Genomic DNA, 576,716 nt, shown 5'->3' with positions numbered 1-576,716 from the left:
CTAATACTTGTTCTTATCCTACAAGTTTCCCTCATATGTTGTGCATATAATTAACTTCCAAGTGTGCTCCTAGGAAGGAATCTTCCTGTTTCTCCAAGTCCTGACAGCTGGGCTGACACTGAGCTACACACAGGAGATGATAACAAATGCCACTCCATTCTGTACAGCATCATCAGCTGGAGGGGTTTTTCTCTCTACCCAGGATATCAGTCTTTGAAGAGGACCACGCTGGGTGTCAATGCAGGGTTCACACTGGCCAGGGCTTCTCACAGGGCCCTCACTGTAAATGACTACACAAGCTTCACTAAGTTAACACCTAAGTGTCAGTCACTGGACAAAGTTCTGGGAATAAAACACATATTCTCAACAATTTTATAGTCTCTGAAGGGAAAAAAACAAGTACGTGTAGTCACATTGTAGTACAATGGAGGAATTCATAAAGGTTAGGCACAGAGTGAAGCACCCAAATGGGCAAAGGGATGACTGTTGTGGGTAAGGTTTCCTGGGAGGAGGCCACATGACACCTGAGCTGAGGCTTGAAGGACACAGCAGTAACTCGGGTGGGCGAGGGGTGGAAAGAACATTCAAAACAGAGGAAACAGCTCAGAGGTTTAAAAAAAGAAAGAAGAAATCACCTTGTACGTACTTGTCATATTTGTGTTATATTTAACAATAAAAAGTTTTTTTGAAAAAGCTTCAAGGAAAAGCCAAAAAAAAAAAAAAGAAAGAAAAAAAGGCCACGGGGATCATCTCGAAGGCAATGTTTTTAAGCAGGAGACTGACACGATCTGCTTTAACAAAGATTCTTCTGGCAGGGGGTGTGGCATGTGCACTGGAAGCAAGCAGACAAACTGCAATGCTATTGTGATACTCCAGTTCAAATGCGAGCCCAAATCAAGGCAACGGCAGTGGAAGTGATGGAAGAGAACTCTACAGAGGCAGAACAAACAGCATTTGGTGATCTCTAGCAGCTGTGGGAACAAGCACTTGGGGTGATCCTTCATTAATGACTTCAGGGTTCTGGTAGATAAGTGCCTTTCCCTAACAAAGGGGATTCAAGCGGGAAAAAAATCTAGTTTTTAATTTTTTGACGCTCCTTCTTTTTTCAAACAGGAGATAAAGGGATCAATTATAAATTTAGTTTTAGGAATGTTATATTTGAAATGACTGAGGAACTTTCTGGTAGAGATGTTCAAAAGGCAACAGGATATGATGAAAGGGAAGCTGTGAAAAGAGATATGGGCTAAAGACAGACATTTTTGACTTACAGGTACATACAGTATCATTTAGTTTTTGTTTAACTACAATCATCTTTTCCCCTTCCACAGAATACCCGATTTCCTTTGAGGAGTTACTTCTTCCCCATTTAATAAAGTCTCGTGGGATTCTTAATCAGGCCATTGGGAAACTTCCTCCCTAAATGTGAGCCTTGAGAATTACAAAAAGAACGAACATGGCTGGAACACATTCATTCTGGCAGCCGGGCACTGTCCAGATGGGTCTTTTGAAGAGACCATTCATACAGTTTCTGCTTTCTAGCCTCCATAAGATGCCTTGGTTTCACCTTATTTCTAAGCACAGTTCTGTGGTATCCAAATAGCATCCCAATAAATTCACATTTGCTTAACTTAGTCAGAATTGGTGTCTGTTGCTTCAAATCAGAAAACCCTAATTGGTATTTTACACACTCACACACACACACACACACACATGAACACATCATATAGACAGAGACATAGATGTTGATAAAACTGTCCAGGAAATGTGCACAGAATAAAAAACAAAAGGAAAAGAGCCAAGGCCAGAACCTTGGGGGATGCTAACATTTAAGAGGCAGGTAAAGAAACAGAAATCTGAGGAAAAGGCTAAGGAGCAGCCAGAGAGGCAAAGAGATAGTTTTATAAAAGAGGCTCATGAGGAGTTTTAAGGAAGAGGGAAGTGGGTGGTCAACAGTGTCAAGAGCCACAAAGCAACGTAAGGAATGGTATAACATGAGGTAAGGAGGCCTGAACGCACATGCAAGGTATAGGGAGACTTCTGTGACTAAAGCAGAATTTTCTTGTGGAGCAATAGGAAATAAGCAGTGTTAGAGTCAGATAATGCAGAGCTCTGAATAGGAGGTAGAGAAACTTAGACAGCAAAGAACACTGGAGAATGAGGAGCTTTAAAAAAAAAAAAAAAGTCTATAAATTCTAATACCACTCTCTCTTTTGTTTTTGTTTTTGTTTTGGCCACACCGCACGGCATGTGGGATTCTTAGTTCCCTGACCAGGGATCGAACCTGCGCCCCATGCACTGGAAGCGCAGCATCTCAACCACTGGACCGCCAAGGAAGTCCCACCACTCTCTCTTTAAGTGTGAGGAAATTACCTCCAATACCTTTATTCTTAACTCGTGCTACCTTTTTATGTTTAAGAAAAAGGAGGGGGAAATATATTGAAAATTGTATGGTGAGAATTTCTCACAATATGGTGGATATTTGGTCACCTTCTAGATGTGCAGATCTTCCACCTGAGCAGGCCCCTCTAGACTGATGTCAAATAGAACTTTCTGCAATGATGGAAATGTTCTCTTTCTGTGTTGTCCGATACAGTAGCTACTAACCACATGTGGGTATGGAGCATTTTAAATGTGGCTGGTGAGAATTTTTCTCACCAGACATTCAGCAAAAATGTCTGAATTTTTCATTGTATTTAACTTTGAATAGCCATGTGTAACTATCTTACTGAACAGTGCAGCTCTAGACTGCAGCCTGGATAAGTCAATAAACAATCTCGTGGTGGCTTTTCTACCACTTCTTCTCTTAGCCGCCCTGGATTAGATTTCATAAAGTTTAAGGCAATGAGGCAGGATTGGGAGATACAGAAGAAGGGTTAGAAAAGGTTGTCAATGAAGGCAACTTTGAAGTCTATAAAAGTAATTGTATTTTATAGTCTCAGTTTCACATCTGTATAGCTCATAAATAAAAATATCATTAGCTCCTTGAAGTCAAGAACGTAAATACATTTCTATTCTGAGTTTTTGGAACTTCTAATTTGATGTGTGTTTTCATATATGAAAATGCCTAATGACATGTAATTCACGTGTAATGTTGTGTTACAGTTTTCCTTTGATTCATAGTGGTTTTCAGGGTAATAATTTCATCATCTAAAAAAAAATGCTTTCTTCTTAGAGCAGTTTTGAATGGATGTTTTCCTGTCGTTTTCAAGTGTTATAGATTTTTCTTACACAGAAATAACAAATGTCAATGTAAATTAAAGCAGTAGTAGTATTCTCTGGCTCCAGTTGTGCTGTTTTCAGTTTGTGGATCATCTATTTGCTCTCCTTGTTGATCTCTGTGGTTTCTGAAGAACCTGTGGTAAAACTGGGATTTAAATGACTACCACTTCTCTACAGGAACTCCACAAATCTCAAGGACCTCTATACCTTATACTTTTTCAGTATCTCAAATGGCATTATATGCAGAAAATACATTTCATAAATACTTAATGAATTGAAAGGAGATATAAAGTTCTTAGGCCAGTTTTACACTTAGGGACACTGAGAAGGCAGACAGAACCGCCACAGAAAAACTAGAAGATATGAAGATACTAGTCTACTGATATCCTGCAGAGTAGAGGAGATAAGCAATAAGTGCTAGGATGGGTCAGGTCTCATCCTAGGATGGGAAGGGCCCAAGTGTAACCAAGTAGCAGGATGGGGACAGGAACCAAGGCCGGGGAAGAGATGGGATAGCGGGAAATGAGCCTAAAGTACTTTTCTTTCTTTAACTTATTTTCCACTAATGGCTTATATTAAAAAATTTAAAATATAGCAAAGTTGAAATAATTTTGTAGTGAACATCTGTATATCCACCACACAGATTCTACCATTAACATTTTTACTATACTTATTTTAACACTATTTCCAAAAGGCAGTCATGTGTCGTGCAATCAATTTAATGGGTTGTGAAAAGAATAAAAACATCAGAGTCCATCACATGTGGTGGCTTTCCCCTCTCCCAGTTATATGTTATACACTCACCCAGAGAGTAGTTTCTATCCAGCTTCAATGGCCAATGTTTTTTATATTTTACAACACTATAAAATATGTGCTCATTCCCCTAATAAAAATCATTAAAACCAACAGCCTAAAGTAACAAAGCGCTTGTATAACTTGGAGGGGAAAAAGGAATTTAGGTTTTGAGGGGGAACTTGCTAACAGGAGAGTCAAAAATATTTAGCAGCCTGTTAAAAGTACAGGAATAGAGTTCGGAAAGAGGTTAAAGCAAGAAGTACATATTTGAGAGTCATCTCTAAAGAGATAAAAGATGAAGCAAATGATATTACTTGGGCTAAAAAACCAAGCACTAAATTTTGAGAATGTTCTCACGTTAGCGGTGTTGGTAGAGGGAATTATGGTTCATACAAAAACAGAAGAATAGTTAGGGTAGTAGGAAAAAAATGTATAAAGGAGTTAGAAAATCAAGAGACCTAATACAAGTTTGAGTGTTAGGAAGACTTCACCAGAAAGAAGGGCCTTGAGGTAGGACAGGAAAGGAGAATTTATTTTATTTATATAGATATTTATTTTAAAATACATGTATGATTTAAATACACATATTTATATTTAAGTATATGCATGTATATAATAAACATACATATACAAAAAAATAAAATTAGGCCTAGAGATGGAAAAGCCTAATTTGTGGGGAATGAGTGTGTATATATACACACATGTATGTGTTTTTAAACATTCATGTATGAAGAAGGAGTACTTAAGGTGATGAGCCTGCTTGGAAACAAAACATCTGTTTCGAGAACAGAGGGAGGAAAGATTAGATAGGAAAAAAACAGGTGAAAATTACACAGTAATTACAAAGTAATTCAAGATTAAAAGTTCTTCATTTTAAAAAATTTGACAGAGTTGTTAAAATAGTAAGTTCTCTTCCAATGTCTACATAAATAGTTAAAAAATTTTGGTCAGGAAAACACCTACTGTAATAAACTGAGGCATCCCTTACTCAAAAGTGAAATTCTACAGTAGAAATTAGCACTAACTAAATAATTCTAAAAGTTTTATTTTCCCAACTAGTCCTAACTATAATAAAGAAGTAGCAAAGCCAGACAGTTGTCTTCAGTTTTCCATCTGACCATTAGAATGCCTTTATCAAAATTTCTTTTTCTTTTTTAACATCTTTATTAGAGTATAATTGCTTTACAACGGTGTGCTAGTTTCTGCTTTATAACAAAGTGAATCAGCTATACATATACATATATCCCCGTATCTCCTCCCTCTTGCGTCTCCCTCCCATCCTCCCTATCCCACCCCTCTAGGTGGTCACAAAGCACCAAGCTGATCTCTCTGTGCTATGCGGCTGCTTCCCACTAGCTATCTATTTTACATTTGGTACCGTACATATGTCAATGCCACTCTCACTTCATCCCAGCTTATCCTTCCCCCTCCCCATTTCCTCAAGTCCATTCTCCATGTCTGAGTCTTTATTCCTGTCCTGCCCCTAGGTTCTTCAGAACCATTTTTTTTTTTTTTTAGATTCCATATATATGTGTTAGCATACGGTATTTGTTTTTCTCTTTCTGACTTACTTCACTCTGTATGACAGACTCTAGGTCCATCCACCTCACTACAAATAACTCAATTTCATTCCTTTTTATGGCTGAGTAATATTGCATTGTATATATGTACCACATCTTCTTTATCCATTTGTCTGTCTCTGGGCATTTAGGTTGCTTCCATGTCCTGCCTATTGTAAATAGTGCTGCAGTGAACATTGGGGTGCATGTGTCTTTATGAATTATGGTTTTCTTTGGGTATATACCCAGTAGTGGGATTGGTGGGTCATGTGGTAATTCTATTTTTAGTTTTTTAAGGAACCTCCATACTGTTCTCCATAGTGGCTGTATCAATTTACATTCCCATCAACAGTGCAAGAGGGTTCCCTTTTCTCCACACCCTCCCCAGCATTTGTTGTTTGTAGATTTTCTGATGATGCCCATTCTAACTGGTGTGAGGTGATACCTCATTGTAGTTTTGATTTGCATTTCTCTAATATTAGTGATGTTGAACATCCCTTCGTGTGTTTGTTGGCAATCTGTATATCTTCTTTGGAGAAATGTCTATTTAGGTCTTCTGCCCATTTTTGGATCGGGTTGTTTGTTTTCTTGATACTGAACTGCATGAGCTGCTTGTAAATTTTGGAAATTAATCCTTTGTCAGTTGCTTCATTTGCAAATATTTTCTCCCATTCTGAGGGTTGTCTTTTCGTCTTGTTTATGTTTTCCTTTGCTGTGCAAAAGCTTTTAAGTTTCATTAGGTCCCATTTGTTTATTTTTGTTTTTATTTCCCTTTCTCTAGGAGGTGGGTCAAAAAAGATCTTGCTGCAATTTATGTCAAAGAGTTTTCTGCCTATGTTTTCCTCTAAGAGTTTGATGGTGTCTGGCCTTACATTTAGGTCTTTAATTCATTTTGAGTTTATTTTTGTGTATGGTGTTAGGGAGTGTTCTAATTTCAGTCTTTTACATGAAGCTGTCCAGTTTTCCCAGCACCACTTATTGAAGAGGCTGTCTTTTCTCCATTGTATATTCTTGCCTCGTTTATCAAAGATAAGGTGACCATATGTGCGTGGGTTTATCTCTGGGCTTTCTATCCTGTTCCATTGATCTATATTTCTGTTTTTGTGCCAGTACCATACCGTCTTGATTACTGTAGCTTTGTAGTATAGTCTGAAGTCCGGGAGCCTGATTCCTCCAGCTCCGTTTTTCTTTCTCAAGATGGCTTTGGCTATTCGGGGTCTTTTGTATTTCCATACAAATTGTGAAATTTTTTGTTCTAGTTCTGTGAAAAATGCCATTGGTAGTTTGATAGGGATTGCATTGAATCTGTAGATTGCTTTGGGTAGTAGAGTCATTTTCACAATGTTGATTCTTCCAATCCAAGAACATGGTATATCTCTCCATCTGTTTGTATCACCTAAAATTTCTTTCATCAGTGTCTTATAGTTTTCTGCATACAGGTCTTTTGTCTCCTTAGGTAGGTTTATTCCTAGGTATTTTATTCTTTTTGTTGCAATGGTAAATGGGAGTGTTTCCTTAATTTCTCTTTCAGATTTTTCATCATTAGTGTACAGGAATGCAAGAGATTTCTTTGCATTAATTTTGTATCCTGCTCACTTTACCAAATTTATCGATTAGCTCTAGTAGTTTTCTGGTAGCATCTTTATGAAAATTTCTCATGTTCATTATTCACATTTAATTTTGAAATAGTAACAATGGTCAAAATAGTTTCTAAAATAAAATAATTATTAAAAGTTCCTTAAAACTTTACTCTGTTTTACAATTTATTAATTGGATGTTAAAACATAAAAGAAGATAAAGAAAAAAACCAAATTGGGTAGAAAAAAGATTCTGATCACTTTCTGAGTCAATGAGAACAGCTACCTCCAAAAGAAGAGGTCCCAAGGATTCCTTTTCTATCACTCCTTGACTACTCGACGAGATGTCTGACTTCTGTACTTCATCATCAGTTGTTGATTTCTCTGTAACAAAGCAGCAAACAAGTCACATCCAAAAAGAGCTCATTTCCATAATGGCAAGTTTATTAAGACATGAATTCACCTAATTTCAGATTCAAATAATATTTATTCATTATCTAGGCACTTTCACATTAAATCTTAATTATACTCATTTTATGGATAATGAAATTGAGGTTCACAAAGGTTAAATAATGTGTCTCAAATCATATAACTAATAAATGGCAGCAGGAGGATTTGAATTCTGACCAAGTCCAGTGTTCCAACAAATGGAAAAAATATAAAAATATACAGCCTTTTAAAAAAAAGTCTACATCAAAAATTTTTAAGAAATAAGTAAATTGTAAAAGAATAATTATTTCCTCCATCTTTCTCCTTCTCTGATTTGATCAACTGCCATTGAAGAGAGAGTGAAGGTACGATTCTGTGAGCCTGCGTTGAAATACCTAACTTTTCACCTTCATGTCATGATGATCTGATTGATAAAACTGCAACTGCTAAACGATTTAGAATTCTTTTGTGTGGTGATGTTGAAAAATCCATCCATCATCTTAAAGCAGCAGCATACTTATATAAAAGTTTCCAATCTGTCAGACTAATTAGCTCACCAAAAAGCAAATACAGTATTATTGAATATAGAGATTCATTTTTTTCACTTTAAAATATGAAATATTTCAAATATTACAAAAAACACAGAAAGTGGCATAGCATACAGTCACACAGCCACCATTCATTTTTCACAGATGTTAACATTATTTGCTTCCAGTCTTTCCTTTTTAAATAAATAAAATGCTACAAATAGAGCTACAGCTCTACCACTATTCCTCCTCTGTCCGTTTTCAGAAGTAACCAGTGTTCTGAGTTCAGCATAAACATTTCTAAGAATGTTTTTATACTTCAACTACATATGCATGATTTTTACAAATATATTATTGTTTCGTGTTTTAATGTTTACATAAAAATATATAGACTTTTTCAACTTTTTCCACTCAATATTATGTTCGAGATTTAACTATACTGATACATATAAATTTCATACACTCATTTGAACTGCTATATAGTATATGAATAACCCACAGTTGATTTCCTAGTCCCCTACTGTTAGACCTTTTGACTTCTTACAATGCTGTAATAAACTATGTTCAGTATTTCCTCTTTTGCACATTTGTGACAGTTTCTTAGGGTAAATATTAGAAGTGAAATTGCTGGATCACAGGGTCTGTGTATTTTCAACATTACTAAGTTCGACAAATTACTCTCCAAAGAGGTTGTACCACCAGTAACATACAAGGGTTATTGTTTTTCTGTATGCTGACACTTGATATCAGCACAGCTTTTAATTTTTGCGAACCTAATGGGTGTAAAATGTTATCTCATATAGTATTTATAATAACAGCTTTACTGAGCTACAATTCACACAGCATACCATTCATGGATTTAAAACATACAATTCAGTGGTTTTTAGTGTATTCACAGAGTTGTGCAGCCACCATCACAATAAATTTTAGAACACTTTCATCAACCCAAAAAGAAACCCCATACCCTTTAGCAGTCATTCCTCATCTTCCCAACACTCCCAAGCCCAAGGCAACCACCAATCTACTTTCTGTCTCTATAGATTTGCCTATTTTTGACATTTTATATAAATGGAATCATATAATATGTGGTCCTTTGTGACTGGCTTCTTTTGCTTAGTGTAATGTTTTCAAGATTCATCTATGTTGAAGCATTTATCAGTACTTCACTCTTTTTTATTGCTAAATAATATTCCAGTGTATAGGTATACCTCATTTTATTTACCCATTGATCAGTTGATAGATATACTTTTGCTTCCACTTATTGGCTATTTATGAATAATGATGTTATGAACATTTGTGTACAACTTTTCATTTCTCTTGGGTATATGCCTGCAAGTGGACTTGCTGGGCCACATGATAACTTTATCTTTAATATTTTGAGAAACTACTGGGCTGTTTTCCGAAGTGGATGCACAATTTTACACTCTCACCAGCACTGTATGAGGGTTACAATTTCTCCCATCCTTACCAACACTTGTTACTATCTGTCTTTTTGATTGTAGCCACCCTAGCAAGTGTAAAGTGGTCTCTCATTGTGGTTTTGATTTGTATTTTTCTGATGGCTAATAATATTGAGTATGTTTTTCATGTGCTTATTGGTCATTTGTGTATTTTCTTTAGAGAAATGTCTATCCAGAGCCTTTGCCCATTAATTAATTGGGTTATTTATTTTTAAATTACTATGGTATAGGAGTTTCTCATTTAGTTCTAAGATGTACTTCCTTCATCATTTCATGTGTTTCTAACATTAAGACAGGTTTTGTTTCTTAAACAGTTCCAAAAAAACATAAACCATCAAGTCCAAGTACATTAAGTAACTATGCATGAAAAGCACAGCAAACAAAATTTTAGGCAAAACCCAAGGCAGGAGTGGCTATATGACTGGCCTAAGGCATGTGAACAGATGAGACACGCAAGGACAGAGTCTTGTCCTTAAAGGGACAGAAGCATGCCTTCCTGTTTTCTTCTTTCCCTTTCCTGTCATCAGGAACACGTACAGGTGAGCCATGTTTGACCACATGGGTAAGGGCAATACCCTAGGAATGGCACAGCAAAACAGATGGAAGGAATCTGAACCTCTGACACACACCTAGACTACCTTGTTAAAGCCACTGTACTTTGGGTCTCTTGCTACAGTAGCCTTGCCTGTATCCTAACTAATACATTCCACATTTCTCAATAACATGCTTATTTGCTATATCCTGACTGTGCCCATGTTAGACATAATCTATTAACGTGCCATCATAAAAGGTAAGAATTTAACTTACTTACATCAACCATCTAGACACACATACATATCCCCTCTTCCCATCCTCCCAGTATAGTTACAATAATTTTTAGAGCAGTCAGTATTTAGTATATATGTTACTATGGCCATATAAATATAGTTCACAAATGAGTCAAGGTATGTGCTATAATTTACAATTCTCATATTTCATGTTTTAGTTTTTCTGTGAAGTTTGATTCATCTCTAAACTCTCCTCCAGACTAAAAAAGTCCTCTCAGTTTGGTCAGTCATCATACACTCTATGTGTTCCATTTTTTTCCCCATGGAAATATTCCTCCTAGAGTCCTCTATCCACCTGCTCCCACTGGGACTGGCTACTTCTTTAGTCTGCTGCTCAACTGTAACCCTGGGTCTCCTTCTACCTTTCTTTTGTTAAGATTTCATGGTTTCCCTGGGCTAAGATCCTATGTTTTTCTTTCTTGGTTTACTACCTTGGTCTTGATAGATATTTCTGAAAAAAAGTACACAGCAGATAACATTCTTGAGGCTTCAGGTGTCTGAAAATGTCTTTATTTTGCACTCATACTTCATTTGGATGAACACAGAACACTAGGTCCAGGATACTCATTTTCAGTGTTCCTATTTAGAAATCCGGACCCTCCTGAAAGTAATCTAGTATGTGTCTGTTTTTTCCTCTCTCTTGTTTTTTTCTTTCTGGTGCCTAGAAATTGTGCATTGGTGTGAGGTTTTTTTTCTTTCTTTTTTATTCATTGTGCTGTGCACTACATGGGTGCTTTCCATCTGGGAACCCATATCTCCTAATTCTGAGAATTTTTTGGTTTTTGTTTCTCTGCATTATTTCTTATAATTTCTTCCCTTCTATTTGGTCTGGTTTTTTTTTTTTTTTTTCTGGGACTAATGATGTGTTATACCTCCTGAACTAATCCTACACATTTCTATCTTTCTCTTGTTTTCCTTTACTTGTCTTTTTATTTTACTTTCTATGGGATTTCTTCAAATTATCTTTCAACGCTTTATCTTTTTATTCAACAAATATTCATTGAAAGTCTACTATGTACCCAGGAACTGCTACAGGTATTAAGGATACAATGGTGAACAAACAAAAATCCTTGCCCTCATGAAGCTCTAGTGGGGGTAGGCAGGCAATAAACAAATACAATGTGTAATATGTTAGATGTAAAAAATACTGTGGGGAAAATAAATCAAGGAAGATGTAGAGAGGTGTGTGTGTGTGTGTGTGTGTGTATGTGTGTCTTAGATAGGTTAGTGAGGGACAAGTTCATTGAGAAAAAATATTTGAACCAACACATAAAAGGGATGCAGGAGTGAGCCTTGTGTATATCCAGGGAAGAGAATTCCAGACAGAGAGAACAGCAAGTGCAAACACCTGAGGCAGAGTGTTCCTGGAATGCTTGGGGCAGAGAGTATGAGAAAATAAGGTAATGAGGTAAAGTTTTTTTCAGCTATCCTGATTTTAAGTTCCAATGTTTCATTTTATAGCATCTTATTCTTGTTTCATAGATGAAATATCCTCCTTTTTGTCTCTGAGGGACTGTTTGATGGCTTTACATTTTCTTTTGCTCCCTGCATTGTCTCTGCTTCCTCTGAGTTCCCTTTATTCTGTTCGTTTGCTTGATTTATTCTCTTTTATAAAAAGACTTTCTTCAAATATCTGGATTTTTATTCATATTAAAGAGTGAGGTACTAAAATCCTGACTGGCAGTTGTGTGAAGTGTGGGGACAGAGCAAGGAGCTGATTTTTTCACTTGGGGGATCAATTCCAACTGTCAGTGTCTGTGTATCTTTCCCTTTGGACTGCTCAATTGCCCCAGAGGAATCCTCCCATTTTCAGCTGAGGGAGTATGAGCCAGGCTGTCAGAGTTTCCAGATTGAGCAGGGAAGGTGCCATACAGCCTCTTGTTGGCTATCCCCTCTGCAGACCTACAATACCTGTTTTTCCTGTCTGCTAAATCAGTTGTCACTAGACTATCCAGCTCCTAAAATCTTAAAAGCCTATCACCTCAACCATTTAAAACATACTATTTGTTCATAGTCTTTTTAACATTGCTGCTATTAATCTGAAGTTCTTTGGGGTCTATTCCTTCTGTTTGTTATTTGTGTTCTTACTCACTGTAGATTATTTCCTCCTATGTTATATAAGTTTATAGCATAAAATCTCCCTCAGAAGCACTTTTTCTTTGGGAATCTGACAGGGCGAGGTGTGGTTATGTTCCTTCAAAGTGCTTTGCCTTTGTTTCTGGTAGGCAACCCAGGAGTTGTGTGGTGTTGGGTCCCCAGTAAATATGAATAGTATAAATATGAACCATAAAAATAAATCAGGGTTTTCTCAGAGAAGGCTGTTTCCCCCACCCAGAGCCCAGGTAGAGATAAACTTATAACTCAGATGGAGGGACTTTCCTACCTCTGAGTTGCTGTCTTTCAACCCTATGCCAGAGCCTCAGGTCTGATACCACAACTTGTATCTCCTGACTTAATCCGCTATGATACTGGGTCTCATAACCTTTCAAGGCAACCAGTTCTCAAAATAATAAGCCACTTTGTTGTAAAAGAAGGGTCTCAGATTCACATTCTAAAATAAATAGCATCTAAACAAAAATGTTCCTTTAATAAAATTACAAAATTGAATGCAATTTCTTCATGATAAAAAATAAAATCACATATTATAAATGTCTTAATAACAAAGCACACAGTCACAGGGGTTTTTTTGTTCATTTTTTTACCTTGTTCCATTCTCTTCATTAGCTGTATCTGATCGACTGTCTTCTTCAATATCTTGCATTTGTCTGGTTTTACACTCAAGCTGTCAATGTCACTGATGTTGGCAGACAATAACTCAGCTAGCTCTTCTAAATATTTATTTTCTTGCTCCCTGCGCCTCTTTTCAGTGCTGTTACACAAAGGAAATCCAGTTACTGTACTTTCTACCACCATATTTCCTTCTCTGATCAAGTATTTAATATTTACATATTTGCAGAGATTCCTGTTTTTATCCAGAATATAAAACCAGATTTAGAAAACAATTTAAAATTGTATCTAAAAAACAAATATTACAAAATACCAAGGTGCAGAAAACAATTCTGGCTAAAAAACATAAAGAGAATGACTGCTATCACAGATGTATTCCCTCAATGATGTATATACATTGAATATTTCAAATAAATACTCGATATCAAAAAGAAGCAGACAGTACATATACTAGCTGCATTTGAAATTATTAGATGTTCTAAATAATAATTCCTTAAAATAGAAAATCTGAATTTTCAAATAAGTTTGTTGTAAATTAAGCAGGCATACTACACCAGAGTTCAAATAAATTATAATTAGAAATCTGATAAAGTCTTGATTCTTATAACGTACTTAAAATTATAACCCCACACCCATCAGGTTGGCAAAAAGTTAAAGTGCGGAGAATGCAAGAAAAAGGGAACTCTCAATGCTTATCATTTAAAGAACAATGTGATAATTACCCAGTTAACATAAAAATGTACACAGATCCTAAAGAAACTCTTCCTAAAACAGGAGGTGTGTACGAGGATGTTCATGTTCACTGTAATACTACTGGCTGTTCAGAATGAAAATTTGTAACAGAATGGTTGTTTACCCATAGGAAATGTCTATCTGTAGGGAAACAGATTTCTCAAATACGGTATATTCGTGTAATACAATACTTATCAAAAGTTAACAGAACTGAATAAATCTATTTATCTTTATGTCTAAAGATCCATGCTGAAAAGTATACTGTAGAAAAATACACATAGTATTATATAATATATAAATTTAATAAACATTCTATATTGTTCACAGATACTTATATATGCATAATCATTAAAAACAGATTGAAAGAATTAGAGACAAATCAATTTTATCATTAATCATCTTACTACTTTTATTTGAACAAAACTGCAAATACGTGGTTTATATGTGGTGGGTATACATCGTTTCCTAGTCTCTATTCTTTTATAGGTTAAAAAATTTTCCCCAAATAAAAATTTAAAGTAAAATACAATAGTTTTATCTATTTATTCTTAAATTAAGAAGGACTGACATATATAGAAATAGACAAGAACATTAACTCTGACAACACAAACTGAATTGCATTGATATCAGCATTCCTCCTAGCTTCTGGACACTTACCTATGATTATGAGTACTTAGGTTATCATCGCTCAGTAACAGTTCTCTGAACTGATTAAGAGAAGTAGTCACTTTTCTTTCCCCAACCTGAAGCCCTGGCACTCTCCTGTAAAAATTCTTTCTTTGTCCTCCCATGAGAAAAAGCATGTAATCCAATGACAGAAGAGTCTTCTGCCGTTTTACGCTCTACATCAATGATTATCAACTGGGGGCCATATTGCTTTCCCTGTCCCCAGGGATATCTGACAATGTTTGGAGACTTTTTTGGTTATCACAACTGGTAGGACATTTTGGTTATCATAATTGATATAAAGATGCTATTTGGCATCTAGTGTGCAGAAGCCAGGGACCCTGCCAAACATCCTACAATATGCAGGATAGCTTCTTGCCCACAATGTCAACAGTGTGGAGGTTGAGAAACCTTGCTCCAGATCCTTGAAGGTGAATGGAATAAAATCCCCACTCTTCTCTCAGGTAGGAAAGCTGCTGTTTTGATCTGATTGAGGTTCCTTCTCTATCTGGCATTTATTACAGTCTCCTTAGCAATAATTCTCTTTTGCCTATTTGATGACCACATTCCTTATTAACAACAAATATTTAATTCCACAGATATTCATTCTTTAAAATCCTGATATTAACAACTTTTTTCTTTGTTCCACTAATACCATAATATACTGAAATAGCAGTTAAAGATGTACAATGGATTCATTTATTCATTTGAATATTAAATATTTTCTGTGTCCTTACTATATATGTTAAACATTGTGCTAGGAACTAGGGATAAAATGGTGAGTAAGGACAAAGTTCTTACCAAATGGCAGCTTAGCCTGTAGTAGAGAACTCATGAAATAAGCACACAAACTAATATAAACCTGAAATTACAGATTATAGCTATAAAAATACATGTGAAATAGATACAAATGGGGGAGATTTGACCTAATAGTTAATGGAAGGAAGAGAAGGCTCCCTTTAAGAAAGTAATGACTAGGGCTTCCCTGGTAGCACAGTGGTTAAGAATCCCCTGCCAATGCAGGGGACAGGGGCTCCAGCCCTGGTCCGGGAAGATCCCACATGTCACGGAGCAACTAAGCCCGTGAGCCACAACTACTGAGCCTGTGCTCTAGAGCCCGCGCGCCACAACTACTGAGCCCGCGTGCTACAACTACTGAAGCCTGCGCGCCTAGAGCCCACGCTCCGCAACAAGGGACGCCACCACAATGAGAAGCCTGCGCACCACAACAAAGAGTAGCCCCCGCTCACTGCAACTAGAGAGAGCCTGCATGCAGCAATAAAGACCCAATGCAGCCAAAAATAAATAAATTAAATAAATAAATAAAAAAAAAAAAAGAAAGTAATGACTAAACTGGTATTTGGAGAATGCATAGGTGTTGACTACAGGAAATCTAGAGGGAGCAAGCTGGTTGAGGGAGCAGCATGTGTAAAGGCCCTGGGGAAGGAAGAGAACATGGTAAGTATGAGGGACTCAGAGAAGGCTGGTAAACTTGGAGTAGATGAAGCAAAAGCTCTAAAGTGAAATGAAAATGACAATGACAATAAAGTGACAATGAAAATGATAAAGCAGCTCTGCCAGAAACAGACTAAGAAAAAGAGTGTTCCTACCTTGATGCCAGTGTGTCACATGGCGATCCTTTTCGCTTATGTGAGTCTGGGTTAGCAGGGTCAGATGAACTGTCCCCAAGGCCACTCATGTTGAAAAACTTCACACCTAAAAAGGAAGGAAAACAGTAAGAAATCTACCCTAATGAACTATCCAACTCTGGGAATAGGAAGCTCCCTTGTGTTAGAATATATCTAAACACTGTGGTTTCTCAATGAATAATTACAGCCATCATAAAAGCATCCACATTTATATATAAAAGCACAGGAGTCATCAGCTATTTAGTGTTTCTACACTTTCTTTTCTATACCTGTAAAATAAAATTAGTCATCCTTTATAAAATCATAGAGATCAATTAGGATGAAAATATTGTTAGAATAATTAAATAGACAATGAGATTTTTTTAAAGAGAAAAAACCACTTCATATGTAAATGTAAAAACTGTGTAAGTGAGAGTCAGATAGATTCTTTTTTATATTTATTTATTTTAGATTATTTTGAAAAGGACTTAAAACAACTTTTACTCATAAGGTTTGGGATTTTTATATTGATAGGAAAAGAAATAATACATATATGATTAAAATTAAAGCGATGAACTAGATTTGGATTTTGAATTGTACTTACCAACTTTGAATTCCATACTCCTAACCTTTTGCTTATGCAGTCAGGCGACAAAGATCAAATGTTTAGTCTACGTTAGGATCTTGTTATAGATGCCAGAGAACACAAAGTCATTTCCCCTAGCATGTCAGCCAGGTCTCTCTCTTACATGTTGTGCCAGTCAGTGACTGCACTTAAAGATCCCTTCTGATCTGTCCCTATCAACCACTATTCTCTACAGAATCTCTAACGAAACTCGGAATCTCATCTCTGGCCTTATACTCATCACTACCACTTAGATTTTACTAATGCCAAACAACACACCTCTTATTCTCTTCCATTCCATCTACCCTTGTAAAAGGAGAGGCAATTCTTGTTAAACGGGAAAAACCTTTAACTTTTCATTAAATTCTAAAATTATTAAATAAATACAGTGCTGCATGTTAGCAGCCATGCTTGTAAAGTTGAGATCCAGAAGAATTTCTCACATGACTTTAATTAATATGCCAGAATAAGTCCTTTTTCTCTAGTCCTAAAACTTCCTCTGTCTCCAGCTCTTTCTCAGTACCAAAGATTGCCATACCCCCTTTTCAATATAAAAATACCACCTAGAACTCTAATCATGACTTTATTATTCCATGTAACCAAAAAGGCACATTTCTAATTTCTCCATATTAGACGTGCAGGTCATGAAATTTTCCAGCTCCTAGGATCGCAATCTTGTAATTATTTTTTACTCTTCTCTTTTACTCCTCGTTTTGTATCGGTATCCACGTCCTGTCAATTCTTCGTTAACAGGAGATCTTACAGTGTCCCCTCCTTCTTCATTCTCAGATACAGTTATGATCCTTACTTGGAAGCAAATACCTCATTCTAGATTCCTGCAAGATCCTTCTATCTTGTTTCTCAATTCCAGTCACTCTCACTTCTAATGTGTCCTATAAACAGCAGCAAAACCATTCCTGCTCAAATGGCATTTTCAAGATATCACTTCCCTGGTAAAGAATCAGCTTAATTCCCCTACTGCAGCATGGTGGTTAAAAGCATGGGCGTTAGGGTCAGAAAGGCCCTGCTTAATCATTACCTGCCTGTTCCTGGGCAAAGTGCTTAATCTCCTTAAATCTCCTATTTCTTCATCTGTAACATAAGGATAATAACTATACTTACCTACCTTTAGATTTGTTGTGAGGACTGAATGAACAGTGCATGTAAAGAGTGCACTGTAGGTTCCTAGAGAATGTTGGTTATTGTTATTATCTCCCCTTTAGACTAGGAGCTCCATGAGGGGGGTAGTGTTCACTCAGTGGATAACTCATCCCATACTTCCTCACCGACAAATACAATGGACACTTTTCATTCCTCCACTCACTAATGCTCGATAAATGCTAACTTATTACTATTATTTTATTGGACTGTTTGGAGCAGCATCTGAAACTGTTTCCTTCTGGAAATATTGTCATCCATTGACGTCTGTGATCCTATGCTTCCCTCATTTACTTAAATAAATCAAGCATCTATCATGTCTCAGGCACGGTGCTAGGAGCTGAGCAAATCGCGGACAGCAAAATAGAGGTTCCTGCCCTCGCAGAGTGGGAGACATAAACAAATAAAACACAAAATTAATATGTAATTTCCTTATAGTGATAAAATCGTAAAGGAAAAGAATACGGTTCATAGAGAAAAACAATAGAGGAGACCTAATTTTAATTGGGCGATCAACTGAGGCTTCTCTGAAGAAGTGATGTTTAAGCCACAGACTGAGAGATTAGTAGAATTAGTGTGGTTTTCTACTTTCCTTATTCTCAGTACTTTTGCCCAATCCTTTGGGGTTAGATTTCCTCATGGTTCTAATGTCCTACGCCTCCTTTCTCCTCATACTATACATTACTCTGGGGTGATATCACTCACTCAACATGGTTCCAAAAGAAAAAATCTCTAAACCAATTACTCCTGAATCTCCATCTCTAGCCCAGATCTCCTAGGTCTCAGACCCATAACCCCACTCCTTGCCAGATAACTCTACGCAGAGGTCACAGAGGCACTTCAAATTCAACTTTCCAAATGAACTTAACATCTCCTCCTTACGCAATTTTTTTCTCCCAGTTCGTACACTGGAGTCATTCTAGCCTCTTCTCTCATACCCCACATGCAAGCAAACAGTAAGATGTGTCCATTTTTATTTCCTAAATATTTCCAAAATCCACCCCTTTCTTATAGTCTCCTCTCACCTGTTGCTGAACTATTAAAAACATCACAGTTTTTATGGTGGTCTCCCTGAGCCACCAAAGTAGGCTATCAAAAACATAAGTTTGATCATGTCAATCTCTTGCTGTAAACCCTTCCCTAAATCCTCACTGCCCACAGGATAACATTCAACATAATATACAAAGTTTGCATCAGTTCCCATCTATTGTGTGTCCATTATAGAATTTGGTGAATGAGTGATTAAATGTTTGTCCAATCAAGTTTAGCCCAACCTATATAAACAATATATAAACAGACTATATATATTATATACTACATATAGTCCCTATATACACATATAGATTATATATGTTAATTTTAGTTTCAACACTAAGGAAAGCCTTTAAAAATAAAATCCTTGATACTATCCCATCTTCCCAGCAAAGGTAAACATTAGTCAAGAACTTTAAATTGATCTCAATGTGGGTAGCCCAAGTTAACTCAGCAAAAAGTATTTATTGAGCTCCTACTACATGCCAGCTTCTGTTCTAGGTAGTGGGAGTTCAACTGTGCATGAAACTTATAAAAAAATCACTGTCCTCATAGAGTTTCATTCTATTGTGAGGGAGAGAGAAGCAAAATTAAAAAGTAAATTATAGAGTATATTAGAAGGTGATAAGTATTATGGAGGAAAACAAGGCAAAAACAGAGGCTTAGTTTTGTGGAAGGAGAGGGGCAGCAATTTTAAGTAAAGTAGTTAGGAAGGGCCTCACTGAGAAGGTGCGACATCAGCAAAGACTTGAAGGAGGTGAGGGAGAGAGAATGACATCTGGAAGAAGAGTGCTCCTGGCAGAGGAAGGGCCATACAGCCTGAAGGGCGGAGCATAACTACGCTTTTTGAGAAACATGAAAGAGATCAGTGTGGGTAAAACTGGGGAGTGAGGAGCAGGCAATAAGGCTGCATCATGTAAGGTCTTGGCTGAAACCATTTTAAAGACTTTAGCTTTACTCTGAGTGAATTAGCCAGTCACTGGAGGATTAAGAACAGAGGAATGACAAGGTCTGATTTTCATTCTAAGACTTCCTCCATGAACAATAAGCACATCTTTCTGATCTCAGTAATTTGGTATCTAAATAAGTTTCCAGCTGCCAAATGGAGATTTCCATTTGGATATCCCACGTCACCTCAAATTCAACATGTATAAAACATGATGGGCTTTTAAGTTCCATATTTCTATTAATGATACACAAATGAGATGAACTGCATTATGGATTAATGTCATCATAGAAAAACATTTATTAAACCTCTTGTCGGGGGGAGAGGAAGGCTCTATATGACAAGGAAAATAATTACAATTTAAGGTGGACAGCCTCAATGCAAAGGTCAATATGCCAGACTTGCCACCACAACCAAAAAGATGTTGAAAGACCCGACAATGGCTTTGTTAGCATCCATTCTCAAATACAAAACTAGAAAAATCAGCTAAGTGATATATTACTATAATGAGTAAGACTGCTACCTTCTTCTCCTATGGAGAGTCACAGAAACATAAATGAGATTAACCAGATACCACAGAAGTAAAGAAGCCACTTAATTTTATTTTTACTTAGAAATAAAATATAAATATATTTCAAAGTTTATTAAAACAAAAAATGAAATTATGTGATAAATTCATAATAATAAAGAAGCATCAATGCTAAATTTTTCAACAAAAGTAGAAATAAAAGAGAGAAGAAAATGATGAACAGGAAAGAAAATGAAAGATAAGACTTTGGAGTTCGCTAAAATCCAAAAGAAAATTTAACCAACTCCTACTTAATGCTCAGCTTTACTTAGCTGCCAGTCTTCCCTGCCTCCTAAGACATTAGGTTATACCTATCTAAGAATTTACCCATCTGAATTCTATTGGCTCTCAAAATACTGCTGAGCATATATTTCTTATGATAATATGCTATAAAATTATAATTCTCTTGTTTGTCTCCTCTTCTAGATTGTGAACTCAAAAACAGTTACTAGATCTTTTTATTGTATATCCAATATGTAACATAATGTCTAAAAGATATAGAAGCTAAAGTAGGTGATAAATTAAGTAATTAAGTTATTTTACTAATATGACATTTAAATTTTTTAAAGAATATTTTAGATTTTTTATAATTAAATATTTTCTGGAATCTTTCATAATGTTTTGGAATTCTTTTCTATAATTGAGAAATTGAGCTTTCTTGAAATCCTTGTTCCCCTGTTTTCAATGGAAAAAAACAAACAAACAACTACCTTCTTGGTCTAGAAATTTGAGAACATCTCTTCTAATTCTGAAAAGGTTAAGATCTATTTTGGAGAAACCTCCTACTATATTTCACAGTACGATAGAGACACAAAAATATGTTGCATTTATACAACTGTAAACATAAGCAATACAATCTCACAGTTCGGATAATTTTGAGCAACAAATGAATCTGGATTTCAAATGAGATTCCCCAGACTATGCTAAGTCAGACTACTGGCTGGAGACTGACATCTGCTAAATTTATCTGAAATTCTGGGGTTGAGGAGACATCAGACAACAATTCAACAGCAATTCAATATCTGGCTTACCAAAATAAGAGCCAATAGTAAGAAGCTATGAGAAAGTCACCAACAATTTGCTGATGATATGATTCTGGTATTACCTGCTTTCTATTTACAAAACACAATAAAGAAACAGTGGAATGCAAAACCTCTGATGAGTGAAAACTTTTACAGCTGTTCTATTTGTGGAATGGCTTTATATTTGGCAGTAAGGGAACTTAAACAAGGTTCATTAAGAAAAGAAATGTTGGTTTCAGGAAGCCAATTTACATATCACCTTTTAAAAAAAGAGGTTAGGTTTCTAAGTAGAAGTATGCTGTTGATTTAAAAAGAGTTGCTAAGTTATACACAATCTCATGCACTCTCTAGAGAGCAGTTTTTGGAACTAGAAACCACACCTACCTCTGTTCAAATGGACCAGACTAAACCAAACAGGTTGGGCTGAAGAAATAGGTCAGTGCTTTATATTTCAGTTGAATTATAGATTTCTACATAAGAAATTTGTCACTCACCTCCCAGATTTAGCTGAGGACTGCATCATTTGAAAAATAAGTAACAATTAGTTAATAAACAGCTCTAATAATATACTTGAAAATGCTAGCAAGCAATTAGCACAGAGAAGCACAGACATGAGAGGGACACTCTGAGAGTTAAACCTCCCCAAGTTGATAATATCACACAGGAAAAATCGTGACAAATAAAGAGCTCCTGCACTGGGTAACTGCCATAAAGAATGTTTCCCAAACTGGAGTCCTCAGACACCTAGGGTTCTCTAAAAAAAGTTTTCAATTTTGTCTTTTCACTTCAGTGACAATTGAATTCTTTCTCATGTGATAAGAAAGGATGGGGACTTTAGGATTTCTACTGCCCTTTTTATGGTTAAATAATTTCCCATTGTTTGGATATACCACATTTTGTTTATGTATTCATCAAATGATGGCCACTTAGGTTTTCCATTACTGGGGCTATTTAACAACAATGCTGCTATGAACATTTATGTGCACATTTTTGTGTGAACTTGTTTTCAATTCTCTTGGGTACGAAACTACTAGGTCATATTGTAACTCTAAATTTTTGAGGAACTGCCAAACTGTCTTCCACAGTGGCTGTACCATCTTAAATTCTCACCATCAAATGTACAAGTGTTTCAATTTTTCCACCTCCTCACCCAAAATTGGTATTTTCTGGTTTTTTAACTTTACTTTGATTATAGCCACCCTAGTGGGTGTGAAATGGTATCTCGTTGTGGTTTTGATTTACATTTCCCTAATTACTAATGACTTTGAGCATCTTTTCATGTCCTTTTTGGCCATTTGTATATCTCTGGAGAAATGCCTATTCTGGTCCTTTGCCCATTTTTAAACTGGGTTGTCTTTTTATTGGTAAGTCATAAAGAGTTCTTTATATTCATGTCTAGATCCTTATCAGATATATGATTTGCAAATATTTTCTCCCATTCTGTGGATTATCTTTTCACTTTCTTTATAGTAACTTCTGATGAACAAGAGTTTTTAATTTTGATGAAATCCAACTTATCTACTATTTCTTCTTTGTTTAGTAAGTACAACATCTGGGCTTCCTAAGACAGTTTCTACTGACTGCTATTTTTCCTGTGTATGGGCCATACTTTTTTTGTTTCTTTGTATGCCTCCAATTTTTTGGTTAAAAAACAGATATTTTAAAGCTAATGACTGAACAAGGATTTCCTTAAACATCTGGAAACAAGAATTCTCTCTGAACCCACAAAGCAGGAACCAAAACTCAGATCGTGGTTATCCCTGGCCCAGAGAAGAGTCCCTGCCACATAAGCCTCTGCCATAAACATGCCCATATCTTAACTGCTATGGCCAGGAATAAAAAGCAAAGGCAAAGAAACAGATTCAAAACAATAAGTTCTTAAAAATAGACGTGATTTTATCTTATTTCATTGATTCTATAAAATGAGATTTTTTAAAGTGCTTTTTGTAAAAGAAAATCCTGTGCAAACTCTTCTAAATTTATTACACTAATAATAAAGACATTATCAAGGACTTGGCAACTTAACTTCTAAAAGTATATAATATTTGAAACAATGTATTTAATAAATTTATGTTTACTACTAAAAGTTTATTCTACAGATCAAGAGACAATGCTTCCTTTTTCTGCATTATTTTTTTCTAAATGGAAAGAATAATTTGGAAAAAGGGTTAAAAAGTATTCTATGTTTTCTATTAGCAAATATATAGGAAGAAGAAGAAAACCAAATAAGTTTTAAACCCCAAAGTTTAAATTCCTCATATTGACTTTATTTAAAATTTAATTTTTTAAGATAAGAAATACACATATATGCATTTGCCTTGTTAAAATACTCCTATTTAGGAAAAACAGTCAGCATATGAAACATGTTTATGGCAGCTATTGTATTAAAACAGTTTGGCAAAAATATCCTTAACATTTCCTTGTAAATCTACAAAGCTAGATGATTCCAGTTATTTTAAAATGACATTGGGTAATTGTAGATATACTGTACATGTCTTCCAAAAATCAGTTCTACATTGTTCTAACGTGAAAAATATGTTGGTATTAAAAAAAAGATTAAAATCAGTCTTCCTGACTATAGCTATCTTTAACTATAAACAACAAAATAAGTATTTGATATTTACTTGCATGTGCACAGGAGAACAGTTTATAGTAATCTAGTAAAGAGGTAACAGCCTTAAAAAAGAAAATGATGGTCATAGAGACAAAAATTAAGTGACAAAAATGTCAATCTCTGTCTTTTTCCACGAACTTCACCCTCTTTCACAGATTCAGATACTAATGAGCAGAAAAACAGCTAAAGCGGGGGCCAGACGAGACTGAAGATCAACATTAGACATAGATAATCCACAGATGATTATCCAAAACCAAATAACCACATTTACTATATAAATAGTAAATTTATATTATTTTATTACTCCAATACCTAAAATAAAGAATTAAGCCCCTGATCAGAAGTGGTTCAATTTCTATCCAATATCTAAAATACTCCAGTATCTAAAATAAAGAATTAAGCCCCTGATCAGAAGTGGTTCAATTTCTCTCGAACATTTCAGAAACTCACTCTAAAAAAGTTAAATGTACATATATAAACCAACAAAAGAAAAAAAAATCATATTGAAATTTGATCTCTAAAGTTATAAGGTGGCAGTAATACCAAAATAATAGAGCTGCATGGGTCAAAATAATCTGCCAAAATAACGGAGTTGTATTTTGAGGGCATTAGAAAATGATCGAGTCAAGTTAAACCTTCAGTTAATTTCAGGATCATCTCCCCAGCAGGAGGGGAAGGCGCAGAAATTAAATCACAGTACAACTCTAGCTACAATCTTCATTGCCCACATTTATAGAAAGGAGATGCATTTTTAAAAGCCCAGCTTTAAACCTAAGTCATCTTAGTTGATTCATTTATATTTGGTAAAAACTTTATTGATATCCATTGAAAAAATGAAAAAAAAAATCCCCAAGCATCTCAGGTGAATAGCTGGTTAAACAACATCAGTATCTCCTCAATAAAACACTAATTTATCTAGCTATATCCCTTCCAGTGTAGTACCCAACTAAAGACTAACTCTAAACAAGTGAAACTTAAATTTCACTTCCCAGTGTTCTCAATAAAATAATAACTATGAAAATCATGCTTATAAATTTTAAACTGGAGACTCAGACTTATAAAATTTCAGAAGAGGGATCCTAACAATTGTCATCTCATACAGTGCTTCTCAACTTTTTGACTATAGACTACTTAGCACATACAAAATGCCTATCCTGCCTATTTCCACTTTTACAGTATAAAGTTAGTAGTAAAAAAGAATTTGAGAGGAACAAAATAATAAAAAGGTTCACAGAAAAACGTAGGCCCATTAATATGTATTCAATTAAAGGATATGACAATGTAATAATATATATTGAGTGTTTATGTATCTCACATATATGAACTCATTGATTCCTCACAACTGCCCTATGAAGTGTGTATTATTATTATCTCCACTTTACAGAATCACTGACTGAGTTCAATGGTTTTATCTTACTAATAGAGAACCTATGGGCTGATGATGACAACAATGATGATGACTAACACTTTTATAGGATTTACTATGTGCCATTCTAAGCATCTAACATAGTATTTACTTATAAACCTTACTAATGCATTTACTCATAAGATATGAGGTATGTAGTATTATAATCCATTTTAGAGATGAGGAGACCAAGGCACAGAGAGGTTACTTAATCTGCCCAACATCATAAGTAGCAGAGGTAGAAATCAAATGACCAATTCTTAGGTAATTTGGTTCCAGAATCTGGCTATGTTTTAACTTATATAACTAACCTATATAACCTAACCTTACATACTGATAAGTAGGAAAGTCAACAATAGATTCTAAATTTTGCTTTTACCTCTACACTAAAATGCTTCTTCATTAGGAAAGTCTTCAGAAAAGCTGACATTAAGTTATACCACATCTAAAAATCCTGGGTGGTTATTTACAAAGTTCTCAAACACACGAAAAGAGAATCTTTCTAATTCTTCACCCAAACATCACATAGAAATAAATAAAATTAATCATACACCTAATCCTGACTTATCTTCTATGGTCATTACAAATAAAACCAATTATTTCTTATAAGATGTGATTCACCTTAAAACGTAAATGTACTATTCCTTCAAAATCTAAAGTTCTGCCTTTAATTTGTCCAAAAGTTTATAAATCTTGGATTCTAAGATTATATGTATACATATGCACACATACATAAAATTCCTTTCAATAACATCTAAATAAATCATCTTTAGGAATCTACCTTCTGGAATTTTGGGATCCTATCATGTTTTAACGGACTTTCTCCTGAAAAAAATCTTCATGGGCTTCGTTCTACCGGGTAAGATTCTCAGTAACAAAACCATGAATCTCCAAAGTCCCATATCATAGTCTCTTTAGAAAGGAACATAGACGGAGACAGACAAGCTCAAAATGAGTGCCACTGTACAAAACAGCTGGCCTATACTTTTTCAAAATGTCAATATCATGGAAGACAAAGAAGAGCTGTAAACTATTCCAGGTTAAAGGAACCAAAGAGATGTGACAATTATGCAATGTATGATTCTCGATTAGACAACTGATTAAATTGTAATATAGACCATATATTAGATAATAATAATGAAAATGTTAAGTTTCCTGAATTTGATTATTATATTGTGGTTAAGTAGGAGATATTAGGAGTAAAAGATCATAAATGTCTACGACTTACTCTCAACTGTGATTCATCATCATCATAACGGTGATGGAGGAGGAGGGGCAAGAGAAGTAGCAGTAAATACATACAGAGAGAGAAAGCAAATGTAACAAAATGTTTACAACTGGTGAAACTGGGCAATGGGCACATAGGTGTGCAATCTACAAATCTTGCAGCTATTTGGTATGTTTAAAGTTGGTTTGAATAAATGTTAAGGAGAAATATAAAAGGTAAAAACTTTCATTGTGACATGAAGAAAACATGACTTTCTCAGAGTCACTCACTGAACAATGAGTTAAAGAAAAAGACACCCAGCCCAGAGTTCAATCACTAGATACTAATCTATTTTCTCTCCCTTTCTCTTTCATAAAGTCCAGGTATGAACATTTCTGTCTAAAAACTCTTAAAGAGAGGACTCTCCTACATGATTAAAATTTCTCTTAATTATAATACATCCTACTCTGCAAAACTTTTTTCTTAATAATCAGAATGCTTATTAACTTATTTCTCTCTCCTTATTGAGAATCAACAGTCTGATTTCAAACAACAGAAACCTTAAGTTAATAAATACAATGTATCACCAGTTAATAAAAGCCATAAATCTGGAGCGTGTTCGTTCCGGAAACCAATGAGATTTTAAAGAGAGAGGTAGTAGGATCAAATGAGTATCTTCTCAAATCATGCTGCACCACCAGTCCTTGCTTTAAAGTTCTCTGCCAATTCAGTCTTGCCTCCGTCTCCCAAATTCATTATTTATTCCAAACATAGGCATTGGTTGTCAGCCAACCAAATTTAATTGCCTTTAACTTCTATGATTGCTAAACCCCACCCTCCAGGGTGACAACTGTCTCCTCCTTTAAAAGTGGGTGGGTGGGCTTCCCTGGTTACACAGCGGTTAAGAACCCACCTGCCAATGCAGGGGACACGGGTTCGAGCCCTGGTCCGGGAAGATCCCACATGCCACGGAGCAACTAAGCCCGTGTGCCACAACTACTAAGCCTGCGCTCTAGAGCCTGCAAGCCACAGCTATTGAGCCCACGTGCCACAGCTACTGAAGCCTGCGCATCTAGAGCCCGTGCTCCGCAACAGAGAAGCCACCGCAATGAGAAGCCCACACAGCGCAATGAAGAGTAGCCCCCGCTCGCCGCAACTAGAGAAAGCCCACACGCAGCAACGAAGACCCAACACAGCCATAAATAAATAAACAAATAAACAAACAAATAAATAAATTTATTTTTTTAAAAAAGTGGGTGGGTGTGCAATGAGTCAGAGATGGGAGTGGTTTACTGGGATACTAATATTGTTCTACTTCTTAACCTGGATGGCATTTACACAAATACATTCAGTACATGATAACTCAAGAGTTATACCCTTAGGGCTTCCCTGGTGGCACAGTGGTTAAGAATCTGCTTTCCAATGCAGCAGACACAGGTTCAAGCCTTGGTCCGGGAAGATCCCACATGCTGCGGAGCAACTAAGACCGTGTGCCACAACTACTGAGCCTGTACTCTAGAGCCTGCGAGCCACAGCTACTGAGCCCTTGTGCCACAACTACTGAAGCCCACATACCTAGAGCCAGCGCTCCACAACAAGAGAAGCCACTGCGATGAGAAGCACGCGCACCATAACAAAGAGTAGTCCCCGCTCCCCGCAACTAGAGAAAGCCCGCACGCAGCAACGAAGACCCAATGCAGCCAAAAATAAAATTAATTAATTAAAAGAGTTATACCCTTAAAATTTATGATTTTTATTTATATATGTTATAATTCAATTAAAACTTCCTGCTGGAAGTCTTCCCCTTACTTGGTTCACCAGTTTCTGATTACTCTTCAACTTTCTAGTCTCGGCTTGGTGCATGTTTATTTTTCTCACTATAGGCTGCTATGACCATTGTCATGTTCATGGATACACTAGTTCTATTCCTTCAGTTAGCTCACAAACTCTTAGAAAATAACAATGTAAAACTGCTCAAATGTACAGAATGGACGCTAGATGTAAATAGATTTAATGACTGGATTATAATAGAAATGGAGATATGGGGATATATGTATATGTATAGCTGCATCACTTTGTTATAAAGCAGAAACTAACACACCATTGTAGAGCAATTATACTCCAACAAAGATGTTAAAAAAAAAAAAAAAGAAATGTATAGACCAAATCTGGGGATGGTTCAGTATAGTTTTTCCCCCTGCCATTTAAAAAAAATTTTTTATTGGAGTACAGTTGATTTACAATGTTGTGTTAGTTTTAGGTGTACAGCAAAGTGAATCAGTTATACATATACATATATCCATTCTTTTTTTTTTTTTTTTTAGATTCTTTTCCCATATAGGCCATTACAGAGTATCGAGTAGAGTTCCCTGTGCAATACAGCAGGTTCTTATTAGTTATCTATTTTATATATAGTAGTGTGTGCTGCCATTTTTAATTCAGTAAGGACTTGAGCATTTCATAGTTAGATACTGATCTGAACCAGTATTAATTTCAATGTGCATTACAGTGGTTTACAAAGTATAATCTATAACTTTTCTAACATTTTAATTTAGGAATGCCAGCACATATTTTAGAATAACCTTGAAGCTTCTCAGATCAAAGACATATTTCCATAAAAAATAAGAGTCAACAAGTAATCAATCGTTCTCACACCATACTTTTGCAGAAACAAAGCTCTTTAAAAACAGAGCTACAATTCCTACCTGGGAGACTTCTTTGTTCATAGTGAGTCCTCAGAACATATATGGTCAAATCTGGTGCTCCAGAGGGTAGCTTCCAATGGAATGGGGGAAAGGTATTTTCCAGAGATGGCTCGAGTCTCTTCACTCTTACCTCTTTTAAGGTCAATTATGCAAACAACTAAAACAAAGGAGAAGAAAAAAATAAAAGCAGAAGGGAGGTTAGATTGTCATTTTATTCTCTAAGAAATAATAAAGGTCAGAAATGCTCGGTTAAAAAAAAGAAAATACAACTTTTCAGGCCAAATGGAAAAACACTTCCAAAAGACGATGGATGAAGATCTGATTTTACAACTGAAGTCCTTCTGGTACCTGGATATATATTCTTATTTAAGACTGCTGCTTGAGTAATACATAATTGCATTCTGCCCTTAATCTCCTGATTTTTCCTGGCTGCAATTGTATGTTCACCTTTCTTTTTACCTATAAATTCTGATTTTTAATGTTTTCAGTTTGCATTTAATTCCTTCTTTCATTTCTGTAATACTTCTATGTATTAAAGTTACTACGATACTTAACTTTCAAATTTTTTATTGAAAAAGTTTACAAAAATTTTATATTCCTAATACCTAAAAATAAAATTCATTGAGCTCTGGTTCCAGTAAAGATGAACTATCCTGTATTGGACTAACTTGCCCACAGATAACGATGATTAACTCTGGACAAAATAAAAATTACTCAAAGACACTGAAAAGTGACTAAAAGCAGGCAGAAACATAGGGAATTTGATCACTGAAAGAAAGGAATCATACTGAATAAGATCTATACTTATAAGACTTTCCCTTAAGAGAACTCTTCCCAGTATACCCCTTAAGTACTACTGGGAGGCTAGACCTAAGGGAGAAAACCACTGTCTCACTGGCTTTAGGCATTAGAGAATGTAGTTCAGAGCTGACAGAATGCTAGATAATAGGAGGAGAAAATCATGGTAGGAAGGGCAGTACAGTAAGGGGGTGGGGGACCTTAATTCTGTATGCAAATTTTCCTCAAATCCTTGGTTGATCCAAGTACCCCTATATAACCATACCACAGATGAGACTCCCTTTTGCTGTTTATAATCATACACTCCTCACTCCCTTTTTCTTAACTCCTAGCAACTACTTATCTGCCCTCTATTTTTAAAATTTTGTCACTTTGAGAATATTACAAAGATTGAATCAAATAGTATGGAAACATTTTGTATTGGCTTTTTTCACTCAGTATAATGCCCTTGAGATCCATCCAACATGTTGCATATACAAATAGTTTGTTGCTTTTTATTGCTCCATGGTTTGAAGGTACCACAGTTTCTTTTTCCCCATTCCCTGTTGAAGTACATTTGGGTTGTTTTCAATTTGGGGCTATCATGAATAAAGCTGCTATAAATATTTGTGTACAGGTTTCTGTGTGAATAAAGTTTCATTTCTCTAGGATATACACCCAGAAATGGGGACTTCCCTGGTGGTCCAGTGGTAAAGAACCTGCCTTCCTATTCAGGGGACACGGATTTGATCCTTGGTCAGGGAACTAAGATCCCACATGCTGCGGGGCAACTAAGCCCGTACGCTGCAACTACTGAGCCTGCGCACTCTGGAGTGCCCGAGTGCCACAACTAGAAAGCCTGCGTGCCACAACTAAGACCCAATGCAACCAAATAAATAAGTAAATAAACAAACAGACACCCATAAATGCAACTGGGCTGTACAGTAAGTGTATATTTACCAGCCAGTAATTTAGTTGTCTACTAGAACAAAAATCAATACTCTTCAGAAAAAGATAATCCACAATATTATCTACTATACCCAGTATACAATAAAAAATTACTAAACATGCAAAGAAGCTAGAAACTGTAACTCAAGATCAGGAAAAAAAGGGGGGTCAATAGAAACCATAAGATGATTAGTTGAAATTAACTGATAATGATGTTAAAGCAGCTATTATGAGCATGTTCAGGATGTTATAATAAGTGAACAGATGAGAAATACTTGTAGCAAATGGAAACTATAAAATAGAAGTAAATGAAAATTCAAGAACTACTTCAACATGGAAATTTTAAAATTCACTGGACAAGCTTAATAGAAGATTTGAGATGGCACAAAAACAAGTCGGTGAACTTGAAGTCAAAACAATACCCAATATGAAGACTGGACAACTGAAAAAAATTAAAATCAAAAGTTGACTTTTTGAAAAGATAAAAAAATTATTAATACTTGAGCAAGAATGATCAAGAAAAATGAAAGACAACACAAATTACCAATGTCAGAAATGGACAGCTATCACTTCATGTCCTACAAATATAATGTTCTAAACCACATAATGCAAATCAATTCAGTAACTGCAATGAAGTGAAAAATTCCTTGAAAAATACAAATTATTAAAACCACAAAAACGAACAGAATGTTATCTCCTAAAGAAATTAATTTGTAATTAAAACAAAACAATACTCCAGGCCTAGATGGCTTCACTGGTGGGTTCTATGAAACATTTAAAGAAGTAATAATAACAATTGTGCACACTTCCCAGAAAATAAAAGGCAGGTACACCCCAATTGTTTTACTAGGCCAATTGTTTTACTAGGCCAGCAAAACCCTAATACCAAACTTGCCAAAGATATTACTAGAAAAGAAAATCAGTCTCATGAATATAGACACAAAATTGCAAATTAAATCCAGCAATATATAAGGATGATATGCCATTAACAGAATAAAAAGCATATAAATATCTCAATAGGTACAGAAAAACATCTGACAAAATTCAGCACCCATTCATGATAAAATTCTCAGCAAGCTAAAAATTAAAGGTAACTCCTTCAATCTGATAAAGAGGATCAATGAAAAACCTACAGCTAGTATTCTGTACAATGGTGAAATACTGGGAGTTCTCCTAATATTGGGAACAAGGCAAGAATGTTCACTCTAACCACTTCTCTTCTTTATTGTAATAGATGTACTGGAGGTCCTAATCAGTGCAATAAGTCAAGAAAAACAAATAGAAGGAAGCTTAGAAAGGAAGAACTAAAATTGTCTTTATTCAATTAAAATATTTTGTACATAATTCTAAGGAATCTGAAAAATGATTACTAGAATCAATAAGTGATTTGACGAAGCTGTAAGACACAAGGTGAGTATACAAAAATCAATTGTGTTTCTATATAACCACAGTAATCAATTGGAAGTACAAAACAATTTATAATAGCATCAAAAAACATAAAATACTTAGGAATTAATTTAACAAAATATAGGTAAGACCTATACACTTAAAATTATAAAACATTTCTGAAATTAAAAAAGACTAAAAAAAAAGAGTGAGTATTTTCGTGGGTTCACTGAGACTCAATAGCATTAAGATGTAAATTCTCCCCCAAATTAATTCATATACTCAAAAATAAAATTAGTGGTTTACTTTTTACGTATCTAGTGCATTTTACAATCAATGAATACAAATCTATTTTTATTTTATTTTATAATATATTTATAATGTGGGTTTTCTGATGCTTGTTTTAGGCTTTTGCTTTTTAAATAAAGACTATGTTTTCTCTACATCATGATTCCCCCCAATGCTGAATTCCGCATTAAAGTGGCATGTCTATCTAATGTTAGAAAATTGGATGATCCTATGACCTGGATAAAGTGCTTACCTATTACAGTCCCTCTAACTTAAACAGAGTGCTTTTTGTATTTTCAAGATTTTCTTTCCCTTTTTCCTTGATTTAAACCCACAATTCAAAAACTCAAAAAAACTTGGACTAGCTCTTCATAATGACATAGTTTAAACTATTAAAGAAAGGAATTTATAGTTAGGTTAGCCCAACTTACATTATATTTAGTTGGGTTGTTCTCACTGTATATATCTAGTTTATTTGCATTTGTAATCAACTTAAGTCCCTAAAACATTTCTTGGGTGATAAGATTCCTCCTAATTACTCCTTTGTGTTCTTTCATCTGTGAAGCACTGTATCTTTGAATTTTTTCCTAGGTAAATTTGCTTAAGAATTGGTAAGTAGTAACTGACTATGGCAAAGATGGCATTGTTCATTTAGTCAACCACAAACCCAGGTTCTGTCATTTTCTGACTTTCAAGGAAGAGCACTCCTCAAAAATCATTTGTGTAGTTAAGGCTACAGGTATAATCTTTGTGAAATAATGCCACTCTCTTCTATAAAACCTAAGAGTTTTTACAGGTACTTTTTCAAAGTCAGGCAGTAACTGAAGCCAGATGGATCCTGCTAACGATTTAGGGTCCTGATGATTCAAGGCCAAACGGGAATACAGGAATGATGCTGAGGGGGAGGCTGAGCACAGTCACTCAGGGACTGCATGAAGACAGAAAAGCACAAGATAAATCCATACTCCAAAAAGATATGTAGACAATGAGAAGTGAAAAATATGGAAATCAAGAGACAGGTGATACACAGAGAACCAAAGAAGACAGGAGGAATATGAAGAAATAGGGAGAAAAAGAGCAGTGCTGATGATCTGATGTTTGGCATTATGAGATCAGTAAGCTCACTATTCTTAAAATATATCTCCTAGTATTTATTATGTATTATCTGTGCTATCCAGAGCTCAGTATTTTAAGTCTTTTCTCACACCCCCTCACCTCCAGGAACCCAAAGCAGGAGACTTGATATAGATGGTACAAACTCCTAAGAGACCCTCATGCCTGGAGGTTTCCCATTACTCGTTCCAATTCTCTCCTCATGGGTAAGGCCTTTCTGTCTTCATTTTCTGCTTCCAGTTCTGGCACAAATGCTGGCTAATGCAGCACCTCAATTCCTTTAATTTAATTTATTAAATTATTCAGTTTATTAACCTCTTATATTCAATCTGATTTAAGAATCAGACGAGGAAGCAAGGTGAAAGAAGAGTACCTACAGCACTTAACACATAGAAAGAGTAAAAAAAGGAAATCTATAAAACATTCCTCCTTTGTTATTTTGGAGTTAGGCAGAGGTACAGGGCCAGAATTTTTAAATATATAGAGAAACAGAACAAAGGAGTATCTATGGATCTGCTACCCAATAAGTAACAACAGTAAACATTTTTGATATATTTATTTTCTTTTTAAAGAAATGAAGTATTACCAATAAATCAAAAGGCCCGACACTCGCACAAAGCCCACTCTTTTCACTCCCCCGCCTTTTGATAGAGATAACCATCATCATGAATTTAGTATATATCCTCTGGCCAATTTTTTTATATCCATCCATAAACAATGTACACTGATGTTTTATGCTTTAAAATATACATGTTTAAACTGTACATATTCTGCATTTTGCTGATTTCATGCATTATATTGTTTTGGAGCTCTATCCCTGCTGACGTGTGTGTGTGTTTCATTCATATGTACATGTGAATATACCACATCTCAGCCCAGTCATTCATGTATTTAAGTTGTCTAAATTTTCATTATTACAAATAATGCCTCAATGAGTGTTCTTGTACATGGCTTCTCTTTCATATTTTCATATGCACATGTACAAGAATTTCTAATGGTAATATCCAGAAGTGGAATTTCTGAGTTGTAGTATTTGCATACCTTCTGCTCTACTCACCATCTGTCAAATTGATTGCCCAAATGATTGTTTCACATTCCCACTAGCAGTGTGTAAGAGAACCATTTTCACCCATATTCTTTCCAACACTTGATATTGTCAGACTTTATTTTTTAACCAGTCTAACAGATGAAAATGGGATCTCGTTTCAATTTGCATTTCCCTGAATATTATAGAGACTGAGCATCACAGCTGGCTATTTGGATATCCTATTATTTCAACTGGTGTTAGTCTCTTTTCATCCATTATACTGGGTACTCAACCGGTACTCTGTCTCAGTTCTGGGAAATTTTCTTGGATTATACTATTTATTCTTTTCTTTCCCTTCATTTATTCTGTTCTCTCTTTGGAACTCCTAATAATAGGAAGTTGACCCTTCTGGACCCTTCTTTTTATTTTCTTTTATAATCTGTTTATCATTTCTTTGCCTCTTTGCTTTACTTTGTAAAAAATTTTCCTCAACTCATTACCCAAACCTCTATTGAGTTTTTTTTCCTGCTATATATTCTTAATTTATAAGAATTCTTCATTCTCTGAATGTTCTTTCTAAAATACCCTATTTCTGCTTTACAGATGTAGCATCCCAACTTTCTGCAGCTGTTTTATACACACACATATGATATGCATGTATGTGTATATATGGTATATGCATATATGTATATCTATATACAGCTGGATGTGTACATATATGTATGTGTGCATATACATAAAATTTTCTCGGCTGCATAGTCTATTTTCTCCAAGTTGTTTGTATTTTCTATTTGTTTATTTTCATTCCTGCTAGTCATAGTAGATGCTTTCCTTAGATGCCTGATGGTATTTAGTTGTTTGGATATAAAAAGTTTACTGAAAGCTCTAGTCATGTACATGGGGCTACTGACTGTGACATTCACTACAGGGCAATCTGGCCAGGCCCTCTGTTAGGGCACAAATACTGATATGAGAAACCTGGTTGCCATTATCTACCACTTATTTACTTATTTGTTCAATACCTGTATACATATAAAGTAGTTTCAGAATTGTTAACCTGTACCCCTGTAAGAAACAATTTTACCAACTAGAGTACAGTTCCTTTTTGCCTTTAGGTTTTTCTTCTTGGGATGGTCAGATTCTTCACAGAAGATTCTTCCTGTTTCCTGCCTGGAGGATAAAGGACTCAGTTTGGGAAGCCAGTAATGGAGATGAGAGCAAGGGTTCTCAGCATTCAAAATGCCAATGCTCATCTAATCCCCCTCCCCCTTCAGTGTGCCTGGTGTACACTAGTCCTCTGTTTTAAGCTAGAGAATAAACTTCAAGTCTCCCATCTGTCAAGATGGGAGCAGGGCAGTAGTACAGTGGCAAAGAATAGACGAGACCCAAGCATCTGTTTCTTAGCTTTTAAATAATCCTCCTTATTTTAATCCCCTTCCCTTCTTCGCCTCCACTTCCATAAGTACACAATACTACCACTGCCTGGGCCCTCTGAAGAGTCACCAGTACAAATTCAATTGGTCCTTAGCTTTCTCCACTTAAAACATAGTTTTCTTAGGTTTAATAAGATTGTTACCACTATTCTAGCTGTTTTCCAGCCTCGAAAATTTTGCTGTATTTTCTCCCATTTCCCTACATCTCTTGATTTATGACTAAAAACAACAACAACAACCCCTGTTGACTTTATTTTGGTTGTTGTTTAACTAAACTATGGTTTGGGGTGGGAACAATATTAAATGTGTGCTCAACCTATTAATTTCTTTGGAATCAAATACTATGATACTATTTTTAATATTTTATTTGTTTTTAATCTTCCTGTTATTTTGTAATCTTTTTAAGGTTTTGTTTCAAGTATGTTATTAACGCCTTAATCTTTTTGAGAATTTTAAAATCCACCATCCTGACATCCTCAAGAACCAATTAGCAATTGAAATTACTCAATAATATCAAGAATTATCTGCCAGAAACAGAATTAACAATAGGCAGCAAGTCCTATGCAACAGTTAATCAGGAAAGTTCGGGAAAGGAGTCAGCTTTAGACCAGTGGAACACTTCTCCATACACCTATTGGCAGCTGATATCATGGACTGTGACTTTGGGAAAGCAGGAAAAAACAGTCCATCTTCCATTATCTCATAAGGTAACAGTCGCTGAGTGTCAAAAGAAACTGTGGTCTAATGTTCTCTTTTCTGTAAGGCAATAAAAGAAACTCTCAAACCTCTAAGGGCAGTACATTTTCTCTCCCACATACATTAACTGTAAAGTGTGATGAAAGGAACTTGTTACTAATAACAGTTAAAATTACAACATTTATAAATTACTTTAATAAAATTAGTGCAGATTGAAGGTTATCGTTATTATAAAGTTACTTTAACTTTTCTTCTTTATGATATACTTTTTGATGAGGAGAGAAAGGGATAATGTTAGCCAAAACTCCCAGTGTGCTGGGATTAACAGCTTAGTTTAGCTCTGCTGTCATCCAATAGTAGGTTGTCATAAATAAACCATTAACATTAGTGGCAATTATAAATTATTTTGGTTAAATGGACTTAAGATTCTACAGTAACATCTGTTTTCTTATTAATTCTACCCCAAATAAACTTTAAGAAAGAAAAAGGCACCTAAAAAATTGTATGAAGAAATAAGTCTTTTTTCCTTGGGAGACTGAAAGATTTTTGAAAGAATGAAGAAAAAAATGATGCTACCTACTTTCCTATTAGTGATGACACAGGAGTCAGACTCTCCAAATCAAAGACAAAAATGATCTAAATAAAATTTGAAATCAAGCCATCCCTACTAGTGTTAAAAAATTTTTTTAAAATATGTATATAGTTTATTTATTTGACTTCTCTATAGTATGTAGTTGCTTTTTCTTATTAACACTATCTATGAAGAGGAGGCCTAGAAAAAAATGAAGATTTTAAAGACAGAATTTTTTTTAATAGAATGACAATATTTACTTAATTTTCCTTGTTAATCTTTAATTTTTAGAAGGCTGACTTCATTGTTCTTATGATTACAAAATGCTTTTATGAAAACCTTGCAATCTCTCTCCAGAAAAACACTTATTTCTTCACACAATTTTTGGGGTGTCTTAAAAATCTGGGTGAATTCATGGGTGTTGTTAGAAGATAAAATTGTATCATGTTGGAAAGATATGAAAAATGTTGCTCTATGGTAAGAGCAAGAGTTCCAAAGGGACACTAGCTGGGAAACAGATCTTGGTAAGTGGCAAGAATTCTACCGTGAAGCAGCACTAAAGAGAACCATGACCCCAAGGAAATTCTTCATGCACATGTGCAACAAGAGATATGAAGAAAACTGTTCATGTTAGCAATGTGTCTAAGAGCAAAAAATAGGAACAACCTAGATGCCCATCAATAATAGCATGGATTAGTAAACTCTAGTATATTGATACAGTAAAACCTCACACTAGTGAAATAAATTAACTGAGCTTTAGCTATCCTCATCTGCCTAAAGCCAACCACATTCCCTTCTTACAACCCAGGTAGTAATGCATTATAGTTTAAAGTATGGACTGCGGAGCCCAACTCCATTACCAACTTTCTGACCTTCACCTCTCCATGCATCAGTTTCCTCAACTACAAAAAGCAGGATAATACTTGTACCTACTCAAGAGTTGTTAGGAGACTAAACATTTAATATATTTAAGCTATTTAGGACAGTGTGGCCCATGGTAAACACTGTGAAGTGTTTGATTAATAAATAGACCATAGCCAACCAAGTTTAATATCTGTTCGACTCAGCAGCCCCCTTTCTAATAAATGATGGCAGCCATCATATTTTCCCTTAGTTTCTGCCAGACTAAGGTATCCTGCATTTCTTTAATTATTCGTTTCAGTAATACATATTCAGGAAATAGTACGTACCTTCATATGGTTTTTGTTTTTAACTCTCATTCTGCTTCTACGGAGATATTAATACTTACATTCTAAGTTTTAAAGATTAAAAAAAAATTTTTTAAGTACAATGAGAAGCCAGTCCTGAATACTTTGTTGTATCTTAATTTCTATTTCTTGCTCCCCTTTAAAAAAAAAAAGGCAGATTATAACCTTAAAACCAAAACTGTGTGTTTAACTGCCTGCATATCAACTACTGAATCTAAAATACTCATGACTCGTATGTCTACTTTTACATTTACATTAAAGAGATAAACACTGAAAAGCCTAGACTTGTGGATTTTAATACTAATAATTCCGGATATAGTATAAACACATCTCTTTTGGAGACAAGCTATTCTCAAAAGAATGCTCCTATTATTTTTAATGCTCTATTCTAAGCTCCATTCCTGCAAGCATCTGCCTATTTATTAAGGAGTTCCAAACTAAACTCCATTTTCCTTTTCCTTGACTCTTCCCTATCCCACACACCAAAAAAAAAAAAAAAAGGCACCTCACACCCACCCAACTGCTGCTACCAGAAACTCAGATGTCACCCTTGAAATCTTTTCCACTCTCACAACCTATACTATGTTAATCACCAAGCTCCATCTAGTCTATTTCAAAAAAAAAATAAATAAATAAATAAATCATCAATCCACAGACATACAAATCCGATACCCTATTCCTGCTTACACTCCTTCCATGTAGTTTTATCTCACATATAACAAAATCCAAAACTCAGGACATAGCCACTTCTCCTCTAGCACGCTGCACTTTAGCCACACTGATCCATCCTCGGTTCCTCTCTATTCCCCAATCTTTTTTCCCCACTCCAAGGCCTTCACTACAGTATATGCTCTGCTGTGAATAATCCCTCCTACCTTCTTCACCTGCTCAGTTCCTATTCATTGTTCAAGCTTTAACTAAAATTCTACTTTTCTTACCCCATAATCAAAATCAGCCCTCCATGACACTTTCATAGCACTTTCTACTTTTTCTTCTTAGCATTTTTCACTGTTTTTATTTACATATTTGTTTGTGTGATTGTGTTTACCACCTGTCTCCCTCACTATACTGTAAGATCCCAGGTGTATATTTTTAACTGGCACACAGTAGGTATACACAGTAGGTATACAAATATTAACCTTTTAAAAGGTTAATTTGTGGAATTAATGAACCTGTTCTAATTCAAGAATGGTAGTGCAGTTAAAAACTTAAAGAGAATGAGGATCATTAAACTGGTCAAAGGACATTACAAGTCTTTCTAAACAAATCCAAGAGGAGTATCAGAGGCATGGGGAGAGGTATACTAGATTATTAATATAAGGGATTAGGCAAAGGTTTGGAGGTGAGAACACAGGGAGGAAAGAACGCTGAAAGTAGTAAAACTGCTAGATTAGTCTCTACTAAGCGGGGAACGCCATTTCTGTGGCTTCATTCTGCAATATAATTTACCTCTCTGTTTTTGCCACAAGGCAAGAGAAAACACCAGGGTGTTGGAGAGAGTCCACACTCAAAGAGCTAAAAATGAAATGTAACACCTTAACTACAAGAGTTTAGTTCTTTCCTAAAGAGCACCTCTACTAAATTGGAAGGCAATTGTCGAGGACTATCAAAACTAAGCTACTGTAGTTTTTTTTTTTTTTTTTTTTTTTGGTGCACCGTGCGGCTTGCAGGATCTTAGTTCCCCGTTCAGGGATCAAACCCAGCCCCTGGCAGTGAAAGCCCAGAATCCTAACCACTGGACCACCAGGGAATTTCCAAAACTAAGCTATTTTAAATGTCTAAAACATTATAGCAAGGTGCTCAGATCGCATTTTAATTCCCAATACATGATTTATATGTATTAGAAAATAGCATTTTACTAAGGCCTAAAACAAAGCAAAGGTTAGATCATTTTTAGTAACAGTTAAAATTGGTACATATGTTACCAGATGAATGTTTGCATTACACATTTTTCTATGTGCACTATCTACCCCTCTACACTGTCAACTGACAATGATGGTTTTACTACCTCTTCGTACCTCTCAATGGTAGCCAAGGATAGATACTCACTAAAGTTAATTGATAAAACTATTTCTATCTAGATTATTTCTCTTTCTTTTTTATGATCTTTCTAAATTACATATTATCTTTTAAAATAGAGACGTGACCAGGATATGTGCTTAGAGGTTTTAATAAATTCCATTTTTTGGAATACAAAGTTATAATCATGTAATGAGGTATGCAAATCTATGGTTACATTTAACTAGAACTTTCCATATAGTAACAGGACATATCTTGGGGTGGGGGAGTGGACAGTAACCAAAGGCCTAGCCTTATGACTTAAAAAAAACTGGTAATAAACATTCGTAAGGTATTTTTAAAACCAAATAGTAAAACATTTCTTTTTATTTCTTTTACTCAGTACACATCATTTCTTTTGTAACAGACAGAGTCATTCCATCCTCAAATATTTAAGAGCCCAATACGTGGTAAGCACTGTACCAGCTGCTGGGGTACAGCACTGAACAAGAGAGATGAAGTTCCTACTCTTAGAAGCTCACATTCAAATGGGAGGAAAAGATCAGTAAATAAAACTGGATAACTTGAGGGAGAGAGTTACTAGGGGAACTACTTTAGATCGAGTAAGGAGAGTTTATATGTGAGGGTAACATCCGAGCTGAGGCCAAAAATAAGAAAAACTTAATCCCAAAATTACTTCAGAAATGAATGATTTCGTAGTGTGTGTATAATAAAAACGTAGCAGAAAGAACCTCTTATCCTCTTTCACTAATCTTGAACTTCTCATTATTACCTATATGATGTCTGTATTTGTATATCCAGGCAACACCCCAAATTAATGGGCCAAAAAGAAATTACTCATCACTATCCCTCAAAGTCAATACTAAGTACACTGCTATCATTAGCAACCATACTAGTATTTTGCCAGTTACTTAGTTTCTTAGAACTGTTTAACTCAGCTCTCCTTCTTGCATTTCCTATATTCAATCCATTAATAACATCATTATACTCCATCCTGTTAGCAATCCAAGTCTGAGGCAATTTAGCAGCATATCTAACCTCTACTCCTGGTGTGCCTACACAGCACATCCTGCTAAACAATTCCCCACAGCTCCATGTTCACAATGTCACACCCCTAGTCACCACTCAACAGGGCTTTTCCACAGTTTCCACAAAGAATTTGCACTCTTGTTACCTAGCATTCAAGGTCTCCTATTATCTATCATAGCCTCTAATGACAAAGCTTGAAGATAAAAGAGGCAAAAAATGACTGAATTAAATGGAGAAAAACAAACACATATTATAGTTGGAGAGTTTAACACCCCCCTCTCATCAACTGATAGAAGCAGACCCCTCTGAAAAAAAAAATCAATAAAGACAGAAAATTTGAACAGTACTATCAACCACCTGGACCTAATTGACATTTTTAGAACACTATGCCCCAAAACTGCAGAATACATATTCTTTTCAAGGGCATGTTTAAGCCACGAAGTCTATGGTATTCTGTTATGGCAGCCCAAGCAGAACCCCAAGAGTCCACAGACCATATTTTGTGAATTTCTGCTCTGGACGTATACTTCTTATCTCCTTTGCTCTTAAGGAAGACGGCAAAGATCCTTTCAAAGAAAAAGATCCAGAGCCTAGAAAAGGAAAATAAGATGGTATCTAGGAACACTGAAGAACAGAAATTCCCCGATAAAAATGGAAAAAGTATGAAAGTTTAATTGATAATCCATATAAGCTGGGCTCTCCCACCAACCTACACCTACCTCTCCCAAACTCTATGTTACTTAGACTCCACTATGAAGTTTAAGCTACACCCTTACTCTATCACTGTTCTGAATTGTCATCTCTAACTCCTTTTAACCCTCTGAACCCTTATCTCTTGTCTGACCTTCTAGAATTTGGCTAGGGATATTTACAGTGAACCTTCTGCCAGTTCTAAGAACAATATTCTCTTTGAGCTTTCAGGTGCATTCCAAGAAAACTATACTCTATTGCCTGCCATCAACTTCTTCTCAATATCCTTCCAATGTCTGGCAAATGCAGACATACCTACAGCTCAGTTTTTTACCCTTCTTTTCTTCAGTGCCCATGTGAACATGCACAAACATATATACACACGTTCATGCACACACTAACACTCGCATGCACATACACATTTCACTCTTTCCTTGGAGAAGTACCAATGCTCCTTCAATTAAATTTAGTCTAAAAATATATTGAATATCTTATATATGACATCGCAATAAATTCAATCTACTAGGAAAGACATGGACATAAAGCTAGTTATAAATTTAAGGTGGAAACTATAAAGAAAAAGTGATAATTTTTAACCATGAAACAGTGAAAAATTCCTAACAGTGAAAACAATCTCATAATCCCACAAATGACCAAGTTAACATCCCCCCAAAAAAGGGCAAAGAACAAAAATAAACAATGCATATAAGATGATCTTCAACTGGACAATAAAAATGAAAAGAACATCCAACCTAATTAATTGTTTGAATTAAATTAAAATTAAGGCAAAGTAATTCCTCATCTATCAGACAGGTAAAAGATTAAAAAGACTGACAAAATACAGCACTGCTGAGGGTCTAAGGAAATATGCAATATCCCACACCACTGTCAGGAATGTAAATTGGCACCAGCTTTCTAGAGTTGCCAAAATAATCAAATTGCACATAGAAAGCAATTAATCTTTTAAGAACTTGTCTTCATCATATAATCAAAAGCGCATTAAGTGCAGGACAACAGTTCTCAGCTGGGACCTACAGTATCTTCCAGGGAACATTTAGCAATGTTTGGAGATATTTTTGGTTGTCACAATTTGGGGTGGGAAGTGCTACTAGAATCTAGTGGGTAGAGGCCAGAGATGCTGCTGAACCTTCTAAAATGCACAGGACAGCACCTACAACAAAAATTATCTGACCCAAAATGACAATAGTGCTAAGACTGAAAAACCCTGGCACAGAAGAATCAGGAACTTTAACATTGCATTTACCTTTGCTCCTTCCTCCGCAGAAGGGAAGAAAATTAACTGTTATTTATGTCAAATTCTAGTATAATGACTGTCTATGTAACTGGCAGGTGGGGGACAATGTGCACTAAAAGGTCAAACTGCTCTATGGTTCTCCCTCTTCTACATTCGACATCCATTTTGCCAGACTGATTCAGCCTGACTTCCTTGGAGTGGCTGAGCATTTTCCTCTCACACAGTTAATGAGTCAGAACACATGGGGAATAGAGTTGTCACTAGTACTACCATGCACCTATCATGCCGTGAACAGAACTTGAGTCAGCTAACAGAGTAAGGTCATACATTAGGTTTGGGGAAATGAGATAAACATATGTACTAATTCCTAACACAGCCTCCTAGGACACAGGAATATAGAAACCAGTAACAAATTGGACCTATGGAGAATGCAAATTCATGAGCTCTGCTTAGAAAGCTGCCGGAACACACACACATACACACACATACACACATAAAATGAAATTTGAATCTACAGACAGTACCTATGTTCAGTTAAACACTGAGGTGCTGTGGTTAAAGTGTTCAAAGGGAAAAGAAAAAAACAGATCTTTTTTTTCTTTTTTCTTAAATTTAATTTATTTTCTGGCTGTGTTGGGTCTTCGTTGCTGCACGCGGGCTTTCTCTAGTTGTGGTGAGCGGGGGCTGCTCTTCGTGGCGGTGTGCGGGCTTCTCATTGCGGTGGCTTCTCTTGTTGCGGAGCATGGGCCCTAGAGTGTGCAGGCTTCAGAAGTTGCGGCACGTGGGCTCAGTAGTTGCGACACACGGGCTCTAGGGCGCGTGGGCTTCAGTAGTTGTGGCTCGCGGCTCTAGAGCCCAGGCTCAGTAGTTGTGGCGCACGGGCTTAGTTGCTCCGTGGCATGTGGGATCTTCCTGGACCAGGGCTCGAACCCATGTCCCCTACATTGGCAGGCGGATTCTTAACCACTGCACCAGCAGGAAGTCCCCAAAGAGATCTTAAATACACCAGATGTATATTAAGGGGACAAAGGAAACCTTAGGGAAGATGAGGACTTAAGTACCATTACCACAATTTTCTAAATATTTCAAGAAGACAGGAGTGTTTCAAGCATCAAAGTCCAGGAAAGCGGTCAGGTGGATAAGTAAATTCTCCCTGCCTCCAAGATTATGGGAATCACAGTAACAACTCTTTCCACATCATGATAAAAGTGGAGTGGGTAAAAGAGATAGAGGCTGCGATACTGCAAAGAAAGGGTAAGAAAAAATTCTAGTTTCGTTATTAACTAGATCAAAGATAGTATCATGTACTATCATAGAATCCATAGTAGTACTGCTTTTCAAATATCTTGTTATCATCTCTTACCATTAACCCAGAGAGGCACTTTCCCTAATTAGCCTGAATTTCATCACATACATGTAACTCATATTGATATGCCTGGAAAGGTCTTGCATACACTAAATTTTATAAATCAAACTTTATTCTTTATATGTAAAACTGAAATATTTCATTCAGTGGAATCCTAGTGTGAATCATTCTTTTAAAAATTAATCCCATCTTAACATATTTTTGTATAAAATCAAATTTTTATACATGAGAAAAGTGAATATATATAACACTTTAAAACACACAAAAATATGAATTAAATTTGTCCATATTATTTTTCTTATTCCCAGATAGACTCACAATATTGAATAGTTAATAATAACTTGATCACAACATTTGCTGCACATGCTAAACAAACCAAATAACATAAAGTTTGGGAACAGTCATGAAAATGGAAATCCCAATTTAATGCCAGTTTATTATTGCAAGATGAACTGCATCTCCTCAAAGATATGCTTTTCTTAGTCTTGGTTTAGGCTAACTTTGATCTTGCTGGGAAGGAATTTAAAGAATTTTATAGAAGGATAAGAATTTTACCTGGAAAAACTATAAAGAATTTGTAGAGCAGGCATGAAGGAAAAGCACTGAGGAGTCTGAAGAGGCTGAGACGGCAAGTTGTTTGGGGGAAAGAAGATTAAGAAGAGGTAGAGATGTAGTAGCTTAATGAGAAACAGGAAAGTCTGAGAATGGACAAAGATATTTAAAGGCAACTGACAGGAAGTAAGTCTTCCTGGATGATATAGAATGTAAGCTACTCCCTTCATCCCAACAAAATCTTTAGGAATAGTTTGCTTTCATTCATCAACAAAAAAATAATGTTGGTATTCTATTTTTATGTTTTTTACTTGTTTTCTAGTTTGCAAGAACTCTTGAAGTACACTCCAAGGACAGAGAATGGCAGTCTACGGAAGAACCATTTGTCTGCCCTCAACAATTACATTATGAAAATATACAGGCTGTTAAAGTGAATGACAGAGTATCCTATCTCTTATTGAAAAACAACATATTTCTTCACGTCAAATAACCAGTTAGCAAATTGGTTAACATAAGGTCATAATGAAGCCAAGGATTATGGGTCTGGATCCCTATGCTCTATTAACTTTCCTATTCTGAATTCAAAGGCTATATGCCTATCTTTGGTAAACTGCCTTGCAAATTAGAGAAGCAGAATGGTCCGTTAATGGCAGACAAGAGAATACGAATACATGAAGGAAAGTCATCACTACTACTACTGGCAAAATTTAAAGTATATATCCCACTGATTTTGACTCTAGGGTCATATTAGGTTGTGGAAAAGGTTAAAGAACCTTCAACAGTTTGGAAAATTATTCTATTTCAGTCTCATGTAAATTTTCAAGAAAGTTCACCATGTAATTTTAAGTCTGCAACAAACCCAAGTGAATACTTTCCAGGTATAAATTAAGGACTATATTCATAAATGAATTACTACTTATGATGCAATTATCTCATTTTAATGATGCTTAAATTAATTAAACAATTTAACAGAGGAAAAGAATCTATGAAAAGTCCTGTTAAGTGTTGACCATAGTAGAAGAGTTAAAAAAAAATTTTTTTTGTTTAAATTCCTCTCATGTTTGGATCTAACAAAAGCAATAACGTTAACATAAGTAGTAAGTAACATCAAATTCCTAATCATAATTGAAAAGACAGTACAAAATGTCTACTCTTTCCTATTTAACCATCTGGAACATGTTACAGACTCCCTGAAAGCAAGAAAAATCTGCAAGTATAATTAAATTCAGGGACTATTAGCATGACATGCTTCAATAAATACTCCTAATAGGATCTGCTAATATAATAATTGGCACTAAAACTGGTGGATTTTCATTATTTGGCTATTTGTTCTTACTGACTAAATACTCAAGAAAACCAATAAATTGTCCTTTGAATAGAAAACAAACAAACAAAAACCCGACCCAGCAAGGGCAAAATATGACAGGTTGCAGAGGCAGAACAGAAGGCACAAGCAAAGAGCAAAGATTTGCGAACACCTGAGTTCAATTCATATTTTCCCTCCCACTTTCTCCTTTTCTTCCTCCCTTCCTCCAACCCCAATCTGGCATGACTATCTGCTCTCTGGTCAAAGGTGACTTGGTTAGGGTTAAGAGAAAACGTTATATTACATCTTGAGTTGGCTAAATTCAGAGTCAACTGTAACAAGGGAAAACATTCAAAATTTACTCTACTCCTGATGGTTTTGGAGATTTAACATTTAGCTACCTAAACTGGAAAGGTTAAGCAAGGGAAGAACCCGACCAGTTAAGATTTTTAGGAAGATAGCTCTGGCAGCTGAGCAATGGAATCAAGGGGGTTGCTATGATAGTCTAATTCTGATATAATGAGCAGTTGAACTAATGCAGCAACAGCTGGGTTGAATGAGACACTGGACTAAATCAACAAGAGTTGGAGGTGAAAAAGAGAGTCCAAACTGTCTGCATGTATGAATTATGAAAGTAATTCATGTTTACTGTACAAGTCTAGAAAATACAAGTAGATGAAAAGAATAAAATAAAAATCACCCAAAACTGTTCCATCTAGAATTAATGCAAACCTTTGTACACATATTCTTCTACAAATACAGATACACAGTTCTTTTTACAGTTTTAATGATTATGGTATCAGTGTACATATTAAGAGCATCTTTTTTCACTAAATTTATATATATAACTTCTCATGCTATTAAATATTCTTCTACATTGCCTGTAAAATATTCCTCTGTGTGTATGTGTGTGTGTGTGTCAGTTTTTAAGCAGGGCAGTGGTGCAGGACTTTAGATTAGTGCCAATTTTTTTGCTATTAAAAACAATGCTATGATGAGGCATCTTTCTGGCTAAAACTTTATTTACATTCAGGATTACATTCTCTAAAGAAGTTCTACAAACACCAAGTGACCTATCATGGGAGTTTGGATGTATATTAAAGCCATTTAGCCAAGACTGAGTTTACAGGAGATGCGATGTCTGAGGGAGAAGCTAATGAATTGAGTTATTCAGTTAATGTACACATTAATTATGAATATGACATCCAAGTAGATCTTATCCAGCTGACCTCCAAAGTAGTGGGATATAAAGGTTTTTGGAATCATGGACATGTTGATGATAATGGAATAGATGAGATGACCAAGGAAAAGTGTGAAGAGAGGAGAACGGATTACTATGGAAACACTCCCATATTTAAGGACGGGGGCAGTTAAAGCTGGAAGATCAAGTAACAACAACAACAAAAAAAGAGAGACAGAGAGAGAAAAAAATGAATAAAGGTAAGAGGAAAACCAGAAGTTGAGAGTAGAGAGACCATAATGTCCAGTTTCGAGAATTATTTTGAACCTGACAAAACAATCACAATCCCTTTAAAACACAACCAACTCTTAGAAAAGTACCCAAAGGTAGTCAAGAGTCCTTGCTAAAATAAACCCAGTGAGGCACAAATACTTCCCCACAAAGACACCAAGAATTCAACATATCCCAACACCACCACAATCACTGAACCTACATGATTTTTATGCTCAAGGTATCTACCACCCTCCCCCAACTTCATGCCATAAAGGTCCAAACAGTGAAGATTTCTACATAGGTTTGTGGGGTAGAATTATAAAGGATTTTTGTTTGTTATTTTTTTTTTTTGGTAGGGTTTTTTTTGGGGGGTGGTGGTAGCAGGGAGGGATGGGCCTAAAACTGTTTTTCTCTCTTCAAGTTTTTGGCCAGTCCTAGTATCTAAGATTTATTATCACAGCAAACATGTTCATAGTTTCAACCTCATTTTATAAACTTTCCTAAGTATCTTTTTCAGAATTCACTTTCACAAACATGATTTCATTTTTTACCTTTTTCTTTCTACCCTCTGCTTACCCCTCAGGGACTAAGAGCTTTAACCCCAACAACTGGTTTCCAATGTTTCCAAATACCCACATAAATTGCTCCACTTGACCCAGCTCTAGTCAGGGACGGCTCTTGCAAAAACTATAGTCCTCATATGGATGTACAAGATGAGCTGTAGGAGATCAAAGTCTATTCTTACATCAAGTCACTTTCTTCAGGCTGCCAGAATGTGCTTGCCTTGGAGGTGTTTTTAAAGACCAAGCTCATTCATTATTCCTTTAATTTTTGATATCATTTTATCCATTACAATAGCCTATTTCAACACTCTCTTCTTTCTTCTAGACCCATATTCTTTCCCTTCCAAGGAATTCTTTATTCATTCTCATTTTCTTATCCCAGTTTTGCCATAGGAGTGATCTTTCCCTTCCATATTTTTAGTATGTTGTTTTATTGGGAAGGGGCACAAGAAAAAGATGGAAAGACATCTTATCTCCTATATATACAATTTTGTTGATCAATATCAAATCACCAGAGCAGTGTACTACACCAAACTAAAACTGAACTGTCAATGAGCCACTCAAACAATTTTTCATCACATGTGAGTAAGGATGATGAGAGAAAGGGAAATGTATAAACAGCACGTAGTGGTAGCGGTATTCACCCCAACTCACAAATCATCATTTCCATCCTCTGAAGTTCATTGTTTCTTTGTGCCTTTCCCTCTCTCTTCCCCGTAAGTATAACCTAATGTGACAATAATGTTGAATAACAAGTATGTAGGCCATGTGAATACAAGACCTCAGAAAGTGCTATTTGATAGAAATTTCAATATTATATATAAAAAGAGCCCTTCTTATTTTACTTTTTAAAAACTGTCTGTTTTAGTAACACCTAAACCTAAAAGTAGGCTCTTAATATTTCAACATTGACCTGACAAAAGCATACTTTCCTAGTATCCCTGAAATCTTCACTAAGGTTGAGGACACCTATTTCATTAATGAATGGGACACCTTTGTAGCAATGACAAATTTCTACCAGCCATCTCTTTGCCCTCTATCTAGACTTACTAGTCTAATCCTTCACATCATCATCCGCCTCCCTTTGGGAAGCCATTCCTCATCCGCTATGGTTTGACTGAGTAACCCTCCTATATGCTCCCACAGAACCCTATGCTTCCCCCATAACAGCATCTAGCAAAGTATTTGTCTATGTATCTGTCTGGATCCGCCCCCACCCCAAGTGGACTATAAGCTCCTTGAGAGCAGGAAGGCTATGTCTTACTCACGGCTATATTTCCAGAGCCTAGGGCAGTGCTTGGCATCAAGTATACTCTCAATACAGACAGTCAGCATTGCCCTCACCAGCACCATCAACTGCTCCTAGACTAAAGCTTACTACAGTCTTCTATATGGGAGTCAACGTAATTTTCTTAGGGGATACCTTGAATCCGATACTGACCATACACTGTATGTCAAGCAATATGTTACTTAATTTTATTTCTTCAAAATCTCTATGAAGTAAAAATAATTATTCTCCTTTACCAATGAGAAAATAAGAGCTCAGAAAAGATAAATTACTTTCTTATAGCTACACAGCAAGCAGCTGAGGAAAGACCCATGCCTGTCTATCTCACTACAAGTCGAAGCTATTTCTACTATACTATCCTCCTTCCCCAGTACCTATGCTGAATCAACATGAATATGTAATGATTCAAATATATTTTTTTCTGCTATATTCTGTAATGTTAGATCCCCTCTGGGAATCAATAAAATGTTTGTGAAGTAGCTGGAAGACTATAAAGATGATGGGTTAAGCTTACATGCTCTGGAATTTGACTATCTGAATTCAAATATCAATTGTGCTACATTCTCTGTGCTTCAGTTTACTCATTTATAATATGAGGATAATAGTAGTAGCTATAGTGTTGCTGTGAGGAATAAATGACAACATATGTGAAAGATTTAGAATAGAGCCTAGCACATAATAATAATACTTATAGCTAGGATTATTGCATTCTACTATGCATGTTACCTTATCTTCAATAAACATTAGCTATTAATATTTAATTATCTAAGTTTATACGATGAAATTGTCAACTTTTCCTATGTCAGTGATTCTCAAACCTTGCAGTGCATCAGAATCATCTAAGAAGCTTTTAAAAATACCCACAGGCCCTGTATCCTGGAGTTTCTGGTCTGTGGGTCTGGGCTGGGCTCTAGAAACTATTCTTTTGAAAATTCTCTAAGAGGATTTCCCCTCCCTGAAATAAACTAAACTACAGATCTTAAAACATTTCTGGTACACAGCATTTAAAACTGCTCAATAAAATATAAAAATTATCCTTTTCAATGTTGGATATACCATAAAGAATGCAATAGGAAATCACTAATGTCGAGAATAAAAACAAATCAAGAGAACAAACAGAAAAGCAAGCAGTGAAGCTGCCAGATACTCCAGGGGGCATACGTGGATCTTGGTAACCTAGGAACGTGTGGAACCAAGGAAAAAGGCTCAGGCCTCCTAAAGTTAGATCAGAGACCAACAGACAAAGTCAAGGCCCAAGATAAATAATAACCCAGGAAAAGAATGAATTCAAACACCTTAAAGGCAAACATCAAGGAAAATTTACCTCAACTAGCAAATACATCAGAATTTGATGCCTGAATTCATCTATACTATGTGGATGTTCTTTAAAACCAAGAGTGAGAATTTTAAGTTAAAATCCAGGTTCACAGACGCCCATCTCCAAGCACATAGTAGAAGGAAATAAAAATCCTCTCTAGAGGAATGTACCCTGAACTCAACCTGAAAAGAATTTCCATAATTACACAGGGTTCCAATACAAAATGAGTTCATAATTCAGAAAGAAAATCACAAAACACACAAGTAAACAAGGCACTATAAAAAAAGTCAGCAAAAATAAACAACAAAATTTGTGGCAAAAATATCCTGCAAAATTTCAGGTATTAGAAATATCAAATATAGAACATTAAATATGCTTAATACATAAGCGAAAGAAAAGAGTGAATTGTAAACATCAGTAAGATTCAAGAGAATATAAAAAATGAACAGGTAGGGGCTTCCCTGGTGGTGCAGTGGTTGAGAATCTGCCTGCCAATGCAGGGCACACGGGTTCGAGCCCTGGTCTGGGAAGATCCCACATGCCGCGGAGCAACTGGGCCCGTAAGCCACAATTACTGAGGCTGCGCGTCTGGAGCCTGTGCTCCGCAAACAGAGGCCGCGATAGTGACAGGCCCGCGCACTGCGATGAAGAGTGGCCCCCGCTTGCCACAACTAGAGAAAGCCCTCGCACAGAAACAAAGACCCAACACAGCCATAAAAAAAAAAAAAAAAAAATTCAAATTCTCCAGAGAATTCCCCTCTCAATTGCTGTTAGTTAGGGTAACACTAGCTGCAAAAACAAACAAACCCAAAATAATAAAACAGCTCAAACACAATAGAATTAAAAAAAAAAAAAATGAACAGGTAAACCTGAAAGAGAGCCAAATAGAACTGCTAGAACTGAAAAACATTATAAGTAAAATCACAATGTTAAATAACAACTAAAACATACTGAATGGAGTCAGTAAACTGTAAGGCAGAAATGACAAAATTATCGACAAAGTCACGGAGAAATGAAAAATACAAAAGAGAGGTTAAGAGACATGGAAGAAAGAATGGAACGATCACTATCAGAAAGACTACATTCTCTGATCACAATGCAAAGAAATAAAAGTCAAAAAGAAACATAAAATTGCCATACACTTGAAAATTTAAAATTATATCTCTAAATAACTCACAACTCAAGAAATAATAAAAAATTTTAAACTAAGAATGAAACAATAAAGAAATACTACATTTCAAAACTATAAAATGTTGTGAAAGCTATACTCAAGAGAATGTATTCTCATAAATGCTTTTATTAGGAAAGAAGAATAACTGAGAATTAATGAGCTAAATGTCTAACTAAAAAAATAACCACCCCATCTAAAGAAAAAAGGTGAAAAGGAAGAAATATTAAAGCATAAATTAACGAAATGGAAAAAAACACAATAAAGAAAATGATAAAACCATAAGTTAGTTCTTTAAAATGAGTAATAAAATTCTCCTGATGAGGTCAAGAAAGAAAAAGATACATGTTAATTATTAAAAATGAAAAGGAAAGTGTAACTATAGATAAAGCAAACATTAAATAGGAGGATATTATGGAAAACCTTTTACTAATAGATTCAAAAACTTAAATGAAATAGGTAAATTCTTAAAAGCTGTAACGCATTAAAACTAACCTAGGACATATTGATGTAAATAAATAAATAAATAAATAAATAAATAAATAAATAAATAAATAAATAAATGGGAGAAGAATTCTTCTTACAGAAGAATTCCAAAAAATATATGAAACTCCTCCTCCTTCTATGAGGTGAAGCTTAATTTACAGACTTGTGACTTAGGAACTCTTTTCCAAAGAATTAAGTAGGGAAAAAAGAATAAGGACTTCATAGTGGAGAAACCTGGCAATACTACTTAATCACATGATGAAGGTTAATTTAACATCATCAGTGATGTGGTGGATATCATGTACCCCCTGAAATGGTGTGACAAGAAGGGCACTTCTCCTCTATGGTATTCTTCTCATAATCCCAGTCTGATCATGAGAAAAACATGAGACAAACCCAGATAGAGAGATATTCTATAGCATACCTGGTCAGTACTCCGCAAGACTGTCAAGGTCATAAAAACAAGGAAAAACTAAGGACTTCCCTGGTGGCGCAGTGGTTAAGAATCCGCCTGCCAATGCAGGGGACACGGGTTCGAGCCCTGGTCCGGGAAGATCCCACATGCCGTGGAGCAACTAAGTCCATGCACCACAACTACTGAGCCAGCGCTCTAGAGCCCGCGAGCCACAACTACTGAGCCCACATGCCACAACTACTGAAGCCCGCATGCCTAGAGCCCATGCTGCACAACGAGAAGCCACCGCAATAAGAAGCCTGCACACCACAAGGAAGAGCAGCCCCCGCTCACCGGAACTAGAGAAAGCCCACACGCAGCAACAAAGACCCAATGCAGCCAAAAATAAATAAATACATGTATTAAAAAAAAATAGTCGTTATATCCTTACTAGACAGTTATATCCATCATACCCTTATTTTATCCAAACTAAGAATCCCAAAAAAATGTAGCTAGTGAAAGATACTGTTATTAACAAATGAATGGAAAAGTTATCTACCTGAGTTTATGCTAGGAATACAAGTGTGATTTAACATTACAAAGATATAAACATTATTCACAAAATTAACAGATGAAAGGAGAAAACCTGAATGATCATTTCAATAGTTACTGGTAAAACATCTGATTAAATTCAACATTCCTGATAAAAGTTTTAGAAAAATCTTTAAGATTTTTAAGAACCACCTTACTTTATAAAGGGTATCTAGAGAACCCAGAAAATATTGTAGATAACTGTGAAATATCTGAAGCATAACACTTTAAAATTAGAAACAAGACAAGGACACTCATCAATCACCACCTCTATTCCACTTGTACAGGTCTTTCTAGCACAATATATATAACAGGAGGTGAAAGAATTGGTATGGAAGAAACAAAACTTGGCCAGAAGATGGGAAAAGAGAAACACAGATGATCATACGTAGCAGGGTTTTGTGGGCCAAGCCTGAAAGTGGCATATATTACTTCTACTCACATTCTACAGACTGGAAATCATTTAAGTGTACATTCCTAATGCAGGGGAGGTGGAAAATACAACCTAACTCTGTGCCCAGGAAGAAGAGGAAATTTTTAGTGTACATCTAGCCACCGTGTGTCACAAACCAAACTGAAAAATAATTTAGCATTAAAACTGAATGTGCATATACTCTCTGACCCAGCAATTCTACTCCAAGGTAGAGAGGCTTCTGTGCATGTATACCACAAGACATCTGTAAGAATACTCATTGAAGTATTGTTCATAATAGCAAAAACAAAAACAAACGTGTCAATTAATGATAAAATAATTCATCACATATTCATATCTAGCCATGAAAATAAACGCCCTACAGAGCAATGTAAATGAATCTTAACTTAAAAGTAGATCTTAAGAAGAATACATACAATATATCATTTTTTATAAAGTTCAAAAATAAATAAATCAATAGGCTATATTACTTAGGCATAGATATATATGTAAAACTTATATTTTTAAATTAAAAAAATAACACTCACAAAATTCAGTATAGTGTTTACATTTAGAAGGAGACAGAAAGAGGGATGTGTTGAGATAGGTTTACACTGGGAGTTTCCACTGTATTGGTAAAATTCCATTTCTTAGGCTGGTAATACATACTACTGCTTGGTTCATATTAACATACTAAACAATATTTTTATATCTACTTTCTAATGGAGGGCAATAAATTTTTATTAAATGGACTAAGGAGATTACAGAACAGTATTTTATGGAGAATAACCTAAATATTTTCAAATATTCAAATAACCCTTCTTATTTCCTTATTAACCAAAATACATTGTCTTGCTTACCTAGAGAACTACTATTCAAGAAACTACTAGTTATCACATAAATGTAGTAAAGAATTTAGAGTTTATTTAAAAATTGTAAAAAAAAAAAAAAATTGTACCAGTTAACCATCAAATTACTTGTTCCTATTCTTCCCCAAACATATGGCCATTCAGTAAATTGTAACTAACATAACAACTGACTGCTCCATTGAAGTCTCAATGCTCCTCCTGAATTTTAATTATAGTGGGTATTTTTTGAAACTACAGAAGTAGTAACAATGAACAATTAAGGGGGGAAGACATAATAACTCTAAGCAAGATTAAAGTACATGCAAAGGAAGGAATACTTGTATTCTGACCTCCTGGGTAAAGGTGGGAGGAGGGAGGAGTTGTTTTCCACAGAATGATCTCCAGAGGAATTCCAATTAATAAAACTGTCAGGGAAAGAAGTGGTATTAGGATGTTCAGGAGCTATTAAATCCTTTTCTCCCAGCATTGTTTAAAGTGCACCTCATTGACTGATTATAAATAAACAGTATTATTTTTTTAAATATTGAAGCTATAGAATTATGGAAAGTTTTCCATGTATATTGCATGATATTTTAAATATTCCATCTCCAGTAACTTTGTGACAAACCTTAACAATACCAGATATCATTTCTGTATTGCAAGATGATAACTTGTACTGAAACCCAGAAAACATTGACGACTTGTTAAGAAAATTATCTGACTTGATGAAAACTGAGGTACCCAATATTAACTGAGGTACAGAAAATACAGTTTTATTTCAGTAATTCAAATTCTATGCATATCATAAAAACTGCTATAAATGCAATCCAAAGAAGAGATTTACCATGGCAGTGATAACAGTAAGAGGCAATAAGGTCTGGAGAAGAGAAATTAGAATGGGGCTTGAGAAGCAGGCACAGGAAGAAATACCACCATTCAAAGAAGCTCCTATCTGGAAAGAAAGCAAGAGAAGGTACGCTCAAGCGCAATGACAACAGTAGGAATACTTGGCTCTGGACCAAGAAACACCCCAATTAATGCCACTCTTAGGACTATGGACAAAGCAAAGTAATGAAAACAAAGGCACACATCACACATCATCACACATCACAGTGTGATGACAAAATAAAGAATGACCAAAGGGAAATAACAGATAATCTCAATGCTACCCTCAAGAAGTGACCAACATTTTCATGGATTTTTGAGACTGATAAACTAAAGAGAATGGCGAGTGAAAGAAAAAAAAGTAAATTATACAACTGACTGATGTTACAGTTGCAGGTCATATAAAAATGATTATATATAATAAGCAGATTAAATGGTTGTGTATAAGTTATAAGATATCCAAATTAACAAAGTTTTATTTTAAAACATATAGTACATTTTAGCCATAGCTAAGCATCCAACATGTGGGGCTTTCTGCTTGCCCCCATTAGCCCCATTATGTAAAACATTTCAAATCCTATCTATAGGAGCTTAAATCTGATATCTGCCATAAACCCTTCCCAGAAAACAGGAATACCCTTAAATACCCTCTCACTTTGAACTTCTACAGTTTTCATTGTCTTTGTCACAGTAGATACTAAGAGATGATTTACCAGTAATTTCATGTCTGATATCTTCAAATATTAAATTTCACACTATAAAGTTTATAATAAAAGTATGCTGGTTTCACCAAGTAGAATAAAATTCCTTAATAAGAAGGTACTATATTTTATGCCTCAGAGTAGAATATTAGAATATTATAGTACAATGATATAGTAACTTTTACCGTATTGAACATCCCTTGAGTCATATGTGTGTAACATTCATCATATTCTACCTGCCCATTTTCTGTATTTCCACATCACTGCCAAAATTAACAACATCATTCTTATTGCACCAGACTGCCAATTTAGACAAAATTAGTATATCTCTCTCATATTTGTCTCCAACATTAAATCACAAAGTTCTGTCAATTCCTTCATCAATCTCTAAGAGATCTGGATTCTCTTTCTATTTATAAATCTTTGTCCAGGTTCTCACATCCCGTGCTTAGGCTTAAGAAACCACTGTAGTCCATTATACATGCAGAACAGTATCTTTAAGAAATGTTTTATTTAATTACTTCCCTCCTAATTAACTCTCAGAAGTTTTTTTTTTAATTGCCTAGCTAAACAAATATAAAATGTATATTCAAGGCCCCCCTTCAGTTTTTCCTTGTCTTTCCTTCTCCAAGCCTCTCATAAGGTTTTGGTATTCTACTTATTGGGATTATGCCCCAACTCCATAGATATGCATAGCTGTACACTTTCTTCAAAATTTGATCGAAATTCATATCCTTTAAGAATACTTGCCTTTAATCCCATTCTGATCACTGTTTCCTGAAAATTTTCTATTATATATTATGTAATACTTGTTCATATGCTTTGTTTTCCTATGCTGCACTTAAATATAAAAATTATATTATACAAATATATTCCTGGCCATAGCCATGCATGTTTCTTTTTAATTTTAACTTGTTAATATTCCTTATACTAATTTCAATTTTTTTCATAGCTAATTTCATTTATGAAAATACTACGGAATCTTTTTTCCCCCACTGAAATTAATTACTTACTTGGTACCTATGATGGTTCATTTTACATGTCAACTTGGCTAAGCCACAGTGCCCAGATATATGGTCAAATACCAGTCTGGATGTTGCTGTAAAGGGTTTGTTTGTTTGGGGTTTTTTTGATGATATTAACATTTAAATCAGTAGACTTTGAATAAAGCAAATTATCCTCCATAATGTGGGTAGGCCTCATCCAATCAGTTGAAGGCCTTGAGAGAAAAATAACTGAAGTCCCCCAAGGAAGAGGTAATTCTCCCTGGAAACTGCCTTTAGACTTGAGCTACAACATCAACTCTTCTCCAGGTCTCCACCTTGCCAGCCTGCTCTGCAAATTTCAGACCTGCCAGCCCCCATAATTGCATGAGCCAACTCCTTAAAATCAATCAATCAATCAATCTCTCTCTTCTCTCTAATACACACACACACACACACACACACACACACACAGAGAGACACACACACACACACACACATCCTATGGATTCTGCTTCTTTGGAGAACCCTGACTAATACAGTGTCCCAGAGTTTAAAGTCTTGTTTGGTGACTAGAGGGGACACAAAGCCAGGTCCCTCATGTCCCTCAAACAATTTATTCATTTAAAAATATATAGTGTCTGCTGTGTGCTACATTCTGAAGATTCAAAGTTGATCTAGATCCCTATCCTCAAGGACTTGGGGGTGGAGGAAGTTTAGCTGAAGAAACAAACAAAATAATGCAATAAATATCATGAGGTTTTGAGCTCAGGATACACTATTCATGGGAGCACAGGGAAGGGACACATACATAACTAAAGCTTCTGCATCAATTGAATCTTAACTGCCTATTAACTAAAATATTGTTCATCATATAATCACCCTTGGAAATCAATTATATACTGTAAACATATAGAAATAGAGTAAAAACATTTAAAAAGAACAGAATGTGAAAACAAACACGATACAAATACTACATTAATATTCCTTTGAAGTGATTACTTTGTAAGAACTGAGGGGCTTCCCTGGTGGCACAGTGGTTGAGAATCTGCCTGCCAACGCAGGGGACACGGGCTCGAGCCCTGGTCTGGGAAGATCCCACATGCCACGGAGCAACTGGGCCCGTGAGCCACAACTACTGAGCCTGCGCGTCTGGAGCCTGTGCTCCGCAACAAGAGAGGCCGCGATAGTGAGAGGCCCGCGTACCGCGATGAAGAGTGGCCCCAGCTCGCCGCAACTAGAGAAAGCCCTCGCACAGAAACGAAGACCCAACACAGCCAAAAATAAATAAATTTATGAAAAAAAAAAAAAAAAGAACTGAACTGGCTAAGGAATCTTAAAAGAGTAAGATTTAGAATGTTGAAGAATCTTGTTCCAGTTTGAACAGCCAATCTGATTAACTGGAATTGGAAAGACACACACAGAATCTCACAGTTCATAAATCTCAAGCATACTATGTAAAATGAATATTGTAAAATGGGATTAATCTTTAGTTCTCTGAAATGTATATTAAATCATAAAATCCTTATTTTGAAAGCATCTTAAGTATATATGAAAAGCGATTGAAATTTAAGTTCATTTAAGGATACTTCCAATGAATTTGCTGTACCTTTTACACTTGCAACTATGCTACCTTACATTACCAAGTAATATAAAAATTCAGGAACTATGTTCACAATGTAAAATATGACCACTGAAATTAAACATTAAAAAAAAAACACTACCTTAAGAATAATAGGCTCCTCCTCATTAGGGAGGATGCCCACACCCTTCCTCTCCCGGTGTGCATCTCTGCCTTGCTTCTATCTTCACTAAACAAACTGTTTCTCTGTGTGCTCTCCCACTTGTTGTCGTGCTATGTCTCTAATAATAAACTTTGTACCTGTTTTTACAGTTTTGCCTCCGTGAGAAATGCATTTTTCACTGGGGGGCAAGAGCCAGGGGGTGTGGTGGCTAGGATTCCTAGTTTTCATCCAGGCTACCCAGGTTCAATTCCTCGGCAGGGAATTAAGGTCTCGCTTCACGCCACCACTCATTGCTGCCTCTCCGAGATCAGATGGTGCCGAAACCCGGGAGTTCAAGATATAAAGAAGCTCTTCTCCTCAAGCTACTTATGGTTTACAACAGTTTAGTAATTTACACCTGTGGGTAAAATTAAAACATTCATCTTTCTATCTGCTCCCTCCTGAGATTGGAAACTCTTAGGTTCCCAGCAGCTTTATCAGCTCCTCTATGCTGGGAACAATTAAATCATACTAAGGATAATCAGTCTAGTTACACTAGAAAATTGGGCTAAATGCCTTATGAACAATGCCAATATACAATTTCCCTGAAAGACAAGGGCTGGAACAGAACAGACTAAGTTAGATAACCTGGGTATATACTGGGCTACACCTAATGGAAGTTCTTGACTTAAATTCGTACTTATGACCTTACTAATACTGCTGGCTATATTGTTTTCTATATTGCCTGTTTTACAAAATCGTTGTTTATTACACTACCAAATGTGTGACTGAGCCTCTGATCAAATAATGATATATAGTTCCATATGAGATCAATGACTGTAATAGTGTAACTCTAGATATGGGAAGAAGCAACAAGAGGGAATATTTACCTGGACCATAAGGGATTAGTAAGACAGGTGGTCCAGAGGTTTTTGGCTACTGTTAACAGAGCTAGTCCAGTAACAGCACATTGAGTGGCCTGTCAACGAAATCTTCACCAGACCTGGGGATGAGCATTCCTTGCACCATGGGATAAAATGGCCATGAAATGCCCCCCAAACCATGGTTCAACTTATGACCATGAAGGGGCCCTGCCGACTGGAAACTGACACTTGCCATCTACCTCTACAAGGACTAAATCATGGCCACTGCAGCTGCTGACCTTCAACACCCCCTGAAAGGAGCTCAGGGTGGAGATCAGAAATCAGGCACTCTGTGTTCTGGGAAAAACCGGCAGGACAGGCCTTCAGATAGTTAGATATTTTCAGAAAAAGATTTTATGAGCCCAAATTCTTACATCTTCTCATACCTAGAAAAACACTAACATCATTAATGGTAACGTCTGCTTTGGCTATTAAGGAGAAAAATTTCAGACCAATAGCACCTCTTATCTATGTGTTAATACCACATTAAAAGTTAAAACCTACTAAGATGAAACTAGACAACTGGCTACCTGGCTACAAGTCACCCCAAAGTGCCAGGTACAGACTGGGTTTCAGGCTTTATCTCCTGAAAAGAAATGAGATCTATTTTCTCTATTAACATTCAGGTTGTCACTCCTCCAACTACTTCTAACTAGGTCTGTTACACCTACATCAATAACACTGGGTTAGCAGAAAAAGACGTCAAGAAGTTATATGACCATGCTCAATGGCTTCATTCCTTTGGACAGGGTAACCCAAGTGCTAACACTACCTGGACTACAGTTAAAGTAACGCTATCAATGTAACCTGGTTCTTACTCCTGCTTGGGCCCCTGGTTTCAATATTTCTTTTACTGATCTTTGGCCCTTGCCTTTTTAATCTACTTGTTAAGTTTGTCTCTTCCAGATTACAATAGTTGCACTTCAAGATGACGGTGATGCAGAGACTCCAGCTACTACTCGGAATAACAAGAGAAGTCACCATGGGCCCCTTAATGAGACAAGACGAGAGCTCTCTGACCCTAACTAGGTAGGGCCTACGAGCCCCATGCCAACATGAGGAAGCTGGAGGAGACAGACCTTCGCCCTTCATCCTCCCAATAAAGATTTATTGTGGTTCACATCTCTCAGGGGGAATTTGAGGAAGGAGATAGATGGGCTCCAGGCTAGACATTTACAACTGGCCTCCTGTTCACACTTCCTGGGGTGAGAAGAAGATGGGCTCCAGGCCGGACATTCATTACCAGCCCCCTGTTTACACTTCCTGAAGCAAGAGACAAACGGGCTCCAGGACTACATATTTATGACCGGACTCCTGTCTGTATTTCGAGATCTGCACCTCGATATAAAAACCAGCAACAGAAATAGGGTAAAAAACCAGACATTGGACATTTTTATGGCAGGGACAGAGTGGGACTAAACCCTGTTAAAAGATCAAGAGGTCATACATTTCCTATCCTTGGGGCAAGGGAAACATTGCACCTTAGGGGTCAAAAAGGAGGGGGCACCACCCCATAATATGTGATGCTAAAGCCATGTGATGCTAAGGCCTCTGGGCTGTAATACATCTTGGAAAAAAGTTGCTCACACGCGTTGGGGACGGTCCTAGGGCACGTCAGGTGCGGAAAAGGAAACCAGATAATTGGCCAAAGGTAAACAAAGACCCGGAAGAACTGCCCTGCATAGATGACTTAACCGCCTCTTTACTGTGCTCCTCCTCTTTAGGGAGGACGCCCACACCCTTCCTCTCCAGGTGTGCATCTCTGCCTTGCTTCTATCCTCACTAAACAAACTGTTTCTCTGCGTGTTCTCCCACTTGTAACTGTGCTATGTGTCTAATAATCAACTTTGTACCTGTTTTTACAAAAAAAAAAAAAGAATAGTTAAATCTTAGTCAGATAGTGAAAAATGGTAAATGAAACAAAATCTTTTTTTTTTTTTTTTTTTTTTTTGCTTTGGTCTTGTATTTAAATAAGGCGATCTCCTTAATTCCCAGTAGTCTGAGAATTTATAATGTTTCATAACTCTACCAGATTAGCATACTAATGACTATTATATAAAAGTTGCTGTCTATATTATTGTATGATTTTTTTTTCCTTTGGGTTAGTAATTAGAAAAACATCTCCCAACATTAATTAAACTGGTGATATTATTAAATGAACACAATCTCATATTTTACCACAAGTATTCTTTATCAATTAGTAAAACCTATATCCCTATAGTAGGCACACAATAAACATCTGTTAAACGAATTAACGAAATGTTCACAGGCCTGAAATTTCTGTCGTCTGAAGTCTCATGACCTTGCTCCTAAATTCTACTTCAATATGGACATTGCCAAAGGTATAGTTCTTTTATGAAGACTTAGAGATTTTCCTTTGGTGCTTTAGGGTCCCTCCATATGGATTCCCTCTAAGAAACTATATAACTAGTATCACACTAATATTTCATGAAATAATTGGAGCAAATTATGAGAGATCTCTATCACACCCATACAACCTTTGTATTCAAATACCTTGCTGCCCAGCTGAAAGCTCAACAATCTCTGCAGAGGCAGTAAGGCTAAAAAGGCCCTAAGTAATCAAGATGCCACAAGAGCCCCAGAGGGACCCCTGTTAATTTAACAAGGATTAAACTATTGATACAATATTCTTGTGAAAGTCACTTAACTTCTAGGAGCTTCAGTTTCCTCACCTGTGAAAAATGGAGGTTGGTCACTCAAGATTCTATAGAAAGCAAAGCAGATTTACCTTCATTATACCTTCAGAAGGCAAGAAGCTTCAGAAGCCTTATAAAAATGGTTTTGAACCTTGTTTGGGTGATGGACAGCTTTGAGACTTCAATAAAAGCTAGACACTTCACCTCAAAAGAATTTTCACATGTACAAAACTTTGTATATAGTGTCAGGAAAGTTTAATGACCCTCTGAAGTGGTCCATGGAACTCAGAAACTTCTGTAAGTTTAAACAGAATTCAATAAATTGGGGACATGTTAATAAGTTTGAAAACAAAGCAGTACTTTGTACCTAAATCTTTTGTTTTTTTTAAAACAAATTAAATTTATTTTAAATTTCAAATAATAGTAAAGAGGAATTGATTACTTTTATGACTACCAAAGAGAAACATGGTTTTGAAGAACTGAAAACTACTAGCTTAGATAATTAAACTATGCTGGTAAATCAGAGTTCCAGATAAGTGATACGCGAAACCATTATGATTGTATGTCAATCTCAATTCTAATGAACCAACTGTAATAAAAATATTTACTTAGAATTCCAAATTTAAACAAACGTGTTCCTTTTGATTTTCTTTATTTGGACAATCCACTTGGAGATAGGCCTTCAATAAAAATATAAACTAAATACCAAATATTTACTTGCTAAAATGGCTTAAATTTCTGAAAGATTAAATAGCAATCATGTATTTTAAGAGTTGAACACAGTCTCATTGCATCTTAATTTATAATTAAGATGAGTTAAGTCTATTAAGCTACAACATAAATTTGCTCATTATTTTATATTGCTAAGAAAAAAAATGTTAAGTTTTCCAATGTAAAAGGAAAGAAAGTAGAGGGGCCTGACTTATCACAGAGGGAAAGAAGAAACAATTATACAATTCTGTAGAGATTAATTAAATACATGCAACTAATACTGGTGTTAAGGTTTTACAAATCATCTACAGAATAAGCCAAACGGATCCGAATATCTGCTCTCACAATAGAGGTTCCAATGTGTAGATTTTTTGTGCAGGCTGCCCTTAGGATTCCTCTTGTCTAAAATGGGTCCCTGGGGAACTAGCAAGAAGAAATTCTATGATTATTTCCTGATGCAATAAAGGGAGAGGCCTTTGCAGTACTGAATTTAAGGAAAATAATGACTCTGCTCCAATTGTGATGGCAATATCCCTAATCAGGAATATAAAAGTAAAATGGCCACAATTTCTGGTGTATTCCTTTTTTGTATTTTTAGTTAAACAATATTTAATTTTAATTTAATTTTCTTAAGGAAGTCTTTCTCATTAGCTCATGAAGTCATAAATTGGATCTTTTTATTATAAATTACAGTTTGTACAATTCACAAAAGAAAAACATTTACACACATTTATATACCCCACTTACAGCAACATGGATTCTGGATTCTCCAATGTTTCACTTACAGATTACTCGGGGATTGTGAATATACCACTGTGTTTACTTGAATAACTGCACATTTACCAGGAAATGAAGCAAATATCTGGAACTTAGTCTACAGTCATCCTTACGAGCTTAATTTATCTTCTAGATTCTCACTTCTGTTTATCAAAGAATGGTACACTTACTAAAAATCACAAAGATAGTCAGTAGCAGAGTTAAATTAGAATCTGGATTTAATGCTTTTCTCCTCTTCAGTTGTTTCTTTAGATTTCTAAGAAGTCCTACTTAGAGCTGCAGGTATATTGGGCGAGATCTTACAGGGTAGACTTCATAAGTAAATGCCTCTATACCTGACAGCAGGATTCGCCACTAACCTGCTTTTGTGACATGAGGTATAGGACAACTTCTTAGGATCTCAGTTTTTGCTATCTGTAAAATAAGGATATTGGAGCAGATGATTTCCAAGGTCATTTCCAATTAAAATACATAAGTCTACATTTATGGAAGTCTATGAATAAGTAACAGAATTAGAGTTCAGTCCATTTGAGACTACAGTCACAGTTATGTATGTAGGATTAGAAAATGGCAAAGAAATGTGGAAAAAATACAAAGTTTACATTTAAAGTTTCCTTTCACAATTTAGGTTTGGACTTATGATTGAAAAAGGCCCAGAAAGCCTACCACTTTTATCCAAATCCCCAGCACCCTCCTTTCATGATGCCACTATTCTAATATCCACAAGGAGTACAACCTAAGAGTATGCTTTACTCCAAATATAACCATTCCCATACCTGGTCCAAGATGAACTGATCCAGTCCATCTATATCAGGGGTTGGCAAACTTTTCTGTAAAGAGCCAGATAGTAAATATTTCAGGTTTTACAGACTATCCAGTCACTGTAGCAACTACTCAATTCTGCCTTGGAAGTGCAAAAGCAGTCACAGACTATACATAAGTGAATGAGCATGGTGGCTATGGTCTAATAAAACTTTATTTACAAAAAAACCAGACTGTGGGGGCTTCCCTGGTGGCGCAGTGGTTAAGAATCCGCCTGCCAATGCAGGGGATACAGGTTCGATCACTGGTCCGGGAAGATCCCACATGCCGCGGAGCAACTAAGCCCAGGTGTCACAACTACTGACCCTGCGCTCTAGAGCCCACAAGCCACAACTACTGAAGCCCGCGTGCCTAGAGCCCAAGCTCTGCAACAAGAGAAGCCACGGCAATGAGAAGCCCGTGCACCGCAACGAAGAGCAGCCCCCACTCGTGGCAACTAGAGAAAGCCTGCGCGCAGCAATGAAGACCCAATGCAGCCAAAAATAAATAAATAAAATAAATAAATTTACAAAAAAAAAAAAAAAAACCAGACTGTGGGCAGGATTTGGCCCATAGGCTGTAGTTTGCCAACCCCGGTATAGATCACACCAAGAAACAAGATGGTATAAACCAGGTATTTTAAAATTTTCAGAGTCCTTTCACAGCCTAGAATAAGAGAGAGCGTGATACAGTAGAAAGTACCAATGCAGGTATTCAATACATACTAGATGTTTAATAAATATACTTTTCCTTTCTCTTCTCAACAGTGCCATCACAAACTTACTTCTAGAAATCACTCATTCTGGCCCTCTGACAAGAGATGGCCCTTGCTTCTTCTTGGTCCTGGCAAATATGCTCCTGGTACACTGTACCAAGATTTTAGTGCTCCTTCATTCCTCCCTGCCTACCCGCTCCAAGCCACATTAATCCAAAGGTGCAACTTCCAACCTTATCCATCTGGGACTCAAATGTCAGTATTACTCGCTGTTGGCCCCGGGAAGGTGTAAAGAAATAGAAAAGAGAAATAAGAGGATAGAGAGAGGGTAGATTCAGGTGGAGGACAGGTGAGCAGTAGCATTACCTCCCTTTCCTGACTCTAAAAAGGAGCCAGGTGCTAACCTACTGTTAATTTAAATGAAAATATAGTCTATTCTAGTGGGAATAAAGAACATTCCACTTTATGCTAAGTGCTTCCTAATGAAAGAACTCAGTTCCAACAGGAGGAAAAAAAAACCACAGTAAGCTTTTTTTCTTATGCTTTTATCTAGATCACTCTACCTCCAGCTGCGATGTTTTTAAAGCTCCAAGGAGCTTCTACTAGTAACCATGGTTACTGCTTCAAAACAGTACAGAAAAAGTAGGAGGGAATAGCAATTTGAGGAGAAAAACAATTTTTTTGATTTTCATCAAATGAAACTAGGTAAAGTAACAAGAGATAGATAGGCTGATGGCTGGGCAAGGGCCTCAAGACTGTTATCGAGGTGCTTGATCTCTCAGCCCCACAGGTCTAGTACCTCAATGGATCATTTTATCTTATCCAAGAGTGGTCACTAAAAGCTAATTTAGTCATTTACAATGAACAGTATCTTATAAACTTAACGAATATTCTTGCCAGGAAGTCTGTCAATTTGCTTTCCAGCAGAGCAGTTTACTTGGGAAAAACAAATTAAAAGCACAAGGTTCCTTAGAAGTATATGATTCTGATCCTAAGAAGGTACCTATGGTTTTAACATAAAGCTGCCCACCTAATTCTTCTCAACCTTTGTTAGTCATAAAGGTTTTCATCAAATGTTCCTCTTTTCAAACTCCTTAGCAACCTTCTCAAGTTAATTAAATAATTCATACATACACAGGGCCTATCATGTTTCCGGCACTGTATAAGACATTGGATACAGCACAATAAAGAAAAGAGACACAACTCATGCCTGTATGGAGCTTACAATCTAATGGAGAACAGACATTAAATACACAATTGCAAATTGTGTTAACATGCTATGAGGGAAAAAAACCTAAATGGTATTTACTGGGATATCTAGAAAAGTATTCCAAATAGTAATAATGGGAGCCACCTTTACTGAGCCTTCACTAAGTGCCAGGCAGGGTACATTCTTAAGTTAATATGCTTTGTCTCATACATGTCTCAGAACAATGTATAAAAAGGTAGAATTATTCCTGATTTGTAGAGGAGGAAACTGATGCATGGGAGTCTGGTCACTTGCCTATATCTACCTGATTCCAGAACCTGTTCTTTTTCTTACCCACAGTCACACATCTTGCCTCCCACATATCCTAACACCACTATTAATTATTAAATTTTACTTGAGTTCTAAACTCTTATTCTATCTCTACAATTAACTGACTCCATGCTTAAATCATGTCATTTCACCTCTTGGTCATTTCCCAAAATGGAACAGAATTACATGTTACTAAGGTCTTCCTGGCTTTTAAACTCTACAGTTTTATTATTTTTTTAATATAAATTTATTTATCTATCTATCTATCTATTTATTTATGGCTGCGTTGGGTCTTCGTTGCTGCTATCTATCTATCTATTTATTTATTTATGGCTGCGTTGGAACTTCGTTGCTGCGTGCCAGCTTTCTTTAGTTGCGGCGAGCAGGGGTTGCTCTTCATTGCTGTGCGCGGACTTCTCATAGCAGTGGCTTCTGTTGTTGCAGAGCACGGGCCCCAGGTGTGTGGGCTTCAGTAGTTGTGGCACACAGGCTCTAGAGCACAGGCTCAGTAGTTGTGGTGCAGGGGCTTAGTTGCTCCACGGCATGTGGGATCTTCCCAGACCAGGGCTCAAACCCGTGTCTCTTGCATTGGCAGGTGGATTCTTAACCACTGCACCACCAGGGAAGTCCCTAAACTCTACAGTTTTATGATTACATTACTTAAAATTTTTTCCATGCCAGCATTTATACCTATCATATTTTACAGACCGTATGGTATAATTTAGGCAATTATCTAAATTTGAACAATTCATCAATTAATTATTCCACAAATAATCACTGGTCACCTTTGTGCCAGGTATTCTTCTAGGTGTTAGAAATATAGTACTAAGCAAAACAGTTAAAAATCCCTGCCATGGTGGCACTTATAATTTAGTGGAAGGAGACACATGATAAATAAAACAAATAAGTTAATAATATAGTATGTTAGAATATGGTAAGTACTATGGAGAAAAATAAATCAGGGAAGAAGTATAGGAATTGCTTATTCCCCCAAGCCTATTATGAGCAGGAATTTGTTAGGAACTAAGGCAAAAAAGATAAGCAATACCTGAGCACCTGGCCTTGACCTGATCCACCTGTGTAAACACAAATATGAGGAATTCTAGAAAAGATAAAGTACAATGGGAACACACAGGAAAAAGCCACAAAGCAGAAGGAACTGAGCTGCAAACTGGATCTTGCTCTCTTACACACACACACAGTCAAAACGGAAAAAAATCATGTAAAAAAGAATAGGGGCCCTATATTTTAAAGGCATGTTTCGAAATTTTACAAAACCTTATTGATAACTGTTTTTTTCCCCCAACATCTTTATTGGAGTATAATTGCCCTACAATGGTGCGTTAGCGTCTGCTGTATAACAAAGTGAATCGGCCATACGTATACACATATCCCCATATCCCCTCTCTCTTGCGTCTCCCTCCCACCATCCCTATCCCACGTCTCTAGGAGGTCTCAAAGTACCGAGCTGATCTCCCTGTGCTATGCGGCTGCTTCCCACTAGCTATCTATTTTACGTTTGGTAGTGTATATGTGTCCACGCTACTCTCTCACCTCGTCCCAGCCCACCCCTCCCCCTACACGTGTCCCCAAGTCCACTCTCCACGTCTGCATCTTTATTCCTGTCCTGCCCCAAGGTTCTTCAGAACAATTTTTTTTTTAAGATTCCATATATATGTGTTAGCATATGGTATTTGTTTTTCTCTTTCTGACTTACTTCACTCTGTATGACAAACTCTTAGGTCCATCCACCTCACTACAAATAACTCAATTTCATTTCTTTTATGGCTGAGTAATATTCCATTGTATATATGTGCCACATCTTTTTTATCCATTCATCTGTCGATGGACACTTAGATTGCTTCATGTCCTGGCTATTGTAAATAGTGCTGCAATGAACATTGTGGTACCTGACTCATTTGGAATTATGGTTTTCTCAGGGTATATGGCCAGCACTAGGATTGCTGGGTCGTACGGTAGTTCTATTTTTAGTTTTTTAAGGAACCTTCATACTGTTCTCCATAGTGGCTGTATCAAGTTATGATAAATGTTTTTTAAAGATATGGAAAATAGAGACACAGACTATTTTCCTGCTTGGGAAATTATTAAGATACAAAGTGTACAACAAATGCTAAAGGAACTTCTCTAGGCAGGAAACATAAGAGAAGGAAAAGACCTACAAAAACAAACACAAAACAATTAAGAAAATGGTAATAGGAACATACATATTGATAATTACCTTAAATGTAAATGGATTAAATGCTCCAACCAAAAGACATCGACTGGCTGAATGGATACAAGAACAAGAACTATTATATATGCTGTCAACAACAGACCCACTTCAGACCTAGTGACACATACTGACTGAAAGTGAGGGGATGGAAAAAGATATTCCATGCAAATGGAAATCAAAAGAAAGCGGGAGTAGCAATTCTCATATGAGACAAAATAGACTTTAAAATAAAGACTATTACAAGAGACAAAGAAGGACACTACATAAAGATCAAGGGATCAATCCAAGAAGATATAAAAATTGTAAATATATATGCACCCAACACTGGAGCACCTCAATACATAAGGCAAATGCTAACAGCCATAAAAGGGGAAATCGACAGTAACACAATCATAGTAGGGGACTTTAACACCCCACTTTCACCAATGGACAGATCATCCAAAATGAAAATAAATGAGGAAACACAAGCTTTAAATGATACATTAAACAAGATGGACTTAACTGATATTTACAGGACATTCCATCCAAAAACAACAGAATACACTTTCTTCTCAAGTGCTCATGGAACATTCTCAAGGATAGATCATATCTTGGGTCACAAATCAAGCCTTGGTAAATTTAAGAAAACTGAAATCATATCAAGTATCTTTTCCAACCACAATGCTATGAGACTAGATATCAATTACAGGAAAAAATCTGTAAAAAATGCAAACACATGGAGGCTAAACAATACATTACTAAACAACCAAGAGATCACTGAAGAAATCAAAGAGGAAATCAAAAAATACCTAGAAACAAATGACAATGAAAACACGACAACCCAAAACCTATGGGATGCAGCAAAAGCAGTTCTAAGAGGGAAGTTTATAGCAATACAATCCTAGCTCAAGAAACAAGAAACATCTCAAATAAACAACCTAATCTTACACCTAAAACAATTAGAGAAAGAAGAACAAAAAAACCCCAAAGTTAGTGGAAGGAAAGAAATCATAAAGATCAGAGCAGAAATAAATGAAAAAGAAATGAGGGAAACGATAACAAAGGTCAATAAAACTAAAAGCTGGTTCTTTGAGAAGATGAACAAAATTAATAAACCATTAGCCAGACTCATCAAGTAAAACAGGGAGAAGACTCAAATCAATAGAATTAGAAATGAAAAAGGAGAAGTAACAACTGACACTGCAGAAATACAAAGGATCATGAGAGACTACTACAAGCAACTATATGCCAATAAAATGAACAACGTGGAAGAAATGGACAAATTCTTAGAAAAGCACAACCTTCCGAGACTGAACCAGGAAGAAACAGAAGATATAAACAGACCAGTCACAAGCACTGAAATTGAAACTGTGATTAAAAATCTTCCAACAAACAAAAGCCCAGGATCAGATGGCTTCACAGGTGAAATCTATCAAACATTTAGAGACGAGCTAACACCTATCCTTCTCAAACTCTTCCAAAATATAGCAAAGGGAGGAACACTCCGAAACTCATTCTATGAGGCCACCATCACCCTGATACCAAAACCGGACAAAGATGTCACAAAAAAAAAAGAAAACTACAGTCTAATATCACTGATGAACATAGATGCAAAACTCCTCAACAAAATACTAGCAAACAGAATCCAACAGCACATTAAAAGGATCATACACCATGATCAAGTGGGGTTTATCCCAGGAATGCAAGGATTCTTCAATACATGCAAATCAATCAATGTGATAAACCATATTAACAAATTGAAGGAGAAAAACCATATGATCATCTCAATAGATGCAGAAAAAGCTTTTGACAAAATTCAACACCCATTTATGATAAAAACCCTTCAGAAACTAGGCACAGAGGGAACTTACCTCAACATAATAAAGGCCATATATGACAAACCCACAGCCAACATCATTCTCAATGGTGAAAAACTGAAAGCATTTCCTCTAAGATCAGGAACATGACAATGTTGCCCACTATTATTCAACATAGTTTTGGAAGTTTTAGCCACAGCAATCAGAGATAAAAAAGAAATAAAAGGAATCCAAATCAGAAAAGAAGAAATAAAACTGTCACTGTTTGCAGATGACATGATACTATACACAGAGAATCCTAGAGATGCTACCAGAAAACTACTAGAGCTAATCAATGAATTTGGTAAAGTAGCAGGATACAAAATTAATGCACAGAAATCTCTTCATTCCTATACACTAACAACGAAAGGTCAGAAAGAGAAATTAAGGAAACACTCCCATTTACCACTGCAACAAAAAGAATAAAATACCTAGGAAAAAACGTGCCTAAGGAGACAAAAGACCTGTATGCAGAAAACTGTAAGATACTGATGAAAGAAATTTTAGATGATACAAACAGATGCAGAGATATACCATGTTCTTCGATTGGAAGAATCAATATTGTGAAAATGACTATACTACCCAAAGCAATCAACAGATTCAATGCAATCTCTATCAAATTTCCAATGGCATTTTTCACAGAACTAGAACAAAAAATTTCACAATTTGTACTGAAACACAAAAGACCCCGAATAGCCAAAGCCATCTTGAAAAAGAAAAACTATACTACAAAGCTATAGTAATCAAGACAGTATGGTACTGGCACAAAAACAGAAATATAGATCAAAGGAACAGGATAGAAAGCCCAGAGGTAAACCCATGCACATATGGTCACCTTATCTTTGATAAAGGAGGCAAGAATATACAATGGAGAAAAGACGGCCTCTTCAGTAAGTGGTGCTGGGAAAACTGGACAGCTACATGTAAAAGAATGAAATTAGAACACTCCATAACACCACACACAAAAATAAACTCAAAATGGATTAAAGACCTAAATGTAAGGCCAGAAACTATAAAACTCTTAGAGGAAAACATAGGCAGAACACTCTATGACATAAATCACAGCAAGGTCCTTTTTGGCCCACCTCCTAGAGAAATGGAAATAAAAACAAAAATACACAAATGGGACCTAATGAAACTTAAAAGCTTTTGCACAGCAAAGGAAAACATAAACAAGACGAAAAGACAACCCTCAGAATGGGAGAAAATATTTGCAAATGAAGCAACTGACAAAGGATTAATCTTCAAAATATACAAGCAGCTCATGCAGCTCAATATCAAAAAAAACCAACCCAATCCAAAAATGGGCAGAAGACCTAAACAGACATTTCTCCAAAGAAGATATACAGATTGCCAACAAACACATGAAAGGATGTTCAACATCACTAATCATTAGAGAAATGCAAGTCAAAACCACAATGAGGTTATCACCTCACACCAGTCAGAACCAAAAGTCCATCATCAAAAAGTCATCTGTATTTGATAATTTCTTTTAGTTCATCAGAACCAAAAGGCCATCATCAAAAAGTCTACAAACAATAAATGCTGGAGAGGGCATGGAGAAAAGGGAACCATCTTGCACTGTTGGTGGCAATGTAAATTGATACAGCCACTAGGGAGGACAGTATGGAGGTTCCTTAAAAAACTAAAAATAGAACTACCATACAACCCAGCAATCCCACTACTGGGCATATACCCTGAGAAAACCATAATTCAAAAAGAGTCATGTACCAAAATGTTCATTGCAGCTCTATTTACAATAGCCAGGACATGGAAGCAACCTAAGTGTCCATTGACAGATGAATGGATAAAGAAGATGTGGCACATATATACAATGGAATATTACTCAGCCATAACAAGAAACAAAATTGAGTTATTTGTAGTGAGGTGGATGCACCTAGCGTCTGTTATACAGAGTGAAGTAAGTCAGAAAGAGAAAAACAAATACCATATGCTAACACATATACATGGAATCTAAAAACAAAAAACAAAAAAACAAAAATGGTTATGAAGAACCTAGGGGCAGGACCGGAATAAAGATGCAGATGTAGAGAATGGACTTGAGGACACGGGGAGGGGGAAGGGTAAGCTGGGACGAAGTGAGAGAGTGGCATGGACTAAGATATACTACCAAATGTAAAACAGATAGCTAGTGGGAAGCAGCCGCATAGCACAGGAAGATCAGCTTGGTGCTTTGTGACCACCTAGAGGGGTGGGATAGGGAGGGTGGCAGGGAGACGCAAGAGGGAGGCGATATGGGGATATATGTATATGTATAGCTGATTCACTTTGTTATAAAGCAGAAACTAACACACTATTGTAAAGCAATTATACTCCAATAAAGATGTTTAAACAAAAAAAAATACTGTATGCTAACACATATATATGGAATCTTAAAAAAAAAAAAAAAATGGTTCTGAAGAACCTAGGGGCAGGACAGGAATAAAGACGCAAACACGGAGAGGGGACTTGAGGACACGGGGAGGGGAAGGTGTAGGCTGGGACGAGGTGAGAGAGTGGCATGGACATATATACACTACCAAATGTAGAATGGATGGCTGGTGGGAAGCAGCCACATAGCACAGGGTGATCAGCTTGGTGCTTTGTGTCCCCCTAGATGGGTGGGATTGGGAGGGTGGGAGGGAGACACAAGAGGGAGGGAATATGGGGATATGTGTATACGTATGGCCGATTCACTTTGTTATACAGCAGAAGCTAACGTACCATTGTAGAGAAATTATACTCCAATAAAGATGTTGGAAAAAAAAAAGATAAAAAGTGATCTGAAAGTTATAGGCTTAATACAAATCAAATAAAAACCAAAGTGTGTTTTAGAAATATAGTCATATAAGAAAAGAGTAAAAGAGTAAAAAAATAAGAGTAAATCTGTAAGATAAAACAAGGAAATTTTGAAAAAGAAGAGTAATGAGGGTAGATATATCCTAATGATTACGAAAGCAGTTGTTGATATGCTTTTCCCATCTGCATTTCCTTCTACTTACTTCCCTACTATTCTATGAGTACCATCCATTTCCTTGGAGAAGTTTAGATATAAAAGAGAAATATTTAATGCTCACCTTCTGAATTAAAGAAAGGATTTTGCAGCAAGATTAAGTCTTAAAAGTCTGGTTTTCCCAAAGAAGGAAATTTTTTTAACACTAATATTTTCTGACCAAGCCTGAAAGACTCAGAGTACAGTTTCTTCCACTTTGTAGAGCAGATATCCCTTCTGCTCATGACAGCTAGAACATAATGCCTACTACCTAGGGTAGAAGGGGGATAAAACCTAGAGACTATAAATTAAAGCCTCAAATTCCTGATTCTGGCCAAAGGGCTGTGGGATAAAGAAGTAGAACAGAGACAGGAGAAGCAAGTGATCAGCCCAGTACTCCCATTACCCTCTCCAGCTGGAGGCTGCAAAAAGAAAGGAATGTTTGAAGGAGTGGGGAAATCTGGGAGTTAGAATGGATTTTGCTCTGCTTCCTGTTGAGAAAGTGCGAAGTCACTGCCTTCCAGTAACATCCTGCACGCCCCCAACTGCCCTCCCCCGCAACCAAACTTTTACCTCCCCTCATGCACATCTAGCACAAGCTGGAGAGAGCCACATCAAAGCATATGCACCGAAGCACAATCAGATTGAGGAAGGGTGTGAGATCGGCTCTGGGGTCTCCCTTTTCTCCCCTGTGCCATGGAAGACTCTGGGAAATTCCTGGGTGCTGTAAAGTAGTTCAGGAAAGGTAACTTAAGATGCTGGATGTTGAGTTTGCCAGAAGAGGTCACTGTCATAGGGGCAAAGTAGCTCCATAGCAGAGGCCTGGAAAAGAGACCACCTGGCTAGCGAGTCAATGGGAATCCCTAGCCAGACATCAGGTTACCTGTGACACCTGGGAAGATGGCAATACATCCTGGGAACCAAGAAAACAGATCTCAAGTAACATCAGTTGTAAACTTCAGCTTCAGATATCTGAAGAATACCCAAGGACAAAAGCACCACAGTAGTCACAATTCCAGGGAATAGCCTGACCAGTTACTTTAAAGGAGAGACCAGTGAGAAGCAGAGAAGATAGCACATGGATTGAGGGTTCTGGTATCCTTCCATGACTACAAGGTCACACAAGCACCCATAAGTCTGGATTCCATTGTGGGAAGGCATGAGAGAAGAGATGATACTTGAATGACTCGTATCCAAACAGAGACTGAAATATCCAAAGAGATCCATTTAAATTACTACGTAAGACTTAGTTTACCAGCTTGGAGTAAGACTGGTACTCTTCCTCCAGTTACCCAGTGCCCAGAGTTCATCAAAAGGAAGAGATGACTTATAGAAAAATAAAGAAGCTATATTTTCTTTGCACACCTAAGTGAGTATGAGTAAGCTGTGATCCTGCTACAGATTTTATGATGTTTATTTTATGTGAGAATTCAAAAGAAATACTTCTTGACATAATAGAAATCAACATAGCTTTAAAAGTAACAATGGACTTCCAGTTCAAGATGGCAGACTGAGCATCTATCTCTTCTCCTTCTTAAACACCTCATGTCAGGCCACAGAACAAATGAGTGAATAATCACCGAAGATGACCAGTACAACTCTGATGATAAATAGTAAACGCTGGCCACAGCACTTACTGTGGGTCTAAAGTCTCTGTCAGAGGGCTTATAGTGTGAACTTTGAGTTGAAGATAATAGCAGGTTAAGGACAATCTCAATAGACTGTGATCGAGGGAAGATAACTCAGAACTAATCAGAACTCTCCCTGCCGGTAAATTCCTTCCCTATAGCAGAAGTTGAGGGAGGGACAGGTACAAGCTTGTTAGCCTTGTCTTTGCAAATGCAAAGAAAAGGGGTGGGGTGGAGAGGAATCCACATCCCATTTACCACAGCAAGTGGGAAACTAACTTGCAGAGTCCTGTGGTCAGCAATGATATTCAGTGGAGAAGACAATGCTTTGTAAAGGAGTACACTGACCTGTACCAAATTACACCAGTTACCAAGATGTTACCAGCATCAGAATCATCTAAACTGTTTAAGTGCATACTGAATCATACTGGTGCACCCCAGACATACTGAATCAGGTTTTTTTGTGAGTGAAGCTAGGAATCTGCATTTAAACTGGGTCCCCAAGGGATTGTTACATGTATTCAAGTTGGACAACCACTGATTTAGACCTTCATTTAAAAATTCTATAAAGAAGAACAGCCAAGAATCACCAGCTACTTAGTAAACACTAAGAGAGGCACTAAGGTGAAAAAGCACGGGCACCATGACCCACAGAAGAGAGAGTAAAGCAAAAAAAAAAGAAATAAGATGTTTAACTTATACTGGTATCTTCAGAGTGATTCAAGAGGCCAATACAGGGGTTTCCCTGGTGGCGCAGTGGTTAAGAATCCACCTGCCAACACAGGGGACATGGGTTCGAGCCCTGGTCCGGGAAGATCCCACATGCCGCAGAGCAACTATGCCCATGCGCCACAACTACTGAGCCTGCGCTCTAGAGCCTGCGAGCCAGAACTACTGAGCCCGCGTGCCACAACTACTGAAGTCTGCGTGCCTAGAGCCCATACTCCGCAACAAGAGAAGCCACCGCAATGAAAAGCCATGTACCGCAATGAAGAGTAGCCCCCAATCACTGCAACTAGAGAAAGCCCACATGCAGCAATGAAGACCCAATGCAGCCAAAAATAAATAAATAAATTTATTTTTTAAAAAAAGAGGCCAATATATCCATAAAATAAGAAAACTCTGTTCATAAAATATAGTAACCAATAAAAAAGAATTTTTAGAAAATAAAAACAAAAATTATTTTCAAAATGAAATAACTTGACTTTCAGTGACAGCCAAGATGGTAAGCCCATTACACCTCTTCCACTCATTACAACTAGTAAAAACTCTGGAGAGAATCCTAAAAGCAACTACCTGAGAACTCTGAAAAATAAACAGTGGCAGGTCAAAAGTTGAAGAATAATCAATAGGGCAGTGAGTTTACTCTATTTTAAAAACTCTTTCTTCGTTTACCACTTTAACATGAGGGTGGGTAGAGTCCCAGAAGTACACAGCAGGGGCACATAGCAAAAGCTCCAAGAGAAACCCCCTCTTTCTCACTGGAGTAAAAGGGACATCTGCAAGCTGGAAAGTGTATACGTTTGGTGGTGAGGTTTCCAGTTCCTTTTCTTTTCTTTCTCTTCTGGCCCGCTCTGAAGACAGTCCAAGTTATAAAGCTATACTACTGAGGCAGGAAACCTAAAAGCCTAAGAAAAAACTGGCCCCAACCTCCTAAGGAACTAGAAAAAGGAGCCAGCGTTGTATGAAGAGTATTGGAGCGGGGGAGCTCCTCACTTCTCCTTTTTTTCCCCTTACCCTTTCAACCCAGGAGGGCCTCAATGGGGTATAACTGTGCAACAGTGAGGTGGTGGGGGAGGGGGGAACACCAAGACTCTGAGAGAAAGAAACTTCAGCTTTCTAATGAGAAGGCCAGGAAAAGACCCCTGGGAGCCAGAGAACATAAGCAAAGTCCCCAAGAGTACAGAGACAGAGAAGATTCCACAAGGTGCATAAGTATAGATAATAAAGAGGTATCAATTCTTTCCCCCAAATGAATCTTTAACCCAATGCAATTCTAATCAAAATCCTTCATATCCTTATTTTTTTAACTTGATGAATATATTCTAAAGTAAGTCTGTAAGAATTACTACCAAAAAAAAAAGTAAGACAAACATTTTTGAAAGTCTAGTGAGAGAAAAAAGTTACATTAAATAATATAACATTAAAAGAGTATGATAGGGCTTCCCTGGTGGCACAGTGGTTAAGAATCCGCCTGCCAATGCAGGGGACACGGGTCTGAGCCCTCGTCCGGGAAGATCCCACATGCCACGGAGCAACTAAGCCCATGCGCCACAACTACTGAGGCTGCGCTCTAGAGCCCACGTGCCACAACTACTGAAGACCGTGTGCCTAGAGCCCGTGCTCGGCAACAAGAGAAGCCACTGCAATGAGAAGCCCGTGCACCGCAACAAAGAGTAGCCCCCGCTCGCCGCAACTAGAGAAAGCCCGCACACAGCAACGAAGACCCAACGCAGCCAAAAATAAATAAATAAAATAAATAAATTTATTAAAAAAAAAAAAAGAGTATGATAAATACATAGCAATATAAAAGGAGATCAAAAGAACATTATACAGACAGACAAATATAAGTATATATGGGAATCTTATATATGATAAAGGTAGACTTCAGTGGGCAAGAAAAGAAACATTCAATAAATGCTATCAGAAAGAATTAACTAATTTAAGAGAAAAAAGTTAGATTTCTACATAGCGTAATTATAAAAATTCTGAAAGATTAAACAAAAAATATTTATGCAGATGGCCAACAGGTATATGAAAAGAAGCTCGATATTGCTAATTATTATAGAACTGCAAATTAAAACTACAATGAGGTATCACCTAACACTAGTCAGAATGGCCACCATTAAACATTAAAAAGTCTACAACTAACAAATGTTGGAGAGGGTGTGGAGAAAAGGGAACCCTCCTACAATGTTGGTGGGAATGTAAACTGGTGCAGCAACTATAGAGAACAGTATGGGGGTTCCTTAAAAAACTAAAAATAGAGTTACCATATGATCCTGCAATCCCACTCCTGGACAAAACTCTAATTCAAAAAAATACATGCACCCCAATGTTCACTGCAGCACTGTTTACAATAGCCAAGACCTGGAAGCAACCTAAATGCCCATCAATGGAGGAATGGATAAAGAAGATGTGGTATATATATACAGTGGAATACTAAAAGAAGATGTGGTACATATACACAATGGAATACTACTCAGCCATAAAAAAGAACAAAATAATGCCGTTTGCAGCAACATGGATGAACCTAGAGATAATACTAAGTGAAGTAAGTCAGAGAAAGACAAATACCATATGATATCACTTGTATGTGGAATCTAAAAAAATGATATAAATGAACTTATTTACAAAACAGAAACAGACTCAGAAAACAAACTTATGGTTACTAGAGGGTATAGCAGGTTGGGGAGGTAAATTAGAAGTTTGGAATTAACAGATATATACTACTATATAGAAAATAGATAAACACCAAGGACCTACTGTATAGCACAGGGAACTATACTCAATGTCTTGTAATAACATAGTGGAATAGAATCTGAAAAAGTGTATATGTGTGTGTGTGTATATATATATATATATATATATATATATACACACACACATATATATATATATATATATATCTCTGAATATAACTGTATATATATATAACTGAATCACTTTGCTGTACACCTGAAGCTAACACAACACTGTAAATTAACTATACTTCAATTAAAAAATGGTTCAAAAATGTTTTAAATGATAGACCAACAGCCAATAAACATACGACAAAAAGAAGTCAAATAATTGCAACTTAAATGGCATTCCTTTTCTTTTCTTTTAGATTCCCATTATGTTTTTAAAATTTTAAAAAAGTCTAAGTATATGTGTGTGTCTGCATTCACTTAAGTGTGTCAAATCTTTGGATATTTCTACACTAAAAAAAGAAAAGAGAAAAAATTAGAAGAAATCTGAATGCATACTTACTTTCTAAACTTCTATACATAAAAAAGAAATCATATAAAATTAAAAGGCAAATAAAAAGGGTAAAAGTATTTGTAAAAAAATGACAAAATTAGTATTCTTAATACATTAAGTTTCATACATAATGATATAAAAACTGGTCAGACTGATGGATAAATGGATAGAGGACCCTAATACAAACAAAGAAATTAAATATCATTGTATATATATCAGTTTAGCAAACACTGGGGTGGGGAAAAACTCAATGTGATAATGTGGTGAAAAAGGCATGCTCATTTGCTGAGAGTAAGGAAAAGGTGACAGTACTTTATTAGGAAGCACTTTGACATTAAGTATCAAGAACCTTAGAAAATGTTGATGCCCCCCTGAGAAACTGTCACAGTTTAGGAAAGTCTTCAATTCTAGACTCATGTTTGACAGCTACGTAACCAGATAAATCACACACCACTTTGAGCAGCAGTTTCTTCATTGTTAAATATGAATACAAGCCACTAACTCTCAGGGTTGTTGTGATATTTAAAAGAGCAACAAAGCACATAAAAAAGTCTCAAAAACTATAGAGGAGATGGTTGACCCAAGGCCTATGAACTCTGGGGGACTTCAGAAGGTCCTCGAACTCTCTGAACATCTGTGAATGTTTGTGAAAAGTGACTACAGCTTTAAGTAAACCCTCCAAGGGGCTCCTGATCCAAAAGAAAACTGAAAAGCACTACAAGCAAAGAGCAAAATCAAAGTGAAGATATTCTTCCCGCTTGATGCGTCCAGCTTCATGTCTGGCACATATGGGCCGAAATCAGGAACTCACTATAAAAATCCAAGTAGTATTTAAGAGGATATTAAACTTACCCCATTTATTTCAAAACCCCTCAGAACAGTACTTAGTGATTTCTTAGCATATTAATTCAACCTCTGACGTAGTTGTAAAGAGAACCTGAAATCAGGAAAACAGTATTACAGTCAGTCATAGCTACTTGGATCAATCACATGAAATTAATACAATCTACTCTAGAAAATGAGAGTAGGGGTGGGGGTGAGGGTGGTGGCAGTAAATAAATTTAATATATTTAAAGCAGTATTCTTAATTCATTAAGATATTCATAATTAATACATAAGCTACCCTGGGACATTCTCTTGAAGCAAACAAAAACTAGAGGTTTTATGTATATATTTTTAATAAAATGGGATATAGAAAATTATTGCTCTTTCTCCAAAATAATTAACACTAAAAGATTAATTCTAAAACTTCTACTTCTAGATGGTGAGCCATACTTTCATTTAAAAAAAAATTTAAAGCCCTATAAGTGAGGCACACTGATAAAATTCTACCCAGTCAAGCATATGGCAAGCAGACTAAAAGGTAATATTAATTATAATGAAAACTAAATAATTAAGAATTTAAAGTACTTGAGGACTTCCACTTCTGGGAAGGTGGAATAGATATATTTTTCCCTATTCTTCTCACTAAGTAAAACTAAAAGACCTGGACAACATATATAACAAACATAAGACGACTCTAAAGGTGGAGAGAAGAAAGCAGATCAGGTAGAAATCACCAGATCTAAGGAAAACAACATGGTGGTGAGTTCTATGGGTTTTCTTCTGTGCCCTATATATTCTAGACTTGGAGTTGAAGAAGCTAGCAACCTAGAAATACCAATAGGCCCAGACCCTCCAAAAAACGAAACAAACAAAACAAAATCCTGTTCTCCCAGCCAAAAGATCAGGAAAGAAACAATCTAGACAAAAAGCTGTTATACCCAGACAAACACCATAAAACAAAACAAAACAAAACTGTGGCGCCAGCGCCACCAGCAAAGGTCAAGTGTAGAGCCTAGACTTCCACCTCTGCCAAACTGTAACACGGCACCCCATACTCCCCACCACAGTGCTGTCAGAGAAGGCCATTTGGGAGTTGGTCCCTACCAGGTGATAATGAGACCTCCTTCCCCTTGGTGTCAGTGAAGGCCACATGGAGAGCTTAGATGTCCACCTGGCAGTAAGAAGGTGTACTTCCCCCTTCCTGGTGTAGGCTGGTGTCAGAAGAGGCCTAGTGGAGTCGGGCCTTTCACCACTGCCCAACAGTAAGAAGGCCCTCCCCTCCCCCTCAGTACAGGTGTGTACTGAGGCACACCTGCCTCCCCAGCCAAGGAAAAGTCAGTGGAGGCCAGAACTCCCATCCCTGACAAGCAGTAATGAGGAATCTCCCACCAACTTGAGAGTCAACAGAGGCGGAGTGAGGAACTTGGACTTCCATCCCCTCTGGGCAGTAATGTGACAGAGCACTCCCCTCTTTCCCTTGTTGGAGCAGTGCCAAAAGAAGCCAGCTACATCAGAATGTTTAAATAAGATCCTGAGTCTCAGAACATAATACCCAAAATGTCCAGGTATCAAATAAAAATCACTCATCATAACAAGAACTCTCATAACACTCATCATAACAAGAACTCTCATAACACTCATCATAACAAGAAATATGTCAAACTGAATGAAAAAAGACAATCCACAGAAGCCAATACCAAGATGAGGGAGATGGTAAGATTATCTGATGAGGATTTTTTTTTTACTATTAAGTAATATTTACTGAACATATATTATGTGCTTAGCTAATGCTATAAACATATTATACATATTAACTCTACCCTTACCATAATTCTGTGAAGCAGTTACTGTCACTAATTACTGTTATTAATCCCATTTTACACATGTGAAAAGTGAGGTACATAGAGATTAATTTACAGATAAAAACCCCAGAGGTTGCCCAGATTCATAAAGTTACTAAGAGGTAGATCCTGGATTAAAACCCTGATGGCACCCCTCCTGACATAATGTTTGAAGTGGCCATTATAAAAATGTCTCAAAGAGCAGTTATGCACATTCTTGAAACAAATAAACAAAAAAATAGGGAGCCTCAACAAAGAAAAAATACACCAAAAAAAAAAAAGATTTCAGAACTGAAAAAATATAAAAACTGAAACAAAAGCTCAACAGATGAGAACTACAGTAGAATGGAGAGGAGAGAGGGAAGAATCACTGAACTGGAAGAGAGAACAATAGAAACTACCCAATCTGAACAACAGAGAGAAAAAACTGAAAACAAATAAACAGAGCCTTGGGGTCCTGTGGGACTACAACAAAAGACTTATCTTCCGGGACTTCCCTGGTGCAGTGGTTAAGAATCCGCCTCCCAAGGCAGGAGATGCAGGTTCAAGTCCTGGTCTGGGAAGATCCCACATGCTGTGGAGCAACTAAGCCCGTGCACCACAACTACTGAGCCTGTGCTCTAGAGCCCGCGAGCCACAACTACTGAAGCCCACGCGCCTAAAGCCTGTGCTCCGCAACAAGAGAAGCCACCGCAATGAGAAGCCTGTGCACCGCAACAAAGAATAGCCCTTGCTCACCACAGCTAGAGAAAAGCCCGCATGCAGCAATGAAGACCCAATGCAGCCAAAAATTAATTAATTAATTTTTTTTAAATAATAATTTTTTAAAAACCTTTAAAAAAAAGCTATTTATCTTCCATGTCATCTGAGTCCCAAAAAGAGAGAAGAAAGAGGGTAAGACTCAAAAAGTCCTCTAAGAAACAAAAACTTGTAACTCCTCGAGCTTGGCACAACACACAAACTTACAGATTCCAGAAGCTAAGTGAATCCTAAACAGCATAAAGCCCAAAGCAATCCATACCAGGACAGTTCACAGTTAAACTTCTGAAAACTGAAGACAAAGAAAATGTAATGAAAATGGCGAGAGAGAAATGATGCTTTACCTATAGGGGAAAAACAATTCAAATGATAGATTTCTTGTCTGAAACAAAAGAGGGGTGAAGGAAGTGGCACTGAAGTCCACATTTGATCATGTGTTTCTATATCTGTTTTTCTCTTGTTCATGACTCTTGGCATGCCTGGAATCTGGAGATTGAATGTCAGATATTGCATAACAAAAACAGTAGAGGCTGTGACTGATATTATCTTTTTCAATAGAAGATTTTCTTTAGTTTCTGGTAGGCAACAGGAGCTAATCCAATCAGAGATTAAGCTAATTGGAAGACAATTTTCAATCATATTAAGACTTATGAACACGCACCCCAATGTTCATAGCAGCATTATTTACAATAGCCAAGATATGGAAGCAACCTCGGTGTCTATCAAGAGATAAATGAATAAAGAAGATGTGGTATATGTGTATACACACACACACACACACACACACACACAATGGAATACTACTCCGCCATAAAAAAGAATGAAATTTTGCCATTTGCAGCAACATGGATGAACTTAGAGGGTATTATGCTAAGTGAAATGAGTCAGACACAGGAAGACAAATACTGTATGATAACACTTATATGTGGAATCTAAAAAGTACAACAAACTAGTGAATATAACAAAAAAGCAGCAGACTCACAGATACAGAGAACAAATTAGTGGTTACCAGTGGGGAGAGGGAAAGGGGAGGGGCAACACAGGGGTATGGAATTAAGAGGCACAACTATTATGTATAAAATAAGCTACAACGATATATTGTACAACACAGGGAATATAGCCAATATTTTATAATAACTATAAATGGAGTATAACCTTTAAAAATTATGAATCACTATATTGTACACCTGTGACGTAACATTATACATCAACTATACTTCAATTTAAAAAAAAAAAAGACCTGGTCTCCTTCTCTGGTTCACCCTTACTGTTAGGATATAGTTATTTAGAGATCTCAACTGAAAGCCTCAGATATGTACCAGAACTCCTCTCTTTAGTACCATGAGACTGCTGAAAAGTCTGCTTAGCTTCTCAACCTCTTAGTAGCCACCTTCAGCTCAACTTTTCTGCCTATTGGCTTGTGCAGTTTACTAATCTTCAACAAATTCTGGTGGAAACATGGTTCAAACTTTTGGCTCACTTCTCTATGCTTATATTCTCTTCACCATCTTGGTCATTCAAGCTCTAGATGCCTTGGTAACCCTGAACTCCAACAGTCTCTCCACCCCTGTAAGACGGCCAAAAGGTCTCCTCAGTTTCTGTTTCTTAGCAACCACTATATGTTCAACTCTCCTGCCTCTTGGTGGTATCATCTACAAATGATGAAAACTCCCCAAGAGATTATTTATGTGCCTTTTCCCATTGATAAAATTCAAAATCCAAAAATAAAAACTCTTGGCAAGGTAAGAACAAAAAATGAACTTCCCTACTTTGTTAAAACCTATCAGAAACCAATGGTAAACATTATACCTATGAATAAAGTAACAGATGCATTCTCATGTATGTTAAGAACAAGTTAATAATGTGCGAAATCACATGTACTATTCAACATAGTACTGGAAGGCTTACCCAATGCAATAAATTAAGGAAAAAAATATATTAATGCTAGAAAGGAAAAGACTCCCCAGAAGTCATTATTTACATATAACGTGAATACCTATCCTTATAAAACTCAAAGGGAATATAAAACTCAAAGACAGATCCCTGTCCTTGTAGAAATTACATTCTAGATTTGGGGAGAGGGTAAGGAAGATAGGTAATAACAACACACATAATAAATAGGTAAATTATCAAATCTGCTACAAGGTGACAAATGCTGTGAAAATGTAAAATAAAATAAAGGAGAGAAAGGGGAAATCAGAACTGGGAACAGACAGACTACAATTTTTAAGAAAAAATCAGAATCACTCCATCCCAGAAGAAACAAAAATAAAAATTACCTAGGAATAAAGAATTCTGTGGAATATGAGTAAGGTCTTCTAGTAGAAAACTAAGTTTCCAAAAGAATAAAACTTTTGAGTTTGAATGGAGAAACAGTCAATATACCTAATAAAAATATTAATTTTCCTCAAATTAATATATAAATCCAGATAATATCCTAGCAGAATTTTTCATGCCTCTTACAAAGTATATTAAAAACGTAGAGAAAAGACATGTATATGCATATACATATATATTTAAATAACAAAGAGAATTATGAAAAACAACAAACCAGTTTTATTTATCCTACCAGATATCAAAAGTAAAAAAAAAGAAAGAAAAAGAAAAAAAAAGTCAGAGGATAAAATACCTAAACATGAAAACTTAATCTCAAGTTATTGTTGTTTAATGGGTATAAAGTTGCAGTTTTGCAATATGAAAAAGTTCTGGAGATCAGTTGCACAAGGTGAATGTACTTAATACTACTCAATTGTACACTTAAAAATGGTTAAGATGGCAATTTTTATGTTACGTGTTCTTTATAATTAAAAAAATGTAAGTGAATATTTTTATGCCTCTATGCAAAGAATCCTTTTTCACACAAACTAAAAAGTACACATAAGTCATAAAGGAAAAGACTGACTGATCTGACTGGTATAATTTCTGTATACCAAAGGACAATATAATCAAAATGAAAGACTAGTAAAAACCTAAGAGAAAATATTTGGCATCATAAAAACAGGAAAAAAAAAAAAAGGATGAGTAATCAAAAGACCTAAAGAAATTCTACAAATCAATAAGAAAAATGTTCACCAACCAACAGGAAAAGAAACAAAGCATACTGTGAATAGGCAATTCCCATTAGAAAAAATACAAATAACCCTAAAAAATAAAAAATACGAAAAAAAACAACCTTACTAGTAATTAGTGAATTAAATACTAAAGACTAAGAAGACATTTTCCAAAAAATTTGAAAGCTAGATGGTAACAGTTCACAAGTGTATGAAATGATACTCTCAAAAACTTAATGATAAAGGTATAGACTGAAACAACAGTCCTGGAAGACAATCTGGCAATATCTTCCAAATCAAAACTGCGTGTATCGGGACTTCCCTGGCTGTGCAGTGGTTGGGACCTCGCCTTCCAGTGTAGGGGGTGCAGGTTTGATCCCTGGTCTGGGGGGCTAAGATCCTACATGCCTCGTGGCCAAAAAACCAAAACATAAAACAGAAGCAATATTTTAACAAATTCAATGAAGACTTTAAAAATGGTCCACATCAAAAAAAAATCTTTAAAAAAAATTGCATGTATCATCACTATATATATGTGCCTCCTTATAGAAAATGACAACACTTTCTATAAAACAGTCTTAACAAAAAGAAATCAAACCTGAATCACATCAAGCCTCCACACCTAACTAAAAATTTACAGAAAATGCAAAGAACAAAAAACAAGTTAAACAATGCCATGGGATGCAATAAGCAAGAGCTAGAGTATGGAAAAAATCTGCAGGGCAAACCACCCAGTCTCTTCAATCAATATACTGCAAAATTTAAAAAAGAAAGACAGGGAGGTTGGGAGGGGAGGAAGGAGGGAGGGAGGAAGAAAGGAAGCTGGAGACAAGAGAAAGAAAGGGGAATCAGGGAGATGGAGTGAAAGAAAGAGAGAAGGGATGGGAGAAAGAGAGGGAGGGAGAAACAGAGGAAAAATAGTTTGAAAGACTTTTTTTTTAAAGGTATATCAACCAATCAAACTGTAAACCTCATCTGGATTCTAATTCAAACAAGCAAAAAAATATGGAAGAAAATGTTTCTGACATTAAAACAGTTTAAAATTTGAACACTGACTGAATATTTAATGATACTAAAGAATTATTGTTAATTTTCAAGTGTGATAATAGTACCACGATTGTGTTTTTCTCTAAAAAAAAAAGACCTTATATTTTCCAGAAACACATGAAATATCTGCAGATCAAATGACATATCTCGATTTGTTTCAAAAATGTGAGAAGGGATAAAGTAAGTGAGAGTACAGATAAAACAAGATTGATCACGGGATGATAACTGTTGAAGGCGCGTAGAAGTTCACTCTTCTATTTTGTCTACTTGAAAATTTCCCTATAAAACATTTAAAGTGCATATACCATATGGTTCAGCAATTCCACTTCTTTTTATCTTAAAGGAACTATCATGCAGGTGCATGAGAAAGTACATACAGGACACTCCTGACTCCACTGTTTGTAGTTTTAAAAAATTATAAGCAATCTGCAGTAAAAACCCTGAGGGCCCAAATAAAACTGGTACAGCCATCGTACAAAACACAATGCAGAAACTGAAAATAACAACAACAAAATACAGATCTAAACATGCTGGAGAGTGAAAAAATCATACTGCCAAAATATATAAATATACCACTTACAAAAAATAATCCATACAATACTATATATGTCCTACAAATATGTGTGTGTATATATGTATACTTACGTATATAAATCAGTGGATATGTGTGGATATATGTATGTAAGTACATAAACATAAATGGACTGAAAATATCTGAAAAGATAGACACCAAATATTAACCACGGAGAGAACAGGAAAGAACCAGGACTGTAGAAATGCTCAAGATGGACTTTAGTTTCACCAATCTTGTTAGCATTTCAAAAAGGAGAATTACTTCTGTGGGTAAAACTTATGTTTAAAAAAAGAACATTAATTCACATTTTTGCTGTCTCTTTGCGAATCAATGAATCTTTTTTGACTTTTGTACAAAACCAGAACCAAGATATATCTCCTAGAAAATTAACTATAAAACATACCCTTCTCTAAATCAAGAACTTATAGACAAGAATGTAATCAATCTGGGAAAAAAATATTAGGTTCCACCACACGAAACTGCCAACATTCTAACATTTTTGCCTTCAAAAAATGGCAATTTCATGAGTTTGACATAATAGATTTTCTTATAGCAACACTAGCACTGCAGGAAATGCATTATATTTATATATACTCTACTCCCGAAAATTTATATGAAAACTAAAATGTGTGAAAAGATAAAAGGGGGATACTATTAAGTTTTTCAAAAACATGTATGTCTCTAATTTCACCTGACCAGTTGTCAACAATATAATTACGTTTCCACATTTTCTTAAAAATCTGTTCTCTTACTTCACACACAATATTGGATTAATATTCTTTAATCCAAAAAGCACTGACTGAAGCCAAAGATTTGTAATTTTCATCTTGGTCTTAACTAATATTCAATTTATAAGCATACTTATAATTATCATTCTCAGCTGAATTTCTTTAATCTTCTACTCATTTTTATAAAATAAGAACAAGTATAATAATATACCAAGGACTGCATAAGTAATTTTTTTTTAAGATGGTAACACTTTTGAAACCAAAATGTTGGATAGACACAACTAGGCAAAATCATGTTAGTTGGTAACTGAGTCTCATTTATTCATATGAAAAGCAGAGTATAATGTACAAAAATATATGTTGTATTAAAAAAGTCAAAAGGAGTGCTTGTAATTATAATTATTCTTATCATCACAAGATCCTAATACCAAAAATAGACTTCAGGAATTGGGTTTTACCAAAATTTGTGGCAAAGATGCAAGAAATGTCTTATTTTCTATTCTTCCTCTTAGATCTTCAATCTATCTCTCATCAATGCATTCTCCACACTGAAGATCAAAGAGGTTTCATAAACCTCTCTTTTAAAATGTCTTGATCACGTCATTCCCCTGCTTAAAATCCATTAAGTTGTACAAGGACTAAATGATGTGGTTACTCTCCATTCTTCAGTCGTACCATTTTTGCTATTTTTGCTATTGTTCTCTGTGTTCCAGGTATGCACTCTTTCTTCTTTTTACTTTAGCTTCCTTTTTTAAAAATTACATTTTGTAAACTATCATACAATAAAAGAAACTTTTTTGCATGTACAGTTCTATGAGTTTTAGCAATACATATAGAGTCATGTAACCACCACCACAACCACAATACAGAAAGTTCCATTACCCCAACAGAAACTTCATCCAGTTGTCACATGAATCAATAATTTATTCCTGGGCTTCCCTGGTGGCGCAGTGGTTAAGAACCCGCCTGCCAACGCAGGGGACATGGGTTCGAGCCCTGGTCCAGAAGATCCCACATGCCACGGAGCAACTAAGCCCGTGCGCCACAACTACTGAGCCTGCGCTCTAGAGCCCGTGAGCCACAACTACTGAGCCTGCATGCCACAACTACTGAAGCCCGCACGCCTAGAGCCCGTGCTCCGCAACAAGAGAAGCCACCACAGTGAGAAACCCGCGCACTGCAACGAAGAGGAGCCCCCCTCACCGCAACTAGAGAAAACCTGCACGCAGCAACTAAGACCCAACGCAGTCAAAAATAAATTAAACAAATAAATTTATTTTAAAAATAATAATAATAATTTATTCCTTTTTGTTGCTGAATAGTAATCCACTGTATGGATGTACCATCATTTATCTATTTACCCATCAGAAAAACATCAGGTTGTTTCTAGTTCGGGGTGATTATGAATAGAACTGCTATGAACATTTGTGTAGAGATTTTTATGTGAAATTAAGTTTTTGTCCTCTAGAGTAAGTACTCAGAGGGTGGTTGTTGGGTTATATGGTACTGTATGTTTAACTCCATAAAAAAGTACCAAACTGTTTTCCAAAGTGTAAAAAAAAAATCATTAAGGTTAACACCACCACGCCACCAGTGATAATAATGTTGATACTGTACTCCGCGATATAATGTAAAGACAGGGGTCCTTCACCTCTTGTAGTATTCTTCCCAAAACACTATAGCCTAAGTGTAATCATCAGAAAAACATCAGACAAACCCAACTGAGGGACATTCTACAAAATACCAGACCAGTACTATTCAAAAGTGTCAGAGCTATCAAAAAGAAGGAAAGACTAACAAATTTCACCCTGTACTACCTTTGCAACTTTTCTGCAAATTCCAAATTTTTTTTTAAAGGAAATGATTTTGATTTTAAAAGAAAATGATTTTTAAAAGAAATGATGATTTTTTTTTTTTTTTATAATTGGGTTTATAGCTACTTTATTTATTTATTTATTTATTATTTTTGGCTGTGTTGGGTCTTCGGTTCGTGCGAGGGCTTTCTCTAGTTGCGGCAAGCGGGGGCCACTCTTCATCGCGGTGCGCGGGCCTTTCACTATCGCGGCCCCTCCCGTTGTGGGGCACAGGCTCCAGACGCGCAGGCTCAGTAGTTGTGGCTCACGGGCCCAGCTGCTCCGCGGCATGTGGGATCTTCCCAGACCAGGGCTCGAACCCGTGTCCCCTGCATTAACAGGCAGACTCTCAACCACTGCGCCACCAGGGAAGCCCCAGAAATGATGATTTTGAACATCTTTTCATGTATTTATTTATCAACCTTATATCCTCTTTGATGGAATGTCTATGTCTTTTGCCTTTTTAAACTTAGTTGTTTGTTTCTTTACTCTTGAGTTTTGAGAGTTCTTTATATATTCTTGACATAAGTCCTTTATTGGATATGTGATAGTCAAATATTTACTCCCACTTTGTAGCTTGTATTTTTATTCTCTTAACAGTGTCTTTCACAGAGCAAAAAGCTTTTAATTTCTATGAAGTCCAATTTATCAATTTTTTTCCTTTAATGGATCATGCTTTTGGTGTCATATCTAAGTATTCTTTGCCTAACCTCAAGTCACAAATATTCTCCCTTACGCCTTCTTCCAAGAACTTTACAGTTTCACAGTTTACATTTAGATCTATGATGCATTTTGAATTAATTGTTATATAAAGGTGTGAAGTATAAATCAAGATTCTTTTTTTGCATATGAATGCAAAGCCAACACCACTTACTAAAAAGGTCACTGTTTCTCTCCTGAATTGCTTTTGCAACGTTGTCAAATATCAACTGGCCAAAGCTCTGTCCAGCCCCTTGGATCCGTTTTCATTGCTTCCACTGTGAGGTCGTTCATCGGACCCCAGGAGCCAAAATGGTGAAGCAGATTGAGAGAAAGTATGCTTTTCAGGAGGCCTTGAACCATGCAGGAGAGAAACTCCTAGTAGTCAACTTCTCAGCCACATGGTGTGGGACTTGCGAAATGATCAAGTCTTTCTTTCATTCTCTCTCTGAAAAGTATTCCAACGTGGTGTTCCTCAAAGTAGATGTGCATGGCTGTCAGGATGTTGCTTCAGAGTGTGAAGTCAAATGCATGGCAACCTTCCAGTTTTTTAAAAAGGAACAGAAAGTGGGTGAATTTTCTGGCGCCAATAAGGAAAACCTTGAAGCCACCATTAATGAATTAATCTCATCATGTTTTCTGAAGACATGACCAGTAAACATCCACTGACTGTTTAAAACTTGTAATTTTTTTATTTACAGAAAGGAAAGGTCAAGTATAAACACTATATACCTAACTGCCATCTGATAAGTGACAATAAAATATTAACTCTACCCGTTAAAAAAAAAAAATCAACTGACCATATTTCTGTGGATCCTATTTCTGGACTATCTACTCTGTTCCAATGATCTGTGCATCTATCCCTTTGCCGATACCACACCATTTTTATTTCTGTACTGACATTCTTCTAGTACCTCCAATATGCTCCTGCATTACTTCAAGAACTTCAGATACGCTGGTTCTGTCTCCCTGCACATTCTTCCGCTCTCACCTAGTAACTCCTAACTCATCTTTCAAAATTTTAGCTTAAATGTCACTTTCTCAGGAAAAACTCTGCATCATGAGGGTCAAAGAGGTTTCAGGAGAAAGCAGAAAAAAATCAAGATGCATCGGTCCAATAGGGCAGCAGTCCCCAACCTTTTTGGCACCAGGGACTGGTTTTGTGGAAGACAATTTTTCCACGGATGGTGAGGGGGATGGTTCAGGCGGTAATGTGAGTGATGGGGAGCGGCAGATGAAGTTTCCCTCGCTCACCCGCTCCGCCGCTCACCTCCTGCTGTGCGGCCTCGTTTCTAACAGGCTGTGGACTGGTACCGGTCCACAGCCCGGAGGTTGGGGACCCCTGAAATAGGGCATCCAGTTACCAACTCAGCAAGAGTCAGAGACTACCAATGACTCTAAGAAGTTATTAGGATTTCCTAAGCTTTGTCACACCTCTGTGTTTATTTCTGTCATGACCAGCACCCCTTCTCTACCTCTTACTCCTCCTACCTTTCCCGTAAAGCGTAGCTGTAAAATCCTAAAAGCAAAAAAGGGAAAGTGTACTTATCATGCTGGCAAGTAAGGGGGAGCTGCCAATACATCACTCCACTTCTGCCCTGGATAAGTGTTGGAGATAGAAAAGAGTCTCTAAGGAACAGAAGAAAGTGGATGAATTACCTAGGACTTAGGACAAGGAGAAAACTAATCTAGGTTTAACAACAAAAAGGTCCATCCCCCAACAAAAAAGCTAAGACAGTAATGAGGAAGACGCTGATCTTTGTATTAAGTAATTACAATTTAGAGAACTAGTTAGGAAAGGAAGGTTAAGACTTCTTTTAAAGAACCTCTTCCCTTAAAATGCCAAGTAGTTGACAGTAATGATTTCAAAATACTACAATCAGAAAAGAGAAAAGCAAAGTTAACTAATATTTTCTGAGCATTGTTATATGCCAGGGACTGAGATGGATATTTTATGTATGTGTTCTCATGTAGTCTTTATAAAAAATCTGTGAAGTAGATATTATTTCTACTTTATAGAGAAAGAAATTGAGTTTATACAGCTAGATTGGTTCTATTTCCTCTTTGTTCTTATTCTCGTAATTTGTTTTTATAACTATATTCATGAAGAAATAAAGCAATGTACAAAAAGAATCTCAACTTAAATGAGAAAAGACAATTAACAGACACCAGTACTGAGATGACAAACATGTTTGAATTATCTAACGAGGATTTTAAAGCAGCTATCAGTAAAACGAACCAAAATGCAATTATAAACACTACTGAAACAAACGGGAAAACAGAATGTCACAGCAAAGAAACAGAAGACATAGAGAAGAATCAATGGAAATTTTAGAACTGAAAAATACAATAGCCAAAATTAAATTCAACGGATGGTCTGAATAGCAGAATGTCGATAACAGAAGAAAGAATTGATCTTAAAGAAAGTGAACTTAAACTTAAAGATCAATCAATAGAAATCATCCAGTACGAAAAAGAGAAAAAGAATAGATTGAAAAAAATAATGGAGCCTCAGGGACCTGTGGAACAATTACATAAGATCTAACATTCACATCATCAAAATCCCAGAGAAGATGAGAAAAAATGTGGGCTGAAAAATTATTTGAAGAAATAACAGATGACAGTTTTTCAAATTTGGTGAAAATCATAAACTAACAAATTCAAGAAGCTGAGCAAACTGCAAACAGGTTAAAACCCAAAGAAATCCAAACATACACACATTATAATAAAGTTTCTCAAACTAAACACAAAGAAAAAAATCCTGTAAGCAGCCAGAGAAAAACAATGCATTACCTACAGGGGAATTTCTCATCAGAAAACCATGAAGGCCAGCTGTACCAATACCAAAACAATGCATGAGTACTTCATTCCCTACTTTATTACAGTTATTCAATAAGTACAAAAAGGTACTTATGGAGGCCAGCTGTACCAATTCCAAAACAATGCATGAGTACTTCATTCCCTAATTTATTACAGTTATTCAATAAGTACAAAAAGGTTATTCACTATTGTTTCAGTTAATTACCCAGGAGGTTGAACTCTTTTCCTTACATTTGTTTACTCTATGTAAACTCTATTTTGACCTAATGGACACGACTTTATCAATGTACTTACTGGAATCTTAGTGTTGTAAATATTTTAAAAATATTCATAGTTATTTTAGATAGGATTTAAGGTCAAATATGTAAATATTTTCCATTTTGTTATTTTTCTTTTTAATTTTGTGCTGGTTTTTTCATATAGATGTACTTAATTTTTTCGTCAATTTTTGAGTCTTCTTACTTTGGGTTACTATTTGCATAGTTTCACTAGTTTTCCAGTTTTTAAAAAGTTAACCATACATTTGCATACAGACAGGTTCAACACTAATTTTTCTAACTGCTACCTGATCACCTCAAAATTAATGAAATAATTCTACTACTTGATATGACTTTATGCTTGCTATTGTATACTAAATTCCTAAATCATATTTTCTCAATTCTAAAAATGCTTTTCTTAAAATAATATTTTTAGGTTTCTGAAACTAGGAGAAGTATCAGAATTATTGTCCAAAAAATATACCAGTAGTTAAGCAAAAGAGTAAGTTGTGATGTATATAACTGCTTGCCCATGTGTAAACCTATGGGAAACACCTTCCCATAGAAGGTATCTGATTATCCAAATATCACCACAGCTGAATTTACTGCACAGATAAACTCACAAGCCTTTGAATTTTAAGTTAAATCTGAAAGCCTAACTGTTGCTTGAAAATGTTTTCAGAAAGCACTGAAATAAAAAGCTATTGTGATGTAAAAATTGTCTGTTGTGAGACAAGCAAGAGCAATTAAAGGCAGTAGAAATTACCCAGTCCCTCAAAATAGATCACAGAATTAGCAGAGCTGGGAGACACTGGTGTGACCAATTTACATTTTACAAAGTACTATTACCCAAGGGCTGGATATCTGTCAAAAGTTTCCAGCTGACTCAAAAAAGAAGTTATTTAATTCACAGTTTATAGAAAAACTGAAACCATGAATTTAGCCAACGAAGAAAAGCAGTTAAATTCCAAACATTTCCCATATGACTCAAAACTACACTGACAATCATAATGTATAGAAAAGCAGCAACAGGTGAGGAAAATCAGCATGTCAGTATGAAAAAGGATTAGACTCACTCTTGTATTACGATTCCAAAGAAGATGGTATAGAAACTGTATGGATAAATGCATGCTTCTGTCAGTTAATTTCTAAGGATTTTAAAAATAAATTTAATGTTTCTTCTTTCTTTAAAGGATATTCAATCAATAGTATATATCACAATTAATAGTCTTAGAATTGAGAAAATGCACGTGTGTATATATGTGTGAATATATTTGTCTATGTCTATTCAGTTACTTATTTGCTCATTCATTTCTGGGTAAAGGAAAGCAAGAACAGAGAAGCAGGAACAAAACTAAAGATAATAATGAATAAAGATCAAACCCTTCCAAGATCCTAAAGGTTACTGTGATGCAGAAAAACACATGATGAAATAAATACAACCCAGTGAAAAATGACAACCAGATAGATAACTAACTAGCAAATAACATAGCCAAAAAAAAAACTGATAAAATTAAAGGTAATAGCAAATTGAAACAGCTGAGAAAAAGTAAGTAAAAATAGTTCTTAATTCAGTTGAAAGTAAGAGTATTAAGAACTTTTTAAAACTATGTAGTACCTAACCAAGATTCAGAATACCATAATTCTTGATCAACCACCCTACCACTGCAAAAGGTTCCAGAGAATGAAAGTGAGAAGGGATGTACCAGGCAAAATTGTCTGTTTATTATTATCAAAGGGTTTGGACCATAGGCAACTAGGGACTCCTCTGCCTCAGTTACAGTTAAGCCTAACACCTGAAACACTGAGAACAAGCCAAATGATTTCTAGGCTTCTTTTATTTACGTCCACATCTTAACCCACAGAAAAGAAGGAAAAGATAATCGAGTACTTCTACAAACAGCCATGACGGAGTAACAGGGATCTGATTAATCCTTCTGGTTATACAATCAAAACTGGATAAAATAAACAATAGCTTTCAGATATTGGACAACAGTCAAAGCAGGAGTGGGATCCCTGAGAAAAGGGGGAAAAAAATTAGGTGAGACCTACAACTGCCTCACTTTACACCCTTGAAGCAGTTTCCAGGATGCAGGGTAGAGAGGGAGGACTTCAACAGAGCCTGGCAGTCTCAGAGAGTTGAGGAGACAGACTGACAATGTTCAGGGAAGCCAAAGCAGCCAGAATCTGGTTAAAGCGTACCAGAGAGAAGGGACCTGCAGACACAGAGCTTTGGAACTCTGTAGAGGCCTCCCCTCAAGTCTTTGACAGGTCATCTGCGAGAGGAAACTACCTAACACTGGGGAAAGGACCAATGAAAAACAAATAGGTCAAAGAAGTCCCAAAACTCATACAAGGGTAGAGATAATTTGTATTCCCACCAAGTAGAGTGAAAAGACCTCATAATGATAGGAATAGAATAGGATAGTTATACAGGTAGTTGTAGAAGTCCCAGTAAGGGACTACAGATAGAGAGGGAAACCTAGGACACTTTGGGAGACCACTGTTAAGTTAATGATCGCTCAAGAAAGCTACTGGAACGTCGTGGAATGAAGCAGGCTTGCTTAACTATAAAGCCATAAATAAAAGCACAAGATATGCCCCAGGCCATTAGGTGGAAGAAAAACGTCACCACCCTTCTACTGGCTTGAATAACTGCTATGATAATCCTAGTTTGATCTCATAAGGTCAGACACTCTCCTGACTGATACGAAGGAGGAACTAGTGATGTAAGCCCCACGTCTACTCGAAGAAGGCAGTCTTTTCCCCTCCCCCTTTCCTTTGACTATAAAATTGTAGCCCACTTAATCCTCAGGGCAGAGCTCCCTTGCCTGCCCGCTTGCATCTCTTACAAGCGTCCTATATTAATAAATCTACTTCTTGCCTATCACTTTGCCTCTCGCTGAATTCCTTCAGTGCTGAGATATAAAGAACCTGAGCCTCAGTAAGTCCAGACACCAGATGAGTGACTCTAATTAAAAGACCATGGGTTGGAGTCCCAAACAGAGTTTTGGCCAGATTCAAGTCCCGGCCGCATGCATTCAAGTCCCAGTCTGAGTTACACGGTTTTAATAATACATGAAACATTAAGTAAAGTCCTCAAAAAGTAGCAACTCTAAATTAGCTCAAGGAAATAAGGCTGCCTGGGACCCACCCTACCAAAGCTTCCTCAAAACAAAGTGAATCTCAAAAAAACATCAAAGTGATTTCAAAAAATTTAACTGCATGCCAAACTTAGACCAACATTATTTAAAGGAATACAACAAAATCCAACACCCAGCAACATAAAATTCACAATGACATCCAATGAAAACTTACAAGGCATATAAACTAGAAGGAAAATATGACCTACAACCAAGAAACTAACAGATCAATAAAAACAGACACAGAACTACCAGACAGACGGAACTTAGCGGACAAAGATATTAAAAGAGCTACTATAAATATGCTCAACATGCTCAAGAAGGCAGAGAAAGACATGGCGATGTTAAGGTGAGAAGGGCAAGATTTTTTTTAAGCCCAAATGAAACTTCCAGAAATAAAAAACACAAGATCTGAAATGAAAAATACACTGGATGGAATTAATAGCAGATTGGACAATTAATTTGAAAACACAACAATAGAAAATATCCAAAATGAAGCACAAAAAGAAAAAACAGAAAGGGAGAAAGGGAGGAAGGAAGGAAGGAAGGAAGGAAGGAAGGAGGGAAGGAGAAAGGAAAAGAAGGGGAATACCAATAATTTGTAGCAATATATCAAACAATCTAATATACATGTAATTGGGGTCTAAAAGCTAGAGGGAAGAAGGTGATAGAAAAAAATATGTAGAGAAATAATAGGCAAACGTTTTTCAAGCCATAAACCCACAGAACAAAGAGGCTCAACAGAATACAGGAAAGATAAAGAAAACCACAGTTATTAATATCATCATAATCAAACTGTTGAAAACCACTGATTAAGAAAAAATGTTAAAAGTTGACAGAGGTAAGGAAAAAGACTCATTATGTACAGAAAAACAAAGACTTCTCATTGGAAACTATGCAAATGAGAAGTCAGTGTAGTGACACTGCTAAGTACTGGAAGAAAAAAGTCAACTTAAAATTCTATATCCAGGGCTTCCCTGGTGGCGTGGTGGATAGGAATCCACCTGCCAATGCAGGGGACACGGGTTCAAGCCCTGGTCCAGGAAGATCCCACATGCCACGGAGCAACTAAGCCCATGCTCCACAACTGCTGAGCCTGTGCTCTAGAGCCCGAGGGCCACAACTACTGCAGCCCGCACCGCTGGAGCCCCTGCTTCGCAACAAGAGAAGCCACCACAATGAGAAGCCCACGAACCGCAAGGAAGAGTGGCCCCCACTCACTGCAACTAGAGAAAGCCCACGTGTGGCAACAAAGACCCAACTCAGCATAAATAAATAAATAAATAAATAAATAATTCTATATCCAGTTAAAATATATTTCCAAATGACTATGGAAATGTTTTTAGACAAAGGCTGAGAAAAATCCATTATAAGGCATGCACCTTTTTAAAGAAATGTGCTTTAGGCAGAAGGAAAAGAATATCAGATCAAAATTTGGATCTACATGAATATCAGATCAAAATGTGGATCTATACAAAGGAATGAAGAGTACTAGTAACACTAGTAAATATATTAATAGATATAAAAGACATCTTTGTCTAAGGTTTTAATTTCTGGGTTTGCTTTTTTTTTTCCTCAATTGTCTTAATTTCAAGAAAAATCTGTGCTTACAGTGGAAACTAAAAAACTAATCCCCTGAAAGAATCTCACTCCCATGAAGTAACCATTGTGAAGATATTCATAACATTAATTGGGCATATTTCCATCTTTTATAAACTATTTCTCACCATAGGAATTATATGTTCCTTGAAAGCTAGAAAAGACTCACTGGCAAAATAATCTGGCCCCAGAACCAATTTTTTGAGAAAATTCCTCGAACTTTTCTTCCATGGTTTTCTGGGTTACCCAGATTATCTTCTTCTTAAAGTAGTTTGGGCATTTAATTCATTTCAGAGAGATTTCAAATAAATTGGCTTATGGTTACTAAATAGAACTCTCTTATAATTCTAAAAATCTCTTTTCTGCTTTTATGTCCTGTTTATTCTTTCTTACTTTGGTTTTCTATCTTTTCCTTGATAAAATCAGTCAGATATTTACTTTGTTTTTTAACCTTAAGAAGTAGCTCTTAGATTTTTTTAATTCTACAGTTTGTTTTTCAGTTCATCTGTTTCTGCTTTTATCTTATTTATATCCTCCCTTTCTCCCAGGCACTAATTTTGTTGGTTTTATTTGTTGTTTTACTAAAATCTGAGGTTGAGTACATTTCTTTTTCAAAAATCAATTTTCTAAGGTCAATATCAGTCTTTGCCTGAGTCTGTATTTAGTTTGCTATATAATCAGTTATTGTATACTTGATCCCCTGGTTGATTCAATATGATTTAAGAACATTTTCTGTTTGATTTTTCCAAGTGGTTGGAGTAGCGCATTTTAAACTTCTGTTATGGTGAGAGATTGGACATGTCTAGTTTTAGCTTTTCTGGAGTTTACTGAGGTTTTCCTTCGTGGCTTAACCTAAATTTTTTTTTTTTTAATGTTGCACAGTCAACTGGAAAAGTATACTTAATCCAAAATTTAAATGAAAGCTTTATAAGTAACTAAATAAACCATGTTACAAGCAATACAGGTCTTACACTATACTTAAGGCTTTCAATTTTTACTAGCATGAAATGCATCCATATATGAAGAGTAAGGACAGAAATTCTCAATCTTGCACCTAACCTAATTTTAGTTTACACTGCTAGACCTGTAATAGGCAGAGTGTTTCTTAATAATGTAAGGAATTTCTAATTCTAAGGAATTAGAAAAAATTCTCGAAAATATTCTCGAAAATTCTCGAAAATATTAATAGCTATATAAATTCATTTCCATGTTCATTTTTAATTGAAGAAGGAAGTTAAAGTGATAAAAATACTTGAAAGTCACTCCATATCAAACGCCATTTCAAAACCAATAAGGCATCCCTCCTTCTGTAAAACAGTAAAATGTGATTTGACTAGCATGTTAGAGCTATGACTTTTCTTGTATGAGACACTATACTCCACCTAATAATTAGTGACTACAATAACTCTTCAGGAGCCCTATCATATCATAAAATTATACTGAACTAGCAAAATCCCTAAATCCCTGGTTTTCCCAAATCTACGCTTTTGCAGCTTGTTTAAACTAGAATTCGCTTTCCTTTTCAATTCTGATTAAAAATCAGTTTCTGAACTCAAGCTTTTGGTTTCACTCCAAGATGAAGAGATGGAGGAATCCTGGCTCTCCTGTGAGTTAATTTCAAAGTACACCTTATTAAGATTCATTTTCCTCCTACAAAAAAAATTTTTTTTGGTGTTTTATTTTGCTATGCAGAGTTTTTTATTTGCATACGTATATGTGTAATAACAGTTTACACTTCACAGGGTTACTAGGATAGTATCTGAAAATATATATTTAAGTGTCTATCACATTGCCTGCTGCACAGTAAACACTAAATATTAGCTATTATTATTATTATTATTATTACATTTTTGTTTTCTCCTATCAGCTTTCTTTTCTCTTAAATTCACCGATCCCATACTCTGTAACTGACCACCTTAGCTATGCCTCCTAAGATCATCTTCAGAACAATAAATGGCTCAATGCCTTTACCAACTAACTGATGACAGATGTTAAACTGAGCACCTCTCAACTGTGCTTAATCTTGCATATCACCTTTTGGTTTCCATAGCATCCAGGTGTAGTTTGGAGAGTATTTCATCTTTCCACATCTTTCCACTCAAAGCTTTCATGATCAGATAGAAGAGTGAGTTTCCACCACACACATTTATTTTATTCTTCAAAAAATATGTTTTATTTCTTACCAATAAACTACAGCCCATAAAAGCAAAACAGTCAAGTAATTGGTTATTCAATTTCAATAGCTGTGCCATTCAATAATTATATTGAATAATTATATTCTGTTATTTGGAAAATGAAAGAAATTCTTGTGCCTCTACAACCTTCAGTTTCCAAATAGTTTAATATAATTTTCAAAAATACCATTAAAGATATGTTAAAAGGTTGTTTCAGTTTATTGCTATACAAAATAACAAGCACTTGGGATGGAGGGAGGAAGGCAGTGAAGGACAGAAAAATAGCACAACTTTCAACTAGCTACACCGAGTTTTCAGATGGTCACCTTCCACAAACTTCAGGAAAAGGTTATCTGTAATTATGACCCATCTCTTTCTCTTGAGGGTGAAACCAAAAATTTTCCTCCTTATTGAAGCCTATATGCCTCCTTTCATGAAGCTTAGCTATCTTACTACATCATAATGTATTTTGCTGCTGGCCAAAGAGAAATGTAAAAATCCCATGGAGTTGGGACAAGTTACATTTTCCCCTAAATTGTTCCTACCTCACTCCCTAGTAGAGAAGTATTATTTTGGCATCCAACTCTCTCGGTAATCTTTCTCAAACTGAGAGACTAGTATAAGCAAGTGCCTTACAGAGAACACAGAGATACTCATTAAATGACCACAGCACATTATCATCAGTTTTTCCCCCATGTCCCAGGCCTCGGGCTTCTTAAAGTAACTAAGCCATATTTTTTTTTTTTTTAATTTTTATTTATTTATTTATTTATTTATGGCTGTGTTGGGTCTTCGTTTCTGTGTGAGGGCTTCCTCTAGTTGTGGCAAGCGGGGGATTATCGCGGCCGCTCTTGTTGCGGAGCACAGGCTCCAGATGCGCAGGCTCAGTAGTTGTGGCTCACGGGCCCAGTTGCTCCGCGGCATGTGGGATCTTCCCAGACGAGGGCTCGAACCCGTGTTCCCTGCATTGGCAGGCAGATTCTCAACCACTGCGCCACCAGGGAAGCCCACTAAGCCATATTTGCCTCTCCCCATTTAAAAAATTAATTAAAGAAATAAGAACAATTTTTAAACAAAACTGTGAAGTAGCTTTCTCTTAAACCAAAAGGCATATTTACTAGACATATGTTATGTGCTAGACAGTGTGCTAAGTGCTTCCCCTGATTTTATCTCATGGAAACCATGCAAAGTCAAATGAGAAGTAATTGTATGACAGGTGTGGGGGTCGGGGGAAGAAGATCAAAGAGTCACAGAGAAATTCAGCAAATAGGACCAATGGAATCAACAAGTAACTCAAAGTCAAAAGGACCAGGAATAGGCTGCTTGCAGATCGGGAGATAAATCTAATTTTGAAAAAAAAACTAGAAGCTGTTACTATACATTTTATTCTTTCTTTTTTTAATTGAAGTATAATTGATTTACAATGTTGTGTCAGTTTCAGGGTACAGCAAAGTGATTCAGATATATATATATATATATATAAATAAATAAATAAATATATATATACATAATATGTATTCTGAATATAAAATACATATATTTTATATACAATAGTGTGTATCTGTTAATCCCAAACTCCTAATTTATCCCCCACCCCACCTTTCCCTTTTGGTAACCATAAGATTGTTGCCTATTTCTGTTTTGTAAATAAGTTCATTTGTATCGTTTTTTTTTTTTAGATTCCACATATAAGTGATATCATATTTGTCTTTGTCTGACTTACTTCACTTAGTGTGATAATCTCTAGATGCATCCCTGTTGCTGCAAATGGCATTATTTCATTCTGTTTTATGGCTGAGTGGTAGTCCAATGTATATACATACCACACCTTCTTTATCCATTCCTCTCTAGATAGACATGTAGGTTGCTTCCATGTCTTGGCAACTTTAAATAGCGATACACTTTATTCTTTGGCTTCTAGCTTCATACTAAGTCAATTCTTAGTTTCTTGGTGAGTACCTTGTATTTATAAAGGAGTAAATTTGACTGGACTCTGGATTCACTAAATATTAAGACAACTTCCAAAATCAAAATTACAAATGAAAACTGGTATTTAAAAGTTTAAATTCTAGCCAGTACACTAAAACGAACAAAAGAAATAAAAGGTACAAGGATTAGAGTGGAGGGGTTAAATAAAAAACTTATAAGGAGATATAAAAATCAGAGAAGCACAGACTCTAGGGCTAGAATGCCTGGATTCAAATCCCAGCTCTGCCACATACCAGCTACGCAACGTTGGGCAAGTTAATGTCTATTTCACTGGAGCTCTTCCAAGGACCTAATGGGTTAATACGCATAGGTGCTTAAAATAGAACCTGGTAAACAGTAAGCACTATATAGTAAAACTGTCATTTGTGGACAATATGATTTTGTATATATAAATCCCAAAAGACTCAAGAAATTATTAGAAATAAAAATTCGGCAGGTTGCTAAATACACATAGTTCAATTGTATTCTTATAAGCCAACAAAGAGAAAATGTAAATTTCTGGACCTTTTTCTTATGGAAATTTTCAAAAAAGCTTAGAGAATAATATCAAGAATTACACCACCACCACCCCACCCTCCAACACCACAAGTGCCTAGCTTAAACAATGATCAACTCATGGCCAATCTTGATTCATCCCCAGCCACAGCCTTCCCTCTATTTCAGATAATAAAGCAGATCCCAGACAAATCCTTGCATCCATCAACATTTCAATATGTATCTCTAAAAGATAATGACTCTTTTTCAATATAACTACATGCTGTTATCTATCACACCTCAAAATTAACAATAATTTCTTAATATAAAATATCCAGTGTTCAAATTTCCCTGATTATTTTATAAATATTTATTTATTAAAATCTGGACCCAAATAAAGTCCAAACATTGCTATTAATTTCAGTTTTCTTCCTTCTTTTCTCTTTTTTTGTTCCTCACAATTTATTTGTTAAAAAAAACCAAGTTGTGTGCCCCAAAGACTTCCCCATAGTCTAGATTCTGCTGACTGCATCTCTATGGTATCATTTCACTTGTTTCCCTGTCTTCCATGTTTTCTGTAAATTGGTAGTTGGAGCTACAGGCTTGATCAGATTTAGTTTCAAATTCAATTTTTTTGGCAACGATACTTCACAGAAAGGATTGTGAACTTTCATTAAGAGAAACCTAATGTCCGACTGTCTCTCTTCCTGTGATGTTAGCAGCCACTGATGATCTTTGCTTACGTCCTGGAATTCATTATGAAATGGTAATGTTCTATTTATCACCCCTTAACTGTAAATAGAATACTAGTAACTAGAATACACCTGAGAAAAGACACTTCCTTTCCTCAACTACTGGTCACATTCAGGTATAGTTGGTTTCTTAGCATACTCCAAAGAAAATGAATGAGTTCTTTAAAGTATCATCATGAACGCATCAGTTTAAACATATTGGATGTGATTGATTATATATTGCAGTTATACTTACTAATGCTCAAATTGTCTCATCTTTGGCCAGACAGAGCCCATTCAATTAAGCACCTTCGTTGTTTTGCCACCCCCTATGATAACTTCCTTGCAAGATGTTCAAGGCCCCAGCTCTGGAACCAGCTTTAGCCATAAGCTGCTTTCCATTTCAACTAGCTCCTTTCTTATTCTTTATTTCTACTAAACTAAAAATGCCTAATTCTTAATTATAAATCAGCTGTGTTATATTGAATACATTCTGGATATTATGATTGAACATGGACCCAGAAATTACAGAAATATTTCCTTCTCAAGTCTACTTTCAGCATTCCATTCAATGTCCAAAAAAGAGCATATCCCACTCAAAACTGGATGTTAAATGCTTCAGTTTGAGAGACTGGAGCAACAAGATTCCTAATATATTCTCTGCCGGCATTTTGGCTCTGGAAAGTATTTCTTCATGTTCTATTTCAAAATTTAGATGTGGTTTTTAAACATGTACGATAAAAATTCACTGGTTTTTTTTTTCTTTGATAACCCAATAAAATCACCAAGTGTGGGGAAATGGTCAAACTCTTAGATATGAATTATTTTGTATCATAATTCAGACTTTTATAAAATTCTTATACCTCATCCTTAACATTGAAACTCATGATACTGTGAATATAAAGTTATAGGTTCTGACTATTTGAAAAAGTAAATGTAAGTTTATGCCTCCTTGAAATCATAGAAATGGCATTATCAGTGGTAAAGAAACATTCTTCTTATTTTACTAAAAAACAAATTAACAAACATGTAAAGCCCTGTCACCCTACACAGCTAGCATACTTCGCTGTGGAAAAGCAGGATCCTATATTTGCTGACCATTTCTTCCCAAAATCCTAAAAAGACTCGGTGTTAGTGGCCAAAAACTGCTTACATCCACAATTTTTACTGTTTTTTTTTCAACATTAAATCACAACCAGAAATCACATTATTAAATGCCAATTTTTCTCTCTGGAAAAAAGCAGGATATAAATTTATATCTTGGTGCAATTTCTTTTATTCACAGACCAAGTGCACCCTCTCCTACAGCTAAAGTTGTTGGGCTTTGATCAGAGGAACCAATGCAACTTTTCCAGACAACAATGGCTTAAAAAAACCAACCAATCACCACCACCAACAACAACAATAAAACAAAATATCAACAAAAAACTCTTCTGTTAGTGTGGATTTCTCAGTGATTAAACAGTAACACATCTCTATGAAGTGCTGGTATGTCCTCAGCACATCAGTGCTTTCATCCAACTGAAAAACAAAAAATTCTGCTAGCATGCACATGACAGTAACTGCTTTTCCAGATGGTATGCTTTTGATAAGGGATTTTTGCCAAAAGCTCATTTTACTTTCTCTCCAAGCATAATATTTGTCGTTAAGTTTGAAACTGGTTTGACAAGCTTCTCAGTAGTAGTGTGAGTTGACCTGTTTTTTGCTAGGAGAAGGATAACTGTGAATGATACTTCAGTAGTGTGGTCTTCTCTATCTTTAGCAACAATGTGCATTAATCTAACACTGAAAAGCATCATTTTATATAATTTTATACACTTTTTTCATTTTTCATCAAAAGTCTAAAAAGTAACTATTAAAGAAAAGGAAACTAAGACAAATATTAATTCAATTCCTCAGGGTAGCATGAAAGTAGAAGAGCCAAAGCTTGTGCTCTTTCCATCACACCACAGAGAAAATCACGGTGGCAAGGGAATACCTATTCCCTCAATATACCTTGTTGAAATGTTTTCAAATGTTTTTGTGAGTCCAAACAAAATATTTTTTAAAGGTACTATTTTAATTTAATGTAAACTATAATCCAAGACATCACCTTACAAATGTTCTAGGGCCTTAACTCAGGTACTGATTTTGTTTTGTTTTAATCCCCCTTCCCAAAAAAACAAAATCCCACTATCTCAAAATCTTAAAATCCTCTCAAAAAGTTTTTAAGAAAATATTGTCAAAATGTATTATATAAAACTTCTGAGCACAAGGTTGTGAAATTTTTACTTCATTTTTGAAAGGGAAAATGACAAATATTAGTTTGCAAATGCGTGGGGCAATATAAGAAATTGATGAATTAGAAATCCCTAATTTAAGGATTTAAGAAACCTAATTTGGTTATATGGCACTTTCACAAGCAGAACCATAAATGGGTAACAACCACAACCAATTAGTCACCAAATTCAATTGATCAGAATTTCCTACTCTCTTTTTGTTGACATCTGAATATAGAACTTAACTATATTACTTAGAAAGGAACACTAAACTATGATTTTATGTGCTCATTTCACAATTGCTTTTTTTTCTTTTTAATTAATTTATTTATTTCTATTTTATTTTTGGCTGCATTGGGTCTTCGTTGCTGCGCACGGGCTTTCTCTAGTTGCGGCGAGCGGGGGCTACTCTTTGTTGTGGTGCGTGGGCTTCTCACTGAGGTGGCTCCTCTTGTTGCGGAGCACGGGCTCTAGGCGCGCGGACTTCAGTAGTTGTGGCGCAAGGGCTTAGTTGCTCTGCGCCATGTGGGATCTTCCTGGACCAGGGCTCAAACCCATGTCCCCTGCATTGGCAGGCAGATTCTTAACCACTGCGCTACCAGGGAAGTCCTCATAATTGCTTTTAAATGGTTTTCAGATGAGAGTATTTAGCCTCCCTAGCCCCAGAGTAAACATTCTGAGTGAAAGATGTCTTCAACTTCATTCATAATGAAGTTATAGAATAATTTATATCCTTCCACATATTTAGACTTATTCTTTGCAAAGCCTGAACATTCAACTAATGTTGTTAAATGAAAGTAAGAAGCAAAGATATCTTTAAAAAATAAGGGAGGGACTTCCCTAGTGGTCTAGTGGTTTAGAATCCGTCTTGCACTGCAGGGGATGCCAGGGAACTAAGATCCCACATGCCATGGGGCAACTAAGCCCGTGTGCCACAACTAGAGAGCCCGTGTGCTGCAACTACAGAGCCCACGAGCTCTGGAGCCCGCACACCACAACTAAGAGCCTGCACGCTGCAACAAAAGATCCCATGTGCTGCAACTAAGACCCGACACAGCCAAAAAATAAAGTACATCCAAATTTTTTAAAAAGGGAAATGATTCTGGTAATAAGTCAAATTATATATTTAATCATCATTACCATTTGATTCAAAATGACACCAAAAAATTTTTGAAAAGTACAATATACCTGCTAGCTGCCAGAGAAGTTTTAAAACTTCTCATCAAAACAGCCTCTTTTTCATCTGCTATTTGATTTGAGGTAACTTTTCTTTGGCAAAAACTGCTCAATTATACCACGGCCTTCTAGAAAATAATCCATTTATTTTAACTGAAGCAGTCTTAGGTTTTCCAATATGGATTCTTATATTTTAGAATTTACTGTTTTAGGTATTCTTCTTCCAAAAGAGAATAAAATGAAATTTAAAATCCAAGTAATAAGTGATACATTTTTCTCAGATTTTCATCTTCTCTATAACCTAGCAAAATTAATTTACAAACCTCTATAATGTATACAGAGAACCAACCAACTCTGACTGTCCCTAAAAATAATTATCTTTCCATACTTTCTGCCTATTTGGAAAAATACAATTAACACGAAATTATTTTGTTTTTAAATAAACACCAAACTAACTGTACCCTCTTTGAAATTTATATGTATTTTAGAAAAATAGAGACCACTATGTTTTCTGTTGATACTATGTTTCCTTTGATTGTTTTCAATTGTCTTATGTAGTCTTCAAAGTGGACAGCTACCCAATGATTTGGAAGTATCATTTGACTCTTTAATTACATGCCTGGTTTTTCTGATCTAAGTGAAACTAACCCGTCAGATCCCCGAGGTCCTTTAGAAACAGTCTACCGGGAGCATAAGTGACATTTCTTGGTGAATAGAAAACTCTTAACAGTAAGTTTAGGAAAACAGGAAAGAGAGGTTTCCAAACTAAAGGACAATCACTAAGATCTCTTGTATCCTGTAAGCACACTTGGTTAGAGTGCTGAATTCAACTGCTCATCTCAGAGGGTCATGACATAAATAAAATAATTATTAAATTGACATTTATTTATTCCAGTTCTTCTATACTGAGTGTTAATCTGCACTCAGTGTTATTTCTTTTTTTTAATGAACATTTTGATACATTTTCTTACATTTGTGTTTCTTCTTTTTTTTTAAATAAATTTATTTACTTTATTTAGTTTTGGCTGCTTTGGTTCTTCCTTGCTGTGCGTAGCTTTCTCTAGTTGCGGCGCGCAGGCTTCTCATTGCAGTGGCTTCTCTTGTTGCGGAGCATGGGCTCTAGGTGCGTGGGCTTCAGTAGTTGTGGCACGCGGGCTCATAGCCGTGGCTGGCGGGCTCTAAAGTGTAGGCTCAGTAGTTGTGGCGCACGGGCTTAGTTGCTCTGCGGCATGGGGGATCTTCCCGGACCAGGGCTCGAACCCATGTCCCCTGCACTGGCAGGCGGATTCTTAACCACTGCGCCACCAGGGAAGTCCATTATATTTCTTATAATTGACATATTTTCCTAATTATAAGGATGACCTCCCTTTAAAATCTGAATCTCTTCTCTGATTTGGGGGAACGTGTGTGTGTGTGGGGGGGGTGGACTCTTCCCTAAAAGCTAACCATTCTAACATAAAAACTTTTAAACTTATGAAATCTATATAGATAGAAATCAGCATTATAAAATGACTGCCAAGGAGTCAAATTAAAGTAAAACTGTACCTCGAATACCTTAGAATAAGTAGAAGTTCTAAATGTCGGTGTCTTCATTTGGAAGCAAAAATTCTTACTGCCTGATCTTGCCTGATGGTCCTTGATTTTTATCATGAGAGTCGGTTCCAGTTACATTCCATTAGATCTAAAGTAGGAGAAAAGAGACATTTGTTCTACTGAAAACATTAGATTTTAGATACTGTGACACATCATTGTTTCCCTGTAAGCATACAAAGATTCTTATACAGATGCTTTCGTTGTTCAAGAAATTCTAATTCCCATTCTTGTCCCTACCACAGATTTTAAAAACTGAAATTAAAGAATAAAGGTTAAATAAATAAACAAATATAAAGTTGATAAGTGGTAATTAGTTACTAGCTTTAAAAAGGTTCAGATCCCCAAAGGAGGTATGCAGCAAATTGGGCTTTGCATTGGTAATTCAAGGAGGCAAGAGACCTAAGCTACTGACTCACTCATCAGAGTTGCTGAAGTCACCCCAGCAGCAGTGGCCTCAGTACCCCATTTCAGGTAAAATGGAACAGTAGGAGGAAACAGGATTTCCAGCAGAAGACACCTCTATGATAAAGAAGCACCCAATATGATGGCTATCATTCATTCCTGGGTCCTTGGCAATAGGACGTGACAAATTGGACTTTCCTAAATTAATAGTAGTGCTGTATCTTCCCATTCTACCTCAAAGCTAACTCCAAACAGTGGGACTGTGCAGACATCAGAGAATGCTTAAGAAATGTGAGCCCTACTGGCTTTAGTTATTTAAAGCCTAACTGCTTTAGGTTTTACCACCCAGGGTTAAGCTTTCCACTAATATTCCCTTTAGATTACAATGACACAGTGGATCAGGCTCCAGAGACAATCATTACACCACAGGTCAATTCAGGAATCTTGCTAGTTACTTCTACCTGTGGCTCCCACCCCTGTCACCCTTGGGCTTTATTCAAACATAAACCATTGTGACTACCTTTTCTCCTGTTTTCATGCCCACAGTGTTCTCTTTGCTGTCTCAGTCACCGCATGCGTTTCCCAACTGCCGCCCTTCCTTCCAACCTTTTCCACAGGGACCTCTGGAAACCCTTTTTACATAGTAAAACAAAAGACCTCTACATCTTCAACCTTATCACTGAACACTACTTTCAACCACTGGGCTAAATCTGGCTCTTGAAAAGAACCCTCTAGAGTGAAGACTAAGGCCATAGGAATCAACCTTGTCCACAGTAACATTTCCAGATCCTAACTCACAAGCAGTCCCATTCCTTCCCTCAGGGTCATGCCATCTGGCTGTCCTACCCTCTTCTTGACTTTGTCATTCAATATTCCACTCTATCTTTTCTAACCGGGGTCCAGACTCAATCCCTTAGATGCACTCTACCTACATTCATCTTTCCAGTTCTGTGTTATCACCAGTCTCAAAATCTTGGTTGTCACCCAAGCTATCAGTCCAAGTACGTTACTTTCTCTCTTCCACTTCACCACTCTCAAATTCCTAATCCTGGGTCAATTCAATCACCTGCTAGAGAAAAAACACACAACCACGTGGACTGATCCTGCTATAATATTAAGGTCTTCAAATTTAGTTAGACACTGAATGCTATCTATGTCATTAATCAGATCCTTCTCCCATAATGCACACTGCCTTTGTTCCCAAATGTGCAACTCTCCCTCTTCCAGCCCCACCTGGGGTAGAATGGGAAAGGAGTTTTATGTTTTCCTTAACCACTTATATTGTGAAAATACTATTTCTTTCATCTACTTCTAACATTTTTTCAGTCTATCGCTGGCTTTCAATACAAAAGTTTTTCTTTTCACATGGCCAGATTTATCCATCAGTGCATTTTTCACTTTTTATTATTTCTTTGCTTAGAAATTTCTTCCCCTTCAATGATAACAGATAAATACTCTGATTTTCACTTTTCTGTGGGCTAAATTATTTGAATACTTCATTCCAAATGATGTATGGAAAGAGATTTAACTCTGAACTGACCTGTATTCCAAATTGCCAGCTTTCCTAACAACATTAAGTAATTAAGTAAACCACCCCTTGATTTATAAATTTCTTCTTATACATTTCATTTGTCTACAACAAGGTTGATTTCTGGGCTATAATCTATTTACATAATGTAATTATTGTTTCTTTATATGTTTTAATTTGTAATAAGAATATTCTTTGGTATTCTCATCTCCTGTTCTTCCTGCCAATAGTTAGATACATTTTATCAGTTTCCAAGGGTATGCCCAGTAGTTTCATGAGTAAGAAGTGGTTCCCCAGTCCACTCTCAGCGCTCTGTGTTTCTGTTATAGTTGCTGCCTACACACAATGCTCCTTTCTGCTTTGAGGGATCATCCACATTGGGTCTAGACCCGAAACCTTTCTAATCATGCTAGAAAACCAGCTTTTCTATATATTTATTCATCTAGAGCCAGATTCATAAAACCTTGATCTTTGCAATTCTCCATGCTTTGTATTTACCTTTTCATTTGTAAAATCTGATTTATGTAAAATAAAGGTATCTCACACACGATTTTTATTTCATAGGCCAACATATTTTATCAGCTCTAAAGTATTTTTCAAATCTTCCTGTTATCTTTTAAGATTCACATGTTTATTAACTTTAACTTTTCTTAATATATACTACATTCACATGAATCAAAAAAAATCAAAATGATGTAAAAAGGAACATAACATATTTGAGAAGTCTCATTTGTATATCACACATGCAGCTCCCGTTGTCCTTGCTTACTATAGGTTACCACTTTTATTAGTTTCTTGTATGTATATCCTTCTAGTGATTCTTTATGCAAATACACTTAACTGCAAATATAATCTTATTCTTCCTGCCTTCTTACACAAAATATTCGGTTTTGCACCTTATTTTTTTCACTCATTATATCCTGCAGATTTTCCATGTTAGGATATGTTTTATCACTGTTTTCTAAAACTCCATGATATTTCATTGTGTGAATATATACTAGCTTATGTAACCAAGCCCATAGTTCTAAGAAATTAGATTCTACAAATTTAAGTCTTATTTCTGAAAATAATTTAGTTCAAGAGCAATAACTGTACACAGGAAACTACGTGGTATGACTTCACAAATTTTTATTATATTAATAAATGTAAGTTCTCTTGTATATTTCTTTATCTTTTATCTCAAGTTTACTTTATGATCCTACCTAAAATCTATCAACCATAATAGTCATAAACTTTGAAAGTAGAAGGACAGTTCTCAGGTTGAGAGGTCTCGAATTCTGAAAGCTGCTCAACCTCAATGAAGGTTTCAATGGGTCTGCAAAAATGAAATACAGCTGTACAAGAAGCAAAGCAGTTGTACAATTCAAGAAATGTTCTATGCTACTTAGTGGGATCAGGAAAAGCTTCATGGAGGAAGTAGTCCCTTGGGTTCAACCCTAAATGACAAAGTGCTCAAGAGGCAAATGAAGGCAAGAGAAAACATTCAAGAGGGATCCGAATAAGCAGCAGTTTGAAATAGCAAACCCTGTCAAGAACTCTAAGTAGTTCCACTTCCAACTAGAATGCAGAAAGCCACAAAAGAATGTTTTCCCACCCTAGTGAGAAAAAGCGAGATCTATAAAATCAAAACTTCTCTTGAATCTAATAAAGAATTGAAGTCAGAAGGCAACCAAGTAATTTAATACCAAAGAGGGACAAATTCCTCCAGGGAGAGGCTGTACACACAAACTGTTTTACCTTTGGCAGGTCATCAGAAGAAGTGGCCTCCATACACGTACGTAAGAAAAAAAATCAGTTAAGATTTTAACAAATTCTTAAAGACCAAGTATGAACTATTATGTCAGTTAGGAATGGTTGAGAACCCCAGACACAAGGAGAGTTTACGCTCAATTGCAAGTTCTTCTACATGCCTCAACCAGATTCTCGCAAGAAAGATTAGAGGAAGGATAGGAAACCAGAGAAAGCCCTTCATCACTGAAGCAAGTGTGTACAAGGTGATGAGTACAGGCCTGAAGCTCTGCCTGCTTCCCCAACCTGTCCCCTACACAGAGCAAAAGCCTAGAGCCACTGGGGGAAGGACAGAAAACCCTCTCACCCCAGGGTCCAGGCAAAAGTCCACTGCTTCAGAGGAGAACAGAAGCAAAATGCCTCTCCCAGACGGGGAGAAAACACTCTTAAGCTCCCAGACACAGGCAAAGACACATTGATGCTATGAGAAAGTAGAGGCAAAAAAAAACCTCTGCCACTGTGGGGGAGGGGGAGAGGAAAAAGTCTTGGGCAAAGGATCCTGCACCAATACCAACAGAGATGTACTACTACAAGGGAGGGAAAGGATATTCCTGCCCAAGACCAACCACAAATGTATGACAGTGTTTGACCACCACAGGGAAGAGAAAGCAGGAAAGCTAAGAAAGTCCTACCACTGATACCCAGGAATGTAGGGCCTGACCAGGATTGAGTCTGGACCAGAACAAAACAGAACTCTGCCCTGTCCCACAAGCATAGCACTGGGTAACAAGCAACAATAATCTATCACTGGGAGAAAAACAATAACATGAAATCCCTCTGCAAACATATGTGCAAAGACTGTTGAAAGATGAGGGTGATACAGGATCACAGAAAAATCCTGTAGTACCACATGCCACACTCTAAACACAAGGCAACTGCAGCCAAATGGAGAAATGTGAAGCCTTTGGTACACTGAAGGTAATAATGGCCACAAAATCCAAACCCACCTCATTTCAAGATTAGATTGACTCAACCTCTGACAAAAACAGCCTGAGAGAAGAGGATCACTTCAGTCTCTCCTATTCGTCTGTACATGATGATGAGCATTAAATCACAAATTATGAAGCATCCACAAAAGCAAGAAGAAATAACCCTTTGTCAAGAGATAAAGTAATCAACAGAATCAGGACTGATTCATTAATTGAAATTATCAAACATTCTAAAATAACTATGTTAAATGATCTAGTAGAAAAGATGGATAACATGCATAAAAAGATGGAAATTTTCAGCAGTGACATGGAAACTTTAAAAAAGTAAAATAGAAAAGCTAGAAACAACAAAAGAAATTTTGTTTACATTAGAGAAGAAAAATTTCTTTGGCAGCCTCAACAGCAGCCTGACACAGATTAGGAAAGAATCGGTGGACTTAAAGACAGGACGATAGAAATAATACAAAATGAAACCACAGTTTTAAAACACTGAAGGAAAAATACAGTTCAGGGCATCCAAGAGCTGTGGAACTATATCAAAATGTATCACATCCATTTAATTGGAGCCCCAGGAGAAGAAAACAAAAATAATAAGATACAAGAAATACATGAAAAGATAACGGCCAAGAATTTTCCCAAATGAATCTAAGACAACAAACTAGAGAGCAAAAAATCCCAGAGAACCCCAATCATGATAAACACCAAAACGCACACACACAAACAAACATACATGGGTATATCATAGTCAAACTGTAGAAAAACAAAGATAAAAATCTCTAAGACAGAGAAAAAAGAAAGACTACATACAAACAACAAAGATTAAAATTTTCCTTATCTTCAGAAAATTATACAAACCAAAGACAATATTGAATATAATACCTTTCAGGTACTGAAAGAAAAAAGAGCTGAACATAGAATTCTATAACCAGCAAAAATATTTTTGAAAACTGAAGGAAGAAAGAAGGAATTTTTTGACAAATAAAATGAGAGAATTCACTGCCTGCAGACACCAGATATGTTAAAAGAAGTTCTTTAGGTAGCAGTGAAAATTCCCAGGTGAAAATTTGGATCTACAAAAAAGAAATGAAGAGCATTAGAAAGAGAAGGTAAAAATAAAAGACTATTTTTTTCATATTTTATTGATTTTAGAAGGTTACACACGAACTAAAGCAAAAAATGATAATGTAGGGTTAATTACATAGAAATAAAATTTATGGCAACATAGTATAAAGATGGAAGGTAGACAGTTGAAGTATGCTGTATATAAGGTATTACATGACACATGAAGTAGTATAATATTATTTAAAGAAAAAATGTGATTTTAAAAAATGTGAAAAAAAATATTACAAGTTAAAGATATATCTTTTAAACCGTAGAGTAGGGGTTCTCAACCAGGAGCAATCTTGCCCCCTCAGGGACATGTAGCAAAGTGTAGAAACTTTTTTAGTTGTCACAACTAGGTGTGGGGAATGGGTGCTACTGGCATCTGGTAGATAGAGACCAGGGATGCTAAAAATCCTGCAGTGCACACAGGTATCCCCTCCATGACCCAACAACAAAGAATTATCCAACCAAAAAATACCAACGGTGCCAAGGTTAAGAAACCATGACCTAGAGCAACCACAAAAATATGTGTGTGTGTATAAATATACAGAATAAGCCAAGAGTTAGATAAAATGAAATTATGAAAAATGATTAATTCAATAGAAGGCAGAAAAAATAAACAAAAAAGATTCAAAAATAGAAAGCAACTAGCAAGATGGTAGGTTTAAATCCAAACTTTCAATGATTATATTAAATAGAAATTATCGACTGAGCTCTGACTGCCACAGCAACAGTCAGCTCTACCCACCACCAGAGCCTCCCATCAAACCTCTTAGATAGCCTCAACCACCGGAGGGCAGACAGCAGAAGCAAGAAAAACTACAATCCTGCAGCCTGTGGACCAAAAACCACAGTTACAGAAAGATAGACAAGATGAAAAGGCAGAGGGCTATGTACCAGATGAAGGAACAAGAAAAAACCCCAGAAAAACAACTAAATGAAGTGGAGATAGGCAACCTTCCAGAAAAAGAATTCAGAATAACGATAGTGAAGATGATCCAGGACCTCGGAATAAGAATGGAGGCAAAGATTGAGAAGATGCAAGAAATGATTAACAAAGACCTAGAAGAATTAAAGAACAAACAAACAGAGATGACCAATACAATAACTGAAATGAAAACTACACTAGAAGGAATCAATAGCAGAATAACTGAGGCAGAAGAACGGATAAGTGACCTGGAAGACAGAATGGTGGAATTCACTGCTGCGGAACAGACTAAAGAAAAAAGAATGAAAAGAAATGAAGACCGCTTAAGAGACCTCTGGGACAACATTAAACGCAACAACATTCGCATTATAGGGGTCCCAGAAGGTGAAGAGAGAGAGAAAGGACCACAGAAAATATTTGAAGAGATTATAGTCGAAAACTTCCCTAACATGGGAAAGGAAATAGCCACCCAAGTCCAGGAAGCGCAGAGAGTCCCATACAGGATAAACCCAAGGAGAAACACGCCAAGACACATAGTAATCAAAGTGGCAAAAATTAAACACAAAGAAAAATTATTGAAAGCAGCAAGGGAAAAACGACAAATAACATACAAGGGAACTCCCATAAGGTTAACAGCTGATTTCTCAGCAGAAACTCTGCAAGCCAGAAGGGAGTGGCATGATATACTTAAAGTGATGAAAGGGAAGAACCGACAACCAAGATTACTCTACCCGGCAAGGATCTCATTTAGATTTGATGGAGAAATCAAAAGTTTTACAGACAAGCAAAAGCTAAGAGAATTCAGCACCACCAAACCAGCTCTACAACAAATGCTAAAGGAACTTCTCTAAGTGGGAAACACAAGAGAAGTAAAGGACCTACAAAAACAAACCCAAAACAATTAAGAAAATGGTCATAGGAACATACATATCGATAATTACCTTAAACGTGAATGGATTAAATGCCCCAACCAAAAGACATAGACTGGCTGAATGGATACAAAAACAAGACCCATATATATGCTGTCTACAAGAGACCCACTTTAAACCTAGGGACACATACAGACTGAAAGTGAGGGGATGGAAAAAGATATTCCATGCAAATGGAAATCAAAAGAAAGCTGGAGTAGCTATACTCATATCAGATAAAATAGACTTTAAAATAAAGAATGTTACAAGAGACAAGGAAGGACACTACATAATGATCAAGGGATCAATCCAAGAAGAAGATATAACAATTATAAATATATATGCACCCAACATAGGAGCACCTCGATACATAAGGCAACTGCTAACAGCTATAAAAGAGGAAATCGACAGTAACACAATCATAGTGGGGGACTTTAACACCTCACTTACACCAATGGACAGATCATCCAAAATGAAAATAAATAAGGAAACAGAAGCTTTAAATGACACAATAGACCAGATAGATTTAATTGATATATATAGGACATTCCATCCAAAAACAGCAGATTACACGTTCTTCTCAAGTGCGTACGGAACATTCTCCAGGATAGATCACATCTTGGGTCACAAATCAAGCCTCAGTAAATTTAAGAAAATTGAAATCATAACAAGCATCTTTTCTGACCACAACGCTATGAGATTAGAAATGAATTACAGGGAAAAAAATGTAAAAAAGACAAACACATGGAGGCTAAACAATACGTTACTAAATAACCAAGAGATCACTGAAGAAATCAAAGAGGAAATAAAAAAATACCTAGAGACAAATGACAATGAAAACACGACGACCCAAAACCTACGGGATGCAGTGAAAGCAGTTCTAAGAGGGAAGTTTATAGCTATACAAGCCTACCTAAAGAAACAAAAAAATCTCAAATAAACAATCTAACCTTACACCTAAAGAAACTAGAGAAAGAAGAACAAACAAAACCCAAAGTTAGCAGAAGGAAAGAAATCATAAAGATCAGAGCAGAAATAAATGAAATAGAAACAAAGAAAACAATAGCAAAGATCAATAAAACTAAAAGTTGGTTCTTTGAGAAGATAAACAAAATTCATAAGCCATTAGCCAGACTCATCAAGAAAAAGAGGGAGAGGACTCAAATCAATAAAATCAGAAATGAAAAAGGAGAAGTTACAACAGACACTGCAGAAATACAAAGCATCCTAAGAGACTACTACAAGCAACTTTATGCCAATAAAATGGACAACCTGGAAGAAATGGACAGATTCTTAGAAAGGTATAACCTTCTAAGACTGAACCAGGAAGAAACAGAAAATATGAACAGACCAATCACAAGTAATGAAATTGAAACTGTGATTAAAAATCTTCCAACAAACAAAAGCCCAGGACCAGATGGCTTCACAGGTGAACTCTATCAAACATTCAGAGAAGAGCTAACACCTATCCTTCTCAAACTCTTCCAAAAAATTGCAGAGGAAGGAACACTCCCAAACTCATTCAATGAGGCCACCATCACCCTGATACCAAAACCAGACAAAGACACTACAAAAAAAGAAAATTACAGACCAATATCACTGATGAATATACATGCAAAAATCCTCAACAAAATACTAGCAAACAGAATCCAACAACACATTAAAAGGATCATACACCATGATCAAGTGGGATTTATCCCAGGGATGCAAGGATTCTTCAATATACGCAAATCAATCAATGTGATACACCATATTAACAAATTGAAGAATAAAAACCATATGACCATCTCAATAGATGCAGAAAAAGCTTTCGACAAAATTCAACACCCATTTATGATAAAAACTCTCCAGAAAGTGGGCATAGAGGGAAACTACCTCAACATAATAAAGGCCATATATGACAAACCCACAGCAAACATCATTCTCAATGTTGAAAAACTGAAAGCATTTCCTCTAAGATCAGGAACGAGACAAGGATGTCCACTCTCACCACTATTATTCAACATAGTTCTGGAAGTCCTAGCCACGGCAATCAGAGAAGAAAAAGAAATAAAAGGAATACAAATTGGAAAAGAAGAAGTAAAACTGTCACTGTTTGCGGATGACATGATACTATACATAGAGAATCCTAAAACTGCCACCAGAAAACTGCTAGAGCTAATTAATGAATATGGTAAAGTTGCAGGATACAAAATTAATGCACAGAAATCTCTTGCATTCCTATACACTAATGATGAAAAATCTGAAAGAGAAATTATGGAAACACTCCCATTTACCATTGCAACAAAAAGAATAAAATACCTAGGAATAAACCTACCTAGGGAGACAAAAGACCTGCATGCAGAAAACTATAAGACACTGATGAAAGAAATTAAAGATGATACCAACAGATGGAGAGATATACCATGTTCTTGGATTGGAAGAATCAACATTGTGAAAATGAGTATACTACCCAAAGCAATCTACAGATTCAATGCAATCCCTATCAAATTACCAATGGCATTTTTTACGGAGCTAGAACAAATCATCTTAAAATTTGTATGGAGACACAAAAGACCCCGAATAGCCAAAGCGGTCTTGAGGCAAAAAAATGGAGCTGGAGGAATCAGACTCCCTGACTTCAGACTATACTACAAAGCTACAGTAATCAAGACAATATGGTACTGGCACAAAAACAGAAACATAGATCAATGGAACAAGATAGAAAGCCCAGAGATTAACCCACGCACCTATGGTCAACTAATCTATGACAAAGGAGGCAAAGATATACAATGGAGAAAAGACAGTCTCTTCAATAAGTGGTGCTGGGAAAACTGGACAGCTACATGTAAAAGAATGAAATTAGAATACTCCCTAACACCATACACAAAAATAAACTCAAAATGGATTAGAGACCTAAATATAAGACTGGACACTATAAAACTCTTAGAGGAAAACATAGGAAGAACACTCTTTGACATAAATCACAGCAAGATCTTTTTTGATCCACCTCCTAGAGTAATGGAAATAAAAACAAAAATAAACAAGTGGGACCTAATGAAACTTCAAAGCTTTTGCACAGCAAAGGAAACCATAAACAAGACGAAAAGACAACCCTCAGAATGGGAGAAAATATTTGCAAACGAATCAATGGACAAAGGATTAATCTCCAAAATATATAAACAGCTCAATATTAAAGAAACAAACACCCCAATCCAAAAATGGGCAGAAGACCTAAATAGACATTTCTCCAAAGAAGACATACAGAGGGCCACGAAGCACATGAAAAGATGCTCAACATCACTAATTATTAGAGAAATGCAAATCAAAACTACAATGAGGTATCACCTCACTCCTGTTAGAATGGGCATCATCAGAAAATCAACAAACAACAAATGCTGGAGAGGGTGTGGAGAAAAGGGAACCCTCTTGCACTGTTGGTGGGAATGTAAATTGATACAGCCACTATGGAGAACAATATGGAGGTTCCTTAAAAAACTAAAAATAGAATTACCATATGACCCAGCAATCCCACTACTGGGCATATACCCAGAGAAAACCGTAATTCAAAAAGACACATGCACCCAAATGTTCATTGCAGCACTATTTACAATAGCCAGGTCATGGAAGCAACCTAAATGCCCATCAACAGACGAATGGAGAAAGAAGTGGTGGTACATATATACAATGGAATATTACTCAGCCATAAAAAGGAACGAAATTGAGTCATTTGTTGAGACGTGGATGGATCTAGAGACTGTCATACAGAGTGACGTAAGTCAGAAAGAGAAAAACAAATATCGTATAGTAATGCATGTATGTGGAACCTAGAAAAATGGTACAGATGAGCCAGTTTGCAGGGCAGAAGTTGAGACACAGATGTAGAGAATGGACATATGGACACCAAGGGGGGAAAACTGCGGTGGGGTGGGGATGGTGGTGTGCTGAATTGGGTGATTGGGATTGACATGTATACACTGATATGTACAAAATTGATGCCTAATAAGAACCTGCTGTATAAAACAACAAACAAAACAACTAATACTAAACTTTCATTGGATTATTTGTATGGAAATATGTTAATATAAATGTTTCAGACATTACATGAAATTTCTAAAAATCTTATATTTGTATTTGTAGGGAAATATGTATGGAAATATGTTAATATAAAGGTTTCAGACATTATATGAAATATCTGAAAATCTTATATTTGTATTTGTATGGAAATATGTTAATATAAATGTTTCAGACATTACATGAAAAAAAAAAAAAGAAATTATCTAAACACCCAATTAAAAGATAGAGATTATCAGATCAAATTTTACAAACAAAATCCAATCGTATGCTATCCACGAGACACTTTATATACAAAGACATAGGTTAAAAGTAAAAGGAGGGGAAGGAAAGACAGCATGGCTGTATTTATATCTGAAAAAGCAGACCTCAGAATAAGGAATATCACCAGTGATAAAGAGGGACACTACTTAACGATAAAGGATCAATTCATGACAAAACTGTAAGGAGATTAGACAAATCCACAATTACAGTTGTAGACATTAATACTCCTCTGTTATTAATCAACAGAACAAGAAAACAGAAAATCACTAAGCTATAGAAAACCTGAAAATACTATCAACTGACTTGACCTAATTGGATATTTATAGAACAGTTTACACAACAAGAACAGAAAATGCATTATTTTCAAGGGTACATGGAACATTCACCAAGAAAGACCATATTCTGGGCCATAAAACAAAGCTCAAAATATTTAAAAGAATTTAAATTAAATAATGCATTTTCTCTGACCAAAACAGAATTAAGTTAGAATCAATAACTGAAAGATAGATTAAGAATTATCAAAGGTTGGAAATTAAACAACACAATTCTAAATAACCCAAAGATTAAAAAGAGAAATTAAAAAACACTTTTAATTGAATTAAAAGTAAAGTAGAACATATCAAAATTTGTGGGATACCACTAAAGCAGTTCTTAGAGAAAAACTTACAGCATAAAACATAAACTGCTTATATTAGAAAACAAAAGTCTTGCATCAATAATCTAAGCCTCCACCTTAAGTAGAAAAAGAAGAGCAAATTAAACACAAAGGAATTAGAAGAAATGAAACTAAAAACAAAAAGCAATAGAGAAAATTTATGAAACTGAAATGTAGTTCTTTGAGAATTTCAATAGCACTGAATAAACTTCTGGCCAGAGAGAGAGAGAGAGAAGTCACAAATTAACTATACCAAGAATGAAAAGAGGATGGCACTAGAAATTGTACAGATATTAAAAGGATAATAAGAGAATATTATGAGCTACTTTATGGCAATAAATTCTACAACTTTGATAAAATGTACCAAGTCCTTGGAAGTTTGAATACAAACTACCAAGTTCACTCAAGAAATTAAATAACAATAGCTCTCAATATACTAAGAAAATTTAATTCATAATTTAAAATCTTCCCACGAAGAAAGTTCCATGACAAATGGCTTCCTTGGTAAATTCTACCAGCATCTAAGGAAGAAATCATAACAATAATACATAAATTTTCCAGAAATAAATGAAGAGAAAACACTTCCCAATTCATCTTATGAGGACAGCATAACTCTGATATAAAAGTCAGACAAAAAAAAAACAGTAAGAAAAATAAATTACAGACCAATATCCTTTCATGAACATAGACACAAAATATCTTAACCAAATATTAGAAAAATGAATCTAGCAATATACAAAAAGGAATATATATCATGACCAAATAGCATTTATCCCAGGAATGCAATATTAGTTCAATATGAAAAAAAAAATCCATCAATGTAATTCAGCATATCAATAGACTAAAATATAAGCAATCACCTTCACAGATGCAAAAAAAATTTAGGAAAAACCCACAATCATTCATGATTCAAAACTCAGAAAACTAGGAACAGAAGGGAACGTCCTCAGCCTAAGACATGAATTTACAACAAATCTAAAGCTAATAATATCAAACATAATCATGAAAGACTAAATGCTTTCCCTCTAAGACCAGGAACAAGGCAAGAACATCTGCTCTCACCACTCCTATTCAACAATGCACTGTACTGTCAGTACAATAATGCAAGAAAATGAAGTAAAAGCCTAGAGATGAAAAAAAAAACAAAAAGAAACAAACAAAACTGTCTTTTTTCCACAAGTGACAGGACTGTCTATATAGAAAATCCCAAAGAATCTACTACTGAAACTAAATTTGCTTAGAATTTGGCAAAATTGCAGGATACAAAGTCAACATATAAAATTCAATTGTATTTCTATATGGCAGCAATTAATAATTAGAAATAAATTAACAAAACAGTAGCAATTACATTAGCCTCAAAAAAGAAAGATATAGTATAAATATAACAAAATAAATGGAAAATTCCTGTGCTCAAAACTACAAAACACCAAGTGAGAAATCAAAGACCTCAATAAATGGAAGTATACTGTTTTCAAAGATCAATCAATGTTAATATATCAATTCTCCTCGAATTAGTGTATAGATTTAACATAAATCACAATTGAAATCCCCCTAGGCGGGACTTCCCTGGTGGCCCAGTGGATAAGAATCCGCCTGCCAATGCAGGGGACACGGGTTCGAGCCCTGGTCTGGGAAGATCCCACATGCCGCAGAACAACTAAGCCCGTGCACCACAACTACTGAGCCTGCGCTCTAGAGCCGGTGAGCCACAACTACAGAAGCCCCTGCGTCTAGAGCCCGTGCTCCGTAACAAGAGAAACCACCGCAATGAGAAGGCCGTGCACCACAAAGAAGCCACAACTAGAGAAAGCCCACGCAGCAACAAAGACACAACGCAACCAAAAATAAATAAATAAAAAGAAAAAAAATCCTACGAGGATTTTTTAAATAAAAACTGGTTAGCTGACTCTAAAATTTATATGGAAATGCACAGAACCTATAATGCTAAAAATAATTCTAAAAAAAAGAACTACGCTGGAAATTTTATACTACCTGATTTCAATACTTTCCTTTTTTTTTTTTTTTAAATGAAGATCTTTTTATTCTTGACCTGCAATTTTTTTGTTGTTTTTGGCCACGCCATGCATTATGAGGGATCTTAGTTCCCCAACCAGGCATTGAACCCATGCCCCATGCAGTGGGAGCAGAGAGTCTTAACCACTGGACTGCCACGGAAGTCCCTCAATACTTTCTATAGAGCTATAGTCATCAAGACATTATAATTCTGGTATAAGGATAAACATACAGATCAATGGAACAGAAGAGACAGTCCAGAAATAGATCTGTTATGGTCAATTGATTTGATTTTCAACAAAAGTACCATGGTAATTCAATGGAAAAAGAACTGTCTTTATAACAACTAGTGCTAGAACAAATGACAATCCATATGGGGAAAAAAAAAAAAAGAACCTCAACCCACATCTCACATCTTATATAAAAATTAATAGACCTAGAGATTTCCTTGGTGGGCCAGTGGGTAAGACTTCGAGCTCCCTATGCAGTGGGCCCAGTTTGATCCCTGGTTGGGAAACTAGATCCCACATGCATGCCGCAACTAAGAGTCCACATGCCACAACTAAAGATCCTGCATGCTGCAACTAAAAGATCCCACATGCCACAACTAAGACCTGGCGCAGCCAAGATAAACAAATAAATAAATATTTTTTAAAAAATTAATAGACAAATATTTTAAAATACAAAACTATAAAATTTCTAAAGGAAAACATAGGAGAAAATTTGGGGGATGCTAGGTTAGCCCAGAGGTTGACAAACTTTTTCTGTAAACGGTCAGACAGTAAATATTTTAGGCTTTATGGGCTATATCATCTCGTTGCAAAGACTAAACTCTGTCCTGTAGCATGAAAGCAGCTATAGAGAACATGGAAACAAACAGGCATAGCCATGTTCCAATAAAACTTTATTTGCAAAAACAAGCAGTGGGCTGAATCAGCTGTAGTTTGCCAACACCTGAGTTAGGCAGTTTTTAGATATGACACAAAAAGCATGGACCATAAAAGAAAAAATTGAGATACTGCACTCCTGTTAAGAACAGAACTTAACAGTTCTGATAAGAACTTCTGTTCTTCCATAGACAGTGTTATGAAAATGTAAAGACAAGCCACAAACTTGGAGAAAATATCTGCAAGACAAATATCTGATAACTTGTTTCCAGAATATAAAAGAAACCTTCAGTACAATAATAAGAAAATAAACAGTCCAGTAAAAACAATGGGCAAAGTATTTGGACAATGCAAAAATGACAACTCTAACAAGCAGCCTGCTGATATGGTACATGTGTTTAATCTTTCCTACTGGCCTTTAGGCTCCTGTCTGAATGGAACACCCAACATTCTGCCTTACACAAGAAGATAACCAACAAATAAAATAAAACTGTCAGAGCATTTTTTAAGCTAAGTTTTAGAGTAGTTAATACATGTACCCGGTATAAAAAGTAAATTGTACTAACAGGCTATGGTGAATAGAAAGTCCCCCCTAGTCATCCAGCTCCCTTCCCTTGCTTACTGTGTACTCATTCGTATTCTATACATTAAAAAGCATTTATATGTATTTTTAATGAAAGTGATGGCATACTATACAGCTTCTCATCATGATTTTTTTTAACTTAATGTGTTTTAGAACTTACTTCATATCATTCCTTATAGAATTCCCTCCTGCTCTTTTAACAATTTCAATGATATTCTATCATATGAATACATCATGATTTGTTAAACCAGTTTCTCACTGACAGACTCATATGTTGTTTCCAGTATTTTTCCATTACTGACAATGCTCTAAAGAATATCTGTGTACTCATGAAGTAGAATTACTTTCTGAGTCAAAGACTATCTGAATTTTAAATTATGGTACCCTTTGCTAGAACTGTGCTCCACACAGTTTGTCAGGGCTTAAAAAATATACATGGACATGTGTCAGTAAACCTTCCAGATCAGAGAAACTAAGATTTTCAGCTTTAAATAATCCAAGATACTTGTTAAGCCCAGATAAATTTAGAGTGAGTGACAATGACAAGAGTGAGACTTAGCATGGCCCCTCATTACCCCCAATTTTTTCTACTAAATTAAGGTAATAATTTTTATTTAATATGTATAATCTAATTTCTAAGAGGACTTGAATTGGTTACAAGTTAAGACACAAGGTAAAGAGGATTAATCACAATAAAACTTTGTAAATAAAATTAAAAATTAAGATACTGTGGTAGTTAGTTGGTATGGCCACATAATAGCCTCCAAAGATGGCTGCCATCAAGTCCTTCCCTCTCTCTGTACGCGTCACTCCACCCATGAGGATATGATGCTTATACCCCAGTTCCTTGAATCTTGGCTGGCCTTGTGACTTGCTTTGACCAACAGTGACCAAAAGTGACATTCTGAAACTCCACAGACCAGAAGGACTGACAGTTTCCCCTTTCTCCCTCTTGGAAGCAAGAGGCCATGTAAGAAATCTGAATACCCTGAAATTATCACGCTGGTGAGAGGCCACGTGGAGGCACGCCAAAGTGCCAGACATGTGAGTGAAGCCTCCTTCCAGCCCAGCTAGCAGCTGAGTGAATGCACCCAGCTGATGCCACACAGAGCAGAAGAATCCCCTAGCCAAGCCCTGACCAAATTCCTGACCCACAGAACTGTAAAAATAATAAATCAATGCCGTTTTAAGCCACTAAGTTTGGGAGTGATTCGTTAAATGACAATAGGCAACTGAAACAGACACTATCAAATTCATAATATCAGCACATTATAAACAATGAGTGTCAAATTTGGGTCCATGTTTCCAGGGTTGTAAGTTTTCATCTCTGATAAGAAGAAAACATGTAAATTTTGTATCTGAACTGTATGTACTTGAAAAAGAACAATGAACCTAGTGGACTATAGTTTCAAACATAATTTTAGAAAATGCACATCATTCAAATGATGTTGCTTATAGATATATTTATAGACAGACGGCATATCATTAAATCAGAATCAGTACAGGCATTTTCATGTTGGGGGAGACTGAGGTGACATGATCTTGATACTTTTGTTCTCTGAAGACCTAATACAAGAAATTAGATGAATACATAATTAAAATATTCATTAAACTATCTTCTCATATCTGATACTTTAAGTGAGCTTTTGATAGACACTAAATAGCTGTCAGTTTGTGATTAAATCTTCTAATAAGAACATACAGAATACTCTATAAGATTGGTTAAGGTTAGAGTCATACACATTAATAGCCCAAAAATCTACCTTTCCCCTAGAACAGCTCCCACTGAGATCACAAATATTCTTTAATGTTATAGCCCATGAAAATGCCTTAGTCCATAACTTATTTAACCTTAAACAGCATCTGCATAAATAACCATTCCCTTTCAGTCACTAAGTACAGCACACACTCAAAGCCTAGGGAGTTAAGTTCCACCTCCTTGAGGGAGGGAAGTGTCTGCATAAATTACCTGGAGCTCTTCTGTATGGGATAAATAAGTGAGGGACACTTACTTATTCAATCATTTAGGGTTATAATCCAATACTGTGTTATTTATTTTGTTATTCAAACTGATCCAGCTTTGGTCATCTGATGCTCTTTCAGGTTGCCTCCTGTATCCTTTTGCCAAGCCCCATCCTTTTGGCTTTTGAGTATTTTCTTACCTTCTAGCTCTACAAAATGTTCCAGGTTCATCTTGCATATTCCCTGCGCCAGTCCTAGAATCAACTGTTTTCCAAGAAGCTTAGTTTTTTTAATTGGAAAAATGGTATCAGAAATCAAGATCTTGGTGCTAGGTGTGCATAACGCTACTGCGGTGTCATTGCTTCTAGGCCCTTTTAGTAGACAGAGTTAGGAAATATATGTCTGTATACTTGGCCATATATACATACATATCTATAATTGTTTCTGTATCCATATCTATATTAACCTAAACGTGAGTTCATCCTGATTTCTCTAACTCTAATCTAGTACCGTGTGATTTGTTCTAGCCTTCCCCTTGCCATGGTTGTCCGTAACCTCACTCACCAAAAGTGAGAAACCTGGCTCCCACAATTCACCATCCATTTACTTATTTAATACCAGTATACATGTACAGTGGTTTCAGATTTGTTAGCCCACACTCTCCTGAATTTTTTTAATCATTATGTAAGTTTTAGGTGTATCTCCTGAATTTTTGTCCTACTTTTTTAGCCATTCCTTCTAAAAGTCTTATTAGAAGAATCCTGGGCTTCCTTGGTGGCGCAGTGGTTGAGAATCTGCCTGCCAACGCAGGGGACACAGGCTCGAGCCCTGGTCTGGGAAGATCCCACATGCCGCGGAGCAACTGGGCCCGTGAGCCACACCTACTGAGCCTGCGCGTCTGGAGCCTGTGCTCCGCAACAGGAGAGGCCGCGACAGTGAGGGGCCCGCGCACCGCGATGAAGAGTGGCCCCCACTTGCCGCGACTAGAGAAAGCCGTCGCACAGAAATGAGGACCCAACACAGCCAAAAATAAATAAATAAATAAATAAAAATTAAAAAAAAAAAAAAGAAGAATCCTCATTTTAGATGTATGTGTTCTAAGATCTTTCACCTAAATCTCTTCTCTCTCTGTACCTTCTATCAGGGTGATCTTTCATATCCATGATTTTAGTTACCTTCCAAATGCTGATATTTTCCAAATCAGTATCTCCAGCCCAGATCTCTCTCCTAAACTTCAAACCCATTTATCTAACTATCTACCGGATCTCAACTTAGGTGTCCCATAGGCACCTCAAACTTCCTTAGTCTTCCCCTCCACGGTTTCTCTAATAAATGGCACCATCATCAACTACCTATTGCACAAGCCAGAGGTTTAGGGATCATGTCTGTCTTCTTCCCTCTACATTTTCCTAATATCCAACCACCAAAGCCTACCGCGAAAGACTAAATCTTCCTCAAGTCCTTCTACTTCTCTCCATCCCATGACCCTACCATAGCCAGCCCAACATCACCTCTAACCTAGAAATATTTATTGTTAGAACAAATGAATAAATAAGACAACTCTCTAACTGATCTTACTACCTTCAATTTTACTGGCTCTAATTCGATATTTTCCACACCATAACCTGAGTGATCTATATAAAAAACAAACCAGATCATATCACTTTTTCATGATTAAAATCTTTTAATAGTTCCCCACTTCTCTCAAAATAAAGCCCAACTGCTTCGATATTATTTTCAAGATTTTGTGTGATACTGTCCCTAGTTACCTCTCTGGTGTCATCTGTTCCTTTCTCTCACTTTGTATTCTCTGCAATCAACTAATCTGAAATCTGCTCAATTTCTTTCTCCTGTGTTATCTCAGATGTTCCTTCTTCAGAAAGCCATCTCTGCCTCTCCCCCAAATCTGGGTTAAGTGCTCCTGCTCTATTCTGACATTCTATCGTGTAGGCTATCCACTGGAGCGTCCACTGCACTGCATTGTAACGACCCGGTTATTTCTTGTATTGGTTGCCAGGCTGTAGGCTCCATCAGGGCAAAAAAATCACATTACCTTGTTTTTCACTGTACCCTCAGTCTAGCTCTCTGCCTAATACATAGTAGGAACACAGTAAATGCTTAAAATAAATACTTTTGAGTTTCTATTTTTGTTATTTCTGTACCTTAGATGTAATGACTATATTACAGGTAATCAAAATGAAGTATCTTCTGTATGTACAAAGTTTAATATCAATCTGTTAAATCAAGTTTACTAACTATATTATTCTACAGAGTATTTCCTTGGACTTTTTTTTTTTTTTCAGAAAAAGTACAAAGCTAGTATAATTTCTGAAACCATGTCTGTCTTGAAATCTCTCTTTTGCCTTTTTATGTAAATGACAGTGTGGTAAGGTATAAAACTCTGAGGATAAATCCTTTTCCCTCACAACACTGTAGATACTGTAGTAGTTACCAAACTCTAAAACAGGAATCAATACTATTTGGTGATTAAATTTTCACTAGTCCTCAGTACAATCAAAAAAGATGACAGTGTTGTTGGTGGGAATGTAAAGTGGTGCAGCCACTAGGGAAAACAGTACGGAGGTTCCTCAAAACACTAAAAATAGAGTTGCCATATGATCCAACAATCCCACTCCTGGGCATATATCCGGACAACACTATAATTAGAAAAGATAGATGCACCCCTATGTTCATAGAAGCACTATTTACAAGCCAAGACATGGAAACAACCTAAATGTCCATCGACAGATGAATGGATAAGTAAGATGTGGTATATACATACAATGGATACTACTCAGCCACAAAAAACAATGAAATAATGCCATTTGCAGCAATATGGATGGACCTAGAGATTATCATACTAAGTGAAGTAAGTCAGACAAATACCATATGATATCACTTATATGTGGAATCTAAAATATGACACAAATGAACTTATATATGAAACAGAACAGACTCAGATATAGAGAACAAACTTGTGGTTGCCAAGAGGGAGGGGTTTTGGGGAGAAAATAACTGGGAGTTTGAGATTAGCAGATGCAAACTATTATATATAGAATGGATAAACAACAAGGCCCTACTGTATAGTACAGGGAACTATATTCAATACCCTATAATAAACCATAATGGAAAAGAAAAAAAAAAGATGACAGTGTTGTTCAACTCAAAACAAAAATTACTCAATTGTTTATTTTATATTTTATACCCTTGTTTAGCTAAAAAAAAAAAAGTTTGATAATTTGTTAATCACTCAGATTTTCTATTAGCATTTTATTAGTCCATAAATTCCATAAAAGGTCTAGAATCCTCTCATCTAGTATTTTTCATGAAATAGAAGACTAGATTCCAACCTGATTATCTTCCCTTTGAAAATCATTTGATTTTCCTCCCCAAAAACTTGGAGAATTTTCTCTTATTCTTGAACATCAGAAATGTGACTAGTATAATCACTCATCTTGTTTGCTATTTGGTGAGTTCTATAAAAAGTACAAGTCTTCAGTTTAGCAACATTTTCAATACTTTCTTTGAGAATTTCTTGATCACGTATACATCATCTCTGTTCTTTCCTACTAAAACACCCAATTTATGTATACCAGATCTCCTGGATCTGTCTACTGTGCCTATTATCTTCAGCTCTATCTTTCCGTAATTCTGATACATTGTTTGAACTAGTCTTCTAATTCACTAATGTGATTTTCTGGAGTATTCAATCTACTTTTTACTATTATGAATTACTTTAGTTCAATATTAATGATTTTGTTTTCCATAAACTTTTTCCTGTTCTCAGAATTCCCTTTGTTCACAACAATCAAATTTCAGTCTAAGAATTTGAATTTTTTACATCTCATGCAGTGCCATAACTATTTCTCAGAGAGCCATCTGCTACGAAAATTCAAATTATGTCCAGAATCAGAAACTGAGAAAGGCTCTCTCAAGAATTCTTTAGATCAGTGTTAAAACCTTTTTCCAAAAATGTCCCCCTATGTCAACCCTGGAAACCCCAAAGCAGCTGAGTCCATAACCTCTTCTCTGCCTGCTAAGACTAGCCTCAGTAATAGCTTTAATCTAGTCAGTGGACTGGCCCTCTGTGTCAGCTGAGATAAGGTTCAGTTGCACATGAACAAATACATGTGGTTTATAGAAAAGAGAGGTTTATTTTTCTCTCACATAAGAGATCTGGAGGTAGGTAGGTCAGGATAGATTGGCAGCTGTATCGTCACCAAGGACCCCCACTCTTTCTATCTTTTCACTCTGCCGGCCTTACCCCATGGCATCTATGCTCAAAGTCATCTCATGGTCAAAAGATGATCGCTGCAACTCCAGAAATTTCATCTCTGTCCTATGCAGAAGAAAGGAGGAAGGGACAAGAGCTCCTTCTGAGGCTTCCCAGATGAGTCCATCTCCTTTAAAGAGCTTTCCTAGAAGTGCTACCCAAGTTTTCTGTTTACAGCTACTGAGAAATAATGTTTTATAGTTGGGACTTAGTGATCTTCCCACAATATTGTAGATATGTTACTAAGAATGAAAGGGAGAATAGATCCTGGATTGACAACCAGCACTCTGGACTCCACCATTTTCCTCCCTCTCCTGAACAAGTTCTTAGATTGCCAATTGTCCCTCTTATCATGACATTCAGAATTAAAGTCAAACAACAGTTGTTACATGTATTTTCACTAGGGTAGAATAATTAATTCTTCCTGTAGTCAGAATATAATGCTTCAATTAATGCATTTGAAGGCTTCCCAAATTTTCCCAGAAGTCATATCAAACTTCTAACTGTCTAAAATGCACACTTTTTTGCTAAAACTACACCAAAATGGGATGTCTCCATCTGGTATTTGTGCAACTGACTTTCAAAGAACTCTTAACTGAGCATCTTCAGTGTGACACTGTGGTCAACCTAAAGACACAAAAAGACACTGAAAGACTTTTTGTATCAAGTAGCTAAGGAGACAGAGCATATAAATAGATGAAGAAGGATGTAAAACATCATAAGAATCCTTCCAGACAAAGAACAGAGAAAAGAGTTGGGAGAAAAGTTTAAGAGTGAAATGGAATGAGGTAAAAGGTTAGAAGAGAATGAAAGAAAACACCTGACAATGTTTGTAAGAAAGGGGTAAGAAACTAGTAGAGAAGAAGAGAGGCTAGAGAAGAAAACAGGACTCTCCATTAAAACAGAGCAACCTCCTCTCCAATCCTGCATCCCACCTCCATATTCCAGTTCTCACAGATCTCACTCCTCTACAAACCTATGTCTGCAAAATCTATGTTCATGGCCTCTTCCACCTTACCTTCCATTTATTCCTTAACCCACTACGGTCTGGTTTTAGACCCACCACTCCATTGAAGCTCCTCCTGTTTTGGTCAAATCTCAATTGCCAAATCACTACTTAGCCCTTATTAACCCTTTGGTAGTCTGCCATTGTTGACCACTCCCTTACTTCTCTGGTTTCCGTGACATTACTTTTGGTGCACCTCTTACTCTTCCAGCCAGTCTTCCCTCCCTTCCTGTGCTGTCGCTACTTCTACATACCTCTTAAATGGCAGTGGTCATTGTGTCTCAAAATCTATGTATTCTTCCTGAGCAATCTTACCCAGGAGCATGAGATCTACTACCATTATCACCTATACATGACTTCCAAATCGTGCTCAAGCCCAAAACATTTAAGTTCCAAATCCATATATCCATTAGTCTAACAGACAACACTTCTCCACCTGATTGTCTTACAAGCACCTCAATTTCAACAGGTCCAAGGGAGAGAGTAGAATCCTCCATCACCAACCCCCAAAACTGCTTTTACTCTTGAATTTGCTACCACAGTTTCCGGCAATATTACCTCTTCACTAAACCAAACAAGAAACCTAGAAATATTCTAGATTCCCGCTTCTCTTTCATTCCCACACCCAGTCGCCTTATTAATTCTATATATTAAACATCTCGTTATTTGTTTCCTCAGCTCTATCCTTACTGCTACTATCTTAGTTCAAGATCTCATTATATCACTGGATCACCAGAAAGAGCCAGTTCTCTCCGCTACCAATCATGCACTGTTCTTCTTTTTTTTTTTTTTTTTTTTACTTCTTTATTTATTTATTTTTGGCTGTGTTGGGTCTTCGCTGCTGCATGCAGGCTTTCTCTAGTTACTCTTTGTTGTGGTCCCGGGCTTCTCACTGCGGTGGCTTCTCTTGTTGTGGAGTACAGGCTCTGGGTGCACAGGTTTCAGCAGTTGGCGCTTGCGGGCTCTAGAGCGCAGGCTCAGTAGTTGTGGCGCATGGGCTTAGTTGTTCCGCGGCATGTGGGATCTTCTTCCCCGACCAGGGCTCGAACCCATGTCCCCTGCCCTGGCAGGCGGATTCTTAACCACTGCGCCACCAGGGAAGCCCCATGCACTGTTCTAATCCATCCTCCACTGGCACCAAAAAGACTATTACATTTCAACAACCATATTTTTCATTCCCCAGATCTCTAATTGACTCTTCCTAATAAATGCCTACCCTTGTTTTATAACCACTTGTTAAGAATATAATAAATTCCCTATGTCTCTAAAATTACTGGTTACACTAATTTTATAACTCTGTTCTAGTCACTTTTTACTTGACATTAAGCTCTTCTGTTTGTTGATTCTGTATCATGGTGTCAACTTTCCTGAAACATTTGGAGATTCTTTTTATTTGGGATTCTCTTACATTCTCCTGGCTTCTTTTGGTACACCTCATTCAGAGAGCAATACTCTTTTCATACTGCTTTCAACAGGAGTGGAGGAGGAGCAGAACATGCCACCAGGTGTGGGGCCTCAGTGCCTGGTCTTCTAAGTGTGAGTATAACCAATTACCCTGGGTGCTTCCCCATCTCACAGACCCAGGCTGCTACATGCAGTTCTCATATGGAAACAGACCTTTCGCTTGGTCCAAATTGGTGTTAGAATGTACAGAGGTTGGAGCTGCTTGACTGCTCATGCACAGTAATGCTAGCGAATCACCCTATTGATTATTCTGGGACCCGTTCTGCTTCCAGTTTCCCCTATCTCTGGATATGAGCATTACCCATAGGACCTCCTATCTATTTTCAAAAATTCTTCACACTTTCTGATTTACAGAGAATTCTCTTTCTTATTTCTATAGATGGCTACATATATATCTTTCTATTATTTCTATTGATTCGGTGAAAGAAAGCAGAAAGGTAGTCAGTATTCAGTCTGACTTCTTGAAATGGCCCAGAATAAGTTTTGTTTTGTTTTTAATGCAAATCACATCATGAATCTGTCCCTTTCCCAGCTTAAAATGCTTTGTTCGCTCCAGACTTCCTACAGATAGACTCTAAATGCCTTAGTATCACATTCAAAGTCCTCCATGAAATGACTGATGACTCCCTATATCTCCCCATTTCCCCATGCAATACCCCTTGTGGTCCAGCTATACCTAACTATTTATGATTGGTCATACAAAACACGCTTTTACAGAACTTCATACCTTTGCATTCATCATTCCTTTTGTCTCTAATGTTCCCTCCCCCAGCTTCTTTTTAGTCTTCTAGGCATCCTTTAAAACCCATTTTCAAAAGAGATGCACATCAAGGTGTTAATAGTGATTGTTTTCCTGATTTTTGCTTATCTATATTCCTAATACTTTTACATTAAGAATCTACTACTTTTACAATGACACAAATAAATGGAAAGATATCCTGTTAATGTACTAGAAGAATTAATATTGTTAAAATGTCCATACTACCCAATGCAATCTACAGATTCAGTTCAATCCCTATTAAGACACCCAGGGTATTTTTCATAGACACAGAACAGATAATTCTATAATTTGTATGGAGCCACAAAAGACCACTAATAGCCAATAAAATCTTGAGAAAGAAAAACAAATCTGGAAGTATCATGCTTCCTGATTTCAATCTACACTACAAAGCGAGAGTAATCAGAGCAGTATGGTAGTGACACAAAAACAGACAAATAGATCAATGGAACACAATAGAGAACACAGAAATAGACCCATGCTATATAGTCAATTAATCTACAACAAAGGAGAAAAGAATATACAATGGAGAAAAGACAGTCTCTTCAATAAATGGTGTTAGGAAAACTTGAAGTAATGATACAAAATGAAACTTATTTACAAAACAGAAACAGACTTACAGACACAGAAAACAAACTTATGGTTACCAAAGGGGAAATGTGGAGGGAGGGATAAATCAGGAACTTGGGATTAACATATACACACTACTGTATATAAGACAGATAACCAACAAGGACCTACTGCATAGCACAGGGAACTCTACTCAGCATTATGTAATAACCTAGATGAGAAAAGAATCTGAAGAAGAATGAATATGTGTATATGTATAACTGAATTACTTTGCTGTACACTTGAAACTAATACAACATTGTAAATCAACTATACTCCAATAAAATTTTAAAAGAAAGAATAAATACTTTACTAAGAAGAAAAAAGTGTTTTTTTCTTTTTATAATTCTAAAACTCTGGCCAGGGGTCCCCTTCTCTGTAAACCCTTATTTGACTAGCCAAAAAAAGATTCCCTTCCTCTTTGTGCCATCACCCTGCCATATTACATCCCTTTTTTATTATACTGTATTGAACGTTTTTCTTCCCCTACTAAATTGTAACCTTCTTCAGGACAGCATCTATGTCTTCTAGATCTTTCTCTTGCCAGAATCTAAAAGAACCTGAAACCTTGAACATGCCTAATAAATGTTTGATGGATAAATGAATGAACAACAACAAAACTGGAGGAATTAGGAAAGGGCAGTTTCACGATCAAATGAATAGGTCTTGGAAAGTCATTTAACTTTTCCTCCAAGAAAAAGAAAGGAGAAAAGTGTACAAAGACATTTAGAGGTAGTGAGGAAGGTATAATAATTATGCAATCATTTTCAATCAGAAAAGGTTTTAAGAAAGCATCACATCCAAGCCCTCAAGTTACAGATTAAAGAATTGCTTCTGAGAGAGGTAAAGTGATCTGCTCAAGCTCATAACTTCTAACAGAACATGGATTAGAACCCAAGTCTTCTAATTCCCATTACAGGGACTTTCCTGGTGGCGCAGTGGTTAAGAATCCGCCTTCCCATTCTGGGGACACGGGATCAATCCCTGGTCTGGGAAGATCCCACATGCCACGGAGCAACTAAGCCTGTGCACCACAACTACTGAGCCTGCGCTGTAGAGCCCACGAGCCACAACTACTGAGCCCACGTGCCACAACTACTGAAGCCCATGCACCTAGAGTCCGTGCTCCACAACAAGAGAAGCCACTGCAATGAGAAGTCTACGCACCACAATGAAGAGTAGCCCCCGCTCGCCGCAACTAGAGAAAGCCCGTGCGCAGCAACGAAGACCCAACGCAGCCAAAAATAAATAAATAAATAAATAAATTTATAATTCCCATTACAAAGCTCATTCAATTTTACTGGCTTATCCTATTACTGTTCACATCATGTAAGGCTCTGCTTAGGGTAACACCATCTTAACAGGTCAATACTGCTTGGAAATGAAAGTTCTCCCAACATGCACTATCACGTAAATTTTAGTCTATTAACATTCGGCTAGGGTTTGCCTTTGAATAAGACTTCTCTTACAGGCAGCTACTAGTGCTCAAGCTAGGGAAGGAAAGGTAGAAAGAATTCATTCAGGCCGTAGATTTTCTTTTTTAATTGAAGTATAGCTGATTTACAGTGTTGTGTTAGTTTCTGGTGTGCAGCAAAATGATTCAGATATATTGATTTCATTAGGTGACCAAGTAACAAACACAGATATAAGACTTGCTCTTTTTGTGGATACATTCTATAATTTCATTAGACACCATAACAAACAACAAACAAAAAACATAAAAAGTCATCTCAACATTGAAAACAAGGTAAATTTCCCAAACCTGCATATTTCTGGGCTTACAAGGAAGGAAAGGGGATTTTTGTCAGTAGTTTGTTTTGTTTTGTTTTGTTTTGATAATGGGTTGCTCCTTCACCCCTATTTTAGAAACAAAAAGTTACCAAAGATAGTTTTCAACTGAGCAGTCCATCACAGCCACTCTCAGTAGTCTTGCACTATAACACTCAGGAAGCTGTAAGATCATTTTTTATTACGAGGCTTTAACACTGCTGAGGTGAGGCTATAAAGAAATTTGATATATAAGAAATGCCTAAAGGACTCTGGCTGCATAGCAAACAACCCCTTTTAAAAGATATCCTCTATTTAAAATATTCATAAATATATTTTCTTTTCCTTACTTTTCTACCTCAAGACATTTCTCAGTCCCTCCTTTCCTTACCAGCGCTGAAGAGATTTGCAAAGGTCCTATATATCCAAGTCTAAACACATGTGGACTCTGGACTTTGTTATTTTAAAGGAAGTACTGAACAAAGTAAAAGCAAAGTACAAAGTAACTTATCTTGAGACAGAGTGACTGCAATGCCACTGCATGTTGCTATGTTTAATCTGCATATAGATGATAAACTAGTGGGAAGTAGCTATGTGAAAACAAAAGTTAGATTAAGAATAATGGGCCTCAGGGCTTCCCTGGTGGCACAGTGGTTAAGAATCCTCCTGCCAGTGCCGGGGACACGGGTTCGAGCCCTGGTCCGGGAAGATCCCACATGCCACAGAGCAACTAAGCCCTTGAGCCACAACTACTGAGCCTGCGCTCTAGACCCCGCAAGCCACAACTACTGAGCCCACGTGCCTACAGCCCGTGCTCCACAATAAGAGAAGCCAACACAATGAGAAGCCTGCGTACCGCAACGAAGAGTAGCCTCTGCTTGCCACAACTAAAAGAAAGCCCGCGAGCAGCAACGAACACCCAATGCAGCCAAAAATAAATAAATAAATAAATTAAAACAAATAAATAATGGGCCTCAGTAGGAAAAAAGAATCAATAAGCCATCAGAGAGACAAAATGGACAAAAGTCAAAAATCTGAAACAGAGACCAAAGGCCATATTATTGCAAAAGTAAAGTATAAGAAACAGGTTTTTCTGCTCATCAGATGAGTCTTTATTTCCCAAAATAAATACCCCTGATCAGGGCTTCCCTGGTGGCGCAGTGGTTGAGAATCTGCCTGCCAATGCAGGGGGCACGGGTTCGAGCCCTGGTCTGGGAAGATCCCACATGCCGCGGAGCAACTAGGCCCGTGAGCCACAATTACTGAGCCTGCGCGTCTGGAGCCAGTGCTCCGCAACGAGAGGCCGCGATAGTGAGAGGCCCACGCACCGCGATGAAGAGTAGCCCCCGCTTGCCGCAACTAGAGAAAGACCTCACACAGAAACGAAGACGCAACACAGCCAAAAGTAAATAAAAAAAAAAACAAAACAAAAAAAATACCCCTGATCAGCTAGAAATTCCACTGTGTTAGTCACAATAAAGATTCTCACTACAATTTCATAACATAAATAAATGGCAAGGTGAATGTAATTATTAAAACAATGATCCTTCTCTAGCTCTTAATGGTGAGCACATTGATTTTTTGTATAAATCAAAACCATATTAAATATCTTCTGTCCAAAACTTCTTCAGATAATTCTGCTGACCACTAGAAGACTTAGAAATGTGGCACCAAAAAAATAAGCTATTGTTAATTCTAAAACTGGAAATCTTTGGTTGCAACTCTAATGAACTTTGCAATCTTTAGTGAGAACTATTAAATAAAATTCTATTTCTGAGAAATACTAGAGAATTTCTTAGTTCATGTTAAATTACACTGAGAACTAAAAAAATTAAAATGATAAACTTAAAACCAATTTTTAAAAATCTGTAATATGCTAAAACAAAGGGTGTGTATATTTTACCACTAGCTAAAATATCTAAGAGTTTGTTATATCATTATGCTAAATATGGCTGGTTTTTTTTTCAAAAAAATAGCACAGTTTTCACAGCATAACCATCAAAAAAATTAGGTGGGTAAATTAGGAAATCAGTACTAAAGAGAATATATATCTGACATCGACCTCTCAAATATCTTTGTAGAGAAAAAAAGCATAGAAAGTAAGTGGTTAAATGTACTTCCAGGCAGAAAAGAAGCTGACTATAAAACCTCCGCCCCAGAAAGTGCTGATTAAGCACTCAGTATCCACCAATGAACAGGGCTGTGGTGGCCTGCCTCAGTGCTCAGCCTCCAGGTGCCCTGTTAACTTTTTTTTTCAATGACTTGTTCCAATAATTCAAAAACTTGTTCATCATATCTGTTGATAACACAAATCTGAATAGGCTATGGAATGCAATAAATGAAGATTAAAAGTGGTAAATGATCTAAAGGGTAGAACACTAGGTTGAAAACAAACTAGATAAATTTTAGACTGATAAGCACGTGAGTGCTTGCTGCACAGTATTCTTTACCAGTTACATATCTTTTAATATATTCTTTTGCATCTATTAAATGTTCATTTAAAACATTTTTTAAAATTAAGAGTAAGGAAAGCACTAGAATGAAGCATATTAAAGTCCTTTCCCTAGATTATTTCATGTAATGCTCATAACAATCCTACTAATGAGGTATTACTATTGTCACTATATATTTTTCTTGAATTAATTTTTTTAATACAGCAGGTTCTTATAAGTTATCTATTTTATACATATTAGTGCATATATGTAAATCCCAATCTCCCAATTCATCCCACCACCCGGCCCCTGCTTCCCCCCTTGGTGTCCATACGTTTGTTCTCTACATCTGTGTCTTTATTTCTGCCTTGCAAATTGGTTGATCTGTACCATTTTTCTAGATTCCACATATATGCATTAATATACGATATTTGTTTTTCTCTTTCTGACTTACTTCACTCTGTATGACAGTCTCTGATCCATCCACGTCTCTACAAAGGATCAAATTTCATTCCTTTTTATGGCTGACTAATACTTCATTGTATATATGTACCACATCTTCTGTACCCATTCGTCTGTTGATGGGCATTTAGGTTGCTTCCATGACCTGGCTATTGTAAATAGTGTTGCAATGAACATTGTTGTCATGACTCTTTTTGAATTATGGTTTTCTCTAAGTATATGTCCAGTAGTGGGATTGCTGAGTCATATGGTAATTCTATTTTTAGTTTTTTAAGGAACCTCCATACTGTTCTCCATAGTGGCTGTATCAATTTACATTCCCACCAACAGTGCAAGAGGGTTCCCTTTTCTCCACACCCTCTCCAGCATTTGTTGTTTGTAGATTTTCTGATGATGGCCATTCTAACTGGTGTGAGGTGATACCTCATTGTAGTTTTGATTTGCATTTCTCTAATAATTAGTGATGTTGAGCAGCTTTTCATGTGCCTCTTGGCCATCTGTATGTCTTCTGTGGAGAAATGTCTATTTAGGTCTTCTGCCCATTTTTGGATTGGGTTGTTTGTTTTTTTAATATTGAGCTGCATGAGCTGTTTATATATTTTGGAGATTAATCCTTTGTCCGTTATTCGTTTGCAAATATCTTCTCCCATTCTGAGGGTTGTCTTTTCGTCTTGTTTATAGTTTCCTTTGCTGTGCAAAAGCTTTTAAGCTTCATTAGGTCCCATTTGTTTATTTTTGTTTTTATTTCCCTTTCTCTAGGAGGTGGTTCAAAAAAGATCTTGCTGCGATTCATGTCAAAGAGTGTTCCTCCTATGTTTTTCTCTAAGAGCTATATAGTGTTCAGTTTTACATTTGGGTCTTTAATTCATTTTGAGTTTATTTTTGTGTATGGTGTTAGAGAGTTTTCTAATTTCATTCTCTTACACGTAGCTGTCCAGTTTTCCCAGCACCACTTATTGAAGAGACTGTCTTTTCTCCATTCTATATCCTTGCCTCCTTTGTCATAGATTAGTTGACCATAGGTGTGTGGGTTTATCTCTGGGCTTTCTATCCTCTTCCATTGATCTATATTTCTGTTTTTGTGCCAGTTCCATATTGTCTTGATGACTGTAGCTTTGTAGTATAGTCTGAAGTCAGGGAGTCTGATTCCTCCAGCTCCGTTATTTTTCCCCTCAAGATTGCTTTGGCTAATGGGGTCTTTTGTGTCTCCATACAAATTTTAACATTTTTTGTTCTAGTTCTGTAAAAAAATGCCATTGGTAAATTGATAGGGATTACATTGAATCTGTAGATTGCTTTGGGTAGTATAGTCATTTTCACAATATTGAGTCTACCAATCCAAGAACATGGTATATCTCTCCATCTCTTCGTGTCATCTTTGATTTCTTTCATCAGTGTCTTATAGTTTTCTGAGTACAGGTCTTTTACCTCCTTAGGTAGGTTTATTCCTAGGTATTTTATTCTTTTTGTTGCAATGGTGAATGCGATTATTTCCTTAATTTCTCTTTCTGATCTTTTGTTGTTAGTGTATAGGACTGCGAGAGATTCCTGTGCATTAATTTTGTATCCTGCAACTTTACCAAATTTATTGATTAGCTCTAGTAGTTTTCTGGTGGCATCTTTAGGATTCTCTATGTATACTATCATGTCATCTGCAAAGAGTGACAGTTTTACTTCTTCTTTTCCAATTTGGATTCCTTTCACTTCTTTTTCTTCTCTAATTGCTGTGGCTAGTACTTCCAAAACTATGTTGAATAACAGTGGTGAGAGTGGACATCCTTGTCTTGTTCCTGATCTTAGAGGAAATGCTTTCAGTTTTTCACCATTGAGAATGATGTTTGCTGTGGGTTTGTCATATATGGCCTTTATTATGTTGAGGTAGGTTCCCTCTATGCCCACTTTCTGGAGAGTTTTTATCATAAGTGGGTGTTGACTTTTGTCAAAAGCTTTTCCCACATCTATTGAGATGACCATATGGTTTTTATTCTTCAACTTGTTAATATGGTTCATAACATTGATTGATTTGCATACACTGAAGAATCCTTGCATCCCTGGGATAAATCTCAATTGATCATGGTGAATGATCCTTTTAATGTGTTGTGGGATTCTGTCTGCTCATATTTTGTTGAGAATTTTTGCATCTATATTCATCAGAGATATTGGTCTGTAATTTTCTTTTTTGTAGTATCTTTGTCTGGTTTTGGTATCAGGGTGATGGTGGCCTCGTGGAATGAGTTTGGGAGTGTTCCTTCCTCTGCAATTTTTGGGAAGAGTTTGAGAAGGATGGGTGTTAGCTCTTCTCTAAATGTTTGATAGAATTCACCTGCAAAGCCATCTGGTCCTGGACTTTCGTTTCTTGGAAGATTTTTCATCACAGTTTCAACTTCATTACTTGTGATTGGTCTGTTGATATTTTCCATTTCTTCCTGGTTCAGTCTTGGAAGGTTATACCTTTCTAAGAATTTGTCCATTTCTTCCAGGTTGTCCATTTTATTGACATAGAGTTGCTTGTAGTGGTCTCTTATGGTGCTTTGTATTTCTGCAGTGTCTGTTGTAACTTCTCTTTTTCATTTCTGATTTTATTGATTTGAGTCCTCTCCCTCTTTTTCTTGATGAGTCTGGCTAAAGGTTTATCAATTTTGTTTATCTTCTCAAAGAACCAGCTTTTTAGTTTTATTGATCTTTGCTATTGTTTTGTTTCTATTTCATTTATTCTGTTCTGATATTTATGATTTCTTTCCTTCTACTAACTTTGGGTTTTGTTTGTTCTTCTTTCTCTAGTTCCTTTAGGTGTAGGGTTAGATTGTTTGAGATTTTTCTTGTTTCTTGAGGTAGGATTGTATTGCTATAACCTTCCCTCTTAGAACTGCTTTTGCTGCATCCCATAGGTTTTGGATCGTCGTGTTTTCATTGTCATTTGTCTCTAGGCATTTTTTGATTTCTTCTTTGATTTCTTCAGTGATCTCTTGGTTATCTAGTAACGTATTGTTCAGCCTCCATGTGTCTGTATTTTTTACGGTTTTTTCCCTGTAATTTATTTCTAATCTCATAGCATTATGGTTAGAAGAGATGCTTGATATAATTTCAATTTTCTTAAATTTACTGAGGCTTGATTTGTGACCCAAGATGTGATCTATCCTGGAGAATGTTCCACGTGCACTTGAGAAGAAAGTGTCATCTGCTGTTTTTGGATGGAATGTCCTATAAATATCAATTAAGTCTATCTGGTCTATTGTGTCATTTAAAGCTTGTGTTTCCTTATTAATTTCCTGTCTGGATGATCTGTCCATTGGTGTAAGTGAGGTATTAAAGTCCCCCACTATTATTGTGTTACTGTCAATTTCCTCTTTTATAGCTGTTAGCAGTTGCCTTATGTATTGAGGTGCTCCTATGTTGGGTGCATATATAATTGTTATATCTTCTTCTTGGATTGATCCCTTGATCATTATGTAGTGTCCTTCCTTGTCTCTTGTAACATTCTTTATTTCAAAGTCTATTTTATCTCATATGAGTACTGCTACTCCTGCTTTCTTTTGATTTCCATTTGCATGGAATATCTTTTTCCATCCCCTCACTTTCAGTCTGTATGTGTCCCTAGGTCTGAAGTGGGTCTCTTGTAGACAGCATGTATATGGGTCTTGTTTTTGTATCCATTCAGCAAGCCTGTGTCTTTTGGTTGGAGCATTTAATCCCTTTAATCCATTCACGTTTAAGGTAATTATTGATATGTATGTTCCTATGACCATTTTCTTAATTGTTTTGGGTTTGTTTTCATAGGTCCTTTTCTTCTCTTGTGTTTCCCACTTAGAGAAGTGCCTTTAGCATTTGTTGTAGAGCTGGTTTGGTGGTGCTGAATTCTCTTAGCTTTTGCTTGTCTGTAAAGCTTTTGATTTCTCCATCGAATCTGAATGAGATCCGTGCTGGGTAGAGTAATCTTGGTTGTAGGTTCTTCCCTTTCATCACTTTAACTATATCATGCCACTCCCTTCTGGCTTGTAGAGTTTCTGCTGAGAAATCAGCTGTCAACCTTATGGGAGTTCCCTTGTATGTTATTTGTCGTTTTTCCCTTGTTGCTCTCCATAATTTTTCTTGTCTTTAATTTTTTTTTTTTAATTATGTAATGGGATTTTTTTTAAATTAATTAATTAATTAATTTGTTTTTGGCTGTGTTGGGTCTTCGTTTCTGTGTGAGGGCTTTCTCTAGTTGCGGCGAGCGGGGGCTACTCTTCATCGCGGTGCGCGGGCCTCTCACTGTCGCGGCCTCTCTTGTTGCGGAGCACAGGCTCCAGACGCGCAGGCTCAGTAGTTGTGGCTCACGGGCCCAGTTTCTCCGCGGCATGTGGGATCTTCCCAGACCAGGGCTCGAACCCGTGTCCCCTGCATTGGCAGGCAGACTCTCAACCACTGCGCCACCGGGGAAGCCCTCTTGTCTTTAATTTTTGCCACTTTGATTACTATGTGTCTTGGCGTGTTTCTCCTTGGGTTTATCCTGTATGGGACTCTCTGCGCTTCCTGGACTCGGGTGGCTATTTCCTTCACCATGTTTGGGAAGTTTTAGACTATAATCTCTTCAAATATTTTCTCGGGTCCTTTCTCTCTCTCTTCTCCTTCTGGGACCCCTATAATGTGAATGTTGTTACATTTAATGTTGTCCAAGAGGTCTCTTAGGCTGTCTTCATTTCTTTTCATTCTTTTTTCTTTATTCTGTTCCACAGCAGTGAATTCCACTATTCTGTCTTCCAGGTCACTTATCCATTCTTCTGCCTCAGTTATGCTGCTATTGATTCCTTCTAATGTGTTTTTCATTTCAGTTATTGTATGTTCATCTCTGTTTGTTCTTTAATTCTTCTAGGTCATTGTTAAACATTTCTTGCATCTTCTCGATCTTTGCCTCCATTCTTCTTCTGAGGTCCTGGATCATCTTCACTATCATCATTCTGAATTCTTTTTCTAGAAGGTTGCCTATCTCCACTTCATTTAATTGTTTTTCTGGAGTTTTATCTTGTTCCTTCATCTGGTACAAAGTCCTCTGCCTTTTCATTTTGTCTATATTTCTGTGAATGTGGTTTTCCTTCCACAGGCTACAGAACTGTAGTTCTTCTTGTTTCTGCTGTCTGCCCTCTGGTGGGTTAGGCTATCTAAGAGGCTTCTGCAAGCTTCCTGATGGGAGGGACTGGTGGTGGGTAGAGCTGGGTGTTGCCCTGGTGGGCAGAAGTCAGTAAAACTTTAATCCACTTGTCTGCTGATGGGTGGGGCTGAGTTCCCTCCTTGTTGGTTATTTGGCCTGAGGCAACCCAGCACTGGAGCCTGCAGGCTCTTTGGTGGGGCTAATGGCGGACTCCAGGAGGGCTCATGCCAAGGAGTACTTCCCAGAACTTCTGCTGCCAGTGTCCTTGTCCTCGTGGTGAGACACAGCCGGCCCCCGCCTCTGCAGGAGACCCTCCACTAACAGGTAGGTCTGGTTCAGTCTCCTATGGGGTCACTGCTCCTTCCCCCTGGGTCCTGATGCGCACACTACTTTGTGTGTGCCCTCCAAGAGTGGAGTCTCTGTTTCCCCCAGTCCTGTCGAAGTCCTGCAATCAAATCCCGCTAGCCTTCAGAAATCTGCTTCTCTGGGAATTCCTCCTCCCGTTGCCAGACCCCCAGGTTGGGAAGCCTGACGTGGGGCTCAGAACCTTCACTCCAGTGGGTGAACTTTTGTGGTATAATTGTTCTCCAGTTTGTGAGTCACCCACCCAGTGGTTATGGGATATGGTTTTATTGTGATTGCGCCCCTACTACCGTCTCACTGCGGCTTCTCCTTTGCTTTGGATGTGGGGTATCTTTTTTGGTGAGTTCCAGTACCTTCCTGTCAATGACTGTTCAGCAGTTAGTTGTGATCTTACTATGTTTTTTTTAAAAAAGTCAAATTAATCCAGGGACACTTTACTAATAAATGGCAAAACCCAAATCTTTTTGCCCCTAGAGTTCATGGTTTGATTTGCTATACCAATCTCTCCTCTATTCCTCAGTTAAAATGAAGACAGAAAGGCCTGGCATAGTAACCAATTATAAACATAAATAGATAAATAAATAAATAAACAAACAAATCTACAGGCTTACATACCAAAATAGTTAATGGGAACAAAAAGTGGGATATACAGTCATTAAAAAAAAAACCTAATTAAAAACTTGAACTATCTTAATCACACCGATAAAATAGACCCATTCTAATCTGAGCTGATCAGAATCACACTTAAACCATTGTATGAGGTTTTAAATACTATGATTTAAAGGATTTTACTTTAGAGAACACCTAGGATTTCCAAAAGTCTGAAAATAATGGTATACAAGAAACAATTAGGCTGTCAAAACTATTCTGGAAAAGAGAAGCATCTGGGAAGACAGAGAGCTATCATCAAATAGAGACATCAAAATAGTCATCAAATATCTGAACGGTTGATGTACCAAAATGGACAGCAATTTGCTGTATCCAGCTTCAAAGAGTAGAGCTGTGACCAATAAGTAGATGTTATATAGAAGTAAACCTCAGAAATATTTTTACTATAGATAATCAAGCAGAAGAGAGATAGACTTAAAAAGCCAAAGATCCCTTACAAACCTCAGATTCTGTTTCCCTAATCTTTATCCTGCATATGAGGTCTTTGTTCTCTACAACAAATTTTAGCCTTGATTTTAACTGCATGTTAGCCATTTAACATTTTATATGCATATTCCCATAAAATAAATGTCACGAATTATGGTCCAACTGACAGGCTTGTCCCCAAAAGCTTAATTTACAAAGCTGTACTACAACGTTAATTAGAGTCCCATTTTGTTTGCTTTCATTTTTCTCATACTAGTCTCCCAAATGTGGAAAATGAGACTACACTGAAGAATCAACCTGAGTTCTGAGTAGGTGAGCAGATCATCAGATAAGATAAGACTTAAAGAAAAAAAGTCCTTTTTCCCCTAAAAGGGTCACTCCCTAAACTGCCAACCTTAGTAATTTTTTAATGAAACAATTTGTCTTCTGTAAATTCCACCTTTCTGCACAGCATTCTCCACACTCCTCATTCCTAATTCCAGTATGCGCAAATCCCCCCATACCATAGTATCCTACTATAGCCCTACTCTGGCTGCTCCAATTTACCATAGCGCTCTAATGTACAAAATTACATTTCTCCCTTCTAATCACAACTAGGGGTGGAGAGGTAATCTGACTAGAACAATTTATAAAAATCATTATAAACTCTTAACCTAACCAAAAGTATCTAAAAAGCAGGTATTTGTCTACCCAAATTAATGCTTAATAGACAGAATTTCAGGCAAAATAATAGTGAAATTAAAAAATCATCAGACAATATGGGTTAAGATATTTTCCATCATTAGCCTTGTCTGAAATCAATTCCCATAAGTGGATTCTGTTTCATAACTTTTCTCCTTCCTCTAGTTCTGAGCCTTCAAATTCTTTAAAAGCCTATGGTTTCTAAGAATTATAGCCCTGGTTTACGGGGAGAAGGGAGGCTATGTGATAATAAGTAGGACTGAGGAAAATAGTGTCCATTGGTACTTGTATAGACGATCAAATGGTAATTGGAGAAAAACCTTAAACAAATAAATGAACTATTAAGAAACAGGAAGTGAAGAAAATTCTAAGACAGGAAAATGAGTCTATATACTTTTCTCAGGCTTACATGACATCTGCTCTCTCATTATGACCCATCAAATATCAATAAATATGGTAGAAAGACAAAAACAATCTATTTAATAGATTGTTAAAAAATAGGTATAAATGATGATTCAGAAAAAAAACAAAGCTAGTCAGATGCAGTAAAAACAATTGGGAGAAGGATATTGAGGGGAAGACAGAGGACACAGTCAATGAAGATATATTTTGGAATAGATGAATAATCCAAACGCAGATAATCTACCTACAGATACTCATGTCTTGATCATACATATAACTGAAAGTAAAATATATTATTCTGAATTAACACATGTAAAATGTTTACATCAGTACCTAGTATATGGTAAGCTCTCAAAAAGTGTTCACTTCTACAACTATTAGTTTATAACACCCACTGTTTGTAGTTTAAAGGAATTCTAAATACTCAATCCTACCCTCTCCTAAGAGTATGAGTACTACATATTTTAAGATAAATACAAGGTAAATGCATTACCCCTTTCAAACCTTTAAAAGCAAGAATCTTACTCCAATGATGTGTTAGATTATAAATTACTAGAGAATATTATTATACTCCTAATGATTAAGGTTTTACTTCACCCTTTTCATCCTTGACAATATTTAGCCCTTTTCCAATCTATTTTAATATCTGGCCAAAACCATACCTCCATGTACATTTTGATTACTGCGTCTTATTCAGGTGTCCTTCCTCCTCCCATTTCTGCACCATCCCCAAATCAGAACCCAACTTCTAGCTCCCACAGAGTTGTGTACTACATCTGGTATACTCTTTTGGTACCTTCAAAATGCCTCTAATGTGTGCCCTTATCAGGTACCATTATAATAATTGTTGATATACGTACTGCCACTATAGTCTAAGAATTCCCTGAGGACAAGGTCCATATTTTCTTCATCTTTATGAGGCTGGCACACAAAGCCTAACACTAAAGGCTGCTAAATGTTTGCTGAATGAATGATTCCATCCTTCAGAAATAAACTAAATGACAATAAATAGTTTAATAAATTATAGCACAACTAGATGAAGTATCAAATTATATAGTTACTGAGTCATAATTTAAAAATGAAGTCATTACTAAAACTCAATAATAAATGTTAGAGAGACTGTATTTCACAGTGAGTAGGAACATGAGATTTGAAGTCAGTCCCAGCTTTTGTTCATTCATTCAACAAATATTTAATGAGAGGCTACTTTAAGCCAGGCACCATTCTATCCTGCCCTCATAGAATTTACATTCCAGTGGGGAGAGGCAAATAATAATCACAATGAAATAAGTAAATGATATAGTATGTTAGGTGATACATACCGGGGGGAGAGCAGAGAAGGGGACTGTGAGTGAAGAGGAGGGGAAGGGGAAAATTGTGATACTAAATAGGATGATACAGGTAGACCCCCCTTTATTGGGGACAAGATTTGAGCAAGACTTGAAGGGGTTGAGAGGGATATCCAAGAAACTGCCAGAGTGTTTTCCGAAGTAGCTGCACCATTCTACATTCTCACCAGTAGTGTGTGAAAGTTCTGATTTCTTCCACATTCTCATCAACACTTGTTATTATTTTTTTAATTCTAACCATCACAGTGGGTGTGAAGTGGTATCTCATTGTGGTTTGGATTTACGTTTCTCTGATGACTGTTTTTTCATGCTCTTAATAGTTCTTAATTTTGATGAAGTCCAATTTCTCAATTTTTTCTTTTACAAGATCATGCCTTTTGAATGTGTTGAATCTAAGAAACTTTCACCTAACCTACAGTCACAAAGGTTTTATACTATGCTTTTTCTAGAGGTGTTAAAGTTTTAGGTTTTACATTGAGTTCTATGATCCATTGGGAGTTAATTTTTTTTAATGTGATACAAAGTATGGATCAAAGTCCAATTTTTTGCATGTGGATATCCAATTGTGCCAGCACCATTGGTTTAAAAGACTGTCCTTTTGCCACTGAATTGCTTTGGTACTTTTAAAAATCAACTTAACACATATGTATGGATCTATTCCTGGACTGTCACAGAGAGTATGGCAAAAAAAGTACAAATTCAAATCCCTACAAGAGCGAAAGTAACAAAAGCGTGTAAATGGGGCAAGTTTAAGCCAATAGGAAGAAGTGTGGTCTATATTTTACTGAACAGAATACATGCTACCCTTAAACATTCAAATTCAAAAGATATTAAAACACTGTGTAGTCCCAACAAAATGGTGTGAATATGTAGTTGGGGGGGTGGTGCATACAGAAAAACACTGGTATATAAAGATATATTTTAAAATGAAAAAAGCTGGACAGAAAGAGGAGAGTATATTGGGAAAAAAGGTTAGAGAGACAGTTTTATAGCAATAGGTAAAACAAAGAGAGCAACAGAGAAAAGGAGAAAGATGACACTAACAGGTGGGAGAAGAGAGAAAAAGGTCAGACACCAGACTGAGAATTAGAGGGAGTTAGGCCAAGTTTTTTTTTTTTACGTCTATCTCTACTATTATAATTATTACTATCATTTCACAAAGGTAGCCATTAGTTTGGCTCAGTTAACAACAGTGACATATAATTATTTGCATTCACAGCTTAATGAACTTTTGTCTTTCCTCCCCTTCAATTAAAAAAAAAAGGCAAAATCTATTCATAATCATAAAGAGTAAAAAATATATTTCATAGGTCAGGATCCATGTCACTTGTGCCTTTATAACATGCAGAGCAAACCTCAGCCTATTCACCACCCAAGCAGCTGGCACACAGGAGGTCACACTCAAACAGCTCAGAGAGTCACTGATTACCTGTTGGCTGAGCTGCTATGGCTATTCCTCAATGACAGAATAATTTCTTTCTAGAAGGAGATTCACTGAAGGTTTCTGAGTGCTATTTGTTTTTGTGTGTTTTCTTGTTTTTAACTCCTGATCCAATGACTTAAAGAATAGTTATTAGCTTTGGAAAAAACACTCCAAAATTCTGAATAAAATTATAAATCCAGACCATAACGTTCAAAAGTTCACCAAAATATTAATAGCTTTTGTCTAGGGACAGGACTATATATGGTTAGTTACTTGCTTATTTTACTTGCTCTGTGCTTTTTTTCCTCCCTTCTGCTTTTTAATACTTCCCCTATTTTCCATAATAATCCATTTTCCTTTCATAACATAAGAGGACAAAAACAAGCAATCAAGGAACCAACACAGCCTTCCTCCAAGTAATATAACATGAATCACCTCTAATCGCTCAAAATACCAAAGGAGTAATAAATTTTAAAAAGGGTGCCAATATAAATGTCCCCCAAATAAATTATTCCTAAATGCACCTTCAATAATTTAGAAACTTCACAGGAAACATGTTTTTAATACTAAATTTTACAAAATAAAAGATAAGCTCTTTCTCAATGCTAAATTAGATTTGACAGCTATAACTTATTCTGATCCCCAGAGTTCAAGCAAGGGTCAACATGTGATAAGCACTCTTACTTCTGGCTTGCACACTTGACTCAATTCAGTGAACTTGTACCATCTCTGTCTTTTAACTGTGGATTGTTAATATAACTACTCTGAAGATTCGTATGAGACTCATTATACTATACTTAATCATAGTTACTTTGTATTAAATGACTATAGATGTCTTTCAATGACAAAATCTTAAGCCATTAAAATTTAAATATTTACATCTACATTTTATTATCTAGTATCCTATACTAATTTTATTAATCTGTTAATATTATTCATTTTAAGTCACAATTGCCAGAGATTAGAATCTTGCTTACCTTACTTGCTCCCACATGCAGATTAATCAAATAAAATACAGGTAAATGAAGACTATTACCAATGCTTATGTGACTGTTATTGCTAAAAAATTTAAATCTGCTATTTTTTTTTTAAGACTTTCTTTCTTTTTCTTTTTTTCTTTTTTATATTTATTTATTTATTTATGGCTGCGTCGGGTCTTAGTTGTTGTGCACGGGCTTCCTGGTTGTGGCATGCGGGCTCCAGAGCACACGGGATCAGTAGTTGGCATCACCCGGGCTTAGCTTCCCCTTGGCATGGCATGTGGGATCTTAGTCCCCCGACCAGGGATCCGAACCCGCGTCCCCTGCATTGGAAGGCAGATTTTTAACCACTGGACCACCAGGGAACTGGTCAAATTACGGGTGGCCTTATAAGAATAAGTTAGTCACAGATCCTGAGCCACACAGTTCCAGGAGCCTGTTCATTTGACAGTATGTATAAATGTTTCCTTGCACATACCAAGTGTTTCTAGAGTTGGCCAGAGAAATTGCTGAACCCAATAACTGCTCACCATCTAGAACCTGATGAATTCTATTTTAGATAATGCTAAAACCTGGTGGAGGAAATGTGGGGAAAGTAAAATTCTCACACTCTTAACAGTAATGTCTAAATTGGTATTCTTTATTTAGTAATGTCTAATTACTCTTCAAAGTTGAAGAGCCATATACTATTCAACCAGTGATTCCAATCCTATACAAGCACGCACGCGCGCGCGCGCACATACACACACACACACACACACACACCCCTACATGCTGTCTGTAGAAATTCACACACGTTCACAAGAAGCATGTTCAGGAAAGTTCACTGTTGCATTGTCTAATGATAAAAAAAAAAATTGAAAACTACTTAATAATCAACCAAAGGAGAAAGGGTAAATAAGCTATGGTGTAGCATGCAACAGAAAAATGTTGAGGGAAAAGACATACTGAAAGAGTGTTTAGCAGTACAGTGTGTATCAAAAGTTTAAAAACATGCAAAACGATTACATTATTTATGGAAACAAGTATATTCAAGATAGTGTTTACCTCTGGGGAACAAAGTGGGGGGAGGGAAAGAAAAGGGTACATAGAGGGTTCAACTCCACAGTGTTTTACTTCTATAAAAAAAAAATCTGAAGCAAATGCAGGAAAATGTTAAGATCCAATTAAGTTATAAGCTGGATGGATAGTACACGGAAGGATTTTTCTACTATTCTTTGTATTTGAAATATTTCTTATCAATTCAGGATATAAAGAGATCTGAACCGGCTGGACTCTACTGAACAAACAGTTAATACCAGACCAAGAGTAAGTAAAGCCAGCAAAGAGGCACCTGTAACAGAAGACTGTTTTCACAAGACCTATTTCCATCTGGGAGTGTGAGAGCCTTATGCACAAATCATCTAATTATATCCCCAATAACACTACAAAATGGAGGCATTATTCCCATTTGGCAGATTTTAAAAATTAAGGTCAAAGAAATTGGGTGACTTGGCTAAGGTCACAGAGCCAATAAGTCACAGAGAAAAGCCCACATAATCTGTACCTGCAAAGCAACTTTTATAACAACGCTGGTGTTTCAAAGGAATGGGACATGCAGTTTAGTAACTCTTGTTAAAAGGGGGTTTTACTTGATCACAAGCTCAAAAGGAGCTCCAAAGAGGATATGGCTACCAAAAACAGCTTAATTCTGGGTTATATTAAAAGGGAAAACAAAAATTATCAGCCTACCATACTTTGTACTACTATGCACGCAAGTGAAGTACCAAGTTTAATTTTAGACTCCAGGTTTTTAAGAGGACATTGATAAAATAGGGACTTGTTACCAAGGGCAACATTCCAGATGAATAAAAGAATAAATGTTCTAACCATTAGAGCTTTTTAAAACTGAACTGAATGGCTTTAGGTATATAAGCATTTCTTCTACTGTGCTGGTGGATATAACACTCTCATTTAATTATAAAACACTGTGGGTTATGATGCACCTTAGTTAACTCAGGCTGCTGTAACAAAATACCATGCTCTGGGTGGCTTAAACAACAAACATTTATTTCCCACAGTTCTGAAGGCTGGGAAGTCCAAGATCAAGGTTCCAGCAGATGTGTCTCATGAGGGGCCTTCTTTCTGGTTCACAGACATCTGCCTTCTTGCTGTATCCCCACATGCTAGGGGCACGGAGGCAAGCTTTCAGGTCTCTTCTTATAAGGACATTAATCCCACTGTGAGGACTCCACCCTCATGGCCCCACCTTCTCATACCAAAAGGTCCCACCTTCTAATACCATCACACTGGGGGTTAGGGCTTTAACATAATAATTTTGAGGAGACAAACTTTCAGTCCATAACAAGATGTAATCACCAACTCCTTTTAACTTAAACTGCTACAGGAAAAAATAACTCTTTAAAATGGTGAAAAACTCAAGCCCCTAACCACCTTTTCCCTCTGGAACACTTTTTATTTATAAAATTATTTTTGATTAAGTAAGATTTCTTAATGTAACTACTGCACTATAGTACAACACACTTGTGAACTAACCAACTCTGAAAGTGTCCAAAAGGAAACTGAAAGCCCTTCTGTCACCGACATTGAGGGTTCTGCTCTGATAAGAGGGTGGACTATATGATCAATAAACTTCTTCCTAATTCTCACATTCTATGATAAGTGCAAAGGATAATATGGCTTTGGTTTAAAAAAAAACAAAAACCTCCATTTAAGGCCAACAAAATGATAGCACAGGGAACTCTACCTAATACACTGTGGTAACCTAAATGGGAGGGAAGTCCAAAAGGGAGGGGATATCTGTATATGTATGGCTGATTTCATTCTGTTGTGCAGTGGAGACAAACACAAAATTGTAAAGCAACCATACTCCAATGAAAATTAATAATAAAAAAAAAAAAGACCAACAAAATACTCATTAGCAGGGAGTCAAAGGTGAAACTAATGAACTGGCAGAAAAATCACATACTAATTAAAACATTACCAAAGTGAGGTGAACCAGAAGGTCTTGCTGATGTGTATATATAGAAGATAATGAGCTTTATCTCTACTGCAAAAAAAAAGTGGGACCTACATTATACCATATAGAAAAATTAACTCAAAATGGATCAAAGACCTAAATGTAAGTGCTAAAACTATAAAACTCTTAGGGGAAAAGAGGCATAAATTTTCATGACCTTGGATTAGGCAAGGATTTCTTAGCTATGACACTGAAGCACAAAAAAGAAAAACAAGATAAACTGGAGTTCATCAATATTAAAAACTTTTGTGTCTCAAAGGACACCATCAAGAAAGTGAAACTACAATCCACATGATGGGAGAATATATTTGCAAATCATTTATCTGATATGGGACTTGTATCCAGAAAATATAGTAGTTCCCTTTTCTGAAGGAGATATGTTCCAAGACCCCAGTGATGCCTGAAACCGCAGACAGTACCAAACCCTATATATACTATGTTTTTTCCTATACATACATTCCTATGATAGAGTTTAATTTATAAATTAGGCACAGTAAGAGATTAACAATAATAACTAATAATAAAATACAACAATTTTAACAACATACTAGAATAAAAGTTATGTGAATGTGGTCTCTCTCAAAATATCTTATTGTACAAATGTAATGCCTTTTCTACCTTAACTAAGCTCTTATCATGTACTGTGGCTGTAACTTTTGCAGTTTGAGGTGTGACCTCAAAACTAGCAAGAATTTCTTTTGCCTTCTTCATAATTTCACAGATAGAAGATTTGTTCTTACTGTAGATCTTCACAACCTCGGCATAAGATTTTTTTTCTTTCCTTATTAGGTGAAGAACTTACAGGTTTTTGCTTAAAGGAAGCACTCTACAGCTTTTCTTTTGCATGTCCAAATTGCCAACATCACTACTCTTGCACTTTGGGGCCATTATTAAGTAAAATAAGGGTTAAACACAGGGACTACGATACCAGTCAATCTGATAACCGAGATGGCTACTAAGTGACTAACGGGCAGGATATTCTGGACAAAGGGATGATTCACGTCCTGGACAGAGTGGGACAGCACGAGATTTCATCACACTACTCTGAACAGTGTGCAATTTAAAACTTATAAGTTGTTTATTTCTGGAATTTTCCATTTAATATTTTCAGACCACAGTTAACCAAAGGTAAATGAAACCACTGAAAGCAAAACCATGATAAAGGGGACTAATATGTGAAGAAATCTTAAAATTCAATAATAAAAATACAAATAACCAAATTTTAAAGTGGGCAAAAGATGTGAGTAGACATTTCTCTAAGAAAGATGTACAAATGGCCAATAAGCATACAAAAAGATGCTCAACATCTTAGTCTTTAGGGGGACGCAAATCAAAATTACGAGATGTCACTTCACACTTTCTAGGATGTAAGTGTGAATCAAAAAGCCATATAATAACAAGTATTTGCAAGGATGTGGAGAAATAAGAACCCTCATACACTGCTGATAGGAATGTAAATGATGCAGCCACTTTGGAAACCAGTTTTGTAGTTCCTAAAGGTTAAACATAGAGTTACTATATGACCCAGCAATTCCATTCCTTGGTATATAACCAAAAGAAAGGAAAACATATGTCCATTCAAAAATCTGTACATAAAAGTTAATAAAAGCATTATTCATATGAGTCAAAAAATGGAAATAACTCAAATATTCATCAACATCTGAATAGATAAACAAAATGTGGTACATCCACAGAACAGAACATTTGGCCATAAAAAAGAACAAAGTACTAAGGGACTTCCCTGGTGGCACAGTGGTTAAGAATCCTCCTGCCAATGCAGGGGACACAGGCTCTATGCCTGGTCCGGGAAGATCCCACATGCCACAGAGCAACTAAGCCCGTGTGCCACAACTACAGAGCCTGCACTCTAGAGCCCGCGAGCCACAACTACTGAGCCCGCACGCCACAACTACTGAAGCCTGTGCATCTAGAGCCCGTGCTCCGCAACATGAGAAGCCACCACGATGAGAAGCCCACGCACTGCATCAAAGAGTAGCCGCCGCTCGCCGCAACTAGAGAAAGCCCGCCCACAGCAACGAAGACCCAACACAGCCAAAAATAAATAAATTAAATAAATTTATAACAAATAATAATAATAAAGAAAAGATAAACAAGTTTAAAAAAAAAGAATAAAGTATTGATACATGCTACAGTATGAATGAACCTTAAAAACATTATGCAAAGTGAAGGAAGCCATACATCAAAGGTCACATAGTATATGATTCCATGGTATTTTTTGGGGGGTGGTGGGGAGTGAAGTAGTCTGGTACTAGTGATGACAGTTACATAACTTTGCAAATATACAAGCCACTGAATTGTATACTTTAAACGGGTGACTTTATGGTATGTGATTTACATGTCAAAAACAATAATAAATGGGAAATCTTTATTGGGAATATCACAATGAAATCCTAGATATTTCGCCATAATAAATATAGTATGGCAACATGATTTCCAAAGTAACAGAAGAAATGGAAGAAGCACAGAACCACGAAAATGAGTCCAGGTCAAGGCCTGGGGATTTCTGATAAACACATTACCAACATTTAGCAAAAACAAAGCATATATGCTTACACTCTGCATGCTTGGTCCAGGCAGACGTCAGTCATCAATCACAGCACCCTCTGCCACGGAACTGGGCATGGCCATAGATCTCTTCTCAACACAGTTCTCCATGTACTCATTACCAATATCATAATTGATAACAAATTACTGAAGGTTAGACCTAAAGGTACTAACTTCACACCTATTTCTTTCTTAGTCTATTACACATGGGATTATTACTGTTCAGCACTTCAATGGCTTTATTAATTATAAAATACTTTAGACATACAAAAAAGGTATTTTGGGGGAAATAATTTTAACATACATAACATACCCACTAACCAGCAAAAGAAATATGACATCACAAATTCAGTTAACGCTCCTCCCACTTTCAATAAATATATTATCCTTTTAGAAAAAGAACTGTGACTATACTCTTGCTCTCTCAGTTAAAAATATCTGTACAAAGCCTATATACGTGTCCCTTGGAGTAAAACCAAGACATCACTATTCACCCAGAGACTCTTAAGTGATCTCTGACATGTGACATTTACCACATATAAAACCTCTATCACTGTCAATTTTAACAAGAGAAGGAAACTCTCCCACATGTCAACAGCCATAGTAATGGAAACAGAAGTTAGAAAATGACCAGAGGGTTCTTTCCGTCCAAACTTCTCACTGTCACTTAGCCAAAGGCAAAGACCTCCATTATCCACCTTTACTGTGTACTGTTTGTCCAGCACACTTCTCATTTTAACATCTATAATATTTTTCAAAACACTTTCACACACAGTATCTCATTAACCCTACAAGATAGATAAGGCAGCTATATTTATACCCCAATTTACAGATATGGAAGAACAAAGCAATTAAGAGCACAAGCTTGGAGTCACTCAGGGCTTGAATCCCCGCTTCACTACTTCTCAGCAAAGTGAACTGCAAAATAAGATACCTGGCTTACAGGGTAGTTATGAGGATCAGATTACACAACATATATAAAGCACTTAGCACAGAACCTGGTGTAAAATAAGCAATAAATGAATGGTAGCTGCTGCTACTGTTATTGTTGTTGTTAATTATGCAAGATCAAACAGCTCCTAAACAAGGAAGCCAAGACTGGTCTTCGAGTCTACACAACACTGCATCATTCTCAAATGATCACCAGGAGTCCTATCTGTACAGAGTAGATGCCAGCATTTCCAGGCAATGCTTCCCCTTTCTCATCTAGACACCATGGTGATCACTTTAGGATTTTAAGAATAGAAAGCTAATAGCAATACTCATAGCTGATAACATCACAAAAAGACAACTAGACATTATGTGTGTCTCATAACACCATCTATAAAGTCATCTTTCCCCCTCCCCAAATTAAACCTTAATCAAGCTTCTATATCAAATTACCAATTTATAGGATATACAAGAGGGTAGAGAAACATGTTAAACTAAACAGAAATCCAGACTATAAGAAATTCTATAGGACAAGCTGAAACCGTGCACCTTAGATTGGGACTTGAACCCACGTGCCAGGACTCGAAGGCAGCTTAAACGCAGATTGGGACTTGAACCCACGCGGCCAGGACTTGAACCCGGCCAAAACCCACAGTCTTCCAACTGAGGTCACACACCTGGTTTCAGGACTTAATGAAGCTCAGGTTCTTGATGTCTCATCGCAGAAAGAATTCAGTGAGAGACAAAGTGATGGGTACGAAGTGGACTTATTTAGAGAGAAACACACTCCACAGACAGACTGTGGGCCATCTCAGAAGTCGAGAAAGGCACCAGGGTATGGGATTGTCAGTTTTTATAGGCATGGGTAATTTCATAGGCTAACGAGTGGGAGGAGAATTCCAGCTATTTTAGGAAGGGGCGGGATTTCCAGGAATTGGGCCACTGCCCACTTTTTGATCCTTATGGTCAGTTCTTCAACAGACAAATTTAAAAAAAAAAGCAGGGTGGGGGGGGGCGGGGGAGGGGAGAAGAAACCTACAAGTTAAAAAAAATACTTAAAAGACTTTTCAATCAATCCTGATGTAAAAACGACTTCTTTTTAATTCTCTCCCTAACAAAGCAATAGCATCAGCCCCATTACACATCTCTGTTTGAGGGAGAGAATATGCTAGTGACATAACCAGAATATATGGGAATATTTTAGGCTTTGGAGCATTTCCTTTTTTCCCTTGTACATCAATAAACTGGCATTCTGGTTTTTAAAAGAAAGACAGTAACACATATAGCCTTTACTCTTCCTATGCTACACCTGTGACAAAAGTCTTATTCTGAAGCGTACTTTTAAAGACTACAGGTTTACAAGTTCTTAACGTGATCCTCCCCCCTCAATCCCACCCCCCAAATCTACAAGAGAGGGCTGAAGCAAAGGTCAAGGGAAAAGACAAACAAGAAAAGTCAGGAGGAACACTTTTGTAATTGAAGCTTAAAAGAAAACCCACACCATCAACAGGATTAGCTGTCAACAGGAACGTTCCCAGAAGTAACCCATCCTATGATGCGATTTGAGATATCTTAATGAAAATTATAGCACCTCCCTGTCATCAAGAAGCAGCCAGCTTAACGTAAATTAAATGAAAATTCATCTGACGTTTCAACATGGGCACATGCTATAATGAAGATTACTTGTTTATTTCCATATTATTCTAAAAAAGATTTGAGACAGCTCACAGAATGCATTAGAATTAAAAAGAGAGAAGTCGGTGCTCTGTGATGACCTAGATGGGTAGGACGGAGAGGGGGTGGGAGGGAGGTCCAAGAGGGAGGAGATATATGTATACATATAGCTGATTCACTTCCTTGTACAGCAGAAACTAACGCAACATTGTAAAGCAATTATAATCCAATAAAAAAAACTCTGTTAAAAAATAATAATACATCAAAAAAAAATAAATTTTAAAAATCTACTTAGTTTTATTTAAAACAAACAAAAAAAAGAAATGACAAGAATGAGGCAAAGAGAAAACGAGGGAGGAAAATAAAGTCAGAGGTAAATTTACCACACAAACTATGTGCCACAAGGTCCTATACAGTTGCAAGGGAAGGGCTGCACACCTGACTGAGCTACCTTGCAAAGAGAGAAATACCATAGGTTATAAGAGTCACGATGACTATGTAATACAAGCAAACCAGTTGGTCAAAGGAAATGCAGATTTTCCTGGTACCCAGACTTGGGAAAAAAAAATTACTACGCATTTTTACATAGGTTCTAATAATGATAATAATGATTAAAAATGATGATTTTTTTAAGATTCTTTTTACATTTTTTTACATGGGTTCCAATACTGATGATGATGATGATGATGATAAAAATGATAGCAGCTTGAACTATACATTTAAAAATGGTTCAGATGGTAAATTTTATGTTACGTGCATCTTACCACAAAAAAAAAGGGGGGGGGGGAGGGGAACAACAGCTGCTCATTTTCACTGCATGTGTCCTGGGCCAGGCATGTTCTAAGCATTTTATATGTTTAAAGTCACAAAATTCTCATAACAACCTTGTGGAGGTAGGTACAATTATTATCCCCATTTTATAGATGAGAAAACTGAAGCACCAAGAGGTTAAATAACACATAACTAGGAAGTAGCAGAGCCAGGATTCAAGCCCAGGAAATCTAACTACAGAGCCCTAACCATTATATCACCCCTCTTCCATAAAGTTGTCTCCCTTTTGGGCAAAAGCATTTGCCATCAGCTAAGAGCAGTATTTGTCCATCAACTCTTAGCTCATTTTGTGTTGTCTTAGTACTCCAGATCACCAGCTAATAGTCATAGTAGTAGCAGTAGTTACAACATCAACAAGAGCACTGAGATAAAGGAGATAATATCCTCACAAGAATTCTACAATAAGAGGCGTACTAAATTTTATAAAACTGTTTGTTTTAATGGCCCTCAATAAAGGTTTATTGCATTACACCAAATAACAATTCTGTAAAAGTAATTCTACCCCAGTCTAAAACAATGCAATCAATATTTGTAGCTCTCTGGTATTCTGGCTTGATTCAATCAAAAACTGATTGTTTCTAAAGCAATGGATTAACTGTGTATTATTTAACCAATTCTCAAAGAGTCCTGTTTCTGACTACGAGGTTTCTGATAAGAATTGGGCTGCAAAGTAAGTGAATACATACTTGCTGGAGTAAAGCTGTTCTGTACTGCCAATTACAGGTAAACTATACACTTTCATAGTCAATCAAGTACAGAGTTAGGTTAATATGCTTAGGAAAATTAAGGAACCTAACCACGAAAGATACATAAGTATGCAGCCAACCCACCTCTCCACAGGGGTGAGCCAAGAAAATAGTTTCTTATAGGGCCAAAATTTTCCTCTCAAAGTGGTTCTGATTCAGCACCAATGGACAAACGGTTAATTGAGTCCCAAAATTCTATGTAATCACAATGATTTGGACCTGGAAAATTCTCCAAACAAGAGTTTCTCAACTTTTAGCTCAGCCATAAAATTACCTCAATTAAGTACGCATAGACTATCCAATTGAGACATGTACCCCTTAGCTAAACAAAGTTATATAGGCAGCTATACAAAGTTATCAGGTATAAATCAATGAAATATTCAGGGATATCTGTAAATAAATAAATAAGATGTGGGTTTTGGATTAGATATCTCACATCTTTCTTTTTGAAATAACTAGGTAACAGGGTCAGCTGTTTACCAAGGACATCCCTAATTAGTATAAAAACAACTACATCATGAGTACATTACGGCTAGGAAGCAATTAAAAGAGGCCCAAAAGGAAAATGAAAACAATATGAACAAGAGAACCTTAGGGGAAAAAATCCAATATACAATAAATATCTGATAAGATGATCAACTTTATCAATAGTCAGAGAACTTCAAATTACAGCAAGGCTTTATACCAGTCTCACCCATCAGATAGACCCAAAATAGAAATGACTGATAATATCCAAAGTTGATAAAGTTAGGGGAAAGCAGCAACTATCATACACTCTTGGTGAAAGCATAAAGTGATATAGCCTTTGTAATAACATTTTGAAAGGACATCAATTTTTTAAATATGCATAACCATTAATTCCATAGGTGCGTTCTCAGACACCTGCAAAAACAAGTGCAAACTGGGATGTTTACCAAAACATAGATTCCAACAGCAAAAAACTAGTTTTTAAATGTCTATCAAAAGAGAGATGGTTAAATAAACTATAGAATATACATCTAATGTAATGCTATGCAGCATTTTATGCAAAGATAAAACAGCTCCTTCATGTTCTGACATAGAAAGATTCCCATGATATTAAGTTTTTTAAAGCCTATAACAATTCAAAAAGTATGATCCCGTGGGTAGTGGGGAGGGAAGGAGAGGGATAGCTGCCAACAGGGGTCTGAAATGGTCAGGACTCTTTCAGTTCTGAGAGAGAAACCCAATTCAAACTCACACAAGCAAGTCAGGCAACTGAGTAACTCATTTAACTGGGAAATATAAAGTGGATCTACTTTAAGGTTCAAGTGGATCCAGAGGCTCCAATGACTCCCCATGCTCACACATGCGAGCATGTGAGAATGTGTATGACTGTGCATTTTTAAGTGTGCCTGTGTGTAAGAGAGAGTTGGTCAGCTCTTCTTCAGTCTGTATGTTGGCCTCATTCTTTCCCATGGCACATAGGCTTCCTTCATTTGGCCAGGCACACTCTATGTCAGCTTAGCAACTCCAAAGGAATGAGCCTGTCCCTCATCCAATATCTGTTTTTCAATCTCAAGGAAGGGGTCTGAACCTGCTTTAGTCATATGGCCATCCTGCAGCAGTCACTGTGTCCAGAGGAATGGAGCATTACGACAGACCAAGCCTAGGTCACACGCTCACCCCCTGGCCAAGGGGTAGGATACTGCAACCTGAAAAGGAGGTAAAGGGAATACTAGACAGCCTAAATCTATACAGCCTAAATTACCAGCTATCATATAATTCACTACAGAGACTTTCACCTTTTAACTCCACGTACTCCCATTTCTTGGAATTTATTATTTGAATATAGTCATGTATTATATATGATATATTTTTTAATTTAAAAAGGAAATAATTATTAGAATGCAGTCAGAAAGAAAGCCTAAGGTCTAAAAAGTTCAGGGTTGATGACTTTAGAGTTAAATTGAGGGGAAAATAAGCCTCATGTATAAATAACAATTGGGGCTTCCTAGCCCTGCACACTTGGCCAACATTTTAACCACCACCCAAAGGTCCTTATCAAACCAAGCATTAAAAGACAAACAAAAATATGGAGGAAACAGATTTTAATTAATTAGCAATATGTTGATAAGAGGGAGGGAAAAGAGCTCTAGGGACTATAAAGAGAAATTTTATGAAATCCTCAGAGAGCAAATGGCCTTCAATAGTATCTGAAAGCCCTTTATGCCCCATCTCACTTTTCTCACCTTATAATCTTAAGAGTATATGTAGAAATATTCTGGATCAGTTTTACTGAAGCCAAAGAATCACTTTCTACCTGTTTCAAATACCTACTCTGAAGATGGTAGCAAACCATCTAAACTAAAACAATTTATAATACCTACCCCTGAAGTAGAGACATCAGTAAAAATGTCTCCTTTAATTATCCCAAGAGCTACCATTCAACACTACAAGTTCTTCTCACAAATAAATTTAATAATAAAATCCTTATTTATACTGACACATAGAAACAATTCTTCTTTACTTCAATGACTCCAAGTAGGGCCTACCAATTCTAGTATTCATCTCTCTGAATAAAGCCGATTCTGCTATAGTGAGGCAAAGACATTTACTGCTCACTGAATATTCATTTCTTGCCCACATGCCTGGCTCCGTAAGTAGTGCCCTGTGACTTCTTTTGGCCAACGGGCTATAAGAGGAAGTGACATGGGTCACTTCAGGGCCAAAGGCCTAGTAACCAAGGAGGCTCCATGTTCAGATAATGCACCAAACATATGTACTTTATTATTCAACTACAGAACCCTTTTTTTCATATTCCATGGGATGATGCTATAAGCATCATTTCAAATCCTAGAAATCTAACTGAAATTCCATTTCCTCCAGGAAGCCTACCCAGAGCATGCTCCTGGCATCATCAGTAACACACTTACATGTATACTGCAGGTAAAGAACTATGAAAAGCACTGTGGTACTGGCACATAACTAGTACAATAAATGGCCTCTACTTTCTATAATGTACAATGTGGTTGCTGAGAAAGGACATATGTCAAAACAGAAACAAATATAAATGATAATAAATAAATTTCAAGTGAGTGCTAAAAATTGTAAGTGCTAGAGGAGTTTCCACATATCTCAGTTAGCAACTAAGTAAACTAGTTAGTTATACACTCCCTTATGACATCTTTTATATTATTTTTTAATTCATGTATGATTGAAAGCAAATGAGACTCCCTATAAGGATCATTATCTCCCTGAAGGGCAGAAACCCTAAGGTATAACTACATCATGGTGTCCCATACTAACCATTCAAACAACAATTATCCAATAAAACTTCATCTTTTATTGAGAAGAATGTGTTGAAAAATTAAACAGAAATGTAGTATTCCTCAAGACATAAGGAATTTGTGTCTCCAGCATGGCTAAGGAGAGAGCCGAACGAACACAGGCTTTTCTGTTATCCATGGCAAGTGGAGCGCTACATTGGAAAACAAAGAGTCACCAGGTTACCCCAGACTTTTGAACATAGCCCTTAACAGCCAACTTCTTATGCTGTAGGACTACATGCTCTCCAAGCAATATCTGATTTCCAATTCAATTTCCCAAATACCCTGAAGCCAGTAAAGAGGATCCCTAGATATTATGTATGAGTATTCCAGGCACACATACAAAAAAGGCCCATTTCTCTAAGTACATTAATAAGTAGTATCATGATTTAATCAATATGACTTGCCAAACATTTTAATATCTACATGCATAAGACATTGCAGAGGACAGAATATAAACATGATCCCCTTTGCCATTCTTATACCCTAATTTGGGAGATAGGACACATGAAAACAAAAAAATTCCACAGAGTATAAAGACAGTAAAAACTGTCAAATTAATAATAAGGAAAATAAATATTAAAAGAGTTCAAAGAAGGAAGGGATTATTTTCTAATTTTATAATCTGAACACTTAACAAGCAAGGTGGAATCTGAGCTGAGCTTTAAAGGATAAATAGAATTTCAAGAGGTATAGACTAGGATAAGGGAGAACATTCCAAGGAAAGGAATTATAAAGGAGTGCAAACAGACAAGCCCAAGGGATGTGTTAGGGACAGTAACTGACAATTTTACTTCAAACAGTTTATTGGGGGAGACTAGTGGGAAATGAGACCAGAAAAGCAAGTTGGTACCAGACACTGGAAAGCTTTAAATGCCAGGCTAAGGAACTTTATCTTGACAATGATGAGGAGCCATTGAAGGGTTTAAACAAAGTAACACAATGAAAATCAAAATTAGGATGATCATTCCAAAACAAAATTTAGGACAGACTGAAGAAGGAACTCACTGGGGACAGTGAGACCTCCCTGGGATACTATGGCAAATATCAGGCCTAAATTAGCAATAGAATGATGACAGTGAGGAGAAAAGTAATAGATCTAAAGAGCTGATAGAACTTGGAAAGTGTTTTCAGCATATGTCAAATCAGACCTTAAGGACTCTAAAAAGCTGAGATTCAGATGCTACAAAGAGGTTAAAGCCACAGGAACTGTGAATTCCAGCCTACCCAGCAGGGTCTCCCAATACTTGAATCGATGCTGGGCTCTTCTATACATATATTCATTTCCATCTCCACACTCATACAAAAGATCCACTCTTTTTCACTGGGATTTGGGGGAACAGAGGTGGGAAATGATATATAAAAGCAGCCAAGTGACGAAGGCCAGGTAATTGTGCAACAAACAGATAGGAGCCCAAACATCTATAAAGGCCAAAGGCATTGCGATCACATCTATTGCAAAATGGAAAAACAGACTGCAAATCCAGTCATACTGCGGGTCTGAGTAATGACATCAGATATATCCATTAAACTTGGCAAGAGAATAAGACTGGATGAATGGAGTTATTGAGGTCCCAGTCCTTAACAAAAGAGATTCTTAACCTCCGGGGAGGTCATGGACCCTTTTGGGACCCTATGAATTTCTCTCCAGAGAAATGCACAGACTCATAGAATTTTGCATATACATAACTTCAGAATGTTCACAGACACGCCCCGCAAAGCCTATCTAGAGACTCTCAGTCCATGAACTCCAAGGGTTCTTACTTAAAAACCCGTCCTAAGCTTGGTGATTAAGAACTGATTATCTGTTGTAACAAGCATGTTGACTGGAAATGATGTGACTTAATAGGGCACGTACAGTTATTAGTGTGTTCTATGTAATATTAATTGTATATGTTACACAATGGGTATCTATGTGGTAAAGAATGGTATGTATGGTGAACTAATTATCTATTATGCAACATTAATAGTTTAATGGACGTGCTTATGTGCATGGGGTAAATAATGTATGATTATACACAGTATGTATTATGTACGATAAAGCACGTATGTGTGAGTACATTATGACTGGGTAGATCACCAAATGCACAAAATACATAGCAATGGGATAATTTAGAATATATTCTTAATACTAGCATAGCACATGATAATGTTTCACTGTTCGTGTGTAATTTTTCAAGGAGTAGTTTAAGTAGAATTTCAGCTTTGGGTGCTGGTGCTGGAGCTTCTTTTGAGTCTTAGGGAGAAGTGTTATCCTCCTTTCCTGATTTATAAGACCGGAGTAATAAATATATTACAGAGAAAAAAAAAAAATCCTTCCTACAAAACAGTGGTAACTATTCTTATCATATACCCCACGGCTAAAAAGGTTTTGAATAAGAAGCCATATATGTACATTTATTTATAATTTATATACATTGCCCACTAGACCAATAAATTATGTGCCTTATAAAGCATACACAAAAATGGATATGTAAAAGAATGACATTTATTATAATAAAATAAACAGTTTTTAAACATTTAATATACCTATTGATGACACGGCTTTATGCTCTCCCTAATAAATATTGTTTTTAATACTACCACCATTTTTGGTGACAGTAATGTGACGAACACTATTATTTTTAAATTTTGCTTTCATATTTTATAATATAGCAACTTAAAAGTCTGGTTCTAAATTCAGTTCATTTTTATAATAAGTAACTCTTTTATTTGGTTTTAATGGTTATCATAGCCAAAAAACATACTTCACAAAGATGAGTATAACCAAAGGGAAGAACTGCATCACTTGCTGCACTGAATAAAACATGAATTTCAATTTTCAATCCTCTTCACCATTTATGCAAAAGTTTTTGCTAAAATTCAGACAGTGCATTTCCATATTTCCTGATGACAATCAGTTGTTCTTACTAACTCATCAGATAGTATTGCCTTTTTTATATTTTCAGTAGATGGGCCCAAAACCACTAAAACGCCTCTCTTACAAGGTCTTTATACAGGTTAGAAAATTTGGTTTTCAAGTTCAAGTGTACATATACAAACATTCTTAAAGTTTTAACATCATTTTCAGCAATTAAATCCAATAATGATGGAAATAGTCCCAAATATACATTTTCAATAACCTCTCTCCGAAACATTGAATTTTATTTTGTTTTGAAAGGTAGTTACTTTTTGAGTCACTGTTAAGAATTTACCATCATCCCAAAGGGACAGATTTAGTGGGTTTATTTTCATAAATATCTGCTAGGTAGTATACTACTCACAGACACTTGTCAGAGAAAAATGTCAGCAAATTTTGGACATTTGTATTTTTGTGAAAGAAAAATTAATAAGTCATCTTTAAAATAGACAATTCTTAAGTCCTTTACCTCAAGATGACCAGTTAACCTGTATGAAATATTTTATAAAAAATCTGCTTGGTGACTCCTTATTGCAATACAATATATGTTTAGTCTACTATTTAAAATAATAAATCTAAAAAAGCAATTACCCAGGCTCCTATAAACTATAAAACATCACAGCAGACTGAAAGTAAGAAACTTTCTAACACACCTCTAATATTTCTCTGATAATTTTATGTAAACCCTACTGTAGAGACCACTGTTCTAAATGTGCCTGGGCTCCCAAGGGTCAAAGCTCTCCATGAGTCCCTTCCAACCAATTTCCCTGGCATGCTATGGAAGTTCAAAGGAGTTATCTTTAAAGGTACTCTAATTATATTGTATCCATCTCTGAATTACTACCAGTTGGCAAAAGACACAACTGCAGTACATTCTATGACATCAGCTGTCTTCAACACTGTTCCCTCAGTGTAATGTTGGTTAGCAATTCAGTCAAATAATAGACAGGGCTGGAACAAGGTCCAAGACTCTTCATGACATATCCTGCCTTAAATCCTTTTTGGAACATGGCAGGGCATAAATAAATCAGTAAAATAAATCATGAAATATATTGAGAGCCAGGGGCTTTCAACTTGTATGACCAATCTAACTTATAGAGTGACACATATTTACATAAGGATGACATTTTTACACTTGAAAAACAAGTCCACTGCATCATCTTAAGAATTCCAAATGATAACACACTGCTTAAAGAAATAGCTACTGCTTTAAAAAAAATTTTTTTTAATTTTTAAAAGCATAAGACAGTGAAAAAGATTTTGTACTAACTTCCATCAAGAAAAAAAAAGTATGTTCTCAAATATACATAAAAATGCGTAAGTTCCCAGTGTGGTAAGCCTTACATATGGAATCATTTCAAAAACTATGAAAATATAAGATTTGGGGTGTAAAACCCGCCAAAAAAAGATCCACATAGATTTGGAAAACTGGCACTTCTCATTTTCATCCAGATCTACAAACTTCACCATTCCTCACCACCTCCCTCCATTAAAATCATTCAATGTCTTACAACTGCACCTAGAACATCTGGTTCCCTCTCCCACTTCAGCTGGTGCCACCCTCCCGCTTGCACTTTCCCCCTTTATGATTCCCAAAATAACCCCAAGCATCTCTGTCCTTTCATCTTTGCTATTTAATCTTCCTGAATATACTGCTCTCCTCCCCCTCACTCACACAGAAATCATCCTCTGCCTTCAATGTTCCTGTACACCACGAAGTCCACCACGAAACTTGCCCCTATCCCTTTCAAATGAAAATAATTGCTCACTCTCCTGATTCCTCAAAGTACTATTTCAGTACCTCTCTCATAGCACTCATCACATTTAATTAGTAATATAGGTATCTGTGTGTAGTTTTATCATCTCTCTTAGGTCATAATCTCCTTACAGACAGGATCTATATCTTATCATTTAACTTCCCTATCTTTTAACAACACAGCACCTTGAACAAAGTAGGTACTCACATAACTATGTCTTGAATGAATGATTGAGTGGCTACTTAGAAATTCAATTACAGACTTCCTGTACCACCTGGAATGAACAGGGAGGTAGGAATTAGACTTTGTAGAACAAATATCTTTTCCCTGGTTTCCTCCAAACAAACTCGGCAAAGTAAAGCCAGTATTACACATACAGGTACTTTCAAAAGGCAAGGACATTTCATCCTTCAACTATCTGGTCCAATATGGCATGATATCTGTATATATACAAACATACACTCACAATAGAATATCCTCTACTGTTAAACAACCGAATCTATGCTTGATAATAAAAGCATGTAAATGTTTTAACCATATAAGCAAACTAAAAATGCAAGATGTAATATATTAAAGCTATAAGAATAACACCAACCATTCAAAATACAAGTGGAAACACAGAGAATGACCAAGCAATTTATTCCAAATGAAAAAAATACCCTAAGCTTTAGCTATTTAAATACTAACAAAACATGAGAGGCAGAATTTTATTGCTAAGAATCCAAACCAACCATTCAAAGATAAGCTTACCTAGACAGAAGCACCAAAGAATCAACATTACTAAAGTACAAAGGTGAGATCAGAAACAGCACAAAAATCTTAAAGTGATACTTTCATTAAGTAACTGGTACACTGGCTCCTGGATCATCAGAAAGCAATGGAGATGGCAGCAGTCTCTACTGCACATGTAGACAACAGAAAGGAGTCCAGAAAGTAACAGAGGGCTACAGTGTGGCCAAGTGTGGGGAGCACCTTGGAGAGAAGCCAATTTAGAGGTATGCTCGTGATTTCAGGTCAGAAGACCTGGACTCAAATGTCATCCCTAATACCTACAAGCTGTGCAATCTTATACCAGCCACTTAACTTCCCTGAGCTGCCTTTCCTTGTTTATAAAATGTAACATATAGAGCAAGCACAGTACCTGAGTACACTGTGTCTCGGAGACAGTCCTCAATAAATATTTGCTGACTCTGAATGAGGGCCATACAAGAAAAGCAAACATTTCTCTCCAGGCACTTTTGTACTTTTTGAGACAGCAGCCTTAATTAATTCCTGATTAATACCTTATTACAATATTTGACAATTTTTGGCCAAAAGCCAAAAATACGCCATTCCTACTAGCTTACACGTTACTCAAAATCTTACTAAAATTCTTAAAATTTTAAATCTCTTTGTAATAACTTTCAAATACAATAAGTAACTCTCATAAAGAAGACTGGGAGCCAAATACCTGGGTTCTTGCCCAAGTAAAGACACTAACTATGTGGCCCATGAAAATTACTATATTTGTCTGGCCTTAGTCTTCTCATCTATAATATTAACAAGGTTGTTCCAAGTTACCATTAAGGGCCCTTTGCTCTAAACGTTGTGGTTCATGCCATCTCCAGGATTTTCTAATCTAATTAGGAAAGCCAATTCAACATACACTAAAAAGAGAAACTCTTTCAAAAAAAAAAAAAAAAAGAAGAAGGAAAGGAAGAAATTTATTATACAGAACAAACTGATCCTTAAAAAGCTAAAAATAGAACTACCATATGACCCAGCAATCCCACTCCTGGGCATATACCCAGAGAAAACCACAATTCAAAAAGATACATGCACCCCAATGTTCACTGCAGCACTATATACATTAGCCAGGACATGGAAGCAACCTAAATGTCCATCAACAGAGGAATGAATAAAGAAGATGTGGTACATATATACAATGGAATATTACTCAGCCATAAAAAGGAACGAAATTGTGTCATTTGCAGAGACGTGCATGGACCTAGAGACTGTCATAGAGTGCAGTAAGTCAGAAAGAGAAAAACAAATATCATATATTAATGCATATATGTGGAATCTAGAAAAATGGTATAGATGACCTTATTTGCAAAGCAGAAATAGAGACACAGATGTAAAGAATAAATGTATGGATACCAAGGAGGAAGGGGTGGGGTGGTGAACTGGGAGACTGGGATTGACATATACACACTACTATGTATAAAATAGACAAGTAATGAGAACCTACTGTATAGCACATGGAACTCTACTCAGTGTTCTGTGGTGACCTAAATGGGAAGGAAATACAAAAAAGAGGGGATGTATGTATACGTATGGCTGATTCACTTTGTTGTACAGCAGAAACTGACACAGCAGTGTAAAGCAACTATACTCCAATACAAAAAATTTTTTTAATTTAAATGAAAAAAAAAAAAGAACAAACTGGGTAATCGATGCTAAAGGAGTGTGATAAAAATCAAGCTTTCTAGAGAACATACCAGCTCTGACTGTTTTTGAAGGTTAAGTGATAAAGGAAAAAGGAATACAATTTAAATAAAGAAACGAAACATGTAAAATCAAAGAAGCAAGATATCTACAAGTGATTATAATACTTTCTTCACTTGTGTAGCACTTTACAGTTTACAAAGCATTTCTGCATATGCCATCTGCAGCAAATTTTCTGGAATGAGAAATACAAGAACAGTTTAAATGATTTACATTTGATAAATTTTTCCATAGAGAGTCTCCACTAAAAACAATAACATCAAAAAATGTTTCAGCAAAGAATTTTTTCAACATTTATATGTAGGATGAATTAGAGAGGCAAATGCATGCAGGCAAACAGCTATAAACCTACAAATCATAGAATTTCAGCACAAGAAGAAATGTGAATTCAGACCAATATGCTCATCTGATGATAAAGAAACTCAGGCCCACAGAGTTCATGTGATGCTAGTTACTCCATGTGCAAAATGACAGGGGGACCAGACTGTAGAGGCAGAAATAAAGGGGGAAATCCAAGAAATTGCAAAGAAAAGAATCAGATAATCTGATGACGGATTAGGCAGTGATGTATTTAGGTTATGGAAATGTAGAAAACATTATTAAAGTCTTAACTACCTGCCCATCATTATGCTAGACATATCTTGTTATTTAATATAATAAGTTAATTTAAAGGTCACAACAATATGAGTTTAAGTACATTATTCCAATTTTAAGCACGAAAACCTGAGGTTTACTGTGGTTAAATAACTAACCCAAGGTTACATCTACTAAGTAAAAGAGCCAGGGCACCATTCCTGTGTCTGAAGTCAAACATCCATTCTCAAAAGAAGCTTAAAAACTGCCTCAAAATTACAGGCAAAAATGAAGTATCACTCTGGAAGCATTGGATAAACCAGTGTTATTAGACTTCTGGCCCTGTTAATAGGTGTATTTCACTTCTGTGCTTGCACCTATTGTTATGGATCTCATCTGTCTGTTCCCAGTGGTCAGGTCCAGGACTTCTCAGTAAAGCCCAACTTCCCACCGTCCACATTGAAACATACCCATGGGGAGAGATTAGATCAAAATATATCTAAGATGAGGGTGACTAGACTGATTAATGTGAAGTCTTCTACAACTCCTCCAGTGACTATAGCTTCTGTTTTGGCATAAGCTATTTATCTTCAAAATATGATAACTATACTAAGCTTTTCTAAAAGCCTGTCATTTCAAGAAGCCTCAAAAATACTGTGTTGCAGATGGGGGAATGGGGGAGGAAGCATGGATTCAACAACCAACTCTACTTGCATTTCTAGAACTGGACTTAAATGTTGGTGTCAGTGTTTTGTAATAATTCTTCTTATTCAACCATGTATCTTGCAGAAATATAAAACAATAATTTATGTTAATCCAAATACTGTGCACCCACAAAACATCATCTGGAATTCAACTAAAGGAAAAAACCTGCACCTCCTCCTTAAACTAAGCAACCAAGAATGGTACACAGTTGCCACTAGGCCATTTTATGACCTCTGACCCCGTATGTTGAGAGAGAGGCACAAAGTCTAAGTAAAACACAAAGAAGAGAGAAAGAAAGGCTTGAAATGACTAGACCTCACCTCCAATGGTAAGAAAAAAGGTTGGAGACCATAAGGTCCATCCTTAGTGACCAATAACCAAGAGCTAAGCTACTGGTTAACCTGGGAGAGAAGCAATGAAGAAGTCCTTTTCTACAGTCTAGTCTGTCCAACTCATAGGAAAGTTGTACAAGGTGGGGAGAAATTTGTATGGTTCTGCAGCCCAAGACTGGATATAGCGCTCTGTCATTCAACTCCTGAAACACATGCACTTCGTCCAATCCCACACTCTTCTGCACCCGATATCTGGAAGTAATGTAAAAAGGAGCCCACCACGTGTTTTTGGACCTATGCTAGGAAAGCAGCTGATGGCCCTCTGAGAATTCCTGTGATTATCATAGGCAGAAAGTAAAAATCACTGCCAAGACAATAATGAGAATCCTGGGGATCTCCTCCCCCCATGACTTAAGAAGATTCTACTCGGTGGTGTGTGCTGTGTTTACCTCCCATACTTGCCCTAAAATGAAAGCTATTTTAGGCCATATGGTTTAAGACCAACCAACCCCAAAAGATATGCAACATATTCAAGCAATGTGGAGCCCTTGGGGGATAGGGCAATAAAGACAAACTTAAGTAAGGAACAAAGGTAGTATGTAAGAGAAGTTATGGTGAAATCGATGAGGACAGAGAAGAGATGTCCTTTAAAAAGAATTATAAACCATACTCTGATATACAGTCCAATAGAGAAAAGATTTTCAAAGAATGTCCAATATCCTTTCTTCCCCGCTCCACCTTTCAGCACCTCTATACCACCCTCATCATTTACTCAACATTTAGTCCTGGTGAAGACCGATCACTGGATTAGCAGGATCAACAGTACATGCAGAGAACATTCCATCCTGGGAGCAACATCTTTAAATTATTTAGGCTTGTTTAGCACCCTTCCGTATAGAGTAAAAGCATGAAATTTTGCCAGTGCTTTCACAATATACACCAGTCAGCACCATAGCAACCCAATCCTCTGCCCACCAAAAGATTAACACATACAAAGAAAACAGGAAATTCAACAAAAATTAAAGTTTGACCCTGGACTCCCTCAACAGTTAAATTGTCTTAAATAGTGGCAGTATCTTTATACCACACCCACTTCATGCTACCCTTACAGCTTCCTGGCATAAGCAAGTTCTTGGTATTATACAAACTGCTGCTTCTGTTTCCAGCCCAGATTTCTAGAAATGAAACCCTGGAATTGAAGGAGAAAGAAAAACAAATGTTGGCAGAAAGAGGAAGGAAAATGCATTGTCTATATAATCCCAGTTTAAGTGGAACAATCACCATTAGTTCCATCAAGCACTTTTTTTTCAATAAAACCACTTACCAAAAATGCAGATCTAAAATACTCCCTTGGCTTAAACCACACAAAAAGACACAATCCTACAGATTTTCTCAGAAGGAAATGAGAAAAAGATCAACTATAAACTATGTAAAATTCAAATTCTGCACCTTAAAAATCAAACTTCATTGTGAGTTAAATAAATGAAATAAATAATCAGTGCAAAATGTTTACAAAAATCAAACCAAATGCCTGTTCTTATAAGCAGCATCCCTGCATTTTCTCTCCAAACCATATATTCCCTATTCAGGCCCCCTTTTTGATCCATTGTTCCCAAAGGATAAAATCTGAATAAGAAATAGGGGGAAACCATTTCCAACGCTAGTTCACAAAACCAAATTAGACCCTTCCACAGAGTACAGGAGATAAAAAAGAAACACTTGCAGTTGCATCTGTTTATGACATAGTTCAAGGAATGCCCATTTATTAAGCTGAATCAAACCTCACTGCTACTTTTAACCCAAAACTATTTCTAGTTCAAGAGCCAAAAGACCCAAGCAAACACTTTCTTTTTATACTATTCTCAACATGAAATCTGACCCCCTTCCTACTACATCACAGCTTCTGTGAAACAAGCTGAGAGGCCCCTTTGGCCAACTTTTTTTTTTTTTTTTTTTTTGAGACTAACCTTCAACCAATTCCAAAATTGAAGACAAACCTCAAACAAATTTAACCCCTGAACTCCATCCCTTCAGCTGTACAGTATAATCTAAGCTTCACCGCAGCAATGTTTTACACAGACACTTGAAGATTTCTTAATCACTGAAGTGAAAGCCTCAGCCCTCACAAATCATCGCCACAGAGATTACTCTTGGCATCAACAGAGGGTGCTGGGACTGCAATTCACTCCAGAACCCTTCATTCACCACCATCATGCTCAGCATTAAAAATTCACCGTCTCAAAAGAAAAAAATGTCACCTTCTCCACAAGGACACCTGCCTCTTCAACACCTACAGTGAACGAAGAGAGCCCAGCCTGAAAGGCTAAAAGATCCTCCAGCTTCAAGTTTTCCTCCCCACCAAACTGCAGCCACAGCAGCACGGACTCTCCTTGTCACACATACAGGCTTTATTGTCAAACCCTCCGTCTCCCTCTAACATCGTCAACCGAGGCAGTGTCTAGTCTATGGGAGTGACTGCTTTAAAAACAGAAAACAAAAAACAACACAGCTGGGTAGTAGGAGCAGAGACCCTGGTGTCCGGTTTCTCCATTTCTCTTCCAAGCGACTAGGGAATGGCTCGAGTTCTGTCGCTGACCATTAACCCATCCCACCTCTCAGTCTTCCAGCCAACATGTTTGCTCCCCTTCCTAAATCCTTTCAGCAGAATCCGACGAAGGGGACCAAACCCTAAACATAACAGGAAAATCTCACTTATCCATCCCGTTTCTGCCTCCGAAATCCCTCGTCTGGAGAAGGGTAAAGCAAGTGCGCGGGGGTAAACAGAAGCGCCGTCGGAGGCTGCGCTTACAAGAAGGCTCGCCACGGTCATCCCCATTTCGCAGTCCCGGCAAGCGAGACTCTGAGAGGTTACCGGGCTTGCCAAGGTCACCGCGCTCGCCGGGGCCGAGGGGCGCCCGCGCCGACTTCCGGCTCCCCCTCTCGGCGGCGGGGAGCGCCCGCGGGCTCGGGGCGCCTCTCCCCACGCCGGGCCGGCGGCCGCGAGCCTCGCGCACCCTCCGCAGATGCTCGCCCCGTCCGCTCTAACTAGGGCAACTGGGAAACGGGGCAGGGAAGTCGCTGCTGCAGCAGTTTCCATCCGCGGCACAGCCCCCAGCTGGTGCCCGTGACAGCTGCGACCTCCGCCCCCTCCAGCCGCGCGAGGCCGAGGGAGAAGTCGGGGAAAGTGGGAGGGGGAACGGAGCGGAGAGAAAGGAGAACGGCGGGCGGAGGGGCACCAGCTGCTCCCGCCCCCTAGGGCCTCGGCGGCCGCGCGGCTCGTGACAGCTGCACCCACCGGGAGGCTCGGCGCCCGCCGCCTGCCACTCACCTGCCGCCGCCGCCTCTGGGCCGCGCTGACGGGCGCCGCGCTCGCCCGCGACCGTGGTGGCGCCGCCGCGGCCTCCGCCGCTGCTCGGGCCGGGAGCCCGCCGCCGCCGCCGCGGCTCTCCGGCCCCCTCCTCCGGAGCAGGAGTCCCCCCCGCAGGGGGATGCAGAACGGACCGGGCGCAGGCTGCACTCGAGGGAGCAGCAGGGAACAGGGCAGTCGAGGCGCTCGAGGCCGCGGTCCAGCCGTCTGAGGGGAAGGCTCAGAGAATCGCTTCAGATTCCCGCTCGCCTGGCCTGAAAAACAGGCATTTCAGCCGCTCTCCGCGGCCGCCATGTTCTCCTCCTCCTCCTCAGCTACCGCCACCGCCGCCGCCGCCGCCGCCGCCACCGCCCCCCGCTCGCGGCCCCGCCCCCTCCGCGCCCCGCCCAGCCCCGCCCCGCCCCGCCCCGCCGGCTCCCGGCCGCCCCGCCCACTTCCCGCCGTCCTGCCCTCTGCGCTGCCCCTGCGCCCTCCGGCCGGCCGGGCTACCGCGATCCGGTGCCCGGGAGCTCCGACGGCGCTCCGGGGGCAGCCAGTTCCCCGCCCGCCGGGCAGCGAAACGAGGAGCTGCCCCGCGCCCTCTGCCGGCCGCAGGCCCGAGGGAGGGCTGCCGCGGTCCCGCCCCGGCCCGCGTCCTAACGAAGTGTGGGAAAGGAGGCCCTAACTCTTCCCCTCCCCTCGGGGCGTTCCTATGACTGCTGCCGGGAAGCCGCCTCGAACCCCAGGGTGCTTTCAGCTAGGCCGCCCGGCCTGCAGCCTCCCGCTGGCCTGATCTGTCCGGGAAGGTGTGGAGCGGCGAGGGACGCAGTAGACCCGGGTGGAGTGGGTTCTGGCCTGTCCCTCCGCTAATTTCTTGTATTACTTTGAGCGAGACACATCCGCAGCCCTTTATTCTGTAAAACTGGGAGTTGGTTGCCTAGATGATTTCACAGGCTATTAGATAAGGGAAAAGAAAGATCATCTGCCCCCTTCGTTTTACAGATGAAAAGATCTGACTGACACGTCTGGCTCTGCAGTTCCGTGAATTACCCAAAATGTTTGTCATTGACAGAGCTTTCCCCTCAAGGGGGCCCACACCTTTCTTCTTTTCTACTCGCTTTTTAAATTTTATAATGGAAGTGCTACTTCCAAAAGTAGAGTGTTCCTTGTCACTAGAGGAATCAAACAGCGGCTGAACAGGCTTTCCGAGCCTTATCTGGAAAGCATCCCTCATTCCAAAGGCTGGCAATATAATACCTATCTCTCTCTCCGGGTTGTCCTAAGGATGAATGAGTCGCTGGCTGCAGAGGTGCTTTGTAAAGCAGACAGCTATCCTTTCCTGCACTCTTATTCCCAGGTAGCTGTCTGCACCTACCTCAATCCCGTCCTGTTGTTGTCTCTCAGTGTTTTCTGCTCTAGAGCAACCTGTAGAAATCTTTAAGCTCTTCACACTCCTTCTCCTAACTGAAACCTGACCTTGCCTTGAAAACACCAACCTCCCTGGCACCTCTCTGAGTCAGTGAGCAACTTCTTCCAGAGGCATGTACTCCATCCTGCCATCGTTCACTGCCATACCCTAGATCAGGGGTCCCCAAACCCCAGGCTGTGGACCAGTACCGGTCGAGGCCTGTTAGGAACTGGGCTGCGCAGCAGGAGGTGAGCAGCAGGCAAGCGAGCAAAGCTTCATCTGCTGCTCCCCATAGCCCACATTACCCCCTGAACCATCCCCCGCACCCTCTGTGGAAAAATTGTCTTCCACGAAACTGGTCCCTGGTGCCAAAAAGGTTGGGGACTGCTCATCATCCTATTCCTGGCCTGCTCATAAACCAACCTTTAGTCCACACCCCACATTCATCATATATTCGTTCATTCAGGGACTTCCCCGGTGGCGCAGTGGTTAGGAATCCGCCTGCCAATGCAGGGGACATGGGTTCGAGCCCTGGTCCAGGAAGATCCCACGTGCTGCGCAGCAACCAAGCCTGTGCACCACAACTACTAAGCCTGCACTCTAGAGCCCGTGAGCCAGAACTACTGAGCCCGCATGCCACAACTAATGAAGCCCACACGCCTAGAGCCTGTGCTCCGCAAGAAGAGAAGCCACCGCAATGAGAAGCCCGCGCACCACAACGAAGAGTAGCCCCCGCTCACCACAACTAGAGAAAGCCCATGCGGAGCAATGAAGACTCAATGCAGCCAAAAATAAAAACAAACAAACAAACAAAAAAACTATATATTCATTCATTTGATTCTTATTACTGGAGCCCTAGGTGCATTTGATTAGCTCTTGCCCTCACCTAGTTTAGCAGGACATCTAGCCATCTACAGAGTCCCCATCCCCAATAATCACTGAAAATACCCAGAGCTATGTATCTCTCAATCGCCAGGTTAATCCCCTTCTGTAGGACATACCTCCCAGTCTAGTCCAGTCTGGACTGTATGAAGAGGCCTACAAACATACCACGTGTGTAGGTAACGCTGTCTCCTGTCGGGGCTACACTCTGGCCACTGCTGATTGCCAGGTCCAGTAGATACTTCAAACCCCCACCGCATTAGATGGCCTTCCTACAGCGCTTTATACTGTGAAGTCCTGCTTTTTGAAACTGTCCTCCCCTCCCCTGTCTTCTACATCATTCTCTTCTCTCTTTGCGTGTTTTCTGAACTTCCCTTCCCTAGCACTTTTCTTTGCTGTTCCTTTTCCAAAGAACCATGTAATGTTGGTATCCTCAAGGTTTGATTTTTTTTCCCACCTCTCCTCTCACTTAGATTGACTTGGTTTTGTTTCCACGGCTTCAACTGTTAATAACACCTGCATCTCCCTCTCCCAGCCCCCACCCCTACCCCACTCTGCAGCCCGGTGTCTTAATTAACTTTTAAACATCCTCAGGACAGGCAGTGCTGAGATTTTGTTGGATGATGAGTGGAACTTAAGGTATTATTTATCTTGCCATCCATGGACACTAAAGAAAGGACTTTTCTAGGGTGAGACTCCTTCATAAGTAAGGCCCTTTGACTTCTCTTTCCTCTACGTTTATAATCACTTGCCAAAACAGTTGTAACCCACTTTTTTCTTCTTTTTTTATTGTGTTAAAATACAGATAAAATTTACCACCTTAACCATTATTAAATATGCAGTTCAGTGGATTAAATACATTCACACTGTTGGGCAGCCATCAGCACCATCCATCCCCATAACTCTTTTCATCTTGTAAACTGAAAATCCTTACCTATTGAACACTAACTCCCCATTCTCCCCTTCCCTGGCAAGCACCATTCTATTTTGTCTCTATGATTTTGACTACTCTTAAGTACCTCAAATAAATGAATCACACAGTATTTGTCTTTTTATTTCACTTAGCATAATGTCCTCAAAGTTCATCCATGTTGTAGCATATTGCAGAATTTCCTTTTTTAAGGCTGAGTAACATTCCATCATATGTATGTACCACATTTTGCTTATCCACTCATCTGTCAATGGACACTTGGGTTGCTTCTACATTTTAGCTATTGTGAATAGTGCTGCTATGAACATATGTGTACAGATATCTCTTTGAGACCCTGCTTTCAACTCTTTTGGGTATATACCCAGAAGTGGAATTGCTGGGTCATATGGTAATTCTATGTTTAACTTTTTGAGGAACCTCCATACTATTTTCCACAGCAGCTATACCATGTTACATTCCCACAACAGTGCACAAGTTTTCCAATTTCCTCACATCCTTGCCAACTCTAGTTGTTTTCTGTTTTTTTTATGGTAGCCATCCTAATGGGTGTAAGGTGGTATTCCCTTGTAGCTTTGATTTGCATTTCCCTAATGACTAGCGATGTTGAGCATCTTTTCATGTGCTCATAACCCACATTTCTCTTTCCCAGTTGGTCTCGTCTCTCGTCATTTCAACACCTCTCTGGCTCCATCTACGTTTCCTAAACAGGCCCACTTCCTTAACTCCAACCAACCCCCTACCCCCAGGAGCCATTAATATAAGGGCAAAAGATGTGTTAGTTAGGTTTGCTTCCTGAACCCCACACAGCCTCTTTGAAATCCATTTACTTTACCTACTTAAGCAAAAGTTCCTTTACTCCCAAAGTACAATGCCAATCAACAAGTAGGACTGACTTCAATTAAATAAAACTGTTTTGAAGAGATTTCTTAAATGACAATGTAAGACAACATTTAACTTTTATAGCCCAGACAGGTCTGGTTTCAGTCAGGTCCTATTGACCTCATACTTTAATATTAATCCTTTGGTGGAACAGAAACATGGTAGTTACATGACCAGGATCTATAACATACCTGTTGAATTTTCTCCAAAGCATAATAGATTCCTAGTTGTATAAAACGTCTGGCTAGTATACATGAACTCACTCCACTTGCTGAGACAAGAACTGATTTAACATTGACACTTTTTTTCAAATAGTTTTTTTGTTTTGATTCATAAAATAACCAAACAATAAAGAAAAGTATAAAGAGGTAAAACAAACAAACTCTACTGAGCCAGAAAAAAAAAAAACTGAACACCTTTTCACATATTGACTGTGTATTTGCACATATAAATACAGTATGGTATTCGATTTTACATAATAGACACACTATACATGCTCATAGATAATCTAGTGTCTTTTACTATACAATATATTTTCATCATTAAAGTGGCTGAATAGTCTTGCCTTGTATGTTTCTTTAGCCATTTAATTAACCGATCCCTTACTGGGAAATGTTTACATTGTTTTTATTTTCTTGTTTGTGTGTTTGTTTTCATAAATAATGCTATAATTCTAATGCATGCTCCTGTGCAGGGTTTGAAAATTATTTTCTTAGGTTAAATTCGTACAAGATTCATTGCTGGCTCAAAGGGTACATGTTTAATTTTTTTTTTAACTACATATTTGCCAAATTGACCTCCAGAAAAATTGTTCCAATCTACGGTCCTATCTACCTTGCATGAGCCTGCCACTTCCCCACAGAAAGAATTTTGTCAATTTTCCTTTGAATAGTCTTTTATTTCTACATTGGCTTGAATTATGGACATTAAGAAAGTTAGGTTTAGAGTTAGGCAAACTGGGGTTTGAAATGGCTCTGCCACTGACTAGCGGTGTGACCCTGAACAAATCCCTTTAACACCTCCAAGCCTCAGTGTCCTCATCTGTAAAATAGGATGCTAGCAAAGGATTATTGCAAAGATTGAATGAAATAATGTATGCAAAGCACTCAGTAGTGTTTAGTTTGCTACTTAGGATTGCCCGTGAAAAAGTAAAAATTAGCTCAAACTAAGAAGGTAAAAATCTGACCGACCATTCATCAAGTTGGAAGAATAGGCACAGATAAAGCCAGCTGAACAGTTAACAGGATGCAGTGTCCCCTAAGGACATACTGCAGCTGTAAAATGTCATAATAGCCGCCTTCTTCAAGTGACTTCTGCTCTCCTACTCACTGAGAAATCTTGTTCTCCACAATCATAAATATCAGAAACTGTGGTGTTCATAATTATATCAATAAGAATGATGTATCTGTCTCTTGCCTAGAGAATCTAAGTCTTTTTTGACAGAAATGTAGCCTTGATTTGAAACCCAGGCGTAGAGTTTTAGATAAAGGGGTTTCTGGACAAACATTCTGCATCTATCTTAACTTTATTGTTTCCAAAACAATAGTACCCTGGGTCCACCTTGCAGTTCAGATGGATTTTGACCCCTTTATACACAGCCATGCTTTACTTTGATCCTATATAAATGCTGTTTTATTTAAATTGCATATAAACTCTGTGAAAAGTTACCATCTCCTACTGTGTGATATTAAGTACAATAGAAGTCGATATTACATAAACATAGGGTTTCATTTGGAGCATCTTAAAATTTTCTTTTTAACACTTTGAAAATATTATTTGTTAAATTAGCTGTTGTTAAACAAATTGAGTGGTTTTTGCCCCCAAATAATACTGATTTTTGAACTGTTTCTTGGAGTTTCTTTCAGTTTTGGTGGCAAAACTTTTTGCTCAGCAAGTTGATTTTTTAAAATTGAGGTATAATTGACATGTATCATTATATTAGTTTCAGGTGTACAACATAATAATTTGATATTTGTATACACTGCAAAATGATCACCACAATAAGTCTAGTTACCATCCATCACCATATAAAGTTACATATTTTTTTCTTCTGATGAGAACTTTTAAGATTTATTCTCTTAGCAACTTTCAAATATGCAATACAATATTATTGACTATATTCACCACACTGTACATTACATCCCCATGACTTATTTATTCTATACCTGAAATTTTGTACCTCTTGACCCCCTTCACCCATTTTGCCCACCCTTGAACCCCCATCCCCTCTGGCAGCCACCAATTTATTCTCTGTACCTGTGAGTTTTATTTTGTTTTGTTTTTTTGTTTGTTTTTTAGATTCCACATGTAAGTGAAATCATACAGTATTTGTCTTTTTCTGTCTGACTTATTTCACTTACCATGATACCCTCAAGTCCATCCATGTTGTAACAAATGGCAAGATTTTTTTAATGACTGAGTAGTATTCCATTGTGTATATATATATGCCACTTCTTCTTTACCCAGATATCCATCAATGGACACTTAGGTGGTCTTTTTTAAAATTAATTAATTAATTTATTTATTTATTTTTGGCCGCACCCCGTGGCTTGCGGGATCTTAATTCTCCGATCAGGTATTGAACCCAGGGTCACAGCAGTGAAAGCACTGAGTCCTAACCACTGGACCACCAGGGAACTCCCTAGGTTGTTTTCATATCTTGGCTATTGCAAATAATGCTGCAAGGAACACAGGGGTGCTTATATCTTTTCAAATTACTGTTTTCATTTTCTTCAAATAAGTACTCAGAAATGGAATTGCTGGATCATATGGTAGTTCTATTTTTAATTTTTTGAGGAACCTCCATACTGTTTCCATAGTAGCTGCACCAATTTACATTCCCACCAGCAGGACATGAGGGTTCCCTTTTCTCTACATCTTCTCCAACACTTATATCTTGTCTTTTTGATGATAACCATTCTAATAGGTGTGAGGTGATATCTCATTGTGGTTTTGATTTGCATTTCCCTGATGATTAGTGATGCTGAGCATCTTTTCATGTGCCTGTTGGACATCTCCATGTCTTCTTTGGAAAAGTATCTATTCAGATCCTCCAGCTTGTTTGTGTTTTTTGCTATTGAGTTGTCTGAGTTCTTTATATATTTTGGATATTCACCCTTTATTGGATATATGATTTGCAAATATTTTCTCCCATTAAGCAGGTTGCCTTTTCATTTGTTGATGGTTTCTTATGCTGTGCAGAAGATTTTTATTTTGATGTAGTCCCATTTGTTTATGTTTGCCTTTGTTGCATTTGCTTTTGGAGTCAGATCCAAAAAATCAACACCAATACCAATGCCAAGGAGTTTACTGGCTATGTTTTCTTCTAGGAGTTTTAAGGTTTCAGGTCTTACATTCAAGTCTTTAATCCATTTTGAGTTAATTTTTACGTATGGTGTAAGTTAGTGATCCAGTTTCATTCTTTTACATGTTACTGTCCAGTTTTCCCAACACCATTTATTGAAGAGACTGTCCTTTCCCCATTGTATATTTTTGCCCACTTTGTCATAAGTGAATTGGCCATATATGCATGTGTTTATTTCTGGGCTCTCTATTCTTTTCCACTGATCTATGTGTCTGTTTTTATGCCAATACCATACTGTTTTGATTACTATAGCTTTGTAATATGGTTTGAAATCAGGAAGCACGGTGCTACCAGCTTTGTTCTTCTTTCTCAAGATTACTTTGGCTGTTGTAGGTCTTTTGTGGTTCTGTACAAATTTTACAATCCTTTGTTCTGCTTTTGTGAAAAATGCCATGGGAATTTTGATAGAGATTGCATGAAATCTGTAGATTGCTTTGGGTAGGATGGACATTTTAACAATATTAATTCTTCTAATCCATAAGAATGGAATATTTTTCTATTTATTTGTGTCTTTTTCAATTTCTTTCATCAGTGCCTCATAGTTTTCAGTGTACAGGTCTTTCACCTCCTTAGTTAACTTATTCCTAGGTATTTGATTCTTTCTGATGCAATTGTAAATGGGATTGTTTTCTTAATTTCTCTTTCTGATAGTTCATTGTTAGTGTATAGAAATGCAACCAATTTTTATATATTGATTTTGTACCCTGCAAGTTTACTGAATTTGTTTATTAGTTCTAACACCTTTTTGGTGGAGTCTTTAGGGTTTTCTAGCTATGAAATCATGTCATCTGCAAATAGTGAAAATTTTACTTTTTGCAATTGATTTTTTAAAGTCAAATAAATAACTTATTATGTCATAGTGTTCTATTATCAAATAACAGGATTTCTGATCTCTTTGCCAAGTCTTGTTGATTAGTTACTGAAACTTTATTCCTGTAAATTACACAGCAGTTATTTTCTAAAATATTCTTAGGTCCTACGTCAGTTAATTCATTTGTCAGAGCTAACTACTTAGCAACACCATCTTGCTTAATGCTTAGTAGTAAATTCTCCAGTGATATATGCAGCCCCAATGTGTCCAGACCCAGTGGCAATGTAGATGCGATCATGCTTAAAAAACAATCTTCCTTTCCTGAATGACCACTTCATACCTTTTAGTCTCAACAACTGTCCTGTTTCTCTTCAGGCGGACATTATCCATGCATACTAATTGTAACTAAAAAGATGAAGGTACCATAAAATATCTTTGGTTTTTACATCTGAATTTTGGGGATTATATTTTCTATGATGAACATTTTGGTTATTTATCATTTTTCACTACTAAAAGCACACTGCAATGGATGCTTTCTTTGCACCGTTCTGGAATGACAATATCCCAGACAAGCATTAATGATGTAAAATACAGGTATGCCTCCCTAACATATGTAGACTTCAATCAGACTTGCTGTAACGCTGTTTCTTACTTTTGAAGTCTCAATGCCAATTTCAGTTGTATACGTAGGAGGACTGGATTGGTGGTGGCCTGTGTTGTGTGCTTCTAGAGATGCCAGATGTACCTTCACCCCCAAGCTTACCAGTGTGCCTGCAATTTCAACAACAGAGATTCATTCCTTTGGGTTTGTAACTTGCTATTTCATGATGATTCTTTCAACAAATTGTTTCTCCCTGATTATGATTATTGTAGAAAATCAAGAGCATACAGAGAAGTTGATAAATGAATATAGAAATTACCTGTAGCTCATGACTCAGACTCCACTACTGTTAATATTTTGGTATTTCCTTCTTTTACTTTCATATACATAAAATTGAAAAGATGATCTTCCTTTTAGAAACCCTTTTGTTATGCATTAAAGTAGCTTTGGGCTTCCCTGGTGGCACAGTGTTTAAGAATCTGCCTGCCAATACAGGGGACACAGGTTCAAGCCCTGGTCTGGGAAGATCCCACCTGCTGCGGAGCAACTAAGCCCGTGAGCCACAACTACTGAGCCTACACTCTAGAGCCCATGAGTCACAGCTACTGAACCCACGTGCCACAACTGCTGAAGCCCGCTTGCCTAGAGCCCATGCTCCGCAACAAGAGAAGCCACCGCAATGAGAAGCCCACGCACCACAACGAAGAGTAGCCCCCGCTTGCCACATCTAGAGAAAGCCCGTGTGCAGCAACGAAGACCCAACACAGCCAAAAATAAATAAATAAATTTTAAAAACAATAATAAAGTAGCTTTATAGTAAAAGAAATCTGATGAATATAAATTCCAAGCATTTCTCTAAATTTACTTCTGGTTCCTTCATTCATTCAATAAACATTAACTAAGTGCCTACTACGAGCAAGGTGTTGAGCTAGACACACAGATTAGTGATATACAACACACTATCAGTGTATAAAAATTCACATATTCTTACAAATCAGTAGTCAGACATGTAATCAGTGCATAAACTATTTTAGGTTCTAGTTTCCTTTTTCAGCATTATTTCTTAAAGATGCCTCAAACTTCTTGGGTTTTAAGGGTTGTATAGTATTCAATTGCATTGATTTCACCATTCCCTATTATTGCAAATTTGGGGTCTTTTCTCCTCTCTCTCACTTTTGGAGTCTTTCCTTGGACCTAAGTCCTCAAAGGAGGTTGTCAAATCAAAGGGCATAATTGTTACTTACTTGAGCACTCCTCTTTTAGAATTTAAATACAGGAGGAAGAGCAAATTATATGTGCCTTAGACTGCTCATGATTTCAGTGAAGCAGATGGTTTTCTTCCCATTTTGGGGAGGTAGGGGCACTGGAATAGATAAGTATCGCGGAGGGAAGTCAGAGGCTACCGAAGATGAACTTCACCCTCTTTGTGGTTCAGCCAGCCTTTCTGAGAGCAACAGGAATGGTTGCTAGGAGTCACGCCTTTTCCACCATCATTAGGTCTTTAGGTTATAGATTCCACAGCCTGCAAGTTCAATGAGGGCAGGGCCCTCCACATCCAGGATAAAACCAACACCCCTTGTTTTTCATTCAGTTTGGCTTTCAGAAGGAAAGCCTACACTGCTGCTCTTTAAACACTGGTACAACCAATAGCTATTGATACACCAATTCATTCTCTCGTATCTCTGCGGACGAATGATGACTGTGAATTTTCCCGTGAAGATGGGGCCTACCAGCTGCTGGTGCTGGGGACCAGGACCTCTGCCAAGGCAGCTGATACATGGGTGAGAGATCATGGTGGTACCCATTAGTGCCCTGAAGAAGACTCCCCAGTCAGGCCTGCTGAGGGGATTCTTGCTGCGGAGGCCCCATAACTCACGTGGGGCTGGCCATCCCCTGGCCAAAGCTTTCCTGCACTCCCACTCACCACTGTGCTGCAGACCACAGCAGATTCAAGTAGGCAGCTGTGGAATCTTCTGGGTGGCTACCTAGTGACAAAGTCCCACTCTTTCAGCTTGGTGGGGTGGCCATATTTCTCTCCTCCTCCCGTCTTTCAGGGCTGCCCAAACTCTGCCACTTGTGAAGAGGAAAGGGATAAGAAAGCAGAGAAGGGGATATTGCTAGCTATACTTCCTCTGTCCTGAAGGCAAGCTGGCAGCCCCTAAGTTTTTAAAGACAAGAATCATAAGTAGAGATTTTATGCAGAGATTCGTTCATGCAATCATTCAGTAAATATTTATTAAGAGCCCACTATGTGCCGAGCATTATTCTAAGTATTGAGGATGCTGAGGATGCTGGGGAAGCAGTATCTGTCCTCAAAAGCTTACATTGTGGGAGAAGCAGATAACAAATGAATAAACAAGTAAATAAACGATGAGAGGTTTCATATAAGAAGAATGTAAAAGTGCAAGCATCAGTGCTAAAATAATCCAATGTATTAAACACCCTGGATTTCTCTCAGAATTTCCCTCCAGAACCAAGCTGAATAAGATGTAAGAATATTCTTCAGTTCAATTTAACAAACTGAGTGCTACTTACTACACTGAGAAGCTATACAGACTGAAAAGAGAGGCTTCCTGCCCTCAAGGCACTCACCTTCTAATAGGGAAGTTTCATGTGTTCAGCTAACCCCGATAGTTGGTGCTTATACTGTATATCTTCTTTTGGGGAAGGGAAGTGTACATATCACCATTCATGGAGCTAGCAAGTGTCAAACATGATATGCTTCAAACTCAGCAATCCTAGGTCCACAAGCTCAGAGCCTGCACAGAGCTTCTTGTCCCAAGACTGTCTATAGCTATGATTCCAGGAAAGAGTTTATTTTGCCCCTCTGCTCGTCCCCATTGCCCAGCCTCATCACTGCCCTCCAGCCTCTCTTTGCCTCCCCCTCCCCAACTATCCCTTCTCCAAGAGCTGTCAGAGTTTGCTATCTCCTCACTTTCCTGTTGTCCCTAGGGTCAGGAGACACTGGGGGCACTCTTTCCCTTGACTCTTCCCTCATCTGATTTTCTACACCCCCAAACTCCTAAGACAGGAAGAGATCTTGGCACCACTTACTCATATTACAGATAAGGCATCTGAGGCCTGGAGAACTTAAGTGACTTGTCCAAACAGCTAGTTAGTTGCTTCCTGCAGGAGGCATTCTTGCTGGGATGAGTCTGAGGGAAGGCTTTCTGGGACAAGTTTCACAGATGTAAAGGATCTTGCTTGCCTGCTGCTTGCTGTTAGCATGAAAAGGAAGAAGAACACTCAGATGACCAAAAAGAGGCAACACAGAGAGCAATAAAATCACCTGGTCACCCAGAGAGGTGGGCATGGAAGCAGGATTACAAGTGGTAAAGAAGTGAGTGGGCACTAGGAGGTCAAGACTAACTCACTTGTGAAGTCTGTTGATGGAGAGAGAAAATGGCAATCAAGAACTTAAATGAAGGACTTCCCTGGCAGTCCAGTGGTTGGGACTCCGCTCTTCCACTGCGGGGGACACGGGTTTGATCCCTGGCTGGGGAGCTAGGATCCCGCAAGCCGTGCAGTGAACCAAAAATATATATATATATTTTTTAATGAACACAAGAGGATTACCATTTCAGTAGAAGGCAGATATGACATGTTGGTGGGCAGAGGGGAAGATCATTTATTAGAAAAGATTGAAGTGGCAAAAAAGAAAAATAACTGACCAAGCAACGTTTAACAGAAGTAAACAGGGATGAGATTAAAGCCATAAGTGGGGACATGACTTCTTGACTTAGCCTGCCATTAAACTATCCATTTGACTCTAAACTCCATGAAGGGACTTCCCTGGTGGTGCAGTGGATAAGACTCCATGCTTCCAATGCAGGTAGCCCAGGTTCCATCCCTGGTCAGGGAACCAGATCCCACATGCATGCCGCAACTAAGAGTTCACATGTTGCAACTAAGGAGCCGGCAAGCCGCAACTAAGGAGCCCACCTGCCGCAACTAAGACCTGGCACAACCAAATAAATAAATAAATAAATATTTTAAAAATAAATAAATGAAATAAACTCCATGAAGACAAGGACCATATCAGGTTTTGTTCACCATTGTGTCCAGTACCTAACACAGAGTAGGAACTCTATATTTGTTGGAGGAATAAACAAATGAATGAATAATAAAGGAACCTCCCAACGCTGCACCTGTGTACTCAGTAGCAAAAGTTTAGGTCCAAAGAAAAAAAGAAAAAAAAAAAAAAAGGCAGGAAGGAGGTTGAAATATAACACAGATGCCTGCTTTGGCCTCTTTGGCCAATGTACTGGATGACATCCAGGAAACCAAGACAAATCGTCAGTAGTCACTGCCATATAGAGAAACTGACAGTTCTGGTGACTTCAGTGCTGATGTTAATTGGAACTGTACACTACAGCATAAAGTTATTTATCATCCTGAGTTCCGAATGCAGAGTGAAATTTATCATGTAAATCTTTGTATGACACTGAATAGCAGATTAGCTGGTGCCCTTGACAGAAATTTTACCAAAAAGGATAGAAAACTTATACACATGCCCAGGGGTGATATTGAAAGTATTTAACAACTGATATGACACAGAAGCCAACAGACCAGCCCTTGGCAACCCATGGAGCTGCACCTGTGCACACTGACGATCAGGACTACATGTGACTGTTGCTTATATGGATGATGCTCAGAGAACAGTAGTGCTGTTTTTAAAAGGCTGTTCCACTGGGTAGAAGGGAGAGTGTTGCATGCTCTTCGAGCAACAGCTTCCCCACAGGTTCTTAGCCTGAGGCTTCTCTATCCAGTAGAGAAAAACTTTACTCACTGTTTCTTCAACTTTGCCTTCCAGACTTCAGCAAACCCTGATCCCTGTACAAGGCCTGCCCTTAGCTAATCCATCTGCCAGTTACCTTCACTAGCCTGCAGTTACCCCCAATATCTGCCACCCACCCTAAACATGCACCTAACAGACCAAGTTCTTGACAGGACTGAACCACAGGAAAGACTCAAAGAAAATTTTACAACATAGAGGACCAATGGTTGAAAACTAAATTTCAAGAAGTTGCACATCGATGATCGTACAAGAGATAAGATTGTAATCCCCTGAGTTTCCCGTAGGTCATGTACAGACTCAACCTCTAATTTTAAAAGATGGAAAACCAAATACAGAGATGAAACACTCTATTCATTGCTTAAGGAATTAAGTTCTTCTTTGTGTCTTACATTGTATTTTTGTGCTGTAAAGCCAAAGGAAGCATACCTGGTGGACTGCCTTTGGAAATCCAAGATTGCGTTAGTCGACAACTCACAGGCAATTGCCACAACTGTTTAGCCTCCTATGGAAGGTGTAACTTATTCCACAGAATTATAATTAACCAATCGTTCAACAGGGCTATGGTCTGTTCAACAGGGTTATGGCCACCCCCAATTCATATGTTGAAATCCTAACCCCCAGTACCTCAGAATGTAACTGTATTTGGAGAAAGAGCCTTCAAAGGGATGATTAAGTTAAAATGAGGCTGTAAGTGTGGGTCCTAATCCAATCTGATTGATGTCCTTGTACGAAGATGAAATTTGGGCACACAAAGAGACACCAGGGATGTGCATGCACAGAGTTGAAAGACCATGTGAGGACACAATGAGAAGGTGGCCATCTACAAACCAAGGAAAGAGGCCTCAGAAGAAATCAAACCTGCCAATGCCTTGATCTTGGACTTCCAGCCTCCAGAACTGTGAGAAAATACATTTCTATTGTTTGAGCCACCCAGTCTGTGGTATTTTGTTATGGCAGGCCCTAGAAGACTAAGATAAACAGGTACTTATTGCAGGCCTAATGCACATGGGCTACAGTGACAAAGTCTCCTCAACTAGGCTGTAACTATTTGAAGACAGGACCTAAGTCTTCTATTTCTCTGTATTCCCCAAGTGTCTAGTGAAGTCCCCTTCACAGAGTAGGACCTCAGTACCAATATTTTAATTGATAGTAGAGAAAAAAGTCTAAGACACAGTCACTACCTTCAAGACCGCTTGAAAACTGGTAGTAGAGATAAGGTGAGCATGGTAGAGTAACCAGAAAATCAGGAGGAGATTCACGGGTGGGGGGCTGTGAAGCCCCAAAGGATCTGTAGGAGCATTTGTGGAGCGCTTGATGGCTAGGATTCAGACAGGGAGAGAAGAGGTAGGGGCCTTCCTGGGAGAGAGAACAGTGTAAGCAAAAGCAGAGACTGGGAAATACTTCTTTTTCTGTTAGCAAGAGTGTAAATAATCGTTCTAGCTAGAGTGGCATGCTCATGTAAAGAAAATACACGGCATTTGGGAGAAATTTGAATGCCAATCTTAGGCCTCAGGACTTGATCCATATCCTCACTCCCTCTGGAACCAGGAGACCTCAGATACAAATCCCTCCTGGTTTTGGGAGTTGAGGCAGGGTAAGAGGGAAGGCAAGATTGGCGCATGGAATTGCAAAATGCACAGTGAAAGAAGATCAAAACAGCAAAGTGGGGCATGGCTAGGATCAAGATAAACGAATCAAAGAGGCAGAACTAGTTATGAGGTAACCAGAGTGAACTAGAGGTGCTGAGGGAGGGCAGGCTCTGAAAGGGACGTGGGAAGCAGTGCCTGGAGCAGCTCCCTAAGCCCGAGTGTAGCACAAGAGGTTTATGGAGGCTTTGTCTAGGAATAGGGAGGGTGACATTAAGAGTATGGAAGCATTCTAGGCAATATGTAGTTGATGAGGGGTTACTGAAGATTTCTGACCAGGGGCCAAGAAAATGGTATTTTGGAAAAATCTATTAAGTAGCACTGTTAGAAAGCATAGCACATCAAGACATGATTTGAAGCTTATAAAAATCATTTTGAAAACACCCAGTTTCATTTTTCTTTGCTCACCATAGTGCCTAAGAGTCAGTCCTTAGTAAATAAATGCTAAATATGAAATGAATGCCCTCTGCAAAATGACTGCGTTTGTCTTTAGACCAAGAATATCTCCTAGAATAAAGTAATAAGTTAATATCATAGTTTATATATCAAATTCCTATGAGTTTGGTCAATGTGTATCACTTCTTTGCAGCATAATAATTCCTGAATGAACTAATAGAACTGAGTTTCTAAACCTCGCAGGTTCCAATGCTGTATCAATTCTTTGGTTGAAACTTATGAAAATAAACTCTTGCTACTGAGGTAAAAATTGATTGGGAGGATATAGGGCAGGTCAGAGAATAAAAAGATCTGTTGGATTTGTCATCAGGAGGCCAGAACCAAAGCAGCTTCAAGGATCTGGGAATCAGGAACTGTGAACTCTCTTCCTATGACAACATATGAACACAGCTTCACCCCCTTCTGTGCCTGTATTTCTCAACTCGAAGTTCAGCTTCCTGGGATAAAAAATGTTACTGGCCAAGCGAAGCTCAAACATCAACCTCTGTGTTGGGGGTAGATGACAGATTGTTGTAACTGACAACACATCAAAACCACATATTGAACATATTGGACAGTAGCAGCCCCCAAGGAAGTAATTCTAGGCAGAAAAAAATAACTGATGTCCACTCTGGATACTTCCACTTCAATATTCACCCTCAAAACGGTGTGGACAGGTGACTGAACAATTTGCTACTTAAGTGCCCTTTCACCCCTGAGAAGTCTACACATCTGAATTAACATTTGTCATTCCAGAGACCAAATCCTACTGATAATGACAAGTTTGTATACTGTGAAGCTTATCTATCCAGAAGGCTCTCGTTTCCTAGAATTTTCAATATTTTTTCAGTATGTCTACATGATCTGGTAGATTTTAAAGTTTTTCAGTATAGTATAACATACAGACAGGAAAGTGCACAAATCATAATTGCTCAGCTCATAGAATTTTCACAAACAACTAGAACCCAGACTGTGAAATAGAATATAACCAGCACCCCAGAAAGTCTCACTCCAGCCTTCTTCCACCCAACAAAAGTAACCACCAAACTAACTTCTATCATCTCCATCGGTGAGTTTTGCCTGGTTTTGAGCTTTATATAAATTGAATCATATATTATGTGCTTTTTTGTGCGGTTTTCTTTCATGCAATGTTACATTTTATGAGATTTATCCATCATGTTACAAGTAGTAATGGTTTGTTCATTCTCCTTGCTGTATAGTATTTTATGAGTACATACATCACTGTTTATCCATTCTACTGTTGATGGACTTTTGTTTTCAGTTTTTAACTGTTACCACTAGGACTGCTATGAACGTTCTTATACACGTCTTTTGTGAGTACTATACTCATTTCTATTGGGTATATATCAAGGAGTGGGAACTGCTAGTTCACAGAGTATGTATAAGTTCGGCTTTAATAAGTAGTTCAAACAGTTATCCACAGTGCTTGTACAGATTTACATTTCCAACAGCCGTGTGTAGAAATTCCAGTTGCTCCACATCCTTGGCATCACATGGATTGTTTGCCTTCTTAATTTTAACCATTCTAGTAGATATGTAGGGCCTCAGTCTGGTGTTAATTTATACATCCCTGATGACTAATGAAGTTGATCTTTTCACAGGTTTGTAGGCCATTTGGAATCCTCTTTAGTGAGGTGCCTGTTGAAATCTTTAGCCCCTTTTAAAAAATTCCGTTGTCTTTCTCTTATTGATCCATTGGGGTTCTTTATATATTCTGTACACAATTCCTCTTTTGGATACATGGATTACAAGTATCTTCCATTCTGTGCTTTTTTTTTACTCTCTGGGTTTTTTTAATATAAATTTATTTATTTATTTATTTTTGGCTGTGTTGGGTCTTCGTTGCTGCGCACAGGCTTTCTCTAGTTGCGGCTAGTGGGGCCAGTCTTCGTTGCGGCACGCGGGCTTCTCATTGCGGTGGCTTCTCTTGTTGTGGAGCGCGGGCTCTAGGCATGCGGACTGCAGTAGTTGTGGCACTCAGGCTCAGTAGTTGTGGCGCACAGGCTTCGTAGCTCCACGGCATGTGGGATCTTCCTGGACCAGGGCTCAAACCCGTGTCACTTGCATTGGCAGGCGGATTCTTAATCACTGAGCCACGAGGGAAGTCCCTTTTTTTTTTTTTTTACTCTCTTAATCATGTCATTTGATAAACATAAGTTCTTAATTTTAATGCTTTCCAATTATTGACTTTTATGGCTAGCACTTTTAGCATACTGTTTGAAAAATCTTTGACAGAGAAATTGTAGTAGTTGGAAAAAAATAGTGTAGGTTCATAGAAAACTAAGAAAACTTTAAACAAAAAACATGGTTTTTATTAACTCCAGGGCAAAAATTGTACTAGAAACAAAACATAACCGCAGTATTCCATTGGGTTCAACTGTGAAGATATATTTATACAATCATCATGATATTATCACTGACTACTGATTTCTCCAGAAATCTCTGAGGGAGCCCAATAAGTAGCAAACCTTTTCCCAACCTGAGTTCTGAATAAATTGAGAAGTAAAACAAGAGTGGCAGAGGGAGGTTAAGATATCGCCTTTATTACATTTGAGAGAGGCCAGGCTGGAGAGTGTAGCATCAAGTCTTTTTGCACAGCGGGATGAGTAAAACAGAACCAGATTTAGAGAGAATGGCCCCCTCAGTTGTGAGCAACACCGGACCAACGCAGGCTTTCTCTAGTGAGTCCCTGGCGTCATCCTTTCAGCCAACAGGAGCCCCTTCTGGCCAGCAGATGATTGTTTTCCATCCAACACCACGAGACTTTTCAAAGTCGTCTTTAGAAAGTAGTTTAGTTTAAAAAGGAGGCATGTTTACCTTCATTCTTTTGGTAAAAAGAAAACCATTGTAAACAGTACTCATGTAGAAGTATGTTTGAATTAAGATCTAGAGAGTGTTGTAAAAAATAAACTCCTAAATGTATAATATCTCAAACACAATATAAATTGATGTCTTGTTCATGTAACAGGCCAAATCATATGTTCCTCATCAGCGGAAGGAGCTCAGCCATTTTCCACATGTGGCTTCCAAGGTGGCGCTAGTCAACTCAGCAGAGAGAAACATGTGAGAGAGGTTTTTATGGGCCAGGCCTGGAAGTGTCACTCATCATTTCCACTCACATTCAGCAGGCTGGAAATCTAACTGCAAAGGAAGCTGGGAGATGTAGTCTAGCTATGAGTCCAGGAAGAAGAAGAGACCATGAATTTTGGTGAACAGTTAGCAATCTCTGCCACTGCGTATGAGGTTCATTTGGGCAGAATGTTTCACATTGCCTCCTGTGCCTGACATATTGTAGGCACTCCAAAAACGTTTGTGGAATAAAATAATAAAAGAATAAAGGAAAGAGCATGGGCTTTGAAATCTAGAAGACCCAAATTCTAACCCAAGCTCTGCCACTTTCTAACTGTATTAATTTAGGCAAGCTACTTAAATTTCTTGAGCCTCAGTTTCTCAACCACACAATGGAGATGAAAATATGCTTGTGATCTGCTTCTCAGACCAGGTGTGGGAATGGACAGCGACTAAAAATATGCCAGCCAAAGCAGTATTTGTGAAATAGGCTTCTTTGATTTCCTCTCAAATAGCTCTGGGAGTGGCGAAGGAGGCAGGTAACATGGAGACAGTGATTGTCTCATAAGAATTCTTTAAACACTATTGTCATCCAAGCAGCCCATGAAGTCTGCCATTTCCCTGTTTTCTGGCTCTGGCACCTGGGATGAAGTCTGATGCCCAGTGGTCAAGGCCTGGGCTGAGGCTGCAGGTGCCCAGTGCCTTCATGCTCCCAGGTCACGGTGTGCTTTCTGCTCCCACAGATCCTCCAGAGCCCTGTGGGCTGCACTCTGCCACACGAGCTGTCCAGCAAGGGTATCTCAGGTCATAATATCTTGCCTTAATATCTTTCAAGTGAATGGCTTTGTTTGTTTCTGCTTTTTGTACAATCTCACTAGGACTAAGGCAGGAATTCCCAGAGCAGAGTCAGCAGGTAATGTTAGTGACCAGCAGCTTACAACACTCACGGTATCCTTCCCACTTTCATCCAAATTTTCCCCACTCTCCTTAGAAGGAGTTATTTCTCAGGACCTCCTTGATTCCTCAAGCAAATAGGTCCCTTCCCATCAGCTTTTGGACCTTCCTAGACCTGTCAGAATTCTGAGTCCAGGTTAGGCAGCCAAGACAGAACTTCCCTCCCACCCCCTCTTTACCTGTTTTGCAGGGTTGGTGTTGGCATGCAAAGAGATAAAGTGGATAAAATACCAGACTTGGTGGTGGTATCAAGAAGATACATAATAAAAGTTGGTTCCTTTTATTTTCCTTGGGATGTTTCTGGCATCACAGAAGTATGATCCATTTAATAGATCCATTATCTATCCCCTGAAGGGAGCCCCTGGCCACACACACCCTTGAATTTTGGGACAGGTGGTTTAAGTGCTGCATTACTTTGGTATCTAGGACAAGGTCAGAAAATTCACAGTTAACAGACAGTCTTGGATATACAGCCTATTTTGAATTTTCCAGAATAGGAAATAGGAAGCTGAAGTAGGCCACAAGGCAGTGATATTATGAGATCAACATATTTACACATATACATATTACACATACGATTTTTCCAGTTATCCACAGATATTTACTCTTCAAATGGGGTGTGGGTGTGATGCTACTCTCCTAAGAGCTGTTGTATCTGAGACCCTCATTTCAATCCCGAGAGGAAAGCCAGAATTAGACCTCAAAATGCACATGGAACAGAGGGAAGAAAACATGAAAGGGAAAACATACGCAAAACAAACATCATATTCCAAATGAATGTCTTCTGGATGAATTAGAGAAGAAAAGAGGCATGGAAAAGCATTCTTCTGTGGTGACTGAAGAATGAGCAGATGGGGGCCTCCAGGAGGTAGTTGTTTAACTGCTTTGATAATGGCAAGTGTGAGACACTGCAGAAGAGCAATCAGGAGAATGTTGTGATGGGTTAGACGTGGGACTGTGATAGAGGAAAAGGAACAGAAACCACCACGCGGTTATAAGCTGGAGGTGCCAGGTAGTGCCGAGCGCTTAGGCACAGAACTGAGAGTTGGAAGACCTGTCTGCCACTTTGAACAAGGTGCTGATCCCCGTCTTGGCTCAGTTCCCTCATTTGTAAAGTGCATCTGTCAACTTCATAGTGTTTTGGGGAGGCACAAATAAGATGATATGCGAGAAAACACAGTAGTTCTGGACAAGTGGAAGGCAGCACAGTTCACCATCACCGTTCTCATTGTTGTCAGTAGAAAAGTTGGAAAGGGATATAGTTTGAGGCAGAATACAATAAATTCAATTTTAAATACGCTAAGATGTTGGCATGATATCCAAGTGGAGAAAGCAGATAACAGCCAACATAGGGGAATGAATTAAGGAGTTAATGAGCCCGGGCCTTTGTATACAGTCGGCCCTCCGTATCTCTATATTATTGGTTTACACCCAGAAAAAAAAAATCACAATATCAGATTGGATTCAAGAAAATATACACAATTATCTGATGGACAAGGTAGGTGATATACCGGCTCTGGGCTCTTGCCTTCTGGGGAGGGAAGGATGGAAGGTGTACAGGAGATGTGGGATCAGGAAATAGGAGAAAAGATTAGAAAGTCACTCTTATAAAAGGGCTAACTTAAAAAGTAGACTAAGCGGAAGGCCAGCAAGAGAGACCAGCTGCAGGAGAAGATGATGGGGGAAGGGGGGGAGGTGGTCAGGAGAGTATCACTGCTTGGGATTTCAAGAGGCAGAGTGGAATGTGACCCATCCTGTATGAGAGGGTGAGGCCTCAACTATGTAGGGAAAATGGGACTTTGTTCCCCTATGAGCCAGGTGAGCTAAGAACTGGACTTTCATTTAGAATGAGGGGTAAAAATTATCGGATAGAACCAAAAAATCACAAGGTAAAGTTAATTAATTAATTAATGCATTTACTGATAATCAATTTATTAATCAGGATCTTGATAGGTGTTAGATAAGTTTAAGTTTAAACAATGAAACTATGTACCTACAATATACCAACTTCATAGAGTACGTAATCTAGGAGTTCTACACTCTGCAGCAAACTGGTTTTATATTCTCACTTGTTGTCTATGCACACTGGAACAAAAGAAAGTAAAGTAACAGGGACCTTGGAGAGAAGAAAAAAGAAGTAAGTCTGCAATCTCAAGGACATAGGCAACTTCTTTAAAAATGCCTTTTTGTAATAAACTTAAAAATCTTACCCCTCCCGAGATTCTGACACAATCACCTGAAGGAAATGTTTTTCAAACTTTGGATCATAAAATCAATTTAGTTTGTCATGACCAGCAGTTGGGAAAAAAGAAAAGAGTAAGCACTGTGTAAAATGTTTTTGTTTGTTTTAATTGCACACACACACACACACACACACACATACTGAATTAAGACAAAATGTATTTTTTATTTTGTTGTGGTTCACAGCAACAACAATAAATTAGAAAAGCATTCTCCTCTCCCTGATCTCCCTGTTGAGATTATTTTATTTCCTGCATTTGTCCATCTTTACTTTCTTCAGTTTGCATAATGAAAACAAAAGGGCTCTTATTTATTTTTCAAATATAAAAGTATATTCTAATATTGAATGTAGTTTTTCAAACAAACCCCTCCCCTGCACCTGGAGATTCTTGTGTTTCCCCAAGGGTCAAGGGTGCCCTTGTTGAGAATCACTGGACAAAGGCACAGGGAAATCTTGTCTCCTGAGAATTTGTAGCAACATTAATCCCCAGCAAGGAAGACCTATAAACCTTCTGTTTGGAATGTTTGCTGAGTTTATTTCATCACACTGTTTCTGGAAAGAATGTAGAGGTCGGTGGGCCACCAAGAGCCTTATAAACCGACATTTAGGATCAATGAGTTCTCAGGCTGATTAAAGTTAACAGTTGTCACTCTCAGCGTGCCTCTGTTCTAGAAGTGGTAGTATTGTAGCCAGAGTGATCTTTAAAATATTAACTAGCTGGTCAGCATGGCTACTGGACAACCTGAATGAATATTGAACATAAACAGCCATTAGGTATTTTCCACCTGTAGGTCACCCTGAATTTAGCAATGATGGGAAAGTATGATTAAATACCTGGTCCTTGCCCAAACAATATTTGTGAATTGCGAGAAGACACATCTGAGCAAGAGCTAGAACTAGCCAATGTCAAAAAATAACAGTGAGGTTTAAACTTTTTTTTAATTTTGAAGCTAGGAATAATGTGGGAAAGAGGAGTGAAATTTCACAGGAGTGAAATGATGAAAGGTCTTCATGAAAACCAGGACATTTGGAAGCAAGAAGAAGGACGTAAAAGCAGGTTTTAAAAAAAAAAAAGTATAAAAGTCTATGATGGAGGAATGAAGAGAAAAGCAGGAAGGCAGACTCAGAAGATCCAAGACAATGGAATAAAGAATTCTTACTCGATTAGCCCAAGGCTGGAAAAGTAAGATAGAATAAGAAAAAGTAAGGAGAATAAATCCAGGATGCTTTTCATGGAAAGAATATATATTAAAGGACAAAGCCAGGATATTGTCTGAGCTCTCTTCCTGCAAAAGCAAGTACCTAGGGAACCATATTTGCTTTAGGGAACTGGGATCCAGGACTAGGCTCAAAGCTGAGGCAAGACTGGCCCACAGGCTTTAACTCATGGAGCCAAGGGAAAGATAGCATCCCTGGGCAAAGCTGGGATGCCAAACAGAGAGTCCCACTGAAGTGTCAGGCCAAAGGATCTGGGCAACGAGGCAGAAATAACCAGGTGCTGGGCAAAAGCACAGCAACTGAGATCCCAGCACGAGGCAAGCAGTTTAAAACAACAGGTGGGAGGCAGAGCCTGGGGGTTTCCCAGGGCAGTGGCGTATCATCACAGAGGATTTTTATGGGGCTGTTTAGGGTGCTAAGCTGGTTTTACATAAAGGTAATGGGGCCAAGCCCTTAACCTCAGCAAGAAATAATAGCTACAACAACAACAACAAAAATAACAATAACTATTTTTTATACCCATTATAGGCCTTGGTTTGGATGGTGGTTCCACCACTCACTGGGGGCAGAATGGGTATATTTGACAAGTTACTTAACCTCCCCCAGCTTCAGTTTTCTCTTCTTTTAAAATGCAGATAATAATAGTTTTACACCCTCTCTCTAGATGGTTACATCCATTCCTGTGGCATTAAGTATCTGTGTTGACAACTCCCAAATTCATTTCTCCAACCCAGACCTCTCCTTTGAGTTTCAGACTCCTGCATCCAAACACAACTCAAACTTAACAAAAGCAAACGAAATTCTGTAGATTTGCTTCCAGGGTCAAGGACCCTGGTCCTTATCTAAAATTCTTTACCTCCATAAATGGCACCATCAGTTGATTCCTTGATTCCTCTTTCTCCCTCGGTCTTAACATCCAACCCAATGACTTTATTTTGGAATAAAATCCAAAATCCTTTCCAAGGTCATGGTCATCTCCTTAGGTTCTTCTATCTTTGCCTTAAAATGAACCTGGCATGGTCATGAAAATGCACAAAACCCCTCTGGTCTCTGTCTCCCGAATCCCCCTGAGCGATTCCTCCTCTCTGTTTCCAGCTGTTGCTTCTCACTGCTGCCTTTCCAGATTTTCCAAGCCCTCTTTGGTTATGGTCTTTCCAAATTTTCTCTAGACCTCCTGGTATTTACAATCTGGTTGGGATATGTTCTCTGACTCTGCCTGAGCCCTGCTACTCAGGAAAGGTTCTTTTATCTTCCCACCAGCCAGAAGTCCAAAGACCTTGAGTAAGAATCCCTTCCAAATTTACTTAAGCCTCAGTAAAATCTGGTTGTGCACAGAGCTGCATCAGGTGGATCAGAGTGGGCGAGCAGAGAAAACAAAGTACTTCAAGAGAGAATGTGTGTTAGAAATGTCCAAACCGAAAGGTATAGCTTTTTATGGAAAACTATTTCCCCTTTTGTGCTGTGGCAGGTTGGAGGGACTCAAGATCATCCTGAAGATGAGGAGCAGGCACACTCCTGGGCTGGGGTCCGTGAACTGCTTCTCCTTCCTTGTTACACTGCAGCTGCCTCGCCCTCCTCACTTTCCTGTCCCGCTCACAGGAAAACCACAATATGCAACCAGACAGTTGGGTTATCAACCAGTAGTTCAGTCCGTAAAAGGCAGAATGATAAAGGATTCAAACACAAGCATTTCTGCCTTGATCCCTCTAATGTGTGGTTTATATATCAAAACCTCAGAAGGGACTTCCCTGGTGGTCCAGAGGCTGGGACTCTGCACTCCCAGTGTGGCGGGACCGGGTTCCATCCCTGGTCGGGGAACTAGATCCCACATGCTGCAACTAAAAAAAAAAAAAAAAAAAATCCCACATGCTGCAACTAAAGATCCCACGTGCCACAGCTAAACAGATCCTGTGCACCACAATTAAGACCCGGCGCAGGCAAATAAATAAATAAATATATTTTTTAAAAAGCCTCAGAAATATTCAGGAAACTGAGATTATTGTATGTAGTAAGGGTGACTGGGGAGTGGGGACAGATACATCACTGTTAGGGCAGGTTCAGAGTAATACAGCTTCCCTCACCTGCTTGAAGAAGGTACAACATACAAATTTAGCAAATAGTCTTTTGTGAAGGATAATGGCTGGAACCTCATTTCACATGCAACTTCCAGGTAGAAATCTTCCCATGACTGCTCTCTTTCTAGGCACTCTAGGATAGCCAAATCCTGCCTGTTTGTTCATTTTAGTATCCCCACCAACAGTGCCTGGCACATAGTAAACACTCATGAAATACACGTGGTATAAAAAGAACCACTATGGGTATTCCAATGCCCTAACTTTTCCCTGCTTTTTGTACCTTACATTTTTAAAAAATAACTATTTCAACCCTCAGAACATGATTGGTCCATTCAAAAGAACCCCAGGCAGCGTGGCAAGACAGGGACTCAGAGGTCTCAAATGATTATCAGAATATCAGAAAATGTACATAGTGTTTATCATTCTTCAGATTCACATTCCACTCCACGCCCATGCCTCTAAAGCAAGAATGCTGATGTAGGCATTGATTTTCCTATTATATAGAGGAAACTGAGGCCCAGAGAGGATGAGAAACTTGCCCAGGTTCTCTCGGTTTTAGAGTGGCAAGGCCAGAACTCTTTTGGAATTTTGGAAAGAGCCCACGCTAACCAGAGCTCAGAGCAGGGCTCTGCCACTTAGAAGTAACCTGGGTAATATGTGCAGTCTCTGTGGGCCTCATCTTTCTCTGTAACAAAGAAGAGCAATGTCTACCTCATAGGACTATTCTGTCCAAAGACTGAATTAAACAGATAATTAAAATAGGGTGATACAGGAAAGTGTGCACAAATTAAATACACAAAGTAATAGTTTCCTTTTTCTACCCCCAGAGTAAAAACAGCAGACACACTTTCGTGAAGAGAGTAAAATTTTCTGTTTGTTATTTTTAAAAAAATTTTTGTCTGAAAATAAAGATCACATGAATAACAAATCAGTACTTACAGTAACTTAAAAAGGCATTTCAACAATGTTAATTCTTGTCTCTGGCATATATTATCACATACACACACACACACACACACACACACACACCCCTCTCTTTCCTCATTAGCCAGCTTGAACCGTCAGCCTGCAGAGAGGCATCAGACAGGGACCCAGGAAGCAAGGGTGAGGAAGCTTCCACTTCAGATCGGTTCTGAGAAAATTTTCCCCATCCCTCAGGCTGAGATATTCTGCCATCTGTTTTGATTAAACCTTTCAAAATTCAACTTGTGTTTTTCCTTCCATTCCTTTGAAATCTCCTTTAATTCAACAGTCTTTAGGCTTTCTTCTTTCCCTTAACCACCATCTGGTGCTTCTATTAAAAAAAAGAAAGAAAGAAAGAAAAGAAAACACATACAACAAACACTTTGAGTTCCTTGGAAGAAAGGTATAATGATGAGGATAATTTATTCCCATAGTGAGGCCCATTACTATTTCCATGGCAACAGACAGTGATGTTCTGAACATGGGACTTTGTGATCATCACAAGAACAGGATGGCAAAAGGCCCTGTTCAGACTCTTTGTCATTATGGATTCTTTGGGTAGTTACCCTCGGTGGCCCCCAGTTGTCTACAGAATTAAGTCCAAAGGCCTGAGCATGGCATTCAAGGCCTTCTCAGTCTGGTCCAATTATTCCCAGGCTCATCATCTGCCAATCCCAGGCACCTGGTACTCTGTGTCCGGGACACTCACACTTTTTCATGCCTCCTTGCCTTTCCTGTCATTTCTTCTCCTTAAAATGCCCACCCTCCACTCCCCCCCAAACCAGTTTTTTTTCTAAACTTAGTGAAATCTTCCTCATTCTAAAGGTTTAGCTCAATGTCATCTTCTAGATGGACTCTTCCATGGCTCACCCAAGCAACAGAAATAACTCTCTTTTCAGTGCTCCCAGCATTTTTACCAAACAGATATATTGACTCCTAACATTTTGTATCATAGATATGTTTATGTCTCCTTGATTTGAATTTGGATTATTTGCTATTGGATCCATGCCTGCTTCATTTTTGTAGACCACCCCAATTATTTCACATGATTTCTCAAAACATCCTAAGGGTGGGACTTCCCTGGCAGTCCAGTGGTTAAGACTCTGTGCTTCCACTTCCGGGAGCATGGGTTCGATCCCTGGTTGGGGAATTAAGATTCTGTAAGCCACATGGAGTGACCAAAAAAACCCCAAAATAATAAAAATTTAAAAATAAAAAATGTCCTAAGGACTAGGCAGGTAGCCATTTTATTCCCATTTTACTATTGAGAACACCAAGGTTTAGAAAACGTAAGTGAGGGCTTCCCTGGTGGCGCAGTGGTTAAGAATCCGCCTGCCAGTGCAGGGGACACGGGTTTGAGCCCTGGTCCGGGAAGATCCCACATGCCACGGAGCAACTAAGACCGTGCGCCACAACTACTGAGCCTGCGCTCTAGAGCCCGTGAGCCACAACTACTGAAGCCCACGCACCTAGACCCCGTGCTCAGCAACAAAGAGAAGCCACCACAATGAGAAGCCCGCGCACTGCAATAAAGAGTAGCCCCCGCTCACCGCAACTAGAGAAAAGCCCACGCGCTGCAACGAAGAGCCAACGCAGCCAAAAATAAATAAATAAATAAATCTATTAAAAAAAAAGCAAAAACCACGTAAGTGACATTTATAGGTATAAGTAGCAGAGCCAGAATTCTACTGACAGAATGGAAAGAATGTGGACTGTGGAGTCAGGCATATTTGGGCTCAACTTATGTAACCTCTCTAATCTTCCATTGCTTCACCTGTAAAATGAACATTAAATGAAATCATGCATTTGAAGGTGCTTGGCACATAGTCGATATTCAATTAATATCAGTCTTCTTTTTTCCCCTTCAAACTCTACTCTCTAGTAGCGTCTAGAAATGAAATTTTTATTCCATTTTTGTTTCCCAAAGTTTTATATGGTGCTGAAATTCAGATGAACAAGCAAATGAATGTCTTCAGCAACTCCCAGAGAAAATCTTTGCCCTAATTCCTTCATTTGTAATCTGGATTAATAAGAGAAGTTACCTAACAGAGTTGTAAAAATTAAACAAAGCAATATATGGATGCATGAGGCTGTTAGTGGTGTCGTGTCTGGTATGTAGTAAGCACTCAGGATGCTTGCAATTACATTATCATCATCATCATCATCATTGTTATTATTCTTATTATCATTATTTTTGTGCGGCAGAACAAAAGGCCCTGTGAGAATTACAAAAATAAACAAGATGGTCTCACAACTCTGTCTTCAGCTTTTCTTACCACAACCTGTCTTTTTACTAGTCATCTGTGCAGTCGTTTCCTTCCATAAGATTGTAGGTTTTAGATAGGGCTTCTGTGCCTTATCCATAATGCTTTCTGTAGGGTGGACCTAAAACAAAGCCTTGCAGAGGAGAAACATTCAGTAAAATTTGGTCAAAAGAATGCTGAATGGTATTTCTCCAAAATGAGCTCTGTTACTGAAGTAAGACTCGAAAGCCTCTGGCTGTTTCATCATCATTAAGATGTCAATCTTCTGCTCAACATCTAATCATCAGGGAAATGCAAATCAATACCACAGTGAGATATCACCTCACACCTGGCAGAATGGCTATCCTCAAAAAGAACACAAATAACAAATGGTGACGAGCATGTGGAGAAAAGGAAACCCTCCTGCACTGTTGGTAGGAATGTAAATTGGTGTAGTCACTATGGAAAACAGTATGGAGGTTCCTCAAAAAACTAAAAATAGAACTACCATATGACCCAGCAATTCCACTCAAGGGTATATATCCAAAAAACCCAAAAACACTAATTTGAAAAGATACATGCACCCCAATGTTCATAGCAGCACTATTTACAATTGCAAAGATATGGAAGCAATGTAAATGTTCATCAAGAGATGAATGGGTAAAGAAGATGTGAGATAGATAGATAGATAGATAGATAGATAGATAGATAGATAGATATAGATATACATATAATTGAATACTACTCAGTCATAAAAAAGAATGAAATTTTGCCATTTGCAGCAACATGGATGGACCTAGAGATTATCATACTAAGTGAGGTAAGTCAGACAGAGAAAGACAAATACTGTATGATATCACTTATATATAGACTCTAAAAAATACAATAAACTAGTGAATATAACAAAAAAGAAGCAGACTCACAGATATAGAGAACAAACTAGTAGTTACCAGTGGGGAGAGGGAAGGGGAGAAAGGCAAGATAGGGGTAGGGGATTAAGAGGTACAAACTATGGTATAAAATAAGCTACAAGGATTATTGTACAACACAGGGAATATAGCCAATATTTTATAATAACTATAAATGGAGTATAACCTTTTAAAATTGTGAAGCACCATATTGTACACCTATATCTTATATAATATTGTACATCATCTATACTTCAATAAAAAAAATTTTTTTAAAGATGTCAATCTTCACCAGTGGCATATTTGCTGGGAGAGCCATTTTTAAGAAGGTTGTGCACATCTGTAGAGTACTGGATAGAGCTTTCTGAAACTTTAAATATTTAAACTTGTAGTTTTTCTATATAATCTTTCCTCACAGGAGACAGACAATTCCCAGATTAGGAGACAGATAGCTTCTGCTCTCTTGGGGATATGGAGGGGTCTAAAGAAATCATGTCCTGGAAAACATGTCAACCAGGGATCAAGCACAGCCTCAACTGGATAGTCTAGTGGTAGTATCACTTATTCATTCCATTAATATTTTATCGACTACCTCCTTCATTTTAGGCCCCAGTATTGAGCTAAGCAATACCATGAAATCCTATTTAGCAACATGCAACCCACTTTCTTCACCACCAAACCAACCAGGTAATGAGAAAGGATATTACTACCTTCAGATAAGGGAAGTAAGGCTCAGAGTGTTTGAGTGGCTTGCCCCAGTATCACACACGTAAGTGACAGAGGAAGGATTTAAGCTTAAACCCAGGTATCTGGGACCCAGAGCTCATGTCCCTTCTCTGGTGTATCTCTGTGGCTCCCAGGACCATTTGCAGATTCCCCAAGATTCACTGCTGGTGATCACACCCCAGTGGCGTGTGCTGGCCAGTCTGTCCCCTTTCTTGCTGTCCATCATGCTAGGGTTAGGATTATGGTTACCTCTGCTGGCTCTCCCTCTGGCCATTGCTTAGACCGTGGCCTCTGGTCTGAACCTCCCTAGGAATGGGCAAGGCCCACAACATTCAGCATGCAAAGGGTCTCAGGAGGAGGTTTGTAGTGTGTCCTTTAATACCTTCCCTTTTAGAACTCCCCCCAGTTTGTTTTGTTTTTTGTTTTTTTTTTTTTGCTACAGCTGGGGTAGCAAGGGGGGGCATTGATTCTGACTCACCACACACTTTGAGAGCCTCTGACTCAGCTCAGCTCTGGTGTTCTTCCAACTCTGCTCAGAACACTGTGGGTGCCCTTCCCCAGCTGCCCAGGAGCAGCCAGACCCGTTCAGATGTGCTTGGTTCAGCCCTAAATGACACCAAGTTCATTAGTAAATTAGACACACACACAGAATCAAAGACTTCCCAGCAACCAACAGGGCTTAGGCAAGTTTTAGGCTGTGTTGAAGCCAAGCTTAATGTGCAATACCATTAGAATTAATTAGTTGCTTTGCATTCAAGCATATAGCTTACATTTACATTGGTAGTATTATTGATAGTAAAAAGTTAATTTTTATGTTAAAAAACTTATAAGAGTTAACTATAATATTGTTAGTAGTTGAAAGTTAACCGTAATTTTTAAAAGCTAACTGTAGGTTAAAAGAAAAAATTTTCTTTATTATTTTATATAGCTCTATAATAAAATGTCCTCGACTTGGGGAATTTTGCAAGAGATCACACTTATCAAAAGTTAAGGAACAAGCTTTAATTTAGCAGCTTAAAGAATTATCATTTTAACTCTTCCCATAGAGTATATGACAGGTGTTTCTTCAAGGACATGAAAGGCTCCAAGTTCATTTAATTGTTCCTGATTGCTATTTTAATCACTATGCAGTAATTCCATTTCAAAAAAGAATTTCGCAGTTAGTAGAATTTTGGCATTATGCTATCCTTTCTTTCCATGAGATGTTCTGGTTCACCCTGGAGAGCAGCGCTTTTCCCTGATCATTTATTGCCAAGGGTGCTTCATCCCATTCTCTGATAACTTTGCTTACTTCAATTTCCAACATTTATCATCTTCTGTGACTGGTTTTGATGTTAGTCTCAAAAATGGCCCCATCCTGTAGAATCTTGTTTAACAGCAATGAACAACTTCCTTTTGGGGAAAGTTGGCTTTATCTCCATTTTTAGAACAGATGTTTGTATGTTTTGATGAACCCCCATCTGGAATCTCTTCCAACTTGATTTCTTTGACACCAAGTTTCTTGCTTTCTCCTTGATCTGACACCTTCTGCTTTACTTACTGTACCTCTGAAATGCTTATTTGCAAAGATACGGTTATAGGCTGGCACTAGGATTTTTGTTACCTCCCTTGGACACATTTTTTAAATGTTTCCTAGTAATTTGCGTTCTGCAAGAAATGAAACTGAGCCATGGTTCTGCGGAAACTTGATAATGTCCTCCCTGGAGGGCTACATTTCTCAGCCTGCTGGGGACCAGCAACCTTCATCTTCTCTCTTACTGTGGGTCCTCGGCAACTCTGTTGTGGATGTATTTGGAACCACGGAGTTTGGTAGGACAAAGGATGTTTTAAGGATTTAAAGAGAAAAGGAGCCGCCTACACTGAACTCAATCCCGTGCCGAAGTTATTGCAGTTCCTGCCTCTGACACCGCATGTATTCTGGCTTTTAGCAGGATTGTTCTCCCAGCTTTGCTCTGAAATGTAAAGCCCCATTGCCCACTGCAAGTCTTAATGAAAAGCAGCTCATAAGCAAGTTACGTAACCTAATTGTAATCCAGGGATCAGCTTGGTTATATTATTTAAAGAAATAGCATCCATTTTCCATGACCTGATTTAGAAAAGAAACCCAGGGAAGAAAAAAAATACCCAATTCAGCACTTGGCTCCCTGTGCTTATTCTAATGAGGACGCTCGTAAATAATTCAAAAACAATGACTTTTAAGAACATTAAACCCAAGTTAGCTCAGGGTTATATCTCAAAGCAGCTTTAGCTGCTTAAAGCAAATTATATTTGATCATGAAATATGGAGCTATTTTTGCAGACAATTTAGTCATTTAGTACATTTAATGTCCTCATCAATACAACACACGTGGAACACTGACTAGAGGCAAGATGCTGGGGAATGCTAAAATGCATAAGCCCTGCTCTCAGGAAGCTTAGAGTCTGGTTAGGGTTAATAATAATAACAGGGAAGGAAATCTAAATAAGAGTGGATATATGTATACATATGACTGATTCATTTTGCCGTACAGCAAGAAACTAACGAAACATTGTAAAGCAACTATACTCCAATAAAAATTAATAAAAAAGGGACTTCCTTGGTGGCGCAGTGGTTAAGAATCCACCTGCCAATGCAGGGGACATGGGTTTGAGCCCTGGTCCAGGAAGATCCCACATGCCACGGAGCAAATAAGCCCGTGCGCCACAACTACTGAGCCTGAGCACTAGAGCCCGTGAGCCACAGCTACTGAGCCCGCGTGCCTAGAGCCTGTGCTCCGCAACAAGAGAAGCCACCGTAATGAGAAGCCCGTGCACCACAACAAAGAGTAGCCCCCGCTGGCTCGCTGCAACTAGAGAAAAGCCCACACGCAGCAACAAAGACCCAATGCAGCCATAAATTAATTAATTAATTTTTTAAAATTAATAAAAAATAACAATAATAATAATGTATCGTCATTGGTTCATTAATTGGGACAAATGCACCATATAATGTAAGATGTTAACAGCAGGGAAAACAGGGTTGGTGGTCAGTGGAGGGTTTACAGTAACTCTGTACTATCTTTGCAACTTTTCTGTAAATCTAAAACTATTCTAAAATTAAAAGTTTATTTTTAAAAACCTGGATAGGGAAACAGTTGGATACACAAATAGAAACACATCTATCCTTGTTGCCTGGTTTATACAAATTAAGCCAGGCCTGCCTAATAGGCAGCTTCACAAGTGGTATGATTATTTTATGAACTTTAGAAACACAAAATTGGATTATCAGAGTCCTGATTCATGTTAATAATGTGTCACGAATCCAGGATTATCATTAGTCCTTTGGTCCTTTCATAAACCTCATTTAATTGATTTATACTGTATGTATTATATAATAAAGGACTCATGGACCCACCTCTCAACCCAAGAGCTAAAAGGCTTCCATGACTTACGTTGACCCATGTGTTCCTCCTCTATCCCATTCCCCAACCTTCCTCTCAGTAGTAACCATTCTCTTAAATTTTGCTTTTATCATACCCTTGCTCTTCTTTACATTTTATTACACACGTGTGGCCTAAACAATATGCTAGTTTATTTATGTTTGAACTTGTCATATTACATGTTGTCTTCTGGGACTTGTTCCTTTGGCTCCACATTATGTTCCCTATATTTATCAATAATGTTATAGTTATAGTTAACTCATTTTCACTGTTGTATAATATTCAGTAACAGGACTGTGCCACAAATTTTTTTAAATAATTTTCATCAGTGGTTTCTAAATTTTTGCTATCACCAGTGGATTCTGCCATGAACACTCTTATATGTGTGTCCTGGTAAACATGTATTAATGTTTCCAATGAACCAGAGCTTTATGAGATTGAATGACCTTAAAACTGCATAAGACCGCGATGAAGAGTGGCCCCCGCTCGCCGCAACTAGAGAAAGCCCTTGCACGGAAACGAAGACCCAACACAGCCAAAAATAAATAAATAAATAATTAAAAAAAAAAAAACTGCATAAGAATCCAAGTCCAACAGTTTACTTACAGAAAATATGTCCAGGGAAGAGCATATAAACTCTTCACCTTTGAGGCAAAGGAAAATATGAATTACACACTAATTCCATGTCAGGATTTAACTGTACCATAAAATCCAAATTAACAATGGCTTAAACATACATGTTGCTCTCATGTAAAACATCCAGAGATGAGAAGCCTTGAGCTGGTATGACAAGGTCCACAAAATTGTCACGGATCCAGGTTTCTTCCAACTTTCTAGTTTGCTATCCCTAGGGTATGACTTTTATCTTCATGGTCCAAAGGGCTGCTCAACTTCTAGCCATTATACCTGCTTCTCTGTCAGTAAGAAGGAAAAAGAAAGGAAGAAGAATATGCATCTTCCATTCAAGAACCCTTTCACCAAGTCACATATGACATTCCTAATCACATCTCATTTACCATAAGGTAGACACATGGCTACATCTAGTTTCAAGGGAGGCTGTAAAATGTAGTCTTTATTCGGGGCATCCCTGTACTCAGGTAAAAATTCTATTACGAAAGAAGAATGAGAAAAAGGGCTTTGAAGACAGTTAGCAGTCTCTGAGAGAATTGTTACAGCTCAAGTGAGAGCAGAATATAAACCTACCCAATAAGGATTTATGTTGAAAAGCATAAAGGAAAAGTAAGCACTGATAATATCACCACCCAATGATTATCACTGTTAACTTTTTGAGATACATTCTTCCAGACTTTTTCATCCATATATACAACTACATATATCTCCAGTTTACCCATTACTATACCTATATTTATATAAATATATCCACACATTGCTTTTAAAGGGACTATTTAAATTATTGCAATAAGTCAAGAAAGATGGCTAGGTTGTTTCTCCCCCTTTAAACTCTTAATAAACTTCATGGGAAATGTAACATTGGAGTAACTAGAGGAAAGAGGAGAATGTGCTCTATAATTGTATTTTTAAATTTCTCAGAGTTGCCAAATGCAAAATAACTTAAGTTGCATACAGGGTGCTCTGGAAGAAGGATTTAAAGGAGAAATTAAAAGAAAAATGGGACTTCCCTGGCCGTCCAGCGGTTAAGACTCCACGCTTCCACTGCAGGTGGCGCGGGTTCCATCCCTGGTTGGGAAACTAAGATCCCACATGTTGTGCAGCACAGCCAAAAAATAATAAATAAATAAATAAATAAAGATTAGCCATCCCAGAAAAAGTGCAGGCACCTCTTCAATAGGGAAGGTGACCAGAAAAATTAATGGACACCAGAATTTTGGAAAAACCCAGATCAATAGAGTTTCCCAGACCATAGATAGGGATAGGTAAAAATATCAATAACTAGATTATTTACCCCTAAGCATGCCCTACCACCTGAGCACAAGATAGGCTATTTGGGGATCTGCTCTCTTTAATAAAAGAGTCCTCTAGATAGTGAACCAACATGGCATATGACCTTCAGTCAAGAAAAAGGACTATTACACAGAGCTACAAATTCGCTCAACAGACTTAGCCTAGATCCTTGTCTTCCTGGAGACCATAGTCCAGTAGGGAAGACAGAGAGGTGCCTGTAAAGATGAGTTGACATTTACTATGTGACAGATGCTGTACTAAGCACTTTACTTGCATTATCCAATTTAGCATTTATAACAATCTATTCTTAACCCCATTTGACAGATGAAGAAAATAAAGTCATAGGTTAGGTAATTTGGTTGAGGTCACAAAATTAATGTGACAGAGCTGAGATTCTACCCAAGCTCTACCTGACTTCAGAGCCCCTGCTCTGGGCCACTGACAACCCATGTAGTTAGTGTTATAATAGAAGTTTCTACACAATTCTGAGGAAACATGGAATAAGCATCAAACATCTTTCGGGGAAAACTTGTAGATTAGTATAAAGATGAGAAAATGTGAAGCATAAATATAATGTCAATAAGTGTCAAAATAAAGATCAATGTGATCATTGATAAATGAATGGCAAAGACAGATTTCTGCCTCAGAGCCTATTAAGGCTGGGTTTTACAAGTAGCCTTCTTTTCATTATTGACTGCACAATTCAATCCTATATCATCTAGTATCTTTACTCTTATTTTAGCAGTTAATCGTATATTGACATTCTTGCTTCTTATCAAGCTATTTTCTCCCTGTGAGTCACCTCCATATATAATCAGCTCATAAAAAGCAAAATGCAACATGTTTGATCGTTTCTTGGTTTTGATTTTTGTATTCCTGATTGAGGTACATACAGCATTCTAGGCAATAAGTACATGCTTGAGTTGAATTGATAGCCATTTATTTAAAGTTGATTCAGAGTGGCAAATACATGAGATAAGCATAGAAGATCCAACATTTGGGCAATAGAGAGTCCACAAAGAATAAAAAAAATTTTTAATATTTAAAATTATAATCTGAGAAAAATGTCTAGAACTAAAAGAATATCTGAATCTACATATTGAAAGGAACATACAGAGCTGAGACTGGAGAGTTGGCAGGAACCAATCATGTTGGTCCTTACAGTAGGCCACTATAAGAAATTTAAATTTTGTTCTAAACGTAATAGGAATCCCTTGGAGGATTGTAATCAGAAGCACCATTGGTTACACAAAATGGAGAAGTAAAAATGTGCGTGGACCTGAAAAAAAATGAAATATGAGAATTAAGAAATGGTTTTACTTTACAACATAAGGCCTTCTTGCTTCCACTGTAGTTGTGGGAATTCTCTCATATTCCCTCTTACATGGAACCTCCTTTTCTTTCCATCTATCAAAAGAGACTAACTTTATACCAACATTTTTTTTTCCAATATAGGTTTTTACACGATATTAAATATAGTTCCCTGTGCTACACAGTAGGTCCTTGTTGTTTATCTATTTTATATATAATAGTCTGTATCTGTTAATCCCAAATTCCAAATTTATCCCTCCCCCACCATACCAAACTTTTTGGCATGGCGTTTTGGGGGACCAAGAATAGCAAGCAATTTGGGGACTAAGGGTGTGAAATTAGCACTACAATTGTCAAGATAAGCCTGGAAAGCACAGTCATATGATAGGCAGGGGAAGTAGCTGGGTAATCAGAAACCAGTTGCCAAGGTAGAATGAGACCTAAAATTACAACTCAGGGTTGGGGATGAAAGGATATGAAGAGGAATATTCAGAAGACAAAGCCCAGGACATGGACTAGATTCAGCATACACTGGAATATCAAACTTGAATCTATTAAAGGGAAGGGGGCTAGAAGTGGGATCAGAGAAAGAAACAATCAGAAAGGTTTTTGAAAAATCGATGCTTTCCACCCAAAACTATACCTTAGCAGGTGGGGAAATATTAACAGGCTTCCCTGTCAAATTTTGTCATTTTAATATCAGTGTTTATTTGATCTCTTCTTTGGATTTTTTTTGCATTCTTAATTTTTCATTCTCTACCTCTCAAATTGTGTGTAATTTTCTGCAAGATTGAAATTCCCTTTTTTTTTTAAATTGCCATTTGTAGCAATGTGGATGGGCCTAGAGAATATTATGCTTAGTGAAATAAGTCCGATAGAGAAAGACAAATACTATATATATCACTTATATGTGGAATTTAAAAAATAATTCAAAATGAATGCATATACAAAACAGAAACAGACTCACAAATACAGAAAACAAACTTATGGTTACCGAGGGGGAGAGGGAAGAGAGGAGGGACAAATTGGGGGTATGGGATTAACAGATACAACACTGAAATTGTTATGTGGAAGGTCTTGGTCCTGACAACATGGGATATTAATCTAGTGTGGACCAACTCTTACTACAAGTATATTAAAATGCTGTATAAAATAATATAAAACTTTAATTATATAGTCAAGATTGAGAGAAAGGAAGAAAGAAAAAAAAAAAGGGAAACCACAGAGGTCAAGAACAAAAAGTGAATTAAAAAATCACAGCAGGGGCTTCCCTGGTGGCTCAGTGGTTGAGAGTCTGCCTGCCAATGCAGGGGACATGGGTTCGTGCCCTGGTCTGGGAGGATCCCATATGTCACGGAGCAACTGGGCCCGTGAGCCACAACTACTGAGCCTGCGCGACTGGAGCCTGTGCCCCGCAACAAGAGAGGCCGCAACGGTGAAAGGCCCACGCACCACGATGAAGAGTGGCCCGCTTGCTGCAACTAGAGAAAGCCCTCGCACAGAAACAAAGACCCAACACAGCCATAAATAAATAAATAAATAAAATGCTGGCTTAAAAAAAAAAAAAAAAAATCAGAGCAGTAAACTCCAGTTATCCTGTAGTAACCTGGAAAAGTGGGATACTGGAACCGGGTATAAGGTTTAGGACTGGAAATTGGGATTGATCGTCCATACAGGGAAAAAATGCATGACTCTCAACTTGAAAAAGGCAGAGTGTTGGAACTGGGACTTTGCCAAGATGGTCTGTTAAATCCATGACAAAGGAACAGGAAAAATGTTATCTCAGTGGCCTACAGAAGTTGCAAAGAAGCTCTGTACCTAATACTGGAGAGACTAAATCTCCAATGGGGGAATAAAACTATAGACTACCGAAATGAAAATATGGGATCCATATATTTACTACCCCTAAGGTACAGAAATCCCCAAACTGGTCCAGGACTCACAAAATTTCTCAAACCCTGGCAAGAGAAAATGTAAAACATCAAAACAGAGTGACTCCCTTAGGTCGAGGCATTAAGATGAGGAAAAACGAACATTCTATATCTCCCCCCAGAATGAGCCCATAATATTCAAAAGAGATGAAGAAATAAACCAGCATGAGGTGGAGCTCATACACACAACAATGGGTAGAATTCGTGTGCTAACAACCAGGTATAAAAGCAAATCAGAAAGAGACTAGATATTTAAGTTTAAAATGATTAAGTTTAAGTTTAAAATGATTAAGGAATTGACACCAAAAACATAATTCTTAAAAGGAAAAAATGGACAAATTGGACCTCATCAAAACGTAGGACTTCTGTTCTGCAATAGACCCCATAAAGAGAATGAAAAGATAAGCTACAGAAAATATTTGCAAACCACATATCCAACGAAGGACTTGTATCTAGAATATATAGGAACTCTCAAAACTGAGCAGTTAAAAAAAATCCAATTAGCAGAAACTAACACAACATTGTAAAGCAACTCTACTCCAATAAAAATTAATTTAAAAAAATCCAGTTAGAAAATGGGCAAAAGATATGAACAGACATTTCACCAAAGAAGATATGCAGATGACACGTGCACCAAAAAAGTGCTAAACATCATTAGCCACTAGGGAGATGCAAAGCCTAACAACAATGAGATATCACTAGGCACCTATTAGAATGCTGGGGAGGATGTGAAGAAACTGGATCACTCACACAGTGCTAGGAATATTAAATGATATAGCCACTCTGGAATACAGTTTGGCTATTTCTTTTTAAACTAAACATGCAGCTAACATATGACCCATCAGTTGAACCCTTGGGCATTTATTCCAGAGAAATAAAAACCTATGTTCACACAAAACCTGTACAGAAATATTCATAACAGCTTTATTCATATTAGCCTAAAACTGGAAATAACCCAGATATTCTTCAACTAGTGAATGGTTAAACAACAATGGTATATACCATAGAATATTACTGAGCAATAAAAAGGAGTAAACTATTAACCCACATACAACTTGGATGGATCTTGAGGGAATTATGCTGAATGAAACAAGCTAATCTCAAAGGTTATATACTATATTATTCCATTTATATAGCATTCTTGAAATAACAAAATTATAGGAATAGAGAACAGATTTGTGGTTGCTAGGGGTTAAGAACAGGGTGGATGAGCGAGGGAAGTAGGTATGGCTCTAAAGAGCAGCATGAACCTCGGGGTGATGAACAATTCTGTATCTTCACTGTGGTGGTTGTTACACAAAGCTATACATGTGATAAGATTGCATAAAACTACACACACACACACACACACACTGGTGAAATCTGAATTAAACAGATAGTTAAAGATATACAAGAAAGGAAAGAAACCACAATGAAGAAAATCTGGCAGGGGACTTCCCGGGACTTCCCCAGTGGCGCAATGGGTAAGAATCCACCTGCCAATGCAGCGGACATGGGTTCGATCCCTGGTCTGGGAAGATCCCACATGCCGCGGAGCAACTAAGCCCATGCACCACAACTACTGAGCCTGCGCTCTAGAGCCCACGAGCCACAACTACTGAGCCCACGTGCTACAACTACCAAGCCCATGTGCCGCAACTACTGAAGCCCACACGCCTAGAGCCCGTGCTCCACAACAAGAGAAGCCACTGCAAGGAGAAGCCCGCACACCACAACGAAGAGTAGACCCCACTAGCCACAACTAGAGAAAGCCCGCGTGCAGCAACAAAGACCCAACACAGCCAAAAATAAATAAAATTAAATCTTTAAAAATAAAAAAGAAGAAAATCTGGCAGATTTTTCTTTTAAAACTTGTAGAAGTAAAAAATTATTGTCACTGAAATAAAAAGCATAAAATGTATGTTAAACAGCTTATTAGACACAGCTGAGAAAGAATCTGTTACCTAGAAAATAGATTTTCATAAATCACACAGAATGCAGTACAGACAAATGAAAGAGATGGAAAATGCATGGCAGAAGCTAAGAGAGAGAAGACACAGTGAGAAGATACTATGATGCCTCTAACAGGAGTTCCTGGAGAAGGAAATAGGGGGAGAGACAATGCTCAGAGCAAACAGATCGAATTTTTCCATACTTAAAGAAAGATGTAAGTTCTCACATTGAAGGACCAAGCAAGGAAAAAAAAATCCACACACAGACAAATGCTGGTGAAAGAATCTACAGAATACCAGAGATAAAGAGAAAGTCTCAAAAGCAACCAGAGGCAAAAGACATATTACCACAGAAGAATAACTATTAGACTGACAGCAGACTTCTCATCATCAACAATAGGATCTTAAAGACTAGATTAATATCTTCAAAGAGCTAAAAGAAAATAACTATTTAAAGTTATACACTTAAGTATCTTTTAAAATAAGGCTAACATAAAGACATTTTCAGACTAACAGAAAGTTTATTACTCACAGGCTATCACTGGAAGACCTATGATAGTTACTTCTTCCTGAAGTATCAGAAGAAAGATATTGAAGCAAAAGGGAAGAAATGAGATGAAAAAAAAAAAAGAAAAAGAGAGAGAGGTAAATTGGTAAACATGTAGATTAAATCTATACAAATATTCATTTGTGAAAACAACATTGGTAACATTAAAGACTGATGGGGGTTAGAAACAAAGTACAAATAAAATACCACTCAAGAATAACATGTCAATGGGAGGTGGAGTGACCAAATTTAAAGACTCTAAGGTCTATGCATTGTTTGGGAAGAGGATAGAACTCTTGGTTAACTTTAAACATTGTTAAGGCAACTGTACATGTTAAATATTAACAATAACCAAAAATGAAAAGTCTCTAAAAGTGTAGATATATAATTATATAACTTCCCAACCAACAGAGGAAAGAAGAGGACTTTAAAAAATCAAGACAGTAGATGACAGAAAAAGAGAAGGAAAGAGCAGGGTATACAGAAAATATAAAATAACTTGCTAAAATTAATACCAAATACATTAGTGATCAAAACAAAAGAAGAGGGATTCTATCTCTCCATTAAAAGTCAGCAATTCTCAAATTGGATTTAAAAACAACAAAGTTCTGCCATATGCTGATGAAAACAAAGGGATGATAAAATACCAGGAAATAACGCATTTTTTAAAAACTGGCATACCAATATTATTATTATACAGAGTAAATGTTAAAGCAAAAGAATTATTAGTGATAAAGAGTATCATTACTCAATGATAAAAGGAATCATTCTCTGTTTTGTTCAATGCTGTTTTTTCACTGTCTTTAACAATGCCTAGCACATAGTAGGTGCTCAGTAAATGAATGGTTGAATTTATTAAGTCATGAGGATGATATAGACCTAACATCTTAGCCTTAAAATATATAGAGAGCAGAGCTTGACAAAATTGTGAAGAAAATTGATAAATCTATAATAACACTGGGAGGTTTTTAACATTTCTCACACATGAAATAATAAGATCAAACACAAATTTAGTTAAAGATACAGATGATTTTTATAACTGACTTAACAACTTCAATCTAATGAGCATGCAGAGGACACTACACCCAACAATTATAGAATACATAATTTTTTAAGATCAGTTATAAAGTTATATAGAAAACATTTATAAATATTAACTATGCATAAGACCACAAAGGAAGTCTTAACAAACACTAAAGAATTTATACATAGACCATGTTTTCTGAGTACAATGTGATAAAGTTAGAAATAAATAAAAATATATTTAATGTTTGGAAATTTTTAAACACTTATATTAATTTAGTCTTCAAAGTATAATTATGAATATGAAATACATAGAAAATAAATGGCAATGAAAACATTGCATATCAAACTCATAGTACAAATAGCACAAAAAGAAAATTTATTGCTTCATATGTATATTTTTAAAAGAAGTATGAAAATTAATAAGTTTCTAAATCCAGATATTAGAAAATGAATAATGGAGTAAAAATAAAATATGGTAGACAAACTTCTGGTAAGGTTGATCAATGAAAAAAGAGAAAGTACAAATAAACAATATTGGAAATGATATAAAGATATAATTACAATTACAATAATAAAATTCTCCGATCAAATTAGTGCCAATAAATTTGAAAACAAATGACATGGATTTTTAAGATAAATTATTAAATTTAACTTGAGAAGAAATAGAAAATATTACTAGTTCTATAATTATGAAAGAAATGGAATAATAGTTAAATCTACCACAAAGAATACATGAGGTTCATAATATTTTGCAGGAGAGTTCATTTCCAGAAAATGAACTGAAAAATGGAAAGTTCATTTTAGGAGGCTAGTGTATCCTTGATACCAAAACCAGACAATGACTGTACAAGAAAGGAAAATATAGGTCAACCTTGGTTATGAACATAAATGTAAAAACTCCTACACAAAATAATAGCAATCCAAACCCAGGAATGTAGTTTTTAAAAAAATTATGACCAATTGGGTTTATCACAGAAATACAATGATGAATTACCATAAGAAAAAAATCTATTATTTCATTTTAACACATTAATAAATTAAAGGAGGAAAACCACATGATCATCTCAGAGGATACAGGAAAAGCACTCAATAAAATTCAACATCCACTTATGATTTTTTTAAAAAACCACAAAACGCTTAGCTAACTAGAAATAGAAGGAGACTTCCTACCCTGAAAAAGAGTATTTATCAAAAACCTGAAGCAAACATTATAGTCAATAGTGAAATGTTTAGAAGCATTTTTTAATTCAGGAAAAAAAGACAAGGATGACCATTATCACCACTTCTATTTAACATCGTCCTGGAGGTCCTGTGAAAGAAACAAATAAAATGTGAAAGAATTGGAACCAAAGAAAAAAACTATCAGAGCATATTAATCATAGTTGTTTCAAATTCCTGGTCTGATAATTCCAACACCTCTGCTATATCTGAGTCTGGTTCTGATGATTGCTCTGTCTCTTCAGACTGTGTTTTTTGGTCTTTTAGTATGCCTTGTAATTTTTTGTTGAAAGCCAGACATGATATACAAATAAAAGGAACTGAGGTAAATAGACCTTTGGTGTGCAGTTTTATATTTATCTGGCTGGGGGTTACCATTTGCTATAACTGTAGGTGTCAGAGGCTAAAATTTCCTCTGTTTCTGTCTGCCCTGTTGTCTTTAGGTTTCTCTAGAGACTTCTTCTTAAATAACGTCTGAGACACACAATTCTTCCGTGTTCCCCTGTTATTATACAAAGGCCTTATTGATGTGGTGGTCAAGGGTAGGGAGACAGGAATATTCTATAGCCTATGATTAGGTCCCAGATTTTTAGTGAGCCTTGCCCCCTGGGCTGTGACCTTCACCAGTGCTTCTCGGTTTTATTTTACTTTTTCCCCCTTAAGTGAGACAGGAAGGTTAGCAGGGGCTGGAGTTGGGTATTTCCCATCCTTCAGGTTACTGGGTCTCTGGTAAAACCCCAGTCAGTTAGGCTCTGGTAAAACAGTTTCTCTAGAGGGCAGGCCTTGTTAAAAACAGAATGCTCTGGGCATATTTCAAAACAGAGTTTAAAACCTCTGTACCAAGACACCAAAACCACAGTTAAAAGACAAGTTCCATGTTGGCAAGGTTGTGGAGAAATAGGAACTCTCACACACTGCTGGTAGATGTCTAAGAGAGCACAATTTCTCTGAAGAACAATTCAATGCTATCCAGTAGAACTGAATACATATATATCCTAGACCCCAGCAGCTCCACTCTTAGATCTAAACTCGGCACTATTTGCCTTTTTCAACGTGGTGTTGTTTGCAATGATGATGCAAAAGCAAATGTGGGTAAAATGCTGATGATTTAGCACAAATCAAGGCTGTGGTACCAAACTGTTCTGGTTATTGTTGTATTCTTTATTGTCAGGCACTTGAAATAAAATCATCATCACCATCAACATCATCCAGTTTTACTTATGAATTTTACTGATGAAGCAGTAAAAATTAATAAATTTTATTAAAGCTCAACTCTGGAGTACATGTCTTTTGAATATTAATATCCTGCGAAATGAAATGGAAAATACGCATAAAACATTTCTGCACATGAGGGTAGTTGGTTCCCTCGCACGGAGAAACACTTGTGCTTTTTTTTTTTTTTAATTCTTTTTTTGAGCTATGAGCTGAACTAGCTGCTTTTTTCATGGAACACCATTTCTACTTGAAAGAAAGACTGACAAACTATGGTTATTCAGACTTGGGATTTTGGCAGGCATTTTCTCATAAATGAACAAAGTGAGCCTGTCACTTCAAGGGAAGAAACTGACTGCATCTGTTGCCAATGATAAATTTTGAGCTTTCAAGCAAAAGTTAGAATTTTGGAAAACTTACATCCACTACTATGACCTTGAGAGTTTCCCAGCTTTCAGAAACTTCTATGATGAAGTCAGTGGTAATATAAATAAATGCGCTTTTTTGATACTGTATAATGAAATCTGTCGATGCTTGTAAGACATATAATTCAGTGAAGCAATGTTTTCCAAACGACCGAGAAAGATCAATGGGTTTTATGTGTAACAGAGTATGAGAAGTTCATTGACATTATTTCAGATTCCACACTGCAACCTTTATGAAACTATTATTTACTGACTATTGATTTAGTATCTTTCATGAAGAATATCCAAAGTTACCTTAAAAGGTTATTAAAATACTCTTCCCTTTTCCAACTACATACCTATGTGAGGCCTATTTTTCTTCATATAATTCAACAAAGACAACATATTGTAACAGACTGAATGCAGAAGGAGATATAATTTCCATCAAGCCAGGAATTAAAGAGATTTGCAAAATGCAAAACAATGACCTTCTCACTAATTTTTTTGGTAAAATATAGTCATTTTTCATTAAAAACACATTATTTATGTTAAACACAATGGATTTGTTATTGTTAAATAAATATTTTTTTAATTTCTCAGTTTTAATTTTAAACACCATACACATCAATAGATATATCTACACAAACAAAAGCTATTTGGGGTCCTTAATAATTTTAACAGTGTAAAAGAATTATGAGAGCAAAACTTTGAGAACCACTGCCCTAAAGAAAAATATCTCCCATATGTTCCCCAAGAGACATGTACAAGCTTATTCACTGCAGACATGTTTGTGATTAAAATTTTTTTTAATTACTTAAAGTCTATCAATAAGGGAATGGATACACACATTTTGAAACAGTCATATAATAAAATATCTCTCTGAAATTAAAATGAATGAACTAGATTTATATGCACTGATGTGGATGATTCTGAAACATGTTGAGAGAAATTATTAAATGTTTCAAAAGGAGAGGTACAGAATGATACAATTTACATACATTTCAAAAACAGAGAGAAGGACATTATTGCTTATGGATACATCCATGTGTAGGAAGAATACATACCCTTGGATGTGGATACACAGTAAGATACATATCAACCTCAGGACACCGGTGGTGAGTGAGGCCAGAGAAAGCGGGGGAAGATTCGAACATATATGTAAATTATTTAGAAAAATATGTGAAGTAGTAAGTATGGCACAAAGTTAACATTTGTTAATCGGCATTGTTCTGTACATTTCTATTCATTTGAAACATTCTAGTGTTAAAATATACTTATTTTTAAATGCCTCTGTACATTTGCCGTCAGTTAGTAAAGAAAAATTCAACTGGCTGGTTCCCAGGGGAATACGTTTTCTCCACCCGGGGCTGGACAGCCAGCTGTCCTGCTTTTGCCGGCTGCTTATTGACCCTAATAGATGACTCGGGATATTTGAAGGGTAATGTCTTTTCTGTCTGCAAAGCTCTTGATCCTGGGTGTCTCAGTCATGGCTGCAGAGGAAATTCTCCCTCAGATTTCTTACAGAACTCCTGCAGCTGTCAGGCAGGGCAAGAAGCCAGCATACCCAGAGAACAACTTGAGCAGGCATCAGCATAGTTCCCGCTCGGGGCAGGACTCCCAACACAGAGTATTCTGTTCCTTTTCCTTTTCCTTCTGAAGCCAGAGAGCAAGCCTTTGATTCATGTGGCAATGATATCATGTAGCCTGCTGGGTGTAGCTGAGCTCTGGGCGTGCATCTGGGAGGCACCTAATCCCCCTAGCACTCCCTGGAGCCTCCTGAGCCCCACTGGATGATTTCATGGTACAGCCGAGATGATATTTTTACCTTTAAATTCATAATTCAGCCCAGAAGCCACTCAGCTTCCCGGAATTTTTATTAAGAATACCCTCAGCAATAATTTTCAGACTTCATAGCCTCTGATAAGGAGGAAAGAGCTTGATATTCCGGTTTTGTTTCTGTTTGAAGAGCATATCCCCGAAGGAATCGTATGTGTCCCAGATTCAACACAGCTGTTAATTAGAGCTGAGAACACTTGGTTGACCCCGGTGCGGCTAATTGCTAGAACTGAGAAGTGTCTCTAAGGGCCTCATATGATAACAACTGAAAATTGTACTGAGCATCACCTAACGCTTCTGGAACAAGTTCAGGGTGGGAAGCAATAGGCTCCCTGCGGTTCCTGGCGCAGGAGAGGCAGCTATGTGCTGAAGGAGCAGTATGAAGGATTCTCTTCAGCGATTAAAACACCCACATTTCACTCTGGATGTGTGACTTGAGGCACTGTGCTCGGAAGGGCTTATCAGAGAGCTCAGAACCGTACAGCAGAGCATATGTGGCCTACTTCGGAGGACTTCCACTACTCCTGTGACATCTCACCCCAGTGCCAGTGCCTCCACCGCCTCTCGGCTGGTGCTGAACAACAGGATGTAAGACAACTCCTGTTGGGACCCTTGACCAGGTTCTGAGGTGCAGCTGATGCAATCATTCTGTTTCCCCATCTTAAAATGACAAGTCTAGCTCTCATAATGAGAAAAATGTATCGAAATCATCTAGTTCCCAATCTGGAACACAAGAGTGGTGACCACTTCTTCTCCCCCTCTTTGCTCTGTGGGCCGAGAAGACAGTGGAAATAACCAGAAACAGGAAGGTAGGCTGATAGATAGAGAGGGCAAGAGCTGGGCCCAGTGGGAAAGAAGAGGAGATAACAGAGGCAAGTAAAGTAAGGCAGGAAGTCAGAAAGACAGCCAGAGGGCAGTGGTTAGGGAGGGGTGAAAGGGGAGAAGAGGAGGCACGAAGGGTGGAAGAGGAACGTAGAAGAGACAGCCAATTAGAGACAGCAGAGAGGTGGCTCCACCTCCTTTCCCCCAGGTCCTTCGAGACAGTAAAAATCAGCAGAGCTCACCACGAGTGTTTTGGCCTTCTCAGCCAAGAGGCCCAAAACATACGCCAGATAGTTTAGAGCTCTGGACGACTCTAATCCCTCGGCCTGGCCCAAGGAAGGTCACCTGGAGCCAGCAGTGTAAGGAGAGACTCATGATCCCTTTTCCAGAAGAGGTCCAAACCGTGGGTCCAGTTCCAGGAAGTGACAGCAGCACAAAGTAAACCAGAGTCAGCCTTGCCCAGAACCAGAGAGGGGAAAGACCCAAAGGGAGTTGGAGGAAAAGGGATCAATTTCATTTGCTTCTAGACCAAGACTGGCTGAGGATGGCGCCCTGTTCCAAAGACAGCCAGGGACCCCACATCGCTTGAGTCTCTAATTGGACCTTTCAGATATTTTTCCTCCTAAGGGACACCTCTCACTAACAAATGTGCATGGAGGAGGCCCTGCGTGTTCAAGCCTGTTGTGGGCAGTAGTGGGGGAAACAGAGACAGCAAAGGCGGCTGCTGAATGCAGGCAATGTGCTGGAGAAGAAAATCTAACACACAAGGAATCACAATGTGCAACAGAGAAGAGCAACAAATGATGGGGCGGTGCAGGCTCAGAGTCTGTAGGAACTGGAAGGGGTGGCAGGGAGGGCTGGAGTAGTCAGGGGGACTTCACGGAGGACGTGGGACTTGAGGACAAGTGGAGCCCTTCAGGGTAAATACAGGGGCAGGGTGTCTTGCTTGGATAAACTGACAAGGTTGACCTCATTTGCTTGGAAGGCCCATTTTAGAGAAGGATGAGAAACCATGGTCCTTTATTACCATAAATTTACATGGAGATTTATATTTTGAGACTTTTCATATAAATGTTCATAATTGCTCCTCATAAGGCTTTTAAGAAATAATTTTTATTTTCAGAATTGAAAAACATCTTATATGTTATATAGTCCAGGCTCCATTCATTACATTTGAGGAAATGATTCCCGAAGAGGTCACATGACTAACTCAAGGTCATGTAGTTAAGTAGCTCCAGGACTGTAACTCAGGTCTTTTTTTTTTTTTTTTCTTTTGGCCGCACCACACAGCTTTTGGGATCTTAATTCCCCAACCAGGGATTGAACCCAGGCCCACGGCAGTGACAGCACCAAGTCTCAACTACTGGACTGTCAGAGAATTCCCTAACTCAGGTCTTATTATTCTACTCAAACGGACTCACCAAAAAGTATATAGATGCAATTTTGTTTTCATTTATACAGAATTATTTCCTATAATAGAGAACTATACTTAAAAAGAATAATTTTGTATGTATTGTTTCCTTATAGTAAAAGAAATATATGATCATCATAGAAAATTTAGAAAATATAGGTAAGCCAAAAAAATTAAAATCCTCCATAATCGCAGCATCCAGTTTGTAGACTTTGAAAGTTGTTAAAAGTATGTATTATTTTCATTTGACTTTTACATATAGATAGCTTTATTTCAAGAGAAAATGTCTCTGGTCCTCTTTAAGGAGAAGCATGTTAAACAGGATAATGTAGTGGAAAGAGCACAGGATTTGGGGGCCGAAGATCTAGGTTCAAGCTCTGGTCAGTCATGACTAGCTGTGTGATCTTCCATAAATCAATCAACTTTCCTGTGCTTTAGTTTCTCATTTGCAAAATAATGGGGTTTCAGTGATCCATTACTTAGCTTCCTAAAATGTCTTTCTGGGACTTTAAAATCAAGCCTTGTAAGCTTAGAACAGTTAATTAAAACAAAACAAAACAGTATCTGATGTTTTTAAAGGAATGTAACAGCATGTTAAAATAGGGCTCTTCCTTTCTCAGGGTTTTGGCTGAGGCTCCAAAGCTGAGAACAGTAGGTTTATGTCTCTCTCCACTCATAGACATCCTAAGTGAGATACAAGACTGTCTAAGCAGGACTTGCAAAGAGATGCCTAGAGCTGGCTCTACCACGTTTAGATCTTCACACACCTCCAGGCTTTGCAAGCGAAGGCTAAGAGAAGGGACCGAGTGATTCCACTGGAAAAAAAGTCTTTAGCAAAAGGCTGACTGTGGCACCTTGGGCAGCAAAGCCAGTGGGTCCCAGAGGGAACAAGCTTCACTACAGAAACAATACAGAAGTCTGTGCCATGAGGATATGAGGAAGAGAGTTGGACTTGAGTTATCCTATAGACTCAACAAGGCCCTTCTAGATGACTCCAACAACAGAGACACTGCCGGGGGTGGGGGAGGCTGCTGGAATCCAGGTGATAAGGGAGGAATTTTAAGAACCTACCTGAAGCGGGTATTGTCTAAGCAATGCTATAGTAGGATATCCCAGGGAAGAAGGGTCTCTAAATGAATCCTCAAAATCACCCCACCAGAGAAATGCCCGTTAGATCTGCCACTCACAGAGGGCTCTGCTCTTACAACTGCAGGAGCTACTGAAGACCGTGCCTCTTTCTCTAATCCCTCTTCTCTCCTGGGCTCAGCTAGTGCAAGAGGAGGTGAGAAAAGAGAAGAAATGACTGTGAACCCCGCCTCTTCACCATATGTTTGCAAGTCTGGTTGAGGCCCATACTAGTGGAAGGGAGAACTTTAACTGGGATAAGAAGTTGAAGTTTTCATATTAGATTGGACTGAACTTTTCAATACCCATGGGTAGGGAAGAAAGATTGGAGAGAGCAGTTTTAAAGGGCCAGTTATAAGATAGAACAAAGTTGCTTTTCGCTCAAATCCTCCCAAGTCCAGCTTGTTTATTGTACTAAATACAGGTGGATAACTTTGGTGAGTTGAGAGAGGATTGATTGCAAAGGGGAAGGGTACTTGTGGCCAGACCCCAATTAAGAGGCTGTTGTCTAGAAATTAGGCAAAAAGGCAATGGTAAATCTGGCAGGAATTAATGACTGCTTAGATGTGGAAGAAAAGTAAGGTAGATGGCTCATATAAGCTTGTAACGTTTCTAGTCTGAGAGACTGGAAGATGGTGACGATGGAGAGTAATGCCACTTCTACAGATAAATATGTACTCTAGAGAGACTTCACACTTAGGTCAACGATGCCACATTTTTGGAACTATTCAATTGAGTTCCTCCTGAGCCAACGGTCTCCGAGCCAATTTATGAGTCATATAAAAAATCAATCTCATTACTGTTCATGTATCCACTTTTCATTTAATCCATCATTTAACAAACTTTTGTTAAGCGTTTCCTATGCATTATGCGCTGTGCTAGCTAGTGCAGAGAAAAATTTGTAGGACACAGGGTCAGTCCTCAAGTCACTCACAATCTATCTGCTCCACCCACTCCAGTTAAATATTGGGGTAACCCTGGGTTTTGTGGTCTTACCCCCCTTTAACTCCCTAACGTCATTGTTTTTATGTAGAAAAGAGCAGAGTATTGTGTAAAATGGGTATGTGCCATCTTAAGTATATGACCTTACTTCCATTTGCCCGTTTGTCTATTTTGCTTTTTGTCCTACAGAATTTAGGCTATTACGACTACATGGTCCAGAAATTTGATCTCTGTCCAAATACGCACTTTCTAAATGTAAGCAGACACTCAAAATCAGTCTAAAAATCATTGGCACAAAAAGTACCCAAACAGGCCCATACAACTGTGTTCTCTCCTACATGCCCTCTTTAACACACATATATACACACGCACACTTGTTCACGCCACTCAGATTCAGTTCAATCTGATAGCAATATATATCTAGTACTCAGAATATCAAAATTTGGTGCTAAGTCCTCTAAGGGATATAAATTTTAGAAACACAGTTCATTCTTTTCAGAAGCCCACAACTTAGTAGGAGAAATAGATACATTTATAAATAGACATATGTGGTACAAAGCAAAGTGTGAAGTGACATAATAAAAGAATAAACAATAAATTGTAATAAATTAACAAGGGAGAAAGAATCTATACTAACCCCTTACATTTATGTTGCTTGTTTTCTGGACCTCAGGCACAGAGATCTGAGTTAATCATACTCTTCAATGTATTTGGCAAACATCCTTTGAGCACCTACTATGTGACAGGCACCTTTCTAGGTACTGAGGGTATGCAACTTTTATTCAAGTTGTGGCAATGGAAGGAATTAAAGCAGAGTGGTGGCAGAGCACATTATTAGATGGCTCTTTAGTTGGGTGATCAGAAAGAGCTTCTCTAAGGATATGATATTTAAGCAAGACCTGAATGACAAGAAGGAGCCCACCCTGAAAAGGAAGATCAGAAGGATAAGCATCTGAGACAAGGGGAACAGCTATTGTAAAGGCCCCAAGCAAGAATGAGTTTCACGTGCAGCAGAGACTAAAAGAAGGCACATGTCCCTGGAACACTGTGGGCAAGGTGGGGAGACTGGAAGGAGATGAGGTTGGAGAGGTAGACAGTGACCAGGTAACTAAGGCCAGGCTTTTAAATAATATAAAGTTCGGCTGATCCTTAAATGACTGTGCATGCATGCACACACAAACATACACACACACACACACACACACACACACAAAAGTTCCAAAAATGTTTCAAGCATTGGCAGAACTGGTGGAATCTATGAGTACTTGGAAGAAATAACATTCATTTGGATCAAGTTTAAAAACTCATTATTTTATATTCACATCTAATACTTAATTTGACTAGGAAAATCTAAGGAACAAAGGGATATTTGCAAACTATACCTAAACTCTAAGCATTATCCATGATATCACTGAACAGAGTTTAGGAAAAGCCATGGGCTCCTAAAGAACAATTAAAAAAAAAAGAGACACCATGATAGCAAGCAGGGTGAGTGGAACAATTCCAACTATGGGGTAAAGAATGGCATTTTTTGCTATGTTTCTAATTAGGCTGGAGATGATTAAGCCATATTCTCATCATTGGTTTTGGATAAGGCCCCTCTCTTATACTGTTATTTTTCCCAATCCCTACTCCATAGGTATCTTTCTGACATGTTTGAAATATGTCCTCGATGGGTATGTATCTCTGATAAATACATGGGTTATTTTCCATGACTGTGATTCTAATTAGCCAACATGGAATCGTTCTATGATACTGTTATGTCTTATTCATTTGCTCAAGGCCATGTTTAAAGATCTATCCATGTTGCTCTCTGTATCTCTAATTCATCACTTCCAGTTGCTGCAGAGTATTTTGTGATAAAAATCCTTCATATTTTATTTACCCATTCCCCTAGAGATGGATACTAGGTTGCTGCACACTCTCTATATGCAATGAACATCCTCATAAAGCTGCCCTTATACACAGAGGTGAGCTACTCTAGGGGATTACAGGGCCATAAGGATTACTCTCACCCAACTCCTCATGGTAAGGGTGGATTGTTCTCCCGAATGAATGCACTCGTCCACATGCCCATTATATTTTCATAAATGATTTATATAGAACACACTGAGTCTCAGAGACATATGGTGAGGTACTCAAGGTCAAATAGATAGCAAGTCTCAGGATCAAGACCCAAATCTTCTAATTCAGTTCTAAGTCTTTTTCCACTGGGAAAATGTCTTTCTGAGGAAGCTTACCCTTACCCACATGGTTGTGCACAAGCACAGATGCAAAGTTTAGCTGAATTACCCCTTAAGGGGTATAATTACCCTTCACTGCCCCTCATTCGATGATTATTTTTTGAATGGCAGCTACAGGAGACACTGCTGTTTTCCTTCATGAAGTCAAGGTTTTATTTCCGTTCATCATCAAAGCACCTACCAAGCAGGTATGTGCTAGGGATACACTCCTTCCTTTCCTAGAAGGAACTTACAATCAAATTTCCTCTCAGAACCACAGTCAACATTAATACAGGTAGCAGATTTTCGAGAACTTTCTGTAGTACTGTTTTCTTGCGTATGCATGTCATGCTCTCAGAATCCCTCAAAGTTGATCATTTTAGCTGGTCCCTGTTCTCCATTTCCAGAGACTACAAACTCCCTTGAAGTTCAGGTCTCAAATATCCAAGTCAGTAAAGAAGAAATTTACAAGGCTAGTGGCCAGTACCCAGTGTGTAGCACTGTGATTTTGTTGGGAGTACAATGCTTTATGAGCAAGTATGGCAGAACCATAAACTGGATCCATTTTAGCTGTGGTCGGTTATGCCCTTGGGTTTGAAATAATTACTTTCCTAGACATGTGGTTCCCAGATGAAATTCATGCTGTGATTTGATATTTTTAATGCAAAAAAAATTTTTTTCTAGCAGAAATTCATCACCAGCTTGTCAAGGAATTTGATGACTAAAAATAATCTCCCCATAGAGTGCATGAATGTGGTGTGCAGACTCGGAAAGGAAGAACACACCAGGGAGTCTGTGTGAAATGGAATGACATCACCAATGAACTGGGGACCCACTTTTTGACCTGACTGGTATCAAAAGGCTGTCCCACATGTCAAAAAAATTTTGAATCTATAAAATAATAAATGATTTCAAATGCCTACTGTGGACACTAGCCTTTAGTGTGGACACTAAATGTATTAATTCCCTAAAGGCAATTACAGAGAGTCCAGCACAAGATACTCTTAACATCTCCCTTTTGATTCTGAGATGGAATTTGCACTTGATCCATGTCTACTCTGTATACAACTAGGTGGAAGCCACTCTTCTCCCTTCAGAAAATGGTTCTCTTAGTTCCTGGGGAAAGAAACCACCCAGTTGTTTCAAAAGAAGAAGAGTACTGAAGCCGGGATTTATCCCTGGGGCATGTGAGCAGCAATGGGTAATGAAAGATGAAAGCTGAGGACACAAACAGATTTATACTGAGTCTCCATGCCCAAGGCCATTATTAAGGCTCTCGGGGCCCAGGGCCAAATTTAATCTGCAAACTTCAAACCCAGGAGTAGAAGCCAACTGGGGGCTGCCAAAGGGAGGGAACCACACAGCTATCTGGGGGAAGAGCATTCTGTGCTGGGGAGGACATTTCTGCAGCTGGAGGCAGCAGCTCGTGGTTTCGAGGAAGTGCCTTCCTGGGCATGGCTGAGGACAAGTGGCCGCAGCTATCTCACCAGGCTAGTTCTGCAATGTAGTTCTAAGAGTTGGTGCTAGAACGTTAGCCTAAAGCCCGTTTCTTCCAGCCTTTCCAATGCTTAGATGAGCTACTTAATAAATCCCTTTCTGCCTAAACTAATGAGTATGGATTTTATCATTGAAACCAAGAACTTGGCCCAATTTTAGAATCAGTCTTAGGGTTTTCCTTTGTGCTATTTAGTGTGTTATACTGCTTTATCTGACTTATCAGTTTAAATGAAATCTTTTGACCCCCTGGCTATAAAAAATTAGGAAATATCAGCATAATTACCCTTCTCAATGTTTATTATACAACTTCCTACTGGCCCCAAAGTCTCCAAGTTTTGGGCAGCTAGCTTTCCTAAATAATCCCTGTGGATAGTCATAATCCTAAATACCAAATCTAGACTTCTTGGTGCCCAGTAGTCTCATTATCCCCCCCACAAACAAGATGCTTGCACAGTAAGAAGGAAGAGCACTGCGGGGAGGATGAGGGATCCTTCCCCTGAAACTCAAACCTGCTCTGTGTCTAGCTGATCACCCAGGCTCTGGTATGTCTCTCCACAGGATGATGAGAAGATAGAGGACTGCTCACCTCATCTCTTCTTGCTGACCCCTGGCTTGTAGGTTTCTTCAATAAAATCTGATCTTTAAGCCATACTGCATGATGTTGACCCTATTTCACCATGTTTCTAAGCCCTGTTTCACCATGGGTGGCGACCACAAAAGGATTCACCTTACATTACACTGAAGATCATTTCTCTGGATGTAAAAACGCCATAAGTCATCAAAGAAGAGATCCATAACTGCAGCTTCGTGAATAAAAAAAATCAATAAAGCAACGGTTACTCTAAGCAAAATCCAAAGACAAATGACAAACTGGGGGAAATATTTGCACCTCGTATCACAAAGGGCTTATTTCCTTAATATAAAGAGTTCCTGCAAATCAATAAGACCAACACCCAGTAGGAAAATGGGCTAATAAAATGGATAGACAGTTTGTAGAAAAGGAAGTACAAAGGTAACACTAAGACAAGTGATTCTTAAATAAACAAAAAGGGAAAATGTTATTTCAAAATATACTAAGACTCCATTTTGTACCTCCTAGAATGGCATAGACCAAAATGTATGATAGTCCATGGTGTTGACAAGGATCTGGGGAAATGGGCATGCTTACTGATGAGAGTATAAGTTGGTACAACCTCTAGGTAATGTTCAAATGATAAATGCACATACCCTTTTAACCCAAATTCCAATCTTAGAGCTTTGTTCTACAGATACACTTGCATATATACAAACTGAATTATATACATTGCAGCACTGTTTGTGACAGCAAAATATTTTAAATCACCTGAAAGCAATAAGGAGAATAAGAAACTTCATCTTTGATGAAATGGCTAAGCCGCTTTCACCATGAACCTTAATATATATGAAGGAAGGCTGTTTTCTATGGCGATAATCCAACCTGAGAAAAGAGATCCAGGCAGGGAAACTGCATACTGCAGAGCTGGCAGAACTCAGCTCAAACATAAGTGGATACCTGAGGTGCAAAACCAACAATACTTGCTTAGAACAAGAATTGGTGCAGGTCAGCTGTTGAAGTTTCCTCGGACCCTTTTGGAGACCACAGAGGGCAGGGACAGCAGGTGAGGAAAGAAGGTTACAGACCCACCATGGTGATGTCAGGTAGAGGAATGGCTGTCAGTAATAAGCTGCCCTGCAGTTGCTAACCTTCTCCTCTGAAGAGGAGGAAAGGCTAGACCAGCTCACACAAGCACACATACAAACCCCGCTGATATCATGGGGGCTCGGGGAGAGGTTTGGCACTCTGCTCTGGTCCCTTTGCCACAAGAATTTCAGCAGATAGGTCGTCTCAGCAGAGGTGTCTCAGAAGACACTATTCATATCATATTCTGTGTGAACGGCGCCCCCTGGAGAGAATACAATATGGATGCTGTCCTTTGGAAATGGGTAGTGTATCAGCCCTGCAGGAAAAAGTGCCCTTACTAAAGGTGGGAAATAATCAAAAGGGGAACAGCACAGCTCTTTACAAAAATACAAGAAAAAAGAAGGAAATCAAGAGGGAAAAATGACTAGCAGATAAAGAATAACAGCAGAAAAATCTTGCCACAAAGCCAGTGAAAATCATAACCAAACAAATCTCCATAAACTCAAGGAACTAAAGAAAAAATAACCTCTAGAAAAAAATAACCTGTATATAACAAACACTCAAAGCAGAGATACAAGGGTTCAAGGAGAAAATGACCAGACGACTGAAGCTAACAAATGAGTTAGCATTAACATTTGTTTCTTTGAGGTAGAATTTATATATAGTAAAGTCTTAGATGTATAGCTTGATGAAGTTTTAAAAAGTAACCATACCCATGCAACCACCATTCTGAAGAGGTATGGAACACTACCAACATCCTGGAAGGCTCCTCCCTGCCCTTCCCAGTCAAAGGTAATTGTTGTTTTGACCACTATCATCAACCATCAGCTAGTTTTGTCTAGTGTTGAATGTTCTACAAATGAAAACATATAGTAGGTACTCTTATACATTCTTTCACTTTACATTGTGTCTATGAGTTTCATCCACATGGTTGTGAATAGTAGTAGTTCATCCATTTGCAATGTTACATAGTATCCCATTACATGAATGTGAGGCTATTTATCCATTAATATTTAAACTGTTTCCAGTTTTTATCTATTGCGCAAAGAGCTGCTATGAACACTCTTGTACTTGTCTTTTGGGGGGATATAAACATTCATTTCTATTGGGAATATACAAAGGAGTGGAATTTCTAGGTCATAAAGTACATGTATATTTAGCTTTGAATAATTAAAACGTTTTCCAAAGTGGCTGTACTAATTTAAACCAGGAATACATCCTCCACAGCCTAGCCTCTACTTGATATTGTTAGCTTTTTAATTTTTGCCATTCTGGTAGAAGCACCTCATTGTAATTTTAATTTACATTTCCCTGATGACTCAAATTTAGAAACTTTTCACGTGCTTACTTCTTGTGAAGTACCCATTCAAGTCTTTGCCCATTTTTTATCAGGTTGTCTTTTTCTTATTAATATGAAGGAGTTATTTGTACATTCTGGGTAGGAGTCGTTTGTTAGATATATGTCTACAAATATTCTTCTCCCAGTCTGTATCTTGCCTTTTCACTCCTTTGATGTCTTTTGATGAAAAATTCTTAATTTTAATTAGGACCAACTTGTCAATATTTTATTTTATATGTAGTGCTTTTTGCAACCTGTTTAAGAGATCATTGCCTGCAGCAAAATCATAAAAGATATTCTCCCATGTTCTTTTTAAGATTTATTGTTTTAACTTTCACATTCAGTTCTATGATCCACCTCAAATTAATGTTGGTTTATGAAGGGAGATGGGGGTCAAGGTTCATTTTTTTTCCTATGTGGGCAGCCAATTTGCCTAGCACCATTATTCAAAATAACATCTTTTCCTCCGAATTAAATTTATAACAAATCATGGAACGGTACATGTGTGGGTCTATCTCTGGACTCCTTTTCCTTGATCTATTTGTCTCTCCTAGTACCTACACCATGCTCTCTTAATTATTTTAACTTCATAAGAAATCTAATGCTTAGAAGTCTAAGTCCTTCATCTTTATTCTACTTCTTCAAGATCACCACCTTCAAGATTTCTCTAGGTTCTTAGAATTTCCAGATAAATTTTATTTTTTTTAATTTTTTAAAAAATAAATTTTATTTATTTATTTAATTTATTTATTTTTGGCTGTGTTGGGTCTTCGTTGCTGCACATGGGCTTTCTCTAGCTGCAGTGAGCGGGGGCTACTCTTCGTTGCAGCGCATGGGCTTCTCATTACAGTGGCTTCTCTTGTTGCAGAGCACGGGCTCTAGGCGCACGGGCTTCAGTAGTTGTGGCATGCGGGCTCACTAGTTGTGGCTCACGGGCTCTAGAGCGCAGGCTCAGTAGTTGTGGCGCACGGGCTTAGTTGCTCCGCAGCATGTGGGCTCTTCCTGCACCAGGGCTTGAACCCGTGTGCCCTGCATTGGCAGGCAGATTCTTAACCACTGTGTCACCAGGGAAGCCCTCCAGATAAATTTTAGAATTGACTTGCCAGTTTAAGTTGGTGTACTTCTAACCCAAATGTTAGCGGTCAAATCTTTGTTTGATTAGTCCTTATGCCTTATATATACTTTATAATTTCATAGATAAAATATTGCACAAAAGTTAATTTTTTAAATCAATTGGAAGAATTCAGGAAAAAAGCAGGGAAAAGGCATTTGCCATCATTGAACTGAGGATAACAATAAGAGCAACAAAGAAACTAACAATGAACTCTTGAAAACCTTTAAAGAACACAGAAGAAAGGCTTGAGGAAAAAAAGCAAAACAAACGAAAATGAACATTTTGAATTGTCAACAAGAACATGCCCCAATAAAGTTACTGGTCTTTAATGATAAAGAAAAAAAATACTTTGAGCATTCATGCAAAATTATCAACTAATCTTTAAAGGGAAAAAGTTTCAGATGAGCTTTAGACTTCTCCATAGTCACATTCAACAATAGAACACAGTGAGGCAATCCTTATAAAGAAAGGAGTGTGATCCAAGATTTTCATACTCAGCATATTTAATATAAATGCAACAGACAAATATTGTCAAGCATGCCAAAAGTCAGGGAATATACAATTGTCCCTTGAATAACACAGGGGTTTGGGGCACTGACCCATGTGCAGTCAAAAATCTGCATATAACTTTTGAATCCCCCCAAACTTAACTACAAATAGCCTACTGTTGACCAGAAGCCTTACTGATAACAAAATTGATTAACATGTATTTTGTATGTTATATGTATTATATGCTGTATTCTTACAAAAAAGTAAGTTAGAGAAAAGAAAATGTTATTACTAAAAACATAAGGAAGACCCTGAGAAAACCATAATTCAAAAAGACATATGCACCCCAATGTTTATTACAGCACTATTTACAATAGCCAGGACATGGAAGCAACCTAAATGTCCATTGAAAGATGAACGGGTAAAGAAGATGTGGTTCATATACACAGTGGAATATTACTCAGCCATTAAAAGGAATGAAATTGGGTCATTTGTAGAGACATGGATGCACCTAGAGACAGAGTGAAGTAAGTCAGAAAGAGAAAAACAAATATATATTAACGCATATATGTGGAATCTAGAAAAATGGTACAGATGAACCTATCTGCAAAGCAGAACTAGAGACACTGACATAGAGAACAAACGTATGGACCCCAAGGGGGGGAAGGGGGGTGGGATGAATTGGGAGACTGGGACTGACATGTATACACTGCTATGTATGGAATAGATAACTAGTAAGAGCCTGCTGTATAGCATGGGGAACTCTACTCGATGCTCTGCGGTGACCTTGATGGGAGGGAAATCCAGAAAGGAGGGGATACGTGTATACATATGGCTGATTCACTTTGCTGTACAACAGAAACTAGCACAACATTGTGAAGCAACTATACCCCAATTTAGAAAAAAAAAAAAAAAAGGAAGAGAAAATATATCTACAGTACTGTACTGTATTTATCAATGCTGTAAGTTTACATCATGTTTACAAGATGAATTGTCTGTCAGTGCCTACATCAATATTGTTTTGCATGATACAAAACACTGTGATGATAGGTTGATACTGTTTTTCCAATTACAAGAGAGGCGCACTGTACTGTAATGTAATTCTTTTAAAGTTATAAAACAGTAAGAAAACTAACACAGTATTAAGTTTATATTAAATATCACTCACCTTATGCCTAGGTAGGGATAGGATCTCCACTTCAATCCAAGTCTTGCACACAGTGTTCTACACAATGAATACTTAGGTGATGATAATGATGATGATGACACAAAAATGTCTCATATAGTTCTTGCCATACAATTATTAGATTTTCACACAAACACACTCACATACATACACAGCAGGTAAGTTTATTAACTGTACAGCATGATGACTGTTTACTATTCATTAAGTGAAAGTGGATCATCATAAAGGTCTTCATTCTTTTTTCTTTTTTTTAAAATTAATTTATTTATTTTATTTTGGCTGTGTTCTTCATTGCTGCATGCGGGCTTTCTCTAGTTGTGGTGATCGGGGGCTACTCTTCGTTGCGGTGCGCAGGCTTCTCATTGAGGTGGCTGCTTCTCTTGTTGCGGAGCGTGGGCTCTAGGCGTGCGGGCTTCAGTAGTTGTGGCGTGAGGGCTCAGGAGTTGTGGCTCGCAGGCTCTAGAGTGCAGGCTCAGTAGTTGTGGCGCACGGGCTTAGTTGCTCCGCGGCATGTGGGATCTTCCCGGACCAGGGCTCGAACCTATGTCCCCTGCATTGGCAGGCAGATTCTTAACCACTGCGCCACCAGGGAAGTCCAAGGTCTTCATTCTTGCCATCTTCATGTTGAGCAGCCTGAGGAAGAGGAGGAGTTGGACTTGCTGTCTCAGGGGTGGCAGAGGTGCAAGAGGTGGAGGAGATGGAAGGGGCGGCAGGAGAGACAGACATATTCAGTGTAACTTTACAGAAAGACATCATGATTTCTGCCTGACTTTTTCCTTCTTCATTTCTCTTAAAATGTTTCTATACGGTACCAATCATTCTTCCAGCATTTGCTTTAGCTTCAGTGCCCATATCATAGAAGGGTCCATGTCATAAAAGAAGTCAAAAGCAGTCTTGAATAATCAAAATCCTTCTGCCAGATTGTCTAATGTCCATTTGTTTTCTGGCACTGCTTCTTCTACATCTTCTTCCTCATCGTCTGGCACCGGTTCCGAAGAACTCATATCCATCAAGTCATCTTCTGTTAATTCGTCTGGTATGATGTCTATTAGATCTTAAATTTCTCCAAGACCTATATCCTGAAACCCTTCATTCCCTCCCCCAACCTTTTTTGCCGTATCCACATCTCTTTCTTGATTCCCTTGACTGGCTCTGTCATAAATCCAGTGAAGTCACACACGGCATCTGGACACAGTTTTCTCCAGCAGGAATTTATTATTTGGGGCTTGAGAGCTTTCACAGCTTTTTCTCTAACAATGATGGCATCTTCATGGTGTAATCCTACCAGACATTCATGATGTTCTCTCTACTGGGGTTCTCTTCCATAGGGTTGACAATCCTTTCCAAAGAGTATTGTGTGTAATGAGCCTTAAAGGTCTTTATGATCCCCGACCTACAAGCTAAATTAGAGATGTTGTGTTTGGGGGCAAGTAAACCACTCAAACACCTCACCTTTGGTGTTGAACTCATGGGGTTCTGGGTGGCCAGGGACATTGTCCAATATCAAAAGAACTTTAAAAGTCTTACTGGAAAGGTGCTTCCTGACTTTGATGGAACCAATCCAGAAAAAGGGTTCTTATTGTCCAGGCCTTCTTGTACAACCAAAAGACTGGCAGCTGGTGTTTATCTTTTCCCTTCAAGGCTTGGGAGAAAGCAGATTTATAGATAAAGGCAGTCCTGATCATAAACCCAACTGCATTTGCACAAAACAGTAGAGTTAGCCTATCCCTTCCAGCCTTAAATCCTGGTGCTTGCTTCTCTTCCTTACTAATAAATGCCCTTCATGGCATTTTTTTTTTTTTTCCAGAATAGGGCACTTTCATCTGCATTAAAAACCCGTACAGGCAGATACCCTTTCTCATCAGTGGTTTTCTTAATGGTGTCTGGGAACCTGTCTGATGCCACTCGGTCAGCCAGAAGCTGCTTCTCTTGTTATCTTGATGTTTTGAAAGCCAAACCTCTTTCTAAAATTATCAAACCATCCTTTGCTGGCATTAAATTCTCCAGCTTTAGATTCTTCACCTTCCTTTTGCTTTAAGATGTCAGAGCATGACCTTGCTTTTCCTTGAATTATATTAGAGTCTATAGGTATGCCTTTCTTATAGCAATCGTGCAGCACATAAAACTACATCTTCAATGCCAGATAAAAAGGTATTTCGCAAAAAAGTGCAAGGTTTTCGCCCCTGCTGGTGTAGCTGCAGCGACAGCAGCTTCACGAGTTTCCTTTTCTTGTTTAAATAGCCCTTACGCTGGGTTCATTTATCTTGAAATGGCTGCAACCACAGTTGCAGACCTCAATCTACGGTACATATCAAGCAATTTAACTTTTTCTTGTAACGTCATGCCTTTTCTCTGTTTCTTGGGAGCACTTCCAGCATCAGTAGTGGCACTTCATGTGGATTCAATGTGTTATTCAAGGTTGCAGTACTGAAGTAAACACGAAGAAAAATATGCGAGATCCGCAAGAGATCACTTTTTACTACGACGTGCAATTTACTGGAGCCACCAACTGCTCATGCGGAGAAAATGTGTCACCCGGCATTTTATGTGAGCTCAGCACGATAGCAACAGGAGGTGGCTACGACATTATTACAGCGGTACAGTATGTACCACAGTTGATTTTATGCAATTATGCCTTAATACCGTATCTTTACTTTTGTTTACATTTCACTCAGCTGCGAATGGCGCAGTGTTTATTTGCATAAGTTTTGATAAATTTTAACTTTTTATAATAGATTTGTTTATTTTTTTGGTAGTAAATGATAAAATGGACTAGTATCTACATAATACTTTATGCATTCATGACATACCTAACTTTTTCTTAATTTTTTTTGATATTTCTAGGCTACACAATTCATCTGTGAGCTTGTACAATTTGTCACAAATCTCCAAAAAATTTTCCAACATATTTACTGAAAAAAATCCACGTGTGAGTGAACTCTCAGTTTGAACCCATGTTGTTCAAGGGTGAACTGTTGTTCCTTTCTGGAAGAAAGTACTACAGGACAACCTTTAGCCAACCAAGAGAGGATGGAGAATTTGGAGAGGTGCATTCATTAGATTACAGCATAACACAAAAGACAAAGAAGGCTCCTGCCCAGAAACTTATTGAAGACTCCTGACAAAAGCTGAGAGTGAAGCTTGTCAGAGGGGATCACCAAAGTAAGAAAGCCATGGCTCTGGGCTTCCCTGGTGGCGCAGTGGTTGAGAATCTGCCTGCCAATGCAGGGGACACGGGTTCAAGCCCTGGTCTGGGAATATCCCACATGCCGCGGAGCAACTAGGCCCGTGAGCCACAATTACTGAGCCTGCGCATCTGGACCCTGTGCTCCGCAACAAGAGAGGCCGCGATAGTGAGAGGCCCGCGCACCGCGATGAAGAGTGGCCCCCGCTCGCCACAACTGGAGAAAGCCCTCGCACAGAAACGAAGACCCAACACAGTAAAAATAAATAAATAAATAAATAGAATTTAAAAAAAGAAAAAGCAAGCCATGGCTCTGAATTGAGAGAACACAGAGCAAACTGCCTGGACTGGGCTAAACTGGAGAAGCAGCCAGACCTCAGATGGGTTTTAGGGCCAGGAGGGAAGGTGAGTGGCCCAGGAAGTGCCATAAGGCCTCAGCTAGCTGTGAGAACCAGGTCACAAGTCCTAGACCCCAGACTTGACCTGTGAAACAAAGCAGCAAAGAGCACCCAGGCCCCCCTGAGATCAGCAAGTACCAGACAGCACGTCTGAATCACAGTCCCTCCCCGCAACACCACAGGGGAGAGACAACAGCTCCCTCTCTCTACCGATCGAGACCAGGCTTAGGAACAGCAGGAGGGCACAGAGCAATTTTATCCAGTAAGAATGAACACTAACGTATATTAAGTGCTTAGTGTGCTAAGCATGGTTGTAAGCTCTTTACATGTATTAACTCATTTAATGTCACAACTCTAAGAGGTAAGTATTTTTACACCCATTTTAGAGATGCAGCAAGTGAAGCACAGAGAGGTTAAGTAGAATGCCTCACGCCACACAGAAAGTAAGTGGTTGAGCTGAAACATGAATACAGACAGCCTGGTTCCAGAGCCCATGCTCAAACCATTACGTAAATGGGTTATTTAAATCAGTCAACAAAGATAAACCTGAATCTTTATAACTATGGAACTGGTGAAGCAAATTATGTTATACCCCTTGAAATTTAATGTAGACATTACAAAGAAAGAGATAGCTTTATATGTGCTGGTATGTAATGATCTACAATATATATTAAGTGGAAAGAACAGAGTACAGAAAAGTGTGTTACATGCTACCTTTATAAGCAAAAGGTTTCATAGACATATATACTTGTGTCTGTATCGATACTTCTGGAAACATACTCCAGATCTCAAAATAGTTGTTACTTTTGGAGGGAGGGATGAGGAATCCAAGTGATCAGGGTTGAGGAGAAACCTGCTTTTCACGCTCTTCCCTTTTGTGCCTTTAGAATTTTATACCATGTGTATATGTTGCCTAATCAAAAACAGGTGACCTAAATAAAGAGACAAAGACAGCTGAGGGGCCTCCCAGGGACATGAGATAATAAAGGCCATTTCACCAATTTGAGTGATGCCCTCTGGCAGGGAGAAAGTTTTGCTAGCAATAACTCTACAAGTAAAAGGAGTTTCCTTCAGAAGAAAAAGAGAAAACAACATGACAAGATGTGTAACTGGGAGGTTTGACTCATGCACCCAGTTTTGACAGATTTCAGATTCCAAAGTGAGGTGTGAGGCCATGTGGGAACTTCAAAGCAGGTGCCAAGAACAGGTTAGACAAGGAACCCACACTGAGGCCCTACCGTCTTGAGAGAGGAGAGAGGAAGAACTTTGTGAGGAGGGTTCCTCTGGAGGAAGCTTTGAAACCTTCCCCTCAAAGGTAAGGGAGCTTCAGTAGGATGTCCTGGAGACCCACTCCAAACAGGGTTGCTTACAGGGGCCCATGACTGAGAAAGCTAAAGGTGACACAGGGGCTGCCCACACCCACAGCATGAGCAGGACCTCTCCTGCTGTCCAGACGTCATTTCAGTGGGTCCTGCCCTCGAGGGCAGCTTTGTGGTGTGAGGGGACATAGGTAGAAAGCAGGAGAGTGCCAAGAAGAGAGCAGGTGCAACCAACCAAAAGAAAGGGCGCTTCTCAGGTGACAGGATGGGTCAGTGAAGGCCCAGGAGCAGAATGCATGAAGGACCTAGAAAACTGCCCATGAGAGTGGGCATCACTAGGCCCGGAGAAGGGAAGCCAGCCAGTATCCACCAGTAGGTACTTTCTTACCACTCACTTCGCTCCTTGCTCCCATGCCTGCTCCTGGCTCCTGGCTCCTGGCTCCTCACAGACAGCGTCCAGCTAGGGAGAGGCACGTGAGCAAGAGAAACTGTTTCCCCCTCTCACCTTTCCTGGATCACAGACTCTCACCTGCAACAGGCCGCAGCTGAAGTAAGGGATAAGCCCTTTAATTACTAGGTTGAGGTTGTGTTTGGGACTTAAAGCCACCATAAGGATTCTTATTACCTGAAAGTGAGCAGAATGTGATGCAAGTGCTGGAATCTCCACCCAGAGGGGAAGGCAAGGGCTTCCCTCCCACAGAGAGCTTTAAAAAGAGAGTAGGAAATAAAAATAAGTTGCTTCTATGGTCACAAAGTACAAGTCCTGCTTGTTCAGTGAGCTGGTTACACAAAAGGATTGGTGTGAAAGAGAAAGAATTAAAAGGCTGCCAATATGTATGACTTCTACCAATTATCCATGTTTGAAAAAAGTCATGTATAATGACAGAGTACACAAAATGTTCAATATCAATACGCAAATTAAAATCAAAGGCAGTAGATGGACCTAGAGTCTGTCATATAGAGTGAAGTCAGAAAGAGAAAAACAAATACCGTATGCTAACACATACATATGGAATCTAAAAAAAAAAAAGGTTCTGAAGAACCTAGGGGCAGGACAGGAATAAAGACATAGACGCAGACGTAGAGAATGGACTTGAGGACATGGGGAGGGGGAAGGGTAAGCTGGGACAAAGTGAGAGAGTGGCATGGACATACATACACTACCAAATGTAAAATAGATAGCTAGTGGGAAGTAGCCGCATAGCACAGGGAGATCAGCTCGGTGCTTTGTGACCACCTAGAGGGGTGGGATAGGGAGGGTGGGAGGGAAACGCAAGAGGGAGTAGACATGGGGATATATGTATATGTATAGCTGACTCACTTTGTTATACAGCAGAAACTAACTCACCATTGTAAAGCAATTATACTCCAAAAAAGATGTTAAAAAAAAAAATTCTTTGCTGAAACCCTTCAGGGAGTTCAGGGTATTTTGGGGCATGAGCCACCCATCTCCTTGCATGGCCCTGCAATAAATCTTTCTCTGCTCTAAAAAAAAAAAAATCAAAGGCAGTGACCTTTGTACTAACCTTATACAAGCTCATAATGGATGACTTAATTATACCCTTATGTCCATCATTCCATATGTAAGAAGGCGTATTGAGTCACTCTTCTCTCCCTATTTCCATCTCCCTCTTCCTGGAGGTTCTCTCCTAAACAGTCTATAAATTTATAAATCAAGTAAAGTTTTCTGTGCCCTCATTTTTAGTTCACAAGCTGTCTTCTGCAGTATTGGGGGCCAAATAACACATTTTATTTCTCCATGCCATGTGAAAATAAAGTAATTTTTAATTTTCTTACATCCCACCTCTTCTCCATTATATCCTGAAATATAGAGATCTCTAATGAATATTACGTGTGCAGTTTGGAGATTAGATCACTGCAACTGTGAATGTATTCTTCATTTTAGTATAATGTAATATTTTTGGAAAGGTATGGCAGGAAGCACCCAGAAGTGACTTTATATTTTTCCATGTGCTTGAAATTAACTGATGGATATTCTCATGTATTAATTAGAGAGACCCAGGTCAGTTATATTATAGATAATAAAACATTTACTCTTGGGACTTCCCTGGTGGTCCAGTGGCTAAGTCTCCATGCTCCCAATGTAAGGGGCCCGGTTTCAATCCCTGGTCAGGGAACTAGATCCCGCACGCATGCTGCAACGAAGATCTCGAGTGCCTCAACTATTTGGCACAGCCAAATAGATAAATAAATATATTTTTTAAAATTTACCCTTAATCCTTGTAGATTGTTCAAAGACTATACAGTTAATTGCACAGACACGTGCATTTTATTTTTGTTTCTAGACAATACATCTCTGATTCCTTTGCAAAGCATGACAATCTCCTAAGCCAAAACCTAATTTTGGAAGTTTAGTTCTCCTGGAGTAGAATTTTGTATATACAGTGTGCTCCCAGTGGTTGACAAAGGTTTAAGTGTTTGTTGTGTGTGTGTGTGGGGGGGGGTGCAGTTCTTATGTGATGTTTCTGTGAACATCGTTCCCCAAATTTTTGTAATTTATATACCAAACAAGGACTAATTTCTTAATATATCAAGAGTCCTTACTTGATATGAATAAGAAGAACAACCCCCTGTAGAAAAATGGACCAAAAAAGAAAAGGTTTGGATCATTCCCAGGAAAGGACATCTAAATGAATCTTATACAAATGATAAGCTTCGTCATAATAAGAGAAATAAAATTTTAAATGATAATGCAATACCACTTTCACCTACAGATGGATAAAGATCAAAAAGTTTGATGACACATCTGAATTGACAAGACTGTAGAAAAGCAGATACACATACCTACACAACTTTCTCAAAAGGGCTATTTGGCAGTATCTATCAAAATGACCAAGGAAGATATGTGTTAGTCAAAACTTGCAGAACCGTATACTAAAAAGGGTAAAATTCGCTGTATATAAGTTATACCTTAATTTTTTTAATGAAAAAAGTTAATGTCAGTTGCCTCACAAGAAATCCTATATTGCCTTTAAAGAGAATGAGGGACTTCCCCGGTGGTGCAGTGGTTAAGAATCCGCCTGCCAATGCAGGGGACACAGGCTCGAGCCCTGGTCTGGGAAGATCCCACATGCAGCGGAGCAACTAAGCCCGTGCACCACAACTACTGAGCCTGCGCTCTAGAGCCCGTGCTCTGCAACAAGAGAAGCCACCGCAATGAGAAACCTGCGCAGTGCAACGAAGAGTAGCCCCGGCTCACCGCAACTAGAGAAAGCCCGTGTGCAGCAACGAAGACCCAACGCAGCCAAAATTAAATAAATAAATAAATTTAGAAAAAACAACAACAAAAAAAGAAAGAATATATTAAGTATGTAAAATGGAGGATACTAATTCAAACTCTTTTCTATATTGTATGATGAGTGGACATTATTATCTGGAGAAAAGACAGCAAAAATATTAGACATAATAAGTTATGTGCATTTATTCCCTAACAAGTATTTTCCATATTAATTTTTATGACATGTTCAGTATCTGAGGACACTTCTTGGTCATAAGAGATTCTGAACATTTGTATAGCTTTTGATAGCAGGTAGATCTCTTTTGATAGCAAGTGAGAAAAGATCTGATCCAAATACTGGCTTAAACAAAACAGGAACTTACTTGATTATGTAACTGAACAGTCCAGGAATAGGGCTTGCTTCTACGCTGTTATCTTGGATTGAAGGCTGAAAAGTATCACCAGGGTGCCTCTCTCTCTCTCTCAGCTCTCTCTCTCTTCACAGGTCAGTTCTCACAGGGTTCCCCCTTAAGATGTCAAGTTGGCTACAGCAACTCTGAGCCTTGCATTAAACATAAAAATCTAGCAGGACAGAGAATGAATCTCTCTCCCAGAAGTCCCAGCAAAAGTATCATTACTTCTCATTGATTCTGAATCAGTCTGTCCAGGGGAATGCAATATTTGGATTGATTTAGGTCACAAGCTCTGTGCCTGAGCCAGGGGTGAAGCCGCAGCCAAAGCAACCACACTGGGGAGGCAGGGATTTCCACAGATGGGAATAAGAGTCCAGTTACCAGCAGAAGGGTGGCTGCATGGTGGGCACAGAACAGCTGTCAGTAAACAGCGGTAGCCTGAGATAATTGGTGTGCAATGGAAATCCAGTAGGAATGAGGATCTACCAAGAAAGAGAGGCACACTGAGAGAATGAGGGTGAAAATAGGAGATGTTTACAGCCATCACTTGACATTAATATTTTAAATTAAAAAGTCAGTGTTTCTGGACTTGATATGCAATTTCAAAAACAAAGAATAATCCATGTTCCTGGACTTGATGTGCAATTTCAAAACGCAAGAATAATTGCTTTATTCTCCAAAACTAAAAAAAACAAAAAACACTTCATAAAATGAGCTTTGAGAAGAAAATTTTATCCTGAGAATTACTGCAAGTAGAACATTACTCTCATGTAAAAGCATGTCAGAAATAAAAGACAGTGCTGGGAATCAGCTACTCAGTTCTAGATGGAATGTCTAATTTGAAAATGATTTATTCTTTTCCATGTAAGGCTCTTCTGTAATATGTAAACTGGAGGTGATTTGTACAACTCGTGTAGTGCTAAGAGCCAGAGTAAGAAGTTTCGGTTAGAAGCAGAGTGACTTTTAAAAATAGTTTTACAGTCAGTTTCTATATTCATCAAGTACTTAATGGCAAGAAATGTAGTCCAAGAAGTTTTTCTAAGTCACTGAAGAGAATGAATAATTATCAGAGGAAGAAAAACATTTTACTAGTTTCTGAAGAGGCATTATCCTGCCTTGGCACGGGGCCGGGTGGATTTAGCGCGTATAATTTCTCCTGAGCTCCTCTGGCAAGGCTATTAGTAGCCTACCCAGCAGCTATTGCCCACTTCTTTCTGGCTTAAAAATAATAATAATAATTACATACATAAAATAAAAGCCCTATTTCGATTGGGCAATGATGTGCCCATTTTCAGAGCCTAAGCAAATCATGTCACTCTCACTTCCCTTTTGTGAGTCTAGCGATGGGCATGAGGTCAAATTCAGGCCCAAGACATTTGCTGGGAGCCTCAATGTTTCTTCCTGCTTAGGGAGACTTAAGAGAAAGAGAAAGCCCTTTTTTTTTGCTCGTCTCCTTCCTTCCTGCTTGGGACTCGGCGCTCTGAGGATACACTGTGTAGAGCAGCTGCGCCATCTGGTGGCCAGAACGGGCATGACAAGGGAACAGCCCTTGTGCCCGAACGTCATCCAGCTGCTGAGCACCCCAGTCATCACCTGCTTTCACACGTTTTCTTAAGTGGCATATTATGGGTCATGTGGTTTGAGCAGTTTTATTCGGATATTCTGTTTCTTTCAGCCAAAGTCATTCCTAAATGATATGGCTCCCCCTCAAATTTCTGACTTGGGATTGCCATAATAAATACCACACAGTTAAATTTTCCTCACAACGTCTGAAACAAAGGACTAAATAAATAAATAAATAAAACAAAGGACTGACCTTCAAAACTTCATTCTTGACGAACCACTATTTCTTACACTGTCCTATTTATTTAAGTTTGATCCAGTGTTCGCCCTTGGAAAATAAAATTCAAGCCAGACCCTTTTTTATCATTTCCTTTGGAAAGCTATTAAATAAATTACTGAGATGACATTCCGTCACAGCTGACACCTGTCCTCCTGTTTCAAATATGACAATCAGTAAACTCTGAGGAGGAAAGTGGACAAGGAAAAACCCTCACTCAAAGCCATGCGGAAACACTGCAGACCTCCCCAACAAAGGAGCTTGAGTATAGACAGAATGACAGGACTTTGTAAAGAAAACTTAAGTATCAAACGGAATTCGACTAGATGACCTTTAAGGTTCCTCTCAGCTCTAAGATTCAAGGATTTTAATGGTCTTGGATCTCAAGCCTTTTTTTTTCTTTTCCTTTTTCTTTATTTTTTGGCTGTGCCACGCGTCACACATCTTGCAGAATCTTAGTTCCCAAACCAAAGGGCCCAGGTCCTAACCACTGGACCACCAGAGAATTCCCCTGGATCTCAAATCTTAAAACTGAAAAACGTCGCTTTGTGTACGACTCTGCAAAACATTTTATTACCATCTTCTCTGCTTAAATATTTAATATATACCTGTTCTTTGCTTTCTGACTCCTTATTCCCTATCTTTAACATCATGTAACCCAAATTCTATACCACACCTCTATAAACTAAAAGTGTTCTTAGTTTACTAATGACTGAAGATTCAAACTAAATCCAACACATTTTTCTTAATCTTTTTAAAATTAGATAATTTATTAGATAATTTTTCTGCAAATGTGCAAAGAATCGCCATGTATTTTTTAGAATCCTCATTCTTGTATAAATGCCTACAAAATTAAAATTTGAATTGCTTGGTACCATTGGTATATTTGTAGCCCATATCTTTCTTGTTAGTTTTTGCATATGCCTTGCATTTTTTTCCCAGCTTTATATTGAGATACTATTGACATATAACAAGCAAGTTTAAGGTGTACAACATGATGATTTAATACATGTATATATTGCCAAATGATTACCACAATAAGGTTAGTTAACACCGTCATTCCCTCACATAATTATCTTTTTGTGTGTGTGGTGAGAACATTTAAGATCCACTCTCAACAACTTTCAAGTGTATAATACAGTACCGTTAATTATAGTCACCACACTGTACATTAGATCCTCAGAACTTATTCATCTTAGAGCTGGAAGTTTGTGCCCTTCTTTTTTTTTTTTTTTTTTTAAAGATTTGATGAAAGTACATAATAATGCAGTTGACAAGAAAATTAGTTATTTCTGAGATATACATTTTAAAGTAATAACTAGGATTATTACTTATAACATTATACCAGAACATATAAGATTTTTAGAAATTTCATGTAATGTCTGAAACATTTATATTAACATATTTCCATACATATTTCCATACACATACAAATATAAGATTTTTAGAAATTTCATGTAATGTCTGAAACATTTATATTAACATATTTCCATACAAATAACCCAATGAAAGTTTAGTATTAGTTGTTTTGTTTTTTTATACTGCAGGTTCTTATTAGGCATCAATTTTATACACATCAGTGTATACATGTCAATCCCAATCACCCAATTCAGCACACCACCATCCCCACCCCACCGCAGTTTTCCCCCCTTGGTGTCCATATGTCCATTCTCTACATCTGTGTCTCAACTTCTGCCCTGCAAACTGGCTCATCTGTACCATTTTTCTAGGTTCCACATACATGCATTAATATACGATATTTGTTTTTCTCTTTCTGACTTACTTCACTCTGTATGACAGTCTCTAGATCCATCCACGTCTCAACAAATGACTCAATTTCGTTCCTTTTTATGGCTGAGTAATATTCCATTGTATATATGTACCACCACTTCTTTCTCCATTCGTCTGTTGATGGGCATTCAGGTTGCTTCCATAACCTGGCTATTGTAAATAGTGCTGCAATGAACATTCGGGTGCATGTGTCTTTTTGAATTACGGTTTTCTCTGGGTATATGCCCAGTAGTGGGATTGCTGGGTCACATGGTAATTCTATTTTTAGTTTTTTAAGGAACCTCCATATTGTTCTCCATAGTGGCTGTATCAATTTACATTCCCACCAACAGTGCAAGAGGGTTCCCTTTTCTCCACACCCTCTCCAGCATTTGTTGTTTGTAGATTTTCTGATGATGCCCATTCTAACAGGAGTGAGGTGATACCTCATTGTAGTTTTGATTTGCATTTCTCTAATAATTAGTGATGTTGAGCATCTTTTCATGTGCTTCGTGGCCCTCTGTATGTCTTCTTTGGAGAAATGTCTATTTAGGTCTTCTGCCCATTTTTGGATTGGGGTGTTTGTTTCTTTAATATTGAGCTGAATGAGCTGTTTATATATTTTGGAGATTAATCCTTTGTCCGTTGATTCCTTTGCAAATATTTTCTCCCATTCTGAGGGTTGTCTTTTCGTCTTGTTTATGGTTTCCTTTGCTGTGCAAAAGCTTTGAAGTTTCATTAGGTCCCACTTGTTTATTTTTGTTTTTATTTCCATTACTCTAGGAGGTGGATCAAAAAAGATCTTGCTGTGATTTATGTCAAAGAGTGTTCTTCCTATGTTTTCCTCTAAGAGTTTTATAGTGTCCAGTCTTATATTTAGGTCTCTAATCCATTTTGAGTTTATTTTTGTGTATGGTGTTAGGGAGTATTCTAATTTCATTCTTTTACATGTAGCTGTCCAGTTTTCCCAGCACCACTTATTGAAGAGACTGTCTTTTCTCCATTGTATATCTTTGCCTCCTTTGTCATAGATTAGTTGACCATAGGTGCGTGGGTTAATCTCTGGGCTTTCTATCTTGTTCCATTGATCTATGTTTCTGTTTTTGTGCCAGTACCATATTGTCTTGATTACTGTAGCTTTGTAGTATAGTCTGAAGTCAGGGAGTCTGATTCCTCCAGCTCCATTTTTTTGCCTCAAGACCGCTTTGGCTATTCGGGGTCTTTTGTGTCTCCATACAAATTTTAAGATGATTTGTTCTAGCTCCGTAAAAAATGCCATTGGTAATTTGATAGGGATTGCATTGAATCTGTAGATTGCTTTGGGTAGTATACTCATTTTCACAATGTTGATTCTTCCAATCCAAGAACATGGTATATCTCTCCATCTGTTGGTATCATCTTTAATTTCTTTCATCAGTGTCTTATAGTTTGCTGCATACAGGTCTTTTGTCTCCCTAGGTAGGTTTATTCCTAGGTATTTTATTCTTTTTGTTGCAATGGTAAATGGGAGTGTTTCCATAATTTCTCTTTCAGATTTTTCATCATTAGTGTATAGGAATGCAAGAGATTTCTGTGCATTAATTTTGTATCCTGCAACTTTACCATATTCATTAATTAGCTCTAGCAGTTTTCTGGTGGCAGTTTTAGGATTCTCTATGTATAGTATCATGTCATCTGCAAACAGTGACAGTTTTACTTCTTCTTTTCCAATTTGTATTCCTTTTATTTCTTTTTCTTCTCTGATTGCCGTGGCTAGGACTTCCAGAACTATGTTGAATAATAGAGGTGAGAGTGGACATCCTTGTCTCGTTCCTGATCTTAGAGGAAATGCTTTCAGTTTTTCACCATTGAGAATGATGTTTGCTGTGGGTTTGTCATATATGGCCTTTATTATGTTGAGGTAGGTTCCCTCTATGCCCACTTTCTGGAGAGTTTTTATCAGAAATGGGTGTTGAATTTTGTCAAAAGCTTTTTCTGCATCTATTGAGATGATCATATGGTTTTTATTCTTCAATTTGTTAATATGGTGTATCACATTGATTGATTTGCGTATATTGAAGAATCCTTGCATCCCTGGGATAAATCCCACTTGATCGTGGTGTATGATCCTTTTAATGTGTTGTTGGATTCTGTTTGCTAGTATTTTGTTGAGGATTTTTGCATCTATATTCATCAGTGATATTGGTCTGTAATTTTCTTTTTTTGTAGTGTCTTTGTCTGGTTTTGGTATCAGGGTGATGGTGGCCTCATAGAATGAGTTTGGGAGTGTTCCTTCCTCTGCAATTTTTTGGAAGAGTTTGAGAAGGATGGGTGTTGGCTCTTCTCTAAATGTTTGATAGAATTCACCTGTGAAGCCATCTGGTCCTGGACTTTGGTTTGTTGGAAGATTTTTAATCTCAGTTTCAATTTCATTACTTGTGATTGGTCTGTTCATATTTTCTGTTTCTTCCTGGTTCAGTCTTGGAAGGTTATACCTTTCTAAGAATTTGTCCATTTCTTCCAGGTTGTCCATTTTATTGGCATAGAGTTGCTTGTAGTAGTCTCTTAGGATGCTTTGTATTTCTGCGGTGTCTGTTGTAACTTCTCCTTTTTCATTTCTGATTTTATTGATTTGAGTCCTCTCCTTCTTTTTCTGATGAGTCTGGCTAATGGCTTATCAATTTTGTTTATCTTCTCAAAGAACCAACTTTTAGTTTTATTGATCTTTGCTATTGTTTTCTTTGTTTCTATTTCATTTATTTCTGCTCTGATCTTTATGATTTCTTTCCTTCTGCTAACTTTGGGTTTTGTTTGTTCTTCTTTCTCTAGTTTCTTTAGGTATAAGGTTAGATTGTTTACTTGAGATTTTTCTTGTTTCTTTAGGTAGGCTTGTATAGCTATAAACTTCCCTCTTAGAACTGCTTTTGCTGCATCCCATAGGTTTTGGGTCATCGTGTTTTCATTTTCATTTGTCTCTAGGTATTTTTTTTATTTCCTCTTTGATTTCTTCAGTGATCTCTTGGTTATTTAGTAACGTATTGTTTAGCCTCCATGTGTTTGTCTTTTTTACGTTTTTTTCCCTGTAATTCATTTCTAATCTCATAGCGTTGTGGTCAGAAAAGATGCTTGATATGATTTCAATTTTCTTAAATTTACTGAGGCTTGATTTGTGACCCAAGATGTGATCTATCCTGGAGAATGTTCCGTGCGCACTTGAGAAGAACGTGTAATCTGCTGTTTTTGGATGGAATGTCCTATATATATCAATTAAATCTATCTGGTCTATTGTGTCATTTAAAGCTTCTGTTTCCTTATTTATTTTCATTTTGGATGATCTGTCCATTGGTGTAAGTGAGGTGTTAAAGTCCCCCACTATTACTGTTACTGTCGATTTCCTCTTTTATAGCTGTTAGCAGTTGCCTTATGAATTGAGGTGCTCCTATGTTGGGTGCATATATATTTATAATTGTTATATCTTCTTCTTGGATTGATCCCTGGATCATTATGTAGTGTCCTTCCTTGTCTCTTGTAACATTCTTTATTTTAAAGTCTATTTTATCTGATATGAGTATAGCTACTCCAGCTTTCTTTTGATTTCCATTTGCATGGAATATCTTTTTCCATCCCCTCACTTTCAGTCTGTATGTGTCCCTAGGTTTAAAGTGGGTCTCTTGTAGACAGCATATATATGGGTCTTGTTTTTGTATCCATTCAGCCAGTCTATGTCTTTTGGTTGGGGCATTTAATCCATTCACGTTTAAGGTAATTATCGATATGTATGTTCCTATGACCATTTTCTTAATTGTTTTGGGTTTGTTTTTGTAGGTCCTTTACTTCTCTTGTGTTTCCCACTTAGAGAAGTTCCTTTAGCATTTGTTGTAGAGCTGGTTTGGTGGTGCTGAATTCTCTTAGCTTTTGCTTGTCTGTAAAGCTTTTGATTTCTCCATCAAATCTAAATGAGATCCTTGCCGGGTAGAGTAATCTTGGTTGTAGGTTCTTCCCTTTCATCACTTTAAGTATATCATGCCACTCCCTTCTGGCTTGCAGAGTTTCTGCTGAGAAATCAGCTGTTAACCTTATGGGAGTTCCCTTGTATGTTATTTGTCGTTTTTCCCTTGCTGCTTTCAATAACTTTTCTTTGTCTTTAATTTTTGCCACTTTGATTACTATGTGTCTCGGCGTGTTTCTCCTTGGGTTTATTCTGTATGGGACTCTCTGCGCTTCCTGGACTTGGGTGGCTATTTCCTTTCCCATGTTAGGGAAGTTTTCGACTATAATCTCTTCAAATATTTTCTCTGGTCCTTCCTCTCTCTCTTCTCCTTCTGGGACCCCTATAATGCGAATGTTGTTGCGTTTAATGTTGTCCCAGAGGTCTCTTAGGCTGTCTTCATTTCTTTTCATTCTTTTTTCTTTAGTCTGTTCTGCAGCAGTGAATTCCACCATTCTGTCTTCCAGGTCACTTATCCGTTCTTCTGCCTCAGTTATTCTGCTATTGATTCCTTCTAGTGTAGTTTTCATTTCAGTTATTGTATTGGTCATCTCTGTTTGTTTGTTCTTTAATTCTTCTAGGTCTTTGTTAATCATTTCTTGCATCTTCTCAATCTTTGCCTCCATTCTTATTCCGAGGTCCTGGATCATCTTCACTATCATTATTCTGAATTCTTTTTCTGGAAGGTTGCCTATCTCCACTTCATTTAGTTGTTTTTCTGGGGTTTTTTCTTGTTCCTTCATCTGGTACATAGCCCTCTGCCTTTTCATCGTCTCTATCTTTCTGTAACTGTGGTTTTTGGTCCACAGGCTGCAGGATTGTAGTTTTTCTTGCTTCTGCTGTCTGCCCTCTGGTGGTTGAGCTGTGCCCTTCTTAATCTTTATCCTCCCTGGACTATTTTCCAACCCCTGCGTGAAATTCTCTCCTTCCTTCCATCACATTCCTGAAACTTGAGGGTTTTTTTTTTCTTTGTAATCTTTATTAAGATACAACCAAAACAACCGGGGGAACTTTTTAAAATTGCACACATCCAAACTCTAGTCCCAGAATTATGATTCAGTGGGTCAGGTGTGGGGTGCTTTGACCAAACAACCTAGGTTTTTAGGGTGCACATTTCCCCTAATCTCTTCTCCCATCAATTGTTTTGTGAGCAGGGAAGAAATGGGAAATGGCTGTTGGTTAGGCTACCAAGTTCTGTTCAACATCACACAGTTAAATTTGGGTTTTATGCTACTGAGGAAAAAGGGCTGGCCTTGCTATTAAAAGAGACAAAGGGGAACTTCTTTGCAAATAAGAAAATATCCACTCACCAGAAAGAAAAGAATGATAAATTAAGCTTTGTTAAAAGTAATAACTTCTATTTATCAAAAGACACCATTAAGAGAATGGAAAGGTAAGCCACAGAATGGGAAATTGTATTTGTACCATATATTATTGAAAAGAGGCTTGTATCTAGAATGTACAAAAAACTTACAAAGCAGTAAGAAAAACATGGACAACTCAGTATTTATGAGGAATTCTGGAAATTGCCTGTGGGAGAGCCAGTTTTCAAACATTTACTGGCCCTAGAGGATGTGAAGCCATCTTACAAAAATGTTAGCCAAGTAAGAACTTTCTAAGAGTTCCCCATCTTGCCTTCCTACCTCACTCCTGTTCTCACCTCTCTCACAGCTCCTTGCAGAGTTACAAAGAGCACGGAGCTTATAGGTTGGAGGTGAGTAAGAATAAGAAGAGCGGTACACACAGGTGTGTACTTGCAGCAGGTACCAGAAGGGAAAACTTTTAATTACTGACTTGAGGCTATTTTCACACAGCATTTTAGGGATATTTTCACTAGGTATATAATTCTGGGTTGGCAGCTATTTAGCTCAGCACATTAAAGGTATCATTACTTAATCTTTTGGCTTCAGTGATTGCTGCTAAGAATTCAGCAATCAGTCTAACTATTGCTTCTTTGACAGTCAACTGTCTTAAGTTGCTGCTCTTAATAGCAGCAACTTAAGCTGCTCTTAATAGTTTCTCTTTGCCTTTGGTTTTCTTGGTTTCCCTATGATGTGACTATGCATGGTTTTCTTTTAACAAGTCTCCTTGTGATTCACCAGGCTTCTTGAATTCGTAGGTTGAGGTCTACAGCTGAAAGATTCCCAGCCATTATCTCATTAAATGTTGCTTCTTCCCATTGTCTTTTACTTCTTTTAAAACTCTAATTAAACAAGTTAGACATTTTCATTCTGCTCTCTTTTCTTTTTCCATTGTTTTTTTTCTTTGTGCTTCATTCTGGGTGGTTTCTTTTGTCTTCGTGTACACTAATTCTTTCTTAACTGTATCTAATTTGTCCTTAAATTCATTCACTGATTTCATTTGGGTTACTCTATTTTTTACCATTAGAAATTCTATTTGGTTCTTTTTCAACTCTAATGTGTTACTTTTTTAAAATTCTGTACAGTTCTCTACTAAAATATTCAAGCTTCCCTTTTATTTACTTCACTTTGATAAGCATAGCTGCTTTACAATCTGTATCTGGAATCCTTGAGGATCTGTTTTTGTAGTCTGTTATATTTTATTTTTCTTGTTCATGGCATTTTTCATCTTGTGTACCTGGTTCTTTTTTACTGTGTCCTGACAATTTTATTTTTAATTATTTGTAAAAATAATTTGAGGCCTACAGTGATGTTCTCTTTCTCCAAAGAGAATTTTCATTGCTTCTGACAGGCAGTTGGAGGCACCAACAATCCAAGATTACCCTAATCCAATTTCACAGCTTGACATTTTCTGGGCTGCACAGATGACTCAAAAGCAGACTGAAGTACAATTCACCCTTATTTCTAGTGTCCGTCCTTTTAGTCTCAACTCAAGGTGCAGGGCCTTTACTGTGGTGGGCCATGGACTCCAACTTTTGTCTTCCTAGCCCCAAAGGCAGTTAAGTCTCTCAACTCCCTGTTCTGTATTACTAAACATCCTCAGAACAAAATGGCACCACTTCCAGGCACATCTTTGTGGATTTTCATCTTCTCCAGGACCTTAGCCTAGGAATTTCTCACTATTTGTTAATTTGCTATTTCTAGAAAGATGATGTTATATCTTGTTCAGCATTCTGTCTTCAATGGAGGATTTGTCTAAATTACTTAACTCATCATTCCTGGAAGTAGAAGTGTACCCTCCACTTTTTCATCTCTTCCTACTTACCATCCTGTATCTTTTTGAGGAAGCATATACTGAGTGGAAACAATGAAAGCTGGGTTCCGGTATTACCTTCTTCATTCATTTGTATGGCTTAGAGCAAATTACCTAACTTTTGGCTCTCAATTTTGTGGAAACAAATTAAAATTAACCCATCCATCTCTTTAAGGAAATCAAAGGAAAACATTAAAGGAAAAATATATCATGTAGTCCTAAAAGAACTTTTGTGCTGTCCTCCAAAATGGCTTAGTCTGTGCTGATATATATAGCAAATTGCAACCTTATAAACTAAATAAAAATTTTTTTGGTTACCTAATTATTCAGATTTAATCAAGATGTTAAATAAGATTAAACTTGACCATGTTTTATATTAATCATAGGTGATATAGTCTTCTATTGGGCTCTCTTCTCACTCAACATGAAAAAATAAGAATTCACTTGCCATCATTTTTTAAAATAAGAGATGCATATAAATATTAAGGTTTCAAATCTGTATGAATGTCAAAGATTATAAATAATGTTTCAGATAATTATGGCAAGTTTAAAACATAGCTAATATAAGATAGTATTGTTAATGTGTTAACCAGGATAGATTAGTTATGCTGCAGAATTAAATACTCCCAAACTGTTATTGGTTTAACCTATTAACATTTATTTTTCACTTACATGAAGTTAGCTGCAGGTACCGTGGCTCTTCTGGACATCTCCCTTCTAAGCACACCTGACATCCAGGCTATTCCCATCTTTTGGTTACACCATCTCGACATTTAGCTTCTACGGTTGTAGTGGCAGGAAAAGAGAGAGGCATCAAGAACTAACAAGTGCTCTTTTCTCTACACTTTGTCCCAGAAGTGACACATGTCACTTCCACTCACATCTCATTTGTCATAACTAGTCACATAGACCCACTTAACTACAAGGGAGCTGGGAAATGCATGGGAGCACATGGATATTCAGTGACTAATAAATTATAATAAATTCCATCACTTTAGATGTGATTGAACTTAAAATGAACTCCTTGAAATATTTCCAAGTAGTTGTTCCCAAAACAATAGGAAAATCATGGTGTGATTTCCAACATTTGAAGAAGCAAATCCTCTGCTGTCTACCCCCTGCAGTGGTTAATTTTTTAAGAGGTTCTGACAGCTTCAAAACATAAAACACAGCATGGAACTTTGTTTATTCTTGGATAGTTGCCTTATATTTAAAAGGCAGGAGTTGGATTAAATGATCTCTAATGTCACTTAATCCTTGAAATGATTGTTTAAACAACCAAAACCAGTTATTTTCTATTTCAACTTGGAATCATTTTTATTCAGAATTCTGATTTTCTTAACCAAAACCAATTATGCACTAGAAGTTCCAGTCCCTTGGAAAAGAACATTTGATAAGTGAACTAGCGATAAGGTAAATCTCATGCAACTGGTTTGTGTCACACAGGATTTCTCTATTAGGACCTTCATTTTTTTAATGAAGGCATTTTGTTAAGTAACATAAGTTAAAAAAATATGGAAACACCATTTCTCAGGTGCAATGGCAAGGGGTAAGACCTGTTTATTCAAAAAATTAACATGAGCTTACATCATTAAAGCTTTGCTCTTCATATATAACTTAGTATGCCTGAGTTTTAGCAGGAGAATTCTTTAGTAAGAAAATTTTGCTAAGTTTGTTAATAATGTTTCTTGTGTTCTGTTTATTGGTAAGATGTTGAGAGACTATTGGTAATAATCTCTAAACTTTTCATTGCAAAATCAGATCCTAGAGGGTCTAAACAGGTAGATGAAGCAGATACATGGGAGTTATGGAGACAGGATGGAGCTTGTTTAAAGTGGGGACCAGTACCAGCATATTGTTATGCAAGAATTTGGGTTCACAGTGTCAAGATCTTCCAACTTAGGAGTGAAGGAAAGAGAGCTGTTAAGAAGGGAAGGAGGATGCTGGTTTAGAATGGTAGAGGCAGGGATTGTTGGGAGAAGGGACAAAGACATTAGCTTGATTTCTACACTTTCCTTCCCTCTCTCGGTCAAGCAATGTCCTCCTTATGTGAGATGTAAGAGGAAGGGAAACTAGGAAAGCAAAGGCTGTTGGATAGACAAAAGTAAAAATTAAAATGGTAACAAGGCTCTCTTAGAAGTCAAAGACCAAAAATAAAAGAGGCAAGGATTAATAACAATAGTAAGAGTAATAGTAGTAACTAACAGTTATTGAGAATTTACTATGTTCCAGGTCATATTTTAAGAGCTTTACATGTAATTATTTATTTAATCCTCATACCACTGTGTAGTAAAGAATTTGACCTCCAAAGAGAGGTCTGGCCTTTGTCCTAGCTCTGGGAGATAACCTCTACACTCTTGGAATTTTCCAAGTGGCAAAAGTGTCTCTGTTATTCATGGTGGGCCCTTTGGACCATACCTGACATTTATGCTAACAAGGTGACCCATCGTGGGCCCCTAGGTAGTTTATGCTAACAAGATGATTAAAGGTGGGGGCTGGCCAGGAAGAAAATAGGGGTGTCATATCACCATTTCTAATTTACCTTTTTGTTCTGGAGTTCTTAGCCAATACAATCATGTAAAATAAATAAACAAATAAGGATTGGAAAGACAGAAACAAAACTTCATTATCTGCAGATGATAAAACACTAGAATTAAAGAGAGTTTAGCAAGTTTGCAGGAAATCACATGAACATCAAAAAATCAACTGTATTTATATTCACCAGCAATAATAATTAGAAAATGTAAAGATACTCTTGTTCTAAGAATCAAAAACTAACAAGTTTCTGTTTTCAGGTAAAATGAAGTAAGCATACTTCCAATCTCTCCCACTGAATGCAGCTATAAAATGGACAGAATTCATGAAGCAGTCCTTTGATGACTCTAAACATAAATAGGAAAAATTCTCAACATCACTAGCCATCAAGGAAATGCAAATAAAAATCACAATGAGATACCACTTCACACCCCCTCTGATGGCAATAAAAAAGAGAGGCACTAATAAGTATTGGTGAGGATGTGGAGAAATTAGAACACTTATACAATGCTGAGAGGAATGTAAGATGGTGTGGCTACATATTGAAGAGAAATCCAAGAGAACTGAAACCTGCCCCCACAAAAACTTGTACACAAATGTTCACAGCATCATTATTCATAATCGACAGAAGTGGGAACAACACAAATGTCCATCAACTAGTGAATGGATAAACAAAATGTGATATATCTATACAATAGAATATTATTCAGCCATAAAAAGGAACGAAGAATGGATTCATGCTAGAACGTGGATGAACCTTGAAAATATTATTCTAAATGAAAAAGCCAGACAGAAAAGGCACATATTGTATGATTTCAAAATCTGTATTAGTCAGGGCTCTCCAGAGTAGGAACTGGCTCACACAACTGTGAGGCCTGGCAAATTCAAAACTGTCCAGCAGGCTAGACATTCAGAGAAGAGCTGATGTTGTAGGCTTGAGTCCAAGGCAGAATTCTCTCTTCCTCCAGGGACTCAAGCTTTTTTTCCTAAGGTCTTCAACTGATTAAATGAGTGACTTCTAATGGGTATGGGCTTTCTTTCTGAGGTGATAAAAATATTCTGGAATTAGATAGTGATGATGGTTACACAATTCTGTGAATATATAAAAAGCCATGGAAATGTACACTTTAAAAGGTTGAATTTTATAGTGTGTGAATTATATCTCAGTAAAGGTGTTATTTAAAAAATTCTAGCGGAAGTTTTTATAAATATAGACAAGCCAATTCTAAAATTTATTGGAAAGACAAAGGAACTAAAATGACGAAACCAATGTTGAAAGAGAAGAATTTGAAGGAAATGCACTCTCCAATCTTAAGATTTGCTATAAAGCTACAGTAATCAAGAGAGCTGCCATGCATTCAGTCCTGATTCCTAAGATAAAGAGATTTTAATAAGGGGAAATATTTTTAATCTAAAAATTTTTGTCACATTTATTCCATTATTTATATATTCCCACTTCCAAAAAAAGGATATTAGTCACCTTACCAAAATAAATACAGTATTGAATGAATGAATGAATGAATAAAAGACAAGTGAAAATGTAAGATTAAAACAAAGTCCAAAAGTCACTTAAAAGTAATAAACAAACATACAAACCATAAGATCCTCTCCACCCTCTAGAATTACAAGTAGATTTAGCTAAGAACTTTCCTATAAGTCAGCCCCCAAAAAGAAAAGTCAGTTGCATGTCCACAGTATTCATAAGATAAAAGATAAAAGCAGATACTCAAGAGAGAATATTGATTCCTGATTTTGCAAATTGAGAGAAATTTCTCCCATTTAGGAAAACACAAGTGTGTGGGGGCAGTAGGGTGTAAAATGTTGACAGCCTTGGAGCCAGCAGCTTCAGCAGTAACAAGAAGTAGTATTGCTGGCACAAACATCAACAATTTGACACTGGGAATCAGCAGCCTGGGGACAGAGATCAGTGAGAGTCAGCAGCCAGCAGGGGTGTGGCCTTTAGTTGGCCTTTGAAAAAAGACAGCAAGAACAGAAACTTCAAGGCAGCCAAGAGAACAAATTCACAGAACACTTGTGAGATACCACATAGATTCCGAGAACTCTTTACAAGGAACAGAGGTGGGGGGAAGAGATAGAGAAATATTGCTATGTGACTATTATTCAGGTCCTCAGACCACCTATGTCAGCAGTCCCCAACCTTTTTGGCACCAGGGACTGGTTTCGTGGAAGACAATCTTTCCATGCACGGGCTGGGGGGTAGTGGGGGGGGGCAGGGGATGGTTCAGGTGGTAATGCGAGCAATGGGGAGTGATGGGGAGTGGCAGATGAAGCTTCCCTCGCTCACCTGCCACTCACCTCTTGCTGTGCGGCCCAGTTCCTAACAGGCTGCAGCCTGGTACCGGTCCACGGCCTGGGGGTTGGGGTCCCCTGACCTAAGTGATATGTTTATCTTTTCACTTCTTTTTTTCTTTTCTTTTATTTATTATTTTTGTCTGAGTTGGGTCTTAGTTGTGGCACATGGGATCTTCGTTGAGGCGTGTGGGATCTTTCATTGCAGCACGAGAGCTCTTCGTTGCGGAGCTCAGGCTTCTCTCTAGTTGTGGCGTGCAGGCTTTTCTCTTCTCTGGTTGTGGTGCGCAGGCTCCAGGGCACATGGGGTTTGTAGTTTGCGGCACGTGGGCTCTCGTGGAGACACGCAAGCTCAGTAGTTGTGGCACGTGGGCTTAGCTGCCCCACGGCATGTGGGATCTCAGATCTCTGACCAGGGATCAAACCTGCATCCCCTGCATTGTAATGCGGATTCTTTACCACTGGACCACCAGGGAAGTCCCCTGTTTTTCTTCTCATTTTTTGTTTTTATGAGACCAACCCATGTATCTGTTTAAAAAAATTAAATAGAACTGTGAGTTTACAGTAGAAAATAGCAGAAGTCTGCCCCTTTGAGCCTTAGTCCCAAATTCCCACTCCTCTTAAGCAATTTCTTTAAATTTTTTTGACTCTTTCTTCTGGTTTTATCTCCATTTATATAAATTATGTGCTTATATTGCCATTTCTTTATTTTTTTTTTGTTAGCTATTACCTATTGACTTGCTGTTATGGTAAATGAAGATTTAGTTCTCTTAAGTCATCTCCCCCAAATATATTTGCTCACATATACTTCCTCATTCCCATTTACCAAATTAGTTACATTTGGCATTTTTGTTTAAATAAATGTTTATTATTTATATTATTATGATTAGTTTCTATTATTCACAGCTGTGATACTGTATACTATGATAACATTTCATACTTGAACAACTTTATGTTCTTCCTGGTATTGATAATTGCCTTGGAGTCTTTTGGTTACTTGTTTGCTTATTTCCCAAGTCAAAATCACTAATTCAACTCCAAACTATCCAATAGAACTAAAAATCATTTCTGAATACATTAATTTATTTATTTTTGGCCATGTGGCTTGTGGGATCTTAGTTCCCTGACAAGGGATCGAACCCATGCCCCCTGAAGTGGAAGCACAGAGTGTTAACCACTGGACCACCAGGGAAGTCCCCTGAATACATTAAAATATATCAGATAATCTACAAGTAGTTTTCTCCCTGGAAGTATCCCTCTTGGAGCCCTCTGCCTTCATTCTCTTAACTGTACTGGTCACTCACTAGGCCTACTGCCCAGCTGTCATCCTGAAACTTCCCATCACTAAAATCCTGGGAATTCTTTTCCCCTTGCTTATATGTCACATCTTCTGTTTCCTGGATCCAGTGTCTTTCTCTTTCTTGGCTTCTTCCTTTTTCACATCATTCAGTGTTCCTGAATAAAAGTGCCATTATTTTACCCTTCTTATCAGAGTGATAATATGCCTAGGTATAGAATTTTAGATTGGAAATCATTTTTCTTCAGAATTTTAAAGTACTGCTTCATTTTTTTCTCCAGACTAATCCAATGTTCTTGTTTTCTTTTGTTTGTTTTCTGAGTCCTGAATTGCTTCTCCTTTCTTTGAATTTTTGCTATGGCTTGTTTGTTTGTGCATTTATTTTTGGTTCTCTTTGTCTCTCTTAAGTCTTTTTCAAATACCTAGTACACTTTTGTTGTCCATTCATATTTTTAAATAAGGCACTAAAACATTGATTGAAAGATTTGAATATCCTGTATGGGATTCTCCATACTTCCTGGACTTGAGTGTTTCCTTTCTCATGTTAGGGAAGTTTTCAGCTATAATATCTTCAAATATTTTCTCAGGTGCTTTCTCTTTCTCTTCTCCTTCTGGGACCCCTATAATGAGAATGTTGGTGCATTTAATATTGTCCCAGAGGTAGCTGAGATTGTCCTCATTTCTTTTCATTATTTTTTCTTTATTCTGTTCTGTGCCAGTGATTTCCAACACTCTGTCTTCCAGCTCACTTATTCGTTCTTCTGCCTCAGTTATTTTGCTATTGATTCCCTCTAGTGTATTTTTCATTTCAGTAATTGTATTGTTCATCTCTGTTTGTTTGTTCTTTAAATCTTCTAGCTCTTTGTTAAACATTTCTTGTATCTTCTCAGTCTGTGCCTCCACTCTTTTTCTGAGATTTTGGATCATCTTTACTATCATTACTCTGAATTCTTTTTCAGGTATGTTGCCTATCTCCTCATTTAGTTGTTCTTGTGGGTTTTTATCTTGTTCCTTCGTTTGCAATATATTTCTCTGTCATCTCATTTAGTCTAACTTTCTGTGTTTGTGGCCTCCTTTCCACAGGCTGCAGGATTGCAGTTCCTCTTGTTTCTGGTGTCGGCTCCCTGGGGGGTGAGGTTGGTCCAGGGGCTTGTGTAGGCTTCCTGGTGGGAGGGACTGGTGCCTGCCCTCTTGTGGGTAGAGCTGGGTCTTGCAACATGGATGGACCTAGAGATTATCATACTAAATGAAGTAAGTCAGAAAGAGAAAGACATATACCATACAGTATCACTTGTATGTGAAATCTAAAATATGACACAAATGAACTTATCTATGAAACAGAAACAGACTCACAGACATAGAGGAACAGATCTGTGGTTGCCAAGGGGAGAGGGGATGGGGGAGGGATGGATTGGGAATTTGGGATTAGCAGATGAAAACTACTATATAGAGAATGGATAAATAACAAGGTCCTACTGTATAGCACATGGAACTATATTCAATATCCTGTGATAAACCATAATGGATAAGAATACGGAAAAGAATGTATATATATGTATAACTGAATCACTCTGCTATACAGTAGAAATTAACACAACATTGTAAATCAGCCATACTTTAACAAAATAAATTTTTAAAATATAAGTTAATTTAAAAAAAAAGATTTGAGTAAGTGTGCCAGACTTTTGCCTGGTGAGCTTCACTGTGGAATGACTGAGCATGCATTTTAAAATTTTCTTTAGAGCTATTCACTTTCTCCAGGGAAAAAAACCTTGAACCTTCTGATTGGTGGGTACCTGGGGACAGAGCTATCGGCCTTCTGGCTTTTAGTTTTTTTTGGCGTTGAGAAACTCAAGAGACTGAGTGGAGGCTCACCCTTCACCATATGGACTTTATCACTCTTTATAGTATGGTGCTTCTGCTTTGCCTACCACTGTGCTTTTCCCTGAGTTGGGACCTGTCCTTTCAATTTAACCATAGATTAAGGCCTCCAGTCTTCTGCTTTGGGTACTGGAGAGAAATTAGTATATCAAAGAAAATAGAGTCAGATACTTCTGCATAGGAAAAGATAGTGGGAAAAGGATATTTAACAGTTAAATACAGCAGATTGAACATATGGCACTTATTTCTGTTGCTTCTAGAAACTCTGCTAAAATGAGATTAAATTCTTGAAATGAATAAACACAGTAAAGGGAGAACATGAACAGTGATGAAGCTGTCAGAGTTCTGGCAGAAAACAGACTGGCACACTCAAAGGAGAATTGAATAGAATTTAATAAGGAAACTATTTACAGAGGTGTGGGCAGGATTAAAAGAACCAGTAAGGGATGGTGAAGTACATGGGGGCTATCTCCACCCCTAGGTCTGAAGGGGCAAGTGGAAAGTGGATTTTTTTATTTTAGATTACAAATTAAGTCTCAATAGATTTAAAAAGATTGATATCATACAAAGTATCTTTTCTAACTATAATAGGATTATCAAAAATAAAACTGGAAAATTCACAAATTTGTGGAAATTAAATAATACACTCTTAAACAACCAAGATATCAAAGAAGAAATCACAAGGGAAATTAGAAAATACTTAGAAAAGAATGACAATAAAAACACAACATACCAAAACTTACAGGATGTAGTGAAAGCACTGCTAAAGGAGAAAAAAAACAAGACCTCAAATCAGTAACCTAACTTTACAATTTAAGGAACTAGAAAAAGAAGAACTAAATCTTAAGCTAGCAGAAGAAAGGAAATAACGAAGATTTAGAGCAAAGATAAATGAAGAATAGAAAAATGGAGAAAATTAATGAAAATAAAAGTTCGTCCTTTCAAAACTCAACAAAATTGACAAACCATTAGCTAATGGACTAGGAAAAAAAGAAGACTGAAATGATTAAAATCTGAAATGAAAATGGGAATATCACCAATTCTACAGAAATAAAAAGCATTATAAGAGAACACTATGAGCAACTGTATGCCAACAATTTGGATAACCTAAATGATATGGACAAATTCCTACAAACACAAATCAACCAAGACTAAATCACAATGAAATAGAAAATCTGAATAGACCTATAGTAAGGATGGTGAATTAGTAATCAAATATCTGACAAAGAAAAGCCCTAGACCTGATGGCTTCATTGGTGAATTCTACCAAACATTTAAGGAAAAATTAATACCAATACTTCTCAAACTTTTCCAAAAAACTGAAGATGAAGGAAAACTTCCTAACTCATTCTATGAGGTCAGCATTACCCAGATACCAAAGCCAGACAAAGACACTGCAAGAAAATAAAACTACAGACCAATATCCCTTATGAACAAATATTCTCAACAAAATACTAGCAAACCAAATTCAGCAAAATATCAAAAGGATTATACACCATGACTAAGTGGAATTTATTCCTGCAATGCAAAGCTGTTTCAACATATGAAGATCAATCAGTATAATATACCATATTAACAGAATGAAGAAGAAAAGTCACATAAGCATCTCAATTGATGCAGAAAAAGCACTTGACAAAATTCAATACCCCTTCATGATAAAAACACTCAACGAACTAGGAATAAAAGGAAATTAACTTCACATAATAAAAACCACATATGAAAACACATAGTGAATATCATACTTAACGGTGAAAGACTGAAAGCTTTTCCTTTAAGACCAGAAAAAAGACAAAGACAACTGCTTTTGCCACTTCTGTTCAACATAGTACTGGAAGTTCTAGCCAGAGGAATTAGGCAAGAAGAAATAAAAGGCACCCATACTGGAAAGGAAGAAGTAAAATTATCTCTTTGCAGATGATATGATCTTATATGTAGAAACCCTAAAGACTCCACAAACTGTTAATAATTAATAAACAAATTCAACAAAGTAGCAGGATACAATGTCAACACACAAAAATTGGTTGCATTTCTATACACTAACAATGAACAATCTGAAAAAAAAACCCCACAAACAATCCCATTTACAATAGCATCAAAAAGGATAAAATACTTAGAAACTAACTTAACCAAGGAGGTGAAAGACTTGTACAATGAACACCACAAAACATTACTGCAAGAAATTAAAGACGTAAATAAATGGAAATAACCTATGTTCATGGATTGGAAGACTTAATATTGTTAAAATGTCAATATTACCCAAAGTGATCTATAGATTCAGTGCCATCCCTATCAAAATCCCAATGACATTTTTTTCTGCAAAATAAAAAACCCATCCTACATTTCAGGCTTTATAGTTCTCTTTCCAACCATCAATTCAGAAAAAAAACTGGATCATGTTACAAATACTTTTCTGTATTCTGCTCGTCTTACTTAATAGATCATAAACATCTCTCCCTATCAGTGGATGGACATTTATGTGATCATTATAAATAAAAATATTATTGTTAAAAAACCCATCCTAGGGGGCTTCCCTGGTGGTGCAGTGATTGAGAATCTGCCTGCCAATGCAGGGAACACGGGTTCGAGCCCTGGTCTGGGAAGACCCCACATGCCACAGAGCAACTGGGCCCGTGAGCCACAACTACTGAGCCTGCGCGTCTGGAGCCTGTGCTCTGCAACAAGAGAGGCCGCGACAGTGAGAGGCCCGCGCACCGCGATGAAGAGTGGCCCCCACTCGCTGCAACTAGAGAAAGCCCTCGCACAGAAACGAAGACCCAACGCAGCCAAAAATAAATAAATAAATAAATAAATTTATTTAAAAAAAAACAAAACCCATCCTCAAATTCATTTGGAATCTCAAAGGACCCTACATAACCAAAGAAATCTTGAAAAAGAATAAAGCTGAAAGATTCACAACTTCATGATTTTGAAACATACTACAAAGCTACAGTAATCAAAATAATGTGGTACTGCATAAAGACCAATGGAATTGAATAGAGAGCCCAGAAATAATCCTCACTTACAAGATCAAGTGATTTTTGACAAGGGTGCCAAGACCATTCAATGGGGAAAGACAGTCTTTTCAACAAATTGTGCTGGGAATAACCGGACACCCACATGCAAAAGAATGAAGTTGAAACTGTACTTAACACCATATACAAAAATTAACTCAAAATGAGTGAAAGACATAAATGTAAGACGTCAGACTATAAAACTCTTAGAAGGGAACAGGCAAAAGCTTCACAATATTGAATTTGGCAGTGATTTATTGGCTATGACACCAAAGGCAACAAAATAAAAAATAGACAAATTGGATTTTATGAAAATTTTAAAATGTTGTGTATCAAAAGACAATATCAACACAGTTAAAAGGCAACCCACAGAATGAGGGAAAATATTTGCAAAACTACATCTGATAAGGGATTAATATCCAGAATATATACAGAACTCCTATAACTCAACGATGACAAAAGCAAAAACCCCAATTCAATAATGGGCACAGGCCTTGCATAGACATTTCTCCAAAGAACATACACAAATGGCCAAAGCACATGAAAAGATGCTCGACGGGCTTCTCTGGTGGCGCAGTGGTTGAGAATCCGCCTGCCAATGCAGGGGACACGGGTTCGAGCCCTGGTCGGGAAGATCCCACATGCTGTGGAGCAACTGAGCCCGTGCGCCACGGCTGCTGGGCCTGCGCTCTGGAGCCCACGAGCCACAACTACTGAAGCCCACGTGCCTGGAGCCTGTGCTCTGCAGCGGGAGAGGCCACCGCAGTGAGAGGCCCGTGCGCCGCGACGAAGAGTAGTCCCCACTCTCAGCAGCTAGAGAAAACCCGCGTGCAGCAGCGAAGACCCAATACAGCCAAAAATTAAATAAATGAATAAATAAATAAATTAAAAAAAAAAAAAGATGCTCGACATCACTAATCATTAGGGAAATGCAAATGAAAACTACAATGAGATATCACCTCACATCCATTAGGATGGTAACTATCAAAAAAAGAGAAAATGACAAGTGTTGGCAAGAATGTGGAGAAATTGGCACTCCTTTACATTGCTGGTGGGAGTGTAAAATGGTGCGGTCATTGTGAAAAACAGTTTGCTGGTCCTCAAAAAGTTGTATGACCCTGTAGTTCAAACAGATTCTAGTATGCCAGTGTTCATTGCAGCATTATTCACAATAGCCACAAGGTGGAAACAACCTAAATATTCATCAATAGATGAAAGGATAAACAAATTGTGAGATAAATATATATATATATATGAATATTATTTAGCCATGAAAATGAATGACGTTCTGATACATGCTACAACATGAAAAAACCTTGAAAACATTTTGCTAAGTAAAATAAGCCAGCCACAAAAGGTAAAATGCTGAATGATTCCACTTATATGAAATACCTAGAATAAGCAAATTCAGAGACAGAAAGTAGATTAGAAATTACCAGGGTCTGGGGGAATGGGGAGGATAATGAGTTATTGCATAATGGGTACAGATTTTTTGTTCGAGGTAATGAAAAAGTTTTGAAAATAGATTGTGGTGGTGATTGCACAACACTGAGAATGTAATTAATGCCACTGAATTGTACTTTAAAATGGTTAAAATGGCAAATATTATGTTGTGTATATTTTACCATGATAAAAGTAAAACCTATGTAAAATAGAGAAAAGGGTGAAATTATGGTCTCTGTGCCATTATTTATTATCCCAAGTCTACTGCTTTTCTCCAGATTAACATTAAACATTTGATTAGAACTATAATTTATAAGATTTACATAGGAGTTGGTTGTAAAATATTCTGGCAATACTATACTTGTTTGGGAAACTCTGGCATACAAGGTAGAGTTTCTTAAAATATAGTCTGAGGATCACCGGCATCAGAGTTACCTTAGGATACTTGGTAAAATGCAGATTCCTGGCTCCAACCAAGATCTACCAAACCAGAATTTTTAGAGTGAAACTTACGAATTTGCATTTTAACTATCCTTCTAAAGAGAAACTATGGTTAGATTTTAAGAAATCATATTTATGCACAGTTAGTTAGGCTTCCTAAATTTGGTGAGAAGGCCTGTTCCTGATAGCTCCCTGGAACACTTGAGACTTGGACTGAATTAACCCAAGTTTGCCACAGCTGAAGGAGTGAATAAGACTCCTTTATCTAGACTGAACAGAATAAGATTTAAAAAGGGAAGAGGAAAGCATTTTCTACATATTTGAGAATTTAAATTCAAGAGATTGAATACGGGAAGGGTGTTTGCTGTGTTCTGTTTTCAGGGTAAAAAAGTGGCATGCAATATTATTATATTGTGCTCATTGTATATGTAACCCTGAGGAGTCTGATTACAGCATCATACAGCATAATTTTATTTTTTTTCATAATTTAAAAAAAAATTATTTATTTTATTTATTTATTTTTGGGTGCATTGGGTCTTCATCGCTGTGCGCAGGCTTTCTCTAGTTGCAGTGAGTGGAGGCTACTCTTCATTGCAGTGCGCGGGCTTCTCATTGCAGTGGCTTCTCTTGTTGCGGAGCACAGGGTCTAGGTGCACGGGCTTCAGTAGTTGTGGCATGTGGGCTCAGTAGTTGTGGCTCGTGGGTTCTAGAGTGCGGGTAGTTGTGGCGCATGGGCTTAGTTGCTCCACGGCAACTAAGTGGATGTGGGATCTTCCCAGACCAGGGCTCCAACCCATGTCCCCTGCACTGGCAGGCGGATTCCTAACCACTACGCCACCAGGGAAGCCCCAGCATAATTTTAAATGAGACATAGAATAGAGGAATGCCTTCTCAAGTAGTGTATAGCACTGATTTTCAAACCTCAGTGTGCATAAGAATTGCCTCACCTTCCCTGCCCTCCTCCCCAACACCCAGCCCCAGAAATTCTGATTCAGAAGGTTTGGGGTGGGACACAGAAGTCTTCATTTTTAAAGAACACTCTAGGATATTCTTATGCAGCTGGTCCATACTTGGAAAAACACTTGGGTTGCACTTGATATGTCCTGAACTAGCCCTCTGGCTCCCTGGGTAGAACATCAAAGGAACACTTGTAAAAGGACTGAACTACCCATTTCATGAGTTCCAAGTGGAGAACTAGCAAGGACTGAAGAATCAGCTACATGCAGGTGCAGACAGGACATTTCTGATATTCTGCTAAGCTCCTTGGAGAGGGAAAGCAACACCCTAGGTTTCCTGACTTTAACAGTAAACAACAGAGGCAACAAGAAACCCACCCCCAACACCCACCACACACACACACACACACACACACACACACACACACACACAAATCTGCCAGTCACTGTTGGATGCACACTTTACCCGTTAGGGGGAGCCCAAGGATTTCCACACACAAGCTCCATTCCCTGGGGGAGGAAATCTGATACAGGTCAAGGATGTTTGGGGGCTTTATTACTAAGGGTGGAGCAAAGAATGTAAGGATCTAAAAGATTAAAAGCACTTGCTTACACGTGGAATGTCCTTTCCTCCTGGCTCCTATTTAAATCTTTGCATCTTAAAAAGTGGTGCTCTGGGACTTCCCTGGTGGCGCAGTGGTTGAGAATCCACCTGCCAATGCAGGGGACACAGGTTGGATCCCTGGTCAGGGAAGATCCCACATGCCGCGGAGCAACTAAGCCCGTGAGCCACAACTACTGAGCCTGCTCTCTAGAGCCCACGAGCCACAACTACTGACCCCACGTGCCACAACTACTGAAGCCCACGTGCCTAGAACCTGTGCTCTGCAACAAGAGAAGCCACCACAATGAGAAGCCCGCGCACCGCAACAAAGAGTAGCCCCCGCTTGCCACAACTAGAGAAAGCCCGCGTGCAGCAACAAAGACCCAACGCAGCCAAAAATAAATTAGTTAATTAAAAAAAAAAAAAAAAGTGGTGCTCTGAGGTAGCCTTGGCTGGATTTGCCGGGACTGTTAAAGAAAAAATTATTCTAACAATACTGTATTGTATACTTCAAAGTTGCTAAGAGAATACATCTCAAAAGTTCTCAGCACACCCCTCCCCCAAAAAGTATCAGTACTATCTGAGATTAACCTTATTGTGGTAATCATTTCACAATGTATTCGTGTATCAAATCATTATGTTGTACACCTTAAATCTACACAATGGTATATGTCATATATATCTCAATAAAGCTGGAAAAAGAAGAAAAATTTATTCTGACACTTGTTTAAATGGTAACGAAGACTTTATTCAAGACTTTGTAGTAGGTGTCAAGACTATCCCAATGGGGAGAGAGATCAGTCTCAACTCTGAATATAATAACAAATGGGGATTTACAGCCAAGGAGCAGAGAGGGGAGGTCAGTGGATAGAAAATTCAGTGGATGGAAAATTATTAAGAGGAGAAATCAAGGGTCAGGGTCTTGCTAAACCGACTTAGTAGGATTCTTACTGAAGGCTGGCCAAGGACTTAGACATCAAAAGTACAGGTGAAGAACTTGATCAGATATTGAGAGTTATCAGATATCAAGGGTGAGAGAGTCTCTCTAAACTGACTTGGCAGGATTCTTGCTAAAACTGGGCTACGCAGGCCTGGGCTTGTTGGGGAGGCCAAGTTGGAAGCCTAGTTGAGAAGAGCTTCTCAGAGGAGCCTCGGCTTTGGTCAAGGAGAGTCTTTGTCAGGGTTTATGGAGCAGGGGTTCTTTTTAACTTGGTTTCCTTTTCCATTCTTTTTTTCACTCTTCCTAGGATAAGATCAAGTGTGGCCCTGAGGTCAAAGGACCTGAGAGGCCTGCTTTTTACCCAGGCCTTGTTCTTGAAGTCCTGCCTGGCTTAGCAGAAGATTAGACTGGAAATTAGGCCAAATTCCCAGCCTGCAAAAAAAAAATAATGTCCTTATCCTCCATTCATATATTTTTCTCAGCAATCTAGTGGGGTGTCCATCTAGGTGGCTGGTGGAGTATTTGGAGATAAGAATCCAAAAATCTTTTACACACACAACTAATCTTGATGATATATATATAACTGAATATAAATACACACATACATACATTTTGACTTAGAAAGAATGTATCTAAATATTAAAGCCTCTTTATTTTTCCAGACCCAAAACTAGATTGAATAATATTGCTAAATTTAATCTAAGACTCCCTAGAATGTGTCATAAAAAACAAAAATTGGGGCTTCCTTGGTGGTGCAGTGGTTGAGAATCTGCCTGCCAATGCAGGGGACACGGGTTCGAGCCCCGGTCTGGGAAGATCCCACATGCCGCGGAGCAACTAGGCCCGTGAGCCACAACTACTGAGCCTGCGCGTCTGGAGCCTGTGCTCCGCAACAAGAGAGGCCGCGACAGTGAGAGGCCTGCGCACCGCGATGAAGAGTGGTCCCCGCTCGCCGCAACTAGAGAAAGCCCTCGCACAGAAACGAAGACCCAACAGAGCCAAATAAATAAATAAATAAAATTTATAAAAAAAAAACAAAAAAACAAAAATTGAACAGAGTAATCCAATCATCAAGACTGTCCTGTGTGTGCTTTCTCACTCAGTGTACAGGGAGAAAAGGCCTAGGATATGCCAGAGCGCCATGCTTGTTATCTCACTACTTCAAATAAACTTACGAAGAAGAATGTATGCCCCCTTTAAAGATGAGAAAAAGATTTAGAAAGGCTAAATAACTTGTCCAAGGTAAACTGCTGGAAAGGTAGAACGAGGAATATAATTGAAATCTGAGTTTAGAATCTTATTAAAAATTATTATTTTTTACTATAATTTAAAAGTAGTAGTTTTTTTAAAGTTTTTTTTTGATGCAGACCATTTTTTTAAAAGTCTTTACTGAATTTGTTACAATATTGCTTCTGTTTTATGTTTTGGATTTTTGGCCATGAGGCATGTGGGATCTTAGCTCCCCGACCAGGGATTGAACCTACACCCCCTGCATTGGAAGGCAAAGTCTTAACCACTGGACCACCAGGGAAGGCCCTAAAAGTAGTATATTTTAGATACAGGCACCCCTATGTTCATAGCAGCACTATTTACAATAGCCAAGACATGGAAACAACCTAAATGTCCATCGACAGATGAATGGATAAAGAAAATGTGGCATATATATATATAATGGAATATTACTCAGCCATTAAAAAGAATGAAATAATGCCATTTGCAGCAACATGGATGGACCTAGAGATTATCATACTAAGCAAAGTAAGTCAGAAAGAGAAAGATAAATACCAAATGGTATCACTTATATGTGGAATCTAAAATATGACACAAGTGAACATATCTACAAAACTGCAGACTCACAGACATAGAGAACAGATTTGTGGTTGCCAAGGGGAAGGGGGTGGGGGAGGGAAGGATTGGGAGTTTGCGATTAGCAGATGCAAACTATTATATATAGGATGGATAAACAACAAGGTCCTACTGTATAGCACATGAAAGTATATTCAATATCCTGTGATAAACCATAATGGAAAAGAATATGAAAAAGAATATATATATGTATAACTGAGTCACTTTGCCGTACGGCAGAAATTAACACAACACTGTAAATCAACTATACTTCAATAAAATTTAAAATAAAAGTAGTATATTTTAAACTGAAATGAGATCGTAACACATGCTTTGTAACCAATTTATCCAAAGGATAAGTCTTGAATGTTCTCCTACTTTATAGCCTTCAAATTCACTGTTTTGTTTCATTTTTCATAAAACTTTTATACTTCTGGGAAAAGATGGCAGATTGAGAAGACATGGTTGATTCCTTTCTTTCCCCTTTCCCCTCCCCCCCAAAAAACGATGAAAGAAATGTAAAGTAAGGAATAATCTGTGTCAGCACTGAGACAGAGAAGAGAAGCATCCAAATATCAGATATTTTGAGGAATTTTACTAGATTTACGGCAGATGGTATTAGATTAAAGAATACTCAGGTAGGTTTGCCAGGTTTAGCAAATGAAAATACAGGTTGCCCAATTTAATGTGAATTTCAGATAACAATATATAATAAATTTCTTTAGTAGAAAAACTATTTATACTATGTTCAGGCAATATTCGTTGTTTACCTAACACTCGAATTTAACTGGGCATCCTGTATTTTGTCTGGTGATCATACTCAGAGCCCATTCACAGCTTCCCTGAAGGAACTTCAAGACAGGAAGGAAGGAAGGGAGGAAAGAGGGGAGTAGGGAGTGAGGAAGGGAAAAAGGAAGGAGGGAGGGAGAAAGGAAGGGGGATGCTAGAGTTAGATTTGGAGGCATAAGGGCTGGGATTGAGGAGCATGGTGAGGCTGACTGGAAAAGCTGCATCTGGGGTTCCAATTAGTTGTTAAGGATCCTGTGGGTTGTAGTGGCCCTAAGCTCCAGGGCTGTCAAGGGATACTAAGTTGTAGAAAGCCTAAGGTAGGAAAATGGGCCCTCTCAAACACTGCTAGTGAATGAATAATTTAAAGCAGTTTTTCTAGAGGACAATTTGGCTATACGTCTAAAGCTTTAAAACATGCATACACTTTAACTTATCAATATCACTTCCAGGAATTTATTCTAAAGAAATAATGTGTTCTTTAGTGTGTTGTTTATAATAACAAAGAAATGGGCAGAACTTAAATGATAAACAATAGGAGAATGTTCAAGTTATGGTACATCCATATAGTAAGGAATATACTATGCAGTCATTAAAAATGATTCCATAGACTATTTATTGACAGGAAGATTTTTCACCATATAGTTTAATTTAAAAAAAAAAAGGCAAGCTACAAAACTGTATTATGGTAAGATACCATTTTTGTAAAAATATAGATCTTTAAACATATATGTACTTTATGCATAAAAAATGTCTGAAAGGGTATACACCAAAATGTTAACAATGGTTTTCTCCAAGTAACTGAATTTGGATGGTTAGTTTTTTTCTTTTCACTTATATCTATTTCATATATTTTCTTCAAAATGTATATTACCAAGGTAAATTTTTTAAAGTTTTAAAAAAATTTCTGATTGGTGAGTTATACTTTTGAGTAATTGTAAAATGAGATTGCAATTATAAAATAGGCTTTAACATTAAGGAGCATCTCGTTCAGATAAATGAACACAGTTTCTACTGGGTGCCAGGCCCTGTGCTACAAGCTGGGGATAGAGATGAGTTGGACACATTCTCCGCCCTCCAAGAGTCTAAAGGCCATACTCTTTGGTGAGGTTCCTTGGCTCTCAGTCTTGCTGGCTTCAAAAGCCCATTTGTCAGCCCATTCAGGATCATCCCTCACGTTAAGCAAATTTACAGAAGTTGATGAACAAACTCGGATAATGTATTAATTTGTGCTGAGAATTATCAGTCACATGGGCCAGAATAGTACTCTAAGCATGACCAGCACATTTTTTTTCCCTGTGGGGTGAACTACATAGGGAATCAAATTATGATTAGAATGTTGTTTACTTAGACTGGAATCATACCAGGGGCAAGCAGTAACTTAAGTTTAATGCGACCTGGCATTAGTACTCTTCTCCTCAATAAACATGGCCTTTCTGATGAAACCATAACTACCACAAGTGTGAGATTTTCTCTTCCCAGGACAGTAGTAATTGGATGGACACTGCCAAAATTCATCTCAGATGCTCTTTTATAAAAATCTCTCCAGACTAACAAATCTCCATTTCCTTCCAATTATGCCCTCAGCATATACTGTCATAATTTGCTCAGATCTGGAGCCATTCCATCTCTTTAAAGTAATTTTCGTCTATTTTCTTCTCTGCAATTTTGTTTTTATGTAGTTTAACTCTGAAGATTATCTTATTTTCTTAATTTCCCTTTCTTAAAAAGGCGTCTTATTTATACACTGACATACAACAAATTTTCAATAGTAAATGTATTTTTTTAATTATTAAAAAATATTTCAAATCTAAAGGGGAAATAATGGAAAGGGTTTTTGGTGAAGAAGTTAGGAACCATCACACAAGGCCTTCTACAACTGCTCACTTGCTCTTCAACCAGTACCACCCTGGGGTAAAATTTTTATGCTCAGATATGAAACTGAGCCTCTACCACATGAGGCAGAAGACACCGGGCCCAGCTCTCTCTCTTGAAGTGGTCATAGAGGAGTTGCCCCTTGGTGTAGCTTCCTTGGTTGCCAACTTAGCTATCCAAATTTTCTGTAATTGGAACCAAAGTCCACACAATCTACTTAACATTCTACGAACATGGTCTACCTACTGTGAATCATCCAAAAGGCAAACTAAGCACATTCTTAGGGTGCTAGCAATGCTTGTGCGTGCACACACACACACAACTATTTGGAAATACTTCAATATTTGAGAGGTTTTTTTAAGAGGCATTCAAATAGTCATCATGCAAAATTACAAAACAAACAAATCATAGAACTTATTGGATTTCCTGACGTTTACTTTAAGGTTTAGTATATTTTGGTGTCTGTGTTGTTGTTGTTGTTGTTTTAATTTCACACATTAGTTTAGGGCCTCTAAACTCTTAATCCAACCTTGGTGATATTAATTCTAGTATAAGCGTTTTTAGAACTTTTAACATTAAAACCACCAGACATTCACATTCATCAGGCAATTACATATATGTATTCTAAATTTCAACATGTTTCAGCCACTGGAACACTCTTGACTCCTTCTAAGAAGCCATAAAAAGTTTTTCATATCTCACTTTCATCATACACCAAAATAGCTCTTAAAGTTAATTTTACTTATAGTTAGGGTTTTGTGCCCAAAACCCAACACCTAACTATTAATCATTATTTTCTAAGTATTGAGAGTGCAGTATAAAGTATCAAACTACATGTCAAAACCTGGTCCCTGCCCCAAGGCTTATGACACAGATTACAAAAACAAATCAATTCAGACTATACACTGCATCAAATTAAAAGCAAGGCTAAACTTGAAAGACACAAACTTCAGGAAACTTTTTTTTATAAATCCCTAAGAAGTTACCAAAATTCTAACCAGAATTATTTGCTGGTTTGAAGGTAGAATTTTGTATTTTTGTTTTAATCTTCTAACAATGCCACTGTTCCAGGGAAGACCATTTAACTTAAGAAGAGAACACTAGGGTTGTAATATAATTTCAGTTACTCTCTCTTGTTGTCCCAAACGAAAAATATCAAACAGCAACATAAAACCCTTTGATATTACCTAGATTCTCCTCAGTCATCTCAGTGAACTAAAATATATCAAGCTGTTGTAAGAAGAGCCCCAAAGATAGCAGAATACTGCAAAGATATTTTAACATTTATTTTTATTTCATTATAAAAACCAGCCATCAGTACCAATATATCTGCCTGACAAAAATATTGCAGGAGACATCTTTTGTGGTATCTGTCTATTCCTATTGCTCCTCCTTTCCCCTTGGTCTCCAGACACTACAACCCCAAAATCACAAGAGTGGAGCTGAGTCAGACTTGTTTATACAGCTTGATCCCACCCCCTTGACCACAGCTGACTGGGCCAGGAGTGGGCACCTGACCCAAGCTGGACCAATCAGAGTCTCATCCCAAGAAATCTGAAATTAGAACTGATCAATTCAACCTTTCCTTAGGTGACCAGATCTAGAACATCGAGGTGGGGGTGGGGTGGGGATGAGGTGAGGGCATCTTCCACCTTGCGAGGAGAACTGGAAAAGGATAGGAAGTCAGTCTACAGAGAGAAAATGAAGCACAAGTGCAGAGATGAGAGAGAGAGGGTGCCTATTCAGCATTCAACACTGTACCCTCCTATAACCTTATATAGAATATATACTTTTTTTTTTTTTTGCTTAAGCCCCTTGAGTTGACTCCTGTTATTTCCAACCAAACATGTTAACTTAACCTGGTCACTCTGACATGGAACTGAGAGTTTTATGTTTCCTTATACAAAGACATAAGAAAAGCATTTGCCTAAATTATTAGGGTGGGACTAAGTCCCTTTGAAACACATGGAAAAAATCTCACCACGGTGAACCTATAGGTAAAGAAGCTTCGTTCAGTAGACTTCATCAAAGGAGCTATTCTCTGTAAGAATTTGATAAATATCCTTGCCCTGCATAACATTATTTTCAATGTATCAAAAGCCTTAGAAAACACTGAACTTACATTTGTAAAAACAAAGATTTTTATTATGTTTTAAGAGTTCTACTGCATAGAGTAGTACTATACAATGAAAACAAACTGGGCCTCTCCTAGGTTACCACCAGCAGCTTGTGTTCAAACCGGTCATACAAAGTAGTAAAAGATAACTTCTACAAAGTAGTACTATTAGTACATATATCTTAGAAAAAAGTTTTAAAAATAGAACTTGGAAAAGAACCACCTGACTATTCTGATCAGGTAGGACAATCTTAGAAACCTCCTCAAGGACTCCTGAGAATTACTCAACAATAATTACCTTGCTGAAATGTAGATGACATTATTCTGTTATAACACTTATTTTTTCAGCATCCAGTGACATTTATTGAACATCTAATATGAGCAGGCACCATGTTATCTTGTTTACTGCTATATCCTCTTCGCTTAGCACAGTCTTGGCATATAAAAGGCACACACTAAATATTTCTAGATAAGCAAGAATATTGAAAGATAAATAAGAATCAATCCATGTTATCTGGTAAGTAAAGGATAAAATAATCTGTCCAATGAGACAATGACTAAATGATGATTTTAAAACAACCCTCTTTTGTATATATTATATAAAGAACTCATATGAATTGGTAAAATAGGAATACCATAATATATAAATGGAGAGAGAATGTGAATAGTTCATAGGAGAAAAAAATTAACTTTATTAATAAAAAGTAACAAAAATGTTGATCATCAGGACTGATCTAAGAAAAACAAGTTGAAAGATTACTTTGCCTAGTAATTAAAAAGTTTAAATGTAGATGAAATATACTTTTGATGAGGGTGTAATGAAACTGGTATATTCCTATGCTGCTATGGCAGATTAAATAAATATATTTTAATAGAAACTATCAATAATTATTTTGCTGCAGCAAAGTTCTGAGAATTAATTCTAAGGATGGATACCAAAAGAAGAAAAAATGATATCTATGAAAATGTTTACTGTGAAATGTTTTTTATATACGTTTAGGTGTTTAGACGTTACATGTTGGGACTTCCCTGGCGGTACGGTGGATAAGACTCTGTGCTCCCAATGCAGGGGGCCCAGGTTCGATCCCTGGTCAGGGAACTAGATCCCACGTGCATACTGCAACTAAGAGTTCACATGCCACTACTAAGGAGACCACGAGCCACAACTAAGGAGCCTGCCTGCTGCAAATAAGACCCAGTGCAACCAAATAAATAAATAAATATTTTTAAAAAAAAGAGATTCCACGTTATTTATAATAATAAAAAATTAAAATCAGCCAATAGCAGGAGAACCCTTAAGTAAATTATGGTACTTCATTCAAAACATAATACGCACTTTTTAAAGAAGATAAATATGGAAAATATAGAAAATATACTATTGTAGAAAAATAGTTATGACATAATGTTAAGTGAAAAAAAGCTGAAAATAAAATTATATTACACTATGACTACAGTCAATTAATAAATATATATCCATATACAAAAGTCCTAGAAGTAGAATGAAAGTTTAATTTGTTGGAATGGTGCAACTGCATTATTTAGAATCTAGATGTAATTCTAAATTTATTTATAATTATTGATACAATGTTATTTGGGTAATAAAAATAAAAACGAAATCAACCCCCTTTCTCTGAAGAAAAAATTGAATTCTAGGAAAAGAACATTGCAGAGAGTTAAGACTTGCTGTCTATGGGGAGTTTGGTCAACAACCCTCTTAACTACCAAAACAATGCTGACATTTTCCAGAACACAGAACTGAAAATTCTTAGTGCAGCAATAGAAAGAACTTGAAATTATTTCTCGGACCAAAGTGAGAGATGGACAGATAGATGGATGCATAACATTTACACAAAGATTTTCATTAAATACCTCTTGATGAAAATGAGAGAAAAGGCGATCTCTTAAAAATGACTTAGTCTGAAATCTTTTTTAGTTCCTCTTCCCACAAATGAGTAAATTCTAGGCAGACTATTTCAAAAGTGTGGTGAAAATTCTGTTGCTTCAAAGTGGATTGTTTACAACATTGAAAAAAAGAAGCCAGGCACAGACGGGTACATACTGTGTGATTTTACTTACATAAAGTCTGGGAGCTGGCAAATTTATGATGTGTGTACTTTACCGCCTGCAAATTATACCTCAATAAAGAACAACAAAAATGGTTTGTAATTAGATAAGATCATTTCACAGAATTAAAACCGGACAAAGCCATTGAGAAGATTTCATGTTCCTTAAACTGCCTATTTGGAATGTAATGAAGCTTTTTAAAGTATTTTGAGTAATCCAACCTTACTAACTTTGGGTCAGTGTGGGTGGTCATGAATGGCAAGATGTTCATTTAATTAGTTATTATGGCTCACATTGGCCAGACGGAGTGTACATCTTAAGGCCATTGCTGCCTCTCCTCTTCAAATGATCGGGTGGATTCTCTTTCCTAAAGAGTTATGTTATTTACATGACAGACTCTTAAAGGAATATAAGAAATAAGCCCATGTAAGTCACAGCCTGGAACTCTGTGGCCAACATAGAGAAGGGGCAATTGCACGGTGACATGAGGTCCTGGCTGCAGAGGGAGGAGTCCCAAGCTCCAGGAGTAACACACAGTGTGTCTGACTGTAAAGAGGAGCTTGACCTACTCTTTGTATCTTCATATTTTGGGTAAATGTTCTTCCAAGGTAAATAATTTTGGAAGTTGTTACTTATGCACATTTAATACAAAAACAGAGAAATTACTGACACTGTAATATAGTGAGAGGAAGTCTCATAAAGAGCACGGACTTGAGAGTCATAAAAGTCAGGAGTCAACTTCTAGCTCTTCCACTTCCTAAATATGTGACTGTGGAAAAATGATCCAATTCCTCTAAACTTCAATTTCTTTGCCTGTGAAATGAGGTTTATAATACCCGCTATACACTGTTATCTTAAGGATTGGAGACTATATGAGTGACTGGCATGCTCAGCAAACAATGGTGGTGGTGATTATTAAATATTAGAACTGAATACCAGCCATTCTTAGCACTTACGGTTGAATGGCTTTGTTCAAGGGCTGTAGTTTTTCTGACACTCACATTTTTCATTTGTAAAAAAAGCCAAAAATATCCACCTGTTGAAGAATGGCTTCTGAGGTTAAATTAATTTGCAAGCAGTCTATTTTTGTCTTTTCTTGTGCTTCTACACATGTCTACTGAATTAAGCACTTTAAAACTAGATGCTAGAAATGGGGGGAAAGGTCTGTTTATTGGATACATGCAACACAAAAGGAAAAAAGTCAGAAATGGCAAATAACACCAGCACCCAATCCTAACCTCCAAGGCAAAAACTTCTCCTGGAAGTGTGGATGAGGATGGCAACTGACTTCAGGTTGCTGACCTCATTTTGGGCAGTGATTTCATTGCTCTAATTTTTAAATGTTCATCTTGTTCTTGAGGGAAGTCAAGACAGGGCAAGTTTCAAGTATATCACCTTGGATCACAGACAAGATGGCAGAGTAGAAGGACATGAGCTCACCTCTTCTTACAGAAACACCAAAATCACAACTAACTGCTGAACAGCCATCGACAAAAGAACACTGGAACCTACCAAAAAAGATACCCTACATCCAAAGACAAAGAAGAAGCCACAACGAGACAGTAGGAGGGGTGCAACTGTGATAAAATCAAATCTTATACATGCTGGGTGGGTGACCCACAAACTGGAAGATAATTATATCACAGAAGTTCTCCCACAGGAGTGAAAGTTCTAAGCCCCATGTCAGGCTCCCCAGCCTGAGGGTCTGGCAACAGGAGGAGGAGCCCCCAGAGAATCTGACTTTGAAGGCCAGCGGGGTTTGATTGCAGGAATTCCATAGGACTGGGGGAAACAGAAACTCCACTCTTGGGGGGCACACACAGGGTCTCATGTGCACCAGGACCCAGGGGAAAAAGCGGTGACCTCATAAGAGACTGGGCCAGACTTACCTGCTAGTATTGGAGGGTCTCCTGCAGAGGCGGGGGGGGCAGCTGTGGCTCACTGCGGGGACAAGGACACTGGCGGCAGTAGTTCTGGGGAATACTCATTGGAGTGAGCCCTCTCGGAGGCCACCATTTTCTCACCAAGACCTGGCCCTAACCAACAGCCTAGAGGCTCCAGTGCTGGGACACCTCAGGCCAAACAACCAACAGGGTGGGAACAGAGCTCCAACCATCAGCAGACAGGCTGCTTAAAGTCTTCCTAAGCACACAGCTGCCCAATAAACACACCCCCTGACACGGCCCTGCCCACCAGAGGGACAAAACCCAGCTCCACCCACCAGTGGGCAGGTACCAGTCCCTCCCACCACAAAGCCTATGCAAGGCTCTTAGACAGCCTCATCCACCAGGGGACAGACAGCAGACAGGCTACAGTCCTGCAGCCTGCAGAATGGAAACTGCAATCACAGAAAGCTAGACAAAATGAGATGGCAGAGGAATATATCCCAGATGAAGGAACAAGACAAAACCCCAGGTGAACAACTAAGCGAAGTGGAGATAGGCAATCTACCGGAAAAAGAATTCACAGTAATAATAGTAAAGGTGATCCAAGATCTCAGAAAAAGAATGGAGGCACAGATGGAGAAGATACAAGAAATGTTTAACAAAAACTTAGAAGAACTAAAGAACAAACAAACAGAGATGAACAATACAACAACTGAAATGAAAAATACACTAGAAGGAATCAATTATATCACCTAAACAAGCAAACTGTGGCTTCCTATTGGCATGAGGTCTATACTCCTATAGTGTTATGGCTCCAGAGCAAGGATGGCTACTCAATCTGTCTCTGCTGAGAGTGGGCATAAGGTCAGGATAGGGGCAGTTATCTTATATTTCACTGGCTCAAGATAACTTACTTAGGGAGAAGAAAATGGCAATACTAGAAATAAAAATGTTTGTCCCACTAGTCTGGGCCAAGTAGTACAAAATGATCTGATCTATTGTATATTTTAAACTAAAACATTGTTGGGACTTCCCTGGTGGTCCAGTGGGTAAGACTCTGCGCTCCCAATGCAGGGGAGCCAGGTTAGACCCCTGGTCAGGGAACTAGATCCTGCATGCATGCCACAACTAAGAATCTGTATGCCACAACTAAGAGTCTGCATGCTTCAACTAAAAGTCTGCATGCTGCAACTAAAACATCCTGTGTGCCACAACTAAGACACAGTGCAGCCAAAATAAATAAATAAATACTTTTTTAAAAAAAACTAAAACATTGTTGCTTTCTGAACCCAGAATAGCATGGCCTGTGTTTCTCTATTTAAAAGGGGGGGGGGGGAAAATTGCAACTCTGCATGGGGAAATTTCCAACACAAGGCTTATGCCTGACTTTACCTCTTTTTCTTCATACCAACCAAAGTTAGATAATCACAAACAGAACTTTAGCCTGCTCTCTAGGATTGCTGTGAGGATTAAATGAAATAAAATTACTCTGTTAAGTACAAAATGCCACATAAATATTAGTTAGGTTATTACAAGAAGGAAACTGGTATCACTCCAGGTTTGTGCTGGAGACAGCAACAATAATCTAAACAGACAGCTGGACAAATCTGCCAGACATCCACATGTCTGGCTCTTGAATACAGGCTGGATTCCCTTTTGCTGAGCTATACCTGCCAGACTGGAAGCCCCTGGTGCTTCAGTCATGAATGGGCATGCCCTGTCCAGAGCCTCCAGGGCCCACCCCAGTCTGGCCTTTGGCTCCACCCTGCAGTGCTGGCCCAGGGCCAAGTCTAGTTAACTTCCCCTTCTAGTTTGCCTGGTACTGCCTTTCCGGTACCATCAGGCCTTAAGCCAGAGTCTCAAATTTTGCAGGGAACAAGTAGCCCAATAATGAGAACATTCCTTCCTTCACACTAGGGAACTTCCCTCCTTTTTCCCCTAAAGTCACTCCTATTTCCACTTCTCTGTTTCTCATCTGCTCTAGGGCTCCAGATTAGGGTATGGGAGGTCAAGAAGCTAAGATAAGAGCAAAGGAACAAGTTTGTCCCACTGACCATTCCTCTAAATTGAGTCTCAACTGCTTCCCACTAGTGCTACTTCCTTGCTAACTTCTTGTGTTCCGTAGCTGGAACACAATAGGTTCTTAATAACTATTTACCAAAGGAACACAAATATCAGATTAATGAATCAGCAAATACAGGCATACCTTGGGGATTTAGAGGGTTCAGTTCCAGACCACCACAATAAAGCAAATATTGCAATAAGGTAAATTTTTTGGTTTCCTAGTGCATATAAAAATTATGTTTACATTACACTGTAGTCCATTAAGTGTGCAATAGCATTATGCCTTAAAAACGTACATACCTTAAGTAAAAAATACTTTATTGTTAAAAATTCTAACATCATCCAAGTCTTTAGCAAGTTGTAGTAGTAACATCAAAGATCATGATCACAGATCACCACAATAAATAATAATGAGAAAGTTTGAAATATTGTGAGAATTACTAAAATGTGACACAGAGACACAAAATGAGCAAATACTTTTGAAAAAACAGCTCTGATAGACTTGTTTGATATGCAGGGTTGCCACAAAACTTCAATTTGTAAAAAGGCAGTATCTGTGAAGCACAATAAAGTGCAATAAAACGAGGTACATCTGTATGTGTCAAGTGAAGCCCAAGGCCTTTTCCTGGACCCTGACCTCCCCTATTCCTGGCCTGCTTTCATCTGTTTTTATATTCAGAAACTAGGGCAGCCTCAGCTTGGTTTCCCAGATTAACTTTGACTTTAGTTCTTTATGCAAAGGACCAGTCAGCACATCTATTCTTTCTTGTGAGCTTTAAGAGGAAAAAGAAACTAAAAAAGGGTCAAACCTTACTTTCCATCTATTTCTCAGAAGGGATAGAGTCAATGTGACAGTATATAAGTGTGTGTGTGTGTGTGTGTGGTAGTGTCATGGAAAGACGGTGAGGTTGTGTTATTTTCTACAGGAGAACAGAAGAGACACCCTAGCTGGAAAGTAACAGTAGAGGCAGATTAACTCCTACCAAAGACAGAAGGTAGAGGGGGCACAGCTTTAAAATCATACTACTCACCACTTCTATCTCCAGATGCCCTGAGGATCAGGAGGGTAGAGCCAGGTTTTTCTGGTGTTCAGTGGTGGAACACTGCTCCACTGCTAAAGCACATCTTACATGAACCCCAGATGGTATCAAATAGTCAAATATACGTGTAACTGGAATCCCAGAAGGAGATGAGAGAGAATGGGGCAGAAAAAAAGTATTTTAAAAAATAAAGGCTAAGGTTTTTCTTCATTTGATGAAAGACAGAAACTTGCAGATACAAGATTATAAATGAACACCACACAGAATAAACACAAAAAAGTTCATGCTGATGTACATCAGAGTCAAATTATTGAAAGCCAAAGCCAGAGAGCAACTCTTGAAAGCAGCAAGAGAAAATAACATATTACACAGAGGAAAAAAATGATCTGCTCAACAGCCAATGTTCATCTGAAACCATGGAGGTCAGAGAGAATGGAAAAACATTATTAAAATGCTGAAACTAAAAAACCCCCCTGGGCTTCCCTGTTGGTGCAGTGGTTAAGAATACACCTGCCGACGCAGGGGACACGGGTTCGAGCCCTGGTCCAGGAAGATCCCACATGCTGCGGAGCAACTAAGCCCGTGAGCCACAACTACTGAGCCTGCACTCCAGAGCCCACAAACCACAACTACTGAGCCTGCGTGCCATAACTACTGAAGCCTGCGTGCCTACAGCCCATGCTCTGTAACAAGAGCCACCGCAATGAGAAGCCCGCGCACTGCAACGAAGAGTAGGCCCCACTCGTCGCAACTAGAGAAAGCCTGTGCATAGCAACGAAGACCCAATGCAGCCAAAAATAAATAAATAAATATTTTAAATAAATAAATAAATAAAAAACTCCCCTGTCAATCCAGAGCTCTATATTCAGGTGATGTATCATTCAAGTATGAAAGCAAAATAAAAATATTTTCAGATAAAATAAAACTAAAAGGATTTGTAGCCAACAGACCTGCACTATAAAAAACACTAAAAGAAGTTCTTCAGTTAAAGCGAAATATTATCAGATGGAAACTTGGATCATCAGGAAAAAATGAAGCACATCAAAAATAAGTATCTGAGTAAATTAAAAAACTATTTTTTGCCCCTTTTCTCTTAATTTCTTTATAAATTGTTTATAGCACTGTCTTGGGAGATTTATTACTAGTAGAGGTATTACATATGCGCTCCAAGTTCTTCCTACTCTATATTTATCTTATGAGACGCTTAGAGTCTGGAATTGCTTCTGTACTCTACTCTAGCCTCTTTCCATTACTATGAATTTTTATGTGGGTTGACTGGGTAGGAATGGGGTGAAGGACAGAATCTTTGAAAACTAACAGAAACAGAGATTGCTAGAACATAGGATATATATGGTTGGGAGGGAGGATCAGCGCAGGGAAGGAAAACAGATTGAGATTAAATGCTCCCATGGTAAAAGCTAGGTTACCAGGAACACGCCTTGAATCTATCCTAAATTGTGGCAGAACTTGGGGAAGAGAAATGCAACATACCTACCCCCTACCTAACTTCTCAACCTTCTCACCCTACAATAATTCCTAAACTTCTTTAGACTTGGCAGGTACATCTATATGCCTTAGGTAGTACTTAGTTCCTCCAGGTATCTGATTTCTAGTTGGTGCTGGAGATGAAAAAAAGAGATGGTGGGATTTCGGAAATACTAAGGAGAGAAATTATAGATACAGTTCCAAGGCGTGCCCTATGGAGAGAAGAGGAAGTCAAAGAACTGGGATGGGGGCTTCCCTGGTGGCACAGTGGTTGAGAGTCTGCCTGTCAATGCAGGGGACACGGGTTCGAGCCCTGGTCTGGAAGAATCCCACATGCCGCGGAGCAACTAGGCCCGTGAGCCACAATTACTGAGCCTGCGTGTCTGGAGCCTGTGCTCCGCAACAAGAGAGGCCGCGATAGTGAGAAGCCCGCGCACCGCGATGAAGAGTGGCCCCCACTTGCCGCAACTAGAGAAAGCCCTCGCACAGAAACGAAGACCAAGCACAGCCATAAATAAAAAATAAATAAATAAAATAAAATAAATAAATAAAAAAAAAAAAAAAAAAAGAACTGGGATGGTGGAGGTATCACCTAAGTGAACCATCAATGCTGAAGAGTAGGATAGGATGGACAACCTGGCCTCAGAGCTCTGAATGGAACCCTGGGATATAACTGTTTTAGTGTTTGGGGTACTATAGGCTCCCAGTTGTATTCAGGACCTCAATTTCCATCAGAGGTTCTTAGCTTTTTGGTCTATTTTACGAAGACTTTTAAAATGTTTTTTACTTCTTTATAACCATTCCTTTCTATAAAGTGCATTTTTGTCTTGCCAAGGATTTGGCTCCTCCTTCAGAAAGAAAGAGGACTCAGGCTGAATTGTATCAGGTCCAGAACCCAGAAACACAAATGATGTTCATCAAATGATGGAAGGGAAATGGAGACTGGCTAGCAATCTGCCTATCAGGAATTAAAAATAGGTTTCACCTTACAAGCCAACTCCCTGGAGCACTATGTTGAGAAGGATTCAGAGGCCTGGACTGAAGTATGGGCTCTGAAAGGAATCACAATTAACTGGTGATGTCTGTCATGGGAATGAGACTATGTGCTCCAGAGTGCTATCTCTAGCTTGGGTGGTTTGTTTGCAGACTGATTAGTCCTCAGCAGATAAGGGATAGACTGACTGGTCTCTAGTAGATAAAGGACTTCCTAGGCTAATGCAAAGGAGTCAGGTCTCTCTGTGTCACTGAAGCTCAGGACCTGTCTGTCAGGTCTTGGTCAGGTCCAAACCTAAGAGTTAGGAAAAACACTGAGTGTGAGAGCGGGGTGGGGGAAAAGCCTGTTTATCATCACTGATGTTTGCTAAGTTCCTCACATGAGTTGGTTGACTAGTTCAGATAGGCCTGGGCTTTGGAGTCATGCCTCTCAAGCCAGCCTTGCTACCTTCACATGCCCCAACAGGTAGAATGAAAGCAAGCCACGGGATCATCTGATCTGCACAGATTTCTCCTTTTCCAACAAGTCATGGGGATATGAGTTTTGCACATGGGACCAGCCCCGCCCCTGTCTCTGAAAGCCAACGGAACTCTTGGGTCTCGGACCCCCACTCTCTTATGCCCAGAGGAACCACCGACTGACTCCTCTAACCCCAACTAACAAAAAGCCTTTCTCTTGAAGGAGTGCTGTGTCAAGGGCAAGCCCTCCATAAATGGCGGCGACTTGTGTTATCTAGTCTTTTGCGAAGAGACGAGGAGCTGAAAGGGGAGAAAAAAGAGACACTGAATTTGAGCTTCACCTGTCAGGCAGCTATCAGGCGGGGAAACACGTCCAGCACCTGCAGACCCGCAGGTCGTGGAGTTCACGGAGAGGTGACTATCTTCTTACTGCTCGGCCAGACTATACGGGGTAGTTGCTCTGCGCGTGGATGAGGGTTGGAAGGCTCCTTTCTTGCCCTTTTTTGTTTGTGATGGAGGAGGGTGAGGAACGCTGCATGGACCACCGCTCGGTACAGTGAGTCCTTCTGCGCTACCTGAGGGAAAGGCCTGCAACACACTCATGAGCAAGGGTGGGAACAACCTCCTCCCGCCCCACTCCCCATTCCAGGGGAATCGAGCCCCCAGGTCGGCGAAGATACTGTAGTGAGTGAGAAGGCTCCAGGGAGAGCGCCACGGGAGGGGCAGCAGGCACGCACCATACACCGTTTGACCCTTTTCCAAAACTGTGGGGTCTGCGGCGGCGGGAAAAGCACCACCCAGCCTCAACATGTCACCTCGCGGGGGAGGAGCCAGGTGGGTCGGCGCCCCTCCAGGAAGGGCTGCCGCGTCCGGGGCTTCGGGGCTTCCCCGAGGGGAGAGCGGAGCACTAGGACCAGGACCGCGGGGTCCGCTGCCCTGGGGATCTGGGGGTGAGGAGCCGCGCCCGGGCCAATTTCGGGTTCCCGAGGGTGGGGGAGTCGGTGCCCGGCAGCGGGCGGGCAGTCGGCTGCCCGGACCGTCGCCTCCCACCCCGCCCCCCGGCTTCCTGCGGAGGCCGCGGCCGCCATGTTGTTGTGGGGCTGAGGCGGCGCCGCGGAGCCCGAGCGGCCGTGACAGGCTGCGCAACAGGTTCGTTGGCGGCGGCCTGACTACGAAGCGGGCGCGGCGGTGGCTGGGCAGGGTCTCCCGGCGTCCGCCCGCGCCCGCGCCGCTGGTGCCGAGGGGCGCGGGGCCGCGCTGTGACGTGTGGGAGGCGCGGTGGCGCGCCAGGTGGGTGAAGCTGCTGCCGGGCCTGCCGCAGGGCGCGGGGCAGGTGCGGGCGCCGCGGCGTCCGCCGCGGGGAGCCTCGCGGGCCGGGCTGGGAGGCAGCTACGCGCCCCGCACGACGCGGACGGGCCCTCGGGAGCCCGGGCGGCCCCCGAGCTAGGCCCCTGGCGGGCTTGGCGGCGCCAGGCGGAAACCTCCGGCGCCGGGTTCCTGCCCCCGCGGCGGGGCCAGGGCGGACGACGAGGGGCCGGGGTCGGGCTGCCCCTTCTCCACGGCCGAGCCCCGGCCCCCGGCCGCGGCCTCTTCTGGCAGGTGCGGACGCCGCGGCGGGCCGGGGGCGGCGTGGCCCCCTCGCTTTCGGGGTGCGGGCAGAAGAGAGCCAGCCCTGAGGGGCACCCGCATACTTCCTCGGAGCCCCATTTTATTTTCACGGAGTTGGTTTTCCTCCTTGGTAAGGGTTGGTGCGGAATGTCAGGTGAGCCGCATCCCCGTGCGTCAAAGTAGCCCGAGTCACGAGAGGCCAGTGGGCGGATGCTCGGCGTCCACCGCTCACCTTAAACCAAAGTTGGGAAATGTTACAATTTGACTTCGGCGTTATTGACTTCCATGGTGTACAGGAAGCACGGAGAGATGTAATTTCTTGGACCAAAGTTTATTGCTTTTATACTTTTTTTTAAAAAGACGCTTGCATATGCATAGTGAATGGGTAAACCGAGGCTGAAACTGCAGATGGCTTTGCATTTTGTAGAAAGATGCTGTATTTGGATTTATTAATCCTGTGCTTTATCGTCGAATGATTGCTGATGGCAAGTATGCTTCATTTGAAACTTGTGTTATTTAGGAATTAGGAATATTTTAATGGAGCCAACCGCTTTGTGATAGGAATTAAGGTTAACACAAAAATGTTTGCTTTACTAAATGCTCTAGTTTGCTTTTACTAGTGTTTACTTGCTTAACCAGAAATAGGCGAGGTGTGCCTTGAAATTTTATGTTGTCCCAGTCAGCTTAATTTAGGTAGCCTAGACTCTGTAGGTTAAGCCTCTTAAGCAAATTAATTGCCTCTCTCCCTGTGCTTGTTTGCTATGTTGTTAATCAGTGGTAAAACCTAAACGCAATCTAGAAACATCAAGTAAAACCTTTACATAAATTAATAATGACGTCCCTCAGAATTTAAAGATAGTAGCAATTCTGATGTGGTAAGTTTCTTTGGCTGTGCCTACGATTTTCTTGTAATTTCTTTATTTCCCCCAGCTTTATTGAGATATGATTGACATATATCCTTTATTATTTCAAAAGTATGTAAGGTGGAAGTTGTTTTTAAAAGCTTCGTTTAAGGACGAACAGAATTTTGTGTTTTTTTGGAGGACATGGAAAAAATGTTCATGGCTGCTGTTTTAGTGCAGTGTTAATGAGCCTCAGAAAAGCTTGCATTTTATACTTTAATGCACGTAATTGTTCCTTTTGTTTACCTTTATAACGAAAGGTAGAATTGTCTGAGAAAACTTGACCTGTACTGAATTATTGAGCAGGGAGGTACTCTTGTTAGTTCAGCACATCTCAAGGGTAAAATCCTGATCTCTCCTGAATATGAGGAAATGTGTTAGGCATGTGCTGGGATTGGAATTATGGTTTAAAAAGTTTTTGTATTTTCACAAAATCAGTATAGTAAAAGGAACCTCTATACATCCGTCACCCAAACTCAGCAGCTTTCAAGATCTTCTTTACCCATTTCTTTCTTTCTGCCTTATCTTTATTTTTTAGTTTTTTCACTCTATATACTTAACATATCTCTTTTTTAAAGTGGAAATTTTCTTACATAACCCTAAGATTTTTATTTTATTGTATCTTTAATACAGAGTTTCACAAATTTCTTTCTAGTTAAGACAAAAAGACCATTATTGGTCATCTCCCTTCTCAGCTACTTTCCTCAGTATTAAAATGTATTTACCATTCTTGTCATTTATTGAGCACTTACTGCCTGCCAGGCCCTGTGCTGTGCTATATAATCATTTGAAGCTCACAAAGACCCTATGAGTAGTTCTTTCCCTCCCATCAAATAGATAAATGAAATGTTAACCTGAAGGTTAACTGACTACTCTAGGTTAACTGAGCTGCTCTAGGTCACTGAGCTATTAAGTACAGGAGCCAGGTTGCAAACCAGGATCCTTCTAACTTCAGCACCTGTTCCCTTATCTGGTACACTCATCTTGGTTCAGAAATTAAAACAAAAACAAAAGGTTATTTGGGCATTCAATAAATATTTGTTGAGTAGATGAATGAAAGTACATATTATTCCATCAATAAGTAACTAGCATTTTTATATACTATATTTACTTGTAAAGCATTTATATTAACAAGTTCCAGGAATGATTCAAAATAAACTAATTACATTTCTCAAAATGTGGTATTTTATTACCATACAGCAGTGCATTTGCTTGTTTTTCTTTTTTATATTCTGAGCTTTTCAATACCTTATTTATGGAAAAATGTATGGAATAACTATTTATGAAGAAAAGCTAAAAAATGGCAGTTTTTTTGTGTGTGTTAATTGTTAAAGGTGGATTCCAAGTGTGAAGCAGAAAAATCATATTTAGGATTAGTTCTGTAAAATAGTTCTAAAGATGAAGATGCATCAGAAACGCTGTATCTTTTACTTGAGTTCATTCCTGACTTTTTATCATCCTTTAACTACAGAGCGCAGTGACTAATGTTAGAGTCCTATTGAGTAGAGTGTGCATGTAGGTATTGTTGAGAAGGAGGAACTGAACGGGCCTTAAAGGATCTGAAGGCAGAGAGGAAGTGGGGGAGGGGGGAGGAAACTGAGCAGAAATAGAAGTAGGGCAGTGAATACATCAAGAGATAATGTATTTTTACAACTCTAAGAGGGCAGCACATTTCATTTGCAAATGTATTATTTTGAGAGATTCACTTAAAAATTAATTTCGCAGCTATATCAGGACACTGAATGATTTATTTGTTTGTGAAGCTATTTAGCAGTGGTTATGGTAGACATTTAGGGATCTAATACCAGATGGCAGACATTTAACTTGTTTTACTTAAGCAACAGTTTCATGTTTTCTAGATCCTTTTCTTCACTAATACATATTCATTTTATGTGTTTCAATGAAAATTTTATTTATTTTTATCTTAACTGTGGTAGATAAGAGTACAGGCTTTCAAGTTAAGCCTCCTGCTCCCAACTCCAACACTAAATAGCAACCTTGAGCAACTTATTTTAATTTTCTAAGCTTCTGTTTCCTTATCTGTAAAATGGGGGAAGTAACATTACCAACTCATAGTGCTGTTGTATATAATATAAAGTGCTTAGTACAGTGACTTCTGCTTAGTATAAGTGCTTAATAAATGTTACCTGTTATTATTCCAACGTACGTCGATGAGAAATTTCAAAACTAAACTTAGTCTCCTTTTTATTTTTTATTTATTAAAAAAAATTTTTTAACCTAGTACTGGAAAAGAAATTAGCTTTTTAGGCCTTAATTTTTTTTTTAACATCTTTATTGGAGTATAATTGCTTTACAATGGTGTGTTAGTTTCTGCTTTATAACAAAGTGAATCAGCTATACATATACATATATCCCCATATCTCCTCCCTCTTGCGTCTCCCTCCCACCCCTCTAGGTGGTCACAAAGCGCAGAGCTGATCTCCCTGTGCTATGTGGCTGCTTCCTACTAGCTATCTGTTTTACATTTGGTAGTGTATATAGTATATCTATGTCCATGCCACTCTCTCACTTCGTCCCAGCTTCCCCTTTCCCTTCCCCGAGTCCTCAAGTCCATTCTCTACGTCTGCGTCTTTATTCCTGTTCTGCCCCTAGGTTCTTCAGAACCATTTTTTTGTTTGCTTTTTTTTAGATTTCATATATATGTGTTAGCATATGGTATTTGTTTTTCTCTTTCTGACTTACTTCACTCTGTATGACAGTCTCTAGGTCCATCCACCTCATTACAAATAACTCAAGTTCATTTCTTTTTATGGCTGAGTAATATTCCATTGTATATATGTGCCACATTTTCTTTATCCATTCATCTGTCGATGGATATTTAGGTTGCTTCCATGTCCTGGCTATTGTAAATAGAGCTGCAGTGAACATTGTGGTACATGTATCTTTTTGAATTATGGTTTTCTCAGGGTATATGCCCAGTAGTGGGATTGCTGGGTCGTATGGTAGTTCTATTTTTAGTCTTTTTTTTAAATTTATGGCTGCGTTGGGTCTTCGTTTCTGTGCGAGGGCTTTCTCCAGTTGCGGCAAGTGGGGTCCACTCTTCATTGCGGTGCGCGGGCCTCTCATTATCGCGGCCTCTCTTGTTGCGGAGCACAGGCTCCAGACGCGCAGGCTCAGTAATTGTGGCTCACGGGCCTAGTTGCTCCGCGGCATGTGGGATATTCCCACACCAGGGCTCGAACCCGTGTACCCTGCACCGGCAGGCAGACTCTCAACCACTGCGCCACCAGGGAAGCCCCTATTTTTAGTCTTTTAAGGAATCTCCATACTGTTCTCCATAGTGGCTGTATCAATTTACATTCCCACCAAGAGTGCAAGAGGGTTCCCTTTTCTCCACACCCTCTCCAGCATTTATTGTTTGTAGATTTTTTGATGATGATTAGCCCTTAATTTTTAATCTTACCATCAAAACATTCCTAAAAGAAGGCTGGAAAATAGAGTAGAATTTAGCCACAATCCCACCTCCCAACAAAGAATCTGCCCTTTTAGTCCCCTTAATTTGGGGTTGGGGGAGAGATGGGGAAACATAGCCTGAAAGAAGAAAATGTTGTATATCTGCAAAAGAAACAACAGCTTTGGATTATTACTTCAAAGTCTTTGAATCCATATGCTTAAATAACTTCTACTTTTCAGTGTGAGGAGTGCTTGGCTAGTGTGAGGTTGATAATGGGAAAGAATGATCAAGGACGGTGGCAGTGTGAAACTGCAGAGTCCACACAGATAAGGACCCAGCAGGGTTTGCTCCGACAGTTAGGAGGACACTGATAACTGTTGCTTTATTGTTTCATTTTTGCTTAAAATACGTATTTGGACACTTTCTTCACCCCCCTACCACTCCTCCTTCACACTTAAGAATGACTGCTTAAATAAAAGAATTAAGTAGGTCAAGTTAATACATTTCTCAGTTTATGTAACATTAGGTGACTTTAATTTTAGTAAGTATGAGATACTTTTTGGTGAATATAAGTGAGAACTTCAGGATTAATGAAGTTTGCTGAGAATGATGCAGGCTGGGAACACTTGTGTAGCATTCATTCTCTAACTTTGTGGTAAGCCCTAAAAACCGGAATTGTAGAGGAGAAGTCATGGTTAAGACTTGAGATTTAATTTCCCTTACTCTGTTCTCCTCACTAGAAACATTTTAGGCTTTCCCTCTGCTAAAATTCCAGTGAAATGCTTAGACAACCTGTATTGGAAGGCTTTCCCTCACTAACCTTTCCTTTATTCTGGTGTCTGGTCTTCATTCCATGATTCTGATTGGAGTTTTTGCCTTCTTCTTCCAGCATACTAGCTCCTACATCCAGGATCCAGGGTTCCACTGGGTCCTGGAAAGCTAAGTCACTTGGATGATTGAGATGGAAAGAGCCATTTAGGTTAGAGACAGATAACCCAAAACTTTCTGAACACTGCTTTTCAATACCTGGGTTTTATAGTCTTTATAACCTGGTGGTAATCCCATTTTGAAAAAGTACATGCTGCAGCTCTCTCTTAAATCCATCTTTGCTATTGCTTTCCTCATTAGGTTGACTTTACCCCATCTTTGTCTTTCCAGGGGCTTCAATGAAAAAAAAAAAGCCCCTCTTTCCACCTTTTCTGCCACCTGCTTTAACTTTCTTTTCTTTTTTCTCAAACACTGTCTTTCCTCTTTAAAAAGTTAAACCCAACAGAAATCACTTGTAGTTCTTGGTATTGAATTAATTCTTTCTCTTAGCAAATAATGAGTGTCTGCATGCCAGGAACTGGCCCAACCACTGAGAATATAAACAGTGAAAAAAATACACAAAAACCTTGCCCTTGTGCTACTTGTATTCAAGAAGGGGGAGCAGAGACAAAATGTCTAGGAGTTAGAATTTGTTAAGTGCCATGGAGAAAAGTAAGGTAGGAAATGAGGCTAGGGAATGTGTGGGTAGGTGGGTGAGGGTGAATTGAGAGAAGTAAATTGGCCTCATTCAAAATTATTAAGGAATTCAAGATTGGGGAAGGATTATTGTACACATTTTATGAGTAAATTTAATAGTATTTCAGGTCATTGTATTTAACAGAAATGTTTATCATTTACTATTTGGTTTGGACCCAGCAGATCTCTTAATATTTCTGTTTTCTAGTAACTTAAGCCAGAAAACAAAAAACAAAAAACCTCAGGCACAACATGAACCTAGAGCAGAGATTTATCAAATAGTTTAGAATAGATACCTTAATTTGGTTTTTTCTAAAAGTGCTATGTTGTGTTTGTTTTTAAATTCTATAAACTTTTTGTTTGTACCATTTTTATTGTGATGAGTAATATAATGTTCCTTGTGTAAAACTGGAAAGCTACAGGGAAGTTGAAAGTAGAAAATAATAGTCCCTAATTCATATTACCTGGAGAAATGTTCAGTGTTAATATTTTAGTAGATCTCCTTCTAGAAATTTTTCTTTGGGAAAAATGGAATTATATACTCTACTTATATAATCTGGTTTTTAGCTTACTAGCATTTATCAAAAACTATGGTTCTACTTTATTATATATTTGTCTACAATATAATTTTTATTGGCTTAATAATATTGCCTTGCTACTACAGTATGTTAATAATGTCTAACATTTATTGTGCATTTACTATATCCTGGTTATCAATACTTTTGAGTCACTTTACATATTTTTGCCCATTTAGTCTTTAACCTCTCTATCAGAGCTGTTCTTTTATTATTTATTTTACAGCTGAGAAAATTGAGCAAGGACAGGTTTAGTAATTTTCCCAAGATCCCACAGCCAATAAGTGGCAGCCATACATTATGAACTTAGTCTGACTCTATGTACTGTGCTCATATCATTGTCTCATATTGGTTCTCTAACATTAAGGTAGTTTATAGTTTTTTTGTTGTTGTTATTTTAAATTGTGCCACAGTTAACATCCTTGTAACCATATCTGTGTTTACGTCTATGATTATTTCCTTAGAATAAATTTCTAGTAGTTGCAGTGGTATTGGATCAAAAGGTATGGACACTTCCTAAGGCCCATGTAAATGTATTGCCAAGTTGTCTTCTAGAAAAACTTGTCAGTACCAAAGTGTTCTCCTACCAGATGTAATTAGTCCTATTCCCCACATCCTCAGAAACACTGGCTTTTTTTTCTTTAATAATTTGATAGAGACCCTTGTTTTAATTTTTTTTTCTCTGAATATTAATAAGGTTATACTTAAATTTTTTTTTTCTTTGAGAAATATTTGTCTTTGCCCTTTTCTCACTTCTTTGGCATGTTCATCTCTTGGTTATTTCTAAGAATTCTTTATATATTAAGAATATTAACTCTTGCTTATAGGTGTAAATTTTTTTCCAAGTTTGTTCCTTAGTTTTGTAAATTGATTCTTATCAATGATAATGATAATAGCTAACATTTATGTAGTAATCCCCATGTGTAGCACTATTCTAATTCGTTATATTTATCAACTCATTTAATTTTTACAACACCCCTGTGATGTAGGTGCTATTATTAGCTCCATTTACAAAGTCCTCTGACATTATCTTTTAAATTTTCAAACAGTTTTTTCTTCTGTGTCCTTGACCATTTCTGTTCCCAATTCCTAAAAATCTGTTTTCTCTTCCTAGCCTACTGCGTGATACCTATTGTTTAGTTCTTCATTACTCAGTTTAGGAGTCATTTCCTCTGGGATTACTCATCTAACAACTTTCTACTCTTAAGGCAAAGTTAGGTGCCCATCTTCTGTCTTTTCTTTATACCTATAGCACTTAACATGCAGTACTCAATTTTGGTCTTATTCCTCTTGTGTATTCCCTGCGCTTACACATCTTATACAGGTGCTATACCTCTGATGACTCCGTAAAGATTTGTTGATTTGAATTAAAGGTGCTCATGATGATGTTGGTGATATCAAGAAGGAAATCAACCTTCCCAGTATGTAAAATAGAGAAACTTACACTGAGGAAGTAACCTTGGAACTGTGCTTTGAAGGCCAGTGGGGAAGGAGGGAGAGGGGGAGGGCCCAGAGACTAAAACTGAGTGAAAACAGATGTGGAAATTCCCCATTCTGGGAACCGAAAGTTATTTAGAGTGATTTTGAGGATTATCAACCTTGCCTCTGGGAAAGCCTGATGAAATAAGTTCTTCTTTCACCCAGCATACCTGGTCTAGTGTTCAGAATATTTAAATCTTCCTTCTAGATTTCTTCTGCTATGAAACAGGGTTCAGTTTCTCTTCTGACTTCCCCCTTTTTTCAGTGTGAGGGGACAGGGGAAGTTGGAGGGTCCTGGTGTAAACTTAGTAAGATCTTGAAATGCCCAGGGAAGTTTGGTGACTTGGTGGGGTAGGCCCACTGGCAGCCTTTGCCAGAAGTAGAAGCCTTGGGCTTGGGGAGAGAAGGAACCCTGCAGCTTTTGTCTTTGGAGACTTGGGTTCCTGCACACCTTTCCCTGGCTGTCAGCGCAGTGGATAAGATCTCAACTCCTTTTTTCTCCAGCGTTCATTACGTTTCTGTTCTTCTAGCTTTGATAAGAGACTAAGGGACATTCTCTTGTTCCACTAGCCTAATCTTGAGGTATACTGACTGCTGATCTAGAAGAATAACAAGTGAGCACTTTATATATTAACAACGTAATTTATTTGTCATTTAATTTGATATTTTTTCAAATTCATTTCTTCTTTATGTCTCATCATGTAACTGAAACTATTTTTCATGATGAAAATAATGCATGCTGATTGAAGAAACTTTGTAAAATAGAGGGAAAAAAAGTAGGAGAAAAAAGTTATTCCAAGTCCAGCAACCAATGACAACCATATTTTGGTATCTCCCATCCACCCTCTCTTTTCTCTTTGTTTTTACATATATATTTTCGTACATGTTTTACAGTACAACACTGTAGTTAGGAACATGGCTTGTGCTGTCTGGGGTTTTAGTTCCAACTTAGCCTTTCATTAGCTTTGTGAGTGTAACAATCTCCCTAAGCCTCAGTTTTCTTTTCTTTAAAAAGTGGAGATTTCATAATAATATTTATCCCTAGAGTTGTTATGAGGATGAAGAGATAATGTATGTTTAGTGTGACCATCTCATAATGACTTTTCAGTAAATGTAACAATGATAATCAGACCTGTCTTTTGGTTAGGTCAGCTAGGGCTGCTCTGGGCTGTGCTTGCAGGGAGGGGGGTGGGTCAGGGGTACTGTACCTTTCTTTTCTGAAATAATTAAAATTTAACTTCAAACTATTTTTTTAATATTCTCAAGGGGCCTATGAAAATGTTTACACTGAGACCTCCTTTAAAGTGTGATTTATCTTGGGCTAGCCTCACAGTGGGTAAGTGGCCCTGGGCCTCAGACTTCTAGGATGGCCCTGATAATGATGATATCAATGATAATGAGATAACAGTGACAAGTAAAGACCTGAGTGTCAGGCTTGGTATTTGCTAAGTATTCAGTGATTGTTAGCCGCTGTTATTTTTAATAATGATAAATACACATTTATAGTATATCATAAATTGTAAGAGCATAACCAGTTGCCAGGTTATTACATGGTCTAGCTGAAATTGTTTTTTAAAAAATAGGTTATTGAGATATAATTTACATATCATTATGAATTTAAGTGGCAGCATAATACTTGGCTCAGTGTGTTCTCCCATTATTGGATGCTCATATTATTTCTAATTTTTTTGTGTAGTAACTAATAATAACTGCAGTGAGTGTCATTGTAAGTGAAGTCTTTCCCACATTTATTATTATTTCCTTATGACAGATTTCCAGAAGTGAAATTATTGACTTACAGGATAAGAACGTTGTTAGGATTCTTGCTGTATATTTTCACACTGCCTTCTGAATAGCTCTACCAGTTTGCACCCCCATGAGTATGTCTGTAGTACTCATCTCTTCTCACGTTTGCTAGCCCTGACTACTGTCTAGTGTCTACTGTTGTGTTTTTTTTTAAATAAGTTTATAAGGAGAAACAAAAGAAAACTTCATTTGTATTTTCTTGATTATTAGTGATGTTAACATTTATTAGCCAGTTTTATTTCCTCTTTGGAAAATTGTCTTTTATTTGTTTTCATTATTTTAGTAGTTCTCTGTATATTAAAAATAATGGCTGTCATATTTGTTGTGATTTTTTTCCAATTGTATATCTTTTAATTTTGTTTTCAACAGAAGTTTAAAATACTTATATAAATGAATTTTTGCTATCTCCTTTGTGTTTTCTTGCATGGCTTCAAAACTTAGAAAGTTATCTTTGTTTCAAAGAGGTGATATTTTACTTGAAGGTGAAGAATCTACCTGAATATTTTCCCTCTATACTTCTCATTCAAGTAAATAGTTTTGCTTTAATATTTAGTCCTGATATGAGACAGAAGAGAATAGACAAAATAGCCAGCTCCCCCAACCCTCCCCTTACAGCAGTGCAGGCTGAGTCACAAGCTATTCTTAGATGTATTTTCCCCCTTCGTGTGGGTGAATTGTCTTGTTCAGAGTTGTTGACTAATTCTTCTAAAATTGGTTTAATTTAAATCTTTGATATAATTGGAGTGCTAGCTACTTCAGTATTAGTTTACCATTCCAGTTCTTTTTTTGCCCTGTTTATTGGTTGATTCTTTGTGGGCTAAACTTAACATTTATAAAAGTCCAAACTTACAATTTATATTCAGACGTCTTAAACTGAAGATGCTAAGTTGAAGAACTAGAACTAAGAACTAAGTTTGTATAGAACAGTTCTCTTTTTGAAGCTTTTGAGTCTCAACATGCTTTGTGTATTTGGGGTGCTAAGCCTCTCGGTAGAAATAGTGATCACCTTTTACTCAAATATAATCAATATTTGTAAGAAAAACATGTCCTTTTTATTAGTAATTGGTACAACTGTGGTTTGTTATACCAATTCAGTGAAATCAAGCCAACTACAGTAAATCCCCCACATACGAACAAACTCTGTTCTGAGAGCGTGTTCGTAAGTCCAATTTGTTCCTAAGTCCAACAAAATTAGCCTAGGTACCAGACTAACACAATTGGCTGTATATTACTGAACTGTAATAGGTTTATAATACTTTTCACACAAATAATACATAAAAAAACAAACAAAAAATGAAGAAAACATGTTTAATGTTACAGTACAGTACCTTGACAAATACAGTAGTACAATACAGCAGCTGGCATACAGGGGCTGGCATCAAGTGAACAGGCAAGAAGAGTTACTGACTGGACAAGGGAAGAGGAGGTGGGAGATGGTAGAGCTGAAGGATCGTCAGCAATAGGAGAAGGAGGGAAAGTTGCAATTTCACCCATGCCTGACGTTGATGGCACAGGTTCTGGTTCCTTGCTGGATTCAGTTCTGTCTACCCTCTTGAAAAAAACGATCCAGTGATGTTTGGGTAGTAGCTCTTTTTTTCTCGTCATAGATGACACGGTAGCACTGGATTGCATTCTGAACTGCTGCTGCAACCTTTGTGTACGATTCTACGTTCAGGTCCTGTGCATCAAAAACTAACAGTGCCTCCTCAAATAAAGAAAATCCCCTTGCCATTTCCTGTGTCATGAATCTCTTCGGTTCTTCAGTCACTTCTTCTTCCTCTTGTCGCTCCACTCTCTCAATTATTTTCACTTTTGTTTCCATCGTTATCGCTTGGCGTTTCTTAGCAGTACCAGCTCTGTCAGTGCTGCTTTTACGCTTTCTTCCGGACATGCTGGGCTTGAAATAAAGATACTGTACTACTGAACTCTATACAGTACTGTACAGTAGAGTACGCAAAAGCACAACCACTTGTAGAGGATGCATGCACGTGACAGTGTACACCCGACATGTGAACTAACGTGATTGGACATGCGAACACATGTTCGTATCTGAAAGTTTGCAACTTGAAGGTTCATATGTAGGGGGCTGACTGTATTATAGTTGAAAATCATGTTGAAATAATAGTAGTAATAGCCATCATTTATGATCACCTTGTGTGTGCCAGATGCTTTACAGACATGATAGCTGAGGCTTAAAACAGCCTGGCATTATCCACATTTATAGGTTAGGAAATTGAAGCTATGTCATGTGGAAGTCTACTAAACTAAGAAGTAACTACACTGGGATTAGAACTCAGTTGGTTGATCTGCTTTCAAAGTTCAAGTTCCAGACTGTCAACTTGCTTGTCCTCAGTGCAGTTGAAAGGATGCTAATCTCTCAGAGTCAAAGCATTTGTGTTTATTAAAGGATATTTTAGTACCTACCATGTGGCTGACTGCTGAGCACTAGGTATATGAAGATGAAGCGATGTTCACAGGAACTCACAGTCTAATAGAGGTGGGCAGGAATGAAAACAAAGGTTACATTACTAGTTGGTATGTAGTTTAATGGAGATATATACAAGATAAAATGAGAATGTGGCAAAGAAAGCTTTTGTAAGTGGAAGTGTCACTGAGAAGGTAGGTAGTTACACAGATTCAGAGAGGGGGGAATAGGAATAAGATGGGGCAGAGGTGGAGGGGGAAGGTATTCCAAGAGTGGAAAAGTAGGCAGAAGATAAACCCTAAAACACCTTGTATGCCATGTGAAGGAAATTAGATTTTTTTTAAAAAAATCAGCTTTATCGAGATATAATTCATAAACCATAAAATTCACCCTTTTTAAGTTTACAGCTCTGTGGTTTTTATTAGAGTCACAGAATTGCACAAGCATCATCACAAATTTTAGAACATTTTCATCATCCAAAAGAACCCCCTATACCTATTAGCAACCTCTCTCCATTTCCCTCCAATACCCCAAGCTCTAGGGAACCACTAATCTACTTTCTGTCTCTATGAATTTGCCTATTCTGGACACCTCATATAAATGAGAACATAGAATATGTGGTCTTTTGTGACTAGCTTCTTTCACTTACCGTAATGTTTTTAAAGTGCATCCATGTTGTAGCATGTATCAGTAATTAGTTCCTTTTTACGGCCAAAGGTTCCATTGTGTGGGTATACCACATTTGTTTATCCATTCATCAGTTGATGGACATTTGGGTTGTTCCCACTTTTGGCTATTATAAATAATGCTGCTGTGAGCATTCGTGTACAAGTTTTTATTTATTTATTTATGTGTTTATGTATTTATTTATTTATTTATGGCTGTGTTGGGTCTTCGTTTCTGTGCGAGGGCTTTCTCCAGTTGGCGGCAAGTGGGGGCCACTCTTCATCGCGGTGCGCGGGCCTCTCACTGTCGCAGCCTCTCTTGTTGCGGAGCACAGGCTCCAGACGCGTAGGCTCAGTAGTTGTGGCGCACGGGCCTAGACGCTCCGCGGCATGTGGGATCTTCCCACACCAGGGCTCAAACCTGTGTCCCCTGCATTGGCAGGCAGATTCTCAACCACTGCGCCACCAGGGAAGCCCCTCGTGTACAAGTTTTTGTATGGACATAGGTTTATGTTTTCATTTCTCCTGAGTTCATACCTAGGGGTGGAATTGCTGAGTTTTATGGTAACCTATGTTTAACATTTTGAGGAACTGCTAAATTGTTTTTGAAAGCAGCTAAATCATTTTACATTCTCACCGGAAAGGTATGAGGGATCCAATTTAGTAGGAGATTAGATTTTATACTGTTGGTGAGCAGAATCACAGAATCACAGTGGTTGAAAATTATTGGATTCTATTGCTGCTTCCCAGATAAGTTCAAGACATATGCTAGGTCAGAAGGCTTTTTCTGATGAATGAAACTAAAATGCAAGTCATTTCCTCAATTCTTGGGGGCTATTGTTATTCCGTTTCCATAGTCTTTGATTTTTATGTATTCCTATAGGCTACTTATAATCTGAGTTATTAAGGATTACTGAAATTTAGTGTTCATAAACTAAAACTAGCCAATTTCTAGAGCTTCCTGAGGGTTCTTAGTTTTCTTCTAAGAAATCTGTTAACTCTACAAAACTTTGGCAGCACTGAATTGAATTGAAAAATTCCTACTATGCACGCCCACACTGATGGATACTATTTTTAGTGCATCATTGGATTGTCTTGAGTTTGATTTGGTTCCTGTTTCTGCTACTCTTGAATTAACTGTAATTAAAGAATGTTAGATTTAATTTTGTTGACCATTTTGCTCTTGTGTAACTGTTTCATTGCTATAATTTCTCCATCATAAAGTTATTTTTCTACTGGAATATAGGAGCAAGTGAGTAGGTTGGATCTCTTGTTCCACTTAGGTGGGCCATGGTTAGAATAGTTTGAGAATGAATGGACTACATAATTGGACAGATTCTTTTCCACTCTGATATCCCACTCTAATAAATTTTTTAAATGGGTATTAGTGTACATTTAATTAAGGGTCTTAACTATGGAATACATGAATCTCTGAAAGTCCACAGATTGGCTTTGGAAGCCTGAAACCTTTGAAATTGTATGCCACATTTTGTGCATTTGTGTTTTTCCAAGAGAAACTGGGTTTGCCGAATTTCTTTAAAAAAAAAAAAAAAGTCCATGACCCCTCAAAATTAAAGAATTCAGATGGGTGAAGAGAATTTGTAAATTTGTGATTTGAAGTATTTGGGGAAAGTGAGACCTTACTTTGGTTAGGTGTTGCTGTTCAGTGATAGATGTTTTCTGGATACACTTTTTTTTAAAGTGTGACTCATTCCATGTTAGAATATCTCTATTTTATTCTTTCCTGGTAATTTTTGTCCCTGTCAGAACTTGGAGTTTGCCTTTAAAGTCCTCATTGCATATTTATTATTTTATATTCACTTTCTTGAATGATTGGGATGTTCTATTTAAGAGTGTTATTTTTGCTGCAGTGATTGCATGCTTTACTTGAAATGTATTGATATTTAAAAAAAGAGTTAATTGGCGTGCCAGAGTAAGAAAATGTATGAATGCTTTTCTATCCATTGGCCACTAGTTTTTCTTTCCTTTACTCTCTTGTTCTGTTTCTGTTTTGGTGGAGATTGGAATTTACCAGTAACCGGTAGAAGCTCTCCCATGTGGGCCCTGCTCTGGTGTGGCATCAGTTTGGATTCAGTCTCTTTAGGCCTCTGCAGTACGGTGTGTGTGGAGTATACTTTTCCTGTTTTAGCACTGGATGTAGCATGGTTGGATTTGAGATGAGATTGGTGATTTCAGTTAAATGTTTTTGGTAAAACAGACTTGTTACTTAATATTGTTTAAAATAGACTAAGAAATTGACAAGGGAGAGGCTCTGGGTGATTGATATTGGCTACAGGGTTAAAAGATGATGTAGTGTAATACCAATATATTTGGTCTTTGTCCCTGATTCCTGGCACAGAGCTCCTAAAACCTTTGGAATTCCCTGAGTGATAGGAAAGCTGCTTTCCATCATACATGAGCTTATGTTAATGAGGTGACTGAGAGGGACAACCAGAGAGACCTAGAGGATTAGAGGGTGGGAATTTTCAGCCCCACTCACCAACCTCCAGGAAGAGGAGGTAGGTGCTAGAGTTTGAACTGTTTATACACACGCACACACACCCATACATAATTTTTACGTAGTTGTAATCATAGTGTAGATTTTTGTCTATGATTTATTAACCATACTCCTGTTCTCAGATGTTTAGGTTGTTTCAAGTTTTTTGCTATTATAAATAAAACTGTTATGAATATTATTATTTAGTGAATGTATAATAAACATTTATTATACATTTTCCTCAAGAGGTTTTCTTCTAATTCTTGACATGTGCTAACAATTTTGAATATTTGTATCCTATTCTGGAATTTTGTATTTTTTAGAAAGACATTGTATCATAAATATTACCTATCTACTGTGGCCTTGAAATTATCATTTGTAAATAGATGCATATTATTCTAAGTTAATATAACTTTATTTTCTTTTTCCTTTCTCTGTTAGATAAATTACCTTATTTGTATTTTTTTCTACTGTTGATGACACTGTGATATGCATCTTTGCATTCTATTTTCCTCCTTTGGATTATTTTCTTAAGATAAGTTCTTATAAATGGGCCAAGTGGGTATTTTGTTTTGGGTGAATGTTGCCAAATTTAAAGGCACATATTTTACCTTAAACCTTCTACTTCTGTGGTATTTGCCTTCTTTAAAAAATTGAAATACTTTTTTTTTTTGGACAGTTTAAAATTTACAGAAAAATTGAGCAGATAGTACAGAGTTTCCCATATACCCTTCTACTCGTTATTGATAACTTACATTAGTACAGTACATTTGTTACAATTAATGAACCAATATTGGTACATTATTATTAACTGAAGTCCATGCTTTATTTACTTTTCCTTAGTTTTTACCTAATGTCCTTTTTGTGTGCCAGGACCCCATACCACAGTACATTTAATTGTCCTGGCTCCTTAGGCTCCTCTTGGTTGTGACTGTTACTCAGACTTTACTTGTTTCTGATGACTTTGACAGTTTTGAGGGGTACTGGTTAGGTATATTGTAGTATGCTCTCCTATTGGAATTTGGCTGATGTTTTTGTCATGAGATAAACAACCATGGACCAAGCAGGCAAATGAACCAGACGTATTCAGTGCAATATAAATTTACCAAAATGAATATGTTTCTTGTATACCAAAAATATATAAAGCTAGTATGTCATTTTTGCTATAACCATAAAGTACCTAGAAATAAATGAGATAGGAGGAGGGATCTACTGAAGGATGCAAAAATACGCATCTGAGAATAGCGTCAAAAATTATGAAAAAATAGGATAGTGAGTAGAGAAGGATTTGCATATTCGAACACTATGGTAATTAGAACCCTGAGATAGGAGTACACAGGAAGACCCTCAGAACAGAAATATAGGCTGTGAGTAAACTTAGTGTATAAGAAAAGAGATGCATTTTAGATCAATTAGGAAAAGCTAAATTATTTCATAAATGGTCTCAGAAAAAGTGATAGATATCACTAGTGGTGCAAGAGTGGAGAAAATGATTTAGACTCATATCTGTCTTTCCGTTCTAAAATAAAAATCCAGATCAAATATATAAGTTTTGAAAAATATACAGGTACTAGAAGAAAATTTAGGCAATTTTCTGATGTGAGACAGACCTTTCTTAGCATGATAGCATACTCAGTAGTCATAAAGGAAAAGATTGCCAAAAAGGTATAACAAAGTTGGTACAACAACAAACTGGATAAAAAGTATTTGTAACATGTTACAAGTCTGGGAGACTGAAAGAGCGAAGTGTGAAATAGTCATCTAAGCGAGTGGGAAAGCAAATGGACTAGGGAAATGTGGACTTGTCAGGCAGGACGTAGGGTCCACTTGAGTTAGTGCTCAGGAATCTAAAGTGAGACCAGTCAGCAACTTCATTTATATAGTCATGGAATAACTAGAGAGTTGGATTTAGAAAAGACTGAGATTTTGCCAGATCTGTAGTATGTAGCGAGAGAGGAAAGTGAAGTTGAGGGTGTATACAACTAACTGCTTATAATGGTGGACTGTGATATTTAATTTGGGTAAGGAGGGACGTTGGGACATCAGGAAGGGTGTGAGGATATAAGGAAGATTGAGGGACAGTGAAAAGTTGATAAGACCAATAGTTTGTAGGTCCAGGTAGGGTTAAAGAATTGTTGGAGTTAGGAAAGTGGAGAGATGGGGCTGTTGAGATGGTGCTGGTGAAAGGGGCATGGCAGACTTGAAATGGATTACAGAAGAGTACAGTTATTGGTAATAACAAGGCCTAGGGTGTGACCTGGGAGTAGATGGCTAAGATAAGATGGAGGGTAAGATTTTTGGAACAAAGGAGGTCAAAGACTTAGAGGCCAAGATATGGGCAGGATCATCTGTGTGAATATTGACATCACCAAGAATTATTTTGGGAATAATGCTGGAGAGTAGATAGTGAGCTAGGTGTTAAAGCAGTCAAGGAATTACTCTGGTGATTGTAGGGGACAGCAGTGAAGGAGGAGAGCCAGTGGTCAAGTCAGATGCATGAAGGTCAAAAGCTGGTTTTCTTTTTCAACTTTTATTATGAAAAATGTCAAACATATGCAAAAGTTTGAAGTACAGTGATCATTTATTTTCTATATTACTTCAGTTACTTAAATGTGTTTTGTATTTTTGTGGGGGCTTTAATTCTTTTTGTAATAAGGCAGCCTATAAATATGTTTCCAAATTCCTTTCCAGAAAGGTTGTGCTGATTTACATTTGTTTTAGCTAGGTATTAAGACTATACGTTCAGGGATCATTTCTATGGTTCGTATTAGCTAAGTATTGATGCAATACTTATTTTTACAGCTATTGTTACAGTTCCTTGCATTGTTGTTAGCTCTTCAGTATTTCATATGAATAAGCTGCCGCCTATTTTCCCAGACCACACTCTTCCCTCTGCTTTTGCATGTACTATTACCTCTGCCTAGAAATTTTTTCCCCACATTCATTCATTTAACAAATGTTTTGATGTATAAGGCATGAGCTAATTTGAAATGCACATGTCTGGTTGATTCATGGGAACTGATTTGCATGTGACCCTCTCTTTTTTGGCCTGTAGACAGAAATTTGTGTTTAGGCACCTGGGGGCCTGGGACTATTGTCCCTTTGAACTCCTGTCTGGGCCCAAAGAAAAGCTTTACTTTCTCATTTTCTCAACTTCTTTTTCCTCTGCTTCCAAACTTACATATATTCATCCTTACCACTTTTCCTGTCTTTTGTTCTGTCCCAGAGTCTAACTTTATACTCTAGAGCTGTCAACTTCCACTTTCTCTGGACCCAGACTTTTGTTAGGTAACCTCCTTTCCTTTTCCCTTTTCAAAATTAAATCTCTCCCTCTTCCTCTAAAAGTAGTTTTGTTCTCCCATCTAAAAAGTAAACCCTTATAATCTTTCCTCTTTCCTAAAGCCTCTTATCTCTCCTCCCACCCGTTTTTCCCCTTCCCTTAACAACATACGTCTTGAGTCACCTACATTTCACCTCCCGTTTACTGCCTAATCTACTTCAACTTGACTTTTACAGCCAGCTCACCATACTGGAACACTACTCACAACAGACTGCCAAAACTAATGGCTTAGTCATGACTTCTGTGACTATTCATGTTTGATGAATAAATATGTGGATGAAAGAAAAAATGAATGAATAGATAGATGGGGAACAGGTATGGAGAATATATGTACTCTGTAAGTTTCATATTACTGCGAGAACTATAAAGAAGTAGGTATTTTGCTTTAATCATTCTCTCGTGGAACTGACCTTGATCTCCTTGGGAATCAGATGGGGAAAGAACATTTTTTCCAAACTAACCAGCAAGTTTGGAGAGTTGCCTTTTATGTATGTAGCACATGAAGTGGAGGAGGCACTGGAGAAAGTTTTACAAGATATGCCTTCAGGAACTTGATTATCTTGCGTTTGAATGTCAGACCTTCAGTCAAATTATTTACACTAATCAGCATTCAACCAACATAATTCAAAGTATAATTGAAAAACCCAAGCCTTTCTCCTCATCCCAATAAAAAGCCTTTAGAATTCAATGGGAAATAAACCTTTATCTCTAAAAGTGTACTTACAAGAAAAAAAATAAACAAGTTACAGAAGGGCCATGTTGCAAGGAACAATTTGGTTTAAAATCCACAGCTCCGATGCCTGCAGGATTTCAAGGAAGTAGTTTGGAGCCTGCTCTGCTTTCTTACCAGTTTCTTTTCTACATACGTATTCAATTCAATACTACCTTTCTCCATGCCTCCCTCGCTTTCTTTTTTTTTCCCCTATATCTCAACCATCTTATTCATTTGCCCAGTTCATTTGTTTAGCAAGTAGATCTGGTTTAGGCACTAGGCATAGAGGTAAATAAAAATGGTCTGTGTCCAGAACAAGTGAAACAGGCAACATGTGAAATTGGGATACAGTATGATAAATGAAGTTATTGTGGCATGAACAGTGTTATGGGCATACCTAGGAGATAGTGACTAACTACCTGAGAGGACAGAAGTCTTCCAAAGAAGAGGTGACATTTGAGTTGGGAGTTGAAGAATGAGAAGAAAGTGTGGTGAACGTGACAGAGGGAACAGCTCTTTACAAAGGAATAGGGGAGTGAAAAAAACCTCTCTGCTTCAAGGAAAGGTTGGTGTAGTTAGGACATCTGAATCTAGGGGAAGTGTCTAGACATGCGTGTGGTAAAGTAGATTGGGGTGGGATTTTGAAGGGTGCCATATTTCATACTAAGAAGTTTGGGCTTTAACTTGTAATCAGTGGGGGAATTTAAGTAGAAGGGCATCAGTGGATGTTGTGGAAAAAAGTAGTAGCTCTGTGGAAGGCAGGAAGACCATTTTAGGAGGTTCATGCCCTAATTAATGTAATGACCCACTTACTGAGTCACAATCTCCCGGTGATGGGCCTGGGAATCTGTAGAACTAGAAAATGTCCCAGGTGATATAATCAGGCAGTTGGGAAACTTAAAAACAAAGCATTGGACATAAGAAATGTGGTTTCTAGGACCAGTTTTGCTACTGACTAGCTATTTGAGCTCATAGAAGTCTTTTAGTTTTCCCATCTTGAAAATTGAGGGTTTTAGACTAAATAATTACTGTAATTGTTTCCTTATGATTCTGTGCTTCTAAACAAATCCAACCTTAATTGAACTACTTTTTATTTATAATGGCTACAATTTTTTTTCCTTCTGGGTCTTACTGACCCTTTGTAGAAGAAGGATTTCCTACTCCTATTCAAGCATTTCTACTTTTCTCTGCCTTAGTATGAATATATTTACCACATTCTCCAAATTGCATTTGGATTATATTAAATTGAAGCAGTGGTCTTTGCCTTATGCCTGCTATCTACCACACATATTTTCTTGGTTTCTAAAAAGGTAACAATGTCTGTTCTCCACTTATGAGCAGGAAAATCTCCACATAAATATTCTAAAACCATTGATAATTAGCACAGTGTTCAGATTATATGATAACTGCAAACTGCCAAGATTGCCGATCATTACATGTTACCCCCTTTAAGGAGTAGAGAGAGGTGTTTATTGGATGCTGACTTCAATCACACATGCCTGAAACAGACATCAGCCCTGTAACTGGGGAGATGCTGATTATCCTTTTCTTCCTCTCAGAGGGTTATACCAAGAGGTAAGAAATAATTTAACACTCCCTAATTTATGTATGTGATTGCTGTAGACCTAAGTGTTGGAGGGCGTCTCTGGCTTGTGTTTCTTTCCCTTAGAAATGTAGCAAGAGGAAGTCGATCTGCTGCTTTCAGGAACCTGTGACCCACTCAGCATTAATTATTATCCCCATTTAAGAGAGGAAAAGGCAGATAAAGTCCATGGGAAGTTCATGGGCTTTAGAATTAGACAGGTTTAGGATTGCATCCTGGCTTCATCACTTACTAAATTTTGGCAAGTAATTTAATAGTTCAGTTTCTTCAAGTGTGAAATGAGTACAGTATCTCTGTCCTCCAGGGATATTGTGAGGATTATTAGTATTATCAAAGGTACCTAGCATTGTCTGGCACCTGTTAGACTAGTCTACAAGCTCCTGTGTGTGAAGCTCCTTGTATAGAACCTGAAATATTTTAGATTCTCAATGACTATTGAACAAGACAGATAGATAATTAATAAAGTGTACTGCATTGATAGTAAGCACTTAGTAAATAGTAACTTTTATGATTACATAATGTAAAAATGTTGATTTTTTTAAAAAACATCAAATGTATCTGTTGTATTTTTCAAATTTTCAGTTACTATTATTTCTCTGCAAATATAGATTAGAATTGTTAAGCGTGAAGTAATTATTCTACAACAGGCCAGAGAGAATTGGTATAAACATAACAGATATGAAATGGTAGACTTTAAAAGCTTAATGGTTCTATGGATGGACCAAGAGAATATCATACTAAATGAAGTAAGTCAGGCAGAGAAAGACAAATATTATATCACTTATATGTGGAATCTAAAAAAATAATACAAATGAATCTATATACTGAAGAGAAACAGACTCAGACAGAAAACAAACTTATGGCTACCAAAGGGGAAAGGGAGTGGGGAGGGATAAATTAGGAGTATGGGATTAACAGATACAAACTACTATACATAAAATAGATAAGCAACAAGGATTTACTGTATAATACAGGGAACTATATTCAATATCTTGTAATAACCTATAATGGAAAATAATCTGAAATATATATACACATACAAACATATATATAAATAAATTTTTAAAAAGTCATCTGAACAATCCAGATACAGTTGGGCAAAGATAATGTAATATTTTGCATTAAAAATTCCTAAATATAGCATATATAAAAGTTTAAAAAAGAAGCTTATTGATTCCAACAAATTATGCTACCATATTCAGATGTTACCACAGTCAATCAGATGTAACCTACGTACATACATGTTATAATGTGGTACCGGCGTGCATGGGTGGCTAAATCCCATGTACCAGGTGAAGAATATTCTGTAATACCAGTACCTTCAGCTTCCCTAAGAGGATTTGCCCTCCCTGCCCCTCACATTATTTGATTCATTTCTTTGGTTTTATTTCAGGATTATACCTGTGATTATTGAGCATTTGTTACGTGGCATTCTGTTGTATTCACAGAGTACATGATGACTAGCTAGAGGTTCTAGATAGATGATCTGTAAGTTTTAGACCTAGGTCTAACTGATAAAGGCTTTGTGACTGTGGGATCCTATTCCTTATTTGTCTTTTGTAAGCCTGTGCTTTTTCTTTAAGCTATCTTTGGAAATGCACATGCTTTTATGCAGTTATAAAATGCATTGTAGGTAATGCTTTTGGAGGATTTCTCCCACATTTAAAAAATCTCAGGAGGGGGGTGTGGGATGAATTGGGAGATTGGGATTGACATACATACACTGTTTATACTATGTATAAAGTAGATAACTAATGAGAACCTACTGTATAGCTCAGGGAACTCTATCCAGTGCTGTGTGGTGACCTAAATGGGAAGGAAATCCAAAAAAGAGGGGGCATATGTATACGTATAGCTGATTCACTTTGCTGTACAGTAGAAACTAACACAACATTGTAAAGCAACTATACTCCAATAACATTAATTTTAAAAAAGTGGATGCAGTAAACATATTAGAGTACAAAGTTAATAGTTTGCAATTACAAATTAATCAAGCAGAATGAAGATTAGAACAAAAAGGAGTCAAGGAAATCTTTTTAAAAGTTATACTTATGGTAGCAATTATTGTTAACTGTATTTTCAGATATATTAAAGTATATTTTGCCTAAAAAAATAAATTAAAAAAAATAAAATTTGGGGGAAAAAATTCTCTCCTAATAAAATAGGGGTCCTAGCTACTGCATATCTTAAGTCAGTAGTTTCTTTGCAAGATTTGGCTTATTTTGGTTTAACATTACTTGTAATAATTTAAAATTGGGGAGGTAAAAGTGTTATACTTGTTTGTAGAATTTCTATAGTTGAGGAAGTTGTAATCAAAACTTGATTTATGAAATTTCCTTCTGTGTTCACTTTATTTAGCTGGTGACACCACGCTTCACCCAGTCTCACAGAGTATCATTCTGGGAGTCGTCTCTTTGCTTCCTTTTTCTCCATGATCTCTTATGTCTAAAGAGTCCCTGAGTTCCACCTGCTTTAAACACTTCATTGCTTCTCCAGTTCATCCCTTCTCCTCTCTTCCTGAGGCCACTGTTCTAGATCAGGTGCCAGATAGCATTCTCATCTGTGCCAGATATTCTAACTGATCTCCCCGATGCAGTCTTGGCCTTTTCTTCACAATTGAGTGTCTTATTTTAAGTGAAATATGACTGTGTCCCTCCTTAAAACCTTTTAAAACTTGTCAGCCGCAGGTTCAAGTACAAGGTTCTTAACATTATAGTTATAACTAATTCTTACTCACCTGTTGAAGTTCTACACAGTACCTCCTCTAGGAGTTCTTGACCACCCCACCATAGTTTAGGTATTATTTTTCTGTATAGTAAGCAACTCCAAACCTGGAGTTAACATTACCTTTTGAGAAAGGAGTGAAGAAAACTAACTGGTACATGGGTAAAATTTCCTCCTACCTAAGAAGAGTGTAGTGACAGGTGAAGTCTAAGTGTTGTAAAAGGTTTAAAGTTCCATTGCAGTGAAGCTTAAAAAAAGAATGTGCACTTTGAGAGGGAGGGTGGTATATCATGGTAACATACAGAAAAGCTGGGAGTCAGAAGACTAAAACTGGCAGTGCCATTCCAAGCATTTTGGGGGTTTGCTCATCCCTGCTGCCCAGTCCTTGCTTACCCTGTTGTGTAGGTAGATGTGTCAGACTGCTGATGCCTGATATCGTTAAGCATTTTAATCACAGTTAAATCCCTTTGCTCACCACGCAATGATCTGGCCAAAATTTAGTAGATGATTGTTTGCTTTATAGGAAGAAAAGCTGCTGTTTGTTCTCTTAGCCATTAAATTTATCGTTGTAAATGAACAAACTGGATTTATATACCAGTTTTTTCGTGACTTACCTTGGTGGTCATACTGGTACAGTCATCTTTCTCCTTGAGCACACTGCATTCACTATGATATGGTACCTTGTAACACTTCTTGGCAGCTAGTCAGCCAACTTCTCTGGTGACACCTTCCACCACGACATGCAACTCTTTATGCCTTCTTTGTTCAGATGGCTTGTGCAAACATTTTTCCTCAGGCTTCTAAAAATGTTAATATTTAAATGAGAAGCCCGCGCACTGCGGCATGTGGGATCTTCCCGCACCAGGGCTCAAACCCATGTCCCCTGCACTGGCAGGGGGATTCTTAACCACTGTGCCACCAGGGAAGCCCAACATACATGTTTTAATAGTTACTTTTAGTCCATTTTTATAAACCTGTAGAACTTAATTACAGCTATGCTACATTTATTTTGGATATTTTTCTTGTTTGGGGATTTTTTTTGAAGAAGAAGAGTATTATGGATTTCCATGTTATTGTGCAATTAATTTATAGAGTTGATTTCTTTGAAATAAATTCTAGCCTAGTTGTAACAACCCTCCTCTTTCCCAAGTTAATTTCTACAAAATTGGTTCATGCCAAAGGTTTCTCTATTAAGTATTTGCTATTAAATATGACTGTTTTTCTATTAAATAGTTTTATTTTAAAGGCAGCACCATTACCCAACAAAATCTCCTACCCTTCCCCAAATGTAAATTCTGTGTTCGGCAGCAGCCGAAGCCCTGCATTGTTTTTTGTTGGAAGTGTGAGCTGAAGGGGACAGACATTCCTACTCCTTAGCGGAAGCACTAAGCTGCAATCTGCCCTTGTTGTGTTATTAATGGCACAATGTTTTCATGTTGTAGATGGCTGAGTGCTAGCAAGGAAAATTCAGGACCATGATGGCTCAGTTTCCCACAGCTATGAATGGTAAGTAGCTTCGTGCTTGTGGCAAGATAAAGAGGTTATGAGATTTTTTTTCTTTGGTAGAGGTTATAAAATATCCATTTAGTTATTTTTCCTTAAACTTATAAATGAAAAACTTAAAGTATTCTTGTTGAAAGTATTTAGATAGTTTATTTCAGAACACTGCATGTATCTTCTATTAGAATATTATGCAGTAAATCCCACGGCTCAGTATAAGCATGTTCTGCAGTATCATCTGGAATGTGGTGGCTTGCCTTTGAGCAGTTAAGGATAACCTAAACAAACATTGTGTTCAATGCGTAAAACTGGAGGACGAAAAGCTTAGTGCCATAAGTGGAGAATATTAAAGGTGTTTTTGATAGCATGAGATGATTGTAAACTGATTAAACCAGTAAATATTCAATTATTAATATACATATAAAATTGGTTCGTTTTCCCTTTTATAAAGGATTATGTATGCCTATACCCAGTTGTTTAATAGGAAACATATTAGAGGAAAATGTTTAGGTAATTGCAATAATAAAAAGTTTTTAAAGTTTTTTTTTCTGATTCTAGCTTTATTTCCCAGATACACATTAATTACCCTTAATAGGTCTTGTTACTGTGTATGTCATTTATCATTGAGAATATGCATTATATTTTTAAATCACTAAACAAATCAGAGATGCTGAGTTCTTAATTTTGAGGTAAATTTTATTAGCTAATTAAAAATATAAAGAAATAGAGGGTCCAGTCAATAACTCTTTAACACTTGAATTGAAAACCGTAATAGTAAAGAACACTAGAAGGAAAAAAAGAGGAAAAAATCACCAGTAATTCCACCACCTTCACAAAGGGATTGTGTTAATGTTACCATCTAGTATTTGATCAGTTACATTAAAAAAAAAAAAAAAATGTTCTCACTCATAGGGCCAGATCAGTACATTGTTTTTTGTTGTTGTTGTTGTTTTAAATTTATTTATTTATTTATTTTTGGCTTCGTTGGGTCTTCGTTGCGGTGCGCAGGCTTCTCATTGTGGTGGCTTTTCTTGTTGCAGAGTACGGGCTCTAGGCAAGCAGGCTTCAGTAGTTGTGGCACGTGGGCTCAGTAGTTGTGGCTCGTGGGCTCTAGAACACAGGCTCAGTAGTGTGGCACACGGGCTTAGTTGCTCTGCGGCATGTGGGATCTTCCAGGACCAGGGCTCGAACCCGTGTCCCCTGCATTGGCAGGCGGATTCTTAACCACTGCGCCACCAGGGAAGCCCAAATCAGTACATTGTTAATAAAGAAAATGTATGTTGTATATCTAAAAGTTTTAAGACTCAGGATTGACCTTGTGAGATTTAGAAAAGTTTTAGAAAAATGAATTATTTGCATAAAACGTAAAAATAAATTCAGATGTGTGTAGGATTCTGTCATTTAAGGATGGACTTGAGGTAAGGGTTTTGTTGTTTTTTGCCTTTTCACATGTGAGCCTTTGTCCTTCTCTCTAAATGGTATGGGATTATAAAGATTATTTGAGGCCATGGATAATTTTTTGAAATTAATTTTTCTTCCATAATGAGTGATAAATGTTAAGTTTAGAGTCAGGGTAATAATTGTAGTAGTAATGTGCTCTACTCAAATTTGAGGATTTCTATGCCCCATGCAAAGGAGTTTGCTGTAAACACATTGTTTAGTTATAAACTTCAACCAACATGTTAAGCAGGTTTATAAACAAAATGAACATGAAAGAAATCAGTACAGACCTGGTCTTTCTTCATTTTGTTTTTTTTTTCCATTCTCTGAACATTTACGGATCACTTTGTAGCTCATTGCATTATACATAAAATATTGGAAACAAATGATGTTCAATAACAAAAAAAAGATTACTTGAATAATTGTCTAAAATGTTGTAAAGTTAATTTAGGAGTAGTATATAGGAATAAAGATAGTAATTTTTTTTTTTAATTATGGAATAAGATATCTTTTTTATTTTTTTAATTTTTATTTATTTATGGCTGTGTTGGGTCTTCGTTTCTGTGCGAGGGCTTTCTCTAGTTGTGGCAAGCGGGGGCCACTCTTCATTGCGGTGCGCGGGCCTCTTACTATCACGGCCTCTCTTGTTGCGGAACACAGGCTCCAGATGCGCAGGCTCAGTAATTATGGCTCACGGGCCCAGCCACTCCACGGCATGTGGGATCTTCCCAGACCAGGGCTCGAACCTGTGTCCCCTGCATTGGCAGGCGGAGTCTCAACCACTGCGCCATCAGGGAAGCCCAAGATAGTAATTTTTTTAAACTTTTTTTTTTAATTTAATTGTATTTTTTTATACAGCAGGTTCTTATTAGTTATGCATTTTATACATATTAGTGTATGTATGTCAATCCCAATCTCCCAATTCATCCCACCACCACCACCCCCGCCACTTTCCCCCCTTGTTGTCCATACGTTTGTTCTCTACAGCTGTGTCTCTATTTCTGCCCTGCAAACCGGTTCATCTGTACCATTTTTCTAGGTTCCACATATATGCGTTAATATACGATATTTGTTTTTCTCTTTCTGACTTACTTCACTCTGTATGACAGTCTCTAGATCCATCCACGTCTCAACAAATGACCCAATTTCGTTCCTTTTTATGGCTGAGTAATATTCAATTGTACACATGTACCACATCTTCTTTATCCATTCATCTGTCGATGGGCATTTAGGTTGCTTCCATGACCTGGCTATTGTAAATACTGCTGCAGTGAACACTGGGGTGCGTGTGTCTTTTTGAATTATGGTTTTCTCTGGGTATATGCCCAGTAGTGAGATTGCTGAGCCATATGGTAATTCTATTTTTAGTTTTTTAAGGAACCTCCATACTGTTCTATAGTGGCTGTATCAATTTACATTCCCACCAACAGTGCAAGAGGGTTCCCTTTTCTCCACACCCTCTCCAGCATTTGTTGTTTGTAGATTTTCTGATGATGCCCATTCTAATGGTGTAAGGTGATACCTCATTGTAGTTTTGATTTGCATTTCTCTAATAATTAGTTGAGCAGCTTTTCATGTGCTTCTTGGCCATCTGTATGTCTTCTTTGGAGAAATGTCTATTTAGGTCTTCTGCCCATTTTTGGATTGGGTTTTTTGTTTTTGTTTTTTAAATGGTTACAGAGTTTTATTTATTTATTTATTTATTTATGGCTGTGCTGGGTCTTCGTTTCTGTGCGAGGGCTTTCTCTAGTTGCGGCAAGGGGGGGCCACTCTTCATCGTGGTGCGCGGGCCACTCACTATCGCGGCCTCTCTTGTTGTGGATCACAGGCTCCAGACGCACAGGCTCAGTAGTTGTGGCTCACGGGCCTAGTTGCTCCGCAGCATGTGGGATCTTCCCAGACCAGGGCTCGAACCCGTATCCCCTGCATTGGCAGGCAGATGCTCAACCACTGCGCCACCAGGGAAGCCCGTTTGTTTTTTTAAGATTGAGCTGCATGAGCTATTTATGTATTTTGGAGATTAATCCTTTGTCCGTTGGTTCGTTTGCAAATATTTTCTCCCATTCTGAGGGTTGTCTTTTTGTCTTATTTGTAGTTTCCTTTGCTGTGCAAAAGCTTTTAACTTTCATTAGGTCCCATTTGTTTATTTTTGTTTTTATTTCCATTACTCTAGGAGGTGGATCAAAAAAGATCTTGCTGTGATTTATGTCAAAGAGTGTTCTTCCTATGTTTTCCTCTAAGACTTTTATAGAGTCCGGTCTTAACATTTAGGTCTCTAATCCATTTTGAGTTTATTTTTGTGTATGGTGTTAGGGAGTGTTCTAATTTCATTCATTTACATGTAGCTGTCCAGTTTTCCCAACACCATTTATTGAAGACACTGTCTTTTCTCCATTGTATATCCTTGCCTCCTTTGTCATAGATTAGTTGACCATAGGTGTGTGGGTTTACCTCTGGGCTTTCTATCCTGCTCCATTGATCTATATTTCTATTTTTGTGCCAGTACCATATTGTCTTGATTACTGTAGCTTTGTAGTATAGTCTGAAGTCAGGTAGTCTGATTGCTCCAGCTCTGTTTTTTTCCCTCAGGACTGCTTTGGCTATTCGGGGTCTTTGTGTCTCCATACAAATTTTAAGATTTTTTGTTCTATTTCTGTAAAAAATGCCATTGGAAATTTGATAGGGATTGCATTGAATCTGTAGATTGCTTTGGGTAGTATAGTCATTTTCACAATATTGATTCTTATAATCCAGGAACATGGTATATCTCTCCATCTCTGTATCATCTTTAATTTCTTTCATCAGTGTCTTATAGTTTTCTGCATACAGGTCTTTTGTCTCCCTAGGTAGGTTTATTCCTAGGTATTTTATTCTTTTTGTTGCAATGGTAAATGGGAGTGTTTCCTTAATTTCTCTTTCAGATTTTTCATCATTAGTATATAGGAATGCAAGAGATTTCTGTGCATTAATTTTGTATCCTGCAACTTTACCAGATTCATTCATTAGCTCTAGTAGTTTTCTGGTGGCATCTTTAGGATTCTCTATGTATAGTATCATGTCATCTGCAAACAGTGACAGTTTTACTTCTTTTCAATTTGTATTCCTTTTATTTCTTTTTCTTCTCTGATTGCCATGGCTAGGACTTCCAAAACTATGTTGAATAATAGTGGTGAGAGTGGACATCCTTGTCTTGTTCCTGATCTTAGAGGAAATGCTTTCAATTTTTCACCATTGAGAATGATGTTTGCTGTGGGTTTGTCGTATGTGGCCTTTATTATGTTGAGGTAGGTTCCCTCTATGCCCATTTTCTGGAGAGTTTTTATCATAAATGGGTGTTGAATTTTGTCAAAAGCTTTTTCTGCATCTATTGAGATGATCATATGGTTTTTCTTCTTTAGTTTGTTAATATGGTGTATCACATTGATTGATTTGCGTATATTGAAGAATCCTTGCATCCCTGGGATAAATCCCACTTGATCGTGGTGTATGATCCTTTTAATGTGTTGTTGGATTCTGTTTGCTAGTATTTTGTTGAGGATTTTTGCATCTATATTCATCAGTGATATTGGTCTGTAATTTTCTTTTTTTGTAGTGTCTTTGTCTGGTTTTGGTATCAGGGTGATGGTGGCCTCATAGAATGAGTTTGGGAGTGTTCCTTCCTCTGCAATTTTTTGGAAGAGTTTGAGAAGGATGGGTGTTAGCTCTTCTCTAAATGTTTGATAGAGTTCACCTGTGAAGCCATCTGGTCCTGGACTTTTGTTTGTTGGAAGATTTTTAATCACAGTTTCAATTTCATTACTTGTGATTGGTCTGTTCATATTTTCTATTTCTTCCTGGTCTAGTTTTGGAAGGTTATACCTTTCTAAGAATTTGTCCATTTCTTCCAGGTTGTCCATTTTATTGGCATAGAGTTGCTTGTAGTAGTCTCTTAGGATGCTTTGTATTTCTGCGGTATCTGTTGTAACTTCTCCTTTTTCATTTCTAATTTTATTGATTTGAGTCCTCTCCCTCTTTTTCTTGATGAGTCTGGCTAATGGTTTATCAATTTTGTTTATCTTCTCAAAGAACCAGCTTTTAGTTTTATTGATCTTTGCTGTTGTTTCCTTTGTTTCTGTTTCATTTATTTCTGCTCTGATCTTTATGATTTCTTTCCTTCTGCTAACTTTGGGTTTTGTTTGTTCTTCTTTCTCTAGTTACTTTAGGTGTAAGGTTAGATTGTTTATTTGAGATTTTTCTTGTTTCTTGAGGTAGGCTTGTATTGCTTTAAACTTCCCTCTTAGAACTACTTTTGCTGCGTCCTACAGGTTTTGGATCGTCGTGTTTTCATTGTAATTTGTCTCTAGGTATTTTTTGATTTCCTCTTTGATTTCTTCAGTGATCTCTTGGTTATTTAGTAACGTATTGTTTAGCCTCCATGTGTTTGTGTTTTTTACATTTTTTTCCCTGTAATTCATTTCTAATCCCATAGTGCTGTGGTCAGCAAAGATGCGTGATATGATTTCAATTTTCTTAAATTTACTGAGGCTTGATTTGTGGTCCAAGATGTGACCTTTCCTGGAGAATGTTCCATGTGCATTTGAGAAGAAAGTGTAATCTGCTGTTTTTGGATGGAATGTCCTATAAATGTCAATTAAGTCTATCTGGTCTATTGTGTCATTTAAAACTTGTGTTTCCTTATTAATTTCCTGTCTGGATGATCTGTCCATTGGTGTAAGTGAGCTGTTGAAGTCCCCCACTATTACTGTGTTACTGTCGATTTCCTCTTTTATAGCTGTTAGCAGTTGCCTTATGTATTGAGGTGCTCCTATGTTGGGTGCATATGTATTTATAATTGTTATATCTTCTTCTTGGATTGATCCCTGGATCATTATGTAGTGTCCTTCCTTGTCTCTTGTAACATTCTTTATTTTAAAGTCTATTTTATCTGATATGAGTATTGCTACTCCAGCTTTCTTTTGATTTCCATTTGCATGGAATATCTTTTTCCATCCCCTCACTTTCAGTCTGTATGTGTCCCTAGGTCTGAAGTGGGTCTCTTGTAGACAGCATGTATATGGGTCTTGTTTTTGTATCCATTCAGCAAGCCTGTGTCTTTTGGTTGGAGCATTTAATCCATTCACGTTTAAGGTAATTATCGATATGTATGTTCCTGTTACCATTTTCTTAATTGTTATGGATTTGTTTTTGTAGGTCCTTTTCTTCTCTTGTGTTTCCCACTTAGAGCAGTTCCTTTATCATTTGTTGTAGCGCTGGTTTGGTGGTGCTGAATTCTCTTAGCTTTTGCTTGACTGTAAAGCTTTTGATTTCTCCATTGAATCTGAATGAGATCCTTGCCTTGTAGAGTAATCTTGGTTGTAGGTTCTTCCCTTTCATCACTTTAAATATATCATGTCACTCCCTTCTGGCTTGTAGAGTTTCTGCTGAGAAATCAGCTGTTAACCTTATGGGAGTTCCCTTGTATGTTGTCGTTTTTCCCTTGTTGCTTTCAATAATTATTTTTTGTCTTTAATTTTTGTCAGTTTGATTACTATGTCTCTCGGCATGTTTCTCCTTGGGTTTATCCTGCCTGTGACTCTCTGCACTTCCTCGACTTGGGTGGCTATTTCCTTTCCCATGTTAGGGAAGTTTTTGACTATAATCTCTTCAAATATTTTCTCTGGTCCTTTCTCTCTCTCTTCTCCTTCTGGGACCCCTATAATGCGAATGTTGTTGCATTTAATGTTGTCCCAGAGGTCTCTTAGGCTGTCTTCATTTCTTTTCATTCTTTTTTCTTTATTCTGTTCTGCGGCAATGAATTCCACCATTCTGTCTTCCAGGTCACTTATCTGTTCTTCTGCCTCAGTTTTGCTGCTATTGATTCCTTCTAGTGTATTTTTCATTTCAGTTATTGTATTGTTCATCTCTGTTTGTTTGTTCTTTGATTCTTCTAGGTGTTCATTAATTCTTCCAGGTCTTTGTTAAACATTTCTTGCATCTTCTCGATCTTTGCCTCCATTCTTTTTCCGAGGTCCTGGATCATCTTCACTATCGTTATTCTGAAATCTTTTTCTGGAAGGTTGCCTATCTCCACTTCATTTATTTATTTTTCTGGGGTTTTATCTTGTTCCTTCATGTGGTACAAAGTCCTCTGCCTTTTCATCTTGTCTATCTTTCTGTGAATGTGGTTTTCCTTCCACAGGCTGCATAATTGTCAGTTTTTTTAAACTTCTGAGGAATTGACAGCTAATGCAGACTCTAGTACTTAGGAGGTACTTATCCTCCTACTTAGTTTATAAAGTAGCTGAAGATTGAAGATAATCTTGTATATATCTAATTTAAGTCCAATTCAGGGTTTAAGATCTTTTTGAAATAAGCATCCATGTATAGCACAGAACCTTCAAAAGCAGTGTGTGCTCCTTTAATAAATTCTCAGTTATTGATTGGGTTAAAATTTTTTCATGCCCAGTACCATTGGAACTTGTCTCTAAGTGCTCCTCCTACACCAAGCTATTTGTCTAAATACTTCTGACACAGTCTTCAAATTTTGCCATGTCTACTTTATCATTCTGAGACTAACCACAGACGTTTTAGACTTTTTTGGCTCTTAGAGCTGTGTTGTCTAATATAGTAACCATTAGCTACATGTGGCTATTTAAATTTATATTTAGATTAATAAAAATTAAATTTAAATTAATAAGAGTTAAGTAAAATAAAAAATTCAGTTCCTCAGTCACACAGCCACATTTCAAGTGCTCAAATCCATGTATGGCTAGTGACTACTGTATTGGACAATGCAGATACATCTCAGAAAGCTCTGTTGAACAGATATTCTTTTCTTAGTCTGTTTGCTTCACCTCCCATCTCCTTAACAGAACTAAAAAAGATCATTGCATTGTATTTTTAACCACTTGTGATTTTTACTTCTGGTGTCTTCTGCAGCAGCAGAATCATCCTTGCCAAAGCCTTCCTTAATCATGGTAGGTTTGCTTTCTGCTTTTCAAAAATTTAATGAAATTTTAAATACAGAGGGCATGATATATGAGCCATAAGGTGATAGGCAAGAGGCCACTTCAGATACATGTTGCTACCAGTTGATATTGGAGTGTAATGTGGCTTGTTTCAGTCAAAATTATGGAGGTACTAAAGACTGGTTATGTGAGTATGAAGTGCTGAAGTCCATGACAGTGGCTTTGTCTAAAATGTGGAAGAGAGAAGGGAGAAGGAGAGAAAAGGAACAGCTAGTGGCTTTAGGAGGAAAAAAATACCATTTTTAATTTTAGAGCTTTATTACCTTTTTAGAATTTTAGAGCTCGTTACTGTTTTCAACTGTGTAATTAAGAAATTTTTGTTGAGCGTTGGACCTGTAGAATCAGCTGTAGTGTTGTACTGCATATATAACAACCCAAGCATTTATTACTCAGGTCCCTACAGTTGAGACTTTAGTTCTATCTACACCAGTATTCCAGTTGTGTTTTAGAGATTTAAGTTAGTACTGGGTCAACATATATCATTTGACTATTACTTTGAATTGGAGAAATGTACCAGTGAAGACTATTTCTGATATCATTTAATTTTTATAGCATACAAGTGGGATATAACCTTTCTGAATCATGTATGTTCAGAATTATGTGTTAGAATACTGCTGTGCCACTACCCAGCTATGCAGCTTAAACATGTGGAACTTATTTGTGTGTGTGTATGAACATATGCATATGTATGTATATCTATATATGTAAAACAGGGATGACACTACTTACTGCATGGGATCTAGCATACCGTGGATGTTCTGTAAACGTGTATTTTTCCTGCTACATAGACAATAAGAACATATTTGACAGAGCCAGTAGATGAGACTAAGCAACAGAAATCTTTATGAAAATACCACATTTTCAATTTAGTGATGAATTGAGGGGCAGTGGATAGAATTGTAATAGATTTCTAAAGTGATCATCAGACAATGTAAAAGATTTTAGATTTTTAAGGAAATATTGAAAACATCAACCCCAAAACTTAGGTTTTCCTTCCTTTCTATAAGACTTATGAATAAATGTAGATTAACCTTAGGATATATTTTACTTGAAGTTCAAAATAATAGACTGTTGGCTCTTTAAAAGGTTCTGTTAGTATATATTCTAAATAAGCTAGAATTGGATCAACTATTTTTAAGTTGGCTTTGAATTACATATATTTCATAGTTTTCTTATTTCTATGTGACTTTTCCTTTCTGTAAAATTCTAGTGCGTTAATAACATGTTTTAATATGGTCATTTTTGCGGAAGTGTTCAGATTTGAAGACTATTTGAATACTACTTAAAAATTATTCCTTCTCATATGACTTAGAACATTTTTATTCTGTTAGTAACATTAATCATGATAATATTTAATCATGATTGTTGTGTGTGACTTTCTTGGCTGGTGGTGTCCCTTAAATATTAGAAAGTCTCTGAGCTTATTTAAGGGGTTCATTTTATCTTTGTACCACTCGTCCTTACACACATTGGTGCCCTATAAATGTTTGTTGAAAGAATGTACAATATATGAAGGTGTCAAGGTTCCTGGTCGGAGTCATGAAGAACTAAGCACTAAGCATTATCAGATAGGGTGAGTTGGCCACTGCAAAAACAGGTACCCAAAGAAGGGTGAGGAGATAGTAGTATATAACAAAGTGTTATAATGTGATAAGGATTGACACAGATTCCCTTCTGCTGCAACAGACTTCTCTGTAGTCTTAGGATAGCAGTCTGTCACTGCCTGGGGATGATGTATGTTAGAGCAGCTCAAGCTTCCCCAACCAGACTGTTCAGACTTAAAATAGTCGTAAGGTTTCTGACTAAAAAGCCTCACTTTCAGTATTTTCTGGCAAGAGTACCTTTATCACAAGAAGAGCCTGAGAAATATTTTAATGCTCTGCCTTCTCCTTAATTATGTTGTTCCCTGGGATTGGGTTGAGTAAGGAAACTAATTTATTTAGCACTCTCCATGTGACAGGCATGTGTTAGATGCTTTATATTTTTGTTTTAAGTTGGGTTTATTGAGATATAATTCACCTCTTTTTAATACAGTTTGATGAGTTTTGACAAATGTATATAGCCATGTAAATTGGGATATGGAACATTTCCATCACCTAAAATTTCCCTTTGTCCCTTCACCTTACCCTTAGCCACTGTCAACCACTGATCAGATTTCTGCCTCTATAGTTTTGTCTTTCCAGAATATTATATAAATGAAATACACAATAGGAAGCCTTTTGTATCTTTGTGGCTTCTTTCACTTAACAGAATACTTTTGTGATTCATCCATGGCGTTGCGTATATCTTTCTCTTTCTTGCCAAGTAGTATTCCATTGTATAAATGTGTACCACAATTTGTTTACCCATTCATCTGCAAAAGGCATTTGGGTTACTTCCAGGTTTTGGAACTTTAGACATAATGTCTAAACCTGCTATAACCATCAGATGACAGATTTTTATCTGGAAATAGGTCTTTATTTCTCTTGAGTAAATCCCCAAGGGTTATTGTTGGGGTGTTATTATGGTAACTTCATAAGAAGTTGCCAGACTTTTCCAAATTATCTCTTTGCCTTCCCACCAGCAATGTGTGAGAGTTTTGGTTGCCCAGCATCTTTGCCAGCATTTTTATTTTTTTAATTCCAGACATTCTAATAGGCATGTAGTGATATCTTATTGTGGTTTTTGTATTCACTTCCCTGATGATCAGTGTCATTGAACATCTTGTCATATGCTTATCTGCCATCTGTGTATCTTTGATGTGTCTATTCAGATCTTTTGCCCATTTTTAAAAGCAGGTATTGTCTTCTTATTGAGTTGAACCTGTAGTTCTTTAGATATGCTGCATATATGTCCTTTATCACATATGTTTTGCAGATATTTCCTCCTAGTCTGTAGCTTGTCTTTTCATTTTCTTAACACTGTCTTTATGAGAGCAGAGGTTTTAGATTTTGATGAAGTTCAATTTATCGAAAAATTTTTAATGGTTTGTGCCATTTGTGTCCTAAAAAGTCTTGCCTTAACCAAAGTCACAGAGATTTTCTTCTTTGCTTTCTTCAGGAAGTTTCATAATTTAGCCCTTACATGTACATTAGATATGATCCATTTAGAGTTAATTTTTGTATATGGTACAAGTTTGAGATTCTTTTTTTTCTAATATGGATGTCCAGTTCTTTAAGCACAATTTGTTGAAAAGACTATTCTTTCCCCAGTGAATTATCTTGATATTTTTGTTGAAATCAACTGACAACATATTTGTAGGTCTGTTTCTTTTTAATTATCATCAAGGTGCAGATTAAGACCCTTAATTAAGCCTGCATGGATTCTAATCCTGCCTTTAACATTTGCTGACTTTGTTACCTTGGACAAATTATTTAATCTCACCATGCCTCTGTTTTCTCCTCTGAAAAACAGTGATAGTAATAATAGTTACCTGATAGAATTCTTGTGAGACTTAATAGAAACAATACGTGTAAAACTCTTAGAAAAGTACCTGACACATGGTAAGTTTTGTTAAATGTTAGCTAGTTATTTTGTCAGTCTAATAGATGAAAAATGATATTTAGTGTTTTTTAGTGTGGATATATTACGTATTATGTGTAATCTTTACAACAACCCTGAGGAGTTAGGTAATACTCTTGTTTATAGAGGTGGCAATCAAGGTACAGAGAGTGTGAACATCTTATCTATGTACATTGGGAGACAGTGTAGTGTAGAGAGTTCAGGCTACCTAGGTTCTAATCTCAGTTCTGCCACTTGTTAGTTGTGTGACCTTGAGCAAGTTACTTTACCACGATGAGTTTTGGTTTCCTCATCTGTAAAATGGGGGTAATAGTGTAGTACCTTATGTATAAGGTAGTGGTGGCAGTCAGTGAGTTACTGTATTTGAAGTCCCTGACCGATAGGGCTCAATAAAGGTGAGTTGCTTCCATCTTTATAATCCTTTTTGTTGTGGTCATTATTTTTTTATCATCAGCATCATTTTTCCAAAGTCATACAGTATTACATCAGTTCTGTAGCCACACTACTTGCCTTCCTAGTCACAGGAATCATGATTGGTTAATTTATTTATTTTATGATAAACTAATAAAGTAGGGTTTTTTTACCATGTGTATGGTATTTATTTAAAAAGTGTGTAGGTTTAGCTATTTTAGGTCTTTAGTTCTTCAGTACATCTGTTCTTTCCTTCCTCCCTCCCTCCCTTCCTCCCCCACCACCCCACCAACCCCACCCCCAATGCAAGGCTTATGGGATCTTAGTTCCCCTACCAGGGATTGAACCTGGGCCACCGCAGTGAAAGCACCAAGTCCTAACCACTGGACTGTGAGGAAATTCCCTGTTTCTTTATTTTTAACTCTAATCTTAAATCTTGTCTTTAAGAGAGGATGTTTATAGATTTTTTTTTTAAATCCAGTCATTTAAGGCTAAGAAATATTAAATCCACCTAGTGTTTAAAATTATAGTGGGCACCTGTATTTCAGTGATATGCATTCCTGGAAACAACTTTGTAAGGCAGATTTTTATGGACTATAGTCAGCAAATATGTGTGAGTTTACATACCTAAACATATTTGGTTTCTTATTGGTAGAAGCTGAGTAAACTGAAAAGGTAATCAGAAATAAAGTATAGATGATTATTAGCCATGTTGAATATATAGCTTTAAAGACCTCCACAGAGAGCTGATATAACTATATGTGAAGGATAGACAACAGAAAGATTTGTAAATGACTCTTGTCTTTCCCCAAGCCCTGATCTTGCCTCTCTGCTTTTTCTCTACTCCCTCTAATTTTTTCAGACATTTATTCCTCGATCATTTTTAAGTGTTTGTGCTGGGTACTCTGCCAGTTCCGAGCATAGAAAGATAAACATACAAAGCTCTTGTCCTCCAAGGGCTCATAGTCTGGTAGAACAGATGGATAGAAAACAATTACAGAACCTTTTTAAGTGCTCTGTAGAAGCATGGAAAAGTCTCTTGAGAATCTAGAGGAGGAAGCAATTAATTTGACCTGCAGGTGTCAGGGACCTCCTGGAGAAAGTGACACCTGCCCTGGACCTTGAAAGAGAAAGTTTGAAATGGAAGACGGTGATATGAATGGCAATCCAAGTAAAGGGAACATATGTCACGGGATGAGAAAGAGGATGTTATGTACATGGCGTTTGTAAGAATTTACTTTTCTGCGATAGGGATACACTACCAGCATTCTTGTTATTCTTGGTTTTTGTTTTGTATAGATTTCTTTCTTGTTAAATAGTAAATAATAGTATCACGATTAACATTTTTCTACATATTTGTTATATAATCAGTGTTCAAAAAAATTTTTTTTATTTTTTTATTTTTGGCCATGCTGCGCGGCTTGCGGGATCTTAGTTCCCCCACCAGGGATCAAACCTGGGCCCGCTGTGCTGGAAGCATGGAGTCCTAACCACTGGACCGCCAGGGAATTTCCCCCCAAATTTTTTAAGATACATTATTCCAAGGGAAAATTTGGTTGCTTTGACATGTAAAAGAGACACATATTTTTATATTCAAATGTCAATTTATATGTATCTCCTTTACATTTTGTTGCTTGTCATTTTTAAATTACAAAAATAATACTACTAAACTAAAATAGATATCAAAGTAGTCAGGGAGGCAATATGGTGTAATAGTTAAGAGCAGAAACTTTGGAGTTATACTCTAAAGTACAGGAAGATTCTAGCTAAAAATTAAATCAGCTATCTGGTGTTAGGCCAGTTATTTAACTTCCCTAGCTTTGTTTTTTTCGTCTGTAACTTGTGTAAACCTTGTTCACGGAACTGTTGTAAAAATGAAACGTAATATTAATATGCTTAGCATGGTTGCTGGTATAAAGTAATAGTAAATAGTAGTTGCTGCTTCTGCTAAGTACTATTACTCTGCTAATGTTGTTGGACTTTAAAAACAAATGATAAGACAGGGAAGGTTGTTTCTCTGAGATGGTCAAGAGTTGAGAGAACAGTAGGGTAAAGGGGATTAAAAAAAGATCTGTAAAAAGTAAGATGAGATTAACTCATCTTTTAACAGGGTGTAATTGCAAGATGCCTGTGGCATCCTTAGGAGAAAGAGACCACGTAATTCACTTTGACAGCCACCAGTTGTTGCCTTTGGACAGCATTATTTGCTAGTTGTCCTGAGTTGGCTGGAAGGGTAGAGGTGGAGCAGAATATTCGGCGGAGTGATAGAAAGAAGAGGAGGCAAGGTGCAAACCTGGTTTGTATAGGACAGTGGTTCCCCACCCTGGCTGCACAAAAGAATCACCTGGAGAGCTTTTTAAAAATTGTGAAGCTTGTGCCTCATTCCCCAGAGATCCTGATTTACTTGGTCTGCTGGAATAGCTTTTTTTCTCCTAAAGCTCCCCAGGTGATTCAGCCAGGGGTTGCATATCTCTGGTGTAGGACATTGGCTAGTCAAGTATTGCCTGCTACATACTTTATACTTTTGAAATCATCTTTACATACACCATTCTTACAACAAGTCCTAGGTAAGGAAACAAAGGATGAGGAAGTTTAAAGACCTGCTCAAGTCACAAAACTGGTTAGCACACAGGAGCAGAGCCTCCACTGTGTTCCTTTATGCTCCACTGCTGCCGTTTAGCTATGAAAGGAAGAGAGTGAAGATGTATTTGGGGGTAGTGAGTTGAGACTGGGTCTCATGTTCAGAGCAAATGGAAAGGAGCATAAAATCATTGTTTGTTTTTCATGGCTTGAGAGACCCTCAGACATTTTCAGGTTTAGTAGACCATTGTCTGTTTTAACACCTCTGGTAACAGAAGAGTAATTGCTGGTGGGGTTGATTCCCTCTTCATACAGTCCTAACTTTCTTCAAAATGGTGGTCCTTTTCCTAATTCATGTATGGAAGGCAAATAACCACTTCGTATTCTGCATAACAGCTTGTAGAAACACTTAACAGTTGCTACCATGTCTTCTTTAATCTTTTTTTTTAAACTGAAGTATAGTTGATTTACAATGTTGTGATAGTTTCTGGTGTACAACAAAGTGATTCAGTTATACATATACATATTCTTTTTCATTATGGTTTATTACAGAATATTGAATATAGTTCCTTGTGCTATACAGTAGGACCTTGTTGTTTATTTTATATATAGTAGTTTGTATCTGCTAATCCCGAACTCCTAATTTATCTCTCTCCCACCCCCTTTCCCCTTTGGTAACCGTAAGTTTGTTTCCTGTTTCTGTTTCATAAATAAGTTCATTTGTGTCATATTTTAGATTCCACATATAAGTGATATCATATGGTATTTGTCTTTCTCTTTCTGACTTACTTCACTTAGTATGATCATCTCTAGGTCCATCCATCTTGCTGCAAATGGCATTATTTCATTCTTTTTAATGGCTGAGTAGTATTCCCTTGTGTATACATACCACATCGTCTTTATCCATTCATCTGTCAGTGGACCTTTAGGTTGCTTCCATGTCTTGGCTGTTGTAAGTAGTGCTGCTATGAACATTGGGGTGAATGTATCTTTTCGGATTATAGTTTCATCTGGATATATGCCCAGGAGTGGGATTGCTGGATCAAATGGCAACTCTATTTTCAGTTTTTTAAGGAACCTCCATATTGTTTTACATAGTGGCTGCACTAATTTACATTCCTATCAAGAGTGTAGGAGGGTTCCCTTTTCTCCACATCCTCTCCAGCATTTATTTGTAGACTTTTTAATGATGGCCATTCTGACCAGTGTGAGGTGGTATCTCATTGTAGGTTTTTGATTTGCATTTCCCTAATAATTAGCAGTATTGAGCATCTTTTCATGTGCCTATTGGCCATCTGTATGTCTTCTTTGGAGAAATGCTTATTTAGGTCTTCTGCCCATTTTTTGATTGGATTATTTTTTATTACTGTATTGTATAAGCTGTTTGTATATTTTGGAAATTAAGCCCTTGTCATTCGTATCATTTGCAAATATTTTCTCCCAGGCCATAGGTTGTCTTTTCATTTTGTTTATGGTTTCCTTTGCTGTGCAAAAGCTTGTAAGTTTGACAAACTTATGATTACCAGGGGGGATTGGTGGGAGGGAGGGATGGTTAGGGAGTTTGGGATTGACATGTACACACTACCGTATTTAAAATGGGTAACCAACAAGGACCTACTGTATAGCACAGGGAACTCTGCTCAATATTATGTAACAACCTAAATGAGAAAAGAATTTGCAGAAGAATAGATACATGTATATGTATAACTGAATCTCTGTACTGTACACCTGAAACTAACACAACATTGTTAATCAACTATACTCCAATATAAAATAAAAAGTTTTTTAAAAAAGCTTATAAGATTGATTAGGTCCCATTTGTTTATTTATGCTTTTACTTCTATTGCCTTGGGAGACTGACTTAAGAAAATATTGGTACAATTTATTTCAGAGAATGTTTTGCCTATGTTCTCTTCTAGGAGTTTTATGGTGTCATCTTATATTTAAGTATTTAAGCCATTTGGAGTTTAGTTTTGTGTATGGTGTGAGGGTGTGTTCTAACTTCATTGATTTATATGCGGCTGTCCAGCTTTCCCAGCACCACTTGCTGAAGAGACTTTCTTTTCTCCATTGTATATTCTTGCCTCCTTTGTCGAAGATTAATTGCCCATAGGTGTGTGTCTATTTCTGGGCTCTCTATTCTGTTCTATTGATCCATATGTCTGTTTTTGTGCCAATACCACACTGTTTTGATTACTGTAGCTTTGTAGTGTTGTCTGAAGTCTGGGAGGGTTATGCCTCCAGCTTTGTTCTTTTTCCTCCGGATTGCTTTGGCAATTCTGGGTATTTTATGGTTCCATGTAAATTTTAGGATTATTTGTTCTAGTTCTGTGGAAAATGTCATGGGTAATTTGATCCCTATCACATTAAATCTGTAGATTGCTTTGGGTAGTATGGCCATTTTAACAATGTTAATTCTTCCAATCTAAGAACATGGCGTATCTTTCCATTTCTTTGAATCATCTTCAATTTCCTTTATCAGTGTTTTAGTTCTCAGCATATAAGTCTTTCACCTCCTTGGTCAGGTATTTTTGTATTTTGGTGCGATTTTTAAAAGGGATATTTTTTTTCTACTTTTTCTTCTTTAACCTTTGATTATTCAGGCTTAATATCTTTAGTTCCTTAATTGCCTCATAGAATATTTCTAGACCTCTCATACCACCTTCTTCTCTGGAGCTGCTTTGTTGTTCCTATTGAAATATGCACTCATAACTCAACACTAAGTCTTGTTTCAAGATAGTGATTTAATTCTATGTTATTGGCCTTTCTCTTCCTGGATCCTATTTAAATTATCAAAGAGAACATAAAAAAAAAAAAATCCAAGGTAGCTTTAGGAAATCGCGTCACCATCGGTGTACCAGAAACTTTGAAAGTTTCTAGAAATTTTGAAGCAGATTAGATTGGATTCAACATAGGCATAGGAGAGTCATGTTTGATAAATAAATGGACTGATGTTTTCAGTAGAGCTGTTGAGTAAAGGGGGCTGGAATGCAGGGTGGAACATGGGACTGATGGCAAATTGAAGGATTTCTATGAGTCCAATGAAGTTGGAGCAGTTCTCCACAGAATTTAACCTCAAACTTTATGGATGCAAACAGTACTCTAAGTAGGGCATTTGTTACAGAAATAAGATAAAATTTTAATGAACTACCGAAAGACAAGTGAGGGCCAGCATGTTGGTCTGGAATAACTGGGGGCCATAGACACAATGGGAGTTTATACTTACAAGCTGTTTCCTGTGTGCATTAACTGGGTGCTCATGAGAAAGATGGGGGCTGTGCAGGAGACCAGAAAGAGCCCCCACCTCAGTTGCAGGCAGCTGTAGGCGGACAGACATGAAGTACCATGCATTTCCTTGCATCTTTTTTTCCTATTAAGTAAAAACCTTGAGCCACTGAGAGGGGGTCAGTAAAGCCTCACCCCAAGGACACAGGCAGAGACACATTGCTGCTGGAGTAAGGGTAGAAGAAAAACCTGTCTACCCCTGAGCTGGGTAAGGAAACCTTGTGTCTAAGATTCTATACCAATACCAAGCAGAGGTATTACTCCTACTACTGCTGGTGGAGCAGCAGGAAAGTGCTTCCCAAGACCAATCACAGATACAAGGAGAAGTTTGGATGCCCCAGGGTGGAGGGGCAGGAACAGAGAAATCCATACCCCTGGGACTCAGGTGCACATGGCCTGCCTAAGACTGAGAGTGGATGAGGATCAGATGGTAGTGAAAGCCATCTGGTGGGGGATGGCAGACTCAGAGTCACATACATTTTAAGGTGCTTCCAGCAGTTTAGGAGAGCCACACCAGCGCAGTCTCCTTGGGGAAGAAGACTCCAGGGCCAGTTCTGAAAGAGAAAAGGTCATGCTTCTCCCACTCCCATACCTCTTGGGGTCTAAGGTATGTCTCTTCAGATGCCTGCTCGTTGCTCTCCACTGCCAAAAGATCTCGGTGTTCCATGTAGGTATAACTTCACTATTTTCTAGTGATCTAGAGGTGTTAGGTGCAAGAGGGACAGGGACATTTTTGTAAACCCTAACCAGAATTAACTTTGAATCCTCTAGGTCCCTTTTTAGCTGAGCTGCCACCTGGAGGATGCACCAACCAGCTAAGAGGCGATGATGATCCCTTTCTTAGGGACAGCACATTCAGTAGCCAAACTGTCTTAGTTTAAGGAGTAGGGTGAACCAGGAGGAGGTTATGGAAGCAGAGTCAGACATCATCAATGCATTGTTGAACAGCTTTTCTGATAAATGATTCATTAGCGTCAGTGCAAATAGTCCAGAAAGCTAAAAACATGACACAGATTACTTTCAAGGGCCGCAATAGTGTGGACATAGGGGGCTGATTGGTAACCTGAAAAAGTGTCAACAGCTTGAGGAACCACCAGTAGCCCTAGGGGGAGATCAAAAGTTTGATGTAGTCCATCTGCCAAGAGCCAAAAAAGGGCAATGTCCTGTGCAGTGAGACCTCCCAGACAGGAATCATTAAGTCTGGCATGCAGTGGTATCCTCTGCATCAGAAACACAGAGTCAGACTTAATCAGAAGCCTGATTTCAGTCTAAATTAGAGAATGGGCTCTTGCCATGGGTAGCTACATAAGTGACCCAGACCATTCAATTAGCAATTAAAATTTGTTTTCAGTTTGCAGCCCCAGAGAGGCTACCTTTAATCTGTCAGTTGTAATTTTCCAAGTGGCAAACCAAACAGCTGGGCCACTGGCAACAGCCCAAGAATCTGAGTTGTGCCCACTGAAGAGAATGACTGTGTCTCCTTTTGGTTCTGCATAGCTCTGAGGCTGAACAGTCATGGCAGCCCAGTGGACACTGTCAGCTTCTATAAACCATTAGTGAACCAGGCTGAGGCATTTCAGGGAACCTCATTGATCCAGCAGCTTTGCTTCGGACAGTGGAGTAGGAATAAAGTTTCCGCTCAGAGGATTGGCTGCCACTTTTTCATATAAAGCCAAAATGCCGCTGGGGCAAGGCTGTCCTGTATTCTTGAGTATACCATTTCCATTTGGCAAGCAAGGCTTTTGGGGGTCCTTCTCACCTTGTTAGTTGTGGAATTTAAGTTTGACCCACCCCCAAATGGGACTATCAGGCCAGAGAGTCACTAGGCCTGCCTAGATCAAGCGTTCAGACCCAGCTGGAAGCTGTTTCCCTTTGCCAAAGGCTCCACTTGGCAGAATCCTCAGTAACAAAGATTTGTGCTGTTTCCAGTACCCAGAGTCTAATTGTGTTGGGGTTCACCAGCTAGTTCTGCTGGTGGAGGTATTTAGTTTAGCCAGTAGTAGTATATCAGTGTTAATTTATGTGTTTTGACAAACATGCTGTGGTTATGTAAATTGTTAACATAGTGGATATTGGATGAAGGATATACAGGAACTCCGTACTATCTTTGCAACTTTCCTGTAAATCTAAAAGTATTTCAAATTGAAAAATTACTTTAAAAAGTACCAGATGGCACTCTGTAACTTCCACGGTAAAGGTCAGATGAGGATGGTATTTAAGACCCCTTAAAGTTAATTCCTCCTACCTATTTCTTAACCACTTTCCCACACTCACGTGGTGCTTTAGCTATTAGTCTACTCAGTGCAGTTGCAGTGTCTTGAACATGCCTTGACTTCTCATGCTGCCCCCTTTTTGTATGAAATGCCCTTATCCCACCTCTTCACATGGCAAAATTAAAGCCAAGCTTCAAGGCTGTGCCTCGGTCTTACATTTCCTGTTAACTCATCATTGAGGCTTCTAACTCAGTACTGGCACAGCTTTTTGTATGTATTTCTGCTTAGGATGCTTCACAGGTTAACATTGTAAATGCTGGTAGTCATCTTCTAGAGTAAGAGTTCCTTGAGGATGGGAATAATACTTTATTCATCTTTTCATTTCCAGTATTTAGCTTGTTGCCCACTTCCAGTGAGTTGTACACAGTAATTGTTCAAGTAGATGTTAATTGGGTGAGTGAGTGAAAAGCCTTAGGGCCATGCTATGTATGGTTATGATAGAGCTTTCCTCTTTGTGTCACTTCAGTATTAAGTACTGTCATTAAATGGATATTTCTGATTCTTGTTTACATTTTGGAATTGTATTTAAGTATTCTCATGTATACACTATAAAATCTTTGTCTTTCATTTATGTTTTAGGAGGGCCAAACATGTGGGCTATTACCTCTGAAGAACGGACTAAGCATGACAAGCAGTTTGATAACCTCAAACCTTCAGGAGGTTACATAACAGGTTTGTGTTTATATTTTATTTGTAAATTATGCTCCTTTTCATGTAGTATCTTATAATTAGTTTTAATTTGACTGCCATCAATTTGTATTATTTAATGATAAAATTCATATCAATCAGAATTCTAGAATTTTTTTAAAATGTGACTTTCTTATTTTACCTGGAACCATCTTAATTTGTTGTCTTTGGATTTGGCATAATAGAAGATCTTTTCCTGATCCTAAACTTTAATTGTCCAGTTTCACATTTTAACCTCGTATCTGGAAAGTTTTCCATTTATTTCTCAAGGTAATTGAGACTTTTTTCCCTAAGCAGATTTATTAATGTGTTCTTAACATGTTGTGCCAGTTACTAGTATAATGATCAGTATTACTAAAACCTAGTAGAAATATATATATCAGATCAATTTTCTTGAAAATAATCTAGAATTTTTTTTCTCTGGAATCTGTTTTTCTAACATTTAGTCCTCTGTCTTTGAGAGGCTTTATAAGCATTGATTGTTGATGCTATAGCCCTTGTTTTGCAAGAAGTCCCCCAGAACCAAAAGAGGATTAATTTAGGTGTGTCTTTCAAATTTTTTTCTATAAGTGAAACTTTCTTTTCTATGCTAAAGCACCTTAGGGCTTTATTTACAGTAGTAGTAAATATAATGGCTAATATTTACCAAATCTGTACTGTATTTCAGATACTATACTAAATGCACTATCTCCTTTAACCTTCACAACAAGCCTGTGAGGTTGCCCTGTCGTTGTCTGTATTTAAAGATGATAGAACTGAAACTTTGAGGTGTTCTGTAACTTGCCTAAGAGATGGTTAGTGGTGATCTGGGCTTGGTAACCTTTCAGTCTGACTTTGGAGTCCATCCTCTTAAACATTATAGTTTAATGTTATTTGCACTTCTGTAATAAAAACTACCTTACCTGGTATCCGGGTTGGGATTTGATTACCCTACTTGCAAGGTAATAATTTGGTCCGTTACTGTCTCATGGATGCTGGCAGAAGACCCAGAATTCCTGAGTCAGAGACCAAGGACACTCTTTCTAATGGCACAGCTGGTAGCATGAGCATCAGCATATTTCTGTCCATTTCCCTCATCCCCTGAGTCACATAGGGGCCATGCAGAGGGCCCGGAAGGATGCTGCACATGCAGTGGTTGTGTTATAGAAGAGGAACACTGGGCTTCTGGGAACCCACCATTTTTCAGCAAGCAGTAAGCAAGCTTATTCTTTGTCCCAGAGGGAAACATTACCTCATCCCTCAAGACTGCTCACTGCAAACCCAATTCTGAGACATGATCCAGGTAGAGAGCAATTAGGATCTTACGTTCTTGGCATACACAGCAGGACATATAGGACATATCAGACACCCATGAGGAGTATCTTTCCCAAACCTGGTATTTTTTTTAATTAGAACTCTTCTAGGGAATAGTGTTTTTAACTATAAATTTTATTAGATAGGTGTATTATCAAATAAGACCCCAATTATGAGGAAAAACTAAGATGAATAATGTAATCTTTCATCACTGATTAATGCATATATAACTTCAGTTGTGACATTTTTGTTTTAAAACCTCTAAGTCTTATTAAAGTAATATAAATAATTTTTCTTTAATAATTGTAATTAGGGACTTCCTTGGTGGTGCAGTAGTTAAGAATCCGCCTGCCAATGCAGGGGACACGGGTTCCAGCCCTGGTCCGGGAAGATCCCCCATGCCACGGAGCACCTAAGCCCGGGCACCACAACTACTGAGCCTGCGTGCCACAATTACTGAATCCCGCACGCCTAGAGCCCGTGCTCCACAATAAGAGAAGCCACCGCAATGAGAAGCCCGCGCGCCACAAAGAAGAGTAGCCCCCGCTCGCCGCAACTACAGAAAGCCCGCGCGCAGCAACGAAGACCAACGCAGCTAATCAATCAATCAATTTATAAAAAATAATAATAATTGTAATTAAAATAAATCAATAACATTGTTATTATTGGCCATTATTCTTATTCAGAGGCATCAAAGTAATTCCATTTACTAATATGCTGTTTGATTTTTTTGTTTTTATTGTCTTCAGGTGATCAAGCACGTACCTTTTTCTTACAGTCAGGCCTGCCAGCTCCTGTTTTAGCTGAAATATGGTAAAATGTTTTCTTTTGTAGATGAGCTTAACTTTCTGATAGTCTGACTTTGTTGTGTTTTTAATACTTAGTGTTAACATAAAGTTGTTTTTACTTGTAGTCTGTTGTTAATAAGAGTATTTCTTCAGCTTTTTAGAAAATAAATTTTATTGAGTAAATGACTAAAAATCAATTGGGGTTTTGTTCTATAGGATAAATTTCTAATTTCCTTAGAATTTCTAAGGAAAGGAAATTTCTAAGTGTTTTTCTATTAAAAAAAACACTTCTTTACAATTTGGCAAGAGTCTTGATCTTCATTCTGTTATTTTGTAGTTGTTTCATTTATTTCATCATCTATAAACCCCAAATTAGCCCACCCTTCCCTTATTCCTACCTTAAAGAAATTGTTCTTTATAATATCTAAGGTTTTGGTTTTTTAATGCATTTACAATAAACATCAACCCCTACTCCATCCTTCTTTCCATTCAGAATATTCCCATGCCTGGCAGAGTGCCAGGCACATAGCAAGCATTCAGTAAATATTTGAACAAATGAATAAATTGTTTACAGTGGTTATACTCTTGTATAATTTCTTTCCATCTGCACTGGTGGAATTCATCCCAAGGGTATCTAGATACTATATAGACTGATAGTATTTTGTTACATACTATCTTTGGTCAGTATATATTAATGTACAGGTTTTAGCTTTTTGTTATACACATACACACACATATTTAATTAAGTGATGATCTACATGTAAATGCTATGTCATTGTTTCCATTTTATCATCCTCCTCAAAAGTAATGTTGACCCTGAATAACAATCTACCACCCTCCAAACTAAGTAGCAGATGCATTAGTTTGATCTGCTGTCAGGTTCTGTGGGGAGGGCCCTGTTCCATCCTGAATAAAAGACTGACTTTGACCTCTTAAAATCAGGGGAGCTCAATACATCAAAACAAAACCAAACCAAACAATCTACCGCCCTCATTGTCCTTTTAGGGCTTTATCAGACCTGAACAAGGATGGGAAGATGGATCAACAAGAGTTCTCCATAGCTATGAAACTCATCAAACTAAAGCTTCAAGGCCAACAGTTGCCCGTGGTTCTTCCCCCTATTATGAAACAACCTCCTATGTTCTCTCCATTAATTTCTGCTCGTTTTGGTATGTGTTTATTAATTTAATTAGATGCATTTGATAGTTAAACTTGATTCCTAGGCATAATATTTGAGAATCAGAAAAGGATTTGTTGGCATAAAATGACAGTCCCCAGACTCCAAGTTAACTTCCATGTCTGAGACTAGAAATGTTAAGTTCGCTGTCGTAGCTAGGGAGTCCATGTGTCCCAGTTTTCCAGGGACAGTTGTGATTATGCCTGTTGTCCTGGCATCTAGTCTGGTTAGTGTTCCCTTTCATAATTCCCAGTTGGATGATAAATTATATGATCCTGCTAGTTATAGCTGATCCTAAATACTATTCTTAATTAGTTTCCTCTATACTCTGTATGCATAACAAAAAATGTGAACAATTTAAACTCGAAATGGTTTCATTTGGGGGGGTAATTTAAAATTATACATAAGTAGAAATTTCTTTTTAAAGGTTAATTAGCCAGCTAAATTTAGGGCTAAAAGTCAGAGACTTCGTGCTATTTAATTTGCATATTCATCAGAGGGAACTAGTTTTCCATTAATTTTGATTAGCCATTTTCCTATTATTTGTGAGAATCACTCATTGGAACGGAACATTCAATTAGATATCTCTGTGTATCTGAAACATGTTCTTCCACCCCAGATGTTAGACCTTAAAATACTAAATTCTTTCACTATTGCAGTGAATTCTAGAGATAATATCAAATCCTTGTGTAACCATATTTATATAGTGTACTTCATATTCTGCAGTTAGTAAACAAATGAGTCATCACTTTGTTCCTTTTAAAGAATTGTCCTTGAATCCATATGTATTGTGTTACGTATAAGAAAAGTGAAACATGTGGCATGCTTTCTTCTTGCACATAGTGTGTGAGCATAAATGGTTCTCTTAAAGTATGCAGTATTTAGAACATCCTTTACGGGGGAGGGGAGAGTTTGGGGAGTGACTGTGTGTGTGTGTGTGTGTGTGTGTGTGTGTGTGTGTGTTAACTCAACAGCACTGTATTTATTATCCCTACTCAAACCCCACATTTGATCAGGTAATACATTCTCTCATTGAGGATACTAATATTTGGTTGGAAAAGGCTCTTTAGTTTTATTCATGATACTAGAAGAGAATTTTTAACTCCTTAGTAGGCATTCGCTTAGTTCACACCGGTCAGAATATTGATATTAAAAGCAGTAGCTTACCTCCTGCACTGCACTGGGTCCAAGCTGCTTTAGTGAAGTTTTTAAAACTAGTTTGCCGACAGTGTTTCTGTAACATAGCAGCTGCTCACTGTACTGTGAACTTGTTTTCTGTCATGTGTTTTATAACTGGTTTAGCAGCACTGGGGAATGTGTTCTGTTTTGTCCTTAGGAATGGGAAGCATGCCCAATCTGTCCCTTCCTCAGCCACTGCCTCCGGTCGCACCCATAGCAACTCCCTTGTCCTCTGCGGCTTCAGGGACCACCCGTCCTCCCCTAATGATGCCTGCTCCCCTAGTGCCTTCTGTTAGCACTTCATCATTACCAAATGGAACCGCCAGTCTCATTCAGCCTTTATCCATTCCTTATTCTTCTTCAAGTAAGTGCTTTGTTTCTAATGACTCAGTATTTTATATGAAGAAACTGTTATATTTGCATCCCAATAGATAGATTTCCTTCATACTTTGTGAAATTGTTTAGTATGAACCTTTTTCTTTTTTCGTTTTTTTTAGCATTGCCTCATACGTCGTCTTACAGTCTGATGATGGGAGGATTTGGTGGTGCTAGTATACAGAAAGCCCAGTCTCTGATTGATTTAGGATCCAGTAGGTATGAATACTTAAAGCTTCCAACTTTTTAGGCTTTCAATAAGGAGTATTTAACAAATGACTTTTTTTTTTTTTAAAGCTCTGAGCTTATCCAGGTTTTACTTTATAGTGGCCAAATGTAAACACTTGGTAAATTTACTATTTGTAATTCACATAAAGTAATTTTATTTAAGAATTATTAACTGTCTGTGGTATTTTACTTTTGAAAAATATATCTTATGTAAACTAAAAATATTCTGCTATATTTTTAATCAATTTTTTGCACAAAGCTACATTTTTCCTATCAAAAATATTTCTCAAAACATCTCATAATCATTGTACATTATTATTTCTCGAGCAAAAGCTGCTGATTGAGTGTCCTTAAAATTTCAGAAAGCACAAAAGCATCAATGTTCATTCATCACCACTCGTATAAATCACAACAATACTCTTTAAAGCAATGACCCAGAAGAACAATGTCTGCATCCTTGTTTAAACACTCACTGATTGTGTGACCTTGTTTTTCTCAACATCACTGAGCCATAGTTTGTCCATCTAAAGGATGGAGACAGTAATACCGTTTAAGTTTGTCATGAGAATTAGAAATAATATTTGTAAAAACCCTAGCACAATGTGGGGCCTGGCACATAGTAGGTTCTTGGTATATGGTAGTTCTATACTTCATATGGTATTTGCTTTCCTAAGAATAAGGATAATTGATTAAATTTTTTTCAGTATCAATTATAAAAGTAATTACTGTTATATTATAGAAGGTATGATTCTTATTGTCTCTGACTTAACGTATTTTATTTAGTAACAAAAATTTTAAATAAATTTTGTTACAGCTCAACTTCCTCAACTGCTTCCCTCTCAGGGAACTCACCCAAGACTGGGACCTCAGAGTGGGCAGTTCCTCAGCCTTCAAGATTAAAATATCGGCAAAAATTTAATAGTCTTGACAAAAGCATGAGTGGATACCTCTCAGGTAAGCAGCATACAGTGCTTAAGAATGTGAGAGAGTTAGGATTTTATATGGACTTCTATTAAAGAAATTTTATTTGAAGTTGTATTTTGTAGCTCATTTAAAATTTTAACATCCAAAAAATTTAGCAAGCATTTGATAAATACAAATAATGTTTAAGTTGTGTACGAGTTAGAAGTTCTTATAATCAAGTTTAGCACACAGATATACACCCAACTTTTTGGAAAGAAGACCTTTCCCTTGAGAAGGTCAAACCTCATCCTCCAATGCAGGGAATGGAGAACTTCATGTGATAAGAGAGTGTGGCACTAAGCTTCAGCTCAGTTTCCCTGAGAGTCTCCTTCCTCATTGGTTCTTTCTCTGCTTGTCCTTCCGAACACCTCATGTGGGCATTGTTCCCCCTTTGAAGCTCCAACCCAAATGTAGCCATAAAACCTGACCTGAGATCCCCATAGAACATTTGAGTCCATGCTAGAACAAACATCCAAACTTCACTAATTGAGGATAGTGAAGGGGGACATAAACAGAGGGTAATAGGCAAGTAGAATTCCCATCTTCTAACTTTCGCCTCTCTCTTCACTTAACAATGAATTATAGTTTAGACAGAGTAAAATGAGTGTTTAAAAATAATAGAGCTTTAAAGTGCTAGGGAACATAGAATAGGAGATATTAATACTGAAGAAATAAGATAAAACATCTTATAGGAAGGGAGCATTGAAGCCCTATCATGAAAGAAAAAAGGATTCAGATAGAGATTGAAGGTGAGGGCATTTGAGGGTGACGAGGAAGAAATCCTAAGAGCAAAAAGTACACGACATGTTTGGAGGATGAAAAGCAGTATATGAAATAGGAGTATGGGGTCTCTAGTTGTGCATTGGGGCAAGGGAGCAATAAAACTTTTGGAATTGATTGGACAAGCTAATACACAATATGCAATATTTTCTTTAAAGATACATATCTATGTGATAAAATCTTTAAAAAAAAAACAACAAGAGAATTATACACACAAAATTCAGGATAGTAGTTGCCTTTTCTGGGAGAGGCGTGGAGATAAAATCAGGGAACACAGATAGCTTCAAAGAATTTAGTAATGATCTAGTTCTTAAGTTGTATAGTAGGTTAGTGGGTGACTTATTAGTATACTTCATAACTTAACAGCTATACTATATATGTATCAAATATTATATAAGAACTATAAATTTCTGTAACTGTTAAATTATGTGGAACTATACTATATTTTTAAGTAATCTTTTTTTTTTTTTGCATTTTAACATCTCTGAAATTGGGATATGTATTATCATCAGTGGTATCTTAGCATTGTGTCATGTTTTTTTTTTTGGCAGTGATTTTTCCTTCTTAGTGTTACATAAAATAATGGGGTGTCTTATAATCAATGGCATCTTAGATTCTGTGAAATGATATTCAAACTATAATATTTAAGATTAACATAAAGTCAGACAATTCTCATATTTGAAAAAATGAACTTCTTTGGGCCCTACATTTTGCATTGAAGAAGTTTCTTTTTTCAGATTAACAGATGTGGACTAAAAAGACATGTACAGAAGTGTTCATGGCAGCTTCATTCACAACATCCAAAAAATAAATAGCCTAAATGTCCATCAACAGGAGAATGGATAAATAAATTATGGTGTATTTCTTTAGCAGAATACCTTGCAGCAATAAAAATGATTGAACTGCTGATACATGCAACAACTTGGATCATTTCACAGATGTTGCATGAGTCAAAGAAGTCTGGCACAAAAGATCCATAATATTTAATCCATTTATATGAAGTTGAAGAACAGGAAGCTGAATTGATGGTGATAAAAATCAGAATAGTGTAGTTACTGTGTTGGACAAGGGACCATGTTAGAACCTTCTGGGGTGCTGGAAACATTCTGTATCTTGAGGTGGGTGTTAGTTGCATGTGTGCATACTCATGTAAAAATCCACTGATCATTACACCTAAAATTAGTACCCTTTGTGTATGTACTGCAAACATAGAGTATAAACAAAAGTGGGTTTGTGTTGCAGTATGAAGGGCAGTGGGGAGCCAACTGTGAGGAAATGTTCCCTTAATGTTACTTTATTTGTATGTGACACATTGCATGAAGGTTGTGTATTGTGTTTTCAGAAAATGTTATTATTCTTAGACTTACAAGAGTAAAGCTAAATATCGGTAGTTAAGGGAAGGATTGATCTTCTTTGAAAGAAGAAGTTGTCTCTGGTGTCCTGAAACTGAGCACGAGCCCCACGTATATGAGGACAGGGCTAACCTAGACTTATGTGGTATGCTTTGTTCAGTGAATGTAGCAGTTAGTGGTCTAATTTTTCCCTTTGGTTTACTCAGTCATGATTTATTTAGATTGATTCATTGACTCACATATTTCCTGAGTCACATATCTTCTGGGCACTCAGTATGACACTGGAATGCAGACAAGAAGACATGGCCCATGTCTTTGAAGAGCCCATAGTATAGGTCACATAATCTCAGTGAATAGTGGTTTAAAAGTGCTATGATTAATACAGATGAGAAAGTGACTAATGCTGAGGATGTAAGAGAGCGTTTCGCAGGAGAGGTGACATTTGAGCTGGATCTTAGAGGATAAATAGACTGCCTGGTAGAGAGTGGGGGGACTAGCATTTTAGGCACAGGAAGTAGGATATCCAAAGGATTGGCAGACCAGCAGCGTGCATGCTCGAGTGAGCTTCCTTAGTGCAGCTTCCTCTGCTGCCTCTCTTTGGCCTCTATTACTCACATGGCCTGCACACATTTAAGCCTTCCACCAATGCACTTTTAACCATTGCATTCCTTCCCTTCCTCCTGTTGTTTGCTCTGTTGCCTAGTGCGAGGGGTCTGCTTTGTTATCTTTGTCCAAGAGCTGAAACTTTATAGAACCTTTCTTCAGGTTTGAAATAGCCTGCCATTTCTTTATTGGAAGAATCCTCCTTTTAACATAAAAACCTCCTCAAATCTCACTTTTTATATGAAATCTATTGAGAAGTATTAATTGAGTGAGGCTGTGAGCTATTTCTAGTGTGTTTCCCTTATGTGATTTCTATTAAATGGCCAGATAAAAAAAAGAATGGAAAAGATTTTAAAATTAAATAATATAAACATTTGATTGCTTGTTATAATATGTGGTATATTTGAGTTTGTTCCATATAGAGTATGTAGCTTTGGTTATCCAGATCTCTGTGTTCAAAGCTCAGTGAAGCAATGGGTTTAACGGCATCTGTGCTGGCTTTGTAGTGCAAGTTGTTGCTGAGGAAGAGCTGGCAGTTGTATCTCTTCTGTGCAGAGTTGTTTGGAGAGTCCTTGACTGAGGCTAAACGCAGGGTAGGGCTGACTCTTCTGGCACTTGTGGCTTAGGCACCTGAGAGTGGAAGGTGTAGCACCTGCTTTATTGACTAGGTGACCTTCCCTAGAGAAGCCTCAGGATTCATCATGGTCAGAAAGCCACAGACAAGCTCACCAGGAGTGAATGCTCCTCTGAAGCAGAGAGGGATTTTCTGTTCTGGAATATATTCATTGAAGATTAGGAGCCTGTTACAGAGACAGATTTTTGTTTTCTCACACTGAGGGAGAGAAAAGAAGTTGAACAGTTTGCCATACATAGTAAGCATTCCATGAATGTTAGCTATTGTTATTATCAGTTGCTATCACATAAGTAAGCCCCCGTTGCACCTTAGATAGAGGATAATTTTGGATTACAATTTTCTTCATTACTTTAGTAAATATTTATTAAGCATCTATTTACTAGGTGTGGGGTATACATTAGTGGATAAACAGTCAAGGCTTTTGTCTTCATAGAACTTAGCATAATAGGGGAAATAGACAAACAGGTAAACAAGCAAATGTTACATTACAAATTATGATATGAGATATAAAGGATAAAAGCAGGAAATGTATTGAATGGTAGGGTGGACAGAGAAGGCCTTTCTGAGAAGGTGACATTAGATTTCGGCTTCATAAGTGAGAAGGACCTAGACATGCAATGATGTAGAACTGTAGGACTTGATGTTGGACATGGGTGTACAGGAGAGGGAGGGCTCAAGGGGGACTTTTTGATTTCTGGCTTGAGCCACTGGATGGATTGTGATACCACTCATAGAGAAGGGAGGACTGAGGAAGAATGATTTGGGTGAAGATTAGCAAGAGGGGCCTGGATGGGGATTGGAAGAGTAGTTTTATATGTATTTGGTTTGATATGCTTATAAAGTACATACATTGATTTTTCAGTTGGATATAGAAGTCTAAACTTAGAGGAGAGGTTTGGGCTGTGGATGTACATTTGGGAATCCTCAGCCTCTAGGTGCTGCTTAAAGTCATAGAAATGGATATGAATGCACAGAGAGAAAAGAGTGCCCAGGATAGATCTGTGAAGAATGCCAGCATTTACACGTCATTTAGAAGAGGAAGAGTAGAGACAAAGGAATGATCAGAGAGATAAGAGAATATCTGAAAATGCTTAAGGAAGCTGTGCTTTGAGAGCTTGGCCTCTAATACTCTGTGTCGCTGGCTTAGTCCTTCGTGTCAGTCAGTTGTGTGTACCGTTATCTTCTGAAAGGACGCGGGAGCACTTGATTCTACTAACTGTAGACTTTAAACTCCTTGGTCCAGGGAATGTGTTTGTTTTGATGATTACTGAAAGCTCCGTGTCTGGTGCATGGTAAAAGCCAGTGCTATCCCAGGATAGCAGCAGTGTTATTTCAAGGGTACAGCTATTTAAGTTTGCATGACTTTAAGAGGCTAAAGAATTTTTTTATGCTTTTTCTCACACAATCAGGTTTTCAAGCTAGAAATGCCCTTCTTCAGTCAAACCTTTCTCAAACTCAGCTAGCTACTATTTGGTGAGTTTGCCCGTTGATTATGATTTTTAACTATACATTCTCTGTTATACTGTTTCTGTAAAAGTTTGTGACTCAAAAACATTCCATAAAAGCGGTGATGTGAAAATTAATGCAAAGCTGTAAGCAAATAAAATTGCTTTGTAAAATGTTATCCTCGAGAATTTGGCATTTAATTATTTTACAAGTAAAACTTGTTTGCTTTTATATAATGCCTTCTATGGAGAATTAGAGAATATCTCATTTTTAATGTGGAGCTAAATGTGATTTGATGGGTGAATTAACCATGAACCAAGACAAGCCACCTTTTCAGAAGGAATATTTCCCTTTCCATTTCAACGTTTCTTCCCTCTCTTTTGTGATATGAAAATTAAGGGTAAAAATTAGCTCACTTTTCTGTGTGTATTTACTTTTCACTAAAATATGTTAACCCAGCTGTTCTACTGTCATTATTCTTGTTTTAAAAATAAAAAATTGAACTCTGCTGAAAATATTTTACTCTAAATAGACTTTACTTCTAAGTTGTGAATTTTCATATTTTCTTTAGGACTCTGGCTGACATTGATGGTGATGGGCAGCTAAAAGCTGAGGAGTTTATCCTTGCAATGCACCTCACTGATATGGCCAAAGCTGGACAGCCATTGCCACTGACTTTACCTCCGGAGCTTGTCCCTCCGTCTTTTAGGTGAGTGCCTCTGTAGATGAAGGGGTGTTGTTTTGATCATGTTTGGCAGACATGATTATTACTTTGGGATTTCCTGAGGCCTCTGCTCCAGTTTCGTGGAAAATCAGACATTTACATTGCCATTTGATTTTGGTATTTAATGAGTTACACTGAGAAGAGAGTAGATATTAGAAGTAGGTGTGTAATATAACTTTATGGTCGACCCTTCTTATCTGTGGTTCTGAATCTGAGGATTCAACCAACCACAGATCATGTAGTTCTGTATTACTTATTGAAAAAAAAATCCATGTATAAGTGGATCTGTGCAGTTCAAACCCAAGTTGTTCAAAGGGCAACTGAAAAAAAAAAAAAAAAAAAAAAAAAAAAAAAAGTAGGTGTGTATTTTCACCACATTATAGATAAGGAAACTGATGACTAAAGAGATTAAGAATAAATTTACCCAAGAATAGCAATTGGCTGAAGAACCATGATTTGAATCCACATCTCTCTGGCTTGATAATCCATATACTGCTGTACAGTATAATTATAGACCACACTATATTTTAAATATCTTTAATTACATTCTAAATATTAAATTGCTCTAGTCAGTGGTAGTCTATATAGTCTGGTCTAAAAATTCTCAGATCTCATGATGCTAAATTTATTTGTTGTTTGCTTTTCTTAGAGGAGGAAAGCAAATTGATTCCATTAACGGAACTCTGCCTTCATATCAGAAAATACAAGAAGAGGAACCTCAGAAAAAATTACCAGGTAACATCGAGTGTCCAAGTTGTATATTTATTGTGAGTTCTCTTAAATTTTACTGTGAAATATAAATGAATATTTAGAATTTTTAAATTCTGAATATTTTATATGCTGTACGAGAAACTGTTTGATGAATGGGATGGATTTCAACATCAGTAAAATTAAGATAGTCAAAACTGAGAGGAAGAGACAGGTATGTATATTTGGCAAGAATGTATGTATTAGGTGTCCTAGTTAAAGTGTTTCTCCCACTTTTGGAAAAATCATTACAGCAAGCTTTGTAACGAAATCTTGAGCTTTAAAAAAATGTTTTAAGTACTGGTTGAAAAAGTACACGTGTAGCTATTTTTAAATATTAAAAAGTTAATGACATATACCAAATGTAACAAATATATAGCCATACAACTTTGGTTATCCTTGAAGAAAATTCTGAGAAAAAAATTGAAAAGTATTTTCATTGGCAGGAATAGTAAAATTATTTTTCTCTTGGATGGACTCAAACTTAGAGATTTGTTTTCCAAAAATGAATATTCTTATGAGAAAGCAAGTATTTTACTGTGTGCATTTGAGTTACAATTATCCTTCGGAGAAGTACCCACAGGGAGATAGCAGTCACGTGACCACGAGGCGTGAGGACGCTGAGACTAGATTACAGGTTCAGTAGGCTTGATGTTGAGGAATGCTTACAATATACCTTACCTAGTTACGTTCGAGGACAAGCGGAAAGCCAACTACGAGCGGGGGAACGTGGAGCTGGAGAAGCGCCGCCAGGCCGTGATGGAGCAGCAGCAGAGGGAGGCGGAGCGCAAAGCCCAGAGGGAGAAGGAGGAGTGGGAACGGAAGCAGAGGGAGCTCCAAGAGCAGGAATGGAGGAAACAACTGGAATTCGAGAAACGCTTGGAGAAGCAGAGGGAACTGGAGAGACAGCGGGAGGAAGAAAGGAGAAAAGAGATAGGAAGACGAGAGGTTATTTTTTTTTTAAGTTGTCCTATTTCCCAGGAGAATCATTTCATTTAGTAAGTGGCTACATTTCATTGGATAAAAAAACGGTAATTTTTGCTGTGCTTTTCCTCAGCATCATTCCTTCATTCTTACCCCGTACGAATCGGAACCTTCCTTCTCCTGTGGCGAGATAGAGGGTCCTTGCTTGTGAGGGGTTTCAGGGCTGACAGCTGGTAGAGAAAGCATGGCTGCAGGTGATATCTCAATCAGTGCAAGATTGGCTGCAGAGCTGATCTGAGTGAGGAGCCAGAGGAAGAAGTCAGCGTGATCAGGTCATTAAACGAAAGTAAGCTTAGGATCCAGAGTAAAAGGCCAAGTAATTGGAGAGGCAGAAAGAAGAGAGTGCGGAGTTGAAGGCCTTGAGAGGGATCACGAGGGTGGGCTCGCGCAGGTCCTTGGGATAACTGGTGCTGTGTGGGGTCGCTGGGAGGCCTGGCTGTGTTTTCAGGGGCTGTGCGTGGACCACAGTAAATTACAGTGGCACTGAAATAAGGTAAATAAAATTTTTTTCTTCCCTGATAACAGAATAAAGGTACAGTCACTCCTACTAACATTTGCATTTATGAAGTCATCCTTTTGTTTATTAAGGGAAAAGTAACTACAGCAAGAGGATGGCCCTATGAAGCAATCAGAAAGTCTGGTGGATAAATTTGCTTTTGTGGAAGTCTTTAGTTTAGGCCCATTGATAAAACTAGGTTTGCCCAGTTACCCTTAGAAACTCAAGCCCACTAAGTGCTAAATGCTGCCTCATCTTTACTTTGTCATTCCATCAGTTTTTGAATGAGGCAAAATTTTAATTTAAAAACTAACTTTAATTCATTATTTTCAGGCAGCAAAACAGGAACTTGAAAGACAACGTCGTTTAGAATGGGAGAGAATTCGTAGACAGGAGCTTCTCAATCGAAGGAATAGAGAACAGGAAGAAATTGTCAGGTTAAACTCTCAAAAGAAAAGCCTTCATCTCGAGTTGGAAGCACTGGTAATGGCTATAGGTTTAAGTGAAATTTATCTGGATGATGCTTAGAGTTACCTGTTGAAAAATATTATTGTTTTTTAAATCTATCTCGTGAATATGTTATGTTTTAATGTAATTAAATAATCATTTTTCATATGTGCTTTTTAACAGTTTAGACAGTATAGTTTACGAAAAAAGGATAGTGACTCGAAATGCTGAGAATCATATTGTGGTCTTAGTTCAGATGTGGATAAACAAGGTACTCTTGGGCAAGACATCTCCCTTCTCTGGGCCTCACTTTGCGCGTCTATGAAATAAAAGTTTGTGCTGGTTCTGTGATTTTCAGTTTTCAAACTGGTCTCTGGAAGGTGGGCTACAGAGGGGTAACCGGAAGGTGGGAGAGGAGAGCCTAGGCGCTAGGACAGCGTCTCCTCTCCCCACTTCTTCTTCCCACATTTCACAACAGAGAATCACCACATTTATCTGCTGTACTTCTATTGGAGTTTTATCTAAAATTTGCTTGGAAAAAAGGATTCTACTGCTAAAAAGAAAAAATAATTGGAAACTGCTGACCTAAATGATCTCTTAGGATTCCTTTCAGTTCTAAAGGACTATGGTTGTTAACTAATATTGGCCATTATGCTCATCAGTTTTTACATATCAGATGTCAGAGTATCTGTTGAAAGACTTTGCTTGAAATGCAAAGTGAGAAGATAGAAAGGGTCTGAGTAAGGCATACTATTCTACTATGATCCTGTAATCACATAAGCCTGACCCGATAATACAGTAGGGTTTTGCAAAAAATGCATGTGTAGCTATGTAGTGGAGCCATATTTACATCTTGTTTAATTGTAGTCTAATGTTTTATTTGGTTGATGAATTGAATTACATTTTTTTAAAAAATCACAATATCTTTCGTCAGAAAGGTACTATTTTATGCCTTCAAATGAATAGGAAAGCATACCACAGTTGTTAATCATGCCATAGTACTACAAAACAGTCCTAAAAACTTGAACTTCTTTGTGTAGCTACTTGGGTATCTGTCTGAACCATTATATTGACTGTGTATTTTTCCTTAAAAATACAATGGGAGGAAACCTTTTGATTGTTTTTCCCCCAAGAACTGGGGTAACACACCAAGCAGTAGCATAGATTAATGTGCAGAGTCTGGAAAGGTCCAGGGCCTATACTTACATTTGCTGAAGATAACAACATGATATCCAGGGTGGACACAGCATATTCCCTTCAGTGTGTATTTCTCAAATATGAAACATACTTTTCAGTAAAAACTTTCATTATTGGTGATTTTTAATCAGGAGCCTCATTTTTCCTCACCCCACTGTATTTGCTAAGGCTGCCATAACAAAATACCACAGACCAGGTGGCAATTTTTATCACAGTTCTGGAGGCTGGAAGTCCAAGATCAAGGTGTCAGCATGTTCGATTTCTTCTGAGGCTTCTCTCCTTGGCTTGCAGATGGCTGCCTTTCGCCGTGTCCTCACGTGGTCTTTTCTCTGCCTGTGCATCTCTGCTGTCTCTTTTGTGTCTAAATGTTCTCTTCTTATAAGGAAGGACACCAGTCAGATTGGAGTAGGGCCCACCCATAAGACTTCATTTAATCTTAATTACCTCTTTAAATGTCCTGTCTCCAAATACAGTCATATTCTGAGGTTACTGAGGGTTAGGACTTCAACATATAAATTTTGGGGGACACAGTTCAGCTCATAACACCTCACCCTTCTTATTAGCTTCCATTGAGAATCTCTGCTGTTTTTTGTTCTGGTTTTTTTTTTTTTTTTTTTTCTCTTATTCTCAGAACAAGGGGAAAGGAATATTGGTATAGGAGAAGAGTAGTGTGGCCCCAAAAGGCCCTCCTGTACACTGTTTAATTAGAAGAATTAGATGGCAGCATTGAGGATAGAAATAGAAGTTCAGAGAAGGTAATGCTAATTGTCATATGCACACACTTATTCCTCCTTATTATTCTAAGAGATTATTTATATTTTAATATTATGAATTAGTGCCTAAATGCTGAGTTCAGAAAAAAAATTCAGTGTGTTATGTTTGTGCTTTCTCATCTTAACATAATAGGCTCTTACACTCACAGTGGTACGTTTCCTGCTAATAACGCTCTTGAGTTAACTTGGTTTTAGACATTTATCTTAGATGGAGTATAAATGATAAATGACATTTAGAATTTAAATAAAAATATTGTTCTCTTGATAGGAACATTTCCTATTAGCATTTTATGTTACCATATGTTTCTCTTCCTGTAGAATGGCAAACATCAGCAGATCTCAGGCAGACTTCAAGACGTCCGACTCAGGAAGCAAACTCAAAAGACTGAGCTGGAAGTTCTGGATAAGCAGTGTGACCTGGAAATTATGGAAATCAGGCAGCTTCAACAGGAACTTCAGGTAAGTCCTTTGCTGCTGAATTGTCCTTAAACATGAGCAGTTATTAATAATTCTTCCTAATAGAGTGGTTTTCACTTTTGGGGGCATGAACCGCTTTGAGCCTCTGGTAGACATTCTTCCTAAAGGCATGTAGATATACACAATCTTGTACAATATCAGGAATCTCGTGGACTACCTAAAACTGTGCTTAACATCTGGTTAAATTCTGCTTAATATTTATACGATATCTGGGCATTTACCACTTTGAGTTTTAAGTCTTTAATAAATAAATACATCATTTAATTCCATTTTAGTTTATCCATAAGTTGTAAGCAATTTACATATTATTCTACGTATTATTCCTATACTAAGTTTCAAGAGTGATTAAATCATGTTTTTACATTTTCAGAAAATTCTTAGACAACATTACAGAGTTTCTTTTTCTTTTTATAAGGAATATCAAAATAAGCTTATCTATTTGGTGCCAGAGAAGCAATTATTAAATGAAAGAATTAAAAATATGCAGCTCAGTAACACACCTGGTAAGTCTCTAAGGTTTGTTTTGCCTCTTTTATTCTTTTCTGAAGGTATCAGTTATATTCTGTTATGTTTTAAAATAGCATTATTCTGTTATAAATAACATTTTTTGTCTATAGTTAAAATTTTTTAAATAATGTGAAAAATATTACCTCATGTTGGAGCATTTTTAGCAATAAAACGTAAATAGAAATAAAATAACAGTTGTGGTCTGACTTCCTGTCTTGATACCATTTTTATTTATATATTTCAAATATCAATCAAATAAAATGTTACATTACAGTTAAACAAGACCTCAGTTTGGCTTGAACACAAGGCTATATGTGCATTTTGGCAAAATCCTGCACTAATTGTAAAGAACTGTTCGTGAGGGGACTTTTCTATGGAGCCAAACCTGTTGGATTCTAGGGTGATAGTGTACAGCAGTGATAGGCCTAAGCAGACTGGTATGCTCTTCCCAGACCTTTTATATCATCTAACTTTGTGATTCATGTAAAGAATTTTACCACCTTGGCCCTCTGACACCTGTGGAAGAAAATATTCCAGTGTAATTTATGAGAATATAATATTTCTCTTGATTCAAGTCTCAACCAGGAAACTGAAGAAAAAAAAAAATCTCTACACTGGATAGCATGCCAATAACAATGTAGCAGAAGAAAGATTTATTTAAAGAAAAGTAACTCTGCAAATGTGTTAGAACTAGCTAAAGTATCCTAAATGTCTCCCACTGAGTATCTGTCAGTTTTTTCATTCTAGGGCTCTTTATTACACTTCTGGTTTTTCAGGCGGGCCAGTAAATAGGTTCATCCCTCTTCTTTGCCCAAATTCTGAACAAATTAAGAAATAAGGCAAAGGAGCAAGACGTGAGAGACCAGAATATCACCTCATTATTAATAAAGCTGATGTTAGACAGCATGGCTTATCTGTGAGCAGTACAGCTGCCCCTGTAAGACACTGGGTGCACGAACAACATAGAATGCAGATTCCTGTAGGCAGTTCAACCTCAAGAAAGCAAGGGATAGGAAAGGTATAGGGCTGTGTACACCCGGGTCCTTACCTTGATCTCACCAAGTATTTAAGAGTTAGAAAGAAGCTGGGACTGTTGTTCTAGTAAAGGTGGTAAAGGTTCATATATAAAGTAAAGTAAACAACCTAAATATATATAGTATATTTATAGTATATAGTATAGTATATAAGTATATAGTATAGTATATAAGTATATAGTATAGTATATAAGGTTCATATATAAAGTAAAGTAAACAACCTAAATGGCAGTAAAGCTGGGACTGTTGTTCTAGTAAAGGTGGTAAAGGTTCATATATATATATATATATATATATATATATATATATATATATATATATATGGCAATTTAGGATTAGATAAAGTTGGCATTTAACATCAGTGGGGAAAGGATGGGCTTTCAATAGTTACTATCTCTTCATTAAGTGATTTGAGGGATAGTTGAAAGGGGGGTGAAGAAGCTGTTTACCTCACTCTCTGCAGATATAAATTCTAGGTAAAGTGGGAGGCTAAACATAAAATATAACTCTAGAAAAAAATGTTACAGAGGAAAACATTTTTATAATCTTGGTGTCAGAAAAGTCTCTTCAAACAATACATAGAGCTATGAAGGAAAATATTTAGTTTTTGATGAAATAAAAATGAAAAACTTTTTCATGATGAAAGATGTCATAAACAGTAAAAAAAAAAAAAAATTGAAATATGTATGATACAACAAGAATTTAGAGCTTATACAAGTCAGAAACTAAGACAAGCCAATAGGAGGAAAAAGCCAGCAAAGGTTGAGATGAGACAATTCAAGATGATGGCTGATAAATGTAAGTAGGTGGCCATATAAATAGATGTTTATTTGATTTCAGTAGTTGTCAAGAAAATACAAATTAAAATGACAATAAGTATTTTTTTTGCCAGTTAGCAAAAATGAAGAATGAGTGATACAATCTCCAAAATTTACAAGCAGCTCATGCAGCTCAATATCAAAAAAACAAACAACCCAATCCAAAAATGGGCAGAAGACCTAAATAGACATTTCTCCAAAGAAGATATACAGATTGCCAACAAACACATGAAGGGATGCTCAACATCACTAATATTAGAGAAATGCAAATCAAAACTACAATGAGGTATCACCTCACACCGGTCAGAATGGCCATCATCAAAAAATCTACAAACAATAAATGCTGGAGAGGGTGTGGAGAAAAGGGAACCCTCTTGCACTGTTGGTGGGAATGTAAATTGATACAGCCACTATGGAGAACAGTATGGAGGTTCCTTAAAAAACTAAAAATAAAATTACCATATGACCCAGCAATCCCACTACTGGGCATATACCCTGAGAAAACCATAATTCAAAAAGATACATGTACCACAATGTTCACTGCAGCTCTATTTACAATAGCCAGGACATGGAAGCAACCTAAGTGTCCATCGACAGATGAATGGATAAAGAAGATGTGGCACATATATACAATGGAATATTACTCAGCCATAAAAAGAAATTAAATTGAGTTATTTGTAGTGAAGTGGGTGGACGCAGAGTCTGTCATACAGAGTGAAGTAAGTCAGAAAGAGAAAAACAAATACCGTATGCTAACACATATATATGGAATCTAAAAAAAAATGGTTCTGAAGAACCTAGGGGCAGGACAGGAATAAAGACGCAGATGCAGATGTAGAGAATGGACTTGAGGACACAGGGAGGGGGAAGGGTAAGCTGGGACAAAGTGAGAGAGTGGCATGGACATATATACACTACCAAATGTAAAATAGATAGCTAGTGGGAAGCAGCCACATAGCACTGGGAGATCAGCTCGGTGCTTTGTGACCACCTAGAGGGATGGGATAGGGAGGTAGGGAGGGCGGGAGGGAGACGCAAGAGGGAGGAGTTATGGGGATATATGTATATGTATAGCTGATTCACTTTGTTGTAAAGCAGAAACTAACACAGCATTGTAAAGCAATTATACTCCAATAAAGATGTTAAAAAAGAAGAAAAATGAGTGATAGTATCTGGTGATAGGGATATGCAGAAACAGGTAATTTGGTGTCATTGTTACTGGTACAGCTTTTTGGAAGGGCAGTTTGGCAGTTTCTGTCCAAACTTAAAGTGTGCACATCCTTTTACGTAGCAATTCTTTCACCTCCTAGCCTTTTAAAATACTTCCATGTGTGCGTTAAAATGTACATACAAGTATGTTTATGGCAGCATTTTTATTTAATAGTAGAAAATCAGAAGCAACCTAAATGGCAATCAAAAAGGGAATAGTTACCTAAATTACGGAATAGCCATAATGTGGACTACCAGGGAGCAGTTTTAAAGAATGAACTAGATCTAGATGTCTTTAATGGTGAGATGTGTTATTAAATTTAAAACAAGTTGCTAAGCAGCGTAGACAGCGTGATCCCATTAAAGCCCCATGGAAATGCTGAATATGCACATATCAAGTACCTAAGAGGGCGGTAGGAGGTGAGATGAAGAGAGACTTTTTTACTTTTTACTCTATATGCTTCATTTTATTTGAATTTTGTACTAGATTTCTGTACTTTAAAAAATACAATAAAGTTTTAAAATATGTACAGTTGACCGTTGAACAACGTGGGTTCGAACTGCACAGGTCCACTTCTATGCAGATTTTTTTTCAATAAGTAAATACTACAGTACTACACAGATCCGTGGTTGTTGAATCCAAGGACTTAGAACTGTGGATATGGAGGAACTGCAACCACGTATGCTGAGGGCCAACTGCAAGTTATACTTGGATTTTCAGCTGAGCAGAGAGGGTCAGCCCTCCAATCCCCCTGAGTTGTTCAAGGGTCAGCTGTATTTAAATAGATGGTAAGATTGCTATCTTAATTTATTGAAATGTAGTCTGCATCATATATTTCCATCCAGTTTTTTCATCCTTGCCTAAATGTGTAAGAAAAGGTCATATAAAGTGAAGCTCTCTGTTCCTACCTCCTAAAATAATACCACTGAATGATCCAGTTAGTAATATTTGTTGAGTCCTTGTAGTGAATATTCCCCGATTCTTGGGAGCACTGAGAATAAATAGAAAGCTTCTTTAACAACAGGTGCTATTAATTGAGTATTTACTATGGGCCAGACTCTGTACTAATGGCTTTATGTCATCACCTCATATATGACGCCCATTGAATAGGAGAGCCTGCGGATGAGGTGGGTGAAGCACCTTGCCCAAAATGGAGCGTCACTTCAAGTTCTAGTACTTTTGAGTACAGAACCAATGCTTATAACATTTCCATATGAGGATCTTCCAAGATACCCGAAAAAGGGAAATGACTGCTGATTGTTTTTTCCCCTGAGTTGATCCACCTTATGTGTGTATAGCCTTTGGCTCTCTAGTTATACCAATTTGACCAGACAGTAAATGTTAATTACTGGTAATGACAGGAACTCCTACCAAATGTAAACTGTATGATGTTTGTATTTCAGACTTAGGAGTTGGTTTACTTCATAAAATATCATTAGAAAAGGAAGAATTATGCCAAAGACTTAAAGAACAATTAGATGCTCTTGAAAAAGAAACTGCATCTAAGCTATCAGAAATGGATTCGTTTAACAATCAACTAAAGGTATTTATCTTCTATTATATTCATTTTTAGTTAGCTGCCTTTTTACCTTCCCTATTTTGATTTAATTGAATGAATAACTGAAGCTATTATTGTTATATATAGTACATTTCATAATTTACTTTTATAATTTGAGCTATACCAGAATTGTAGGATTGTTTTTAATGTTCTCTGTGTATTGTAAACATTGAGTCGTGTAAATATATAATTTACCATAGTTTCCAGTTTTTGATGACTGTTTTTATTGGCATCTATACATTTAAAAAATAATTACCTTTGTCAGTATTAGGATTAGATTAGATTAGATTTGTCAGTATTAGATCTCAGCCAGAATGATCTTAGGCAAATTTGAAAATGGGAAATATGGAAAATTTTAAATAGTCCAGGTTGTAGAGGCTCTTTTAACACACTAAATTCTTTTTTTTTTTTTTTTTTTTTTTTTTACAATTTAATTAACCTTTGTGAAATAATGCCATAACCAATGAAATCCAAAGCATAATTTGGCACTAAAATTTTGCATGAAAAGTAGATTCATGATTCATTATTTGCTGCAGTGGCAGAACAGATGTCCAAAACGTATACCATATGCTTATCATTCTGTGCAGTGTTAGTTGTATACTGAAGCCATGCCCGTGAAAGAAAATATTAAAAGCTAGCAACCAGAGTAATGGCACATGATTAAAATTTGGGACTAGTTTCAGTTACTCCCTTGCTAATGAAGCATGAAGTTTTTAGAGCATAACGTATTACAAAGCTTTTCAGGCAGCTCTGTGTCTCTTCATGTGACTTTCATTTTGCTAACTTATTCAGAATAATGTTACACCAACCATAGAGTAAACAGAATGGTAAAAGAAACCATGGTGGCTTCCGTTAAGAAAGGGAAGTTTGAGGTGAATAATGTTAATAATACATTCCACCCAAGCATACATTCTGTAGAAAAAAAATTTAAAGAAGACTAAATAATTTGTCATTGATGGACAGACAAACCAGCCAAGTTATCTTCCCTACATTATTTTTTTAAAAATCTGTACCTAGTTTAATTGGCTTTTTATCTGCCTTATCTTACAGTGTGGGAATATGGATGACTCTCTTCTTCAGTGCCTTTTGTCTCTGCTAAGCTGTCTCAACAACCTCTTCCTCTTACTTAAGGTTATTTTCTAATATCTAGCTCCTTTTCTTTGAGTTACTTTACTGTTTTCTTTTTTAAAAAACTAGACTATTCTTTGCATTTGTCTAAATATCCTTGTTTGAAATAACATATACAGTATAGACATTTTTCTTTCTGCTTGCTGCTAAATATCCTTCTGCTGTCTCACTGCCTGTTTGAGTCTAATGCCAGGAATCAGTAGGGTTGCCCAGAGTAACCTTTCTCATGAGGAGCCCAAGACACTGAGAAATATTTCCTGGTTCCCGTACAGCATCCCTGTGAGTCGGGCTAACTGATGGGATGATTACTGATTCAATTCAAAGGGAAACTAAGGGAATGTGAGATTAAATTATTTACCCATATCACTGAAATTACTGTTTAAAATAAAACTTATACCTTTTGAAATTTCTTGCAAGGTTATGTCATGTATATGTCAGGCTGCTTCCTAATACTGCTATAAGGAAAAATCTTAAAGAACCAATAATGCAGGTGCAGCTTTAGTTTTGTCTAGTTACCAGGCCTCATATTTAGATATGCTTGCACCACAGATAAAAATGTTTAAATCATATTTATAAATAAGTAGTTCACTTTGTCATGTATAGATAGCACAAAGAATATTTAAAACATTCAGTGAATTCCTATTTTGATTTAGTTTAAAGAAAGTTGCTTTATATTTACCACTTGCTGACCCTAGTAGATTTTCGACTGTATTCTACTCAGTACTAAAATGGATGGCAATAGGGCAATTACATATATATACGCAATGAGGACAGGAACATAAGTAGAGGTCATTTGTTACCTAAGCAAAGGTAGGGCAGTTGGAAAGATGGTATCATCCTTTCCTTTATGGTTATAGCATGAATGGCCAGATTATCTGGTCTTAGAACTTTTGCTGCAGATCACACAGAAATGTAAACCTAAGTTTCTTCACGTATACAGTGCAGTTTGATGATATTTGTGGACTGTACTCACACACAGAAGTCTGATTCTTCGAGTTAGCATTTGATTCTCCACAGGCTAGCAGATTATTTTTGTCTCTTGTTTTTCTTTCTTCCTTCTGCTTCCTGCCTTCCAACCTTTCACTGCTTGTTGAGGTTTCATCAGAGGCAATTTAGGAATGTAAAAGGGAATGAAACCTATACTGTCAGAGTGGTCAGGAGACCGACTATTGTTGCAGAAAGCAAGAAAAGAGGCTTTCTGTGGTCATTGGAAATGATACAGAGCAGTCAGTTAACTTAGTACTGAAAAGTATCCATTGAATTGTCAACAAGGAGACCTTTGAAGACCTTGCTGAAAGTGCCATCTCAGTTGAGTGACCAGCAGAGGCTGGATTGCGGCAGATCAGGAATGAATGGGAGCTGAGGAGGGGTGGAGTGCGTGTGAACAGCTCTTTAGGAGAGTGAAAAGAGAGCATGAGGAAAACTTTGTTTAAGAAAGATGACAAAGGATACAAAGTTTCAGTTATGCAAGAGGGATAAATTGTGAAATCTACTGCACAGCATGGTGACTATAGTTAGAAAATTTCAACTCTACAATACAGTATTGTTAAGAGTATATATCTTAAATATTCTCACCACAGAAAGAAAGAGAGGAAGGAAGGAAGGAAGGGAGGGAGAGAAGAGAGAGAGGGAGAGAGAGACCGACGGAGGGGGGAAGAGAAGGAGCGGGGGGAAGGAGGGAATGGTAACTATATGAGGAAATGAATATGTTAATTAGCTTGATTACGGTGATCATTTCACAGTATATATGTGTATTGAAGCAGCAAATTGTATACCTTAAATATATACAGTTTTATTTATTTATTTATGGCTGTGTTGGGTCTTCGTTTCTGTGCGAGGGCCCTCTCCAGCCGCGGCAAGCGGGGGCCACTCCTCATCGCGGCCTCTCCCGCCACGGAGCACAGGCTCCAGACGCGCAAGCTCAGCAATCGCGGCACGCGGGATCCTCCCAGACCAGGGCCCGAACCCGTGTCCCCTGCATTGGCAGGCAGGCTGGCTCTCAACCACTGCGCCACCAGGGAAGCCCTATATACAGTTTTTATTTACCAATTATACTTCAATAAAGTTGAAAAATAAAAGAATAATTAGGACCACCCTTGAAAGTGGTATCACCTTTTTGTGCAGCATATGGATACATGAGGAATGGATAGTTTCTGTTAGGACAGAAGAATGGAAATGGAGAAAATTAAGCTTTTTAGGTAACTAACCTTATCCATCTCAATGTCTTAAAGATGATTGCCAAGCTCAAGACAAATATTTCGTTGCTGAATTCCCAGCACCTAGAACAGTGCATGGAACATCATGTGTGGCAATACATACTTGTCGAATGAATGAATGGTTTTGAATGTTCTCAGTCAGAAAAATATACAGCATTTAGAGTTAGTATTGGTATATAGAGTTGATGAGAAAAAAGTAGAAAGAAATTAGTCAAAAAACAGCAGAAAACCATGTTTCCCTGGTTTTAGGAAAACTTCTGATTCCATGTAATTTATTCTTTTAAGTAAAGGCTATTTTTTAAATTCAAAAAAAGGAAGAAAGAAAAGAAAGACAAGAGTTAAAGTAGAAGAGAGAGGAAGGGAAGGAGGAGGAAAGTGAGAGATTGAGACTGACTGTATAAAATAGTGATAATTGATAGAGCAAAGTCCCAAGGAAGCAGATTAAGATATAATCTGGAGCATAGATTGAAGGACAAGAGAAAAAGAATACTTCCAGTGTAGCCATATGGGAATAAGATAGGTGTGAAGTCGGTTAAATTTGTTGGTGGAGAGTAGGAAGTTGATAGCTTCAAAACCTAAAATCAGAAGCAAGTTGGATCATTACAAGGAGTCTTCATGGGTGGTTGAGGACATGGAATAACTCAAACTAGGCTAGAAGGAGATGGATACAGATGCAGGAAGTTTTATTGCTTTTGAGATGGAAAGATGAGGGAGTTCCAGTCTGGCTTAATGAGGCAAGATTATTGGCTGGTAGTGAAAAGAATGAATGGAAGATTGGGAAATTTCAGGAGTAAAAAGTAGGCATGAAATACACATCTTAGTGGGGGTGGGGAGTGCAAGCTTAGTAGAGGAAAACAGTAGGTGTCCTGAGCAATGTTGAATGCCTATTTGAAGTTGGAGTTCATGAATTTAAATTGAAAACAGCAGTCCTAATTGTGTCTTTTTTTTTTTTCTCCACCGAAGTTCAGCTGTTTATGTGTAAGCATGGAAAAGGATGATTACATAGGTTAATAGATTCATACGGGTTTGAGGTTTTAATAGACATGGGCAGAGAGGGAGGAACGAGGGAGTTAGAGATCTTAACACAGTAATTGTGATAAACATGAACTCAAATATGTAGTGGACGTGAAGGGATATGAAGAGAGGAAGGGGTGCTGATGAAAAAAGAGAGGATGATAGGGTCAACAGAATGGAGGTCTCAGTGAGGTTGGAAACCTGTTGAAATGGATGTACCATATATAAGAAAAGCTTGAAGAATAAGAACTTATGTTTGGAAAATGGGATACTGATCAGTGGTAGTTCTCTTTGTGATGATGACGAGATTCAGGGTATAATAATGCAAATGAGGAATTAAATGGAGTAAAAAAAAAAAGTCATTGTTGAGGAGATCAGTTGTTTTGCTTTTTCTTTTTTTAGTCAAAATGGGAAGTTTTATTTTTGATGGATTTTATCACAATAGAAAGTTATAATCCTCCTACTGTGATGCTTTTAAACTTTATAACCTTCTTAAACCGTATACACTTTATTATAATTATGTTTTATAAAACTACCTATACAGAAAATCTAATGTCAAATACTTAACATTTGCATAAATCCTATTTGTGTTTTTCAATATTTTTTTCAATAATTCTGAGGCAGGAAAGGAACAATGCCAAGGGATAATTAAGCCTTCTTATCTGTATAATATTCACTTGGAAAATTTTCCTCCAGTGTGCTGAAATATATGTTTAGCCCCAAGAATGAACATTGAGAATGCTTTTGAATTCATAGTTTCTGGTCACTTAGAGTGACTTAGCAGAGCTGCTCAAGTCCTATCAGGACCCTGGACACCAGTTCTTACAGTTTTCAACTCAGCATCAAATAAACCACATGTTCTTAGTTGTTACTTGACTCTGATATTTCCCAGGTTACTATTTCAACCCCTACCTTTCTTTTTTTTTTTAGTATAATTGCTTTACAATGGAGTGTTAGTTTCTGCTGTATAACAACATGAATCAGCTATACATATACATATATCCCCATTTCTCCTCCGTCTTGCGTCTCCCTCCCACCCTCCCTATCCCACCCCTCTTGGTGGACACAAAGCACCAAGCGAATCTCCCTGTGCCATGCGGCTGCTTCCCACTAGCTATCTGTTTTACATTTGGTAGTGTATATATGTCCATGCCACTCTCTCACTTCATCCAGGCTTACACTTCCCCCTCCCCGTGTTTGAGGAGATCAGTCTGAGTTGAGGTTTTGATGGGGTCATCTACGTTGATGTCAAAGACTGGAAGAATAATGAAAATGAGTGGATGAGGATCAGTGACCAGGTGATCCATAGATGACAATAAAGAGGAAGGGGAGGGTGGTACTGCTGGATGTTATTCTGAGCCTCAGAAAAAGATGGAGTTTGTAAGAGTGAGAAGAAATAATCATCTAGAAATGGCAATGAAGAGCAAAGAAAATACTCAGGCCAGAAACTGGTAAACCATCCTCAACCAAGCAGTCAAATTTAACATTACCCAAATGGCAGAAGCTGACATTATGTGTCTCCTGATATGATGCACTGAAAAAGACACATCACTTCTGTACTATTTTTGCCAAAAATATTTCATCCATGTAAGTGTAAGGAAATAATTAGACAAACTCAAATTGTGGTTTGGTCTGTAAAATAGCTGACTAACCCACACTCTAAAAATGTGAATCTCATAAAAGATGGAGGAAATCTTCTCACAATGACGAAATGAAGTGTATGGTCCTTGATTGGATTATGGAGCCAAAAAAAAAAAAGCTGTCATTAAGGATAATATTTACACTATTGGGAGGGAACATCTTTTGAATATGAATTCTGTATTAAGATTATTATGTCACTGTCAAATTTCTTTAGTTTGGTACTGACGTTGACACCGTAGTTACGTAGAATAATGATGAAGTTCTAGGGGTGAAAGCATCAGCGTCTTCAACTTAGTCAAATTTTTTGTAGATCTGAAAGTTTTCAAAATAAAAACTTGGAGAAAAATTGAGTTGCAAAATGTTGTCAAATGTTTATGAAAATGAAAAGAATAAGTATATTTTTAAATTATAACAAGCACTGGAAAATGGAGAGGAGATGGGGGATAGTGTAAATGAGCAGATTCCCCATATTCCATATCAGAAGTCAATAACTATTTTCTAATTCATAAATCAAGATACACTAATAATAGTCAGGATTTATTAAAGGCTTTATCTGTGACTGGCACTGTTCTAAATGTTTTACTTATATTAATTTATTTAATCCTTAATATTAACCCGATGAGGTAGGTTCTATTATTTGTTCACATTTCACATAGGAGTAAATTAAGTTGCCCAGGGTCACACAGGTAGCAAGCAGAAATTCAACCCAGAGAGTCAGGATTTGACCTTAAATGGTTATATTTTTTTTTAAAAAGATGAAAATTTATAAGCTAAGTGTTCAACTTAAGAAACTAGAAAAAGACTAGCGTAATAAAGGGAAAAAAGTAGAAGGAAATTAGTGAAACAGAACACAGATATTTAATACAGAGAATCAAGAAAGCCAAAGTTTGGCTCTCTTTATAGATTAATAAAATTAACAAACCTGTGGCAAGACTTAATTTAAAAACAAAAATAAAGGAGTGAAAAGGAACTATAACTAAACACATTGCAAACAATAAAAGAGAAGGGACTATTATGAAAAATTTTGCACATAAATATGAAAACATAGGTGAAATGAACAAATCAGAATTTGCTGAAACTGGCTCAAGAAAAATAAAATATTTAGGTAGCTCTATTGTCACAAAATATTTTAATTCCATAGTTTAAAATCTTCCCTAAAAGAGAATCCAGACCCAGAATTTTACTGAAGGAATAAATAACTCCAGTCTTATACATCTGTTTCAAAATGTAGAAGAGGGAATATTCCCAACTTATTGTATGAAACTATCATAAACCTCAAATTTTGATAAGAATAGTATAAGAAAGGATCATTATAGACCAATTTAGCATAGAGGCAAAAATTCTAAAGAATATTGAAAAGTTGAATATGGAAATTTATAAGAAGGATACTCCATTATGACCAAGTTGGATTTATCTTAGCCATGCAAAGATGATTTGACATATAAAACTGTTGACTGTAATTTGCCATATAAACAGATTAAAGGAGAAAAATAGGATGCTCATCTCACTAAATGCAGAAAAGGTATTTGATAAAATTTAACATCTATTCATGATTACAAAATGAAAAAGTTATTAGCGTATTAGGAATGGAAGAGAACTTCCTTAACCTGAAAAGAATGATCTATTATTCCGTTAAGATGGAGTACAGTTCTGTTCGTAAGTGCAGATTGTTTACTTCTTTTCAGTTAACTGATAGATTTTTTTTTTTAATTGAAGTATAGTTGATTTACAATGTTGTGTTAATTTCTGCTGTACAGCAAAGTGATAGTTAACTGATAGATTTAACCAGGACCTCCTGGAAGCATGACTTAACTCAGAGGAGTGAGTCTAATGATAAGAATTTCTAGGATCGTTGTAAGTCAGGCAGAGGAAATGTTTTTGGGAAGCCCTGTGGTGCTCTTCAAATCTTATTAATATGCATAGTCTATGGTTTATGTATTTTCATTCATCCAGTAAATACTAATTAAATAACTACACTGTACCAGGCTCTCTCTTGTGTGGGGATACCTTGATGAAAGACAGTCCTGTTGTCAAGAAACTCACTCCAGTGGAGACAGTCATACAGTCAGAAGACCCTGCCTGTGATAGGGGAATGCACAGAACGTCTTGGGGAGCACAAGGAAGCTCGTTAACTCACACATTGGAGGAATGGGCTAATGAAGGAAGACTTGGAACAGTATTTTAAAGGACAAGTTAGGGGGCTAACCTTACAGCCATATTAAGATCAGACATTAGTTTGGCTCCTCTTTACTCTTCGTTTTAAACTTATAATTCTATTTATGACTTCAGCCAATAATATAGCTAATATTTATTGAGGACTTACTGTGTGCCCTGCACCATTGTAAGCGCTTTATGTGTATTAACCCATTCAGTCCTCATAGCAGTGTTGTGAGGCATGTACTATAATTAACCCCATTTTACAGATGAGGAGACTGTTAAGTAACTTTCCTAAGATTACTCAGCTAGTCACAGACAGAGCCTGATTCAGACCTTGGCATTCTTATTCCAGACCCATGCTCCATGAGTCCTTATCACTAAACCACACCGCTTCTCCACAGATTGTAACCATTGTAGTCTTCTGCTTTTCAATATAGTTGTTTGTGGAGTTTTTTTTTAACGATTTTTTTGATGTGGACCATTTTTAAAGTCTTTACTGATTTGTTACAATATGGCTTCTGTTTTATGTTTTGGTTTTTTGGCCGCGAGGCATGTGGGATCTTAGCTCCCTGACCAGGGATCGAACCCTCACCCCCTGCATTGGAAGGCAAAGTCTTAACCACTGGACCGCCAGGGAAGTCCCGTCAATAGAGTTTAGAGAAAGGTGCAACAAAGAGAACTACAGAAGCTGAGATCTGTGAAAACTTTTCTATGAATGTAGTATTTGTATTCTTGTTGTCTTAAGCTGCAAGTCTTGATCTTAGACATTTTGGACATAGTCTCTGGATACCACATTTACTCAGATTAGATCTACCATTTCAATCAAGTTAAAAGGGTTCACCTATAAAATATTTTTATTCCTGAAAAGAAGTAGAGCTTAGGTCGTTTTCGTTTGTTTGTTTGTGGTTTGGAGTTTTGTTTTTGTGTGTAGATAGATGCCCCAAGACATCTTTTACCAAAAAATTCTATCTAAATGTCGAAGCTCCCACCTTTGCCATGAGGTCTCTTTTGTTTATTTCAGGTTTTTGTGGGAGTTTCTTAGTTTTTTGGGTTTTTTTTTCCTCTTCCTTATCCCAGGCTTTTTCTACTCCCTTGTTCAGGATTCTATAGATTCCAAGTAAAAGAAATTCAGTTCAAAATAGTTAAGCTGAAAAGAGTGGTTATTGCAAGAGTACTAAGACCACTGACTGAATCAGTAGACGGGGCAGTTCCTAGACACAGGAATGAAGTTGGAGATTTGGTTCCCCCAGCACTCCCTCTCTCTCCAGCTCTATCTCTAATCTTTGCTTCTCTCTTTCCTGTTTTGACTTCATTCCTACCCCTGCTGGCCTCACTAGGAAGTGGGGCAGCTCCAGGTGTACCTTATCCCATTTTAATGAGTTTAGTGAAGGAAAGACTTCTTTCTCCCCTCTTCAATATATCTGAATCCCGGGAAGGGATTGTGGCCCAGCCTGGATCATGTGCACATCCTTTGAACCAGTCATTCTTGCCAGGGAGGTGAGGTGCTGTGATTGTTTAGATAAGTGACCACACTTGGGTGGGAGTGGGAGGAGCACTGAATCTGACAGACTCATCAAAACCACATAGAAGGGTGGGATTGGGGGGTAAATCAGCTTCCCAAAAGGAGGAAGGGTGCTGTTAGCAGAAGAGGGAAAGGAAATGCTGAACAGATAATCACAAGTTTCTGCGAAGACACTTATCTATATCCCAGATTTTGGCAATTTACTTTGAGACAAGAACTATAGACTTGGGAGTCAGACGGCCTTGGGTTGGATCGCTGTGAATCTTCATAGCACTTTGCACAGAGCTAGATGCTCAATAAACAGTTGTTTATTTTAATTCCTGTTTGGAATACTTTTCATTATTTTGGCCCATTCTAGTCATGGTTTTAGGTAGACATTATCTTTTCCATTTTTAGTTATTAAATTATTTAATATATTATTATTTAAATTAAATAAATATTGAATAATTATTAAATTATTGAATAATTGCTTCTGTGTTTAGTTCAGTATTTTACTGGGTAAAAGTTATGGGTAACTTGGTTAAACTACATGTGTCAAAAATACGACTGAACAAAATTCCTCTTCAAATGTTATAACAAGCAAATTATTTCCCCGTATTTTTAGTAGATTGCTTTTTTATTGAAAATGAAGTACTAAATCAAAGAATTGGCTTGTGAAAGATTCTATGTTCCTTAGAAATGAATTAATATAAAAGCAGATGATTTTAACATGCATTTGTCCTCAGTGGCCACATACCTTAAATACTTACTCTTTTCAAGAATTTTTCAATCATCTAGATTTCTTAAGACTTTTAATCTTTTTACTTTAGTTTAACTTGCTTTATGATTTTTATCTTTTAATGCAGTTGCCACATTTTTGCATAAGACAAAAGTATTTAAATCAATGCCACGTTGACTTTTTATCTTCTCCTTAGGAACTGAGAGAAAGCTACAATACACAGCAGTTAGCCCTTGAACAACTTTATAAGATCAAACGTGACAAACTGAGGGAAATTGAAAGAAAAAGATCAGAGCTAATACAGAAAAAGAAACTAGAAGACGAGGCTACAAGGTAATATAGTTGATAAACTTATTATACTATATTGCTATTAGAAGTCTAATTTTGTTGTCCATATTTTTAGTTTGACTATGAAAAATTAAGGGGAATAAAATGATTATCCTAAGATGCTAATTAGATTCTAAATTTTAGAAGTTCAGTCCTTCTTTTGTGGACTGAGTTTACAGTAACCAATTTTATGTTCCATTAGTGAAAAATACAGACTTTGGAGTCAGACCTGGTTTAGAATTCTTGATCTACCACTTACTATCTGGATGATCTTGGTTAAGCCACTTTACCTTTTGGAACCTCAGTTTTTCCATCTGAAAAATAGACACATTAATGCATACCTTATAAGTAACTCAGAATTAAATAAGACTAAAGAACCAAGTATAATGTTTTGCAGGTAATAAGCACTCATTATTTCTATCTCTCCATAATAAATCCATTACCGTTTCCTGAAAAATCATAAAAACCAAGTACTTAATTTTATAGAGTGTAATACTGAGTGTAGAAATGCCATGTTGATGCAGGCTTCCTTGTATATATCTGAGCTATATCAACTGCCTACATTTATAGCAAGGAAAAGTGAGACAGTTGTGGTATCTGAAGCTTAGAACCATTCATTTAGAGACTTTGCATGATTTTTTTTTCTATCGGTAAGATTCTATTTCTAATATGTTCCTATGTTTCTCCCAAGTTCTCTAGTGTCAGAAATTATTATAATTAGTTAACAAATATCAACAAACCAACATTTCTTTGCCCTGGAGAAGAGTAGACAATAATGTCTATGAAAGAGCTAATAGTTACTGGGAAGGCAAGAAAGACACATTACCATATTGCAGGCCTCTTTTCTTAATGGCTTTAGAATAACCACTTTAACACATTTTTACTGAGTGGTCACTGTCGACTGTGATGCAGGTAGACTCTGGGTTACTCCTTGCCCCTAGATTTCTCATAATTCTAGTAGGAGAGTCAGACAGCTAAACAAATGGCTATAATATTCTTTATTCTAAAGAATATTGCTACTACTTTTGTGATTCCCTAACAAGAGATACCAGAATAATATAGATGTAGAGACAGTAAAGTTCAAATTAAGAAGGCTTTTATTTGCCACCTAACTTGTGCCACTTAACATTGCACAAGGGAACTGTGCAGTGCTGCGCAACTAGTCCCTGTGTTAGAATTTTCTTTCTTTGTTTTTTTTTTAGTTCTATTTGAATTTATTGGGCTCTCCCTTAGATATAATAAGTCCATTTCTAAAAAGTAAAATGAGTAGTTGTCAAAGAAATTGGCAGTCATCAAAATAAATCCAGTCACATGCAGAATGTTCCACAAATATTATTTTAACTCTTCTGAAGAGCATCCTCAAAACGACTTTTATTCATTCTTTCATTCATTAGTAGTAAATAATCTTGATTGACAGAGATGGAGACTGTCATGTGCTAGTTAAGAATTTTCTGCTTACACATGCAAGTATCTTGATATATCTCCATCATTGCTCACAATTCCTTTCAGGCCAACAGACCATATTAGTAATACACATTTTCATTTTATTCATTGTCCTTGCACATTATCCTGCTTTAGTAGAGGGAAGAAATCAGAACATGTAGAATTGGTCCAGAGCTGGGTGTTAGTACTGCATCTTGATTTCTTGGCCATTTGCTCAGGTATGTTGCCTTCTCGTCCCAAGCTATTGGTAATAGTCAGATTTTCACATTGTAGATGTGACCTCTTTGTCCAACTTCTGAAGCATCTTCTGGCCGTGGACCAGTTTCTCATCCACAAACACGCACATAGAAACTTTACCAAAATTTAATTTTTTATTCTCTTAACTCTCTAGTCTTTTCTCTATCCCAGTAAATATGTGGCAGGTACTCTGATAGTGGTGTTTATAATGCTATGGGAATTTAAATAAAGGTAGGTTGGGTCATCCTAGGCGTGGGAGAGTGTCAGGGAAAGTTACTGAGAACTGGGAAAGGGAATATTGGTTGGAATTGCTTAAGGACTGCAAGAGAAGCATGCCTCTCAAAGGAGAGCTGGATGTCAGTTACGGAAAGTGCTAGAGAAAGCACTCTGCAAAGTGATAGAGGGTGTAGGAGGATTTGCAAAGGGTTGAGAGGAAGTTAGTTGTGGGATAATGAACCAGGAGTATGAATTATAAGACATCTGGGGGATGAGGAGGAAGGGTTCATGACTGAGTGGGTCTACAGTTTTTGGAATTATCCAGGATTTCCAAATTCCTCCAGGAATTATAGGAAGAGAGATATGGAATTAAGCCAAGACTTTCACCTTGGTGGGGCATAAATGCCCCCACATCCTAGGGATGCATCCAGTCACAATCTTCACAGCCCCTGATAATGTGTGCTGAGATTTGAAGAAGGTGCTTATTAGTGGTGACTGCTCTGCCTCCAGTAAGATCATAAAAAGTATAAGCAAGGAGAACTCCAGTGAGCATTAATTCTAATACTAAAACAACTAAGCTGATCTTAGACCATCTTGACCAGCTAGAAACCAAGCTGCAGCTATATCAAATGTCATAGAAACATGTACAGAAGTATGGACCTATAGAGGAAAAATGCTCTATTATCTAAAATCTAACAAATGAAAAAGACTTTTAAATGATAATATAAGAAGTAGATAATCTGTCCAGCAGCATTTCCTATTTTCACAGCAATGACTAAACCCCGAAAACAGGGATTAGCTAGGATAGTGGGAATAAGAGTTTGACAGCAGTCCTTGTGAAGAATCTGGAGAGAAGGGAAGGAAATTCACATATAATTTTTAGATTTGTTTTCTGAATAGTTCCATTACAATTTTTTTTCCACATTTTTCTTGTGTTTGGGAGGTTGGCTGGCAGGAAGAAATTTGAGAGTGTGAGAAATTGTTAGTCATACTCCCTAGCTCATCTACTTGTGCTTAGTTTATCTCTTGATTAAGTGATTGATTAATTGGTTTTCCCCTTCAACCCTGATCCCCATGGTTTCTCCACACCCCCCTACTAATATCTCTTTGCTATATAGAATAAATATATAACTATATAAGATTGTATTTTTTTTTTTTTAATTTTGTTATTTTTGGCTGTGTTGGGTCTTCATTGCTACATGCGGGCTTTCTCTAGTTGCGGCGAGCAGGGGCTACTCTTCGTTGCGGTGCGCGGGCTTCTCATTGCGGTGGCTTCTCTTGTTGCGGAACACAGGCTCTAGGCGCACGGGCTTCAGTAGTTGCAGCACACGGGCTCAGTAGTTGCAACACGTGCGCCCTAGAGCACACAGGTTTCAGTAGTTGTGGTGCATGGGCTCAGTAGTTGTGGCGCACAGGCTCTAGGGTGCGTGAGCTTCAGTAGTTGTGGCCCATGGGCTCAGTAGTTGTGGCTCGCAGGCTCAGTAGTTGTGGCACACGGGCTTAGTTGCTCCGCTGCATGTGGGATCTTCCTGGCCCAGGGCTCGAACCTGTGTCCCCTGCATTGGCAGGCGGATTCTCATCCACTGCGCCACCAGGGAAGTCCCTAAGATTAAATTTAAACATATAAGAAAAACATAATTTTTCTTTAGTTTGTCAGGAACAAAATCTTCTATTACATTTTTATGTTGCATAAAAAAAAAATTGAGGACATTATGCAAACTCTTTTTCTTTCATGTAAAGGAAAGCAAAACAAGGAAAAGAAAACTTATGGAAAGAAAATCTTAGAAAGGAGGAAGAAGAAAAACAAAAGCGACTCCAAGAAGAAAGAACACAAGAAAAAGTTCAAGAAGTGGAGTGGAAAGCTGAGGAGAAACAAAGTAAGGATAAGGATGAAAACAATTGATTTGATTTTTCTGAAACAGAGCAACAAAAGCAACAAGAAAAAAATAGACTCTGATGAGGTTCAAAAAAAGAAGAAAATTAAAATGAATGCTAATCAGAGTCAGAAAAGACCTTTTTCTAAATTAAACTTGGATGAGAAGTTCGTGGGTTTATTAAAACAGACTGAGGGAAAAAAAAAAAACAGACTGAGGGTAGAAATCTTAAAGCAACACAAAGAAAAGAATATAGGCGTCACTAACAGTGCATAAACCCTGACACAGTTTTCATAATTGAAGTAAATAGTTTAAAATATTTTATTCCACCCGTGTAACTAAACTGTTTATTTTAATGAAGCAACAGTAAAGTTTTAAGTCTTTGCACACTGAAATTTTCTCAAAAGATATACATTGTTTTTGATACACCCCAGAGGGCGTTCCCAAAATACTTTAAATATTATTGTATTTCTTCTGAATGCACAAACCTTTGAATCCTTATTAATGATACAATGTGTTGTAAATTTTCTAAGTTAAAGCATTTATTCTACAAATGAGCAAAGTAAAATATCTTTCATCTATTGTCTAGTACACTTGTAAACTCTTGTACTGTCTTTTTTTTTTGGAACCATCCTGATACATCTGTAGTCAACCCTGTTTACTGACTAACCTTCTGTCTGTGACCTCCCTTTTGTGCTCTTCTTCCCTGTGATATTCTGACCTCTCAGATCAAATTAAGCCTCTTGCAACTTAGTCTCCCTCCACTTGACACACCTCAATTACCACCCCACCTTCCCTCATCCATGGGCATGGCACACCCTGCAAGCCATCTCTTTGTTTTACTGACTCCTACTTCAGACGAATATCCTTGTTTGTTTTTATATTGATTCTGTGACTATTGAAAATATTTAAATTCTAACAAGCCTATATTAAATGGATTTTCATGATACTGTTTGATGCTCAGTTTTTTTCTTTTCAAGCTCTTTATTGAGTCATAGCAAAAATGTGTATATATGAAAGAAGCAAATAATGACAATTATCTTCTCTTTAGGTGAGCCAGCCCGTGCTTTGGTAAATTACAGAGCATTATATTGCTTTGAAGCAAGGAACCATGACGAAATGAGTTTTAATTCTGGGGATATAATACAGGTAGGAAACAAAATCTTTTTTTCTCATGAATAAGCTGAATGCGATGTACTATATTACTTTCCATAATAATATTGAGTATACTATTATATAGTGATTTACCATTTTAAAAATATATCTTAAGCATTACCTCATTTGGTTCTTACGACATACCGCAGAGCTGCATAGGACAGTTATTATTACTGCCATATTCTAGGTAGGAAGAGTTAACACAAGTTGTAACTGTCAGCAGCACACTGCCACACTCCCAATATGGGGTGCAAGTACATGTCTTTTGATTTCCAAATCCAGTGTTCTTTCCACTCTGCCATACTGCTTTATGTCATAAAAGGTGATATTTTGTTATTTTGATAAATTACCAATGAAATTTGGGGGAACTGGTTATTTTCTGGCAACCATTAAAAGAGTTGAAGGAGTTAAGTTCTGTAGCTCTAACTAGATGCAGACCCTTGTTCCTTGGAACAAAAAGATATTTATTGTATAATCACAAACCATGTAGAATGGATGAATAAGAGAAGATGCAGGGAATAGCATTTTGACAGAGCTATGTGATTTACTGGAAAGAATACAGGCTTTAGAAGCATACCGACTTCAATTTTAATCCTGGCTTCAGTTTTCTTCTTAGTAAATAAAGGCAGTATTACCTAGAATACCTAGCCAGTGTCTGTTTTCTTTTTTAACCTGCACTGTCACCAGTTTGGTGTATTTTATCAGTTAGGTAGCAAATGTTTAATGATACTTGGAATAGGGTTTACCAGAACCATCTATTCAAATGCTCAAGACAATCCCCAGCTACACATCCTTCTGTTGCCATTGCCACACTGACAGTGCCATAGCTGCTCCTCAGCTGAGGAGCTTGAGTCCACAGGCTTCTGGCCCTGCCGTTCCTCCTCTTCTACTTGGTGATGATGAGGTAGTGTCCAAGAATGAAGCAATGTAGCCTAGCTCTGGGCATGTTTGGTCAAGAGCTTACTTATATTTTTGGTTATATCTTTTATTTGTTTCAGCAAATACTTGTTGGGAGCTATGATAGGCTAGGGATATAGTGAACAAGACAGTCTCTGCTCTTAGTGAGTTTATAGTTTAATGAGAAAGACAGACATCCTAAAGAAGTAGAGGAAGGAAGAGTGTAGACTGCTACCAGCTTTAGAGCAGACGTCTCCCACAGTCAGAGAGCCAGTCTGGTGGTAGTGACAGCAGGAACATAATGTTAGCTGGAGTTTCTTGAGTGCTTGTGTTCTCTGCCGAATCTTTGATGTAAAGGATGAGTCATGAGTTACTACCAGATACCTGATTTGGACAGCTTGGTTAATAATGGTGTTCATTCATTAAGAGAGGAAGATTAGAAGGAGGAAATTTAAGTGGGAATTATAATGAGTTCAGTTTGGGATGAGTTTCAGATTTCTAGGCAGCAGTTGGATATCCAGAGATATCTAGAGGCCAGTTTGTATGTCATCAGTGTGTTGTGACGGTTATTGAAGACGACTGTGGCAGAGCTCATCCAAGGGTGTAATAAAGAAGGGGGAAGATGACTGAGGATGCATTCCCTGAAAAACACGGGCATGGAAGGGATTGTTAGAGGAAGGGGAGCCATAAAAGAATGACTAGAGGTAGGAACAAAACAGAGTTTAGTGTCAGGGACATTTGAGAAGAGTGGTCCACACGTAAAATAAGACAGTACTAAAAAAATAACCATTAGATTAACAACAGCACAGTTATTGTTAACCTTGAGGAGAAGAGTATTAGTTGAGTGGAGTGGTGGGGGAAGAAGCCAGATTTCAGTGAGTTGAGGAACAGTTGGAAGGGAGGAAGAGGAGACAATGAATATATGAAACTCTCTGAAGGAGCTTGACTTTTGAAAGAGGGGAGGAAGCAAAGGTGGTAAATAATGAGGAATGTGGGTTGAGGGAAGTTGTTCTTGTTTTTTGTTTTTTGTTTTTTAACTTGACAGAAGCTTGAGCAAGTTTAAATAATAGAAAGGATCTGCAGAGGAAAAGGGTTAATCATACCAGAAAGAGTAAATCACTAATGGAGGGAGGTGTTTTTTCTAATTAAAATGTAATTTACATTGAGTGAAGTGTACAACCATAAGTGTACAGCTCAAATAATTTGTACATGTGTATAGATCTTTGAAACCACCACTCACTTCAACATACAGAACACAGAGCACTCAGGAAGGCACCTCATGCCTCCCTGTCAGACTTCTCTGTTCTGACCAATGGATGGAGAGGAGGAAGATTCTTGATAATCTGGAGGTCTTGGGATCTATAGCACAGGAAGAGGAGGAGGTGGAAGGGCTAGATACATTTTCCTTTGTGATTGGAGGGCTGGACAAAGGGATGGATGGGATCATAACTTGTGCTGAGGTAGAGGTGAGGTCAAATCTGAGGGCTTCTGTATTGTTGGTAAGATAGGAGGCAACGTCTGGTCAACTTAACGAATGAAGGTGGCAGAGGAGGTTTGAGTGAAAGTGAAAAATATGATAAATTCCACTGAACCATGGCAACATTTTTCATGACAACCTATTTTTCTATCCTTATCTGTTAATGCTATTTTTGAAGTAATAGTTTCCCTAGGCCTGTGAGAATTTATGTAAAATTTTCTAGTTTAACTCTCTATGTAAATTGACAACTGGAAATCAGTTAGAATTATAAGCGACAGGTATGAAATTGGTTAAAATTGACCCCTTACAGAGCCAACCTGGTCTAACTCTGAATAATAAATGATTGGGCCTTTTCTTCTTCAGAAGGTTGAAAATATTAGGAAATAGTATTAAAGAAATTTTGCTTTTAAAAGTTTGTAAGAAAAGGAGGAAGTTAGTGTTTGAATGCCAGTACTCATACCTTTCAGTGATTCCTTGCCTTTAGACCAAATATTTAAATCAGGTTTAGGTTGCATATTCCTCAGGGTTTATTATGTTCTTGCCTTCATTTTTAGTGCTCTGGATTAGCTATTTTAAACTAGTCTTAACTAGATCTACAGGATAATATTTTATCAGTGGTTCCTTTCGTTCTATTTCAGAACACCATTTTATGGTAATTAGATAGTTATGATACTATCTATGTAGTTAACCAAAGCAGGTTAGATTGAGGGATTTTCTGAATATCTCATTAATGATGTAATAACTAGCCAGACGTATGGCATTGAAATGAGAATTATTTACCAGAAACACAAATGAAGTTGCCTGATAATAAGTCCATTTGTTATTAATTAAACTTTGAATCTGTTGTTTATCTAATTTAGAATAGTCCATTCAAGTTAACATTTGTTGAGTTTCTAGCCATGTGCCTACTGGGGATATATAAAAATGAATAAGGAAGGCAAAGTTTAGGAAGAAAAAAGAAATATGTATAATTGTACAAAATATAATGTGGTATGTTTAGATTAACCATTTAAAGAAGTAAAGTGCTATAGGAACCCAGAAGATGAAGCAGTAACACAACCAAATAGCATTGGGAACATTTTCCCCAAGGGTAGGATGGAGAAAGGGCTCAAAGTATTATGCTTTATACTTGTTTAGAGCTTTACAGTTTACTAAGCACTTTTATAAATATTCTTAATTTAATCCTCAGAATAACCTGGAGGAAGGTTGGGCAGGTATTTTCCCCCCAAATTTATGGATGAACAAACTGAGGCTTTAGATGATATTCATTACCTTACAGCAGATTACCAGCCAGGTGGCATGGCTAAGACTGAAGCATGGTTCTCTTAACTCCAAAGTCTGTGTTCTTTCCCCTAAACCCGACAAAATTCTGCCAGGAGGAATATCTTGAACAAAAACACTGAGGCATGTGAGCGCCTGGTGTGTTTAAAGAATGTCACATAACCATTTGGCTAGAATATGGGACAAATATTAGGAGATGAAGCTAGAAAGGTAAGTTGGTACTTGACAAAGAAACCACAATTTCAGAGGCCTTGAATTCTACACTAAGAAGTTTGAACTTTGAAGAGCTTAAAACTAGAGAGATGGGATCTTCTAGGATAAAAATTGTAATGGATCTGCAGTGACTCAGCATAGAATAAAAGACATCAAGATTGGAAATGGAGAAGTAAGATTTAATTTGCAGAAGACATGATTGTGCAGAAAATCCCATAGAATCTTAAAAAGAAAAAAAAAGCTACTAGAAGTAATAAGTGAGTTTAGCAAAGTTGTAGGAAACAAGATCAATATACAGAAATTAGTTGTATTTCTACATACAAGCAATGAATATTCAGAAATTGAAATTAAAAATAACATTTACAGTAACATAAAAAATATGAAATGCTTAGCTATAAAACTGACAGAAGATGTACAAGACCTGTTTACTGAAAACTACAAAGTATTGTTGAGAAGAATGGAAGACCTAAATAAATGGAAAGCTATACCATGTTTATGGATTGGAGGACTCCGTATTGATAAGAAAGCAATTCTCCTCAAATTGTTCTATAGTTTCAAGGCAGGCTTTTTTTTTTTTTTTAAGAATATAAGCTATGCGGTTTAATTGTATACATTGGTGTTAAGATTTTTGGCCTTATTACTTGCACATGTGATCTGTTTAACACTCTTTAAAACAGAAAATCATTGAGTAGCAATCAGATTTCAAAAAGTCTTCCAAGTACAGCCAGACAGTTGTCTACGTGATATGCTACATATGACAACATAGAATGTACAATTATATTAACACAGACTTCTTTTCCAAGGGGTCAGTATTTTCACACGTCTAATAGGTCTCACGCACAAGATAACAAACAGCAATATCAGTGTCTCTCAATCACATTAAGTTCATCAGACGTATTAAAACGGTGGCCCTTTTTAATTGAGAGTTTTTATACATATTATATGTATATATTTTTAACATCTTTTTTTTTTTTCCCCTAAATTATCTCTGTTTTAGATAAATAACAGAGCTTAGGAAATAATACTTAAATGAGAACAGTTTGGGCAAATCCTCAGGCTCTATCCTACAAGTGTTCCATTCAGGAAGATCTCAGTACTTCTTCTCCACTTTTTTGTAAAAATTTACAAGCTGATTCATAACCAAACCACTTTGGAAAAAGAAGAACAAAGTTGGAGATGTTATGTTACCTGATTATAAGGCTTATTATAAAAGTTATAGCAATCAAGATGGTGTAGTATTAGTATCTAGATTGGAAAATAGACAAGTGGAACAGAATAGAATTTACAAGCTGATTCATAACGAAAACAACTTTGGAAAAAGAAGAACAAAGTTGGAGATCTTATGCTACCTGATTATAAAGCTTATTATAAAAGTTATAGCAATCAGAATGGTGTAGTATTAGTATCTAGATTGGAAAACAGACAAGTGGAACAGAATAGATAAATGGATCTACACCTGCATATTTATATAACTGATTTTTTATAAAGGTGCAAAGGCAACTCAGTGGAGAAAGGATAGTCTTTTTTTAAAAAATAAATTTATTTATTTATTTATTTTTGGCTGCATTGGGTCTTTGTTGCTGCGCAGGCTTTCTCTAGTTGCGGCGAGCGGGGGCTACTCTTTGTTGAGGTGCGCGGGCTTCTCATTGCGGTGGCTTCTCTTGTTGCAGAACGCGGGCTCTAGGGCGCACGGGCTTCAGTAGTTGTGGCGCATGGGCTGTAGGCGCACGGGCTTCAGTAGTTGTGGCTCGTGGGCTCTAGAGCGCAGGCTCAGCAGTTGTGGTGCACAGGCTTAGTTGCTCTGCAGCATGTGAGATCTTCCTGGACCAGAGCTCGAACCTGTGTCCCCTGCATTGGCAGGCGGATTCTTACCCACTGCACCACCAGGGAAGTCCTAGTCTTTTCAAAAAAGCAAATGACATTGGAACATTTGGATATCCATATGCACAAAAATGAATTTTGATTTATTCCTTACAACATATATGAAAGTTAACTCAAAATAGATCAGAGGTAAATCCTGAAATGTAAAACCTAGAACTGTAGAACTTCTAGAAAAAGACATTGGAGAAAATCCTTACAACTTTGGGCTGCTCAAGGATTTCTTAGACTCTTAGATACAACGTAGTACAAGGTTTCTTTTTCATAGAGAAGGTTCTATAATTGATTGTGATAATGGTTGCATAAGTGAATATACTAAAATCCATTGATTTGTGTACTTTAAGTGGGAGGATTGTATGGTGAATTATATCTCAATAAAGTCATTATTATCAATAAAATAAGTTAAACATGCATCTACCATATGAGCCAGCCCTCTCACTCCTAGATCTTTACTCGAGAGAATTGAAAGCATATGTCCATACAAAGACAAATGTTTATAGCAGCTTTATTTGTAATAGCCAGAAACTGGAAACAATTCAATCTTCCATCAGTAGGTAAACAGATAGACAAATTGTGGTACATCGTACAATGTTATATTACTCAGCAATAAAATGAAATGAACTATTCACGTTCACTACAACATGGATGGATCTCAAAATAATAATAAATGATAGGCCGAGTAAAAGTCAGACCCCCCAGAAAGGGATGTATATTGTGTGATTTTATTTATATAAAGTTCTAGAACATGCAAACTAATTTATAATGACAAAAAGCAGACCAGTGTTTTCCTGGAGATGGGGTGTGGGTCAAGTGGAGGAGTGGGAGGGCGTGCTTTCAGTAGAGCAAAAGGAGACATTTTGGGGTGATAGATATGTTTATTATCTTGGTTGTGTGATTTTTCACAACTGTATACATATGTCAAAACTTATCAAATTTAATACCTTAAATGTGAAATTTATAATATGCTAATTATACCTCAGAAAAAGTGTTTTTAAAAATCTTAATGGATATGGAATCACCATACAAATTCTACATGATTTTGATAGATAAAACACTGTCAAATCTATTTTAGAAAGGTTATCTGAAAAGTGTAGAAAATGGAGTGGAGAACAGAGACATAGTTGGCATATTTATTCAATGAATTAAGCAAATATGTATTATGCTGGACAATGAGTATCAATTAAAAGGCTCACAGACAAATGGAAGAGATACATGTAAATAAAGAATCACACAGTATGATAATGCATGCTATCTCATGACAGTATGTATGAGATATGACCTAGGTTGGGGGCAGTTAACAGAATCTTGAAGGATGAGTAAAGATTACAGTAGTCTAGGTGTGAAATGAAAAAAGCCTGAAGTAGGTTAGGAGGGTAGGGTTGAAAAAAAAAAAAAAATTCGAAAGAGCTTTTAGAAGCAAAATCAACACAGTTTGGATATGGAAGTGTAAGAGAGGTAAGAGCCAAAGTTGTTTTTTTTTTAACATATTTATTGGAGTATAATTGCTTTACAATGGTGTGTTAGTTTCTGCTTTATAACAAAGTGAATCAGTTATACATATGTCCCCATATCTCTTCCCTCTTGCATCTCTCTCCCTCCCACCCTCCCTATCCAAAGATTTTTTTATTTAGAATGACTGAGTCTTTGATGGTAAGAATAACAGAGATACAGGAATTTAGGAGGAGTAGACTGGGGAAGAAAACAAGTTCAATCTTAGACTTGAGTTGGAAGTTCCTGTGGATCATCCAGTTGAAGATATCTGGGAAGTAGTTGAAAGTACAGGCTTATCCCATTAGAAAAAAGAAGTCAGTTCTGCAAATATATCGTATAAAGAACTGATCACTATAGAAGTGAGTGGGCCTCTTCCAGAAGTGTATAGTATGAAGTAAGAGAGACAGTGATAAAACTTGAGGTATCAGCAGTGTTTAAAGGAAAGAGGACCAAGAAGCGGAAGAAGGGGTGCTGTGAGGACAGAGGATGCCAGACTGTAGGAGGGAAATGTCTGGGAGAAGAAATGAAGCTATAAATTACCTCTGTGTTTTACCAGTTGGAAAATAGTATTCAGAAAAAGTTTTCTATTTCTCCTAGAGAGTTCAAAAAGACTCTGATAGGAATGTAAACTATTTTTGTGTATTAACTTGGATAAAATTAAAAATTTAAATTTAAAAAGGCACCTTGTCTGTCATTAGAGATAATAATCTACCGTAGAAAGTGCTTTAGCTGTTTAGTTAGACGGACTTAATTCTGAAAATTAGGCTGCTGGACGGTGGTCTGCATCTCTTTCCTTTGTAAATAAGTGGCTTTCTAACCACTGTTAACCCTACTTTTTGTTTCCATAGGTTGATGAAAAGACCGTAGGAGAACCTGGTTGGCTTTATGGTAGTTTTCAAGGAAATTTTGGCTGGTTTCCATGCAACTATGTAGAAAAAATAACGTCTGAAAAATCTGTGTCGCCTAAGAAGGCCTTACTTCCTCCTACAGTGTCTTTATCTGCTACCTCAACTTCTGAGTAAGTTTTTAGCTAATAATGGAGTTTACACGTCTCTGCAAATGTGTGAACACCTAATATGTATTTGTGTCAGCCTGCTACTTAATCATATTGTAATCTGCACTGGACTCTCTAAGAGTACCTTTTGTTCCAAATTTAATTCTGAAGTTTAGTAAATAAAAACATGGGTCAGTAGTTCATAAATTTTTTTTTTTTTTGCCTAAGTTGTGTTTCAACACAATGTGTATTATATACAAATAGATAAATTGGTAGTACTTCATTAGATTCTAAACAATTAAGTATACTTATGTCATATTGTTATATTCATAGATCACTTTCTTCAAATCAACCAACATCAGTGACTGATTATCAAAATGTATCGTTTTCAAGCCTAACTGTTAACACATCATGGCAGAAAAAATCAGCTTTTACTCGCACTGTGTCCCCTGTATCTACATCACCTATTCATGGACAGGTATGTATCTTTAATTTTCTTGTGTTTTATTCTTTGACATTGCTCCTGGTTCACATAAAATAGAATGAAGATTTCTGTACAAGGCCATCATTTACTCATTTAACCAGAGTTTGTATCATTTAGTTTCTTTTCTTACCATTCATATGTGATATGAAATTGAAGAAATTATTATTAGAGGTTTCTCAACAGTTTATTCTCATAGTAGCAAGTTGCTACCAGCTAAGGTTTCTGAGCTCAAAATATCATTTTTACAAATCTGATTATAGTCTTAATTTGTAGTTATTGTAAGAAGAGCTTGGGCTTGGGGTTTTTTTGTTTGTGTTTTCCTTAAATAAGTCATTTGTGTGAGAGCTGTGTTATATATATGTTTAGCCTCTGGTTTAGATGTAACCAAGATGCCAGCATTGTACATTAACATTATTAAAAAGAAATTGCAGACTTCATCAGAATAGAGTCCTTCACTCAAAAAATGTCTATTGTGTGACCACAGGTTCCAGGCATTTATTATGTGCTAGAAATTTAATGGGGAAAAAAAAAAAAACTCTGCCATTAAGAAGTCATAATCTAATGAAGACAAACATATAAATAAATAACTGTATGAGAAGTGTTGTAATAAAGATATTTTATGAAATCTTGAGGGGTATACAGAGGAGAGAGCATTTCAATTCAATCTGTGGGAATTGGAGCAGGCTTCACAATAGGTAAGGCATTTTAGTCGAACCTTCAAAAATGAGCAAGCTTTCACCAAAGAAGGAAAGTTATTCCTGTGAAAGAACAATTTTGGAAAAGTCACTGAGGCATGTTAACAAGAGGAGCTTATAGGAAACAAGTATTGTTTATAGTGTGGCTAGAGTACAGGATTCATGGCGAAAGGGTTAAGTGAAGTTGGAGTGAGAGGTTGAGGTTTATTTGTGAAGCATTTAATACCATGCTAAGCAACTGGCAGTGGAAAGCCCGTGAAGGTTTTTAAGAGGAGAGTTGAAGTGTATATTTTAGAAGGATAACTCTGGCAGTAGTATAGAGGCCAGATTGGTGGAAGGAAGCAAATGGAGGAGACCAACAAAGGGAGGATATTACAATAGCTAAGTAACAGATGATGTGAACCAGTAATGAAAATATATAGAAGAGGAGATGGACTTAAAAGAGTATTAGGAGTCAGCACAAAATTGGCAATTCATTGAATGTGAAGAGTGAGGAAGAAGTTGGAGTTAAACATACCTCTTCAGGGTCTTTAGCTTGAGTAACTGAGAGGATGGCAGTACCGGAGGAGTGGGTTTTGTGGATTCTAAAAATGATTACATTTCAGACGTGCAACTTAGGTATTTGTAGGAGGGACAACCTGCTGGGAAGGCCCAGCAGGCAGCTTGATTTACAAGTCTGGAGCCCAAAAGATAAAGTTATAATTAAGATACAGATTTGAGAAATCATAGGCAATACATCAGATTATTTAGGGAAATCATGTAAAACAGGAAGGGAAAGAGACTGGACCAAAGAGGAGCCATCAATCACCAGAGAGTGAACTTCACGAACTGCAGGGGTTTTAGTGATGTCAGCACTGTTCAGAGATCAGAGAAGGTAAGGGTTTGCAAGAAGCTTTTGGCTCTGATGTTATCAATGATCTTGTCAAGAGATTCAGTATTGTGATGGTTACAGAACCTAAATTAGAATGGACTGAGGGGTGAAATTGGAAAGCAAGTTTAAGACTGTTCTTTCTTTAAGGAAGTTAGAAATAGAAGTAAGGGGACTTCCCTGGTGGTCCAGGGGTTAAGACTCCACACTCCCAATGCAGAGGGCCTGAGTTCAATCCCTGGTCAGGGAACTAGATCCCGAATGCCACAACTAAAGATCCCGCATGCAGCAACTAAGATCCCGGTACAGCCAAATAAATATTTTTTAAAAATTATAAAAAAAGAAGTAGAAGTAAGTAGAGAAGTGGAAAATTAAAGATTCAAGAGAGAGAATTCACAGTGTTACAAAATATTGTTAGAAGGTGGGAGGACATGATAGAAAGTTTAGAGCACAGGTAAAGAGGCTAGCCCTATCAACAAAATGAAAACACTCCTTCCTCTGAGAGAAGAAGGAAAGAAAGAAGGATGAATAAGAATACGAAGACATTATGAGACAGAAAACAGAAAAGTGGAGGGAGGCCCATCACAACTGCATCTCCATTCCTAGTGGAATAAACAGAATCCACTGCAGTGAGGAGACTTTGGAAACTGGAGGAGAGAAACCGTTTCCCTTTTCATTTGTTCTATGATACATACTTGATGGATCTATGAGTACACTTCTTGAGTACCCAGGGTTTACCTTCCATACCTGTGATACTTAGTGCCAAGATGTTTCCTTGAATGGTAGGTGTTGGGTCTTTAACTTCACAGAAGGCTATTCAGGTGGTTGTCTGTGATATATAATTTTAAGTCGGTTAGTAGATTAAGTCACCATTGATATTAAGTCACCACCACACCAAACTGGTCTGCTGTTTGAACAGTAAGTATGTTATATACTAGAAGACAAAAATCATGGTTACCATTGTGTTTTTTGTTTGTTTGTTTTTAATTTTGTGGTTTTGATTTGACAGGGACAGGTTGTAGAAAACCTAAAAGCACAGGCCCTTTGTTCCTGGACTGCAAAGAAAGATAACCACTTGAATTTCTCAAAACATGATATCATTACTGTCTTGGAGCAGCAGGAAAATTGGTGGTTTGGGGAGGTGCATGGAGGAAGAGGATGGTTTCCAAAATCTTACGTCAAAATCATCCCTGGGAGTGAAGTCAGGCGGGAAGAGTAAGCATTTTTGTGTGTTTACATGAGGCGTGGATGTTGGTATTTTCACTGATGAGTCAGCCACAGTACAGTTGGCTGTGCAGGAAAATTAAAAGTTTATGCTTGAGTTTGATATCAGAAGGGTGATTCCTAGAGTGAAAAAAATCATACCTCAGATGATTTGTACCAATTTTAGAATATCTTTTATTCTAGTTATTTCAGATTCCTAAAGTTTTCAAAGTGCTTAAAATTTTAGATCTGTTGCTTTCTTTATACTAACATCAGGTCAGTTAGAGAAGTTATTTTTCATTTCCTTTGGAGGTTTCTCCCTTATTATTTACTGTAAATTGTCAGTATTTAGACGAATCAATTCCGAGGGCCTCGCCTTTGCCAGAGTGAGGCGTTCCCATCTCTGGTCTTCCAGAGTTCCCTGAACATCACGTTTCTTACAGCTCATGACACACTGTGTTGTAGTTATTTACTTTCTTACCTATATCCCTTATTAGGTCATAAGCTCCAGGAGGGTGGGATTCACGTCTTTTTTGTTCATTTTTCAGTGTTTCCATACCTAGTGTGATCTTAATGCATAGTAGCTGCTCAATCATATTTGCTTAGTAAATGAGGAGAGAAGCAAATGAAAGGACAATCAAATGAATGAACTTTTGCGTGAACAAAAAACAAAACCAGATAAGGTCTCTGGCCTTTGTTTCCCAGTCTGTAGGGGAGTCAGGTCATCAAACATATTTAATACAAACAAATAAGTACTCTAATATAGCTGTGGGTAATTATCACTTGTGTTTTATATGGAAGTTGATCTAAGTAGAAAAGCAAAATGATTTATTGAAAAGGAACGGGGTCTTTGGAAATCAAGAGCCTTGAGTTCTGATTCTGCTATTTTTGCCAGACTGTATGGGGTAACCTACTCGGTCTCTAGTTTTTTAATTGATTGAATGAAAATAATAAACTAAAAAATCTTTAAAAATCCTTTCAGTGCTGAGGTTCTATGCATCAATTTTCAGTTCAAATGCAGAAATTTACTTTTCAGCCTGACATGGAATTTTAGATTTAGAGTGTGTAATAACAGGAACAACAATAATACATGGCTGATGTGTATGCTGGCGCTGTGCTAGACCCTTTATAGTAGTTATCTTATTTAAACTCCATGACATTTTACAGAGAAGGAAAACTTAAACACAAAGGGATTGAGTTTAAATGCCTTAAAGGACATTTCTTCTAACTTTTCATTCAATTACTGATCTTTTCTAAACAGATAAGGCATGCAACTCGAAATGTTGCAGTAATGGAGAATTCAGCAAGGCAGTCCATTCTGTGTGCCCATGAGTTGTAGTAAGGGTCCACTCTGTTAACCTGTAAACTGCTTCACTATACAATTTACTCACAGGTCCTGGGGAGCCCCTGGTGTATTCTACAGATGTCTAGTTCTTAAATGCCACAGTTTTCCAGATTTTTGAAAACAGTTTCCTGGGTTAAGTTGGAAATAAAAGCTATGTATGTTCCAAAATGTAAAAATAAAGTTCTGTTATTTTTACATATTTTTAAATGTACTGTGCTCTAAACAAGTAGTAAAATTTATATATTGCCCTTATTTTTCTCTAAACCGAGCCAAGTCCCATGTGTGCTTTACCAAATAACTGCCCATTTACCAGTGTCTCATGTCTTTTAAGTTACTTTAGAAAGGCAAAATATCTCACATTTGAAAAACTATTTATAAATCATATTGAAATTACTTCAATAGATTTAAAAAATTTAGTAGTTTGTAAGTAGGCAGTTCTTAATCCACTAGGATCTTGCTTATGAGGCTATTTCTAGCCTGTATACTGAGACAATATTTCAATTAATTTTAGCCCTTAAAAGAATGCACTGCTAAAACCTCCTGTTTTCGTCAAATCACCTTTCTTGTTTATTTACTTGTTGATGTCTTTTTTTGTTATTTTATTATTTTTTTTATCTGTTTGTGCGTATATTTGGCAGACCAGAAGCTTTGTATGCAGCTGTGAACAAGAAACCTGCCTCTGCAGCCTGTACAGTGGGAGAAGGTGAGCTTTTGGCAATTTATAAATTAGATGGAAGTCAGATTAGCCACTGACTAATTATCTGACTTCCCACAGTTGTTACTCTCCTTGCTTCTGTGTCTTCATTGTTAAAGTGAGGTTAGGAAAACCTGCTCCCGCTCTATTTCACATGAATATTGAGGATATAGAAAATATATAGCTGAAAATACTTGACGCTTTTAGAAAATCAGTACTATAAAAATTCAGCATAGACTGCCTCAATAAATAAGATCATAGATAAGTGTTGCAATGAGATAGCATGAAGTTTTTTGTTTTCCTTTTATTATATATCTAGATTATAGATGTTTAGAATATAAGGAAATTTCAGTACATTTAGTTGTTTATGAATTGCACTTGTTTTTTTTGTTTTTGTTTTTTTTTTGGCCGTACTGCGCGGCTTGTGGGATTTTTAGTTCCCTGACCAGGGACTGAACCCGGGCCCTCAGCAGTGAGAGTGCAGAGTCCTAACCACTGGACCGCCAGGGAATTCCCTGAATTGCATTTTAATTACAGTGTACCATATAAATCATTAAGTAGGATTTGAAATCAAGATACACTTTAATCATAAATATTACAAAGAAATTTTTTATTGCCCTTTGGGTTGTTTGAGTATCTTAATTTTGATAATGTGCTGAAAAATGTCTACCCTTATTTCAGACAATATTTTTATTTAATAGTTGTATAGGTTTATAAATGAATTATATATTCATTGTAAAATTAGTTGAACAGTTTAAGTACATTTTGTTTATATTGCTCAAGAAAATCAGTTTAATGGTAAATTAAACAGTTTATTCAGTATCTACTACAGTAGAGATTGTATGCTAGAGCCTGAAATATACACGGATGAATAAAATACAATTTCCCAAGTGCTCACAGTAAAATGGGAAGGCTAGGCATATAATTGTAATAAATTCTATATAATGAATGAACAAAAACATAATTTTGAGTAGGACCTATGAATCCAAAGAGGTGGCCATGTTGAATCATCTTAAACAATGAGTAGCTTCTTGCTTAGTGACGAAGAGAAAGCTTGGTGGACAGAGGGAAAGGTATGAGCCAAGGCTCAGCTGTGAAAGGTTAGGGAAGTCGAGTCACCAGCAAGGCTGGAACCAGAGGTTTACTGTGGAATAGCTGCAGTGGAATGATCCTAGGAAAGTGGTGAGGAGCATTTTGGAAAGGACCTCGCTTGTTGGCAACATACCTTACTTAACCTTGTAATCATTTTTCATTTTGTTAAGTCAGCTAAATTGAATAATATGGGAATGTGGATAGTAAATAGTTTCTGGATACTGGTTCTGGCCATCTCCAGTTTATGATCTACAGAGCAAATTTCATGTCAACAAATACAAATAGTACTAGAAGAAAGAAAAAGAGACTTCTAAAACCTGGTCATTGACTGTTTCTTCTAAGTACTAGTAATCATCTGAACAAAAAAACAAAGCCAGTATTAAAAACTTAGACATTTTCCTTAAGGTTATTCATGAACAAATATTTATTGAGCATCTATTCTATGCCAAGCACTGTGCTAGGAGCTGGACCATTGTGATGGAAATTGGCCTCTGTACTGATGTCAGCTGAATAGTGGGCATTTCCATAACTGTATGTAAAAGAATTAAAGAGAAAAGAATTTAGCAGATTAAACTATACTTTATGTAAGAAGGTTAAAAAAAACTTTTCATGTCTTGACTCTCTGTAAAGATACTGATATCTATTTGTAGTTTTGGGGTTATTCTCTGTGACATGGTGATGATGATCATGGTGATGATCATGGTGATGACGATACAGTTGGGGAAAAAAGAAACCCTGTGATAAAGTTTTATGTTCAGTCAAAGACGTAATCTTTTTCGAAGAAATTACTAAATAATTACTTCATTCCACTTTCTACCTTAACATCTCTTTACATTAGGTTTCCTTAAGTCACAACGTCTTTTCCAGCAAAATTACTCAAGATCTTGGAGGTCAACATTTTTTTTTTTTTACTTCTGTAACCTTGCAACCAAAACTAGTTTCGTTTTGCTTTGTTTCCTACAGAGTATATTGCACTTTATCCGTATTCAAGTGTAGAACCTGGAGATTTGACTTTCACTGAAGGTGAAGAAATACTGGTGACCCAGAAAGATGGAGAATGGTGGACAGGAAGTATCGGAGATAGAACTGGAATTTTTCCATCAAATTACGTCAAACCAAAAGATCACGAGGTAGAGTTATTTTGATATAGAAACAGAAGCATTCCATTCCTGTTGATCAGGGTTCATATTTAAAACAGATGCATGTATATGGTTTTGGTCAGGCTGCTTTGGTTACAAGGAAACCACTTAAGGTAGCTCCAGTAAAATGTAGTTTATAATAGGGATCCTGTTAGATAAGGGCAAAACTCTTTCTATGAAATTCCAAGGACAAGAGCCATAGATAGGGCTGGGCCTCATGATAACTGAAGTTAGGGAATGGTCTGGATTCAGGGAGGCTTACAAGGGACCGCCCTGAAGAAGTCTGTAAATCTTTAAGGCTCTGACATTAATGTGACCTAGCCCACACTCTGAGTTCCTGCTGCTTTTCATCCCACCACTAGTATGATATAGTGCAGCAGTTCTCAGACTTTTTGGTTTCAGGAACTTTTTACATTCTTAAAAATTATTAGGGACTCCAAAGTTTCTGAAAATATATGGATTATATCTAGCAATACTTTCCATATTAGAAATTAAAACAGAAATTTTAAAAATATTTATTAATTCATTTTGAAATAACAAAATTAAACCCATTATATGATGACGTAAATAACTTGCTTTTTTAAAATTTTTATTTTATTTTATTTTATTTTTTTAAAATTTATATTCTCTTGCACATAAAAGTCATAAGCACGTATGTATAAATATATTTTTTTCCCTCATTTTAAGAACCTATCCCACTTTTATTTTTTATTATTATTTTTTTGTAAGTGTCCAGTGAATGTTTATTATTACTATTATTATCATTACTGTTACCACTACTTCTCCTCTTTTAGGAATAAAGGGAGAGAGGAAGTGTGCACGTAGGTAGAATTTTTCTCCACCTCTACTTCCGACAGACAATTTGAGATTTAGAAGCCTCTGGAGCAGTAGTTCTTAAACTTTTCTAACTCAGAGAGGCTGGTGAAAATTACAACCTCTCCTTGAGTAAAATTCACCTACACACAAAATACTGTATACAATTTTGCGAGTGGGATAAGGACCCTTAGAAGGGATTAGCCCTTTTAGCATAAACTCTAGACTTGCCAGGGTGGTGGGACAAGGAGCCAGATGCAGTTCTATAGGCAGTGTTTACAAGCACTGTATTACGTGTGGAGATAGAACACAGACACATTTAAAAGAGACTTTAAAATAGCCACTAACCTCATGTAGCCAACATTCAACGGAGTAATAATTAATATGTGTCCAAGCCTCTGTTGAACATTCTGTAAAATGCAAAGATCTATAAGATTCTAGACGTCAGGGTCTCAGATTCTAGACCAGAGTCATGTTCAAAGTCCAGAGGCACGGAGCCAGGAGCCAGCTTGCTGGAAGTGGCGACTGAGTGGCTACACTCATTACTGTAAAGCTAATGATGAATTACAAACATATTTACTGAGCTGCTGCAGTCAATAAAAGCCCCAATTAAGGCACCATTAAGGGACTTAACAGTGTAGTGGTGGGGAAGACATTCCTGAAAAGGTTTAATGATCTCAGATCCTGACATAGCCGGGAAGTCATTAGTCATTAATGCCACGTCTGGATCTCGATTATGAAGTTCTCTATAAGAAAACACTTGGCATATAATAGCACACAAGATTATACCTGATTTGTTACAGAGAGCAAGATATACCTTTTCAAACTATTTTTAAATCTCTTATGTGTTCAGGTAAGAAAAGTGGCCAATTATGAGCAGAAACTGCCTAGTGAAAATCCATAGCATGATCTCATGCCAATAAGATAAGCATTACCACTCAAGTAAAAAAATAATAATAATGGAAATACAAAATGGAACATGGTATTGTACTGATTAATAAGACTGTGACTGCGCCTGTAAAGTAATTCGATTAATTCCCAGTGTAATGTATGGAAACTCCTTTAACGTAAAGCTACATTGAACCTAGAGAAAATTAAGCAGAGAGAGTCTCTGCCTTCTTAAGTATTCATGCACTTACTCGTTCATTCAACAGCTGTTCACTGAGAGCATCTGTGTAAGGCTTGGTCGGGGGCACTAGGAAACAGGTGAACAGAGCAGTCAAGGTTCTCATGAAAGGTACAGTCCAAATAAATGATGATCGACTGTGATAAGTACAGTGAAGGAACAAACATGGTGCAGGTAACAACAGACTGAAGATCTTTTAAGATGAGGTGGTCAAGGGAAGGCCTCTGAGGAGCTGGTTCAACAAAGACCTGAATTGTAAAGAGGCCAGTCTTGAAAAGGCAAGCAGGGGAAGAAATGAGGGGTGGAACTTTTTGGCTATTTAGCATCTGAATTCCTTCTCTGAATTCCTTCCCACGGTGTGAGTCTTGGTAAGGGGCAGGCTTCTCCAAAGCCCACCTACTCACTTTCCTAGCCTTCCTTGCAGTTAGAGTTTGGGAACATGACCCAGGCTTGGTCAGAGTCATCTGTCTAAGGCAGTGAATCAGGAACTAGTGATACCAAAAAGCAGAGCTGAGAATTTTCTTTTGGTGGCAATGAGTGTGGTAGCAACATTCAGTTTGTTGGAGCAGTGATTCCAGGATATCCTTGTCTAAGGGAGCGTTGCATTCAGAGGCAAAGGCAACGGAGCCCTCTTCAGGCTGGTTCTGGGTGTGATTTTGCCTGAAGTTCTGTTTGTCCAGCTTTGCTTTGTCTCTTCCTAATCTCCAAACCTTGTATTGCAGCCTTCCTGGAAATTCTGTGAGCCACCCAACACACTCCATTTCTCTTAGGCTTAAATCAGCCAGAGTCGGTTTCTGATGATTCCATCTAAAAATCCTGATAGACTGGAATACGTTTCAGGTAGACGCATGTGCAATAGCCCTAAGGTGAGAGGAGAGGGAGAGAGAGCTTGGAGGAACCGAGAAAAACCCCGAGTGGCAGCATTAGTGAAAAAGGTAGCAAGTGAATAAGATGGGTGCCGCTGGCGAGCCAGGCAAGAGCCAGAGCAAGCAGGTATGCGTAGCCGAAGCCGGAACTGTGCTGGGCCTAGCCTTTTCTCAGGGACACTCAACTAGCTCCCGTGTCCTGATGGGATGTGTCTCTACTGGTCTCTGAGGACTCTGAGGCAGCGCTGAAGGGTTCTGGTTGGGTGGTTGCCACTCTGCTGTGCCAAGGAATTCCAGACTGTTCTCTACTGAGAAGGCTAAGCCTGAACTTGCCATTTCCAGCTCTGTGAGATCGCTCTCTCTTTCTCTCCTTTAAGTACCAAGATATGTATCTCTAAAGGCATTTATAGCATTAATTTGGTTATATGTTTTTGAGTGTCATATCCATCATCAGACACTAGCTAACTCCCTGGGGTCACAGTGGGGAGGTGGGATGATTGCATGCCTTGGATTAAAACAGATCTGGATTTTATCTCAGACAAGTTGCTTCACTACTCTGAACCACAGTTTCTCATTTGAAAAATGAGGATACTAGTACCTCATTGAGGATTACATGCAGTGTAAGTTACTACGCAGTGCCTACCACATAGTAGGCACTCTGTGATACTAGTCCTTTGTTCCTTAGTATTTCATGGAATTGAATAGAATCTTCTGCAGCTAGGAAAACAATATAAAATCCTTGCTTTTGTGCTTACCTTATTGTAAAGTGCTAATTTAGGATAAAGTAACTTACATTGCTTTCTTAGTTCAGAATTTGATCATGATAATTTCCTTTTTCTTAAAAATTCCCTAAACAGTTATTGCCATTTATTCCGTTCACTCCAGCAAAATTACTACCCCCCAAAAAAAAGACCATTTTTCCCCTTCTAACATCCTTATATTAATGATGTAGACTACAATTAAAACACTACATCCAAAAGCAGAAGGTAGATTTTGTTATTCTTGAGGAACAGAGGAAGATATTACTCAAGTCCTGTTTGTCTTAGCCAAAATATTCCCTTATGTAATATTCCTTGGGCTTGAGTCTTTTTCATTTTAAGAACTTGAAATCATAGATGTTCTATAGGTTTGTCATTGATTGACCAAATATGTAACTCAGCTCTGAAGATATTAAAAACTTTAAAACATCACAAAACAAAAATCCTAGAGCCTCCCAAGCCCCTTGCTTAATAACTTGAACACCTTAATTTAATCTAATAAATTGACAGTCTTTTAGAGTCCTTATCTTTCCTCCTTGGCTGCTGACCTTTTTCTTTTTTTTTTAATTTATTTTTTTTTGAATTTTATTTTATTTATTTTTTTATACAGCAGGTTCTTATTAGTTATCCATTTTATACATATTAGTTTATACATGTCAATCCCAATCTCCCAATTCATCCCACCACCACCACCACTTTCCCCCCTTGTTGTCCATACATTTGTTCTCTACATCTGTGTCTCTATTTCTGCCCTGCACACTGGTTCATCTGTACCATTTTTCTAGGTTCCACATATATGCATTAATATACGATATTTGTTTTTCTCTTTCTGACTTACTTCACTCTGTATGACAGTCTCTAGATCCATCAACGTCTCAACAAATGACTCAATTTCGTTCCTTTTTATGGTTGAGTAATATTCCCTTGTATATATTTACCACATCTTCTTTATCCATTCGTCTGTTGATGGGCACTTAGGTTGCTTCCATGACCTGGCTATTGTAAATAGCGCTGCAGTGAACATTGGGGTGCATGTGTCTTTTTGAATTATGGTTTTCTCAGGGTATATGTCCAGTAGTGGGATTGCTGAGTCATATGGTAATTCTATTTTTAGTTTTTTAAGGAACCTCCATACTGTTCTCCATAGTGGCTGTATCAGTTTACATTCCCACCAACAGTGCAAGAGGGTTCCCTTTTCTCCACACCCTCTCCAGCATTTGTTGTTTGTAGATTTTCTGATGATGCCCATTCTAACTGGTGTGAGGTGATACCTCATTGTAGTTTTGATTTGCATTTCTCTAATAATTAGTGAGGTTGAGCAGCTTTTCATGTGCTTCTTGGCCATCTGTATGTCTTATTTGGAGAAATGTCTACTTAGGTCTTCTGCCTATTTTTGGATTGGGTTGTTTGCTTTTTTAATATTGAGCTGAATGAGCTGTTTATATATTTTGGAGATTAATCCTTTGTCCGTTGATTCGTTTGCAAATATTTTCTCCCATTCTGAGGGTTGTCTTTTCATCTTGTTTATGGTTTCCTTTGCTGTGCAAAAGCTTTGAAGTTTCATTAGGTCCCATTTGTTTATTTTTGTTTTTATTTCCATTACTCTAGGAGGTGGATCAAAAAAGATCTTGCTGTGATTTATGTCAAAGAGTGTTCTTCCTATGTTTTCCTCTAAGAGTTTTATAGTGTCCAGTCTTACATTTAGGTCTCGAATCCATTTTGAGTTCATTTTTGTGTATGGTGTTAGGGAGTGTTCTAATTTCATTCTTTTACATGTAGCTGTCCAGTTTTCCCAGCACCACTTATTGAAGAGACTGTCTTTTCTCCATTGTATATCTTTGCCTGCTTTGTCAGAGATTAGTTGACCATAGGTGCGTGGGTTTATCTCTGGGCTTTTCTATCTTGTTCCATTGATCTGTGTTTCTGTTTTTGTGCCAGTACCATATTGTCTTGATTACTGTAGCTTTGTAGTACAGTCTGAAGTCAGGGAGTCTGATTCCTCCAGCTCCGTTTTTTTCCCTCAAGACTGCTTTGGCTATTCGGGGTCTTTTGTGTCTCCATACAAATTTGAAGATGATTTGTTCTAGTTCCGTAAAGAATGCCATTGGTAGTTTGATAGGGATTGCATTGAATCTGTAGATTGCTTTGGGTGGTAGAGTCATTTTCACAATGTTGATTCTTCCAATCCAAGAACATGGTATATCTCTCCATCTGTTGGTATCATCTTTAATTTCTTTCATCAGTGTCTTATAGTTCTGCATACAGGTCTTTTGTCTCCCTAGGTAGGTTTATTCCTAGGTATTTTATTCTTTTTGTTGCAGTGGTAAATGGGAGTGTTTCCTTAATTTCTCTTTCAGATTTTTCATCATTAGTGCATAGGAATGCAAGAGATTTCTGTGCATTAATTTTGTATCCTGCAACTTTACCAGATTCATTGATTAGCTCTAGTAATTTTCTGGTGGCATCTTTAGGATTCTCTATGTATAGTATCATGTCATCTGCAAACAGTGACAGTTTTGCTTCTTTTCCAATTTGTATTCCTTTTATTACTTTTTCTTCTCTGATTGCCATGGCTAGGACTTCCAAAACTATGTTGAGTAATAGTGGTGAGAGTGGACATCCTTGTCTCGTTCCTGATCTTAGAGGAAATGCTTTCAGTTTTTCACCATTGAGAATGATGTTTGCTGTGGGTTTGTCGTATATGGCCTTTATTATGTTGAGGTAGGTTCCCTCTATGCCCATTTTCTGGAGAGTTTTTATCATAAATGGGTGTTGAATTTTGTCAAAAGCTTTTTCTGCATCTATTGAGATGATCATATGGTTTTTCTTCTTCAGTTTGTTAATATGGTGTATCACATTGATTGATTTGCGTATATTTTGAAGAATCCTTGCATCCCTGGGATAAATCCCACTTGATCGTGGTGTATGATCCTTTTAATGTGTTGTTGGATTCTGTTTGCTAGTATTTTGTTGAGGATGTTTGCATCTATATTCATGAGTGATATTGGTCTGTAATTTTCTTTTTTTGTAGTATCTTTGTGTGGTTTTGGTATCAGGGTGATGGTGGCCTCATAGAATGAGTTTGGGAGTGTTCCTTCCTCTGCAACTTTTTGGAAGAGTTTGAGAAGGATGGGTGTTAGCTCTTCTCTAAATGTTTGATAGAGTTCACCTGTGAAGCCGTCTGGTCCTGGACTTTTGTTTGTTGGAAGATTTTTTAATCACAGTTTCAATTTCATTACTTGTGTTTGGTCTGTTCATATTTTCTATTTCTTCCTGGTTCAGTCTTGGAGGGTTATACCTTTCTAAGAATTTGTCCATTTCTTCCACATTGTCCATTTTATTGGCATACTTCGTATTTCTGAGGTGTCTGTTGTAACTTCTCCTTTTTCATTTCTAATTTTATTGATTTGAGTCCTCTCCCTCTTTTTCTTGATGAGTCTGGCTAATGGTTTATCAATTTTGTTTATCTTCTCAAAGAACCAGCTTTTAGTTTTATTGATCTTTGCTATTGTTTTCTTTGTTTCTATTTCATTTATTTCTGCTCTGATCTTTATTATTTCTTCCCTTCTACTAACTTTGGGTTTTGTTTGTTCTTCTTTCTCTAGTTCCTTTAGGTGTAAGGTTAGATTGTTTTTTGAGATTTTTCTTGTTTCTTGAGGTAGGCTTGTATAGCTATAAACTTCCCTCTTAGAACTGCTTTTGCTACATCCCATAGGTTTTGGATCATCGTGTTTTCATTGTCATTTGTCTCTAGGTATTTTTTTATTTCCTCTTTAATTTCTTCATTGATCTCTTGGTTATTTAGTAATGTATTGTTTAGCCTCCATGTGTTTGTGTTTTTTATGTTTTTTTCCCTTTAATTGATTTCTAATCTCATAGCGTTGTGGTCAGAAAAGATGCTTGATATGATTTCAATTTTCTTAAATTTACTGAGACTTGATTTGTGACCCAAGATGTGATCTATCCTGGAGAATGTTCCGTGCGCACTTGAGAAGAAAGTGTAATCTGCTGTTTTTGGATGGAATGTCCTATAAATATCAATTAAATCTATCTGGTCTATTGTGTAATTTAAAGCTTGTGTTCCCTTATTAATTTTCTGTTTGGATGATCTGTCCATTGTTGTGAGTGAGGTGTTGAAGTCCCCCACTATTACTGTGTTACTGTCGATTTCCTCTTTTATAGCTGTTAGCAGTTGCCTTATGTATTGAGGTGCTCCTATGTTGGGTGCGTATATATTTATAATTGTTATATCTTCTTCTTGGATTGATCCCTTGATCATTATGTATTGTTCTTCCTTGTCTCTTGTAACACTCTTTATTTTAAAGTGTATTTTATCGGATATGAGTATTGCTACTCCAGCTTTCTTTTGATTTCCATTTGCATGGAATATCTTTTTCCATCCCCTCACTTTCAGTCTGTATGTGTCCCTAGATCTGAAGTGGGCCTCTTGTAGACAGCATGTATATGGGTCTTGTTTTTGTATCCATTCAGCAAGCCTGTGTCTTTTGGTTGGAGCATTTAATCCATTCACGTTTAAGGTAATTATAGATCTGTGTGTTCCTATTACCATTTTCTTAATAGTTATGGATTTGTTTTTGTAGGTCCTTTTCTTCTCTTGTGTTTCCCACTTAGAGCAGTTCCTTTATCATTCGTTGTAGAGCTGGTTTGGTGGTGCTGAATTCTCTTAGCTTTTGCTTGTCTGTAAAGCTTTTGATTTCTCCATCGAATCTGAATGAGATCCTTGCCGGGTAGAGTAATCTTGGTTGTTGGTTCTTCCCTTTCATCACTTTAAGTATATCATGCCACTCCATTCTAGCTTGTAGAGTTTCTGCTGAGAAATCAGCTGTTAACCTTATGGGAGTTCCCTTGTATATTATTTGTCGTTTTTCCCTTGCTGCTTTCAGTAATTTTTCTTTGTCTTTAGTTTTTGCCTATTTGATTACTGTGTGTCTTGGCGTGTTTCTCCTTGGGTTTATTCTGTACGGGACTCTCTGTGCTTCCTCAACTTGGGTGGCTATTTCCTTTCCCACGTTAGGGAAGTTTTTGACTATAATCTCTTCAAATGTTTTCTCGGGCCCTTTCTCTCTCTCTTCTCCTTCTGGGACCCGTATAATGCGAATGTTGTTGCATTTAATGTTGTCCCAGAGTTCTCTTAGGCTGTCTTCATTTCTTTTCATTCTTTTATCTTTATTCTGTTCCACAGCAGTGAATTCCACCATTCTGTCTTCCAGGTCACTTACCCGTTCTTCTTCCTCAGTTATTCTGCTATTGATTCCTTCTAGTGTAGTTTTCTTTTCAGTTATTGTATTGTTCATCTGTTTGTTTGTTCTTTAATTCTTCTAGGTCTTTGTTAAACATTTCTTGCATCTTCTCAATCTTTGACTCCATTCTTTTTCCGAGGTCTTGGATCATCTTCACTATCATTATTCTGAATTCTTTTTCTGGAAGGTTGCCTATCTCCACTTCATTTAGTTGTTTTTCTGGGGTTTAATCTTGTTCCTTCATCTGGTATATAGCCCTCTGCCTTTTCATCTTGTCTATCTTTCTGTGAATGTGGTTTTTGTTCCACAGGCTGCAGGATTGTCTTTATTTTATTTATTTATTTATTTTTGGCTGTGTGGGGTCTTTGTTGCTGCACGTGGGCTTTCTCTAGTTGTGGCGAGTGGGGGCTACTCTTTGTTTGCGGTGTGTGGTCTTCTCATTGCGGTGGCTTCTCTTGTTGCAGAGCACAGGCTCTAGGCACACGGGCTTCAGTAGTTGTGGCTCATGGGCTCTCAAGTGCAGGCTCAATAGTTGTGGCGCACAGGCTTAGTTGCTCCGAGGCATGTGGGATCTTCCCGGACATGTGGGATTGAACCCGCGTCCCCTGCATTGGCAGGCAGATTCTTATCTACTGCACCATCAGGGAAGCCCCAAATAACATGCTTTTAATGAAAAATAACTATGTATTTCTCCCTCCCCAAAAAAGTTTAGTGAAAAGAATGGTATATTCTTTTGGTTGAAGTATATGAAGAAAATTCAACCTCACGCAGATATGAGAGGAAACAGAAGTATATTAATAACATTTGCAGATATCTGCAGATACTCTTGTTCAATATTACTACATCAAAACTTGAGAAGTGCTAAATTGTTGTAGGTTAGTTGCAACATGGAATCTGAAGCCATATCAGTGAACATTTCTTATTGTAACATTAAAATTCACCAGTCTATTTTGCACACTTAATATGATAACATCATTCATTGGTCATTTGGGAAATATTGGATCACTGAATTATGCAAATATTCCCCATATTGCTACATTTCATCATATAATATTTAAAAAATCACATTTGTGGCTGAAAGACTGAAACATAAGCCGTGAAACCATAAAACTCCTTGAAGAGATCATAGGCAAAACATTCTCTGACGTTAATCATACCAGTGTTTTCTTAGGTCAGTCTCCCAAGGCAATAAAAACAAAAATAAACAAATGGGACCTAATCAACCTTACAAGCTTTTGCATAGCAAGGGAAACCATAAACAAAATGAAAAGACAACCTACAGAATGGCAGAAAATATTTGCAAATGATTCAACAGACAAGGGCTTAATTTCCAATATATACAAACAGCTCATACAACTCAACAACAACAAAAAACAAAGAACTCAATCAAAAAATGGGCAGAAAACTTAAATAGACATTTCTCCAAAGAAGAAATACAGATGGCCAATATGCTCATGAAAACATGCTCAATATTGCTAATTATTAGAGAAATGCAAATCAAAACTACAGTGAGGTACCACGTTACACTGGTCAGAATGGCCATCATTAAAAAGTCTACAGATAACAAATTCTGAAGAGGGTGTGGAGAAAATGGAACCCTCCTGCACTGTTGATGGGAATGTAAATTGATTCAGCCACTATGGAGAACAGTATGGGGAAGTTCCTCAGAGAACTGAAAATCGAATTACCATATGATCCTGCAATCCCACTCCTGGGCATATATCCAGACAAAACTATAATTCAAAAAGATACATGCAGGGGGAGGGATAAATTGGGAGACTGGGAATGACATATACACACTACTATATATAAAATAGATAATAAGGACCTACCGGGAACAGGGGACTCTACTCAGTACTCTGTAATGACCTATATGGGAAAAGAATGTAAAAAAGAATGGATGTATGTATATGTATAACTGATTCACTTTGCTATACAGCAGAAACTAACACAACATTGTAAATCAACTATACTCCAATAAAAATTAAAAGAAAAAAGATACATACTCCCTTGTGTTCATAGCAGCACTGTTCACAATAGGTAAGACATGGCAACAACCTAAATGTCCATCAACAGATGAATGGATAAAAAAAGATGTGGCATATATACATATATATATGTGTGTGTATGTATATATATGTATGTATGTATGTATGGAACGGAATACTACTCAGTCATAAGAAGGAACGGAATAATGCCATTTGCAGCAACATGGATGCAACTAGAGATTATCATACTAAGTTAAATAGGTCAGAAAGGGAAAGATAAATACCATATGGTATCACTTATATGTGGACTCTAAAATATAACACAAATGAACCTATCTATGAAACAGAAACAGACTCACAGACATAGAGAACAGACTTGTGGTTGCCAAAGGGGAGGGAGTTGTGGGAGGGATGGAGTGGGAGGCTGGCGTTAGCAGATGTAAGCTATTATATATGAAATGGATAAACAACAAGGTCCTACTGTACAGCACAGGGAACTATATTCAGTATCCTATGATAGGGACTTCCCTGGTGGCACAATGGTTAAGAATCCACCTGCCAATGCAGGGGACACGGGTTCGAGCTCTGGTCTGGGAAGATCCCACATGCCGCTGAGCAACTAAGCCCGTGTGCCACAACTACTGAGCCTGTGCTCTAGAGTCCGAGAGCCACAAGTACTGAAGCCCGCGCGCCTAGACAAGGAGTAGCCCTGCTCGCCGCCACTGGAGAAAGCCTGTGCACAGCAAGGAAGACCCAATGCAGCCAAATAAAATTTTTAAATTAATTAATTAATTTTTTAAAAATCCTATGATAAACCATAATGGAAAAGAATGTTAAAAAAAAAAAGAATGTATATATGTATAACTGAATCGCTTTGCTGTACAACAGAAATGAACACAACATTGTAAATCAACCATACTTCAATACAAAGTAAATCATATTTGTTAACATAGAAAAGTCCTTAAGTACTTTGAAGCAGTCAAGCTCATGGTGGTAGATACCAGTTTTCCCAAATTTTAGTTTTCCCTTGAAAGCTTGAGTTTTATTGTTGGCAAAAATCCTGTCAGCTCTTTAACTTGAAGGGACAGGCTTACTTTATTCATCTTTCAGCAAATGTCTGCTAAATCTCAAGTCTGAATAATTTGTCATTAGTCATTCTTTCAAATAAAAGCGCTGTTCCATGAAAAACCTAGTTTAGGTCACAATTTAATCACCTAAGGCTTTTCTGTGAGACAACCCTTGTACTTCAGTATGCAGCAGAAATGCTTTGGGCACACTTCATTTAGTCACCCAGACTTTTTAAAAGATGTGTATCCAAGGATTAGGATTTAGTAAAATTTTTACTGCTTGACCAAGGACATGCTTAAGTGAAACTGGCCTTGTTTTCCTGTGAGCATGTGGCTGTGAAGAGTATTATGACTACTAGTATTATTTGGCACCACTGCTGTGATTTGTGCTAAGACATCAGCAATTTTACCCACCAGTGTAAATGTCAGTACAGCAGAAGAGGCAAATAATAATGTCATAGTACTGTTATGAAAATAGTTTTTATCTTCCAGACCCCTGAAAGGGGCTAGAAGGACTGCCCCCAGGGATCCACAAACCACACATTGAGAACCACTGAGACTGCTTAGGTTGTTGGCTTCTGGCTCTGCCACTTAGAGGCTAGGTGACCTTGGACAAGTTACTTCACCTTTCTGTGTTTCGGTTTCCTTCTCTGTAATATGGGGATACTCATAATTACTTAATAGTGTTATTGCAAAAATTAAGTGAATATATGTAAAATTCTTGCAACACTACCTGTTACATAGTAAGTACTCAAAAAATGTTAGCTGTTGACTACCATCAACTCTGCTTGAGTGCTTTTACTACAGCTGTGTTCACTAAGAGAAAAAAAATTTTAACTGCTTCCCTTGTCTTGCTCATCCTATAAAGTCAAACAGGTCATAGTTGCTGGGGTATGCATTTTCTGTTCTTCGGTCAAGTTCGGAGGAACATGGCAAAAAATTTAAAATAACATTACCTTGTATGCAGCAGGAGCTAAACTCACATATGCCTTAACATACCCAGAGCACATTTGTTATATGTGGTAGACATCGATTCTAACCCCATTGATAAATGAAATATATTTGTGTTTACGTTTAATATTCAGGAAAGATTCAGAAAATGAGCTATTCCTGTTGAGTCAGTGGATGCCAACATCAGCTACTTGTATATAATGTATTCTGTCAGAACCAGATCTCCCCATAAGTGTTGGATTCTTAATTTATTTGGTTAATGTAAGGTTAATCATTATTTTGCTCTTACTTGAAAGAAACAAGGACCCTGGGAATTAGAAATCTCTAGTTCCTAATAGCCTTTGTACTTCTACATCTAGATTGTTGGAAAATGATAAAACAGTATATCTTTTCCTTACAGGGTTTTGGGAGTGCTAGCAAATCTGGAACATCAAACAAGAAACCTGGTATGTATAATAATGAAACTGAAAAACTACTAAAGTGTCTAATAGTCTTGAATTCAGTTTCTTATTTTTCTTCTTTTCAGAGATTGCTCAAGTAACTTCAGCATATGTGGCTTCTGGTTCTGAACAGCTTAGCCTTGCACCAGGACAGTTAATATTAATTCTAAAGAAAAATACAAGTGGCTGGTGGCAAGGGGAGTTACAGGTAATAACCTTTAAATAACGTTTATTAATTTTATTATAAAAGTAATGAGTGCATGCTCATTAGAAAAATAAGGTTAATAAAAACTTTAGATCACCTATAATCATACCACTTGGAGGTAGTCAGTATTACCATTTTAGTGTCTTATGTTTCTCTCTTGTCTTTTCCCTGTTTATTTTTAGCACAGTTGATGTTACAAGTAACAATATGAAGAGTAATTTCCCTAAAGACATAATTGTTTTCCAGTAATAGCTGTTTTAATAAACCACAGGACACCTTCTTAGAGGAAAGCTTAGCATCATGTTTGCCTGGGATAACCCCAGGCTTGTGGTATAACTTCCAGGCTGAGTGCTAAGAAAATACTATTCACTGGACAGTCCCCCCCCACCCCCATAGTCTTATGTTTTGAAACAGCAGTGCAAGGAAAGGAACTGCAGGAGTAAATGAGCCTGGTTTTTTCATAAAATGTTAACAGAGATAGTAACTGCATGTTTTGATACAGAAAGAGGAGTTCTTTTCTCACTCCTAAAATTTCCTTACTAGTTAAAACTAAAAAGCATTTTAGGATTAAAAGATGATGACAGGTATAAGAGCTGGATTTTTATGTGAAATTGATATATGATTGTAATATGGAGGATTAACTTAGTGTCATTCTTGCAAATCAGGGTCTTACAGTTTCTAAAGAGCAGTGGAGGTTCAAAATTCAGTATCTTCTTGACTAACCCCCTGAAATTTCACCTTCTGATTTGCTTTGAAGATTGACCCAACTAAGTGGGAGATGTGGCTTTCCACAAAGTTTGTTTATGATCTCCTGATTAATTATTAGCAAAGCCCCAAGAGGTATTTACTGTGAGCTATATCATTAAGTGTTGACTTGCACTTATTAGGAGAACATTAGAAAGGGTTTTTTAGTTTATAAATATTATTTGTGTGAAATATGCAGAGAAATTTGAGCCTGAAAGAGCTCCAGATAGACTTCTACAAATTGTGTTGAGATGCATATTGAATCTTCCAGTTGTTTAATACTGACGTGGAAGGCCGATGCAGAATTCAGGTGTTCACAAGACACCCTCACTTCTAACACCAGTCGTAAGCTTGGAGGTCCCCAAGACCACTCCCGAGTTCAGTACTTCGCCATAAGGGCTCACAGAAGGCTATTATACTCATGGTTATGGATTATTACAGCAAAAGGATTTAGATTAAAATTAGCCAAGGGAAGAGATGTATGGGGCAGAGTTCAGGAGGATTCCAAACACAGAGCTTCCAGTTGTCCTCTGCCCATGGAGTCATGGACATCATTAAATCCTCCTGGCAACAATAGCCATGGAGTATTGCCAAGCAAAGCAGCTCACTTGAGCCTTGGTTTCCAGAGTGTTTACTGGGGCTCCATCACATAGACACAGTTGACTGCCCACATGGCTGAACTCAGTCTCCAGTCCCTCCAGAGGTTGAGTTCATACTATGACCCAGAGGGCCCACCATAAATCACATCGTTAGGCTATCTGGCATGGTTAAGGCCCCCACGTAAAGTGAGACACTCTTAACAGTCAAGACATCCCAGAGGTTTAGAGATTACCTTCCAGGAGCCAAAGGCAAAGACCAGACCTCTCTTTGGGCAAGGTTAAATTCTTTACTACACAGCCAGGGTTTTTCTCATTTTTGGTTTATGTCTCAATAATTGTCTTTAGTCTCATCTTTTATATTCTTTTTGCTAATTTTATAGGCCAGAGGAAAAAAGCGACAGAAGGGATGGTTCCCTGCCAGCCATGTTAAACTTTTGGGTCCAAGTAGTGAAAGAACTACACCTGCCTTTCATCCTGGTATGGAAATGGGTTAACTTGTATTTCATCTTAGAGAAGTTTTGTTAAAACTTAGCACTTCTTAGATTCGCTGATTCTTTGAAAAATATTTTAAAATTTGTTCTTTCCTTACCTCTGCCTAAAAGTAATATTGCAATGAGAACTTCCTTTCTAAAAAGTTCTGTGTAGAAACAGCCAACTGTTCGGTGATACTTGAACTACCTCACTCCTTGAAATATTTTAATTGCTATACCGTCATACTTGAAAGCAAACCAACCGCTTGGATTTCTAACTGCATTTGGGAAATTCTTGTTTTTGTAAAACAGGGAATGGGGGAAGGAGGGTGGGAGAAAACAGCTAAAGGGAAATTTTAGCTGAATTTTAACATATGATCCTTGTAGGAATAATTATTTTGTTTAATTTGTTACTTTGTTGTTCTTTTTCTGGTAGTGTGTCAGGTGATCGCCATGTATGACTATATAGCAAATAATGAGGATGAGCTAAATTTCTCCAAGGGACAACTTATTAATGTTTTGAACAAAGATGATCCTGACTGGTGGCAAGGAGAAATCAATGGGGTGACTGGTCTCTTTCCTTCAAATTATGTTAAGATGACGACAGACACGGATCCAAGTCAGCAGTGTGAGTTATATCAAATTATTTACTTCTTAACTAGTGCATAAGCTTTAATGTGCAGCACTGCATTCATTGCTGCTCTGAATCAGATCTTAAACTTAGCACTCTTAGCAAATGTTATGTTAACGTTTAAAGTAAGAAAATATAACAGGAAACTTTCACAAGATAAGAAGTTATACTGCTTTTTTTCAAATACTTTTTTCCTAGCTTCAGACCCTACTATTAGATTTTATCTGAAAAAAGTTCTAATTCTCTCATGGGTTCTTTGGTATGATAACGGTCTATACTGCAACTTCCCTTTACACCAGCCTTTTTCAGCTTAATAAAGAGTAGCTGGCAATTACCCTATTCACCTATTCAAAATGACCCTTTTAGTGTACAGGTGCTATTAATTTTGCAACCTTCTCATTTATTTCCCACGTTTTTACACGTCATCCAGGTTAGGAGAAAATTTAAAGGAAAATTATAAAATTTATTTTATAAATAAGGTGCTTGCAAAACTCATTAGGTGATTTTTTTAGGTAGATAACTCATACTGCAAGAGATATATGAATTAAGATCTGTTTCACTACTTTTACAACAAGGGTCCAGATCTCAATGTATGAGATTTGGTATTACATAAAATTATCTCTTGGTAGTTACCTAGCCTTTCTTATATTTGAGAATAAGCATAGCATTAATAATCAGAGAATAAACAGTACTTGGAAATATTTTTTACTTTTATAAAATAGATGTCACTTTTCCCCACCCTTTTGATTTTTTTGTCTTTTTAAATAAAATATATCATGATTTATATTTCTATCATTCTTGTGAAATTATCTAAAAGCTTTAGCCTTTCGTTCTAACTTAGCTTCTAAGAACATATAAATGGTAAAAAGCTGAGATGTGTTTATGATTCAGTGCAGGTATTGTGAATTTACTTTGTACTATATCTATAATTTTAAAATATTAGTGCATTATTTTCACTTTAGAGCTTATAAGATCGTTCTGATTTTGGGAGAAGACTTTTCTTTAGATAAAGCAACTGAATTTCCCAATTTGGAGGTGGAGTCCAGTTTTTTATGGTTTGAATATTCCTAAAAGTATCTCAGGGTTTCAGGAGAGGTAGTAAAGAAAATTATAACAACTTGGATTACCTAAATGAATGACCATTTTTAAACTCTACTGATGGTTTGGCAGTTTTCAGTGCTTGTGAGTTTATCTGATTAATCAGAAATACCTGAGGTGTCTTTCCTGGACCTGAGAGAGGAAGGTACTTTTCAAACCTACTGGGTCTGGAAGATCTTTGACTAAGTGATCCCTGGAGGCATTCTGGTTTGTCAGTACATTTGGCTTTTATAGTGTCTACAGTGTAAAGTGATAGTTTTCCAAACGTTTTGTTGTTGTTTATCTTGTTTTTCAGTGGCGGAACTTTTTTCCAATTAAGTCTTATATAATAAGGAATACAAAGAACAGATAAAAGCTGTTCTAAAGGAAGAACAGCCAGGAGTGTATGAGTCAGTGAAAACTGGTTAAGTTTTAGACTATCATTTGTGTTTCTGTAGCCCTTATAAATATTACTTGCATTTTATTATGTAGTTAGGATATTTTCTAAAGGTTGAGAATTTTAATAGTTCAAATTTGTTGATGTTGCATGTAATCAGTAGAATTTTTTCTCACCCACTTGATTTGCTTTATGTTCATTTTATTCCTCATTTTTCTTTTTATAGGACCCAATGTTGTCTTCCAGTGTGAAAGCACCCCAGAGACCCACTATCCAAGTTTGACTCTAGCGTGGAGGCAGGGCAGGCAGCCCTGATCAAATATCTCCTACACAATTCGTTAACTTCGTTCGAATGTTAGAGCCACTTGTGATTATTTCTTCGTGTTTCTAATTTACAGTTAAAATTTATTTGTAACAAGTTAAAGGATAGTGGGTCTTTGTGTGGCTTTCCCTGCTGTTCACTCTGGCATCCTTTAGCATTTTTCTTCTTTTTTAATTTGGTAATTGTAGGCCATTAGCATGCATGTTGAGTTTGCTCTTACATGGTGGGAGTTCAAACACACAAAGACCCACTATTTGCACAAACTGTTCTCGCTGGTTTGGAATGGGCTGCCATGCTTTTCTAATGTTATTGCAACATGTATATTCATTACAGAATTCAGAATTGCTTATGTTTTGCTATTATGTTTGATCTAATCCTAATCACAGTGAGCTCTTAATTGGTTCAATATGCGATTGGTCCCTCAATATGCACTGTTTATTACTTTCTAATATGCCACTATGAGTACCAATATTTAAATTTGTTTAAAGGCCAAGAATTAGAAATATCCTTTTCTCTATTTTCTGTGTATTTTGGGGTAGGAGCAATAACACTTTGAGGGAGCTTTTCTTATCTCACAGAAGAGGAAAGTGGCCTGCCCCAGCAATATGTGGGGCATATTAGGGTACGTTTTATCTGTTCCAGCTGCCCAAGAATGAGTCCTGTACATGGGAGTTCCCTTGGGATCTCTGTGGTCTGGGCTCATGAAGAAGCTTCATGTGCTGCAGCGGTCAGTTGTTACTTCTTTACTAATGAGCTAAAAATGGATTATTTCTGAGGAATGAAAGGCTCCCTTTAATTGACCGTGAGATATGAAACCTTCCCTACCTTAGAGCATTTATATCTGTACATTTTGAAGTCAGAATTCATGTTATCTATTTTAATTAGGTGACTGCTTGTCCCAGGTCACAAAGGGACACTGGTTGACACTCTTCTTAATGTATTTAGTAAAGATCATAAGGAATCCTTGAAGAATTTAAATGCCCATGAAGCAGGCAGACAGTCTCTGTCTAGTTGAGAATGAATTCAGTGAAGGAAAGATGTGTGAGAGCTGGCATTCCTCTATGTCCATGAAGCTGCTTTGTGGCTAGAGGGTTGATTTTACCATTCAGAATTCTCTGGCTACTATCTATTCTTCAACCACATTGGCTACTTTGGCATAGGATTTTACTTCTTTTCCTTGAATGGAAAACTTTAAAGATAATAAACATTATTATAAACTAATAAACGTGAGAGTACTTAGCTGAAACAAAAGGGAGTTTTAGTGGACAGTATTAAACTATATTTGAAAATCAATGAGAAGTGTATGCAATTTAAAATGTTTACAAACTGCAGTGCAATCTACTGTTTATGAATGTCCAAGTATTATCAGGAAAAGTGTACATACAATCACAGAGTCTTATTTCCTCACAGAGTTCTTTAAGAAGAGTGAAATATGTTTTTATATATCTGAGTTTTAAGTTAGAGTCATATTTTGTGCAATATTTGTGTAAATGAGCCTATTCATTATAAATGAATGATTTTAGTCATACATTGCCTAAATCATAACTTTACAACACTTGAGAAAGAATCAACAGTTTAGTTAGAACGTCACAAAGTTCAAATGTCTGTGTTCCAAAATACTTCACATCATTGGGATGTATGGTGATATGTATGTGTGCTCCCTGAGGCAGGGATTTCTAGTTATTAGACCACCTCAACTTTTAGCATTTGGCATCATCATGATACTTTTATAAAATATGACATATAGGAAAGCAATAATACCATTTTACAGGTGGCATAACAGATTTGCCTGCAGTCACTAAAGGGTGGAGTGTAAAGACTGAGTCCTTGTGAATTCAGCTGATCTTCTAAATTGTACAGTTTACTTGGTCTTGCCTTTTATTTTCTGAACTTCCTGCTTTTGCAACCATTAGTTGGGTTCAAATTAAGGGCAGTTACTTTAAATCCATTTTAGACCCTGAGGTTAGAAATTAGACCACTTAATTAGTCACATGATTTGGTATAACATTTTCTCCTTATAATTTTGAATTTGGGTTTATTTAATACACTGATAAATTATTTCAAAAGTATTTTTGTAGCTCAAATTGCTTCACTTTTACACTGATAAATATAGATTATTAAGAATGACATTCAGGTAGAGCTTAGTGTCTGTAAATCAATTCGCAAATAATATATTCATCAGGTACCTATGAACTAAATCACATAATGGTGTATTTAAGCTGAGTGTCTGGGAAATAAATTTACTGTATTTACAGAAATACCTCTCTTTGTTTAGGTATTTTGTCATATATCTGAGAAGAAATTAAAAGTAAAGGAAATGGTATGACATATAATAATAACTTGTCCTTCTTAAAAGAGCATGCAGTCCTTTGCAATACCTCGTATTCAGCCACGTATTTGTCCTCATTCAGTATAAGAGGCAGCTTTCCATTTACTTAGAAAGCAACATTGGAAGGAGTTTATCAGGAACATAAAATTTTAGAATGAACAAATCTGAACCCTATAGGAGGTAAAGAATGAAAATTTATTTAAAAATTGCAATATGTGATAATCATTTTTAAGATATATGATTAAACCTGATGGGTTTTTCAGCAATGAAAAAATCAGTTCTAAGACCAAAGCTGATTTTTTTAGAAAACTTGAAAATCTAAATCAACCCTACCTGTTGTATAGTTTCCTCTAAAACTTTATCCTAAGGAATCATTTTAAAATAATACAACTATTAAAACAATGGAACTGCTATTTTAGTGTTTTAAAATATAATATGAATACTGATAGTTTAAAATAAAGGAAGTGGGGAAGGAAAAGTAGAGAAAGAAATGCCAATTTCAGTCCAAAGCTTTATTTGCCAAGTTTTCTTAGGATGAATTTTACCAGGTTATAAATTCTTGTAAATAGAATCTATAATGGAAATACTGAGAGACTTTTGCCTGAAGTGGCATTATTGGATGCTGCTGTGATGCTACTGTAATGTAATAAATTATTAAATTGTTGCAAAGTGCTGTTTTTTTGCCTTAAATTTTTATTTCGTGCGTCTTGAAAACTATAGTATTAAAGGTCTTGAGATTGTGCAAATGCTGGAAACGCTTGGCATGAGGTCATCCGTTTTTATTTTTACAAAATTGTAATATAACTATGCAAGTGTGTTTATTAAAAGGACACAAACTACATTACTTGTATTGTGTATTTCTTTTGAAGCATCCTTTAAAACTAATTGTTTATATGTAGTCCTGATTGAATTTCTTGGGAATGTCTCTTTTTCCTTAACATAGTCTCTGGGTCCAGACCAGCAAATTGTTTTATAGTAGGGGGACAAAAGAAAATTTTAAGTGGTAAAGATTGAGATAGTTTGATCCAAGATAAGCATATGTATCTCAAAAGCAAAAGAAATTTTGATTTGAAAGTAAAAGAAAATATAATCTAGGATAATAATAGACTATGTTATTTATAATTTTTATTCCAACTTTTTCTCCAAAAAGATTGGAAGGAGTTTACAATATTCACTGCAAATGTAGACTAAGATATTTTTAGTACAAAATAAGAGTCTGTATGCAGTGTAAGAAACTGAAGTGGTTGCTTGGGGGGTACCAGAGTTAAGCAGAGTTTTACAGTTAAATAATCAAGTTGGTGGTTTCACCTTGAGTGAAAAAAAACATGGATCAAAATCCAACCCATCCATCAATGTCTGACATCAACAATCTCTTTCCAAAATCTTTCCTCATCTCTGGAAAGTCATTCAACTAACATATGTTGAGTATTTGCATAAGCAAATGCAGAGTACTAGGTGCTGAGAATATGAAAATGAGTGCCAGGTGGTCCTGGCCTCAGGTAGTGCCTAACTCTGCGAGGGGATCAGGCACGTACGCAGATAAGTATAAAACAGCCTGCTAAGCACACTGATATTAGATTTTACTGGGCACCAAGAGAGTACAGAGGAGGAATACCTAACTCAACCGTAGATGAGTGAATTAGAGAGGACTTCCTGGAGGAGGCAACCGCCAGAGTCATAAGTAGGAGTAAGCCAGATTGGAGGGTGGGATGGTGGAGAGTGTGATGGAGACAAGGAGCAGCCAGGCGGAGGAGGAGAGGTGCATTTATAAGAAGTTCATTATTGCTGGAGTGGAAGCGGAAAGCCAGCAACACTGAATGAGAGCAGACCGAGAGCTAAACCAGAGATTCCTAGCTTGGCTGCTCATTGGAATCACCTGGGGACCTTTAACAAGCTATTGATGCCTGAGTCCCGATTTAAATGGCCTGTGGTGGGGCCTGGGCGTGGGGATTTTTAAGAACTCCTCAGGTGATTCTGATATGAAGCCAAGGTGGAGAAAAAGTCATGAAACTGAGTTAAGACTTGTTTCTGAGGGAACCTTGGCAGGAGTTGGGGATTGATGGGATGCGTGGTCAGGTGGAAGGTCAGTTTGACTCCCAGGTTTGTATCTTGGTGACAGGGCGGAGTCATGGTGCCACCAGCTACAGTAAAGAATCGGAGTTGGGGGAAGAAGATGAGTTTGGTTTTGACTACAAAGTACCTGTGGGACATCCAGATAGAATTGTCCAGCAGGTAGTGAGATACAATTAAGATATACAGCATCGGATATGCATCAGCTGGTGGCATGAATGCCTATTGGTAGTTTTTGAGCCAATGAAAGTAAATGAGATGACTTGGGGAAAAAATCAGGCCTTTGAGGGTATCAGCAGTTAAGGGTTAGGTAGTGAAAGGAACCCATGAAGACAGGAAACGAAGGTTCTGGGAAAATAAAGAGATTGTTGTGCTAATATTGCTACCATTTTTATAAGATCAATGAAGTTCTAGCTATATAACCATTGCTCATAGCAGTAAAAAGAAAAAAGGAAGAGTGCTCTTTATTTTTTTTAAGATTTATTTTTTATTTATTTATTTATTTAATTTATTTTTGGCTGTGTCAGGTCTTAGCTGCAGCACGTGGAATATTCGTTGAGGCATGCGGGACGTTTCGTTGTGGCATGCAGGCTTCTCTCTAGTTGTGGGGTGCAGGTTTTTTCCCTCTAGTTGTGGCGTGCAGGCTCCAGGATGCGTGGGCTCCAGAGCACAATGGCTCTGTAGTTTGCGGCACACAGGCTCTCTAGTTGAGGTGCACGAGCTCAGTATTTATGGTACGCGGGCTTAGGTGCCCCGTGGCATGTGAGATCTTAGTTCCCTGACCAGGGGTCGAACCCTCATCCCCTGCATTGTAAGGCAGATTCTTTACCACTGGACCACCAGGGAGGTCCCAGTGCTCTTTATTGAGTACTTATTAGTCTAGGCACCTTTCTAAGGCCCTCAAATGTATTACCTCATTACTATTTTCTTTTTACAGGCATAGAAGTGAAAACACAGAGAAGTTAAATAACTTGTTCAAGGTTACACAGATAGTCAGTGGTAGAGCTGGGTTCAAACCCAAGTGGTCCGACTCCAGAGTCCATGCTCTTAACCTCTATCTACACTAGGGTGCTAATATTGCCACCATTTTCATAATAAGGAAGTTCCTGCAGTACAACCACCATTTGAACGAATGAAAAGGCAAGAAGAAAAATCAGAGATGAGGAGGCAAGGACTGAATTTAATAAACAAGGATAAGAATCTCTAAGAATAACATAACATCTAGAAGGATAAAGCTGAACATAATCACTTTTTTGGTAACAGCTTTATTGAGATACAATTTACATTCCATACAGTTCCCCCAACTATACCCATTCAGTGGTATATTCACAGAGTTATGCAACCATTACCACAATCAATTACAGGACATTTTCATCACCTCAAAAGGAAACCCAGAACCCATTAGTTCTCACCCTCGCAACTTCCTGTGTACCCTGCCTGCCCTGCAGCCACAGCTAATCTGTGTTCTGGCTCCATATATTTGCCTACTCTGGACATACATAAATGGAACCATAAAATATGTGGGGTTTTTGTGATTGGTTTATTTCACTTAGCATAATCTTTTCAAGGTACATAATGCTGTAGCACATAGCGGTATTGCATTGCTTTTTATGGCCAAATAATATTCCATTGTTTAGATATACCACATTTTATTTATCCATATGTTAATTGATGGACATTTGGGTTTTTGCTTTTTGGCTATTATGAATAATGCTGCTATGTACATTTGCGTACAAGTTTTTGCGTGGACATACATCACCGTCTTTCGTGGGTATATACCTAGGAGTGAAATTGCTGGGTCAAATGGTTTGACTTTTTGGGGAACTGCCAGACTGTTTTCCAAAGTGGCTGTACCATTTTATATTCCCACCAGCAATGTACAAGCGTTTCTGTTTCTCCACATTTTCACTGACGCTTGTTATTATTTGGCATTTTATTAAAGCCTTCCTTGTAGGTATGACGTGATATCTCATGGTTTTGAATTGCACCTCCTCCATGACTAATGATGTTGAGCATCTTTTCACGTGCTCGTTGGCCATTGTATGTCTTCTTTGGAGAAATGTGTGTTCAGATCCTTTGCCCATTATTTATTTATCTGTCTATCTATTTATTTATTTATTTTTGGCTGCATTGGGTCTTCGTTGCTGTGCACGGGCTTTCTCTAGTTGCGGCGAGCGGGGGGCTACTCGTTGTGGTGTGCAGGCTTCTCATTGTGGTGGCTTCTCTTGTTGCGGAGAACGGGCTCTAGGCGTGCGGGCTTTAGTAATTGTGGCACGCGGGCTCAGTAGTTGTGGCTCGCAGGCTCTAGAGCACAGGCTCAGTAGTTGTGGCGCATGGGCTTAGTTGCTCCACGGCATGTGGGATCTTCCCGGACCAGGGCTCGAACCCATGTCCCCTGCATTGGCAGGTGGATTCTTAACCACTGCACCACCAGGGAAGTCCCCTTTGCCCATTTTTAAATTGAGTAAATTATCTTCATAATCACTTTTAAAACTTTGTTTTAAACGAGAACAACAAATTATGAAAGATGTGCTTAAGAGAAATGTTTTAATGCTGTTGTCAAAGGCAGCATCACTTAGAGTGATAAAATCAGAGTGTTAAAATGAGTGTAATGGGAAGTGTAGTGGGCGGGCTGCTTTGGATCGTGACTCTGTGAGCTCACCCCTAGGAGCCTTAGCCTCATCTGTATGATGAAGGTAGTAAGACCTGTATTACAGATGAGACTTAAGGGATTTATGAAACACCAGTTCGGTGTCTAACACATAGATACTAGAAATTACAGTTAACATTTACCAAGCATTTGCTGTGTCCTAAGTGATGGACTAAACATTTTGGGTGTGTGTCTGGGTTAGTAAGTGATGGAGTTAAAACTTGTGTCAGCATCTGACTCCAAAGCTGGTGCTCTTAGCCACTTCTCACTAACTTGGAGTTGCTGTTACTTCAGATCACAAAATTAGAACAATCATCATTAAATTCCAAGATATAGGTGAGAAGAGAGTAAAGAGAATTAACTGCTTTAAATGAATCCAGGCTGGTCAAGTTACATTTCAAGGTACTGGGAGGACCTGCTACTGGGATCCCTGTGTCACCAGTGGTCATCTGTTAACCACCACGAAATCAGAGTCAGGCAGTGCTATAGAATTAGTGTGTCCTAGACTCAGCAGTTTGGGGCATAGTATTATGTAGTCATAAACAAGTTGGAAAATATGGGTTGTATAATCATACCATTGGGTAAAGTAGAGGTGTAGCAGTCTGCTTAGTAATACCAAGAAAAACACATATGTGCATATGAAACCCCTGTTGCCCCAGGTCAGTACTGTAGTAATGGGCGTACTGATACAGAGCACTGAAGGGTACAGTCTATTTGAAATTAGCTGTTAGATACAAGTTGTTAATTGCATATGCAACCAAGTAGAAGGGTATGTAAAGGGACCAATTATGTTACGTAGACACAAAAAAGAGTTAAAGGCAAATAAGGGCCCTGTTGGTTTTCGGTGCTTTGGGCTGTTTGGCATTCCAAGTATTTATACTAAAACCTTTTTTCCTCTAGAATTCAGTTCAACAAGCGTAAGACCAGGTTAGGTTTGTACACGCTGTTGTCACAGAGTTTCACCTCAAATAGGATTGCAGTGTAAGCATCATTTAAAGTGGCCTGGCATTTCAAAGTGTAAGACTTGAATCAAGAGACCTAGATTTAGGTATTTAGTAGCTCTAAATTCTACAGTAAGTTACTTAACCACCAAAGCCTCAGATTCTCCATGTATTTATACAGTAGGAGTCAAAGTTATATTTGTTAATCAGAGAATTGATCAGAGGTTGTAAATTGTGACACACATGTTGGTTATTAGTATTGTTAAAACTGGAAGTTCTGTGCTGGGTGAACATGAAGAAACTACTGTTTCATGACATCTCTTCGTAATATTCTATATTCTGAATAGCACATTAATAGTTGAGTCAGTGATACAGGGTCAAGTCTGGCAGACTAGAAGGTGATGCAAAAATCAGCTTGAACTAATTGCTTTCTGAGGCCAAAATCTGCACTTTTGTCTACTGTTGGGGGGGTCTTTGCTGTCCTTAGGCTTATAACATTTTACCATAGATTCAAAAATAAAAATAAAAAAATGGGTTTTTTTGATAAATGCAAATCCACTTGCATTTGTCAACAGAGCTGCTTTTGTAAGTTCTAGAATGTGTCTATTTTCTGGTAGTCAAATATTTTGCTTTCTGATGGTCTGCAGCATTAGAACCACACAAACAGCCCAATTTTATAACAAAAATAGCCCTTTTTGTGCTTAAACAAGCAACCTAACACCTGATGACATAGAACTTGACAGGCGTCAAAAAAGACACAAAAAAATTGTTCAAGAATTATTTAAATTTCCAAAAACGAAACCACAAATATGTATGGCTTCATGGTGGGAGCATGCTACCTGGTACACAGTTTGCACTCAGTAAATATTTGCCAAGTAGATAAAAGGCGATTCTCTTACAAAATAAGATACCCAGTAATTTCCAGTGCCCTGATAAAACTTCAGTATTAAAGGCAGCCTTCAGAAAATGCATACAGTTGAGTCATCTGGATTTACTGTTAAAATCTCATCTTTTCACTGAGCTTAAACACAGACTGAAAACCATTATGTGATACTCTGGCTCTTAATTTTGGGCACACAGAGAATAGCATTGTTCAGAGGCGTTGGTCTCCTCAGAATGGGCAAGGACTGTTCTGGGACTTTATGACATAATCTGAACAAGCCCTCTTTGTATCAGTCATCACAAATTGCCTTTTGTCCTTCACTTTTTGGAATCTTCGCAGATCTTTCTCCTCCTTTCTAAGCTATCTTGTTTGCTTGCTTGCACTGTAATTTAGAACGGTGGTTCCCAGCTGTAGTGGGACACAGTTTTCATAACCATTATTCATTATTCATGTTTTGTCTCTCAGTCTCCACATCCTAAACACAAGTGTCGGGGGTCTTGTGGCCCAGCCTACCGCTAATTATTCCTCTGGGAACTTTGACATGGTAGTAGCCATGATCTCTCATTTTTCCTACTTTCCCATTCTTCCTGTCTACCAGAAAGAACTTCCCAGGAAGTTTTCATCATTCTCTCTGACTGCCTATAGTTAATATCAGTGTACTATCTCAGAGTGTATCTTTATATCACATTCTGTAAATACTTGTTGAAAACCTATTATGTGTCAGGCACGGGGGACATAGCAGATTATAAAATAGACAAAAATTCCTGCCCTCCTGGAGCTGACATTTGAGTAGGGTAAGACAGAAAACAAACAAAACAAATAAGTATGTAGTATCTTAGAAAAATAAAGCAGGTTAGGGAAAGGGAGTGCTGGGTGGGGAGAGGTGGATCCAGAGGGACTTCAATTTTAAACAGGTTACTCAGATAAAGCTTCTCTGAAATGGTGACATATGAGCAAAGACTTGAAAGATGTGATGGCTGTCTGGAGGAAGCCATGTGGATACCTGGGAGATCATTCTAGGCATTCTAGAGGGAACAGGACATGCAAGGAGCATGCCTGTAATGCTTGAGGAACAGCACAGAGGCCGGTGTGGCTGGAACAAGGGAGGAGCAGGAGGAGGAGGAAATGAGGACAGAGAGGTATCTGCGGAGATGGGGGAGGCCGTTTAGGCTCTTGTGGGCTGATTGTAAGAAATTTGGCCTTTGCTCAGAGTGAGAAGAACCCATTGAAGGGTTTTGATCAAAGGAGTGACATGATCTGCTATGTTTTAATAGGATAGCTCTGGTTTGCTAGATTAAATTGGAGGTTGGGGGGCAGGGGGCAGAGCAAAGAGACCTGTTAGGAGGTTCGTTCAGCAGTCCAGGCAAAAGATGGGAGTGGCTTGGATCAGAATGACAGTGGTGGATGAGGTAAGAAGTGGTCAGATTATGGACCACTATTATCTATTTTGAAGATAGAGCCACAGGTGGATTGAATGTGAGGTGTAAGAAGAAGAAAAGTATCAATCCACCTGTTGTGTTAGCTTCAGGTGTACAGTAAAGTGAATCAGTTATACATATACATACATCCACTTTTTTTAAAATTCTTTTCCCATATAGGCCATTACAGAGTATTGGGTAGAGTTCCCTGTGCTATACAGCAGGTTCTTATTGTTATCTATTTTATATATAGTAGTGTGTATATGTCAATCCCAATCTCCCAATTTATCAGGGAGGTAATTCTATCAGTTTTTTATTTCTCACTTTGAGGCTCTCCCATTAGTTGCAAATAAGAGTTACTATATTTTCATGAGTTGTTTGTGATGTCATCTTATACAGATCCTTGGAAGCCTAGTTTGTTGCTAATGAATCTTCCCCCACTGCTCTTTTATATTTTGCATTTGTATAGTATTTTGCAGCCCTTTATTTTTTTTTAGGTCTTTTATTTATTTATTTATTTATTTGGCTGCATTGGGTCTTAGTTGAGGCACATGGGATCTTTGTTGCAGCATGCGGGATCTTTTTTTTTTTTGTTGCAGCATGTGGGCTCTTCACTGCAGTGCATGGCCTTCTTCCTAGTCGTGGTGTGGGGACCCTAGAGCACGTGGGCTCTCTAGTTGTGGAATGCAGGCTCCAGAGTGCACAGGCTCAGGAGTTGCAGCACGTGGGCTCTCTAATTGTGACACTCAGGCTCTAGAGCGCACAGGCTTAGTTCCCCTGTGACATGTGGGATCTTAGTTCCCTGACCAGGGATTGAACCCGCATCCCCTGCATTGGAAGACGGACTCTTAACCACTGGATCACCAGGGAAGTCCCGCAGCCCTTTACTTCTAACATTTCTGTAACTTTACGTTTCTGGTGTCTTTGTAAATAGCATCTAGCTGAATTCTTTTGTCCAATCTAGAGTCTCTCTTTTAACTGACAGATTTAAGCCACTTATATTTATTAGAACTATTTTATACTTTTATTTATATCTATCTTATTTGACACTTTCTATTTACCATGCATTTTCTTTGCTTCTTTTTAAAAAAATTAACATTGAATTTATCCCACCAACTTATTCATTATTATTATTGTTATTTTTACTGTCAATAATTTTTTTTTCACATAATTACTGGTATTTTTGCTCACCATTCCTTTTTCTTATTTTTTTTTCTACCACTCCTTACATCTCTTTTTTTCCTTTTAAAATTTATTCATTTTTATTTATTTATGGCTGTGTTGGGTCTTCATTTCTGTGCGAGGGCTTTCTCTAGTTGTGGCAAGCGGGGGCCACTCTTCATCACGGTGCGCAGGCCTCTCACTATCGCGGCCTCTCTTGTTGCGGAGCACAGGCTCCAGACGCGCAGGCTCAGTAGTTGTGGCTCAGGGGCCCAGTTGCTCCGCGACATGTGGGATCTTCCCAGACCAGGGCTCAAACCCGTGTCCCCTGCATTGGCAGGCAGATTCTCAACCACTGTGCCACCAGCGAAGCCCCTCTTTTTTTCCTTTTTATTCAATTTTTTTCTTCCCAAAGTACATTTTTTTTAATGGTTCCTTTAGTCAAATCTGCTAGTGCTAAATGCTGTCAAACTTTGCCTGAAAATACCTTTATTTCTCCCTCTTCCATGAACAATAGTGTAATTAGAATTCTAGTTTGACAGTTATTTTTTCTCAACACTACTTATTGTTGGGTTGAGTTGTGTACAGCCAGTCTGATTGCTGTTCCTGTATAGTTATTCTGCTCTTTCTTTCTTATTATTTCAACAAATTTTTTCTTCCTTGGTGTTTTATAGTCTAGGTATGGGTTTATTGTTATTTTTTTCCCTAATCAGGAGTCATTTTTCCTCCTGAATCTGTGGAGTTATATCTTTCATCAACTCTAGAAAATTCTCAACCATTATAATCTCAGTTATTACCTCTTCCCTTTCCTTCTGTTCTCCCCTCCTAGACTCCCATTAGATGTATGTTGGGCCTTGTCATTCCATCCTCCATATCTTTTAGCTTTCATTTTATGTTTTCCATCTTTTTGTCTTTCTGGGCTGCATTCTAAGTAATTTCTTCAGCTCTGTTTTCAGATTTACTAATTGTTTCCTCCAATGTGTTTGATCTGCTGCCTCATCTATTAATTTATTATTTCCTTGATAATATTTACTTTTTTATTTGTTTCTGTTTCAAATCTTCCTGTTGGGTTTTTAAGATTCTAATTAGGGTTTCAAATCCTTCATATATGTCTTGAGTTATTTTAAACATATATATTTTACATCTCCTTTTGCTCTAATCCTCAGTTTTTTATGAATGGTTGATTGTTCCTTGTTTTTTGTAATTTTTTACTTTGAACTCATCTTTAGCGAGACTTAGTTTTTCTCTGTAAATCCTGTGGAACCGAGGTTTTGAGAATGACCCTCCAGACCAGTTGTACATTTTCTTTGGCCAAGCACCCTGAAGTTCTCACCAGCCAGGGACCAATTTTTGTGTTAATTCATCAGTTGAGGAATTCTTGAACTCCACATTTATGTGAGATGCAGCCCCAGCATTTCTGTTCTTTACCCAGCAGGGACTAAATGCTTTCTTGTCATCTCACCATTCTGGCAGGAGGACTCTTTCCCTAGTCCACCCTGTAGTCTTCAGTCTCCTCTTATTAGCCAAACCCAGGCAGAAGTCAACTAAGAAAAGAGCTGACAAAAGTAGCCTTAGAGGTTGGCCTCCTTGCAGTATGGAGCAGAGCAGGGGAAAGATGAGAAATGGGTCTGGGGACAACACAGTAGTCTTCCACTCGACAAGTATTTCCTGACCTCGGTGGTCAAAACATTGCTAAGCGTGATATTATAGACTGTGTTAGACACAGTCCCTAACCTCCACTGGGAGAGAAGGACATACTAACTATATACAGAAGAACTACAATACACGTTACATTGTAGGAAGTATTAAAATATAGATGCAAAAAATAAAATAAAATATAGATGCAAGCCAGTACCATGAAAACATGAAGGAGAGGCAGTCTGGGGACGGGGATGGAAAAGGTTTCCCCAGAGTAGGATCATGTGAGCTGCACCCTGAAGAGGTAGTGAGATGGCTTCTGTGCAGAGAAGGGCCATGGACAGAGGCAACAACAGGAGTGGAAACAGCCAGGCCATGGACAGTTTGTACAGCACATCATGAGGACTGAGCCCAGGCCAGGGTGGGTAGAAGGTGGGCTGCATGGTCAGAGGCAGGCTGCTGCTGGATTACGGAGACTCCAAAGCCCTGTGCTCCCCCCGAGCTAGGACTTCATTCTGCAAAAAACAGAAGTCATTGAACATTCTGTCAGGGAAAGAGCATGATAAAAAATGTAGAGGCTGGCTTGAGCTGTTCAATATAAATATAATGTAAGTCACAAATACAAGCCCATATGTAATTTAAAATTTTCCAGCAGCTACATTTTAAAAAGTAAAAAGAAACAGATGGAATTAATTTTAATAATTATTTTTACTTAACCCAGCATTATCCAAAATATTATCATTTCAATGAGTAATCGGTATAATAATTTTTGTACTGATGCATTATTTTACATTCTGGGATGTTTCTACTGGGTCTTTGAAATCCGGTGTATATTTTACACTTACAGCTCTTCTCTATTTGGACTGGCCGTGGTTCAGGTGCTCAGTAGTCACATGTTGCTAATGGCTACTGTATGGGACAGTGCAGGTGTAGAGGATGGCAGAGGGGTGTATTCTATCCACAAACCCTAATTCCTCAGTTCTCAAAAGATTCACTCTCCCCTCAAAACAGAGGGTTCTATGGTCAAATAAGTGTTGGGAACTCTGGGTTCACTCAAATTAAATGTTTCTTTAGAGCAGGGTTTCTCAGAGCATAGTATGCGGATGTGCCTTGTGACCTTAGCAGAGAAATGCAAAGCCAGATTCGTTTGACCTTGCAGGTCAGGAATGCCAGGAACACATTTTAGTATTTGCTGGATTGTGGGGACCAGAGAGCCTGGAGGCAGTCAGAGGCAGAAATGCAGAAGGAAACACCAGAAAGAGGAGAGTGACAAAGGCTGAGGGAGAGACTCGAGTGTTGGAAGCAGCAGCTCATTACAGGTGTCAGGGCTCTGGGCAGGTGCAGGAGGACGCCAGCTCCCAAGGGGGACTCTGCATTTGGCGACGCTCAAGGTCATCATTACCTTCACAAGAGCAGTGTCAGTGGAGTGGTGGGACAGAAACCAGAGTACCTTAAGTTGGAGAAGTGACAGAGAGAGCTGGGGGCGGGGGGAGTGAGTGTCAGACCCCTCTACTGTCAGACATTTGGCAATGAGACTAGAGAGGTGTTTGTGGAGGGAGCAGGGTTGCAGGAAGGGTGCTTGTTTGTTTTAAATATTGTGGTAGGAGGGACACATAACCATGTTCACAGACTAGAGGGACCAGTGAAGACTGAAGATGGAAGTGTGAAGGGCAGGGAAGGGTCCTGCAGGAGGGGGCGGGTTAGGGATGCTGGCTTTAGAAGAAGTAGGGATCCCCTCACCCCCTGACACAGGAAGGAAGTACAGGGATGAGTGAGTAGGAAGATGGGGCTGGAAGTAGAAGGGGCATCGTGCCTTTATTTTTTTTTCCCCTTATGTCAGAGGTGAGAGCATCTGAAAGTGAGGGTAGGGGTCAGGTTGGAAACTTGGAGAATAAAAATTTAAGAACCATTGTAATGAAATGCAAAGGTGTCAGCTAGCGGAGTACAAGGATTGTCCCACATTCATCCTGATGAAGCTAATGTCATGTACGTCCCAGCCTTAGAAACGATAAACTACCTGAGACTTTTCCTATTATCCCAAGATACTGAATAGATAGGCCAATGCTTGTGGGTTTTAACATCAATCATTGATTCCCAAAGTGTGATATCCTGGTGGTGCACAACACAATGGCCCACAAAATAGTGCCCAGGAGGACTCGATTTATTTTAATGGTTATATGTTTATGGTAGTGACTATTAGAAGAAACATAACCAACACATCAAACCCATGATTTCCTAGACATTTAGCTCAAACATGAACAAAAATATTACATAAATAATAGTAGAGATAGTAGGTGGATGTGGCAGAATGTGAAGGACCGAGATTTGTAAACCACTAGCAAAGTGGTAGGGCAACGTTAGAAGCTGTTGCGATTGCTCCACCAGCGTCAGCTGGGTGACGACGTGATCAGCAACGTTCCCCGTCAGGCGTCGGCCTTGGCGTCCAGCCTCCTGGCTGCACACAGCCGGGTCAGGCAGGGACCTGTGTTAGCTTTGCTCGTCCCCAGCTCTCGCTCATTCCTGCACGTCTCCTTGGCGGAACAGGATGGAACACAGTCCCCTGATAAGCTGGATAAGTCTGAACATGAGTGGCCCTGCGATTTCATCTTGGTAGCGCCAAACGTGACTTTTGCCTTATTCAGTTGTTGTTTGACTGTGGGAGTAATTTTTTTTAAAGCTGTCAGCAGCATGTGCAGAAAATAGAACAGCTGTCTTCGTGAGGACTCTCTGAAAGCCCAAATCTATACAAAATACTTAAAAAATCAAAAACAGAAAGAGAATCCCCCCTTAAAAGGCCGGTCTGATCCTGGCGTTTTCCACCTCTGTGGCTCTGTGACTTTGTCCCCGTGCAGGGCGTCTGCCTCGGTCTGAACACTGCGGGCTGCGGAGTTGCCGCAGGGCCGGCCCTGCTCCTGCGTCCTCCACTCCCCAGACCTTCGTGTTGCCTCCCGTCTCTCCCGCTTCGGACGTGCACTGCTACCGCCTCACGCGGTCCCTTGCTGGGCACCTACCTGCTTTTTCTTTTTGCCTGAGGAGGGGCTTTCTGAGGCCTTTCCCCTCCCACTGGGCGTAAGGCAGACCCTCAGCTTCTTACTGAATGACTCTGGGTTAACGTCACTTCCCAGCACGACAGTGAGCTCAGCTCCCATGTGCCTGAACATTGATCCGAAGTGACTATGGTACTTCTCACTCTGATGCCATGCGCGATGGCCAGGGACTGCCCTCAAAGCCCCCGTGGCTGCAGTGTACCCCAAACCACCAGTTCTTTGTTCCAGTGGGTTAAGACAGTGCTCTTGCTGGGAACTGCTGGGCCCTGGAGACTTTAGGTTTCCTAACTGAGCACTTAACTTTGAGAAATCTAGAGAAATGTTTCTCAAACATTTTTTAAACAGTGGCTCACAGTAAGAAATACATTTTACATCCTCAAATACATACCTAACTAAAAGTTTTCACAGGACAATACTTACAGATCCTGTGCACGTGGTAGTTTCTAGTTATTTATTTTGTTTTGTTTTTGTTTAAAAAAATCGATAGACTGGCCCACCAATAAATAGCTCATGACCTGCAGTTTGGAAAACACTGGTCTCCAGCATTTGATTCACTTAATCATTACAATACTTTGAAAATGTCTCAAGATGGTGAGAATAGCGTGGATTCTTCACAAGGCTCTGCACAGTTCTGGTTTCTTTGAGGCCATTTCTGAAAATCCTTCATTCTGTCATTACTTATTTGGAAAAGAAATTGGGACCACACCGAGCATCGCAGGCGTTGCAACTAGTTAAGGTGTTGCTAATTTGCAGCTCTGGAGCTCTGGAGTGGCCGGTGGTTAATCCCGCTTCCGCAGGTGTGCGCTGTTCGCCCGAGTCCCAGGGCCCTTTGGCAGGCCGTGTGGTTCTTTCCCAGCAGCATTTGCAAACCCCGTGTATCTGATGATTCATGTCTGTTTTCTCCGAAGAAGATAAAATAATATTTTGAAACTCTACCCTGCTTTTCCACAGGGTGTGCCGATCTCCAAACCCTGGACACCATGCAGCCAGTGGAGAGGAAAAGGCAGGGCTACATTCATGAGCTGATTGAGACTGAGGAGCGGTACGTGAATGACCTGCAGCTCGTCGTGGAGGTGAGTGAGGGGCGCCGCGGGCTCTGCCGGCTCCTTAGGCGGTGGGGCCTCGTAGCGAGGTATCACCTTTGGCAAGGGAATTCTCAAGCAGTGACGGGAGCGCTCACACCCTCAAAATGCTTCCTCTGACCCTTGGAGAGGCCTTGAGGATCTCAAGTCAGCTCTTTCTCCAGATTAGGTAATTCAGAGTGAAGAGAGAGAGAAAAGGCACTCAGTGCCTCAGTCGGATGTGGTAGAGGCCCCATCAGGAAAGACCAGGGTACGGAGTAGGTGGGAAGGCTCTACAGCAAATGTATCTGCCTCAGACTTTTCTCTGACGATGTCTGCACTGCTCTTCTGGCACCTGACGCTTTCATAAAGTTTAATTATTTGCAGAGGAATTGTGAGGCAGTGGGAGCGTTCACCTAACCTTTATATCAGTTTGGAAAACCAAACAGCGTACTGTAAAATAGCTCCCAAATCTCATATATTTACTGTTGTTTGTGACTATTAATGTTGCCAGCGACCCCTAAGCAGACAACGGCCGTTAGAGTGGCACTTTTAAATGATTCGTGTTTGAGCAAACAAAGTAAGATTTTATACTTTTATTATGCTTTTGTTTCCATGGCTTTCAGTTCCCACGAAATGTGTCAGGGCCCTCAGATGAGACCAGTTTAAAAAAAAAACACTTAAAGAACAGGTGTCCCCACTCAGGCCCAACAGGTACACTGTTTACATGGCCGTGACCTCGAGAGCACACGGTGCAGAAGCTGAGTCCTGCATCTGCCCCAGCAAGGCCTGCCCCCGATTCATTCTCTCCCCTGAATTCGGGCTGGGATCTCAGACATGGCACACTCGTTCCTCTCAGACGTTCACTGTCCTGCACTTCTCGGTTGATAACGTCTTATCTTCCCCCAGCCTGTGAGCTCCTGAGGGCAGAGACTGTGTGTCCTTCGTCCTACACCCCAAACGTAGCCTGGCCCTTTACAGGCCTTCCCAACAGGACTGAATTTATTTGTGGTCAGGTGTGTTTATGTCTGCACTTCCCTCACCAGGATGGATGGCCTGGAAGAAAAGCCCATCTTTTTGATTAACCCCTATAAGTGTCAGCCCTGCTGCTGGTCCGATTCCAGTCCTAAGGGGTTGTAATGGGTGTGGAGAACCGCTCTGACTAGCACAGAAGGTGAACGGGGGCCAGGTGCTCTCCCCGTCTCAGGCCGGCCTCTTAACCACTTGGGCTTGGTTCTTCTAACTCTGCGCACCTCACAAGACGCTCTGAGGGGTGAGGCATCATGGTGGGGTCAGGGGGTTAGGGTAAAAAGCACTGCCCACAGGCAAGGGCTTCTCATTACCGTTCCCATGGAGGGCCCCATGGAGGGCCCCAGAGGACCCAGCCACCTCATCCTCCTCTGCTTACCTCACTGAGGCTGGCACAAAGCAGGTAAACAGAACGAATAAACAGTAACATAAATTAATCAGCGAATGAAAGAACAGACAATCAGATGCTTTCCCTGGCCTTCAGGAGCAACCTCAGAGCAGATCGACCTAGTTTCCAGGGCTCTCCCTCATAGGAGTGTCCAGACATCTTCAGTCTGATTCTGGAACCGTAGAGGCACTTTTATCTGAGTTCTTTGAATCCAGGTTCAACTCAATGCAGTAAACATTAATTTAGAACAGTTTCAATGGAGGGTGACGTCATGTGTATTTTGGAGAGATTTCACGTGAGAAGAGTTGTCTCAGATGACTTCACCATTTCCGTAAGGCTTTTAAAGTCATTCCCTAGTTGTTCAGTGGAAACTTGAACTTAGAATCAAAAAGTTGTTTTAGTTCTGGCTCCTCCACATTCTAGCTTTGTGACCTTGAGCAAATTACTCTCTCAGCTTTTGTTTCTTCGTGGGTCAATTGGGAATAATAATACCTGAGTCAGCATGACCTACATCATCTATGAAGTTAATTGAGAAACCCACACACACACGTGTGCATGTACACCCACACGTGTGCATGTACGCACACACCAGCATATGCATGTATGTGCATGTCAGAGCTTTGTGAAACCTTAAGTGCTATGGATTACCAAAGTGTTATCATTTAACCTCTGAAATCCACAAGTGCTTGGTGGCCAGTCTTGAGGATAGGAGAAGGCATGACTCTTTCTTCTGGTGCACTTCTCACCAACTGCCTCCAGACCCCTGAGGTGCTCCGCCTGACCACGGTCATGCTCCCTCAGTGCTGCAGGCTCTTCCAGCGTGTGGGTGCTTTATGCCCACGGTTTATTTAGCCTGTATAACACCCTGAGGAGGTAGGTATGAGAATCTCCTCCTCTTGATGAGACTGCTGGATTCAGTCCTCAGAATCAGCCCTGATAGGAGACGAAAGAGCAAAAAAGTAGGGAAATTTTGCAATTTAAAATTTAACAGTCACAATATGTTTATTTAAAAGTGCCATGATCTTCCTAGTTTTAGTGTATGAAGATAATGTTTTATTTAGACCACACAGGCTGTGTGTACTGCACTTAAGCTGACTTCTTTCCCTTGTGTTCTGAATTTAGGTTTTTCAGAAACGAATGGCAGAACCAGGTTTTCTCACTGAAGGAGAAATGGCCTTGATCTTTGTGAACTGGAAGGAGCTCATCATGTCTAACACGAAGCTGCTGAAGTGAGTCGTGAGCATCTCCTGTCGTTGCAGCGGACGCCCCCAGCCCCAGGGCTGAGACTCACACCTAACTCTCTGCAGCCAGGGCTGCTTAGCAAAGAACTTTCACTGTTTTCTGTTCCCTCGGGCTTTCTTTTTATGTATATAAATTTATTTATTTTATTTATTTTATTTTTGGCTGCGTTGGGTCTTCGTTGCTGTATGCGGGCTTTCTCTAGTTGCGGTGAGCAGGGGCTACTCTTCATTGCGGTGTGCAGGCTTCTCATTTCAGTGGCTTCTCCCGCTGCAGAGCCTGGGCTCTAGGTGCACGGGCTTCAGTAGTTGCAGCGCACGGGCTTAATCGTTGTGGCTCGCGGGCTCTAGAGCACAGGCTCAGTAGTTGTGGCGCATGGGCTTAGTTGCTCCATGGCATGTGGGATCTTCCCAGACTAGGGCTCGAACCCATGTCCCCTGCATTGGCAGGTGGATTCTTAACCACTGCGCCACCAGGGAAGTCCCTCCCTCAGGCTTTTAATTTTATTATCATTTTATGAAATGCTCTCTAACTCTGAAATGCATAATTATTGAAGTAAAGAAATATAACAAAGAAAATATTTGATTAAGCAAAGGAAAACTTAAATCATTAAACAAACAATATGTCAACATATGGTTCCAAAATATACTTGACTCTGCATCAGACAGAGTCAGGAGAGAAGCTGCAGCTCATGGCCTAGACATAACTGGCTGGTCTGGCACTCTCCTAAGTCCAGAGTGAAATTCCATTCCCTTCAGTGATTTTCTGTCCCTTACACCCATGAGGACAGGCTCCTGTGGGGAGGCATGAGCAGTCCCAGCGCTTGCTGCCTCTCCGCCCTCCTTGGGGCTCAGCAGCTCTCTGGGAACGATGCCGCCTCCACACCTGGCCTCTGTGGGCTTCTGCTCCCCTTTTTCCCTTACAGAGGGTGGAAATTTCTTTCTTCTTGCTTCAGCTGAAAACAAGTTAGAAAATTTTCAAAAGAAACTTTGCCAAGAAACTAAGCTGAATCCAAAACAATTCCAAAGACCTAGGAACACCCAAGTGCGCAGACTTCATTTTCTTCTTCTTCTTTCTAGCAGCTCACCCAGGTTGGCTGGACAGGCAGGGCTTTAGGCCCTCGCTGCCTCCTCCTCCTGACTTTTCCCTCATGGTGCCAGAGATTTTTAGGTAACTCACTGGTTGTCATTACAGTTAGTCTCGCAAGGTATTCATCCTTCATTTGCAAAGCACATTCAGTTAGAAATGGGAAGTGAGAGTGTGTGTTGGTTGCAGGGCCTTGCGAGTACGGAAGAAGACCGGGGGTGAGAAGATGCCCGTGCAGATGATTGGGGACATCCTGGCAGCTGAGCTGTCCCACATGCAGGCTTACATCCGGTTCTGCAGCTGTCAGCTGAATGGAGCAGCTCTTTTACAGCAGAAGACAGATGAACACGCAGACTTCAAAGAATTTTTAAAGGTAACTCCATTCTGGGAATGTAGGCAGGCCAGCCTTGTTCTGAGCCAGGAGGCAGGGGTGTATGGCGGCATGGTGGGGAATCTCAGCAGTGGAAAAGGCCATCTCCATCACCTTCCAAAGGAAACACAAATATGGCAAAGAATTTTCTGATTGCTTTGAGTTGCCTTTCATGTTGAATTGATTTTTCTTGGCACTGGGACCATGATTTTGCCCATCTTAAATAGCAGAGTGTTTTTTTAAGCCTACTTACATAAATCAGCTACTTTATACTCCAAAAAAGTCCAGAATGTCACTTTCTTAATTTTGTAAACTGTATTTATTTTATACCCATCTTATTCCAGAAGGAGTATAAAATAGCTTACTTAAACGTATAAAATGCAACAAGATAAAATAAAATTTAAAATAAGTGGATGGGGAGTTCCCTGGTGGTCCAGTGGTTAGGATTTGGTGCTTTCACTGCCGTGGCCCAGGTTCAATCCCTGATCGGGGAACAGAGATCCCACAAGCTGCATGGTGCGGCCAAAAAAAAAAGTGTATGAATAAAATGGGACAAAAGGAAATGAGAGTAGGAAAAAAAATGGTGACACCAGGAATTAGGATAACAAATAAAAAGCGCATCTGTGATCCTATACATATACAAGAAGTGTACGCAGCTGTCATAAAACCTTCCAGAAACCCATGAGAAGACAGAAAACAATTGGTTCCATGATGCCATGGTCATAAATTAAAAACAAGCAGCTGGTAAGGAGAAGTAATGCTAGAACTGTACTCAGAAAGTACACTATGTATATATTCACTGTATATAATATAAGGAGTCGGCAACAACCTTAGAGTGATACAGCAATGAGCTTCATATGTCTGGTTATATCATAATAGAAAATCACATTTTGATAAGTCATTTTTATTGATGCTGTTCAGTAATAGAAACTATTACTACACATGTTAAAATGGTGAGGGAAATGAAAGAAAAATCTGTTTTCTTGGTTTTTTTTTGCATTTTTTTTGTTGTTGTTGTGAAGTGCTTCATAGTGGGATATATTATACAGCCCCAGTAGTACTTTATGGGAAAATGCATAATTTTAATATTTTTATTATCAGAAAAGAATGGAAAAATAAGCATAAAATATAAGATATATAGGCAAAGGATAAAATTCTAAGAGGAAAATAGAGGAAGTAATAAAGATAAAAGCACAAATGATATCAGTATGTCTGCAAACAGGTACAGTGAAAAGAACTGATAAAATATAACTCCACTAAATCTAATAGAAAAAGAGAAAAAAAACCACAAGTAAAAACAAGAATAGATACAAAGTTATTTCTTAAAAGTGTATGTAATTCAAAATATATGCTAATAAATCTGAAAACATTAACAAAACTTATAGTTTTCTATTAAAGTTTGAAAACTGGTTCAATAAGAATAGAAAATCTAGAGAGTCAGGCTCGTGCCATCTTGCCCCCACCATCCGTGCCCAGCCACCCTTTCCCTTTAGACACTCTCAGGCCCCCACCCGCCCCTTTCCAAGCATGTCCCGGGCCACTGCCGCAGAAACTGCACCAACTCTACCCACACATTCTCTATGTGGGACATGCAGCCAGGTCTACAAGTATTCTTAGAGCAGAGATGAGCTATCTGGAATAAAGCCAGCAAGTGACCTGTCCATTTAAGCCACAGATGAATAATACTGCAGCCAGCCCAATGTCTACTGCCACTCCAAGTAGTGGAAGAAGTACAGGGAAGTCTATAAGCTTTGCAGCAGAATTGCAGAGTATGATGTTTTTGCTTACAGATTAAAGACTTGAACATAGACCTGAAACCATAAAACTCCTTTAAGAAAACATAGGTGGTTTTTTCTAGGTGATTCTAGGAGGCCTCTTCATGAAACAGCAGTTTTGGTAGAAGATGTAGTATACACACAGTTAATTAACCTCCTGTGTGGCTGACAGGGTCTTGGTGCTCTTGCCTGGTGTCAGGCCTGAGCCTCCAAGGTGGGAGAGCCGAGTTCAGGACATTGTACCACCAAAGACCTCTCAGCCCCATGTAATATCAATTGGCGAGAGCTCTCCCAAAGATCTTCGTCTCAACGCTAAGACCCAGCTCCACTCAACAGCCAGCAAGCTCCAGTGCTGGACACCCCATGCCAAACAACTAGCAAGACAGGAACACAGCCCCACCCATTAGCAGAGAGGCTGCCTAAAATCATTCTAAGTTCACAGACACCACAAAACACACTGCCACATGCAGCCCCACCCACCAGAAAGACAAGATTCAGGCCCACCCACCAGAACACAGGCACCAGTCCCCTCCATCAGGAAGCCTACACAAGCCACTGACCCAACCTCACCCACTGGGGGCAGACACCAAAAACAACAGGAACAGCGAACCTGCAGCCTGTGAAAAGGAGACCCTAAAGGGGTCGTAAGTTACACAAAAATGAGAAGCCAGAGAAATATGCAGCAGATGAAGGAGCAAGGTAAAAACCCACCAGACCAAACAAATGAAGAGGAAATAGTCTACCTGAAAAAGAATTCAGGGTAATGATAGTAAAGATGATCCAAAATCTTGGAAATACAATGGAGAAAATACAAGAAACGTTTAACAAGGACCTGGAAGAACTAAAGAGCAAACAAACAATGATGAACAACACAATAAGTGAAAGTAAAAATTCTCTAGAAGGAATCAGTAGCTGAATAACTGAGGCAGAAGAACAGATAAGGGACCTGGAAGATAAAATAGTGGAAATAACTACCACAGAGCAGAATAAAGAAAAAAGAATGAAAAGAATTGAGGACAGTCTCAGAGACCTCTGGGACAACATCAAATGCACCAACATTCAAATTATAGGGGTCCCAGAAGAAGAGGAGAAAAAGAAAGAGTCTGAGAAAACATTTGAAGAGATTATAGTTGAAAACTTCCGTAACATGGGAAAGGAAATAGTCAAGTCCAGGAAGTGCAGAGAGTCCCATACAGGATAAATCCAAGGAGAAACATGCCAAGACACATATTAATCAAACTATCAAAACTTAAATACAAAGAAAAAAATATTAAAAGCAGCAAGGGAAAAGCAACAAATAACATACAAGGGAATCCCCATAAGGTTAACAGCTGATCTTTCAGCAGAAACTCTGCAAGCCAGAAGGGAGCAGAAGGACATATTTAAAGTGATGAAAGGGAAAAACCTACAACCAAGATTACTCTACCCAGTAAGGATCTCATTCAGATTCGATGGAGAAATTAAAACCTTTACAGACAAGCAAAAGTTAAAGAGAATTCGGCACCACCAAACCAGATTTACAACAAATGCTACAGGAACTTCTCTAGGGAGGAAACACAAGAGAAGGAAAAGACCTACAAAAACAAACCCAAAACAATTAAGAAAATGGTAATAGGAACATACATATCAATAATGATGTTAAATGTAAATGGATTAAATGCTCCAACCAAAAGACGTAGACTGGCTGAATGAATACAAAAACGAGACCCATATATATGCTGTCTACAAGAGACCCACTTCAGACCTAGGGATGCATACAGACTGAAAGTAATGGGATGGAAAAAGATATTCCATGCAAATGGAAATCAAAAGAAAGCTGGAGTAGCAGTTCTCATATCAGATAAAATAGACTTTAAAATAAAAACTATTACAAGAGACAAAGAAGGACACTACATAATGATCAGGGGATCAATCCAAGAAGAAGATATAACAATTGTAAATATTTATGCACCCAACATAGGAGCACCTCAATACGTAAGGCAAATGCTAACAGCCATAAAAGGGAAATCGACAGTAACACAATAATAGTAGGGGACTTTAACACCCCACTTTCACCAATGGACAGATCATCCAAAATGAAAATAAATAAGGAAACACAAAGTTTAAATGACACATTAGACAAGATGGACTTAATTGATATTTATAGGACATTCTGTCCAAAAACAACAGAATACACTTTCTTCTCAAGTGCTCATGGAACATTCTCCAGGATAGATCATATCTTGGGTCACAAATCAAGCCTTGGTAAATTTAAGAAAATTGAAATTGTATCAAGTATCTTTTCCAACCACAACGCTATGAGACTAGATATCAATTACAGGAAAAAAAAACTGTAAAAAATACAAACACATGGAGGCTAAACAATACACTACTAAATAGCCAAGAGATCACTGAAGAAATCAAAGAGGAAATCAAAAACTACCTAGAGACACCGTCCTAGGCTGACCGTGGTGGACATTTTGAGGGCAGCTGATCCTCAGCCTGTGCGCCCCACACCACTTCCTGTGGAAGCTTGAGCCAGCTGTGTAGCTTTCTCCCTTTGTCTCATAACCATGTCCACCAATGAGAATGCTAATTCACCAGCTGCCTGCCTTAACAGATTCAGGAACAAGGGGAAAGACAGTACAGAAATGAGGCAGCACTGCATAGAGGTTAATGTGGAGTTCCAGAAAGCTAAGAAGGATGACCGGATGCTGAAAAGGAGAAATGTCAGCTCTTTTCCAGATGCTGCTGCTTCTCCACTGCAGGAAAACCACAACAACCAGGGCGCTGTAAATTGGTCTGTTGATGACATTGTCAAAGGCATAAATAGCAACAATTTGGAAAACCAGCTCCAAGCTACTCAAGCTGCTAGGAAACTGCTTTCTAGGGAAAAACAGCCCCCCATAGACAGCATAATCTGGGCTGGTTTGATTCCAAAACTGTGTCCTTCTTGGGCAGAACTGACTGTAGTCCCATTCAGTTTGAATCTGCTTGGGCCCTCACTAACATTGCTTCCGGGACATCAAAACAGACCAAGGCTGTGGTAGATGGAGGTGCTATCCCAGCATTCATTTCTCTGTTGGCATCTCCCCATGCTCACATCAGTGAACAAGCTGTATGGGCTCTAGGAAACATTGCAGGTGATGACTCAGTTTTCCGAGACTTGGTTATTAAGTATGGTGCAGTTGACCCGCTCTTGGCACTTTTGGCGGTTCCTGATACGTCATCTTTAGCATGTGTTTACTTACGTAATCTTACCTGGACACTTTCAAATCTTTGTCGCAACAAGAATCCCGCACCCCCCCTTAGATGCTGTTGAGCAAATTCTTCCTACTTTAGTTCGTCTCCTGCATCACGATGATCCAGAAGTTTTAGCTGATACCTGCAGGGCTATTTCCTACCTTACCAATGGTCCAAATGAATGGATTGAAATGGTCGTGAAAACTGGGGTTGTACCCCAACTTGTGAAGCTTTTAGGAGCTACTGAATTGCCAATTGTGATTCCCATGCTAAGAGCCATAGGGAATATTGTCACTGGGACAGATGAACAGACTCAGGTTGTAATGGATGCAGGAGCACTTGCCATCTTTCCCAGCCTGCTAACAAACTCCAAAACTAATATTCAGAAGGAAGCTACGTGGACAATGTCAAACATCACGGCTGGCCGCCAGGACAAGATATAACAAGTCGTAAATCATGGATTAGTCCCATTCCTTGTTGGCGTTCTCTCTAAGACAGACTTTAAGACACAAAAGGAAGCTGTATGGGCTGTGACCAACTATACAAGTGGCGGAACAGTTGAGCAGATCGTATACCTTGTTCATTGTGGCATAATAGAACCATTGATGAACCTCCTAACTGCAAAAGACACCAAAATTATTCTGGTTATTCTGGCTGCCATTTCAAATATCTTTCAGGCTGCTGAGAAACTAGGTGAAACTGAGAAACTTAGTATAATGATTGAAGAATGTGGAGGTTTGGACAAAACTGAAGCTCTACAAAACCATGAAAATGAGTCTGTGTACAAAGCTTCATTAAACTTGATTGAGAAGTATTTCTCTGTGGAAGAAGAGGAAGATCAAAATGTTGTGCTGGAAACTCCCTCTGAAGGGTATACATTCCAAGTTCAGGATGGCACTGCTGGGGCCTTCAGCTTTTAGATTGTACCTCTGAGGCATAAGGTTCTTTGTTGTATACTATGTTTGGTAGAAGTTTGTCTTACTGTTTCTCTACTAAGAACTCTTTTTACATGTGGTTTGTTATTGTAGCACTTTTTACAAAGAAACTATACTTGAACAGTTCCAAACTGTACATACTGTATGAAGCTTCTCCTCTCAATGGGCTTCTTATTTCTATGTGGAATTTCATACCTTGCAGTGTCCTGTAAATAAAGATTAAATTCCACCTTTTTCTTTACTTAAAAAAAAAAAATTACCTAGAAACAAGTGACAGTGAAAACTCGATGACCCAAAACCTATGGGATGCAGCAAAAGCAGTTCTAAGAGGGAAGTTTATAGCAATCCTACCTCAAGAAAAAAGAAAAATCTCAAATAGACAACCTAACCTTACATCTAAAGCAATTAGAGAAAAGAAGAACAACAAAAAAAAAAACACCCCAAAGTTAGCAGAAGGAAAGGAATCATAAAGCTCAGATCAGAAATCAATGAAAAAGAAATGAAGGAAACAGTAGCAAATATCAATAAAACTAAAAGCTGGTTCTTTGGGAAGATAAACAAAATTGATAAACCATTAGCCAGACTCATCAAGAAAAAAAGGGAGAAGACTCAAATCAACAGAATTAGAAATGAAAAAGAAGTAACAACTGACACTGCAGAAATACAAAGGATCATGAGAGATTACTACAAGCAACTATATGCCAATAAAATGGACAACTGGAAGAAATGGACAAATTCTTAGAAAAGCACAACCTTCCGAGACTGAACCAGGAAGAAATAGAAAATATAAACAGACCAATCACAAGCACTGAAATTGAAACTGTGATTAAAAATATTCCAACAGGGCTTCCCTGGTGGCGCAGTGGTTGAGAGTCTGCCTGCCAATGCAGGGGACACGGGTTCAAGCCCTGGTCTGGGAAGATCCCACATGCCGCGGAGCGGCTAGGCCCGTGAGCCACAACTACTGAGCCTGCGCGTCTGGAGCCTGTGCTCCGCAACAAGAGAGGCCGCGATAGTGAGAGGCCCGCGCACCGCGATGAAGAGTGGCCCCCGCTTGCCGCAACTAGAGAAAGCCCTCGCACAGAAACGAAGACCCAACACAGCCATAAATAAATAAATTAATTTAAAAAAAAAGAAAAGAAAGAAACAACATACTCCAAACCAATGATAGATTGCTCCAGGCAAGGGGAGATGAAAAAAATAAAGTCCAAATTTAAAAAAAAAAAAAAAAAAAAAAAAAAAAATATTCCAACAAACAAAAAGCCCAGGACCAGATGGCTTCACAGGTGAATTCTATCAAACATTTAGAGAAGAGCTAACACCTATCCTTCTCAAACTCTTCCAAAATATAGCAGAGGGAGGAACACTCCCAAATTCATTCTATGAGGCCACCATCACCCTGATACCAAAACCAGACAAAGATGTCACACACACACAAAAAAACTACAGGCCAATATCACTGATGAACATAGATGCAAAAATCCTCAACAAAATACTAGCAAACAGAATCCAACAGCACATTAAAAGGATCATACACCATGATCAAGTGGGGTTTATCCCAGGAATGCAAGGATTCTTCAATATATGCCAGTCAATCATTGTGATACATCATATTCACAAATTGAAGGATAAAAACCATATGGTAATCTCAATAGATGCAGAAAAGCTTTTGACAAAATTCAACACCCATTTATGATAAAAATTCTCCAGAAAGTAGGCATAGAGGCAACCTACCTCAACATAATAAAAGCCATATATGACAGACCCACAGCCAACATTGTTCTCGATGATGAAAAACTGAAACCATTTCCTCTAAGATCAGGAACAAGACAAGGATGTCCACTCTCATCACTATCATTCAACATAGTTTTGGAAGTTTTAGCCACAGCAATCAGAGAAGAAAAAGAAATAAAAGGAATCCAAATTGGAAAAGAAGAAGTAAAGCTGTCACTGTTTGCAGATGACATGATACTATACATAGAGAATCCTAAAGATGCTACCAGAAAACTACTAGAGCTAATCAATGACTTTGGTAAAGTAGCAGGATACAAAATTAATGCACAGAAATCTCTTGCATTCCTATACACTAATGATGAAAAATCTGAAAGAGAAATTAAGGAAACACTCCCATTTACCATTGCAACAAAAAGAGTAAAATACCTAGGAATAAACCTACCTAGGGAGACAAAAGACCTGTATGCAGAAAACTATAAGACACTGATGAAAGAAATTAAAGACCATACCAACAGATGGAGAGATATACCATGTTCTTGGATTGGAAGAATCAATATTGTGAAAATGACTGTACTACCCAAAGCAATCTACAGATTCAGTGCAATCCCTATCAAATTACCAATGCCATTTTTCACAGAACTAGAACAAAAAATTTCACGATTTGTATGGAAACACAAAAGACCCCGAATAGTCAAAGCAATCTTGAGAAAGAAAAACGGAGCTGGAGGAATCAGGCTCTCTGGCTTCAGACTATACTACAAAGCTACAGTAATCAAGACAGTATGGTACTGGCACAAAAACAGAAATATAGATTAATGGAACAGGATAGAAAGCCCAGAGATAAACCCACGCACATATGGTCACCTTATCTTTGATAAAGGAGGCAGGAATATACAATGGAGAAAAGACAGCCTCTTCAAAGAATGAAATTAGAACACTTCCTAACATCATACACAAAAATAAGCTCAAAATGGATTAAAGACCTAAATGTAAGGCTAAACACTATAAAACTCTTAGAGGAAAACATAGGCAGAGCACTCTATGACATAAATCACAGCAAGATCCTTTTTGGCCCGCCTCCTAGAGAAATGGAAATAAAAATAAACAAATGGGACCTAATTAAATTTAAAAGCTTTTGCACAGCAAAGGAAACCACAAAGAAGACAAAAAGACAACCCTCAGAATGGGAGAAAATATTTGCAAATGAAGCAACTGACAAAAGATTAATCTCCAAAATATACAAGCAGCTCATGGAGCTCAATATCAGAAAAACAAACAACCCAATCCAAAAACGGGCAGAAGACCTAAAGAGACATTTCTCCAAAGAAGATATACAGACTGCCAACAAACACATGAAAGGATGCTCAACATCACTAATCATTAGAGAAATGCAAATCAAAACTACAATGAGATATCACCTCACACCGGTCAGAATGGCCATCATCAAAAGATCTACAAACAATAAATGCTGGAGAGGGTGTGGAGAAAAGGGAACCCTCTTGCACTGTTGGTGGGAATGTAAATTGATACAGCCACTATGGAGAACAGTATGGAGGTTCCTTAAAAAACTAAAAATAAAATTACCATGTGACCCAGCAATCCCACTACTGGGCATATACCCTGAGAAAACCATAATTCAGAAAGAGACATGTACCACAATGTCTATTGTGCAGCACTATTTACAGTAGCCAGGACATGGAAGCAACCTAAGTGTCCATCAACAGATGAATGGATAAAGAAGATGTGGTACATATATACAATGGAATATTACTCAGCCATAAAAAATGCAGTTGAGCTATTTGTGGTGAGATGGATGGACCTAGAGTCTGTCATACAGAGTGAAGTAAGTCAGAAAAACAAATACCGTATGCTAACACATAATATGAAATCTAAAAAAACAAAAATGGTTCTGATGAACCTAGGGGCAGGACAGGAATAAAGACACAGACGTAGAGAATGGACTTGAGGACATGGGAAGGGGGAGGGGAAGCTGGGACGAAGTGAGTGGCATGGACATATATACACTACCAAATGTAAAATAGATAGCTAGTGGGAAGCAGCTGCATAGCACAGGGAGATCAGCTCGGTGCTCTGTGACCACCTAGAGGGCTGGGATAGGGAGGGTGGGAGGGAGACACAAGAGGGAGGAGATATGGGGATATATGTATACATATAGCTGATTCACTTTGTTATACAGCAGAAACTAACACAACATTTTAAAGTTAACTACACTCCAATAAAGATGTTTAAAAAAAGAATAGAAAATCTGAAGATAATATTAAACAAGGGAAAAAACTGAGTAACCTACCCCAAAAGAGGAGCTAGTTTCACTTGATGGATTTAATGGTGAATTCTTTACAACAATAAAGGAATAGATTATTCCATTTTATATAAACTGTTACAGATCCCAGAAAAAAATAGAAAGCCTACCTAATTCATTATAAAAGACAAAAGTGACTCTAACCCTAAGGCCTGTTTTTGTGTTTAATTACAAAAATGAAAAACAAAGTTATAACTGAATATCTTTTATAAATATAGTTGTTAAAATCTTAATTAAAATAACAGTGAATAAAATTAAGCATTACATGAAAAGAAGAGTCTGTCATAACCAAATAGGATCAATTCCAGGAGGCAACACAGTTTCATGCTCAGAACAAGACAGCCTTCAGAATTGGACTGCTCGGGCTGAAATTCCAGCCCCATCACGGTCCACTGTGTGACCAGGACAAGTTTCTTAACATTTGATGCCTTAAGTCCCCTCATCTCTCACCTGGAGACAATCAGATAATACTTTTAAAGTACTTTAGCACAGAGACCAGCACATAGTAAGCATTCAATAAATGCTAATTTTATTTATTTATCTTATGATGATCTCGGATGTAAAAATGGTTCAGTATAAGGCACTGAGGACAGAACCCTTCAATTGGTGGGAGGCAAGGTGTTGCCTAGAAATGAACTAGAAGAAACATAGAAAGAAACCAAGATCACAGAAACAAACATTAATCAGAATAATTAGATAAATGTGGAATTATGAGTATATGTGAATGTTTTAAAATAATAGTAGTATTAAATATAGGACATTTACCTTCTAAAGCATAGTAAAAGATTTAAAATTTTTTCAAATAGTGATAAAAATAGGAATTAAAAAAATAGGATGTAAATAGGACGTCAGTGTCACCACAATTGTAACAATAGCAAAAATAAAAAGTGTTTAGTCTCATAATGAAAGGCGTGGTGTTGATTACATTAAAAAGCAGATCTAACAAGCTGTGTTCTAAAATGTTACTTTTTAAAAAGACTCAGAAAATATAGAAATAAATACCATGAAGATGCTTATCTTAGGAACATATATATATCCAAAAACAAAAGGAGGGGGTAATTTTAATATCCCATAGTGGGAAATGATTAGGTAAATTATAGTAAATGTATTATTTTTCAGTCATTAAAATGATCATACTAGAGTACTAGCTACTCTGTTAGGTCCTGTACTAGTCCTAGGAGTAGAAGCAAATAAATGTGGTCCTTGGCATCCTGGAGTTAACAGTCTGGGTGGGAGTTATGGAGACACCTCATATGTGATGCCTCTACCTGTGTTACCCAGTCCAGATGTGGCACGATGATAAAGGAAGCCTTGGGGGCTTGAGAAGAATCACTGAAAAGGAGGGGAGGCGTGAAGAAGGGGAGAGCCTGGACTGGAGGAGGCTAATCTGAGTCTTCAGAGATGAATATGAATTAGCCAAGTGAAGGAAGAGCAGAAGGGACATTGTGAGCCTGGCTCATAGCAGGTGCTCAGTAAATGTATTGTTATGAATGAAGCAGGGTGATGAGCAGGCAGAGATGGGGGAGATCAAGAGCTACTTAGAAGACAGACTGGCATCAGTGGTAACTCCTAGGTATGTGTGGGGGAAGGTGAGTGGGTAAAGAATGGTGCTACCAACTCTGGAAGGAATAGGGGTAGAAGAGGATGCTTTTATGAGGGAAAACGAGGACTTCACTTGGGGGTATGTTGGGGTATTGAGGTGCCTTTGGGACATCCAGGTGAGACGGAGAGTAATTTGGCAAGTGTAGAGCTCCACAGCTGGTCTGGGTCACACTGTGGGGCTCAATCGTGTGGGATCTTGGGCAGAGGAGAGGAAAGGAGTGAGGAAGACTGAGAGGGTCAGTGGGCTGGGAAGACAGTCTGGTTCCGGAAGCAATGGGAGGGAGGGATTGCACAGGCTGTCAAACGCACGTAAGAAAGAACTGAAAGCATCCGCTGGCTTTGGCACATGAGGTGGGATATTCCTGCTGTTAACCTGATACGTATCATTTTGGATCCTGAGTTTTTAAAAGAAGTTAGAAATCTAAAAGGTGGTCAAAGTCAGGAGAATAGCCAATGTTTCCTTGTTTTCCTTAGGCTATGATTTCCTCATAAGCCTCTCAATTATTTTGCAGAAGCTGGCATCTGACCCTCGATGTAAAGGAATGCCCCTTTCCAGCTTCCTGCTGAAGCCCATGCAGAGGATCACCCGCTACCCCCTCCTCATCAGAAGTGTGAGTGTCCGGCTGGGAGAAGCAGGACCCTTTGAGGTTCACAGAGGCTGATAGTCAGGGAGCCTCCAAATACACCAGCCACCCACCCCATGGTCCTACTCCACTGTCTGATGGACCAGGCACCGTGTGTGTGTGTGTGTGCGCGCGCACGCGCCCATGGACACACATGCAGTCTGAAGGGATAAATCCTTGAAGTGGGCAAATAAAAGAGGTATCCAGGGTCATTTGGGTTACCTGTCCTCCCCCTTCCCAGGAAGCTCCCTGGCCTCTCGGGGTCATGAATGTATGTTGTCTAGGCACGGCAATGGCCTCTAGGTCTCCAGCTGTGGAAGGAGTCCACAGTTAGTATGACCTTGGGGTCCAGTCTTCCTGCTGAGATCTGAATTCATCTACCAGCTGAATGTGTAGCCCAGATGTCCCAGCAGTCTCCACTCAGTGTCCTAGACAGCTCATCGTCCCCTGGCTGTACCCTACCTCAGCTGGCTGACTACACAGTCCCTCTACAATTCCACTCATCTTTCTGAGACAAACAATGTTGGCCTCTCGAGCTGATATGCCTTCTAAGGAGAAGGCAGACTTTCAAAGTATTATTCCACAGGTAATCATTGAGGTAATTTTAATCATCTTACAAAGAAAAACAGTAGAAATAATATAAGACTGTTGCTTTTATTGATGATGCCTTGATCTCTGGTCTGTAAACCATGTTAACTCAATATAGACCTTATGTTACAGAGCTAATGTCACAGTTCTGATACCAAATGGACCCGTTAATACACATTAATCCACAGTCCCTTACCTGAAATATTTGGGGCCAGATGTGTTTCAGAATTCAGAGTGTAATTCAAATGCTGTATATTACATGACACCCCAACAAAGCCTGGGCAGCACCAATAAGCAACACATTAATAGTCCTACAATGAAATTCATGAATAATCACTATAAGTAGACTTAAAAAGTACATCTCTTCAGTTTAGGTCAAGTTTTGCCACTAAATGAGTAATGAAAAAAGCTTTAGGCTTTCAGAGCTTTTTCACATTTTGGCACTGTAAATGAAGCACAGGAGTCGTCTACTGATGGGCCCGCTAATTTCCAGAGGGACCACACAAATTTGCATCCTCTATCCCTTTACCTTTGGAACATTAGTGTGAAGTCACTTTCCAATGAAATGAATGCATTTTCCTACATGCTGACAACATGGTTTTATTGTGTTTTTTCCGTGGCAGGGGATTCATTGCTTTCAGCAGATTTCTCAGAAGGATCAATGACCCCAAAAATATAATGAAATGTTGCTATTCACCAAGTTAACATACTTTTCAAAGGTGCAGCCAGTTTATACTGGAGGGTTCACCCTAAAGGCACATGGCTTAAGTTACTAGGGGAAGTAGGGAGGCACCCTTACATATACAGCCTATCCCCAGACCCAGCTAGAGAGCCACCAGAGACCCACAGGGCACTTGGTCCACGTAGCGCTTGGCCCACCCTCTTGTCACTGAGTCACCTGTCTCCCTGAGAACTCAGGGGCCCTGAGCCTCTCAAGGGTAAACGACAGTCTCGCCCACTATTGTATTTCCAGCGCCCAGCACCCAGCTGGCAGGGCAGGTGGAAGACGTAAGACATCCCATATGACGCAGCCCCCTCTCTTCCAGATTCTGGAGAACACCCCAGAAAATCACGTAGACCACTCCTCTCTGAAGCTGGCCCTCGAGCGGGCAGAGGAGCTCTGCTCGCAAGTTAATGAAGGCGTTCGGGAGAAGGAAAATTCAGACCGACTGGAGTGGATCCAGACTCACGTGCAGTGTGAAGGTCTCGCGGAGGTGAGGCCTGTGGGGCTGAGCTGGGTGCCGCCAGGCAGGCTCTGGGTGGGGAACCAGGGTCGTGCCTTCCCCTAGTGTAGACAGCCTACGCCTCCGCTCAGCCCATGCAGACGCACCATCCTGCCCATTCTTGGGTTGTCATCTTCCTTTCTCATAAAGACAGGTGTTTTGAGTTCTTTGAATTCAGCCGGTAGAATCAGTATTCTGTGGTTTTGTAAGTAATTATTTTCACTGTGCCAGTTTGAACTTTGAAGAGAAATAAATGTAAGGATCTTTTGTGTAAAAGTGAATGATTACAGCCACATTCCCACCTAGAAGGGTCTACCGCACCTCCCTCAGGTCCAGGGCACTGGCCTCGCCAGGGGTGCTAGGAGTTACAAAGTGACAGTTTCTTTCTCTTTAAGCAACTTGTTTTCAACTCCCTCACCAACTGCCTGGGTCCCCGCAAGCTCCTGCACAGCGGAAAGCTGTACAAGACCAAGAGCAACAAGGAGCTGCACGGGTTCCTCTTCAATGACTTCCTGCTTCTCACCTACATGGTCAAGCAGTTTGCTGTTTCCTCAGGCTCGGAGAAACTTTTCAGCTCTAAGTCCAACGCTCAGTTCAAAATGTATAAAATGGTAAGTGTAACGTTCCTGGCAGTAGCATCAAGAGCACAACGAGGTGTTTCCTTTAAGGACCTCCGTCCCAGCCTGAGCCTTTCCTGTCCTCATGGGACTCTCTCCACCTGCCTCCAGACGGCTCACGCTTCCTTTGTCACTTCCCAGGGAAGAAGCCTAGTGTGGCTGGGCCTTCACTGCCCTCTGACAGCCACCAGCTGGATTCCAGCTATGGATTCCAGCTTCCTTCCCAGCAAACACGATGTGTGATCCCGCCTCCATCCACATTCAGCATCGGGTCTCTCCGTAAAACCAAGGCTGACATGAAGGGTCAAGTGTCAGTGCCTGGAGGAGAGACCCTGTCACGTGAGCTGTCACAGACACTCGGAGCTCCTGTCCCCACTTTAGTAACATCTGATCTACCCTAGATATTTACTTTCACGAAACAGAGGCAGTTTCTTTTCTCCTAAGTAAAGGACTCTGGAAGCTGTACCCCTCTACAAGGCTCTTCAGAACAGACAGTTCTCTGGACGTGGGAGGGAGGAGTGTTCTGACCCATTTCACAGCCTGTGTTTTGGCCCTAATTCTTTCAGCCCATTTTCCTGAATGAAGCCTTGGTGAAACTGCCCACAGACCCTTCCAGCGATGAACCTGTCTTCCACATTTCTCACATTGACCGGGTCTACACCCTCCGGACAGACAACGTTAATGAGAGGTCAGTCCTGACCACGCGTGACCTGCCTTGGGGCCTAGGAGAAAGCCCGACCTCTCCCTCCACCGTAAACCCACCTCCAGCCCGTGCTCACGCCCTACTCATTCCCCCTCCACCACAGTCCCACTGGCAGGCCTCGGCTTAGACGTGCCAGGTTACCGCAAACGCCTCTAACACACTTCCCTGCTTCCAGCCTCTCCTCGGGATCTTCTGAAGTGGGAGAGCCAACACCTCACTTCCTACTGCAATCCCTCAGGGACAGTCTGTTCTCCTTCGCCTGCTCTCTGGGGCTGTCCCGTGCCTCTGGGTCTCAGTCCCAACCCTGCACTCCAGCCGGATTGTCTGCCCTCCCCCACTGCCCTCTGCATGGGTGCCTTCCTCCCTCCCTGCCTGGCCAGCCACGTGTCCTCTGTCCTCTGGGTGTAGCTCCTCCTCCGCTGTGTGCACAGCTCTCTGTGCAATAGAACCTGTCATTTGTCGTGCTGAGCTGCCATTGCATCTTCCATCTCTGTGCGCCCAGCACCTGACAAGTGCCTGGTGCCGTCAAGAACTTTCTAGAAATTCTCAAGCTTGATCCTCAATTAGCAAACAAGTCCTTCAGTTGAATTACTGTGAAGTCTATGATTGGGAACTTCTCAAAGCCAAGGTTAGCGAGCACAGAGCTCTGGGGCTCCTGGTGGACCTGTAAGACGTGTGAGAAATCTGCCCGATGGCGCTCTCTGCTTCTCCTCCAGGACGGCCTGGGTCCAGAAGATCAAGGCGGCATCTGAGCAGTACATCGACACTGAAAAGAAGAAACGGGAGAAGGCTTATCAAGGTAGTCGGGGGTGCCTGGGAGGGTTGGAACCAGCCACCAGGGGGCCCTGGGCACTGGGCGGGGTCCCGGCTTCAGGGCACAGGCTGCTGCTCCTGCAGTGAGAGGATAAACAGGGACAGCCTGAAAGACCAGACTTGCCGCGAGCGAGCTTGGCAGAGCCCGCTGGCCTCCCGCAGGTGTTTCAAACCTCCTGGGGGCCTCCCTGAGCCCCCCCACTGCCCCCTACACAGACAGGGGTCATCCAGTGCGAGCCCTGGGACCTCCCTTCTCTCTGTGGCAAAGTCTCTGTCCCTCCGCCCCAGACACGCTCTTCACTCCTGTTTCCAGGAGGAGGGGTCTGTCCTTTGCATAACCAGCCCCACCTCTGCTTGGTCCATTTTGCTCCATCAAACTTCACTTCTACGGCCTGTTTCCCCTCAGCTCATCCACACTCTGCTCCTCCTCCCCCCCCACCCAGCCTCTACCCCAGCCCTCCTCCAGGTCCAGCCAGCCTCCCTCTCCAAGCACTGGGGCCGGGACCCCACACTCAGAGCCCTTCACCCCGCTTGCTGTCCCATCACTCTGTGCAAATGGCTTGCTCACACGACGTCAGTGACCACCCCCAACAACTTGGCTCGCTTTCCCCAACAGCAGGAAATTGAGGCCCTTCCCTCCCCCGGACCCCATGACACCCGAGGGTCCTTCTAACCATCAGATCTTTCATCTCCTTCCTAGCTCTGCTTCCTCCCACCGTACCCCGGGAGTTCTGAGCCTCTCTCCCTAATGTCACCCCAGCTTCAGCAGTCACAGCTGGCCTGCTGTCCCTGCAGCCCCTGCTCTCCAGAAACACCTGCACCACTCCTCCCATGGGATTAACCTCCTTCCAGAAGTAGCTCCTCCCGACAATCTCAGTGGACGGTAGTTATTGTCCTTGGGCGCACACTGGAAATGTGCTCTCCGACCACTCCCTTCCCCCCGCATTTCTAGACAGTTGCTGAGTCCCGCATGTTCTCTCCATGGTTCTCTTCCCCATATGCATAGTCTTGTCCTCTCCTGGTGGCACAGCCCTATTAAGACCCTCCAGTCTCCCACCAGGCTATGGCACGAGGCCCTTCCCTGACCAGTCCTCCCACTTAGGTTCCTGGCTGCTGGAGTTGCAGCTCTTTATGTTTTTTAACTCAGGTTTCCCTTATTTTGTTATATACTCTTGAAAGGTACATGTAAATTGGCTTTTGCTAATTGAATCTTATTTTAATGGTACTTTAAAGGCATGCTATTGAAAAATCAATGATTGAATCTTTTCAGAAAGCATATAATGATCTAATTGGTCAAAGATAAATCAAAGTTTTTCTTTATTAGTTTTGCTTAACACCATTATCTGTACATATTGTTATGCACTTTCCACGTGTTCCATTCTTTAGACATTTATTACTTACTCTGTGCCAGGCCCTGTGCTAGGCTTAACTGGGCCTACAAAATGAATATGGCCCAGCCCTGCCTTCAAGGGGAACTGAATGCAAGTGCCTGCTGGGCGGGTGGGCACATACGAGGGGTGGGCCACTTCTCACAGAGAAGGTTCTACTTGCCCTGAGCTTTGAAAAGTCAGTAGCTCACCAAGCAGCTTTTCTGTTAGTTTTTAAACCCCTAAGGGCAAACCCTGCTTAACTAACTTTATAGTTACCAAGATAATCTGAGTTCCTTAACTCATTTCTCTCCATATTAAAAGTGTTTCTGAGTACCTCCTTAAATAGAATAAGGTCTTAAGTAAAAGTTTATAAGCTAAAGTGTTTACATGTAATTGGAATTATGGTGAGCGGTTAAGAAAGTAGACTTTGAGGACTTCCCTGGTGGTCCAGTCCACTTCCACTGCAGGGGGCACGGGTTCAGTCCCTGGTTGGGGAACTAAGATCCCACATACCACGCAGCACAGCCAAAAAAAATAATAATTAAAAATAAAGTCTAAAAAAAGAACGTGGCCTTTGGTATCTGATGTTTTAAGTTTTGACTTTGCCATTTAGAAGCTCTGTGACATAAGCATGTTATAGTCATTTCTAAGACTCAGTTTTCTCATATATGACAATGGCAGTTATAAAGAGCTACCTTGTAGAGTAAATGTGCAGTTTACATAATGTAACTTATGTAAAAGTCGAGCACATGCCTAACACAAAGTAAGTATCCAATAAATATTAGCTGCTTTTAAGTGCTGAATGAATATAATGTATGATGATGTTATTACTGTTACTTCTTGCTAGGCAGTTGAGGGGTTAATACAAGGATGAGTAAACAATCTGTGCTGTGCCATGGCCCCTCCTGACAGAGGGGATGGACTCACACAGAAGTTCAGACCCAGCAGGCTACGGGATGCACAGAGGAGGGAAGGGATCCGGGAGGTGAGGTTGGACCTGCATGTTGAAGGATGTGTAGGATGCTGATGGGCAGAGATGGTGGCGAGGTACCCCAGCAGGCGACACAGCCTGGGCAAAGTCACAGAGCAGCCAGATGCTGCCAGGCCCAGTTCAGTGGCAGGTGAGGCTGGGGAGTGCTGGCGTTGGTCAGAAAGACAGACTGTGAGTACCTACAGCTTAGCGTCATCACTGTGCTGTCTGCATTCTCAGAGAAGAAATTAACATCACTCGTCTTCCTCTTTTGTAGCTCGCTCTCAAAAGTCTTCAGGCATCGGGCGTCTGATGGTGCATGTCATTGAAGCTACAGAACTAAAAGCCTGTAAACCAAACGGTAAATGCTTATTTCATTCAACTGGCGTGGTAACTACCCTGCTCTTTGCTGATGACTCTTCTGAACATTGAATGATGGGACACTTTTAAAAAGTCAGTATTTCCAGTGCCTCTAAAATGGTTATTGAACCAATATTATTATCACTCTAGTTTCCCAGTAAATACCGATGCCTCCTTCCTCAGTGCTTCTGAGTGGAGAAAGCAGGAAGCAAGCTGCACTGACACATGCTCATGGGGAGCAGCCCTGGCGTTCGAGCCCACACAGTCAGTCCCTCCCCAGGTTTATGATGCTGTCAGCACTGGGAACAGAGACCACAAGGCAGACGCAGACCCTCAGGCAGTGACCCCTGCGGCCATGGTCGATAGAGAAACATCTGTTTAGATCCTGCTTCTGCTCAAAGGAGGCCCTACTGTCACATGCCACATGTATACTGGTTTGTTTTTGTTCAGGAAAGAGCAATCCATACTGTGAAATCAGCATGGGCTCCCAGAGCTACACCACCAGAACCCTTCAGGACACACTAAATCCCAAGTGGAATTTTAACTGCCAGTTCTTTATTAAGGATCTTTATCAGGATGTGCTGTGTCTTACCATGTTCGACAGAGACCAGTTTTCACCAGATGGTAAAGTATAACTTGGGGGGTGGGGGCGGGGATATGAAGTTTCCCCCGTACTCTAGGATCTGGGGTCTGGAAGCAGGGTGCTCAGCCTTGTTTTCACCCCAAGACACCTAAGGGCAGTGACACAGGCCATGGTCCTCAGCAGCTCTCAGTGGCTGGCTGCAGGTGGGGGTACCTTCTCAGGGGAAAGGGGGGTGGCCTCAGGTGTGTTTCTGGTCTTTGACCCCAGTCACCCCTGCTTACCTAATGGAAACGCTGTGCTCCTGGCACCTACTGAATGGGTGAGCCATTCCCTGACCAAGGAGGCTTGGATTCCCAGCAGTCTGAGTTTCCCTCACACAAATCCCTTGTTCTGCATGCATCCATCCATTCACAGTATCCAACAGCCATTAACCAAAAGAAGCTACTTGTTTTGAATTTGAAAGTTTTATGAATCCTGTTTCAGACACTCCTTCTGTGATAGTTTTTTTTTTAACAAGACTTTTGACTCTCACTTGTCTATTCACCAGATTTCCTGGGTCGCACTGAAGTTCCAGTGGCAAAAATTCGAACAGAACAGGAAAGCAAAGGCCCTACAACCCGCCGACTCCTGCTGCATGAGGTCCCCACTGGGGAGGTCTGGGTCCGCTTTGACCTGCAGCTTTTTGAGCAAAAAACTGTCCTGTAGGGGCCTTAGGGATCTGCTCACTAGGCTGGGGCTGGAGAAGATAGATAGCCGGTGCTGTCCCTGAGCTGGCGGAGCGTCACGCCGCTTCATCCATCACAAGGCCACGCGTGCTGGGGCCTCTATTTTATTGCACACTAAAGCTAGCAATCTATGCAAACATGACCTTCCCTATAAATAAACCAAACCCCACAGCACAGTGCCTTGTATTAGTGTTAACATGTTCGGCTGTGTTTAGATGCCAGGATTTCCATTTTCAGGGCTATAAAAAGTATTATGTGGAAATGAGGCATCAGACCACCAGACGTTACCACTTGGTTGAATGTGTCCACTGTGGGTGGTTTGGGTGACGCTGTAACCATTCCACACCACGTGACCTCCTCTGGGTCACAGCCACTCAGGAGGTGAAGGACTGGGAAGAAATGCTGCAGCCTCAGCGTGGGAACAGATTATGGAATAGTGTCCACTTGTGCACTGAATAAAAACAGAACTTGATCATTTTATTCCTGATTAGATTTTTATCATTCTCTGCTGAGACAATATAGTTTGAAATCTAAGGGGGAAAGCTTGATTTACTTTAAATACTGTGAACTCTAATGATGCGGAAAATATTTTTCAACGTTAATTTTCTGAAGTATAAATTATTTATGTAAATTCCTTGTTTTTGCATGTCATAGGACATGCATCTTTAAGCTTTATCATTGCCAATATGTACAGAAAGAATAAAAATATAAGTTTATGAATGTAACTTCAAAGCCTGACTGATTTACTTTCTATGTGAAAGGCTTTTAAAAGGTAATTTCAGGGGTTGCTTGTAATGAATCCAAATCTCCTTTCTGCAACAGTGAGAAAAACCAAGGACAGAATGTGGCAGGGGAGTAGTCAGGAGACCCCAGAGCCTCGTCTTGACTGACTGCCATTGACTTGCTCTGTGACTCTGGTCACTTGACCTACTGTTTCTGGGGCTTGGTTTCTTTGATGGCTAGAATGGATGATCTCTGTGGGAGCTAGAGCGTTCCCTTTTGAGTGCCTCTGTTTGCCTGGCTGAGTAGACACCTCAGGGGTAGCTTAGCCGTGAAGAAAATGCACAACTATCAAAGATCATCAGCAGGTCCCTCAGCCCCTCCAGCTCCAGAAGCACCTCCCTCCCTCCCCCTGCCCCCATGCTGTCAGAGACACATCCACACCTGTCAGAGCTGTTTACTCAGCCTCTGGATTTTGAAATGTGAACTCTGTCTTGAACACTGATAAAAATAAGGTCTTTCTTACACACTAAATCCCTGGGTTAATGAGTACAACTGGGAAAAGATCTGCCTTTTGGAAGGAATCACACAGGCTGCAGAAGTCCTGATTTCTCAGGGAGCAGGTGTTCTCTAGCAGCTAGAAGGAAAGACTCAAATGTCCCTCCACCATAGCCCCTGTTTCTGCCTAAACATAATCACTGGACAAAGAAAAACTGGAAAACAATTCAGAATATTCAAGGAAAAAAAATCCATCATTCCAGGTATTGACCCTGGGCACTGATGGGCTAAAACACAGACCTAAAAGAAATATGCCCGTGTCAAAGGAAGAGACACTCAATATCTGAACCCAGACAACTAAGAATGTTGCTCAATTTAGGGATAGTCTGGCTGCTCAGGCTCACGCTCAGCTGCACTGAGCAAAGCAAACTGCTGATCTTCTACAGGGTTCTGAGACTCGAGCTGTGTTGGTTATGGAGGCAGCTGTGGGCTGATGTTCACAAGTCTGCCTCTGACCAGCTGACTTTCAAAGCATACAGCTGCCACTGATGGGTCAGGCTTAAAACCAGTCCTGGGGTTACCTGTGACAATAGCTATAGGATAATCCTTTCCTGGGACTGTGGGACTTCCTCACTGGGATGAACTGTGGCTAGTGCCATGTCTCCATGTCTAGATATGTTAGCGTTCTTGTGGGACTTAGGACAGAGGAGACTGCAAGAGGTGAGTCAGACAACTATGAAGTTACAGAGGATAGTTAATGGCAGTACTTCCAGCAACTCCAGTCACCCCCTTTGATGGAGGAACATGGCACTGCTCCTTAAGAAATCACATTCTCTCCTGACAAAAACGGGAGCCTGATTTCTGAAGGGCGAGGAAGGGACTACCTTACACTACCTACCCCTCTGGGGGAAGGACTGAGTGGCTGGAGGAGGGCCCAGCAGGCCCCTCCTGTGCTCTTCAGGATCAGGGTGCCCAGGCGGGCAAGCGGGACAGCTCCACCCTCTGAAAGGGGACCCAAGTTCTGAGCAGTCTAACATCACAAAGTCTGAGTGGCTTCGAGGAGAGCGTGCGCCCTGGTGAATGACCGTGTGCTTTGGCACCAGAGGGACTGGACGTGGGATAGAGAACACCGCCACTTTCAAACCGTGCAGCTGACCTGGAGCAAGTTACCAAACCTCTGAGCTTTGTGTAATGGGAGGTGATAATACTACCTTGCTGGGAAATTTTTTAAATGAATACACAGTACCTCACGCAGTTCCTGATTCACAAGGAGAGCTCAATAAACAGCAACTTATTATTTGGATAATTCCTCAATTTAGGGAAAGTCTGGCTGGTCAGGCTGAGCTGCACTGAGCAAAGCAAACTGCTGATCTTCTACTTTCTATTTCTTTCTTCTGTTTTTCCACTTCTGGAGAGAAAAAATGTTGGCAGCATTTTAACTGTTGTAGAGACACTGCAAAGTAAAGGTCAGCAAAGCTTTGTTACAAACAGCCCCTTATGGGGCGCAGTTACAGGGGTGGCCAGGTGCCGCCCCAGGACCTCTGCTGTCATCACTCTTCCTTCCACAGGCTGTGACCCCCGCCTCTGCTGGCCTTCCCCAGCCGCCCAGGATCTGGGTGTGGGCCGTCTGGTTCCTAAAACCTATTGACAGAAGAGCTGAGTGTAGGGTGGGGAAGAGGGGCTCACGGGACAGGGAGGAACTTCCCGGCTGCTGCCAACTGACACTCATCTTCCAGGCAGCTTCCCAGCCAGCCCTCCCCTCACCTTAGCCTCACTCTGTCTGGGGTCTGCACCTCTCAGACAGGGCTTCCCGTGTCTCTGGACACCACACAGCACTAACTTTCTGTGGCGTGGCAGAGGTGACCAGCTGTCCATGAGACGCCAGCTCTCCCTGCCACTGTGCTCTGAGCAGCAGGGACTACTCTTGCCAGCACCCTCTGCCCCCTGCAGTTAGGGGCCGCCTTGTGACTTGGTCCTGGGGGCCCACCTACACCCCCAGGGCAGACCTCCTCCATGACCTCTTCCCTTTTCAGGTTGACAGGAATGAGTTCCTGGGGCAAGCTTGGCAGCCAAGTGCTGGAGATGAGAAACGTTCCTTCAGCCAGGCGCCCGAAAGACTGCATGAAAGAGGGACGGCCTGCCAACCTGCTGACCCACCGGCTCTGGTACGGGAGCAAAAAATAAACTTCCAGTGTACGTAACCCACACTCCACTTTTTGATCTCTTGGGAGCAACTGTTAGGCTGCCCTACCGTAAGGGCCTGGCTGACCACAGTCACGTTCAAACCTGACTGAGGGGCTGGCTCCCCGTGCTCTCAGATAGAATTATGCTCAGAGGTAACTTACCACATAAGAGGCATCCGTTTCTCTCTGGACAGACGGGAGAACAACTGGATTGGGTAGGAGTTGGGTCACAAAATACCTATCTAACAAGGTTTTCAAGCTAGAGAGAAGGACAGCCCCCCCACGCTTTGTGTGTGGTGGAGGGAAGGAGCCAGGCTGGTGAGTGAAAGGAGAGACGCAAAAGTCTACAGTTCGCTCAGAACGGCAGGAACCCACTACCTACCAAGTGCCCGAAGCCTTCCCTGGAAGCGTCCTAACCCTCAGGCTTTAGGGTACAGGGTGTGGGAGAGAGGATGGAAGGGGAAATAGACCGTGAGCTGTCAGCTGTGCCAACCGGGGTGTGAGCTCTAGGTAGGAAATCTGTGCATGGAAATTTCCTTCATGTAAAGGCCTTTCATATATATAAACTATCATTTTGCCCTAATTTTTTTTTTAGTATAAATTTCATTTCAAAAGATTCCCACCTACTGTGACCAAACTATGGAGAACAAAATTTTTGGTCTGGTTTGGATGTAATAAGCAGTAAATGGTAGGAAAACGGCAGGAGAGCAAAAACTCAGAAAAAAAGAGCTGAGGATATCTTAGAGGGAAGATCCCCTCTGGCCACGTTTTCCCTCACCTTATGAAGGGCACAATCTGTCCCCCAGAAGTGGGGTCCGGGGTCCCACAATCTCCTTTCTGAGTGTCTTCACCCAAGGCTCTCCTGCTGAAGGGTGCCTGTCCATGCAGCAGTACTGAGCCCAGAAGAGACCCCACCACTTCTTCTTCATGAAATAAATCCTCCTTCTGGCTCCTCTCTCTCACTCCCTTCTTTGGCTACTACTGCCTGTTCTGCCCTCGGAGTCTGTCTGAGAAGAAGGGATTTGTCAATGGATTCTGGACTCTGCTTGCTATCTGTCAGATGTTACACAACTTTGCCATCCCAGCCCTGTTCCCCCGCAGATCTCTGCTCACCAGACTCTTCTTTTCATGCTTTTTACTCTCCTGGCCAAGCTTCGAGGAATAAAACTGCCTTTCAAAAACAGTCTGACTTAGGTCACTAGTCGTTTTCTCTTTATCAGGCGGATATTTCTCTTCTGCACAGACAAGCTTTTCAGGACTGCAAAGAAAAGCAGAAAAAATTTATCTTAACTCAGTATAAACAGAATTGTACCATTCAATAACTGTCTGAAAATTAAGTTAATGAACTCAATACTCACTTTATGAAAAAGAGAGACTGAGAAAACATCACTTGGTAGCTGTCTATCAATCAGTCTGCCCCACCCACACCTCTGCTGATGCCACTCTTAGGCAGTAAGTCATATGACCTTCTCAGGCTGTGGCTGAGGCACCTGGCCCAGAGCCTCAGTCCCTAGAGTTGTAATTGGGACAGAGGGGCTCCAGGCAGCCTTAGAGGGCTCAGAGCAGAAAGGCAGGACCAGGGCATCCATTTTCCAGGACATGCACAAGAAAGCAGAGAAAGAGAAAGGAAGCAGGTTCACAAAGAGAAGCTATGACGAATGCCACATAGTCCCAAAGAGGAAAGGACTGGCCTCATGGTCCCTCAAGTGGCCTATCTTCCTGACTGCTATGGTCTGAATGTTTGTGTCCCCCCAAAATTCAGATGTTGAAACACAACCCCCAATGTGATGTTATTAGGAGGTGAGGCGTTTGGGAGGTGATTAGGTCATGAGGGCAGAGACCTCATAAATGGGATTAGTGACCTTATAAAACAGGCCTAAGAGAGTTCCCTCACCCCTTCCACAGTGTGAACCAGAAAGCAGGTCCTTACCAGACACTGAATCTGCCGGCACCTTGATCTTGGCGTTCCCTGCCTCCACAACTGAGAGAAATATATTTCTGTCATTTATAAGCCACCCAGTCTCGTATCCTGTTATTGCAGCCTGAACAGACAGAGACACTGACTGTGGCTTCCATGACAGACTGATGCTTTCTAACATACCCAGGCCCCCTTGCCTTTTTTTTAACTTGAGAAGGACTCTGCTTTTTGTAATCAAACTGTCTCTAACATAGCCACCTTGCTCTTAAGTCCTTTTCTTACTTTATTGAACAGCCACCTGAGGCACCTCCAGGAGTGTCCTCTCAGAATGTTTCCCAGGGCTGTCTCCACTCCTGCCCTGGGAAGCCCAGGCCCATCTAGAGAAATCACCTCCTCCTTCATTCCTCCATTCCTTCCTTCCTTCCTTCCTTCCTTCATTCATTCATCCCACAAGCATTTACTCATCATCTACAATGTTCCAGCTAAGTGCTGGGAGCACCAAGATAAGTTAGCAGCCCCTGCCCTCAAGGGGCTTCCTGCAGAGGCAAGAGGCAAATGGGGGAGGTAGAGGTACATCATCGTGTGATAATCCTCTCAAGTGCTGACTTGACCCAGATATTTCTGTGCTTTAGTATATTTCTTTTCTTTAGGGAGTGGGGATTTTTTAGAAGAAGCCAGAAAAGGTGGCAGGGCTCAGAGGGCACCTTATGTGCTATGTTGAGTCTGGACATTATTGGAAGGGTTATGGGAAGCTACTGAAGGGTTTTCTGTTGGGGAGGGGTGATCACTTCAAAAAGATGGAGAGGTAGAGAGTCCATCAGAAGAGACAGACCCAAGGGCAGAATACCAGTTAAGGAGCTATGACCATCTATAAAGGCTGAGGAGCCAGAGAAGGGAGATGAGGAAATAAAGCAATATAAAGTCTTTGTCTTGTTAGGGGATGGGGAGTTATATAATTATTGACATTTAAATAAAAATATTTGTTAAAATTGATAAAGAAACCATGAAACCAGAAATGGAACATAAAACTTCCAAATCACAAGAAAACAGAAACAAAGTAGTGCTGTTCATTCCAGCAAAACTCAGGATGGGGGATAAAAAGGAAACACCAAGAAAACACAACAGGACTTTTTCTTTTTTTTCTTTCTCTTTCTTTCTCTGTTTTTTTTTTTTTTTTTTTGGAGAATTTAGAAGTCTGCACAGACTAACATTCCTGCTGCAGAAACTAGAGAAAAATAAAAAGAATTCACCTCCTCCCAGCCCCACAAAATTCATATTTTAAAGTCTTTGGACAGCAGTGTAAACAATTCCAGAGAGGAAAGAGCCCTTCCAGAATGAGCTGGCAATCTCTGGCTACTCTGTGCCCTGGGAGCTTTGGCCAACATCAGGTAGCAGGGACTGACTCCTCCATGCCCCCGGCATACCTTTGGTGGATCTTTCCTCCCAGGCCTGGTGCTGTCCTGGAAGGTGAGTAGTCAACCTTGTTCTGAACACCACCCCACCCTGGGGAGGGGGGAGTCAAACAAGGGCACTTGAAATAGGTCCCCCCAGGCCCTGAGTATAGACAGCCTTCCCCAAAACCCATCTGAAAAAGAACCAAATAAAACGCTAGAACTATAAAAATAAAACAATTGAAAATAAGAACTCAGTGGGTGGGTTTAACAACAGATTATTAGACACAACTGAAGAGATAATTAGTAAAAATACCTAGTATCAAATATGGGGCAACAAAAAGGATGGGAAATACACAAGAAAGGGTAAAAGACAGGGAGTACAATGAGAAAATGTAAAATATGTTTAACTGGAGTACCAGAAAGAAAGTAGAGAGAGAATATGGCAGAGGTAACAATCAAAGAGAAAATGAATGAGAACTTCCCAGAACTGATTGAAGATATCACTTTACAGATACAAAAAGACCCATGAATCCTGAGTAGGATAAATAAAAAGAAATCCGCATCTAGAAACATCATGGAAAGCTACTAAAATCAAAGACAACAAGAAAATCTTAAAGGCATCCAGAGAAAAAGACAATTATCTTCAAAGGAACAACAGTAGGATGGGCAATTGAAAGAGCAAAAGACAGGGGGATATAATATATGTTGAAAGAAAATATCTGCCAACCTAACATTCTTAATCCTGTGAGAACAGCCTTTAAGAATGAAAGTAAAATCTTGAAAAGGCTACATACTGTGTGATTCCAACTATATGACGTTCTGTAAAAGGCAAAACTATGGACACAGCAAAAAGACCTTTACCTGCATTTGCTACGAGTTTTGCTTCCCACAGGCCTTGCAGAAGCTTTGGGCTGCTCTTTTGGAACCACTCTGTGGAGACTGAAAGTCAGCTGGGGCAATCTGTCATACTGCCTGGCCTTCTCTAGTTCTTTAAATTCTTTTAAGGTACATCGTTTTCCTACAGGAAGATAAAAATCTAAATCAACACTTTTAAAGTCAACTCCAGTCACTCTTGGGGTAGGAAATCACTTGACAATTGAAGTCTCTAAAGACAAAGCCCCATGATCACAAAGTACCCGTCTTGTACTGAAAAACAGCCCTCCGCTCTTCATCCAACTCTTGCTGTCTTCTAAACAGAGGATCACAGAACGGTGGGACTGTAACCTGCGAGAAAATGACTCTTTGAGGACCCAAGTACAGTTTGTATTAAGCATTTTAAATCTGTCTGAAGCATTCGAGTGTGGCCTTACTCTATACCAACTCGGCTGAGAATAAGGACCCAGGAATAACGTCATACAGAGCAAGGGAAGCGTAAATGCCAGCTGCCTCACACTAGGATATTTCCCTGAGCCTTAAGTGGCTGAATGGAGCAAGGGCCACCCAAAGAGGAGACACATACTCCTGTTCAGAGTTCTACAGTATCACTGCATCAGTCAACAAATATCTGCTAATGCCACCATGTGCTGCATCCCAGCAAGGTCCTGTCCTTGGGGATCTCTCAGTCCAGAACAGACAAGTCATAGACAACGACCACCTTGTCATGAGAGGCGTCAGCTCGGGTGCTTTAGGAGCACAAAGCAGAGCCCTAAGCTGGCTTGGGAGGAAGAGCACCCCCTTGGGGGCTGACCACTGGTCTCTAAGGGCCCGTGAGAACCACAGGGCAGGAGAACATCAGTGTGCTGAGGGTCAGGGACCAGCTACAGAGGTCGTGGAGGAAGGTGATTTTCTCCTCCCCCATCCTAAGTATAGGCTTTAGACAGAGGGACTATTACCCCTTGTTTACTTCCCCACACACCTGACCTTGACCCAATGCTATTTGCAAGGACAACATCCACTGAATGAGGAGACAGCATAATGACTGCCCAACACAATACAGTGAGTCCCCCAGAGCCAAAGGAACCTTCCTATCTTCACAACCATGATCTGCCTTGGTTTCCGGGAGAAGCAAAATAAACAACTTTTGTCTTCAGAGCCACACACATTTTTTTAATGAACAGTATTATCAGATGGTCACTTTTGCTACGCAGGAGTAAAAAACCTGAAACCTACATCTCAAAATTTTAATGCCTATATTGTCGGTTTAAAATGTGAAGTCTCATTACAAGTTCAACTACTGGCTCCCTGGGCAGCCTTTCTTGCATCCCTCCTTTCACCTCCCCTAGAAAGGAGCTCTCCCTGCGCTGGTTCTGTGACACTCTCGTCACACTCACTGCCCACTTATCTTCCCCTACCTCCTGGGCTTCCAGTTTGCTGAATGTGAGTGGATGGATGAACGAATGAATGGACGAATTATCACACACATGCAAGTGCCTTTTTCACAATGTCAATTCCCAAGTAGTCGAAATCACTTTGGGTTCCTAATCTAAAACTCTGAGGAAATGCTTTTGTGAATTTTTTTTAAATGAATGCAGAATAACTATGAGACTTCTAAAATGACCAGGTTTTCCCCAACCCCAGAGCTTCTAAGAATAAATAGGTAAAAGTAAGAAACTTACTTACCTTTCCGTAATTTGAGTCATTTTTTGTCATATAAAAAGGATTGTATACTTCAGGATCATAAAAGTCTCCAAATATAATTTCCTTTTAAAAAAAAAATACACTTAAGAGCAAAGCATTACATTTAAACGTGTTTTTGCAAGATTCAAAAAAGCCAAATACTTTATTCCATTTCTTATATAAAATCATAGATTCAAAGGATTGGAAGAAACCTCAGAAGTAACTGAGATTGCAGTGAGTCCACCACCTTCTGGGAGAAGTAATCATCCAGCTTTAGTCTCAAGTCGTCCACTAGCCTTGTCTGAGAACCTTCTGCTGCATTAGGCAGTACTCTCTTGGTCATTCTAACCACCAGAAAGCTTGTCCTTAAGACAGAGCTGAAGTCTGCCTTGTCACTGCCAGTTCTCCCCGTGAAGCAACACAAAACACATCTACCCTTCATCCACATGTCAGCCTTTTACAATATGTACTTAAAGGTTTCATTTCCCCTTGTATCATCTCTGCCTTGGGCTAAATATGCTGTACTTCTTTCCACTTTTGCTCCTGTGAAGTGCTGTCCAGCTCCACCCTCTTCTAAAGGTTCTGTAACTGGTGACTATCCCCAGGTGGACAGGTTAGGCCTGATGCTTCCCACTGGAAGCACTGCCTCTCAATACAGCCTAAGAGCTCAGATGGTTTCTTGGAAGCCAGCTCACATGGCTGACTCACATTGAATTTACTGTCATTTTAAATCTCTTGGACTTCAACGCATGGCTTTTCTAAGGCATGGCTTCCCCATCCTACACTTGTGTGATCACATTTCTGGGCATACTTGTAAGACGTTGCACTTTGGTTTCAAAGTGACCTGGATTCAACCTTGAGCTCTGTCTCTTAGGGCATTTAGGAAGAAGTAGTTAACATACACATCCAGAAATTTTGCTCAGTAAATATACCTAAATGCTCTAACATTCCAGTCAAACTACTCTAGATCTCTGCTAAATACCTGGAAATTTAGGTAGGCCTTTATTTCAAAAGAGGGTCCTGATCTCAAAGTTAAAATAGAAAAATCTTCCATAGAAGAAGCCAAAATTTTGTTCTTGTTTTGTAAAACCAAACTGAGTAACAGAGGGTATAAACTGGTGATCCCTTCACCTAATGGTTGGCTAACTCAACAGCCATGGAAACCGCTTCTCCTTCGCCCACAACGTATTAGAGAGACTGGAAAGGGACACACTCTTTCCTGGCTCTGCTTTTAGCTAGGACTTGGGGTGTGACCCAGTTATGGCCAATGAGACCTGAGGGGAAATCTGCTAGGAGCTTCTGGGGACTCTTTCTGCTTCCTGATCAAAGGATGAGATGAGGTGTAAGAAAAGGACCCCCTGGCATCATTTCTCACCCTTTCTTCCTGCCTTGAACACAGACCTAATACCTGGAGCTGTAAGCAACCAAATGTGCTTTCAAATGTGAGGGTGACGGGCATAAACTGAAAATATTCAGGATAGCAGAATAGAACAACAGGAAAAAGCCTGGATAATTAATGACATTGTTATGCTGCCAGAACCCACCATGAGACCACCTATCCCTCTATTTCTTATTAACGAATAAATGTTCTTATGGTTTAAGCCACTGTTATTCTATTAACATTTACCTAAAAGTATTCCTGATAAATCTGGTTCCAAATCAACACTTCTATTCCCTCTACCTGGAATTTCAGGTCGAAAAATGCAGTAGGTTGTATTACAGTTCCATGAATTCATCTTAGATACAAAAATAAATTTGAGACTCTTTGCATCAATGAAAATGCTGACCCAACTTTTCAAATAATGCTTCATTAAAAAAAAACTCTCATGGGACTTCCCTGGTGGTCCAGTGGTGAAGACCTGCACTTGCACTGCAGGGGGCACGGGTTCCATCCCTGGCTGGGAAACTAAGATCCCTCATGCTACATGTCTTGTGGCACGGCCAAAATAAATAAATAAAATAAATAAAAATAAAAACCCCATGCTCCAGTGATTCTAAAGCTGCCAAAAAAAAACAAAATTTCTCATACCGTTTTATTTGTGTGTTTTAAAAAATATTCAGAATTCTCTTGTTTTGTTTTTTCCAACCCTTTATATGAAATTACTTTTTCCATAAGTCTCTGCTGAAGAGGCTTTGCAACATTTTCAGTCCATTTTTTATGTAACAACTCTTTTCTTCTTTCCTTAAAAACATCCACATGCTGAAAATACGTATCCAATCTCTAAGGAAGTGATACAAACAAGGAAAACAAATTATTAAGTTTTCCATTTATTTTCATTTGAATAAGTGGTGGGGGGGAACACTTGTTCCCACTCCTAAGCTCTCAGCACATTCAGGCTGCAAAGTCATAGAATAAGATATTTGAAGAACCGTATAAATTTCAGAAAGAGAACCTGAGAGCACAGAGCAGAAAGAACCCATGAACAGTTCTACACAACTGTGCCTCCAGATTAAACCACATCCAAACCACTCCTAACTCAGAAAACTCCTGCTTCTTTTTAAGAATTCAAAGCATTCCCTGGTCACCATTCCAGGTCTCCAGCCTTCATCATCAGTAAAGACTGTGATAAAAGTGGTAGAAAGAGCACTAGACTTGCGTCAGCACCTCTCTCTCTCTGACTCTTTTATAAAGGAGGGTAAACCCACCTACCTCTTTTGATGCTCAAATGAGAATATATGTAAACTTCCTTTATAAATTATAAGTCACAGTACAAATGTTAACGTATTATATACCAAATTTCAATCCCTCTCACTGAGATGAAAACCTCCTTAAGTTTATTAATTCCGGGCTTCCCTGGTGGCGCAGTAGTTGAGAATCTGCCTGCCAATGCAGGGGACACGGGTTCGAGCCCTGGTCTGGGAAGATCCCACATGCCGCGGAGCAACTGGGCCCATGAGCCACAACTACTGAGCCTGCGCGTCTGGAGAGCCTGTGCTCCTAAACAAGAGAGGCCGCGACAGTGAGAGGCCCGCGCACCGTGATGAAGAGTGGCCCCCGCTTGCCACAACTAGAGAAAGCCCTCGCACAGAAACGAAGACCCAACAGAGCCAAAAATAAATAAATAAATAAATAAATTAGGAAAAAAAAAATTTATTAATTCCATAGTGACGATCAATACGGATTGGTCATTATCCTTAAACACTAATTCATCTCTCGTGGCTTTACATATTCCCACTGTGATGTGGGAACATATGAGAGAGAGGTAAATTTTAGGAAAGAATTTCTATTCAGTACCAGGACAAAGATGGGGAGCAGTTAGAACAATCTCTCAGATCCCTTAAGGATAGATCTGGGACTCCCCACCTCTTAGTGATTCTGCAAGGATATGGCACAATCTCAGATCTATGTAGTATGAATGGGTGATACAGAAGAGGTTCATTCTCCCAGAAAAATGAATCTCTCTGACATGGTAACAGCCTCTTGGCCACACTGCTCTGTATCACTCTTGCTTACCTAGAACACACTTGGAATCCACTCTCTGTAGCCAACTCTTACCTTCGCAACATAATTTTCTCTAAATAATATCGCGTATACAGCTTCATCAATGTCTTCTCTAGCCAATGCCTAAAATTACAGAATTAAATGTAAGCATTTAGATCCTGAAGAAACAAAGCAGTGACAAAACTCAGTGTATTTTACCAATAGTTTGAGTGTAAATCTAACATCTGTACCTCAAAACATATTTTGTAACTTTTTATTACGGAAATTTTCAAACACAATTCTCCATGAACCAATCACCCAGGTTCAACAATGATCAACTCAGAGTTGATCTTATTTCATCCAAATCCCTACTCACTCCCCTGCCCCCCACCCAGATTATTTTGAATCAAATCCCTTACATCACACCATTATTTTTAAAGTACCAAGAAAGCTTACTAATTAAAGGGATCCTCTATAAAATGAAGCCTCTTTATAGGCAGTCTGTAGGTATGTTTTAAAAGCCCTTGAAGTTTCCTGACTTCTGCTAGGTCTCTTTATAAGTTAAAACCTATTTATAAGTCAAAACTACAGAAGTTTGATTTAGTTCAACAGGTCCAGAGCCAATTAGTTGGGAACTCCTGGCTGAGGACCAAGATGGTCTTACATCTAGGGACTTGCTGTTTCCAGTTTGGGTAAAGCTGACGCACTTAAATCCTTACTTTAGGGCTTTTCATTTGGATCACTATGAACTGATCTTCCAGCTTTTACTGTTATAGAACTAAGTAGGGACAAATAAAATTCAGCATCTGGAAGAGAAATTCTGTTACCTAAAGAATTATCTGGTGTAAAGTGATACAGGTTCTTAAAACTATGTTATTCAATCTCTGGCTCGTCTTTCAGTTCTGCCACAATGAGTGCATCAAAATAAACTAAACCTCAAACTCAAATACCAAATCTGTGACTAAGAGAAATCTCAAAAGGGAGAGTTGTATTTTTACCCATATATTTAACAGCTTCACATGAAATCTAAAATGATATTCAGACAGCTAACTAGGGTCTTCTCCAAAATACAACTCTCTTGATAATATAAACAGACTCTTGCTTTAAAATAGTCTTCTTACACTTATTTTAAGATGGAAATTGAAAAATCATGTAAAACCATTAAATGTTTTCCCCTAATACAACACAAATTTAGAATAAATCAATTTATCTGAAGTAAAAACATACACTGACAATCATCTTAAGAAATCACATTTTTTTAAGCCATCCTATTAACATTATTAGCAAATTTATACACACTATTGGTTGTCAGATTTTTGAACCACCTTTTTTTCTTTTAAGGAAATAGTTTTTGATAGCTCCTTCTTGGTGATTTTGTCAGAAAATATAAGGAAGATGTTAATGATTTCTAGCAGCACTTTGGAAATCCACCTTTCTGTGCACGCGCACACACACGCGCCCGCGCACACACACACTCTCTCACCACTCTTACTGCCACCACAGTAAAAGGGGTAAAATAGAGGAAATATCCAAGAGCTTCTCTATAAAATAATGACTTCATGAGAAAATCATTGCTTTACCAGACCCTGGAGTATCAAGAATTAACTAGCAAGCCCAGACCTGGCTTCCCCCGCCTCTCCCGGAGGGCAGCTCAGGGACTGCTGTTTACCCACAGCCCGCCCTGTTGCTGTCCTGACGCTGCGGTGACCACGGGAAACACTACAACCACCCTGGGCCAAATGCAATCCCTGGCCATTCCCATTCGGCGAATTCTTTGAGAGCCAAGTCTATGCCAGGCGCGGTTCTAGTTCTGGGGAAAACAACTGTGACTAAGACACAATAGATCCTAATTTCAAGGGATTTATGTCCCACCACCCAAAGGCGACCCCCAAATGCTACATTATTTTACCTCCATCAAAGCAACTGACTCGGGTTCTGGCCCAAAATGTTTATCATAGTTGGACATTTTCGTGGCAGCCATAAATAAGAGAATCCCCGAGGGGAGAAAGAGTAAATTGAGGAGATAGGTGATTACAGTTGAAAAAGTGAGGCCTTTCGAGTTCAGAAAGCAGTGTATCCTTGCTCTGCCACTTAGTAGACCCGGTAAGTAAAACAAACAAAAAATAAGTCCTCGGGGCCCCTAAACCTGTTTCAAAAAGGGGGTGATTAGGCTCCCCGACCCATGGCCTTAAGGACCCAATCAGGCAACGCCTCAGGGTCTGCCCGGGGCTGGGCCCCCCTGGGCCACACCGCCGAGGGGCTGCCCTCTGCTCCCCACCTCGGGTCTGCGCTCGGGGCGCTCCGGGGCCGGTGGCACAGCGACTCACTGTTCTGGGAGGGGAAGGGAAGCTCCTCTAAAAACAAATTAAAGCACTACGCTTAGACCCCAGCCCCTCTTCCCGCAAGCCCCCTACACCTCTCTCCACAGGGGGGGCGGAGAGGAGGAGCCGGTTCCCCACCGCACCCCCGGCTCAGCCTCGCCGCCACCCCAGCCCCTCCGCGCGACGCGCCTTCAACCGCCGGGCCTTCAACCGTCCAATCCGACACCACCCCACGTTTTAGTTAAAAATATATATATATATAAATTTCGGTCATGCAAATTAGTCCTAAAGAGAACTTACCATTTATCCGTATGATCCAGGGCTACAAGTAGAAGCGAGGATTTTTAGTGCCCCTTTTACCTAAGGAAAACAAAAGTCTCTCCTCCTATGCTCCAGGTCCTACTAAGTCTTCTGTGACTAGGAGTCAAACTCAACATGAGCCAGAGGGGTAATCAAAATGAATTTTTGTAACTTGGCAGACTCAGAATCAGCACGTGGGTAATCAAAATGAATTTTTAAATTTTCTAAAGACTGTTGGAGAAACCTGGGGAGAATATGTGGGTGTGGATTTTAAAGGTGCCTGACAATTTAGGGAAAGAGCAAGTGAATTGAGATGGGCGCTAAGTAAAGTAGCTATTAGTATTGTTATTGTATCTTTCAGGCAACATTTCTTAACTCCTGGGGGAAATACATTTGCAATAACTGTCAATATACAGTACTGTCATTTCTTAATTATCATACAGACGCTGGACTCAAAAGATGAAGTTTATTGCAGATGCTCTTCTTAGACACAGAACAATTCTTGAGTGCCTTTCCTGGTCCTCATCCTGAATGATTCCTGCTGGCCGATGCCTTCCTTTGAAGCAGCCTTCTTTTGTGTCCTCTTTTACCAGTCAAGGCTCAGGGTGTGTGCTCCTTGGTTGCTAAAACCTTTTGAAAATGACAGAAAAGTGTAACTGATACAGGGATGAGGGGCTTACAAGAGCAGAAAGAATTCCTCTGCTTTAGCTGAGCTGATCTCCCTGAAACCTAGCCCTCCTGTTGGCGCTAAATGACTTGGAGGCAGGGTCCCCACCTAAATCTCCTGACTCAGCCTCTCCTCACTCTATCTGGATTAAGAAACAAAGAGCTTCTGGGACAGAGCCAACCCTATTATAGGTGGGATAGAGCACTGATGTGTGATATGATTTGAGGGACCCCCTATGGTCCTGCTTTCTGATGTCAATATGTCTGGAGTGCTAATTTACACTAGGATTATTGTGATTTATAAAATACTAGGTTCCTTTCTTCCCTTCTCTTTTCAAACCTCTGAATCTCTGTCCACCTTCACTATCAGCTGATGGATGACCTTCTGACTTACATGAGAAAACGAAGTAAACAGAAGTAAACAATCTTCCTTCACAAAATTCACCAAGCTGGTTTCATCTAAGTCTACGCCCTCTGCCTTCCTTCCTCTTATAATGATGGATTGTCCTGACCTCAAGTCCTGGATCCTACCTCTCCACAGGTAAAGGAGGTGGGAGGGTGGAGGAATGGATGAGGGAGAGTATTTTAAGTAGAGAAGTCAGAGAAGGCTTCTCTGGAGAGATGATGTTTGTGCAGAAGTCTGAGTGACCTGAGAAAAGGAGACATGGAGAGATCTGGGGAAGGAGTGTTCCAGGCAGACGGACTGGCAGACGCAAAAGCCTAAGATGGGAGTGAGGTTGGCGTGTTCACAGAACAAGAAAAGGAACATAGTGAGCGTGGAAAGAAAGGCAGGTGATAAGGGTGGGGAGGAGGCAGGTGCCCAATCGGATAGGAGGTTTAGAGGCCATGATAAGGAGTTAGAATAAAATTCAAGGTGTGAGGGGAAGCCATTAGAAGGTTTTGAGTAGGGGAGAATTCTGATCTAATTAACATTTTTAAAAGAATATGGTGCTGCATGGAGAACTGATTATACAGGGGCGAGAGCAGAAGCAGGAAAACGAGTTAGGAGGCTAATGCAATAGGCCAGGTAAGATCACAGAAACTTGAACCAGTGGTAGTAGTGAAGAACTGAGAAGTGAACGAGCTAACAGAGCTCGTTACCTATAAGACACAGGAACTGAGTGAAAGCAAGAAATAAAAAATGACTCCTAGACTTTTATCCTGGGGGTCCTTTTTGGATTATAGTCCTATTCACTGAACTAAGAGAAATTTGGCAGGAAGAGGGGCAGAAGTGCAAAATCAAGACTAATCCTCGGGACTTCCCTGGTGGTCCAGTGGTTAAGACTCCGTGCTTCCACTTCAGGGGCCACGGATTCGATCCCTGGTAGGGGAACTAAGATCCCACATGCCACGTGGTGTGGCCAAAAAGAAAAAAGAATAATCCTGTTTGGGGCTGGTTATATCAAGAGACCCATAACCAGTACAGTACATAAGAAGGGTGTGTAGGGTATGATTACAAAGCAACTTATTGTATTTTTTTTCCTCACTGTCCATTTAAACCCGTTTGGTTGGGTAGTTCTCCAGCAACTTCCTGTTTTATTCTCCTCATTGTACTTATTACCAGCTCAAGTGATATTACATATTTGCCTGTTTATTGTCTGTCTCCCATCAAAATGTGAGCTCCTTGAGATCAGAGATTTATCTGTTTTGTTTACCTCTAGTCTCCAGCCTTTCAAACACTGCCTGGTTCAGAGAAGGTTCTTGTTAAAATTTGAGGAAGCAAGCAAGCAAGCACATGGGAGGATACTAAAACATGACAGTAAAAGGAGTGAAACCACAAAATTAAGTCTTAATATGTTTACTGTGAGTTAAAAAAAAGTAGCCCCCTTATCCTTTAGGAGTAGGGAAATAGAGTCAGAAAAGAAGAATGATAGATTGACTGTACACTCAAACAAACGAACCATTTCCCTACTGATCTCTAACTGGGAGATGGGGAGGATAGGCTGTGACTTCTCCTTCAAATCCACTCCTAGAAGAAGCTACACTCCAGAGACTTGGGACACAGGGTGTAGAGAAGAGAACTGAAGGGAAGTGGCCCCTAGACCGGGAAGCAGTAGGCTAGCCTAGACAAGTCAAATGGCACCAAGTTTAACCATAGTCACCTTAGGATGAGAAATCTGTGCTCTGTGAACAACTATATTTCTATACATTTTACATTTGGGGACTTTTATTTTACTTTTTAAACTTTACTACTTTAATTTAGTATATGGTCCTTTTGAAAATTTTTGCCTTTCTTGGCTAAATTAAGGGGAACAAAATTTGGGGCCTGGCTTGGGTGTGGTAACTGGTAAATGTGGTAGAGAGATGGTAGAGATGGTGGAGGGATGGAAGAAGGGCAAAATCAGGAGAGGGAGCTAGGGAAATCCTACAGTCCACCTTCTAGAGGATACCTCTATTGTGCAGCTGCCAGGGGCAACTCTCTTCATTCCCTCTGAATCAAGGACACCTGCCTCAGTTTCTTCTACTCACTCCCTTTTGGCAGGGGGAGAGGGTAGGGAGGGTGGCCCACTGCCTCCTGTCTTCCGGGAAGACTGCCATACAGAGAAGTTGTTCCCAGCTGCTCAGATTTTGGTATCAGCAATTGCTGCCTTGTGTATTACAAAATGGAACTACACCAGCTCTCACCGCAACCTGGTCCTCATCCCTGTCTACCTCCTAGCTCGAGAAAGTTCAAGGAAGAAAAGTGCCCTTTAGAGTTGGCCTCTTTGGGACTTGGATTCTATCCCTCCTGATAACATAGAGGTTCTTTTTCCAGAAAGGATGACCCTGTGTTTCCAGAGGGAGGAACCAGAAAGAAAAAAATTACCCTATCAACTCAATTGTAGCATTTACTATTTTATTTAAATTTGAAGCTGATGAGTTCTATATGAATTTACACATTTTTATGAAAAATAAACCCAAATAAATAGCATTACCTTGCTCTAGTAACATTTTCATCTGAAATTTCATTGCTGCTTAATCAAATAGCTGAGTGAGGGTTCTCTGGCATATATGACCCCCTCACAGAGGTGTCCACTGTGGCTTCCCCGGGAAGGTCTAACTCTATCAAAGACAAATATGCCTCTTTCACCTCGATGCCGTAATTGGTATGCTTCCCTAATTCATGGAAGAAAATATAATCTTCCTCCTTCCTCCAGGGGGAGCTCATGAGTTTAAGCCTCTAGTTTAAGTCCCTAGGTACTCCAACAATGCAATATTCTCCTTCATATCTGAGTCACACTCTGCTATAAAAGACATTAAAGGACAAAACCTCTCCTTTTATACAATATATAAAAATTAAATAGGATTAAGATGTTTATTATCCTAAAACCTGACTCATACAAGTATGTATGAGACCATGGCAGTTACAGATTGCAGAGGAACTTACTACTCTTTTGGAGCCTAACAGACAAGAGTGATGCTAAAGCATTCCATCTTTTAAGGCCTTCAGCTACCACGTGAACAGGGCTTAATTTCAATACTTCCTATTATCCCTCAGCTTCAGCTCCCATTCAAAAAAGCAGCAAAGTGTTAAACCACACCTCAAAAACACTGAGAAGTCCACAATGGCCAGCACCATCTCTAACGGTTATCTGTTTCTTCTTTAAAGCACTAAAAAGACCCTCATGAGGCAACCAGTTGTTCTCTCTGCTGGACATGTCAGAATCAAGCATCTCTAAGAGCCCTCTGGCTTCTGCCACATTGTATTTATTCAACAAATTCTGAGTTTATTCAGAATGAGGAAAGGGAAACTACTGCAGCTTACTTTTGGGCTTTTTAGGAAGAGAGAATTGTAAGCCAACCTCCTCAACATCACGTAAGCTCACTTATCTTCTGCCTTGCTAGGTTCTTTTTTTATTATTATCAAGTTTTACTAATTGTAAAAGTTTTACTATATAATTTATGCACCATGAAGTTCACCCATTTTAAATGCACAAATCAATGATTTTTAGTGTATTTCCAGAGTTGTGTAAGCACCACCACGATCTAATTTTAGAACATTTCTATCAGTCCAAAACCTCATGCTCACTTACAGTCACTCTCCGTTCCCAACTCCAGCCCCAGACAACCAATAATCAACTTCCTGTCTCTACAGATTTGCTTTTGCTGAACATTACACTTAAATATAAATAGAATAAAAATTGTGATTGTATTCTTTCACTGAGTATAATAGTTCTGAAGTTCATCCATGTTGTAGCATGTGTAAGTACTTCTTTTCCTTTTAATTTCCAAATAATATTCCATGTATGGATGTACCACATTTTGTTTATCCATTCAGCACTTTATGAACATTGGGATGGTTTCCACTTTTTGGCTATTATGAATAATGGTGCCATGTACACCCACTCATACACAAGCCTTTATGTGGCCATATATTTCCATTTCTCCTGGATAGAAACCGAGGAGTTAAATTGGTGGTCACTTGGTAACTTAATGTTTAACATTTTGAGAAACTGACAAACTGTTTTCCAAAGTTGCTGCACCATTTTACATTCCCTTCAACAATGTCTGAGGGGCATACACCCAGAGAAAACCATAATTCAAAAGGACATATGCACCCCAATGTTCACTGAAACACTATTTACAATAGCCAGGTCATGGAATCAACCTAACTGCCCATCGACAGACGAATGGATAAAGAAGATGTGGTACATATATACAATGGAATATTACTCAGCCATAAAAAGGAACGAAATTGGGTCATTTGTAGAGACGTGGATGGACCTAGAGTCTGTCATACAGAGTGAAGTCAGAAAGAGAAAAACAAATATCGTATATTAACACATACATGTGGAATCTAGAAAAATGGTACAGATGAACCAGTTTGCAAGGCAGAAATTGAGACACAGATGTAGAGAACAAACGTATGGACACCAAGGGGGGAAAGTGTGTGTGTGTGTGTGGGGGGGGGGGATGAATTGGGAGATTGGGATTGACATATATACACTAATATGTATAAAATAGATAACTAATAAGAACCTGCTGTATAAAAAAATAAATAAAATAAAATTCAAAAAATTCAAAAAAAAAAGTTAAAAAAAAAACAAGAAAACAATGTCTGAGGGATCTCATTACTTTTAATCAGATACTTAACCAGTTATATAACTATGTAGAGAAATCTCTTACTTTTAATTCCATTAACTAGTAAATTGAGATGATTTGCCATGTTACACACACAGCAGTATGTACCACTTTTCTGCTTATAACCTCTCTTCACCCTGGGTACAATATTGTAACAGCTACTACCCACCAGAATTAGTCCAAAATTCCATTTTTACCACTCCAATTCAATTAAAAACCTCCTAACCTTTAAGTTTAATATGAGTTGTTAACAACTTTTTTCTATGTCTATGCTTGTTATTTCTGAATGTGTCAGCTGTCTGTTCTTTAAAACCAGAAAAAGCTGAGGAAAGTGACCACCTTTCCCAGTGGTGGGAAATGCCTGATGTCCAGCCACAAGAGCCTGGTGTATTCCTTGGCACCGACTCCAGCAACTTAAAATGAAGGCAGGGGATGAAAACACAGCCAAGCATGTTAAATGAAAGAAGAACAAAGCTATGGAATAATAGGCTTACTTGTAAACAACTGCTTTTTCTTCTTCCTGGGATTCCAGAAGATGAGGAGTTTTTGCAGAGGGTTTCAAGTCAAAACTACTTTCGTTAAAATTCACTTTTACTTTTAACCTTTAATAAGATAACAGGTGTGAGAGGATGTTCTGAAAACAATACTAGCTTGCATTTATACAGAAATCATTGTTATACATTTACTGCTATGTATATTGTCCAAAATATCATTACTTCAAACTGGTGTGCATTCTTGGGTGTTTCAGAGTCGCTGAAACTATGATAGAGACTGCTTTACTATTTACTGAGACCCTAGAATCAGCTAGGCAAAGTTTAAAGTATTCCCTATATCCTCGGGCTTATACTCTAAATGTAAAAAGAAGTTACAGAGATTGTCATTTACAAGCATAAACGTAAAATGCTTTTCCTAAGAACCCAAACACCCCATTTCCCAGTCTCCTTTGCCATAAGGTGGCAGGCAGGTGCCTTAGATCCGTCTAGTCTTGCCCCAATCAAGAGTTGGTCGGGGGACTTCCCTGGTAGTCCAGTGGTAAAGAATCCGTCTTACAACACAGGGGACGCAGGTTCGATCCCCGGTCAGGGAACTAAGAGACCACATGCCACTGGGCAACTAAGCCCACATGCTACAACTACTGAGCTTGCGCACCTCAACTAGAGCCCGTGTGCTGCAAACTACAGAGCCCACGCGCTCTGGAACACGCGCGCCACAACTACAGAGCCCACACGTCCTGGAGCCAGCACGCCGCAACTAGAGAAGAGAAAACCCACAGGCCACAGCTAGATAGAAGCCCACGTACCACAACAAAGAGCTTGTGCGCCGCAAGGAAAGACCCTGCGTGCCGCAACTAAGACCCGACACGGCCAAAAATAAATTAAATAAATAAATAAATAAATAAATAAATACATCTTAAAAAAAAAGCTGGTTGGAAGGGTGACACTGGCCCTGTGAGGAGCATCCATTTTGCCGGCACAGATTACAGCAGAGTTGGTGGGGCTCTAAACCAACCACTGGAGCAGCAGCTTCCTGGTTCTGCAGTTCCCCGATCATAGCAGAAACAACACATCCCTTGGCCAGCCAATTCTACACTGTGATTTTGGGAGTTACTTCTGAAATTCAGCCCTGTTTCTTAAGACCTCCGAATGATTTCATGAGCGATGTAAGTCCTCAATAAATGAATCCTTTTCTGGGGTGGCTTCAGTTGTCTGAAACCAAGAGCCATTTATCGTAACTAACATACTCAGTACACCTAGCATGCAAACAGCCACACAAAGAATTAAGGGAAAGGATCAGTCTGATCCTGATTTAATCAGAATGAATCTTCCTAGAGAATGTGGATTTTGAAATATGTTTTGAGTAAAAGAAATCGGTATGGCAAACGTTTAGATTAGGGTATAAAGCACTACTAACAAGAGGACAAAAGGGTTTCCTGTGTTAATATATCTGAGAAGGGCTAATGCAGTGGCCCATTTGTCTGCAGGAACATTCTTAGTCAAAGCTATCCTGGGGCAGAACCTTGAGATGAGAGTAAATACTAAGGGTACCAAACGATAATGAAAAGGTTGGATGAGAAGAGTATTATCGGATTCGACCTTCTCAACTACCTCTCCTTTTGCTCAGAGCCAACTAAAAGTAGGGGCAGGAAGGTCCTTAGTCAACGAATCCAATGGCCTCCTCTCAGTTCTCTATATTTGGCATAGTGCCTGATCCTTCTTGTCACCCTTTCCTCTCCTGATATCTGGCAAATCACAGACTACTGCTTCTCCTTTTCTCCTTCCCACCTCCTAAATTTTATAGCACAACCTTTCATCTCAGTATTTTTCTTTTTCCCAGTATTCTCTCCTCAGCCTATCTAATCCATTCTTATGCTTTTACTCTCATTTCCAAAGTGAACAACTCTTTTAGTTCTCCAACCTCAAATCCCCTTCTCCCTTGAGCTGTTGTCTCACTTTTACAACAACCTGTAATACATCTTTACTTGAAAGGACTACCAGTATATAAAACTCAGTATGAACAAAACTGAACTCATCAATTGCATTTCTGAATCTGCTCCTCCTATGTTCCATCTTCTGCTGACAGCACCTCCACCCTTCCAATGACCTAGATTTATATAGCAGGGTCTTTGGCCTCCCCCTCTCCCTGCTCATTACTTCATTAGTCCATGAAACAAGCACTTTATGCCACTCAATTACTATCCTTAAGGAATTTACAGTACATGTAAAAATAAATATATATATACATATATATGAACAAAAAATATACTATCTATAATAATGGCTGACTAGGAGCTCTGAGGCAGTGATCTTCAAGCAGTTTTGTTTATATACTCCTTAAAAGAGTTTTGAAAAACCACATAACCCCTTGAACATTTTAAAGCTGACACCTACAATTTTTCATTGCAAGTTTAAATAAGTTTATATCTTGTTAATAGATTTTTTTAAATATCAAATATTCATTAAGATAAAATGAGTGTTGGCCTTACAAGCAATGAAAATTTTAGGATATTATTTGATAAAATAGATTTTAACCACCATATTAAATAAAGCACACCAAATCTGAAAGCAATCACAAAAAACTGTTATCAGAGGATTATAGCTATTATATTTTGAAATTCTGACAGTACCAGAAAACATTCCAGCTATATTTAAAAGAAGCATCGGGACTTCCCTGGTGGTGCAGTGGTTAAGAATCCACCTGCCAATGCAGGGGACACGGGTTCGAGGCCTGGTCTGGGAAGATCCCACATGCCGCAGAGCAACTAAGCCCGTGCATCACAACTACTGAGCAACTAGAGAAAGCCCGCGCACAGCAATGAAGACCCAACGCAGCCAAAAATAAATAAATAAATAAATTTATTTTTAAAATTAAAAAATAAATTAAATAAATAAAATAAAAGAAGCATCACTAAATTATATAGCTTTAGCTACTCCAAATTCAAAGCAACCCAACACAGACCAAGTACCCTGATTCTGTAGCATGCCTTTAAATCAATCAATTAATCAGTTAATTAAAGTAAAATAAAATATATATGACAGGGAAATACAGAAAGACCTGTGGGTTAAGTTTTCTTGCTTCTTCATTAAAGGAAGTCTCTCAAAAGCCAGTATTTTTATTTGTCCCTTTATTTGGTACCTTAAAATTTTTTACACCCAGGTTGAAAGATATGCCTCTCTTTTAAAAAGTGGGATAAGAAGTCATATGAATGCAGGCTTGTTCTCAGCCAGATCAACTTTTGGAAAGAGTACATAGAGACTTCAGAATCTGGAAGTTGAGACCCTTAAAACTATCCATGCCTATGTATACCTTGGTAAGTCTTTACAAGCCGTTATTGTATATTTTGAAATTCACTGCTTTGAGGGAATCCATTTACTTCAAACAACCAGACCCTGGATAGAATGTACCCTTCAAGGTGTCACTAGTCTTACAAGAGAAGGAGGGGGGTCTTTAAGAAAAACACACACACACAAATGTAGTAAAGGCTAGAGGCGTGGGAACTTAGGGCCATAATGGCGGGCAGCAAGGGCAGGTGGAATAACAGATAATAATACCTGAGGGCAGATGCCAATAACAGAGTTAACAGAATACTGAGCCCTGTCTATGCCAGCTATAAGGTGGGGACACTACACTTGAGACTGCCACACTGACCCTACACATTTGAAGGGAGCTGGCTAGGCCCAGGTTGATGGCATCCCAGCTATTGGCAGAGGCAGAAACAGAAGCAAATCATCTGTGTAGAACAGTTTCCCCAATTTAGGCCAATAGGACACCCAAAGATAAAATGAACTCACAAATAAAATTCACTAAGCATACGAGAAAGCAAACCATTATAATTGAGAGTCAGCAGAGAAAAACAAAAGATTAGCATCCCCCAAAAATACAGAATTTGGAATTATCAAATATAGAATGTAGAATAGCAATATATAAAATGTTTTAAAAAATAAATAATCCAATCACCAAGACAAGAAAACAATAAGAGCCTATCAGGAATGAACAAGCATATGGGGTGGGTACGGGGAGAAAATTTCAGAAATTAAAATTTTAATATTGAACACAGTGAAAAAAGAATAGTAAACTGGAAAATATATCCAAAGAAATTACCAAAGGCGATGGAAAATATGAAAGAGGTATTAAAAGTATTAATATATAAGATACTTACATATGATATATACAAAGGGCTCAAATAAGCCAGTCTTCCCCAAACATACTAGCCTCCACGAGAGTGGAGCAATGTGAGGCATAGAGAAAAATCCAGAAAATCATCCAAAGAAAACATTTTCCTTACCATATTAGTCATCTCCAGAACCTTCCTGAGGATGAAAATAAAATACTGCAATTGAAACCTACCATATGCCCATTATTAGCCCACTATAAAATCAATATTCTCAGTATCATCACCTTCGCATACAACCTGAGTTAAATCTGTTATAAACAGATTCCTGGTTTGGGTGGACCCTACCTAATTACTAGAGTTAGGCTTATGATTCTCAAAGACAGTGAAAAAAAAGTAGAAAGCCCATTCTTTCAGAATTCTGTCTTAAGGTTTATTTGTGTTTTACTAACATTTACAGTGCCATTTGTAGCAAATTTTTAAAAATAAGAAAATTATTAGAGTTCTGCTTCCATTTAAGGATGAATCAACACTGGTTCACAAAATGTAACAGATGTACCACACTAATGCAAGATGTTAATAGAGGAAACTAAAGTGGGGAACGGGGAGGACGGGATATAAAGAAATTCTCTTTCTGCTTAAATTTTTGATAAACTTAAAACTGCTCTTAAAAATAAAGCCTAATAATTAAAAGATATCAGCTAAAATTTTAATGAATCCTTAAAGTCCAAGTGTGGGCTAGCATGTCATTTTGGAATAGCTGGGGAGACCTCATACAAGAAGTGTTTACACTCATGAGCAAGCACTTTTCCAAGGGCCTGCACCAGGTGCTAACAAGAAGACTGGGCACAGAGCAGAAAACCAGAGAAAACCCCCATTAGTGGCAAAGATATGCAGGAAGAGATTGACAGTGCTAGGTAAACAAGTGCCCCTCCCACTTTCCTGGATCCTTCCCCCCCTACAAAGCAAAGCATTAAGCTGCTGGGGTAGGGAAGCAAACCCTTTTTCAGGGTGATAAGCAAAGATCTAGTGCTTTTGGGAGAGGAGTAAAAGCAAAATCTATTTACCTCTGGAGGAGGGATGAGAAATCCTCTTATATCCAGGCAGACTTAAGGCTCTATTGTTACTAAGATAGGGATAGGAGTAAAAACCCTCTGTCCCAGGAGGAGGCACAAGAAATTGCCTTGTGCCCAGAATCCTATACTTATACCCAGCAGAGGTCTGCTACTATTGGAAGAGGGGCAGGAAACTACCATCCAAGAACAACCACAGACATAAGATAGTGTTTGGGTGCTATAGGGAGAAGAGAAAGGAACTCTAAGAAAACCCTACTCCTGAGGCCCAAGCATATAGGGCTTGCCTAAAACTGAGGCTAGGAAAAAGAAAACAGAGAACATTCCTTTGCCTCCCTCTTTGAGCCTACCAACAAGCAACAGCAGAATACTTCTGGCGGGGGTTTCCCTGGTGGTGCAGTGGTTAAGAATCCACTTGCCAATGCAGGGGACGCAGGTTTGAGCCCTGGTCTGGGAAGATCCCACATGCCGCGGAGCAACTAAGCCCATGCACCACAACCACTGAGCCTGCGCTCTAGAGATCATGCTCTGCAACAAGAGAAGCCACTGCAACGAGAAGCCCATGCATCACAACGACGAGTAGCCCCCACTTGCCGCAACTAGAGAAGGCCCGCACGCAGCAATGAAGACCCAACGCAGCCAAAAATAAATAAATTAATTAAAATAAATTTAAAAAAAAAAAGAGTACTTCTGGGATGAAGCAAGACCATGGAGACACCTTACTCCCTCCACCTCTGTGATGCAGCCTTGCAGGGACAGCCAAAAACTGAGGAGGGCACAGGAACACCTGAGAAAACCCCTCAGGTACCCCAGCCCCTACCCTAAGCACAAGGTAACAACAGCCCACCACTAGAGGCATCTGAAGTCTGTGATGCATTGAAAGTAACAATAGCAATAATAATACCTAAATCCAGCTCAATTTCTGACTAGATAAGCCCAATTCTCCACACTAATGCTTGACAGAAGAAAAGGCATATTCATTTCTAGACATAAATATTCAGTCTGTACTATTCTACCTCTAATGTCTGGCATTCAATTAAAAATTACAAGACATGCCAAAAAAAAGCAAGACAAAATATCCCACTGTCAAGAGATAAAGCAGTCAACAGAACCAGATTCAGAATGAACCTGAGTTGGAACTCTCAAATGAGGAACTTAAAATAACTATGATTAATATGTTAAAGAGTCTAGTGGAAAGATGAACAATATGTATGAGCAGATGGAGAATTTTAGGAAAAATTAAAACTATGTGGAAAAAATCAAATGGAAATACTAGAAATAAAAAGCATCACATAAGAAATGGAGAATTCCTCTGATGGTCTCTTCAGTATATAAGGCAAAGCTGAGGAAAGGTTCAGTTGATGGTGATCAATAGATGGGACACAGCTGAGGAGAGACTCAGTGAACTTAAAGATAGGTGGGTAGAAACTGTCCAACTGAAATACAAGAAGAAAAAATACATAAATAAATAAAAACAGAGCATCTAAGAGCTAAGGGACAACATCAAATGGTCTAACATACATACAACTGGAGCCTCAGAAAGGAAAAAAAAAAAAGAAGAATGGAACTAAAAATAGAATGACCATATGACCTAGCATTTCCACTCCTGGGTATCTGAAAAAAACAAAAGCATCCCAATGTTCACAGCAGCATTATTTACAATAGCCAAAATATACAGGCAACCTAAGTGTCCATCAACAGACGAAAGAGTAAAGAAGATGTGATACACACACACACACACACACACACACACACACAAATGGAATACTACTCGGCCTTGAAAAAAAAAGAATGAAAATTTGCCATTTGCAACAACATGCATGGACTTGGAGGGTACTATGCTTAGTGAAATAAGTCAGACAAAGAAAGACAAATATGGTATGATATCACTTACATATGGAATCTAAAAAATAAAACAGGGGCTTCCTTGGTGGCGCAGTGGTTAAGAATCCGCCTGCCAATGCAGGACACGGGTTCGGGCCCTGGTCCAGGAAGATCCCACATGCCGCGGAGCAACTAAGCCCGTGTGCCACAACTATGGAGCCTGTACTCTAGAGCCCACGAGCCACAACTACTGAGCCTGCGTGCCACAACTACTGAAGCCCACGCACCTAGAGCCTGTGCTCCTCAACAAGAGAAGCCACTGCAATGAGAAGCCCGAGCACCGCAACAAAGAGTAGCCCCCACTCGCCGCAACTAGAGAAAGCCTGCGTGCAGCAACGAAGACCCAACCCAACACAGCCAAAAATAAATAAATAAAATAAATAAATTTAAAAATAAAACAAACTAGTAACTATAACAACAACAACAAAAAACAGACTCACAGATACAGAAAATAAACTAGTGGTTACCAGCGGGGAGAGGAAAGGGGAAGGAGCAAGTCAGGAGTAGGGGATTAAGAGGTAAAAACTACTATGTATAAAATAAATAAGCTGTAAGGGTATTTTTGTATAGCCAATACTTTATGATAACTATAAATGGAGTATAACTTTTAAAAATTGTGAATCACTGCATTGTGCATCTGAAAAACTTATATAATATTGTACATCAACTATACTTAAGTTAAAAAAAACATGGGGGAGAGATAAATTGGGAGACTGGGATTGACATATACACACTACTATATATAAAATAGATAGCTAATAAGGACCTACTGTATAGCACAGGGAACTCTTCTCAATACTCTGTAATAACCTATATGGGTAAAGAATCTAAAAAAAGAGTGGATATATGTATATGTATAACTGATTCACTTTGCTATACAGCAGAAACTAACACAACATTTTAAATCAACTATACTCCAAAAATTTTTTTTAAAAAACACACAGGAAGAATGGGGCATAAGAAATATCTAAAGTGATAACAGCCTAGAATTTCCCCCCAAATAATGAAAGACATCAAACCACAGATACAAGAATCTCAGTGAACTCTAAGTAGGATAAAACAAAAAGGAAGGGGAAAAAACACCTACACACATCATAGACGAGCTAATGAAAACCAAAGACAAAGAGAAAATCTTGAAAGTACCCAAGAAAAAAGAAACATCACATACAGAGGAACAAAGACAAGAATTACAGTAGACTTCTGATTGAAAAATGAAATATTTTTTAAAAATCATAATTATGACAAAATATATATCACTGTCTCAAGAAACAGTTTTCAAATTCGAAGAGGTTCCATAATTTCTATTATACTAACCATTACCTGCTCCTTTTACAAAATTCACTTTCTATGTAGTTTGTAGGCAGTTTAAGCCACTCATTTGGAGTCATAAAGTGCCTTGAATTAGAAATTCCTGGAAATCTGGAATGCAGTTTGGCCTTCTCAACCTCTTTAAATTCTTTCATTGTAAATATTTTGCCTGTAGGAAGATTAGCAAGCTAAATTAGCATCCTTAAATGCAACTCCCACTGCTCTTGGGTTATGAAACCACATAACAATTAGAAACTAAGTACCAGTCTCACACTGCAGAAGAATTCTTTTTCCATCGTCTTTGTCATATTGTGCCTTTTTCAAAGGGTCACGAAATGGTGGGATTGTAACCTACAAGAAAAACACCTCTTTGAGGACTGGGTTGCAGCTCTTTATCAGTCTATTCTAAGCATCCATGTATGGCTCTTATGCCAGAAGAATCAAGATTACAATATCTACAAACTAACAGCAATCTAATTATTATATATATTTAACACACTACAAAGAGATGGTGGCACTCCAATACATCTCCTAGCAAGGCCCTTCAGCCAAAGAAGCATGGTTAGCTCTTGTTTTAATAGCCTTTTCAGATCATTGTGGATATTCTTTTTAGATATCAATACTATTCCCAAACTCAACAAGTGGCAGCTTCTTAAAGGTCAGTTATGATGTAGAATCTGAAACCATATCAATGAATTATTCAAACTCTGCTACATTAAAATCCATTGGTCCATCCTGAACTTGAACTCTGAATGAATCTTTTATCCATATCATGAATTGGTTGTTTCGAGAAAATTAGATCACTGAGTTATGTGAGGTCTTCCAAATGTTAGTACATTTCATTATACAATAATCACATTCATTAATATCACCAGTCTCATCAGTAAAGTCTTTGAGTATTGGAACACTGTCACATATGATGGTATGATATTTCAAAAATTCAAATTTTTGTTTGAAAGTTCACATTTTATCATTAGCAACAAATACTGTCAGTTGTTTTTCTTGAAGTGACAGACTCACTTCATCAATTTTCCAGAAAATGTCTACCAAACACCCAAGACTTAATAAACATAGTCTGTAACTCATTCTTTCAAGTAAAAATGATGTTCCATGAAAAAAAAATCAGGCAGTTCAGCTCACAATTCAAACAATCATACTGTATTTCAGTATGCATAAATGCTCTTTGCATACCTCCCATTTCATCACACAGAATATTAAAAATATATGTAGAAAAGACCAAGACTTGGAGGGGTGGGATGAATTAGGAGTTTGGAATTAGCAGATACAAATGACTACATACAGTAAAACAGATAAACAACAAGGTCCTACCGTATAGCACAGAGAATTATATTCAATATCTTGTAACAAACTATAATGGAAAAGAATCTGAAAAACTATATATATACATATATATATATATATATATGTATATATATAAAAAAAACCAAATCACTTTGCTGTACACCAGGAACTAACATAACATCGTAAATCAACTATACTTCAATAAAAAAAGGGGGGAGTAAGACTTAATAAAATTAATAATTTTTTTACTGTTTGATCAAGGACATTCTTAAGTGAAATTGAAATTTTTTTTTTTTTTTTTTTACTGTGAGTGCATGACAGTGAAGAATATGAGTACAGTACCAGTATAATCTGGTAACACTGACTTAAGTAGTTCTAAGGTATTAGCAGTTTTACCCAACATTGCTTTTGTACCATCAGTGCAAATGTCAACACAATGAAAAAGGCAAATAAAATTTGGCACTATTATGAAAAGGTTGGGCCTAATGTACCCCCTAGAAGGGTTTTGGGGCTCTCAAACATCTATGTACCTCACTTTGAGAACTGCTGCTATAACCTCAAAGTGCTCAGCTTACCTTAAGAGGTCACCTATCAGCTTCATTTAGAGCGGCAACGTGGTGAAAGAACAGAATGGAATTCTGGTATCCAAAAGATCTGGTCTCAGGCTTCCCTAGTGGTGCAGTGGTTGAGAATCCGCCTGCCAATGCAGGGGACACAGGTTCAAGCCCTGGTCCAGGAGATCCCACATGCTGCGGAGCAACTAACCCCATGTGTCACAACTACTGAGCCTGCGCTCTGGAGCCTGCGAGCCACAACTACTGAAGCCCGCACGCCTAGAGCCCGTGCTCCGCAACAAGACAAGCCACTGCAATGAGAAGCCCACGCACCACGACGAAGAGTAGCCCCCTCTCGCCACAACTAGAGAAAGCCCGCACACAGCAACAAAGACCCAACGCAGCCAAAAATTAAATAAATAAATAAATTTATAAAAAAAAAAAAAAAGATCTGGTTTTAAATCCCAATTCCAACCCTTACCAGGTATGCTACTAGTTAGTATGTCTAAGGATCTAACTCTACACTCTCAATTTAACTCTGACCTATAAAAATAGGGACAATAGCACATACACACACCTCAATTTGGGGAAAAATTTAAAAGACTGCTTTGCCCTACAACTACCAGCAGTTTAAAATGCCTATGATTCAAGGTAGGTTTTTTGTTTTATTTTCTTTAATAATATCCACTATTAGCAAAAGTGTGGAAAAAATAGATTCTCGGGAGGAGGTACAAATTTATATAACCATTCTGGAGGACAATTTCGTGATATGAATTAAAATCACGCATAATTTTTAACCCAGCAATTCTACTTCTAACAACTTACCCAAAGGAAAAAATTAAGAAATAAATAGTTACAGGGATGTTCATCATAATGTTATTTATGACAACAATAGGTCAAAAACAATCTAGAGGTGGCACAGTGATTAAGAATCTGCCTGTCAATGCAGGGGACACGGGTTCGAGCCCTGGTCCGGGAAGATCCCACATGCCGCGGAGCAACTAAGCCCGTGCACCACTACTACTGAACCTGCGCTCTAGAGCCCACGAGCCACAACTACTGAAGCCCGCACACCTAGAGCCTGTGCTCCACAACAAGAGAAGCCACTGCAATGAGAAGCCCGCGCACTGCAACAAAGAGTAGGCCCCGCTCACTGCAACCAGAGAAAAGCCCACACGCAGCAATGGAGATCCAATGCAACCAATAAATAAATAAATAAATTTATTTAAAAAAAAAACAATCTAGAGGTTCAAAATAAGGAATATGTTTAAAAAAAAAAAAAAAGATGGTATAGCAAGATAGTATATGTCGTTAGAAACATACCCGTACTCTATTTACAACTGTGTAACCTTGGACAAGTAACTTAACCTACCCGTGCCTCACCTGCCTTATTTGTAAATTATCAGTGAATGCTGAAATAAAATAAAAAGAAATCTTAACATGTGGTTAATCCCTCAGTGCAAGTTAGCTATTAATAACAGAATACCATGCATTGATTACAATTGTATATTTGTATTTATTGACAAAGAAAGAAAGCAAATCATAAACTACTGAGAAAAAGAAGATTTTAAAACCTAATGTGTGGTATGATCCCATTCTTGTTAAATAAAAATGTGTACATATACCTACACATAGAAAGAAGTCTTTGTTTTTTTAATTGAAGTATACTTGGTTTACAATTAGAAAGAAGTCTTGAAGGATATACAGAAAAATGTTCATGAGTTCACTCTGGGTAACGTAATTTTGAGTGGTCTTCTTATTCTTTATTTTTAAATTGATTTTCTCATTTATATATCATAAAAATATATTACTTTTGTAACAAATTTAAAAGTCTATGAAATTTTTTAACATTATTACCCAATTATTATACAATATTTTCAAATTTTACAGAGGTTTAATTTACTTTGGACTTTGGCTTTTTTGTTCCTTTCTAAGATATGGAGATGAGACATGATTCTTAAGATGTTACTGCATTTGTTGGGAATCACTAAAGGACTACTTATATATTAGGACTGCTCAAAAAACCAAACCACATAATACCAAAGTTAAAACTAGAAATCTACCTTCAGGGGCTTCCCTGGTGGCACAGTGGTTGAGAACCCACCTGCCAATGCAGGAGACACGGGTTCGAGCCCTGGTCCGGGAAGATCCCACATGCTGCTGAGCAATTAAGCCCATGTGCCACAACTACTGAGCCTGTGCTCTAGAGCCTGTGAGCCACAACTACTGAGCCCGTGTGCCACAACTACTGAAGCCCACCCACCTAGAGCCCGTGCTCCCAACAACAGAATCCACCACAATGAGAAGCCCGAGCACTGCAACGAAGAGTAGCCCCCATGCGCCGCAACTAGAGAAAAAAGCATGTACGAAGACCCAGTGCAGCCAAAAATAAATAGATAAATAAATAAATTTTTTTAAAAAAAAGAAAGAAATCTACCTTCAGAAAATTCGGGTCCTCTTTGTTCATGTAAAAAGGATCATATTCTTTTGGATCATAATGCTCTATAAATGCATTTCCCTATAGGAAGGAAATAAAACCACACATAAGAACAAGAAGTCCATAATTAATTTTGAGCACAACAGGACTCAAGAGTCAAACACACAGTTCCACTCTTATGCTTTGAAATGGCATCAATGACAAATGCAAAAGGGAAGGGAAGATCAAATTGGAAATTAAATTTAATGTATCTAAGTAAGAAATATTATAGTGATAGAAGGAATCTACTTAAAATTTTCAAGATTTTAATAAAGGATGTTGCAACACTAAAAGATATAGGAATTTGTTTTTAGATACTTAATATTCAAACATCTCAGAGCTCTTAAAAATGCCAGGAGAACAGAAATATTTTATAGCTCTGTAAATAATCAAGTTCCAGAATAAAAAACAAAAAAACATATATCTTGAACCTAGAGTCCAATTTTAATTGGTATATAAAATTAACAATTACATAGGAGAAAGAAAGAAAAATTATTCTAATGTACACATTTAAATCCAGACCTAACCCTTTCCCTCCATCCTTTCCACATGCCCTGGATTTAAGAATAGTATGTGCTATAACAGAGTACAGATTATACATATACAGAATTGGGAAGGGCAGGCTGTTTGGATGATTATAAATAAACAAAGATAACTATAGTTTTTAAAGCAACTGAAAAAAGTAACAAATGATCTCTTAGTACCTTTTTATTTACGTATTTTAAAAAACCATCTAATTCCTCTTGTCTCCTTTTTTTAATCTTCTTATGTGAAGTAACATTTTCTATAATTTTCTTCTGGAGAGGATCTGCCACATGATCAACCCATCTTTTATATAATATCTCTTTTCTTCTTGCATTTAAGAAGTCATGATGCTTTAAATACTTACCTAGTTCCTAGTAAACAGTGATAGAAAAGACAAATGTATTATCTTAAAGTTTTCTTGTTCCAAAATTTAAACTTAATTTATATTCATAAAAATAATCCACAAAATCATCCATTAATTAAATCATTTGGTTGGCTTCTACTGTGTGACACACACAATACTGGAAACAAAGAATACATGAATAAATTAGACAACATGCCTGCTCTCCCTGGAAGACAGACTACAAAACAAATCTACAAAACAACAGGAGGAGGGACCATGTAGCAAGAGATATATGGGGTTCAAACAGATACTAGTATACCACTGTTCACTGCATCATTACTCACAATAGCCAAGAGGTGGAAACAATTCCAGTGTTCATCAACAGATGAAGGTATAAACAAAATGTGGTATATACGTATAATGGAATATTATACAACCATAAAAAGGAGTGAAGTTCTGACACATGCTACAATATGGATGAACCTTAAAAGCAATATGCTAAGTGAAATATGACAGACACAAAAGGATAAATATTGTAGGATTCCATTTATATGAAATATCTAGAATAGGCAAATTCATAGAGACAGAAAATAAATCAGATGTTACCAGAGGCTTGCAGAAGGAGGGCTGGGAAGTTACTACTTAATGAGTACAAAGTTTTGGTTGGGGTGATGAAAAAGGTTTAGAAATACATAGTGGTTATGGTTGCTCAACACATAAATGTAATTAATGTCACTGAATTGTACACTCAAAAATGGTTAAAAAGCAAATTTTATGTTATATATATTTTACAATAGAAAAATAATTAAATTTTTTAAAAGATTTCCAAATTGGCAGACATTTGGGATGGGCCTTAAAGAACAGAGTTATCTAGGAAGAGAAGGAATGACACAGAATGAGGAAGAAGAATATTCTACGGAGGGAATTCCCTGGCAGTCCAGTCATTAGGACTCCACACCTTCACTGCCAAGGGGCCGAGTTCAATCCCTGGTCAGGGAACTAAGATCCCACAAGCCGCACAGCACAGCCAAAAAAAAAAAAAAAAAAGAATATTCTATGGGGGGAAAAAAAAAGACAGAACAGTAGCACAACCTGGTAAAAATGATAAGTAGCCTGCAAAGAAAATGCCTAAATTAGGCTATAAACTAAATCATTCTCACCAAAACTTCTCATATACCTTCATCTAGCAAACGAAATCATGTGATTACTAGGATCAACAACATGAAATTTAAAATGAAAAAAATAAAATAATAAAAACCCTGTAATCTTCTCCAGGCGATATCCCTCCCTAACTTCAGGTCATAGCACATTTCAACCATTCTTAATGAACAGTTCCTTTCCTTTTTAAACAACTCTAAAGAAAATTCTTAAAAACAAAAATAGGCTACCCACTCCAGTGTTTAGTACACTTCACACAGACATTCATCTTGTCTTATAATTAAGCGCATCCTGCTACAGTTAAAGCTTTGTTCTTACTTATGTATACCTGGTAATAATTGGTCAGTGTGTTCCAATAACAGCTCTTAAAGCTTTTAAGAATACATAGTGACTCCACAGAAGCCCCACTAATATGAAGGAACAAGTGAGTAGGAGGAAACTCTTATAAGGTATCTATAAAAGAGTCCTCACAAAGTATAATAAGAGAGGAACTAAATTAAAGCAATCTCAGAGGTCTTTTAAGTTCAATCCTAAAGGCTAATGAGTGTTTTAATTGTCTTCTATATTTTCTAAAATTTTTATAATGACAATGCACTACATCTGAAATGGAAAAATAAAGTTTAATTTTTAATTGAGACATATTCTGCAGCCAATTCTTACCTTAATTCTATAATTTTCTCTGTATAATATTGATTGAATAGCTGCATCAATATCTTCTTTAGCTAATGCCTAAAATGACAGAATGACATTTTGAAAATCAAATATTTGAAAATTAAATTATTAATACTACCTAGACTCATTTTATATGTGACATACATATCCCTGGAAAGTTCTCTGTCAATCCAATTTTTCTACTTCAAATCATATCATCAGTACTTTTTAAAGAGTATTTGAATCTTTCTGCTCTCAGCTACAGCTCATTCTAGGGAAAAAATAACTCAGATCACAGACATTTTGAGTCCCAATATGGTCAAATGACTTTGCCCAGACACACATGGTAGGTAAAACCCATCTTTTTTCACATCCTATAAAGTGATTCAATCAGGCCTCTATTTGAATTCATTTACTCATGAATGAATTCTATTTGAATTCATTTACTCATGAATGAATTCTATTTGAATTCATTTAGTCATTATAGCTATCAAATATTAATACTTTTTATGAACAAGCCACATTTTCAGTATTTTAAAGCAACACAATCTTCAGGAAATAGCTCATAAAATTAAATTTTTCCATTTTCATAACAAATCTTCCACAATTAAACATGTCAGAAAATGCAAGAGATTGATTTCTAGCATACATGTGAATGTAATTAACATCACTGACTTACACACTTAAAAATAGTTAAAAAGAGTAAATTTTATAATTTTTCCACAATGGAAAAAATGATTAATAATAAAAGAGTCCCAAAGTGGACATTTGGGATGGGCCTTTGAAATCCTCTCATAATTACACAAAAATAAAATATTCTCAAATTAACTGTCAATAGAATTAGTTGTCTTCCGTTCCACTCCCCTTGTTTTCCAGAATAGATGAGTAAAATCTCAAAATCTAAGAACTAACCTTCCCCATTAAAACACAAGGAAATTAAGGCTCAAGGGAGTTAAGCAACAACCAGAGGCCTAGAAAATCCTGCACTGAGCCCAGAATTCAAACTCAAATGTATCTAACTCCAAATTCATTTTCTTTGTTCTTTCTGCCTCACAGAGTTGCTATTCCTAGCAAATCTACTGCTCTTAAAACCAAGATTGAGTACTGAAATATTAAAACAACCACCTGAAGACACTGGAGACTGAGCCAGAGCAGGAAGAAACTAAAGGGTAGTCAACACTTGAAAAAAGAGAACAGCACTGGAAAAGTTTTCAGTTCTTTATGGACTTTTGTTTAACAAGCAGGCCTCAGTCATAGCTAAACAAGGTAGCTCAAACGCAGACAGGAATACACAGTTTTACAGATTCAATAATTAGCAGACAGAGTTCAGGGCAACCATAGCAGCAGGAAAATGAGAGGAGAAATACCTGAAAGGAGAAAGCCATACAGAGAATGCCACAAATTCTGCAGACCAAATCTCTGGCAGACCCTTGAAGTACATAAGCACAAAGCAGACTCCGTGGAGCCCAGCTAAACCTAAAAAAGACTAAACAGTGATTTCACCTGCTGCCAACTGCAGGAGAGACAAAGTTCAGAGTTCATGTTCAGCCAAGTTAACTGCCTGCTACAACAAAAACTCAGTATTAATCAGAGGAACAAAACAGAATCCAGACCCTTTACAATGTATCACTCATAATGTCCAAAATCACTAGACAAACAGGAAAACGTGACCCATACTTAAAACAAAGACAATCAACTGGAGACCAACTCTGAGATAGCCCACATGTTGGAATCAGCAGACAAGGATTTTAGGTCAACTATTATAGCTATGTTTAAGAAGTTATAGGAAAATATGCTCACAATGAATGAATAGAAAACCCCAGCAGAAAAACAGAGATTGAAAAATAACCAAGTGGAAAATACAGTTCTTAAATTTAAAAAACAAACAAACTTAAATGGGCTTAACAGCAGATTGAAGATGACATAAAAAGAGTCAGTGAACTTGAATTCAAATCATTAGAATTTATCCAGTCTGGGAAACAGGAAGAAAAAAGATAGGAAAATGAATAGAGTTGTAGCAACTTATGAGACAATAACAAAAGGTTCAACAAGTTGATAACTGGAGTCCCAGAAGTGATAAATAAAAGAATGGAACAGGGGATTAACCAAGATGGCGGAGTAGAAGGACGTGCTCTCACTCCCTCTCGCGAGAGCACCAGAATCACAACTGGCTGCTGGACAATCATTGACAGGAAGACCCTGGACTTCACCAAGGAGGATACCCCACGTCCAAGGACAGAGGAGAAGCCACAGTGAGACGGTAGGAGGGGTGCAATCAGAGTAAAATCAAATCCCATAACTGCTGGGTGGGTGACTCACAGACTGGCGAACACTTATACCACAGAAGTCCACCCACTGGAGTGAAGTTGCTGAGCCCCACGTCAGGCTTCCCAACCTGGGGGTCCGGCAACGGGAGAAGGAATTCCTAGAGAATCAGACTTTGAAGCCTAGTGGGAATTGATTGCAGGACTTTGACAGGACTGGGGGAAACAGAGACCCCACTCTTGGAGGGCACACACAAAGTAGTGTGCGCATCGGGACCCAGGGGAAGGAGCAGTGACCCTGGGGGAGACTGAACCAGACCTACCTGCTGGTGTTGGGGGGTCTCCTGCAGAGGCGGGGGGTGGCTCTGTTTCACCGTGGGGACAAGGACACTGGCAGCGGAGGTTCTGGGAAGTGCTCCTTGGCGTGAGCCCTCCCAGAGTCTGCCATTAACCCCACCAAAGAGCCCAGGTAGGCTCCAGTGTTGGGTTGCCTCAGGCAAAACAACCAACAGGGAGGGAACCCAGCCCCACCCAACAACAGTCAAGTGGATTAAAGTTTTACTGAGCTCTGACTGCCACAGCAACAGTCAGCTCTACCCACCACCAGAGCCTCCCATCAAGCCTCTTAGATAGCCTCAACCACCAGAGAGCAGACAGCAGAAGCAAGAAAAACTACAATCCTGCAGCCTGTGGACCAAAAACCAGAGTTACAGAAAGATACACAAGATGAAAAGGCAGAGGGCCATGTACCAGATGGAGGAACAAGAAAAAACCCCAGAAAAACAACTAAATGAAGTGGAGATAGGCAACCTTCCAGAAAAAGAATTCAGAATAATGATAGTGAAGATGATCCAGGACCTCGGAAAAAGAATGGAGGCAAAGATTGAGAAGATGCAAGAAATGATTAACAAAGACCTAGAAGAATTAAAGAACAAACAAACAGAGATGAACAATACAATAACTGAAATGAAAACTACACTAGAAGGAATCAATAGCAGAATAACTGAGGCAGAAGAACGGATAAGTGACCTGGAAGACAGAATGGTGGAATCCACTGCTGCGGAACACACTAAAGAAAATAGAATGAAAAGAAGTGAAGACAGCCTAAGAGACCTCTGGGACAACATTAAACGCAACAACATTTGCATTATAGGGGTCCCAGAAGGAGAAGAGAGAGAGAAAGGGCCAGAGAAAATATTTGAAGAGATTATAGTCGAAAACTTCCCTAACATGGGAAAGGAAATAGCCACCCAAGTCCAGGAAGCGCAGAGAGTCCCATACAGGATAAACCCAAGGAGAAACACGCCGAGACACATAGTAATCAAAGTGGCAAAAATTAAAGACAAAGAAAAATTATTGAAAGCAGCAAGGGAAAAACGACAAATAACATACAAGGGAACTCCCATAAGGTTAACAGCTGATTTCTCAGCAGAAATTCTGCAAGCCAGAAGGGAGTGGCATGATATACTTAAAGTGATGAAAGGGAAGAACCTACAACCAAGATTACTCTACCCGGCAAGGATCTCATTTAGATTTGATGGAGAAATCAAAAGCTTTACAGACAAGCAAAAGCTAAGAGAATTCAGCACCACCAAACCAGCTCTACAACAAATGCTAAAGGCACTTCTCTAAGTGGGAAACACAAGAGAAGAAAAGGACCTACAAAAACAAACCCAAAACAATTAAGAAAATGGTCATAGGAACATACATATCGATCATTACCTTAAACGTGAATGGATTAAATGCCCCAACCAGAAGACACAGACTGGCTGAATGGATACAAAATAAAGACCCATATATATGCTGTCTACAAGAGACCCACTTTAGACCTAGGGACACATACAGACTGAAAGTGAGGGGATGGAAAAAGATATTCCATGCAAATGGAAATCAAAAGAAAGCTGGAGTAGCTATACTCATATCAGATAAAATAGACTTTAAAATAAAGAATGTTACAAGAGACAAGGAAGGACACTACATAATGATCCAGGGATCAATCCAAGAAGAAGATATAACAATTATAAATATATATGCACCCAACATAGGAGCACCTCAATACATAAGGCAATTGCTAACAGCTATAAAAGAGGAAATCGACAGTAACACAATCATAGTGGGGGACTTTAACACCTCACTTACACCAATGGACAGATCATCCAAAATGAAAATAAATAAGGAAACAGAAGCTTTAAATGACACAATAGACCAGATAGATTTAATTGATATATATAGGACATTCCATCCAAAAACAGCAGATTACACGTTCTTCTCAAGTGCGCACGGAACATTCTCCAGGATAGAGCACATCTTGGGTCACAGATCAAGCCTCAGTAAATTTAAGAAAACTGAAATCACATCAAGCATCTTTTCTGACCACAACGCTATGAGATTAGAAATGAATTACAGGGAAAAAAACATAAAAAAGACAAACACATGGAGGCTAAACAATACGTTACTAAATAACCAAGAGATCACTGAAGAAATCAAAAAGGAAATAAAAAAATACCTAGAGACAAATGACAATGAAAACACGACGACCCAAAACCTATGGGATGCAGCAAAAGCAGTTCTAAGAGGGAAGGTTATAGCTATACAAGCCTACCTAAAGAAACAAGAAAAATCTCAAGTAAACAATTTAACCTTACACCTAAAGAAACTAGAGAAAGAAGAACAAACAAAACCCAAAGTTAGCAGAAGGAAAGAAATCATCAAGATCAGAGCAGAAATAAATGAAATAGAAACAAAGAAAACAATAGCAAAGATCAATAAAACTAAAAGTTGGTTCTTTGAGAAGATAAACAAAATTGATAAGCCATTAGCCAGACTCATCAATAAAAAGAGGGAGAGGACTCAAATCAATAAAATCAGAAATGAAAAAGGAGAAGTTACAACAGAAATACAAAGCATCCTAAGAGACTACTACAAGCAACTTTATGCCAATAAAATGGACAACCTGGAAGAAATGGACAAATTTTTAGAAAGGTATAACCTTCCAAGACTGAACCAGGAAGAAACAGAAAATATGAACAGACCAATCACAAGTAATGAAATTGAAACTGTGATTAAAAATCTTCCAACAAACAAAAGTCCAGAACCAGATGTCTTCACAGGTGAATTCTATCAAACATTTAGAGAAGAGCTAACACCCATCCTTCTCAAACTCTTCCAAAAAATTGCAGAGGACGGAACACTCCCAAACTCATTCTATGAGGCCACCATCACCCTGATACCAAAACCACACAAAGATACTACAAAAAAAGAAAATTACAGACCAATATGACTCATGAATATAGATACAAAAATCCTCAACAAAATACTAGCAAACAGAATTCAACAACACATTAAAAGGATCATACACCATGATCAAGTGGGATTTATCCCAGGGATGCAAGGATTCTTCAATATACACAAATCAATCAATGTGATACACCATATTAACAAATTGAAGAATAAAAACCATATGATCATCTCAATAGATGCAGAAAAAGCTTTTGGCAAAATTCAACACCCATTTATGATAAAAACTCTCCAGAAAGCGGGCATAGAAGGAATCTACCTCAACATAATAAAGGCCATGTATGACAAACCCACAGCAAACATCATTCTCAATGGTGAAAAACTGAAAGCATTTCCTCTAAGATCAGGAACGAGACAAGGATGTCCACTCTCACCACTATTATTCAACATAGTTTTGAAAGTCCTAGCCATGGCAATCAGAGAAGAAAAAGAAATAAAAGGAATACAAATTGGAAAAGAAGTAAAACTGTCACTGTTTGTAGATGACATGATACTATACATAGAGAATCCTAAAGATGCCACCAGAAAACTACTAGAGCTAGTCAATGAATGTGGTAAAGTTGCAAGATACAAAATTAATGCACAGAAATCTCTTGCATTCCTATACACTAATGATGAAAAATCTGAAAGAGAAATTAAGGAAACACTCCCATTTACCACTGCAACAAAAAGAATAAAATACCTAAGAATAAACAGACCTAGGGAGACAAAAGACCTGTATGCAGAAAACTATAAGACACTGATGAAAGAAATTAAAGATGATACAAACAGATGGAGAGCTATACCATGTTCTTGGACTGGAAGAATCAATGTTGTGAAAATGACTATACTACCCAAACCTATCTACAGATTCAATGCAATCCTTATCAAATTACCAATGGCATTTTTTACAGAACTAGAACAAAAAGTCTTAAAATGTGTATGGAGACACAAAAGATCCTGAAGAGCCAAAGTGGTCTTGAGGGAAAAAAACGGAGCTGACTTCAGACTATACTACAAAGCTACACTAATCAAGACACTATGGTACTGGCACAAAAGCAGAAATACAGATCAATGGAACAGGACAGAAAGCCCAGAGATAAACCCACACACCTATGGTCAACTAATCTATGACAAAGGAGGCAAGGATATACAATGGAGAAAAGACAGTCTCTTCAATAAGTGGTGCTGGGAAAACTGGACAGCTACATGTAAAAGAATGAAATTAGAACACGCCCTAACACCATACACAAAAATAAACTCAAAATGGATTAAAGGCCTAAATATAAGACTGGACACTATAAAACTCTTAGAGGAAAACACAGGAAGAACACTCTTTGACATAAATCACAGCAAGATCTTTTTTGATCCACCTCCTAGAGTAATGGAAATAAAAACAAAAATAAACAAATGGGACCTAATGAAACTTAAAAGCTTTTGCACAGCAAAGGAAACTACAAACAAGACAAAAAGACAACACTCAGAATGGGAGAAAATATTTGCAAACAAATCAACAGACAAAGGATTAATCTCCAAAATATATAAACAGCTCATGCAGCTCAATATTAAGAAAACAAACAACCCAATCCAAAAATGGGCAGAAGACCTAAATAGACATTTCTCCAAAGAGGATATACAGGTTGCCAACAAACACATGAAGGGCTGCTCAACATCACTAATATTAGAGAAATGCAAATCAAAACTACAATGAGGTATCACCTCACACCAGTTAGAATGGGCATCATCAGAATATCTATAAACAACAAATGCTGGGGAGGGTGTGGAGAAAAGGGAACCCTCTTGCACTGTTGGTGGGAATGTAAATTGATACAGCCACTATGGAGAACAGTATGGAGGTTCCTTAAAAAACTAAAAATAGAATTACCACATGACCCACCAATCCCACTACTGGGTATACACCCAAAGAAAACCATAATTCATAAAGACACATGCACCCCAATGTTCACTGCAGCACTATTTACAATAGGCAGGACATGGAAGCAACCTAAATGCCGAGAGACAGACAAATGGATAAAGAAGATGTGGTACATATATACAATGGGATATTACTCAGCCATAAAAAGGAACGAAATTGAGCCATTTGTAGAGACGTGGATGGATCTAGAGACTGTCATACAGAGTGAAGTAAGTCAGAAAGAGACAAACAAATATCATATATTAACACATACATGTGGAACCTAGAAAAATGGTACAGATGAACCGGTTTGCAGGGCAGAAATAGAGACACAGATGTAGAAAACAAACATATGGACACCAAGGGGGGTAAAGTGGTGGGGGGGTGGTGGTGGGGGGATGAATTGGGAGATTGGGATTGACATGTATACACTAATATGTATAAAATGGATGATTAATAAGAACCTGCTGTATAAAAAAAATAAAATTAAAAAAAAATTTTTTTAATTAAAATAAAATTTAAGAAAAATAAAATAAAATAAACTATAGTGATAGAAAGCAGGCAGGGAGGGGGCACTCACAAAGGCACACAATGAAGAAACTTTGGGAGTATTGAATATGTTCACTGTCTCGACTGCGGTGACGGTTTCATGTGTGAATACATAGCTAAGAATTTATCAAACTGTACACTTCAAATACGTGCAGTTTATTGTATATCAATTATACCTTAATAAAGCTGTGTAGAAAAAAAGAATCTAAAAAAACAAAACCACAACATATATAAATTTGGGTGATGCAGTTAAAGCAGTGCTTCCGGAGAAACTTTATAACTTTGTTATACTAGAAAAGGTATATAAGCAATGACCTATGATTCCATGTTAAACTAGAAAATGGAGAGCAAAGTAAACACAAGGTTAATAGAAAGAAAGGGATAATAAAGAACAGAATAGAAAACACAGAGAATAATATATTTAGCACAGGCTACTTGTCAGTGCAACCACCCAAGTATAAACTTCAGAACGCCATTACTACTGTACCTCCATGAAGGAAAGTGGCTGGGGCTCCAGCCATTCGTTTGAGCTCTTGAGCTTGGGAAGTCTGTCAGTTATCACATCATCGTCTGAACTTTTCATTGTGGTCACAAATAACAGAGCCCCTAGAAAAACTAAAAAATTAGCTTACTTAGTAACGAGAATTCAGATTTATTCTCTCTTCTATTTGATTAATAATCACTATTCGTGGCCGTGAACAGACGTGGAACGTATTCTGAGCTTTAGACACCCACGCTTTCCCTAAGGAGAGGGGCCTTCACCCAGGCTTCTGCTGGTGTCTTCCGAGCCAGCCTCCTTTAAGCAGGGGAGCTCTCTCCAGACCCACCCGCCGTCCCCTCGAATCCCAGGCTTCCCACAACGTGGCCCAATGGAGCCGGTGTGGCAATTCTCAGCCTGGCCTCTAGGAGTCGCATCTGCAGTTTTCGGAGTGGGCAGAGTTGCAGCCTTCTGGCTCCTGAAGCACACCCAGGATGGGCTTCTTCGAGAAGGAAGGAAGGGCTTTTGAACACAATCAGCTTGTCTTCAAGCTCTGACAGGCCCAAACCGCCACCCCCAGCCCCTCAGCCCCGTCCAGCCCGTGCCTGAGGGAGAAGCACCCACGACCCTGCCCCTTCCCTCCTACCCCGTTGGCAAGGTGCGTGTGGCCTCCGCCCGTCCTGGAGGAAAAGCTGCAGGCCGCGACAGGTACCTCAGCTCCCCTCCCTCGACTAGCAGGGCCTTCGGTTCTCTGGCACCACGACAGGGCCGGGCCCGACAGCCCACGGCGCCTGAGTAGTCGGCTGCGGCGGGAGAGTGAGCCCGTCCCACCTGAGGCCCAGTCAGCTCGCGCCCGTCGCCGCGGTAGACTAAGAACGTTTCGCGTCCAGAGATTCGGTCGGAGCACCCCGCGACCCCTCCGCCGCGGCGGACAAGGAGCCCGCGCCCCGCCGAGGCGGCCGGAGGACTCCGAATTTCGCAGGACCGCCCGGTCCGGAGACTCGGCCGCTGTGTCCCTGAGCCCCGCGCAAATACGCTCCCGCAGACCCGTCTGGCTGAGAAGAAACCAGGAAAGTCGTAGCTCTGGCGCGCAAGGACTGGTCGTGGTCTGCGGTCGGAGCCATAGCGCTTCTCGGTGACGGGCAGCTGCCGCAGCCAATAGCTGGGCTCGTCGCCCTCTCGCCCCGCCTCCCCCCGCGTCCGTTGACCGCCGCATGCGCTTCAAGCCAGCCTTTGGTTGAGTGTTGGGTTTCTTCCCGAGAGCCAGAGGGCTTCTCCTGGTCTGGCCCGCCGCGATCCCCCAAACCCCCTGCCCCTCCTGTGCGTCTCCGCAGCCAACCAGACTGGACATTAACACACCCTCCCTCGCCCTCAGTAACCCCGCTCCAGGGAACCCCCGTGGGCCAAATCGCCGCGTAAGGGAATGGCGGGCAAGGGGCTCCTGCCCTTAGGATCCCTTGGAATGACGAGTGTTTGTGGAGTTTGCCCCGATGAGGAGGGCCCAAGAAGACTTGGGAACTTGTGCGGAAAATGTCGCTTTAGGTGCCTTAAGGTGTTTTTAGTCCCTGGAGTATTGATCAGTGCCCATAGTTGGTGCTGATGTTGGTCAGCGGGAAGGGAACGTGAGGACTCATGACCAGTATACCTCATTTAGTCTTGTTTACTTCAGTAGTTCTCCATTTCGTCAGGTTTTTAATTTTTTTAGTTTTAATCCTAAGTGATTCTGATGCAAACCATTGACATAGATAGAAAATTACGAGCTGTGATTTTCCAAACTCATAACCCTCTTTGTGAACTGATTTTCTATGATTCTGTTTTCCTCTTGAGTATTGGTGGGCACTGGATGATGGAACTCCATTTTCACCCTTCATCTTTTCAAAGTGCACATGCTGATGTTAAAGCTGTCCGGGGTGTCTTAGGGACATTTGTATTCACAGGGCTTTTAAAAGCTAGCCAGAGCAGATCGTTTCAACTGCAGTTCCCTTTTTCAGGGCTGAGGGCGCATGAGCCATTTGCAGAACTTACTGTTAGATACACTCCTGGGAACAAAGCATGTGGACAGTGCAGCCCTCATCAAACTCCAGGAGCAGAGCCTATGTGTAGCATCACCTGGATTTAGTGTAAGAAAAAAACAGGTTTGGGCATAAGAGTTTAAATCTTTTTCTGTAAAGGCTATAGACAGTACACAAAAGAATGGGAGTGACTATGTTCCAATAAAACTTTATGAACACTGAAATTTGAATTTCATGTAATTTTTACATATCACAAAATATTATTATTTTGATTTTTTTTTCAACTACTTAAAAATGTAAAAACCATTCTTCGTTTGCAGGCCTACAAAAACTGGTAGTGGGACAAATTTGACCAGCCCACCATAGGTTGCCAACTTCTAGTCTATTTAACCTCCGCAGGTAATGCCCAGTGATGTCCAAACACTTGTGAATGGATTTGCCAAGAACCCTTTGAAAACCAGAAGAGAAGGATTGTATTTCAAGGAGAAGGACTACAAATGTGTCCGGGCAGATGACTATTCTCTTTATGCTAAGAGTGTGAGTGTTCAAGATTTGAAGACAACTTCGTAAAAACCTTAAGAAAAGAATTTGACTCCAATTTTCAGTGCCTCTCCTGATCCTATCTTTAAAACAGACTAAGCCTGTTACTGCAATGGCAATGTTTGAGATAGCAGTCTAGTGCCAGGAAGGCACATGTAAAAGAAAGTACTAGCAGAGAGCCTGGTTTTGAGAAATGTTCATTCCAGAATTTATCAACTGAACTGTGCCTGAACTGTCTCTCTCCACTGCAATTATCCCTCATACTCTACATTCTCCTTTTTTAAAAAGCAAAGTGATATTACTCTTGTGCTTAAAACGTGTGTTGGTTCACTGTTGCCTATAAGGAATTAAGGGGATGACAGTCATATTTCTGGATGCCCTATATTATGGGTTAGGCACACTTCACCCACATTATAAACTAAGTAGCCTCATTTACAGATGAGGAAACTGAGGCTTAACCAGGTTAAATAACTCTTCCATAGTCATACAGCAGAAAATGGAGGTGCTGGGATTCAAGCCCAGAGCTATCTAATTCCAAAATGTATTTCCTTTCCATGACATCTGTTGTTCTCACTGGGATAGGGGTATATTACAATCAATTCGGGGGCTTTTTTCAGAATACACATGCTGTTATTACAACAGTCTGAAACTTTTTGACAACTAAATTAGTGAAAAAGAGTGGAGAGTCCAAAAATAAACATAATGAATATGGAAGTCAGGAAACGGTGAAAAATGTGGCTGGCGTGTAACTTCTTGTCCTGTAATTAGAACCAAGAGAAGGGCATTCTGTTTTATTTTTATCTAGGAAAACACTGGTGTGGTTGTTGTGAAGACCCATCTGTATCTTCTGGTGGCAACTTACACTGAGGGCATGTATCCTAGTGTCTGTGTGGAAGCCACAGAGAAATTGGGTAAGTTTGCTCCCAATGGCTGTCTTTGTTCCCTGTGGTAGTCAAGTCTTCTGACTGCAAGTAACCCAATCAAACCAGCTAGGGTAGAAAGGAGGAATTTATAGGGAGGGTACCGGGGTTACTTATATAACTGGTGAAAGGACAGAGTGCAGCTGAGCCACAAGGAAAATGGATTCCAGGGACTGGAACACTGCTAGAACTCTTCTCTAGTCTCTCCTCCTAAGAGGGTCAGCTTTGTTCCATCCCACTGCAGACTGCCTCCTTTCCTGGTGGTGTCATGGTCGAGCCTTGCATCCTATCTCTTAATTTCTTTTAGAACCCTGATCTGACAAGTCTTAGGTCATATAGTTTACCTTTATATCAGTCAGCTGGGGTTAGGAGGTGGGAAGGGCAGGGTAAAAAAGCAGAGATGTAGTTGCTGGGGGCCATCCTCTATAAAAGGATTTTCTACGGAAAAAGAAATTACTGTGACCCAGGCTTATTGGTATCTGCTGCATTCCCCTTCCATGTCTCTATGTTTTAAAATAAAGATCTAATGTAGAACTAACTGGGAAATTATGAGAGTTGAGCTTAATAAACGATAAATTGTATCTGTGTTTAGATTTTTTAATCTAAATTTAAATTTCTTTTTTTTAGCAGTTTTAGTAGTCACTTTTTAAAAAAATATTTATTTATTTATTTATTTGGCTGCGCCAGGTCTTAGTTGCAGCAGGCAGGCTCCTTAGTTGTGGCATGCGAACTCTTAGTTGCAGAATGCATGGGGGATCTAGTTCCCCGATTCCCCGACCAGGGATCAAACCCAGGCCCCCTGCATTGGGAGCGCAGTCTTATCCACTGTGCCACCAGGGAAGTCCCCTAAATTTAAATTTCTAAAAAAAAGTTTTTGTTGGAGTTGCTTGAACACTCCTTTGAAATAGTAGAATCCTCTATCTACTTCTGCGAGTGAGGAAAGCAGCCAATCTTTCATTCTTTCAACGAATTCTCAGTGACGACCTACATGTATGTGCACTGCACTATCCTAATAAGCTAGGAAATCAAAGCTGGTTAAGATAGTCTCTGCCTTCCATGCCTCTATACGATACGTGCTGCCCTATCTGCCTGAAATATCTTACCTTTCTGTCCCTGCCCTTTCACATCTAGTTGGCAAATTCCTAATCATCATTGAAAACCCAAATCAGATCTTGGGCTTCTCTCTACTGTGCTATGTATTTTATGCATACCTTTATTATTACTGACATTAGAGTCCTTTGTTTACCTTGATTGTGAGCCCCTAGAAAGCAAGAATTTCTTCTTAATCCAGTCCCTAAAACAGTGTCTAATGATGAGTAGGAAATTAATGCATGTTTGATGAACAGATAAATGAATGACCTCTGCCTAGCAGAATCTGGGAGGGCTCCAGACAGCTGAATCTTTTTTTTTTTTATTAATTTTTATTGGAGTATAGTTGCTTTACAATGTTATGTTAGTTTCTACCATACAGCAAAGTGAATCAGCTATACGTATACATATATCCCCTCTTTTTTGGATTTCCTTCCCATTTAGGTCACCACAGAGCATTAAGTAGAGTTCCCTGTGCCATACAGTAGGTTCTCATTAGTTATCTATTTTATACATAGTATCTATAGTGTATATATGTCAATCCCAATCTCCCAATTCCTCCCACCCCCTCCTTTCCCCCTTGGTACCCATAGTTTGTTCTCTACATCTGTGTCTCTATTTCTGCTTTGCAAATAAGATCATCTATACCATTTTTCAGACAGCTGAATCTTAAAGGATTAATTGAGAAATTAACTACCGTCACAGAAACTACACACACACAAAATGTATATAAGTACAGACCTTCACAGTTGTCATAAATAGTTCCCTAGCATGGATTGTCATAAACCATGCTACACAGCTGGCAATGAGGTATTCTAGGAGCAAATAGGACTGAGCGTAGGCAAGACACAACTTAGGAAGCACCGAACAGGAGGGATGAACTCCAACATGGGAGGAACAGGCAATTACAACCACCGAGGATCTTTCCTGAGCAGGTGTCAGGATTTAAGGGAGGTTCAGTTTCAGTAGAGTAGGGCAGGAGCAGGAGGACAGAACAGAGACTTGTATATCTGGGCTAATTATCGAATTAAAGCTATGCAGAAAAGGAAGCCAGGAAGATGAGCAATTAGGCTCTAAAGAGGCCAGACTCTATCCTATCAGCTGTGGCCCAGGGCTAATTCCCCAGGTATCCTGTGGAGAAGACCAGAGAAGTTGCCTGACCACTGTAATGTAGATTCTGTGGCTTGCACTAAAAAGTGCTTAGGGCTACAAGAGACTGCAAAGAATGTGTGTTATTTAGAAGGACAGGGCTGACATCATTCCACTAAGATCTCACTACTCTGGGAAGGGATAGGCTATCCTGGAAGTGACTGAATGCTCATGAGGGATGGATGAGGCTGATATCCACTCAGGAGCCAGTTACTTATCTCATGTCTCAATTTTTTTTCTTTTTTGGCTGCGCCCACATCGCTTGCGGGTTCCCCAACCAGGGATTGAACTTGGGCCACTGCAGCGAAAGCACCAAGTCCTAATCACTGGACCTCCAGGGAATTCCCTCATGTCTCATTACTTCTATTTCCTTGACTTGTTTTTCTTTTAATTATATTTTTCTCTTTCAAAAATTATGCATGACAATTATAGAAAATTTGGGAAATAAAGAACTATTAAAATTTTTTATTATGAAAGATTCTAGGAGCATTGTGTGTATGTATATATGTATATGTGTATATGTGTATATGTGTATATGTGTATATATATATATATATCCCCTAATAGCCAATGAACTCCTTGAAGTCAGGGATTGGGTCTTAACTATCCAGTCATCCTTGTATCTCCAAGTACTTAGCACAGTGCCTAGTACATGGTAGTTACAAACGTTTATGGAATAAATGAATGAATCATATTGTGATAATGTACTGTTCATAAGTAATAACCATATTCTGTTTTCTTTCAGGAGAATATCTAAGAAGAAAAGGAAATTAAGTCATCAGAGGACTATGAAAGACAGCTTTTATGATTTTAGAAGAAAACTATACATCCTAAAGAAAAAGTAATGCCTTATATTGTGGTTGAAAAATACTAGGCAGAAGATACTGAAAAGGAAGAATGAGTTAAGGAAGCAATTTTTCTTATTTCAAGAGATCCTCTTCTTTAATTGGAATTACTTAGTCCACTTCATTTGTTCCTTTTTTTTTTTTTTTAGTGTTGGTCATTGGCATGAATGTGAAGCATTGATAGTTTCACAGGGCATATCTGTTGGGAGACTCCTCCATGAGTCTCTGTATTCCCACACATCTTGCTGGGTATGCCAAGAATACAAGGCCCTAATCACTCTTCATGCAGACCATTTCAGGGTTATGCTGCAGGAAGCCACCTTGAAAAATGAAGTGATGTCTCCCTTCAGAACCAAGAGCAAGCTTGCTTACTGCTTGCTCTGAAAGAGGTAGATTCCCTGAACTCAGTGTTCCTGTTCTAGAGTGCAGCTCACTGCATGTGTGGCATCTATCTGGTCCACATCACCCCTGTGGGACCTGGGGAAAAGGGGAACCAATGTAAAGACCACCCAACAACAGGCCACTCATCAAGGTATCTGAGGGATATTCTGCACTCCCCACCATCTGCAGGCATCTGATTTTGTTGAGCACTGGAAAGGTCTTCCCAAAAATCAACTCAAAAAGATTTCTGACTCCACCTCCCTCACTTCCTCCTAGTCCACGCAACTTAGTGTGGTCAATGAATACAACCTTCCCCAGAAAGGGTTCATCTCCTCTTGGTCACCTCCTAGGTGATGATCAGAACGATGAGGGTAGAGAGTATATATAACCTATTTTGAAAATTCAGGATTCTACCCTGATCATTCCTGGCCATGGTGCATCTTTCTTTCTCCTAATAGCAACCCCAGGCCAGTCTGCTTATACAGCCTCCAAGTGTCCCTAGGGAGGGAATACCATAGGCCACTGGCATTTCTTGACATTATCATGCAGTTTTCTGAATTCCAAAAGCATGCTATCTGAGGCAAAGTGTCTTTTGTTAATGTTTATAAAATTCTCCCATTTTCAGGTTTTGTATAACATCCTTTCAAGGAGCTTACCTCCAATACAATTCCTTTTCTGAGCTTGGGTGCCGAGTACTACAGATTTGTTCTGGGTGGTCAAGCTGACCACTAGTCCATTCATTCATTTATCTGTTCAGCTGCTTGATTCTTTTCTGAGTTAGAGGTAAAAGTACATTTAAAATTTACTTATTTAGCATTCGTTGAGTAGCCTACTGTGTGCTAGGTACTGTTGATACAAAAGTAAATAATATATACACTCCACTGCAGATAGGATTACAATTTAGTGAAGAAAATTTATAATTGAGTCACATTACCATGTGATAAATGCTGTAACAGATATAAAAAAAGAACTGTAAAGCCTGAAGCGATCAACTGTGCATTCAGGAGCCTGAAATGCATTTGAAGTGAATCTGGAAGAATAAGTAAGTATAGAAGAGAGCAAAAAGCATTCCAGGTTTAAGGAATAGCATATGCAAGTTCCTGTTGTGTGAAAAGAATGGTGAGAAGTTCAGTGTGGCTGGAAAATAGTATGTATGAGAGAATGATAAATGAAACTGGGAAGATGGATGGGGCCAAAGGAGAAAAGGCTACTTTCTTCAGGGTAACTCAAAGGACATCAAGCAATGCTGTGGTATAAACAGTACTTATATGAAACTTTTATAATTTTGATTGCAAAAGTAATATACACTCATAAAAACACTTGAGAAAATAAGTTACTCATAATTTCACATTAAACTGTTGATAGTTTTTGTTATTCCAGTCTTTTTTCAGTGCATATAATATATACATATTTTTAATATAAATCTATAGTTTTATTAAGACAAAAACTGACAGTGTTGGTATGAAGTTTAACATTTAAACAAATTTTTCACAGAAACCTAACACATGCCTAAAAAGGTTTTACAACGGAGTTCTAGATGCAGGTCTAAATGATGTCAAGAACTGATGGATCTCATGATTCAAGACAGCGTTTGGGGTTTTAGTTAATTCTTAGGATTAAAAAAATTTGTTTTGTTTTAAAGTGAACCACTGCCCCAGTATAAAAATTTAATCTTCTCCTGAGACCAGGGCTTCAGAAATTATTCAACTCTTGAAGTGACTCAGTGAACTTGTGCTGTCAGTGACTGAACCCTGCCACCAATGGTTTCAAAGTTCAAAAAACAGAGGCTCCAAGAGTTTTCCACCCTAAGAGCACCGGCCCTTGTCTTTGCCTACTCTCCCATCTCCTATACCACCCTCTGCCCTTCCCCAGATACTTCAGCCAGTGGCTTGGATGGAGAAGCTGATATATTTAACTTCAAAATTGGAAAAGAAAGGGTCTTCTTGTCAATTTCAAGAATTAGCACCTCTAAGACAGAATGATCTGCCTGTGTATACACTCCAATAAGACTTTTCCTTCTCAACCAGTTTCCATCCCCCAAATGGCAGCTTTGGTAACTTCTTAACTAGAAAGTTAAGAAGTTACCAAAGCTTAATGCTTTTTGGGAACAGCGTTAAGCTCAGGCAGGGAACACCTTGGCTTCTAAGTTTCAGGCATTCACAGCTTTTAAACAGTCTCTCACAGTCCTCAGGTAGGTTGCCAATGACATTTTTTGAAAGGATGAAATATTCTGGACACAGAACCAAATCATCATTAGTTGTTCTTTCCTTTGTTTCACCATTTCCCCCCAACAGGCCCCAAATTTTAACAAAAATGATCCTAACCCATCTCCCTTCTTTCCCACCCCATCCCTCCCACCCCAAATAATACACCAGAAATAGCCAAAAACTACATACATGCTACACTGTAAAAATGCAGAGTTAACACTACTGGGAAGAAGGCTGTGGGTTGTGGAGATGCTCTTTGAAGATCTACAATATCTTTTGCTCTCCCACATCCCATTCTGCAAGTTTTGTCCTTCATAGAAGGCCCTTTAGTTTTCTCAGCAAAGTTCAGAATGAGTTGCCTTGAAACACTGACCCTCCTTCCCCTCCACTGGGATGGGTGTGCAAACTATACAGCATGGAGCGGCTTTAAAGCAATTTAGTGAATTTAGGGCACAGAAACTATACTGGGTCTTCAAAGGACATCTTCTCAAGCCCCCTCTACGGTGTCAAGACAAGTAGAACTCCTTCTTTCCCCACTTGAAACCCACAGTCAGATGTGACAGGGGCTGATACTCAGGAGAGTTAATTCTTGTCATCTTTTTTGTCCTCATCCTTGGAGGGGTAGGAATGCCACGTCAGCCTTTCCTCATAGGAGGATATGACAACCTGTGGGCACTTGACATTGGCTTCCTTGGCAGGGACCAGGTGAGCCTCATGAGAGTTCTTCCATTTCATCAGGAACATGAGTTCTCCACTGGAGTCTGTAGCTCCAATAATCCGCTCTGATTCCAAACCCCCAGCAAAGCCTCGTGGCTTTTCTGACTCTTCTTTCTTCTTCTTTGGTTTGCTCTCCTCCCCCTTATCTTCCGAATCAGAATCAGCTTTGCGCTTGCCTCCCTCTGATTTATCTGTCTCGTGTGCTGTTTTCTGTGACTGCAGGAACGCAGCAATGAGGTCGGGGCAATCCAGGTTTTCTTCTGGCTCCCATGTGTTGTCCTCATCTGAGAACGCCTTCCACTTTAGGAGGTACTCCACTTTGCCCTTTACCACTCAACGGTCGAGAACTTTTTCCACCACATATTCTTCTTCCGCTTCTTCTAGCACCTCCTCCACTTTCTTCTTGTTTTGTTTTTTCCCCATAGTGCCTGCCAGCTTTCTGGTATAAAGGGTGACGCTGCTCAGAGCAGCGCCCACAAGCCCGAGAGGAATCGGTGCCGCGCTACTGGCGTGTCTTGTCGGGCCAGCCAGGGGAGTGGCAACCGTAATATATACATTTTAACCTAACCTAAATCATCAACACGGATGGTTGACAACCCACCCTGTTCATATAGCATAGTGTTATAAAATCTTGTATTTCATTTAAAATTGCTTAGAAAATATTTTAATCATTGCATATCACATAGTATTCCTCTTTGTTAGTTATTTATGTTATATCCACTTTTCCACTTTATAAATAACACTGCAGTTTACAACTTTTACATAATTATTTGTGTCTGATTATTTCCTTAGGTCTGGAAGTGGAGTTTCAGGGTCAGAGTATGAGAAACTTTACAGCTCTCTGTAGTTTTGTTGTTGCTGTTTTGTTTTGTTAACAGAGAAGTTTTACACCATGGTTAATAAGAGGCAGGGTTTTTTGTGGGGGTAGGTGGGCGGGGAGGGAGTTATATGTAATTCAGCTGTTAACTCATCAGTTTCCTATGCTTGTGGGATTGGGTCTGAGGCAATCTTAACCAAGTGCCTCAGTAAATGAGAAAGAGAGGAAAATGCAGTCAGTTGAACTGGCTGAGTCAGAGACCAGAGAGGCAGGTTACTATTTGAATCCAGATAGTGCTACATCATGGTGACACTGGACAGTTGCTCCTGTACGATATAGCGATACTCATGAGGTTTGCAGGACAAGCCAGGAAACATTTGGGGACTTCTAGATACAACTCCAAAGGAGTCCAGGCATGCCAAGGCCCAGAGCTAAACAGAAGGCTGGGCTATCAATGCTTCAGGCTAAAGTCATACTATATTATCAAAACAGAGTGGACTACAGCAGAGACATGCAAAGGATAGCACTCAGGCCCACAAGACTAGAACATCTGAACATGCTGATGTGTGTAGAAGGGAGATGTAACCATAAGAAGTGGAAGCTGGTCAGCCAGGGAAGCCTAGATAAGGAGTCATGGGAGCAAAGGCTCGTTGGGCCATTCCAGGTGGGAGGATCTTCGAGCAAACAATTCAAGTTGTCTGGTATTTTCTAGCAGCAACTTTCTGACAGCAACTGGGTGTCTTACAATTCAGTCCTATTTTGACACTAACTACCTGGAGTTAGTGCAGACCCTACAGGTGAAGGGGCTCAGCCCCATAAGACTGCCTTCACCTCAGAAGCCAGCCACATCTCCCAGGTCCTCAGATTACCCACACTTCTGACTTGGCTACAAATTTGGGGGTTCCCTTGACCACCCTCCCTTCAGGTTTGATAATTTCCTAGAATGACTCAAAGAACTTAAGTGCCATACTTATGATTACAGTTTTATTATAAAGGATACAACTCAGGAACAGTCAAATGTAAGAAATACTTAGGGCATGGTACCGGAGGTGGGGAACGGGCTCAGAGCTTCCATGCTCTGGTGCACCATTCTCTCAGTACATCATTGTGTTCACCAACTAGGTAGCTCTCCAAACCTCATTGTTCCAGGGTTTTTATATGGTGGTTTCATTAGTGGGCATGAATAATTAAGTCAGTGGCCACCTGATTGAACTTAGTCTCCAGTCCCTCTCCCCTCCCCAGAGATCAGGGGTTGAGGCTGAAAATTTCAACCCTCTAATCTAATCGACTAGTGACTAGCCCCCATTCTAAAGATATCCAGCCCCTCATTAGCATGAATAACAAAAGACACTCCTATCATTCACAAAATTCCAAGAGTTTCAGGAACTCTCTGCCAGGAACCAGGGACAAAGGCTAAATATGTTTTATTATATCACTTCTGATCTTAATGGCAAGGTTGTACCAGGTATAGAGATGGATATATCTTGCTGTCTTAGCCAGATTAAGTATTAAACATTCAATTCATCTCAGATTAAGTATTAAACATTCAATTCATCTCAATCATCCCACCTTGTCCAGAATCTTCGCTCACCATTTGGCTTTCCATGTAGATCTACCTATAGATTTTGGGGTCAGACCTCTTGCCAATGATTTCTCCTTTTAAATTAGCACATTGACATCTGAATGTTGTAACTTAGTTATGTGGACTGTACACCTACTCTCCACATGCTGACAAGCTGGGGTTTTGAGCCTACAAGGCAGAAGGTCTGACCCTGGATCACAGTGATCTCTAAAGTACTGAAGGCCATCATGAAGCCTCTTGGCTACTCACCAGCATTTCCCAGACACACACACACTGCACTGTTGGGTGCCTAGTGGGAGCCTTTTTCATAAACCTCATCAAGGCAAATGCCTCATTGTCTGGAACCCTCCTATGTAAGGCGGTCCAGTTGCTTCCTACAGTTCTCACTACAAAGTTCCAGTTGGGCTTAGCTACTCATGGGGACCCACAAAAGGGACCCTTTGATGGTAGTGACACAGTACCTGTGGAAGTGACCAGGGAGCAGGTGATCTTCTGAAACAGCAGTCTCCAAACAAGGGAAATATGTCCTGGTAGTTCACAAAGACTTTAAATGGCACATACAGGCATGAATGGACTTAAGGGGTTCATTTTTCCCAGATCTTCAACTTCCATATGTACTTTCCTAAAATTTATCTGCTGTGATTGAGCAGTAATGCCAGTTCTTCTCCTCCATCTCCCATCTCCAACCGCCTTTCTCCCAGTATACAAAAGAAAGGCCTACTCTCATCCAGCCCCAATCTTACTGTGATGCTTGGCTTGGAGGGTAAAAACTGCAGGGTGCCGAAGGAAAGGAAAGGAAAATTCTCAATATTTTTAAATTTAATGACCTCTTCCATCCTCCAGTGTCAAAAATACATCATATGTGAAGAAGAGTCCCAAGAGAATATTGCAAAAAGAGCATCACTGAGAAACAGTGAAAATCTTTGTATCATAATTCATCTAGGAGAGAAAGACTCCCTGTCTTTATGTTTCTTAAAATTCAGAAGCAAGACAGTTATCATAAGGACATGAATTAATATGATTACTTGAGGGACTTCCGGGGCAGTCCAGTGGTTAAGACTTCACCTTCTAATTCCGGGGGTGCAGGTTCAGTCCCTGGTTGAGGAGCTAAGATCCCACATGCCTCGTGGCCAAAACACCAAAAAAAAAAGATTACTTGAAAAATGAGAAATCTTTTCTGATACAAAGTAATTTGACTTGGCTGATTAGTTTAAAACAATGATGGCTGGCTTTGCCAATAAGAATGTCACAGATGTTTTTCATAAATGGGTTAAGTCTACAACTCCAAAATATTAATAAAAATGTATTTATTTTTTTAATTAATTTTTATTGGAGTATAGTGATTTACAATGTTGTGTTAGTTTCTGCTGTACAGCAAAGTGAATCAGTTATACATATACAGTTATCCACTCTTTTTTAGATTCTATTCCCATATAGGTCATTACAGAGTACTGAGTAGAGTTCCCTGTGCTATACAATAGGTTCTTATTAGTTATCTATTTTATATATAGTAGTGTGTATATGTCAATCACAATCTCCCAATTTACCCCTCCCCTCCCCTAATAAAAATATATTTAAAGCACATGATAAGGTAAAAGGATTTGGTCCAAAAACTTGTCTTAGCAAAAGTGTATTGGAATTAACACTTTTACTTTCCATATCCTCCTGAGTATATCAATTTAAGCAAGGTGCCTCGGGGCTTCCCTGGTGGCGCAGTGGTTGAGAATCTGCCTGCCAATGCAGGGGACACGGGTTCGAGCCCTGGTCTGGGAAGATCCCACATGCCGCGGAGCAACTGGGCCCGTGAGCCACAATTACTGAGCCTGCGCGTCTGGAGCCTGTGCTCCACGACAAGAGAGGCCGCGATAGTGAGAGGCCCGCGCACCGCGGAGCAACTGGGCCCGTGAGCCACAATTACTGAGCCTGCGCGTCTGGAGCCTGTGCTCCACAACAAGAGAGACCGCGATAGTGAGAGGCCCGCGCACCGCAATGAAGAGTGGCCCCCGCTTGCCCCAACTAGAGAAAGCCCTCGCACAGAAACGAAGACCCAACACAGCCATAAGTAAATAAAAATAAATAAATTTAAATTAAAAAAAAAAAAAGAGTCCACCTGCCAATGCAGGGGACACGGGTTCGAGCCCTGGTCTGGGAAGATCCCACATGCCGCGGAGCAACAAAGCCCAGGCACCACAACTACTGAGCCTGTGCTCTAGAGCCCGTGAGCCACAACTACTGAAGCCTGCACGCCTAGAGTCCGTGCTCCACAGCAAGAGAAGCCAACGCAAAGAGAAGCCCACCCACAGCAACAAAGAGTGGACCCGCTCGCTGCAACTACAGAAAGCCCGCACACAGCAACGAAGACACAACGCAGCCAAAAATAAATAAATAAAATAAATTTATAAAATAAATAAATAAAAATAAAGTGCCTCTAAGTGAAAAAGTAGCAGAAATAATTAATAATCATTTGATAAATCTTTGCAAAGCTTTGTTGGCATAATCCCAGAAGCTGAGAACCGGAATGACACTTATGACTGGGTAACTTATCCTTTACAGGTTGAGTGGTTTCCAAATCTTTGTTTTCAACAAAATTGAAGGAATACCTAATTAAGTTGCCAGCTAATAGATCACTGAAAATAGTTTTTGATGATAGATCATTATATGGTTTTTATCATATAACTCAGAGGTATTCAAATAATTGGCTGACATTCCTATAATGAAATTTCTTTCCCATCTAATTTATGCAAATTAGGTTTCTCAGAGCTTGTCCATCAAAATGAAAAACAGAAAGAAATTAACGTTGAGCCCAGTCTCATTCTAGCAATAATTAATATCCATCCATAGATATAATAATTATTTGGAAAAATTCAGCTTCACCAACGGTCCAATAAAATTTTACTTTTTATGTTCAATAATTACTAATATTTAAAATAATACTTTTTTTTTGCCGCACCATGTGGCTTATGGTATTTTAGTTCCCCGACCAGGGATTGAACCCAGGCCTCGACAGTGAGAGCACAGAGTCCTAACCACTGGACTGCCAGGAAATTCCCCTGAAATAATACTTTAAATAACATAAAAATAATTTAAAATAATGTTGTTTTGATCAGCTGTGCACTAATAATATTGTAATGATAATTAAATCCAGAAGAAATTTAACACTTATAGCCCTATGGTCACAGAAAATAAAATTTTAAACTAATGTCAGATTACATATATTTTGTTGCAGATAAGAATGATCAATAAAGCATAAAATATAGCAGGATATAATTCTTATGTAGAATGAAAATATAAATATTGGAAGAAAAATGAAATTTTAAAACTTCTAACTGTTTAAAGAAGAACTTGTTTGGGTACTTTTTAGTGGATGATTATAGTATCAAATTGCTCTGAAATCTGAATTCCACTTCACACATGTAAAAGCCTGATATAAGAGTTTTAAATTCAGTATTTATGACCAGAAATCATATCTTTTGCACTACTTAAAGTTAAGGTGAAATATTTTAGATCTCAACTTAAAAATGTGAGAGGGGACACATAGTTTTTGAAAAGGATTTTTGTCTATTTGCAAATAAAAAAGTGTGAAAACCACTGCCTGGAGTAAGAAATGTCTTGAGCCCTGAGCGATATGGATGCCCTGGGCCCACATGCCCAGGAAGATGGCAGGGGCAGGTAACCAAACAGGCAACTCCACCAAGAGGACTCCAAGCCTTTTCCTCTCCTAGAGCCTTCCTGAATCCCTGCTCCTGGGATTCGCCCTGCCAACCTCAGGATGGAGTACCCATGGAGAGAGGGGAGGAACAGCCCAGAGAAAGTCATGCAGGGACAGAAGCTGGCACAGTACCCAGAGGTGGACTGCCCCAGCTTCTCTAGGGAAAGGTCAGCCCTTAGGCTGTTCCAGAACCATGAGTCATCACTGAGCTGCTGGGCTGCCCTAGCTTGGGCTTGGTTACCACAGAAACTGCTGTGTTAAGGTGACTCAGCAGAACTGCGCAGAACCCTTCAGAGGACATCTGGGAGAGATTATAGCCCCACCTCCATTTACCTTTCAGGATAAGCAGCAGCAGCTGTACCCTCACATCAGTTGGGTTTCTGGGACACATGCTTCCACCTCATTCCTAACACAGAAGATCTTTCTTGTTCTGCTAAAACATGAACCTTTGGGGAGTCCCTTTAGAGGCCAGAGACGTAGAGGACTGTGGAATACTGCCACTGCAACCAGTTCATCTGAAAATTACCACCCAATCCCAAAATTTATATTTTGACAAAAAGGGGTTGGAGCAGGGGATGTTTTGTTTTAAGAAAATCAACCTTGGGACTTCCCTGGTGGTGCAGGGGTTAAGAATCCGCCTGCCAATGCAGAGGACACGGGTTCGATCCCTGGTCAGGGAAGATCCCACATGCCACAGAGCAACTAAGCCCATGTGCCACAACTACTGAGGCTGCCCTCTAGACCCCACAAGCCACAACTACTGAGCCTGAGAGCCACAACTACTGATCCCGTGTGCCACAACACAAGAAAGCCCACACGCAGCAATGAAGACCCAACGCAGCCAAAAATAAAATAAATAAATAAATATACATATAAAATAAAATAATAAAATACATTTAAAAAAAAAGAAAATCAAACCTGTTTTCTGGGGTTTGCAGCAGAACTCTCTGCTGACCCTTTGGGAGGTTAGTGCACTCAGAGATTGAGAAAGTCTGTGTAGCACCAAGGGAAACCTCATAAACTCCCCTACAACTTTGTAGCAATACCTCCTTCTCTCTCCTGTGAGGCCCAGCTATTTCTACAGTGTCCTTCCTTCTCTCCATTTGTTGCCCTTTTTCCTCCTCTTTCAATGGAAGCCTTTAGGTGAGAGTGTTGCTGAGACAGCCTAACTCAGGAGTCCTGAGTTCAAGCAGCTGCTCTGCATTGACTAGCTCTGAGGTCCTAGAAGGCATTTAGCTCTGAATCTGTTTCTCCATCTGGACCTCATAACCTGCCTGCCTCTTTGGGGTGTTGTGAGAAATCTCGGGGTCGTGCTTGATACCCTTTTTATAGCTCCATATCGGAAAGATCACTAAGTAGTCAATTTTATTTTCTAAATACCGTTCACTTTTCCCTTTCTCTCTGTTGTGCTGCCATCTCCCCTAGTCCAAGCCACCATCACCTTTCACCTGGGCTACTGCAATACTTTCTAAAAGATTTCTCTACACTCACTCATCTTTTCTAACCCACACACTATGCTTCAGTAAAAGTGAGCTCTTCAAATGCAGATTTAATCAAGTCACAGCCCTGCTTAATATACTTCAGTAGTCTTCCATTCCTTCTAGAGTAATAATAAAAAGCTTACAGGACCAACAAGTCTGCATAGACTGACCCATGCCTATCTCTGCAGCCTCATCTCCCACCCTGCTCCTCCTCCAGCCACAGGGCATTCAAACATATTTCCTCTATCTCAGCTCTCTCTACCACCATCCAAATATCCATCAGGAGGGGACTTGTTGAATAAACTTTTGTATATTCACACAATGGATGTAGCTATAAAAAGGAACATAAACTGCTATAGAGTAATCTCCAAAATATGTTGTTCAGCAGAGAAAAGCAAAATACAGAACAATATATTTGGTATGCTACATTTTTATCTTAGAAAAGGAAAATATGTGAACATATCTATACATATTTGCTTATTGTTTAAAAATAGAAGAATAAAACAAGGGACTTCCCTGGTGGTCCAGTGGCTAGGGCTCCACGCTCCCAATGAAGGGGGCCTGGGTTCAATCCCTGGTCAGGGAGCTGGATCCCACATGCCACAACTAAGAGTCCACACACCACAACGAGGATCCCACATGCCACAACTAGGACCCCGAGTGCCAAAACTAGGACCCAGTGCAGCCAAATAAATAAATAAATATTAAAAAAGAAAAAAAGAATAAAACAAAAACTAAGGTAAACCAATGTTTACCTTAGGGAGTGGGAGGAAACAGGGTGGAAGGGACAGGTATAGAAGCTAGATTTCTCTGAATGTACCCTGTTTTGAAGATTTAATTTGGATACCATGTAAATGTTTTACATAATTTCAAAACAAACTTAAAAATGTAAAAAAAAAAGAATCTCTAAAATGCAAAATTAAAGAAATATCCTTAACTGTGTTTCCAGTTGATAGGTTAGCCACACAGAAAGGAATAATTTCAAGTGATGCTAAATTAAAAACAATAATTTGAGTGGTATGTCCTTATTTGGGGATATATCCTAGGAACAAAAAGAAGGGCAATGACAAGCCTCTTGGATAGCCTCATCCACCAGAGGGCAGACAGCAGAAGCAAGAAGAACTACAGTCCTGCAGCCTGTGGAACAAAAACCACATTCACAGAAAGATAGACAAGATGAAAAGGCAGAGGGCTATGTACCAGATGAAGGAACAAGATAAAACCCCAGAAAAACAACTAAATAAAGTGGAGATAGGCAACCTTCCAGAAAAAGAATTCAGAATAATGATATTGAAGATGATCCAGGACCTCGGAAAAAGAATGGAGGCAAAGATCAAGAAGATGCAAGAAATGTTTAACAAAGACCTAGAAGAATTAAAGAACAAACAAACAGAGATGAACAATACAATAACTGAAATGAAAAATACACTAGAAGGAATCAATAGCAGAATAACTGAGGCAGAAGAATGGATAAGTGACCTGGAAGACAGAATAGTGGAATTCACTGCTGTGGAGCAGAATAAAGAAAAAAGAATGAAAAGAAATGAAGACAGCCTAAGAGACCTCTGGGACAACATTAAACGCAACAACATTCGCATTATAGGGGTCCCAGAAGGAGAAGAGAGAGAGAAAGGACCAGAGAAAATATTTGAAGAGATTATAGTCGAAAACTTCCCTAACATGGGAAAGGAAATAGCCACCCAAGTCTAGGAAGCACAGAGAGTCCCATACAGGATAAACCCAAGGAGAAACACGCCGAGACACACAGTAATCAAATTGGCAAAAATTAAAGACAAAGAAAAATTATTGAAAGCAGCAAGGGAAAAATGACAAATAACATACAAGGGAACTCCCATAAGGTTAACAGCTGATTTCTCAGCAGAAACTCTACAAGCCAGAAGGGAGTGGCATGATATACTTAAAGTGATGAAAGGGAAGAACCTACAACCAAGATTACTCTAACCAGCAAGGATCTCATTCAGATTCGATGGAGAAATCAAAAGCTTTACAGACAAGCAAAAGCTAAGAGAATTCAGCACCACCAAACCAGCTCTACAACAAATGCTAAAGGCACTTCTCTAAGTGGGAAACACAAGAGAAGAAAAGGACCTATGAAAACAAACCCAAAACAATTAAGAAAATGGTCATAGGAACATACATATCGATAATTACCTTAAACGTGAATGGATTAAATGCTCCAACCAAAAGACACAGGCTTGCTGAAAGGATACAAAAACAAGACCCATATATATGCTGTCTACAAGAGACCCACTTCAGATCTAGGGACACATACAGACTGAAAGTGAGGGGATGGAAAAAGATATTCCATGCAATGGAAATCAAAAGAAAGCTGGAGTAGCAATATTCATATCAGATAAAACAGACTTTAAAATAAAGAATGTTACAAGAGACAAGGAAGGACACTACATAATGATCAAGGGATCAATCCAAGAAGAATATATAACAATTATAAATATATATGCACCCAACATAGGAGCACCTCAATACATAAGGCAACTGCTAACAGCTATAAAAGAGGAAATCGACAGTAACACAATAATAGTGGGGGACTTTAACACCTCACTTACACCAATGGACAGATCATCCAAAATGAAAATAAATAAGAAAAAAAAAAAAAGAACAGCAATGAAATTTTAAACTGTTTTCAGTGATCATGTTACTATTAATAATAATTGTATTCTGGAACAATTATATGAATATAGCATAGATTAAATCAAATAAACAAGTATACTAAGATCATTAGAAGCCATGATTTTCAGGAAATATATATATAAACTCAAAGGAATTACGTTAAAACCCTATAATCCTAAATTTGAATTGGAAATATCAGTTGAAACTCTTGATGTTTCTTTTAAAAAAATAGTTATTTCCTAGCTCTGTCCATTAGGAAGGACTAGAAACAAGAGCCATAGCAATCAGGCATCCCTTGTGTACAGATTGTGGTCTCTAAATGCCATTTTCCAATAATAGGAACCAGGCTCCTTTGAGAAATGACTGAATCCAGATTTGAGCAGGAAATGTACAAGATGAGCCTGAAACATCTTGCCATACCAAAAAGCAAGGCCCCACTGTCCAAAAATGAGACAAATTGAGCCTCAAAAAGAATAATAACTGTAATGGGTTGAAACTCCTCAGCTATGCTGAAGTCTATGATTTATAATGTTACATTTTTTAAAAAAAATCAGAAGTTATCTTTGGAAGATGCCAGGAAATCAAATCATTATTTTGAAGCTTGGTAAATACCGTTTATATATTTTTTCTTTTTTGGTACAAGCTATGGCTCACAGTAACCAAATATTAGTTAATGAAAGAAAGGAAAGCCCTAATGAAATAATCTAGGCCCTTGCCACTCCAAGTGTGATCCATGGACTATCAGCACGGGCTTCACCTGAAAGCATGTTAGAAATGCAGAGTTTCATGCCCCAATTCAGACCTATTGAATCAGAATACATGGTTTAACAAGATCCCCAGGTGATACCTATGCACAATAAAGCTGGAGAAAACTGATCTACAGAATGATCATCTATGGCTACTGAGGGATCAGGTGAAAAACCTAATGGGGGGAACTTCATAATGAAGTGAGCCACCTGGCAATACCTGAATGCAGGATGTCTTACAACACGAAATGAGACTCAACCAGACATTATGTCTCTCCTGATGTGACACAATAAGACTGCCCAGGGGTTAACTGTTGAAGTTGAATGATGGGCATACAGAGGTTCATTATATTATTCTCTATACTTTTATATGTTTTTTCCACTTCCCTATTTATTTATTATTAATTGTGGTAAATAATACATATCATAAAATTTACCATCTTAACCATTTTTAGTGTACAGTTCAGTGGCATTAAGTACATTCACATTTTTGAGCAAACATCACCTGCGTCCATTACCAGAACTCTTTTCATCTTGCAAAACTGAAACACTATACCCATTGAACACTAACTCCCCATTTCCCTCTTCCTCCAGCCCCTGGCAATCACCATTCTACTTTCTGTCTCTATGAATTTGACAACTCTAGGTACCTCATATAAGTGGACATATAAGTGTCCTTTTGTGACCGGTTATTTCATTTAGCATAATGTCTTCAAAGCTGAACCATGTTGGGACTTCCCTGGTGATCCAGTGGGTAAGACTCCACACTCCCAATGCAGGGGGCCCGGGTTCAATCCCTCGTCGGGGAACTAGATCCCGCATGCGTGCCGCAACTAAGAGTCTGCATGCCACTACTGAGAGTCCACATGCTGCAACTAAAGACCCCATGTGCTGCAACTAAGACCCGGTGCAGCCTAAATAAATAAATAAATATTTAAAAAAACCCTGAGACTTAAAAAAAAGGTTTAACCATCTTGTACTATGTGTCAAAATGCTCTTCCTTTTTAATGCTGAATAATATTCCATTGAACGTATGTAACACATTTTGTTTATTCATTCATCATTGATGGACACTTGGATTGTTTCCACTTTTTGGCTATTGTGAATAATGCTGCTACGAACATTGCTATACAAATAGCTATTTGAGTCCCTACTTTCAATTATTTGGGGTATATACCCAGAGGAGGAATTGCTGGATCATAGGGTAATTCTATTTTAAATATTTTGAGGAACTGTGATACTGTCTTCCATAACAGCTGCACCATTTTATATTCCCACCAGCAGTGCACAGGGGTTCCCCACATCCTTGCCAACATTCGTTATTTTCTGGTTTTTGATAATTGCCATCCTAATGAGTGTGAAGTGGTATCTCATTGCAGTTTTGATTTTCAGTTCTCTAATGATTAGTGATGTTGACCATCTTCCCATGTGCTTATTGGCCATTGGTATATCTTCTTTGGAGAAATGTCTATTCAAGTACTTTGCCCATTTTTCAATTGGGTTGTCTTGGGGGTTTTTTGCGGTTGAGATGTAGGAGTTCTATATATGTTTTGGGTGTTAACCCCTTATCAGATGTATCATTTGCAGACATTTTCTCCCATTCCATGGGTTGCCTTTTTACTCTGTGGATGTGTTCTTTAATGCACAAAGTTTTAATATTGATGTAGTCCTGTTTACCTATTTTTCCTCTTGTTGCCTGTGCTTTTGTTTCATATCCAAGAAATCATTGCCAAATCGAAAGTCATGAGCTTTTCCTTTATGTTTCCTTCTAAGAGTTTTATAATTTTAGCTCTTACATTCGGTCTTTGATCCATTTTGAGTTAATTTTTTGTATATACTGTAAGGTAAGCGTCCAACTTCATTCTTCTGCATTATATATGTTTGAATATTTCTATTTCAAAGTTTTAAAAAAAGGTTTCTTTAAGTTATTAAAAAGTGTTCTCTACCAACCTCCCATACCTCATCATTTTATCCCATCACCTTGCACAGTGTTTATCAAACAGTGGGCATTCAATTATTATCTGTGAATAAAATGGATGAATATTTAAAGTAAGAAAGGAAAGGAAGGGAGGGAGGGAGGAAGGGGGAAGGAGGAAGGGAGGGAGGGGGAGAAACAGATTGGAAATACTGTACATATTCTAGCCCATGCTAATGGCCTACTTCTCTGAGCAGGTCTACCCTGAGAACAGTTCCTTACCCACATAGTGCTCAGACCTGCAGAGGCCAGACTCCATCCTCAGCAGACTGAACATCACAAACTCCTTGAGATTTGAGAATCATTCTTGGTATCCTAAAGCAAATCATTCTTGGGTCAAAATAAAAGTGCTGGGTGGAAAAGGGGCTGTTTTTTCGCCTCCCTGGCCTACAGAAAAGAGGGGGTAATTACAGCAGAGATACAGCTGTCCCCACTTCTCCCATGGATTTTCTCTTCTTAAAATGCTGGCACTTCCCTCCCTGGCCTCTTTCAATGGCTCAAACTCTTCGATATCCCAGTTAAATCTGAAATCATTCATTCAGTCAACAAATCTCAATTGAACACTTATGTGATAGGCACAGGGGATACTGAGATGACTAGGATACTCTAGAGATCCACAGTCTGGTCGGGAAGAAAGTCAGACAATAGAGTGCTACAGGTGTTATTAAGAGATGTATTATGATAGAATAGAGGAGAGGAGGCCTCTTCTTGAGGAGCCTTTTTGTATCCATTATCTACTGCTGCATAACAAACAACCCTTAAATATTAGTGGCTTAAAACAATAATCATTTTACTTGTAACCAATTTTGTAGGTCAATAATTTGGTCTGTGATTACTTCCTTTGCTGTCTGTGATCAGGAAGTTCCTTTGCTGATCTCACGTAGGTCATTCATGTAGGTGCAGTCAACTGGCAAATCATCTGGGGCTATTTGGTCCGGAGGAGCTCAGTTCAGACAGCTTGTCTCTGCTCCATGAAGTCTCAGGCTCTGGTAGAGTAGCTCAAGAAGCTTTTTCACATGACAGTGAAAAAGTTTCCAGTAGCAAGAGACGGCAATTTCAACATATAAGCACCTCCCCACCTTTTTTTTTTGGCCGCACTGCGCAGCTTGCAGGATCTTAGTTCCCGACCGCTGGGGAATTCCCTACAAGCACTTTTCATTGTTCCATCGGCCAAAGCAAGTCACATGGTCAAACCCAAAGTCAGTGTGCGAGGGGACTACCCATAGGCTGTTATTACAGGGAAACATGGTTCAGTGGGACCATTCAACGTTCCTCAATTTTTTTCCTTAATTTTAAAGGCTTATTTAATTTCTTTTACATAGCTCTACATATAAAGTGCTTAAAAGTTATACACTTTTTTCTCTTTTCCTTTTTTATTGTTCCTTACCTCCCATGACATCACCCTCTTCCAGATAACCCCAAACAACTTACATATAAAGATAATGATATAGGGCTTCCCTGGTGGCGCAGTGGTTGAGAATCTGCCTGCCAATGCAGGGGACACGGGTTCGAGCCCTGGTCTGGGAAGATCCCACATGCCGCGGAGTAACTAGGCCCGTGAGCCACAACTACTGAGCCTGCGTGTCTGGAGCTTGTGCTCCACAACAAGAGAGGCCGTGACAGTGAGAGGCCCGCGCACCGCGATGAAGAGTGGCCCCCACTTGCCACAAGTAGAGAAAGCCCTCGCACAGAAACGAAGACCCAACACAGCCAAAATAAATAAATAGCGTTCCCTTTAAAAAAAAAAGGGGTGTGGTTCATCTTGGTTGGTCTGTTACTCTATTTAAAAAAAAAAAAAGATAATGATATATATAAAAAGATTCCGTATCTTTTTCCATGCTCATGTAACTCGTGTGTGTGTGTGTGTGTGTGTGTGTGTGTAGTCATGTATATGTGTATGCGGATGTTTTGTCATTATTTTACCACAATGTTTCTCTCATGTAAATCCCTCTGTGACAACTGCTATAACGCTTGGTCATTTTTCAAATGGATGCACAGTATTCATCATTTATTCAGCCATTCTCCTAGTGTTGGGATCTATTTTGTTTGTAGATTTTTGTCACTGTGATCAATGCTGCAATAAACATTTCTCTCTGTCTGTCCTTACATATTGGTGTTTTTTATTTCTGTGGAACACCTCAGAAGTTAAGTACTATATTGTCATTTTATCATCATTACAATATTTTCTGACATCTGGTAATATGTCTTCCTTACTATTGTTTTTCATATATTTCTTGGCCATTTGGGGGAGTTTATTCTTCCACATACTCTAAGATTTTATACAATTTAAAAAGACCCGGGGGACTTCCCTGGTGGCCCAGTGGTTAAGAATCTGCCAGTTGCTCTATTTTGCTGGGCATATATTTAATTCATTCCAACAGATCTTGACTGGCAGCTGGCTCCCATTAGATGAGTTATTTTCTGATTGCTGGAACACCCTAAACTACTATGACAGGTCCACAGATGGTGAAAGGGGAAGTGGTCTCTACCTTTGTAGGCTGGGGGTATATAAAATGTCAAGAAGACGCCTTGCTCTTTTGACTCCCTGTCAAAAGACAGCGAGGGCCCAGCCATTAAGCTAGAGACTTGGCTTACACTCTTAAGAGATAGTCACCTTCCTATAAATCTCTACAAGTCAAGCTTTTTCCCAGGGTCCATTGTTTTCCATTCCTTGTCCAGAAACTCTGACATTATTCTTCAAATTTGGTTCTTACCTAGACCAAAGAGGTAAGGGTGGGGGAGAAAATGCCCTCTGGAAAATCCTCAGAGAAGATGCATAAGCAGGGTCCTGAAGAATGAGTAGGTTTTCTCTAGAAAGGAGAGAGAGAATATGACCACAAGTGCCAGACTACTGAGTTTGGATCTTATCCTTTAATTACCAGGGAGCCAGCAGCAGAAGTTTCCTGCCCTCCCTGGGACATGGTCCCACTGAGACACTAGAGCCTACCCACAAAAGTAGCAAGAAATACCCACCACAAAGTTTCCAGAAAAGCCTCATATGGACCTTCTCCCTGAATACACTGTTCAGCTTCTTCTGTCCCTTTTCTTGCAATGATGGCTTTGACATAGATGGCAAGAGGAGGGACAGCGGCTGACAGGCATTTCTGGAAAACAGGCCTTATAAAAATATGTAATTTGGGTAACCTTCTTGCAAGAGGTGTGCTCAGCAGAGGGATGTAAATAAAGAGAGAAAGGAGGTTTTGTAATTGATAGGAGAGACTGTTGCCCCAGGCAGCCTTTCTTTCTACTACAGAGCCCTGGACAAGGACCAGGAGATATGAGTTTGATTCCTGGCTCTGACACTCATCAGCTATGTGCCACTTGAAACCAAATTAATCTTGCTACATCTCAGTTCCTTTTTAGTAAAGTGTTATGAAGATCAAATAAGAGAAGAGGTGGTAAATTATAAAGCACTTCGGGGGAAAAAAAAAGCTACCCATCTTGTTTTTATACAGGTGCACATACGTGTGTATTCTTCTAACCCAGTGGTTTTTGACTAGAAGCAGTTTTGCCCCCCAGGGTATATCTGGCAATGCTGATACATTTTTTTATTGTCACAACTAGATAGGGGTGTTGTTGATCTACTGGGTGGAGACCAGGGCTGCTGCTAAACATCCCAAGCTGCACAGGACAGTCTTTCACAACAAAAAAATTTAGTCCAAAATGTCAATTGCGGCAAGGTTGAGAAACCCTGATGTAGCCTATTTATACAGCTTTTAACCAGGCTAATTTGCCTCACTGGGCAGCGTCTTCCAGAGGCCGCTCCCTCATCCCCAGGAAAGACTGGAGGAACCGCAGAAGTGACAAGAATCCCGGGACTGTTTTACCTTCCCTTTGTCCCTAATGCTCCTCTTTTTTCTGAGCAGCACCCCGCTTGCCCACCCTACTCGGGACGCCTGCCCACAAGAAGGGCAGGAAGCCAGACTTAAAGCGCCAATGGGGTAAAAGCCTGGTCTGACTGGGAAATGGACCGATCGCCTGCCAAGAGTTCGCGTCTTGTTGCCTAGAGAGGAAAGCTTTCTCAGAGTGAGGGCTGGAACAGCATTTCACGCCAAACCAAGAGAAAGTCTAGATTCCAGAGGCTCAAAGTTAAAGAAAATCTGATTTGCCGCCACTAGCTTTGCATTTTAAAGGGCAAGGAGGAGAAGGTTCAGAAGGGGAGGGTCAGCCCCACCGCTTGCACTACCCAGAGTCTAGCCGTCCATTGTGGTGGTGGCCGAGGCAGCGCCACTGCTCCAGGATTCTGCTCCGAGGACTCGCAGGGGGCGCAGAATCGCGCCGCGTCACCCGGAGCAGCAAAGGGGCCCACCCGGAGCAAGTAAGTAACTTTCACGGGCTCCAGTGACCCGGGCGGGGGAGTGAAACTTGCCTGACGCTCTTCAGTGTCTTCCTGCTCCGCCGCAGCCAACCCGCACGGCCATCGTCTCTGCACCTCGTCCCAGTCTGTGTCCTCCGCGTGGGGTCGGTCCGGAGGCTGCAGGGGCCCCGCGGGAAGGAGCTCAGGGGGCGGGGGCCGGACGGACTGAGGGAGGCCGCTGGCCGGCAGGGGTCGCTGCGCCCCTCAAAGAACCTCGGTCTACCCTGTGTCCTCAGAGAACATGTTAGCTGTGCACTTTGATAAGCCGGGAGGACCAGAAAACCTTTACTTGAAGGAAGTGGCCAAGCCAAGCCCAGGAGAGGGTGAAGTCCTCCTGAAGGTGGCAGCCAGCGCCCTGAACCGGGCGGACTTACTCCAGGTACCCAGGGGTCTGGCAGCGGCTGGGACTGGGCGGGACTCCAGGTTCTTCAATAAACATTCACCAGATGAAGGAAAGACCTAGGGCACTACCATTAATGCTCACCATGATGTGCAGTGCTGGGGGTTCTGAAACTAGAACCACTTAGCCTCCGTTGTTTACACAAAATACAGGGGTATGTGCACAGCAGAGTCCACCCTGCATCAAACCATTGTCTGCTCAGGTTTCCAGATAAGGAGACTGGAACTACCATTTGTTGAGGGTGTGTGTGTGCGCCATGTTAGACCTTGCTCTATCTCCTTTACTCCTCAGGCAGCCCTGTTCACCATTTGTATTCGACAGATAAAGAAACTGAGGGTCAGAGAGGTTCAGCAATGAGCCCAAGGCCACACACTATATTTATTTTTGGCTGCGTTGGGTCTTCGTAGCTGCGCTCAGGTTTTCTCTAGTTGCGGCCAGTGGGGGCTACTCTTCGTTGCGCAGGCTTCTCGTTGCGGTGGCTTCTCTTATTGTGGAGCACAGGCTCTAGGCACACGGGCTTCAGTAGTTGTGGCTCGCAGGCTTTAGAGAGCAGGCTCAGTAGTTGTGGCGCACGGGCTTAGTTGCACTGTGGCCTGTGGGATCTTCTTGGGCCAGGGATCGAACCTGTGTCCCCTGCAATGGCAGGCAGATTCTTAACCACTGCGCCACCAGGGAAGTCCCCCAAGGCCACACACTAGTAACCAGGGGAACTGTGATTCAAATTGAGGTCTTTGTCTTAAGGCTCCAAAGTCTGTATTCTTTCTACTCTGAGGGTCCCAGAGCTGGCAGGGGGCAGTACTCTAAGAATTTTCTTCTGACTTCTTTTTGAAGCACTAAACTAGGCCAGCTGCATTTTTTGAATTAAGAAATGTACACCAGAATCACAGGGGGCACTTATTCAAAATAAATAGGACCAGGACCCAGGCATGTGTACTTTGAAAAAGCTCCTCAAATGGTTCGGATACGCACTCCTAGTTCAGTCCCTCTGGTCTCAAGCGTCTGGTTGGAGGCTTCTGAGGATTGTGTTGAGCGAGTACAGAGCCTGGCACTTGATATATGAGAACTATCATTAAGGAGTCCACAGTTTGGTTTGCAAGGCAGAAATAGAGACACAGATGTAGAGAACAAACGTATGGACACCAAGGGGGGAAAGTGGGGGGGGGGGGGCGGGGGGGGGCTCAGAGGTGGTGGTGGGATGAATTCGGAGATTGGGGTTGACATATATACACTAATATGTATAAAATAACTAATAAGAATCTGCTGTATAAAAAAATTAATTAATTAAATTAAAAAGAAAAGGAGTCCACGGTTTTATTCCCAGTCTTGCTATTAATTTGCTTTGCCACCTTGGACGAGTCATTTCCCTGCCCAGGTCTCAGTTTCTTCATTTGTAAAACAAGGGGTTTAGATGAGAGAAATAGCGAAGGACTCTACCAGTTAGACATCCACTGATTATGGGAACTACAGTCTCTTATTTGCATGAAACAAATCACCTCTCTTCTCTTTTTTCTTGAATTAAAAAACCTAACTTTACCCTGAACTTTGTCTTGAAATAAAAAAGGGGCTATGGGAAGAGGGCCAGGGATGGTGACACACAGACTTCTGATCATGTTTACTACTTAGTGCACCCTTTCTCTGCAGAGACAAGGCCAGTATGCCCCACCCCCAGGAGCCAGCAACATTTTGGGACTCGAGGCATCTGGACACGTGGCAGAGCAGGGGCCTGGCTGCCAGGGACACTGGAAGATTGGGGACCCAGCCATGGTTCTGCTGCCTAGCGGGGGCCAGGCTCAGTATGTCACTGTCCCTGAAGGGCTCCTCATGCCCATCCCGGAAGGACTGACCATGCCCCAGGCTGCAGCCATCCCAGAGGCCTGGCTCACCGCCTTCCAACTGTTACATCTCTTGGGTAAGGACCACCCCACCCTACCTCATGCTCACTCCATACAGCATGGTTCAATTTCTTCATGACTCAGCCACCTCAAAACCCAACAGTCCTGCAGGGCAGCTTTGATCTGGCCACTGAGCCACACCCAACCCCAGCACCTCAGCCTACTGTACCATCAGTAGTATCAGGTCCTCATACTGTGCAGCAATATTGAGGCTGAAAATCATGGTTAGCACATAGAAAACCTGGAAAGCACTGGATGAAAGGCCTGTGCACATCTTCACACTGTAAGCCCAGCAGTAGTCCCAGCTTCTCAGTCATGCTAAGCTTCTCTCTGGGAGCACTAGCACAGGAGAAGGAGCCATTCAATCAACTCTTTAATTCCTCCCCAATCCCACTGAGGCCAGCAAAGAGCTTACATGAGGGTCCCTGGCTTTGGGGAACTCAGTGTAACTGGCAAGACAACCACAGTGTTTGGAAGGGTGGCCCTGTCTCTAACTACAATAGAAGCTCAAGATGGGAAAAGTTGGTATGGGCAAAGGTGGTCAGAGAAGGCTTTCTGGAACAGAAGGCCTTGAAGGGTGGTAGAGCTGTGATGGACAGATGGCATACCAAGGTGGCCTAAGAGGGTCAAGGTGAGATCAGCTGCTTCACTCAGAAGTGAAGGATGACAATTGTAATTTATGAAAGATGAGACTGGGACTAGATTGTGGTGGCCTTGAATGGCAGGCTATCTGGACTTGACACGAAAGCCAATCAAGAGCCACTTGACATTTTGAGGAGAAAGTGACATAATGAAAGCTCCATTTCAGGAGGAGCCTGGTGGCTGTGTGCGGTGCCTGGATTTGTGAGACCAGCTGGAGGCCGGTTTCAGACTGAAGAGGGGCTGGCTTCAGGTAGTGACAGCGGGAATGGTGGTTATTCTTACTCACTCAGATACAGGTCAGAGATATGTTTTGGTACTATTTCATAGGTAAAACAGAGATTATGGATGTGGCTGCTAATAACTGTTTCCAAAAGTTGTTTCCCACTCTGACCAGAGGCAGTAAGACAAAAAGTCAATATGTTCTCTCAAAACAGCCAGAGATTTGACATTTGGTGGTCCCAGGGCCAGGTAATCATGGTAGAATAAGCCTATGTGGAGAATGCGTAGCAGTTGCAAAGTAAAGAAAATGGTTCCTGTACTTTCTGTCGCAGGAAATGTTCAGGCTGGAGACTCTGTGCTAATCCATGCAGGAGCAAGTGGTGTGGGCACAGCTGCCATCCAACTTACCCGGATGGCTGGAGCTATTCCTCTGGTCACAGCTGGCTCCCAGCACAAGCTTCAAATGGCAGAAAAGCTCGGAGCAGCTGCTGGATTCAATTACAAAGAAGAGGATTTTTCTGAAGCAACACTGAAATTCAGCAAAGGTAAATAAAGCTTCTGCAATTCAGCGGGAGTTTCAGAGATGATTAAATAAAATCCTCACCAGCCTCAGAGTTGCCTCTGGATCTGTCTTCCCTCTGCTAAAAGCACAACAACTGCCCAGGCCAAATTCTAGTACTCTGGTGTTTGACCATTGGAGACAGGCAGGCAGTATTGAGGACTAAGATGATTTTCCTGTGCATTCTTGTAAGTGATATGATTCATACACTTTTTAGAAAGTGGATAATCACACAGAGTTGGCCTGGAATTATTCAGGACCTCTTGTTCCCAACCAGCCACTCTGCAGTGAATTAACAGGAGCAGAAACCAGTTTGGAGCTGGTCAGAGTAGGCTTGGGTAGGTAGCTCCCTAAATGGGTGAGTAGATGTGTATGCCTCTATATTCTGAAACTGAATCTGCATATATTTGGCTCATACCCTTCCATTGTTCCACATGAGTCAAAAAGGAGAGATGAAAACAAAGCTAGCAAAGCCATGATTCAGGCAGCCCAGCTCAGACACTTGATAACTTAGATATGGACTAGCCTGTCCTGTAGCCTGGGGTGGATCTCCCCTGTTCCCCTGGGTGCCAGTGGGTTCTCTACTTACGTGGAGGTCAGGGGAAATACCAGATCGTGGTGCTGCCCCATTTCCCTCCTGCTGTGGCAGGGATCATAAAATATGAACTATATCACACATGTATAATAGAGTTCAGCCAACTAAACTCCATTTACAACCATGTTTCTATAAGCAATGTTTTGAGTTCCAACCTATAGATTTACTGCTTGCACTTGTATTTATTTATACCCATATTTCCACAAATATACCATGTAATCTTACTTTACACCAAGCTTTCTGTGTCTGACTAGCATCACATATCTGTGTTTCATGTGAAAGGCGCTGGAGTCAACCTTATTCTAGACTGCATAGGCGGCTCCTACTGGGAGAAAAATGTCAACTGCCTGGCTCTTGATGGTCGCTGGGTTCTCTATGGTCTGATGGGAGGTGCTGACATCAGTGGGCCTCTGTTTTCAAAGCTGCTTTTTAAAAGAGGAAGTCTGATCACCAGTCTGCTAAGATCTAGGGACAAAAAGGTGAGTGATGGGTGAAAAGAAAACGTGATTTAACTATGATCCATTAAAGTGTGATTCATTCACATAATCCTGAGAAAGTAAGATCATATATTAAGTTAGAGAGCCTATGTATTAATAGAAACCTGCCCCTCTGTGGATAAATAGGTAACCTAATTTCACAGAACTAATTAAAATTGGTTGATAAAGGCCTCAACATCTTGGAAAGAGGGTAATGTATTATGTAAACTTTATAACAATGAACAAAGCATTGACCATATTAGGAAATACTACTAATAGTTCCAAGACTTTGTTTTCAAAGGCAGAACTGTTCTCAGTGTGCTAAGAAAGCCTCTTAGGTAAGTAAGGTTAGTAAGCTTCTACCTTTAACAGATTATACATTCATGAAATCTTTTCTGTGTGGCATTCCAGCAGGTGCCAGCTTTGGGAGTTTCGTAACAGGGTTTCACACCTGCTAGGGGATAGCAGAGGTTAAGCATCCCTTTTGAATTGAGCCTATATTAAGTCCTGTCTGTGGCTGCCTCCTGCTTGGAAGTCTTTATTTAAAAACAGCCCTTCAGCTTTCAGTGACACTAATATTTTCTCCAAGCTTTGGTCTTTATCTGGGACAGAACAGAGCTTGCAAATCTAGGGACATGCACATACATGCTGGTAGTGAAGTGATTACATACCCTTGTGTGACTTTTCAGATGTGTACAAGTTTCAGAGAAAGCAGAAAGACGAAGCAGGGTGGGGAGTGGCAAGGTAAGGCCTCTGTCCAGGCTGATGGTCTCCTTTTCCTTATCTTAGTACAAGCAGATGCTGGTGAAGGCTTTCACAGAGCAAATTCTGCCTCACTTCTCCACGGGGAACCCTCAACGTTTACTGCCGGTTCTGGACAGAGTCTACCCCATAACTGAAATCCAAGAAGCCCATGCGTACATGGAGACCAACAAGAATGTGGGCAAAATCGTCCTGGAGCTGCCCCACTGAAGGAGGAGGGGCAGTACAGGACAAGGCTACCTCAGGTCTTCCAAGAGCAAACTTGGAGAAAATTCACAGTACTCAGGCGACCGGGTGCTACACCAGGCTCGCCTGTAATCCCCTATTCCTCTCCCAGCCTCAAATGATCAGTGTAAAGCCGGTCTAAGGAAATAAAGAGTGGACTTGAAGAGTGGCGCGTGGACTGGGGCCGTCAGGGTGGGGGTGAGGTGGGAGTCGGGACGGGCATCGCCGAGGGGATTACAGAAGAGGCCCGGTCAGGTGATGCTGAACTTCGGGGGCTGCGCCAGCGCAAGGGGTTCTGGGTACGGAGTACAGCGTCGGCCACGACCCAACCAGCCAGAACCCTGCAGGCTTGGCTTCGGGCACTGTCAGGGGCCCAGGCACACCCACGCGTCCCCTGCACAGCAACGCGCGCCCCGCAGGCCCGGACCCCACTCTAGTCCCCGCCCTCTCCGGCAACTCACCCAAGCGCAGCCCCATCTCTCACAGCTCTCCTCAGGCCCCACCCCCTTCTGCCAGCTTCCGCTGCTCTGGGCCGCCCCGACCGGAACACCGCCCCTTCTTAAGCCCAGGCCCCGCCTTTCAAGCTTCCGGCCTCTTAAGTCTCTCAGCCCCGTTTTGCCCCGGAGTCTTTTCCTAAGGGGAGACTACGTCAGCACGTTTCGGCGTGAGACGGTGGTATTCCGGTGTGTTAGAACAGCTTCCGGCGGGGTCTGGACGTTGTTGTCTTGCGTCTGACGCCTTGTTGCACTCGAAGCTGAGCGAGCTCCGGAGGAGTGCGGAGGAATTCAAGTGTTTGCTGGGGTAACCTCATCAGCCTGCCAAGATGGCGATGCAAGCGGCCAAGAGAGCGAACGTGAGTGTCTGGGACTTCTGCCGAGGAGGGGGAGCACTTCGCTGCTGGGCTTTCTCAGCGGCGTAATCAGAGCTTTCTTGGCCCTCCTCCGTCCCCTAGGCGGGGAAGCCCAGAAGTTACTGACATGTCAGGGGGGGATTCCATCCTGGACCGGTCCTTAGGGATGTGCTCCTTGAGCCACACTTCCGCCCCTACCCCTTTTGAGAGTTCCTTTAAGTCTGTTATCCTAGTGTCAGTGATAGTGTTAACAGCCTGTGTTGCTTCACCTGCACCTAGGACCTGGCGTCAGGATCTTCTCCTCGGCCTAAAAGTCGGTAGCACAGATGAGTCCGCAATAAATAACTTATGCTTAACAGGCAGCTGGAACCTAGAAGTCTCCTCAGATCGTGGAGCTTTTTGGATCCTTCATTAATGTTTTCAGTGATAATTTTGAGCACCTAGTATATACCAGACTTGAGAGATAGGATACAATAAATCAGTCATATTTATTGAACACTTACTATGTGCCAGACACTAGTCTAGGTATCGGAGATAGCTAGAATAAAACAGAAAGGCCTGCTGCTTACATTGTAATATTAGGGAGTCGGGGTGTTATGGAAACCTAAGAAAAATTGTCTTAGGAGAAAGAGAGTAGTCAGCTCTTAAGATGCTGAAAGGTACAGTAAGGTGAAGACAGTTAAATATAGTGAGATGAAGATTTTTGGTAACTTTGATGATAATCATTTCAGTGGATGAAATGTGGGATGCGGTGGGATGAAAAGAAGGTAGAAGTTGAGAAAATGGAGACAGCTCTTTCCACAAATTTTCTCGTAAATAGGGAGAAGAGAAATTGGATGACAGTTAACTTTTTTTAGGATGTGTGATATAAGGTGTATTTGTATGCCAATGAGAATGATCCAGTAGAGCGGGAGAAACTGATGATGTAGGAGAAAGGTGGGTTAAGTTCAGGAGTAGTTTGGGGTAGGTGAGGGGTTGGCATAGCACTGAGAGAGAAAGTAGCTGGATATGGATGAATGTATATTGAATATAAGGTACTTACCATTTGGTCATATCTATTTTCTCCAATAAGCAAGAGCCAAGGTTATCACCTGGGATGAGCAGGGAAGAGAGGATACAGCTCAACTCGGATGTTAGAGGGAGTGGTGATGGTAAGGTTTGAGGAAAGAAGGGAAAATGTGATATAGTCTCTTGCAGAGTGAGAAAGCAGATTTACTAGAGAAGTATATTGTGATTGTCTAACAGTGTTTATCATCTATTTGAACTTAACCTTAAATCTTAAAGTCTAAAACTTTATTGTACTTATTTGTTTACCATTTGTCACCACCACTAGTTTGAGGGCAGGGAATAAGTATCTTATTCTTCCATTTATACAACACTTAGGTTAATGCCTGAAGTAGTTGTCAGTTTAATAGTTATTGAGCAAATTAATGTCTAGTATGTAATTAAGTATGTTAATAAGAAGCACAGGAGTGAAATCTGGACGGGAGATACATATTTGAGAGTCATCAACTCAGTGTGGAAAACGTGTGTGGTTAAGAGAATGTAGAGTTAACGGGAGTATACAGAGAGTCAAGAAAAGAAGTCTAAAGGTGAAACTCTGTGGAAGAGCCTATCTTAATGACAAAGAAGACTGAGAACAACTAGCCAGAGAGTTAGGAGGAATCCAAGGAAATAGAGTGTCAAGAACAGTCAAAAACGTAATAGTCAACAGTGTCAGAAGCCTCAGAGAAATTAAGTTGATGAGAATTGAATACTATACTCCAAAAAAAATTTTTTTGATGCAAAAAAAAAGAACACTGCAAGTGAAAGGTCTTAGTGCATAAAAGCATTTTTCATCAGCGTGCTGGAGTAGGAGCTATATTGTGGTAGGTTGATGAGTGTTATGAAGTAAAGAATATGAAGCAGTGAGTATAACCTGCCTCTTTTCAGATGCTTGACTGAGAGAAAAGAAAAAAAAGGAGCAAGATAGGATAGCAAATAGAGGGCTGATAAATTCAGGAAAGGCAGAAAACTTGTCTTTTTTCCTTCACTCTGTAATCCTAATACCTTGCCTGGTGTATATATAACGAAGGCACTCATTAAATATTTGAGTGAATGAAGAGGGATCCAAATAAGTGTTTTGTGTAACAGTTGGGAGTACATAAGCAGCTGCTCACATGAGTAATAAAAGAAGCCAATGGTGAGGGAAAGGCTATAAATTCAAAAGAAAGAGATCATTGATAGAACAAATTCCTGAGAAGACCAGAGAATGGTCATCAGTGGGAGTTTTATTATCCAGCAGACAGGAACAGTTCCCTTGTTCTTTCCCACACATGTCTGTGGCATTGAGGACTTTTAAATGAGGTTGGAGATCTTTGTTTACCTGTAGTGACTGAAAACCGGGGTTTTGTAGTAGCCCCTTATTAGTTCCTACTAATAGTCCTCCCTAAAACCAATGCCCAGTTGCTTTTCCAAAGAGCATGCCATTTTCAGTAATATCAGATTATAATTCTTATTCTTGGCTTATAAAACTTATGCATCATCTTTATTAGAATTTATTATGAGAATTTTTTTTTTAAATGATAGCACTCCTGCCTCTGATTATAATAACAGCACATTATTTTTCATTTTAGATTCGACTTCCACCTGAAGTAAATCGAATTTTGTATATAAGAAATTTGCCCTACAAAATCACGGCTGAAGAAATGTATGATATATTTGGGAAATATGGACCTATTCGTCAAATCAGAGTGTGAGTCTTACTGAGACTTTTGAAATGTCGTTTAAAAGAAAATGATTGAGAAAAAAGAAAAAAAGAAAATGATTGCGTAATTTATAATCTCAGAATTATAGCTGACAGAGGGCCTAACCAAGAGCCTAGAGACCAAGGCAAAAGTACCTACAGAGACCCTCATGATCCAGCTCAGTGAGAGCCAAGAATGGTAGTTGTGAAATTATAGAGAGCATGAAGTAGTAGTGAGTGGTTTGAGGGGAATGGATGGGAAGAGAAAGAACCAACATTTATTACATACCTACTATTTGTTAAGAAGTACTCTACTGTGGTTTTTATATGCATTAACTCTAACTCTCTCAACACTCTTCACCATCTCCTTTACTGATTCCAGAATTTCTGAATAAGCTGTGCAAAGGGATATAAAAGTAACTGAGAAAAATGCTTTTTTTTTCAACTATAGCTTTCTATTGAAGATTTAAAAGTATAGGGCAAAATAATTATAACATAAATCCGTGTTTTAATTTAATCTAAAGATCGGGGTTCATACCTTCAAATGATGTTTAACATCTGCTATATGCCAGTTGTCGTAATAGGTGCTTTTGTTTGCATCACCAACACTGCAGCCCTGTGTGGAGGTGAGAGTGTGTCTATTTCACAGGTGAGACTACTAAGGCCTAGAGAGTAAAGTACCTTTCTAGCTTCACACAGCTATTTAGTGATAAAATCTTCTGATTCTAAATTGAATCTCTACACAGTACCACAGCTGCTGTCATTTTAACTAGTATACATAAGCCATTTACCTGAGTCCATCTAAGAGGATTTCTAAGCTTTTTATTTTTAATTGGGATATCCCTTTCTTAATACATTTTCTTTTAGGACTTGAGAGTTCCTCCATGGCTTTTAGAACTCTGAGATCTTGAGGACTCTCCTTTACAATGATCACTGTCCCTCCAGAAAGTAAACCAAGAGCTAGAAATATATCATCATTGGTACTCAAACAGGGATGAAAATGAAGTGTTACAGAGCAGCTGTCCTTTTTAGGAACCCTCTTTGCATATTTGATAAAAGCTTTTGACCCTTTCTACAGAATACACACAACATTTTGCAAGTGATTTCAGTGGGTACATGGACTCTAGGTTGAGAACTCCTGTTCTAGACATACAAGAATAGTGTACAGAAGAATCCCTGACTTGGGGCTCAGGAGACAAGATTCGGCTGCAGGCCCTTTTACTAGCCATGTGACCCTAGACAAGTTGCCCAGCTTTTTCCTCACATGTAGGATAATTGGTCACCTTACCTGGCATGTAGCAGACTCTCGGTGCTTTGAACTTTTTAAAGCCCTTTCATACTTGTTACATCTTTTGATTATTAAAGCCATGAGTAAGGTAGGACAGGTGATGGAGCCTGATGTCACTATTTGACACATGAAGCAGCTGAAGCTCAGAGAGGTTAAGTTACACGATTAGGTTTTCTTATTTTCACTTTAAGCTTTTACCACCAATCAAGAAAATAATGTTGACTCAGTGCTTAACATATAGTAGGTAGCAAGTACATGTTTTTAATTAAAATTACAATGTGGAGATCAAGATATTAGGTTGGTAATTAGGGGCTGGGGCGCTTGAGATGGAGAGTCTTTTTTTTTTTTACATCTTCATTGCAGTATAAATGCTTTACAATGTTGTGCTAGTTTCTGCTGTACAATAAAGTGAATCAGCTATATGTATACATATATCCCCATATCCCCTCCCTCTTGAGCCTCCCTCCCACCCTCTGTATCCCGTCTCTCTAGGTCATCACAAAGCATCGAGTTGATCTCCCTGTGCGATGCAGCAGCTTCCCAGTAGCCATCCGTTTTACGTTTGGTAGTGTATATATGTCAGTGCTACTCTCTCACTTCATCCCAGTTCCCCCCCCCCATCCCGTCCCCGTGCCCTCAAGTCTGTTCTCTAAGTCTGCATCTTTATTCCTACCCTGCCACTAGGTTCATCAGTACTGCTTTTTTAAATTGAGATGGAGAGTCTTTAAAATGGAATTAGCGCCTCTCCCTATTCTACTTCCTAAGATGATGTAAGAGGAAGGAAGAGAGATGCTTTTGTTTTGTTTTGTTTTGTTAGCTTCCCGGAGAAAAGATGTGTGAGAGAACTGATAGGAGAAAGTAGATCTCCACCCTTCAAATGCTTATTAGCACTTGCTGAATGCATAGCACTGTGGGAGTGAAATAAAATATAAGGTCATGTTTGCCCTTAAGGAACTTAAATTGTTGTTGAGTTTTTTATGGTTTTATTCTGAAGGAAAAATTAGGTAGACTTTTTGGGAAAATCTTTGGGACAGTGTTTTTTTCCTTTGGGTAGTCCCAATTTTCATACCTAAAGCATTCTAGAAAATGGTTAAAAGTCAAAAGTCCAAGAGTTGTTAGATTATTTGCAGAGAGTAAAGAATATTATAAAATTTTTCATCAGGCCCATGTAACCTGACAAAGTGAGAGTGTTTGATGACACTGGCACCCTCCAGCCACCCCGGCGCCCTATACCTATCCCATCCCCTTTTACAGGAAGCACAAGCTCTGACCAGGGCCCAAGACTGTAGTCTCGTCCTAGATGAAATCTAGGCAGGTGCCTCCCCTTCCCGTGGGGCCCACTGCCTTTCCTTGACCCTCTGCAGGGACTGTGGCAGTTAATAAACCTTATTCTGCAGTTGCATTGGGTGGGTAGAACACAGATGGAGGAAAGGGGATCCATCTTTAGCTTACCGGAGCATAAGCTGAATGGGACCTCTGCCAGCTGTCCCCACTCACAAGCACATGGCCATCTGCCACCCGCAGTTTGTTGCTCCTCACACTTCCCTAGCTCCCCCCCTAACGGAAGCTGGTGAGGTGAGGAGAGGAGGTGGCAAGGAACACCTACACAAGAAGCAGCCCCATATCCATGAGTGAGATCCAGCTTCCGCTTTCCACTTCCAGCCACCTTCCAGCATTCTGCTCTGGCTCACAGGTAACCCCACCAACAAGCACACTTCAAACCCAATCCCTCCAGAAACCCAGCCCTTTTCTCCAGCTACACAGGGCTGTGTAATGCATAAAAGTGCAGATATTATTAAAAATGAATGTGTGAAAGTTGGGAGTTGACTCTTGTTTTAAAAGGGCAATGAATCTTGGGGGAATTCCCTGGTGGTCCAGTGATTAGGACTCCAAGCTTCCACTGCAGGGGGCACAGGTTCAGTTCCTGGTTGGGGAACTAAGATCCCGCATGCCACGTGGTGCAGCCAAATAAATAAGTAAATACATAAGCAAGCAAGCAATGAATCTTCTAAGAAAAGTGGAAGAAACTACATTGGCTCTTTACATTGGAGGACATCCTTTCCTGGCCATAAAGGATGGTGGTTGCTGTTTTTCCTGTGTATCTTTTTTTTTTTTTTTTTCCTGTGTATCATTTATAATTTTGCTATCCTCCTGGTAGGGGCTTCCTTCCAACCCCACCTCCTTCTACAGACACAAAATGGTTTTATTTTTATGGATTTGGTAAACTTTAGTAAAATATTACCCAGAAACTTTTGTTCCCTACACTGATGGAGATTGTTTTGTGGTTTTTTTTGTTTTTTGGGGGGTTTTTTTGGCCGCGCTGTGTGGTATGTGTCTTAGTTCCCTTACTAGGGATCGAACCCGTGCCCTCTGCAGTGGAAGCTTGGAGTCTTAACCACTGGACCGCCAGGGAGATCCCGAGGTCGTCTTATTTTTAAGGACTGGAACTAAAATTAGAGTGAGGGAGAAAATCAAAATCTTTAGAAACAAGGGAACTAGTGTGGTAAATAACTAAAGTATTGGTTCTGTTGCATAAATGCATACTAAGAAAAACCCCATTCTAGACATTGCTGACTAATCACAGCTATCACTCCTAAGGTAGCATACTTTCCAGTGTAAAACTGAAAATTGATTCTTAGTATGAGAAGTAGGAAAGACTAGAGCAGTGAACATGAAAACTGTGAAAGTTTCAAGCTAGTTCTTTGCTGCTATTGCTTTAGTAGCCATATTAGTATTCTTGATATAACAGTAAGTTTAACCTGAGTTATTTTACTTAAAATAAAAAGAAAAATTACATATTTTGAGAAATTATAGGCTTATCCAGCATACCTGTCCATAGTATCTGTTTCTTCTAGTGGTTTTCAGGTAAATGTGTATTTTAATTAAGTCCGATTCAACTTGGTAGGGGGAACACACCTGAAACTAGAGGAACAGCTTATGTGGTCTATGAAGACATCTTTGATGCCAAGAACGCGTGTGATCACCTGTCAGGATTCAATGTTTGCAACAGATACCTCGTGGTTTTGTACTATAATGCCAACAGGGTAAGTATGGCCACGGTTCTCATCACGTGGGGAACCCATGTAAGAGTTAGTAGAGAGCTGTACCACCACTACGGGAGATGTGTACCCTGAGTTCTTTTCTAGCTACTGCTACTGGTGAAATTCATTTGACTGTAGATTGGTAACTGTTAACTTTGGTGCTTACCACATTTTCAGGCATTTCAGAAGATGGACACAAAGAAGAAGGAAGAACAGTTGAAGCTTCTCAAGGAGAAATATGGCATCAACACAGATCCACCAAAGTAAACGTTTTCTGCATTTTCATTTTGGACTGTTTAAAACCCATGAATGACCACCACTACCCTTTTTTTTTTCAATTAATAGTGAATGTTGTGATTTCTTATTTGAGACTCAAAAAGACCTGCTTGAAACTTTGATATACTTTAGAATATATTATGTTAATAAACTCGTAGCTTTTTGTAAAACATGTCGGTGTTTTATCTTAAAATTTCTCCTGTATTATACCAGAAAAAAAAATAATAAAACAGCAGTTGAACCATATCAAGAATTGTTCAGTGGTAGGTGGTCCTAGAGACTGAGTTTCTTGAGGATGGGGACCTTTTGATATTCTTAATGCCTCCAGTGACCAGTACAGTGCTTAGCCATCAAAGGAACTTGTTAAGAGTATTGTCATTTATTGAATGTCTATTAACAATGAAATCTCCATAACAACTTAGTGAAGGTGTAGGTATCTCCACTTTGCAGATCCAAAGCTTATCATGTTGAGTGAATGAATAAAATGCTTACATAAAAAGCTGCTTTTTACTTTTTTTTTTTTTTTTAATACTTTTTTGGCTGCACCTCATGTGGGATCTTAGTTCCCCGACCAGAGATCGAACCCGAGCCCCTTGCATTGGAAGCACCGAGTCTTAACCAGTGGACTGCCGGGGAAGTCCAAAAGCTGCTTTTTTACATCAACTAGTTATTAGCCACATGAGTACACTTGAATACTTGCTTTACAGTTAACGACATACCTTTGTCAATATGGGTGCCCTTGTCTTTACAGGTTTATTCTAGAAATGGTCGTTCAGATGACAGCAAATGGTTAGAAATGTGGGAGCAAGCTGCTTGGGTGGTGGTATTTGTTGTTACACGTCTAAGATGTATTTATGTACTTTTCCCGGAGCTGTGTGTCTGTGTGTATTTTGGACCTTAGCTCACAGTATATCTTTGCCATAAATAAAATACTTAATGTTTATTCTTATAATCACAGACTCCCATGGCGTGGAAATAGTATGGTTATTACCACATTCATCATAGCTCAGCAGCTTGGAGGAGATAGCTATAATTTTCTTTTTATAGTTTAGGCATGGGCCAAATGGAAAAACATGGACTAATTGTTTTGTATATAACTATAACCCAAAATCAATTTGAAGGGTACAAGCACTGAATCATTTAAATGGACAAAAGCCTATTCTACTTTTAAATGCATTTAGCTTTCAAATCTAACATTACTGTAAGAAAATGGGCTATTTTATACTTTTTGTACTGTCTTCTCAAAGCCTACCATTGAAAATGAAGAAATAATTGTCTTATTTATTAATTATGTCTGAGTGCTTTTTGAAAGCACTGTTAAAGAGTAGAAAGAGTCATTTCTATAAGGGCAGGCAGATGACAAAGGAGCCACAGCTGTAATTTTCTTGTGAATGTTTTTATGAGTTTCTTACTAATTTTTGTAATGCACAGTGTGCTTTTAGGTATTTACAAATGTAAAAAGAATTTTCTAAAAGACTTTTGTAAGGGGATGACAAATTAGACTTATAGTGTGATTTGTCTAAATGGCAGACTGACTTGCCCCTAGTATAAGTTGTTTTAAATTAATAAAAGGGGAAATTCCTTCTACTGACAGTTACGGCTGGTCTATCATTTTGATTAATATATCTGTTAGGTGAATTTCATGACCTGAAGTTAAGAGTTTAAAAAAATGCCCTCTAAATGTTTGGAAATTTTTTAGCCTGTTCCAGTTATGTTACAAGAACTTTAATTCAGTGGACAAATACTGAGCCTCTGCTTTGTGCCACGTCTGTGTGTAGTAAAATGCTGAGGACATAGTTACAATCAGTCCTCTGCACCAGGCATTGAAGGCACAGTTTTAAGAGTGTCAGTAAAGCAGGGCCTGTGAAGCCTAGCATCATATCCTCTCCAGGTGCTAGCCAGTAGGTATTTGCTTTTCCCCCGACCTCTTCTTAGTGTCTCCTATTACCACGTTGGCTGTAAATACTCTAGACTGAGATCTTTTATGTGACTCCATAATGGGCACCTGAAATGGTCCTTGGTGCTATTTTTAGTTATCCTATTGGTGTCACAGCAGGAAACGTGACTGTCTTTTATACAGGCTGAGTTCTGAGAAATATAGACATTTGTATCATTGAGGAAAGCTAGGAACCAAGACATTCTGAAGGGAACCCCCCAGAAAGGAATGAGTGCAGCACCTTCTGACTGGTCTGGTCCCACTGCAGATGTGAGCACAGGGACTGGTGATTAAAAGCAAAGCAGTCCCTTTCTCATTTCATTTCCTGCATCTTAAAGCACTGCATCTTCATTAACTCCTCAGTCCTCAGCAGGGGAATACAGCCAGGACTTCTTGGAGACAAAAGGGATACATAAAATAATCAAGATGTTGTGTCCCCATACCACATGTATCATCGTGTGACGTGTTATCAGTGAGTCTATGAAGGAAACTAACAGTACCTGTTACCTGCCCCTCCCTCAGTCTTGAAACAATTCCAAGACATTGCTGACCGAATAACTCTGACTATGGCCAAGAGCTTTTCTCACCCATGCCAACTAAAAGAAAAATCTCTTAGCTACATTGCCACAGGCTCCCCTGACGTACACTAACGCATATCAATAAGCAGGCTGGTTGTAAAACCTAACTGGAAAGTCCTGTAAGTTACAGTAAATGTAGATGAAAATAAGCAGCATATGTGGAAACAAGTTCAAAATCATACATTCTTCTCAAAAGTAATTCCCCACTGTAATGTTAGAGCAAATCTAGATGAAAATAAGCACACATTTATTTTCAAAAGTAACTTCCTAACGTGAGTTAGTGTGTGGCTCTGAGGCCTAACACACCCTCATTTCTTTAGGTGCACAAAATGCACTTACCCATCTTTTCCAAGAAGGGAGCTCATCCCTCTTATTCTAAGTCCAAATATAGATTTCATGATTGATCACTTAAAGTGTTCAGATCCCACATTTGATTGCTAAACTGGGGGTTTTGAGCACAATGTATTCCTTTAGTTACTCAGAGGGGAATTCTGAGCCTGTGAGGTGAGTGGCAAGTCATAACCTACCTTGTGGGGCTGCTTAGAGGATTGGTGGTAAGTTTATTTTAAAATTAGAAAAAATTAAAAATAGAACAAGGCCCAGCAAGTACAATAGGTACGTCGGAGCTACAGGTATCCCCTGCTTTTCGAAAGTTCGCTTCACGCTAATTCACTTTTAGGAAAGACCTACAGGAGTACCTGTTTTTGCTGCACGAAAGAAATCCAGAAAGGATTTTTGCTTTTATGAAAAAAGGAGAAAAGCAAAAATAGCGTTCAGAGCCCTTATAGAGGCAGTATGAACCTTGAGCGGTGAAAGTGACACCACCAAGCTCCTTCCCCGAGAACTATACTCAGCATCTTGGCATCAAGCTGTCATAGCTTTGAACTGTGTCTGTGAGCATCTGTGCTTTTATCTCGATTTATTTCATGCATCTGTAAGCAAGATGTGCCCTCAGGTAATTGCTTCTTCCCTTTATACCATTTCAGCTTACAAAAGGCTTCATAGGAATGCTCTACTCTCTACTTTCAGATAGTGGGGGAAACCTGTACTGTATTTATTATCACTCTCCTGGCTACTTCTCCTTTCCACTCTTTTCCCAAGGGCAACTGACTTATGCGGTCCTTAAAGCACTTTCTACCTTCAATAAGGATGGACAGGAATTTGTCAAGCACAGAGCCTTTATTTTTCATATCATTTCCAAAAAGGACATCGTTTGAGTCAGCAGAATTTCCGAGAGAGAAAGTGACAGCAAAGGCAACTGGCTCAAGTCCCTCTGTGTACACCATGTACATTTCATGTCTGAGCACCTTGTGTGTCTGGCTTAAGTAAAGGTAAGGCAGTGTAGATTGTGCGAACAAGAAATCTGTTCTGTGATCAGGAATGGCTACTACATGCATCACGCAAAATGCACAACCTGAAACATTTCAATCTGCAACTGAAGTTTCCTCAAGCAAAGATGCGCGTGAACAATGACGGAACACATACAGAGCAACTTGGGCAGAGAGAATGGATAATGCGTTGGGGCAGTGAGGTTAGCGCACTGATCAAGAGCCCCAAGCAGGAGGAGCCGTCCCAGTGGCAGAGCAGGCTAGGAGGGTGAGCAGCAGCCATCTCCAGCCACCTTCAGTTCCTTCCTGCCTTCACTCTAAGTTGAGCAGCTCCACGTCAAAGATGAGGGTGGCATTGGGAGGGATGACACCGGGGTGGCCCGTGGCTCCATACGCCACATCAGGGGTGCAGGTCAGCTTCGCCCTCTGCCCCAAGCTCATCTAGCAGGGATGGGGGCAGATGGGGAGAGGAGAAAGAGGACCCAGCTTGATTTAAAAGAAAAAAGTAAGATAACTATGGCATTTTCCCAAACCATCCTCATGGTAACTCTGAAGATCTGAGATGAGTTTTATACGTGGCACATTGAAGTGATGCTAAGAGTTGTAACAAATGCAGATTGTGCCTCAGACTAACAGAGACTTGACTGCGGGAAAATAACTTCTACAAAGTAGTCTCACATTCATTCATCCAACAAACACTGCTGCTTATTCAATTACCATATGGCCCAACACTTCTATTTGTTCATAATTTTTCCTTCTTCTTCCAAAGAAGCCTAAAGAGGTGTATAAAGAGCACATGTACATGTACATGCTCAAGTAGGTGATACAAGCAGTTCATTAGAGAGATTTAGAGATTAGAGGCCACAGCAAGGAGCATCACATGACTTCATAGAGCAAAGAAGAAGAGTTTGAACCAGGGCTCATCACAGCAGTCCTCAAGAACTTGTCTGGCATTAGTGGGATAACTGGTGAAATTTGAATAATCAATTTTAAAATTTTGAATAACCAACTCAAAAATTTGAATAGATTGGTTAATAGTATTGTATCAATGTTAATGTCCTGGTTTTCATCACTGTACTATGGTTATGTAAAACATTAACATTTGGGGAAGCTGGGTAAAGAGTATATGGGAACTGTACTTTACCTGCAATGTTTTTGCAAGTCTGAAATTGGGTTTTTTTTTTTAAGTTTAAAAAAAAATCACCTTGGCCTACCCCACCCCAACTCTTCTGCTGCCTCAGTCCCAAACAGCTGGTAGCTCACAGGCTTGCTCAGAACTAGCTGGGGAGATGTGCTTGGGATGAGAGCCCCCAGTGACAGAAAGGAGTCATGCTGGCAACTAAAAGGGTGGGGACACAAAGCCAGAACTGAAACTAGGTGGCATCGCCATGCCCTGACAGTGGAGTCAAAGCAGTAGTGGTCTGTGATAGGGTGAGGGTGGACGGCAGAGTGCCGAGCCCAGACCCCCAGCTCCTCAAATCCCCCTTAACAAGGATCCTCATCCTACCTGGGCTGCGCCCTCTTCGAAACCCTTGATGACTTCCTGTTTGCCAATTCTGAACTTGAAAGGTTTGTTTCTGTCTCTGGATGAATCGAATTTCTTCCCATTTTGGAGCATTCCTGTGAAAGCAAGGATAGGGTGGAAAAGAACTGTGGTCATGAGCTAACTCCCAGTTCAGGTTCAACATGTCTAAAATGGAATTCCTATTCTGTACAAACCTTCTGTCTTTCAGTCCTCCCCATCCGTCCTGTTGGCCAAGCAAGAAACCTGGATGCTTCCACATACAGCCTATCACTAAGTCCTGCATATCTTTGGAGTCCAGCTCTTTTCTCCATTTCCATTACCACCACCCTGTGTCCTCATCAAGCCACCATCATATCTCACCTGTGTACAGGAACCAACTCTAACTGGTCTTTTTGCTCTGTTCTTACTCCTCCATTCCATTCTCCATACTGTACCCAGAATGATTTTTTTTTTTTTAAACACATACCTGATCCTATTACTCCCTTGCTTAAAATACTTCAGTAACTCCCCAGAGGCAGAATCCAAATGCCTACATTGTATCCAGGCACTTTAAGATCTAGCTACTGTCTGCCTGATAACCTTCTCTCTGACCTCCCCTTCCTTCCCTTCCCTGCCCTATTCAGGTCTCAAGTACTTCTGCACATTGCAACTTTTATCATGGAGCTGCCTCAACCTGAAGGTCTGTTTTCCCAGGCATTTCATCCTCAGGCTGAGTCCGCACCTGGTCTGCCCAAGGTTCCCCCAACATGCAAAACCCAAAGGTCATATCATCCTTTAGTACAGTGAACTGTAACTGTAAAGTGACCCAGCCAGGGACCTCCCTGGTGGTCCAATGGTCAAGAATCCACCTTCCAATGCAGGGGACACGGGTTCGATCCCTGGCTGGGGAACTAAGATCCCACATGCCGTGGGGCAACTAAGCCCATGCACCACAACAAGAGAGCCCGCGTGCCGCAACTACAGAGCCCGTGCGCTCTGGAGCCTGCGTGCCACAACTAGAGAGCCCATGAGCTGCAACTACTGAGCCTGCGTGCTCTAGAGCCCGTGCGTACCACAACTAGAGAGAAGCCTGTGTGCCGCAATGAAAGATCCCGCGTGCCGCAACTAAGACCGGACACAACCAAAAATAAATAAGTAAATAAAATTTTTTTTAAAAAGTGACCCAGCCAGTCAGTGGTGGCCTCCAGACCTCATACAAAAGAGATATGTGAACCCAGAACACCCCGAGTGTTGTCTTAGCAGTTTGGAGCATCTCTCAGCCTCCAGCTGCAAATACCTTGTCATCCCTGATGTACATGTGTTGTCTCAGTCCAGCTGCCTAAGACCCAAGAGCTGCTTTTCTATTTTCTGTTCTTACTGGTGTCTCTAGTTCAAAGATCAGACATTCTGTAAATGATGCTATTCCATGACTTCTTGTGGCCCCTGGACCACAACAGAAGGCAATTTGGGACCAGAGAAAGGCCTAGCCTGTAAGTTCAGAGACTGGACTCTGACTTCACTCGGACACTAACTCATTGTGTGAAGTGAGGCAAATTACTTCCTCTCTCATGGCCTCAGATTTGCCATGTGTAACATGAAAGGTCTGGGCCTGCTCAGTGTCTGAGCATCTGTGATTCCACTTCCTAATTTCTACAACATAAATGTATACAAGAGACATTCTTATTTACCTATTTCCTGGGCAGAATAAATTGTGCTCTTGCCCGGGGTACTAAATCAGGCAAAGAAGAAAACTCTATCGCTACACAGAGATGCACACAGATGGATACTTCTATATCAAATATAGGAGATCAAATACAAACTCATGCATACACACAGGTTGCTAAGATATTCAGAGATGTGCATTGGATACTTCTATATCAAATATAGGAGATCAAATACAAACTCATGCATACACACAGGTTGCTAAGATATTCAGAGATGTGCATGCATGCTCACATGCATATATGCATAGACCCTCAGAAGAAAACCCCGATGGCCAGATGCTAGGAAAATATTTAGATACACAGATATAATACATTCACACAGACACATACTTGTACAATACACATATGGATATGTGCACACACACATTCACACACTCCATTTAAAGACTGATTTGCTCACTCCCCAATTTCTTCAGGTTTCACACGACTTAATCCACTTCAGACCATATACTGTTATCTACTGCTGCAGGTTCATCCAAAACCATGCAGTCCAGAAACAGACCCACAGATACATGGTGACCTGATTTGACAAAGGTGCCACTGAATGCAATGGATAAAGGATGATTTTTTTTTATTAATGTTGCTGGATTGACTGTATATGCATATGGGGGAAAATGAAAAGTCAAAGTGAACCCCTATTTCACCCACACATAAAAATCAATTCCAGATGAATCACAGACCTAAATATGAAAGATAAAATAATAAAGCTTCTATAAAATAATAAATAGAAGAACATCTTCATGACCTAGGGATAGACAAAGATTTCTGAACTGTACTAACTATAAAAGAAAAGACTGATATGTAGGACTTCATTAAAATTAAGAATTCTGTTCAAAAGATGCCAATAAAAGAGTAAAAAGGCAAGCCATAGCATGGGAGATGTCTGGAATAGGTGTAACCAACAAAGCACTCATATCCAGGATACAGATGAACGCCTACAAATCAATAAGAAAAAGAGAGACCACCAATTTTTTTTTTTAAGTGGACAAAATTTGGGCGAACTAACAAGGATATCCAAATGGTCAGGAAGCACATGAAAAGGTACTCAGCTTCATTAATCATCAGGGCTGTGCAAGTCAAAACCGCCAGGGCAGGCCAAAAACAAAACAAAAACCTGACAACACCAAGTGTTGATGAGGATGTAGAACTGGAATGCTCAGACATTGCTGGTATCAGTGGAAACTGGCACAACTACTTTGGAAAGCTGTTTGGCAGGATCTGCTACATCTGAGCATAGGTATAACCCTGTGCCCCGGCAATTCCGCTTCTGCATATATATAGCCGACCAGAATGTCTACACGTGTGCACCAAAAAGCATCACAACTCATAATAGCTAAAAACTAACAACAATCTAAATGTTCATCTACTGTAGAAACAATAAATTGCAATATATCCATACAATGACTTGTACAGGAATAAAAAAGAGCAAACTACTCTGGATAAATCTCACAGATATAAAAAGTGAAAAAAGTGACATAATGAGTGAAATAAGCCAAACACAAAAGAGTACAGACTCTACAATTCCATTTATATGAAGTTCAAAAACAGGTGAAATCAATCCACAGGGACAAAAAGTTAGAATGCTGTTTACCTTTAGGGAGGTGTAATGACTGGGAAGAGGCAAGAGGGAGAGTCCTGGGGGTGCTGGAAATGTCTGTTGATCTGGGGGTGGTTACATAAGTGTGATCACTTTAGAAAAATTTCATCGAGCTGTACATCTTAGAGTTATGTTCTCTACTGTATTTATATATAATAAAAAAGTTTACCAAAAAGTCCCATACAGCCTCCTGCTGGGTTTGATGAGACAGTCCCTCCCCAGAGCAGAGCCACTCATGGCTGATGTCAGTGTTTAATGCACATTGCCTCCTGTCTGTATGTATTGTGAAAGGTCTTTGCAAAAGGATGTTGTGGTTTGAGTAACTTGACAAGGACTGGTCTGTCTGCAACATGTAGAACAGATAAATCAATTACACAGGTCAGAGGCCCCAGAAGACTCATGGTAATTAGGCCACATCACCAGGAGATAAAACACAGCTCCAGCCCACTGACATCAGCGACCGGCAACACAGCTGTTGAGAAATACCCACACTGTCTGCCTAGAATCAACCTGGCACTTCACACTGGCCCAGAGAACTGCTAAAATTGGCCCCATCTGACTATGTCCTAGGAATTAAACTGGCCTTGCTGTCTGCTAAGTGGCCGTCACCAAGTTTGCCACGTTGGGAAGCAGGTCACAAGGCAGAGCACTCAACCCCCGGAACAAACACCTGCTTGTAATCTTCCCGCCAGCGGTCCTCAGGATCTCAGCCCACCTGGCCTTCCAGTGCAGATCACCCAAGAGGGCTCAGCAGAGGCGGGGCCTGCTCTGGCCGCACAGCACCCTGACACAGCCACTGCCACCTGCACCTCGCACTGCGTCAGAGCCTCCAGTTGACTTCCTGCCCTCCCCCACCCCCCCAGCCCAATGAAGGTAGGGATCCTCTGGTTTCATTTTTGTGCCCCTACTGCTCAGCACAGCATCTCACACACAGTAGGTGATCAATAACAGGCTGAATTGAATAGTCTGTTTCTGAAAAAAGAAAGGGAATTCTCAGGAAGCTGACCTCCTCTGCTCTAATAACACTGTAGGATGAAAAGGGAGTCTGCAGGGAGGGTCAGGGCTCTCAGAGCTGTAAGAGGAATTTCCAAGTATTGGACAGCACCAGGAGGGCCAGGGCTCCACCCTGCCTGCAACAGACAGAAGGGGAATGGAGGTGGTATAAGAGGGCAGGGGTTAACCTTGCAAGCCCCCTTTCTCATTCCCTCAAGGCTGGCTGGGAGGAGTTGGGGATAGCTGGTCAGAGGGAGACTTGGCTGCCTTGGGCTCTGGGCCTGGTCTGGGGGAGCCGATACCTCTGGAGAGGAGTATCAGAGGAGAGACCTGCCTGGGGAGGGGCAGGTCTGGATGAGGGCTCAGGGAGTGAAGCCTACCTGTGTAGTGCACCACACACGTCTGGCCCTTCTTGGGGAATGTCCTTCCTGCAAGGAGACATGAGGATAGATGAATGAACAGCGCATTGGAGAAAGTCGCCTGGGACATTTCAGGTGTGATTGTGACCAACAGCTCTGGCCCACATTCCCCTCCATACCATGGAGATGCCCATGGTTCCAGTTCTGGCTCTGTGCTTTGTACGAGCCAGATTAGTCACTTTACTTCTCCGGCCCTGATGTGAACTTTATTTCCTTGGGTTCCACAACTCCACTCTCTCCTGGTCCTTTTCCTTTCTTTGATTGCTCTTTTTACTTTCCTTCGTCCATTCCACGAACCTTTCTGACAGCCTACTCTCTGCCAGGCCTGGACTAGATTCCAGAGACACAGAGCAATCTATGAACTCACGATGAGGTTAGGGAAACAGACACACAAATAATAGATTATAATGCAGGGTGATGACTGTGCACAAGGATGAATAAACACAATCATTCACAAATATTTACGGAATACCTGCTGTGTGCAAGGCCTGGGCCTGATCTCGGGATACACCAGTGAATTATACAGACAAGATCCCTACTCTTTTGGAGTTTACATTCTACTGGAGGGAGACAAACAATACTCAGATAAACAAGACAATATAGATTGTGGTAAGTTCTCTAAAGAAAATAAACACAATGATAAATTACAGAGAGATATAGTGGGACAGGCCATTTTAGAATGGGTGGTCCAGGACAGCCTTTCAGGGAAGATAACATTTCAGCTGAGACTTGAAGGATGAGCAATACGCTGGGAAAAGCACTGCAGGAAGAGGGAGCAGCAAGCACACAAACCGTGAGGCAGAAAAGGATCAGTGCATTTACAAGACAGTAAGGAGCCTAGATGACTGGAAAGAAGGGAAGGAGGTGGAGACAAGTGGGAAAGAGCCAGATCATACAGGGCCTTGCAGAGCTGGATTTAATTCTAAGTGCAACAGGAAGGCATTGGAGGTTTTAAGCAAGAGAATGACATAATCTGAATTAAGATTTTATAAGATCATTCTGGCTGCTGTGTGTAGGATGGACAGTTAGGCGCCTGTTGCAATAATCCAGACAGAAAATCAATGATGGCTTGAATTAAAGTGGTTGGCAGCAGAGAAGAGAGTAAAATAGATTGGAAATATACTTTGGAATTGGAGCTGACAGGGCATGCTAATGGCGTGGAGATGGGGTCCAGGATGAGAGAGAAGGAGAAAACAACCACGATGCTTAGGTTTTAGGTTTGGGCGACTAGAAGGATGGAGGAGCTGATTCCTGAGATGGGGAAGACTGATGAGGAACAGATTTGTGCAGGTGGCAATCTTAAGATGCCTCTTAGACATGTGAATTTGTACTACAAGTAGACAGATGGAGAGTCTGCACTGGAGGTATAAATTTGAGTGGGATTTAAAGCCTTGTGAGGGCTAAGAGCTGAGCCAACATTTTAGATGGGGGCCCTTGGGAGGGAGCAACTGACTGAGCAGCAGGGAAAGTATCAGAGAGGAGATAATGGTTAAACTGGGTCTTAAAAGATGAGTAGTTTACCAAGGAAGTAAGGGAGATAATTGGGAAGAGTGAACCACATGTTCAAAGGCTTCAAATCGAGCAGTAGTGGGAGCCCGTCTGGTTCCCTGCTGTAATCCTAGGGTCTAGCACACAGTATATGCTCAATAAATATTTGCAGAATGACTGGTGTGTTTAACAACAGGCAGACAGCTCGATAAAGCCGGAGGAAAAGTTGGTGGTGGGGGTAGGTACTGGTAGTAAGAGATGAGGCTCTAGCGTGGAAGGTAACAGGAGGCTGTATCACTGTCTGCCTGGAGAAAAAGGAAGATTAATTAAAACGTTTTATGCCCAGGGAGGGGCATGGTCAAATATGCATTTTAAAGAGTGCTCAGGCTGTGGTGGGGAAAATGGTGAGGGTAAGGTGGGAGGCCAGATGAAAGGCCAGGAGGTGAGAATGGAGGTGGGGAGACCAGTTTAGAGACTGTGCAGAAATCCAGGTGAGACATGATGGTGGCCTGAACTAGGGCAGGGGCTGAGGAGATGGAGCCTTAGAGATATTCAGCAGGAGAACTTGGCAGGATTTGGAGTGGGCTCCACCAAGGCAGGCATCCCCAGCACTGCAGCGTAGTCGTTGAAATATTAATTGATACATTGCCCCTCTGGGTTATAGCATGGTAGCTGGCCCTTTTGTGCTTTCTTGACTCAGGGGTTTAGACTGAGCTAAAAGCAGAAGGCCAAAGTTCCTCCAGGCTTTCCCTAAAAATCTGATCCCCCTTCAAGAGAAAATGCCCCTTGTCTAGCCAGGGAGGGAGGATAAGGAGAGAAAACTCTAAAGGCTTCTTTGAACCAGGGAAAGGAGAAGAGGCCTGGAGGCCACTGGCAGAACTCTATGGCAGTGCCCCGGGGGGTAAAAAGGCCTCAGGGAGATGCTTCCTGGGATGCAGCACCATGGTTCCCAGCATGGAAAAAGAAGCCTGTAGCCCATGGGTGATCCAAGGTTGTGGCTGGGACTTCTAGGGACCACTGCTTTTCAATAAGGAGGGTGGCCAGGAACCAAGAGTCCCTCCAATTTCCTGGGGGTGGGGGAGTGTCAATAATGTCTGACATGCAGTTTGCCTGTCAAATCCTGCAGAAATGTGGGCTCCAGTCTGAATTAAGGTTGGTTTAAGAAATAAAGAAATAGCTACTCCTGGCACATCCAAACTCAATTACAGAAGGGTGATGCCTGTAATGTCTGGCTTGGGAAGGTGACTGGTGCCAATCCTGAGGCAGGAAACAAGGGAACACAGAGGAGTGCTAGGGAGTGGGGAAGACCAGGAGCATGAGTTCTGTTTTGGACTTGCTGACTTTGAGGGATCCTTGGGATGTCCAGATAGAGGCTGAGCAGCAGCTGGATAAATGGGCCACCTGGAACTCAGATTGGAGGCCTGGGCTGGAGGCTTAAGTTTGGAGACCATCGGTTTGCAGCCCATAATGAAAGCCATGGGAGTGTACAGGATGGCCGGAGAGGCTGAGTGGGGCAGGGAGGATAAAGCAAGATGCAGAGGCAGTGGAAGAAGCGCTCCTCCATTCCCAGACTGGCTCGGTCCCTACAGCGTCTCAACGCCCAGATCGCAGGGGGCCGCCCAACCAGAGGCCGGGAGGCGGGCGCGTTTGAAGGGGGCTGCCCCGAGCAGAAGAGACCCCAAAGCATTTCCTTTCCCCTGTTTCCAGAGCTCACCCAGCAGGGCAGGGAAAGCGGAGCTAAAACACGGCCCTAGGAAATCAGGAGTAGCGGATAACCGAGCGGTTCCAGCCGCGGGCAGGGGCAGCCCGAGGCCCCCAGGGCGGTGGCGGGCCGCAGACCCCAGCCTCCCAGCCGCCGCCTTCGTTCCTCTAGGTGAGCAGGCGCGTAAGGGGATGGCGAAGGATGTGTGCTAGACATCCAACAGTCCCATCTAGGGTCTTCTCCCGCCTCCCCCATCCTAGGCCAGCTCTCCCTGTTCAGCTCCCTCCGCGCCACCTCGGAATCGGACCCCCGCCCGCCGGGCTCCGCCCCAAGACCCCTCCTCCTCCCCCTGCTCCGCCACCCGGTACCGTCTCCCGGGGAGATGGTCTCGATCTCCACGCCCATCGCGGTCCCACTGGCCCCGCCTCCGAGGGTCCCCGCTGTTTCCCCGACCCCGGCTCGGCTCCGGCCCTGGCCCGCTGGCGCTCCGGCTCGCCACCCCGCCGCCACTGCAGAGTCGGAGGAGGTGCGGCTGGAGTCGGGACCTGCGCGGGGAGGGGCCACCGGGAAGGGGGCGGCGGGGCGGAGCGGCGCGGAAAGGTGGGGTCGACCGGGGCGGGGCTCGGGGGAAGGGACCCTGGCGCTGCTGCTCGGGAGCTTGACCAGGCTATTGCGGGAGGCATGCAGACACTCGTGCATCCACCCACCCATCTATCCATCCATTCATCCATCCATCCGTTCAACACATATTTATCTAGCACCTACTCTGTGTTAAGCTGGGGTGAGGGGGGCCGGTCAACTCGGTCTCACAGACTTGGGGGAGAAGGCCGGCAACTAAACCAACACTTTGTCATTAACTGCGTTCACTGCCATAGCGTTCAGAGCGTCATGGAAGCACCAGAGAGGTACCCACCCCAGCTAGGCTGTCCGAATCTGCAGGGGCAAGCTGAGGGGTGGGGGCGGGGGGTGGAGGAGAAGCGAGTAATTACTGACTCTCCCCCACTCCCCCAAACCACTGTTCTCCCTCCTGCGTAGTTCTGACCTACGCACAGGTGGACTCCCACCTTTCAAGGCAGAGAACTGTGCCCTGGGGATACCGGCTGAATTAAGACAGAATTGCTGTCCTCGAGGAACTGAATCTGTGATGGGCAGGGACACAAACAGTTACGGCGTGGAGTGATTTAAGTTGTGGGATAAATGAATGAATGAATGAGTTCTACCAGACCCTTCACCTCCACCCAAAGGAGACACAAGAATCTGGAAAGGTATTTTTTGGAGAAGGTAACATTTGTTTGAAAAATGAATGGGACTGTCTCTCTCTTTTTCTCATTCTTCATGCATTGTTGCAAAAATTGATAGGAAGCTATGATTCTTCCAGCTATGGTGCTGGAAGATAGGCAGGGGGAGAAAAGCCTGAGCAAAGTAGAGTGGGCCCTAGAGGTGTTCTTCTCCCTCTCTCCCAGATGGTCGGGGCAGAAACTTCAGGTTATCAGCATCGCTGAAGGAGGGCTGGCTGTGTGTTCAAGAAACATGATGCTCAACTGTACTGTGAGGGTCAGGATCTGAAATTCCCCACGGGCGGCCCCAAGGCGTGGCCCAGAGTCTCCCAGGGGTATAGCCGGTCTTAAGCCTAGTGACGCACTAGCTTCTTGAACTGTGGCCATGGTCAGGCACTTTTGGGGTAAGTGTAGAATAACGGTTTGTAATTAGCACAGGTCCCTGGAACGGCTTCAGTATTTTGTGTACGGAAAATAACATTTTTCTGAGGAGATTTTATCTTATTTTAGAGGTCCTCGACTCCTTCCCCCCACAACCCCCGCACCCCTAAAAAGGTTAAGAAGCCGTGCTGACTCTAGGGCTCCCGGACTCCTTCTTAGACTAAGAGAACCAATGAGAAGTGGGGGAAGGCGCTACACCTTTCAAGGGAGAAATTGTAGCAGGCTTACCTTCGGTGGCGTTTCACGGGGAATACAACTCCCAGAGGTCCGTGCGGCAAAGCCCGAGCTTATTGGCCAATGGGAAAGACCGTCTCATAACGGGACACAAGCAATAGCCAATAGGCAAGGGGCATTGCCGAGCTTGCCCAGCCACTGCTCACCTATCAGGGGCCTGGGAGCCGATGCTTCCGGTCCCCGCTCAGGGCTTCGGATCCGTTGTCTGTGAGCAGGTACGGCCTCGGGGAGACTGATTTTCGGTGGGGCAGTGAGACCAAAGGTATTTTTGTCTACACTGCTTCCCGGCCTGGCTGTTGTGGGGAGGCTGTAGGTGGGCGGGGAGGGAGGTGGAAGGACAGGCACTTTGGGGGAGGGGGGAGAGGATGGAGAGAATGGTGGGGGGCCGCGTGCGAGGGCTGGCGGATGCGGACGAGCAGGGAGTGGGTTTAAACCGGAGAATGTATTCCCTGTGACTCACGAGTGAAACTTCCGGGAATATATCCTAAGGAAGCCATTCAAAATGAAAAACATGCTTTATGCATAAACACCTTTATCCCAGCGTTATTTTTAAAAGGATAAAGTTGGCTCTAACCAGGTATCTCACCAGTAAGGAAAAATTATAGAACTTCCTCAACAGTGAGGAAAAGTGAATATTAAGTGGCATCTAAAAATAATTTATAGTCTTTAAATAACATGGGGAAATCCTAATATATAATGTGAAGTGAAAAGATCGTGATATGTAATTGTACAGTATGATTGAAAAAGTTTAACCCAAACTGCATAGAAAAATATCTGGAGGGATGTAGTCATAATTTTCTTTGGATGAATGTTTTTTTGTGTGTGAATTTACCTTTTGACCTTTCTTAAAAAAATTTTATTGGAGTGTAGTTGATTTAAAATGTTGTGTTAGTTTCTGCTGTACAGCAAAATGAATCAGTTATACACATACATATATCCGCTCTTTTTTTAGATTCTTTTCCATATAGGTCATTACAGAGTATTGAGTAGAGTTCCCTGTGCTATACAGTAAGTCCTTATTAGTTATCTATTTTATATATGGTAGTGTGTATATGTCAATCCCAATCTCCCAATTTATCCCTTCCCCTCCCCCCTTTCCTCCCTGGTAACCATGTTTGTTTTCTACATCTGTGACTCTATTTCTCTTTTGTAAATAAGTTCATTTGTACCATTTTTTAAGATCCAACATATAAGGGATATCATATGGGGATTTGTCTTTCTCTGTCTGACTTACTTCACTCAGTATGACAATCTCTAGGTCCTTTTGACCTTTCTTGTGTGTTAATTTAAAACAATAATAAGTGTAAAGAACTTGGAATTATTTTATAGTGAAAACACAATAAATTTAGAAAAACAAGTTGGGGAGTATGTAACTCTGTTTCAACCTACTGGAAGTGCTCCATTTCACCTGAGCCCCTTGATTCTCACTATGAGTTGTCTTTAAAGAAGATTAAAAACAGAAGAATTAAATGGCCGTAGACTGAGCACCAGATCCTGGTTCTGACCACCTCTCCCCTGAATTAATATAGTCAGCTTTTCTCTTCCTAAAACAACCAGGGCTCCTGATTTGAGAAATCTTATAGTCTGAGGGTTGAGAGACCAACAGGTATACAGTTAGCTTCAGGCAAATTGTAAATATTTTAAAACATACAAAATAATTGGGGAGCACCAGAAGGTCATTTCAGCCTTTGTCCTCTTGGCTCTCTGATCTTTTAACTACCAACTCTATAACAGTGACTCCCAAATCCTTACCTCTGACTGCCTGAGGTGCAGTGCTACCCTATAAACATCTTAAATGAAGCACATCTAATACTAAACTTATCACACACTACACACTGTTCTTACCTTTGAAGCATTCTCTGTCTTCTTTATCTCTGATTAATGGTTCAGCAATTTCCCAAGCTAAAAATTTGCATGTTATCCTCAATTCTCCTTTCTTCCTCACCACTTATCCTACTTGATAACGATTTTATCTGCCTTAGAAATATCTCTTGAATCTGGCCCTCTTTCTCTACTGAGGTAGCTACAAACTTGGCTCACTTTCTCATCCTGACATTCAAACTATTTCATGGCCCATTATTAAACTTGTCAGCTTCCTAGTTTCTCAGGTCCATTCTGCACATTGTTGCATGAATGTGTGCTGGTTCCTCTAAATTCCAAATTATTCAGCAGGCCCTTTATGATCAGGGAGATAAGGTTGGAAAGGTATAGCAATATAAGATAATTTAAGGCCTTCAATGCTTTGCTTAAACATTTATATACACAGACTGTGGAGACTCATCAAAGGTATTTGAGCAGAAATGCAAAATTACCAGAGCTGTGACTTTTCTCAAGATAATTCTACCCAACACACAGAGTCCAGGCTCTGTGGGAAAGAAGAGACTGAAATGAAGAGGACTTCTCCTTGTCCTACCCTACTAAAAAGGAAGAGGTGGTCAGGACCCTGACTAATAATGGGAGTAGAAAGGATTGGAAGAGATTTTTGTAATTATCATTGGGTTTTTGAGGAAATTTTTCATAATTTTTATTTTTTAATTTAATTTTATTGAAGTATATTTGATTTACAATGTTGTGTTAGTTTCAGGTGTACAGCACAGTGATTCAGTATATATATATATATATATTATATATATACATATATATATTTTTTTTTTTCCAGATTCTTTTCCCTTATAGGTTATTACAGAATATAGAGTGTAGTTCCCTGTGCTACACAGTAGGTCCTTGTTGGTTATCTATTTTATTGGGTTGGCCAAAACGTTCGGGTTTTTCCATAACATCTTTTTTTTTTTTTGGCTGTGTTGGTTCTTCGTTGCTGTGCACGGGCTTTCTCTAGTTCAGGCGAGCGGGGTCTACTCTTCCTTGTGGTGCGCGGGCTTCTCATTGCGGTGGCTTCTCTTGTTGCGGAGCATGGGCTCTAGGCATGCAGGCTTCAGTAGTTGTGGCATGTGGGCTCAGTAGTTGTGGCTCACGGGCTCTAGCGCGCATGCTTAGTAGTTGTGGCGCATGGGCTTAGTTGCTCCGCGGCATGTGGGACCTTCCCGGACCAGGGATTGAACCCGTGTCCCCTGCATTGGCAGGCGGATTCTTAACCACTGCGCCACCAGGGAAGCCCTTCCATAACATCTTACATCAATACATATAGTAGTATATATACGTTAATCCCAACCTGCTCATTTAAACCCCACCCCCCACCCCGTCCTTTCCCCTTTGGTAACCGTAAGTTTCTGCGTCTGTGGGTCTATTTCTGTTTTGTAGATAAATTCATTTCTGTCTTTTTTTTTTTAGATTCCACATATAAGTGATATCATATATTTGTCTTTTTCTGTCTTGCTTACCTTACTTAGTATGATAATCTCTAGGTCCATCCATATTGTTGCAGAGGCGTTATTTCATTCTTTTTTATGGCTAATACTCCATTGTATATATGTACCACATCTTTATCCATTCATCTGTCGATGGTCATTTACGTTGCTTCCACGTCTTGGCTATTGTAAATAGTGCTGCAGTGAACATTGAGTTGCATGTATCCTTTTGAATTAGAGTTTTCTTTGGATATATGCCCAGGAGTGGGATTGCAGGATCATATGGTAACTCTATTTTTAGTTTTTTACCAAATTTCTTCTTGTTAGTAAAGATGAAAATATTAAAATTAATTCTTCTAAAAAATCTCAGTAACTTTATTATCAAGTTTGTTTTTTCCTTTATTTACAAATCCTTACACTGTGCTAACCCTGGCCATACACACCCTCAATGACATTAGACTGACTTGGGTGGCCTAAAACATATCATATAAATTGCTTTTGATGTAATTGGCCCGTTAGGAATTTTCTCTTCCAGGAAAATGTATCATGCATTATTTATCGATAAAAGTCTTTTTTTTTTTAAAGTGCATAAGTAGATATTAGGGAAAAACATATATTATCTTATACAAGACCAACGGGTTTGAGATGGCAGTTTTCTTTATTAGTAATGTCAGAAGACATATTTTTCCATTTAGCAAGCCACTGTAGAACCACTTAACCTGACCTCATGTGTAAGAAGTATAACAGACCATTCCCTCTTAGTAAAAGATTCTAAGAGTAGGGATGAAGCTAGCAAAGAGGAATGAGAAAAAACTTGCAGATAAGTTAAAAGCAAATCGTCCAGTTCGGTAGAGAATACATTTCTTTGGATTTAGAGTCTGAAGGCAGCTTCTCAAGTTCTGTCTTTGACATTTACTAAGTACAATAAAACAAGGTTAAAAAATGTCCATCTGATTCAGTGACGTGGATAGCACTGGTGGGTTGGTGAGAGTTGTTTTGGAGAAGAGTTGGGAATGGAGTCAATTTGGGGTGGGTTAAGAAGAGAATGAGTGGTGAAGAAATGGACACTGCAAGTTTACACAATTCTTTGATAACTAATAAGATTAAACATCATTTAGAATATGTTTATTGATCATCATCATTGTTTTGTAAATTGCCTGTTGATATTCTTTGGCCACTTAAAATTTTGTCTTTTTAACTGGCTTATAAGAACTTTTTATTTATTTATTTATTTATTTTTGGCTGCGTTGGGTCTTCGTTCCTGCGCGGGGGCTTTCCCTAGTTGCAGCGAGCGGGGGCTACTCTTTGTTGCTGTGCACGGGCTTCTCATTGTGGTGACTTCTCTTGTTGCAGAGTACAGGCTCTAGGCACGCAAGCTTCAGTAGTTGTGGCACGTGGTCTCAGTAGTTGTGGCTCGCGGGCTCTAGAGCACAGGCTTAGTAGTTGTGACGCACAGGCTTAGTTGTTCCCCACCGTGTGGGATCTTCCCGGACCAGGGCTCGAACCCGTGTCTCCTGCATTGGCAGGCAGATTCTTAACCACTTTGCCACCAGGGAAGTCCCAAGAACTTTTTATAAATTAAGTATTTTGTACATTTGAATCTTTAGTTTGTTTTTTCAATTAGAAAAGGGCTATTTGAATATATACTTATTATAAAAACAGTCTTTCCAAAAAATACAGAAATAAGTAAATAGGGTCCCACCTTCTTTCTTCTACCACCTCACTCCATCTCAGTATGTACTGTGAACAGTTTGGTATGTGTTATTTCTGATCTTTTTCTGCATCTTTATGTAAATATATACAAACACATGTATATGGACATATAGAGGTGGATTTTTTTTTTCATAAATAGTAGCTTACTCAACATGTTATCTTGTGAATTTCACTGCTTTTTTTGGGGAGGGATTTTTCCATATCAGTACTCATGGAGCTTCCTTATTTTTTTATTTATTTCCATATTGATGTACATTTAGGTTTTTCTGTTACAAAAAAATGCTATAGTAAATCCTTATACACATACATATACAAGTTTGAGTATTTCTATAGTAGTGTAAAAAGTCTTTCTTCTAAATCTCTTAATTTTTGTTTTACACATTTGGATCTTTAATCTGTCTGGAAGGTGTTTTGTTATAAGATATGAAGGGCAAGTTTCTTAACTTTTTAGAGCTTCAGATCTGTTGTCTCTCACATAAGAATAACAGTGCTACCCTCACAGGACTGTTAACAAGGGTTGTATCAGATTCTAGGTGACCAGCACCATGTGTGGCACATACTGGACATGTTTATTCCCTTCCTTTCCTTCTAATTTGCCCAGCAAATTCAGGTAGTATCTGGGTGTGTTTGTAGAATATGGTCTGTTTTTGCATAGTCAATAACAGTGTCATCCTGATTTCCTCAGTTTTGACGTCTCACATTTCACAGAAAGGCTAACCCCAAAATTTTACCATCGAAATTGATGGAAGTTAGTAAGGCTCTACCATATTTTAAACTGGTGACAAATGGGAGTTTAAGTGTTGCCATTTGCTTTCCCTTCAGTGTTAAGAAGGAAATGAAATAAAGCATACTGACAAGAGTCAGATGTAAGCAATATAAAAGAAAAATATACATGAAATAAAGTTATTTGAAAGCCTTAAAAATGAGGGTCTTTTAAAATATCTTGGATCCTTAATTGCAATAAAAATTATTACTCTTTCAAATAATATGATGCATTTTGTAGTTAGGTTTTGGCATTTAATTTTACAAGATTTTAATCTTTATGCACACTTATGATCTTATTATATATGTAATTGTTACATACTCTGTTTACAGAAGGACTTTAGGCAGCCATCTGCAGTATTGATCAACTCCATGATGAGTTGACTCATTTCTGGCCTTATGTGCATCTTGCATATTTTATTGGCTCTTTCTAATTCATCATAGTATCATAGTGAGGCTACAGTAAGAAACTGTGATTATAGTAACTTAAAGAGACACAGGGTTAGTAAGCATTTTTTTGTTTACCTGATTTCCTATGAGTGGCTTGGAATTTTGAACCAAAAACTGCTACCATAAGCATTACTGTTGTGCCTGTATTGCTGATTTTTAGTATCCCAATTCTGTGATCAAGGAAGTTTGAACTAGAGGTGCCCCCAATATACGTTTGGCTGCATAAATAGCCAACTGTTAAAAACCAGTATGGCTTCCCTTGTGGCACAATGGTTGAGAATCCACTTGCTGATGCAGGGGACACAGGTTCGATCCCTCGTCCGGGAAGATCCCACATGCCACGGAGCAGCTAAGCCCATGTGCCACAGCTACTGAGCCTGCGCTCTAGAGCCCGCAAGCCACAACTACTGAGCCCACACGCCACAGCTACTGAAGCCTGCATACCTAGAGCCCGTGCTCCACAGCAAGAGAAGCCACCGCGATGAGAAGCCTGCGCACCACAATGAGGGGTGGCCCCCGCTCGCCGCAACTAGAGAGGGCCCACGCACAGCAACAAAGACCCAATGCAGCCTAAATAAATAAATAAATAAATAAAATGAATTAAAAAAGAAAAAACCAGTATTCCACAGAGGCAGTCATAGAATGAACCTGTGGAACAACAACAAAATCTGAAATTTCATCCCCATTATTAAAATTTTACTAAAACATTTTATTCATTAGGTTTCAAAATTTTGACCTTATTTTGCAGGAAAAATAATTTCTCAGCACTGCCAGGCAGTCTTTTAATCTGCCAAATTCCTCCCATCCTTTTATCCTCTCACAATAATGACCTGTGAAAGGACTAAGCCAGTTGTCCTGTAAAATGTACTACATCCTGAATTTGTCTGACTGTATTCTCATGGTATAACTTCCTAATTATTTCAGATAACCTTTATCAGAAAGGATGGAGTTGGGAAAAGGAAAACTTCTCAGGACTGGACTGAATGCGTTGTATCAAGCAATACACCCAATTCACGGCCTTGCCTGGACTGATGGGAATCAGGTAGTCCTGACCGATTTACACCTTCACGGTGGAGAGGCCAGGTTTGGGGACTCAGCGGTCATTGGACAATTTGAACATGTGTATGGGGTGTCCTGGGCCCCACCTGGTACAGCTGACACACCTGCTCTGCTCGCTGTCCAGCACAAGAAGCATGTCGTCGTGTGGCAGCTGTGTCCTAGCACTATGGAGACAAGCAAATGGCTGATGTCTCAGACCTGTGAGATTAGTCAGTCACTCCCTGTCCTTCCCCAGGGCTGTGTGTGGCACCCAAAAAGTGCTGTCCTGACTGTGTTGACTGCACAGGATGTCTCCGTTTTCCATAATGTTCACTGGGACAGTTCCCGGGTCAAAGTGGACATCAGCACCCAAGGCCTCATTCACTGTGCATGTTGGACCCAGGATGGCCAGAGGCTGGTGGTGGCCGTAGGCAGCAGCGTGCATTCTTATATTTGGGACAGTGCTCAGAAGACTCTTCACAGGTGCTCCTTCTGCCCAGTGTTTGATGTGGACAGCTACGTGCGCTCAATCGGAGCCACTGTGGACTCACAGGTCGCTATAGCCACTGAGCTTCCACTCGATAAGATTTGTGGCTTAAATGCATCTGGAACCTTTGATGTTCCCCCTAGTAGTGAAGGCACTTGTCTGTATACTTTACCAGTTATTGACAAAGTTTCCTCTGAAACAAGTTCTGAAACACCAGTTTCTCCCTTTTCTTCATCCTTTTCTGATCCTCTGGATCTAACTCATATACACTTTGATAGATCTAAATCTGAGGCTAGTTCTCTTATTTGTCTAAGAAAAAAGGACTACTTGACAGGAACTGGCCTGGATTCTTCACACTTGGTCCTCTTGACCTTTGAGAAGGAGGTTACCCAGAAAAGAAAAGTCACCATCCCAGGCATTCTGGTTCCTGATCTAATAGCGTTTAATCTTAAAGCACAGGTAGTCGCAGTGGCTTCCAATACGTGTAATATAATTTTTATCTATTCTGTCATTCCATCATTTATGCCAAACATCCAGCAAATTCAGTTAGAGAGTAATGAAAGACCAAAAGGCATAAGTTTCTTGACAGATAAATTATTGTTAATTTTGATAGGAAAACAGAAATCCAGTGATTCGGCATTTCTTCTTTCTTCAAAGTCTGATCAGTATATGATTCGTTTGATTGTTAGAGAAGTTATGTTGGAAGAAGACTCTCCAGTGACACTGAGTGAAAACCAGAGTGGTTACTCTGCTTTCAGTACTCTGTTAAATAAAGCAAGTAGAAAAAACCTAATTGAAAGTCTTTCCCCAGATTTTTGTCACCAAAACGGAGGGCTCTTGTTAACAGCTAATAGCAGCAGTCAAAGTGGAAGGCCTGGAAGAACTCTTATTCAAGAAATCAAAAGTCCTCCATCCAGTATCTGTGATGGCTCCACAGCCCTAGAAACTCTAGATGCCGGGCCTGTTAACCAGTCGGTAACACTGCCCGGACCCAGCGGCACACCAGACCACACTAGTACCGCGGGACTTCCTAACTTACAAGTGGAAAAGGAAACTTACCAGCTATCTAAGATACTGGAAATTTTATCTAGGAACCTGACTGAAGTGCAGCAGCGTCTTTCTGAACTCTCAGACTTTCTACGTAATGGAAAGAAATCCTCTCCAGTGTATCCACTCTCTCAGGATGTGCCTTATGTTCACATCACTTGCCAGGTAACTTCTCCTTTGAGGAGCTACCACTGGCTCCTGCAGCCAGTAGGTACTGCAAGAGAAATTTATTGATGAGGAAGTAGTATTCTTATTGAACTTCACTGACCTGGACATGTTATATTCAGGCAAGTTGTTATACCTTTCCAGGTTGGTTGGCTGGGCACACATGCCAGTATACACCGTGATTTTATCATGTGCGTGGTGTGAAAACATGAATGATTGCACTCATTCTGGCAATGTATGTTTAGAAAAAAATTTTTTTAATTCATGCTGTTTCATTGCGAAAACCTTTTCCTTATGCAATTGCAGACACTCTTCTGTTTATAAGAGAGCTTATAATAGCATAACAGCATAAGATTATAACAGCATCTTATAATATGCTGTTATAAGAGAGGTTATAGTCATTAAAAATTTTTAATGCATCTGTTTATGCCTGTATATGCAAACATAAAATATTATATAAGTGGGATCATACCATATCTGTTTTTATCATGAACACTCCTTTCGCATCACACTTGGCCCGGCTCCTGCTCCCTGTAACCCACCTTAACTAGCAGCTTAATGTGGATCCTTTCGTATTTTATTTCACACTCATATAATCTTACACAGATCTTTGTATACGTAGGTATATAGGTGCGGGGGTGTTGGTGGTGACTTTGTCGTTGTTTTACAAAAATGGGGTCATATGGTGCATTCCTTACTTCACGCTGGGAGTATGCTGTTTATTCAGCCTTTCACTTGCTGATGGACATTCACTTTGTTTTCAGTTCTTAGGCACTCCAAATGGTGCTGCAATAGTATTCTCATATGTATCTATTTGTATTCATTCTTTTATTTCTGTTGGCTTGGTCCCCAGAAGTGGAAGTGCAAGTTTGAAGAGTATATATATACACACATACATATATGCTTCTACTTTTAATAGAGTTGACAGATTGCCTTTCAAAGATTTTTTACTAAACAATGCATCATCACATGTCCATCAGCGACCAATGAGACTGTCCTTTTTCTCACTTCCTCACCAATCTGATGAGTGCAAAGTGGTATTTCACTTTTATTAATTTGTATTTCCTTTACTATTAGTGAATTTGAATATGTTGTCATGTTTTTTGGCCAATTGAATGTGAATTGCGTTTTGCTCATTTTTTCCTATTATCAGTTTACAAGAGCTTTTTTTATATTATAGAAATTGATATATATGTAATAATCTAGATTTTCTTGCATTATTTTACTACATTGTTTTTAACCTTTATTAACATTTTCTGAAATTTAGATAACCAGTTGTGCTACCAACATTATTAAAAATGCATCTTTATCCCACTGAACTTGATCTACCACATTGGTCATATATAAACTTACATATACTGAGATCTAATTCTGGATTCTTCTTCAGCTACTGTAATGCTGGTCTCTTTATCTAGAACTTTAACAATACCACACTGATTTGATTACTGTGGACTTATATATCTTTGTTTTAAAAGATATTTGTAGAAAGTTGGTATTGAAATCAATAATAATATGTAAATTACTATTTAAATAATGGTCAAAAGAGATATTTTAATTAGTTTTTTCATAAAACTACTGTTTGACTCAAGGACATAGGTTTTTAAAAGAACCAAACACTAATTTAAAATTGAATTAAAATTTGTTTAGTATAAAAAATTTCAAACACATAAAATATATTTTTTATTATGAAAAATTGTAAACATATAGAAAGAATACCTAATGAAACCCTATCTATATCTATCACCTGGATTTAATGGTTGTTAACATTTTACCATAATTGCTTCTTTTTTTTGTTTTCTAAAATATTTTTCTAAGTAGAGACATCATGGTGTTTCACCTGTAAGTATTTTGGGATGTTGTTCTAAAGTGTAAGCACATTTTCTTTAGTTATCACTGTACCATTATCATACTTGATAACATTAACAATAATTACTTAATATCATCTAATACCTAGTTCTTATTCAAATTCCTAAATTGTCCCCCAAACCGGTTAAATCACAAATAAATCAGTTAAAAATCAGTAAAGTCACTGATATAAAAAAATTTTTTTAATTAATTTCACAACCACATTAGGGATCTTAGTTATATTATGTACCAAAGCTAATTGAAACAAATATTTATAAACATCTAACATCCCAATCCTAGATTTTTGAAGAGGATTTTTCCCACATTGTCTTCAGCCAAAACAAATATTTAAATGGCTTTATTAACTACATGAAGTTTTCAGTGTATTTTCAATAAACAGATTTTTTATTTTTAAAAATTATAGTACTTTATAAGTGTGTAATCTAGTTTGGATTTTTTTTTCCTCCCATGACTTTTCAAATATTTTTTCTTTTTTCCCTTTTTATTTCTCTTTTTGAATAGGCAATTCATTTACTTGCTTTAAAAAAAACATTCTTTTAATAGAAAGGTATATACTGAGAAGTCTTAGTTTCACCCCATCCTTGTCCAGCTTGTTCCCCTCACCTCATATAGGTAACCATTTTTTTTTTTTAATTTATTTATTTTATTTATTTACTTTTGGCTGTGTTGGGTCTTCATTGCTGCATATGGGCTTTCTCTAGTGGTGAGCAGGGGCTACTCTTCGTTGCAGTGCGCGTGCTTCTCATTGCGGTGGCTTCTCTTGTTGCGGAGCACAGGCCCTAGAGTGCATGGGCTTCAGTAGGTGTGGCACGCAGGCTCAGTGGTTGTGGCTCACGGCCTCTGGAGAGCAGGCTCAGTAGTTGTGACTCACGGGCTTAGTTGCTCCGAGGCATGTGGGATCTTCCCGGACCAGGGCTCGAACCCGTGTCCCCTGCACTGGCAGGCGGATTCTTAACCACTGTGCCACCAGGGAAGTCCTAGGTAACCATTTTTATTTTTATTACTTTATTCAGATATTAGCAGATCTTACTATTTATTTTTATTTTTCCTTTTGTTACACAAAAGGTAAGGTACTATATACGATGTTCTGCATCTTTTTTCCATTTAGTTACATAGTCTCAAGAACTCTCTGTATCAGCACACAGAGCTTTTTAAATTTTTTTTACAGATGCATAGTATTTTTTTTCCTAATTACAAAAGTAATGTATGCTCACTGAAGAAAAAATTTAACCAATATGAGCATATTTAATGTTTGTTTATTGGTTTTTTTGGCCACCCTGTGTGGCTTGTAGGATCTTAGTTCCCCAACCAGTGATCGAACCTGGGCTTTCAGCAGTGAAAGCGCAGAGTTCTAATCACTGGACCACAGGGAATTCCCAAGAATATTTAATGTTGAAAGTAAAAATTCTTCATAACCAAACCCTTAGAGAAAACCACAGGTATAGTTAGTAATGGAAGTATTTATTCCATTTTTTTCTATGCATTTACTAAAACCTTTGTCGATCTAAAAGATATAATATCTAATTGTTTGATTTTATTTTTCTTTAAATAGATTATTTATTTATTTATTTATTTATTTATTTATTTATTTATTTATTTATGGCTGCGTTGGGTCTTCGTTGCTGTGCACAGGCTTTCTCTAGTTGTGGCGAGCAGGGGCTACTCTTCATTGCGGTGCTTGGGCTTCTCATTGCGGTGGCTTCTCTTGTTGCAGAGCACGCGCTCTAGGTGCACAGGCTTCAGTAGTTGTGGCATGTGAGCTCAGTAGTTGTGGCGCATGGGCTTAGTTGCTCCACAGCATGTGGGATCTTCCCGGACCAGGGCTCAAGCCTGTGTCGCCTGCATTGGCAGGCGGATTCTTAACTACTGCGCCACGAGGGAAGTCCCTAAATAGATTATTTTATCAAACAATATATACTTTTTTACAAATATTTTTACAAATATTTATATTTGTAAATGCATTTTTTTAAAGTAAAAAGAAATGTTTTTCTTGCCTTTCAATTCTTCAGTTTCTCAGTTTATAATGAGTTAGTTCAGCCAAGCTGTTATCAGTAAGTACTTCTGGAGGTAGAATTTTGGGGACTTTACTTTCTGCCTTACAAATTTCTGTTTTCTTTATGTTGAGCATATATTTCTTTTGTAATGAGAAAAGTAAAAGAAAAACAAAATAAAAGCAATGAAGAGTTTTTCCCCCTATAATATCAGAAGCCACATTTCATAAGAGTTAAGATGAATAATTAGTTGCTTATGGCCCTTACAGTTTATTCATGTGCTATCTTTTAAAATGTTATTACATAGTAGACATACATCTTTTGAGCTGTTCATCCTACCACAAATGGAGTACAGTTTACCTTTTATCGTTGAAATTATTTTTCTTAGTAGTCAGAAAATGAGTAGTGATAACTTTAACAAGAAAATAAGTTAGACACATAACTTATAAAACTTTAAGAAATGCTTACATGAAGATATTGTCTCATAATATAGAATTAGAAGTTATATTTTTTATTCTGTGTTCTATGGATATACCTTTGGACTCAATGTGTCTTAAATTAGAGCTATAATTGTTCTATATTTTCTTTCTCTATGGATATTTGGAAACATTTTCAAAGATGCGTTAATTTTTGATATAACTTTTTAAAATTTAAATATCACTGTTATTTGTACGTTTTCTAAGCTAAGTGAATTTTTACCACAGTTTGTTTATTTTGCTTATGCAAATCCTCTGCTACTCCACGACTTAGGGCAGTCTTTCTTGGCATTTTTTCCCCAATAAAGAAAACGTAAAACTTCTTAGTTATACAGGCATACCTAGTTTTATTGCACTTCAGAGAGATTGTGTTTTTTACAGATTGAAGGTGTGTGGCAACCCTGTGTTGTCAGATGATAGTTAGCATGTTTTAGCAATAAAACATTTTTAAATTGAGGTATGTACATTATTTTATTAGACATACGCATCTGCACACTTAAATGGACTATAGAATATGCATTAGGAAACCAAAAACTTTCATGCGGCTCACTTTATTGTGATACTAGCTTTATTGCAGTGGTCTGGAACCAAACCTGCAGTATCTCCGAGGTACACCTGTTTCTAAAACAGCCAAGCAATTGTTCCTCACCGTCAGATTTTATCTCTCAGGCTGCCATCCATCATCCTATAGTGTTATTAGTCACGTCCTAGGAAAGCCAGTTCCTAGTAATAAGGACATAACACTGGGGAAGAACAGAGCAAAAGGAAATTAGGGGTTGTGTTTTGTCTGATTCTTTAGTTGTGTTAAATGATGCAGCAAAAAGCTCCTTATGTAAAACTGAAGTCTAGTTGATAGCGGTAATAGATAAGAATTTTAAAAACTACACGTTCTCTTCTTAGGAAATGTTAACTCCATTGCTTCTGCAATCAGTTTAACAACTTTTATTTTTATATTTGAAGAAATCTTATTTTTTAGGTCCTGTTGTAGAAAAAAGAGCCGTGCTTCTCTGCAACGGCAAGCTAAGACTCAGTACAGTCCAGCAGACTTTTGGCCTCTCTCTTATTGAAATGCTGCATGGTAGGTAAAATTCAGAAATTGACTCTACCTGACACCCCCTCCCTCTATTTTGTAACTTTCACTGGTAATGAAAATGAAGTGTACCAACCATTCAGTGATTCATTAGATAGTTAAAAAGTATTATTAATTGCCTGTTGTATGCCCAGGCCTATTATAGGTGCCAAAATACATGGAAAATATGGGTTCTACCCTTAAGGAACTTACAACCTAGCTGGAAAACCTAAATGTACACATGAAAAAACCAAATAGAGTTATGAAGCAATATATAACAACTGCAAGGAAATAACATAAAAACCTCATATATACTTGTTGCACTAAAACATAAAGATATAGCATTGCAGAATATTTCTTTTGTGTGTGTGTGTGTGTGGATGTTTTATATATACATTCTTTTTTTTTTTTTAATATTCTTTTCCACTATGGTTTATCACAGGACACTGAATGTAGTTCTCTGTGCTATACAGTAGACCTTGTTGTTTTCTTTTTTATTTTTGGCCATGCCATGCAGCTTGTAGGATCTCAGTTCCCCGACCAGGGACTGAACCCCGGCCATGGCAGTGGAAGCCCAGAATTCTAGCCACTAGGCCACCAGGGAACTCCCACAGAATATTTCTTAAAGGAATTGTCATTTTAATATGCAGCAGACTTGTGGACGTGAAGGATACTCCTAGGTGGCAAGGGACTGAGTCACGCCTGTGTTCCATCCAGTGGAGAGCATGGCGGTTTTCTTATGCCTGAGTCTTCAGGACAGACACCACACTGAACATAGAATTTTGTTTCATCTTTTCCCCCTTAACATGGTAGCATCAGCATTTTTCTATTTTGACACATGCATTTATGATATGACTTCATAACTGTTATTTTTACTGGGTTAATAGTCTATCCTGGGCGTACCATATATTTTTTTCCTTCCAGTTTTATTGAGATATAATTGACATACAGCACTGTGTAAATCTAAAGTGTACAACATAATGATTTGACTTACATGCATCATGAAATGATGATCACTGTAAGTTAGTGAACATCCATCACCTCATATAGATAGAAAAAACTTTTTTTCCTTGTGATGAGGATTTACTCTTTTAATACCATATTTTACTTGGCCATGTTTTCTTTGACATTTAGGTGGTTTCCAATTTTTCATTATCATAAATAACTCTAATAAAAACCTCTCTGCATATTTTACATGTTTTTGGAAAGTGTAGATTTTTAGAAGTGAAATTACAGGGTCAACAGGTGAGACACAGTAGACTCGAAAGAACCAGAGAAAGTCCAGGTATGTATTATGCTAGTGGCCCTAGGTTACCCCAGAACAAACTATTTAGGATTATCTGGGCCATTCTAGTCTAGCTCTAGTCAGCTCAGCCTCCTTGGGTGTCTAGAGGCTGGTATGGATCTCAAGAATATAGAAGTTTCCTCCAAAGAGTAGCTGTTCCCAACTTCACATAGTTTCTGGAGAAACTGCTTAACAGCATGTATTGATATATAAGTTAGGAACACCATACACAACCCCTAACACCTGTGTGCACACATGCACACACAAGCTCAAATGCATAGCACTGAGTGATTAATGCCTAACCTGGGTGAAAATACATGTCCCTTACCTATGCCTGTCATCAACATCCCCTTGCTGTCATGTAACCTGACCTTAACTTTATACCAGGTCCCTCCGTCTCCCCATTCTCTATAATGTCTTGTGATGGTCAGGTTCATCAACTACTACATTCTTTTCCTCATAAAAGTTGTATTTGTCATATTTTTCTTTATAGAATAAGACAGGATATCCTAAATTGCCTATGTGTTTATTTTACTTTGCAGACTCCCACTGGATCCTTCTCTGTGCTGATAGCGAAGGCTTCATCCCCTTAACTTTCACAGCCACACAGGAAATAGTCATAAGAGATGGTAGGTCAAATGACTTTAGGGGCCCTGTCTCTTGAAGTCTTTTAGAGACATACTGCCCAAAGCATAGATGCCACCAGCTGTTCTAACCATTTTGGCAGTATAGTCTGATACTCGTTTGCAGAATATTTGCTGCACAGCCTTTCAGATGAGGTTGTTACAAGTAAGATCTGTTTTCTGAGGTGGACGCTCCCCAGCTGGGATTTGTACTGTCGCTGGGAGGTGAAGAACTTGCCACGGCTGGCTCAGCCACCTCTCCCCACAGGCTGACATTGCCTACTCTCAGCAGAGCCCAGTCTTTGGTAGATGGCTCAGAAAGTGGTTATTTATGTGTTCATTACTGTGTGGTTTTGTCTAAGGGCAGAATTCCCGGCGCAAAGTGATTTTATGGTGCCATATGGATTGTGTTTTGTGGTTTCTCTGAGGTTTTTTTGTCCCTTGCCCAAAACAGTGTTAAAGCCCTTAGAAGCACTTAAAAGGTACCTCAGCATTGTTATAGATCTTTTTCTTGGCTTAAAGTTGAGTGTGAGGAGTGCTGGAGAACATCTGCTGCAGCCTGTCTTTTTACCCCAAACGAGCAGGAATCAGCAGAGCTCAAAGGAAGACAAAAAATCGATTGACTTCTGCTCCCAGGGCTACCTAGAACAGAAAGTAGTTCTCATGTTGGCTGGACCTCCCAGGATTTAAACCTAACCCTCTCGCTTCCCTAGAAAATTCTGGCTGATATAGTTCCAGGTACTCCTAAAAACTGTCCCTGGGCAAATTTCAAATGAAATTTCAGTGCTTTGACTCCCTCTGGACCCCACTTGAGTGTGTCCTGATGTTACTAGTATAATGCCAAGCATAGGTGAGGCCTACAGCATGATTTTGTGCTGTTGCCATTCATGATTTTCTCCCTGATAGGTTACCCACCCCCCATTGTTGGGATCATAAACATGTCCTATTTTTTTCCCAGTAATCAACTCCCTTAAATTGTCACTTTAATTTTAATATTTTTCTTCCCCCCCCCCCCACCGGATTCAAGTCTTAGAGACCAGCATAGAATCTGCGAGAGAAAGTTTTTATTTCAGAAAGTTGGAGGTTTCACTGAATCTGAGATAGTTTATTATAATTATGGGCTAAAGCGCCAGCTTAGCGTAGTGGAAAGAGCCCTGATTCCAGCTTCAGATAGACTCACCATTTCTCACTGCCTTCAGATAGTTATAAGCTTCAGTCACTGCGGCATAACGAACAGATCAGTGTGTAGCTGGTCAGAGCACGTCTGCAGATAAATTGTTTCAGCCATAGGAGCTCAGATGCATAAGAGCTCAAGTGCATCTTTTTCACCCTTTATTTTAAAATCATCTGGAAAGAAATATATTGTACCCTTGAGGACTCCTGTTGGTCTGTTACAGTTTATGAAGGTGGAGCTGGGATAGGGAAGAAACGAGGGCCCACTTTGTGATTGAAATGCATTAGAGGAGCTGCTGGGATAATGGAAGTGGAGCCCCCTTGTCTGGAATCAGTTGCCTGAGAGCATTGGCTGAGGACAGTCTGAGGCCTGCTTCCATTTTCAAAGAAAGTGTCCGGGTGGGGTGAAAACAGAACTGTGAAGCTTCAAGAGGGGGTCTGGGGTACCCCATAGTAAGACCAGTGTAGGTGCCGCACTCAACGTGTATGTTATAATCATTTCGCTGGTCAGAATCCTGTGAGTGAGTCTTCAATAAAATCACTAATGGTTGTTGTGGCTTTTGTGAATGTTTTGATGGTGTTTGCTTTGTGATTGTTTCTGGTATAAAGGAATGTTCTTGATTTTACATATGTGTATGTTTTCTTTGTACTTCTTCTGGTGGAGAGTCCAGAACATAAATTTTTTTTTTTTTCCGGCAAATCTGATTCCATGACAACTCTCAAACATAAGATGTTTCCTTGGCCTTTACTATTTATAATCATTGGAATCCTAGAAGTTAATCCAGTATTTGTTGGTTTTGGGAGAGAAGGAAACAGGGAGAGAAGAGCTAAATTCTTTAAATTATTGTTTAATGTTACATTGAGAATATTTTTGCATAAAGACATTATTTATAAATCCTATTTTGCGCCCACATTTTAAAACATTTTGTACGGTATTATTTGATAAATGCAGTAGATGTAAGGTGTAGGAAGGCTTAACAATAAAGTGAACCACCTACCACCTAATTTAAGAACCAGAACGTTACTAGGAACCATTCACACTCCCTGTGTATCCCTCCTGGATCCTTCTCCATAGAGGTAGCTCCACCCCAGAGGTGACTAATCTCTAGATTGTTGTAAATTATCATTTCTTCATTTCTTTTCTTTTTATTTTTTATTCTTAATTTAATTTTATTTTGGCCCCACTGTGCAGCTTGTGGGATCTTAGTTCCCTGACCACGGATTGAACCCAGGCCACCTCAGTGAAAGCGCCAAGTCCTAACCATTAAACCACCAGGGAATTCCCTTTTTCTTTTTAAAAAGGAGTTTCACCATGATCACGTATACACATTGGCCTAGATAATGTAATGTTTTTGAGCTTTATACAGTGGTATTTTATTGTATGTACTCTTCTGCAACCTTTTTTTTCACTCAGTATTGTTTCTAAGGTTCATACTTGTTATGTGTATGTTCTATTGCTTTCATTGTTTCAAGTTACCACAATTTTTCCATTTTCTTGCTGTGCACATTTGGATTGTCCCCTGGTTCTATTTTTGCGATTATAAACAATATTGCTTTGAATATTCTTATTAAATGTCTCCTGATGCAGGTGTTTAAAAAGTCCCTCTAGGGCCTTTTATCTAGACGTGGAATTGCTGGAGCACAGGGTGTATGTAAATTCAAGTTATTTTCCAAGGTGGTTATATCAGTCTTCATTCCCAACAGCTCCTGTTGCTCTGTAGGCTTAAGGGTTCTTAATTTATGACCCTCCAATAGTTATAAATGGTTTCTCCTTTAACCTGATTTTTACTTCTGGACCAACAATGAAATTGAGCATCTTTCATGTGTTTATTGGTCATTCCAGTTTTCTCTTTTGCAAAATGCCTGTTCTTGTCTTTTGCCCAAATTTCTATTGGGTTGTCTTTTTCTTGTCGAGTTGTAGGGATTCTCTTTTTTTAAATTGAAGTATGGTTGATTTACAATATTATGTTACCAACTTGTAGGGATTCTTTATATATTCTAGATGTTGTTAGTATGTGGCTAATATCTTCACCCAGTTTGTGACTTGTCTTTTCTCTTCCTTGATGGTGTGTTTTATTGAACAAACATAGTTAATTTTAATGAAGTCACATTTTTTTAATTGAAGTATACTTGATTTACAATGTAATGAAGTCACATTTATCTTTCCTTTCATGAAAGTTTTGTCTTTCACATTTCTTTAATCAACATTCTGTTGGGTACTTGAGTGGGACCCTCTGTAGATCTCCCGAGTTTTCTCTTGAGGAGTAACTCACTCCTCCACTATTCTGTCCTGCAAACTCTAGCCACTTTGGTCTCTTCCAGCTTGTCTTCTCAACTCAGGGAGCCCTCTGGACTCTAAATTGGTTCTCTTCACTGTCATCTGGAAATTCTCAAGGCAGTAAGCTGGGGCAGTTGTAAATTTCACCTCATTTGTTTCCCTTCTCTTAGAGATTACTCCTTTGTTGCCTGATGCCAACTGTACACTGTTGCCTGTACAGTGCCTTGAAAACTGTTGTTTAATATATTCTGTCCAGTTTTTTTTGTTTGTTTGTTTTTTAACAAACCAGCCAAGAGGTGAGATCTGGTCTCTACTGCTCCATCATGGCCAGAAGCAGAAGTTTTTCCACATTTTGTTCATTTATTCTTAGGTACTTTATATTTTTTGTTGCTACAGTGAATGATATTTTTTAAAAATTATATTTTATAAGTGTTGCATATAAAGTACAATTCTTTTTTGTTAATTTTATATCCAACTACCTTGCTATACTGTCTTATTAATTCTAATAATTTATCTGTAGATTCTTTGGGTTTTCTATGTAGGCAATCATATCATTCACAAATAATGAAAATTTTGTGGATAGTGGGCACCCTTTCCTTATTCCTGATTTTAAAGGAACTGTTTCACCATTAAAAGTGGCGTTTGCCCTAGGTTTTTGGTAGATACCCTTTCTTATGTTTAAAAATTTCCTTTTCTTCTTGGTTTGTTAAGTACTTTTATCATGAATGGGTGTTAGATTTTTATCAAATGGTTCTTTCTGTATCTATTGAGACTGTAATTTTTATCTCCCTTAATCTGTTAATGTGGTGAATATCACTTGATAGATTTTTCTAACATTAAACAAACTTTGCATTGTTGGAATACACCCAATAATGTTCATGATGTATTTATTTTTTAGACATTGCCAGACGCAGTTTGCTAATATTTTGTTTTGGATTCTTGCTTCTATGTTCATAAGTAAGATTAACCTGCAAATTTCCTTTCTGTTTGCTTTTGCTTGTCTAGTTTTGGTTTCGAGCTTATTCTGGCCTGGTATAATGAGTTGCTGAGTATGCCTTTTTCTATTCCCTGGAAAAGTTTTCATAAGATAGGAATGATCCTTGATTGAATGTTTGATAGAATTTGGATCTGGTGTTTTCTTTGTGGGAATGTTTTAAAATACTTATTTTATTCCTTTAATATTTATGAGACCATTTAGGATTTCTGTATATTTACACCGAGACACATACACACTCAGTTCTGTTATAATGTTTGTTTTGAAAACAAATTTGTTCCAACACAATTGCTATATTAGGGAACTATTAGAGCATAACTTGAATTTCCTTATGCTTGTGTACCAGTTTTGTCCTTAAGAAACACTAGGTGAACACAGAAAACTGTACCCAGCTGAACTGAGTCCCATAGGGATACACAAACATACATACACATATATACACATCTCAAACACCTAAGGATCAGCTACATCAGTTTGCTGTGTGTGTTATGAGCCACACCCATCCATATCTGGTGTTACAACTTTCTGTTCAATTTCAAATAACTTCTACCATTTGATAATCGTAGAACCCACAAATTGCAACATTTTCCCTTGCTTAATCCATACTCGGTATATATGGGGAATGGGGTGGTGGAGTGAATGGGAGAGAAAGGAAACTAAGAAGAGACCAAGTTTTGGGTTTTGGTGACTGGTTAGATGCTGATGTAAATTCACCGAAAATGCAGGGGACAGAACATGGGTGGGGAGAAGGTGAGGAGTCCATTTTGGACATGTGATGTTTTAACTGCCTGGAGGACACTGAGATGGGCATCTGATCTTTGATTCTGGGGACCTGAAGGTCAGCAGAGAGCTCAGGGTTGGAAATAGAGTGGGGTAGAGGTGGTGGTAGTGAATGAAATCTCATGGCCCTGGGAAGCCCAAGATGACCACAGAGCATCAAAGGAAGAAGAAGCAGTGGAAAAGTCAGAAAATGAATGGTCAGAGATGGTGGAGGAGAACCGGGAGGGAGGTAAGGGAGCCAAGGAGGACAGGGTTTTGAAGACACATGGTCAGCATTATGGCTACCTGTGATTGAGGTTTCCTTGGTCAGTGTTACCCCACCTAATCATCAGACCTGTCCCAACACTTAGGTAACAGTGTACACATTTCTTTCAAGAAATAAATGGAGGGACTTCCCTGGTGGTCCAGTTGTTAAGACTCCGTGCTCCCAACGCAGGGGGCCCAGGTTCGATCCCTGGTCAGGGAACTAGATCCCTCATGCTGCAACTAAGAGTTCACATGCCTCAACTAAAGATCCCACCTGCTGCAAGTAAGACCTGGCGCAGCCAAATAAATAAATATTAAAAAAAAAAAAATGGAGGATCAGATTTGTTTTAAAAAGTTGACTAAAACCACTAAGAGAGGAAAGCAACATACAAACTCCCTTCTCCCTTTCTCCGATGCTGGAGTGCGCCTACCAGGCTGCACTGTCTCCTCAGTGGGGAGGCAGAGGCCAAGTTCAGTGGGTTAAGGAGGGAATGGCAGGGGCTTCCCTGTTGGCACAGTGGTTAAGAATCCGCCTGCCATTGCAGGGGACACAGGTTCAAGCCCTGGTCCAGGAAGATCCCACATGCCGGAGAGCAACTAAGCCCATGCGCCACAACTACTGAGCCTGTGCTCTAGAGCCCGTGAGCCACAACTACTGAGCCCGCATGCCTAGAGCCCGTGCTCTGCAGCAAGAGAAGCCACTGCAATGAGAAGCCCACGCACCGCAATGAAGAGCAGCCCCTGCTCACAACAACCAGAGAAACCTTCGCAGCAATGAAGACCCAACACAGCCAAAAATAAAGATTAAAAAAAAAATTTATTTAAAAAAATCACACACAAAAAAGGAGGGAATGGCAGGTGAGGGTCAGGAGACGGGAGACAACGCTGTGGAGCCGGGTGGCGGGAGGAGAGTAAACCGATTATTGCAAGAGGAGGAGAAAGTGAAGGGAACAGGAAAGGCTGTTTTTGTTTGTTCGAGGAAGAGGGCACCATGGACATTCACTTGTGCAGTTAGCAAACATTTATTCATGTTGAACGTTCACTTCTGGGCACTGAGGATGTAGCGGTCAAAGTCCCTGCCCTCATGACATCTGTTTTAACAGGGGTGTCAAGCAATAAACAAGAAAGCCGTTGATAACTATATAGTTGTATGTGGAGATGGGTTCTACTGAGCACAAGCAAAGTGGGTGGAGCGTAGAGACCTGGGGGTGGAGGAGGCGATTGTGGGGAAGCAGGAAAGGCCTCCCTGAGGAAGTGATACTTCAGGAGAGACCTGATCTTGTGAGACCTTGAGGGACTGTTGATGGGATGCAGGGGTGGGGCTGAGAGGGTCTTGAGCAAGTGGATGGCATGCTCTCCTGGATTTAAGTGGGGATGGAAAAGGTCGTGGAGAGGGAAGGGGCAAGGGGAGATGTCTGCCTTTGCCGGCGATAGGCCCAGGGCTGGCCGTGGTGGCAAGGAGACATCTTCCTCTGAAACAGGAGGACGGGCTGTGAGGAGGGTGGGTGTCAGGAGAGGGACATGGATATGGGGGGAGCTCAGTGGGCAAATGTGAGCCTAAGGTCGAAGAGTAGGAATAATGGAATTACAGTGGAATCGAAGCATAGAGTCAGAGGCAGGGATGCTGGCGTTTGGTTTCAGAGGCGGAGTGGTCCTGTGATACCAAAGTCCTGGATCAGCCATACCTCCAAAAATTATTTTAAGCCCTGGCTAGCTCCACAAGCTTTGGAATCAGGCCAGCTTGGGTACAAGACCGTTTCTACCACCAACTGATCTTAGGCAAGTTGCTTAATCTCTCTAAGCCTGTTTCCTCATCTGAAAATGAGAATCATAGTACCTGCTTCATAGGGCTGCTATGAAGAAGAAATGGAATAATCCCTTTTGGCCAGCCCATGATTACCTCCTGTCTCTGAGATCTAACCCCTAACCCCCAGAGGTGGCCCCCTGCATCTGTCTTTGTACAGTGAAGCTCTGACCCTTGAGACTGCACTCCCGGGAAACAGTACAGGTGACATAAAACGTGGCACGAGCTGCTGATCCCACCTGTGTTGCCCAGGTTTCCAAAGCACAGCATAACAACATGGTAGAAACTACCTGGCCTTCTTTCATACCAGGTACTGTCTCCACAGGGCCAGGGATTTTCCAGTGTTAAGAAACTGTTCTGTATGTGTGCGTGTGTGGGTGTGTGTGAGTGTGCAATGTGTGTGGTGTGTGTGCCTGTGCACGGCGGGGGGTGAGCAGAGCTTCCTGTCAGCCCCTTCCTGAATCGGTCAGATGGGCAAGGAAGAGAGACCGAGCCCAGCTCTTTCTCTGGAGCCCTGTGACCTCAAGGATCAGATGCCCATGTCAATGTCACGGGGCCAGAAAGTTCAGGCATCAGACAGACTGGGTCACACTCTGCACTCTCTCTCTGAGGTCAGGTTCCTTCTTGTGCTGTAGCATTTGTAGAGGAAGCTGAACACTTTAAGCTCTGAGGAGCACATCCTGCCTGAGTGTGTCTGAGCTCTGGCCGTCTTAGACCTCGCGTCTAATCTCAAACCTAAGAGGCAGCCAGAGGTCTAAAGAGGAAGTAGAAGGGGGCCTAGCCCTGGGCAGTGGGCTCAGGAGGGGACTGGGCTGGGGGCTGGGAGAAATGTGGGGGGCAGGTCTGCACCTCCTGGTCTCCCTTGAGGTATCTGGGCTTCTCTAGGAGGAGTTGCTGGGGCATCAGGGCCCCCACAGATTCCTCAACTCTTCCCCAGGCCCCAAACCCACATGAGCTACCTGGCCACTATGGAGTCTCAACTTTTTTTCTCCTCCAAAGGAAGGAAGGAACCCACCTCCCACATGGCATCTCTGGTCTGAGGAAATGCAGACTCTGGGACATATGGCTGATGGGCCATAGCCAGTTTCAGTGACATCAGGCACCCTCCCCTTCCCTCCTCGGGACAGGGCTTTCCCAGGAGGTGGGATGAGAAGGCTGGCCACAGGCAAATTTTACAGACTCAATAGAAGATAAACCCTTTAATTTGTTTCTGAAAAAATGAATCTCAGTGGATCTTTCTTCCCCAAAGACATGGCCTCTAGAAAATGGTGGTTCCTGTGCTTTTATAAGATAAGCTTTCAGGGGACTTCCCTGGCCGTCCAGTGGTTAAGACTCCGCGCTTCCACTGCAGGGGGCGCGGGTTCCATCCCTGGTCGGGGAACTAAGATCCCACATGTGGTGAGGCACAGCCAGAAAAAAAAAAGATA

The 576,716-nt window shown here is 38.8% G+C and overlaps 8 protein-coding genes and 3 pseudogenes across 33 annotated transcripts in view; 7 read left to right on the top strand and 4 right to left on the bottom strand.

The window, feature by feature from the left end:
- The window catches only part of NCOA1 (nuclear receptor coactivator 1), a 264,345-nt gene extending 86,388 nt beyond the window's left edge, over nt 1–177,957 (bottom strand). For 4 of the 10 annotated variants that reach the window (XM_068564104.1, XM_068564111.1, XM_068564113.1 and 1 more), the window contains exons 1-6: nt 177,600–177,957; nt 110,212–110,338; nt 29,429–29,585; nt 16,129–16,234; nt 13,096–13,262; nt 7,437–7,534 (exon numbers count right to left, since the gene is read on the bottom strand). In XM_068564104.1, the coding sequence (XP_068420205.1) occupies nt 7,437–7,534; nt 13,096–13,262; nt 16,129–16,217 (354 nt within the window). In that variant the 5' untranslated portion in view covers nt 16,218–16,234; nt 29,429–29,585; nt 110,212–110,338; nt 177,600–177,957. Of the gene's footprint in view, nt 1–7,436; nt 7,535–13,095; nt 13,263–16,128; nt 16,235–29,428; nt 29,586–81,512; nt 81,598–110,202; nt 110,339–177,080; nt 177,144–177,599 lie in introns of those variants that run through there. The other 6 variants (XM_068564107.1, XM_068564105.1, XM_068564108.1 and 3 more) reach the window with 6 other exon arrangements.
- LOC137777336 (thioredoxin pseudogene) lies at nt 92,349–92,687 on the top strand (annotated as a pseudogene).
- Nucleotides 177,958–290,528: 112,571 nt separating the features above from the next.
- ITSN2 (intersectin 2) lies at nt 290,529–450,560 on the top strand. 4 transcript variants are annotated; one of them, XM_068563921.1, is made up of 39 exons: nt 290,529–290,619; nt 316,366–316,429; nt 337,500–337,592; nt 339,650–339,713; nt 340,694–340,857; nt 342,202–342,408; nt 342,542–342,638; nt 343,462–343,601; nt 348,389–348,452; nt 348,997–349,134; nt 349,799–349,884; nt 350,582–350,844; nt 351,710–351,859; nt 354,112–354,252; nt 354,686–354,773; nt 359,243–359,382; nt 369,990–370,126; nt 373,757–373,893; nt 374,942–375,039; nt 383,131–383,300; nt 383,610–383,754; nt 386,333–386,538; nt 388,510–388,574; nt 390,621–390,787; nt 404,027–404,072; nt 404,153–404,274; nt 405,995–406,091; nt 406,521–406,712; nt 425,600–425,721; nt 428,249–428,355; nt 429,641–429,824; nt 441,922–442,020; nt 443,667–443,834; nt 444,239–444,454; nt 445,027–445,148; nt 445,880–445,962; nt 448,594–448,677; nt 449,127–449,300; nt 449,807–450,560. In XM_068563921.1, exons 2-39 carry the CDS (start codon nt 316,399–316,401, stop codon nt 449,962–449,964), a joined length of 4,965 nt encoding a protein of 1,654 aa, XP_068420022.1. In that variant the 5' UTR covers nt 290,529–290,619; nt 316,366–316,398; the 3' UTR covers nt 449,965–450,560. The 4 variants fall into 4 exon arrangements, with proteins under 4 accessions (XP_068420022.1, XP_068420021.1, XP_068420024.1 ...); XM_068563920.1 differs by lacking the exon at nt 290,529–290,619 and adding an exon at nt 290,738–290,818; XM_068563922.1 differs by lacking the exon at nt 290,529–290,619 and adding an exon at nt 290,862–290,959.
- Nucleotides 434,149–435,738, top strand: LOC137777764 (importin subunit alpha-1 pseudogene; annotated as a pseudogene).
- On the bottom strand, nt 442,668–528,858 carry FAM228B (family with sequence similarity 228 member B). Of its 11 annotated transcripts, none has more exons than XM_068563934.1 (12): nt 495,397–495,412; nt 486,915–486,983; nt 465,296–465,925; nt 462,750–462,818; nt 461,283–461,474; nt 459,257–459,337; nt 457,834–457,921; nt 457,559–457,715; nt 454,499–454,643; nt 452,449–452,610; nt 448,517–448,663; nt 442,668–445,929 (listed from the first exon to the last, which is right to left on the bottom strand). In XM_068563934.1, the coding sequence occupies exons 3-10, from the start codon at nt 465,296–465,298 to the stop codon at nt 452,584–452,586; spliced, it is 762 nt and encodes a 253-aa protein (XP_068420035.1). In that variant the 5' UTR covers nt 465,299–465,925; nt 486,915–486,983; nt 495,397–495,412; the 3' UTR covers nt 442,668–445,929; nt 448,517–448,663; nt 452,449–452,583. The 11 variants fall into 11 exon arrangements, with proteins under 11 accessions (XP_068420035.1, XP_068420034.1, XP_068420030.1 ...); XM_068563933.1 differs by having other exon boundaries at nt 448,521–448,663; XM_068563929.1 differs by lacking the exons at nt 442,668–445,929; nt 448,517–448,663; nt 452,449–452,610; ... (2 more) ...; nt 457,834–457,921; nt 459,257–459,337 and adding exons at nt 471,517–471,624; nt 479,909–480,065; nt 480,160–480,247; ... (2 more) ...; nt 526,128–526,207; nt 528,798–528,858 and having other exon boundaries at nt 461,389–461,474; nt 462,708–462,818; nt 495,397–495,524.
- PFN4 (profilin family member 4) lies at nt 497,391–501,922 on the top strand. Its single transcript, XM_068563936.1, has 4 exons — nt 497,391–497,507; nt 497,799–497,936; nt 498,745–498,850; nt 501,843–501,922. The coding sequence occupies exons 1-4, from the start codon at nt 497,391–497,393 to the stop codon at nt 501,869–501,871; spliced, it is 390 nt and encodes a 129-aa protein (XP_068420037.1). The 3' UTR covers nt 501,872–501,922.
- Nucleotides 504,983–505,756, bottom strand: LOC137777776 (chromobox protein homolog 1 pseudogene; annotated as a pseudogene).
- On the top strand, nt 522,162–528,442 carry TP53I3 (tumor protein p53 inducible protein 3). Its single transcript, XM_068563924.1, has 6 exons — nt 522,162–522,527; nt 522,803–522,945; nt 524,608–524,875; nt 526,052–526,264; nt 527,156–527,352; nt 528,139–528,442. Exons 2-6 carry the CDS (start codon nt 522,808–522,810, stop codon nt 528,319–528,321), a joined length of 999 nt encoding a protein of 332 aa, XP_068420025.1. The 5' UTR covers nt 522,162–522,527; nt 522,803–522,807; the 3' UTR covers nt 528,322–528,442.
- Nucleotides 528,859–528,962: 104 nt separating the features above from the next.
- On the top strand, nt 528,963–536,688 carry SF3B6 (splicing factor 3b subunit 6). The gene is made up of 4 exons (XM_068564836.1): nt 528,963–529,189; nt 531,802–531,920; nt 536,105–536,243; nt 536,418–536,688. Exons 1-4 carry the CDS (start codon nt 529,160–529,162, stop codon nt 536,505–536,507), a joined length of 378 nt encoding a protein of 125 aa, XP_068420937.1. The 5' UTR covers nt 528,963–529,159; the 3' UTR covers nt 536,508–536,688.
- Nucleotides 536,689–540,212: 3,524 nt separating this feature from the next.
- Nucleotides 540,213–551,788, bottom strand: FKBP1B (FKBP prolyl isomerase 1B). 3 transcript variants are annotated; one of them, XM_068564789.1, is made up of 4 exons: nt 551,732–551,788; nt 546,557–546,604; nt 541,866–541,978; nt 540,213–540,799 (listed from the first exon to the last, which is right to left on the bottom strand). In XM_068564789.1, exons 3-4 carry the CDS (start codon nt 541,974–541,976, stop codon nt 540,671–540,673), a joined length of 240 nt encoding a protein of 79 aa, XP_068420890.1. In that variant the 5' UTR covers nt 541,977–541,978; nt 546,557–546,604; nt 551,732–551,788; the 3' UTR covers nt 540,213–540,670. The 3 variants fall into 3 exon arrangements, with proteins under 3 accessions (XP_068420890.1, XP_068420888.1, XP_068420889.1); XM_068564787.1 differs by lacking the exon at nt 551,732–551,788 and adding an exon at nt 550,154–550,229; XM_068564788.1 differs by lacking the exon at nt 551,732–551,788 and adding an exon at nt 550,154–550,229 and having other exon boundaries at nt 540,761–540,844.
- Nucleotides 551,789–551,895: 107 nt separating this feature from the next.
- On the top strand, nt 551,896–574,696 carry WDCP (WD repeat and coiled coil containing). 2 transcript variants are annotated; one of them, XM_068564786.1, is made up of 5 exons: nt 551,896–551,952; nt 558,892–560,704; nt 565,998–566,115; nt 567,934–568,020; nt 574,031–574,696. In XM_068564786.1, exons 2-5 carry the CDS (start codon nt 558,911–558,913, stop codon nt 574,084–574,086), a joined length of 2,055 nt encoding a protein of 684 aa, XP_068420887.1. In that variant the 5' UTR covers nt 551,896–551,952; nt 558,892–558,910; the 3' UTR covers nt 574,087–574,696. The 2 variants fall into 2 exon arrangements, with proteins under 2 accessions (XP_068420887.1, XP_068420886.1); XM_068564785.1 differs by having other exon boundaries at nt 551,933–551,999.
- The last annotated feature ends 2,020 nt before the right edge of the window (nt 574,697–576,716 follow it).

Source organism: Eschrichtius robustus, chromosome 15, assembly GCF_028021215.1.
Source record: "Eschrichtius robustus isolate mEscRob2 chromosome 15, mEscRob2.pri, whole genome shotgun sequence".
NCBI lineage: Eukaryota > Metazoa > Chordata > Mammalia > Artiodactyla > Eschrichtiidae > Eschrichtius > Eschrichtius robustus.
The sequence above is the reverse complement of the archived record's forward strand: the minus strand, read 5'-3'. Positions and strand labels throughout refer to the sequence as shown.

What these genes read in the sequence shown, in the direction of transcription:
- FKBP1B (XM_068564787.1), bottom strand. Translation starts at nt 550,190, where the DNA reads ATGGGCGTGGAGATCGAGACCATCTCCCCGGGAGACG. An exon ending in GACCATCTCCCCGGGAGACG is followed by an intron (nt 546,605 to 550,153) that starts GTACCGGGTGGC and finishes GTCTCCTTGCAG; the next exon opens with GAAGGACATTCCCCAAGAAG. An exon ending in TCGAAGAGGGCGCAGCCCAG is followed by an intron (nt 540,800 to 541,865) that starts GTAGGATGAGGA and finishes CATCCCTGCTAG; the next exon opens with ATGAGCTTGGGGCAGAGGGC.
- ITSN2 (XM_068563921.1), top strand. Translation starts at nt 316,399, where the DNA reads ATGATGGCTCAGTTTCCCACAGCTATGAATG. An exon ending in ACCTCAGAAAAAATTACCAG is followed by an intron (nt 349,885 to 350,581) that starts GTAACATCGAGT and finishes TACCTTACCTAG; the next exon opens with TTACGTTCGAGGACAAGCGG. An exon ending in ACCCCCTCCTCATCAGAAGT is followed by an intron (nt 442,021 to 443,666) that starts GTGAGTGTCCGG and finishes CCTCTCTTCCAG; the next exon opens with ATTCTGGAGAACACCCCAGA.
- WDCP (XM_068564786.1), top strand. Translation starts at nt 558,911, where the DNA reads ATGGAGTTGGGAAAAGGAAAACTTCTCAGGACTGGACTGAATGCGTTG. An exon ending in ATGTTCACATCACTTGCCAG is followed by an intron (nt 560,705 to 565,997) that starts GTAACTTCTCCT and finishes TTATATTTGAAG; the next exon opens with AAATCTTATTTTTTAGGTCC. An exon ending in TCTTATTGAAATGCTGCATG is followed by an intron (nt 566,116 to 567,933) that starts GTAGGTAAAATT and finishes TTTACTTTGCAG; the next exon opens with ACTCCCACTGGATCCTTCTC.
- SF3B6 (XM_068564836.1), top strand. Translation starts at nt 529,160, where the DNA reads ATGGCGATGCAAGCGGCCAAGAGAGCGAAC. An exon ending in AAGCGGCCAAGAGAGCGAAC is followed by an intron (nt 529,190 to 531,801) that starts GTGAGTGTCTGG and finishes TTTTCATTTTAG; the next exon opens with ATTCGACTTCCACCTGAAGT. An exon ending in TGTACTATAATGCCAACAGG is followed by an intron (nt 536,244 to 536,417) that starts GTAAGTATGGCC and finishes CCACATTTTCAG; the next exon opens with GCATTTCAGAAGATGGACAC.
- FAM228B (XM_068563925.1), bottom strand. An exon ending in TAAAATACGTAAATAAAAAG is followed by an intron (nt 484,271 to 484,932) that starts GTACTAAGAGAT and finishes TCCTTCCTATAG; the next exon opens with GGAAATGCATTTATAGAGCA. An exon ending in TCTTCTGCAGTGTGAGACTG is followed by an intron (nt 480,066 to 480,159) that starts GTACTTAGTTTC and finishes ATCTTCCTACAG; the next exon opens with GCAAAATATTTACAATGAAA.
- TP53I3 (XM_068563924.1), top strand. Translation starts at nt 522,808, where the DNA reads ATGTTAGCTGTGCACTTTGATAAGCCGGGAGGACCAGAAAACCTTTAC. An exon ending in ACCGGGCGGACTTACTCCAG is followed by an intron (nt 522,946 to 524,607) that starts GTACCCAGGGGT and finishes CTTTCTCTGCAG; the next exon opens with AGACAAGGCCAGTATGCCCC. An exon ending in TAAGATCTAGGGACAAAAAG is followed by an intron (nt 527,353 to 528,138) that starts GTGAGTGATGGG and finishes TCCTTATCTTAG; the next exon opens with TACAAGCAGATGCTGGTGAA.
- PFN4 (XM_068563936.1), top strand. Translation starts at nt 497,391, where the DNA reads ATGAGCCATTTGCAGAACTTACTGTTAGATACACTCCTGGGAACAAAG. An exon ending in TAGCATCACCTGGATTTAGT is followed by an intron (nt 497,508 to 497,798) that starts GTAAGAAAAAAA and finishes TAACCTCCGCAG; the next exon opens with GTAATGCCCAGTGATGTCCA. An exon ending in GGAAGCCACAGAGAAATTGG is followed by an intron (nt 498,851 to 501,842) that starts GTAAGTTTGCTC and finishes GTTTTCTTTCAG; the next exon opens with GAGAATATCTAAGAAGAAAA.